Source organism: Felis catus, chromosome E1, assembly GCF_018350175.1.
Source record: "Felis catus isolate Fca126 chromosome E1, F.catus_Fca126_mat1.0, whole genome shotgun sequence".
In the NCBI taxonomy this organism is placed as follows: Eukaryota; Metazoa; Chordata; class Mammalia; order Carnivora; family Felidae; genus Felis; species Felis catus.
The window spans coordinates 14,519,861-14,945,499 of NC_058381.1; the positions used below are offsets into that span (position 1 = coordinate 14,519,861).

The 425,639-nt window shown below is 47.9% G+C and overlaps 9 protein-coding genes, 2 long non-coding RNA genes, 3 other non-coding genes and 2 pseudogenes across 42 annotated transcripts; 7 read left to right on the top strand and 9 right to left on the bottom strand.

The window, feature by feature from the left end:
- The first annotated feature begins 1,380 nt into the window (after positions 1-1,380).
- Positions 1,381-17,928, top strand: MNT (MAX network transcriptional repressor). The gene is made up of 6 exons (XM_003996411.6): positions 1,381-1,872; positions 7,237-7,816; positions 8,424-8,465; positions 8,607-8,718; positions 14,037-14,229; positions 14,367-17,928. The coding sequence occupies exons 1-6, from the start codon at positions 1,800-1,802 to the stop codon at positions 15,122-15,124; spliced, it is 1,758 nt and encodes a 585-aa protein (XP_003996460.1). The 5' UTR covers positions 1,381-1,799; the 3' UTR covers positions 15,125-17,928.
- Positions 17,774-56,502, bottom strand: SGSM2 (small G protein signaling modulator 2). Of its 13 annotated transcripts, XM_045044040.1 has the most exons (27): positions 55,739-55,777; positions 52,208-52,283; positions 39,696-39,900; positions 39,342-39,420; positions 37,795-37,957; positions 37,362-37,523; positions 36,981-37,048; positions 36,737-36,882; positions 36,264-36,398; positions 35,615-35,739; positions 35,147-35,214; positions 34,779-34,939; positions 34,478-34,604; positions 32,752-32,886; positions 29,762-29,926; positions 28,998-29,151; positions 28,132-28,196; positions 27,900-28,045; positions 27,285-27,413; positions 26,897-27,079; positions 24,742-25,131; positions 24,363-24,487; positions 23,831-23,913; positions 23,510-23,619; positions 23,001-23,097; positions 22,293-22,460; positions 20,485-22,087 (listed from the first exon to the last, which is right to left on the bottom strand). In XM_045044040.1, exons 5-27 carry the CDS (start codon positions 37,887-37,889, stop codon positions 21,984-21,986), a joined length of 3,141 nt encoding a protein of 1,046 aa, XP_044899975.1. In that variant the 5' UTR covers positions 37,890-37,957; positions 39,342-39,420; positions 39,696-39,900; positions 52,208-52,283; positions 55,739-55,777; the 3' UTR covers positions 20,485-21,983. The 13 variants fall into 13 exon arrangements, 12 of the variants coding, with proteins under 12 accessions (XP_044899973.1, XP_044899975.1, XP_044899976.1 ...); XM_045044041.1 differs by lacking the exon at positions 39,342-39,420; XM_045044038.1 differs by lacking the exons at positions 20,485-22,087; positions 39,342-39,420; positions 39,696-39,900 and adding an exon at positions 17,774-18,525 and having other exon boundaries at positions 55,739-55,991.
- A 552-nt stretch (positions 56,503-57,054) lies between these two features.
- On the top strand, positions 57,055-68,042 carry TSR1 (TSR1 ribosome maturation factor). Of its 2 annotated transcripts, none has more exons than XM_023244246.2 (15): positions 57,055-57,212; positions 57,390-57,493; positions 57,818-58,037; positions 58,154-58,288; positions 58,682-59,103; positions 60,140-60,299; positions 61,231-61,385; positions 61,644-61,840; positions 62,520-62,682; positions 63,025-63,135; positions 63,813-63,975; positions 65,309-65,425; positions 65,843-65,983; positions 66,088-66,162; positions 66,292-68,042. In XM_023244246.2, exons 1-15 carry the CDS (start codon positions 57,116-57,118, stop codon positions 66,468-66,470), a joined length of 2,439 nt encoding a protein of 812 aa, XP_023100014.2. In that variant the 5' UTR covers positions 57,055-57,115; the 3' UTR covers positions 66,471-68,042. The 2 variants fall into 2 exon arrangements, with proteins under 2 accessions (XP_023100014.2, XP_003996461.2); XM_003996412.6 differs by having other exon boundaries at positions 63,843-63,975.
- On the top strand, positions 63,278-63,367 carry LOC111557927. Its single transcript, XR_002738336.1, has one exon. It is a non-coding gene; the product is annotated as a small nucleolar RNA SNORD91 family (small nucleolar RNA).
- On the top strand, positions 64,113-64,207 carry LOC111557926. The gene has a single exon (XR_002738335.1). It is a non-coding gene; the product is annotated as a small nucleolar RNA SNORD91 family (small nucleolar RNA).
- SRR (serine racemase) lies at positions 66,781-85,362 on the bottom strand. 5 transcript variants are annotated; one of them, XM_019817353.3, is made up of 8 exons: positions 85,232-85,362; positions 72,994-73,165; positions 70,346-70,472; positions 70,048-70,151; positions 68,537-68,656; positions 68,339-68,413; positions 67,373-67,582; positions 66,781-67,029 (listed from the first exon to the last, which is right to left on the bottom strand). In XM_019817353.3, the coding sequence occupies exons 1-8, from the start codon at positions 85,240-85,242 to the stop codon at positions 66,814-66,816; spliced, it is 1,035 nt and encodes a 344-aa protein (XP_019672912.2). In that variant the 5' UTR covers positions 85,243-85,362; the 3' UTR covers positions 66,781-66,813. The 5 variants fall into 5 exon arrangements, 4 of the variants coding, with proteins under 4 accessions (XP_019672912.2, XP_006940028.2, XP_044899980.1 ...); XM_006939966.5 differs by lacking the exon at positions 85,232-85,362 and adding an exon at positions 83,663-83,816; XM_045044045.1 differs by lacking the exon at positions 85,232-85,362 and adding an exon at positions 83,702-83,722.
- On the top strand, positions 83,838-311,272 carry SMG6 (SMG6 nonsense mediated mRNA decay factor). Of its 7 annotated transcripts, none has more exons than XM_045044028.1 (19): positions 83,842-84,026; positions 86,256-87,996; positions 88,501-88,693; positions 89,189-89,299; positions 92,238-92,344; positions 92,599-92,677; positions 100,327-100,437; positions 100,808-101,020; positions 132,776-132,837; positions 139,527-139,672; positions 186,100-186,216; positions 187,815-187,983; positions 199,569-199,770; positions 288,638-288,814; positions 292,606-292,752; positions 302,520-302,673; positions 305,631-305,842; positions 306,152-306,233; positions 309,422-311,272. In XM_045044028.1, the coding sequence occupies exons 1-19, from the start codon at positions 83,939-83,941 to the stop codon at positions 309,550-309,552; spliced, it is 4,242 nt and encodes a 1,413-aa protein (XP_044899963.1). In that variant the 5' UTR covers positions 83,842-83,938; the 3' UTR covers positions 309,553-311,272. The 7 variants fall into 7 exon arrangements, 6 of the variants coding, with proteins under 6 accessions (XP_044899963.1, XP_044899964.1, XP_044899965.1 ...); XM_045044029.1 differs by lacking the exon at positions 83,842-84,026 and adding an exon at positions 84,034-84,282; XM_045044030.1 differs by lacking the exon at positions 83,842-84,026 and adding an exon at positions 84,743-84,883.
- On the bottom strand, positions 126,738-127,261 carry LOC109494236 (annotated as a pseudogene).
- LOC111557965 lies at positions 214,942-215,047 on the bottom strand. Its single transcript, XR_002738363.2, has one exon. It is a non-coding gene; the product is annotated as a U6 spliceosomal RNA (small nuclear RNA).
- Positions 225,338-225,446, bottom strand: LOC123381826 (annotated as a pseudogene).
- On the bottom strand, positions 301,790-302,631 carry LOC123381827. The gene is made up of 2 exons (XR_006589277.1): positions 302,502-302,631; positions 301,790-302,007 (listed from the first exon to the last, which is right to left on the bottom strand). It is a non-coding gene; the product is annotated as an uncharacterized LOC123381827 (long non-coding RNA).
- A 145-nt stretch (positions 311,273-311,417) lies between the features above and the next one.
- On the bottom strand, positions 311,418-316,070 carry HIC1 (HIC ZBTB transcriptional repressor 1). 2 transcript variants are annotated; one of them, XM_023244248.2, is made up of 2 exons: positions 315,905-316,070; positions 311,418-314,424 (listed from the first exon to the last, which is right to left on the bottom strand). In XM_023244248.2, exon 2 carries the CDS (start codon positions 314,402-314,404, stop codon positions 312,263-312,265), a length of 2,142 nt encoding a protein of 713 aa, XP_023100016.1. In that variant the 5' UTR covers positions 314,405-314,424; positions 315,905-316,070; the 3' UTR covers positions 311,418-312,262. The 2 variants fall into 2 exon arrangements, with proteins under 2 accessions (XP_023100016.1, XP_023100015.1); XM_023244247.2 differs by lacking the exon at positions 315,905-316,070 and adding an exon at positions 314,788-315,054.
- A 4,578-nt stretch (positions 316,071-320,648) lies between these two features.
- On the top strand, positions 320,649-321,385 carry LOC111557745. Its single transcript, XR_002738001.2, has 2 exons — positions 320,649-320,904; positions 321,194-321,385. It is a non-coding gene; the product is annotated as an uncharacterized LOC111557745 (long non-coding RNA).
- A 2,141-nt stretch (positions 321,386-323,526) lies between these two features.
- On the bottom strand, positions 323,527-335,775 carry DPH1 (diphthamide biosynthesis 1). 5 transcript variants are annotated; one of them, XR_006589472.1, is made up of 16 exons: positions 335,534-335,775; positions 334,947-335,043; positions 332,689-332,841; positions 332,502-332,565; positions 330,721-330,842; positions 330,145-330,302; positions 329,895-330,016; positions 328,207-328,275; positions 327,647-327,803; positions 327,414-327,514; positions 326,831-326,909; positions 326,412-326,552; positions 326,128-326,240; positions 325,314-325,409; positions 324,448-324,554; positions 323,527-324,223 (listed from the first exon to the last, which is right to left on the bottom strand). XR_006589472.1 is itself a non-coding variant. In XM_003996430.6 (13 exons), exons 1-12 carry the CDS (start codon positions 335,005-335,007, stop codon positions 326,145-326,147), a joined length of 1,323 nt encoding a protein of 440 aa, XP_003996479.2. In that variant the 5' UTR covers positions 335,008-335,085; the 3' UTR covers positions 325,272-325,409; positions 326,128-326,144. The 5 variants fall into 5 exon arrangements, 1 of the variants encoding a protein (XP_003996479.2); XR_006589470.1 differs by lacking the exon at positions 335,534-335,775 and having other exon boundaries at positions 334,947-335,085; XR_006589473.1 differs by lacking the exons at positions 334,947-335,043; positions 335,534-335,775 and adding an exon at positions 334,602-334,937.
- On the bottom strand, positions 324,581-326,111 carry OVCA2 (OVCA2 serine hydrolase domain containing). Its single transcript, XM_006939976.4, has 2 exons — positions 325,756-326,111; positions 324,581-325,409 (listed from the first exon to the last, which is right to left on the bottom strand). Exons 1-2 carry the CDS (start codon positions 326,060-326,062, stop codon positions 324,910-324,912), a joined length of 807 nt encoding a protein of 268 aa, XP_006940038.3. The 5' UTR covers positions 326,063-326,111; the 3' UTR covers positions 324,581-324,909.
- A 3,187-nt stretch (positions 335,776-338,962) lies between the features above and the next one.
- On the top strand, positions 338,963-411,666 carry RTN4RL1 (reticulon 4 receptor like 1). Its single transcript, XM_006939977.4, has 2 exons — positions 338,963-339,484; positions 408,559-411,666. The coding sequence occupies exons 1-2, from the start codon at positions 339,472-339,474 to the stop codon at positions 409,881-409,883; spliced, it is 1,338 nt and encodes a 445-aa protein (XP_006940039.1). The 5' UTR covers positions 338,963-339,471; the 3' UTR covers positions 409,884-411,666.
- The last annotated feature ends 13,973 nt before the right edge of the window (positions 411,667-425,639 follow it).

Below are 425,639 nucleotides of genomic sequence, written 5' to 3' on the forward strand. Positions count from 1 at the left end.
ATTACCATATATTAAGTGGGCAGACCACTTCCCATGCGGGCAGTTTGATATTCCTCCACGATTTTTTTCGAATTCGGTGCCCTGCCGCAGAACTGCCTTCACAAAACAGTCGTCCACGGGGTCAGGGATAAATGCTCCTCCCTATGGGGGGTGAATAGTGAGTGACTTTCGACAAGTCCTTTCTCATCTCTGGGCCTCAGTTTCCTTATCTGCAAAATGAGAGGTTTGGGGTAAATTGACAAAGGTCTAACTTTCTGATTGTACCCGGAGGCTCCTCCAAACCGGAGCGTTAGAAGAGGCGGCAGCAAGCGCCAGCCGGGGGTCCCGCCCTCTGGGTGAGCTCGGTCGAGGCCGGGCGTTGCGTCCGGACCCCGAGCCCCGCCAGCGGTCTCAGTAGCCCAGCGGCTGGCAGGGCCAGGCTTCCGCCCTCCACGTTGTTGTTCCCGATTTGAGCCACGCCCCCTTAGTCTGGGCTGTGGACGCCTTGCCTTAACTGCCCCCGCCCCGGCCCCAGTTCAAAGGGTGGCCTGTGGGTGGCACAGTTCGACACCCGTGGACAAAGACAAGAATTTAGGGGAAGAAAAGAGAGAGACTTGGTTTTAAAGGGAAGGTGGTGAAAAGTAAAGGGTCGGACAGGGCACAACTGCGGAATTTCCCTTTCGGCGTCCCACCCTCCGTTCTTACAGTGGACCCATCCGCACCCACGAATGTGACCGTGTTAGACACTGGCCCTTTAAACGGAAGGCTGGCGGCGCGGGGTGTCCATGTGGAGCTGCTCCATGCCGTGTTGTCCTGCCCGCCCATTGGCCCGCGGCCCGGTGACGTCGCCTAATAGGATGCGAACGCACTGCGGGGGGAGGAACGGAGACAAAACGCGGAACCGGATCGCCACTCCGCTCCCTCCGGCTGTTCTCCGGCAGAGTCCTGCCGTCAGCTCCGCCCACGGGCGGATCCCGGGGAATTGCGACAGCCGGGTGGTTGCAGGAATTAGGTCACGTGTGGGTAGGGAGCGGAGACCCTGGGGTCAGGCCAGTCTGTACCATCCTAAGGTTTCCCTGACCTGGAATATCCTTATTTGAGCTAACTTAAGTCTTAAATTCTCCACCCTTCCTTTCCTCCAGCAGGACAAATTTCGTTGTGAAAGACCGCAACACGCAGCCCTTGCTCAACTTGTGGCTTGCCATCGGGGCGGGGCGAGGCGAGAAAGCGGAAATGCAGGGCGCGAACAAGGCTGGAGATTCTCCCACCCCCACCCCGGCCACGTGTGCGCGCGCCGTCTGTAGTGGGCGGGGCCAGCTCGCTCGGGACCCCGCCCCTCCCTTCCTGAGACGCCGCGGCCCTGCGGGCGGGGGCTCCGGTCCGGGCTTTGGCTGCGGCCCCGGTGTAGTAGCGGGGGCGGCGGCCGGGGGCAGCGCGGCTCCTTCCCTTGTTGTGTGTGTCGGTGCCTCCTCGCCATCTTGTTGCAAAGCCTTTTCTTGTCGGCGGGACTCCCGGGGGCCGCGGGGCGGGAGGCATCTGAAGGGAAGAAGAGAGGGAGGGGAAGGAGGGAGGCAGTGCTGCCTTTTGTTTTTTTGCATCAAAATTTTTAAAATTTGCAAATTATATTTTGCAAATATTTTGGGAAACATTAATTTTTGTCTCCGTGCTCTCCCGTTCTTCCCTGCGGAGTGCGCTGCGCCGCCCAGCCCTGTCGCCCCCCGGAGGTGATCCCTCCCTCCTGCCTGCCCGCCAGCCTGACCTGTGCCCGGCTCGCGGGCCGCAGTCTCGGCCCCGGCGCGCCCCCGGCAGCTCTCGGCGCGATGAGCATAGAGACGCTACTGGAGGCGGCCCGCTTCCTGGAATGGCAAGCGCAGCAACAACAGAGAGCACGTGGTGAGCGGCCGGGTTGGGCCCCTGGGGCACCGGGGAAGGGGAGACGAGCGACCCTGGTCTCCGAGCCCACGCGAAACCGCGGACACGACCCCCTCCCGAGCGGCCCGCGAAGCCGGGCAGCGCAAGGTTCGCACAAGAGCCGCCGCCTGGAGAGGAGTGTTGGGGGCAGTAAAATTAATTAATGAATACATTAACATTCAGTGAGGGACCCGGCTCCTGTGGGCGCCACCTCAGCTGCCTGCCACCCGGTGTGCACCTTTCGTGGGGGCTTCTTTCGCGTGGGCCAGGGGCGCCCTCGGTAGAGCTGAGGATGTGTGAGCCGGTGGGGGGTGGGGTGCGGAATGGTGTTGCGTGGGGGTGGCAGACCCGCGTGTGCGTGCGTGTGTGCAGAGGGGATTGTGATGTGAGCCTCGAGGAGAGCGGATGAACGGACGTGTACACGGGCGAGTGTATAGTGCACACGAGTGGGCGTGTGTGTAACGGAGTGGGGGGTGGGAATTACTCTACGCCGAGCGGCTCCCCGGCTTCCCTGGCCCTGTGGGAAGGGTGCGGGGGGCGCTCCTGGACGATCTACGCGCCGCTTGGGGCGGAGGCGGCCTTTGCAGAATGAAATGACATCGCGTGTCTTATGATCCTGGCCAGCCCCGCCTGACCCCGCCTCCCAGAGCTGGGCTGGGTCGCGCTTCAGGGATTTGGGTGAGAGCCGGGCTGATTGGGTGTCTGCGAAAAGGCCTGCAGGTCGCTGGGGGCAGTCCCCGGGCCCCCTTTGCTGCGCCCCACTTTAGCCGGTGTGGAATGTGGCGTGTCTGCGCGTTCCAAACCCGCTCTCGGCTGGAATGTTGCGTGTGCCTGCGTTCCAAGCCCGTTGGTTACACCGGCTGGTGACGTGGACAGGCCCCGCCTCCGACCACGTGCACGGGGGACACTCCCGCTGGGGACGGAGCGGCCCGGCCCCTCCCGGCTGCCTCGCGCTGGGCCGGGGGCGGGGCCTGGGCGGGGCTGGCGAGTGGCCTTGCGCCGGGTTGGGCCCTGGCTCCGGCCGCCGGGCACCTCCCCGGGAGAGCCTGTGCGCTGGAAGGAGGAGCCGCCGAGCTCACCTGTCCATTCTCGCCCTAACCTCCTGTTTTTGATCCTGGGGCAAGGGAAACCCTCAGACTTGCAAGGCGACAGGACATTTAGAGCTCACATATTCCCACTGACGTTTGGGGGAACGTTCTCGCCAGGACCTCCTGACAATACCCCTGGCCACATTGTGGAGTGAACCAGGCTTGAGAAGGGGCAAACTTTGACGTTCCCTCGACAGGAGAGGAAGATTTCAGATGCTTTCCGTCCCACCCGCCCTGTCGGTGGTCCCAGGCTTCAGGGTCAGGAATAGGGGTTGGAGGTAAACACCTCCGTTTTCCGGACCATTGCGAGGGCCTCGGACCCGGATCGGTGTGTGTGCAGTATCCGGGGACTCCTGTCCCCTCCATTTCCCCTCCCCAACCCTTCTGCCGAGTTGGTTGTGGTAGAGAGAGTGCTTCGCCCTCCTTTCCTTTCTCTCTGCCTATTGTTGCTTCAATGATGAGTCATGCAGGAGGTAGTAGTGTGTGTTGTGTGCGCGCGCGCCCTGCAGCTAGCTTGTGCCGCGGCAGCGGCGGAGGGGGTGGGGTGGGGGGAGCAGCAGCGGGCCAGGGGCGGGGGAGCAGCGGGTCCGCCCGGCCAACCCGGCCGACAGGCCTCTCAAGGTCAGGAGCCACTCGAGATATGTGAGACTGACATGCTTGGATTTTGCGGAATTGATGGGCCAGGACATCAGCCCACGTGCCCCTCCCCCTTGTTTTCGGGGTCCTGAGCAGGGCCAGGCCCTGACAGTACTGGTGGTGGCCGGGAATGTCCTGCTTTCAGGCCCAGCGACAGGGCGTGGAGGGGAGGGCAGCGTGCACAAGAATTGGAGAGACTTGAGTCACCTGCTGCCACCATCAACACAGTGCAATTCAGGAGTACCTATTGTGTCCTTGCCGCGCATCAGGCACTGTGCTAGAGGTGAACAGGGTTGACCCTGCTGTTGCCCCAAGGGAACACTCACATCACCTTCGTTTTACCTTCAGGCTGATTGGCCTTCTGGGGAAGGGGAGAAGACCCTGTGCCCTCTTCTCTTCCACCCTTTCCCAAATAATAAGGCCAGAGCTGGCTGTAAGAAGGACAGTGATGAGAGAGAGAGAGAGAGAGAGAGAGAGAGAGAGAGAGAGAGAGAGAGAGAGAGAGAGAGAGAGAGGCAGCGCGGGCGCGCGCGCGAGAGAGCGCCCCTCCCCCACGTGGTGAGAACTGAGGGCAGGGAGCTGAGTAGAGGCCTAGTTTAACTGACCAGTCACAGGTCCTTCTTCGCGTGGCAGGAGGTCTTAGGGGATGGATGGTGCAAAGCCACATCTACTCCAAAAGCTCACATACAGATGGCTAGACCTGGCCACAGCGGTTAATCTCAAATTCATATTTTTTTTCTCCTCCTTGAGGTTCTGTCCTCTGACTTGGGGTGGGAAAAATGGGTGGTGTGCGGACCTGCTGACCAGAACTGCTTTCCTGGGTATGTACCTGATGAGCAGCTCTGAACAGGGATCCTGTTGTCCATGCCCTGGTTCAATCTCAAGGGTGGGTTTCCTGACCTAGACCAGCCAGATTGCTCACGTGATGAACCTGAGGATGTGTGTGCACATGTGTGTGTGAGAGGAAAGAGAGGTCATCCTGGTGGTCAGGTGGGAGGGGAAGGGGGTCTGGTCATTTCCAGCATTCATGGAGGTAGCTCAAATGGGAGCCTCTTCTACCTGACCTACTTACACCCTGGGAGGGGAGGGGGGGGGCTGCCTTATGTATTTAGCTCCCTATTAGCATGAAGAAGGGGAGGACTCCTGAACAATGGGGGCTACCTAGTGTAGATTCCTCAGGCCCCAGCCCTGAGCCTGCTGTGGCCCCTGAATCACCCCAGAACAGTCAGGCTAACTTCCCTGGGGCCAGCCTCTGGGCAGAGCCCAGGGAGGATGTCAGAGTGCGTGCATGTTTGGGAGTGCTGCATAGGTGCATTATTTTAAAGAGTCTAAACCTGTATTGTTCTTGAGGGAGGCCCTTGAGTGACTGCCACTTTGCTGTCCCCACTGGGTTTCCCCCTCCCCAGGGCATAGGAGGAGGGTTGCTGCTGGTGGGGAGGAGGCAGGAAGCTTTGGTGGGCTGGATCTGGCTTGGGACACCCCCTCTTCTTCGCCACCAGTCAAGATTTCTCATGCCAATCCAGGTGTGATAGAGCTTGGCCATTCACTTGGGTCCTTCCTGGTACCTGCCTGGCTCTGGAAGAGAGGGTAGGTGAGAAGGAGGTTGCCATCTCCTGGACCAGCTGTGTGGAGTTACTTTAAAATATGGGGAATGAGTTTTACTTTCAGGCTGAGTTCCCAGGACACCTGTCCTTGGGGCTTGGGGTCCCCTCTGTCCCACTGCTAATGGGAGAATGGAACACCGACCCCCACACCTATGAAAGTTTGGGCCCTGGCTCAAGGGAATGAAGGTGGGCTGTGTTGGGCCCTGACCTCCAGGGCCTTGCCCTTGGGGATGGGTGGGGGGTGGACTGGGTAGGTGGTAGGTGGAACTCTTTGCCAGTGTAGTCTCTGGGAAGCTGGAGAGCAGAGAGCTGGCTTTCCCCGGAGCTGTAATATTAACCAGGGCCTTTGGAAAGGCCTGGGAGACCAGTGCCTCCCCTCATTGGAGCAGGCCCACACCGGCCTGGCAGCTCCCCTTCCAGAAGGGCAGGGGAGATACGGAAGAGGCCCCGTGCTGCTGGGAAACCGCCGAGTGCTTCCCCTCTCACAACACTCTCTACTTCCTCCTTCGCCTCTTCTCCCCTGCGGGAGGGAGGGGCCTGGAGCAGGCCTGGCTCACACTCAAATTGTTGGTTGGCCAAAGGGCCCTGAGGCCTCAGGTTTTCTGGGGCCCTGAGCCCCAAAGGCCAGTGTGGGGTTGATGCCCTCCTCCACAAGGGGCTCTTAGCCAACCTTGTCCTCCCCCCCCACACACAACCCCACCCACCGTGGGGTGGTGTGTTTGGGGCGTGTCTGCCCGCTACTGCTGTCAGCTCAGTCAGTCAGCAGTGTGGCCAATCCGGGATGGGCAGGAGGGCTGGTGGACCAGCCTGCTCCCTGGCCTGGGGGCTACAGCTGCTCCCCAGAGATCCTGCCCAGCCCTGTAGCCAGGGAACCTGAATGGTGGGGCCCAGAGAGCATGGGGCTGGGTGGAGATGGAGAGGTGCTTCTGGAGCAGGAAGGGTGTTCTCAGCCAGCTCCTGAGCAGGCCTCACCTGGCAGCAGGTCTTTCAGCAGAGATGCTGAACTGACCGGTGCGAGGCTGCCCTTCTTTCCCGCCTGCCTCTTTGCTTCCTGGCTGTCCCGCTGGTGGTGGGGACAAGAGGGATGTGGGAACGATGAGTTCTAGCACCACAAAGGGCAGAGAAGGACCGAATTTGTTTTGTGTGGTCTCTGAGGAAACCAGACACTGGGACCTGGCCTGGGAGTCCTGGGTCTGATTTCCTCATGTGTGAACTGAAGCTGATGTCCCTGCCCTGCCTGTGGTGTGGACTCTTGTGAGGATCCACAGGTGTGTGTGTGTACAGACACCTAGTGAGCAGATGCTGACACAGCAAGTATAGGTATACGCCGGGTGTCTGGATTCCTGGCTGGGTGTAGTTTCAGTAATACCTGTGACTTGCTGTGTGGTCCTCAACAAATCACTTTGCCTCTCTGAGCTACTTTATTTCATCTGTGAAGTGGAGGTGCCGCCTGCCCTCTGGAAAGTACTTGGTAAATACTTTCGAAGGCCTTCCCCAGAAGCTATGATCCGCCTACCTCCCGCCCCCCCATTCTTCTCTGGTAGCCTGTGAGGTCTTTGCTGACTGGCCTCTGCCCACCTTATCTATCACCCCATTCCCCTCAGCTTTGTTCCTGAACTTTCCTGCTCGTCACCAGCCTAACCTCTGAACTTTCAGGTTGCCAGACCTCCAGCATCCTCTCTGACAGCCCCTGCTCTGTCTTTCCACAGCCCCTCTCCTCTCTCAGCCTGGGTTGTTATCCTCTGTAACTTGTCCTTCCCCTCAACGCCTCTAGGCCTTGAGCTCCCCAACGCAGAGACTAGGTCTGTTTTCATTGTTCGCCTCTGTGTCCCCAGCACTTAACCCCAGTGCCTGTCTGGGTGTGGATGGGGATTTGTGGTGTCTCAGGCTGAGCGGGGGGTGTCACTGAGCACTAACTGGGACAGGGTCAAAGGATGTGTTATGGTTGGAAGACTTCAGAAGCTGGGACCCAGGACTGCTGGCCCACTGAGAAAACCCCTTGTGTTCTCTCTGCGTAGAGGAGCAGGAGCGGCTTCGCTTGGAGCGGGAGAGGGAGCAGGAGCAGAAGAAGGCCAGCAGTCTGGCCAGGCTGGCCCATGCCCTGCCCGTGGAGGAGCCCCGCATTGAAGCACCACCCCTACCTCTGTCCCCTCCGGCACCCCCGCCAGCACCCCCACCCCCACTTGCCACCCCCACCCCACTGACTGTCATTCCTATTCCAGTAGTGACCAACTCTCCTCAACCTCTGCCCCCACCCCCACCACTGCCTCCTGCAGCCCAGCCTCTGCCCCTGGCGCCCCGCCAGCCGGCCCTGGTTAGCACCCCTGGACTCAGCATTAAGGAGGCTGCCCCCCTGCCCACCAGGCCACAGGTGCCCACCCCTGCTCCCCTGCTGCCGGACTCCAAGACCACCCTTCCGCCCACTGGCAGCCCTAAGCCTCTGCAGCCCCTCCCCACCCCTATCCTGACCATAGCACCACACCCTGGAGTCCAGCCCCAGCTGGCCCCCCAGCAGCCACCCCCACCCACTCTTGGGACCCTGAAGTTGGCACCAGCGGAAGAAGTCAAATCCAGCGAACAGAAGAAGAGGCCTGGGGGGTGAGTGAGGTGTGGCAGAGTCTGGGCTGGTGGGGTGGAGAACTGCCCGAATCCTGGGCTGTGTGTGGAAGAGAAAGTACCCCCCCCCCCTCCTGAGCCAGTCCTTCAAAGCCATGTCCTACCTCCCTATCTGAGAAGCACGGTATTTTATTTGGACAGTTTGCACTGTGCCTGTGCCTGTGCCTATCCCCACCCTGGGAGTGGGGAATGGCCATTGCCCTCTGTTTTCTCAGGCTTCTGTGTCCTCTGACCCCCTCAAGGATGGGCCGATGGCATTTCCAAGCCTTTGGACAGAGTATTGGATTGGGGAACTCTTGGGTGAGGGCTGGGGTCAACTGGCTATTTCTCTGAGCCCCAGGAGACCTTATATCTCCTCTTAGGTGGAAGGGGCAGGATGGAGGGTTAATGGGTTGTGAATTACGAGCATACGTGTGCCCTCCAGGGAGTATAAGCACATCTGAACAGGGTGAATATCTCCCATTGCTGCTTTTTGTACAGAGAATGTGGGGGGCAAGACGCCTGTGACATTTGGGGAGTGGGGGCAGGGGGCGGGAAGGCCACCTAATTGGGCCCTCCTCCCTAAGCCTCCTGTCTGTCTGGGTTTCAGGATCGGAACCAGAGAAGTCCACAACAAATTGGAGAAGAACAGGTGTGTGTGCGTGCGTGTGTGTCTCTGGGCTCCACCTGCCCGCTCCGGGGACAGGTCCCACCCTTGTTCTCCTGGGGCCTTCCCTCCCCGCCCTGGTCCCCGGCCCCCCAGGCGCTAACTGGCGCCTCTCCCTCTCCCCAGGAGGGCCCATCTGAAAGAATGCTTTGAGACCCTGAAGCGCAACATCCCCAACGTGGACGACAAGAAGACGTCGAATCTGAGTGTGCTGCGGACGGCGCTGCGGTACATCCAGGTACGGGGGAGGGAAGCGCGGCGGCGAGGACGGCGGGCGGCGGCCTCTGCGCCAGCTTCCTCCTCATTCCTCCCGCCCTCTTCCCCTCGCCGCGGCCCCGCCCCGCCCTCGCTCCCTCTCCCGCTCCCCCGCCCGCCTCCACGCGGGCGCTGAGCACATGGCCCGGCTGACGTCAGCGGGGCTCCCCGCCCGCGAGGGGGCGGGAGGACGGGCGCGCGTGCGCGGGGGAGGGCGGCCGCGGCGTTCCCTTCTCCGCCCCCCCCTTTTCCCGTTCGGCCGCCCCGCGGAGCCCCGCCATCTGCGCCGCCTCCGCAGCTCGGTTTTCAGACCCGGTGCCCGGGCCCGCGTTACAGCCTGGCGCTCTTAGTGCCCCCGCGGGTGAGAAGGGCGTGGAGCCGCCCCGGCGCCTCCAGCCCGCCCGCAGTGCCTGGGCGGGAACCCGGATTTGGCCCGAGAATCTGTCGCTCGTGATGGGGTGGGGAGTCCCCTGGGCGTGGCTCCTTGCACGCGGCGGCGCGCCGGTGAGGCCCCACCCCGTTTTACCCCCAAAGGGTTAAGAGCCTTCCAGTGAGCGCATTGAGGTGCCACGACTCAGTTTTGGGGGTTAATGCTGGAGGCTGTGGAAATGTCCGAGTAACCAGTCCTCGGGTCGCCGAACCTTCAAAAATTAGGCTCTCCTCATGCCTGGGATTTTAACCCCTTTTCAAGGGGCCCTCCTGTCTGTGTGGACCTCCCCTCTTTGGACATTGGCTTCCCTCTGCAGTACGGGGTGGGGGGCGCCCGCCAGATAAGACAGTTGCCATGACGGCCCCGTGTTTCGGTTTCCTTGGAAACCGGCCGAGGGTTCCGCGTGCCGGAAAGGAGGCTGTGGGGGTGGGGCGCGCGGCCACGCTCGGCTGCCGCGGAGACGGAGTCCGAATGGAGCCGTTGGGGAGTGGGAGGGACTTAGGGCTCCCTGCCTGGCGGGGGCGGGGGCAGCTTGCGGTCCCCCTATCGGCGCGCTTCGACAGCTGGGGGGGTCGGGCAGCATTAAGGTTCCTGTGGGAAGGGTAGCAAAGAGGAACTGACCGAGCTTTGAGCCGGGGCCGGGCGCCACCCCTCCCCCGGCCAGTACTGCGGGGTCACAGCCCTGAGGTAACCGGAGCCTGACTTGTTCAGGGGGCGGAGGCGCTGCTTCGCGACTGCTCCCAGCCGGCTGCTCCCTCCCAAGCTCCCGCGAACGCGCGCCCTTCCGCCCGCCCTGCGGGTGAGGGGGAGGGGCTGGCGCGCCTCCAGGCCGCTTCCCGGCACCCTGGAGGGGAGGGGCCGGGCTCGAAGATTGGTGGAAACGGGGTGGGGGCGGGGCTTCCGTGCTCCGAGGGGAGGGTGCAGCCGGCAGGGAGTGACGCTGCGAGGCCGGGTCCGCGTGGGTGCGCGCGTGCTCTGGGAGGGGCGGGGCCTCGCTGTTGGCCTGACTGGCTTAGAAAGAGGAGAGGCCCGAGGGGGTGGGCTTCGGAGGGTCTCCAGGAGGCCTACTTCTGACATATTTTTGCGGAACTTGGGCTTGAGAATGTTCCCGGTCCTTCAGTCATAGGCAATTATGTGTCCTGGAAGCAAATCCTTGTCCAAATGCTGTGACGTTTTCTATGACTCTCAGTTTCTTTTGTACTGCCATTTTGCTAAATGGGAAGAAATAGTAGCATCTTCATCATAGGAATGTTCAGATTGGTCCTCAATAAACACCAACTTAATAATTCTTGAGAAGTAGAAAGAATAGGATGGCACATTCCACTTTATAGACACATACTTAGGAAAGCGTTGCTTGCAATGATATCTGGATTTGAAAATAAATCAGAAATAGAGACTTAGTAGAACCAGCAGACATGAGCCTGGGCTGAAGAGGCAGCGAGGTGTGAGGTGTACCCAGGCTGTTCATAAGAGAAATGTGTCCTGGGGCTGGTTGGTAATGGAAGCAGAAACAAAAGTTACAAGGCTATCTCAATCCTCAATCTCATTCATTTGTTTATTCACTCAGGTACTTTGGACAGCTCTGTGTCTGATTCTGAGGATGAAGCAGGGAGCAAAGAAATAAGCGTGGGTCTGTCTTCATAGGTTTGGTCTTGGTGGCAGATTATAAATACTGTGCCATGAGAATGTAATAGGGACAGGGATCAGAGGATCTGTTTTGAGGAGTGCCGGAGGTTGTTGCTGAGGAAGGGGCATCTGAACTGAGACCTGAAGGTTCCAGGGTGACCTGGGCAAAGCAGAGGGCAGAAAGCCCAGCTCAGGCTGAAATTTCTCCAGCAAGAGGGAGCAGGATTCAGTTTTGGAACTTAAAGGTGGCCGTGGGGGTTACCACGTGGAGAGTAGAGATGGGCCAGGGGCTGGGGGTGGGGGTGGGGGCAGCAGGGCACTAGATAGGAGTCAAAATGGAATAGTAGAGAGACCAATAAGGTGTGTAGACTGAAAGCATTGGTTGTTTGCTGAGGGGGGAAGGCTGTAGCTCCCAGCCAGACTCAGAGTGGCGTGGAAGATTTTAAGAAAGCCACAGTGAGGTGGACAAAAGCAGGAAGAGGAATAGGCAGGTACCAAACTATGCATCCAAGCAGTTTTAGGAAATATGTTTAAAATGAAGCAATGTGGACAAAAGCTGGACCCGGAGAAACTTTCCGGGGGCCTCTAGGCCTGTGGATAACTGAGCTGGGTAAGAAAAAGAGGTTTTGGCCTCTGAGTTTCTCCCTAAGTCAGAAATCTACTCTTCCTGCTGGTAGGTAGAGTTCAGGACACCACTTCCAGCCCCCAGCAGCCAGGTTCAAGTGAAAGCTGACTCACCACAGGCCCCATCATTGATATGGCCTCATCTGATGTCATGTCCAGCAGTGGCCTCTCAGGGTAGAGCCAGGTGAGAAGCCAGGTGTGTGTGTGTGTGTGTGTGTGTGTGTGTGTGTGTGTGTGTGTGTGGGAGGGATCTTTCTGGCAGAAATATAGAGGGAAACAGGTTAAATCTCAAAACCAGGATAGAGAAGGCTGTGTGTGGCCTGGGACTGCTAGCAGAATTGTGAAACTACCAGGTTTCAGGCCAGAACATTGCATGGTTGTGTCTGGGTTATGTGTTGGCAGGTACTAATGGTTTGAGGCATTTCTTACTGGTAAGGTCAGAAACACAGGAGTTTGGGGCTGCACGAGGAAGCGTAGGGAAATTGGGCCTAGTTTAGTGGGCAAACTTGAAGACATTGCCATGCCCCAGAGGGACAAGTGAACAGTCAGGAAGGCTGCTATAAAACTGCTTGTAGAAATAGAGTCAGGGGAAACTTATGCTAATGTGACTGTGATTCTGTGATACAGCAGAGAGACAGGATAGAGGTGGGAACCAACATGCTCACATCCTCACAGATCCTTCCCCTGGAGCTAAGATGTGCATAATTCTGTCCTGGACACTGGTTGGGTCAGGGGATAAAGCTGATAATAAAACAGTCCTTGCCTTTACTCACAGCGTTGGACAAGGAACAGTGTGTATGGAGGTGGAAGGACAAAATACGAAGCTTTTAGGGATAATATGAACTAGTGTCTGATTAAGTACTACCTGACAGTCTTATTAAATGCTCAAGAGTGTTGTGCGGTGCCAAGAAGGGCTCAAGGTCAAGAAGATGCACTGGTCAGGGCATGAGATGGGATGGGTGGTGGGAGTCGGATGTGGTCTCGGAGCACAAGCACATATGATGTAGAGGGATGAGAAGGGACCATCTGTGTGTGAGACTGGGTTCAGAGAGGAAAACTAATACAAGCTGGATAGTTTGGTGTAGGAAGAGTCGGTGAGTTCTGTACCTGGCCGTAACCGGCCAGCCTTAGAAGCCAGGAGCTCAGGAATAGTTCAGGTTAAGAGACTCAGGATGCAGCAGGGCAAAAGTGTCCATGTTTGGTGGACCCAGCACTCGTGACATGTCTGGGCCAAAGAGAAACTGGCGACAGGGAGGTCTCCAAGACTTAGAAGAGTCAGTTTTAATAAAGTGTCAGCTTCAGGAGGTCATGGAGGATAGGAGCTGAGGCATAGGACACAAGCTGGCCTTTTGGGGATATAAAACACTTTTTTTTTTTTTTTTTTTTTTTTTTGAGAGAGAAAGTACATATGCCAACTGGGGGAGAGAGGCGGAGGGAGAGAGAGGATGTTGAGCCAGCTCTGTGCTGAGCGGTTGATCCCATGACCCCGGGATCCTGACCTGAGCTGACATTAAGAGTTGGACGCTCAACCGACTGAGCCACCCACATGCCCCTCGAGACACTTCTGATAGGGGAGCAGTGCCACAGTCTGGGAGGCATGGCATCCAGCACCAACATGAGGGGTGAACCTAAGAGGCTGTGGGCCTGGAGGAGTTGAGGCAGGGATGGCTCTGTGGACAAGGGAACTCCCTGTTGGTGTTCTTAGTGAGGTGGGTGGCATCAGTGTCATGGGGGCAGGAGCAATGTGGAACCTGTGGTGAAGGACAGAAGTGTCTCCAGTGGTGCTCCATGTCCGAGGTGCCATTGAGCCATTTCTCCTTAGTGCAGCTCAGCTACAGGTGTGGAAGGAGGGGCACGTTCCAGGGCTTAGGGATCGATCATTCAGCAGCCTGGGGAATCTGGAGGGCTGTGGGCAGGGTGAAAATGGAGAGTGTGGTTGAGAGGCAGCACAGGTAGGTGCCACGGAGAGTAGCCCAGGTCAGAGCAGAGGGCAGAGCCAACAGCTGCTGGGGATGAGATGGAGGCAGGTCAAGAAGAAATTCAGGGGGTTGGAGGCCATGCCACAAAGTCTGAGAGGCATCCTCAGGGACATTGAAGTTAAGACTAGTGAATGATGCTGTGGAGCAAAGGGCAGGATTGTTTGGGGTTCTTTGGGGAATGAGTTCCAAGGAGGGTAGCCTGTGGCATGGTGACTGACAGCATGGTATGAGTGGTGGCGGGGCCTTGAGCGTCACGGAGAAGTCTGTTACCCCCTCTGTCCTCTGCAGAATGGAGGCAAGTGGCTGCCAGGAGGGTGGATAGAGCCAGAGGCCATGAAGCCCCTCAGGACGCAGTTGATGTGGGGGTGGGGGAAGGCCTTCATCCTAGAGCGGGGCTGGCCTGGATCTGTGCTTTTTTTCAATGGTGCCTGCTGGAGAGCCCACAGTCCCCAGGATGCAGGGCCTCACAGGACAAAGCCATGGACCAGCAGTGGGTGTGGTCCCCCGCGGCCCCATCACTGCAGACTGCCCCTGGGTGCTAAGTGACCTGGAGGCCAGGGTGGCAGTGGGAAGGGATTGCGGTACGTGGGGACCCTGTGGCCTCTGCTCAGGGTATCCTTCGGTCTCTTGGCTGTTGTCCAGTCTCTGAAGAGGAAGGAGAAGGAATACGAGCATGAGATGGAGCGGCTGGCGCGGGAGAAGATCGCCACACAGCAGCGGCTGGCGGAGCTCAAGCATGAGCTGAGCCAGTGGATGGACGTGCTGGAGATCGACCGGGTGCTCCGGCAGACTGGCCAGCCGGAGGACGACCAGGCCTCCACCTCTACGGCCTCTGGTGAGCCCCACCTGCCCCTCCCTGGTCAGGCCCTTGCCCCCCAGCTCCATGCCCCCAGACCCCAGGGGCATCTACTACTCCAGCCTCTTGTTTCGCGAGCCTTTCTGACCTGTCCCTGTCCCCGTGTCCCCCCACAGAGGGTGAGGACAACATAGACGAGGATATGGAGGAGGATCAGGCCGGCCTGGGCCCACCTAAACTGAGCCATCGCCCCCACCCGGAGCTGCCGAAGCCACCGCCCAGCACCGCCCCTGCACCTCTGCCTCCCCATCCACACCCCCACTCCCAGCCTGTGGCCCTGTCTCCTGTCCACCTGCCTGGGCAGCAGCCGCCACCACAGCAGAAGACACCTCTGCCAGCCCCTCCTCCCCCACCGGCTGCCCCTGCCCAGACGCTGGTGCCCGCTCCAGCCCATCTGGTGGCTGCAGCTGGTGGAGGTTCCACGGTCATCGCCCACACGGCCACCACCCACGCCTCAGTCATCCAGACTGTGAACCACGTTCTACAGGGGCCGGGCGGCAAGCACATCGCCCACATTGCCCCCTCGGCCCCCAGCCCTGCTGTGCAGCTGGCACCTGCCACACCCCCCATTGGCCACATCACAGTGCACCCTGCCACCCTCAACCATGTGGCCCACCTCGGCTCCCAGCTGCCCCTGTATCCACAGCCCGTGGCAGTGAGCCAGCCCGTGGCGGTGAGCCACATTGCCCACACCCTCTCACACCAGCAAGTGAATGGCACAGCGGGGCTGGGACCCCCAGCCACTGTCATGGCAAAGCCAGCTGTGGGGGCTCAGGTGGTGCACCACCCCCAGCTGGTGGGCCAGACAGTGCTCAACCCCGTGACCATGGTCACCATGCCCTCCTTCCCGGTCAGCACACTCAAGCTGGCTTGAGGATGAGGCCACTCAGAGGCCCCCAGTGGGGGCAGGGAGGGGGACCTGTCCCCCACTCTCCCACCCACCAGCTCCACACATTCCAGCCAGGCCAAGGCCCGCCCCACCCACACCCACCCCCAGGCCTCCTAGGGGAAGGGGGTGCAGAGACTCTGAGCCAGGGGAGGGAGGGGCCCCCCCAGGGAGCTGGGCACAGGGCAGGGGGTTACCCCACTGCACTAGGACTTGATAAAGTGATGAGACACTCTGGTGAATGTGCCACTCGTCCGGCCTGGTGCCAGCTCCAGTGCCGTTCCCGCCTCCCCACCTTGTCCCCTGCAACCAGTGCGAAGTGGGTGTTGTGTTCTCCGGCTTCCCCGACCCTGCCTGCCTTCCTGTGCTGCTGCTGCTATTGCTGTCTGATGAGGTGGCTGAGTGCCGGGTCCTCTGTCCTGAGCCTCGGCCTTCTCTCCCCAGGCCTTTGGAGGGGACGGGGAGAGGGAGCAGAACTGAAGCAACTTGGCCCAGAAAGCTGGGTACCGTGGTGGGGGGGGGGGGCGCTCTGCTCTGAGTACACGTGACAGATCCTAAGAAGTGGCTGCTCTGCAGTCCCACCCACACAGGTGGGCGCCAGCCTACGGTTCTCCAACCCAGCTGCGGTCACTGGCTCGTCACAGCAGAAGCTAGTTAAGAGGAGTCTCTATCAACAACTGAACCCGTGCTGTTGCTAAGCTCCCTGAGCGCCCCAATCCTTGCCACTGGGCTCCTGACCTCAGGAGGGTAGGCTGAAGGTGGGTGGGGACTGGGAAGGAAGGGCTTAGCGGTCCTGCCCCTCCCCCCCTCCCGCTGGCCTGGGTACGGCTGGGGAGAGAGCTTCTCTGGACCCGGCAGTCCCCATCCCTGGTTCCCTGGCCTCTGCTCAGTGCTGTGCACTCCCGAGGGATGGGTGTGCCTGAGTGCCTCCCGCAGCCTCAGAGAAGTGGATTAGTAGCTATCTGGTCTGGGTTCCAGGTGCCTGAAGCCACACTGCTGAGGAAGTTAAAAATCCAGGGCCTGGGCCCAACCAAGCTCCTTCCCTGCTGCTCTGGGGACCTGTAGAGAAGGGAGGAGGGCTGCTACTCCTGCCCCAACTCCTCTGTCTCTGCCATCATCTCTCTCTTTCCCCCTGAACATCCACTTTTTCCCAGTGGGCTGTTCTGAGTGTATACTCTGTGGAGGTTGCTGCGTGCCACAACTTTCCTCTGAGGAAGGTCCTTGGTTGGACCTAGGGCAGGGCTGAGCTTGGGGTGGGGAGTCAGGGGGCCTGTGTGTGTGTGGTGGGGGGCATGCTTCTTTCCCTGCCTCTGCCTCTGCCTCGGCAGGCCGCTTTGGCTTCTCTTTTTATGTGGGTATTTATTACAAGTGGCCTTGTGTCAGACACACTCAGTTGTGCACTCGGCTCCCCACCTGGACACAAGATGGCCTTTCAGTGTGGGGAGAGGAAGCCAGTGTCCCTAGGTGTGAAGTTTGCTTTGACAGGCTGGGGGCAGGAGGAGTGGCCTGCAGTGTTCTGAGGAGGCTGGCAAAGGTCTTGAACAGGTTTGGACACCTAAGAACCCCCTTTCAGTTCCTTCCTGGTCCTGGAGACTTTCCAGGGGACTGCTCTCCTTTGTCTCTCCTGGGGTGGGGAAAGGGAGGGCCTGTGGACACCCTAGAGGCCTCTAAGAGGGAGCCCCACACCCATCCCAGCACAGCACTCACACCTCACAAGCTCGCTGCCTTCCTGCCCCTGCAGCCACCACCTGCCACCCTGGTTCTTGGGGAGACCAGTTTCCACTCTTCCTTGAGTGATTACAACCGAAAGAGCAGAGGGAGCCCGATCAGCCTGGCGCCCAGGGAACAGAGAAACGTTGGGGAACCTGCCCTCCCTCTCAAGCTCTGTTCACCTCCCTGCATCCTGAGGCCATTCCAGAAAGTGTGTCAACCAGTGGCCTCTCGGGCCTGCACAGATACCTCATCCGCCTGTTCACCGCCCCTGCCCCTCCCCACCCCTAGCAGTGGGGGCCTTCGAATCTAGTGCCGAATGACTATGTCCAGATTGGTGACGATGGGTGTTGTTGCTGTTGTTTTTGTTGTTTGTGAACGCTGTGATGCCGTGTGCCCGAGAGGGCAGCCGCCGCCCAGCCCTTCCTTGGGCATCTCCCCTCTGAGAGCTGTCAGGACCATATCTGTCCTCACCCTGTGGGACCGCCTGCCCCTCCCCTCCCTAGCCCTTCCAGCCTGGGGGACGCGTGCGTGTGCGCACACATACACACACACATACACACACACACACACCTTACCTCTCATGCGTGTTTTACTTTTTGATGTTAAGAGTGGTTCACTGGCTGGGAGCCTTTACCTCGGGGAGAGGGGGAGGTTGGTTCCTTGGGGGGCCAAAGAAGGGCAGGGAGTGCCTGGAGGGGAATTAGGGGTCACCATACCCCTGCTCTCCAGGAACAGCTTCTCCCCCATCCCAGGGTTCCATCCCCATCCCCTAAAGAGGTGGCCCTTGTTTACAGTGAGGACTCGGTCACTGTGTCTCCGTTTCCTGAAATATAAACCGTAGCGACCCCAGACTGTAGAGATTTTTATGTGTTTGGATACATCTGCTGTGTGGGAAAAAAAAAAACAAAAACCCTACAAAAACCCTAATTTTGTACATATTGTATTTTTACTATTGAACTGTATTCTAGTGGCTGTTCATGCTCCAAGACTTTAGGTATTGAGACATGAATACTATCCATGTAATAAGCACTTGCCTGGAATAAAATATAAAACTGAAATAAACCTGCACTGAAACCAGAGATGGGGCTGTCAGGCTGCAGCATCTGGGTCACTTTGTTGCAACAGGAGGCAGAGCCTTTTAGGGAAAGTCCTCTAGGAAGCATCGGGGTTCTTAACCCTGTGGACATTTGAGGGGCATGCGTCCTCGAGCAGCTTCGGTGCTGGTCAGTTTTAGAAGATTTGGGGCCTTCCAGTTCTGATGCCGGTGTTCGATCCTAAACAGGCTCTGAGGACTGCAATTCTGGGCTTCCTTATACTTTTGCAATACTTCATACTTCCTCAAAACCATTTTTACAAACACTATCTTGTTTCATGTCTTAACAGCATGGCGGAGTAAACGAGCCAAGAACTAGCCCTGTTCTGGCAGATAAGGAAACAGGTTCGAGGTGGCTTGGTATGGCCACACAGCTAGCCTGCAGTCCAATCTGTCAACTCCATGCAGAGTTCCCCAACATGTGCCACTCTGCCCTGGGCCTACTGTAGAGTTGTGAATCCTGAACTTGATAAAGTTCCAGTAGGAAAGGTGGAGGGGAACCGCCTCAAGACCTGTGCGCAGAAGGGTGAGAGGCTTCCTTAGAGGGCAATGCACTTCTGAAGTTGTAGTTAGGACGGGTCATCTGGGGAATCCATAAGGGAAAGGAACAAAAAGAGGAAGAAGTTTGAAGGTCAGGACTCAAAGAACCATGTTCTAAGATGGGCCCGGAAGACCCTTGTCCCTATAACGACATCTCTTCCAGTTTAGGGGAAACCAGCCCTTTGGCAGGCTGTCTCAGGAGGAAGTGAGGAGGTAAGGAAGAGGCCTAACTATAGACCAGGCAGGCTGCCTTGTCGAATGCCCCAGCGACACGTTCCCCACTCCCAGCCCCAGCCAGAGGAATGGACTCCACTTCTCTTCCTGGGGTGGGCTATCCTTAGGGAAGGAAGTGGTCACCAATGTCTTGGGTCCCATTCTCTTGAAGAAGCACCAGCTCAACAAAGGCCAGGCCCAGTGTGCCTCTGTCCTAAAATCCTGCCAGTCCTTTCACTCGTGAGATGCTGGCTCCCCCTGCTGGTAGCTCCAGGAAGAGATGAGTCCCCTGACCTTAGGGAAGGCTTTAGGGTTAGGACTAGTATTTCCTACGTGCCTATTCAGTGTCAGACACTGTCAAACACTGGGGACAAAGATGAAGACTCTGCCCCTGGTAGTGATGACCCAGTATCATCTCAGGGATATCACTATCTTTAAAAAAAAAAAATTTATGAAAGAGAGAGGGTGTGAGCAGGGGAGGGGCGGAGAGAGAGGGACACAGAATCTGAAGCAGGCTCCAGGCTCCGAACTGTCAGCATAGAGCCCGATGTGGGGCTCAAACTCACGAGCCTTGAGATCATGACCTGAGCTGAAGTAGGATGCTTAACCGACTTGAGCGCCCCGGGCTAGCACTGTATATTAAGGGTAGGCAGAAACTCCCCCAGCTCAGCTGGAGCCTGCAAGAGGGGGCCTGTGATCAGAGTAACAGAAAACAAAAATCCCGATTTAGGAATCCAGGTGCTTCCATTCAGCAGCTCTGTGTGAGAGGAAGACTTCAGGGGTTCCCTGAGGTGGGGTTCCTACTGGCGCTTCTTGCTCTTACTCTGCACGTGGCATTGCCCTCCTTGGACCCATCACTTTGGCTGCTGGCCTCTGGTCCTAGAAGCCGAGCCAGGAGGATGGGGAGTGCCCACGCTTCTGGGTGGAGAGGAAGGTGGGAGTATGTAAAGGAACCAGACCACTCCCAGGCTAGTTTATATGGAGCCTTGGTGAAGTCACAGCACTGGGAATTCAGACTGCTCCAGGCAACAGTGGGGGAAGTGTTGCCTTGAGGGGTTTATAAGGTTCCCTGGACCCAGATTTCCCTGTGCCAACTAGTTTCTTTGCCTTGGCAGCTCTGAGTTGATAACAGGCCCTGATGCCAGAAAGCCTGTGTCCTCTAGACCAGAGCACATGCTGATGGCCGGAGCCCTCTCCCAGGAGCCGTTGATGATGGGGGCAGTGGTCCTCTAGGGTGGGGGAAGACAGGTGGGAACCTACTATTCCAGTGGGGCCCTCAGCAGGTCTGATCCCTCCTGACACTTTCCTCATGCCCCATCCTGGAGCAGGCATCGCAGAGTGCTCCGTGGCCAGGAGCCAGGGCCAGAGGGGCTGGGTCCTTCCCCACCAGCTGGAGGGGCCGGGAAGCTCCTGCAGATTCCAATTCAGGCTCCAACTCATCATTATAGCTGGTCAAGAGGGCAGGCAGGCTGGGGAAGGGGTGGGACAGGGACCTATACTCATCCAGAGGCTGGTCAAGTCATTGGTTGGTCTGAGATAGGAATACTGGCTCTGGGGTGAAGTCGCCCCACTGAGTATTCGGGGTCTAGCTATCCCCTGCTCCTGACCAGCCCACAGCTGAGGTCCCTCTCTCCTGGAAACTTTGGTTCTCTTTTTTCACCGTCCTTGCCTTGTGGGGCTGGCCCTCTGTACAGTTCAATTGTGGAGCTTCCAGAATTTGCCAGTACACAAAGTCACTTACTGTCCAGTGAGTGTCCACTGCCCACTCAGCAGCCCCCAGAGCCACAAGGATTGCCAAATGCTGTGTTTATTGGTCTGTTAACAACACTGAAGAGTATAGTTTCTGAACCAAAAAACATATACACTCTGCTTCTCACAAAACCAGAGTCACTAAGGCAGGCACACAATGGCCACCATGCTTGGTGGAGGCTGAGGATTCACAGACAAGGGTAGGCAATGGGGCAGTTGGCCCTCAGACAGGCCATGCAGTGCCCAGGACAGGGGTGGGTTGAGGAGACTGCAGGATGCCCAAGGGCCGCTGGGCCCTTTTCATGTTTCTCAAAGGCAGGGAGTCTCCAGACCTAAGTGACTGCTGGACAGGCCCCTGTGGCAGAATGGCCCCAGGGCAGAGCCTTAGCCTTATGTGTTTAGGGGTGGGGGGGCAAGTAGGGATGACAGAGCAAGCAGTGTGCTTAGGCCTGGGATCAGGAGCTGGGCCCTTCCCGACATCTCTATGAGTGAGGCTCCTCCAGGGGGCTTCAGGTCTCCAGGCTTCTTGGCATCCTGAGGAGCATGGGGCAGGCAGGGCTGGCCTTGCTCCTCACCAGGGACAAACAGGGATGACCCAGGCATCCTCCCCTCCCCTCCTCCCCCCCAGACTGAGGGACCCAGTGGGTGCCTGAGACAGGCGATGGGCTGTCCCAAAGCTCTGGGGCCTGTCCCTGAGAGGAGGCTATCACAGGATTTCCTCCCTAAAGAATCACCCTGGGATTCCTCTCGAGGGCAATGCTCCCACTGCGTTTCCAGGTCATCCAGTGGGCAAAAGTGTCATTTTTCAGGGGGGCATCTAATGCATAAAGCAAGAACTAGGTGGCGAGAGTGAAACTGTACAGGTACACGTAGGTGCCCTGTACGGGCTGGGGAGCGCACGGGGTCACCCCAGGTGGCCAAAGGCAGTGGCAGTGCTGCTGAGGTGGGCTTCTCCCACTGGGCCCGCATCTTCTGACTGCCTCAAGGTCTCCTGCACCCAGAACACATGCCCGAACCGGCAGCTGTTCTGGCTGCCCCCACTGGGGCTGCGGTGGGCATATGCACTATGGCTGCAAGAGGACTCGAAGAAGAGATACAGCACAGAGTCCCTTTGCCCACATGACCCATGCCAGGTGGGGCCAGGCAACTACCGCCCGTTATATCTATACGGCCCCAGGCTGACCTAGGAGAGGCCAGGAGGAGCAGTCTGGGCTGAGGCTGCAGGTGACAGTGGGGCTATTTCCAGGTGTTTGAGAGGGGAGCAGAGTAGGTGTCCCCCAGGGGAGCCACTCCCTGAGGCCAACCTCTCCCATCCCATCCCTGGCCTGAGGGCATCCAGGCCCCTGACTTGCCCTGCAGGGCCAGCACTGCCCAGAGTCCGATCCCAGGCTCACAAACGCTTTGTTAGGAACACGGGTGGGCAGGCAGGGTTGGCCGGGGCTCGGGCAGTCTCCGCTGCACTGCCCTGCGCCTCTGCCCGTGGGGGCCGGGGGCCCGGAGCCCAGGCTCCAGTCAGCTGCCGCTTCCTGGCCACAGCCCTCACTTGTTCTCTATGAGCATCTGCACCTTGTGGACGAGGTCCCGGGCAATCTGCAGGATCTCCTGGGCATCGTGATGCTCAGCCCGTTCTGGGGGAGACAGAACTGTGGGGATGCTGGGGCAGGGGCAGTAGTCTGCGAGGAGCCCTGTGGTGGCCCACCCTGCTGTTTCCACCTGCTGGACTCGGGACATCTGCCTACGGGGAAGGGACTGGAGATTTCTGAGAGCCCCTCCAACCCTTCCTGGGCCAGAAGTGGAGCCCCCCAAACCCCTGCAGGGGGCAGCCGGGATGGCTGGAGCGGCTCCTACCATTGAAGAACTTGATGATGTCGGTGAAGTCCATGTTGTTGTCCCGGATAATCTCACGGTAGGCCTCTACCAGGGCCAGGGCGATGAACAGGACAAAGTGCTCTGATGAGATGTGCCGGGCCGCCCAGATCACCTCCCACACGGCAAACACGTCCTCGTACAGCAGCTCTGGGGACAGTTAGGGGCTAAGGCTGAGCCTGGCTCCCCATGGGCCTCTAGGTAGAGCCAAATGCAGAGACAGAGCTCCAGGGGCCTAGCTCCTGGGGTTCTCCCCGTTCCACAGAGCCCTGTCCAAGCAGAGGGTTCCAAGCCCCAGGTCGAGACCCTGCCCTTCTCCTTGGTGATTCCCGCACACTGGACTCGGGCAGCCTTCACACCTGTGCTCTTGTCAGCTGCTCTTCATAAGCCTTGCTGCTTGAGAAGATTTGGTTTGAAAACAGTCCCCAAAACCACTGGCTTAGGGTGACTGCTGGCGGCACTCTGGAATCACGTAAGGAGCTTTTAAAATTGTGGATGCCCAGGCCACAATTTAAAATTGTGGATGCCACACTTCATTAAGTCTGGGGCTGGGTGAGCCCGTGACGCTGGCATGTCTAAAAGGCTCCCCAGGTGGTTCCAAAGTGCAATTAGGGTTAGGAACCACTGACTTTGGGGGAGAAGGATCTCCCACTGCCTTGACCCTAGTCCCACCATCAACCCATCTCTTACCTCTCTTAAAATCCAGGAGGAACCAGCGGTAACAGAAGTAAAAGTGGGTGTAGTCTCCATTCTGATGCATCAGCTCAAACAGCTCTGAGTCCAGGATCTTGCAGAAGTAGAGAAAAGGAGGCCAACTGAGCTGATGCTGCCTCTCCCAGCCTCCCCTGCCCACTGTGCGGGCTGCTGGCATTGCTCCCGAGACCCTCCGGTCCCCTTGGGTGGAGGCTGCCCTCTGCTGCCCCATCCGTCTCTCTGGGAGTTGCTCTCTTTGCAATTATACCACTTTCTGGGTGTTTGATTCACTGTCACCTGTACTACTCACCAACACTTTCACGGGCACAGTATTCCCATACTGACATCCCCCTCAATTTGCAACACTGAAAACAATGATTTCTCAAGTGATAGAAATTAAGCTTATACATAAAGGACATTTCTGGAATGCTCCCTGGCCTCCCTGTGGATTATGGACGAGCCTGGAGGTGCCTGGTCACGAGCCCACAGGCAGCTGCACACCTCACCTGGATGAGGGAGCGCATGTTGGCAAAGTGGGTGTCCATGGCGCCCCCGTTGGGGAAGTTCTGGCTCATCCTCTTCATGAGGTGGCTGAAACAGCTGTAGGCCAGCTGATCTGAGGGGAGATGGGAGTGAGGCCGGCAAGGCAGCAGACCCCAATGCCTCATCTCACAGGAGGTGTCCTGTGGTCCGGACGACAGGGTTGGCCTACATTCCCACCCTTCCAGAACTAGTGGTCTTCTTTTCCTTTCTCCAGCTGATCTCAGCCCAATCCCAATACCATTCTGGGAATACTCTCAACCCCCACCCCCGGCCCAGTCCCTCACCATCATCGAGGACGACCAGGAGAGGTGCCAGCAGGTCGCACATGCCCTGCACATAGCCCACGTCCAGGTGCTCCCACACATAGCTGAAATGACGGGGAGAGAGCCACTGTGGTTGTGTGCCATCCTCTGCTCCCCGCAGGGACCCCTAGGGAGATGGTCCCTAGAGCGGCCTGCTACCCAGAAGTCAGCCTTTCCATGACCCTAAAGTTCAGGGAGTATAGTGGTAACCCACAGTCTCTGTCCTCAAGGCACCCAGGGGCTCAGGGAAAGACAATAAACGGCTTTCACCGTTCGGTTTGCTCGGGTGAGGGCAATCAGCTAGGCTTCCTGGAGAAGTATGGCCGAGGCTGAGATCTGAAAGACCTCTAAGAAAGAAGAGGGGTGGGGTGGGGGGCACAGTGGGGAAGTGTTCCAGACGGAGAGAGCTGAGTGTGCTTCAGTGCAGGGCAGAGGAGCAGGGCACCTGCCAGACCTAACCTTCCACAGAGCAGGGTCCCTGCCTCCCTCCCTGAACCCTGCCCCACAGTGGCACCTGCACATGATGTCTCTGAGCCTCTCCAGGTTGGGGGGCGTGAAGTACCAGTAATTGCGGTCACATCGCTGCACATCCTTGTCTATGCGGTGCAGATTTAAGGCCATAGTATCCAGTAATTCTATCTGAAAGAGTGGGGGGCCCTCAGGAATGAGTTGGGGGCCAGAAGTGGTGCCTACATAAAGGGATGCAGCAAATGCAGGAACCAAGAGACTCTGAAAACAGAGCCCCCAGGGATGCTGAGAGATGCGCTCAGCACCCCCTGCAGGACAGTGAGGGTAGTCCCACCTTCCACCCACCAGCCCGTCCCCATGCCTCAGGGATGTCAGGAGGGCCTCTGGGGCTGGCTGAGAACAGTCCCTGGGGAATGTCCACATACAGTGTAGGCAGCAGCGCACACGGCCGCAAGCTCCTCCCCTGCCTCCAGCTCGCGAGCCCGCGAGGCCTTCTCCTGGCTGGGATCTTGGGGCTCGGAGAAAACACGGGCTGCCAGGACCGGCCCGTCGGAGCCTTCCTCCCCACCGCCATCGTCCTCCTCCTCGAAGCCCATGCTCTGCCCCTCGTCTATGCTCGACTGGATGCCCGAGGCCACGGAGTAATTGCGAGAGGATGGCAGTCCCGAGTCTGGAGAGTCAAACTCCACTGACTGCTGCTGTTCCACCATGGTGGTGCCGGGGGGCCCTGCTCCCGGCTCCTGCTCAGGCTCGGGTCTGGGATCTTCAGTGCCTGGGGGCTTGGGGGGCTCCAGGTCATCCACAGAGAGAAATACCTGGTAGGGGTGAAGAGATGGTGGGGCTCACACCTATACTCCAGCACCTTCCCTCAGCTCACCGTTTCCTTCCTGGGGTCCGAACAAGAGGGATGGAGAATTCTACAACTCCATGGCCTCCACACTGCCTCACCCACCACCCCCAGGTTGCCAAGCCTCCCCTCTGACCCACACAACCAGGGGGAGAGCAATCAGGCTCCGGGCAAACACGGAGACACCATCTTTTAGCCCCATCCAGTCCCCCTCCTCAGGCCTCTCTCTGGGGCCTGAGAAAAAGTGTGAAGCACTGCAGGACTACCTGTGGCTGCTGCAGGGAAGGGGAACTAGAAGCTGAGACACCTCATGGTGGATGTGAGTTACATGTAACTCTACTAACGCCTGAAGACGTGAGGCTGCCTCCAGTTAAGAGAGCTTGGTACTAATGAAGGCTGGCACTAGACTTGGTGTGGCTGCTAGGGCAGCCTGGTGGGCGGCAGGCTGGAGGTGTTAGGAAAACAAGTTCTCCCTTATTTTCCACTGACTGGCAGAACAAGACAGGAAACTTCTCTAGCAAGTGCCTAATCGGTTGTATTAGTTTCACACACACGCTCAGGAGGGGACAAACGGCAAGGTAACCTGTTCTGCTGATTAGAAACAGTCCACCTCTGTGGACAAGTCCCAGAGAGAATCAAAGAGACACATACAGATTTTCTTTTTCTATTTGGGCTATGTAGGGAAAGGGATACTAAAAGGAGTTTTCACTTTGGCAAGAAGCATGAAGTGTTGGGTTAGAATCAGGCAAGGCCATGATTCTAAGGCGACACAGAGCCTCAGATTAGTGCCAGCAAAGGAAAGCTACTGCTGTTCATGTGCTAAGCATCTGGGGCACTGGTTCAGACTCAGGACTGTACAAAACCCAAAGCCAGAGAGAAAGAGAATATGCTCATGAATAGGGGAGTAAGAACAAAGCACATGGAAAGGAGCACAAAGTTATATTTCTCCAGCTTCAGTTTTCTGTTAACGCTAGTAAGCATTTAGTAAAGCGACAAGAATGTATGTTATCAAGAGAGACAATTTTAGAGAAAAAAAAAAAAAACATGTAAGTTAGTAAAAGGATATCCCTAAAACGGAAACTTATCATTTCTGTTTCAGCCAGCAAGCCACGGTTTGTCACCTGCTGTTCATCTACAGGCAGGGGTGATGCCAGAAGAACGACATAGGCTCTGAACTAGCTTTGCCTGGTTAATTCCACGAGGGGATGGAAAACACCACAGAGGGAGGGAGATCTCCAGACACCAATGGGACCTGAGAGCTGTTCTGGTCTCTGACCAGTAGCTCTTGGTGAAACCTCCACAGTCAGAGGTGACAGGGGACACCATGGCCCAAAGAAAAGAAGTTACTCAGCTTGTTGGCAGCGGACCTGGGACTCGAACCCGGGCTGCCTGTCCCTAGCCTTGAGATGTCTCTACAAGGATGGAGGGCTTCCCTAAATCCTGATATACCCTTCTTTCCCTTCTTGTCCATTAAAACAGAACATAGTGCACAGAACATTGTGCACAACACAATAGTGTTGTTATTCCTGCAACACTCAGAGAAATGGGCAGCAGGGGGACAGTCATCCGGTTTTTCAGTAGAAGAAAATGAGACACAGACACATTAAGCCATTCTCCCAGGGCACCGGTGCCAGTGACTACTAGAGGTCGGGCTGGTGCTCAGGACTCCATGTTACTCCTATAAAACGCCGGTGGCCCCTGCCCCTGGCTGCCCCGGGTCCCGTCAGGCTCACGTCATTGCTGATGGTGGAATCTCGGTGGATGAGGCGCTGCACATGGCTGTCGATGCTGCTGCCCGAGGAGAACTTGGTGAGTGTGGCTGGCTGCGCGTCCCTCTCCCGCTGCCTCACTGCCACCTCGCAGGCCTTCCACTCTGCCAGCACCCGCTTGTACCTTGCTGCCACTGCTGAGTCCACCTGTCCCAGAGCATACTGTGACCATGGAGGGAGGGGTGTCCTGGGACAGCAGGGGTGAAGACTGCGGGGCTGCTCTCTGCTAACATCTTCCTGTGCCATGTTCCTTTCTGTCTGGGAAGGGGCCAAGGCTTCAGGGGTCCCTCCCTGGGGTCCCCTGGCTCAGCTCATCTCCCTATCCCCACGGGAGGGGGGGGGGTCCCCTTACCTGCTCCATCTCCTTCTTGTTCATGCCAAACTTATAGTGGCCAAGCAGAAAGGGCCAGACGTCCTTACGGATCTCGTGCTGCACACCTCCATAGTAAACTTGCCGTAGCAGCTCCAACTCCTTGTAGTTCTGTGAGACCCAGGAAGTAAAGGTCATATAGCCCCCATGGTAACTGCGGCCTGGCTGGGTGGCCCTATCTCCATCCATCCCATGGAGAGCTAGGGCCGGGGCAGTGATTCAGTCACTCTTTTGAAGCCCAGACAGACTCTGCTTTGGGGGGGTCACATCCTCCCTGCCCCAGACTACAGCTGGATGAGATCCAGTTCAACCTCTCTTCCTTCCAGGATAGGCAACAGAGCAGAGAGGCAGAGATTTGCCCAAGATTTCAGAATAATGTGGAAGCAGACAAGAACCAGTCCAGTCCCCTTCCTATGGAGACCCACAGACCCAGCTGTCTGACCTGGGCCACTCCAAGGCCATTGGTCCTGGCCCTACTACATTTTACCTGAATGCCCATCTGGTCTATGCAAGCTGCTCCCAGAGCAGGCTGCTCTGCACTCACTGCTGCTCCCCACCCCACCCCGGCCCCTAGCCCTGGCATCCCAGAGTGTGCACCTTTTCATCCTTCTGATACTTGCTCCACACGTCCTTGGTGAGGCCCCCGGAGGCTCCTGGGGGCCGGGCAGGCGGGATGATGCTGTGACGCACGAGCGCTGACAGATGGGTCCTCACCGTGGACAGGTGGCGGCAGTAAGCCAGCCCTGTGGGGGCAGGGGAGCCAGAACACCGTCAAGTGGTGCCTCCCACAGCCCCCACCCCTCACGACCCCACCTCACCCTGCACTCACAGCCGTAGAAGGCCCGGGACACGATCTGCCTCTTCATGCTCTCACACAGCAGCCTGAGGGGCAACCTGTGGAAATAACCTGGTTCAGAGAGGAGGGGCTACGGCCCCTCTGGTTGGGGGAGGTTGAGAGAGAAGGACATCCTGTGTGGGGGACAGGTAAAGTGCTCGGGCGGTACGAGGAGCAGGATCCACAGCCCAGCGACACGTCTGTGGGTTCCCTGTGTCTGGCAGCCACCCTAGGTGGTGCTGCTGGGGACCCAGCCTGGCCCCAACCACCCAAGGGACCTTGAGCAACTAACTTCACTTCATGTTAGTGAATCTGGGTTTCCTCATGTGAAAATGGAGAGAACCACCTCAGGTCATTAGGAGTAACAGGTAAAAGAGAGCACCTTGCAAAAGCATCAAGTGCTGGCAATGTGACCCGCACACAAATGCCATTCACGCACCATTCCTGGCACCTGGCAGATGCCCAGATATCTGGTGTGTCCTCAGATGTACAGCCTGATGGCAGAATCTGCATCCACATTAGGAAGGGGAGCTCGCAAGTACTGCGTACCTACCATGGTGCCAGGCACAGCTCTGGGCACTTGTAGGAGTCATACACCTCATTTAATCCTTACAGGTACCTTACGAACCAGGTGGTATTATTCCCATTTTACAGATGAGGAAACAGAGGCTCAGAAACGTAGAGGCCCACAGAGACTCAATAACTTGCCAAAGTCACATAGGTAGCAGAAGTGAAATTCGAACCCAGGTCTGTACAACTTGAGGCCACCCTGTCAGACAAGTGACATAGCCCTGAAGGGCAGAATGCCCACACACAGACACACCCACAGGGAGCTGGTGTTCTGGGCCCTGCCCACTCACCGGTCGGGGACACGGCTGCAATGGCTGGGGGCTGCATATGGGGAGCTGCTGGTGGAGCAGGAGAGGCAGGAGGGGCCCTGGCGGCACAGGGCCTCCAGGTGCCAGGTTGGCAGGCTGGGCCCAAAGCCCTGCATTTCAATCATGTCACCAGCATCTGAGGACAGGAAGGGGGCCCTGGTCAGGGCCTGGCAGGCCTCGTCCCCCAAGCACCCTGAAGCACGCCCACCTCTGTGCCCAGAGCTGCAGCACGGAGTCACCCGTTGGTAGCAAATCCATAGGGTGGTGCCTGCCTGGTGCGGAGCCCAGAGATGGAAATGGTGGAGAGTGCCTGACATTTCCCGCCCTCCACCTAGTCTTTCTGCATGTGGGTAAGTGTGTCTGTTCTCTCCAACTTGCTAGCAGCAACGGAACGAGTGCTTGCTTTTCTAGAGGGAGAAGAAAAAAGAGAAGGAACGAAAGCCTAAGCTCTCTAAAACACTGCTAGCTGGCTTGGCTTCTGAGGATTCAGCCTGGTTCTCTTGGACAAACTCTGAGATGCGCAGGAAGGTGCCTGCAATCCTGCATACTTTGAACCTCTCCACACCTGGAGTCTCCCCTGATCAAAGCTCCTAAGGATCCCGGAGCCACTTGTCCTGGTCCCCAGACCTCACCCCTCCGAGGGTTCTAGATCTTGTGGTTAAGGAGGAGCAGTGCTCCCCTCCAGGCCAGGTGCCCCCACTGCCAGCTCACATGGGTTCGTCCTGAGTTCTCCATCCTCGCCTTGCCTGAATTTAGCATGGTGGCCTCCTCCAAATACACAGGTGAGCCGGCAGGAAGAGCAAAATTCCCGGGGCTGCCAGGCCACTGAGGAGGTGGTGGCTGGGCACACAGTTCCACTGTCCAGAAGAATGTGCCAGGTGCAGCCTCAGAAGATGGTTCCTTGGACGCATCTACACCGCCAGCAGATTGGGCCAGCTCAGCTGGTCTGAATCAGAACTCAAGACCCTTCAGAGCTCCCAGGGCCTGAGTGGGGCAGAATACCGCTCATAGGGGGTCTCTGGCAGGTCCAGTGAGTCACAAAGATGAAGCAAAGTGAGGGCGAAAGTGTAAGGACCAGGAGGTGACGCCAGGAGGGAGGGGGAGAGCACAGAAGAGGGAAGAGGAGGAAAGAGAGACATGTGAAGAGACTTTTCAAGTAGCTTTTTTTCCTACGAATCACAGCCTGGGCCCTGGCCCTGCCAGGAGTCTGGAGCAGACCTAGGACTGGTTTTTGCAGGAGCCAGACTCCAGCTCTGGGTGTGCCTTGGTGGGGAGGGCTGAGCTGAGCCCTCTCCACTCCTCTCAAAGGATGCCCTGTCTTGGCCTGAGGCTCTCTTCCCAGACCCACAGCTGGGATTTTTGTAGATATTTGGCCCTTCAGCTCCACCAGGAGGCAAATTAAGGGAACATATTTGGTGTAGAGGGGCTGCGGCTCTGGGAGTGAGGAGTTGCAAGCCATGCCCAAAAGTGGGAAGAGGGAGGGGATAAATGCAGGTGGGGTGGGGCAGGAGCCCAGCTCATGCCCCTGCAGCAGGCAGGAGAGAGGCCGATCGTGGGAGGGGGGCAGGAGCGGGCCCAGCCAGGCAGGCAGCAGGCAACAGGCGGGAAGGTGGGGGCGCCACAGGTGCAGAGGATGAAGGGGGGGGGCACACAGGGAAACAAGCTCATGCCCAGAAAGTAGGGCCCAACCAAGGCAAGACTCCTGGGTCAATGCTCTTCACCTTAATTCTCCAGGAAGGAGCTGAACCAGCCAGCATTGAACACCACATCTCTGAATTAACCCAGTGCAGACAGCTGGAGCTCTGGAGTGACTGGGTGAGGGGCAGCAGGCTGGACATTGGGTGGGGGAAGGGGTCTGCTGGGCCAGCTTTGACTCTGACTCTCTCCTCTGAGCATGAGGAAAGTTTGAAGCAAAAACAATCAGGGTGGTTGAACCCCACAGCCCCTAAGACTCCGAGTGAAAGGTGCCTGGCCTGGAGCAGAATTAGAGTGAACAGCATCTCTGCTCTGTGGGGAGGCAGCAGGAAAAGGAGAGGTGGGGGAGAGGGAAGAGAGTCTGGACACCCGCCACTTGAATCACATGCACAAGTCAAGCATGTCGCAGGCCTGAGAAGCGACGGCTAGTAGAACGGACTCAACAGTGTTGTCATTATGGACTGGGGTGGAGGTGGGGGCTCCCACGTCAAATCCCCAACCACCTGCCAATTCTCCTCTCATGCCTCCTCCCCTTTCCCAAGTACTGGGGCCCAGGAGCTGCCTACTGGGTTGGTCTGGCTCCTGAGTTCCCCAAGAGGAAGCCCTGACAAGCCCTGAGGCCTCGGGTCCCCATGTACATGGAGGCTTCTCTGACCCTGGAGGCCCTAAGACTAGTCGGGGACAGGCTTCCTGGTGCCAAGTCTGCCAGGACAGGGCCTCTGCTGGGACCCCCAGCCTAAGCCTGATATCAGTTCCTGGGGATCCCTGTCCTTCTTGGCTCAGCCTTCCCAAACTGCTCAAAGTCCATTATCCCATAAATAAGCATCAGCCCCAAGCCCAGGTTTGCAAGGGGCCAGACGGCAGTCTGTCTGGCTCCCCTGCACTCCTGCCCGGGCTGGTCTGTGGGTCCTACCAGGAGGGCTGGCAGGGAGGTGCAAGGGCAGGCATGTGGTGGGTAGGGGGCAGCTGGTAGGGCTGTGCTAAGGGTGTGCTAAATGCGTGCTAGGCCATGGACTTGGTTTCCCAGGAAGGGGGGAGACCCATGGCTGCTTTGGTGGCTGGGGTGTCACATATTCTTAGATACATTCTGTAGGAAAGGGAAAGGAGAGAAGAAATAAATTCTGTGGCATGGGAATGGGTGGGGACGGGGAAGTTCCCCTAAACTCCGAGAGAGCTGGCCCTTCATAACCAATTTTCCCTTGAGCATCCCGGCCTAGCCTTCTCAGGTCCCCTGGCCAGTCACTTTCTAAAAAAAGAGCAGGATTCCCTCTCTACCAGCCTAGCTCTGTGCTAAGAAAGATGGGTGGTACACAGAGGAACAAATGCTGAGGGGCCACGGGCACTGTGCTGTGTCATTTACAACGAAGGGACCTCTGTACCTGTGGATTCCGGGCTCTGTGAAGGCAGGAAACACCTATCTTATATCCCTGGCACATTTATTTCCAGATTTCATGCTGAAGCACCAGGCAGTACCTGCCGGAGCCCTCAGCCCTGCTGGGTAAACCCACCCCTAGGTCCCTTCCCGTGGTGGCTCCAGCACCTCAACCTGAGCCACAGGACTCATTCGTGTGAGCTATCCAGCCTCCCCCCCCCCCCAAGAAGGGGCCTGGTGCCCCTATCCTGTTTCTGTCAAGTCAGGGACCAGAGGCCCAGGGCCGAGGGTCCAGCCTTCCCTGCCAGCAGGGCACAAAGAGACACTGCCTCAGGTTTGCCAGCATGACCCCCTGGAGTGGGAACAGTGCTCGGAGAGCCATTCAGGGCTCCCAATAGTCAGACCTTCCTAGCAGACGATCCTCCCTCTCAGGCATGAAGCCCTCTCCTTACACTACACCAAGTGGGGAGCCCAGAGCCACCTGCTCTTTGTACCATCCCCTCTTTTTAACGGCACCTCTTTCCACCCTCCCTGACCTGCCTCCTGATGGGGGACCGCCCTGGGTACCAGTCCCATAATGCCAACACTGCCGTCCGAGCCCCTGCGGTGGGTGGCAGGTGGGCCAGGGGGTGGGGCGGGGCAGGGCAGGAGAGGGGCAGGGATAAAAACCTTTCATCGGATTGGGAGCTGTGAGGTTCCGCGAGCAGATCATTGAGAGCATCGCGTGCAGTTTATCCTCCTCTTCCTCATCATCGTCCACCGAGGCCGCGCGGCTGGCCGCTAGGTGGTGGTAGTTAATAGTGACTGCTCAAAGAGAACAGCGAGAGAGGCAGAGGCATGAGGACCCTGGTCCAGGCAGGAGGGACCAGACTCCCTCCTTATGGGGAGGGAGCAGAGTCTGGGTCACCTGGAACCTGCCTGGCACGGAGAAGGGGATGTGGGATGGAAAGCTCTCTGGACCATTTACTGGGGAGAGTATGGAAGAAAGTGAGGGAAAGCGGCAGCTCCAGAGCTCCACTGGAGACCCTCTCTAGGAAGAACAGAAGACAGAACTGATGGGGGAGCAAGGGTAGTGAAAGACAGGGACCAGTTGGGACAGGCAGGCGGCTCAGGAGCTCCCCAGCCCTGGCCAAGGCTGGGTACGACTGTCGGCAGATGCATCCTGATCATTCTTTAGCTCGCATCATGGTCAGGCTAGACCAAATTTGAAGATTACCCAAACCCCCTCTTCAGACCGTAAATCCAAACTTCTCCAAGGTTTGCCCTGAGCTGCTCTTGAGGAGCCTGAGTCACTTGGCTGGGTTTCAGCTCCTGGGGCCCTGGCTTGCCCTTTGGGGAAGCAGTCCTTGAAGCAAAGTGACCAGAATTGGGAAATGCCAAGGCTTAAAGAGGGGAAGCGAGACTAAGTAATCTAAGCCGAGCAACAGCCCAAGATTAAATGCCAGGTTTGCAAACACATTCTGACACAAGACATGACTCCTAGTTAGGTACCTCTGGAAGGGGAATCCCCCTGTCTTGTACCCTTCAAGCCTGTTGGGGCTGGTTGTGCCATGGCTGTGTGTTAGCAGTCTGGGTAATCTGTCCACTAATACAGAAACAACTTGCTCACAACTCATTGGCACAAGTTGGGAAATTTAGGGAGCAGGTGGTCCAGCTGGCAGTAAATGCTCCACACTGGTAAATTCTCTGACCTTATCCCCACGATTGGCCAGTCTGGCCTATAGGGCGTACCAGCACTCAGACCAGAAAAGAAACTCTGGTGTCACCAGATACCTATGCACAGGCCCCATGGGCCCAAAGGTGTGCAGGCAGGGCAGGACCCATGAGCGCCAAGCCACCTTTTCAGCCCCCAAGTCCCTAAGGTCCCCCAGGTGGCTCCAAGTTTCACCTTCTTCAGATGCATCCCTACTCCAGTTAAAGCTCTTCTCATCAGTAGCTAGTTTGAGAAGGGCTCTGGCTCTGGAGGAGTCAGTGAACAATTTGCACCGTCCATAAAGAAGCACTGATTCTGCACCCAGGCTGCCTTGTGGAGGTCAGGTTGTGGGCCAAGGAGGAATGTAGAGTTCTCCATCTTCAATTTCTGGTCTCACCACATTTTTTTTTTCCTTGGGGCAGGGAAGGAAAGGCTAAGAGGATACTGTACAATATCGGCTGAGCCAAGAATCTTGGGGTAACAAGGCGGAGGAAGACAGCTAGGGGAAGAGACAGGCAGCTTCTCAGAGGGATGATGTGCAAGGGATGGTCTGGGGAGAGGCTGAGTAATGAACCCCTCCTCTCAACCTGGCCTGGTCAGTGAGTGGACCCTGCCTGTAGCCCCTCCTGGGTCTCACTGTACTCCCCTACCTCCCTGAGCATCTTTCTCCCTTCCTCCACGGATGAGGCCTGGGATACTCACTGTGCTCGTGCCTGTGGCCGGGGTAAATGATCCGGAACACGTAGTCTGTGGCCCTCCCGGTGCCCATCTCCTCCACGTCCACAGTCCGCACGCTGCTGCGTTTCCGTAGCTTGGGGAACACTTTCCCCTGCAGAGGGAAGGGTGGGTGGTCAGCCTGTGCAGAGCAGAGTCTGATCCAAGGTCCCACCCAAGGCAGCCTCTAAATTGGAGAGGCTTTCCTAGAGAAAGGAAGGAAGGAAGGTGAGCAGAGAACCCCCCTCACACATCCCTTTACTCCAGAGTGTTCCAAGCCCTGAGGTACCTTCCCCTGCTGGGTCCAGAGCGGGGGCTCCAGCTGTCCTCGGGGCAGAAGTCCATTCTCCAGGCAGGACAGAAAGGACAGCAGGTGTCCTCCCTGTGGGAAGTGCAGTGGCGGCCTCTGGATGCCATCCTGGCTCACCAGCACGAGTGTGCCGCCGCTCTCTGTGGGGTGTACGTGGGCGAGTGAGGCTGGGCCTCCCTGAGACCTCTTGGCCATCACCACAGCCCAGTCAGCCAGGCCTCCCGGTTAGGTGAAGCACGGGGATGACAGGAGGAGGATAGGATATCCAATGGGCCATGCACAGCATGTGGCTGGGAGAAGGCAGTCTCTTTCCCCTCAACCCTGTACCCAGGACAAGGGAGGCTCACTTTGCTGGTGGCAGTGGATGCAGACAATCTGACTGAAGGGCACAACCAGGGCATAGTCCCAGTAAACGCTGGAAATGAACCAGATTGGTGTCACTGTGTCACAAGACCTGTCATCCCGCTTTTTTCATCTCCCACCACCAATACCTGTGAAACTACCCTGAAGACAGGAGGACCATAGCCGAGAAGTGACCTCAGCCAGCCATGTCCCTCTGGGCCCCGTGCTGTCATGGCACAGAGCCCGGCAGTCTCAGCTGCCTAGAGCTTGGCTCAGGCAAACCTCTTCATGCCAGGCCTGGCTTGATCTTAGAGAGCTCTCTCCAGGCGGCCTATTCCTGCAGTTCTTGGCATCAGGATAAGGAGTGAGACCTGCCTCCCAGAGTAAGCTGAGTATGTCCACCCACCTTTCCCCCCAGGCAGGCCCCCCCCAACCCTTCCCTGGCTTCTGGGAGGGAGTGCCAGAGCCCCCACCTTTTCTCCAGCTCGGAGTCCCCCAGAGTCCCGTTCATGAGTTGGTTGGGGGTCCATTTCAGAGTTAGGCTCTCTGCGGACTGGTGCAGGGAGAGGTAGCCAGGGACAGCCTCCATGTCCTCCTTCTAGGGGGAGGAGACAAAGCAGAAGGGAGAGGTGATAAGGGGTCAAGGCTCCCAGGGGAGGCCTATGGGAAATAAGCTCCAGGCGGGAGCTGGGGAGGCTGATCTAGCATAGTCACAGGATCCTGGAATGGAGGCCAGGAGGAAGTAGGGGAGAACACAAGTGACATGTAGATGTGGGCACCTCCTCTCCCTGGCTGGCCTGGTGCTGCTACTGGTTCTGTCTTGTTAGTCTCCTGGATGCCAGGTACATCCTGGGCCAGCCATCCTGTTCGTCCTGTCTTCTGGCTGCCATTCCCACTTTTGGATAGCCTGGTTCTCAGTTATCCAGGGCAGATGACATTCCTGCCTCCTGCCAACTCAAGGCTGGGCACAAGGCTTGTGAAACTGTGAAGTGGGGGGCAGGGCCCTCTCTCCCCCTTCTCGCTAGTCAAACCCCTGAAGAACGGGACAAACGTGACTGGAAGGTTCCAATCCTGGGGCCTTCAGGAGAGGGAAAGGAGGGGTGGGCATTAAAGTTTTCTTACCGGCTGCACTAGCACGTTGTTCTTGCCGTAGAGCAACCGTGTTCTTGAATTCTGGTGCAGGGACTCCACATACTCGCGGGCACAGGCAGCTAGCCTGTCCTCTGATGCATTGCCACTTGAGTGCCGCTTCCGAATCTGTGCAGAAAGGCACGGCTCAGCCCCCAGCCCTGGGACTCAGCCTCAGGGAATGTTAAGATTCCACACAGACCCTCTAGCTGACCCAGGGGTCCACTCTGTCCTGGGTCTGCTCTTGGCCGCCCTCTTCTCTCCAGCCATGGACCATTGGTGTGCTCCTGGCATTTATATGTTAAGTGCCAGTGTGGATAAAAGGCTCTCCTGAGGTAACCACTACCTTGGTGCATCTCCAAGGCCCAGATTGCGTCTGCAAAGAATATGGAGGCCAAACTGCCCTTCCATACAGGCTCATGGGCATAGCCTGGATAAGTACGAGGGGTGGGGAGAGGGATACCTACTCCTAGGGCTGGGCGCTTTGCAGGGGAGTCCTGGCGATTAGGGGGACCCCGGATACGGTGCCTCTGGACTAGCTCATCAGCAGAGGGGTCAGTCCAGTAGTGATCAGCAGTCTTGAGCTTGGTGTACTCCAAGGCACAAGGTCCCACTGTGAAGACAGGGACAGTCAGCTCACACGGTGCCCCTTTAGCACCTGTCCCTCAGCCCCCACTAGCCCAGCACCAGCCTCTCTGCTCTTAGGCTCACCTAGAAGAGAGGCCAAGATGGGGCCAAATACAGGATCTGCCAGTAACGCTTCCTTCTCGTAGTACTTGCTGCCAGGGGGAGAGACAGACAGCAGGACTCATTCCAGGGCAGTCAAGCTTACCAAGCAGGGACATCTCCACAAAGACCACATTCATGTGAATCACTAAGAAGTGAGTACATAAGGACTGAGCTCTTTGTGGGGTGCCTGGTGTGGTCTACCCAGGTGGGGCGCCTGGTGTAGCACCCTTTGGGGTGCTAGAGGGGAAGACGGGGCAAGTCTATAGACTATTGTGAACAATCAAGCCTGCTGAGGCGTAGGGGTGCAGGGCTGCTCAGGAGGTGGGCCCCAAGGAGGGGCTGCCTGGGGGATGGGGCAGTCACCTGCAGTTTTCCACGAGGTACTGCATGACCCTGTCCAACACTTTCTCGATGAGCGCTGTGCGTACCCATATGTGTTTTAAGGCCTGTAGGCTGAGAGCCGGGGCCTTCCCGCTGGCAGAGCCCTGTCTCCGCAGGGCATCCTGGTTGCCTGCTGAGGGTTTCCTGCAAAGAAAGTGTGAGGGCTTGGGGGTAGGCCCTGGACTGGTGGCATTGGGAACAGAGTTTGGTGCCACAAGAACCCAGAGGACTAAAATGAGGGGTTGAAGTGGGGGACAGGGCATTGTGTCTAAAAGGAGCCAACCCCCACCCTTAGGCTGGTCTTTCACCCAAGGGGCCCGGCAAGAGATGAGCCCAGGAAGCCAACCTGGGAAGTAGCAAATGCCAAGTGCAAAAAGCAGAAGAGAGGGATGGGGGGAGCTGGCCTGGGGCTCACCTGCCCTCTACTTGTTGCTGTAGCTCCTGTACCTTGTGGCAAATCTCCCCAGCCACTGGGCATGTCTTCCCCACCTTGGTGAACAAGGCTGCCATCTTGTCACTGCGCAGGAAGCCGGCAGCACGGCGTCTCAGCTGATGTAGCAGGCAAGCCTCCACTGCACCTGAGCCACAAAGGGAACGAGCACCTGAGCCCAGGTGAGAGGGGGAAAGGGAGAAACACTCCTCTTCCTCATACCCATGGAGAGCAGAGGGGCAAGGGCGGGCTCTGACCCATGCAGGGATGAGGGGGAGGGGTTTCAGTCTGAGGCAAGCCATGGAGACATACCCTGACCGCCTTCCAAAATTCCCCTCCCAGTCTCTCTGCCCCTGGCCAGGGTGGACCTGCAGGGGCTGACATGCCATACCGTCCCTCTCCCTGTCCCTCGCCTGGTGTGTCCATGCCTCCTGTATGCAGCATCGCCCCTGGGACTGTGAGGCCCAAAGCTGCCAGTCCCAGTGGCTCCTCACCTGCCCACGAGGGCAAGCACGGACTGCACCTATACAACAGGGACTGCAGGGAGCACAAAGCCCAGCAGCCCTCCTGGAAAGCATGGATGATGAGGTTGCTAAGGAACAGAGCTCTGGGAAGGAGCTAAAATATTGATGAGGCCACTGCAGAGATCAGACCCAACATCAGCCCCTGAATTATTGATGAGCCCTGCAGCCAAGAGTGAGAGGTTTCTATTTCCCATGCTGGGAGGATTTCCCTTCTCTCATTCATGTTTTTAGGGGCTAGTTTTATTCTCTCCATCTGTATCCTGTAGGAAGGGCTTGGTGGGAAAGGGTGGGGAGTTGCCCTGGTATATATAGAGCCTACAAATATTAGTATGTGAGGGGGTGGTGCTTGGCCATTATCAAGGAGGGAAAGCCCTAGAAAGGGGAAGGGATTTGACTGTAGTCACACAGTGGCAGAGCCAGGACCATGACCCAGGACCCCAAATCCTAGCCCAGACCCTTTCACCTTCTCCAGGTATGTTGGGGGTGCCACAGGTGTGAGGAGGGCTCCCCTCATGTCACAGGTGCTCTTTCTGCATGGATTGACAAGTGCTGTGCTGGAGGGGGGAGTCAGAACAGGGTCTGGAGCTTAGCATGGCCACTCGCTACCCCTGGGAAACGTGGGTGATAATGCTCTGAGCCCACTGTCATCTGTGAAATGGGGCTACTTAGGACTGGCGTGAAACGTTACATGAGATGAAGGGCATAAAGCCCTTGCACGCGTCTGGCACACGGGAGGCACGCGGTCTTTGCCGGTGCCTGAGCCCTCAGCCCTTTTTGGCAAGATCCTATTCCACAGTTAAGCTGCAAGGGCTGGGTTTTTACAAGACCTCTCCCTGGCAGGAAGGGGAGAGGGCACATTAGAGAGAGGGCCGCAGGCTGTCCAGAGGTGGGTGGAGATGCTATTCTCTCAGGAACAGGGGAACTGAGGCCCCTCAAGTCGACTGTGACTAGTGCTGTTAGAATATGAAGCCTGAGCTTAGGAAACGACCAGTGACCCTGGGCTCTCACCTGGTTTTCGTCTTCATTTTTAGTAACTGGAAGGCAGTCACTGCTGTGCTATAAGGGCTTTGTCTGGCCTGCTCCTGTACTGAAGTCAAGAAGTTGGAGAGAGTCCCTGGGACCAACCTGCAGGCCAGACCCAGTGAGAACACCCCAAGGGAGGGGAAACAAAGCAGGACCCTCCTCCTACTTGTTTCCTTCTGGGCTCTTCCCTGGTTGGGCCTCAGAGGACTTTATTTTACAAGGCACAGCCTTTCCTTCACAGCACGTTCATACACGTATGTGCACATGTGTATGCAGACGTATCTACATATTTACTAGTATGGGGCATGTGAGGGAATCTCTGCTTAAGTGTCCACATACTCTACTCCATGGCTGTCCCCTTGGTCTCTGGAGGTCCTGTGTGGCCCTGTGGTACACAGGTGAGTGAGTCCCAGTCTCTTGGTCCTGGGGCTGCAGCGCCTGTAGGAAAGTGGTGACCGTTTCCCGGGATTGTATGCCCCATTCAGAGTGCTCTGGAGAGAAGCGGCACTGAACACAGCCAGAGTGGCAGCTGGTGGCACCAGTCCTGCAAGGAATCATGTGCCTCAGTGATGTGACTAATTGCTGGCATAATGAGACATTAGCCTTCCCACCTTCCCCAGGAGACAGCAAATGCAGCCAGGCTGGGGAGCCTGGGAATGGCGGGGAGCACTCCCATCCCGCCTGGCCTCACCCACCCTCTCAGGCAGCCTCTGAACACAGGCATTAGGGCTCTCTGGGGTGAGCGGAGGCATTCCTCAGCAATTACTGCAGGTAGAGAAGCCCAAACATCACGCCTAGTACCCTCCTGCTCACCCCACAGCCCATACGTTCCTTCTGTGAAATGCAGGCAAGATGCCAGGCAATGTCTGGGGAAGGAGAAATCCCTCTCAACTCTCTACTTTCCAAGCAAAGTAAATGATCCTCTATGCCAGGTATATCCTAATCCAGTTCCATGGGCTCCTTGGCCAGTGGCTGTTCAAACTACACTTGTTCTTTCCCATTCCCACAGGGCTGTCCACCGCAGAAAGTCAGCACGCGCAATGAAAAATACTGTGTGCAGCATATAGGCAAGATAGTAATATGATGATAGTAACACTAACAATGATCGAGAATTGAGGGTTTGTGGGTGGGCTTCTGGGCCTTCCAAAGACCCCCAAATATTGCATACAAAATTGTTGGTGTGCTCCAGTATGACTAGGTAAGTGCTCTTTGTCTGGATAAAGGATCCAAGATTTTTAGCTTCTAAAAGGAATACATGACCCCCAAAAGTTCTAGAATCCCTGCTCTAAGACTTTTGGGTTGCGCTGAACCACAGATGGTTCCACTGGTCGAAACTCAGAGATGCAAGAATACTCTCCCTGCCCCACAATGTACAGTGCAACACCACTCAGAACTCGGTTGCAGAGCCATCAGCCACAAGGCCCAACTCTCCTGCTGCCCTCAGTCTCCAGAGAGGGCCTCTCACAGACTGTCAAGCACCCTTTCCCAGCAGAAACCAGCCAGAGGCCCATGTCTCTCCTCTCCTGACTGAAAGCCCAGAGCACCAAGCAGAACTCCAGCTCCTTATTCAGCTTTCTGTCCCAGACTGCCACCATGACCATTCCCTAGGATGGAGGCCTGTGGCAGGAGATGCCAATCATGGCTCAAGCACCAAGTCAGCTGAACCTCTCCTCCTCCTAAGTGAAGGCTCAGGAGCCCCTGTCCCACTGGGTCCTGGTACCACCCACAGCCACTCTGGATCCGCCAGAAGAGGGGTGAGATATCCCTGACAATATCCAGCTCAGTGTACTAATTAATAAAAATCAACACTGGTTTTGGTCATTGGTTGGGGTGGAAAGGTTTGGGTAAATGAATTGAAACAGAGAAACAGACATGATTCAACAAGCATAACCCTCTCACCCCTCACCTTGCTCTTGGAACTTTGGAGTCATGGTGCCCTCTCTACTCTGTCATCCCATATGACTGACAAGAAGGCCCAGGGAACTGCAAGAACTTTGCTGTGGACATTTCCTCTCCCAAAAGGTCTGGTACCATCTACCAAGGGAAAAGCTGGGAATTACAAGCCCAGACTAGCCCTGGAACTTTCCCTCACCAGCCTCTGATGTGCCAATAAAGTCTATTAAGTTATGGGGCTTAACAAAGGCTAAATGGGCTGGAGAGCCCAAGTGCTAACAGAACCCTAAAGGGCCCCTCCCACAACTCCTTACATACCAATTTAACCATTCCCAGGAGTCCAATTTAGAACAGAGAAGACACGGGTAGATAGAGATGGCAGGGACCCAGGAAGTTACTAAATCTTCTCAGACCGTACTGGGAGGAGAGCTGACTGGCACCACTCCGGTGGAGGTAGAGTGGCACTGTCTATCACCATTGCAAATAACCTCTGACCTTCTTCTGAGACTCTAGCTTACAGATGTAACTGCAAGAGTACTTAAGTTACAACAGCAAAAGACTGGAAACTATCCTCATGTCCATCAATGTGGACAGGTTAAGTACACATGGGGCATTCATACAACAGATTATTAAACAACTGTGCAAAAGAATGAGGATGTTTTCTAGGAGCTAACAATGAAAAGTCTCTGAAAGCAAGATGCAGAACACTATGACTGGATACCTTTTCATTACAAAAAGGGTACGTGGGCAGTAAACAAAGAATATAATTTCTTTTATTAGGATAAAAAACTCTGGAAGGATATATAAGAAACAAAAGTAAGTGGTAGTGGTTACCTGTGTGGGAACAGGTAAGTGGGGGGAAAGTGGGTAAATGGCGGCAGGAAAAGGAGTAAACTTTTCACTGTATCTCTTCGGTACAGTTTTGATTAAAAAAAAATTTTTTTTACATTTATTTATTTTTTGAGAGACATAGAGACACAGAGCACAAATTGGGGAGGGGCAGAGAGAGAAGGAGACACAGACTCCAAAGCAGCCTCCAGGCTCCGAGCTGTCAGCACAGAGCCTGACGTGGGGCTTGAACTCACAAACCATGAGATCATGACCTAAGCCAAAGTCGGACGCCCAACTGACTGAGCCACCCAGGCGCACCTGTACAGTTTTGATGTTTGAACCAGGTAACACGTTACCAATTCAGAATAATAACAATTAAACAGGTGACCATCCAACCCAGATACCACGATTCTATCATGAGACGATGTTAGAGACTTTTTCTAGCCTGGATGCGAATCAAAACTCACAAAACTCAGAAAGGTTGGGTCTGTCCATGGGCACCCAGTCCTTCACCAGTTCCCGCAGCATTCCTCCCAATTGGCTTGGTTCCCCACCCCCACAGGAATACCTGGGCTCTGCTTAGGGAAGCCACAAGTGATCTGAGCTGGGCAAGGACCAGAGAAACAATTCAGTGGGCTAGCACAAGCTGAGATGTCACAAGAATGGACTAAAACTGGGGTGCTTAGGTGGCTCAGTTGGTTGAGCGTCCGACTCTTGATTTTGGCTCCGGTTGCGATCTCATGGTTTGTGAGTTCAAGCCCGCATCATCAGGCTTTGTGCTAACAGCACAGAGCCTGCTTGAGATTCTCTCTCCACCTCCCACTGAAAATAAATAAAACATTTAAAAAATTTTTAAAAATGGACTAAAACTATGGCTGTGCAGCACACACAGCAGTGATTGTTGAAGGGTCCTCAGCCAGCCTAGGGAGCCTCAGCAGCAACCCTGGCTATCACATACATACCTATGTTGAAAGTTGTGCTCAGCAGCCCAGAGGCCTGGTAATAGGGGGAGCCACTGAATGGCCTTCAGAGAACTAGGCCAGTTGGCTGAGATACAGGGACACTATATCCAGAGTTAGCACAGCCTAACAGGAAGGCTAAGCCCAAGGCACTGAGCCAAGAAGGGATGGTAATGGGAGGAGCAGGTGTGGAAAGTAACTCCTGCTCCCCCACCTCTGCCGTCTGCCATCTGTGCAACGGGGGAGTTCGGTTGTAGTTGCCATAGAGAACCTAAGCGAGGAAAGTGCAGGGTGGAGCAGCTAGACAGGTGGCTGCTTTGGGTCCTGGAGTTTTGAGGATACTACTTAGAGCAGAATTTTTATTTTTATTTTTTTATTATTTTTATTTAAAACAACTTTTTAAAAGTAATCTCTAGGGGCGCCTGGGTGGCTCAGTCGGTTGGGTGGCCGACTTCGGCTCAGGTCATGATCTCACGGTCCGTGGGTTCGAGCCCTGCGTCGGGCTCTGTGCTGACAGCTCAGAGCCTGGAGCCTGCTTCGGATTCTGTGTCTCCCTCTCTCTCTGTCCCTCCCCCTCCCCCACTCACACTCACTCTTTCTCAAAAATAAATAAACATTAAAAAAAAATTTAAGTAGGAACTTCTTCCAACTGCTAATGGGAGAAGTCAGTGTATTGTATGTAGCAGATGAAGTGGGAAGGGCAAAAAGGAGAGGCAAGGCATCATCCACCGCTCTCCTTCCCACTTCTCTGGCTGGCTATTTCACCCAGGGATTTGTAACAGTTGCTTCCACCTGGAATGAGCATTTCTATGGTAACTAGAGTACATTTTCTCTCAGCCTGCATTAGTGACGCTGACTGTTTGCTTCAGCTTTTGAGGGCAGTCAGCCTTGTTCAATGCCCTGAAACAAGAAAGCAACTCTCCCCTCCAGACTTTCATTAGGAGGAGAAGGCACTGCTCTGATATTCCAGAAAGCAGCAGGTGAGGGAAATGAAATTCCTAACACATACACCTTTCTTCTTTGCCCTGATGGAGATGCAGGGCAGAATCTGAGTGTATAGTGCTCACAATGGCTTCCCACGGACCAGGCCAGCATTGGCCTCACTCAGTTCAGCAAGGTGTTCACTGTCTCCCGGAGTATCTCTGGCCACCATGAGTCCACTGTTTGGTGACGTGAGCTACATCTCCATAAGGGCCAACTGTTCCTCAATACCTCACACCACAAGGCTCCTCTCCTAGGTAGGCTACACAGATAGACCCATTCCTGGGCAGCACAGGCTTTGGAGCAAGACACATGTGGGTTCAAACTCTGGCTCCTTTCCCTATCTATTTGACTTGGTCCAAACCACTAAATCTCTCTGAGCTTCAGCAGCAATTAGGGAAAAGAACAGGTCCCATCTCAGTAGGTTTTGAGTGACTACAAGCCACAGGCTATGCAGAGGTGCAAAAGGCTCCTTGCTTTCTTCTCGAGTACACTGAAGGTGATCATGAACATTGGTGCTTTCTTCCCTGCACCTCATGCCCATCCCCTGCCTTCTCTTCTGTCCCTCCAGATGGTCTGGCTATGTTCCTAAGACCACCTACACACTGGGTTGTCCACCTACACACTGGGTTCCAGCCCCTTTTACCTCTTAAGGACATCATTCCAACAAACATCACTTCTCTTCCCTGTATCTTTAATATTTCCCTATTAGATACTACCCATTTGTACATAAACATAAAAAAAAAAAAACAAAAAACCCCACCTACGACCAATACCACCTCCCTTGGTCCTATATCCCCATTCAGGTATTGAACCATTTAGCTAGTCCCCTTTATGTAAAATTTCTCAGGACAGTTGTCTATACTCACTTTATCTCTTCCTCTTCCCATCCGCTCCCCCTGGTTTTCCAACTTTCTTTTCTTTTGTTTTTTTTTAAGTAGGCTTCGCGCCCTTCACACCCAGCATGGAGCCCAACACAAGGCTTAAACTCACGACCCTGAGATCAAAACCTGAGCTGATATCAAGAGTCAGACGCTCAACCAACTGACTGAGCCACCGAGGCACCCCTCCTCCTTTAAAAAAATCATTATGAGGCACCTGGGTAGCTTAGTGGGTTAAGCATCTGACTACAGCTCAGGTCATGATTTCATGGTTCATGAGTTCGAGCCCTGCATCAGGCTCTCTGCTGTAAGCACAGAGCCACTTAGGATCCTCTGCCCCCTCTATCTGTCCTGCTCATGTGCTCTCTCTCTCTCTCAAAAATAAATAAACATTAAAAAATAATCATTATGGAAAATTCCAAACATATACAAAAGTAAAGAGGACGAAAGAATTAACCCCATGTACCCATCACCTAACCCAAACAATGGTCAAGTCATGACCCATCTTGTTTCAGCTGTATCACCTCCAACCACTTTTTCACTTATCCCCAGATTATTTTGAAGTGAATTTTAAATATTATATATTTTTATCTATAAATATTTCAGTAGGTATCTGTAAAAGATGACTCTTTGAAAAAGATGTATATAATACCTTGATTGTACCTACAAGATTAACAAAAATTTCCTAATATTATAAAGGTTCCCTGATTGAGTTCCTAGAGTTCAAATTTCTCTAATTATCTAGATACTCCTCACAGAATCATGGATTCTCAGATGGAATCCTGGAGAAGGTTCTAGGAGACTTGATGGGGAAGGTTTTAGGGTCACTTTTTTTTTAAGTTTATTTATTCTGAGAGAGAGAGAAAGAGACAGAGAGAACAAATGGGAGAGGAGCAGAGAGAGAATCTCAAGCATGCTCTGCACTGCCAGGACAGAGCCAGACTTGAGGCTCGAACCCACAAACTATGAGATCATAACCAGAGCAAAGATCAAGAGTTGGATGGGGCGCCTGGGTGGCGCAGTCGGTTAAGCGTCCGACTTCAGCCAGGTCACGATCTCGCGGTCTGGGAGTTCGAGCCCCGCGTCGGGCTCTGGGCTGATGGCTCAGAGCCTGGAGCCTGTTTCCGATTCTGTGTCTCCCTCTCTCTCTGCCCCTCCCCCGTTCATGCTCTGTCTCTCTCTGTCCGAAAAAGTAAATAAACAAAAGAGTTGGTTGGATGCTTAACCGACTGAGCCAGGCATCACTTTTTTTTACAAAAATTCAAGTGTAATATATTTTAGTTTCAGGTGTGCAACACAATGATTCAACATTACTCGGTGCTCAGGATGGTAAGCGTACTCTTAATCCCCTTCACCAATTTCACCCATCCCTGCTCCCTGTAGGATCACTTTCAAGTACAAAGAAGAAAGTTGCTGCGGGTCATTGTGGTGGTGATGGCAACATTTATTGAGCACCTACTGGCTCCATGCTGTGTGCTTTACCTGTGTCACTCCTTTAGTCCTTACACCAATCTTCCGGGGTAGGTTCAGAGTTCTTTGGGGCTGCTGTGGCCATGGTCACACACTTAGTGTCTCAGCTACTGATCACCACCATATGCCCTCAGCTTTGCTCCAAGACAGGGTGAGAGGAGCCACTTCCCCAGAGGGCCCTTCTTCCTACTGGATTGTTTCCAGATGGAAGGCAGAAGGCAGATATCCTGAGAGTGAGCTGTTGATTCAGTACGGGTGGGAAGAAGAGAAAAGGAATCCCTTTTACTGAAAAGAGACAGACTAAAAACTTCCTGGAGCCTGAATCTCAGAATGTGCTGAAAGTATCTCTGGCTGCAACATCTCAGGTGAAACGCAATCTTTCCACAGCACCTGTTTCTCACCCAGCTCATTAGCATCGCCTTGCCATTCCCCAGAGGAGCTCACCGCAGCCACAGCCGACCTTCCAGGCTAACGAAAGCTGCTTAGCAACAGGGAGCGGGTGGTTAATAAAGCCCTGATGCCGTTCCCAGCTCCATAGGCCCCACCCCTGTCTCCCATTTACAGCTCATCTTTAGCCTGAAGCAACAACCCTCAGGTTGAGGATATAAAGACCGGTGTGGGGAGAGCCAGGAACTGGGAGACTGAGGGGTAGGACTGACTTCCCCCTGGGCTCTGATTCCAATGCCTTCTGGGGAGAGAAGACATTGAGAGTCTGAGAACCTGCTGTGCCAGAAACCTCTCTGTAAACCTGCTCTACCCACCAAACTTTAAAATCCAAACTCAGCACCCAATCAGAATAGAGCACACAGAAATACTGTGGAGGCAGCCACACCCAGACATGAAGGAAGGGCAGGTCCAGAGAAATGGTGGCTTCTCTGGTGCTCTAGGGTTGATGCCTGAATTACTTCAGGAAGAGAGCGAATGAGTTCTCTTAAAGCATGTGTATTATTATTTTGAATGCAAAGTTGAAAGGCTAAAGCTGGGACAGTTTGTTTACTTTAACCTTGAGTTTCCCACAAACAAAAGTTAAAAGCACCTTGCCCTTGGGGAGAGGGGGTGGCAGGAGATATCAGACTACACCTGGAGGTTTAAGAAGCCACAGGGAAAACAAGGAGAATTAATTTGATTCAAAAGTCTTTACATTTAAATAAAAATTTCAGGGGCGCCTAGGTGGCTCAGTCGATTAAGCATCTAACTCTTGATTTTGGCTCAGATCATGATCTCGTGGTTCATGCGATCGAGCCCCATGTCAGGCTCCTCACTGATGGACACGGAGCCTGCTTGGGATTCTCTCTCTCTGTCCACTCCCTTGCAATGCATGCTCTCCCTCTTTCTCAAAATAAATAAACTTAAAAATAATAATAATAAAAGTTTCAAAGACCATATCGTGGAACAAAATGCAAACTTGACAAGACTTTTTAAAGACAAAAAGGTGGTATCAGTGGTAGGTTTGGGCTTATTCTCCAAGCCTCAGCCTCTGCCTGTGGGAGTGGGCAGTCACATAGGCCGGATCCTCTGACAGCCATGCTCTGTGGTTGGAGAACAGCACACAGAGAACCACTCCCTGCCAACCAGGGGTTGCCAGCAAAGCTTCCACACAAGATTTCCTCACAAGGTTTCTACCTATAGGAGCCTGACCAGCTTCTGGACAAACAGGTTTAGGAACAACCACAACACACACACGCGCACACGCAAGACACATTTCTTTTTTTTTTTTTTGCAAGACACATTTCTTACCAGTCCTGGGAGTCTCCCTCCTCCTGTGGATAATAGGAATAGGGGTCTGGTGCAACTTTCCTGGGTTTGCCCAGGGTCAGGACTCAACTCAGGGATTATTCAATTCCCTTTCTAAGGCTCTCCAGGAAGATTCTGTTTCCAGTTCAAATGTCTCTATTCTAAGGAAGCTCAGAGGAGCTCATCTTGCCGAGGCCTTGCCCTCCTCTGCCAAGAACAGAGGGGTCAGGGCAGAGTAGAGGGGCCCAGGGCCCCAGTACTGTCCAAACTCCAGGAAATGTGGCCATTCTGTGGTTGATCCAGCCTCCACAGCCTCTGCTCTGCTCACCTCTCTCTTCATCTTCCCTGCACTCCAATTCCTTCCAGAACAAAGCTGGATTCTGGACAAGGCCAGGACAATAGCACAACCCAGTCAGTATAAGACTGGATCTACTTTAGACTAGAAATTCATTTCAGAGCATTTGCCCAGGGGTGAAGGAGACCGACATATTAGAATCCCCAAAATGCCAGAGGGGTGGAGTTTTCCATCAATACTTACCTATTCTTCCCTGCCTCTTCCCAAGAATCCCTGATTACGATTCTACTGTGTGATGCATGTAAACGGCTTGCAGACAGGAAAAAAGTTTGATAATCACTGCTTTAAACGTATCTTATTTTGAACCCAAACTGGGATTTACCTCACCATCGAATACCAATTTTGACGAAGCCTAAGGATTCCTTTTCCTTGTGGGCTTGACTCAGCTTTATACAGCTTTATACTTAGCTTGACAGCCCCTACTGCTAGCATTCTCCTCAGTGTATGCACCGAGCCCAAGGCAGGGGCAGCCGACTGGCAGAGGCTCAGAGATGCCTTTTGTTTGGCCCACAGATTTTTTAAAAATGGGAATTAGTTGGGGCACCTGGGTGGCTCAGTTGGTTAAGCGTCTGGCTTCAGTTCGGGTCATGATCTCAAGGTTTGTGGGTTCAAGCCCCACATCAGGCTCCATGCTGGCAGTGTGGAGCCTGCTTGGGAGTCTCTCTGTGTCCCTCTCGTTCTGTCCCTCCCTCACACGCGCTTTCTCTCTCTCTCAAGATAAATAAATAAACATAAAGTATATAAAAATGGGAAATAGTTGGGGCACGTGGGTGGCTTAGTCGGTTAAATGTCTGACTTCGGCTCAGGTCATGATCTCACAGTTCGTGGCTTCGAACCCTGCGTCGGGCTCTGTGCTGACAGAGCCTGCTTGGGATTCTGTGTGTGTGTGTGTGTCTCTCTCTCTCTGCCCTTCTCCCACTCATGCTCTGTCTCTCAAAAAGAAATAAACATTAAATTTTTTTTTTTAATGGGAATTAGTTATTAGCCTTTAAAAACTGGAGAATTTCAGAGGTGCCTGGGTAGCTCATTTGGTTAGGCAACCAACTTTGGCTCAGGTCATGATCTCATGTTTCGTGAATTCAAGCCCCACATTGGGCTCTGCAGTAACAGCTCAGAGTCTGGAGCCTGCTTTGGATCCTGTGTCTCCCTCTCTCTCTGTACCACCCCCACCCGTGTTTCTCTTTCTCTCAAAGATAAATAAATAAACATTAAAAAAATAAAAATTGGGAAATTTCATACAAATACCCAGACTTCTGTCTTCTCTTAAGAAAAAAACAAAGGCCATGGCAAGCCTGGGCTGGCATTCCTGCAGGAGCTGAATAGTGGCAAGCAATATTCAGTCCACCCCAGTCCCCACCACCACTGCCTGCAGCGTCACACCCAGACAGCTTCTCGTGTGGACCTTTTCCATCTGACTGTAGACATTATTTAAGTTTGCGCTAGCAGACCTAAAGCACCTCCTGAGATCCAGCAGAACGGGGCTCCTCTTGCTCCTGGGCTGACTTTACAATCCTGGAGACTTGGGTTTATTTCATAGACCCTTGCTCTGTTTCAGCAACCAAAACTGGCTGAAAGGAGAAGCAGCATTCCTTTTGAGGGTAATATTCCTGCCTGTTGGGAAGAGCCCCGGGAGGGGGGGTGGGGGGGATTTGGGGGGGGGTGGGGGGGCTTCTAGGCAAGAGACAAAAGCAAAGCGAAAGCTCCATTGCTTCCTGGGGGCCTCTGCAATGATCACAGGAGAGCTGACAGTTTCTTCTCATCCCAATTGGCCTGAATGTGAGATACCCACAACTTTTCTCTCTGCCTCTCTTTCCCCTATTCCCCCTTGGCCACCCACGTGTGGCGCCCATGCACAAGCTGTTTGCGCTATTTTGTTCTGTTTTCTGTGTTTGTTGAATGTGCTCTGGATAAGGAATTAAGCCATGCGTAATTGGGCCACCAGCAAAGCCCTTCTGGTGACAACAACAAATAGTGGCTAATGTTAGGAGCACACAACACAGGTGGAAAGGAGTAGGGGTCTAATATTCTTCAAAGCCACTTACTGAAAGACTACCATGCTTCTCCCCTAACATAGGTTCTGCCTGAGAAAAGGTGAGATGAGATTGTTCCTTGTAACCCTGAGAATCATAACATATCTCAAAGAACCAGGAAACACCCAAAGGGAGGTGTTGGGAACTGAAATCCTGCAAACCTAGTTTCATTCTCAACATCCAAAGGAGAAGGAAAGACAGACATTTCCTGGGCTCTTCCAATGCTAGAAATGTTCTCATGCATCATCTCAATCCCTCCAAAAATTCCTTGAGGTAGGAATCACCACCCTTTTTTAGGAGAGCAAACTAAGGGTGACGGAAGCTAAGAAACTTGTCCAAGATAACTTAGCAGAGCACCAAGATTCACTTCCATCAGTGTGTCACTCAGGCTGGGTCCACAGGCCATCTCTTCCCGATAGCTGTCCCTTATCTCTTGGCTTTTATTTTCTCCACACCTTTATCATACAGGATATATTTATGTGTGCACGTGTCTTCTGTCCCCAAAGAATGTAAGCCCTTGGGGGCAGAGACTCTGTCCATCTTGTGACTGCTGTTTCCCTATGCGGAAATAGGATCTAGCACATGGTGGACCCACAGCATTTGTTGCTGGACTGATGGCAGGCAGCTTTATATGCCTCACCATGCTACTGTCTGCTCCTCTCCGAAACACACAGCCTCTCTTCACAAATTCCCAACACCAATCTCAGAAGCCAAGGAAAACAACACAGAGATGGCAAACTGTTCTTTAGAAAGGGAGTTGAAAGGAAGATAAAAGTCCTGAAAATCCAAGAAAACTCTATTGTGTACAGAGACTAGCTTGCCCCTGTAAAGGCAGAAGTCTTCAGGAGAGGAGGAAGTGATGGTTTATTACCAACGTTCTGCCTTTTAAGGTGGGAAGGCTTTGGGTTTCCCTCCTGTTGTAGCTCATGCTGTTTTGCCCCCAATCCAGGGTCTGGAGAACTGAGAATGCCAGAGCAACACAAGTAGGATTAGTTAGAAAGTTGAGGGGCGCCTGGGTGGCTCAGTTGGTTGAGCGTCCTACTTCAGCTCAGGTCATGATCTCGCAGTTTGTGAGTTGGAGGCCGCATTAGGCTCTGTGCTGACAGCTCAGAGCCTGGAGCCTGCTTCGGATTCTGTGTCTCCCTCTCTCTCTGTCCCTCTCCCCCTCCCGTTCTGTCTCTTTCTCTCAAAAATAAATAAATGTTAAAAAACTTTTTTTAAATAAAAAAGAAAGTAGATGTGGCACAGAAAGCATTCGGAAACACAAACCCTTCCCCAAAGTTAAACATAAACCAGAGCAGCAGTTCCCAGACCAGAATCACCTAGGTCAGTGGTTCTCAAGGTGTGGTCCCTGGACCAGAAGCTCAGAACCATGTGTGAACTTGTCAGAAATGCCAATTCTCAGGCCCACCCCAGACCTATCAGAATCAGAAATTCCAGGGTTGGGACCCAGGAATCTGTGTTTTAACAAGTTCTTTGGGTGACTCACATGCATACTAAAGACCAAGGTAACTAAATACATATACAAATCCTTTGGCCCTGGAGATCCTAATTCAGTAGGTTGGGGACAGGGCCCAGGGAGAGCACAAGGACTTCACAGCTGATTCTAATTTGTAGCCACATTTGAAAACTACTAAACCTGAGCACTCCTCTTTCCCTGGCCCCAGGACAGTGTCCTCAGTTCTAAACCCTCTTCCCACTGCCCCCAGTCACTCACCACACAGAGCAATGATGTGGCTGCTATCTTCATGCACAAACTTCCTGGTGACAGCTTCCTCCATGATTTGCTTCACCTGTGGACAAACGGGCAGCATCTTACTGATTTTTCTGATCAAAGGGTTGTGGGCAAGTAAATAGCTTGGCTCCGCTCTCCTGGTCTATCTCCTACTCTACTTGCAGATTAGATAGTAAATAGGGATGGGAGAGGTGGGGAAGCCAAGTGTCTTCTTGGAAAGGCAACCAGGAAGAGAGATGTCATCCACCAAGCAATCAGTGCAGATGTTCCAGTCCAGGAGGAAGTGCCTTGCTGTGGAGAAGACGGACAGGATGCCATTTGCTCATGTGTACTTAGCTGGAGAAGAGCTTTTGGGCAAACTGTCCGTTAGGAACAAACTAGCTCATTATAGGCTGTAAACAACCTGCCCCTCATTTACTTCTTCAACGTTCACCCAGGCCTCAGAGACACTCTCCACACGCTTGCAAGCCCAGTCTTCTTTCTGTCTAGATAGAACCCTGATGTTTTGGGTTCCTACATGGATATAAAAGTTTCCAAGTACCTTGTAAGATGAGCAGTTACATCTGTCTTTAAGAAAGCCCTTTTTAAAAAGCACATACACACAACTTTTTTATTGATGTACATAAAACTACAGAAAAGGGTATATGTCATAATTATACAGCCTGATGGATTTTCACAAGCTGAATCCACCTGTGAAACCAGCATCCAGGTGAAAGACAGAACATGTGACCAGCATCCCTGAGCACCTCCCACTGTCATGTTTCCTTCCACTCACTACTCTCCTCAGGGACATGTGCTATCCTGACTTCTAACAGCATAGAGTCTCTTTATGGATTTTCATACTGTTGATAGATAAAATCACTGTGTGTAGTGTTTTGTGACTGGATTTCTTTATAAGATGTGTTCACATTGTATGTACTTGTGGATTGTTCATTCTCCATTATGTTAACACACAATGAACTGTGCGTAGGTAGTTTCCAATTTGGGGCTGTCATGAATAGTGCTACTATGAACATTAAAAATATGTTTTTTAGTAAACATAGGTGCTCATTTTTTGCATTTATATTTCCAGACAAGGCATTTCTGATATGTATATTCCACTTCACTAGATTTTGCCAAATAGCTCTCCAAAGTGGTTGTACCAATTTACACTCCCATCAGCAATGTATGAGGTTTTAGTCGCTCCCAACATAGAAGTCAAGCACTTTTGATGTCCTGGGGGAATTTGCCAAGAAACAGATACTAATACTGGAGATTAGAGAGATGGATTACCTCAACCCGACTGTAAAATCTTATATGAAGTAAGCTCTGGGCAGAGCGTGTCTTTGTCATTCTTTGGACAAGGCATACAGTGTTCCGATGCTGCCCTTGCTCCCAAGACCCTTGCTGAGGACTGTACAGTTTGGAGAGTGGTAAAGCTTCTAAAGCCTGCAGAGGAGGTAGGGAGGACCTGGAGGCTTCTCCCTATTGAAACTGCTCACAGATAGCAGTTAGGTAGAGGGGAATCAGATTGATCCTGCACTCTAAATTGTTAAAAGCTTCCTAGGTTACTTGCCAAGCGGTGTTTGTATTAAACGGAGCATAAAGTCACAGTTTAAAGACCTGCGGGCATCTGAAACAGGCCGGTGGGGCAGATTTGGGGGTTAGAAGGACATACAGATGACTCTAGAATTGTATCAGAAATTCTGTATTGAAAAGTCCAGCCTTGCCTACAATTATCCCCACTTCCTCTACTTGTGGAAGAGGAAGGATATATTTCTCTCTAAATCAAGTGCTAAAGGGAGAAGGGAACTAAGAATTCAGAGCAGGTTAAACTTTGTCAGGTAATATACATAGCTGTGGCATATTTTGGGCATTTCTCATATTTGTTTAGGAATCATTCTTAGAGCAGTATAAAAAGCCTTCTAAGTATTGAAAAAAAGAATCATGGTATCAGAAATCTTTCCTACGTCCCTGACCAACTCTAAATTTGGAGCACAGCAACAATCCTAGCACATCCATCCATGGTTTAGGTATGGCTACTTTTTTTCTTCTTGTTTATACTGTTCATATGAGCCTCTGTCACTAGACTGCTTGTTTCCCGAGGATAATCACTATGACTTGGGATTGCCCTTTTGCTTGGGGAGACCAGGGTTTAGTTGAAATGCTGATTTGATGTACTCCTGACCTAAAATGCTTTCTTGGCCACTTCACACAAAAGTGGTGAGGCAGCTTCTCACACACAGCTGGAAAGGTGAGGACTTTGACTACTTTGCCAACAAGAGGGAAGGGCACAAATAAATGTTAGGTAGGGCACAGCAGCCAGGCCACAGTTAATGCAGGAGAACCATCTAGGGCCTTCCAGGAGTTTATGAGAACACATAGTCTTCTCCAATCCTGAAATTCTAGGAAGAGGTAAAGGAACCATTATGGCAAACTTTAATATATGAGATACATATATCATCATCCTTCTTTCAGAGATGAATAAAATAAGACTCAGGTTAAGTAACTTCTTCAAGTCACACAGAGTTAGGTCCAGAGTATTCCAAGGTTACACATCCCTACAGATCTTGCAGTCTCTAAAATCAGTAGATTTATTTACCAAATACTCATTGAATGACTACTGTGTGCCAGGTCCTGGATACAGAATAGTGGACAAAACAGACTGGTTTCCTGCCCTCATGGAGTTTGCACATCTGGTAGAAGGCAGCCACAAAGGTAGTTGCAAGGAGTTCATGGTTCCCGAGGCCTAATCCATTCTAATCCATACTGCAGGTTTGAGCTCTCCAGCTCTCATGTGCGGTGAGTCATTCATATGGGTACCCGCCCCCCCCCCCCAACACGATGAAACTGAAATGGGCTTTAGGGCAGGGTCAAGGTAAAGGACGTTAGTAGAGGGGAGAGCTTTTTTCTCTTTCTGACATTTGGGGTGGGGCGGGAATCCTTAAACGGGGAAAAAAATCTTGAGTCTTAAAAAAAGCATTCTTAACCTCCCCCCCCCCCCCCCACCATGGTCTCTGGGTAGGGAGGTGGGCGTGGAGAAGCAGCGAGGTGTGCGACGAACCTCCTGCAGCCGCGATTCAGTTCCCAGAGGGATCCCTGAATCTTGGGTGTAGGGCAAACCAAAGCTAAGCCCCCAAACCACGCGTTTAGCGCTGAGGCCCTCGCGGGGCCCCGCCCCTGCCCATTCGGCTTGGGCAATGAAAGGGCAGCACCACTTCTCCAGAAATCGCCACCACCCCTCCCCCGACCTTGGTCTCCCAGCGCTGTTGCCGTCACAGGGCGGGGAACTGCGGGATCGCGGAGCAAACAAGCGCCGGAGCGCCGGCCTGGCTCCTCGGACGGAGGGGTGCTGCCCCAGATCCGGGAGGGAGCCGGTAGCCGCAGCCAGTCCAGGACCCCGCCCCCGCCCGGCCCAGGCCCGCGGGCGCTGGTGCCGGCGGGGGGGTGGGGGGTACGGACCTTTCCGCGTCCCCCCCGCCGGGCAGCGCGGGCAGGGACGTGAGTCTCCGGGGGTCTTTGCTCCTACTTTACCTCCTTCTTTACGTTCCACAGCAGTTTCTCTTTGACTGCGTCCTCCGCGCTGCCCATGGTGTGGCGGGTGGCAGAGAGGCAACGCCGAGCTGTCCCCCAAGCCCCCCGTGCGCCCTCGCCTCCTCCGCGCCTCTCCGCTCAGAGCCCCACGCGCAAGGCGGAGCCCCCGGCCGCCGCGCTCCCCGCCCGCCGCCACCACCGCCGCAGCCACTGCCCCGTGCTGGGCTCCGCAGCCATCTTCCGAGCCCCGCACAGACGTCAGGAGGCTGGCCCGGCCCCTTCCCACAGTCGGGGGCGGGAGGGGGGGGGGTGCGCTCAGCGACGGGGGGGGTCGGGGCGGGGGTGAGGCTGCGCGCGCCCGGGGGCGGTGGGCCCCCGGGCGCGCGCCTAGCTGGCCGCTGTCATGGCAACGCGCCCGCTCCCGCCCCGAGGGCGCGAACCCTCATTGTGAGCTCCCGCAGCCAGTTCCGCGCCGCACTGCGCGCGGTAGCTGGCGCGCTCTGGACCCCGTGGCTGAGGGAAAGTCACTCGCATCGGAGCTGGCCTCAACCCAGCTAGACGCTCCCTGATTTCTACCCACTCGTTTTCCCGACGGGAAGGGCTGGGCCATTCGCTCCTCGAGTCTGGCTCTCTAGGAAACTAGCGTTAGTCTCCTGGATGAAAGGCCAGAGCTCCATCATTCCTCTAAATCCCCCTGCCAGCCGGTGGCCCTCAGTTGCAAGACTTGTGGGAAGAGGAGCTGGAGCACAGTCACCCCGAGATTGAAGAGGCTGAGTTGCCTGTGAGGGCTCGCCTGTCAAGGACAGTTCTCCCTGTCTGGTACCGTCCTGCCTTCAGCTCTGTTGGAGCGGGGGCGCGGGTTGGGATAACGGTGATCAGCGGGAACTTGTACGGAGCCTTCCACGCGATTTTCCTTCTAGACCTCAGCAGCCCATAAGAGGAAGAAAGGATTGCTCAAAGTGGTAACACCTGCTGCTGCAAACTGAGGAGCGGCGTGCACAAATCTAGGTGACAGGAAGGGCTTAGCCCTCTTCCACACGAATGGAAAAACTTCAACAGCTGCCTAAGGTGATGCAACTAGATAGCGCAAAAAATGAAAATACAGGTAGCAAAAAAAGCCCTCCGGGGCTGAGAGGCTAAACCTCGAGTCTACATCCAGCTTTTTAAACCCCCCAGCCGTAGACCGCCGCGTGGGAAAAGTTTACTCCGCGGTTTTGCTGAGACGCCGGAGTCTTATTTCTGAGCCTGGTTGGAAGGACTCTCGCGAGAGGACGCGGTGAGCCCCGCCCCGCCACGGGGAGGGAGGGGCAAGGAGGGGGCCGGAAGCGCTCCGTCCGGCCCGGAAGTAGTGCTGACTAGGTACACGTGAGCGGCGGCATGGCGGCCCACCGTTCTGGCCCTCTTAAGCAGCAGAATAAAGCTCATAAAGGCGGGCGGCATCGGGGTCGGGGATCCGCGCAGCGGGACGGCAAGGGTGAGAAGATAGGGTTGGAGGAAGAAGGGTTATTTTAGATGTTAGCTGCTTTTCTTTGTGTGCAGACAGTTCCTGTCTCCGGCCTGGACGGCGCGCAAAAGGCTCTAAGATGGGCGGACAGGGTCCCCTTTCTGGACTCTCTGGTACCTTGCATAAGAGCCGTTTTTAATCTTCTAGGCCGTCTAGCACTGAAGGTCCTAAGCAGGAAAGTGAGGAAAGAGCTCAGCAGAGTAGACCAGAGGCATCGCGCCAGCCAGCTCCGAAAGCAGAAGAAGGAGGCGGTGAGAGGAGCAGGGATTGGGGAGTGGTGTGGTTTCACAGCTGTTCTAGGCGGTAATGCCTCGAACTGAAAAATGTGACCCTGGGAAGGGGCCGGGGATGGAAAAATAATTCTCGGGCACATGTCAGGCATGCAGATCTAGATTCATGCTAGGACATTCTTTGTTTTGGTGCAGGCTTCCGCCCACTCTCCCGGCCTACGTGCCTTTTACAAGAAAGATGCGGTGGACTGGGAGTGGGGAGTGGGGGGTGAGGAAGGGGCGTCCATACTGTGGGAAATGCAATACTGAAATGAAGTACTGAAACATTGATCTTTCTATTCTCAGGTTCTGGCAGAGAAAAGACAGCTGGGCAGCAAGGATGGTCCTCCTCATCAGGTGCTGGTAGTGCCTCTGCATGACAGGATTTCCTTGCCAGAGGCCTTTAGGCTGCTTCAGGATAAGGACACTGGAACAGTACACTTGAATGAGTGGGGAAGCACCCATAGCTTTGTGCTGTTATGCCCCCGCTTGAAACATCGGTGGTATTTCACATCTGCAAGGCCAGGTTGGAGCATACAACAGTGTTTTCTATTGTTGTATTCTGAGTAGTAGTAATATTCTTTTAGTATGATGTGCTGGTGCCAAACACCTCTTCCCACTAACTTTGTCTTTTATCTCCAGGGGATCTGCACGCTGTGTTAGACATGGCTAAAGTGGCGGATACCATCCTTTTTCTCCTTGATCCACTAGAAGGCTGGGACAGCACTGGGGATTACTGCCTTTCCTGCCTTTTTGCCCAGGGCCTTCCCACCTATAGTAAGTGAGTTAGGAGTATTAGAGGTAAGGGGGGGAAGTGAATTAGCATTTATTATGCATCTATAATTTTCCAGGCACTCTGTTTGACACTTGATACAGGAATACAACTGGTGGGTTGTATTTGGCTGGTGGCGAGTTGTACATCTATGGCTTAAGTTGGTCCATCATTTAGAAATTATCTATCAAGCTGCTTTTTATTTCTGGACTACTCTTTGCCCAGAGGAAGAAGAGTATGAACTTTGGTTTCACTATGAAAATTTTTTAGGGTAGTTGAGTGTTCAGTTTCTCAGTGATCTCTGGTCTCACAACTGAACTGTTAGCTGGTTTGTGAACTACGGTGGGGATTTACATGTGGTAAAGTAAGTAACAAAGCCCTTTCTCTCTTGCTCACAGCACTAGCTGTCCAGGGGATTTCTGGCCTCCCACCAAGGAAACAAATAGATGCCAGAAAGAAGCTAAGTAAAGCAGTGGAGAAGCGCTTTCCTGATGACAAACTTCTCCTGTTAGACACACAACAGGAGGCACAGATGCTGCTCAGGCAGTTGGCTAACCAAAAGCAACGACATCTTGCCTTTCGAGATCGACGGGCCTACATGTTTGCTCATGCTGCTGACTTTGTGCCTAGTGAAGAAAATAACTTGGTGGGCACCTTGAAAATCTCAGGCTATATTCGTGGACAGACTCTGAATGTAAATAGCTTGCTGCATATCATTGGACAGGGTGATTTCCAGATGAAACAGATAGATGCTCCTATAGACCCTTTCCTTTTAAATCCTAGAGTGGTCAAATCACAGGACTCTGGAGCTGCAATGGAGGTAAGAGTGATGTTCTTAAAAACTATGTATTGTAGGGGTGCGTGGGTGGCTCAGTCGCTTAAGCATCTGACTCTTGATTTCGGCTCAGCTCACGATCTCACGATTTGTGAGCTCGAGCCCTGTGTCAGGCTCAACGCTGATGGCACAGAGCCACCTTGGGATTTTCTCTCTCTCCCTCTATCTTTGCCCCTTCCCCACTCGTTTTCTCTCTCTCTCTCTCTCTCTCTCTCTCTCTCTCTCTTTCTCTCTCTCTCTCTCTCTCTCTCTCTCAAAATAAGTAAACATTAAGTGTTTTTTAAACGACTTGTAGATTTATGTGTAAACTGGTGTAGGATGTGAATAACATCAGAGGAGGTAGTCTGCGCTCTTAGACAACTATACTAGCCTCTGGAGGTGACTGCTAGTTTGAAGTAAGACAGTAGTCAACTGAATATGTTGATATCCTGTATTCAGCACTTTATAGGTACCTCACATAGCAATTGGCTTTGAGTGTATAAAAGACACAAGATGCAGTCTCTTTCCTTGGACAGCCTAATTACGTCAGAAAAAATGGCAAACATCAAAGATTGAAAAAGTGTGGTTGAGGGATAGAGACCTGCTGTGTAAGTTGAGAAAGTAGACTAGCAAGCTTCACAGAAGAGCTCAGACTTGAGCCAGGTGTTGAGATGGATGAATATGACTTATAAAGAGAGATGAAACTGTCGAAGAAGATAGAGACAACATGAATTTAGTCCCAGGGATAGATCAGATGGTTTCTTTGAAGAAATCAGCTTGATGGGAGTAAGGTAGGTAATAAATGTGTAGGAGTGAGAGCAGATGATGAAAGGCCTCAAAAGCAAGTAGAGGTATGGACTTAAAATGCTAGGAAATTGAAATGGTTGAAAGATTTGACCAGTTGGGCTCACTGTTTCATTCTGTTTTTATTTTATTTTATTTATTTATTTTGAGGACTGTGTTATTTCTGAATCTTTCTGGTTACCATGTTAGATTTAGTAGATTTGGGGTAACGTTTGGTGTCAACTATTCTGGTTTTCAGATTTGTGCTGTGGATGCTGTGGTTGATATGGAGGAAGACCTTAAGGTCCTAATGAAGGCAGACCCTGAAAGACAAGAATCTTTGCAAACAGAGGTTATCCCAGATCCAATGGAGGGGGAGCAAACCTGGCCCACAGAGGAGGAACTGAATGAGGCAAATGGTTGGTATTGTCAAACTTGTTTGTATTTCATATGGCCTAGAATTGTGCATTTTCTGTAGCTGCTCACAGGGTAGGGTGGGATGAGATGTATTTGGAGGTTAGTTTTCCCCTCCATCTCTAAAGGCTGTATGTTTGCACCAAGCAAACATTGGACATAGCTTTGCTCCATTTTTCTTTTTTCTTTTTTTTTTTTTTTTTTTTTTTAATTTTTTTTTTCCAACGTTTTTATTTATTTTTGGGACAGAGAGAGACAGAGCATGAACGGGGGAGGGGCAGAGAGAGAGGGAGACACAGAATCGGAAACAGGCTCCAGGCTCCGAGCCATCAGCCCAGAGCCCGACGCGGGGCTCGAACTCACGGACCGCGAGATCGTGACCTGGCTGAAGTCGGACGCTTAACCGACTGCGCCACCCAGGCGCCCCGCTCCATTTTTCAAAATGACTTGTGTTGTTGTTTTCTCATAAACAGATAAACAACTTTGATTTGTTGCAAAGCTTATTGGGCTGTGTAAGTGTCGCTAGTTCTGAGGCAGCTGAATTAAATTTGGAAGTAGTCTGTTCTACTCATGGTGTCTGCTAGACTTTCTGGTGTTGGTAGCAATGTGTGGTATCATCTTGCCTAGGTGAGAATACGGGAGTAATAGGGGAAAGGTGTGTATGTGTACGTATGTATATACATGTGTGTGTGTATATATAAGTATATGTATGTATATACTTTTTTAAGAGAGTGCGCCAGAGGGGTGGAGGGGAAAAGGGAAAGAGAGAGAAACTTAGGCAGTCTCTATGTTCAGTGCTGAACCCGACGCAGGGCTCAATCTCACAACCCTGGGATCATGACCTGAGCCAAAATCAAGAGTCAGATGCTCACCTGACTGAGCCACCCAGGTTCCCAGAGGTATATAATTTAACTTAACTCATCTGGGCTTCTACAGACTGCTTGAAGGAAAGTTCCAAGGTGGTAAAGAAGGTTCCCAAAGGGACATCCAGTTACCAAGCTGAATGGATTTTGGATGAGGATGGTGAAAGTGGTGGGGAAGATGAATATGATGATACAGAACATGAGGATTTTATTGAAGAGGAATCTCAGGTAAAGATATGAATCCTTAGGCCACTTCTGCATACAGCCCCAAATGCAAGGCAAAGTGCAATCCTGACCTTGAGGGTTGTGTGTGATCAGTTTCCTAGGAATGACTTAGAGCTGCCAGAAGTGAGACTTTCTTTTATAACTTAATCTCTATTAGAATTGATACTGATTTTGACTAGGTGCCTACTAAAACTAATTTACTTATAGTTTAATGGTCTTTAGGGTAGAGACGGGTGTGAAACTGTAATCTTTATTCTATAGGATGAGAGCAGTGAAAAGGAAGAGGAGGAAGAATGTGAAACTATGACTATAGGAGAGTCTGTGCATCATGATCTGTATGATGAGAATGTGGATGAAGAGGCTGAAGAAAAAATGTTGGAGAAATATAAACAAGAAAGACTGCAAGAGATGTTTCCAGATGAAGTAGATACCCCCCGTGACGTGGCTGCAAGAATTCGGTTAGTCAACAAGTCTAAAATCAGTGTTTTTATTTAAAATTCATGTGGCTCAGAAGTGTGTCAGTGTGATAAAAAAAACAACAACAACACATTGTGCCCACTTCTGAAGGGCTAACATTCTATATGGGAAGGTAAGACATACATACAGAAACAGTAATATGTAATCAAGTTCCAGACTGTGTGGTGCAGACTAACAATGTCACAGTACTTTAATGAAGGGGAAATACTAAGGTTAATCGGCAAGTGCTTCCTATAGGAGCTAATACTGAAAGTATAAAACATTTTGGAGATTTGAGGGAGTTTGGGCAAGAATAAAAGCGTGAAGACGTAGATGATGTCTTCCCTCCCTGGAGATGAATCTGATTAAAGCCGGAGGGTTTACATTGGATATTAGGGATGTAATATTTTTGTCAAGGGCCTTGTTTGCCAGGTTAAAGAGCCACTCCCTGAAGGAGCCACTCCAAGTACTTTGTCCTTTGTCAGTGAGGGGCTGGGGTTTGGTTCTGAAATACTTGTTATGAGTTGTTTTGGAGTGTGGTTTTAGGCTGTTAGATTATTTTGAGAGATAGTGGGAGAATTTTTTTTTTTTAAGTTAGAATCTTAGCCATTTTAGAAGTGACTTGAGTGAAAAAGTAGCACCATATAAATTTGACTATTTTTTAAAATCTTCTTTATCTAGATTTCAGAAATACAGAGGCCTCAAGAGCTTCCGGACATCTCCATGGGATCCTAAGGAAAACCTTCCTCAAGATTATGCTCGGATCTTTCAGTTTCAGAACTTTACTAATACTAGGAAACGCATTTTTAAAGAAATTGAAGAAAAAGAGGTTGAAGGAGCTGAGGTATCTGCCTTACTTTGTCCATCCCTGTAATTTGCTGTTTGCCAAGGTGCCCTCTCCTTTATTCCTCCTCTTGGCATGAGTACCTTATTTAGTTTTGTGCTGCCCATAGCTGAATTAGAGGAGCCACTGAGTCACTGGTGAGAGTGATATTGAGAACAAAGAGGTATCAGATGTTAACTGAAAAGTTTAATCTGGGTAGTTGAGGCATCTGTGAAAGGCAGTTTTAAAGGGTGAGGGTGGGCTTTAGGGTAGTTTAAGAGACTTCTAACATATTTGGAGAAATGCTTCATCGTTGTCGAGACCTTAAGGGTAAATGATTATTTTCTACTTTCTTTTTGGCAGGTTGGCTGGTATGTCACACTTCATGTCTCTGAAGTCCCTATCTCAGTGATTGAATACTTTAAGCGAGGGGCACCCTTGATTGTATTTTCTTTACTACCTCATGAACAGAAGGTGAGTTAGTATTTTGTGGCAAATGGGGACTTAAGAAACTTTCCAACCAGTTTTGTATGATAGTCTGAAATTTTATGTGACCGACATTTTACTCATTGGGATGTAAACAATCTGCCTTAGGATGAAGAATCAGAGAATATGATGGTGAAGTCAATGATGGTGTTACACAACATGTCTGAACCTGTCTGAAGCATCTCAGTGATGCACTCTGTGTTCTGAGACTTCTCTGTCAGAGTAGATTTTAACCAAGGGTTGGCAGCCTTAAGTGGGGGTGGGGGGGTGCGGGAAGGAGTGGTTGGGCCACGCGTAGGTCTCTTTGTTGATGGCCAGTACTCGTGTGTATTGCGTGTATGCGAGAGCTCTGGCCTTTGGTCAGTGGAAGAGTTTGGGAGGTAACCGTCTTGAATGAGTAGTTTTGAGGTGTGTGGTGAGTTGAGTGACTTGAAGGCACTGCGTTTGTGGCAGATGTTGAGCTTCTGCATTGTTAGACACGGGAAGGTTAGCTAACACAGAAGGCTGCGTGAAAGCCCCAAAAACCAGCCTATATGTAACTTGAATGCCAGTTGTTGGTAAAGGTAAAAGGTAAATCTTATTTACTGTAAATGAGTATTAGAGCGAATTTGGATCTGCTAGTTTAGTTTGTCTTCTTTCAGTTTAGGCTGCTCTATTTCAGATAGGAAGGTCTGTTTTTCTTATGTGGTTCCCAGATGTCAGTACTGAATATGGTGGTGAGCCGGCACCCTGGCAACACTGAGCCTGTGAAAGCTAAGGAGGAGCTGATCTTCCACTGTGGATTCAGGCGCTTCCGAGCCTCACCTTTGTTCTCTCAGCACACTGCAGGTAAAGCAGTGGGGAAGCTTCTGGGTTCTTGTCCATCTTAATGTCTTTTGGGGGACTATTGATTTTTAGTGCGGGTGTGTAGAATACACAGTTTCAAACTCTGGGTTTCTGGGTTAAGGGTATTTTCACTACTCTGGTCTAGGAGCCAATGATGTTTTTATTCACAATGTCTGAACCTGTCTGAAGCATCCCAGTGATGCAACCTCTGTGTGGTGCTGAGGCTTCTCTGCCATGAGTATTTGTTCCAAAGTGGTTTTGAATGGGAGTTGGTGGTTCTATAAAATGGTGTCACAAAGTGTAGAACCCTTGGCATCTGATGGCCGGTGGCAGTGTGGGTGAAGGATAGGGGTGGCCCACAGTTGGGTAAAACAAGTATGTGGCTTCTGAGATGTTGGGATAAGATGTTGAAGAGTGGTGACCAGGGACACTTTTATGGCAAAAATGATTGGACTCCTATACATTAGGAGTGGGAAGATATTTGGAGGCTTCTGAACATTACCACACACACTCAGCTTTCAGCAGTGGCTGGAGGAAGATGATGAAGGCAGTATTAATGGGTACTCTGGATAATTTCTGTTCTTACTAGCCATATGTTAATTAGCTATGCTATCTAAATGAGGAATTATCTTCTCTTTCCCTTAAAATATTTTATTTCTCTGTAAATTCAGTATTAAGCAGGAGGGAGAGTTTCATTGAAGATAAAAGCAGAAGCTCAGGTAGTCCTCAAGATCAGAGATCAGCTAAGTATGGCCCTTAGGCCAGATCTGCCCCACTGCTTGTTTTTGTTAAATAAAATTTTGTTGGAACACAATTGTGGGTTGTTGGGGTTTTTTTTCCTTCTTTTTTCCCCTTTTTTTCTCATGTGTTGTCTGTGGCTGTTTTTTTGCTATAGTGGCATAGCTGAGTAGTAGTTGGAACAGAAAGACTGTATGGCCATAGGCCTAAAATACTATGTTGCCCTTTATAGAAAATATTTGCCAATTCTTGCTCATGACTACAGGCTTTTGATTTAGTGGAGGTATTTTCTGTAAAGCATTGCTTCCCAAACAAGGTAGGGATAATGAGTGTCAGAATCACCTGGAGAACTTTTTCAAACCCCAAATATAGTCCAAGCTCCAAGATTTTGCCTCCCTGTTGAAAAATCACTGTGAAGGACTGAGTTGTATCTCACAGTTGTATTGAGGTAGGAAAATATTTTGAGAACTAGTGGGGCAAAGAAACGTAAGTTGCCTTAGATTTGAGTTGCAATGATACAGCTTTTCACAGGCTTCTGGATTACCTATGGCTTCTCAAAATGTTTTTACTTTTTATTTTTTAACCCTTATTATGGCAGCGGATAAACATAAATTTCAGAGATTCCTGACTGCTGATGTGGCCTTGGTAGCGACAGTATATGGCCCAATCACGTTTCCTCCTGCATCTGTACTGCTTTTTAAACAGAATAGCAATGGTAAGTTAAGTTCACAGAGGTGAACAGACCTGTAGGTCCTTAATAGGTTTAAAACTATTTCCTGTATTTAGATTTGAGAGTCATATGGTATGAAGAACGTAATAATAGTTTTCAAAATACCCCAATCTCAGCCTCAGACTGGGTCTGAGACAAGGATGACAAACGGAACTTTATCTTGCTTATAAACCATAACCAGTTGATAGGTGCTGCTCAGACTGCTGTATTTAGGATAGGTTCTCACAACAGGCGTAGAGGGAATATCATTTAATGATCTTTGCATGGACCCAGGAGGGCAGCATAATATATCCTTACTTTAAGGTTTCTCTAAAAAGATCTTGTTTGGGTCTTTAAGTGGACGGGGGCAATCAGTGAAGGCTTTGGCTTGTAGACTCCTGTTGCTCTGCTTTTGCTCCATAGGAATGCACAGCCTCATTGCCACAGGCCATCTGTTGTCAGTGGATCCAGACAGAATGGTCATCAAGAGAGTTGTTTTGAGTGGTCATCCTTTCAAAATTTTTACTAAGATGGCAGTAGTGCGCTACATGTTCTTCAACAGAGGTGGGTGTGAAGGATGGGATCAGATTGCCTTTGTGGGGTGAGGGTTGAGTTTACCCTTTGTGGGTACATGTTTCATCTTGGTCTTCTCTTTGTTTCTTTCTAAGAGGATGTGTTGTGGTTTAAACCAGTGGAACTGAGAACAAAGTGGGGCCGCAGGGGACACATCAAGGAGCCTTTAGGTAAGAGAATGTGGGATTTGGTACCTTGTCTAGGTTTCTCCAGTGCTACTAAATGACTATTGGGTTAGAAGACTACTGCTTTAACGTTTTCTATTTTAATTTGACCAACTTGCTCTGTTTTCTTTCTAGGTACTCATGGCCACATGAAGTGCAGTTTTGATGGGAAGCTAAAATCTCAGGACACAGTACTGATGAACCTCTATAAACGAGTTTTCCCCAAATGGACTTATGATCCATATGTACCAGAACCAGTACCATGGATGAAAAGTGAGATCTCTTCAACAGTGCCTGAGGTGGATATGGAGTAATGGATTCACTGGGATTCTGTCTCATTGCTGCTAGTTAGCACTCTAGGGATGGGATCCTACAGTTGTAATTGGACAAAGTTTGTTTTCTACTTTAGCCTAGAGGTCTGCTGCCAGTTTTGGCAAAAGGCTTTTCTTGGCCCTGATAAGTTGTCTCAGTAAACTATGGATGTTTTTCTCTTGCTACTTACTTAGTAAACAAAACAAAACAAAACTATTACTGAAACATCCACTTTCCAGTAGGATTTTGAAAGCTGTTTAAGAGGGGAAGATAGGAAGTTAAAGTAACCAGGAAACAAAATTTCCAAGTATCTCAAGACACTGAATCCCATCTCTTTTGCATAAACTAAACAGAAACAGATTGATAAGGAGCTGGCCTTTCAGCCTGCTTCACCCAAGTTAGGGAGGTTAAGTCTACATTTCCGCCACTGAGTACAATACAAATGTTCTTCACTTCTGGGGAAACTGTTTGAAAATGCTGAGACAGCACAGCGGCCACTCCAACACCAGCTGTAGGTTCAATAAGCAGTTTCATCCTCTCCCACACCAGCTGGGTTGCATACTGTTGGTATGAAAAGGAGTAAGAATTAGTGAAATGGGAGAAGGAGAAAGAGCCTCGTTGGTTGGCCTTTACAGTTAAAGGCCAGATGGGGTTATATGCCCAGTCTGAATTTTCTTCTTGGCCATATGTATATGCTTGCCAGGGAAGGGCAGGGCTTTTTTCCCATCCTTACTCTGCTTCTGTTGAGAGGATTGTCTAATACATCTGGGGCACCCTCCCACATGTCATGAAGTCATCTAGTCAAGTCCCCAGGGAGTCAGTTTCTACTTAAAACAGAAGAAGATTCTTTTGCCTAAGAAGTTGATCCATTGTTTTGTATTTTCCTTTTCTATTGGAGCCTCACCTTAATTTCATCCTCTGTGACCGTGAAGACATCATCCACGAGGTCCCTTATAATAGGCCAGGTGTTTGAGCCAATGCTGGATTTGACACCATCTGCTATGGTTTCTGGAGGATAGGGATTGGGGGTCAGTTCCCCTTTCAGCTTGGACTGGTAGCAGTCATCTGCATTCAAGGGTTCAGCAGCATATACCTTCACGCTAGGTCTCAGAGCCTGGGAAGAGGAATATTAGATATTTTACAACTAGCCACAGCATTTTGCTTTGCATGCGTGCAGTAAAATAGGCAACATAGGTAACACATTTCGTTAAGTAAGAGCCTTTCCTTTGATTGATGTAATGAAAATAGACCTTTAAGCATTTTAAATTGTATCCCTAATACTGGCCTTAAGTTGCTTAGATCATATCTGGTTCCATTGATAACTTGGGGAAAGAGTAGCCCCTGGATAGTGGGTTGTTGAGGTGGAATTCAGGGAAAGGACTATGAGGGTGTCACTCATTGTAACTGCTTTTGTGCTGTCCAGTTGTTATGGATTGAGAACAAGGTAGTGAGGCAGAGAAGAGCCTTCCATTTCAAGTGCCAAGGGATGATGGGAAGGAATAGCAATTGGGAGGAATGTTGAACCAAGTATCCATAGTGTAGTATGATGTAAAATAAAATTTGCTATGCCTGAAGTGGGGAGTCCTCCAGAAGCTATTTTCTTTCTTTCTTTTTTTTTTTTTTTGAAGCTATTTTTCTTTTTTTTTTTTTTTTTTTTTTAAGGTTTATTTATTTTTGAGAGACAGAGCGTGAGCAGGGAGGGCAGTGGGAGAGGGAGACACAGAATCTGAAGCAGACTCCAGGCTCTAAACCTGTCAGCATAGAGCCCAGTGTGGGGTTCAAACTCATGAACTGTGAGATCATGACCTGAGCGGAAGTTGGATGTTGAACCAACTGAGCACCGAGGCACCCCCAGAAGCTGTTTTCTTACCTTAACTGTAATTGCTATTCCAGCAACCATTCCTCCTCCTCCTACAGGAACCACCAGTGCATCTATCAAGGGTATCTTTAGTGAAAAGAACATAAAGTATAAATAGGTCTATCAATAACCAGTTTTATATATATGTAAAATAGACTACAGCCAGATATTAGCTTTACCAGTGGTTAAACAAGAATTAACAGCTCTCACCTGGTTTAGCACTTCCATGGCAATCGTCCCTTGCCCAGCTATCACTGCAGGCTCCTGGTTGGGATGTACCATGATGCCTTCTGTTTCTTCCAAAATTCTTCTTGTAACATTTTCTCTGGACTGAAAGAGTACATTAATGTAGCTCACTCCATTTATACTGAATAGACTTCCCAACAAGTTAGATTCAGTCATTTAACATTTTATTGGCCATCCTTATTTCAGACTATTTTTGGGCACTGGGGATATAACCATGAACAAAATGATCATTGTGCTCAGTGGATTTATGTTCCAATATGGTGGGAAGGGGTGCGTATAAGTAAATATATGGTATGCCTAACTGCTATGGAGAAAAGTAAGTTTGTTTTCGATAGGGTGCTCAGGAAGGGCCACTGGTCATGTGACATTTTAATAGGTTTGAACAAGTCTTGTGAATCTCCAGAATATTCCAGGAAGAGAGTAATCGCAAGTGCAAAGACTACAAAACAGAAGTGCTTGGCCTTTCTGAGAAAAGGCTAATAAGTTAGTTTGGTTGGTGTGGAGTGTTTGGGGGACAGTAATAGTGGGAGATGATGTCAGATATGATCGGAATGGGCCATTTAATCCAGGTGTTAGATAATTGTGTGAATTTTGGTTACTACTGTGTGTGAGAGAAACCACTGGAGGATTTTCAGCTGACAAGAGACAAGTTCTAACTTATTAAATGGATAGTTGTGCTTGGTCTCTAGAAAACAGACTAGTGGGGCAAGGGTGGAAGAAGTAGAGAAACCAGTTAGGATACTGTATCTAGTTGAGAACTGATGTTGGTTTGAATCAGGGTGTTGATGGTAGAGGCTGTTAGAAGTAGTTGGATAATGGAAATGATTTGAAAGTAGGACTAAGATTTGGATGTAGGGTGTGGGAGAGTTCTCAAAGATGACTTCATTTACTTTGAACACCTAGAAGGATACAAGTTGTCATTTATTGAGATAGAGAAGACTGGAAGAGGAGCAGTTTTGGGGAGGAAGTTCAGGAATTTTTTTTTTTAATGTTTGTTTTTGAGAGAGAGAGAGAGCGAACAGGGGAGGGACAGAGAGAGGGAGACGGGAGACAAGGAATCCCAAGCAGGCTCCTCGCTGTCAGCACAGAGCAGGGGTCAAACTCATGAACCACAAGATCACTTGAGCCGAAATCAAGAGTCAGACACTTAACTGACTGAGCCACCCAGCTTCCCTAGGAGTTTGGTTTTAGAGTACATTTGAGATGCCTATTAAGACATTCCGAGTGGGAATATCAGGTAATTGTTGGATATACAAGTCTGGGTTAAGGGCAAAGATCAGGACTGGAGTTAAGAGTATAAGTGATATTTTAAACTCGGAGATTAATGATATCACCTGAGTGAGTACAGAGAAAAAGTTGGGCATGTTAACATTGAGAGATGAAGAGGAAACATAGGAGACAGAATAGCCAGTAAGCTAGGATGAGAAGTTTCATTTGACAGTCAAGGTGACACTGAGCACTGCCCTCTTCTTTACCTCATCACTGTGTTCACTGTATACTATGGAGGCTCCGTAGGCTTGTATTGCCAATTTTTTACAGTTGGGAGCTGTTTGGGGCACCACAATGTAAGCAGGAATCCCTGGGAGAGAGAACCATGTTTAGTTAGTACAAATCAGAATTTAGAATAGAAACTTCTGTCAGTTTGCTTATATAATCAGATAGGAACTTGGAAATATCCTTCCCACAATTATCACCAATCTCACTGGGAGTAAGAATACTTTTCCACTCTTATCTGATGATCCTACCCAGTACCCTGAGAAGTTAATCAAATACCTTCCAATTTGGCAGCATAAGCAAGAGCCTGGCCATGGTTTCCACTGCTGTGAGTAACCACAGCTTTGGGCTTCTCTTCTGAGGTGGCAGGAATCAAGCCTTTGATTGCATTAAGGGCACCACGAATCTGGAAAAGGATGGTGAATCCATGGATTTGATGGAAAAGTTTCTTTTTAAAACACCAAAGAGCTTTCATGAGTTTTCTCTTCCTAACACCACACATCCATTCCATCACGAAATCTCACTGATTCTACCTCAGAAATATCTCATGTGTCTTTGCCACTACCTTGGTGAAGCTTCATTTCTCAACTTGTATTGTATCAAACCTCAACTGATCCTCCAAGGCTCATTCTCTAATATTTCCACTAGATTATGAAATTGGCCTTTTTAAAATTAGTTTTTAGTTTTTTTGTTTTTAATTTTCAGAGAGCTTGAACAGGTGAGAGGGGCAAGGGAGAGGGGGCGGAGAGAGAATTCCAGGCAGGCTCCACACCTAGTACTGAGCCCGATGAGCGTCTTGATCCCATGACCCTGGAATCATGACAGGAGCTGAGATCAGGAGTCGTTGAGCAACTGATTGAGCCACCCAGGTGCCCCTGAAAGTGACCTTTTAAAAACAAATGTTACTTCTTTTCATTGACTGGCTATTTTGTAAGAAGTACAGATTCCTGGGGCGCCTGGGTGGCGCAGTCGGTTAAGCATCCGACTTCAGCCAGGTCACAATCTCGCGGTCTGTGAGTTCGAGCCCCGCGTCAGGCTCTGGGCTGATGGCTCAGAGCCTGGAGCCTGTTTCCGATTCTGTGTCTCCCTCTTTCTCTGCCCCTCCCCCGTTCATGCTCTGTCTCTCTCTATCCCAAAAATAAATAAACGTGGAAAAAAAAATATTAAAAAAAAAAAAGAAGTACAGATTCCTTGGAAGTTGTGGTCTTTCTAAAACATATTTCCTGCGCTCGTTACTGTTCTAGCCATCCTAAATTGCTTCCAGTTTCCCTCCTACCAGGTTAGCTCATACCCCTGTACCTCTCAGCATGCTGGTACCCCTAAGTCTAGTTCTTTTCCTTCATTCCTTGATCTGGCTAAAAGTGCTCACCTGTAAGACTTGGGTCAAACAGCATTTGGTTCAACTTCCTTGATCTCCCAGGCAGAATTAGGCATTTCAATCCATGGCGTTTTATTTGTATCTGTCTTACATTACTTGTCATTAACCTGTTTGTTGACTAGCTCGTCTTCCCTTGTAAGTGTGGATAATAGCACAAGACCTACTGTATATATGTCTGTATGTGTATATATATGTTCCTAGTAAGTGAAAATAAGTGTTTGATGTCTAATGAATAAAAAATAAAACCGGGGCGCCTGGGTGGCGCAGTCAGTTAGGCGTCCGACTTCAGCCAGGTCATGATCTCGCGGTCCGTGAGTTCGAGCCCCGCGTCGGGCTCTGGGCTGATGGCTCGGAGCCTGGAGCCTGTTTCCGATTCTGTGTCTCCCTCTCTCTCTGTCCCTCCCCCGTTCATGCTCTGTCTCTCTCTGTCCCAAAGGTAAATAAACGTTGAAAAAAAAATTTAAAAAAAATAAAAAATAAAACCATAGCAGAAGCAAAGGGCAAAAGAGAATAGTGTTTTGTTTAACATAAAAGTGCTCATTAATGGGTGGGGAGAAAGGTCCTAAAGCTACCACTTAATGGGTACTAATACCTGTCAGGCATAGGGCTAAATGCGGCTTTCAGATTTTTACCTGAAAGGATCTTAAAGAAGCTCAACTGTCAGAAATTATAGTAGCGAATCAACACAGAAGTTTAACTTTTTAAAAAAAATTTTTTAAGTTTTTAAAAATTTAATCTCTACACCCATGGGGCTCAATCTCAAAACCCCCAAATCGAGTTAGTTGCATGCTCTTCTGACTGAGCCAGCCAGATGCCCCCAAAAGTCTATCTTTTATGCAAAGGGAAGGCTCTGACATATTTTATAGAAAAAGATCTTATTGTGTGAAGGTTTAGCCTGGTTTAGATCTTTTATATTCACAATAAAGTATCAAGGAATAACAAGCTGACACACAGCAAATGCCTAAACTATTTTATATACACAGTGATCACACTTGCCCATTTTGCCTTGCAATAATCCAGGTTAATGTCTGTTGTCTGGGTTTAATCCCGAGTTACCCCTTCTCAAATATGCTCTAGTTTGGACAGTAAAATATATGATCACCCCAATTATAAGAAAATTTGAGATTGGGGAGCCTGGGTGGCTCAGTCGGTTAAGCATCTGGCTTTGGCTCAGGTCATGATCTCCGGATATGTGGGTTCAAGCCCCACATGGGACTTGGTGCTGACAGTTTAGAGCCTGGAGCCTGCTTCGGATTCTGTGTCTCCCTCTCTTTCTGCCCCTCCCCTGGTCATGCTCTGTCTTTCTTCTCTCTCAAAAATAAACATTAAAAAAAATAAAGAAAATTTGAGATTAAGTAAATGTTCAAGTGGCTTGTCAACACTGATGCTAAGTAACCAGGACTTGATCAAAGGAAAATTTCTACAACCCTTTTTCTTCAGCTATAAAAATAGTTCTACCTGTTTTACTGGGTGGTCAGGAGGATCAAATAAATGTATATGCAAAAGGGGTTTGAGAAGATAATGATACACTAGCAAAAGGGATTGTTACCTTAAAAGATCCAGTTTTCTGGAAGAGTTCACATTTGAAGAAAAGATTGCGCCCTGTTACTTGATTCAAAATGAAGCTTGTTAGCACTGGTGTGAGGTGGATAAAATCTTGAATGTTGACACGAGCTTTCTCAACATCAGCAAAGGAGATGCAGTACTGAGCACACATGGTTCTGAAATCCAGGAATCAAAAAGAGGTTAAAGCCTGAGACTGTGTTTAATGAGAAGATTTTGAAAATGGCTTACAGACCCATAGAATGTGTAACAGCAAGAGTGAACCATAGTGTAAACCATGGACTTTGGGTGGTAATGATGGGTAATACAGGTTCAATTGTAACACCACCACTCTGGTGGGGGATGTTGGTAATGGGGGGGAGGGGCTCTGCTTTTGTGGGGGACATGGGATATATAGGAAGTCTCTAATTTCCCATCAATCTTGCTGTGAACCTTAAATTACTCTTAAAAAATCTCAAAAAGGGGGCGCCTGGGTGGCGCAGTCGGTTGAGCGTCCGACTTCAGCCAGGTCACGATCTCCCAGTCCGGGAGTTCGAGCCCCGCGTCAGGCTCTGGGCTAATGGCTCAGAGCCTGGAGCCTGTTTCCAATTCTGTGTCTCCCTCTCTCTCTGCCCCTCCCCCGTTCATGCTCTGTCTCTCTCTGTCCGAAAAATAAATAAAAACGTTGAAAAAAAAAATTAAAAAAAAAATCTCAAAAAGAGGGAGGAAAAAAGAAAATGTACAACACAGGAAAATATACCTGGGGCCTGTGATGTTAATGGAACTGTTTCCAGTACTGGGGCTCCAGAATCTCTATAGAAAACTTGTCTTGAAGCTGACTTACTTTCTTCTATTTTTTAAAAATATTTTTCTACATTATCTGACTTTATTTATTTTTAATTATTTTCAGTTTATTTTTTAATTTACATCCAAGTTAGTTAGTGCGATAATGATTTCAGGAGTAGATTCCAGTGATTCATCCCCTATGTATAATACCCAGTGCTCATCCCAACAAGTGTCTTCCTTAATACCTCTTACCCACTTAGCCCTTCCCTCCACCCATAGCCCTCAGTTTGTTCTCTATATTTAAGAGTGTCTTATGTTTTGTCCCCCTCCCTGTTTTTATATTATTTTTGTGTTCACCGGTTTTGTAGTTTAAGTTCCTCATATGAGTGAAGTGATAACGATATTTCTCTAATTTCGCTTAGCGTAATACCTTCTAGTTCCATCCACGTAGTTGCAAATGGCATTGAAGCCGACTTTCTTAGTAAATGTGTTAAGGTTTTATTTATTTATTTTTGTTCTGTTGTTTTCTGGTGAAGCTTTATAGGAAATAATTGGTGGTGATTTTTGAAGGCTTAAAGCTCACCCCTCATACACACCATCCGTTTCTTGGCACTGTCATTGGTCTCTGTATGTATTTTCAGAATTGTGAAGTTTGAATGAACTGTGTTCAAAATGCTATAAATTTTTATTTAAAAAATATTTAAGAAGGAGAAAAGTTGCTTGCAATCTTACCATTTTGATAAATTATGTTCATTTTCCAACTCCTGTTTTTTCAATATACATACATTATATGACAGCTAAAAGCATAGATAACATTTTGTTTACCCCTATTCCAGTTGGCTCAATTTCTTTAAAGTTTCTTTAGTTACTGTTTTCAATAAATTATGCTTCCATTTTTCACTATTTTTATTGTAGCATTTAAACATGAAGTTTCTGTTTATTTTTCCTTATTAACAAAAGCAATGCATGTTCAGTGTAAAAAACAGAATTTGATCTGTTTCCTCCTCAAAGACAATTGCTATCTAACTTCTGGGATTTATCTTTCCAGGCCCATACACCTATACAAACAAAACTTTTTTGACAGATTTGATAACTTGCCTTTTCTTTTTCACTTTCTTTTTTTTTAATGTTCATTTATTGGAGAGAGTGAGTGGGGAGGGGCAGAGAGAGGGGGAGAGAGAAACCAAAGCAGGCTCCATGATTCAGTGCAGAGCCTGATGCAGGCACGAACCGTAAGAGGATGACCTGAGCTGAAACCAAGAGTCCAGATAGATATTTAACCAACTGGGCCACCCAGGTTCCCCTCTTTTTTCTATTCTTTTTTTTTTTTTTTTTTTTTTAAGATTTTATTTTTAACCTCTATACCCAGCGTGGGGCTTGAATTCATGATCCTGAAATCAAAAGTCCTATGCTCTGAGCCAGCCAGATGCCCCTAGCTTGCTTTTTCTGAGACAATATGTGAATCTTTGCTTATCAATAGATATACAACATTTTAGATGGCTACTTCTTTTCACATAAATACCATAGTTAAAGTTTTTTTGATGGGGGGGGGGAATCTATATTAATGTAACAAAGAGACCCGTTGCAAGATCTTTTTGTCTGTATTTGTGTTTTGGGTAGATTGTGCCAAATGTGTTTTGCATCAAAAGGCATGCACACTTATAAGACATTTGATACCCATTGCCAAACTGACTTCCAGAGGAGTTGTAGATTATATCAGTTTACATTCCCAACAGCAGTTTCTAAGGAATGCCCTTCTTCCTTCACCCAGTTGTGTCATTTTTAATCTGTCAATTTTTAAAATTTATTTTTGGGGGAGAGAGAGAGCAGGGGAGGGGCAGAGAGAAAGGGAGACAGAGAGTCCTAAGCAGGCACCATGCTGTCAGCACAGAGCCCTGCACATGGCTCAAACCCACAAACCGTGACAGCTGAAATGAAGAGCTGGACACTTAATCGACTGAGCCACCAAGGTGCCCCTTAGTCTGTCAATTTAATGAAATATGTCTAGTAGTCTGAATTTATATTTGCTAGTGATTGAACACTTTTTCTGTATATATTTATTGGCTACATTCTCTTGTGACCCTAACACACCACTTACCCAATCAGTTTCCTCTGAAATGCCATGTTTATCAAAGATTAAATTTCTATTAACACTTGGGAGCTTTCCTGGACTTTGTATTTTGTTCCACTAATCAGACTGCCAATTCTTTTTCCAGTTCACTGTATTAATACGTTCTTCCATGATTATGCCAAAATGTATTGGCTTTTCTGGTTAAACCTCTGACCTTTTTTTTTTTTTTAAATGTTTATTTACTTTGGGGAGACAGCATGTGAGGGGGAGGGGCAGAGGGAGAAGAGAACAGAAGATCTGAAGCAGGCTCTGCGCTGACAGCAGGGAGTCCAATGTGGGGCTTGAACCCATGAACTGTGAGATCATGATCTGAGCCAAAGTCAGATGCTTAACTGACTGAGCCACCCAGGCACCCCAAACCTCTGACTCTTGATTTCAGCTCAGGTCATGGAGATAGAGCCCCCAGTTGGGGGCTTTAAGTAGACAGCACAAAGCTTGCTTGGGATTCTCTCCCTCTCTCTCTGCCCCTCCCCTGCTTGTGCACATGTGGGCTCTCTCTCTCTCAAAGAAAAAAAAATGTATTGGCTTTTCTCACACATTTCTTCCATAAACTTTCAAAATCCTTTATCAAGGTTGCCAGAAAATCCAGTTTAAGATATACAAATGAAGGGTACCTGAATGGCTCAGTCGCTTAAGCGACCAACTCTTGATTTGGGCTTGGGTAATGATCTCGCAGTTTTAGTTTGAGCCCTGCGTTAGGCTCTGCACTGACAGGGTAGAGCCTGCTTGGGATTCTGTCTCCCTCGCTCTCTGCCCCTCCCTCACTCGCACATGCTGTCTCAAAAATAAACGTTTTTTAAGAATATGCAAATGAAGTGAGGGCATAATTGACATTTAAAAATACTGAGTCTTGGGGTGCCTGGGTGTCTCAGTGGGTTAAGTGTCTGACTTTGGCTCAGGTCATGATCTCACGGTTCATGGGTTCTAGCCCTGTGTCAGGCTCAGTGCTGTTGGCTTGGAGCCTGGAGCGTGCTTCAGATTCTATGTCTCTCTCTCTCTCTCTGCCCCTCCCTCACTCATGCTCTGTCTCTTTCAAAAATAAATACTAAAAAAAAAATTTTTTTAAATAAAAATACTGAGTCTTCCTATCCATGAGCATGGGTGTCCTTCAATTTAGTAAAGCCTTTGTTTTAGGTTTCTAAGTAAGATTTTCATTATTTATGTCCTGTGTAGATCTGATTAAATTTATGCTTAAGTAGAAAATATTTTTGTTGCTTTTGAAATAAGGTATTTTTTAATATTTTTTTGATTGCTTACTGATGATATATATGAAAGGTAATAATTTCTGTATATTTATCATGTAATAGGATTCTTAGATTACCTTGTTAGATATAATAGTTTTATAGTTTATTTTTCAAACGACCATGCTATCTGTAAATAAAGATGATTTGTCTTTACCTTATAAGCATACCTCTGGTAACTTTTTCAGTAACTTCACAGCTAATTGGTTTATCTGGATTTGCTGCTTTCTCCTGAATTTCAGTAATTTATATTTTTTGGGGGGGGGGAAATCATCTAATTTAAAATTTCAAATGGGTTAGTATAACGTTGAACATATTAATATTTCTAAGCATTTTTCCTATCTGGTATTCATTTATTCATCCAGTCAAATATTGAGCACCTCTCTCTGTCAGATATTTGATCTGGGGATACAGTGTTAGAAAAATAGACTTGTCATTGCTCTTAAAATTTATAATCTAGTGGAGAGATATTTACAAATATTGATAGGTGGTATTAGGGAAGTCTGTTATGATAGGATACTACTATAATGGGAAGTTATGTAGATCAAGGATGAAGGAGATTAAGGAAGGTCCTGTATGGAGAAGTGAAATTTAAGTTACGACCCATAAGGTGAATGGGCAGAGTAGAGGGAAAAGTGTCTCAGGTGGAGGGAATATGTGTGAAGGCTTCAAGGAGGGAAATAACTTGGCATATTCCAGAAACTAAAAGAAGGCCAATGTATCTGAAAATAGTGATCAAAGGGGAGTGTGATAAGAAAGGAAGAGTGAAGGTGGCAAGGTCTACATCATTAGTGACCATGGCTCATGGATTTTTTTCTGAAGAGCAACAGAATGCCTTTGGATAATTCTGAGCAGGTAAGTGACATGTCAGAATTTGTATTTTCAGAAATTCACTCTGGCTCCATTGTGGTGAATGAAAAGGAAAGAAAGAAGACTGGAATCAGTCCATTTAGGAAGTACTTTTGTCTACATGAAAATCCACAGGTGCTTGGATGGTGCAAGTGAGGGTAGAAAAAATAATCATTCAAGATATATTTTGGAAAGACAAATCTGATTTTAAAATGGGAAAAGGACTTGAATGGACATTTCTCCAAAGAAGATATAGAAATGGCCACAAGCACATGAAAAGTTGCTCAACATCACTAATCACTAGGGAAATTCAGATGAAAATCACAATGAGATACCACCTTACACGTATTAGGATGATTACTATTAAAATACAAACAAGTATTGGGCAGGATATGGAGACACTGGAGCTTTAGTGTACTGTTGCTGTTCGTGGAAATATAAAATGGTGCAGCTGCTATGAAAAACAGTATGGTAGTTACTCAAAAAGTTAAACATAGAATTACCATATGATCCAGCAATTCCTCTTCTGGGTATATACCCAAAAGAATTCAGAGTGTTTCAAAGACGTATTTGTATACCTATGTTAGGAGCAGTAGGATTCATAATAGTCAAAAGGTGGGAGCAACCTAAGTATCAACAGATGAATGAGTAAACAACATGTGGCATATACATACAATGGAATATCATTCAGCCTTAAAAAGGAAGGAAATTCTGACATGTTACATGGATGAATTTTGGGATATTATGCTAAATGAAATAAGCCAGTCACAAACAAATATATGATTACATTTATGTGAGGTACCTAGAGTAGTCAGATGCACAGAAACTAAAATGGTGGTCGCCAGAGGCTGGGGGGAATTGGAAGTTGTTAAATGGATATAGTTTCAGTTTTGCAAGATAAAAAGTTCTGGAGATTGGTTGCACAACAATGTCAATGCACTTAACACTACTGAACTGTACACTTAAAAATGGTTACGATGGTATATTTCATGTAATGTGTACTTTACCACAATTAAAAAAAAACCACACACACACACACAAAAGAGATACATTTTGGAGATTATAATTAGGACTCTTGGTTGCAAGTCACAGAATCCCAATATGAATTGGCTTAGGCACAAGGTGGAGGTGACAGCATTTACTGGCTCACGGAATCCAAGAAGAGTTGAAACATGGGAAGGGCAGGAATATGGAGCTTCAGGAACAACTGGAACCAGGGACTTGAGATTTTTCCAGGACTTTCTCATTGTTTCTCACGTCTGCTGTTTTCTGCATGTTGGCTTCATTCTTTTTCATTGCAGACCAGCTGGTTCCACATGGCAGGACATTTGGCTGCTGACAGCTCCTGTGTTTTACATTTTATGGTTTCCACACTGGAAAGGGATTTTTTTCCTTAGTTTCAGTTCAAAAATTCTGGGTAAGGATTCTGATTGCCACATCTTGGCCCAGGACCAGCAGTCAAGGGTGTGAAGTCATTTAAGATAATACTATGCAACAGTCAGAAGAAATTACAGAAACATGAAGAAGAAACAATGATTTCTATGACACAGTATCAATTATGCACATTTAAGACATGCACATGAAACTATACTATTCAAAGATACATGTATATCCAAAGACATATATCAAACACATTAGACTGGCTACCTAAGAAGGGAGGGAAGGAACATAAGTAACTGGTTTGAAGGGAAAAAAGATAAAATGAGAAAGGACTTGTTGATGACAAGGTGGACGAATAGCATGATTGCCTCAAATCTCTGCACCTAAGGGAAAAATAGCAAATGAAATAAGAAAAAAAGGAAAGACAGAAAAGGTACTTCCAAGTGAGAAGGGGGGGGGGCACTTTTCAAGAGAAAAGGTGAGAATGTTGGGGTAATTAATTCCATAGCTGTCCACTGCAGAGATAAAAGAGACATGTCCTGATATTGGATTAAATGTGGGGAGTGGGGGAGGGGTAGGTATTAAGGGTAACTCCTGGGTTTTGACTTAGATGATGGCATAATTTACTGATATAAGACTGGTGAAGAAACAATCCCGAGATCAAGAGTTGCATGCTCTACCGACTGAGTCAGCCAGATGCTCCTGAAGTGTGTCTATTTTTTTTTTTAAGTTTATTTATTTTGAGAGAGAGAACAAGGAGCAGAGAGGGAACAGAGAGAGGGAGAGAGAGAGAATCTTAAGCAGGCTTTGCACTGTGAGCGAGGAGTCCGATGCAGGGCTTGAACTCACAAACTGTGAGATCATGACCTGAGCCAAAATCAAGAGTAGGACACTTAAACGACTGAGCCACACAGGCACCTGGAAATGTGTCTATTTTTAATGTCTGTTTTATTTCTGAAGAATGAGCTCTCCCATTTATTTATCAAGTGCTATTCTTTTTCTTTTATTAATCTCTGATTTCATCTTTATTTCTTCCATTTTCTACTCTTGTTTAATGCTTAGCATATTATTGTTCTTTAAAAATCTTAAGTTCTTAAAAGTTTTTATTTAAATGAAGTTTTTAATTTTAATTTCAGTGTAATTAACATAGCGTTATATTAGTTTCAGGTGTACAATATAGCGACTCAACAATTCTATACATTACTCAGTGCTCATCAGTATAAGTATACTCCTTAATCCTTCTTCATCACCTATTTCACCCATTCTCCCACCCACCTCCCCTCTAGTAACCATCAGTATGTTCTCTACAGTTATGAGTCTGCTTGGCCTCTTTTTTTTTTTTTTCCATTTGCTCATTAGTTTCTTGAATTCCACATATAAATGAAATCATGTTATTTGTCTTTCTCTGACTGACTTATTTCATTTAGCCTTATACTCTCTAGCTCCAACTATGTTGTTGCAAATGGTAAGATTTCATTCTTTATGGCTGAATAATATTCTATTATGTATTTACACACATATACATACACATATATGTGTGTGTGTATACACACACACATGCGCGCACACACACAATATCACATCTTTCTTCTCCATCTATCGATGGACACTTGGGCAGCTTCCATAGTTTGGTGATTGTAAATAATGCTGCAATAAACACAGGGATGGTGCATGTATCCCTTTTGAGTTAGTCTTTTTGTATTTTTTGGGTAAATACCCAGTAGGGCATTTACTGGATTGCATTCTTTTAAAATTAGTAAGGGGAGCCTAGGTAGCTCAGTTAAACGTCCAACTTCAGCACAGGTTGTGATCTCGCAGCTCAGGAGTTCCAGCCCCTCGTAGGGCTCTGTGCTGACAGCTCAGAGCCTGGAGCCTAATTCAGATTCTGTTTCCCTCTCTCTCTCTCTCTCTCTCTCTCTCTCTCTCTGCCCCTCCCCTGCTCGCATTCTGTCTCTCTCAAAAATAAATAAACATTAAAAAACAATTTTAATTAGTAATAAAAGCACTCAGGCTATAAATTTTCCTCTGAGTACTGCTTTAATGATACATTTTGTTATGCAATATTTTCATTAATTTTAATTTTTAAAGAATCCACACTCTTAGCTTTATTTTTTTGACCTAGGAATTATTTAAAATTTATGTTTTAAGAAAATTCTAAGTAGCTAGAATTTTGCTTAATTTGTGGTTATTTACTTCTAGTTTTACTACTTTGTGCTCAGCAAACGTGACCTGTAAAATTTTTGGTTTTAGAAATTGAATTCCTCCCTTTCCCATTATCCAAATGTTTTTTGTTTTTTGGATTACCCATATGTGACCAAATTCCTACTACAAGAATTAAAAACATAGAACTATAAAGATGTTTCAATCTCTCCCATTAAATCTACTCTCTTCTACAAAGACAACCACTATAATTAAAAAGTTTGGTTATGTATATAGTTCCATACCTTTTTTGGATGTATTTATAGAGAAATATACATATGAAAAATTTTTTTTTGCTGCAACCCGATAAAACCATACTCTATATATTGTTCTGCAACTAGCTTAAAATTTTTTTAAATTATACATCTTGCTGTTACATGTCAAACACATTTGAATTTTTTAAACTCAGAAGCTTTCATTGTAATACAGGTCTAACTATGATTGTTCATTTATTTTTACCTTGGTATTTCATGAATGCTTTAAATCTGAGGGCTAAATTTAACTCTTAAATTCAAATTTTTTCATCAACTTAGTAAATTTTCTTCTATTATTTCTTTGATAACTGATCCTTCTCAGTCAGTTCCATTATGACCTTCCAGAACTTGTATTTATTATTAGTTTTCTGGATCCATTCTCCATGTCTTCTATTCTTGTTTCTTATAGTTTTATGTTCTACTTCCCTTCTGAGTTCTGGTAAATTCTCTTGAGTTGTTTAAACTTTTGGCATATCTCCTCTGCGGTACACTGTTGCATTAATTTGGCAATCATGTTTTTCCTCTCTAAGAAAGTATTGTTCAGATTGGTTTTCCATTTTTTGAAAAAAATTGATGCAATGTCCTCTCTAACGCCAATGTTAAAATGGCTAGGTTTTAATATTTTTTTCTTATTTTGTTCTTGTTTTAAAGATTGCCATTTGCTCTGACCACTCAAATCAATTTCCTTCTTTTGAATCATTGAATCTCTTCACATATCTTTTACCTTTCTCCACCTGCTTAACCTTCTGGTGGCTAAATCTGTGTCACATAATAGGGACTGAAATTAGTTCTATCAGAGATTGTTCAAATCTTTTAGGCCCAGTCTAAGGAATAAGAATGTGTAACTATTCTTTGATGGTGTAGAGGTCCAACAGACTGTGTGGGACTGGTAAAGAGCAACAGGTGGAGTTTCACCACAGTTCTGAATAGGGGCTCAGGAACAAGAAGTTAAAGTACCAGTCTTCTGATCCAGTTACATTTTAAAGATGAAAAAAACAAAACAAAACAAAAACCCCAAAAAACAAAAACAAAGCAAAACAACAACCACAACCACAGAACCAGGGAAGTCAGCTAATTTCCCCAAGAATCCACAATGATACAGAACTTCCCAAATCAACTTACAATACCTCGATTTACTTCCACACAATCCCTTCCCTCAGCAGAAGCCAACTATACTGTATTTTTAAAAAGTCAGCAGGAGGGGCGCCTGGGTGGCGCAGTCGGTTAAGCGTCCGACTTCAGCCAGGTCACGATCTCGCGGTCCGTGGGTTCGAGCCCCGCGTCGGGCTCTGGGCTGATGGCTCAGAGCCTGGAGCCTGCTTCCGATTCTGTGTCTCCCTCTCTCTCTGCCCCTCCCCCCGTTCATGCTCTGTCTCTCTCTGTCTCAAAAATAAATAAACGTTAAAAAAATTAAAAAAAAAAAAAAAAGTCAGCCGGAAAAAAAGAAAAAAAGTCAGGGGTCTCGGGGAGGTAGTCTGCCATAAAGGAAAAGACATAAATGAAAAGACTGATACTCTGGTAGCTAACCATTGTGTCACCCTGGGCAATTTGCTACGGTTCTCTAGGATTCAGTTTTCTCATCTACAAAAAAGGAGGGCGGGGTGCAGATAATAACTGCTCTTACAAGAGCTTAAGGTCCCCAAGTAAAAGACTGGGGCGCTAGTCCAGGCCTGTGGCGGGAGACCCTGGCCTAGGATGACTGGAGGCCGGATTGTGGGTGTCTCCGTCAGCCCAAAGTCCCAGTGTCCTCGATGGCCACCACAGCTGCAACAGCAGCCACTGCCACGAACGCCCGCCTGGCCTGGCCTGGTTTGGCCGGGTCTGGCCTCTCCTCACCTCACAGGCGCCGCGCTCCCAACTCCAGCCTCAGCTCACCTTCCCGACCACACCTCTGCGCACGCGCAGCGCCCGCCTCCCCAGCCCTCTGGAGTGGCTGAACTGGCGTTCAGAGCTTTTCCTCCCTGTGCGGCCACCGTCGTTAGGGGAGGAGGGCGGGAGGGGGCGGGGACACGGGTGGGAGGTGGGTAAGCGCGCGCACCGCCCGTCCGTCGTGGTTTCCTGGCTGCGCGCGGCGGTGGCGGAGTGGCTGCAGCTGTAGCAGCAGCCGCGAAGATGGCGGAGGGGTTGGAGCGTGTCCGGATCTCGGCGTCGGAGCTGCGAGGGATCCTGGCCGCTCTGGCTCCGCAGGCCGGGAGCAGAGGTGAGTCGCGCCGCCCAGCTCCTGGGCTGGGCCTGCCCGCCCCGCCTCCCTCTCCTCCTCTGCCTCCTCCCTGCTCTGTCCGCGGCGCTCCGGAGCCCCCGCCCCTTCCCCCGGCAGTGGGGGCGGGGGCCGAGGGCGGTCCCGTGGCCGCCCCACCACCCCGGAGGCCGGTGTGGAGTCCGGCTCCGCCAGCTCCGGCCCCTTTTGGGAGAGCTCGACCTGAGTTCCTGCCTCCGCCCCCTTTCTCACCGCGAAGGTGACTGTTCCCCAATGTCCCAGCCTTCTCAGACCAGTCTGGATTTCCCAGCCGTCAGGAGATGCGGAGAGGAGTGGGCCCTGGGGTCTGGTGGAGGCCCCAGGGTGTATCGTTCCTAGAGGAAATCATCTGCATGCCTGCCCTGTCATCTCTTTAGAGTTGGAGAGAAGGAACTGGGGAAATCGAGGAGAAAGATGGGACAGCTTGGGACTTCCTTGTTGAACTTTTTCCCCCAAGGAAGGCTGCGCCGCTGGAGGGATCCAGGACCTCCAGTAGAGAGCTGACTCTACTCTGGTTTGCCCTTGGCATGTGTAGGAGCAGTTTTTTATCAGAGAGAATGCCCATCTTGCAAATTAAAGTCTCCATCCATAATAGGAAAGCTCCAAGGAAGATTCTAGTATCTCATCTCTCGTTTGTTAGGCAGTGGAGTTGTGTTAGAGTTGTGCTTCTCATGCTTGTGGCCAGAGTCCGTGAAATTGGTTTTCGTTGGTCATCTGAATGGGATTATTCAGGTCGTTTTCTCCCTCTGCTCTGAAAAGTAGTAGTAGCTCTTCTCATTCCTCTTCCCCACCTCTCACCTAAGTTACAAAGGCTGCTGAGGGTGAGTTATTCTGGAGGTAAACCGCTTTACCTTTATCTGTACTTGATGAAGTAGTGTTTTAAACTTTTGAAAATACTGTAGCAATATCTTACACTTCAGGGGTTTTTGTTTCTTTCTGCTTTGTTATACCCATGAGATTAAATGCTGGAGGGTGTTCCCTATCTCTGTTATGGGCTTGTTTGCATTGATGTTTATAGAAAAATATGGGGACTTTATATAGCATTCTGTTTTGAGTCCTCTGTAATCTCACTAATTCCTGTCAGTTTCCCATTGAAAAGTTTAGTGTCTATTTGTAGTAATCTCTCCCCTTAATAGATAAAGTGGCAGATACAAAAAATAGATACTTGCCTATCTGTCATTCATTAAGTTTTTGGAGCCTGGAGAGGAGTTTCTAAAGTCCTGTACTGTTATTCTTGAGTGCTGCAGGCCTGGGTATTTTGCGAGCATGTGACAATACTTCCGTTATCCTCCAGAGAAAGCTCCTTTATGGAACTTTTTCCTTCTCATATTCCACATCATAGTAGCAGTTAGTCCCAGTATTCTAATGATGATAGTCTAAGCAGTATTTCCTTAGAATGACTGCTAGCTGCTGTTAGAGAGTTGGTAAGCATGAGTGCAGTTGAAGAATGTGAAAGGAACTGCTTCCTGTTTGCTTCAACAGGAGGTACATGTTTGGGCAATTGGTATCCTAAAAGAAGAGGATTGTCCTGGCCAAGTTCAGAGACTGGAGTTGCAAATTTTTTCTTCAGAGATGTCCAGAACTGTGGATTGTTATGCATACCCCTCTTTTTCTCCTTTCCCATAAACTATTCCTATGTTAAAAAGGACTTAGCCACCCTGGAAAAATGTTGGAGGCATTGTTATGCATACCCCTCTTTTTCTCCTTTCCCATAAACTATTCCTATGTTAAAAAGGACTTAGCCACCCTGGAAAAATGTTGGAGGCACTAGAAGAAAAGATTCAGACGGATCCAAGGGCTCCATAGCAGAGAACAGTCTGATGCTTAAATGATCAGAGATCTTTTATTCTGGCAGTGAGGTAGTTTGGGGTCTTGGGGATCTGGATATGACTTGGGTGACACAAAAGAGTATGATTTTTTTTTTTCCTGTTTCCCTAACCCAAGTGTAGGTAGCTCCAACATAATGAAGTTCTTAGCCTTGCCAGTTGCTGAATAAATATTGTACATCTAGTAGAATTTCTGCTTCTTTAGAAATTTCCTTTCATGTCCACCAATATTAACATTTTCATGTGTAATTCTTGCTGGGCTTTTCTGTTACTTGACTGGAATGACAGTGGTTTTTTTTTTCCCTTCCCTCCCCTTTTATTCTTTTCTTCTACCTGTTCCTCCCCAACACTCTCTCCAACATTGCAGAAAACATGAAGGAGCCCAGGCAGCGCAAAGATAACAGGCGCCCAGATCTGGAAATCTATAAGCCTGGTCTTTCCCGGCTAAGGAACAAACCTAAAATCAAGGAACCTTCTGGGAGTGATGAATTTAAGGATGAAATTGTTAATGACAGAGATTGTTCTGCTGTTGGAAATGGTACACAGCTCATTAAAGATGTCTGCAAGGAACTGGATAATCAACACCAAAATGGTCCTGTAGATCCAGAAAATACTCGGGCACAGGAGTCCTTTCCTAGGACTTCTGGACAAGAGGATCGAAGTCTAAGAATTATCAAGAGAACAAAGAAACCTGACATGCAGATCTACCAGCCTGGAAGGCGTTTGCAGACTGTTACCAAAGAATCAACTAGCAGGGTGGGTGAGGAAGAAATCCTCAACCAGGTAGAACAACTGAAAGTAGAAGAAGATGAATATAGGGGAAATGTGAAAGAGGAGGTTGTGAATAAACCAGATAAAGATGAGGCAGAAAAGAGCCTCAATGGTGACAGAGTAAGGGTTGCAAAGGGAGAAAAAGGAAGGAGGATTGAAAAGGGGGAGGGGATAAAGAAAGTGAATGATGACCCGGCACAGGGGAAGCCAGGTTCTGCAAAGCGCTACTCCCGCTCAGACAAACGGAGGAACCGATACCGCACTTGCAGTACCAGCTCAGCTGGCAGCAACAACAGTGCTGAGGGGGCTGGCCTGACTGATAACGCATGTCGTCGCCGCCGACAGGATCGGACCAAGGAGAGACCACGACTGAAGAAGCAAGTATCTATGTCCTCAACTGATTCTTTAGACGAGGACAGAATTGATGAGTCTGATGGACCCAGGAGGAGCTCGGAAAGGAAGAAACATTTAGAAAGAAGCTGGTCTGGCCGGGGGGAGGGAGAGCAGAAAAGCAATGGCAAAGAAAACCGAGGCACACTTCATGTCACTTTTGATGCAGAAACCATGAACAAAGATTCCCCCATGGTGAGATCATCCAGGGAGGATGTGGATAGGATAAAGCCTGACAAAGGCTTGAGCAGTGGGGGCAAAGGCTCTGAGAAGCAAGAGTCCAAAAACCTGAAGCAAGAACTTCGGGGTCGGGGACGAGGCATTCTGATTCTGCCTGCCCATACCACCCTATCTGTCAATTCAGCCGGTTCTCCAGAATCTGCACCTTTGGGACCTCGGCTTTTATTTGGATCTGGTAGTAAGGGATCTCGGAGTTGGGGCCGAGGAGGCACCACTCGACGATTATGGGACCCAAACAATCCTGATCAGAAACCTGCTCTAAAGAGCCAGACGCCCCAGCTACATTTCTTGGACACTGATGATGAAGTCAGCCCTACTTCTTGGGGTGACTCCCGCCAGGCCCAAGCATCTTACTATAAGTTTCAAAACTCTGACAACCCCTATTATTACCCCCGGACACCAGGTCCTGCCTCCCAGTATCCTTATACAGGTTATAGCCCTCTGCAGTACCCAGTGGGCCCTACGAATGGTGTGTACCCTGGGCCTTACTACCCGGGCTACCCGACTCCAGCAGGACAGTATGTTTGTGGCCCTCTTCCTGCCAGCACCATGAGTCCTGAGGAGATGGAACAGCATATGAGGAACATGCAGCAGCAGGAGCTGCATAGGCTTCTCCGGGTGGCTGACAACCAGGAACTGCAGCTCAGCAACCTGCTCTCCAGGGACCGCATCAGTCCGGAGGGCCTGGAGAAGATGGCTCAGCTCAGGTATGGTGTGTTCCATCCCGGCTAGAGGGGAATGGAGATAAGCTGGAGGCATATGGGCTCCTGTGGCTGAGGAAGGTAGAAACTTTTTAGGCAGGTCACTGGGTGAGTTGTATATGGAAGGGGCAGTTTCTAGTCTTAGAGATGATTATGCTTCCCACTTTTTCTTTAAGAAAAAAAAAAAATCTTTAAGAGACCCTGGAATCTGGAAATGGAAAAGGAAACTTTCCAGAATGCCAAGAAGTGAACAGCATATAACTTGTGGTGGAGATCTTATTTCAGCTGTTAAATTTAGGTAGAGGCATATGGGGAAAAACTACTTTCCTAGACATAACTGTCTTTAGAATGACATTCTGCTGCAGAGTGGAAAGTCAAATGAGTACTGTACCTGGTGGCATTTTGGATTTCCTGCCAAGGAAGGTGTTTAATTTGCAAGAAGCTCAACTCTTGGGTCTAGCCTTTCCTGTGGTGTATTTGGAGCTAGAAGTTGCATGTATTTTATTCCAGAGCTGAACTGCTGCAGCTATATGAGCGCTGTATCCTATTAGATATTGAGTTCTCTGATAATCAGAATGTGGATCAGATCCTGTGGAAGAATGCTTTCTATCAGGTGATTGAGAAGTTCAGGCAGCTTCTCAAGGATCCGAATGTTGAGAACCCAGAGCAGATTCGGAACAGACTTTTGGAGCTCTTGGATGAGGTAAACCATCATCTTTTTGCCCTCAGGATAAAGGCTTCAGCATTCTGTAGTTGTGATGGGTTTTTATCACCGGAAATATGATTTATGGCGGAACATTGACGAAATACTTTATGCTCTTTTCATGGGTTTAGGCCTACCCTACCCTGTTGCTTCCTTGGGATCATAACTAACTGGCAGTTGGAATTAGTTCTGAGCTTGGAAATTTTCTGAATGTCTTGTTTGGAGGGCGGGTGGCTGTTGGGAGAGAAAGCGTGTGTGTGTGTGTGTGTGTGTGTGTGTGTGTGTGTTCTTTCATATTTTTAAAACCATGGAGGGCTTATGCTATGGATTTGTCTTGTGATTAGTTGGTGACCAGTAAATACTGTGTGTGCCTCTATTTACGTGGGATGATTGAACATTAGCAGAACTGTGGACAGGTTACCTAACCCAGTTCCTGGTGGGTAGATTGGATCAGAACAGCCTGATTCAGCTGTTTCTTATTTTTTGTCTTTATAGGGTAGTGACTTCTTTGATAGTTTGCTTCAGAAGCTGCAGGTTACTTACAAGTTCAAACTGGAGGACTACATGGATGGTCTTGCCATTCGCAGCAAGCCATTACGCAAGACAGTAAGCCAGCTTCTATATCTTAAATTTATTCATCCATTTAGTAAGCATTTATCCAGTGTTAGTTATGTGCTAAGCACTGTGCTGGGTGTTGAGGGTACAGAATGAAAGATACAGTCCAACGGGGGAACAGACTGATTAAACCAACAATTATAATGTAATAAGTACTAATGTAATGTTATATATACGCTGTTGAAGGGGCACAGAGTGGAGTGGCTCTAATTCAGACTCGTGGGGTCAAGGAAAACTTCTGAGAGACTGTCAAGTCTTGAAACATGACCGGGAGTGGAAGGGGCAGTACAAGGTACAGCAAGAGAGAATTAGGCCTTGTTAGAAAGTGCAAGAAGTTCAGTATGCTGGTTTTTGTAATGTGGAGTCGGGCTGTTGTAGGAGGTAAAGCAAATGAAGTAGAAAGGGATAGATCAAAGACTTTTGTATGCCATAGTGAAGAGTTTGGACTTCATTTTGGAAAGCGGTGAGGAACCATTGATTGAACTTCAGTAAATGGATTTCTTCCTAGAACCAGTCACTCTGGCAAATGGATGAGTTTGGGCAAGAATGGAGGTAGGAGAGTCAGGTTGTGGGCCTGAACTAAGGTAGAAGTAATGGAGGTGGAAAAGAGGAAACAAATTGGAAAGATCTAAGGGAAATATAATTAACTCGCTGGCAGATTTGATGTGAGTGATGAGACAGGAGGCATAAAGAGTGTAGATCATTTTCCAGTTTGTGGCCTAGGAGAGTGGCTGGGAAGGAAGAGGTTAATAGTTCAGTTTTGGCTGTGTTTAAGTGGGAGAACTTAAAAATGCACAAAGAAGTATTCTGGTCTGTTTGAAGCTCAGGAGAAAGAGCTAAGCATGTGATATAGATTCAGAAGTCATCAATGTATAAGTGATAGTTGAAGGAGAAGTTGGGATGCTGGGATATATTGGCCAGTCAGCCAGAGAATAGGGGCGGATCAAATTTCTAGGTGGTAGTGGATAAAATTGGTAAAGTGCTGTAGAGTCACTGAATGTTAAGATCACTAAAAGTGTCCATTGGATGACTTTATTACAATTTATTTTCGTTGGAGAGGATGGAAGCCAGAGTATAGTGAATAAGAGGTGGGACAGTAGATAACAACGAAGGGGGAAATATAGACCATTCTTTTAAGAATCTTGGCTGCAAAGGCAAGGAGGGAAGATAGTAGTTAAAGGAGAACACAGTGTCAAGAGAAGTTTGTCTTTAACCTGGAAGAGACTTAAGCATATTTGTATATTGGGAGGAAAGAGCCAAAAGAAAGGAAGAGGTTAAAGACTCATTAGAGAAAGGCATATGAATTATGGAGCAGAGACTTCCTCTTGTTTTTCTATTTCTTCTGATGATTGCGGTGTACAAACTCTGTCATTAATCAACAAGTATTTGTTGAGTTCTTCCTACATGCCATGTGCCTTTCTAGGCACACATGATTCATTGTGGAACAAGAAAGCCATGATCCCAGCTCCTGGAGTTTAGAGTTTGATTAGGGGTGAGTACGGATGTTGGATTAGTAATTGCAGATGCAGTGACTTCGGCAGAGGATGTATGGTGCAGGTCTAATGTAAAGGGGTTTAGAGGATCCTAGGGGTTTAGAGGAAGTTGCGCTTAAGCTGGGGCTGAAGACCTGGGTTGTTAGCCAGATGAAGGTGTATGTGAAGATGCTAGAACATTCTCTGGAGAGGAAGTAGTATATATGCAGGTCCTGAAGTGGGAAAGAGCATGGTGTGTTAGGAAAACTGAGAGAAGTCTAATCTGACTGAGGCCCAGAGAGAGGAGGGAAGTGGTGTTGAAGAGATGAACAGAAGCTCGATCATCTGGGACTTCATCCTAAGGAGAGCCTTTGCTGGAATTTGATCTCCCCCCCCCCTCCCCCTTGAGATGGCAGAGTGCTACAGTATGGAAACAGAATTGTTTTTTTTTGGTGTTTTATCAGTTAACTACCGAGGGTTCTTGGTGTTCATTCATAGAATGTGCAGAATAGTGAGGACTCTGAAGGTATGTGACATGTAGTGGTATGTAACTTTGCTGAGGCACGCATTTGTTATGTATTAGGAGGCTGATGTGCTGCAGCTAGTTATTGAGCTTGTGGATGAGCCTTGCTAAGGCATCAGAATCTACCTCTTCTTGAAGCTTTGTTCTTTACTCGTGATGTGTTAATTTCTTGTGTGTGGTGAAGCGGAGTGGAATTGTATGTTACAAAGTGATGCTCCTTAGGTTTTTTGGTTGGACATATGTCTTGGGATTGAGAAAACTCTTGTTTTCTCACTGAGTGACAGATTCCAAGCCCATTAGTGAGAAAACATACACGGAGAGGGAGAGAGAACTACAACTATGTTGTAGGTGTTTGGTAAAGGGTAACTATAGTATTAGTTCTAGGGGATATTACTGTTTTTTGCAAAGTGAGTGTAAGGCAGTAACACAGTACAGTGATACTAATAGTTTGAGGAGAGAGAGACTATAATGATGACAGGAAAATAAAAGAATAAATAGTTATCTTACTATTTGTATATCACTTTATAATTTATGGAGTATTTAACACTTATTCTCTCCACTTACCCTGTGGAATATGTATTTCTACATTCAGATGAAGAAACTTGAGTCCTCCAAACAGTCCCAAAGACCTATGTAAAATCATACAACTCTGACATAGGTTTCCGGACTCCTAGTTTCAAAATGTTTTCTTCTATTTACTTGGGACTTGAAATAAGAATGACACCCTCTTGTTTCTGCCATTCTTTCTCATTAAATTTTGCATCATGTTGTTGGCTGTTTTTTAGTAGCCAAGTTTAGACTGAAAATTTTTACTTTGTTCAGGACTACTAGTGCCTTATTAATGCTGCTCTTGTCACTTTGATCCCATCCCTGTCCTTTGGGGTTGAAGTTACAGTTTCTTGGGTACACTACTAACTGATCATTTTTTCTGAAGGTAAAATATGCTTTGATCAGTGCCCAGCGATGTATGATTTGCCAAGGAGATATCGCTAGGTATCGGGAACAAGCCAATGACACAGCAAACTACGGGAAAGCACGCAGGTACTTTTGCCTCTTGTTCATTGCTTCTCTTTCCTTGTGGCGTTAGGCTAAGCCCTATTAAGAGCGATGGGCCACCTGAGCTGCCTCCCATATGGAAGTCCTACAGTTGTCCCTACTGGTCTCTGTTACCAGGCTTTACCACTCCAGCGTTACATCTAACACTCCAGCTATGTCTTAAGCAGTAAGGGCTGTCAAGTGATGAAATGGAAAGAGTTGATGTGGAGCTAGCATTTTTTACTGTTTTTCTATTCCAGTTGGTACCTAAAGGCCCAGCATATTGCTCCCAAGAATGGGCGCCCCTATAACCAGTTGGCTCTGCTGGCAGTGTACACGGTAAGCAATCTTATGGACAGGGGAAGTGTTTCCAGGCAGTATCTTAGAAAGAATGGATTTTGATAGTATCAGCTCCTGGAGCTGGAATTCATCTGAACACTAAACCCAAAGAATATCCTTTGCTGCCTCCCGTCCTCACCTTCCTTTTGTTCCTCTCAGAGGTAAGTTGTCAGTGATCCTTACTTCGGTTGAATCTGTACTTGATCCACTTTCATCGCCCTTCAGTTCCTAAGGGAGTGCTCATGCCCCAGCCAAACACCACTCTTTGTTTTTGACCAAGGCTCCTGCTCTGAATCTTAATCTTGTTGCTTCCCTTCCCTGTCCTGTTGAATGAGGTTACTCATTTCCAGAAGGAAAATAAGAATCCTTTTCACTTTTCCTTAAAGTCCTCACCTATCCTTAAGTAGTCAGATCCTTCTTTTCCCCAGATATTCCTCTTAGCTTTCCACCTAAGGAGTCCCCTTAGCAGAAGCACTTAGTTCCAAATTGTATCTTCCTAGATCTTACCAGACTTCTCTAAATGTACCTCTAACAGAGAGTCTTGGGAGCTGATAATGGCCCCTAGTAAGGAAGCTGAATTGAAGGGGGGGAAGGTCAATGGTAGGTATCAAAGATTTAAGTGTAAAGTAGCTAACATGTCATTTAGCAGGTAGCGTTTTCATAATTTTGTAAAATTCATTGCCCAAATAAACAATGTTTGAATTAAAAAATTTTTTTTGAATTAAAAATTTTTATTCCCCTTTACTCTACAAAAGATTCCAAAAAATTCCTACTATTTAATTATGGATTGAAATTATTGATTAAATAACGTGGTTTACAGATACACTTCCTTCAAAATCTATTGAATATCTTCACTCACTTTTTATTGTTTTTAGTACATTAACAGTATTGTGCAACCATCAACTCTGTCTAGTTCCAAGACATTTTCTTCACCCCAAAAGGAAACCCCATACCCATTACTCTCCATTCCTTCCACTTCTCAGCCTCTGGCAATCATTAGTTTATTTCTGTCTCAGGATCTATCTATTGAATGTTTCATGTAAATGGAATCATAGTATGTGACCTTTTATATCTGGCTTCTTTCATTTACCATAAAGTTTTTGAGGTTCATTTATGTTGTAGGATGTCTCAGCACTTCATTTGTATGGCTAAGTAATACTCTCATTACATCGATATACCATACTTATTCATTAGTTGATGGACGTTTTGGTTGTTTTCAACTTTCACCTTTTGTGAATAGTGCTTTGTCAAGTACAGGTATTTGTTTGAATATCTGTTTTCAGTTCTTTTGAGTCTGTTCCTAGGAGTGGAGGAGCACCTGGGTGCCTTAGTCAGTTAAGCGTGTGACTGTTGGTTTCGGCTCAGGTCATGATCTCATGGTTCATGGGTTCGAGCCCCATGTTGAGCTGACAGTGCAGACCCTGCTTGGGATTCTCTCTTTCTCCCTTTCCTTCTGCTCTTCCCCTGCCCATGTGCTCTCTCTCTGTCTTTCCCACTCTCTAAAAAAACAAAAAAACAAAACAAAACAAAAAAAACAAAGAAACAAGCTAGGAGTGGAATTGCTGGGTTGTATGGTAATTCTGTGTTTAACTTTTTTTTTTTTTAATTTTTTTTTTTAACGTTTTATTTATTTTTGAGACAGAGCATGAATGGGGGAGGGGCAGAGAGAGAGGGAGACACAGAATCGGAAGCAGGCTCCAGGCTCTGAGCCATCAGCCCAGAGCCCGACGCGGGGCTCGAACTCACGGACCGCGAGATCGTGACCTGAGCTGAAGTCGGACGCTTAACCGACTGAGCCACCCAGGCGCCCCTGTGTTTAACTTTTTAAGGGACCACCAAACTTCTTCATAGAGGCTGCACCATTTTACATTCCCACCAGCAATGTACAAGGGTTCCAGTTCCTCCACGTTCTCACCAACATTTGTTATTTTTCATTTTTTTGATTATGACCAGCCTAGTGAGTGTGAAGGGATATCTCTTTAATATTTTTTTCTTATTTTTTAAATTTTTTGGTCAGTTTTAGGTTTGCAGAGAAGTAAGCAGAAAGTACAGAGTTCTTATATATTCCCTCAACTCTCCTCTCCTCCATTTTCCCAGTCATTAACATCTTGCATTAGTGTAATACATTTGTTTATAATTGATGAGACAGCATTGATACGTTATCACTAACTAAAGTCCATAGTGTACATTAGGGTTCACTTTTATATTTTGTGTACATTTTGTGGATTTGAACAAATCTGTAATGACATGTATCCATCATTGTAGTGTCATACAGAGTAAGTTCACTGTCCTAAAAATACCCTGTGTTCCACCTTCCACCTGTTCATCCCCCCTCACTCCCTGAACCTCTAGCACTCTTAATTTTTACTGTCTCTGTAGTTTTGCTTTTTCTTGAATGTCATATAGTTGGAACCATACAGTATGTAGCCTTTTCAGCTTTGCCTCTTTCACTTGGTAATATGCATTTAGGTTTATTTTTGTGGCTTGATAGCTCTTTTCTTTTTATTGTTGAGTAATAGTACTCCATTGTATGGATGTACCGCAGTTGGTTTATCCATTCCCCTATGGAAAGACATCTTGGTTGCTTACGAGTTTTGGCAATTATGAATAAAAATGCTATAAATGTTTGTGTGCAGGGCTTTGTGTGGACATAAGTTTTCATTTCATTTGAGTAAATACCAAAGGGTGTGATTGCTGGATTGTATGGTAAGAGCGGATGTAGTTTTGGAAGAAACTGCCAAATTGTCTTCTGAAGTGGCTGTGCCATTTTGCATCCCCGCTGGCCGTGGGTGAGAGTTCCCGTTGCTCTGCATCCTCATAAGCATTTAGTGTTATCAGTGTTTTGGATTTTGGTCATTCTGATGGGTGTGTAGTGTTATCATCTCATTTTACTTTGCAGTTCCCTAATGATATATGATGTGAGCATCTTTTCGTGTGCTTATTTGCCATCTGTGTGCATCTTCTTTGTGAGGTGTGTTGATCTTTTGCCCATTTTTAAATTGGGTTGTTTTTTTTCTTACTGTTAAGTTTTAAGAGTATATTTTCGGGGTGACTGGGTGGCTCAGTCGGTTGAGCGTCTGACTTCAGCCCAGGTCATGATCCCGTGCTTTGTGGGTTCAAGCCCCGCATTGGGCTCTGTGCTGACAGGCTCAGAGCCTGGAGCCTGCTTTGGATTCTGTGTCTCCCTCTCTCTCTCGCCCTCCCCCACTCTGTCTATCTCCCAAAAATAAATAAATATTAAAAAAATTATTTAAAGAGTATATTTTGAATTTTTTTAAATTTTTCTTTTTTTTTTTTTTTTACATTTATTTATTTTTGAGAAGCAGAGTGAGACAAAGTGTGAGCAGGGGAGGGGCAGAGAGAGAAGGAGACACAGAATCTGAAGCAGGCTCCAGGCTCTGAGCAACTGGTCAGCACAGAGCCTGATGCAGGGCTCGAACCCACAAACTGTGAGGTTATGACCTGAGCTGAAGTCGGACGCTCAACCGACTGAGACACACAGGCACCCCTATTTTGAAATTTTTTTAATGTTTATTTATTCTTGAGAAAGAGAGGCAGAGCGTGAGTTGGGGAGGGGCAGAGAGAGAGGGAGACACAGAATCCAAAGCAGGCTCCAGGCTCTGAGCTGTCAGCACAGAGCCTAATGCCGGGCTCGAACTCATGAACCAAAAGATCATGACCTGAGCCCAAGTCAGATGCTTAACCAACTGAGCCACCCAGGCGCCCCCAAGAGTATATTTTGAATACCACTCTTTTATCAGACACGTGTTTTGCAAATGTTTTCTCTGTGTGTGGTTTATCTTTTCATTTTCTTTCTTTTTATTTTTTAATTAAAAAAATTTTTTAAAGTTTATTTATTTTTGACAGAGAGACGGGGAGAGTGAGTGGGGGAGGGACAGAGAGAGAGAGAGAGAGAGAGAGAGAGAGAGAGAGAGAGAGAGAGAGAAAGAACCCCAAGCAGGCTCTGCACTGTCAGCATGGAGCCTGATGTGGGGCTTGAACTCACAAACCATGAGATCATGACTTGAGCTGAAACCAAGAGCTGGACGCTTAACTGACTGAGCCACCCAGGTGCCCCATATCTTTTCATTTTCTCAGCACAGAATAAGATTTTTAATTTTAATGAAATCCATCTTATCAACTTTTTCTTTTGTGGATTGTGCTTATGGTTTAATATCTAAGAACTCTTCACCAAACCCAAGGTTACCTAGATTTTCTCCTGTGTTATCTTCTAGGAGTTGTGTAGTTTTGCATTTTACATCTAGGTTCTGTGATCCATTTTGAGTTAATTGTTATGAAAGTTTTAAGGTCTGTGCAAGATCCATTGTTTTGCATGTAGATGTCCAGTTGTTTCAACTCCATTTGTTGAAAAGGTGATCCCTTCTCCATTGAATTGCCTTTCCTCCTCTGTCAAAGATCAGCTGACTATAACTGTGTGGGTCTCTTTCTGGGTTTTCTATTACATTCCATTGATCTATTTGGCTGTTCTTGAGCTGTACCATTGTCTTGATTACTGTAGCTTTATAGTAAGTCTTGAAGTGAGGGAGTTTGGTCTTCTGACCATGTTCTTCTTTGTCAGTATTGTGTAGGCTATTCTGGATCTGCTTTTCTGTATTAGCTTTAGAATCAGTTTGTTACTAACCTACAAATCTATTGATTTTGAAGTAGTATCTCATTGTGGTTTTGATTTGCATTTCCCTAATGACTAACACTATTGAGCTATACTTACTGGCCATTTGGAGAAATGTCTGTTCAAATCCTTTGCCCATTTTTTTCTTTAAAAAAATTTTTTTTAAGTTTATAAACTTAGAGAGAGAGGACAAGGGAGGGGCAGAAAGAGAGGGAGAGAAAGAATCACAAGCAAGCTCTGCACTGATAGTGCAGAGCCCATTGCGGGGCTCAAACTCACAAACTGTGAGATCATGACCTGAGCTGGAGTCAAGAGTCAGACGCTTAACCAACTGAACCACCCTGGTGCCCCTGTCTTTTCACTTTCTTGATAATGTCTTCTGATGCCCAAAAGTTTTAAATTTTGATGAAGTCCAATTTATTTATCTTTTCTTTTGTTGCTTGTGCTTTTGTGTCATAGCTTTGAAACTATTATCAAATTGAGAGTTAAGCTATGTTTTCTTCTAGGAGTTTTTATAGTTATGGCTTCTGTATTTAGATCTTTGATCCATTTTTCATTAATTTTTGTAGTTGGTGTGAAATAGAGTCCAACTTCAGTCTTTTGCATATAGATATCAGTCGTTCCAGTACCATTTGTTGAATGTTCTTTCCCTATTGCCTAGTCTTGGAATCCTTGTTCAAAATCATTTGGTGCATGGTTTATTTCTGGACTCTTAGTTCTCTTCCATGGACCCATATGTCCACCCTTATGCCAGCAACGCCAGCATTCTTTTAATTACTGTAGCTTTGTGGTCAGTTTTGAAATCAGGATGTATGAGTTTTCCACCTTTATTCTTCTTTTTCAATATTATTTTTGCTATTTGGGGTTTCTTGTAATTCCATATGGATTTTAGGATCAGTTTTTTCATTTCTGCAAAAAGAGTCATTGGGATTTTCATAAGAATTACGTTGACCGTGTAGTTGCTTTGGGGAGTATTTACACAGATGTTTTTGGTTTATTTACGTCTTCTTTAATTTCTTTCAGACACGTTTTATAATCTTCAGTATATAAGTTTTACACGTTTACACTTGGTTATTAAATTCATTCCTAAGTATGTTATTATTTTTGATGCTATTGTAAATGGAATTATTTTCTTAATTTCTCTTAAAGGTTGTTTATTACTAATGTATAGAAATATAATTGATTTTTGAGCATTGATCTTAGCCTTACAGCTTTACTGAATTCCCTCAATGGCTTTTTCCCATTCTGATTAAATTGGTATATTTTTCTTTCATAAATCTCTGACCTAAATTAGTACTCCTTTCAAGTTCTTTTCCTCTGTCCCTCTTTTTCTGTCTGTCTTTTATTCTACTTGTCTTTCAGTGTCACTTTCTCAGTTTTCTGTGCCTTCTATCAGTATTTCAGTGAATCTCAAGAATTCAATGGAACATGCTTGTGCACAGTGCTTTGCTAGGTAGTCTGAATGATGAATATGTGATATGATCTGAAAAAAAGTATTGAAAAGACAAGTGACGTATGTAGAGAGTGATACAAATTAGACTTCATGAAATGTGATGCGTTGAGTGTTAAATGCACTGTTATTTTCTGGAGCACTAAGAAAGAATATGTGAGTTACTATAAATGAGATATAATGGTAGATATTGATTGTAAATCAATTTCAGAGACGTTAAAATATGAAAAAATCATTGTAGAATTGACAAAACAGCCTAAAATCAAGTGAGTGGTATAGACTGAGATTAGTATGGAATAGAATAATATTAAAAATAGCCCCCACTGGAGGCACCTGGCTGGCTCAGTCAGTAGAGCATGCAACTCTTGACCTAGGGGTTGTGAGTTTGAGCCCCACATTGGGTGTACTAGAGATTACTTAAAAATAAAATCTTAAAAAACAAATAGTCCCCATTGAACTGACTGTAATAGTATGTCAGATATTCTGTTAAAGTGTATGCATTATATGAATTTTAATCTTTTTGGGAGCCATATGTGTGTAAACATCTCCATTTTACAGATAAGGAAACCTCTAGGTTGATTTCTTTTGAGTTATACCTAATAAATGGCAGGACCAGTTCAAACTCAGGCAGTTGACCTTAGAATGTGTATCTTTAACCATGCTAGCAGAATACAAGATGTAAGGTTTTTTGTTATTGTTGTTTGTTTGTTTGTTTGTTTAAAATGCAAGTTTTGAGGAATGAGTTACTGGGGAGAGAGAGAAGTTAGTATTCTAGATGCATTTTGAGACAGAAAAAAGGGGAAAAGTGTATATGAACTTGAAGAGAGAAAGGGTTTTTGACATTCCTTCTCCCTTTATTTCAGTGTTTTCTTTTTTTTTTTCTCCTTTCTGGCCTCTCTGTTTTACTTCTTTTCCTTATTAACTGGTTGTAAAACTGACTTGAAGTATTTATTTGCTGAATTCATTGGATAGTAGTTTGTATTTCCCTTCCTCAGTAGAGTCAGTGTGGTATAGTGAAAATTGAACGTAGGAACCAGACAGTCCAAGGTTCATATATTGGCTTACCCGGGATTTGGCTTGGAGACCTTGTTGGACAACTTAGGTTGTTGGACAGCAATCTCTTTGAGCTTCCTTTTCCTCATTTCTAAAATGGGAATCATAATGCCTGTGGGGCAGTGTCCTTAGGCTTAGAGGTAAAATCTATAAAGTGATGGTCACTTGTCTCTGTATATTTAATCAGTGATGTTGCCATTGTTTATAATTTTTAAAATACTAATTAGTGAGCTGAACCTTGTATTTTTCTAAAACCAAAAGGTAACTGGATTTTATATTTCATGAGGCGCTTCATTCTTTTTCTCCCCCTTGTGAGCACTTGGCTCATAAGATACAGTACTGTGCAAGAAGAGCTCTCTGATGTAGTTGCCATGGCTTCTTCCGTGGATAGCATTCTGATTTTCTTATTGGAATTCCTCACAGCCTGGGAGAGATAGTAATTTTCTAGGTCAGCTGACTCGGGCTGGAGTCAGAAAAAGAATTGGTTGACTCGATGTCTTTGGCCTCTTTCTGCAGAGGAGGAAGCTTGATGCTGTCTATTACTATATGCGCAGTTTAGCTGCCAGCAACCCTATCCTGACTGCCAAGGAGAGTCTCATGAGCTTGTTTGAAGAGACCAAACGAAAGGTGAGTGGGGATGCAGGCAGACTCATTCCTTCCTAACAGAATGTGTTTCTCTTAGTGCCTCTGTGTCCTCAGGAGAATGACTTATGATGGCCTCAAGGGGTCCCATTGGGCTGTGCTGATGGAGTCAGTCAGCCTCTATGCAGAACCAAACTCATGTTTAGGAAAGTTCTCCAGGGCCCTTGGTGTGCATCTTGTTTATGGAATTAACAACGCCTATGAGACAAAGCAGATGATACTTTGCTACTTTGGGACTATAGCAAAGTCTTTACTTTTTATAGCCCCTGGGCAACAAACTCAGGTGAGGTGAGCGCCTGTTTTTATTAGCTGAATTCCAGGAGAGTCTGAGCTTATGTGTTTGTATATTGTACAGGCAGAACAGATGGAAAAAAAGCAACATGAGGAGTTGGAACTGAGCCCTGACCAATGGCGGAAAGGAAAGAAGTCTACTTTCCGGCATGTTGGAGATGACACCACTCGCTTAGAGATCTGGATCCACCCATCACATCCTCGGTCCTCCCAGGGCACTGAATCTGGGAAGGATTCTGAGCAGGAGAATGGGCTGGGCAGCCTGAGCCCAAGTGATGTAAGTTGCTGAGGGTGATCTAATGAGCAAGACTAACTAAGTAGACATGGGTGCCCCAGTACATGCAACTGGGAATCAGTGCACAGACATTTACCATTAATCACAGGGAAGGTAAATCACTTCAGGCCCTCTGATGTCATCTCTCACTTCCAGCTACACTTCTTTCACTTTATTATATGCTTCCCTCTCTCACCACTATGTGGCACTGTAGAATTTAGTAAAACTAGTTTTTCTAGAGGAAGATTTACTTAGTATAGGATGAGAATTTTTTGCTGCTTTGGCTTTGTAGTCACCAATATGATGCTTTCGAATTCTGTTGTGATTTTGTGAAGCTAGAGAGAGAGCATAGTTGGAAAACTGCAAATGGCTGGTTCATTGTGCCTTGAGAGTAAAATTCATAGTGGAGTGAATGATGGTGTGATCTTACCCTTCTCCTGTCTACCCTTCTAATCTTACCCTTCTCCAAACTTTTCACAAAGCAGCCATAGTTATATCTCTAAAATGTGTATCTGACAAATTACTTCTTAGAAATAAGAATGAGAGTTTGCTACAATAATCCAAGTAAGATGTGAAAAAGATCTGAACCAGGAAATAGCTCCGGAGATGGGGAGAAGTGAACAGATATACGATATATATTAATGAGGTAGAATCCAAAGGACCTGATTGGACATGGGGAGCTGAAGGACAAGAGGAAGTCAAAAGTAATACCTATCTAGGTGTTTCTGGCTTGGAAACCGGGTGAGTACTGGTCTATTCCTTGAGATAGGGAATAGAGGTAGAATTGGTTTTAGGAGAAAAACAGTGAGTTTAGTTTTGGACATGCTGGAATTTCTGTAGGACACTGAAAAGAGATTTAAAGGCTAACATGTCAAAAGTAGGGAGAGTGTTCTAAGTTAGAGATGAAGATATTTGAAGGCATCCCCTTATAGATGGAATTGAAGTCATGAGAGTAGATTTAGTCACTTGAGGAGAAAACAGTGATAAATAGGCTGAAGGTCTAAGAGAGTAAGGACATAGATGGCAGGGAGACGTCCTTGCAGAGGATTGGAAGGGAGTAGAATCTGGAGCACAAGTGCAGAGATTAGCCTGACTGAAGGTGAGAGATCCTTCTTACACTTGAGGGAGATGGGGGCAGGTAATTGGGGATCAGGTAAGTTTGTGGGTATTAGAGGAGAAAGATGTTTACTTTTTTCTCTTTGAAGTTGGAGACATTGTTGTCTGCTAAGAATGAATCAAAAGTAGTAGAATAGGAGGACTTCTTTGTGGTTTAATTTAAAATTGCCATTTTCTCTTTTTATGTCCTTCTTTAGCTCTTTTCTGCATGACTTGGAAAGTAGATATTGCTTATGAATGACACTTCCAGTTTGCTATGTGCCATGATTTGCATGGGGTGCTTCAGGGGAGACTGAAGGTAGACTGTCTCACTGTTGCCCTTTTCTAGTTTGGATATTGCAGCCCCAAATTGGAAGCCTGTATGAATAAGAGAGGAGTCATTCTATTGGGTTAGCTCCACTGTCTGTCTTTAAAATGAAAGCAGGGGGGTGCCTGGGTGGCTGTCGGTTAAGCATCCCACTTTGGCTCAGGTCACGATCTCACAGTTTCTGGGTTTGAGCCCTTTGTCGGGCTCTGTGCTGACAGCTCAGAGTCTGGAACCTGGAGCCTGCTTTGGATTCTGTTTCTCCCTCTCTCTCTGCCCCTCCCCTGCTTGTGCTGTATCTCTCTCTAAAAAAATAAATAAACGTTTAAATAAATAAATAAATAAATAAATAAATAAATAAATAAAATGAAAGCAGCAACAGCAATTTGAGAAAGCATTTTATGGCTTTCTTTGACCTTGGCCTCAAGGTTGGGGAGTATCCTTTGTAAAGGTTAAGGTTGTAACTAATACTCTATAGATCTCTCTCCCATTGTGCCTCATTGATTTTTAAGTACTGTGTTTATAAGTTTATGTTTTTATTCTTTTTTTTTTTTAATGTTTATTCAGTTTTGAAAGACAGAGAGAGACAGAGCATAAGCAGGGGTGGGGCAGAGAGAGAGGGGGACACAGAATCTGAAGCAGGCTCCAGGCTCTGAGCTGTCAGCACAGAGCCCGATGTGGGGCTCGAACTCACGATCCGGGAGATCATGCCCTGAGCCGAAGTCAGACGCTCAACTGACTCAGCTACCCAGGCGCCCCATTTATGTTTTTATTCTTGTTTGCATCTCAGAGAAGGCATTTTCAGTTTATGGGCTGTCATTAGGTGTATTAAGTTTTATTAATTATTTTATTTTTAATTTTACTAATAATATATGAATGTAAGTTTAGTAGAAATTTCAAATGATTAAAGATATAAGCGGAGTTAAGTGGTCATTTCTTTCGTAACTATTCATGTTGTTTATGTATTTTCAGCTTACTTATTCTTGGGCAATTACTTTCCTTAATTTCTCTTAAATTTACATCTGTGAGGTTGGGCTTTTAGTTTGAGACTGCCAGCACCAGGGGAAGAAGTCTGCAGTTTCATAGCTCTTCATTTATCCAGCCAGGAAACCTCCCTTCCTTTTTCACCTGCTTTCTCAAACCCTAAGTCTGCTTCCCATATTTTCTTTTTTAGAGAAGGCCCCAAGAACTTGGCTTGTTCTCTCCATTCCTTGGAACCTATAGTTGACAAGAAGTGGGGATTCAGTCACAGACATTTGAGTGATTAGGCATTGGGGGTACAGATAGAGATTAAAACAACCAATAACAACCAAAAATGATCTTTGACCTCAGGGAGCACTCAGTCATGTGGGGAAGACAAAAACATACATATGTGATTGTAGTGCAGTGTGGCAAGTGCTATGATAAAGGGGAGCATGAGAGGCTACAGAAGAACAGGGCCAGGGCACCTAATTTGGGCAGGGTTTCGGAAGGGTTAGGCATTTTGCAGCTGAAGGATGATGTAAGGGCATTTCCTCTCTGAGACCTGAGGCTTGGGAACTGCAGTATGGCCGGAGGCTATACTATATATATACTTTTCTCGATTTCCACTACCATCATCCTAGTCCAAGTTCTCATCGGTAATCCACAGACGTTTGAAAAAGTTCCTAATGGTCTTTTCACATTTATTCTTGGTCCTCCTTTGACATTTCTTTTTCTTTTTTTCTTTTATTACTATTTTTTAATTAAAAAATTTTTTTTTAGAATTTTTTTTTTTTTTTTTTTTGAGAGCGAGCAAGGGAGAGGCAGGGAGACAGAGAGAGAGAGAGAGAGAGGAGAGAGAGAGAGAATCCCAAGCAGGCTCTGCGCGTCAGAGGAGAGCCCAGTGTAGGGCTCAAACCCATGAACTATTAGATTATGACCTGAGCTGAAACCAACAGTCAGACATTTAACCTACTGAGCCAGCCAGGTACCCCTTATTTTACTATTTTTTAATGTGTATTTATTTATTTTGAGTGAGTGCATATGTGTGTGCGCAAGCAAGAGTCAGGGGCAGAGAGATAGGAGAGAGAGAGAATTCCAAGCAGGCTCTGCGCTGTGAGTGCAAGACTTGATCCCATGGACCATGAGATCATGACCTGAGCCAAAATCAAGAGTTGGACGCTTAACTGAATGAGCCACCAGGCACCCCAGGCCTTTTTTTAGATAGTAACCTTAGTGAGCTTCCAGATACACATTTTTGATTGAAAGTCTTCAGTTGTTTCTGTTTGCTCTCAGAGTCATGTCCAAAATCTGTACTGTAGTATACCGGGCCCCACATGATTTGGCCCCTGCAACTTCTGACCATACCTTCTCACCATACTTCTCTTCCGCCCCCCCACCCCCAGCCCTGTTGTACTGGTTTCTTCGTGAAGGGCCCAAGTTCTTTTCTGACCCTTGGCTATCACACATTCTCTCTTTCTGCAGTGCTCTTCTCTGTCAGTCCCATTCTTATCCTTAAATTCTCAGTCTAAATATCATTTCCCTTTTCCAGGGAAGCTTTTTCTGATCCCTGAGCCTGGATGTTACCCCTTTGTAACCACATTTTTAATTAAGTACTTTTGGGTACAGTTTTGTTGTTGTTGGTTAAAATCTTTCCCTTGCTGGATTCATGGCTCTGTGAGAGGTCCATATCTAGTTGTTCACTTACTTTATCCCCAGTGCCCACATTTACAGGAATTTAAATAAATCTTAGTTGAATATATAAATGATGGAAGAAACTGAGGAATGAGCCTGGAGACGGTAGAGGGGAGCAGATCCTTCATAAATACTGAGGAATTTGGATATCAGGTATTAAGGATTTTAAGCAGTAGGATTTTAAGCTGGGACATAATCAGATTGTGTGACGATCCTCTTTTCAGTACTTCTCTTAGAACAGATTTATTTTTTTTAAGGGGGATTTTTTTTTTTAATTGCAGAAGTAATACCAATACGGATAGCACTGTATCTAAATCAGTGTCCATGAAGTTTAAAATGAGAGTCCCTTGTATTCTTGCCTTCAGAGACACCACTATTAACTATTTGATGGAGGCCCTTCCAGACCTTTTTTCCAAGCATTTATAAGTGTGTACACGTACACACATACCTGTAGACACATGGAATATATTTTTAACAAAAATGGGATTATCCTATGCACATGTCCCCTGCTATCTGAAAATAGAGCATTACTATGAAATGTTTTGTAAGCTGAAATGGCATAAAGCAAAGAAACCATTGCCATTAATTTGTATGGAAAATTTTTTCGACGTTCCCAGACCCCCAAAATACCCTCTTTTAGGCTGTTCTGATACCATAAGACACATCTTGCTAATGGATGCACAGAATAGATCGGACAAAGCACAGATGCTTGCAGACACAGTTCAGAGCTCTGGTGGCCTGATGCGGAGGTGACGAGTGTAGTTCCCAGAGAAGGAGCTTGGTGGTGCCACTCGAGGTACGCGTTGCCTCTGAAAACAAATGCTGAATGCTAGTTTCGCTTTTCAGCTTTTTTATAAAAGCCAAAATCCCCTTTGGATTTCTTTCAGTTAGCAAAAGTGGTACTATTGTAGGTCTTTCGTAAAAATAAAATGATACAGCATGAACTTTTGAAAAGCAAGGGATATCTGTATATACTAATCTATAGTTCGTTTTTTTAAATTATCAGCTGGACATACAATCGGTTCTGTTATAATGTTATAATGTAACATACTTCCTAAAATTCCCTGTACTATGTAAAATCACACAGTAAAAACCACAGAGCTTATGGGGAAGATGGGGATGGGGCACAATACTCAAAAACTTCCTCAGTGATGTATTAAAAAAAAGATATGAACCTAATAAGGCAGTTGTGCAGTTTTATACATTATCCATTGATTAAGAAATAAAAAGATACTAGGGTGCCTGCGTGGCTCAGTCAGTTGAGCATCAGACTTCGGCTCAGGTCATGATCTCGTGGTCCACAGTCCGTGGGTTCGAGCCCCACGTCAGGCTCTGTGCTGACGGGTTGGAGCCTTGGACCCTGCTTCGGATTCTGTGTCTCCTTCTCTCTCTGCCCCTCCCCCACTCATGCTCTGTGTCTGTCTCAAAATAATAAATAAACATTAGAAAAAATTTAGAAGTACAAAAATACTATTTTGAAAAAGAAATGAACTTTGCCTACAGAAATGGGCTTCAGAAGGACTAAAGGTTCCCGTCCGCTTTTTTTTTTTTTTTTTTTTTTTTTTTTTTTTTTTTTTTTTTGGTGAGAGAGAGTGAGAGAGAGGGTGCGCGAGTGAGTGAGAGGCAGAGAGGGAACCCTGAAGCGGGGCTCAAGCTCACCCGATACGGGGCTCGAACTCACAAACTGTGAGACCTGCGCTGAAGACGCATGCTTAACCAACTGAGCCACCTGGGTGCCCCCTGTTACACTCTTTTTTAAAGAGAAGGATGATAGCTTGTGGATTCTTGTGAAGTGATGGAGGGAAGGTTATTTGGAATTGTACGAGTAGGTATAACATCACATGTGGGTAGGTTTAGCTTCTGTGAATTCACATGGTGAACTGCAGTAGCTGGTAGATATTTGGAGAGAGAGAGCGTGTGAGCGTGTGTGTGTGTGTGTGTGTGTGTGTGTGTGTGTGTGTGTGTGTGTGTTTTCCTGTGTAGCTGGGTTCAGCTGAGTGCAGTTTCCTATGTTCACCCAGTGTTTCTCATGAACAGAATCATGCATAAGGAGGTGCAAAATTTGTGTTCTACTCAAAATGTTCCCTAATATATTTATCACAATGGAACAAACATATATTTTCAAAACAAGGATTATAGCAAAACAGACTCTATTTCTACTTGTCCAAGAGTATCTTTTCTTAGTATGTTCTTAGTGTGGCTGAATATTTTATTATGAAGGTATGTGTCATTTGCTTAACTTATCTGTGTAATTTAAATATTTGCTGAGCATTGCTTGTTCATTTTAGCTGTCTTTTTTGGATGATTAGCCTTACTAAGAATTACCCCTTTGACAATTCCCATTTCTAGCACAAACTACTAAAATTTACATCCATGAATAAGAAACAAAGTTTGTAGTTTCAAGTAGTTGTTAGTAATGATAGTAGAGTCCCCACTAGTTTGTTCTCTCTCTGCCAAGCACGGGTTTTGGATCTCTCTCTGAGTGGCTGCAGGAGGTTAGCTTGTGGGTTGTTGGTTTTTAGCCTTGAGATGTGGTTTGGGTTGAACATGCTACCTGGGGAGGGACTGCCAACCTCAACTGTAAATGGCATCCTTTTAAACTAATTGAGACTTCTATTTAAACTCTACCCCTGACAGCTAGGCTACTCAAATTCGTTGTCACAAGGGTCCCAAGCATTCTTTATTTAGCGGGTGTGCCTTCTGCTATGCCTCAGGTCCCTTTGGAAATCAGAAAAAGGTACTGCTTAGCAAACAAGTTGTTGCAGACAGTGAGTTAATTAAGGAGATTATAGGATCAGAGACCCGTTTTCACACTGAAAGACCAGGGAACTGCTCTGTTTGTATCTTGAATCCAATTTAACTTGTGTCTGTTGACTGGGGAAGAATGAGCAAGTGAGAATGGGAGTCGTTAACAGATGTTTGTCTCTCCAACTTCATTGAGTTCTCGTGTTTTGGCATGATTTGATTTCCTTTTCCCAGCTGACTGTGGTTACTGTATAACTTGTTTGGTGCCATGTGTGGAAAATGGCTTTAGGTAATAAAATGTCATTGTGTATTTGGCCAAACTCTTGACAAGCCTTCCTTCCTTTTGGCCCTTCAAAATGGTTTTGGGGTTCAGTCTGGACTGTACTTCAGTAGCTCCTAATAGCAATCATTTGGCCTTTCCTTATTTGAATCTCATATCCTATTTCATCCACCAAATGATATTGTTTGCCTTGTTTTTTTTCCTTTTGTTCCTGTTCCTTCTGTCACATTTCAGTATTTATTTTATTTCTTTGCATAGTTCCTACCCCCCCCCCCCACCTCCCCAGGACTTGTTCATGTCCAGTCCAGAATTTACTGCAGTTATTCTTGAGATTTTGGAGTAGACGGCTGCCTTCTGGGTCCAGTGTTTAACCAGACTAAAGGTTGGTTTACCTGTCCTATTGTGCCTCTGTTCTAGGGTTGTAAAGATGAATACAACATTGTTACTACCTCAAAGAGTTTACAGTCTAGTGCATGGGTCAGCAAGCCTTTCCTGTAAAAGACCATATAGTCAATATTTGAGGCTTTACAGGTCCTATGGTCTCTTTTACAACTACTCACCTCTGCAGTTGTAGTGCTAAAATAGCCATAGACGGTACCTAACTGAATGAGCATGGCTGTGTTCCAGTAAAACTTTATTTACAAAGACTGGTGGCAGCCTGCCTTTGGCCTGTGGGCCTCGTTTGCCAGCTTCTGATCTGCTGGAAGTAATGGCTATGTAAACAGAATGTTTCAGCATACAGTTGGTTATTGTCATTTGCGGTGGTTATGTGCTATAAAGTCACCACAGACACTGAATTAGTGAATACTGAACCATTGCTTCTAAAGGAAAAACAGGATTAGGTTTCTGTGAGCCTCTGGTTATAAGAATTTCATCAGGTGATTAGTATATAATCTTGTTTTATGTAGGTTTCTGTTTAAAGTCACTTTATTTAATATATATTGGTGACTCCTGGCCGGCAGCACTATAACTTGTGCCTGAACAAATACACACATTTTCTCTGTAAGGCACATCCCAGCCTTCTTGCACTTAGGAACACTAGACAGCATTTCAAGCACTATGCTTGGAGGCCATTTTAAACAGTGAAATCACCAACAAGAAGCACACAAATGTGAAAGGCATGGCACTAATAGAGTATGAAAAGGGCCCTTGTTTAAAGTATGAGAACTTGAACAAAAAGGCAGAGAGTCACCTTGTTGGACCTCAGCTGGGAACAGGTGTATCAGGGAACTTGAATTTTTTGCCACTCTGTGTGTGTCCACGAGTGTCTGCGGAAACACCATGGGGATTGATTTTGGTGTTACTAATAAGTTTTAGCAAGTAGCTGAATTCACAAATATGAAGTCTACAAATAATGATGACCAAGTATATTGTGGTAAGTGTCATGAGGGAGGTGTGCGTTGGGTACCGTCGAAGCATGGGGAAGGGCTACTTGGTTCAGTCCAGGTGGAAGCATGGGTTGTAGTGAGGAAAAGGGGAGTCACTTTGGAAGACTTCTTGGAAAAGTTAACTAGGCCAGGTGAGAAGAGAGTGTTCCAAGTAGAAGAGACAGCATGGGCAAAGGCAGAGGAGGTGTGGCACAGCAGAGGGTTTGCAGGTATCTAAACATACGGTAATTTGGAGGATCATGTGAGAAAGTTGGAGTAGGAGAGAGACTGAGCCTTCTGCAGGAACACTTTCTTGTTTGGTGCTGTGGTATGTATGGGTAGTGGTCAGTGGGCTGGGCCCAAATAATGTACTTCTGGATGCTGGAAATAATTTGTTTCTGGAATTTCTCATTGTTTACTTGTCATGTCTGCGTTGTTAATTCAACAAAAGCAGTACTGTTTCATTCACTAAATTAGGTAGGATGGAAATTGACTGAATTTTTTGTCCTGCAGTTTGTTGATTAAAATTTGAGGGCTACTCTTTTAGACGGTGCTTTAGGCATTGTGAACTCAAACATGCAGAAGATACTAGTGATGTTTCTTTGCGTCTTGGTTGTTGGAGGAAATTGCCAATAGCTTTAAGTAGGGCAAACCTCTTTTTCTTTTCATTTTGGTATTTTTATTGCCTTTAAAAAGTTACAAAGCCAACACGTCCTTACTGTAAACAATTTGAAAGTGCAGACAAACAATGTGTTTGTACCATCTAGTGTTGACCACTACTAACATCTTAGGGTTTGCTTTTCCTGCATGTTTAATGTTTATTTATTTTTGAGAGAGGGAGAGAGACGGAGCGTGAGCAGAGGGCGGGGGTGCAGAGAGAGAGGGAGACACAGAATCCGATGCAGGCTCCAGGCTCTGAGCTGTCAGCATAGAGCCTGACACAGGGCTCAAACCCACGAACTGTGAGAGCATGACCTGAGCAGAAGTCAGACGCTCAACCGACTGAGCCACCCAGGCGCCCCTCCTGCATATTTATGTAGGGCATAGCACATAGATTGGAAATGTCTAACACCCATTAACCTGGGGAGTCAAAAGAGAAAAATCCATGCCTAATTATCAACTCAGAACTGGGTTGGAAAAGTGGTATTCTAATTTCAGAAGTCAAACACAGATACCTGTATCTTGCTATTTATCCAAGTAGCACAGTGAGTGACACCATAATGTTCTCCCTTTCCTGTGTAAAGAGGAACTTCTCAAGCTACATCAATAAAGAAGAACAAGTTCAAGAAAGATTAGACATCTAATAGGACTCATTCTAGTTTTGAAAGATTGAGTATAAAAGGGTCTGTTTCATGAGGAAGCATCTTGAACTGGTAATAAATTGGGGCATGAGGGCTAATTTGAGGCCCTGTGGGCATAGAACCTTTGTGACTTTGTTTGAAAAGCTGGGTTCTAGTTGGAAAAGTTTCTAGGTTGTGGTGTTGGAGGTGGCTTCTAGGTCAGTGGGAATAGAGATAAAAAGATCTAGCAGAGGAATGATTGCCTTTTCAAATATTTTAAAGCAATATTTTTAAATAGGTAAAACGTGTGTGTGTGTGTGTGTGTGTGTGTGTGTGTGTGTGTACATATAAACATGGTTCTCTCCCTTTTCTTACATTATTAGGGCATGTCGTACATACTGTTATTCACCTTTGGTTGTTTTTCCCCCTTCATATTACTGTTGGACTTGGGAAATCCTTCCATGGTTGCTTGCCTACAAGTCCTTGTATCTCTCTTAGAGGCTGGCAGCCTGATAGATTTCATTAATTTTGTACAGCATCTGATATGTCAGAAGCAGGATAGTGCAGAGGTTAACAGCTTGGGCTTTGGGAAGTCCTAAGTTCAAGTCCTAGTTTTATCAGTTATCAGCAGTGAGGCTTCGGGCATGAGCTGCAGTTTCTTCATCTGTAAGACGGTGATACTGATAGACTAAATGAGATAATGCATGTGAAGCACAATGAGTAGCATATGGTAACTTCTCATGTATTGTTGGTGGTAGTTCTTAATTACATACTTACATTTTTGTTATGATCTTTTAAGCTGTTAGGTTTATTTTTGCCTTTTTTACTGTTTCTAATTAAAGTGAACAGTGAAGCTTAATAATTCACAAACTGGCTGTCTAAATGCAGACCTGTTTTGTTGGATGTGAAGAGTTTTATTTAATGATGACAAATTTCAAATACACACAAGACAAAATAATAAAATGAATCCCCATATTGTCACTGGTATTCAACAATTATCAAGACTTTCCCACATTTGTTTTAGCTTTCCCTCCTGCGTGCTCCGCTCCTCCTCCTGCCTTGGTTGAAGTATTTTAAAACAAACCCTAGATGTCACATCACTGCATCCCTACATATTTCACTTATGTACACACCTTGTAAAAAATAATGGACTTTTTTGGGGGCACCTGGGTGGCTCAGTTGATTGAGCATCTGGCTCTTGATTTTGGCTCAGGTCATGATCCCAGGGTCGTGGGATCGAGCCCAGTGTCAGGCTCCACGTTGAGTGTGGAGCTTGCTCTCTCTCCTTCTCCTGCCCCTCTCCTCTCTCTCTCTATTTCTAAAATAAAGAGAAAAAAAAAAGGTTTTTAAAGGACTTTTTTAATATACCATGGTGCCATTGCCATGTCTGTCTGTGGCATTCTGTATCTGATCCATAACTTCATTTCCCACATTATCTATCAAATGGCTTCTTAGATTTGGTTTGTTGAAATCAAGACCTACATGTTATGTTTGATTGTCTCGTCTTCTAAGTTTCTTTTAATCAAGAACAATTCTGCCTTCCCTTTGAAAGATGTTCTTCATGTTATAAGCTTGTTAAAGAAGCAGGTTAGTTGTGCTATAGAATTCCCACACTCTCAATTTGTCTGTCTCCTTGTGGTATCATTCAGCCTTTCCCTCTGTCCCCCATATTCCTATAAATGAGAATTAGCTCTAGAAACTTGGTTAGATTCAGGTTCACAGGTGAGCTGTGTGCCTCATTGTGCACTGCATTAGGAAGTGTCTGTTTATCTCACTTTTAGTGATGCTAAGGCTGATCAGATGGTTCAGGTGAGACAAATGGCGGGGTTTTGTTTGTTTTGTTTTAACATTTCAATCAGTTGCCAGCTAATTTACAAAAAAAAATCAAGATCTGGCAACAGTTTGCCAGAGCCAAGTAGCAGCTACCCCCTTTTAATTGGGCTTGTGTTCTCCAATTTGCCACCGACCCCCCAACTCTCCTGGACTTACACACAGCCACTTTGGTCACCTGCCTTGCCTCTGTAGGCATTTGATTTTGTGATTAGTGCTTTAAGAGTGCCACCAACGTGGGTTATTGCATTCTAGGTTTTTAAGTTGTTTCTCAGAGATTCTGTTTAGGACGGGCAAGTCCCCTCAGACAGGCCTGATTACGGTTTGGAAATGTCTTAATCATTGGACCATAAGTGTTGTTTTGTTTTCTCTTTTTTTAGGGAGGAGCGTAAGTGTTTTGCTTGTGTTCACATGATATTGTCATTGGTGTTGACCCAGAAACTAGTTAGCTATGTGCCCTGCCACCAGGCTGGTTTACTCTTTCTGTATAGTCTAGTACTAGTGAGCCTAAGGAACCTGGAGCTATCACTTCTGTTTCCTAATGAAATTTGTACCTCTGGGAATGGAGGCCTACGTACAGAGCTCTGGGACAGTTCTTTCCTCAACATCCTGTTGCAGCCAAACTTGGTGAAAAGCAAGAAGTTGTTCTTCCTCAGTGTGTGAACTGACAAGCTTCAGGCTGTGTTCTAGTAGAGTCTGAATGCCACCCATCAAACTGGTTGATTAAAAATAAACTTTTCTTGTCTCATGTAATTTTCCCTAACCCCAGGCTTTTTCATTGATCTGAGATCTCTGGCAGAGTGAGAACCTCGTTTCTCTAGGCTTGGAAATCCTAGTTTTGGCCTGACACTTTGCCTGCTGCCCCTGCCCAAATCTCATGTGTCCATGTTTCCACGTTTTTAGTTTGGTTTTGTTTTTTTTTTTTCCTTAGAGGTGCTTTCATAAGTTGAGAATGATGATTTTCTTTCGTCTGAATGCATGGCTCTACGAGGCTGGGTAATACATGTGTATATTTTTTTTCCTGCATTGAATCAAGTGTGTCCAGCAAAGTAAACACTGGCCCGCAAAGGAGCACAGCTTCACTGTGAGAAACCCGGGTCAGGTGGTCCAGAGCGCGAGCTTTCACATGCTCAACTTGTTACAGTTGTTTGAAGGCTTTCTTAATTTTTTTTTTTTTAACCATGTTTTGCAGGTGGCATTTTCTTCAGACCATTTGTCTTGCTTTTCAGTGCCCCTTTGCATAGTTTGTGCACCTGAGCTACTGCTGCTGCCACCACCACTGCCACTGCTGTGGCGAAAAGAAAGCTGTGGTGTGTGGGTGGCACACATCTAATAGCTCCACCTTCCCCTCACCCCCGCTGCCCCTGAACATGGCTGTAGTTCAGAGCTCGGTTTTAGAAGGCCTGCTTTCTTAGGCAAGATGTCTGGTCTCGTATTGGAGTGTTTTAATTCTTAGAGTAGTATTGTGAGCCTTTAGGTTGGCACTTCCAGAACTAGTGCCACGAAAAAGCTTTTGCCCTGATTTTCCCTGGATGGCATAAGCACTGATTTAATCTACAGTGAGAGAAGCATTGAGGCTCTGTGCTAATAGGCAAATGTTTTCTGTCTGGTAACTCAATTATTTCATTACCCCGTATTTATCAAGGTTTGCTTAGCTTTTTGGCCTTATAAATACAAAGATGTCCTATCAGTAGGGGGGGGTATACAGTTGTGCAGGGTTGCTTTGGGGGTTCCATTAATATCACGTCATTCAGGTAGCTGTTTACTTTTCTAAAGTAGTGTGCAGTGTATTCCTCCACCCTGGAAGCTAAGTTTGGCCACGTAGGATGACAGGCGTTCCTGAGGCCTTTTTCTTTTAGGAAGGGTTGGCTCTCTTTTTCTTAGGCCATGAGGAACAGAACTTGGTGACGGTACTTCAGAGGTGGAACCAGGACTGGGTTTTTCAGATATTGATAATGTGAAGTGTTCTTTGAGATGCAGCCCCTAGCAGGCGGGGACTGGAGCCTGGACCACTGCTGGACTCTCGGACTGCTGTCTTTCTTTGTCTCTTTGTGGTTGGCAGTGAGTGGAAGTTTCTCAAAGTACATTGGCCCTACCTACAAACCCTTAACGCCCTGTATGACCTCGGTCACCAAACCACTTCAGGGCTTTATTTTTATCCTAGCCGTTTCGTTTCAAGATGTGAGGTTGGTTTCTTTCCTCTAACAGAGCAAAGTTCTCTGGGGGAAGAAACAGAGTGCCAGGGTGCAGTTGAGGCTGGTTAAACACCAAAACCACACTCTTCATCTTTCTGGGCTTGAGACGTGACATAAGCCATGCTGCAAACACCAGCTTCCACACTGAAGAAACCTTGTCAGATACTGACTTCATTTCTTTTTTGTGTTTGTTTTGTTTGTGTTTTTAGAGAAGTAGAACGTGAGGGAAAAGAGGTGTTACCTGCCCATTCTGCTTTAGCCAGAAATCTAATTCTAAGAATGGACATTTTGTTGCAATCCAGTATTTCCGAGCTTAGGGCTTTTCATCTTCCCCACCAGTGTTGATGAGAACTCTCACAACTCACCAGGTCTCAGGAAACCGGATTACCAACATATCCTGTTCGCGTGCATGTGTGTATTCTGTGTTACCCACAGGCCACTTTCCACCCCACGTGACCTTTAGCTACCATCCGGAAAGTCAGGACCCAGATACCAGTCAGAATTTCCAGGCTTTGGTTTGGTTTAGACATTTCAGAAAATGTTAATAGTAATTTTAAAGAGACTTACTGAGTGGCACACATACTGAATAGGAAGTAACGCATCCTGAGGAGAGGGGGAAAGGCAGGACCGGGGCTCTTTGAGAAACGTGTTTGAAAATAAACATTCAGGAGAAGACTTGCACAGCAGAGGAGGAGAGGACAGGGGGGAACTGTTTGATTAATTAGAAGTGAATAATGGTCCTATTTTTAGGTTTTAAGGCTCAATTCTGAAGCTCTCTTTACATTCGTTAAAATTGTAGTACACGTTATTAAAGTTGTTTACAACACACTTCATTGCATTTTATTTTAATCAGCATGTCTCAGTGTGAACAGACTGTGATGAGTCAGGTAACACACTGGAACAGGGGTAGATAAAAGACTGCCAGTGGCCTGCACGCCAAGAGTGGTTTATAGCATTCTTATGTAAGGACTTGTTTAAAAAGGAGACAGCATGTGACAGAGATGTATGTGGCCCACAAGGCCTAAACTATTTACTGTCTGGCCCTTTACAGAAAATACTTGCCCACCACTGCTCTAGAAGCTGGGAAGGGCGAAGGCAGTTAATACAGTGGCGGCCCTTCATTTAGGACACTGATTGTTAATAAGGGTGTTACTGCCTTTTTGGGGGACAGTTCTTCGTTTTGTGGGACTGTCACTGCAGGATGTTTAGCATTCCTGGACCTGCCCACCAGATGCCAGTGGTGGCCCCCACACATTTCCAGGCACTCCCTGAAAGGAGTGGTACCGTTTTGGTTGGGAATCACCAATACAGGAGCTTGGTGACACCAAAAACACCTCGTTAAGGTTTCCTCCTCTTTCATTTCCTCTCAGTCAGAGAAACAGATTTGGGATTTGGCTGTTCATAGCATAAGGACCAACCATAGTGTGAGAGACAATGTGAGTAACTGGTGGAATGGGGAGAGTTCTCAGTAGGGTATAATAAAGAGGTTTTAAGGAGGCCATTTAATGAGTATGTTGCATGTTCACCCTTAAAAGGATTGTTGAGATTCATATATAGTTTACGAAAGCTTTGTTTTGATGTTGCCCGTGCTTTCAGAAGCATGTTGCTCTCTGTGTGAGAGGAAGAGTAGCCATCTTTGGCCTTAATGTCCAGATCGCTATGAGATCTGTGGGAATCTGTATGGTGTACTTGAGAGACTTGTTCAGAGCCAATGTAAGGACGTAGTTTTGGCATCTTGTGAATAACCTGATATGCAGACTTAAGCCAGCACTCTGGGGTTGGAGAATTTTCCAGCCTGGGAGAGTTGACTGAGAAAAGTCCTCCTTTGGCTCTTTACCAAGTTAGACAAGGGAGCAATCAGCTGCTGAGTTCTAGCCAACTGGAATGTATGTGAGGGTGTACTATAAATCGTCCCTTAGGATCCAGCTCCTAGTCTGTGAAGAGCCTTCCAAATAAGAATGAGACCCTTACACAGGATCCTTGTCACTCTGCAGCTGCTTGAGGAAGGAATAGAGTAGTGATTTGATGTTACTGTGGGAGCAGCTCACTTTATATAGTAACATACTGCCTGTTGGTTGGGGTAAGAGATTGCAGTGACCTTTTTGTTTTCCCCCTGTTGCCTTTCTCACCAATTTCCTGCACTGTTTTTTATTTCTGACCATACTCTTGGGGAGATGTATCTGCAGTTCTATCATTCTGTAATCCCTCTCTACTCTTAAAGGTTCCAGAGATTCATCTGTCTACTCTGCTTTCACTGTCTTGGATGTGATGTTTGGGCTGAGATAGAGAATATGAAAAAGTTGTTTTCTTGGCTGGCGATCTTCTCCCAGTCGGCAGACTATTTGTTGGGCTTCAGGGGGAAACTCCAGGTTTTTCCCCCTCTTGGAAGCCGTTCACGTTAACTCATAAATATTTAATATTGAAGTTGCTGCTCAGTTTTATTTTTCCAAGTATTACTATATAGACATTAGACCAGAAGGAACTTAAGATACCATGGAGACTCTTTCTAATGCTTTGGTCTCTATAAAATGTATCTGCCACACATTTTTATTTTTGAGGGCTTCAGTGATATTTCTGGTTGTCTTCCCTCTGTCCACCGATCCAAAACTATTATCTCTGATGGAAATCACCAGGCATCTCCTACTTTTGTTCTTGCCATGTCATTCATGCCTAGAACCATCTGAGAAGTGTGTACCTAGGTGACATACTGGTCTCTAGTAGCATTGCTTTGACTGAATTGTACTTTGGTGTAAGGTCAGCAGCCTATATTAAGACAAATAATAATACGGAGGTCTAGGGAATCATTGCCATTTGCATCGCGTGGTATCTTCTTTCTGGAAACCCATGGGAGAAATTTCTGCTTTTAGTGTCAGAGATAGTTGTGCTGTGTGGGCTTTTTTTTTTTTTTTTTAATTTAAATTCATGCACATTTATGAATTTGTTTTTAAGAATGATTCTGTCTTAATTGTCTCAGAGGTTAGCACTAAACTTGTAACTTCCTTTAGTAAATGTGAAGGACTTTCTGGCATGCATCTTGTGTCATGTCCTTACTACTAGTGACCTCTGATCTTTTTCATTTCTCTTTCTTGTTTTCAATTTATTTTATGCTGCAGTTCAGTATATGCCTTTGTATGTTGCCTTAAATAACGGGCTTTACAGTTTTATATGCACATTTTTTTCTTTTTCTCTTGATTATTCAGTTGTAAAACCTCTTTCTCAGGTCAGCTAGTCATTTCTGAGGGGATCAAGGTTTTTACTGTCCCCATTCAAGTCCTTTCCATAAATATTTGGTGAGTACCTTTGTATGTTAGTTATTATTCTAGGCACTGCACACAGAAAGGTAAATGATATTGATCTTTCCTTCAAAGATACAGTCTAGTAGGAAAAATGGATATGTAAATAAATACTTGTAATAAAGTGTTACAAAATAGAAATGTGTACATTGTACAGGGGTAACACAGAGGAGAAAAACATTAACTGATGATGAACATTAACCTAGAAGGGTGATCTGTCCTTAATTTTGAAGGATAAAAGAAGTTCTTTAGGTAGATGTGAGTAGCCAACTTTTCTGGCAGAAGCAACAACATAGATAAAAATGTGGTATGGTTGGAAACTAAGTGGTTGCTTCTGGGATTCCTAGCCAAGAGTCTGTAATTAGAATATCTTAGGCCACAGTACAGACGTCCACATTGATGTTGTTTAATCAGTCAGCTGGAGCTGAAGATTCATCACAAAGTAGATATGTTGGGCTTTTGATTTGGCTGAAGCTTAGAAGTGGATCCTTCAGATAGTTCTTCTCTGCTTTATTTTATGCATTAGCAAAAGTTGAGTCATCCTAAAGTCATGCCTTCCATCATTCTGGGAAGCTTTCTGAGCCAGCGCCGGTTTGGCTTAGGAATAAGTTATGCTTTATGTGGTAACCATTGGCAATAAAAGTTCTGTTCTTGCCCTGCACACGCACAGTAGGACTGCAACTGCTGAACATGTGGGAATGAGGAGTTGGGATGATACCGTCTATGGATTTGCATTTTTCTGGGGTGTTTCTTGGTAAGGATGCTGCAACTTTGTCTAATGAGATTTTGAGCTGAATTGTGCCACAAATGTCTGAGACACTAGGTCCTAATTTGTAAAGCAAACTGTGTGTAAGTCGGTTGACATTCTCTCTGAGGAATTTTTTTTTTGGCAGATTTTCCTTTAGACTTCTGGACAGATCTGTAAAACAGTATGGCTTTTAAAATACTTCAAAGTGACATATTGGTCACTTTGGTTGATTAAGGTACTAATAGATGCATGCCCTTGGCATCCCCAGTAAGCTGTCCCTTGTGGCTAATGGAGACTAGGAGTTACATCTTCTGGATACATTCCTAAATTGTTTTTTTATTTCTGAGAACACATTTTTTAATCTCTTTCTTTGTTTCTACATCTGTAAAACAAACATATCTACGCCATCAGCTGATCTGGTCTTTAACACCAGTGTAGCTTTCTGCACTTAGATGGAGCCCCAAACTTTTAGCACAGTCACCTTCATTTCTGCCACCTCAGAGTTAGAATCTTGGTGTGGGGGTTAGGACTTTTGGGGCAAAGGGTATTGGCTATGGAATAAAGGCTTTTTGTGGAACAGCAGAAAAAGTTGCAGTGATTTTTAAAAAATCTCATTATAATATACATACAGAAAAGTGTACATATCAAAGCCATACGTTTGGGGCACCTGGGTGGTTTAGTCGGTCAAGTGTCAACTTCAGCTCAGGTCACGATCTCACAGTTTGTGAGTTTGAGCCCCACATCGGGCTTGGTGCTGGAGCCTGCTTCAGATTCTGTGTCTCCTTCTTTCTCTGCCCCTCTCCCACTTGTGCTCTCTCTCCCTCAAAAATAAATAAACATAAAAAAAAAAAAAAAGAAGCCATACAGTTTGATAAATTGTCACAAACTAAGCATATACTTTTGTAACCAGCAGAGTAATTGCTTTTTGACTCATGTCACTTTTGTTCTTTTCTTCCTTTTTAACTCTAAACTCAGATTTTCCCCATACATTTAGCAGGAATAGTGACAGGGATAGAGCATTGTAAATAAGTGAGGAAGAAGTTAATGCTTATGTTTTCCCTTGCTAATGCTTTCTGGTATGCATAAGAATGTTTTTTTTTTTTGTTGTTTTTTGTTTTTTGTTTTTTGGTTTTTTTTGAGAGGAAAGGAGAATTGGAGTAAAGATCAGAGATTTTGAAGGTGTTTGCCCTATCGTTTGAACTAGATATTTTGGGTCTTGGGAACAAGTCCAAAAGAGACATGACTGACAAAAAACCAGATGGAAGCAGGCCTTGCCTCCAGTCACAGTGAAACTGAGTCTCTCACCAAAAGTGCTGTGGTTTGGCCTTAAAGTCGAACTATCTGGCTGTTGGGGGGGTGGGGGGGGTAGTGACATCATGGCCTGCCTGCTTCTGGAGACACTTGGATCCAGCTGGGATGTGGCACCCCAGAAGTCCCGTGCTGCCATGTTTATAGCCTTGTCTTTGGCGTCCAGGTAAGTGCCAGGCTGTACCAGTTCACGTTGTCTGAGTGTAACCCATTTTTATTCTCTTTTTGCTAGCTAGACAAACCCAGTTTTCTTCTCTTTTTGCTGCTAGCTGACAGTGAGGTAGAGGTGCCTCTGTTGATAAAGAACAGATACAGAAGTTTGCCTCCAAACCTGAATAACCATTTTTAACTTGAAACACTTTTCCTACGAGTTGACGCACCAGAATCCTTCCCTTATTTGGTGCCCTGCTTAAATCTGAAGCTTGCATGAGGTTGCCAGAGCTCCCTGTGTGCTGATTATTTGCTTTTTGGTACCCACAGCAGAGTGGTTTGTGAAACCTTCTTTGTGACCACATCTTTCTTAAACTGAAGCTTTGTTCTCCTTTGGGTTCTTAGATTAGTTCGTGCTCCTCCCTTTCCTGAGAGATTCGGGGGTTTTCCTGTATTGTGGTAGGTGGGTGGGCAGGAGAGTATGTTTTCAGATATTTTTTCTGGATTATGCACCGTCCCTTGATGATGGTGTGTGAATGTACATACGTTCTTTGACTCTTGAAGAACTATTTCTCTATTAACCAGGCAGATTGTGGATCTGTCTAGAGAAAATGTTAGGGTTTTTGTTTTACTAGTTTTATTACTGCTGTTTTACTGTTATGGAAAGCAAGCTCTTACCTACTTTCCTGTTTTCTCTCTTCTGGCCGGCATTATCCTGGGGTGCGTTTGTTAAGGGCTTCCACTGACTTGCAGGATAGGATCTGGATTGGAAGTATCTATTTCCCTTAATCTGTAAGACTTTGAACTAGTGGTCTCAGTGAGTGATAGCTGGAACCATTGGTGGGTTTTTGCTTGGGGTTGCTTTGGCTTTTGGCCTTTGTAAACATCCTTGGTGTCTGTCTTGTTTCTGCCCAAAAGGTTGCTTTCTTTGAGGCGCCTGGGTGGCTCAGATGGTCAGGCGTCCGACTTCGGCTCTGGTCATGATCTCACTGTTCGTGGGTTTGAGCCCTGCATCAGGCTCCATGCGGACAGTGTGGAGTCTGCTTGCGATTCTCTCTGTCTCCCTCTCTCTCTCTCTGCCCCTTCCCCACTCATGCTCTCCCTGAAAATAAATAAACTTTAAAAAAAGACAGAAAAAAGGTTGCCTGTTTTAAAGGTGAAAGATGGAAGAGCTCAGAGTCTGGAGTCGGACTGCCTGGGTTAACTTTGGGCAAGTCACATAACCTCTCTGTGCTCTATTTTCTCATCCGTAATATAGAATTTATAGTATTACTAAACTCACAGCATTGTTGTAAGGTTAAATACATTAATAGACAAGGTGCTTAGAATAGTGCCATACGTATAGAAGGTGTTGTAGAAGTTTGGATTATTATTGTTAAGGTGCTTGGGTGTGTCACACTTGTTTTGTTCAGTTAGAAAACTTGAGTTCTTACTGTCTAAATTGTGTTTGAGTAGCTTGGGATACTTTTAACTCCTAAAGCACAGAGTGTGTAAATTCAACCTGTCCTCAGTTGGGGACTGTCCCTGAGCTTCTGAAAGGTACAGTCCAATTAGGTGTTAGGCTACACTCCCCCCACCCCACCCTTGCCCCCCATCGTGTGGGTTATAAGCTGGGTAGAATACTGGATAGGTTCTTTCAATTCTTTGTTCTCATTGGCTGAGCCTTATTTATGCTTCAAAGTATGTCTTTTGCTCCTATTACATGACAAGCCAGCAATTGTAAAAGTATGAGTGTTATGATCTTTAGAACCAACACTCTCACGTCCATCCATCTCTCTATTTACCTGTCCATCACTATTGATAATTTCTGTGTCCTGGGTTATAGAAGTGAATCATGAACTAAAGGATGTCATGGTCTAGAGCTGTGCTGACCATTACGGTAGTAGCCATACTGGCTATTTAGTTTCTTAGTCACACTAGCCACCTTTCAGATACTTATTACCCATATGTGGCTAGTGGCCGCTGTATTGGTCTGTGAAGATAAGGAACATATCTGTCATCCTGGACAGGAAGTTCTATGGACAGAGCTGGTCTAAAGACAGACACGGATGTATGTAAGATGTACTATGGCGAATGAAATACTCTCTGAGGCTGCAGGATAAGGTGTAAGGTTCAGCCTGGAGGTAGAGGACAGGCAGAGCAAGGAAAAGTAGGACTGTACTAGATATAGAAAGGAGTACATGAGAAGGGTTTAGATAGAGATTGGGGTAGACAGAAGGAACATGGTGAGTTTTGGGCACCACGAATAATTCTTTGTTGCTGAAAGGTAGGCCGTATCAGCAAGGGTAGAGGCGGGAGGAATAGCCAAAGGCCAGACTAGAAAGGCTATTTATTCACCAAGTATATTTATTGATTACCTTTTTTAAGCCCACTGTTGTGAACCAAGTACACAGAATCCTCACTGTCATGGTGTGTGTGTGTGTGTGTGTGTGTGTGTGTGTGTGTGTAAATTGGTGATAAGTACTATAAAAACAGGATAAGCTTGAGCAGGGCTGCTCAAACTTTACTGCACAGTATAATCGCCTGGGGAGTTTTTAAAAATCCCAATGCTCAGGTCACACCCCAAGGTGTCACTGTGGGAATTAAATCAGTGTCTGGGGATGGAGGCCAGGCATCTGTATTTTTAAAAGATTTGCACGCCATTCCATTATGCTATAAAGTTTAGGAACCCTTGGACTAGGGACACAACTGGAAGCATGCTTGGCACATTCAAGGGATAGGAGGCAACAGGAGTGGAGAGTAAGTATTATATAGGCCTTTTATAGGAGACTGTAAGGACTATGGCTTTTTTTGTGTGTTCAGATTTTATTTTTTATTTTTATTAAAAAAATTTTTTTAAGTTTATTTATTTTGAGGGGGGAAGCAAGCAGGGGAGGGGCAGAGAGGGGGGGAGAGAGAGAGAATCCCAAGCAGGCTCTGCACTGCACTCTGTGCTGCACACAGGTCAGCACAGAGCCCGATGCAGGGCTTGAACTCACGAACCATGAGATCATGAGTCGAAACCAAGACTTGGGTGCTTAAGTGACTGAGCCACCCAAGCGCCCCAGGATTTTATTTTTAAGTAATCTCTACACCCACCAAATGTGGGACTTGAACTTACAACCCTGAAATCAAGAATCATGTGCTCCACCAACTGAGCCAGCTGGGTGCCCTGAACTTTGACTTTTATTGTGATGTTAACTGTGGTCTCTTTTTGTCCCATCTCTTGGGCTGGAATGTAGCAGATGGAACTGCTGTTACTCAGGATCATATTCCTTAATTTCTGATAGAACTCTGATTTTCTTTGACTACTTTTGTTTGGGTTTTGTCATATTACCCTCCAAAAAGAAATAGATTTAAATTCTCATAAATAGTGATGAGCATGTTATTTCCCTACAGCATTAATATTAGTACCGCACTGTTTTTCTTGAGAGTTTTTTATATGTAGTACCTGGATAACCTATTTAATCACTATTAAATCTCTGTGTTTTATATGTTCTTCATTCAGCAACCACTTACTGAATACGTAATAAGGTACCAAATACCATGCTAAGCCATTTAAAAATATTGAAAGGAAATAAAAATATCCAAATTATCTCTAAAAGTGAAATCAGTGTTTCATTTAGTTTGGGACTTTTTCTAAAGACTCATACTTGGTTCTGGGCCACTGCTGGTCTCTGTAGATTGAGTTCTTTAGAACTAGAACCCCTGGGACTTAGGGATGGGATCATGATTGTCGATGAGTGTGGAATGACTACTTCCTTTACCTTCCCTTTCTTTTCCATCTCCCTTACCATTGAGGAGTGATTGCAGCAGCTTCTTAAGGGGTCTCCTGGCCTCTGCACATTTGACCCTGGCCAGTTACCCCTTAGAAAACTAAAATTTCTAAACCGTAGCCAGAATGTCTTTTCAAAAATGGAGGTTTGTTCATGTCGCTTCCCTGCTCAACACTTTTCAGTAGCTTGATTAAGATCAGGCTGTTTAGTAAGGAGTACAACTTGTACAGTTTGGCTCAGCCTGTATCTCCAGCCTCATTCTTGCAAAATCACCCACCTGGCCATGCCACTCTACCACATACCACTCTTGGGACCAGCATACATGCTGTTCCATTTGCTTATGTCACATAGACAATATACCCTACCTGCTCCAAAACTGTTTACTCAGCCATCAGGTTTCAACTCAAGGATCTCTTCCTCTGAGGTCTCTAATGCTCCTGCTGTGGAGGTACAGAGCATCCTGTACATCCCTAATCATGGTACTTTATAATTGTGTCACCCACAGAGCAGGGATCATCCCTGCCTTTGTTCATAGTCTGGGCAGAGCAGGGATCATGTCTGCCTTTGTTCATAGTTTGGGCAGTGTCATGTTCACAGAAGGTGGCAAGTAAGTTTTTGTCGAATGAATAGATGACCTTACCACTCTCACACTCTGTTGGCCTATTAATTTCTAAGATGGGTTTGAGCTTGCGTATGTGCCTTTAGTGAACTGTTTTTCTCGTTGCCCACCTGATCACTGAGTGGGAGATTCAGCCGTTTCCTCTTCTCTCTTACTTTACGCAGCGCAGACACAAGGTGTCCCAGCTCACCTACTTTTCGGGTGGATGGGCATGAGAGTTCCCAGGCGCTGAGAGAGATGAGTCAGAAAGAAGAGTCATTCAGAAAGTAGTCCAGTCAGAGCAACAGTGCTGCCCTTTGGCTGAACTTTCTCTCTCTGTATACCTTGGGATGTCAAGCTGGTGGCACTTTTGAGCTGGTTGTTACAGATCGTCAGACCACAGCACATGGATTCATAAACCTTAATCTGGCACTTTCCCTCGATTACGGATGTTTTGGGAAGTGTCCAAGGGCCCTCTGGTCTAAGAAAAACTTGATTGGCTTTGGGGGTGTTCTGTTTCCACTTGGTCACTTAGCCCCATAGTGGCATTGAAGGTGAAAACGTGGAGGGCCCCATTTATATTTCTTTGAAGCCTTTGGGGCATTTGAGTTCAAAAGTTTTGAGAACAGAAGTCTTTGGGCATTTGGTGGTTGGTTTGTTGGTTTGTTTATTTGTTTGTTTGTTTTGGGGGGGGGTCCTGTCATCAAATGGGATGGTGCTTACTCAAAATTAAGAAAGGTTAGATTTAGTTAGAATCATACATTTGTGGGCTTTTAGAATTGGCAGGAACACTGTAGGTTGGTGGTTCCCCTGAGGTGGTAGGAGGTAAGTAGGTATCAGAGTATCCTGGGAGGTGGAGATTCTCTTAAACCACAGTCCTCCTCACTACCCTTCTTCACCTCTCAGCCCATGAGAAACATTACTGTTTCCAGTAGATGTGTGTGGTAGCTCTCAAGTGTTGTGCAGGTAGAAAAACTTTTGAGACCGCAGTGTTCTAGATCTAGCCCAGGGATCAGCAAACTTTTTTTCTGTAAAGGGCCAGATGATAAATACTATAGGTCTTGGGGCCATACACTCTCTGCCGAAGCTATTCACCTTGTCCTTTGTAGGGGGGTAACCACAGACAAGATATAAACAAGTGAGTGTGGCTGTATTTCAATAGAACTTTATTTGTGGATGCTGAAATTTAAATTTCATATAGTTTTCGTGTGTCATGAAATATTCTTTTGAATTTTTTCAACCATGGAAAGAGTATAAAAAACATTCTTAGCTCATGGTCCATATAGAAACAGGTGGCATTCTATCTGTTGACCTTTGGGCTGTAGTTTGCTGACCCCTGATCTAGCCCAGTGGTTCGTAAGTCTGGCTGCCTTTCAGAATTACGTGGAGACCTTTTAAAAATGCTGATTTGCAGTGACCTTCTCCCCTCCCCAAGGATTCTGATTCTGTAGGACTGGGGAATCTATTTATTTATTTATTTATTTATTTATTCAACGTTTATTTATTTTTGGGACACAGAGAGACAGAGCATGAACGGGGGAGGGGCAGAGAGAGAGGGAGACACAGAATCGGAAACAAGCTCCAGGCTCCGAGCCCTCAGCCCAGAGCCTGATGCGGGGCTCGAACTCCCGGACTGCGAGATCGTGACCTGGCTGAAGTCGGACGCTTAACCGACTGCGCCACCCAGGCGCCCCAAGGGAATCTGTTTTCTAACAAAAGCTTTTCTTGTGATGCGCACACACATGTAGAATTACCATCACTGATCTCACTCAGCCTTCTCATTTTATAGTTGAAGAAACAGCCTTAGAAAGTTGATCTGACTACTCAGCAGTTATATAGCAAATAAATGGCACAACCAGAGTTTGAACCCAGGTCTTTAATTCTAAGATTAGTGGTCTCTGTTCATATCATTCTGTACTCATCCCTTTCCCCAATAAACAAACGAGCAGTAAATGTAGAATAGTCACAAACTCAGGGTTCCTTCTCCCCCCCCCCTTTTTTTTTTCCATGAAAGGGAAACTTTATTACAGTCCCAGGGCTTTGGGGCTCAGGCAGGAGGCCTCCCTGGGGACAAAGGAAGAGCCAGTGGAGGGGCTTCACTTGACCTTCTTGGAGCTCAGGTTGTTGGTGTGGCCGCACATCTTGCAGCAGTGACAGCGCAGGGGTGCAGGTGAGCCTAACACTCGCGGCAGATTGTCTTGTTGCAGTTGTGTTTCTGGGCCAGCTGGCGAGGGAAGGCTCGGAGATGCCACCTCGCAGACAAAGCACCAAGTGCACGCTTGACTCTTTCTGGATATTGTAGCCTGAGAGAGTGCAGCCATCGTCCGGCTGTTTGCCCACAAAAGTCAGATGCTGTTGGTCACGCGAGATGCCCTCTTTTGTTTTGGATTCTGGCTCTGACATTCTCAGTGGTGTCACTGGGCTCGACCTCACGGGTGGTGGTCTTGCCCGTCAGGGTCTTCACAAAGGGCTGCATGTCTGCGTCTGCATCTGCCACGAGGCCGCTGCCACCAAACCGCTCCGCCATCTCATCGACGAGGAAGAGCGGGTTCCTTCTTCTTATGCCTAGTGCCACTCTCCCTCCTGAGAGCCGAGCGGGGACTCTAAGTTCTGCTGTCCCTCTGTTTGTTGGCTGGGTTTTCTGGAGCTGACTCCTGATTTGACATTTAGCCTAATTTCCCTCCGGTCTGCTGGCTTTCAGGAGAGATAATGAAGTAATAGCAAGTAAATTGCTTTAATGTAAGACCGTGTTGAGGCGGCACTAAGCTGCAGTGTGAGGATGAGAGCCGTTGTTTCAAGGGGTGCATTTCTTGGAAGAGGTGGTTTTAAGAGGCACGTTTCACACTTGAATTCACATGGCTCAGATCCAGCTGTCTAAGTAGGACATCTCTACATGGAACTTGTGCTTAATTAGAGCTAATTGAGCTGTCATTTTGCCCAGAACGGTTCAGGAGTGGAGAAACTAAAGGTGAGGAGTAATCACTGTCCCTGCTGTGCCTCAGCCCTGGTGTGGCTCTTTGGTCCAAGTAAGAAATGGGAGCATGATTTTGATTTGCTCTGTCTTCCTATGAGGCATTTGAGTCATGTTACTTGGCTTGCCTGTACTTCTTTCTTTATATGTATCCTGGAAGGAGAAATACTGAAAGTCCTAAATGAATAATTTTTACCTTTATTAAATGATTACTGCATTACTGACTTACTGATAGGTTTCCACACTTGTGTTCCAGGCCCCCCTTCCTCACTTTCTGTATCATCTCCCTAGATCTCACTTCCTCCAAAGACTTTCCTGGCTGAGGTATAGTAACAAGGAGGGAAATAGAGTGCTTCCAGACACCTTCATAGCCGGTAGGCCTTGTCTTAGAATTTGGAGCATAAATGGGGAATTGGCAAGTTGGTATGCTATTTGTTTATCTTTTGCTCTTGGACTGCAAGTTCCTTGGCAGTGGGGACCCTGTCTTGTTGGTTTCTGCCTGTTTGTGCCTAGCATAGGAGGAGCACAGGGATGAAAGTGGACAGCATCACTTCGGCGCTCACGTTTTCCAGCACCCTGTGATCTCGGTGCTTTAGGGAGGCGGTAAGTGGGCTTTGGTTGCATGCTCTGAAAGTCCTGGACATTTACTGACAGGTAATATTGAAATTTGGGTTTCCACCCATGTTGGCTCCTATTTAAGAGGACAGAGCCCCCCGCTTTTTAAAACCTAATAAAGTTGTTGTTAATACTTGGCATATCTATAGAGGTGCTCCAGATGTTTAAGAGAATGACAATTTATGCTCCCCACAACCCTGTAAAAATGCACATTGGAATTTCTTTTAATACTGAGTACTCTTACTGTTCTTAAAATAATTCACTTTTCAGAAATTCAGTTTTCCACACAGCTGTTCAGAAGAAGGAGCAACTATTTAGGAATTGAAATTGGGCAGATTTCAGACTTCTCTCCTGTGTTGTATTGCTGCTTCTGAGCACCTTTCTCCTTCCTTGCTCCATAGTTCACAGAGCACTTAGGCAGTTCTGAGTGACAGTTGCCAGGGCTTGTATAAAACATTTACACCTCAGAATGCTTTAATTTGTATTATTTCATTTTATCCTTTCAGCTCTGAGTTAGGTGGTGTCAGTGGTGGAAATTCCATTTTATAGTTGAGGAACAACCCGAACTATTTTACTCACAATTCCATAGTTACTGGCAGGACAGACTTCATTGTGAGGGTCCAGGAACCTACCCATTAATGGCTGCCGCCATTAATGCCTCTTTGGTCATTGCTTTTCGATGGTTTATAAGAGGCTCAGGAGTCCATAGTGAATTGGTTTTGAACTTGAACTGAAGAGCAAAGAGCCCTTTAATAACTCTAACGTCCTCTTAGGGCTATACCCAAGAAGCATTTTTAGTTTTTGATGAACAGTATGTAAATATGTGAGGAAGACCTGGAAGCAGATACACTCACTGTTCAAAGAGTAACATTTCTTTCTGTACCTGAGTGAGACCTGAGTGTATTCAGAATCAGAAAGTTGCCAAAATGGAAACCAGTACAGGGTGCTGTGTTGGAGAAGGAGGAAGTTCAGACTAAGACTTTCCTACCTACTATGGACTTAGTATCAGTTAAGTTTCCCAAAAATTTTGCAGGAGTACTAGCTGACTTCATATTGTTACATGCAGTGTTGCTTAGGCCCAGTTGATCAACGTGTAACAAATCTATTTCCTCAATATAACATGCCTTACCTCTCTCTAGAACACATCTGCTTTTTTAGCTTTTTTATGACTTGAGGTATTGTTGGTGACTATAGAGAGAAACTGTGTTTAGGGTGACAGATACTTCTAGACTAAAAATAAAGCAGTGGTTCTCATTAACCAAGCTCAGGGAGAATGTGTGTGCAGTTTGAAAAAGTTCCCTAAGATTCGCTTCACTCTCACTTGAAGCACAATGCGTTGAGATCTACTTTTTACTAGGTACAGTTGAAATATGATAATGGCAAGCATGAATTGTGGTCTTAAGTGGGCTTCATCTACTATCCTAAGTGAAGGGTCTTTGGGAAGTATTACATGGAACCACAATATTAACAAAGCCTCTTGGTGCTCTCATTTTAATCTAGGAGGTATTATGGGTCATACAGTATGAGTTTTCTACCTAATCGGAAACCTTAAAAGTAAAACTGAAGTGCTTTTAGTTACTCTTACTCCCTTATCATCCCTTCCTTTATGAATAAGCTCATCCATTCTTTTCCTGAGCTACTTGCATTATAAGGGAAGAAGAACTTTAAAAAAAAAAAAATTTTTTTTTTTTTACATTTATTCATTTTTGAAAGACCGAGAAAGACAGAGTACAAATGGGGAAGGGCTAGAGAGAGAGGGAGACACAGAATCCGAAGCAGGCGCCAGGCTCCGAGCTGTCAGCACAGAGCCTGACATGGCTTGAACTCACAGACTGCGAGATCATGACCTGAGCTGAAGTCGGCCGCTTAACCGACTGAGCCACCCAGGTGCCCCCCCCCTCTTTTTTTTGGAATCAGAAGACCTGAGTTCAAGTTCTAATTCTGCCATTTGCTGGCTTAAGTTGGTTAAATTTCTGAGCTGCCTTGGGGCTTTGGGGATGATAATTGGCTTGAATGAGAGGAATTAACTTCATTCTGTGCCTACCAAAGTATGCTGCATGTATAAATATTACCAGTTATAAAGGATTCTTCCTGGTTATGGGTGAGTTAACTAGATAATGATTGATAGCTGTGGGAAAAGGGATAATTGAGTTAAAATTCGAATATATAGAGAGAATTTACATATTTTACCTTTTTATTTTGAAATAATTTTATATCTGTAGAAAAGTTGTAAGAATAATCCAAAGAACTCTGTATATCCGTCATCCAGATTCTTCAGTTGTTCACATTTTACCACTTGCTTTATCATTCGTTGGGAGAGAGTGTTCAGCTAAAAGCTGAGTTTACAACATGTCGAGCATGCTTTTACTTGCCTTATCTCATGTGCCATTCTGTTAACATATGGGTACTGTTACCTACCTTGTGTAGAAAGAAAAACTCAGAGAGGTTAGATCAGTTGCCTGGGATTCCACAGCAGGTAAATGGCAGAGGTTTGTTGTAGATCTAGAGATTTGCATTCTAGCCCAGGTTTTGCCACTAGCAGTGGTATAACCACTGGCAGTTTATTTTATAGCACTTCCTTTGTTTTCTAGCAGTTTCCCTTCATTTCATGGTACCCAGTGTCCCTGGCCCTGACTCACCTCACTATAGAGATAGGTTACTATTTATGAAGTATCTTGAGCTTTTTAGCTATATTAATCAGTGTTTGATCTAGTATTGCTGATTAAATATACTTTGTTTAAGCAAAAATAAAGACAAGGTCTTGTTTTTTTAACAGTATTTTATTTTATTTTTTATATTTTATTTTATTTTATTTTATTTTATTTTATTTTATTTTATTTTATTTTATTTTATTTTATTTTATTTTATTTTCAGGAATAGAATTTAGTGATTCATCACTTACATATAACATCCAGTGCTCATCCCAACAAGTGCCCCTCTTAGTGCCCATTACCCATTCAGCCCATCCCCCCACTTATCTCCCTTCCAGCAACCCTCAGTTAGTTCTCTGTATTTAGGAGTCTCTTATGGGGGTGCCTGGGTGGCTCAGTCGGTTGGGCGTCCAACTTCGGCTGAGGTCATGATCTCGTGGTTCGTGGGTTCTAGCCCCACGTCGGGCTCTGTGCTGACAGCTAGGAGCCTGGAGCCTGCTTCAGATTCTGTGTCTCCCCCTCTCTCTGCCCCTCCCCTGCTCATGCTCTCTCTCTCTCAATAATGAATAAGCGTTTTTTTTGTGTTTTTTTTTTTAAGATTCTCTTATGGTTTGCCTCCCTCTTGGTTTTCATCTTATTTTTGCTTCCCTTCCCCTATGTTCATCTATTTTGTTTCTTAAATTTCACATATGAGTGAAATCATATGATATTTGTAAAGACAAAACCTTGTATGCAGAGTTTGGTGTTGAAGTCATTGGTGGCGTATGAGTATCCTCCTTTTCCCACATCTAGCTTCCATATGAGGTAGATGGAACTGCCATGATTTGAGGATAAACCAGAAGAGTTTTTCCTGTTAGGCGAAGTATCCAGGGGTGCTGGACTATTCCTTGTCCTGAGCACCCCCTTGACATCAGATTCTTGACCCTTCTTTCTGTCTGGCTACAGGGCCCTAAGCATTTTGGTTCTGTAAGACCAGGAAAAGTGACAAGAAGGTTTGGTTTTCAGATTATCTCCACTTTCTTTGAGTTCCTCTCCCTCACCTCCTTCGTTTGATCAGAGGAACCTTTCTTCTCAGTTTTGATAGAAGTAGATTTTCTGGAACCTTGAACTGAAGACTATAAATTTGGTAGCTCCTGGGCCAGATGGGACCGGCAAATGTATGTTTTGACTTGCCTAATGTGTAAATTTTTTTCATTAGTAGCCAACTTTTAAAAGCCAGAAGGTTTCATATAAAAACCTAGCTTTTAACTTTTCCTTAAAAGGGGGCAGCTGGGGAGGGGGGAAGAAATTATAAAACTGGGCCTACAAAGAGCAGACCTGGACTGGAACGGCCATAGAGCACTCCTGTCCCCACCAGCCTGTTTTGTACCTGGCCCCTGTAGACACTTGAATTTTCAGTTCCAGACCTAGAACTTGAATTTTTGTTTTAAAAGCTGGGCTTTTAAATGAGTTAGTTAGTTACCTTATCCTTGGTTACAAAAGAATCCTGCTTTCTTGGGTAGGTAGAAAAATAGCTTATAAATAAGATTAGGGCCTTACCAAAATCAGAGTATTTCCCCTGCCTTTTCACTGTTTCATTTCCATCATTGTGGGGCCAGATTGGCTCCTAGATCTCAGAGAGCTGCAGTCATCACTTCATTCCCTGCACAGAGGCACCACTGCCAGCAGAGGGTGCTGTCGGCTCACCGAGCCTGCTGTCATGTTGGCTCAGCTGATCAGCAGCTGTTGGGCATGTGCCCTGGGTCTGTTTGAGACATTGGGCATGTTCATTTGGTTCCCATCCCTAGTGCCCACCCCTTAGACCCTGGCCAGGTTATTGTGTCACTAGGGACTCTGTTCAGTAACAGGAAACTGGGGAAAGTTTAATTGTTTTCTCCTCTCTCTTTTTCCCATGCAGCTGAACAAAAGGTTCATCCTCAGTTTTCTCCATGCCCATGGGAAGCTGTTTACCCGGATTGGGTAAGTGTGCAGGATGTTTATTTTATTTTCCTACATTACAAGTCATTTTGGAATTTAATATTGTTAGCAACTAGACTGTGTTTGTAACTGAGGGCACAGGGTGTGAATTCTTAGAGGGCTCCACCTTCTCTTCCCTTCACTCACTCTGCTCATGAAGTTTGGGAAATATTATTCTGCATCCGTCTGTCTCTTCTTTCTCTACCTTTACTAAAGCCCCCTTTAAACACCCATCCCCCACTGCTAGTCCCTCTGGTTTCTCTTTCCTTTGCCTTTCAGCCCAGCCCCTAGTGATCTCCTTAAGGAAGTCATACTCAATCCCAGGGGTCCTCCTTAGGGAGACTAGTGTCCATTAATTTTCCCTTAAAGAGGAGGGTAACATTTGCTTTCCTCTAACATTTTCTCTTCCTTCTGAACCATACCCCTTTCTTGTCTGCTCAGGCTCCTGCCCCATATTGCTGATCCCTGTAAATGCCGAGATTTTTCTATGGTTTCCCCATCCGCCATGGTTTTACATATAAATCTCAGGGAAAGTGGTGTGTGCAAAACCCCTGTTACTTCACGCATTAAGTCCCTGGAAAGAGATTAGGTTTTGAGTATTCCTTTGGTGGATCAGAGTTTTTCCTTGCTGTATAAAACTAGGGATCCTAAAGTCTGATGTATGCCTGCATACCAGAATTGAGGTGTGCTGAGGGCCCTTATAGTCGAGGAGAGGAATAAGTGGCAGTGCTCTCTGATCAGTCTTCTACTGCGTTTTAGTATTTTCTGAATTGGAGGTTTTATTAGGAGCTACCCTTTGAGGTGGTATCTTTTGGATTATGGATCCCCCGGGTTGTTGTTAGTATTTCCCTCTCACTTTCTGCCATAACCTTCTAAGTTTATCTATGATGCTCTAGAACATTTTCCTAGTGGGAGAAGCTGAAAGGCTTTGTCCCGTTTTAAGAAACACTATTCCGTGGATGGTGAACTAGAAAGTGTGCTTATTACATACTCATTTGTCATCAACCTGGGCAAGAGTGACAGTGATGGCCAGCACAGGGGGTACTCTTGATTTTGAAATCACTTGGGAAACCTAGAGCAGTGCCAATAGATGCATCTCTAGTAGGAGAACTAAGTGTGAGGTAATTCACTCGTGAAAAGGAAATCAGGTGTGTCAGTAGCTCCTCCCCACCCCCCCTCCCCCCCACCTTGTAAGCTCTACTCTGGCAGTTTTTACTCAACACTGTTGTATCCCTAGTGCCTGGCATACGGTACCTACAGCACATATTTACTGAATGAATGAGTAAATCTTTACAAGAAATGGATAGGTTGTGAAAGACTAGAGAGAAGGTTCCTAGTGTTCTAGGAGGTAATAGTAGACCCAGTCCAATCACCAGTGAGTCATGTAAAGCTACAGTTACAAGGTAGGCAAGATGATACCAATATCGTTTCATAAAATTAACCCATCATAGCAGGAAATACTGTTATGCTGCACCTAAAATCGGAACTATGGTTCCTTATCTCTTTGTTATCTTTTTTAGTTATCATTTTAAAAATCTTTCTTTCCCTTACTACCTTTCCACTCCATATTTCTCTCCTTCTCTCATTTTCCTGTGTTTTTTCTTTAAATGTTCATGTACCGTGTTGTTCCAAGTCAGTATTTTTCAACCTTCATACCGTTGATATTTTGAGCCTTAGGATTCTCTGTTGTTGGAGGCTGTCCTGTGCATCGTTACGATGCACATCTTATGATGGTTTAACAGCATCCCAGACTTTTCTACCCGCTCCGTGCCAATAGTGTCCCTTCCTCTTCTCACCAGTCATGATACTTATAAATGTCTCCAGACAATGCCACATGTTCCCTCCGGGGAAAAAAAATTGCTCCTGGTTGGGAACCACTGTTCTGTTAGAGATTTTGGCCAAAGAAGTTATAAATCTTGGTCCAGAACGTAGAGATATTTAGGATATATTTTTGTCAGGTTTAAGTATTAGGTAGAACTTTACTTTTGTTGTCTTTAAAAATTCTCATAGATATTTTGGAGGATGTCAGGGAAAGAACCACAATAATGATTTAAAAGCTAGAAAATAATTTCTGAGAGGAGAAATTAATCTTAAGAAAATTAAGGTAAGGGGTGCCTGGCTGGCTCAGTCAGTGGAGCATGTGACTCTTGATCTCAGGGTTGTGGGTTCGAGCCCCATAGTAGGAGGCGAGATTGCTTAAAAATAAAATCTTAAAAAAATTAAGGTAAAAAAAAAAGGTCTAGAGACAGCTGTGGGGTACCCTAACTGTATTTAAATATAAAAGAGTCATAACCAGATAGTTTTGATTCCTGTGGGATGACAGCAAGAGAAAATAGGCTTATGTTACAGCTGAAGAGACTTGGTTTAGGTGTAAGACAATTTCACAGAGAGAAGATGTTTGGGAATTTTCTTCTCGGGAAGCCTTTGAAAAAGAATAGATTATCTCATTTGTCAGAGGTGGTTTGTTGTGGTCCAGATTATTTTTCAGGACCTCTTCCATTTTTGCATGTAACACATTCTGTTGGCAAAAAGATAAGTCCAGTCTAGTTTCACCTTCATAAAAAATGAGTTACAGTCGTGTTCGCATAAGGAAAATATATGTAAATTACAGACAGTCCAGCCCCCTTGATGAGTATTCTTCTTGTGCAGACCTAGAGGTAAAAGAATTGAGCCCCATATTTATTCTGGAAGGCAGAGACAGAAGTAACTTCTATTGGGGGAAAAAAGAAGTATAGTAGTCTGTAAGACTGGAAAAGCAGGGAGCCCAAACCACACACAACAACATGGACTGGTGCCTAATTACCAAGAAGATGTGAAATGTGGGAGGCGTTGAAAACGAATTAAGAGTGAGGAGATTGTAATGGGGAGCAGCTGAAGACACATCCACTGTCCCGCCTGCCTTTTGAGAAAAGCCCCGGGTTACGTTGCTCTCCGGGCCTGTGTCTTCTCTGTGCCAGGTGTCCCAAATGGCATCCATATCTGCTTGAGTGCCTACTGTGTGCATCATGGCCCTCCTTCCTCAGCGTCCAGGGGAAAAGAGCATTAGATGGCCTCAGGTGCCAACAAGAGTTTTTTGTTTTTTGTTTTTTTACCACTGACTAAATACAAGACCTCCAGAGGGAACAAGTCAAAGCCTCCTTGGACTTCAGTTTCCTTATCAGCAGTTTAAATAGATGATGTCCAAGGTCCACTCCAGTCCTTATGTTCTACAGCACTATGCAATTTTTTTTCCTCTCGTTTTTACCCTGTCACATGGCTTAGTTTTGTTTGTTTTTGTTTTGCTACTGGATTGCTTCTTATCTTGTTTAGTTTTTAAAAATTAAGAAGTTGAGAAAAGTTAAGGAGCTTGATTCTTTTCTGCAGAGAGTGTCATCTAGCCCCTCTGTGTTCCTCAGCATTGGAGAGGTTGGGTCCTGCCCAGTTAGTCACTGTCTGAGTCACTCCCGATTTAGGTCCCAGTGTTGTCTGCAAGACAACTTTCTTGAAACGGCCATTCAAATGAGACAAGGTGTCTCTAGAGATCATTTCAGAAAGCAGTCTGTAAACACTCATCCTGAAATTTATTGCATCTTCTGCAGTTTTTAAGGATAGGGACCGAATCCTCTCAGGCGCAGGAGAGGGATTGAGTCAGGGATCCCATATGGTTCCTCACAGACACTTGCTTTCCTGGTGAGAGGCTGATCAGACCTGCGTCTTGACTCCCCTGAGAGAGGTTGGGAAGCCGGCAGCCTGTGGACTTCTGATTTGTGACAAATAGAATGATTTTGCCTCCCATTATTGCCTTGGTTAAAGTTACCACTTTAACTTTTACTTACTTGCCTAGTCACGCTGTTTGCACAACTTCAAGGTCTCTTGGAATTCAAAGCCTGATATATTTATTTTGGTCTTTGAATTGTGAAAAATGCAATGTTTATGTCTTGATTTACTTTTAAAATTATAAATGTTTTATATACAAAGGCCAGACGTATTCATTGTAGGGAAAATCTATTTACTGCCTATAGTGCTCGGTGTAAAATACTAAGAAAGCCCAACAAGAGAAGAAATAAAAAATTGCCCATATTCTCACTATCCAGAGATAACTCTCCATCCTTAACACTTGGCGTATATTTTTATCTTTTTTTCTATACATATCCCCCCCACATTTATTTTTTTTTTTTTACAAATATGCTTAACAAGGGATATTAAACTACTTTAAAACTGTTTTCATTTAATATATATTGAACTTACCCCCACATGATTAAAAATGTAATACAACTTTTAAAAAATAGAATTCAGTTATATGGATGTGCCATCTTAATAATCGGCTATTGTTGGGCATTTTAGGCTGCTTCCAATTTTTTGCTGTTATAAATTACCATCTTATGCTTTCTGTCTTCCTCCTCTGCTGCTACTGTTGCTGCTGCTTTTATAATTTTATAAAACTTTAAACATAAATTGTATGTTGTATTTATCTCCACTTTAATATAATTTTTGTTCTGTGATATGGGTGGAGCAAAGAGAAACATAAAACTGCTTACAGGTAGTTTGAGGCCAAAATCAGCAATTTAGTGACAAAATTGGGAACTAGAAACCCTGTGATTGAGTCCAGAGGAAAGATCTTTTATCTGTGCGTCCCTCAGTTACTGCCTGAGCTGATGTAGTCTGAGTGGATTCATCTTCCTTCTCGTAGCTCAGAATTGAAGTATTCTAATTTATATCCTTATGTATTTGATGTTTACTTTTGTTTTAATCATGTTGAACTAGTTGAAAGGCAAAGGGAGGATTTTATTGTAATTAAGAAAAAAAAAAAAAAAGATGTGGACATTTGACCTGGTGCTCGTTTGAGATTCCAGTCTGACCTAGGGAGTTAATGGATCTGTTTCAATTTCCACCCCAGGGAAGAGGCTTCCTCAGACACAGCTTCGAAGCAGGACTGTCCCACGTGACACTTCTGTCATGTCATTCCGTGCTGGCTCTCTACTGCTTTTCAACACGGAGACACATGGCTCTGAAACTTGCCCATTGTGGCTGCTTTTCAAGCAGAGTGAACACTGCTATTCTCGTAATGAGAAGTGCTAGCCCCCTCCCCACCTCCAACCAGAAAGAGTGCTGCACAGTGTCAAGATTTAAAATGAAACCTTTGTTATAGCCCATGGGGAAAAATGGATCCATTCCAGCCCCAAACATATCACTCTCTGCCATTCCAAACCTACCAAGAGTTTTAATGGTTCTGAAACTTCTGGAAGGAAAAACAAGGTTCTTTTTTTTCCCCTCTTGTTTTTTGGGGAGGAGGGGCACTGAAATGGCACGTTGGGGAAAAAAGCAAATACATGGCATGTTTTGTGCCAATGAAAATGAGGACAGCTCAGCAGAGAAGGGAACTGAAGTATAAACTGTAATTGACCCATAGCTGTGGCATGACTCCTGGGTACCAGGAGGTCAGTAATAGGAGTTGCCATCCAAGGGCAAGGAATGAAGATTGCTAAAATGCCAGAAAGCTCTGGAGCTTCTTTCCTAACCCATGGAGGCTGCTATTCAGTGGGGAAAGGGCCAAGGTTCAGGTGAAACCAGGAGCACCTTTCTCTAGGACCTGAAACTGTTGTATCTTTTGAGAAGGATTCCCTTCCCTGTGGCTTTCCAGAAGCTATTTATTAATCCCGCCTAGAGCTGTTCCTCACCCCCACCCCCCTACCCCAGTGTACCACAAGGAGTTTGTTTGTTTGGGGGGGGGTGGGGGTTGAGGATGGATAAAAGATACTTTGCTGACCACGAATTGTTCGGCATGGCTCTAAGGCCCATGTGCCTGGTTTCTCTCTCTAGCACCAAGTCTGAATTTGCTTTTTATTTTCTGAGGACTTGGGCTGTGGTTTGTTCGTGTTGCCAAAGGAGCTCCAGGCATGCACCACTGTTTGGGATCCAGTGGCCACATTTGGCAAGCAGTGGTTTGAATGACCTCTCTTTAGGAGCCCTAGGTCACTGGCTGGATTTCTACCTCCCTACATTACAGGCTCTTCCTGTATTGGGAGTGGCAGTTGGCCAGGGCATTATATTTCCACTGGCCTGAAAACATACAGACCCTGATGAGCAGAGGCTTGTGAGAGGGAGGAGGACAGCAACACAGGAAAGACTGAAACACATCATTAGGGCCCTTGGGCTAGGGATTCTTCAAGGGGAAGTTTGGGATCCTTAGGTGGAGCAGTTAGTGCGATAGCACCTGAAACACAGCAGCAGAGCTTGGTCTGGTTTCCTGAAGCGAAGCCTCGAGTGAGGACTCGCTAGATTCATGAACCTCTTTTTATAGAATAGTTTTCATACCAGAGAGTTTGGGGAATATGTAGGTTTTAGAGCTTAAAGAAAATTCGTTCACTGTTCACAAAAACCGATTGTTTCACAGAGAAACTTTGACTTCAGCTTGAATCCACTTACTGCCAGGGGTTAGGAAATAGCATACCAGAGCATAATAACTCAGAGCAACTTATCCAGAGGTTGAGTTGTTTCCATCCCTGATCAATTCTTTCTCTTAAATGTGGTCACCACCTTAGGATACCAGGAAGGTTTGTGAAAGAAAACGTCCTAGGCATTAGTTGTCTGCTTTCAGAGAGACACCGTGGGGTGGGACGGCGGGGGGGGGGGGGGGGCGATTTTGTGTGTGCACGTACATGCCAACTGCTGTTGGGCACATACCTCCCTGAATGAGCTGGCTGTGTTTGTAGGATGGAGACATTCCCTGCGGTGGCTGAGAAGGTCCTCAAGGAGTTCCAGGTGTTGCTGCAGCATAGCCCCTCTCCTATTGGAAGTACCCGCATGCTGCAGCTTATGACCATCAACATGTTCGCTGTGCACAACTCTCAGTTGAAAGGTAAGGAATGTCTCGTTTCTTTATCTACACAGGTAAAGATTAATCTAGCTTCTTTCCTATGGTACCATATCACTCCATTCACCTGATACACACACACACACACACACACACACACTCACTTCTCTGTCAGTGTCTCTCCGATTTTCAATCTACTCTCTGAAATCTGTATGACTCTCTAGTGCTTGGGTGGGATGAAAGGAGGGAATCATGGGTATGGAGCTTAATTTGCAAACCCAGAGATGCTGTTGCACATCTGGCCATGCTGAAGGCAGCAGCAAGGCCTCTTGGAGGCTGCAGACCCAGAGCCTCTCCCAGGGGAGAGGCATTGCTGAAATGTTTCATTGCAGAGACCATACGCTTGGCAGGGATTGGGAATAGCTGTTTCTGGACTCATGTACCCTGTTTGTTCGATATGGAAAAGTCTAGTTCCCTATGGGCTATCCCTTGTGGGAGCCTGCCAGGGAGTACGAACAGTGAATTGATGAGCTTTGGTGACTCAAGCTGGAAGCACAAAAATCACCAGGCCCAGAATTTGGCTATCATACTGGTGTGCATTCTGAAATGCTTTTCTGAACACTGGGGTTTTTAACACTGGGGAGGGAGGGGCTGATTGGCAGGAGTTTTAAATGTTCTGACGACCAGGTCACTGTTGAAGGATGTTACCAGGATCCCTCCCCTCCACCCCACTTAGGTAAGGATGATGTGGTTTGACTTGACGGAGCTATGCAGCGCGAGGGTGACATTGTTTTGTGTGTTTATTTGGTCCATGCTGCCAAAGAACCGTTTCGGAGCATTGACAGAGACGGTTTGGTCTCAGCGCTTGTTATCGGAAATGCCAAGAAGTGGGATTTGTCCCGTGCAGACTCTGTTGTAAAACCGACCTGGCCTTTCTGGACAGAGTGTTGCCAGTTCTCTTGTTATATCTCTTCTTAGTGCTTTCTCCCTCTGAGGTGGATTTACTTCCCTTCCCATTTGTGTTTGGGGGTTATGCTTCAGCTCGCTGGTGTTGGGGGGTGGGAGTGGATTTCTCCCCAGATGAGAGTGTATGCCACACTTGCCCTCGACACTTGGCTCCTCCTGGGACACTCTGCAAGGTCCTCTGCTGCTCCACCTGCGTTTTCAGTCATATCTGAATCTTAGAGGATTTTCTCATCTTGTGCTGCCTGCTACAGCATTTAGAATTCCCAGCAGAAGTCGAGATGCAGAGGCTTGGGTGCCTTTTTGAGGCTGGCTCGTTATTTCTGAGAACACCTCTGAGGAAGCACGCACTCCTGAGGAGGCAGCGGGAGTTTCCAGGAAGGAGGAAATAAAGTTTGTGAAGTGCTGTCATCGTGAGGCTTGAAGTCCAAAGGGGAGGGGGATTGATTCCTTCACCGTTGCTCTGCTGGTTCTGTCGAGCGGGAGGCTCACCAGACTCGGGAGATGCCCTCCTGTTTATTTTCCTGCTTCCCTCCAGCAGCAACACGGAGTTCAGGGAGTTGCCTGTCACAGAACTGCAGCCTCTGCCAAGGTGTGGTTCCGGCCTCAGGTGACCTGTGGTCTCAGGAGGTGTGAATGTAAAGGACCTGCAACTCTTGCCTGTGAAGCATCTGTTGTCAGCAGCTTCTGCTCCATGAAAAGGAATGCCTTGGCCTTTTCATAGGCCACGAGTGAGTCCTTTTCTTGTAGCTGCTATTACGTAAAGGTTAAGAAAATATGGGTGAAAGGAAGGTGAGATGGTGAGAACGGAGAAAGAAGAAAATAGGTGGTTCTCCCATTTCAGGCCAAGGTTCTTTTTTTTAGGACTCTTCCATCCGTGGTCAGTCATAATGAGGACCCGCTAGCCAAGAAGGACATGTCAAAGCCTGTGCTTGACTTGAGACCCTTCTTGTTTCTGGCCTCGTCCTGACGCTTACCTCCATGAGGCAGCTGGGGCCAAGGGGAGTAGGAGCTGAGGTGGTCAGAAGCTCCAAGAGCGTTTCAGGGAAAAACAGCCCGGGCCACAGGATATAACACTCAGCTGGGACAGAGAGCTCTGCGGACGTGCTGCCAAGTACCCGGTGTGCAGTTGAGGCGGCCGTCCAGACCCCACTGTGTGGGCTGCCATTGGGAGAGGGGTGAGCAGAGCACTCAGCGGGGCTGGTTGGTGGGAAGATGCACTTTTCCATTTCCCAGCACATGAGTCATCTTCTCTGGGCCCCTGTGCTGTGCTTGCACGGACAGTGGCAAGAAGGGGGTGTTGTGGCTGAGTAGCAGCATCTGTGCCGGGGGTGGAGAGGGAAGGGGGTTGGGGACAGGGTAAAGATTTAAATCCTTCACTAATCAGCAGCAGTTTGAATCACATTTTTATGAGTAAGGAAGTGATAAATCAGCCCTGAGTGTTCAGCCCGCAAGTCCTGTCAGCTGGTGCCCTTCTAAAGGCTTCTCTCCAGGCCAGTCTGCTTGCTGTCAGAATCGCCACCCAGACACGGAACCCTGACTGTCTGAGACCGGGAAGCAAGGGCCTGATGCTGCCTGGCCCTCCCAGGTGCTTGGGGTCTTGGTGATTTGGCAGTCACTGCAAGTTACAGAACATCTGGGCCATCATTTTTCTTTCCATTCCTTCTTGGACATGTCCTTCTGGGTGGGTGTTTGCGTATGTCAGTTCCTGGACTCTGTGGAGAAGGAACATTCCAGCCTGAAGCAGAGGTGATCTGTGGCCCCCAAGGCAGTCGCGATCCTTTCAGTCTGTGCCTGGGCCTTCCTTGTAGATGTGGTACCTTAGGAGTGTGATTTGAAGAGCAACAGGGACGTCCTTACTAAAAAGTATGTTCTTTGTTAATGCCTCTAATTCATTTTGTGTGTCTGTGTATGTGTGTGCAGTGCCACCCTTGTATTGCTCTCCTCTTTTCAAAATACCAATAGTTGAAGGATAGAAATGATACTGTTACTAACTCTGTAGTGTGATTACTTTTTAAATGTGCTTTCCTTGTGGTCAAGAGAGACACAAAACTGTTTAAAAGCTTTGGATGCCTCCCAAGTTAAAATGGAGGAGAAAAACTTAGCAAGTGGTGAGTTAAAGGCGTCTTTCCCCTTTTCCTAGGTTATAGTTTACCCTGGCTCTCAGGAAGGTAGAGGATGAAGGTCAGATTTGCCCTCTTTGCACAGGGGAAAATAAATTGAGTTTTGCCACATCATTTAAAATCCATCTAAACTTTCCGATCTCAGCATTGATCTTCAAATTCGCGGGTTGAGGGATGCCTGGCTGGCTCAGTAGGTGGAGCACGCAGCTCTTGATCTCAGGGCTGTGAGTTCGAGTCCCATGTTGAGTATAGAGATAACTTAAAAATAAGATCTTAAAAAAAAAAATGCATGGGCTGAGGGCCATTGGTGGGGGGAGACCTTCATCTCCTCCTCTCATATGGACCCTTTGCAAAAATTCTGCCTCAGTGGAACTATAGAGTCTAGAATCCTGCACAGAAGTGATTGGGGACAGATGAATTTGAAGGATGTTTGGGGGCTCTTAGCAAAGTGCCTGCTATTTATTAGGCACTAAGCCTTTGTTGAATGCATGGATGAAGGCGGCCATAGTTCTGGGCAAGCCAGCTCTCATTGAACAGTGTGTTCCTTACTTGGCCCATGTCCAAAATTGTCCTTTGGCGAGTGATGGGTGGTGGTGAGATAGGTGGTTCCCAAAGTGATGTCACAATTGGTAATGTCTCTACAGCATTCTTGAGCCTGAAGGGAGAAATGGGGCTTCTCCACGTGCCTCAGCATTTAACACTTCAGTGGCCATCTGACTGACTGACGTGATGCTGGAGGGTGAACTGTTGATCTAAACCACAAACACTCCAAGAATTTTAATTTTTTTTAAATTTTGTAATTTAAGGAAATAAACTGGAGTTTCTTGAAGAGGAATAATTGAAGCAACGTTTGTGGTAGGGCATCACTGAAACCCATTGCATCCCCCATCTGTGCCCAATTTGGTCCAATCTGGCCTTCCCCCCCCCCCTCCTTTTTTTTTTTTTCACCCCCTCTTGGTCTTTCTCTTTTTTAAAAAAAATATGTTTTATAATTCCTGGAATCAAAACCATCTCAGGCACACACTGTTTTATTTTACTGTATTATTGGATTATACTTCCTATAAATCATTGGATGTTATTCATTGGCCACCACTGGAATAACTTCCCTTTTCTGTGCCCTGGCCCCCTCTTTTTCCTCCTCCTTTTCCTCCTCTGCCAGTTCGTAGACTAGGCCTCCATTTCAGCCCTGCAGAAATGGTGCTCTGGTGGCAGCAAGAGGGCACCCAAGAGACACTTCTTGTGCGTGCCGTCGGTGCTCCCTGCTTTTAGGGAACATGTAGGGGCTGGGATTGAGGTAGGGCTGGACTGGCGTTATCATTTATGCTTGCTCTTATGGTTTGTTAGGAATCCTAAATTGGAGGCGGTAGGGGGAGTGCCACATGTGTGTCTCCAAAGGGATGGAGAGTCACAGCTAGGACCGATAGTGGCTAACCTAGGTGTTGGGATGCTGGGATGCTTGAGGTGGAGGGAGACCCACCCCTTCAGGCTGCTGTTGTGTATGCAGATTGAGTCTAGTTGAGAAGTTTGCTTCACAACCAAAGTTCCTTTGATTTCCAGCTACATCCACCTTACAGCCCTTGAGTACAGCAGTCTGCTCCTCTGTGGCGGTTCACTTCTGTCTGAGTCTCTTACCAAAGCAAAATGTATGAAGTGCCTAATCCTCTGCTTGTCAGAACAGTTGTACAGGAAATCCACCTTTCATAAGGGGTTAGGCTTGAGTTTAGCTGTACAAACTGTCCCTCTCATTTCTCCTTCTATATCTCTAGTGCTAGAAGCCCTTGGGCTTTTTCTCCTAAAGGATCTATGGGTAGATTTCTCCAGGTAATCAGCACTGCCTGACCTTCACTTTCCGAACTGCTCAGTTTAGAGTAAATTAACAAAGAGAGAGCCAGCTTAGCCAACAAATTTTTGTGAGAAATAGATTTGAAGGTCAGAAGAGGCTAGGCTTTAGAAGGCAGGCCAGAGGAGGACACGTCCTTCAGCTATGCCCTCTATCCCTCTGGGGGAGATGTAACTATCAACAGGTTGCTTCGCACAGCCTTCTTCCCTTAGAATTCCCTGGAAAAGAGGAAAAGTTAAAGAAGTGAGTATGTCAAGGGACCTCCCTATCTTTCTTGACTCTGATTTCCAGGGTCCTTGTTTTTAGAACGACTGTTACTTTAGGCTGGGAAAGAGAAACAGTTATGAAAAGCTAAAGAAATGAGAAAATTCAGTCATATCAACAAAAGTAAGCCTCTTATGTGTCAGTTGAAGAAATGATTTCTGTGTTTGCCCCAGTGTGACACTGTGGGTTGGTGTCTTTGGTTTGGAGTGCTGACGTGTAACATCCCATCATAACCCGGGAGCTGAAATGGGCCAGATAGCTCATCTCTCCTGCTGTTTTACAGCTTCCCAATTTGATTTTCTTTTGCTCCATGAAGAACTTGTTCTGAAAGGAAGACATTACTGACCGGAATGTTGGCAGCAGGACTCCCAGCTGCCTTTCCTGAGTTCTCTTTAAGCTTTTCCTGGGGAGAAAAATTCTAAATGGGTAGGTTACAGGGGACTCGGGCCAGATAGGTGCTATGTGTTGAAGACACAGGGGAAGTAGGTGTGTTCTGGGGAATGCGGTTAGAGGGAGTAAGTTGTACTTTGTATCCTAATCAACTAGATGATGGTCTGAGGAAGAATTGTGGCTTTCAGAGGTAGTGACCAATAACGGCAACAACAAAACGACACCTCGTTAATACTTGATGACATTTTATAGTTACTATGCGTGTATTTTCATTTGATTTCTCCTATCAGCTGTCTGAGACAGGTGGGACAGATATTTTGTAACTTACTTTATAGATGACCTGAAAGGGAACAGAAAGTTTTAGTAACTTAATCAAGGTTGCATGGCTGTAAATTACATAAATTACACCCAGGTCTTAAGTGTCCAGCCTTCCCTATCAGAAGACAGAAAAACTTCCCTGGACTTAATTGAGACAGTTAAACAATGAAAGCATCCCCTGATACCCCGCCAAAATCCGAGCAGCTGCTGTTCTTTGATGCAAAAAGTGATCCTAGAGTCTGATTTGAGACTGAAGAGGAGCAAGTAGAGATGAAGGAGTTGGGGGGTCAGAATTCTCCTAGGCTACTTGAGCCTCTAGTGGGACCACGGATAATAAGCTGGCAGAAGGATATGGTTTAGGGATATGAAGATTGTTGTTGAGGTTCCATATTTACTACTCTCATGGATAAGAGGGAATCTCGTCTCACAATGGAAAGCATTAAAAAAATTTTCTTTAACGTTTATTTCTTTTTGTGAGAGAGACAGAGTGAGAGCAGGGGAGGGGCAGAGAGAGAGGGAGACGCAGAGTCTGAAGCAGGCTCCAGGCTCTGAGCTGTCAGCACAGAGCCCGATGTGAGACTCGAACTCACAAACCACAAGATCATGACCTGAGCCGAAGTCACACACTCAACCCACTGAGCCACTAGACGCCCCTGGAAAGCATTGTTAATGACCGATTGGTAAAAGTAATTTTCTGTCTTTCTCTTGTTTTGGGAAATGTAGTGTCTGTGTTTCTATCTCTGTCTTTTAAAGGACTTTTTAGGATCATTGTTTCTTACTGTCACAATCTTTTCTAATATCCCTCTTGCTTTTAAAATAGAGGCTTTTCAGGGCGCCTGGGTGGCTCACTCAGTTAAGCGGCCAACTCTTGGTTTCAGCTCAGGTCATGATCTCACGGTTTGTGATTTTGAGCCCCATGTCAGGCTCTGCACTGACAAGCGGAGCCTGCTTGGGATTCTCTCTCTCACCCTTTCTCTCTGCCTCTCCTGCACTCTCTCTCTCAAAATAAATAAATAAAACTTAAATAATTAAAATAAATTCAAAAGAGGCTTTTCAACATGCCATTCTCTTTTTTTTTTTTAAGTTTTTTAATGTTTATTTATTTTAGAGAGAGACAGTACGAGCGGAGGAGGGGCAGAGAAAAAGAGGGAGACACAGAATCTGAGGCAAGCTCCAGGCTCCAGGCTCTGAACTGTCAGCACAGAGCCCTATGTGGGGCTCGAACTCACATAACCCTGAGATCATGACCTGAGCAGAAGTCAGACACTTAACCGACTGAGGAGCCCCTCACATGCCATTCTTAGAAGAGACTGTGATTCTTATTTTTGGCCTAGGGAAAAATGGATATATTGTTCATGAAGAAAAGAGGATGAGAGAATAAAGCATTTGAAAGGATGATAAAGTGAATACACATGGGACCCCTACCTAGATTAAGAAATAAAATCTTGTTAGCACCTCAGAAATTCCCTGTTGTGTTTTGTGTGCACCCTTCCAGGTAATTGTCCCTCACCCTTCCAGGTAATCGTCAACCTGACCTGTGGAGTTCATCCCCTTACTTTTCTTTATAGTGTTGTTATAAGTACGTCCTCTTAAGCAAAACATAGTTTGGTTTTGCTTGCATATAAATGGAATCATGCTTAATCATGTTATTTACATTCTTTTTTTCTCTGGCTTATTTTGTTCCATGTAATGTTTGTGAATTCTGTCCATGTTGATGTGTGTGGTTGTAGTTTATCCATTTTCATTGCTACAATACTACATTTTATTCATTTGTTACAGTTTACCCATTCTTATGTTTAAGGGCATTTGAGTTATCTCTTTGGGGTTGTTATGAACACTGAATCCGTTGACAGTTATTGTAATTATTAGAGTATTTGGATTTATATATACTGTCTATTTCTTTTTTTAAGTTTATTTATTTTGAGAGAGAGAAAGAGAGAGAGGGACTGGGGTAGGGGCACAGTGTGAGGGGAGAGAGAAAATTCCAAGCAGGCTCCACACTGTTAGTGCAGAGCTGGACACGGGGCTTGAACTCACAAACTGTGAGATCATGACCTGAGCTGAAACCAAGAGTCAGACGCCCAACTGAGTGAGCCACTCAGGCACCCCTATACGGTCTTATTTTTTAAAAATAAGCTTTTACTGAGGTAAAGTATATACACAGTAAAATGAACCCATGTTAAGAATGTATTTAAATGAGTTTGACCCATTTATATACCTAGGTAACAAATGTTCACAATCAAAACACAGAACATTCCATCATCCTGAAAAGTTTTCTTTGTGCTCATGCCAGTTGACCTCCGTTCCTACCCCTGGCCCCAGGCAGACTACCGACCCGCTCTCTGTCACCATACACTGGATGTGCCTTTTCTAGAGTTTCATATAAATGGAATCAGTGTGTACTCTTTCGTGTTTTGCTCAGCTTCACGTGTCTGAGATTTATTCATGTTGATTCTGTGTATCAGTACTGCATTCCCTTATATTACTGAATAGTATTCTGTGAGGGTATAATACCATTTTGTTTATCTCGTTACCTGTTGATAAATGTTTGGGTTGTTTCTACTGTTGGGCTATTATGAACAAAACTGCCGTGAATGTTTGTATGAAAGCCTTTTTGTAAACGTATATATATATATTTTTTTATAATTTTTTTTTCAATGTTTATTTATTTTTGGGACAGAGAGAGACAGAGCATGAACGGGGGAGGGGCAGAGAGAGGGAGACACAGAATCGGAAACAGGCTCCAGGCTCCGAGCCATCAGCCCAGAGCCCGACGCGGGGCTCGAACTCACGGACCGCGAGATCGTGACCTGGCTGAAGTCGGACGCCTAACCGACTGCGCCACCCAGGCGCCCCTGTAAACGTATATTTTAATCACTTAGGTAAATACCCTGGAGTAGATGTTCTGGGTCATACAGTAAAGTATATGTTTAACTTCATAAGAAACTGCTAAATTGTTTTCCAAAGTAGTTGAGCCGTTTTACATTCCTTGCAGCAAGGTGTAGGAGCTCCAATTTCTTTGCATCCTTGCCAATATTGGGTATTGTCAGTCTTCTTTACTTAGTGGTTCTGGTGGGTATGTGGTGGCATTTCATTTTGGTTTTAATTTCGTTTTGTGTTTCCCTGATGACTGAGGATGATGAGTGAGTTTTCATGTACTTATTTACTATTTGTATATCTTCTTTGGTAAGTATCTACTTAAATCGTTTGCGCATTGAAAAATCAAGTTGTTTGCCTTTATTATTAAGTTTCAGCATTTCTCTCTGTGATCTGAATATAAGCCCCTTATCAGATACATATTTTGCAGATATTTTCCCCTAATGCTTTCCCATTCTTATACCCATTTTGTTCCCTTTTTTCTTCTTTCTTACTTTCTTTTGGATTTTTTTCCCCACTCTTTCTTCTCCTTTCCCTACTAGTTTCTCTTTATTTTATTAGTGATTAACCCTAGGAATGAGAGCATATACACTTACCTTGCCAAAAGTCAGGTTATTCAGTATTTTCATTCTCTTCCGAAATAATACAAGGGCCATGGAATACTTAAATTCTATACTGTATCTCTCCAGTTTATAAGCTGCTTTGTCATGTATTTGAATTGTCTTTTTCCTTTCAAACCCTACAAGACAAATTGTTGCTGTTTGTTGTTGTTGTTGTTATTATGTTGTTGGTAAATGCTTGTTTAGATCCACTCATATTTGCTATGAGTAAATTTTTCTTTTCATTCTTTTTTGCATTTCATAACCTCCACCTGGGATCATTTTCTTTCTGCCTCAAGTATATTCTTTAGAATTTATTTAGTGAAGTTCTTTTGATGACAGATTTTTTCGGTTTTTATTTGTCTACAGGGCTTTATTTTCCTTATTCCTTTCTTAATAAATAAATTATTAACTTAATTTTTTTAAGTTTATTTAGTTATTTTGAGAGAGATGGAGAGCATGGGTGGGGTAGGGGCAGAGAGAGCAGGAAAAAGAATTCTAAGCTGACTCCATGCTGACACTGTGGAGCCCAGCGTGGGGTTGGAACTCAGGAACGGTGAGACCGTGATCTGAGCCGAAACCAAGGGTTGGGTGCTTAACTGACTGAGCCACCCAGGCACCCCTATTTTCCTTATTCCTGAAGGATCTATATTCACTGGTAATAGGGTTCTAGGTTAATAGCTATTGTTCTTCAGTCCCCATTTAAGATAATCTATTGTCTCTGGGCTTTCACTGTTGCTGATTGAAAGCCAACCATCAGTCAAATTGTTTCTCTTTTAAAAATAATGTTCTTTCTGGTTGCTTTCCAGGTCTTTTAAAAATTAAAAAAAAATTTTTTTTTAATTATTTGATGTTTTGCAGTTCTAATGATTTGTCTAAGCTTGGATTTATTTTTTATTCTTCCTGCTAGAGATTTGTTGGGCTTCACATATCTGTGAGTTGATTTCAGCAGTTTTGGAAAATTCTTAGCTGCTTTTTTTATTTAAATGTTTATTTATTATTGAGAGGCAGAGAGAGAGAGAGAGAGAGAGAGAGAGAGAGAGAGAGAGAGAGAGAGAGAGACAGAACATGAACATGGGAGGGGCAGAGACAGGAGGAAATGCAGAATCCGAAGCAGGCTCCAGGCTCCGAGCTGTCCGCACAGAGCCCGACGCGGGGCTCAAACTCACAAACTGCGAGATCATGACCTGAGCTGAAGTCGGATGCTTAACTGACTGAGCCACCCAGGCGCCCCTTTTAGCTGCTTTTTAAAAATATGACATCAGCCCATGCTTTCTCTTCCACTTCTGTGACTCTGTTAGTCAGAGGTTAGACCTTACTCTATGTCTTTAGTGTCTCTTAAACCTCTTTCAGTTTTATGACTTTTTGTGTTGTGCTCTGCATTCCAGATCATTTCCTTAACTCTGTCTTTCAGTTCATGAATCTTTCCTTAGCTATATCTAATCTGTTAAATATGCCCCACTGAGTTTTTTTTTTTTACTTCAGTTATATGCTTTTATTTCCAGATATATTTTGTTCAAATCTACTCTTTTTTTTTTTTTTTTTTTTGTAGTTTCTTGTTCCCTGGACGTATTTGTGAGCTTGTCTTTTATTTCTTTAAAATATACTAAACATGGTTATTTAAAACTCTATGAATAAGGGGTCCGTTTAGATAACTTTCTGCTAAGCTCTTATTTTTGCTGGTTGTCATTCCTGTGCCTTGTTTCCTGTGCAATTAAAATTTTTTTCTTATTTTCTTTGGAATTCATTATTGGGAGTGCTTGGAAATCTGGGATGAAAATTGGGAAAAGGACTTGAGTTTGCTTTTGTCCACAGCCTATTGTGGGCAATCTAAAATAATCATTCTAAATTAAAATACCTGCTTGAGGGTTTACAGACCACTCAGGTTATGTGAATTCAGGCTGCATACTCCTGTGAGGGCTAGGGCATGGTCCATATTTTCAGTGTAATATTTTTCCTCTTCTATTCAGCCCTACGGTTTAACATAGTCAGTTTTCCAACTGTCTTGTCAAGGGGCCATGGGTTAGTTCTTTTTTTTTTTTTTTTAATGTTTATTTATTTTTGAGAGAGAGGCACACAGAGAGTGCAAGCAGGGGAGGCGCAGAGAGAGAGAGAGGGAGACACAGAATCTGAAGCAGGCTCCAGGCTCTGAGCTGTCGGCACGGAGCCCGACGCGGGGCTGGAGCTCACGAACTGCGAGATCACATATGACTTGAGCTGAAGTCGGACGACCAGCTGACTGAGCCACCCGGGCGCCCCATGGGGCCGAGGGTTATTTCTGATTCACTCTCACACCTTGGATGTAGTGCTCTAGGATCCCAGCTTAATGGCAGAGATTTTGGGCACCCTCTTAAGCTAGCTGTACCCATGAAGCTTTGGAAACCAAAGCTCAAGTTCATCAGGTGGCAAATGGTCTTAGGGTAAAGTCTGCCTGTATTGCATGCACACTTTTATCTCTAGTTTCCCATCTTTACACAATCTCTGACCAGAAGATTCCGTTTTAATTTCCTAACTCGTGTATGCTTTCTAAAAAGATTTTTAAAATACCTTTTCCAGGATAATTAGTTGTTTCCTTGGGAGAGTAGATCAAGGTACCCAATGTGCCGGGCATGTTACTAGAGAAAATGCTGCGACACCTTTTTTCTTTTTACCATCAGACTTGAGCATTTGTTTAGCTCTGCCTGGAGCAGTGTGACGGGGGCACCCGTATTCAGGGTGGCAAGGGCATGTGGGCTGCTTTCCAAAGAGTAGCTCTTTTTCCAGCTCCTACAGTCTAATTTTATGGCAGATGGTGTTACTGGGTTCACATTTAAAAATTTTTCCAAGAGGTGTTCAAGGTGTAGACTACTGGGAAGACTACTTGGGTGGGGAAGGAAGGTAAAGAGAGGCTTGCAGCTGAAATGATAGAAACCATTTATTACCAAAAGGGTCTGAGCTAGAGATCTGGAAGAGTGCTCTCTAGTTTCAGCCACATTACATTACATATCTGGTGAACCCTTGTTGGCCCATAAAATCTTTTCCATTAGTCAGGGTGCTCTGTGCTTTTGTTCTTGACTTCTGCTTGTTCTTAGAGCTGTTTTGTTGGCTTGTATGTCTCAGTTTAGAAGTCAGATTGTCACATATTTAGAATTTTATTTACTGTAATTGCAGTTTTCTGGCTTCTTTAGGCCCTCTTCAGATACAGGACTCCCATCTTGAAGCTTATTTCAGAAAATGCCCCTGTGATCCCTTGCCCCAAGTGCCAACAGCAGATGCAACCGTTGACACGCGGAAGGGAATTTCCAACTGCTGGGCAGGTTTCTGAAATCCAGACACGTGCTGTTCACACTTTGGCTTCTGAGGCAGGGATCAGTGGTTGAAGAGGGGAGGGGCTGGCAGGGGACTGGAGGGAGAAAGATCTTACAGTGCCTGCCCAAGGCTTATGGCTGTGTCAGCTTTCTTCATCCCTTCTCCAGCTGGCGTTGGCAGGGTAGAGTAAATCACTGTAGAGTGGTTATGAGCCGAACTCACTGGGGGCTTCTTTGAGGCACACCTGTGACGTCATCCTGTTATCACTGCTTGTTCTGCATAACCTCTTTTCACCTCTCCCTTGAGAAAGGGTGATGCCCAGAACTCGTGTCAGGGCAGTGAGTAGAGAGAAATGTTTGGTAATCATTATTTTGAGATGCCTGCTAAGGACACAATTGCAGGCCATTGACACATTCAAGATTCCACATTGGAAGAGAAAATCCTGTTTGTAAACATGGGCTGCATACCTCATAAACTTCTTTTTAAACATGAAGGAAAAGACAGTCCAGAAAGACTTGAAACTCCTAAGTGGTCTCTCTTGATTCCCCTCTAAACACACACACACACACTCAGACACGCTTAGACACACACACACACTGCTCTCTATACGGCAGTGATTCTTTCAGAAACATCAGATCATGTCACTGTGTTCGGAATCCTCCACTGGCTTCCCATTTCAGTCAGAGCAAAGCCATAGTCTCTACAAGAAAACTCCCCCTCCTCCCCACCCTCCCACATCGCCTCTCTCTGACCTCATTTGCCGCTACTGTTCTCCCCCTGGCTTGCTTACTCTGCTTCAGCCACACTGGCCTTCTTGCAGGTCCTCTGATAAGCCAGGGATTCTCCCACCTTTGAACTTTTGCATTAGCAGTTTTCTCTACTTGGAATGCTCTGCTGCCAGCTGTCTGCATGGCGGATCCCTCACCTCCTGCAGGTCTGCTGAAATGATATCACCATGAGGCCTGCCCCAATCATCTTATCAACGGTGCTGCACTCCCACCCTGTACCCCTTGATTACCTCTGATCCTGCTTGATTTTCTTTTTTCACAGCTTATATTCTCAATACTAGGAAACTCATTTTGGAGGCATATGTTTATTACTCATTTTCTCCTACTGCTCCTCTTCAAGAACATAAACTGCCTGCAGTTAGGGATCCTTACCCTGTGTTATTCACTGATGCATTATGAACCTCTAGAACAGTGCCTGGTGTGCTATAAGTTGTCAATAAACGTGTTCAACAGTCACGGCAGTCTGGGCAATGCAGATTGAAAGGCAAGGCCTGGGTATCTGTTATCTGGGGTCATTGTTGATAATCTTACTGTCTTCCGTGTTTTTTCTTTTTTCCTTGTTTTTTCTGACACCTCAGAAAATGTCATTTCCAAATACATATTTTGTATCCTGGCGTTAAATTAAAATACATTAAATGTGTTTTGGTATTTACTGTTAATCCTGGAATCTATGTCTTTGGGGCTCTGGAAAGCAAAATTTCTTGGAGAACAGCATAAGTTCTGTCCTTTCTCATCTCCTAAATCTTCCATCATTTATTCTCTGTCCTTTCTTCCTGCACATAATGTTCTTTTAGTTCTCCTTTACTGTATTTTCATTCTCATTTAACTAGAGCAATTTGTCCTCTTTATGTAAACTAATTTTTTAACTTAATTAATTTTGAGAGAGAGAGAGAGAGAGAGAGAGAGAGAGAGGTAGGTCGGGAGGGACAGAGAGGGAGAGAGAGAGAATCCCAAGCAGGGTCTGCACTGTCAGCGCAGAGGCCAGTGCGGGGCTCGAACTCACAAACCATGAGATCATGGCCTGAGCTGAAACCAGGAGTTGTATGCTTAACCAACTGAGACACCCAGGCACCCCTACATATTTTTTAAAAAAGATTTAACATTTTTGTTTTTGTTGAGAGTACTAAAAAAATAGGAAAAAAGCTGGAAGCCACCTGTAAACTTCCCAGCAATGACATTCATTCCTACATGTATATATGAATATTCAAGCTTTTCATAACACAGTTGAAAAAATACTGAATATAAAGACGTTTGATTCTACTGTTTTCACTTAGAGGTATTCAAAGTTATAAAATCCTTTATAATCCTGTTTAATGGCTGAATATCATTCTCATACGAATATGTTAAAATTCACTTAATCCGTATCCTGGTTTTGGACATTTTCCCCCGCTTTTCTAGTATTGTGAATAATGCTATAATTAACATCTTTGTACATAAAACCGTTGTCTGCATTTCATATTGTTTTGTTAGAACATATTTTTAGAAGCTCAGATTTTGAGTTAAAGAGTTTGAAGTCTTTTAATGCTTTTGATACATGATGCTGGATTACTTATTAAGAAGTTGTGCCAGCTTACACTCTTTAACAGGAGTGTTTGAGAATGCCCAGCTACCACCTCTTAACTGGCATTAAAGTATTTTTAATGTTTTATAGTTCTTGGCATAACGTTCATATATTTGTTGAGTAAATGATAGATGAAAACCCATCTTTTTTTTTTTTTTTTTTTTAATAGACTTTGATTTTTAGAGAAGTTTTAGGTTCATAGCAAAATTGATCGGGAAGACCAGAGAGTTCCCATATATCTCCTGCCCCCAAAACATGCACCATCTCCTCCACTATCAACACTGGGAACCAGAGTGGTACATTGGTTACGATTGATGAACCTATATTGATACGTCATTATCAGCTCTAGCCCATAGTTTACATTAAGGGTCTACTTTTGATCTTGTACATTCTGTGGGTTTTGAGAAATGTGTACTGACATGTATCCAGCATTATAGTATCATACAGAGTAAGTTCATTGCCCTAAAACTCCTCTGTGCTCTGCCTATTCATCTCTTCCTCTCCTAACTTCTGGTAACCACTGATCTTTTTACTGTCTCCATAGTTTTGCCTTTTCCAGACTGTCATATAGTTGGAATCATGTAGTGGGTAGCCTTTTCAAATTGACTTCTTTCATTTACTAATGTACATTTAAGGTTCCTCCACATCTTTTCAGGGCTTGATAGCTCATTCCTTTTGAGTATTGAATGATCTCCATTGTCTGAATATACCAGTTTATTTGCCAGTTAGCCTACTGAAGGACATCTTGGTTGCTCTAAGTTTTGGCAGTTATGAATAAAGCTACTATAAACATCTGTGCAGGTTTTTGGGTGGACATAGTTTTCAGCTCATTTGGGTAAATACCAAGCAATGAGATTACTAGATCATATGGTAAGACTGTGTTTAGTTTTGTAAGAAACTGCTAAACTGTTTTCCATCTTATCTTGTTTTAAATTGCATTTCTTTGATTACTGATGAGAATGGGCATTTTTTTCTGTTTTATTGTTTATAGTTCTGTTTGTAGTCTCTGCTCATTTTTCCATTCCAACCTAGTATCTTTCATGTCAATTTATTTGAGCTTTATTTTTACATTTATTTATTTAATTTGTATGTTAGAAGGAGACACAGAGAGAGCATGAGTGGAGAAGGGGGCAGAGGGAGAGAGAGAGAGACAGAGAGAGAGAAAGAATATCCCCAGCAGGCTCCACGTTCACAAGGCGGAGCTTGACGCAGGGCTGTCTCATAACCGTGAGATCATGACCTGAGCCGATGTCAAGGGTCGGCCGCTTAACCAGCTGAGCCACCCAGGTACCCCTATTGGAGCTTTGGAGATGGTAAATATAATGAGTCCTTTCTGTGTTCACTGGTAATTTTCTTATTTGTGTGTGATTTTTTTAAAGTATGTTTATGGTTTTTTAAATGTACAAAAGTTTTAAATTTTTATTTAGTTAAAAATGTCATTCTTTTTCCTTTGTAATTTATTCCATTGCTCTTAAGCTTTAATAGGGCTTTCTACTGGAGAAGTTTTTTTTACTAGATCTGCAAATATATTTTCATTTCTATCAGCTGGAGGGAATTCTAGCACTATTTGTCAGGTAATTTCATTCAGTTGGTAAGAGATGTGAGGAACCCTACATCCTTACTAATGTGATAGCAACATTGTCAAACTAGATCTTTTGCATCATATAAAGTTCCTAACCAGCAGATCAGCCTGGTGTATGTATTACTTTGACTGAGGTAAGGTTGGAGTCATCATGAACTGCATTGTCAGGGTCAGACCTTTTACTGCACCTCACCTCACCAGGTGAAAACTTGTCAGCTGGGAATAGTTTAAGCTTGGAAAGTTAGCATGGGTATGTCAGTGAGTAGTCTTGTCTTGCCATTTCAGGGAGGAAAGAATTTGGTTGCCTTTTGTGGCTCTCCCACTTTTCACTAACTAATAATTCATCTGTGCATTAATAGACTATTTCTACTGAGGAAGTACATCTTTCTTTTGGAGTAAAAACTCTTGAAATAAACCATGTTTTGAGTTGAGTACTAAGGGAGTAAGGCTGTGCCAGTTGGGGCCCTCAACACTGGCTCATGGGACCATACTCAGCCAGAGACATTTGCATACAGATGTTTCCCATAATCTCTGGTGGCCCTTTTCATTGGTTAGTCTTGGCTTTGGAAGCATTATGAAAGGTGTATTTAGGGCAGCATTTCTGCTGAGCAGGTCAGTGCCCCTGACTGTCCTGGGCCCAGGGATGTGCAGGCGGAGAGTAGTAGTAATGAGATATTTCTGAAATTCCTTTGGCTTAAGGAATTCAGAGAGAGGTATAGGGGTGGAGCAGATGTATGCTGCCCAGTATGGAGAGTCAGGTCATGACATTTGTATTTTCTGGGTGATAGATCTTGGGTGTGGGGTCATCTGCCAAAAATGTGATCTCTCTTTTCTCTGAAAGTCATGTGATCTCATGGTTATGAACTTTGCAATTAATCACATTTTGTAAAATTATACATATTATACATACGTTTACTTAAAAAGACTGGTGGATGTACCTCAGAACTTAATCATAATTCTCTAGGATGGTGGAATTAATGAGTGTTTTAAATTTTCTTTTGCTTTCTCTGTTTTTTTGTTTGTTTTTAGTTTTTTGTCACGATCACATTTTTGTCATAGAAGTGTGTTCTTAGAAATTGTAATGACAAAAATATTTGAAGTTAAATAAAACTAGGTTCTAATTCTGACTGTGTCTTTTGCTATATCGTCCAAATTACTTAACCACTTCTCTGTTTCTACACCTAGTATCTTGTGCATAGAAGACGTTTAAGAAGTATTAAACGAATTAAACCTCCTTGCTGTATATAGTATGTTTGCCACTGATTTGCCATTATTTGTCGCCTTCCCTTAAGGGGAGATTATTTTCTCTTTTGAACTTTGAATTTCAAACAAAGCAACTTTGGTTTTGAGGGTTTACCAACTGTATTGTTTCCTTTGACATTGCTGATTCTTCAAACTCTCTTCATTCATTCCAGAGGAACCAACATCCTGATAGGTGAACTAGAGAATATTCACCTAATTCTAGAAAGTGCAATTATTTTGGCTTCATAAAGTGCATAGATCACTCAACTAGAGTATATACTCCATGAGGACAAAAGACTATAAGGTATTTTATCAAATCCCTAACAGTGTTCAAGGCAGATTTCAAAATTAGGCACTTAATTAATAATGGTTGGTTGATTGATTATCAGGGTCTGGAGTTGTGTAAAACGAGTTTCAGCATATAAGAAATTATATTTAAGTTATACCTGTATATCTGAGTTTATACATAATGAGTTTAGGCATATTAAAATTATATTTACATTCTTTTAAACTGCCTTATGCAAAGCTCCATGCTGATAAAGCCATCAGAGAACTCTCTTTGAGATGGTAATGCTCCAGGAGACTGCTTTGAGAAAGCAAGATTAGAATCTGTGATATACTTTTCCCCCTTTTTTCTAGCTCCAGACTATGGGAATCTCTCCCTCTGAAGACATTAGGAAGCCAAATTGATAAAGAAATTCATATTAATTAACTAATGCTCTTTAGCCACTCACTGATGCTCCTTTGCAAAGGAGACTGAAGCAGTTCATTCAGCTGCCTGGTACCTGCCTTCCGAGTTTCACCCTTACTTTGAGGCCCTTAAAGGCAAAGAGAGTCCTCTTAGGAAGTGGTGGAAGTGCCTCCACATATGTGTGCTATTTCTTTAAAAGAAAGTCTAACGGAAGTGATGCTGTAGGGAACATCTGCACTTGGGGCTGAGTGGAGAGAGCGAGATGCGCTGCAGCTGGTGTAAGGCCCTGGCAGGCTGAGGCGCTGCTGTCTATTGGGGTTTACTTCTGTCTACATTGAAACATGGCTTGGGAGGGGGTTGGTGGCCTGCTGCCAGCCTCAGTTAGCCTGCCCTTCTCTTTCCTCTTTCCTCCTCACCACCAACCCCCCCCCCTCCCCCAACTCCCCTCCCTCATGCTTTAAAGTCACATTTCCAGGCCAGACGTAGAATTAATCTCTGGGCACTTCACATTGCTGGCAGCTGAAAGCAGGATGTGGGATCTTTTTTTTTTTTCTCTCTTTCTCTCTCTCTGCGTCTTGGCTGACTTTTTTACCTCTCGAAGAATTTGGAAGGCCGTGAGATCCCCCCCCCCCCAAGTACTGTGGAGTTTTTCAGCACGCTGATCACCCTGCTGTGGCTTCACCCTAATAGACTTCATATGTTGATGCAGTTGACATCAGTATCAAACTATTTTACATGTGATCTGGTGTATTTCCTGAGGAAATCTGCAAGATATTTATTAAGAACTAATAAAATAAACCTCTCCATGAGTTTTTAGGTAGTTTTCAATTTTTCATGTCTCTCTCGTTTCCTCTTATCAATGAGTTGCTATTTTCTCTCTACTCTGACCATCACAAAAGGAAACAAAAATAAATGTTTTAAACTGTTCCTGAAGGGACAGAGAGAGAATAGTTCTGCCATGATGTATCAGCCGGGGCTATATTTTTAGTGCCGCATTGTAGAAACTAAAAATATCCTGTTATAGTGGATCCTTTTTATAGGTCTGTGTGTGTGTGTATGTGTGTGTTTATAATGTTGTACGCACAAGTGCCTTTGTGCATCGGCAGCCGCTCTCCCCATTACAGCTGGACTCCATTAGTCCTTGAAAATTAATGTAATCCCAGTTAAGAAAAAAATTAATTACTCTACCAGAGCTGCATTTTATCCAAAGCTAGTGTTAGCTCCTTAGCTGGCAGCTTAGTTTTTGAGAGGCTCCAGGGGCCCGTGGAGTTGTGGCTATGGTATCACAGCATTTGCTGCTGTGTTTTTCCTGTTGAGAGCGAGCATTCCTCAGTTCTTTAGGGTTGGACACGTGGCATGCAGAGAGTAACTGCAGACCCCTCTGCCTCAGTGAAATACCATGTTCCATTCTGGTCATCCCCCACAGCGTTGTCTGCCACAGGTTTAACTCACCTGCCATAGCAGCTTTTCTTATCAGGATTTTGTTAAAAAGAGATTCTTTGGCAGTGGCTGATTCTTTTAGTGTTCTCTGGAGGAGAAATACCGTTTATTAAAGTCCAGGAGATGCATGGGATTTGCCTAGGAGGGTTCTTTGTGGACAATTAAGAATGAAGGTCATGTTTTGTCCTTACTTTTTTGTCTGAAGTTGGACTGGTCTGTTTAATACACACCTCTTATTATAAATGAGTGTGTCAGAGTTGACTGCTGGCTTCTAGTAAGACTTCTCAGCACCAGCCTGGATGAGGGGCTTCCTGGCTCAGCGTGTGAGTAACGTCTCCAGCTTTGTAATCAGTGTTCTGGGATGAGGTGCAGGGCACAGCCCAGAAGTTGCTGCAGTCCGCCTCGTTTCGTGATACAGCTCTTGTGCAATTGCCTGCATTTGTTGTTGTTGTTGTTTTGTTTGTTTTTCCTCTTTGGGGGCCTGGGTTGGGGTGGAAGGGTAGAGTGATGGATAGGTGGGAAGGACGGTTGTTTGTTTCCTTACGGGTCAGACTCCCCAGACTCTCTGCTGAGAGCCCGGCCACGGTCCATCTGTGTTGGATTGCAGTTCTCTTTTTGAACTGAGCTGGGGCGTGGGCAGCATAGGCCTGTGTACCTCGTGACAGGCCTTCCCAAATCCCATGATGGCATGGATCCTCACGATGCTGTTCAGAACAAAAACAGGGTTAGTGCCCTTTTGTTTCTTTTTGGGCATGGGTTCGGAGGCTCGTCTGTGGACCTCATGTTCTCTCCTGCTGGTGACTCCAGGTCCTCTCCTGATCCCCTCCCCATCATCCCCTAGCTGATAACTAGTTGAGCCCTTGGCTTCCTGTACTTGATCCCCAGGCAGTGTAGTTCAGTAAAAGTAGTAATTAGGCCTTTTACAAATTTATTTTATTAGTGAAGAGAGTTGGTAGGTAATGGGCTGTAACTCTAACACAGCCAGTTTGGAGATTAATAAAAAATTTAAAAAGAGCAGTTTTTACCAGAGGCAGCGGGCCTGTTACTTCGAGTCCTCAGCTGAGCCGAAATCAGAGCGGCGTGGGACCCATGGCAGACTGGCTGCTGAGAGATGCAGAGCCACGTTCCTTGTTGTTACAGTCTGTGCAGTGCCCGTCCTTGAGGGTGTTTTACGCTGGCATTGGAAAAAAGGAAACCTTGTTTTCCAAGAACTCTGCTCTCTCTCAGCTTGATAAGCATTTAAAAATAAAAGCTGCACAATTGAAATTGGCAGTGCATCCTCATTCTTTTGTCTCTCTGTTTATTTTTTTCCCTCATCCCTCAACATGTGTGCTACAGCCCATGGTTATTACACCCTCAAGAATGATGGCCTGGAACTCAGCAAACTTGCACCAGGGTCTGCCCGCCCTCCATTCGGCTGTTTGAAGCTGGCTGAGGCACCAGGACCCGGCACTGAGCGGTCTGGTGGATCAGCCTCAACAGCTCCATCTGTGGCACATTTCCCTTTTCCCCTGAAGCTGCCGCCTGGAATTTTTAGCTTCTCCAGAATCCTGATTGTCAGCTCGATCTTTCTTGTTAGTTTTTGCAGTTAACTTAATTGATTTGTTTACCTCTCCATTGGAGGAGCTCCGAAAGAAAGTGCTTTGGCACTAATCAGGAGCAGTCCTGGCTTTTTAAAAAGATTCTTGTGAGCTAAAATCTTACAACACTGACCTGGGGAGAAAAAAAGCTCCTATGGTTTGGGCGAGGGTGACAGTAAGCCCTGGTTTGCCCAGACATAGACCCTGTTTAGGAATTATTTAGCAGCACACCATTTAGATCTCACAAATATCCCAGTTTAGGAGATAAATTTTAGCATCACCCTAGCTTAGATGAATTTAGCAAAAAACAAACAAACAAAATAAGTCACTTGCTACAAACTGTTAAGACTTTGTCTAGAAATGTAATGGATTGTAAGTCAGTGCCAAACCCTGCCCTAAGCATTGCATGCAGATTCCACTGGAGTCATGCACATGTGACCTCAGAAAGAATTGCTATATCTCTGGCTCTGTGAGTGAGGACTGGCCTTCCTTCTGCTTGAGTAGGTCCTGGTAAAGCCAACTTTGAAACACCATGTCACTTGTTTTAGCAGTTCTGGTTATCATTGCCTAGTTGGTTGAGTCAGAACCTGGAGTTCGTTTTTTCATGGGGTGTGGTTTCAGGTTTGCAGACTTCCTGGTTGATGCCTGTGAAGGGTTGGTGCCTGATGTAACTAAATAGGGTGTTACTTCAGGTTAGTAGTCCTTGTTTTTGCTTGGCTGGTTGGGCTGAACCTGGTATTACCGTTTCCCAAAGAATATTTTTGGTTTGAAAACTGAAGGTCAGCAGTTCGCAAGTGCCGAACTGAAAGCCAACTCTGTGGTTTGTCTTGTGCCACTGGGCCAGCAGCACTGCAGCCCTGATCGATTGATCTGCAACAGTATGAGACCACGAACAGCAACTGCCAGACAAAACTCCATTTCACCCCATTTCCCTGTCCAACCTGTGTCTCTGCCCAGATCCCCTTTCTTTTCCCTTGTATGTCTGTCTCACTCTTGGTTATGTAGTTCACTTTTTTGAGTCTATCTTTTTCCATCTCCCTGTCTCTTTCCATAACAGTTTTTAATAATGTTTTAGTTAGTTCCAGCCTTTTCCCTGAATGGATCCCATTGGAAAATGCATTTGAAAGGAAACAGTTATACACTTCCCTTCCTTTGAAAGTCTGTTGGCACCTTTTCCAGTGCAGTAAACCATACAACATGTATTTTCAGAGTTTCCAAACACAGACATGCTGGCGTTAAATTTATGAAAAAATATTTTATTCAGCTGTATGGTAACTGTGTCTTTTAGAGATGCTGATCAGATTTGAAATTGGTACTGACTTTTGGGACGCTAACAGGTTTATAGATCTCTGCAGGATATATAGCTACACTGGCTCCTGGGGAGTCCATGATGCATTGTGCCATGGCCTTTGATTGCAGGTTGGGCAGGAGGAGCTGGGGCAAGATTTGTAGATGTGGGGTTCCCCCCAGCCACACCCAGAGAAAAACAGAGAAAGTCAGTGAGTCACTGATGAATATTGCATAGCATTGTTGTGCACAGAAGCAGAAGGTAAATTCCTTCTATTCATAGAAGGTAAGTCTTTTTCTTTTTATTACTCCAGCCACGGACTGGAGGTCAAATAACACCTGTTTGTGTGGTATGTTATTTACTTTAGAATGCTTTGTATTCAAAGCAGTGATGATATTTCTAATGTCTATGAGTGATTATGTCACTCCTCCCTTTTTATACCTTTAGGCCAGTGCCAAAAAAAAAAGTTAGAATCAGTCCTCTGTATTTAAACATCTGTGGGTTTGACTGAGGTTTGAATTTGGTCCATAAGGACAGTGGCCCTTCTCAAGGATCCTGGCTGTTTGTTCAGAAGATCGCTGGGAATGCTATTCAAAGAAGCCTTTCACATAGGGGTTTCTTCCAAATTGCTCAAGCATCTCAACTTTGTATTGGCTCACTTAGATTTATGCACTATGCCATTTCAACTTTCCTTTGCTTGTCAGCCTAACAGGGGGCCTGCTGCAGGGTGTTCAGGTAGATTCTGTGCCTGCCGCCATAGGACAGAGGCTGCCAAAGACAACCCGACAAAAAGCTGAGCATCCTTCAGGCTGCATGTCCCACTCAGTTCAGTTAACAAGGGTTTGTTAAGCATCCATTCTGTGTCTCATTCTTCTTAGCTTTTTTGGTGGCATTTGCCTTTGTTGACTGCAGACTTTCCAGAAAGGCTTTCAGTGATCATAACTATATTCTCTGTGTTCTCCTATTCCTCTTCACCTGTTTCTTGGGTCTTCCCTTTCTCATCCAGCATCCTAAATGTCAGCACTGACTAAAGATATCCCCTTGGCTCTCCTCTCTGTAGTCTTTTCCCTATTTGGTATATTGTAAAATCTCATGGTTGTAACTGTCACCTCTCGGTGGATTGCTCCCAAATCTCTTTTCTGCCAGATCTTTTTCCTGAGTTTTATCCCACATTTCTACCCTCCGGGACATTATCACCAGGAATCTCAAGCTTATTAAAAAATTATGCATCCTCTGGGGCGCTTGGGTGGCTCAGTCGATTAAGTCTCCGACTTCGGGTCAGGTCATGATCTCGCAGTTCACAAGTTCAAGCCCCGCGTTGGGCTCTGTGCTGACAGCTCAGAGCCTGGAGCCTGCTTCGGATTCTGTGACTCCCTCTCTCTCTGCCCCTCCCCCGCTCATGCTCTCTCTGTCTCTCAAAAAATAAATAAACAAAAATTATGCATCCTGTTTTTCATGTGTTTCAAGTCAGGCTTCCCAGGAAGCAAACTCTTGAGGTGTAGATTTGCATCCCCCAGAAGCTGATTGGGGAATGCTCTCAGGGTCAGTACCTGCGAGGACATGGAAAAAGCAGGATGAGGCACAGGGAGAAGTCGAACTGCACTGCAGCTGTTACAAAGGCGTTCCTACAGGGATCTCTTCAGAATAGTCCCAATTGGACCAAAGGGGCTAGACCTTTATGCCCTTTTATACCCCCTCCATCAACCAGCGAGTGGATAAGAGTTACCCCTGGGAAGGGGGGGGATTCACATTTCTTTAGCTGAGAGTGAGCCGGGGAGAAGGATCATCTGAGATCTGCTGCCAACACTCTTGGTAGTGGGAGAATGAGTGCTGTAGTCCTGGGCAGTGCACCAAACCATCTCCTGCCCCACCAGAACCGTTCTCCCATGCACGATCCTTCTGTTCTTCCTCCCCATGTCCTCCATATTCTCAGGCTGTTTCGGCCTCACTGTTTCTACTACGTTGAGGTGTAATTCACGCAGAACAATAATGCACAGATTTTAAGTGTTCAGTTTGATGGGTTTTTACAAATGCCAACCCCACTTTTTACTCTTTTTCTCCTTTACCCTGTGTGTTAGGAGTGTTTGAAAATAACAAGAACCATCTTGAAGTAGCTTAAACAAGAAAGGAAATGTATTGTGAAGAATACATTCAAGTGAAGAACTTGAGGACAAGGATATAGCTAGGCCTGTCGAAGGGTTTGGAACCAGGAAAGCCTTTTTCTTCTCCTCTGCTTCCTTCTGCGTATTTCTTGCTGTTGTACTTCCTCCCCTTCCTGGCATATTAATTATTACATCACTTTTGTGTAATGCATTTTTACAAATAAAGTTATTTCACCCTTTTCAATGGTTCTCTCTTCCATTGTATGTATGTCCTATAATTAATTAATTTTTAAAATGTTTATTCATTTATTTTGAGAGAGAAACAGAGAGCACGCACATGAGCAGGGGAGGGGCAGAGAGAGAAGGGGGAGAGAGAATCCCAAGCAGGCTCTGCATTATCAATGCAGAGCCCAACACGGGGCTCGATCCCATGAACTGTGAGATCGTGACCTGAGCCAAAATCAAGAGTCGGACACTTAACTGACTGAGTCACCAAGGTGCCCCTGTCCTGTATTTATTTAAGAAATCCTCTATTCATGGACATCGAGGTTGTTTGCAGGCTTTTCTTGTCCAAACTGTAGTAGTGAATTTCCTCATTCATATCATTTCATACATTATCTTTACACCTTAAGATATTTTTCACTTTCTTTTTTGATTTATGGTTAGCTACTTGTGTGAATCCTGTTAGACTTCAACTCCTTGGGGGTCCAGTTCATATCTGATTCATCTTTGAAAGCAAAATGCCTAACACAGGGCCTTGCATATAGTAGCCACTTAGTAAAGGCTGACTGTGTGAATAAGGAATTGAACCGATCCAGTACTTAGTGAAGTACCACCCAGAACAGATCATCTCAGTGACTAGGCCCTGTGGCAAGTAAGTGTTTGGGAGTTCCTGGAGTCTGTATCTTGCCTCAGTGGGTTGTTGAGCCTAGTGAGGGAGGCTTGATGGATTGTGAATCCTGTTCTAGGACAGCTTTGAGCCATGTGCCCACTATGTGTTGTAGAGAGAATAGGAGCCCTACCAGGCGGCCCAGTACAGGTTTCTTTTTAGGGGTCGAGGGGGGGAATTTTGTGTTTATTTTTTCAGAAAGCCGTATAAGGAGCACCAGAACATATAACTGACTCCAGGACCCCTTTACTGGACGCTAATTCAAAGGTAGACTCCGGATGTCCTCTGACTCTGAGAACCAACTGAATTGCGTTTCTCTAGACTCCTGACTTGGCCCAAAGGAGGGATAAGTGGAGTGAAGAGAGAAGATGGTGACAATGTGAGAGGGAACAGAGATGGCAGGGGAGGGGCTAATGGTGGCATGGATGACAGGGAAAGGCTAAAAAGATGCTTATGGAGGACCTGTGTCCTGTAGGTGGACTGGAAAGCTTCTCGTGGAAGGGCAGGGCAGGTCAGGGATCGCCTGCACACTCTGAAGACAGATGGAAATAGTTTGGGGATGGGCTCCATGGCTCTGACTGATGCAGTGGTTTCCATACCTCCACAATAGCCCTGGCCTTCTTCAAAAAACGCCAAGTGTCACCTGGTTGAAGATGACCTCCATTCCCTCCTTCTGCTGGCCGACAGTCTTCAGAAGCTCAGCTGGGCTCTGAAGGAGACTCTCTCGTTTGGATAGTTTGGTTCTTAGCTCCAGAATTTCCCTTTTCATGAAATCTCCCTTTTAGTTCCTGATCTTTAGGACCTGGGGGACTGAGAAGGCAGAATGGTATTTGGGACAGAACCAGTGAGGGATTGTGTCTCTCACCTTGTCCCCAGGCAGCACAGGGCTGTGAGTACAGCAAGGCTGAGTTGCAGGGAGAGGGAGGAGGAGTGGTTAACACAAAATGTCTGCAGAGAAGATGGAGGAGGCTGAGAGGGAGAAAGAACTTGAAGAAAGGACTTAGATAATGAGGAGGAAACAGGCGGGGTTTGGAGAATAAGGGTGGGAGAATGCCATTTGGGGCCACAGAGGCAGGTTTGCCGTTTTATTTCTTGGCTCTTGTCATTCCCTATCTTTTGGTGTGCCTCCCCTTTCTAATTTTTTTCCCGGTTTTATTGAGGAATAATTGACATACATTACTGTATAAGTTTAAAGTGTACAACGTGATGGTCTGATTTACATATATTGCAAAATGATTACCACAGTAGGTTCAGCTAACATAAACATACAATAAGAAAAGAATTAAGGAAAAATAAAATTTATTCTTGTGATGAGAACTCTTAGGATTTATGCTCTTAACAACTTTCCTGTAAGTCATACAGCAGTGTTAGTTATTGTCATCAGGTTGTACATAGCTTCCTAGTACTTATTTATCTTACCATAGGAAGTTTGTACCTTTTCACCACCTTCTCCAATCTCCCCACCCCCCAAACCCTCACCTGGAGTAACCACAAGTTTGATCTTTTTTTCTATGAGCTTGTTGTGGCATTTTTGTTGTTGTTTCTTTTGTTGTTGTTTTTGCTTTAGATTCTACATATAAGTGAAATCGTACAGTATTTGTCTTTCTCTGATTTATTTCACTTAGCATAATTCCTTTCTAGGTCCATCCATGTTGCAAGTGGTAGGATTCCCTATTTCCATTTTCTTATGCTGAATATTACTCCTTTTTTTAAGATTTTTTTTTTTAATTTTTTTTTCAACGTTTATTTATTTTTGGGACAGAGAGAGACAGAGCATGAACGGGGGAGGGGCAGAGAGGGAGACACAGAATCGGAAATAGGCTCCAGGCTCTGAGCCATCAGCCCAGAGCCCGACGCGGGGCTCAAACTCACGGACCGCGAGATCGTGACCTGGCTGAAGTCAGACGCTTAACCGACTGCGCCACCCAGGCGCCCCCTGAATATTATTCCTGTGTGTGTGTGTGTGTGTGTGTGTGTGTGTGTGTGTACTACTTTATTCATTCATCTATCGATGAACACTTAGGTTGTTTCTATGTCTTGACTGTTGTAAATAATGTTGTTTTGAACATGGGGATGCAGGTATCTTTTTGAGTTAGTGTTTTCATTACCTTTGGATATATGATATTTCCAGAAATGGAATTGCTGGGTCATATGGTAGTTTATTTTTAATTTTTTGAGGATCCTCCATACTGGTTTCCACAGTGCACCAAGGGTTCCCTTTCTTCCACATCCACATCAGCATTTGTTATAGCTGGTCTTTTGGATATTGGCCATTCTAACAGGTGTGAGGTGATATCTCATTGTGGTTTTATTTGTATTTCCATAATGACTAGTGATGTAGAGCAATTTCCATGGACCTATTGGCCTTTCTTATATCTTCTTCAGCGAAATGTCTATTTAGGTCATTTGCCCATTTTTTTTATTATTTATTTATTTTTATTCTGATGCCATAAAGATTTTTAATTTAATTAATTTTTAAGTTTATATTAAATTTACATCCGAGTTAGCATAGAGTAGAATAATTATTTCAGGACTAGATTCCAGTGATTCATCCCATATGTATAACATCCAGTGCTCATCCCAACAAGTGTCTTCCTTAATTTTCTTTACCCATTTAGCCCAACCCCTACCCACTATACCTATTTTTTAATTGTTTTATTTGATTTTTTGCTGTTGGGTGATATGAGTTTTTAATTTTTATTTTATTTATTTTTGTATGGGTTTTTTTTATATGTTTTAGATATTAACCCATTGTGAGATATATGGTTTATTTTTCATTCCTTAAGTTGTCTTTTCAGTTTGTGGATGATTTCTTTTGCTGTGCAGCAGTTTTTTATTTTTTATTTAAAAAATTTTTTTAAAATCTTTAACGTTTATTCATTTTTGAGAGAGACACAGAGAGACAGAGCATGAGTGGTGGAGGGGTAGAGAGAGAGGGAGGCACAGAATCTGAAGCAGGCTCCAGGCTCCGAGCTGTCAGCACAGACCCGATGCAGGGCTTGAACTCACAAATTGCGAGATCACGACCTGAGCCTAAGTTGGAAACTTAATTGACTGAGCCACCCAGTTGCCCCTGTGCAGAAGCTTTTTAATTTGATGTAATCCTTCTTGTTTGTTTTTGCTTCTGTTGCTTGTACTTTAGGTGTCATATCCAAAAAATTACCAAACTCCATGTCAAGGAGCTTTTGTACCTGTGTTTTCTTCCAGGAGTTTCATAGTTTCAGGTCTTACATTTAAGTCTTTGACCCATTTTCTTTTCTTTTCTTTTCTTTTCTTTTCTTTTCTTTTCTTTTCTTTTCTTTTCTTTTCTTTTCTTTTCTTTTCTTGTTTCGTTTCATTTCTTTCTTTCTTTCTTTCTTTCTTTCTTTCTTTCTTTCTTTCTTTCTTTCTTTCTTTCTTTCTTTCTTTCTGGCTTTAATCCATTTGAGGTAATTTTTGTGAGTGGTGTAAGATATGGGTCCAGTTTCATTCCTTTACAGGTGAATATTCAGTTATTTCAGCACCATTATTGAAGAGACTTTTTTCCATTGGGTATTTTTGGCTTTGTCAAATGTTAGTTGACTATATATGCTTGGGTATATTTCTGGGCTCTCGATTCTGTTCCACTGGCCCATTTATCTGTTTTTATGCCAATACCACACTGTTTTGATGACTCTAATTTTATAATACACTTAAAATCAGGAAGTGTGATAATCCTACTTTGTTCTTTTTCCTCTCTGGATTTCTTTGGCAATTTGGGGTCTTTTGTGGTTCCATATAAATTTTTTTTTTCCTACTGTAAAAAATGCCATTGGAATCTTGATAAGGATTGCATTGAATCTATAGATGGCTTTTGGTAGTAGTGACTTTTTAACAATATTAATTCTTCTAATATATGAACACAGGATACCTTTTCCATTTTTTGTATCTTCTTTTATTTTTTTATCATTTTCTTAAGTTTCCAGTGTAGAGATCTTTCACCTCTTTAGTTAAATGTATTCCTAAGTATTTTATTGTTTTTCATGCTATTATAAATGGGATCCGTTTTTTTATTTTTCAGAAATTTTGTTGTTTGTATATAGAATGCTATTGGGTTTTGTATGTTAACTTTACTGAATTGATTAATTTTATCTAACAGTTTTTTATTGAGTCACTAGGATTTTCTCTATATAAAATCACGTTGTCTACAAATAGAGACGCTTTTACTTCTTCTTTCCAATTTTGATGCCTTTTATTTCTTTTTCTTACCTAATTGCTCTAGCTAGGATATCCAGCACTATATGAAATAGGAGTGATGAGAGTGGCCACCCTCATCTTGTTCTTGATCTTAGAGGAAGAGCTTTCATCCTTTTAGCACTGAGTATGATGTTAGCTGTGGACTTGTCATGTATGGCCTTTACTATGTTGAGATATGTCCTTCTGTGCCTAATTATTAAGAATTTTTTTTTAATTTTTTTTTTCAATGTTTATTCATTTTTGGGACAGAGAGAGACAGAGCATGAACGGGGGAGGGGCAGAGAGAGAGGGAGACACAGAATCGGAAGCAGGCTCCAGGCTCTGAGCCATCAGCCCAGAGCCTGACGCGGGGCTCGAACTCACGGACCGCGAGATTGTGACCTGGCTGAAGTCGGACGCTTAACCGACTGCGCCACCCAGGCGCCCCAAGAATTTTTATCATGACTGGATATTGAATTTTGTTGAATGCTTTTTCTACATCTGTTGAAATAATCACATGATTCTTTCATTTTACTAATGTGATGTATGGCATTGCTTGATTTGCATATGTTGAACCATCCTTGCATCCTGAGGATAAATCCCACCTGATCATGGTGAATGATCCGTTTAATGTGCTGCTGAATTCGGTTTGCTAGTATTTTATTGAGAGTTTTTGCATCTATATTCATTAGGGATATTGGCCTATAGTTTTATTTTCAGTAGTCTTCTTTTCTGGTTTTGCTATCAGGATGATACTGGCCTCATAAAATGAGTTTGGAAGTATTCCCTCCTCTTTGGTTTTTTGGAACAGTTTGAAGAAGGATTGGTGTTAATTCTCCTTCAAATGTTTGGTAAAATTCACAAGTGAAGTGATGTAGTCCTGGGCTTTTCTTTGCTGGGAGATTTTTGATTACCGATTCAGTCTCCTTGCTAGTAATTGGTCTAGTCAGCTTTTCTGTTTCTTCCTGATTCAGTCTTGGTAAGTTGTAGGTTTCTAAGAATTTTTCCATTTCTTCTAAGTTGTCCAATTTGTTGGTGGATAGCCTCTCACAATCCTTTGAATTTCTGTGTTATCATTGTAATGTCTCTTTTTCATTTATAATTTTATTGATTTAGATCCTTTCTCTTTTTTCTTTGATTAGTTTAGCTAAGAAGAGTGTGCCAATTTTATCTTTTCAAAGAAACAACTCTACAGTGTCCCTTCCCCATTTAGCCCATCCCCCCTCCCACAACCCCTCCAGTAACTCTCTGTTTGTTCTCCATATTTAAGAGTCTCTTCTGTTTTGTCCCCCTCCCTGTTTTTATATTATTTTTGCTTCCCTTCCCTTATGTTCATCTGTTCTGTGTCTTAAAGTCCTCATGAGTGAAGTCATATGATATTTGTCTTTCTCTGACTGACTAATTTCGCTTAGCATAATACCCTCTAGTTCCATCCACATAGTTGCAAATGACAAGATTTCATTCTTTTTAATTGCTGAGTAATACTCCAGTGTATATATGTACCACATCTTCTTTATCCATTCATCCATTGATGGACATTTGGACTCTTTCCATACTTTGGCTATTGTTGATAGTGCTGCTGTAAACATTGGGATGCATGTGTCCCTTCGAAACAGCCTTTTAGTAAGTCCTTAAGAAATAAGACAATGCCGTGTAATACATGTTAGGTCTTTTGAACTAGGCAGAAGCAGGTCAATTCCGTCCTCCAAGTGTGGGAAATCTCACCAAGAAAATGAATGAATTGGTGTTTAAAAACTGTCTATTTGGGGGGCGCCTGGGTGGCGCAGTCGGTTAAGCGTCCGACTTCAGCCAGGTCATGGTCTCGCGGTCCGTGAGTTCGAGCCCCGCGTCGGGCTCTGGGCTGACAGATCAGAGCCTGGAGCCTGTTTCCGATTCTGTGTCTCCTTCTCTCTCTGCTCCTCCCCCGTTCATGCTCTGTCTCTCTCTGTCCCAAAAATAAATAAAAAACGTTGAAAAAAAAAATTAAAAAAAAAAAAAACTGTCTATTTGGTAGGGAGTGCTAATCCCAAAATTATATAGCTTTGTTCTCTGTACCAATGTTCAAATATTAAGTTTAGCTTTTAAGTCTCTTTGCTTCATAGCATGCTGTTGAACTTTCTGTTTTGAAAATACCCCAAAATGTACATAAATCTAATTTTACAGATTTGACAATTTCCCTTTTATATCTGTTTGTATATATATAATTATATATATTTATATTATAAATTAAATTGTTTATATTTTTATTATATGTACATTTATTTTTAATAGCACATATATTTTAATATGTCACTTGGTCCTTTAAAACAAGAATCTTTTATAGCATATGTCACTTTCTCATTCGTAGGGATTTTCTTTTAAGATTGTAGAATACTTCAGTCTTTAGTCATCATATAGCATATGCACTTGGGTTTCTCTGATTGTCACAGACTTAATGTTGGGCAAACAAATGCATTGGGCATCCTGGGTCTCTGTGCTTCAAGAAATTCTACACAGATTCTTTTGAAATAAGAATCATCATCTCATAATTGAATTGTTATTTCAACTTAGTTTTAAAGATTTTCTTAAAGCACTATATACCTATCAGTATGTAAAATATTCCTATATCTATGTTTTTGGAAAAACATTCTTAGATTGTGATACTTACATATCTTGTCTCCCCATACAGATAACTTCATGATAATTTTTCTTGGGTATCTTTTAACAGTATGCAGTATAAGGCCATAGGCTGTAAAGACCTTTTAAGATTATTCTTCATTTTTTTCACACAGTATCCCTTGCAGAGAGTCCAGTTAAAAAAATGATTTTAGGACTCAGTGCTGAGAAAAGATTTGTTTTTCCCAAAGAACTGATACATATATTCCTTTCCAATAATGACAGCTGTATAATTGTTGGTGTTTCCCTTTTTGCTTTGGCTGCCAGAAAAGTCAGATGCAAATTTAAAGTTCATTCGTGGCACATGATCGACATGTTAGTATTTTTATTTTTCTAGGTCCTAATTTTCTACATCTACTTTAATGTTATTTAATTGTAGGTGATTTTGCCCTAAGCTGTCACAAGTCTTTTGTGGAATGAGGTATAAAACAATAATTATAAACAAAACACTTTAAATTTAGTTTAAAATAATGTTTATAGGTTTTAGTTTGTATTGTTGGCAAATTAGCCAGTCAGCCAACTGATTACAAATCTGGAAGGGCTGTTACTAAAGGAGATGTCCTTTGTAGAGCCTCTACGTCAGAGGTCTAGCTGATGCCTCATTGGATTTCCAGTCACCTTCATTGAGTCCTACCTTTCCTTGGCATAATTGCTTTATTTAGCTGTTATTCTGCTGATCTCCTTTCTACTTTAAAACTACATGATCCACAGTGGATGGGGCTGGATGAAGTCATTGCTTACTCGATCTAGTTTGGGCATTGATCTTGGATTATAAAGCTTTGAGGAACTTTTTTAAAAGAGTGAGTTGCTGGAGCAGAGCAGGATGTGAATGTGCTGATTTGGATATTCACAAGGAATCCACACAAGAATTATGTCTTATCACTGGCCTCTTTTTTAGTACTGACTCTTCAAGATTTGTTTGATGGCTCTAATCTTTGCATTCTGGAAGCTTCTCAGGAGTCCAAGAGATCCTTCCTGTCCTGGGTACCTCTGTGCCCTCCCTATCTCAGAATTTTCTTATTTTAGCATTGTTTGCAAACTGTCATACTATTTTAAAAATGCTTCAGGGGGTTGCCAGGGTGGCTCAGTCGGTTAAGCATCTGACTTCGGCTCAGGTCATGATCTCACGGTTCATGAGTTCGAGCCCCAAGTCAGGCTCTCTGCTGGCCAGCGCAGAGCTCGCTTCATATCCTCTGTCCCCCTCTTTCTCTGCCCTTCCCCTGCTTGCATGTGCATGCTCTCTCTCTCTCAAGATAAATATATAAACTTAAAAAAAAAAAAAAAAGCAGAGTGTCCTTTAAAAAAATGCTTTAGGAAGGCATAAAATGAAAAGAAATTGAGTTAATCTGTTAAAAGAGAAGCTGAGCACTTCTCTCTGCCCTCTGCCTGCCATATCAGAGGAGCTTTCTCTGGATCAGGTTGTCTGCAGACATTATCTCTCATTAACTTTAGTCTCACAGTGCTCCTGAAGCTTCATACCAACAGAGACAGGGTTCAAGCTGTTTGTCTAAATCAGCTGCCAGACCTGCATACTCTGTCAGAAGGGATGTAGCTGTGTTAATGCCTTCTCACTGTTGCAGCAAAAGTTTCCTTCTAGGTTGGCTAATGGGTATGACTTTGAGCAAGCCTCCTTCACTTCTCTTCTCCTCCACAACCCTAAATAATTTCTGACACAAGTCACCCTAGTTCTCCTGGTAAGATTCCATAGGGACACTTACCTGGCTGATGTAATTAAGAAGCTGCTACTCTTTTTTTTTTTTTTTTTTTAACTCCTCCTTTGCTCTCCCCAAATATTGTGAGAGAAGCAAGGCTTGCAAAACCTCTAGTAAGCAGTGTAGAAACAGAAACTCTGCCCCTCAAGATTTACTTGTAATTCTTCCAGATGAGATGTTGGAATGGCAGGCCCACTTATGCTGGGCCCCATCCCTGAGGGACTTGGCTGGTGCCAGCATGCCATTCTGCTTGCAGCAGTCTTCTTGCCCGGGAGGGAACATGTATTTGAAAAACCCTGGAATCAGGCAGGAAATTCCGAGTGACAAAAATATCAATCCAGAGACATAGCTAAATTGGAAATGGCCAGAGTGTGTTTTCACTGGTTGCCCATTCACCCTCCCTTCTTCTCTCTCTCTCTCTCCCTCCCCCCCGCCCCCTTCCCTGCCCTTCCTTCCCATCCTTCCATCCATCCATCCATGGGTATAATCTGGAAAAAGCTAAGCACTCATTTAGGAGTTGTTTTCATTTTTCCTTGTAGAGAGTAGAAATGGTTTGCTGTCTGTCTTGCCAAGATGTTTTGATAGAGCCCCCAGGACATTTCCTGGCCCTAGAGCTCCATATAAAGGAGGAGGATAAGCCAAGCTGTCTTCTGGAGAAGGCCCAGCACTTCTGGAGATCATTTTCTCACCTTCAGAAGGTAGCAGTTGTATTGTAATGGCATAAAGAAAGAACTTTGGAATCATCCAGATCAAAGATCTGAACTCTCTTCTCAGCCATTTACCAGCTGTTTGACCTTGATGAAGAAAATTAACTTATCCTCTCTGAGGCTTAGTTTCCTTGTCTGTAATCTGTGAATATTGGTGCTAGTTTGCAAGGTTTTCCTGAGCGTCAAATTATGTATTAGGCACTCAGTAGATGTCCAGCTTTATCAAATCAGCCTCTAAGTTATGAATTCCTAGTCTTAAAATGATGAGTCAGACTAATGGCCTTTTAATGTGATTCCCCTATTTTTTTAAAAAAAAGTCTTTTTAACAGTTTTATTGAGACCCAATTGATGTATTTTAGACTATACATATAGTAGAGTGTACAATTTGATGGATCTTGACATATGTATGCATTTGTGAAACCATCACCATAATCAAGATGGGGAACATATCCTTCACTCACAGAAGTTTCCTTGTGCCCCTTTTCTAATCCATTCTTCTCTAACCTTTCCTCCCAGTCCCCAGGCAACCACTGATCTGCTTTCTGTCACTGTAGATTAGTTTGCATTTTCTAGAATTTGACAGTATTTTCTCTTTCTCTGTCTCTCTGTCTTTTGGCTGGTCTTTTTTTACTCCACATTGATCATTTTGACATTTATCCATGTTGCTGAACGATTCAGTAGTTTGTTCCTTTTTGTTGCTAGTAGTCTCCCATTGTATGGATATACCACAGTTTGTTTTTTCCAGTTTTTAGCTGTTGTGAATAAAACTGCTGTGGACATTCGAGTGTAAATCTTTGTGTGGACATATGCTTTCATTACCTTAAATAAATTCCTAGGAGTGGTATAGGTAGGTCATTTTGTACATGAGTACGAAACCTTTAAAAATGCTTTTTTTTTTTTTTTTGAGAGTGAAAGAAAGAGAGAAGTTGAGAGAGAGAATCCCAAGCAGGCTCCACTGTGGACTACGAGATCATAACCTGAGCAAAAATCAAGAGTTGGACGCTTAACCGACTGAGCCATCCAGGCGCCCCTGTTTAAAAAATTTTTTTTAATTTTTTTTTAACATTTATTTATTATTGAGAGACAGAGAGACACAGAGCATGAGCAGGGGAGGGATAGAGAGAGGGGAGACACAGAATCTGAAGTAGGCTCCAGGCTACTCACGAACTGTAAGATCATGACCTGAGCCGAAGTTGGTCACCTAACCAACTGAGCCACCCAGGCGGCCCTAAAAAAAATTTTTTTTTTTTTTAATGTTTGTTTATTTTTGAGAGACAGAGTGCAAGGGGTGGGGTGGGCAGTGAGAGAGGAAGACAGATTCCAAAGCAGGCTCCAGGCTATGAGCTGTCAGCACAGAGCCCAACGCGGGGCTCTAACCCACAGACTGTGAGATCATGACCTGAGCTGAAGTCAGAGATTTAACCAACTGAGCCAGGTTGCCCCCAGACGCCCCTGTTTTAGAAACTCCCCAGCTGTTTGCCAAAGCGGTTATAATCATTTTATATTCCCAAAGCAGTGCATGAGAGTTCCAGTTTCTCCATGGCCTCACCAACACTTGTTTATTTTCTTTTTGTTGCAGCATCCTGGTGGGTATAGAGTATTTGTGGTTTTGATTTCCATAAAGATAATAACTTTGAGCATTTTATCATAAGAAGATGTTGAGCATGCACTTATTTGCCATCCATAGATCTTCTTTGTTCCTTTTTTTTGTTTACTATTAAGTTGAAAGAGTCCTTTATATTTTCTGGATATGAGTCCTTTTGTCAGGTATGTGTTTTGCAAATATTTTCTCCCAGTGAGAAAATTCTCTCTGTGGCTTCTGTCTTCATTTTTGTCTTTTGAAGACAAGTGTGTGTGTGTGTGTTTTGATGAAGTTTTTTTTTAAGGTTTGGTCTACAGATTGATTCACAAAGACAGTTTATCATGGTATTGAAGCTGGTAACTGCCAATTAAAAGTAAACTTCCGTCTGTTTGATGGTCCAGAGCATTGCACACTGAAAATGCACAAGCAGCTTCATTTATGAAGAAAACAGTGCCAAGCAACACGTTTTAAGTAACTTTTCCCTCCTACTGTCCTTCTTTGAAGATTGCACATACCACTGATTGAGATTTATACCTTTCCTTATTTTTTGAGCAGCAAGAACATGTTTAAACAGCTCATTTAGCTTCTGCAATTTGTTCTTCTTGTCATCTTTCTTCGCTTTCTCATCACCTTCACTTTGTGCTGCTTGACATGGATTTTACTGATCCGATGAGTCATAGCCTTGAAAATGAAGTTCTCTTGCTTTACTCCTTATTTCTTAGACAGAAGTTCTGTCTTCAGTGAACTTTCCCTTCTTTCTTCTTATTTTCTTTTTGGTTGCCCCTGGCAATTTCTTGCTCAGTCCAGATAAGAAGCCACAGTAGCCTCCAGTAGCTCAGGCCAGGCAGCACAAGATGAGAACGAGGGACTGCAGCATCTGCACAGAGTAATCAGCTAATTGGGAAAATGTCCCCAAAATGGCTAAGCAGCCCTGTTCTCTGTAAAAGAGAAATGTTTCTGGAATCCTAGGGTAGATCTTGGGGTTTTGTTTAGTTGTTTTACAGTGCATAGTTTGAAAGAAGTATAGACTTACAGGAAATTGTAAAAAAAAAAAAATGTGCAGAGAGGTCCTGTGCACCCTTCATCCCTCCTTCCCTAATGTTAGCATCTTGTAGAACTGTAGTGCAATGTTAATGCCATGAAATTGACATTGGTACAATCCACAGACTCAGATTTCACCAGTTCTACATTTATACAATTACACATTCACCAGCTATACATTTGTGATTGTGTGTATGTATAGTTCTGTGCAATTTTATCACACAAGTAGCTTCATGTACCTGCTATACAATCAAGGTGCAGAACTGTTCCATCACTGCAGAGCTCCCTCAGGCTACTTCTTTAGAAACCCTTCTGTCCCCTTCCATCCCCAGATTTTAACCTCTGTTTTCCCATCTCTGTAATTACATTATTCCAAGAATATTCTATAAATAGGATCATACCATATGTAACCTTTTGAAATTGGCTTTTTTCACTCCACATAATTCCCTGATGGTCTATCTAAGTTATTGTGTGCATCACTTTTCTTTTTATGGCTGAGTAGTATTCTGTGCTATGGATGTTCCACAGCCTGTTTAACTGTTCATCCATTGAAGGACATTTGGGCTGTTTCCAGATTTAGGCTGTTATGAATAAAGCTGCTCTGGACATTTGTGTACAGATTTTTGTGCAAACATAAGTTTTCATTTCTCTGTGATAAATGCCCAAGATAATTGCTGGATCATATCATAAGTACATTTTTAGTTTCAGAAGAAACTGCCAAACTATTTTCCAGAATGGCTGTACCATTTTTACATTCCAGTCAGCTAGGAATGTGTGATCCCAATTCCTCCACATCCTCACCAGCTTTTTGGTGTTGTTACTATTTTTTTATTTTAGCCATTCTGATCGGTGTTTAGTGATGTCTCATTGTAGTTTTATGTTTCATTTTCCTAGTGGCTAATGATATCGAATATCTTTTCATATGCTTATATTTCATCTGTATCCCCTTTTTTGGTGAAATGTCTGCTCATGTGTTTTGTCCATTTTCTAATTAGATTGTTTGTTTTCTTACTGTTGAGTTTTGAGAGTTCTTTATATAATCTAGATACCAGCCCTTTGTATGATACATAGTTTGCAAATATATTTTCTCAGTCTGTAACCAGCCTTTTCATCCTCTTACAGTTTTTTTTGCAGAACAAAAGTGTTTAATTTTTATGAGGTTCAGTATATCAATTTTCTTTTTATAGATTGTGCTTTTGGCATTAGGTCCAAGAATTCTTCACTTAGTCCTAGGTCCTGAAGATTTTCTTCAATTTTTTCTGCAAGTTTTATGGTCTTATGTTTAAGTCTAAGTCTTTGATCCATTTTCAGTTATTTTTTTGTATTAGGTGTGGGACTTAGGTCAGGGTTCAGTTTTGGGCCTGTGGACGTCTAATTGGTCTAGCGCCATTTGTTGCAAAGGCTAACCTTCTTTGACTTTACATTGGCAAGATGATCCCTCCCATTTTGTTCTTTAGCTATCCTAAGTCCTTTGCTTTTCCATATAAATTTTAGAATAAGGTTGTCTTGGTCTATAAGAAACTTTGCTGAGATTTTGATTGTAGTTGCATTAAATCTGTAGATCTGTGTGGGGAGATTTGACGTCTCTGCAATGTTGCGTCTTCCAATTTATGAACGTGGTAAATCTCTCCAGTTATTTAGATCTTCTGTGATTCTTTCATTTTTTTGGTAATTTTCAGCAAAAGAGATCCTGTATATATTTTGTTAAATTTAATATTTAAAATATCTAATATTATATATTTAAGTATTTTGTGTCCTTTGGTGTTATTATAAGTGGGATACTGTATTTTATTTTATTCCACATAGTTGTTATCTCAGAGCTTTTTGTGCAGAACTTACGGAGTACTCTGAGGTTTTCACATTCATAGAAAGGGGAGAGGAAGAGTTGAAACTTGTGGCTTGAATCACAGGCATTGTGAAAACCAGGTATATACGGAAACAGTGTGAGTACAAAAGCAGACAGACTCCAATTTAAGTCCCACTTCTGACACTACTGGCTTTTTGTGACTTTGGGCAAGTCATTTAACTTCTCTGACTCTGTTTCTTCAATTGTCAGAGGGAAAATAATACCTCCTGTGCAAATCTTTTGTAAAGCTTTGAGATTATGTGTGTGTGTGTGTGTGTGTGTGTGTGTGTGTGTGCGTGCGTGCGCGCGCGCATGCGCCAAACACCGGTCTCAATATAACTTTGTTCAGGCTACAGTGGAATCGTGTAGCTTATGGTTAGGATTCACAAATGAGAGGCAAAATGTACCTACTGTTGTGAACAGTCTTAAACCCTTCATGGTGCTAATTTTCAAGGATGTGAAGTCTTGACATAGCTCTTGTCCTCAAGGGGCTTATAATTTTGTTGAGGAAGCATGCTGTGTGTATAAAAATTCCAGGACAGGGTATCACTTGTGAGTTCAAAATGTATGGGGCAGACAGTGGGTGCATCAGAAAACTTTGTCTTCCTGGGTTTTGTTTGCTCTTTTGTACCCTGTTCGGTGAGGTAGCTTTGGGATGTTGTTGATGAGAGAGTGTGGGGGTGGGAGGGGGTGTGTACAGATTTAGGGGAAGGGATTCATGTGGGAATATGTAATTAATTTTTATACTTTCCCCAGTAAACCATCGACCCTTTTTATGATGTCATGAGGGATTCCTTAATTTTGCAGCTGCTTCCTGATTACGTCAGAGAGGAGCCTCTCACCCCACAGCCTGGAGCTGCACTCATACAAGAATTGGAAACAAATGAAGTGCTGAATATCTAATGGCTTCCACAGGGAGAGCCAGTTCAGACTTCCCAGGCCTCCTTTTGCAAGGTCTTCCTCAAGTATTTCTGACCCCCTGAAGTGTCTTTGTTCTGGAAAGACAGAACTGGCTGAGAGCCAAGTGGGCAGGAGCTTGGGGACTCCTTGATGCAGACCTCAGTCCCTCCAGGTGTTCTGCAATCCCGAACTGCTGCCCCTTTCCTGGGTCTCCTTTGGTAGGTGTTACCCTTTTTGAGGCCCCAGGATCCTCTGGAATCTGCCGAGATTATTAGTGAGAGAGAGTCCTTGGCCTGTTCGGTGAATCCCTTCCCTCCCACACATCATCTCCACCTTCTTTTGATTTTCTTTCTGCAGCATTTCTCATATCCGTGCACTCCTGTCCATTCCCTCTTCTAGCTCCTATAAGAAAGATGTTACGTTTACTTGGCATTAAAAAGTTTACGAAGTGCACTACATAGAATTTCTCTCAGTTCAAACAAGTTCATGCCCTGTTGGCTTCCCAGCCAGTCTTCCTTCCTGTTCTGTTTTTCCAGCTACCCGAATCTGTCCCTAAATGTTTTAACTAGATTATCCTTCATGAAACACTCACCTGTGCTTCATTCAGAAACCATGAGCGAGTGCTAGGGGTGCCTGGGTGGCTCAGTTGGTTAAGCGACCGACTTCAGCTCAGGTCATGATCTCTCAGTTTGTGAGTTTGAGCCCTGCGTCGGGCTCTGTGCTGACAGCTCAGAGCCTGGAGCCTGCTTCAGATTCTGTGTGTGTCTCTCTCTCTGCCCCTCCCATGCTCACACTCTGCGTCTCTCTGTCCCTTAATAATAAATAAACGTTAAAAAAAAATTAAAAAGAATGAAAGAAACCTTGAGTGAGTGCTCTTCTCACTGCCTGCCAAATCAGGTCTGTGTTCCTTGCTGTGGCATCTCAGACCCTCTGCTTTGTGGTCCCTGTCACAAAGTGTGGCACCCTAGTGCATTGCTTTGCTTGCCTTGTGGGAGTCTGCCTGATGTGCCCCTATCTGCACGCCTCCTTAGCAACACTTCCATCTCTCCTTCATCCCCCAATTCCATCTTTGTTCATTTTTTGCAGCCTTGCTCAGAAGTGCTCTCTTCCATGAAACCTTTTCTGATATATTCTAGCTGGAAGTGATTTTCTCTCCCTCTGGTCAAAGAAAGCATCTTACTTCCATCTTCCTTGAATTATGGTTATTTGGGTCTGTGTATCCTTCCTGTCTTCCTCGTTAGATTATCATCTTCTTACGGATGGATCCTATTTTCCTTTGTATCTTCCACCGTTGGGATGAATAAATAACTTTGGAACCAGTGGGAGAGGTCACTTTGTTAAGAGGTTTGGATTTCCTTTGCCCTCATAAGTACCCACTAAAAGAAGTTTTACAGAGTTTTACAATCCTAGAAAATCCAAAAAGAGTAGCGGGTATGACAGGAGGGGCTCTTAGGGAGGAAACACTGGCTTCCACATTCCTCTGTCTTTTCGCAGCTCTACCCTGTTTGGGGATATGTCATTCATGACCGGCCTTCAGTCAGCCTAACTGTTCTGCCATTATGCTTGAATAATTTGCTTGGGTGTATTAGTGCCTGACTTTTCTGATTCATTTATTTTATTTCTCAGGGAATAAAGTGATGCCCTGATGGCATGGACATCTCTGCTTTTGCTCTGAGATTTTATCTGGTTTCTCTACAATGGCTGCCTCTTCCACACACACCCCTCCAACCCCACCCCCCCAGTCAGCAACTGCCACAGGGAACTCTGTAGCCCAAACAGCAGCAGTCGCAAGATGCTCTCACTGCCCACTTCCTGTACACTAGGAGGTTTTGGTGGGCTGCTCAGGAACTGTGCCAGCCCTGTGTCTGACTGGTGACTGACTCATGAGAAAAGCAGCCTTATGTCTGAGAGATAAGAGCCAGCAAATCGCCTCCAGGTGGTGTTAGTTTGGAGGTGACTGACCATTCATTTCCTGTCTTTGGGAGGAGCCGGTGGGGAGGGAGTCCGTGAATAAGTGGTCTTGCCTGCATTTTTCTCCAGCTATTAGTGAAGCAGCCGAGCAAATAGTTGGTTCTCCCTCCCGAAACGGCTAGTGGACCTCAGTGCCTGCCGAGTCCGTCCGTTGCTCTCAGGGTACCAGAGCTCTGTGTCATCCGTCCTGTGCCTCCCCGTCAGCGCTCTTCTCATCGTCTTGCCAGGAAGTTGGCTGTGCGCATCAGGGAAACTCTGCTTGTCTCAGTGCTGCCAGATTGTTCTGTGACCAGCCAAACTTCATCCCTCCCGGTACTAGTTTCCTCCAGATCTCTCCCTGACCTAGGAGTTGATCAGAAGTGATGGCTCTGAACCACTGTCCCTTGGCTGGGCGTAGAGGGTCCCGGCAGGTGGGCCTGCCTCTCCCCCACCCCCCTCCCCTCTCCCCCTCCTCCTGCCTCATTCCCATTTCCTGCAGGAGGATGCTTTGCCATCCTGGAGCCGTCAAGCACAGCTTTGCTTTGGCAGCACCGTCGCGCACACACTGGTGGGAGAGGGGACGTGTTTATCACTTTTCCTGGAGATTATCTGTTTAAGCACTTCTCTGACAGTTACAATAACAAGGGCAGTGTGTTGTGTTTCCCAGCAGAAGGACACTTGCTGTTGAAAGATGTATAGCACTAATTAGAAATACATAACATCCGGCCACATGGCAGCCTTCTCCCGGCCGCTCCATTTCCTGATTTCATACAACTTTGACGACAGTTGGTTTATGTTTTCCATGAATATGTTCTGAGAAAAATGAGAAAGTCTCCCTGTTACACAGGAGTGAGAAGACTATTTCTGCCTGAGCAGGTATTTGGGCACAGGAATAGTGGGAGCTGTGGTCACCTGCCCGTCCAAGAGCATGTGGGAAGAAGGGGCAGAATCAAGTTCAGACCTCAGGTGACTTTCTTGGTAAGAAACATTTCTGTCTGACTTGCGTAGCCAAAACCATCCCCCTAAACCCTTGAGCAAGCCTGCTTTTGGAAAGAAGGGGAAAGGCTGTTTCACAGTGTTAATGAGTTCCTCAGCTCATGTCAGCCTCCTGCTACCTGACACCGAGCCAGAGGAACCCAGGCAAATACCAAGGCAAACAATGCTCTTTCCTTCCCCACCCCACATCATTTGTCGGTCTGGCCCAGCCCAACTCTGGGGATATGTGTGGGTATCTGTCAAGCCTCGGGCCAGTTCCCTAGTTCTAGCCCCAGATTGGTGGGCTCTGGGAATCTGGCTGCTGTTTTCCCTACTCAGTTGTATGAGAATCAGTACTTCTCAAGGAGTGGCATCTTAGGGCTTCTAGCCTGCAGAAGCCTAAGTAAAGCAAAGAGTATCTCCGAAGATGCCATAACACTCAATGTATTTCTCACTGGAGGCACTGGGTCTGCATTGCCATGGTTACTTAGGTAAATAGCAATTTTTTTTCCCCACCCAACTGAAAGATCCTAAGGTTGCAGGGACTGTGTTTTATTTGTGGCTGTGTTCTCCACAATACACAGCACAGGGTAAAGCTCACCATAGATGCTCAGTGTGTGCTTGTGGTACCATGGAGCCGTGGAGGAGGACAGGCCTTCCAAAAAGTGCTCTCTGTGACGTGGCCAGAAGACTGACTGAGACCTAGGCATTCTGACCCCCATAGAGCTGTGATATCATCACCTGCCTGATCAGAGCAGAACAGCTTCCTGGTTTGTAACTCCCAGACCACTGCAGGAAGCACTGACAGGCCCTTTATGGAGAGGCGGGAAGAGGTAAAGGTTTAAGGTGCCCTAACCATGGCTAAGAACAGAGCATTCATGAAGCTACCTTTTCAGCTGCTGCTCTGAGAGGTAGTTGAGCCCTTCTGCACTCACAGCAAAGACGCTCCCGTTGTTGCTACCCTGCATGGTCCCCAGACCTTATTGCAGGAGGCTTAAAAAGGGAGCCAACCTGGACTCCCCAGAGGCCACAAATGTCATTGTTTTTAAGCAGTTCGTTCTCCCCCTTTGAGCCCTAGTCCAAACTTTCGCTCGAGAAATAGCCTAGCCTGAGATTGCCATTTGTCATAAAAATAGAAATGGGCTTGGTGAAAGTAATCTCCCTTTGCCCATCTTAACCTTATCCGGGCTAAGGAGAGTATCTTATTGTAGTCTTGGGCTTCTCAAGATGCCAGTCTCTTTGAGCTAAGACACCCCCTTTCATGCCTTTTAAGGACCTTCTGTGTGCAGGTAACTTCTGCCTAAGATGCCCAGTTGATAAGGGGACACTAATGTCAGCTACCAAGATGTGGCCTCCCCTTCTCCTGTTCTAGCTTCCTCTGTTCTGTACTTACTGCCCCAGTCTGGGCCGGCCTCGATGCTAATTAGAGGCAGGCTGCTGGCAGTGCCTGGCAAGCGCTTAGGCTCAGCTGGGGCTGTACAGACAGTGCTGCTGCCCCTGGTTAGGGGTGGAGGGGAGAAGTTGGCAAGGTTTTTTTAGGATGGCTTGCACATCTTCCCCTTCCCTGATTTCTACACGCTCTCCCCTTGGTTGTTGGATGCTTGCATCTTGGTCTCTCTAGCAGAGCTTTGGGGTCTTACCAGAAGAAGAATCAGAGTGGTGACCTATTCTAATCGCACGGACTCTTACCACTTCCTTACTGCCTGCCGCAGTTGGGTTGGAAAGTTAGAGGGTGACATTTGGGACCAGTGGGCATCTGGAGGGATGGCAGGAAAGCCACAATAGATGAATACTTTGCTACACTGATGCTATTCATATGTTGGGATCTTCTGAGCAGCAGCCTGTTCCTTCTCACTCCCAGGGTTCTCTAAAGTGGTTTGGGGCTGGCTTTGTATACTCCAGTCATGTTTGCTCCTGTGGCTAGGGCGGTTTTGGAATAACTGTGGTTGTGTAGCATCTCCTGGAGTAAAGACTTCAATTAGGCCCCATTGACAAGACTAGTGTCAATGAGGAGAAAGTCAAGAGGGCTTTCCTCTGGCTACTGAGGTTAAAATGCAGGCAGGCACAGAGATCAAACATGTGGCTAATTATCCTTTTAACGCTTGGAGATTCAGAGAGTTCTCATGTATTACAGAGGGAATTAACAGATTAGTTGCTGCCAGAGCAAGTGACCGGGCGCCCGATTTCATCTCGTGTGTGTATTCGGTGTCTCCTCCTCTGAGGCTGCAGGTTGGGCTTTTGCCTTCTGTTTGTCTCCGATTCCTTTCAGGTCTGGGTGATGTGGCTATCAGGGCAGTCCACTGACAAGCAAGAGGTACAGACAGCAGTTTGAGAGTGTGTCTGTCGCCTCTGCCAAAGAATGGCTCTAGCCACCATGAAGGTGGCTCCTCTCACTGAGACCTGCAGCTAGAAGGAAGTTAACAAGGCTGAGAAAGTGAGGGGCAGAAGGTGCTGGTATCGGGAGCCAGATTTATTTTTTAGCCCTAGGGGAAAGAATTTGTGAAAGAAAAAAGAAAGTACTTCTGGCTGAGTGCTTATTATATGCCCATTTTCCTATGTAAAATGAACTCATTCAGTGAAAATAGGTTATTTGTAAGTGGAGGATTAACAGGAGGTAAGGATGGAACCAAAGTTGGTGATTCAAGAAGATAATTTGAATTTGTATTTTTCTTCTCTTAATTGATGTTTGTACTCCTGCTATCTATACATTAGAGAGACTGAGTTAATTAAATATGACTTCTTGTTACTATAGCTTCACATTATTAGTAGGCTACTAAGTACAGTGACCTGCAGCTCTGGCTCAGACTGTCCACCCTGGGGCCCCTGGTCTTAGGGAAGTGATGCAGAATTTGCACAGGGGGTCCCTATAATAAGGTTATCAAGCGCTTACCCATACACCAGCCATCGCGGTAATGATTTTATTTAACCTTATAGCTATCCTTCGAGGGAGGAAATATTGCTGGCCCCAGTCTCAGATGAGGAAAGGGAGCTGAGTGACGTGACCGAGTATGTGCACCTAGTGAGGTAGGGAAGAGTAGCCCTTGGCCCCCAGGGCACTGATGGAGTGTCATTTGCCTCTCCTCAGACTGCTTCTCGGAGGAGTGTCGCTCTGTGATCCAGGAGCAAGCGGCAGCGCTGGGCCTGGCCATGTTTTCTCTCCTGGTGCGGCGCTGCACCTGCTTACTTAAGGAGTCTGCCAAAGGTAAGGAGATGAGGGGCCCCCTGACTGATGGCCTTTCCCCTGCCTGGGCCCTGTCCAGACAAGTTCAGGATGCTACGCTGCCTTCCAGCGTCTCCTCCTTCTACTTGACATTCTTTCTCCTCCCAGTATCCCCCTTCCTTCTGCCCACCTAACTAGTCCTGCCTCCTTTTGCATTCTGTGTACCCCTGTGGCCCTCTGTCCTTGGGCACACTATCCCCTCCCCCCTTTCTCTAGTAGTTAAGATTTTCACTGTACCTAAAAGCTGCTGCGGGTTCCTGCAGCTTTAGAAAACCAGCAAAGAGCGTTTCCTTTTTTGTTCATAATTGACGTTTTCGTTTCCCCCCTCTATCTCTATGTCCCTCTTTGTCTGGTACTGGTGATTGCTATAACCACTGTGGACCAGCCACCTTGTGAGACTCACTGAACCAGAGCAGGGGCTATTTTTAGCCCTTGCATTGAGCAGTGTCCCCATATCCATTAAGGCTGCCCTTAGAAATCTAAGCCTGATTGCTGAGCCGTATAAGGTAGGGCTGAAGGTTGCCCCTTTCTCTCAGCTCCTGGATCAGTATTGGTGTGTATTGAGGCCATGCTGTTGTCCCTCTGCCACTTCAGCTTTGTGGGTGCCTCCAGACCCTGGAGCTGCTTTTTTTTGGAGGGAGGGTTGGGGTAACTTTTTATTTTGAAACAATCTCAAATGTATAGAAAAGTTGCAAGGATAATACAAAGAATTCTTACATACGCTTCACACAGATTCCCCATTTGTTTACATTTTACCATAGTTGCCTTTTAAGTTCTCTCTCTTTCTGTACACATGCAGATATTTATGCTTATTATTGTTTTTGTCCTGAACCATTTGATTGTAAGTTGTAGACATGTTAGCCCTTTACCCCCAAATACTTGACTAAATATTTCCAAATAACAAGGACATTCCCTTACATGACAGTGCAGTTATCAAAATCAGGAAGCCAACAATGATATAGTACTGTTGTTGAATCTACAGACCGTATTGAGTTTGTATCAGTGTCCTAAAAAAAAAAAAAAAAAAAGTCATTTTCTGGTATAGGACCCACTCCAGGATCACACATTGCAATTTAGATGTCGTGTCCGTTTTAGTTTCCTTCAATCTGGAATTGAATGGTTTCTTTAATGCTTTCTCAGTCTTCCTTTGTTTTTCATGACCTTGACATTTTTGAAGTGTGCAGGCCACTTTGTCGAATGTCCCACAGTTCGGGTTTGTCTGATATTTCCTCATGGTCAAGTTCAGGTTATGCCGTTTTGGCAGGATCCCTGGTGCCATGTCAGAGCTGTGCTGAAGGAAAGCTAAAAGGGGGGGGCTAGAGGCCAGAGTGGCGACTTCAGCCAGGCCACAGGTGGAGCAGAAACAGCTGTCTGCAGGGGCAGACCCAGTGCACTGGTTCTCTCTTTGTCCTGCTTTTCAGAATCCTCTTAGGTGCTGGCACTTGTCCTCCGCTTCTGGGCCCAGCTTTCCTGTGGACTTGGTCTCCCTTCCCTAAGAGCTTGCTGCCGTCCCAGCGCCCCAGGCCTCACTCGTGGGCCACAGCAGACCTAGGCCCAGTTCTCACCCTTTGCCTCTGCAGCTCAGCTGTCCTCTCCTGAGGACGAGGATGACCAAGATGACATCAAGGTGTCTTCCTTCGTCCCGGACCTGAAGGAACTGCTCCCCAGTGTGAAAGTCTGGTCAGACTGGATGCTCGGCTACCCAGACACCTGGAACCCTCCGCCCACGTCCCTGGACCTGCCCTCACAGTGAGTCAGCCCGCTCGTTTTTCGGCACTGCTGACCTCGGCCCGCCTGTGCTCCCACGGCTCCCCTCCTGGTCCTCCGTGTGTCCTCCCACCCGCCACCTGCTTGTTCGTCTCGTCCCTCCTCATCTGAACTTTACTTTTCCCCTTCCTTGAACACCTTCCTTGTCCCCTGATGTTTTAGGCTGTTTTCCCTTGTTCTCGGGCCCGTTCCTCCTCCTCAGTCTGCCCTCCTCTCTCGCTCCGAAGTTGCTGTTTTGTTCTCTGTCTTTGCCGTTGCTCTCTCGCTCTCACTTCATGTTGTTCGTGCCCACCGTCTCTGTAGCGGCCTCTCGAGTCTGGCCGTGTGTCGGTGGCGTGAGGAGAGGCCTTGTCTCTTCCTCTCTCTTCTAGTTTGTCTCCACGCATCCGTCGTGCTCTCGTCCTGCTGCTGCTTGTGCTGTCTTACACATGCTGCTGCTCGGGCCTTCCTCTCACACGTTGTGATGTATAGGAGGGTGACTGCACACACCTCTCTCTTTTGTTCACGTCACTTCCCATCTCCTTGTTTCTGGGTGTCAGTGTGCTGTCTGTCAGAGCATTTGTCGCTGTGAGGTGTGTCGGTCTGGGGAGTGTGTGTGTCTGCCTGGATGTGTCTGACTTTTTTCCTTCTTTTTAAAAGCTGTGGTAAAGCATATGTAACAAAATTTTTCATCTTAACCATTTTTAAGTATACAATTCAGTGCTATATTATATTTACATAGTTATGTAGCCATGCATGGCTGTTTCTTACGTCCGTATCTGTGTGTGGGTTCTATCTCTGTATGTGCCTCTTTGGCTCTGGTTGTCTGTGTCTGAGTGTGAGGGCCTTTGTCTGTCTAGGGGTCTGTCTAAGGGTCTTTGGTGTACCCGTCCATGTCTTTCCATGTATACGTGTCCATATGTTTCTCTGCGTTGAGTCCGTATCTGTGTCTGTGTCTCTCTGTTCTTGGGGGTGGGGGAGTGGTCTCTTTGCAGGGCTCGTGCATCTCCACGAAGGGGCTCTTTCAGTGCGTGTCTCTGTCCATCTCCATGTCTCTCTGTGTCTCTCTCTGATTGTAGGTCCGTGTCAGTGCATGTGTGCTGTAGTCCTGTCCATGTGTCTGTGTGTGTGTGACTGTGTCCTGTGGGAGTGTCTGTATGTGTTCCTGAATATCTGTGTTCAAGACTGCGTGTGTCTGCGTCTCTGCTTGTCCGTGACTGTGCCTCTGCGCGTAGGTCTGCATCTGTCTGTCGGAAAGCAAATCTCTGTATGAGGGTCTGCCTGTATCTACCTGCCTCTGCCTGCCTCGCCTGTGTCTCCCTACCTGCTTCACCTATTGCCTGCCCGTCTCTGCTTGTCTTGGCTTGTTCCTGCCTGCTTGCCTCTGTTTATCTGCCTCTGGGGTTTGTGTGTGTCTGTATCAGGGGTCAGCAAACTATGGCCCATGAGCTAAGAACGGTTTACATTTTTAAATGGCTGAAAAAAAATCAAAAGACTACTATTTCATGACTTGTGAAAATTATTAGAAAAGTCAAATCTCCGTGTCCATGAAGTTGTACTGGAACACAGCCATGCTTGTTTGTTTACACTTTGTCTGTGGGTGCTTTCACACTGCAGCAGTTGAGCTGAGGAGTCACAGCAGAGGCGTTATAGTCTGCAAAGCCTAAAATGTTTACTCTAGCTGTTTACAGAAAGTTTGCCGGCTCTTGGTGTATATCTATGTTCCCATGCGTCCCGTTCTTTTCTTGTGTTAGCGTCACTGCGTGTGCTCACGTTTGCACGGTAGTTTCTTAACGCGTGTGCATATTGATGCCTGTTTCTGGTCAGCTCTGTTGATTGTCCATCTCTCTCTCTCTCCACCTTTCTCTCTCTCTCTCTCTTCCTGTCTCTGCCTCTGCCTCTGCCTCTCTGTTTCTCTTTTCCTCTCTCTTTTCTCTCGCCCCCCTGCCCCGTGCTGTCTTGTGGTCTCTGGCAGGTGCGGCATACTCAGAGCTCTGGGCGCTGCGCTGGGGGAGGGTGTGTGTTTGGGAGCGAGCGTCCTTAGCCAACACACCACCATTCTTCTCCACTGCTCTTCTCTGGGAGGGGCGCACACTGGAGGGTAGAGTATGGAGACCTGGGCTGCTGCCGATGGCACTTCTGGGAATGGAGAGGGGCACTTCTCTGGGCTGGGTGCTGCCCACATGAGTCCCTCTAGACTCACGGGTGATCCACAGAGGGAAGGCTGCGGCAGAGGTTTCTGGCCAGTAGTTATTGACCTTTCTGTGTGGACTGTCTGCCTCTTTCCCGCCTTTTCTTCCTCAAATTTCTTCCCTGTTCCTCACATCAGGAAGCACCCCTGGACTGTCAGGCCCTCTCTCCCCAGTTCCCTTCCAGCTCTAGCTCTGTAACTGTGTGAGTGATGCTCACAACATCAGACAGTTCTCTGCATTCTCCTGTGAACCTTCCTAGGTTCCCAACATGTATCCCAGGCTGAGGCCTTCTGAGCCAGGGTTGAGACCTGAGTGGGGCAGCTGGGGCCACGCAAAGGAATGGACTGATCTGCTGACCAGGGGTAGCTGTTTCCCAGCAGTGTTCCCTAAAGAGTTAACATGTACAGCCTCAGACTTTTCAGGCTGTTAATCTATAATGCCGACTAGGCAATTTGCAGTTTTGGAAAGAAACTGACAAGGAAGGGCTCAGCTCTCCAAGTATCTGAAGCCACTGCTTCTGAGCATGCACAGGGGTCACAGAGTGCTCCTCCCTTCCTCTCGGGGGGTGGGGAGGCAGACCATCTGTCCCTGGAGCTTGGGCCTTCTCTGGGTCACCTCACCTCACAACCACAGGTCCCTTAGATATGGTCCACCCAGCCCCTGTTTATCCATATCCCAGCCATCAGTCCTGTTAACGCTCTTCTGTGACCCGTCTCCCTTTATCCCTCCTCCCTCTGTCACTCCCTTTGGCTTTTGTTTGGCTGAGGAAATAGAAAGCTCACGCAGGAAGTGCTGGGCCTCATTTGCTTGAGGTGCCGAGTCTGTTTTCTCTTTGGATGCTGTAGCAAATGGCCCGTTGCCGGCATATGCAAGCTGCTGCCCATCTTTGGGCAAGGGCTCAATCTGCAGCTGGGCACGTGGTCCAAGCTACAGCCGTCCCCAGCTAGGCCTCACCTCTAAGGCCACAGAGAGGCAGAGGGGGTTGGGACACTTGAACAAATTTGCTTTTTCTTTTCAGACCGTTCTTCACAGGGAGAGCAGATTTGACCAAATAATAAATATTGAATCTGACTGCCTAGTAAACAAGTTCCTGGAGCAGTGGGCACCACTGATGAATCCAGTCTAGACTGGAGCAGCCAGTGTGGTAGAGAATGGAGTCCCCTTCTGCACTGTCTCTGCAACCAGGATTAGCAGCTGGTTGTCTCTGGAATGCAAGTTTAAGCATAAAGGAGGAGCTCTTGCTGTCCTGGGGCCTGGCCACAAGGCATGGTGGTTTGAGGGCTGGGGCCTCTGTTGGACAGCGCAAACCTGGCCTGCCCACCACTGAGGGTAGTCCCACCTCATAGCTGTCAGGTGCTGGAAAAGTGGAATGAGAATTTACTTCCCTCCTGTCCAGTTTCTCCTATCGCTGGCTAACACTCACTGAGTAAATACCATGGTGGAGAGATTGGCAAGGTATGGTGGTTCTCTTATGCTCACTGATCTTTCATACTCTGGAGCCTTTTCTTTTAAGGCCCTAGGGAATAACACACTCCAGATAGTCCTGCAGATGTCAGAACAGTAATCCCTGTGGCACTCTTAAGGTCCAGGTGCTGATCTTCATTTTGGAGGTTTTAGAAATGCACTCAAGAGACTAGGAAGGAAATGGGTTCTACCTGACATCTCTCCTTTGCATGTTTTCCTTGGTTTTTGCCTGTATTTGTTCTCTACAAAGATCCATCCTTGATCCTAACATAAGGTGATCAGATAGCCTACATTTCAATTTGCCTCTCCTCCAGAAACCCTCACTCCCAAATTATCTCCCTGACCCACTTGAACCTTTAATTAATCTAGCTCCCTTTGTTCCCTCCCTTTCTTTTCGTTGCCTTTCTTCCTTGTACAGTTAGAGAATCATTCCAAAGCTTTCTTCGGGGAATTCCAAAGCTCATCATAAGTCTCCTTGGTTCTCTCCTTTTTTGCCCATATTCCTCTTCTTTCCAGTCACATCTGCTTTCCCTCGGCAGTAGCCACCTAGCACGTATGGAACACCTCGGCTGGTGATGACACTGCAGAGTGATAAGGGCAGGATCTCAGGGCCACTTGTGCCTTCCCGCACAGTGGCATTAGTAGGTATGTGTGTTGGAGTCAGCATGTAAGTAGGTTGACTTCCCATTTGTACCTGTTAGGAGTTGTGATAGGATGGCTTTACATCCCAAGAGATTTTGGTGCAGAGGATTGTAGCAGAGTGTGGAAAGTTGCCTTGGGTTGCTGTAAAAGACAGAGTAGGGTGCTTTGGTCTGTTTAGAACAGACCACAGTGTTTGGAGGGACCATCTACTTGTGGGGTGTGGGGGAGGAGTGGGGAACGTGGTTTCTGCACTAGGCCTCTCGTTAGCAGGGAGAGGTAGCTGCTCCCCACTTTACCAAGTGAGCGTGAGGTAAGCCATGACTGTCAGGTGATGGAGAGGAGCAGAGCAGCAGGCTTTCACGAGCCTAAGCATAGTGACCCCTCACATCCCAAGACCTTTGGCAAGCTAGGGCAGCGGGACAGCCTACCTCATTTCATAGTCTCTGCCGAAGCCAAATCTTCCCTCATCTTGATCTCTAGTTCTCAGTAAGTGAAAGAGTCAGGGGACTTTGAGAACATCCAAACCTAGCCCAGCTGTGGCAGTTGGTTTATTGCTTTCAGCTGGTACTTGAACCCAGGTCCTGGTCTTGGAGGCTTTCCCAGGTTTAATCCCCAGAGCTTTCTCTGCAGCTGTATGACACTGCGCTGACCCCGAATGAGGATAGGAAAATAGAACCAGTGCCAAGCCAGAGTCTCTTTTTCATTTGGAGTCTGGCTGTCTGCCCATGACCAGGGTTACATAATGGGAAACATAGCTGGGGCTCTGGAGAGCCCGCGTTTCACCAGGCTGCCCAGACCTTCGCATTCTGATGCTATATATCTTCCTAATTGTAGCTCCGATGCATTTATCACACTGTTGGATTGGAGTACTGTTAAAAAAAAAAAAAAAAAAAAAAAAACCTCCAGAAATTCCTGGACTTGCTACTTTCCATGCCTTGTCTTGTATAGTCTACAGAGCATGCTGGAAAAGGCTTGTAGGGAGCCCTGTGAGTGCTGTCACATAGGGAGACGTGGGGATGTGTAGGGAGTATGCAGTAAGCTGATTTCCTCAGGGAGCCTACATGTGTTGACCCTGTAGATGAGATAGACATTCTTGAGTTGAAAAACAGCTAGTTCACTCACCCTCACAGGGCAGGTCTGGAATAAGAACTAATCCCAAGTCTAATCGGCACCCCTTCAAGGACGCTTAATACGTCTTCCCAAAAGGGCATTTTAGGAGGTCACTAAGTAATGGTCCATCAGCACTTCCCTGAAGGAAGTGGTGGTGACTGTGGGAAGCCCCTTTGCTACCCTGGCTCCCCACCCAGTCTCCCTGGCTCCGGGTTGGGGCGTCAGCACTACAGCCTGGCACCAGGGGGTTCCTCTTCCTCCAAGTGCTGAGTGTGAGACACACGTGATCTCTCCCACGACAGGAGTCTCTGTCCCCTCCCAACTCCTCTCACAGGACTTGTGAGAGGAAGGGGTGTTGGCCTAAGGCTCTAGTCTGACCCCAACAGGGTACAGCAGCTGACCCCAGGGAGAGTACTTTCCAGCTCTGGGCTGAGGTTATTTGGGTCCAGTGTGTGCTAAACTAAGAAGACGTGTTGGAGTGGTTACAGCTAAAAATTTAAGAGAGGCAGGAACCGTGAGAATCCGCACCAGGGAGGCCACCGAGGGCTCCACTCATGCCGTGGAGATGCTGAGGTCCCCCGGGGGCTGCTCTTTCCCAAACACACAGTGCTGATGGGTTTAACACACCATAGTGATGCAACAGAGGCTATACGTGTTGAACGTAGCTTGGGAAAAGTGCAATCAAACAAGGCACTGACCTAGATAGAAGCTGAGGGAGGCCCAGTAGAGGTACTTGAGAAATCCTGGAATGAGGTTACTGTGACCTGTCGTTGGCCATCGGGCTCCAGCTGCACTGCTTAGAACATGAAGAAGTTTGTATTCTTGGAGTAGTGCAGGGTGACTGGGCTTCAGAATTCAATTTGCCCTATTGGGCAGACTTCATTTAAGTTGGACAGTCTCCCAGGGGCCCAAGTTGACTTGTTTGTATAAAGTAGAAAGGCAGAAGGGATTATCTTTTACTGAGTCTTATATTCTTTAGTGGTCACCTAATAAACAGCTGTTATTCTCGGAGGATGATATCTTGCTGCCCATGTCTTAACTGCTAAAACAGTGATCTCTGACAGCCTTGTCTCCTCTTCATACTGTGGTGGCATCGAAAATACACTCTAGTTCCTAATCTCAGAGAGCTGCATAGATTCCCACCACCCTCACCTCCACCTCATCCCTGAACCTGTTGAGCTACTTTAGCATTGATACCAGACAAGATCCTCAGCCCACTGAAAACAGAGTTGGCCTGGCATCTCAGCTTTTAAGGGCTTCCTGTGCTATTTAAGCCCAGGTACTATCCTTTTGACTCTGCCAGCCCTGTTGGATTCCTTCAGGTCCATTTCTGCTATTAGCTGCTCACCGCCTGCAGTTTTCTCCGGTTGGGTGGGAAGTCCTTGAGGCTACAATGGTCTCCTGTTGGCCATTGAACCGCCTGTGGAGAGTTGTGGGCTGGAACATAATGGTCCATAGGCAAACAGGTTTTTAAAGGTACATATTGCATATCTTATGAGCATGTCTCCTGTTGTGGCCTTTTGTCTTTCCCCTTTGTCTCTGTAGCCCACAGGCTTTGTCTTTTTCAGCTTCCTTGTGTCTAGTTTCTGTGCCACCTTGGCTACATCTCCAGGGCTCCTCATCCCAGGAACCAAAAGACCCAACTTGTTTCCCATCTGTACCACAACTCTGATCTTCCATAGCTCTGAAACACAATGCAGGGCTTCTTCTCACTCAACTCTTTCCGGGTTTGTTCTGCAGCTGTGGAGTTTGAATGTTAGTGTTTAAACAAGCTGGTATTACACAGGAAATGGCCACCTCCACAGGCCCCTGCAGGCTTGTAACATGGGGTCATTGTACTTGATATTAATCACCAGTCAGCCTGTTCCCCCAGTAAAAATATGAAGGGGTGTGTGAGGGCTCCGTCCTCCTTAGACTTGCCAGAAGGATGGCCTGAGCCCTGGTTGGACCTTAGCACTCCACTCTCCAAACTCTCCTTCCCTTGGCCCCGCCCCGGATGGAACTTGCAAAAAAGTTCTTACCTGACCTCTTCCCTATAAAGCTGGCAGATCTGCCTTGCTTTCTGAGTTCTAGGAAGGAGATATATTGTGGTATAACTTGCTCACCTATCTCACACCTTAACCTTTCAGGTGTTGAATGACACCTTGTGTGCGAAAACTCCAAAAGCTCAAGAACACAGAAAGCTATTAGTCTGTCTGACACCAGGGCTTCTCAGTTCCTTGGACTGAAGCTGCTTTTCTAGGGCTGTATGCAGAAAACAACTTCAGCCTGAAGGGTTAATCTGATTCCCCAAGTCAATATCCCCCAAACAACCAGCCAAGAGTGTGTGTTGGTTCATTTCTGTGAAATGTGTTTCCCCAGTCACCTGGGCTGGCCTGGGCTGCATTGTATCGGCCAGCAGCTGCACTGCACTCAAACTGACAGCTACATTAAACCTTGGAATTCTGAGGCAATAAAAAGTAAATTAACTCTTATTTTTTTCCTTTCCTGGTGGAGTAAGTGAATGCATGTCTGTAGGGAAGTGAGTGAGCCTTGGTCCTGAGTACATACCTCTAACTAGCCACTGCTGGTCTGTCCCAAGCTAGGATCTGGTGTTCAGACTCCAGCCAGGGGTCTGCTTTCCTGGTGTGTGGTGTTTCTGTGGGGTTGGGCCAGTGGGTCACCCAGCAACTGCTGATCCTTGCTCACTAATCACATTACAGCTGCTTGAGAGGTTCCCTTGCCACCATTCTGAGAGCCATAAACGGACTTGTTGGACACAGTTTCATATTCTCTGGCTGCTTTGCGTCTGCTTGGTAAAGAATGCATCCTAACTTTCGTAGGATTTTGTGGCCTCTTGGAGCTTCCCCAAAATATGAGCTGGGACCAGAACAAGCCAGAGGCACTTGCCCAGGCTTATAGCATTCTAGAGGGTCTGTTCAGAACCAAAGGTTATTTGAGATTGTCTGAAAGACCTTTTGGAGAGTCATTTCCCCAGTGTTTCTAGAAGATTGGGAAAAAGCTTCTCGTAGCCACCAGAGTTTAACTTTGGGCTCCTCAGCCCAGGCTGACGTTGAACCCTTAGAACCCAAGGCATGAAGGTTGTGAGGCACTCCTAACTGGGGATAACGAGCTAGAGCAGGAAAAAGCCAAGCTTTTCCCCTTCTATTCATACAGGAAACCCGATGTTCACCCACAGAACTGACCTCTCAGCCTAGAGGCCTGGTTGAGGGTAAGCTGAGGTGATGATGCCCAGGTTCCAGGAATTACCTCATCCTTTTGCAAATATCTTAGCTTTTGAGCTCAGGCATCTCACCTAGTTTTTCTAAGTACCTCTCCGTTTTAGAACTAGTTTTCCTGCCACTCCCCTTCCCCTCCCTCTGTGGAGAGTCACCGGATGGTACATGGGTGCCGAGTCAGTGTGTTCATGTCCATGGTGCTCAGTTGAGAGAGGAGATAACCAGTGATGAAATGTGAAGTGATCTCGGGCAATCCCACTGAGATACCAGAAGAAAGCAGCTACTCAGAATCAGAGTCCAAACACAAGACCGGTCTGAATGGATCGGGACAGAAATGACCTTTCATTGAAGCATTTTGTGTATTCCCTTGGTTCTGCTTAGTCTAGCGTGGCCCTTGGGCCCCTTTTTCGTTCTGAGTTGGGAACTCAGGACACTTCCTATGTCTTTTGGCACCAGCTGCTATCTTACAAACCAGCACTGGGGTAGGAACTCTCCTCCACTTCATTTTTGCAGTGAGCCTTAAGGTCTTGGCACAAGGTGGGTGGTAATGGGCAAAAGGCAGCTGTGGGCAGGGGTCCCTTGTGGTGGCCAGCAGTCTCTGGGAGGAGTCAGTTTTGGTTTATCTGAGCCTTAGGGGACAGGGGAGCATGGTAATGAGAACCACATGGTACCACATATTTCTTCGTCTTGGATCCAAGATGGTAGGGGTGGGAGGATGAGAGAGGGATGTGGGGCCTCCCACTGTGGCAGCCGTGGGTAATTTTCTTCTGCCTCTCCCTGACTGGGGATGCTGCTGCCCACACCTCCCTACCCCCCAACTATGTCCTGAAGCAGTCGGGTCCTTGACCTGCACAGCACCAACCAAGGCCCCCAAGCCAAGAATTCAGCTGGGAGACTTTTCACCTTCTTCCTTCTCACTGTCGTCTTTCCTGTTTATTTTCCAAATTGCTGCTCTGCAGCCGAGCAGTGCCTGTTGGCCAGAGCTCACGAGCGCTGTGGGATTGGACTCAGGCAGTGGGCTCAAGTGGCCAGCAGGGCACTGGGGGAGGAAGTGGGGAGCTGGAAGAGCCTCCCTGTGCGTCTCCCATGGGCAGCGCTAACCTCGGAGGCGGCCCTGAGCAGCCCTATCACATCCGGTGCTTGTCTCTGCAGCCGGGACCGGAGGATAAACTATCAGAGCTGTGGGGCAGTGCATCATTCCTCTTATTATTTTCTTCTCTGCAGATGGGGTCGTGGAGAGTTCAGTTCCTTTTAACCCTCCAAGTTCTGTTTATTCTACAGCTGGTAGCCTCAATGCCGCGTTTCCCATTACATCACAAAGGGGCTCAGGCAGATCTCTGCACAGAAACGTGTTGCAACTGTTTATTTTTTTCCATATTTAAACATTTCTGACAGCCAAACTCAGCTGAGCCAAAAGATGGAGCTTTGTGAATGAGTCTGGTTGTCGGTGTCTGTGCAGAGAGAAGGCTTTAGAAAACTCTCGTCCCTCCGGTGATTCTTCCCAAACATGTTCTTTTTCCTGGGCAAAGCCTGTGAAGCAAGTTACTTCTGCAGTACACGTGTGTTGATTATGTGCCGTTGTGTGATTAATGGGGCTGTGTTCCGCCTGGTTCCCAGGACACTCTTGAAAACAAGATGTTTCATTTCATTGCCTTTTCCTAGTGCAGTGATTACAGTAAATAAACCAGTGCAGGCTCCTTCCACCTGGAGCCAGTCAGGGAGTCCCCACACCCTACTCCACTTTCTCCCCCAGCATCACCTTCAGTGGCATGTCCCTTGCATGCCCTCTTTTCTGCCATCTCCCAAAGGCTCCTAGTCTCCAGGAGAAACAAATTGCTTAAGGCTGAGGCCCCTCCCTAGCAGATTTGGCTCATGCGCAGTAACTCCTCTGGGAAGATTCCAGGATGTAGCTCATTCGTAGTTCTCTTTGCTTCTCGCCTCTTGCCACCCCACCTCTTGACCCTAATTGTAAAGCCTTTCATTATAATTCTCCTATGCAACTCACTCCTTTTGAAGTACAACTTAGCATCCACAGGGTGTGAAAACTGGGACAGTCCCAGGCAAACCAGAATGGTTGGTCATCCTGTGTCTAATCTTCCACAGATGAGAGAAGGGGGCGGGGGGTTGTGGGATGGCCAAGACAGCACTGATACTGGTTCGTCTGCTGGGATGCATAGGAAGCTTTACTGTCCTGGGATGCTCTTGGCAGGCCAGGAATGAGGTTTTTGTTAGTGTGTGTGTGTGTGTGTGTGTGTGTGTGTGTGTGTGTGTGTGTATGTGTTTAATTCCAATATAATTAATATACAGTGTTAGATTAGTTTCAAGTATACAATATAGTGATTCAACAATTGTATACATTACTCAGCTCTCATCAAGATAAGTGTACTCTTAATCCCCTTCACCTATTTGTGTTTGTGTGTTTGTTTGTTTGTTTTCCTGCTTATATATAGGAAGAGATTTCTAAAGCATTATAAGTTGGGGGGGGAGAACTCACGTGACTCTTCCCAAGGCGTGACTGGCCCCTCTGGCTGTATGGGAGGAGGGGAGATTGGCGCTCTGTTACTGTCTTGTGGCATATACTTGGCTGGACAGAAGTGGGGGAATTCTGGAAGCTGCCTCAGGCCCTGGGTGTCTAGAGTGTTTGAGTAAGTGTCTCAGGCACACTGTCTGGAAAGGTGACAGGACCTGCATTAGGCAACTGATTCTCTCAATTCTTTTTCCTCTCTGGTTAGGATTTAAAAACTCCCCCTAATCAATTTCAACTTTGCATAGATGGACACTTGCCCACCAGATTGCTGCCATGGATGCAATTTTGTGCCCTAGCTTTTTGGGTAAGATTTCCTGGCAGATGCCAGCCATAGACAGCATTTGCCACCAGTACCTCTGTTCTCAGCAGTGCTTAAAATACTTTAACTGGTCCCTCTTTAGAGCTGTTCTTCTTTTCTTACCTTATTTCTCACAGGGTTGCTATGGATGTGTGGTCGATGCTGGCTGATTTCTGTAACATATTGACTGCGGTGAATCAGTCTGAGGTGCCACTGTACAAGGACCCGGACGATGACCTCACCCTTCTTATCCTGGAAGAGGATCGGCTTCTCTCGGGCTTTGTCCCCTTGCTGGCTGCCCCTCAGGACCCCTGCTACGTGGAGAAAACCTCGGATAAGGTCAGCCCCAGGCCAAACATCCCTCCCCATTCACCCCTCCTCTTAATTCTCCAGACTTTTTTATTCTTGGGAAGTTTTCTGTGCAAACGGAACATGATTAAGTCATTGAGAAGGGTGTTAAGGGAAAATATCGACCTTTTAGCCGCTGACATCCAGCTCTGTGTCCTGAAAAAAAAAGCCCTCTCGACTTCCTTTGGTGTGTGTGTGTGCTCGCTGGCATGTTGTATATACGATCATTTCCTCACTTGTTTAAATAGTGCAGCTTGTGTTGGCAGTGCTCTCACTCGGCTCCAAATGGTTTGCATCATGCTTAAAGCACCCTCCTTCCTCCCCCCTCTCCTCCTTCCCCCCAGCCACAAAACTCTGCACTAGGAAAACAGCCAGGGCTTTTTCCCTTCTCTAAGGAGGAGAGTGATAAATAGGTGACTAGAGAGAAGCAGACACCATGTGTTAACTTACAAAAAAAGCTTTTAGGAATATGAAGCATTCCCCGCTGCCTGGTTTCTATTTTTCTTCCTCTAAAGACTGTGTTTTAACCTGAACTTTTTTCTGGTCTGTTTATAGAAAACAAAGCTCGTTGCCTGTTGCCCTGGTGGGGACTGTGGAACTCTTAGTCTCTGCTTAACAGTTGGGTCTTTGGCCAGGTGTGGAGAGTAGGGCAGTCTGCTCTGCTTCGCATTCCCACGTAGCAGTTGCCAGGCTGGGGGAGTAGCACCCTCACACCCTGGGAGCAGAGTCTCCTGTGCTGAGCCGGGGAACCCTGTGTCTGACCTCGTCACATCCCCTGGGGGAGAGGCCCTTGGGGAAGAGTCCTCAAATGGCTTTTTAGGTGGAAGCCTTCTGACCTAGATGAAGTATAGAGACATAGGTAAGCGTTTTCTCAGAAAATGTCAGACAGTAAAAACTAAATCCCAACCATAAACTGCGAATATGAGAGATATTGTATTGAATATAAAATATTGCTGTATTGAATATTTTAAATGTTTAAACATGTGCTTAGTAGAAAAGAGTATATGTTCATTGTAAACAAGTAAAAAAAAAAAAAAAAAAAAAGGGAAAAAGGAAAATTTATCTGCAGTCCTTTTACCCAGTGCTAACATCGCTGTTAATTTTTGCTAATCATAATCATATTTAACTTCTAGTGTACACACATACACGACTTTTTTTGTACAAAGCTAGGGGTCATTATACATACTGTTTGTAATCTGATTTTTTCCCTTTTTTAAAAAATTTTTTCTAATGTTTATTTATTTTTGAGAGAGAGGGAGACAGAGTGCGAGTGGAAGAGGGACAGTGAGAGGGAGAGACACAGAATCGGAAGCAGACTCCAGGCCCGGAGCTGTCAGCACAGAGCCCGATGCAGGGCTCGAAATCACAAGCTGGGAGATCATGACCTGAGCCGAAGTCAGACGCTTAACCTACTGAGCCACCCAGGCGCCCCTGTAATCTGTTTTTTTTTCACTCAATATTTTTTGATGTATTCTTACATGGAATCATTTTTGATGATCACTTAGTATTCCTTTATATGCCAAGATTTCTTTAGCCAGTCTTTGCTTTATTGAACCAAGGGACTATTCTCAATTTCTGCCTTACTGCAAACAGTGACGTGGTTCCTTATAGCAGAATTGTTGCATAGATTGCCTTTGGTTGAATATATTGACGAATCAAAAACCCATACTTTGGGTGTGTTGGGTGACTGATAGGGATCTTGGGAATGTAGGAGCCTCTCTTTCTCAAGAAGAATACTCATTTTATGCTTTTCCAATGAAAAGTTGGAGTGAAATCCTGCCCTTCCGGTTTCAGAAGGAGGTGATGATGGGGAGTTGTAGTATGTGAGGCTGAGGACAGCTAACACAATGTTTACACTTTGTGGAAGATGGTAAGTTAGAAGAGAAACTGGGTAAGCATGGCTTGGGCAGTGGGATCCTAGTAGTATTGTTCTGTGATCACAAGATGAGCTGGACTCTGGAGGGTACTTTTGGGAGTCAGCTGTTGGGTTAGCTGTTTTTGGTGCAGATCAAGGAAGGAGTCCTAACCAGCTGCAGCCGTACTGACCCTTATCTTCTCATCAGCTCTCCCAGTGGTAATGTCAGTATATGATACAGCATATGATACATTGCAACATATGATAAGTATATGATCTGGCCAGAGAAGACTACAGAACTAGCAGTCCATGCTCTCAGCCTATAGTGGTGATTTACAGGCTACCCCAGGGCAGTTGCAGCTCATGGCAGCTTGAGACTAAGATAGTCTCCACCCCAAGGACTGTGAAATAGGTATGTCAGACATAACATCTCTAAATCCATACTCTCCCCTAAATCTGGTCTTTCTTTATTCTTCTCATCTTGGTAAATGGCAGCTTTGACTTTTGGGTAGCTTGTGTCAAAGTTCTTGGGGTTATTCTTGACTCCTTTGTCTCACACCTCCATACCTAGTTCATCAGCAGTTCATGTCTTCTTTACCTTCAAAATAAATGCAGATACAACTCTTTCTTACCACCACACTCTAGGTTAACTCGTTACAATGCCTTCTGACTAATTTCTCGAGTTCCTCCTTCCTCCTGCTCCCCAGTCTGTTTTCAGCACCACAATTGGAATGATCTTTTTAAAACATCAGTGAGATCATGTCACTTCTTTGTTTAAAACCTCCTGATGGCTGCTGCTCTCGCTGAGAGTAAAAGCCAAAGCTTTAACAACATCCTGCAACGCTCTGAATGATCTGAGACCAACTCCATCCCCCTTAACTCTGACTGCAGCTCCTGCTGCTCTCCTCCTACCTGATACACTCTAGTCACATTGGTATCCTTGCTGTTCCTCACACAAGCCAAGCACTCGTGTCTAAGGGTCTTTGCGCTTGCTTTCCTCTTAACGTGTAGCACTGTGTCTGCAGAGAGCTGTGTGGCTGTAAGGGTGACACTCCCTTCTAAATGTCACCTTGTTAGAGGGTCTTCCCTAGCTACTCTGTATAGGATGTTCCCTTCCTTTGTTTACTTTTCATTCCGCCTTATTCTCCTTTGCAGGGAAAAATAACAACTCTTGGATATCTAGCATGTATTGGTCCCTGGAGTAGGTACTTGTATATAGTATTTCATGAAGTTCTCACAATAAGTCTGCCAAGTAGGTATTACGCCCTTTGATTTTTTTAAAAGAGGTGACTGAGGCTCAAGAGAAGATTGAAAACTGATGATAAACTCATACGAGGCATCTCCATGGCTGACCTAGAATATTAGTATATGGATGTGTCATCAGAGAGAATCTGTAGGAACTTTGACCATTTAGAAACCCTAAAAGATAGAGATTTTCTCCAGCTTCTAGTGGTCAATACTAAGAAACATAAAACATCTCAAGGACTTGTCAGTAGCAGCAACATGTGCAATTTCATTGCTGGTCCAGATTGGTCACGTGTTCGGCTCCTCCTTGATGCCCATTCACCAGATACTTACTGAACATGTCTGTATTATACTGTCTTGCACACACAACAAGAAAGATCCAGACTTGTAAGGCAAACGTCCTAGTTTGGGAGGCAGTTTGTGGCGTGTACGAAGATGTGAGAAGCAACATAAGTTAATTTGAACCTTGTAATTCAGGAGGAACTCTTGAAATTTTGTTGAGCTGGTAGCATTCCAGTGAAGGCAGTGCTTCAGGAGCGCTGACTTAGCATTAACGTATTATATTTCCTAAGCATGTCGTATGGAACTCTAGTTTTATAGGTTCTTAGTTGTTAGGTAAAAGAAAAAGAGTTTCATAATCATTTAAGTTACGGTAAAGCAATGTTAGAATCCAATACTGCAAGACTTATTGAAGCTTTTACTATAGTGTACACTGTGAGAATAGCCTTCACAGTCTTTCCCAAACTTTCTTCACCCTTAATCTTTTTTGATTTATTGAATATCTTGCAGGATATATTCAGTATTCAGCCATTAAAAAAAAAAAAAAAAGGTAAAAAACCTGGGTGTGGGATGAGCAAGAGGTTAGAAGACAGTTGCTATTGGGATTATCCAGAAGTAAAATAAAGAGTACAGATGAGGGTAAAAGCAGTAGAGTAGAGCTGGTTACATTTTGAGAGAAACATCATAGACGTTGAAACCAACTAGAGCCAACCGGGGCAAAGAAAGTGATCTTAGATCACTTGTGTGGCTGCTAGGTGCCTAAATTCAGAAGGTTAAGTAATTTATTTACCCAAGGTCGTGGAGCTAGTAAAGTAGTGGAAGATTAGAGCCCTTCCTTTTCTGTTGGACTTTAAAACTTCATGTTCTGGGGTGCCTGGCTGGCTCAGTCGGTGGAGTATGCAACTCTTGATCTCAGGGTCGTGAGTTCGAATCCCATGCTGGGCATAGTGTTTACTTAAGAAAAATAAATTTAAAGAGGTGCCTGGGTAGCTCAGTAAGTTAAGCATCCAACTCTTGATTTCAGCTCAGGTCATGATCTCGTGGTTCGTGAGTTTGGGCTCTGCACTGACAGTGTCTTCTGAGTGACACTGACCGCCCTCCCTCTCAAAATAAGTAAATAAACTTAAAAAAAAAAAAGGAATTAAAACAAATAAAAAAAAAAACCTCATGTTCTAATGAATGGTTTGATGTCTAGGATTTGCTTCAAAATAATTTGTGGATAGGGGCACCTGGGTGGCTCAGTTAAGTGTCTGACTCTTGATTTAGGCTCAGGTCATTATCCTAGGGTCGTGGGACCGAGCCTTATGTCAGGCTCCTTGCTGATCGAAGAGCCTGCTTAAGATTTTCTGTCTCTCTGTCTCTCTCTGTCTCTCTCTCTGCCCCTCTCCCCTGCTCGTGTTCTCTCTCTGTCTAAAATAAAATAAAATAAAATAAAATAAAATAAAATAAAATAAATATAAAATATAAAAATTTGTGGATAGAAGTATAAATGAAAAAAAGAGGCCAAATACTGATTATTAAATCTGAGTAATGGATTCATTGAATTCATTAGAGTATTCTACTTTTGTATATGCATGAAATTTTCTATAGTAAGTTGTGGTTAAAGGAGTAATAAATAGTCATCCTGAAAGGAAGCAAAACAAAATGCTGTGTCCTTTCTGCCGCATTATAGTGCCTAAATGATTGGAAAAGTAACTGAACTATAGTATTTATGAAGTTAAGCTCTTGTAGGCACTAACCATTTTCCAGGCACTGTGCTAAGCTCTTTACTTGCATTTTCTCATTGAAACCCCAATAACCCTATATGCAGATTGGGGAAATGATGAAAAGGAAAGAGGTTGAGTTCATGTTGTGGCTTAGTGTAAAAAAAAGCTTAATTATCATCTTCAAAATGTGTGTGACTGTATAGCTCTAGGTAATACTAACCAAGGATCTGTTTGGCAACAGGTCCTCTCTTTCCTTAGGCTCTAAAGAGCTTTCCTAAAGCTCTAATTAGTTAATGGTACCAAGCATTTATGTCATAAATAGATGTAAGCCGTGCTTATTCTGGCATCCCCAGGTAGATTAAGCTTTGTGATCTTCTTTATCTTCCTCCCCATGTTGTCTGACCAAGAACTAAGTGAAGAACTTTTCAACAAGGTACCGCTGGAGCCACTCTGGCTTGACTGGGGAATGAATTATTGTAAGTCACATTATAAAGTCAGTGTTTTAAGTCTCACGTCACATCCCATTCATCCTTCCAGGCATCTTTACTTTCTTTCTGGATGTAGGAGCCTAGGAAACTTCATCATTCATAAAATAGGTTGTTGAGATTAAAGATGGGGCTTAAATTGTCCAGCTTTTGGAACTGCTGGCTTTTGTCTCCTTGTTTATTTGTTCAATGACATTTTTGGAGTGGTGTTTATTGTATACGTAATTACCCCAAAATGTTTTAAATGGAAAATATAGAAAAGCACAAGAGAGTAAAAATCACCTGCAAACTACCACCTAAAATTAAATAGTGTTAATAGTTTAGTTTATATCCTTCCAGTCTTTTTCCCCCTTGTGCTTATATATCTGTACTTACTCTTTTCTTTTCATAAAATTGGGACTGTACGGTATATGCTTTGATCTTTTTTAATGTTTTTTATATACTCTTTGTGTGTGTGTGTGTGTGTGTGTGTGTGTGTGTGTACATGTATACCCACGTACATGCACACAGATCTACATAGTTTTGGGGGAAATATTGCCTTTGTTGTTTGGTTGTCTGGAAAATATTTATTTTCAGGGCTACCAGTCACTAATTTATTGAAAAGCATACTTGATCTTCTATTTTCAAAGTATCAACATGAGGAATTTTTGAAAAGCCAAAACTATTGACCTATACTTAAGACGTAGAAATTAGGACCGCTTACCAATATGTATTTTCTTTTTCACACAATTGTATTTTATTTCTAAATTTACAATAATTATTGAGAATTAATTTTATATTAAGTGTTTTCAGTGCTCACCATCAGTCCTTTTACTCTATGGCTTTTCCATTCTTACTATGTTCTTTGATTCATCTGTTATTTTTTTTTTTTAATGTTTATTTATTTTTGAGAGAGAGACAGCATGCGAGCAGGTGAGGGGCAGAGAGAGAGGGAAACACAGAATCGGAAGCAGGCTCCAGGCTCTGAGCTGTCAGCCCAGAGCCCGACGTGGGGCTCGAACTCACAAACTGTGAGATCATGACCTAAGCCAAAAATCAGATGCCTAACCGACTGAGTCACCCAGGTGTCCTGATTCACCTGTTATTCAAATGTTATTCAGTTGAGGAATGTTTTCATCAAAGATGACATGGATGCTTTTTAAACATTAAGGTGACTTTTATAAAATGTAGTAGTAATACACATACTTATGCAAAGGAATCAGATGATTCACAAAAATATTTAAAGTCAAAGACTACACTCCAGGGATAACTGCTGTTAACAGTTTGGTATTTACCTTTTTCTTTATTTTTTTTAAGTTAATTGTTTTATTTTGAGGGGGAGAGAGAGAGCATGTGCAAGCAGGGGAGGGGCAGAGAGAGAGGGAGAGAGAGAATCCCAAGCAGGCTTCAAGCTCAGCCTGGGAGCCTGAGGTGGGGTTCGATCTTACAACCATGAGATCATGACCTGAGCTGATATCAAGAGTCGGACATTTAACCAACCTAGCCACCCAGACACCCCCAAAACAAGCTTTTTTTTTTTTTTTTATGTTTTAATGTTTATTTTTGAGAGAGAGAGAGAGAAAGCGAAAGCATGAGCAGGGGAGGGAGGGCAGAGAGAAAGGGAGACACCGAATCTGAAGCAGGCTCCAGGGTCTGAGCTGTCAGCACAGAGCCCCACGTGGGGCTCGAACTCACAAACCATGAGATCGTGACCTGAGCCGAAGTCAGAAGCTTAACTGACTGAGCCACCCAGGTGCCCCAAAACGAGCTTTTTAATAAGCAGATACAGTTCTGTCTTTGGACTAGAAAAGTTTTCATTTCTTGTGTCCTTATTTGCTAATATTATGTTTATTATTTTCTTCGTTGTCTTCTACATCTCTTTTTCTGTCATCATTGTAATCTCATTTTGCTTTGCTGCTGCATCCCCAAAGAGCTTCTCAAGTTTATCCTTTCTGTAATTGATTCGGATTTTTATAATGCTGATTCTACTTTTCACTGCTTCTAATTTGGTTTTTAAGACCGCTATTGCATTATATGTTCTTTTACATTATTTCCCTGTCTTATCCTATAATCTTTATATTTTTGCCTGCCTTTTCTCCAGGTCCCTTTAACTTTGTTTTGTCATTTTTCTTTTATCATACTTCACAATGTCTATGATTTTAAACATCAGATATAAGAATATCTTTTTCTTCATTTTACATTACCTCCCACAAACTGTGGTGCACTCCTTTCATAGACCCCAACTTGGATTTCTACAGTCTGATTCTGGCCATTTATATTTCTTTGAACAAAGAAAGGTTTCTTCAGATCTCATATTTGCTCCAAAATAGGTTATGTTGATTCTTTTTTTTTTTAATTTTTTTTTTTAATGTTTATTTTTGAGACAGAGAGAGACAGATCATGAATGGGGGAGGGGCAGAGAGAGAGGGAGACACAGAATCGGAAGCAGGCTCCAGGCTCTGAGCCATCAGCCCAGAGCCTGACGCGGGGCTCCAACTCACGGACCGTGAGATCGTGACCTGAGCTGAAGTCGGACGCTCAACCGACTGAGCCACCCAGGCGCCCCAGGTTATGTTGATTCTTATGTGACTCCTTCTTTGTCTACAAATACTCTTTAGAATCTCCTTCTCAAGTCTACAACTGCTTGATAGAAGTTTACATTACCGAGTCACCACCCTGAAGAGAGTGGGGAGGAAGTCAGGTGGTATGCAATCTTAACAAATGAATTTATTTTCTACATTTTCTATTCTGTATAAAGTGGAGCTACTATACCAGAGCTGTTTCCTGTGTCTGATTTCTGTTTCACATAAATGATATGGCAGTTTCTGACCTCCTCCTTGGAGCTGTAGCCTACCATGTCAAGAAGAAATTCTACTCTCTGGTCACTTCCCATTTAGTATGGTAGTTTCCCTTGAGCTTGTCTGAACTGCTGATTGTGAGTGGTACTGATTTATAGTGGTGAAAAAGCTGCCAAGTGGCATTCTGCCTCTGCCCCCATGTCCTCACACTTTGTGGTAGACAGAATAATGGCCCCTTAAAGATGGTCCACGTCTTAATTCCTGAAACCTGTTCAATGTTACCTTACAAGGCAAAAATGCCTTTGCAGGTGTGATTAAGGGTCTTGAGGTGGGAAGATGATCCTAGGTTTCCGAGGTTGATTAATATAATCATAAGGGTCCTTATAAGGAGGCAGGGGTGTCAAGAGTCAGAAAAAGGAGATGTGATGATGGAACTAGTGGTCTAGAGAGAGGGATTTGGAGACAGTATACTGCTGGCCTTGAACATGGGGGAAGGGACTGTGAGCCAAGGAATGCAGGGGGCCTCTAGATGCTAGAAAAGGCAGGGAAGCATATTCTTCTGCAGAGCCTCCGGAAAGAACACTGTCAACACGTCGACTGACAAAACTGACAACACCCTGTGAACACCTTGATGTTAGGATCTCTGACCTTTAGAACTGTAAAGTAATACATTGTATTGCAGCAATAGGAAACTAACATACCCTTCCATACTGGAGAATTTTGCCAGTCTCTTCGTTGTTTACTTCTCCCACTACTTTCTTTTTCTTTTTGAACCTTTTTAATTATGCAATATACATGTGGAAATACATTAAACAAAAAGAATTCGAAGTGAGGAACTATATAACCACCAAGCCGGTCTAGAAATAGAACAACACAAGGGTAGTAATTATCAGTTACATTCAGTTTATGTTGGAGGTCCTAGCCAGTACAGGAAGGCAGGAAAAGGAAAGTATTAAAAAGGTGATTGGAAAGGGAAAAAAAAGTTGTCTTTATTTGCAAATAATGTGATGAATACTTAGAAAATCTGAAAGAAAATAAGGATAAATTAATAGAATTAAGTGAGTTTAGCCAAGTTGATTGATCATAAAGTCAGTATACAAAAATCAATTCCAGGGGCGCCTGGGTGGCTCACTAAGTGAAGCGTCCAGCTCTTGATTTTGGCTCCAGTCATGATCTCGTGGTTCCTGAGATCAAGCCTCGTGTCAGACTCCATGCTGACAGCATGGAGCCTGCTTGGGATTCTCTCTCTCTGTCTCTCTCTGCTTGCTCTCTCTCCCTGCTCACATGCACACACATTCTAAACAAACAAACCAGCACCTTAAAAAATCAATTCCATATCTACATACTGACATCAAATGAATTTTTTTTAAGTTGATTTCTTAAAAAATAGAAAATAAAAGTGGATTTGTTAGGAATGCAGGCTGTCAATTGGCTCTTAATGACCTGCTTCCAATTGTCTTCTATCCATCTGGCAGTAATTCTTTATGATTTATGGGAGATGGATGGCATTTTCTCATTTAAGAGCTATTGACTGTCTGCCATGCATCAGGCACCATTCTGGATACCACAACCATAGCAGCAAACACAGTAGACAAAGGAGGGATCACAAGGCATATGGAGGAGCTATTCTGTGTATTCAGTTTGGGCACTTCAGTTGAGATATTGGAAGTAGAATTATTTAACTCTGAGGTCTATAGTTTTTAAGTGTTTTGTTTTTTTTACAAAAATAACCTCTCTTTGTATTATAAAATAGGTGTTCATCTTAGAAATACTAGAAAAATCAAGATTATCAATAAGGGAAAGAAAAGACTCTGTGTTCCTTCTGGTTGGATGGATGGACAGACAGACATGTGAACTCTTTTTGCTTTTTAGCAGAAATAGGATCAAACCATATATATACTGTTTTGTAATCCACTTTGTTCACTTAGCAATAAATATATTCTGCATATGTTTCCATGTTCACCTATAACATGAATTTTAATGGCTGTGTTATATTAATTGGCATGGACATACCATAATATTTGCTGAGTCCTCAACCATTAGGCATTTTGGGAAGTTACTGACTTTTCAGTTTTATAAATGATGCCTTCTCAGGCAGAAGTCTTTATATACACCTTTTGTTCATTTTTGAAGTACAATTACTAGGTCAAGGAGAGTATGCAGATTTTTAAGACTTTTGATAGATAATGCTACATTGCCCTCCAAAAAAGATTGTATGCCATGTAAACTGCAGAATATAAGAGTATTTATTTTCTAGCTTCCTCATCAAGGTTGAATGGTTTAATTTTTCCTGACTTTGCCAGAGATGGGCAAAAAACGATATTTCATTGTTTTGATTTTCCTTCTTTGATTACCAATAGGGTTGGTTCTAAAAGTATTATGCTTATTGGTTATATGATTGGTATTATATTTCTTATAAACTGCCTTATGTTCTTTGCCCATTTTACTATTAGAATACTCACCCATTTTTTCTTTTTTCTTTTTTTTTTTTTAATGTTTATTTATTAGAGAGAGAGAGAGAGAGAGAGCACATGAGCATGGGAGGGGCAGAGAAAGGAGAAGACACAGAATCTGAATCAGGCTCCAGGCTCTAGGCTCTGAGCTGTCAGCACAGTGGGGCTCAAACCCACAAACCGCGAGATCATGACCTGAGCCGAAGTCAGACGCTCAACCGACTGAGCCACCCAGGCACCCCATCACCCATTTTTTTCTTAATGTTTTGCAGTAGCTGTATATGAATAACTTTTGAACTTTTCTTTGGTTACCCTTGTACAGGAGGTGTTTTCTCTGTATATTGAATGAGATGAGAACTTTTGGATACTTGGAGAGGCACAGCATTCTATTTTTTAGGTAATAAGAACATGGATGTCCCTTTGTCACACCATGCTAGATTAGATCTTTTGTTTGTTTTCACCCTTTGAGTCAGTTTCTCCTCATACTTCCCTATCAGTCCATAGACATCTAAAGAAAAATCATGTCCAGCCAGATATTTAGAATAAACTGTGAACTGTATCTACTTCCTTTTCTGTTTGCCTATTTAATTGAAGGAGCCCTTGAGATGGGTATAAACTAGGTAAAATTGTATGGTGTTTTGAGAAGTCCTCTGGTTTCTATCTAGCAAATGTAAAACTTTTTCCCCTTCTCACTGTAAGTGCAGTAAATACCTCGATGGCTTGCTTTATTTGATGATTCATTCCACCAGTGGCCCCTTGGCACTAACCGTTTGTATCGTGTATATCTCTGCCTACCTCATTTTTGCCCTCCCTCACCTTTTTTGTGCTCTCTCTCACCTCTTTACTAATTGTTTTTAAATTTATAGAATTACTGATTACTACTTCCATTTACTCCAGTACTTTCAGATTTATTAGTTACTCCCTAATTTACAAATTACAAATCTCATTCCCCAAACGGGCTCTGTTGAACTCGGCTACCTTACGTTCATGCTGTGGATAGGTGATGAGTAGGTGTTCTTTTCTGTAATTCTTAAACTTTAGCATTCATCACAATCACCTGAAGGGCTTGTTAAAATACGCAGTTGCTGGACCCAATCCCCAGTGTTTTTTTGATTGTTTGAGAGGAAAAAAGGTAGAAAAATTGCATTTCTAACAAGTTCCCAGGTGATGCCGATGGTTTGGGTTCCACACTTTGAGAACCACTGGTTTTTAGGAACTTGGTAGCTTCCAAGGTTGTAGTTATCAGGCAAAGATTTGGGCCCAGGTAAAAATAATAAAGATTTCTGTTATAAATAGTCTTCCTCGGGGCACCTGGGTGGCTCAGTTGGTTGAGCGTCTGGCTTCCTTCAGGTCATGATCTCACAGTTGGTGGGTTCGAGCCCCGCGTCGGGCTCTGGACTGATGGCTCAGAGCCTGGAGCCTGTTTCCGATTCTGTGTCTCCCTCTCTCTCTGCCCCTCCCCTGTTCACGCTCTGTCTCTGTCTCAAGAATAAATAAACATAGGGGCGCCTGGGTGGCGCAGTCGGTTAAGCGTCCGACTTCAGCCAGGTCACGATCTCGTGGTCCGTGAGTTCAAGCCCCGCGTCGGGCTCTGGGCTGATGGCTTGGAGCCTGGAGCCTGTTTCCGATTCTGTGTCTCTCTCTCTCTCGGCCCCTCCCCCGTTCATGCTCTGTCTCTCTCTGTCCCAAAAATAAATAAAAAACGTTGAAAAAAAATTTTTTTTTAAAAAAGAATAAATAAACATTAAAAAAAAAATTTTTTTAAAAGTCTTCCTCATTCTATCTTTAACTTTGGAATGTAGGGCATATTACCTAAGAGTGCATATACTTTGCCTCCATATTGCCAGACAGCTTTCTGAGCTCTTCAGAAAGAAGTTATATTCAGAATGCTATAAATATGTTTTTCCTAAGTATATATGAAGAGTCACATGTCTGGATTTCTTTTCCCAAGAGGACCCTGAGGGAACCATCTGACTTTTAAGGAGTGTCTCTCATGTGCTAGATACTGTTTTAATGCTTTACATTATCTCATTTAAATGTCACAAAAGCCCCATGGGAATTTGAACTTTATGAAAGAACTTGCCCAGGATGACACAGGTAAGAATGAAGGAATCAAATCCAAGCAAGTCGCACACACTCTTAATTGAATAAAAATGCGGTAATACAGTGGTTGAACAAACAATTGTTAGTACCTTCAGTTCTCTTCATAACTTTGACAGTTCTTTTATTTTCACTTGGAGCTTGACTCCTCACCATGAGCTTGGGAATTTTTTACCTGGTTTAGGGATATTACCTGATCTCCCATAATAGTTCTTCAAAATGAACAAAGAAGGAAAAGTTCACAGGAGAATGGATGTTCAGAATGAATTTACCTACTTCTTTCTCTCTGTGTTGGATGTTCTTCAAATCTTGGAATGCCCTGGAGTCCAAAAGTACCTTAGTGTCTAGAATATGAGTCTTTGGAGAGAGAACTTGATTTATTTTTGGCAAACCCTTGAGTGTTCTCTAAGAGGGACTGAATATATGCAAAGGATGATCTACATCATTTTGGAAGGGTGTCCGAGGACAAAAAAAAATCTAAGAGTAGTGACAGTGCAACTTGTAAGGACCAAAAAATTGGGACAACGTCCTGGGCTACAAACTTTGCTGCCAGGATTGTTTGTAGATGAACAGGGATTCATGGATTTGGCTGATGGGGGTAACTGATGCATAAAAACCTGAAGGTCAGCAATGGAAGTTTGCCTGCCTATCTATATGCATACATATAAACCATCTTTGGCTCAAGACTTAATGAATATGGGCCATAATAAAAAATAACTTTGAAACGTGTAAGAAGAAAAAGTATGATACCTAGAGAGAGGACTTTGCTATTGACATAAACTTCTGCCTCTATACTTCCTGCCCCACCCTTTATTTTCTTTAATGTACTTCTCATATATGTAAAAGAATATTGTTTTTACTTCATAATTTTAGATATCTGAAAAAAGTAATCTTTATTGGTAATACTTTTACTTTTATTAGTCAACTTGTTTATGTATAATTTACATACAATAAAATCATACATTCGAATGTATTGATAGTATATATATCCCCGTGTAATGACCACCCCAATCAAAATACAGAATGTCTCCATCCCCCAAAATGTTCCTTAAGTGCCTCTTTACAGTTAATCTCCTCAGTCCAACTCCCCATCCTAGGCAACCACTGATCTAATTATTCTTATTAAAGATTAGTTTTGCCTATTTTAGAATTTCATATAAGTGGAATCATAAAGTATATGCTTTTATGTCTTTGTTCTTTCACTCAGCATATCTATGAGATTCATCCATGTTGTGTTCTTCTAGCAATTCATTCCCTTTATTGAGGAGTAGTATTCCATTATATGGATATATCACATTCTGTTTATTCATTCACTTTGGGCTCAGACACATTTGGGTTTTTATTTTTTGGCTGTTATGAATAAAGATGCTGTGAACAAATGTACAAGTCTTTTTGTGGACATAATGTTTTCATTTCTCTGGGGGCAAATAGCTAGAAGTAGAATTGCTCAGTCAAATGATTAAGTATATTGTAAACTTCAAGGAAACTACCAAACTGTTTTCCAAAGTGATTGTACCACGTTATACTCTCACTAGCCATGCCTGAGAATTCCAGTTGTTTCAGATCCTTGCCAACATTTGGTATTTCTGGTCTTTAGAGTTTTAGCCATTCTAGTAAAGTGTGACAGGGTCTTATGGTAGTTTTGTTGGCATTTGTGTAATTAATGATGAGCATCTTTTCATGTGGTTTGTTAGTACTTCATCCTCATTTGAGAAATGGCCAAATCTATAGCCCATTTTTAAAATTTGGGATATTGATGTTTTCTTAGAGAGTGGTAAAAGTTCCTTGTGTATTCTGTGCACAAGTTCTTGTCAGGTGTCCTGTGAATATTTTTTTCCCTGTGTATGGCTAGCTTTTTTTTTTTTTTAAGATAGAATCTTGGAAAGCAAATGTTTTTAATTTTGATAAAATTCAGTTTTTTAAGATTTTCCTTTAAGGATTATCACCTTTTCTGTTTTTTGTTTTGTTTTTGTTTTAATTTTAATGTTTATTTATTTTTGAAAGAGAGAAAGCGAGAGAGACAGTGCACGAGCGGGGGGAAGGGCAGAGAGAGAGGGAGACACAGAATCTGAAGCAGGCTCCAGGCTCTGCTTTATCAGAGAGCCTCTGAAGGCACCTGGTTTCTGTTGAATATTTTTAAAAAGGCAGTAAAATGGCAACTGTAAGGTTGCATGATGGGTAGCAATAAGGCAGGGGGTGCAGGGGAGATTCATGGAGATGTTTGGGGAGGAGACACATGGGGAGAAGTGGGTATGGAAATATAAAAATATGGAACGCTTCACGAATTGTGTGTAATCCTTGTGCAGGGGCCATGCCGATCTTCTCTGTTTCGTTCCAGTATTAGTACATGTGCTGTGGAAACAAGCACAGTATTGTACCTTTTTACACTTCACACCTACACACCTGTTCTTCTTGTTTCCTGCTTGGCACTTTACAAGTGTAACAATCTTGGGGCGGCTGGGTGGCTCAGTTGGTTGAGCATCTGACTTCAGCCCAGGGCACGATCTCACAGTTCGTGGGTTCGCACCCTGCATTGGGCTCTGTGCTGACAGCTCAGAACCTGGAGCCTGCTTTGGATTCTGTGTCTCCTTCTCTCTCTGTCCCTCCCCTGCTTGTGCACTCTCTCTCTCTCTCTCTCTCTCTCAAATAAATAAACATTAAAAAATTAAAAAAACAAAAACAAATGTAGCAATCTTCAAACAGTATAATTCCATTTACCCATTCCCTCTTGGTTAGGGTGATTGTCTTCTGTTTGACTTTTCATATGGTATGAATCCTACCATACCCTATTATTATTTTTACTTAAATAGTTTTCTTTTAAGTAAATTACAAACAAAAAGAAAATACAGACTTTTCTATTTATCTACTTATTTACTGGTGCTCTTCATTCTTTTCAGTAGATCCAAGTTTCCAGCTGATAATTATTTCTCTTGAGCCTATAGGACACAAGCAGGTGGCTGGTGACAAATTCCTGTAGCTTTTGTTTAGCTAAAAATGCCTCTCTCTCTCTCTCTCTCTCTCTCTCTCTCTCTCTCTCTCTCTCTCTCTCTCTCATCTTTGGTTCTGAAGGATTTTTTAAAAAACTGGATATAGAATTCTGGATTGAAGTTTTTTTCTTTCAGCATCTTTGAAATGTGGTTCTCTTATTACCTGGCACCCACTGTTTTCTCGTGAGAAATCAGCATTCATATGCCTCTTTGTATAATGTATCTTGTGGGGGGAGGCTGCTTTGAATATTTTCTTTTTATCTTTGGTTTTCAGAAGTTGGGTTGAGATGTGCACAGATGTAGTTCTTTTTACATGAATCCTGCTTAATGTTCAGTGACCTTTTTGGATCTGTAAGTTGGTGTTTTTCATCAAATTCAGAGTATCTTCCAGTCATTATTCTTTTTCTGCCCTACTTTCCCTGTCTTCTCTTTCTGGAATTCCTATTATGTATATGTTAGAAATTTTTAGATAGTCTCACACATTTGTGAGGCTCTATCTTTTTTTTAATTTCAAAAAATGTTTATTTTTGAGAGAGAGAGAGCGCGCTAGTGGGAGAGGGCAGAGAGAGAGGGAGACAGAATCCGAAGCGGGCTCTAGGCTCTGAGCTGTCAGCACAGAGACCAACGCGGGACTTGAACCCATGGACCACGAGATCATGACCTGAGCTGACGTTGGACACTTAACCGACTGAGCCACCCAGGGGCCCCTTAAATTTTTAATGTTTATTTTTGAGAGAGAGAGAGACAGAGCGTGAGAGACGGAGGGGCAGAGAGAGAGGGAGACACAGAATCTGAAGCAGGCTCCAGGCTCTGAGTTGTCACCACAGGGCCCTCTGTGGCGCTGAAACCCATGAACCGGGAGATCATGACCTGGAGGCTCTATTTATCTTTAGTGTTTTTTCTCTCTAGTCTTCCAATTACTTAGTTTCTATTGATCTGTCTTTTTAAGTTAATGGACTGTTTCTTTTCCATTTTCAATATAATGTAAAACTTATCGAGTGAACTCTTTTATTTCACTACTTTTCAGTTTAAGAATTTCTACTTGGTTCTTTTTGATAATTACTTTTCTTGGCTGACATTTTCTATTGGTTTACTCATTAAGGCCATATTTCCCTTTAATTCTTTGAACATCTTATTAATACTTTGGACTTGTTTATAATAGCTATTTTAGTCTTTGCCTATCAATTCCAACATGTAGGCCATCTCACTTTCAATTTCTGTTGAATGTAGATTGCATTTACCTGTTTCTTTGTGTCTAGTGGGTTTTGTTTATAGTCATTGGCACTGGCTAATTTGTTAGATTCTGGATCTTGTTACCTTCTTCTGGAGAGTATTGGGTTTTTGGGCGGGAGGGTTTTTTTTTCTTTGTTTGTTTTTCCTTAAAAAGACAATTACATCACTGCTTGATCATCTTGAACTTCTGTATGCTTGGTTTTTTTACATATTATTAGGGCAGCTACTTAGGAACCTAGGATGTCCCCAAGCCCCAGCAATGTGGTGATAGTCAACCTCCAAGCCCTGTCTTCCCTGCAGATTTTGTTTTAGTCTGGGTTTTAGGATCTAATTAATGCAAATTTAGATTAGCTCCCACTCTAGGGTGTGGCCTCTCTGGAGATTCAGCTGGTTGCCAGGGCATGTTAACAAGGTGTTAAAACCTCTCTACTCTGGCAGTTTTGGCACTCCCAACTCCTCCGTCCTAAGGCAGTGCTGTTTCTACACTGTTGGATCTCTAACATCTTTCTGTACCACTCTCAACCCTGTAGCAGCTGCCTTCTGGTCAGCCCCTGGTGGTCTTGGCTGCATAGGTACAGTCCAGCCTTCACCCCATTATTCACTGAAGATTCTCACATGTGTTTCATGCTCTTTCTTTGTATACCTTCTTCCTGTCCATTTCCCTACTTGCTGATTCCGGCCCCTTCAGCTACCTCAAATTCTGCCTCTGCCTCCTCAACTCAACAGGACCACCATAATTTCCTTGGGATTCAGCTTTCTGTATCATGGTTGGAAAATTATTCCCAAGCAGAGGACTAAGTGATCAAGAGATCATTTTGTGAGTTTTTCTTCTCTCAGAGGTCACAGCCTTTTTTTCCCCCCTCATGAAAGGGGAACAGACTTTAATCATAAAAAAATATTTCTAGTATTTTTTCTCCCAGTTTATTGAGAACTAATTGACGTACATCATTGTACATGTTTAAGGTATGCAGCACGATGGTTTGATGTGCGTATATTTTAAAATGATTACCACAGTGAGTTTAGTTAATATCCATGCTCTCCTACAGACACAATGAAAAGCAAAGAAGAAAAATTTCTCCTTGTGATGTATCATACGGCAGTGTTAGCTGTAGTCATTGTGCTGTACGTTATATCCCTACTACTTGTCTTATAACTGGAAGTTGGTACCTTTTGGCCACCTCCCTCTAGTCACCCTCTCCCTACCCCTACCTCTGATAACCACAGAGCTGAACTCTTTCTCCATGGGTTTGGTGTTTTAGGGATCACAGTTTTGCACTGCCTGTTGTTCACTGCCTACAAACAGCTGCCTCAGATATTTTATAGCTGTTTATGGACTAGTCCAGTACCACCTACTTCATCTCATGCTGAGAAACAGAAGGCAGACTGTCCTTACTTGTTAATTACAGAAGTAATCCATGCTCTCTGAAATAATATTAAAATCATATAGAACTGTAGAAAATGAGACTACCAGCCCCTCTTTCCCTTCCAGAAACGATTGCCAATAACGGTGTGGTAACCATTCTTGCGAACATACATACACAGAATATTAACTTTTCTCATACAAATGCATGTTGTGATACATTACTCTTTTTTTGCTTAATATTCATACCTTGTAACTGCTTCTGAATCACGGTGTATAAATCTACATTCTTTTTCAAGTTGCATCATGTTCCATTGTGTAGATACAATTTATACATCTTATTTTATTGAAGTATAATTGACATACAGTGTTCTGTTAGTTTCAGGTGTACATCAAAGTGATTTGATATTTTTATACATTGTGAAATCCCATGATAAGTCTAGTTCATTTGTCACCACACAGTTATTACAATATTATTGACTATATGCCCTACGCTGTACTTTTCATCCCTGTGACTTACTTATTTTATAACTGGAAGTTTGTACCTCTTAATCTCATTTACCTGTTTCATCCGCCTCCCTCCTCAACCCCTCACCTCTCTGGTAACCAGCAGTTTGTTTCCTGTATCTTTGAGTTGGTTTCTGTTTTGATTGTTCATTTGTTTTGTTTTTTAGATTACCCATATAAGTGAAATCATTCAGTATTTGTCTTTCTCTGACTCATTTCACTATAGCAGGATTTCATTACTTATGGCTGGATGGTAATCCATTGTATACATACATCACATCTTCTTTATCCATTTCCGTATCGATGGACACTTAGGTTGTTTCCATATCTTAGCTGTTGGAAATAATGCTGCAGTGCACATAGGAGTGCTTATATTTCTTCAGATTGGTGTTTTCATTTTCTTCAGATAAACACCCAGAAGTGAAATTGCCGGATCGTAGGGTAGTTCTATTTTTAATTGTTTGAGGAACCTCCATAGTGGTTTCCATATTGGCTGCACCAGTATACATTCCCACCATCTGTCTTTTAGGTGATAACTGAGTTATGTCCCTTTTTTGTCATCACATACAGTGCTAAAATGAACTTCTTCATACTTAAATCCTTGTATGTTTATAAGACTGTTCTTTTAGGATAGATTCCTACAAGTGAAATTGCTTTGTCAAAAGATATATAAATTTTACTGTTTTTACAAATACTGCCAAAGTGCCCCCAAAATGATCATACCAATTTACACTCCCATTAGCAGTATACAAGTGTCTGTTTTTTCATACTTTTACAAATACTGTGTATTTGTAAATATTACAGCAATATTTTTAATTTCTGCCAATTTTCTGGGTTAAAAAGTGCATCTCACTTTAGCTTGCATTTGTTTACTAGTGGAATAAAGGATCTTTCTGTATATTTACTGTCTGTTTATATTTTTCCATTCTGACTTGCATATTTATGGCCCTGCTCGTTTTTATATTGTTATTTGTGATTGATATGCAGAGTTCTTATACACTGTAGATAGTTATATTTTATTTTATATGTTGCAAATATTATCTCCCGGTTTGTAGCTTGTTTTATAATCTTCTTTATATTTTTTACAGTGTACAGCTTAAAATTTTTATGAAGTCAAATCTGTCTTTTCCTGCATGACCTCTGGGTTTTCTTGTCATGCTTTCCTCATCTTTGTATACACCTGTTATTGTTCTTGCTGATCGCTTAACAAGATTTCTCTCAAAAGAAAGGTTTGTAGTTAATAAAATACACTTTGATATACCCAGGCTGCTGTTGGAATTTTGGCTGTAAAGTAGGGACTGCTACTTTTAAGTACTCCAAATATTCCAGAATGGCAGCCATTTGGAACAAAGGATTTTGAAGGTCTAATGTTTTCATGGACAATTTTTTGTGATATCATTATTGTCAGTGACAGGAAAAAATGAATCTTTAGCTGTCCAAGAGTAAATCCAAATGTTTCCTAACTCCCAGTAAACTCAGAAACAACCAGATGAAATAATGTAAAACCTCATTTGTAGTGAATGCTTATCTAGCAATAGATATTTTTTTTTCCTTGTGCACATAGACCCCCTAAAGTGAGGAAGAGAAAAATGAGAAACTGTTCTTAATTCTAGAATGCAGTGGAAAACGTGGTTTGCATATGTGCAGCAAAAAGCTTTGGAGGGTTGGAATTGCACAATGAGTGAAGGCTGAGCAATTGCTTAATAAGGCGTCCACATTGGGGGGGTGTCCTTTGCTCTTGTGCAATTAGGGAACTCCAGAGCTGCCTGAATAGGGGATTTCCTTTTGTTTCTTACATGCCATTTTAAAAATTCACTTTTTCCCTTCTTTTCAGTGTTCATTCTTTTTTTCTTTAATTGTTGCTTTGAATTCTTATTTGTAGTTTTCTTCTCTTTTCTAAGGAAGAGATGACTTAGCCGTACATCCACATGCCCCTACCTCTGTGACTGATTAGAAATGAACCTGGGCCAGGTTCTACAGACGGTTGCTGATGGTTTAAAGATTTCTGGTTCAGCTTCTTCTCACAGTTGCAATGCTCAGCTGGTTCTGAGTGTTTGAAATACGGGTTCCTGATCAGCCAGCATTCGTTTTTCAGTACTGGAATTCTGCACATTCTGTAATGAGTTCTCTGAGGTTTTTGCCTGTTTGGCTTTAATGGCGACCGACACCTCATGATGGAGCTCAGCTGCAGACTTACTAGAAAGTAACGCCAAACTTTAAGCTGAAAGCATAGGAGCCAACCAGTAAGAGCTGGAGCCTTACAGTACTTATTCCTCTCTTGGCCAAGGAAACGTCCTTGTTTTCTCCCTCCTTCCCTCTAGCTTGCTCAATCATACTCGTGTTAGATAGCACTTCCTTAGTAAGCATGCTTCTGATTCTGATTCTGTTCCCCTTACCTTTGTGCTGGGGGTACTACTCTTTTCTCTCAATTTTGCTCTGTTCCAGGGGAACAGGAGAGGTAGTTGGGTCTGAGTGCCAGAAAAGCAGAAGTTAAGTATGTGGATTTCATAGCCGCATGTATGAGTGTTTGTGGGGCAGGGAACTTCTAATGGAAAACATTTGTGTTGCATCGAAAACAGAGCGAGGCCTGGTTAGAGTCTGTCTGCTCTGTCTGTCAGTCTGTTCCCCACCAGCACTAGTCATTGTTCTCCTGGGAGTCTCAGGCGTATTGTGGTTTCTTGTGCTCTTGCTATCCTCTAATCTTGCCAGAGTTTTTGTGTCACGGGTGGCCCCTTTCGCAGTTTGGAGCAAGGCTGCAAGGGTGGTGACTAATGGCTTTGAAGACACTCAAGCCCACATACTGGCTTGGAGACCCTTTCTAGGGTGACCCTCAGGAGAGGGAAGGGTCTCCAGCACAGACGGTGGGACAAATGTGCTTGGACTCATTCAGATGGCGTTTTTAGTCCCTGATTTTAGTTCTAGCAAAGCACAAACCAGAAGAACGGAGACCAGAGGCAAAGGCTTACGTTTGGGCTTGCCATTTCATTTGTAAATGCTCCGTAAGGGATGCACCTGGATGCCCAAGCTTGTCTCTGAAGGGCTGATATCAATCAGGTTGTGTGGCTGGATCCCCTTTGGGAAATAGAGAAGAGAAAGTGCTAATTTCCCTGAGGATAGTGTCACTCCAAGATACGAGGGCCCTGTAACTTGAGCTGTTTCTTTTTTTCCCCCTCCAGACCCTCTGAAATTCACATTTGTTCATCATTTTAAAAGAAAGAAAAAAAGAAAGAAAACAATAAAAAAAAGCAGCAGCTCAGAGTTTTCTGGGTCCCCAAGAAGGCACTTTACCAATGTGGTTTTCACATTTTCAGGTTTTTGGCTGGTGAATAAGATTGAGCAGAAATGCTTCTTCCCCTGATAACAATACATTCAGATGCAGGATCAGGAGCGTGTGGATTAAAACCAGACGGTGGATGATTAATATTTTTGCTTATAGAGGTGGACATGGCAGCTTCCTCCATTTAAATGAAAAAGCTCCTTCTCTGCATTTGTATGTGTGCCTATCCTTACATGCTTGGGCTCTTCGGAGGCGGGAGCTAAGTTTCTAGTTCAGTTATAGTTTCCAAGTACCCTTTCCTTCCTCTCACTTGAGGCACCCAAGAAGTAGTACTAAGGATTAAGCTGTGAAGCAGAGGTGTGAAGATAAGCTACTATGACAAGAGCAGGAATGTGCTCTCTTTTCCAAGCTGACTGCTTTCACGGCTCTCCAGGTACTGGTGGAACACACATCTTTAGCTACTCAACCTTCTCGCTCCCTGTGGACCTGTGACCACATTATAAGAGGTATAATTTTCCTTTGAAAATATTGCCCCTTTGGAGGTGCCCATCCCCATCATTTCACTATTAGATAATGATATGAAAGGAAACTTTATTATTACAGGTATACTTTGTATTTTGACCTCACTCAATGACGACACAACAGAGATTTCGTGGAGAATACTTTTAATTAGAGCTTGACAGGTGTTTATTATTTTTAAAAAATGTTTCAGGATTTAGTTTTTTGTTAGGTTCTGTGCACCTTAACCTGTTCAGACCAAGAGGCCTCCAGTTAGCCTAGATCTCTGCTTTCTCCCACAACCTTTAAACTTGAATCTACTTTGCCCTCTGTAGAAACAGAGATCTCTGCCCAAATGAAACAGGAAATGAAAGGGGAGGAGGAAAACCAGGCCGGGACTTGGTATCTTTTTATCTGCGTTAAAGAAGATTGCATTGTCCCAGCAACAATGAAAAGTGTTGGGGACAAAGAGTATATAAAGTTCTTTTTATGCCAACAGAAATCTGGGTCTGTTTTAATGTCGCCTCTAATTTCAGGGTGAAAATGGGCTCTGTGTCCAGCCCTGTCACACTTTAACTGCATGCGTTCCCAGTTGTCCCCGATCACAGAGTGTGGCGATGTGTCCCTAGTTCATTCCCATCCCCAGAGACCCAAATATGTTTGTTTACACACATTAAAATCCACTCTTTGTGGGGCGCCTCGGTGGCTCGGTTAGTTAAGAATCTGACTTCGGCTCAGGTCAGGTCATGATCTCACAGTTCGTGAGCTCGAGCCCCGCGTCGGGCTCTGTGCTGACAGCTCAGAGCCTGGAGCTTGTTTTGGATTCTGTGTCTCCCTCTCTTTCTGCCCCAACCCTCCCCCCCTTCAAAAACAAATAAACGTTAAAAACATTTTTTTTAATCGATTCTTTGTTACACAGTTTCTGACATACAGTCATGTAACTGTCACCACAATTAAGATACAGAGCATTTCTGTCATCCACAAAAACCCCCTCATGCAACCAACCCCTTCACCCCTAGTCACCTCTGATCTTTTTTTCTGTCATAGGGACGACTTTGCCTTTTCCAGAATGTCATATACATTTAACCGGATAGTAGTTAGCTTTCGAGGCTTCATTCACTTAGCATAATGCCTATGAGATTCATCCATGCTGTTGCCTAGATCAGTAATCCGTTCTTTTTTGTTTCAGAGTAGTATTCCATTATATGAATAGACCACAATTTGCTTATCCATTCACCAGTTGATGAACATTTGGGTTGTTTGCAGTTTAGGCGATTATGAATGAACTACTACAAACATTCATGTATAGGTTTTTATGGGAACTTAAGTTTTCATTGCACTTGGGTAAATAGCTAGGAATGAATGTGTGCGTCAGTTGGTAAGTGTATGTTTAATTTTGTTACAAACTGCCAAACTTTTCCAAGGTGGCTGTACCATTTCACATTCCCACCAGGCGTGTATGAGAATTCCAGTTCGTCCACAGCCTTGCCAGCACTTGATTCCACATTTTATGTGTGTGTGTATGTGTTTAAGTCATTCTACTAGATATCTCATTGTGGTTTTAATTTGCATCTCTCTGATGGCTAATGATGTTGAGCATCTCTTCGTGTGTTTATTTACCCTCTGTATATCTTTGGTAAAGTATCTTCAGATCTTTTGCCTATTTTTAAATTGTATTGTTTGTTTTCTGACTGAGTTTTGAGAGGTCTTTATATAATCTGGATGCAAGTCCTTCATCTGCTATATATGTGTCATAAATATTCTCTTGGTCTAGCTTGTCTTTTCACTTAGAGACTAGGTTTTGACTGATTAAATGCTGAGAGCTAGAGGTTTCAGGCTCTCTTGGTAGAGGAAAGTAAGGAAATCGAGACCTTAGTCAGCAGAAAGATGTGAGGACCACCCCTTTTGAAGCTGTTTATTTAAAATAAAAGAAGGGGGAGACGGGTGGGCCAAGATGGAATTGTGCAGACAGATGTCTGAAGCTTTTTAAAATCCCTTCTCTCCCTCCTGTCCCTACCTACGATGTGGATTTGGGGCTCTTGCCTTCATCTGGGTTCTTCAGTTTCTGCCATCGCTCCAAATCCAGCTCTGCACACTCCAGTGGAACGCCCAAGAGGGCAGACCAGCTGCTTGCCCAGAATGTATTCCAGACTGAAGGCGGTTTTGATAAGTAATCATTCCCAAGCCCTAAAGTGATAGCCTCCGAGGAGTCACCCACTTTGAAGAGCTTCTTTCATCTCCAGCTGGACTCTTTTCCAAACAAGCGTCGGCAGAGCCTAGTCAGGGCTCTGCCACACAGGGTTCTGCCATGAGAAGCAAATTGGCAGCAACAGGCAGCCCCCTGAGGCAGTGGAATTCAGTTCTTAGAACATGCATTAAACGTGGACGAGATATTTATTTATCATGGACTCTTTCATGGTGCACGGAATTCTTTCCACAAGGCAGCCCACTTAGGTACAGGGGAGGAGATATGTCATGCCCCATCGGACAAAAGACAAGAGAAGGTAGTATTTGTAATCTCGTCCCTTTTGGAAAAAGTATATCTGTATTTTTATACTGCAGAGAGGGAGTAGAAAAGAAAGCCTCTGTACAGGACCTTACTTGGCGGCAGCTTCTTGTTCTGTAGGGTTCAGGAGGACTTTGAGGAAATGCAGGTTGTGTGGAAAGATCCAGTTATAGCTGCTTTGTATATTGTGATGGGTGGAGGGATGAAGTGAAGTGTGAAGGCCCCTCCCACCCTCCATCTTGCCTCAGCCTACGTCCTGGAGCCCCAGGGCAGAGAAGCCACTTTCATTCCTATTTCTTGGGATTGTTGACAGCCACGTAGTGATAAGAGAACAACCAGCAGGAAGAGCAACACACCCAGCACGTTGGCGAAGAAGGCGAGCTGCACTTCTGTGATCATCCTGATCGGCTGGGCTTGCTCCCGGACTCTTGCCACTTTTTAATTGCTGACACTTTTTTTTTTTTTTAAGATTTTATTTTTAAGTAATCTCTACACCCACCATGGGACTCGAACCTACAACCCCGAGATCAAGAGTCGCCTGTTCCACTGACTGAGCCAGTCAGGTGGCCCCTGATTGCTGACACTCTTAAAGTCTTTATTTTTCTTAAAGAGCATTTGCCACTGACTAGACGCTAGCAGAGTTTCTTTCCTTTCTGCACATGACATGGGTCACACTGCATGTGATGGTCAGAGAAAGCCTACTTTAGCTCTAGAGGTCCGTCCAGTTCTCCAGGATAATGTAGTCTGGTCAAGGCTTTGTGGCTTTTGACCCCAATAGCAGTGATGTATAGAGAGAGAAGAATTTCTGACTCGTCACTAATCTCAGTTATTTATTCAAATACATTTATTCAAATGTCTTTTTGTAAACAAAACATCTTTTAGTCAGGCTTACAACTGTTTCTGCTCACGTAGGTACAAATTTCTCACTTTACTAAGGACAAATAAATTCAATTAAAGATACAATTGTACTGTAGAATAATAGTTCAGGCTTTAAAAACAAAGGGAGGGGTTAAAAACAAGTTCTGCAATAAATCTGCAAGTGTGGAATCTAAGGGAAATGATCCCATCTGGAAAACTCTACCAGTGGTGCCGCGGCTGGTTTGTGGAGCAGTGCGGATCACAGAGTGAAAAAAGACCCTGCAGTCTTGAAAGATGACAGGCTTCTTAATTGATGTCCATTTCAGCTGGTGCTGTGCCAGCTTATGTTGGCCCCAGTCCAGCGTTCCTGTAATTTGGGAGCCAGGTGTGAAGCATTTTTGTTCCATCTTGTTCCCCAGCATCTACAGAAGCCTCACGCATCTCACTTGAGGCAGCAGCACTCTGTAGGAAACAGATGTACAGGTAGAGATGGAAGGAAGTGTCACAGCTGGGTTATGGATATTAAAAAAAAAAAAAAAAAAATCCTCCTCCACACTCCAGTGAGATCTGGGCTTGCAAGTTAGGGGAAAGAGTATTTCACCACCTCAGTATGAGGTGTAACTACCAAGTATAGCCTGATTACGCCAATACTCATTTTTGATTTTTTAAAAACATGTCTTACTACCTTAGAGTTAAATTTCGTATAGGCAGAGATCTGTAGTGATTTGCCTTCTCACTCTAGGAACAGCATATAAAGAATATCTCGAGATGGCCATCAGAGTTGGGTCTGATCACTTCCATAGCATCTAGGAGTCAAGAGAACAAAACCTTCTGAACGACTAGCTACTCCTGACTAGGTGGGAACACAGCTGTGTTCTTTTGGGGGATCTTGATGAACACAATAGAAAGTTCTAACATCATCTGTCTGATGCATTGATACTAGGCCCTCGATGCTCAAGAGTATGGAAGGGTTGTCCCCCACCCCCCAAGAACTCATCTCAGAATTCAGTCTACGTCCTCTCTAGCCCTTGGGTTAAACTTAACATAAAAGAACAGGCATTTCTGCCTTTCAGAATTACCAACATGAGCAGGACCCGCCCTGTGAGAATGTTAAAGCCCTGTGGACATGGAACTTAAATATTGGAATTAGTGTTTTGCCACTGGCTTACATTTTGATATAAGGTAAGTTTTAGCCTTTGAGAACTAAGAGTCAGCTCTGTTTCCTGGAGGGCCCAACTCATAAGCAGATGACTGAAGAGAGGCTTTGTTGTTCCTTCCTTTAACTCGGAATTTCACACGGACAAGAGTCGAAGATCGTTTTTGGCCTTGAGAATCAGACCATGAAGTGAAAGAGTAACTACAAGCCTGCATAGGTTGCTTTTTTGCTCCAAATATGCCAGGGTCATAGGGCAGTTGTTGGTTCACTGATAGCTTTAATCTGTTCTTCCTTACGTTGTCAATGCCAGGAGCTGGAAAATGGCTATACCAGACATTTCAAGAGGGTGAGGAACTAGGAAGGAAGGTTTTCCTTTAATCAAAGTTTTATTTAAAGCTGGCTCATTTTGGGGCACCTGGATGGTTCAGTTCATTGAATGTTCAACTCTTGATTTCGGCTCAGGTCACGATCTCAGGGTCATGGGATCAAGCCTCATGTCGGGGCTCTGCGTGGAGCCTGCTTAAGATTCTCTCTCTCTCAGGGCGCCTGGGTGGCTCAGTCGGTTAAGCGGCCGACTTTGGCTCAGGTCTTGATCTCACAGTTTGTGAGTTCAAGCCCCGCGTCGAGCTCTGTGCTGATAGCTCAGAGCCTGGAGCCTACTTCAGATTCTGTGTCTCCCCCTCTCTCTGCCCCTCCTCTGTGTCTCTCTGTCTCTCAATAATAAATAAACGTTAAAAAAAAAATGATTCTCTCTCTCTCTCTCTCTCTCTCTCTCTCTCTCTCTCTCTCTCTGTACCTAGGTGGCTCAATGGCTAAAGCATCCGACTTTGGCCTCAGGTCATGATCTCTCAGTTTGTGAGTTTGAGCCTCGTCTCGGGCTCTGTGCTGACAGCTCAGAGCCTGAAGCCTGCTTCAGATTTCTATGTCTCCCTCTCTCCCAGCCCCTCCCCTGCTCATGCTCTGTTTCTCTCTCTCTCTCCCTCTCCCCCCTGCTCGTCTCTCTCTCTCTCTCTCTCTCTCTCTCCCTCTCCCCTGCTCATATAAACGTGCTCTCTCTCTCAAAAAAAAAAAAGACAGTTATTCAATTTTTAAAATTATAACTGTTAAAATACACATAATACAAAATTTACCATTTTTAAGTGTACAGTTCTGTGGCATTAAATATATTCATGTTGTTTTGCAACCACCACCACCACCCATCTCCAGGATTTTTTCATTTTCCCCAGCTGAAACTATACCCATTAAACACCAACTCCCCATTTCCTCTCTCTCTCAGCCTCTGGCAACCATCATTTTATTTCTGCTCTGAATTTGACTACAAACCTCATATAAGTGAAATCATTCAATATTTGTCTTTTCGTGACTGGCGTATTTTACTTAGCATAACATCTTTAAGGTTCATCCTGTTGTGGTACATGTGAAAATTTCTGCCTTTTTTAAGGCTAAGTAATATTCCCTTGTGTATATACACTATATTTTGTATCTGTTCCATGGGATGGACGTTTGGGTTGCTTCTACCTTTTGGCAATTGTGAATAATGTTGCTGTGAACATGGCCAGCATACAAATAACCTGTTCCAGCTCTTGCTTTCACATCTTTCGGATGTGTACACAGAAGTGGAATAGCCGGATCATATGGTGCTTCTGTGCTGAGTTGGGAGGACTTGCCATAACTGCTTTCCACGGGTCTGCACCATTTAAATTCCTACCAGCAGTACACAAGGATTCCGGTTTTTCCACATCTTCACCAACACTTTATTTTCTGGTTTTTTGATAATAGCCATCCTAATGGGTGTGAAGTGATATCCCTGTGTGGCTTTGATGTGCGTTTCCTTAATGACTAACAATGTTGAATGTCTTTATTATGTGCTTACTTAATTGTATACATTTAAAAAATACAGTTTCTACTTTCTCACTTGATTGCCTGTGGGATACCTGAGCATTAGTTTTTTCCCTCTGAGCCAAAGGAAGGCAAAGTAGAATAAAAGAAAGTGCCAAATGTGAGCTCTGATCCTGACTCTGCTATAGGCTGATTGTGTGGTCTTGGACAATTCATATAACCTCTCTGGGCTTTTGTCTTTTTGAATAAAACTAGGAAACCTGTAACTACCTTACCGATCTCAAAGAGGATAAAAAGGTCTGTGATAAGTATTTTGTAAAGATTTTATAAAAGTGGGGAAATGTGTATTCAGATAGTTTGCCCATTTTAAAAACTGGATTGTCTTTTATTGTTGAGTTGTAGGAGTTCTTTTTATATTCTGGATAAAGTCCTTTATCAGACATATGATTTGCAAATATTTTTTCCCTTTCTATGGGCTGATTGTCTTTTCACTTTATTGAAAATTTTTAAATTTTTAAATTTTGATGAGATCTATTTTATTTAGGTTTTCTTATGTTGCACTTTGGTGTTACAAAGACTTTTTCTTTAATGTTTATTTTTGAGAGAGAGAGAGCGAGCGAGCACATGCATGTGCAGGTAGGGGTGGGGCAGAGTGTGAGGGAGAGAGAATCACAAGCAAGGCTCTGTGCTATCAGCACAGAGTCTGACATGGGGCATGACCTGAGCTGAAATCAAGAGTCAGGTGTTCAACCGACTGAGCCACCCAGGCTTTAATACTGACACGTCTTTTTTTTTTTTTTTTTTTTAATTTTTTTTTTCAACGTTTATTTATTTTTGGGACAGAGAGAGACAGAGCATGAACGGGGGAGGGGCAGAGAGAGAGGGAGACACAGAATCGGAAACAGGCTCCAGGCTCCGAGCCATCAGCCCAGAGCCTGACGCGGGGCTCGAACTCACGGACCGCGAGATCGTGACCTGGCTGAAGTCGGACGCTTAACCGACTGCGCCACCCAGGCGCCCCCTGACACGTCTTAGCAAATGTGAAAGTCCCCTTAAGTTTTCTCTTCTTTGGGCTAAACATTCACCAGAGAAATCAAATAGATCCTTTTTTTTTTTTTTTAATATTTATTTAAGTAATCTCTATACCCAATATGGGGCTCAAACTCATGACCCTGAGATCAAGAGTTGTACACTCTTCCGGCTGAGCCAGGTGCCCCAAAATCAAATAGATTCTTGACCAACACTATCCCATAGAACTGTGATAATAGAACTGATCTGTTTCCACAGTATCCTATCCTATATGGTAACCACTAGACACTTGTGACTCTTGAGTACTTGAAATGTGACTAGTGCAGCTGAGAAACAGAGATTTTAATTAAATTGAAATATCCACATGTGGCTAGTGGCTAGTGTATTGGACATTTCCGTTCTAGATTGAAATTCTCTTGGCCACATTCCTCTATACCACTGGTTCTCAAATTGTAGTACTAGGACCAGCAGCATGAGATCCCCCTGAGAACATGGTAAATGTGTAATGTTTTAGAGCCGTGAATCAGAAACTCTGAGAGGGGAGCCCAGCAATCACTTTCAACAAGTTTCTTCTGGTGATTCCAGTGCAATGACACTTGAAAGCCAATTCTAGTTCTTCAGAGTTCCTTTCGAAAGCAACACTCAGACATGGTCTGACGTGCGTGGATTTCACCTGAAGAATGTTTCAGTGGCTTAAAAAATACTTTGAATACTATTACCTAGATAGCACATTGACTGGTATGTTGTAAAATAAATACAACATGGTTATGCAGAATTTTTTTTTTAAATAAAGTACCAGCTGCGATTCAAAAGAAGAACAGTTAATGAGAACTTTCCTATAAATCTCACACACAGTCTTATATAGTGCTGGAATTAGAACCCGGAGCTTCTGATTCTCAGCCTGGTATGCTTTCCACCTATCAGGCCGGGGTTCATGAAATAGGCCCCACTGTTGGTTGGGTTTGGTGTCTCCCAGAAGAGAAAAACCTCGTTCCTCAGCATGTATTTCACCCTACCCCCTTTGGGGGGCGTTCCTGCCTGCTCTTGTACCACTTCCCTTTTGTTAGGGTGCCTCCGTAGTCACAACTGATGCCTTGGGAACTTCGCCCCTCTTCAGGGTTTAACAGACTTCACCTATATAGTTATCTTCTTTTAATATGATTTCTGTCCTCTTATACTTAAACCCTAGAAGAGGAGCTGGCTTGTTCTGTTGCTGGCCTTGAGCCAGATGTCATAACTTCAGGCAGTGCCACGCTGCATATCTCCAGCAGTTTGAAATGGAGAACGGAGTTAGAGATAAGATCAGCAGCTTTAGGTGATGGCATTGTTTCAAATAAACCATGCATGACCCAAAGCTTCCACTTCAAATGGGGAATGAAATTGCTTCATCCTTTGACAGCTTGCTCCATGAAAGAAATTTATCTTCACTTAATTGCTTTAGATCCCAAGAGGCTACATACAGTAATTTCTAGGAGATAATTATATCAATTTTTAAAAATACGTGACTGTGAACGTGAATATGCAACTGCAGCGGACAAGGAGGGAAAGCATTGGAGGACCACAGGTCCTGGTGCACTTTGCTGGTGGGGTTCTGTTCTCATTTTTGGAGTCCCCTTGGGTCTCAGTCCACTCTATGAATCTACTGATTGAGATGCGGGGGCCTAGGTATAGCTCCGTGCCGCTAGGGTTAAACTATCTTGCCTACTACTCATAGCCGGGTAGCATTTTGCTCAAACCCCTCCCAAGGCTGGGAGGGGTTGGGCTGGCTGGCTGACTTCCGGCTACATGTCTTCATCTAGTCCGGCTGGGCACAGTCTGTCTACACTGTGGGCCAGAGCCACTGGGGGTTCCGGTCAGTGGCAGCTGAAAACCAGCAAACTTGTTGATTTTAAAACATGACTATTTAGATGTTAGGGATAAACTTCCTGTAGATGGGACGGGCTCCTTAATCTAGGCATGTTTCAATTTCCAGGCCTCCTCCTTTCACTGGCCTTTATATTTGAGAGTCTAAAACTTCCACTCTGTCATTGTCATTAATCCCAACTACTACCTGCCTTTACTCCACATTTTTTTCTCTCATTTCTCAAATTCCAGGGTTTCCCACCACCTCCTACTAAATAACTATTTCCGTATTGTGGTACAACAACTCCTAGAAAGATCAGCGGTATTTTCTGAGTGTGGACACAGTTCTTCTGGGTCCCCTCTCACCCCTTTCTGCCTGCATCTGCCTTTAAGACTACAAACAGAACATTAAGTTGCGAGTTCCTTGAAACTGCTCTCTCATAGACATCCCTGAGTGTCTAGTGTGGTGCTACAGATCTCATTGATAAATATTTTCTATGTGAGTAAGAGCCAGTGTGGCATAACTGGATGACATGGTTTACAGGCACTCCTGCCCTAAATACCAGGGAGAGCTCGCTTAGAGGTCTAGGGGACTTTTGGATTCTGTACTAAGATCAACGAATACCTGAGCTAACTTGGGAGGGGGAGGGGTTGCCAAAATCAAGTTGGTCCAACTCAAGCAAGAATCTGCAAAGCCACAGATTTCCATTTCTTATCAAGTTCTGTCCCAACCAGTCCTGTGGACTTTTCTCACAGGGGTCATTCTCCGGGTGTCCTCTGTCCCTCCTTCTCACTTAGTCCAGGTTCACCATACTCTTCAGATCAGAGCATAGTGATGTCTTTAAACTCCTCCCCAAGAAACCTGACGGCTAATTTGCATTTGAAAAAGGTCAAACTGGTATGCCTCCAAGGGAAATCTGCAGCAAGTACTGTCACATCATTTCTTGGATTCACATCAAGGAGTTTTTGAAGGAATTACACTTTTGCTCACATCTAAAACATGAGCACCTGAGTAGCAGCCTGGAGGGGTCATCAGGGTCAGGGTATTTGTTCTAGTGTGTGTTTTTGAAACTAGAAAGACATTTGTCTGTATTATCACCACCTCTGGGACCCTCTTCCTCTGGAGCTTCTTCTCTGTCTTGCCCATCAGATTAATAGTAGACACTTAAGAGAATTTTCCTAGTCCTAAAATGAAACATATCGATCTTACTTAGAAATGCCTAGAGTTGTCCAGGCAGACAGAGCAAGCCAGTAAATTGTTGAGTTTTACTTCATGAGACTGAGTTTGCATTGTTGAGAGGTACCAGTCCTTCATAAGAACTTAAATTACCTGCACTATTATTTTAGCCAACCTCCCATCCCCCATCACGAAGATACTAATTCCTCAACTTGACAGATTGCTTATTTTGACAGCTTTATTTACTATACCAAGCCTTCCATGGTCAGTAACATTGCTTCAGGCCATTTCTTTTAGTTTGATCTTCTCTGAGGAGCAGAGAAGCTCTGCTCTGATCTGCTCGGAGGAGCAGGAGAAACAGGTGCCTGTTTCTCCACCTGTTTTAATTAAAAAACATACTAGACGTATATTGGATATATAAGGACTTATCAAGAAGGGTAATTGAACTTCTGATGTCTTTAGACCACAGAGCCAGGGGTGCCTGGGTGGCTCAGTTGGTTGAGCATCTGACTCTTGATTTTTTTCAGCTCAGGTCATGATCCCAAGGTCGTGGGATTGAGCCCCATGTCAGGCTCTGCACTGAGCTTCTCTCTCTCTCTCTCTCTGTCTCTCTCTCTCTCTCTCTCCTTCCCTCTCTCCCCCCCCCCCCTTCCACTACTCTCCTCCCTGCTCCCCAACTTGTGCATTCTCTCTCTCTTAAATAAATTAAATAATAAATAGACCACAGAGCCTAAAAAGAGTCTATCCTTTTCAGGGAAGTAATCCTCTTTTGTACATTTTTTGGTGGATTCACTGAATCCAGTCATTCTGGTATGTTCGATAAAGCTTTCCGGAAGGACGTCTGTCTCACTCAGGACTTTGTGTGTGTGTGTGTGTGTGTGTGTGTGTGTGTGTGTGTGTGTGTGTATTGAACAAATGTGCTTATCCCTCTGAAAAGAAGGTAATAATTACCCAAATCCCAAATAGGGAAATTGGGACTCTCCAAGGATTTAGGGCCATCAGGAATAGGCTAAGAAAAAGCTTTTTAGCATAGGTATTGTGAAGAAATGAGATCAAATAGGAATGAGGAAATGACACAATTTCCTTCTCTTTCCTAGAGCTTTCTCTGCAGACTGCACTCTCCAGAAACAGTAGCCACTTAGCCATGTGAGTCTATTTAAATTTAAATTACTTAAAATTAAATAAAATTCAAAATTTAGTTCTTCAGTCACACTAGCCACATTTCAAGTGGTTGATAGCAACATGTGACTAATGGCTACCATATTGTTGAGAGCAGGTATAGAAAATTTTTATCATTGGTAGAAAGTTCTGTTAGACAGCTCTGCTTTGTGATAAAGTCAAGAAGTATGACTTGATTGTTAAGATTGGGGGTAATGACAGGAAGAATATAGAAAGGGAGACACTGGGATTAGAAGGGCAAAATTCATCTAATTAGGAATGATTCAGGATCACAGATAGTGGACTCCAAAGAATGGTAGATAACGAGATTCCTATTGAGATAATTTCATAATGTATTTTATAGGATGCGGGATACGGGTTATTTCTCCCGAGTGATCAGCTTTCATGATCTTCTGTAAGAACTTTTCATAGTCAAATAAGCACAATGTCTATTCCTGGACTTTTTCTAATCCTTTTCTAAGTCTGTATCTTTGTGTTTCCCATCTATCATTATCATACCTGTGTTTCCTTTCTGAGTGTCTCTCTCGTTTCCATTGATAACAATTACATTATCCTTTTACGTAGTGCTATTATGATGTGTTGTTTCGCTTGATTTCCACTACTCTATAAAGTATTATCCACATTTTATAGGAGAGAAAACTAAGACCAGTTTATCTACAAGTGTATTATAGTAATAGGTCAGAACCGAGATACATCATTAAGTTTGAATGTGTGTGGGACTCCAAAGTCCTACACACATAAAATTTTATTCTCTCACATGACTCCAGAACTAGGCAGTCCAAGGCTAGTGTGAAGGCTCCACCAAGTTGGGAGATGCTGAGGCCTCTTGCAGCTCACTACACCAATATCCTAGGATGTGGCCTCATCCCAGGATGGCTGCTAGGGCATCAGTGGGCAGCACAATGGAGGAAGAGGACAAGTTCTTTTACTAAAGAGGAGGAGACCGGGTATTGGGAGTTAACTGGCGATCTCTGCCCTAACAGGCATTTTGAATTTTGGTCTAGTGCTTTTGCACTGTTTCCTGTTGCCTCTGTTTCATTAGCTAATGATTTAGTCATCCAAGTCTCCAGGGCAAGCAGTTTTTCCAAAGAATTAAACATAAGGCCCCTCTCTTCCAGATGAACAATTACAATAAAAGCTACCATTTATTGAGGGTTTGCTATTCTGAGAGCTTTACACGCATGAAAACATTTCATCCTCACAACCCTATGCAGTAGGTACCTTTATTAGCCACCATTTTACTTAAGGAGACTAAAGTATAGAACCATTAATTGGCTTGCCCAAGGTTGCACAGGTAGAAAACGGCAGAGTCAGAATTCAAGCCCAAGAACTCTAACCCCAGAGCCCATTTGAACCACTGCTACTGTACGGAGCCTCTGGAGGAGGTGCCGTAATTGCCTAAAGGTGGATGGTGGCCCCCATCACAGCCCAGGGGAAGAGCTTTTCCAGACACATCCTACAGGCATGCCATTCTCCTCCTTGGGATTTTCGGAAGCTGTGCTAATAAAAGCAATACATTTGATGTGTCTTCTTGTTTTTTCATTCCCTGTTCCCTTTCCTCTTCTGTTCTTCTCCAAAACCGGAGCCTGGAAAAAGAGATTAAGTGGCATGCTTTATTTAGGTTTTTAGAAAGTTCATATCCCTGAACTCATGTTGGAACTTGCATGAGAAGATTGTGCTGGGAAATTAATTAGGTGTCTGTAGAGAATCCAGAGGCTTGAAGTTTCTATATCTTGTTAATAGAAATTTTGTTTCCAAATTTAATTTTGTATTTTCTCTTCACTCTCAAGCCCCCTGTTTCAGTGTTCTAGTTGTGACTGTGGCTGGACTCTTCCCCATGGACCTCCCAGAGAGATTGGTGCTTGAACTCACAGTCCATATTTAACCTGGGCTTCTGTGCAAGGGTTGGACATCTCCCCTTAACATACTCTGGTAGTCTTGACTCCTGACATTAATTGAACATAAGATACTTATTGAGCACTTACTGTTTGCCAGGCACTATTCATAGTACTAGGAATTCTGTAGTGAATGAGACAGATACTGTCTCTTACCTCATGGATCTTATGTCCTAGTTAAAGGGAGACAGGCAAAAATCTAGTAAAGAAATAAGCCAAATAAATTCAGCTTATGTTAAATACCATGGAGGAAATAAAATGGGGAAATTTGATGAAAGACTGACTGGGGGAGTGGATTGAATCTGTCACATAACCTGTTCCACATAACCTACTACTTTGAGCTACTATTTTACCACCCTTAGAGTAGAAGAGCTGATGGTGAATGGTGATCACAAGCAGAGGCTGACCTCCATCCACCTTGGTGCAACTTAGAACTATCTTGGTAACAGTCGTGATCTCCACTCAGTCGTTCGGGATTTTTTTTTGTTTTGTTTTGGTTTTGGTTTTTTGGTTTTTTGGGTTTTTTTAGCAATTCTTACGTAAAGAAAAACAGAATAGTTAACAAACACCTGGGTACATTCCACTCATTTTTAAAAGAAATAATACATTATAGATACAGTTAAAACTCCTTCTTTATCCCTCTAGGATCCTATTTCTCTTTCTCCTTCCCTAATGGTAGCCACCATCCTGAATTCATTGTATCTGTATATCTTTTATATTTATATATATAAATATATATATCCATAAACAATATAGTATGATTTTTGCATGTTTAGACTTTATACACATGACCTACTGTGATTATCATCTACTTTGCTTTTCTTACTCAGCATTACAACTTCTAGATTTATTTATGTTGATGTGCGTCGTTCTGTTTCTTTCATTTTAACTGATGTATACTAATCCATTGTATGAATATACCACAACTTATTGAACTGTATTACAGATGCATGATTTTTTAGAACTGCCAACAATACTGCATTCTCTTGGTATAATATAGGAGCTTCTCTAAAAAATATATCTAGAAGCAGAGCTGCCGCGTTGTAAGGCATACTCACCATCAGCTTTGCTAGCTGTTGCCAGACTGCTTTTCAAGGTGATCATACCACTTCACACTACCTAGAAAAGCAGATGAGTTCCAACTCTTCTGCATTCTCACCAAAACCAGGCATTTTCCAAACTTAATTTTTGCCAATTTGATGGTTTTAAAACCTGTCATGTTTTATTTTTTGTTTTCCTTATTACTAGAGGGGTTAAACATTTCTTCATTTATTAATCAGTGATTTGAATTCCCTTGTTAAATTCCATTTTCACAGGGTGCCTGGGTGGCTCAGTCAGCTAGGCATCCTTCTTTCGATTTCAGCTCAGGTCATGATGTCACGGTTTCCTGAGTTCAAGCCCGCGTCAGGCTCTGTGCACTGGCCCTGCGGAGTCTGCTTGGGATTCTCTCTCCTCTCCTTCTGGCCTCTTCCCCCGCACACACTGTCTCTGTCTCTCTCAAAATAAATAAACAAACTTAAAAAAAAAATTCCATGTTTATATTTTCTACCCATTTTTCTCTACTTAAATTTTCTGATTGGTTCTTACTGATTTGCAGGTATGGATATGAATCCTCTGTCAGCTAAGTGCATTGCAAATCTTCCAACCTATAGTTTATCTTTTAAATTCACCTATTTTCATTTGTATGGAAATTCCTTTTCTGACAAATTTGTCAATTAGTTCCTTTATGCTTTATGTCTTATTTAAAAAATTCTTCCCAGATATATATACAGTATTGTCCATGTGTTGCTAATTGAGGCTGGGTAGTGGTCGTCAGATTACTTATTATAATAGTTCCCACTTTTGTGTATGTTTGAAATACTCCAAAATTAAAAAGTTTAGAATAAGTCCACCGGAATGCATTTAGTAGCAAATGTGCTTTAAGTCTTATCGTATAGAAAAATCAGTTGCCCTACTAATAAGCCAAATTTTGTAATTTGGTGAGGTAAAAGGGTTACTTTGATCTCTGTATAAAATTTGTCACTTGATCTTTTTTTTAAAAAAATCACTTTGTTGTTAGGTTAAATTGTCGACAAGAAGAATTGCAATTCTACCTGAAAAAAAAAGTAAAAAGAAAGAAAGAAAGCCTTATCCACCCTGCGGTCACAAGAAACATATATGTACATTTTTTTCTTCTTTAAGTTTTATTTTACTTTATACATTTACATCTTTGATCTGTCTGGAATTTATATTTGTAAATCAGGTTTCTCTATATGTGGGTCACTTTCATGGTTCTCTGTTCCTTTTTTTTTTTTTAATGTTTATTTATTTATTTTGAGAGAGAGAGAGAGAGCGCGCGCACACATGCAGGGTAGGGGCAGAGAGAGAGAGGGAGAAAGAAAATCCCAAGCAGTCTCTACACTGTCAGCACAGAGCCCAATGTGGGACTCAAACCCATAAACCACAAGACCATGCATGACCTGAGCTAAAATCAAGAGTCGGATGCTTAACCGACTGGGCTACCCAGGCACCCTGTCTCTGTTCTGATTCATTGATCCAGTGGGCCAGTCAATACCATCATTCTGGTTTATAAGTCTTTAAAACTACAAGGACAAGTCTTCCCACTTTTTTCTTGTTTTACAGAAATGTCTGGACTTCCTAGTTCTTCTTCCAGATGAGATCAACTTTTCAGATTCCTCCAAAAACTCTGTAGGGATTTTGTTTGTAATTGCACTGCATTAAAAAATTAATTTGGGGAGACTTGCCATATTTATAGTATTAAGTCTTTCCATCCATGAACATGATATGCTATCAATTTAATTCAGATCTTTGAGGATGTTTTGTGATCTTTTCCATAAAAACCCTGCACAACTTTTGTTACTAATTTGAATATTATATTTTCCAGTTGACTATTAATGGTATAAATGTGAGTGCTATTTTTTCTGTTGATCTTCTGTCCACCAACTCTACTATAATTTGTTCTAATAATAGTTGCCATTAGAGAAATTTTTTACTTTGTTTCTGACCATAATAGCAATGCTTCTAAAGTTGTGTCATTAAATCTGCTTTTGCCATGGGTTTCTGACAAATATCTTTTATCAGCTTAAGGATATTCTCTTCTGGGCGCCTGGGTACTTCGGCTCAGGTCATGATCTCACAGTTCATGAGTTCGAGCCCCACATCGGGCTCTGTGCTGACAGCTCAGAGCCTGGAGCCTGCTTCTGATTCTGTGTCTCCCTCTCTCTCTGCCCCTTCTCCACTCGCACTCTATCTCAAAAATAAATTAAAACATTAAAAAAAAAAAAAAAGGATATTCCCTTCTATTCCTGGTTTGCTGAAGTTTTTTTTTTTGAAGTTATTTTTAATTATAAATAAATGAGGGTTAAATTTTATTAAATATTTTTCTTCATCTATTGATGATCATGTGGTCTTCCTTTTTGACCTATTACTATGGGGATATAAATTAATAAGTTTCTAATACATAACTATCATTTCCTTCCTAAAATAGTGTGTTCTCCTTATTCTCCCATCCCCCAAAAGAACATATTCTTGGGGCGCCTGGGTGGCTCAGTTGGTTAAGCGTCTGACTTCAGCTCAGGTTGTGATCTCGCCGTCCGTGAGTTCAAGCCCCGCGTCGGGCTCTGTGCTGACAGCTCAGAGCCTGGAGTCTGTTTCAGATTCTGTGTCTCCCTCTCTGTGACCATCCCCTGTTCATGCTGTGTCTCTCTCTGTCTCAAAAATAAATAAAGGTTAAAAAAAAAATTAAAAAAAAAAAAAAAAGAACATATTTTTGACCATACTTTTTTCATAGGTGATAAATCTTTTCACTTATTTTCTTAGGTGTTTTATTCTGCCTGCCTGACATTTATTCTTTCTGTCCATATTATTTGAGCGACAACTATATGTTTATACCATTCATTGTGCTAAGGAAATAGAAGAGAAGAAACCTGAATCAAATAGGAGTATGCTACAGTTAAAGGACAACCTTAGCTTAGTGAGGATTTGTGGGAAATCAATTTTATTATTTTTTTAAATTGTTTTTAATGTTTATTTTTGAGACAGAGACAGGCAGAGCATGAACAGGGGAGGGTCAGAGAGAGAGAGACACACAGAATCCGAAGCAGGCTCCAGGCTCCGAGCTGTCAGCACAGAGCCCGACGCGGGGCTCGAACTCACGCACTGTGAGATCATGACCTGAGCCGAAGCCGGACGCTCAACCAACTGAGCCACCCAGGCGCCCCGGGAAATCAATTTTAAAGGTATAAAAAAAGAGGGGCACCTGGGTGGTTCAGTCAGTTGAGCATCTGACTCTTGATTTTGGCTCAGGTCATGATCTCACAGTTTGTGAGATTGAGCCCCCGCGTTGGGCTCTGCACTGACAGCACGGAGCCTGCTTGCATTCTCTTTCTGCCCTCCCCCACTCTCATGCACACGCGTGTGCTCACACACTCTCTCTCTCTCTCAAAATAAATACTTTTTAAAAAGTGTTAAAAATACTTTAGGGGTGCTTGGCTGGCTCATTCGGTAGAGCATGTGAGTCTTGACCTGAGAGTCATGAGCTCAAGCCCTACCTTGGGCATGGAGCCTACTTAAGAACAACAAGTTTATCCTTAAAAAATATTTGTATATAAAAACAAATGTTGGGGAATAGCATGACAGAATTGGAGATACAGAGGACTAATCTGGTGGCAATATTTAGACGGGGAGGAACAGTACAAGCAAGAGGCCAGTTAGCAGTGTAAGGTCTAGGATTATTGTGACAACAATCTAGCTCAGGCTAGCATCCATAGTAACAAAAGGGAGGGGATGGATGTGAGGGCTGCATTACAGTATAACTTGGTATTTGTTTAAATATAAATAGGATAAGGGAGGAGAGTATTGAATATTTTCACAAAATTTTGAGGCTAAATAGCTAGAAAATTTGAGCCACTGTTGTTGATTAAAATGGGGAAGTTGGAAAAGGAAGCCTTTGGGGATACATGTTTGAGGTTGGATACTCCTAAGTTGATGATGATCACCTCTGTACAGCCTCCAGGATATTCTCATAGCAGCTCAGTGAATGCTTTTTGGTGATGTCAGCGTGATGAAAACAACAAATCCCTCTGAGAGGCAGTGCGATGTGGAGGTAGAAAGAACACAAAATTCAAAATCAAGAGTTTGAATCCCAACCACACTTACAAAACTATGGACCTTAGTTTTTATATCTAAGAAAAAGTAGTACCACCACCACCACCAGTCAGTTGTTTTGAATATTAAGTGAAATGGCATTTGGGAAATAATATTGTAAACTTTCAAATTTACAATATTAAGGGAGTTTGCAGTGGTTAAAGAGGCTGCTAGATGAGTAGGCAGGATAGCGGTGTGTTGGAACGAGGGACAAGGCAGCTAGAGGTAGTACGTAGGGTGGTGCTCCTGAAAACAGGATCAGATGGTCTTTAAGATAGTTCTTGAGCAGCACCTTCCAATAGGACTTTCTGCAGTGATGGGAATAAGTTACTCCGTATTGTCCGATATGGTAGCTACTAGCTACATGTAGCTGTTGAGCACTTGAAATGTGGCTGGTGCCACCTGAGGAAATGGTTTAAATTTTTTTTTTAATTGTGGTGAAATATACATAACATAAAACTTACCGTTTTAACCATCTTTAAATGTACAATATGTGACATTAAGTGTTGCACAGTGCTCACCGCTGTCCATTTCCAGAACCTTTTCATCATTCCAACAAAAACTCTGTATCCATTAAACAAGAACCTCATTCTCCCCTCTCCCGAGCCTCTGGTAGCATCTAGTCTACTTTCTGTCTTTATGAATTTGCCTGTTGAAAGTACCTTATACAAGTGGAATCATATAGGGGCGCCTGGGTGGCTCAGTCGTTAGGCATCTGACTTTAGCTCAGGTCATGATCTCGCTGTTCTGTGGGTTCGAGCTCCACGTCAGGCTCTGTGCTGACAGCTCAGAGTCTGGAGCCTGCTTCAGATTCTGTGTCTCCCTCTCTCTCTACCCCTCCCGCCTCATACTCTGTCTGTCTCTCTCTCAAAAATAAATAAACATTAAAAAAATTTTTTTTAAAAAGTGGAATCATATAATATCCTTCTGTGTTGTTCATATTTCTTCTTTTTTTAATGTTTATTTATTTGTGAGAGAGAAAGAGAGAGCAAGCGAGCAGAGGAGGGACAGAGAGAGGGAGACACAGAATCCAAAGCAGGCTCCAGGCTCTGAGCTGTCAGCACAGAGCCCGATGCGGGGCTCAAAATTACGAACTCTGAGATCATGACTGGAGCTGAAGTCAGACACTTAACCGACTGAGCCACCCAGGCACCCCTTGCTGTGCATATGTCAACCGACCATAATGTTTTCAAAGCTCATCCATATGTCAGAATTCAGCTCCTTTCTTTCTTTTTTTTTTTTACGTTTATTTATTTTGAGAGAATGAGAGTGTGTGCGTGCGTGAGGTAGAAGCAGAGAGAGAGGAAGAGAGAGAATCCCCTGCCGGCTCCAAGCTGCCAGTGCAGAGCCCAATGCGGGATTCTGTCCCCCGAACTGCCAAGATCATGACCTCAGCTGAAACCAAGAGTCCAATGCTTAACCAACTGAGCCACCCAGGCACCCTGAATTTAGCTCCTTCTTATGATTAATAATCAAATGTATGTATATACCACATTTTGTTTCCTCATTTATATGTTGATGGACACTTGGGTTGCCTTTATGTTGGCTATTGTGAATGGTGCTCCTATGAATGGTGCTCCTCGTGATGTCCAGTATTTTGGGGGGTATATGCCTAAAAGTGGAATCGCTGAATCATATGGTAATTCTGTGTTTAAATTGTTTTTTAAATTTATTTATTTATTTATTGAGAGAGAGTGTGCACACAAGCAGAGGAGAGGGAGATCAAGAATCCCAAGCACAGAACCTGACACAGCGCTCGATCCCACAAATTGTGAGCCAAAATCAAGAGTCAGATGTTCAACTGACTGAGCCACCAGCACCTTCTATGTTTAAATTTTTGAGAAACCACCAAACTATTTTCCACAGCAGCTGCATCAGTTTACATTTCCACCAGCAACGTACAAGGCTTCCAGTTTCTCTGTGTTCTCTCCAAAACTCAGTATTTTTTGGTTTTCTTCATAATAGACATCCTAATGGCTGTGAAGTGATATCTCATTGTGTTTTGAGTTTGCATTTTCCTAATGACTAATGATGTTGAACATCTTTTTACATGCTTATGCCATTTGCCTGTTTTATTTGGAAAAAAGTCTTTTCTAGTCCTTTGCCTATTTTTGAATCAGATTGTTGTTGTTGTGGTGGTGGTGGTTGTTGTTTAGTTGTAGGAGTTCTTTATATATTTTGGACATCAGTCCCTTAGCAGCTACTTGGTTTGCAAATATTTTCTCCCATTCAGTGGGTTGTCTTTTCACTCTGTTGTTAGTGTGCTTTGATATACAAATGTTTTTAATTTAGTAAGTCTTTTTTAATTTGTTATCTCCTAAAAATTAAGAAAAAATTTTATTGAAGTATAGTTGATATACAATGTTACATTAATTTTGGGTGTACAACATAGTGATTCAGCAGCTTCTATACAGTATGCTGTGCTCATCACAAGTGTAGCTTTCATCAGTCACTACAATATTATTACAACACCACTAACTATATTCCCCATGTTGTACCTTTCATCCCCGTGACTTATTTATTCCATAACTGGAAGGAAACCTATACCTTCCACTCCCTCTCACCCCTTTTAGCCTATCTTCGTAGCCCCTTCCCTCTGGCAACCACCAGTTTGTTCTCTGTATTTATGAGTCTACTTTTTAAATTTATTTTTTAGATTCCACATATAAGTGAAATCATATGGTATTTGTCTTTCTCTGTTTGACTTATTTCACTTAGCCTAATACCCTCTAGATCCATCCATGTTGTCTCATATGGCAAGATCTCATTCTTTTTTATGGCTGAGTCATGTTCCATTGAATATGTATGCCATATCTTCTGTATCCATTCATCTATCGATGGACACTTGGGCTGCTTCCATATCTTGGCTGTTGTAAATAATGCTGAAATAAACATAGGAGAGCATATATCTTTTCAAATTGGTGTTTTTGTTTTCTTTGGGTAAATGCCCCATAGTGGAATTACTGGATCATATGGTATTTCTATTTTGAATGTTTTGAAGAACCTCTGTGCTGTTTTCCACAATGGCTGCACCAATTTACATTCCCACCAGCAGTGCATGAGAGTTCCTTTTTTTCTACATCCTCACCAACACTTGTAATTCCTTATCTTTTTGATACTTGCCATTCTGAGAGGTGTCAGGTGATATTTCATTGTATTTTTGATCTGTATTTCCCTGATTAGTGATGTTAAGCATCTTTTCATATATCTGTTTGCCACCTGTATGTCTTCTTTGGAAAATGTCTGTTCAGGTCCTCTGTTCATTTTTTAATCAGATTATATTTTTGGTGTTGAGTTGTGTACATTCCTTATATGTTTTGGACATTAACCCCTTATTGGATAAAAAATTTTCAAATATCTTCTGCCATTCAGTAGGTTGCCTTTTCATTTTGCTAATGGTTTTCTTCGCTATCCAAAAGCTTTTTTTTTTTTTTTTTTTTTTTTGGTGTAGTCCCAATAGTTTTTTTTTTTTTTTTTTTTTTTTTTTTTGCTATTGCTTTCCTTGCCTCAAGAGGATGAATCTGTTTTATTTATTTTTTATTTTGTTGCCTATGCTTTTAGTGTTAGATCCAAGACATTGCCAAATCCAATGTAATGAAGATTTCCCCTGTGTATTCTTTTAATAATATTCTGGTTTTAGGGGCATCTGGGTAGCTCAGTCGGTTAAGCTTCCAGCTCTTGGTTTCAGCTCAGATCATGATCTTGCAGTTTGTGGATTCGAGCCCCACATCATGCTCTGCACTGTCAGTGTGGAGCCTGCTTGGGATTCTCTCTCTCTCCCTCCCCTGCTCACGCTGTCTCTCAAAATAAATAAATACACTTAAAAAAAAAATCCTGGTTTTAGCTGTTACATTTAGGTCTTTGATCCATTTTGAATTAATTTTTAATATGGTGTAAGGAAAGGGTCCAACTTCATTCTTTTGCATAGGAATATCCAGCTTTACCAACAGTATTTGTTGACAGCTGTCCTTTCCCCATTGAATGGCTTTGGCACCTTTGTCAAAAATCTATTGACCGTATAAGTGAAAGTTTATTTCTGGGTTCTCTATTCTGTTTAGTCTGTATGTCCTTATGACAGTACCACACTGTTTGCATTGCTGTAGCTTTGTAGTAGGTTTTGAAATCGAGAAATGTGAGTTCTCTAATTTTTATTCTTCTTTTCCAAAATTGTTTTGGTTACTTGGGGTCCCTTGAAATTCCGTATGAATTTTAGTATCTGTTTTTTCTGTTTCTGCAAATAATGCCATTGGGATTTTGATGGGGATTGCATTAAATCTGTAGATCACTTTGGGTAGTATTGTTATCATAACAACATTGAGTCTTTCAATCCATGAACATGGGATATCTTTCTGTTTATTGAAACAGAATTTTTAGTTACATTTAATTTTAGGTAATTTAAATTTAAGTTTATAAAAAGCCCCATGTGGCTAATGGCTACCATATTGGATAGCATGGCTCTAGAGACTCATCTTCAGATTTACTTTTCTTTCTAAAACATTGAACTACAGTAACATCTGCAGAGACTTTGTAGTACATGAATCATCATTGGTCTCAGGATAACTGCACCATATGGAAAGCATGGTTAGAGAGACCTGGAGATCTGAGATGGCCACAAGTCACACTGCAGCAGACTCTGTCTCTTCCTCTGTTTTCCTTTTGAAAAATCTGCCTGCCTTCCTCCAGAAGCAGAGAACCTATTGCTTTCAAAAAGAAATTAGCAGAAAGACAAACTCTACCTGTGGCAGAAATGGAATTTCTTGTGCCTTTTCCTACTTCCGTATAAGCAGAGACCATGTACCCTAAACGGGGTATTTTAAAAGAAATTCCTGCTCTAAATGAGGATGATGATTATATTAAAGCACATATACTTTGTTCATCACTCTGCTGCTGTTCTTATGGGAACAACAACAAAAGAATGCCTTTAGGCATTGCGCATCCAATTCCATTTTCAGAAGATAGACACTTTAGTTCGTACCTTTGTTAAACTGAGAAACCTCCTTGCCCTGTTTCTTTTTCCTGCCAGGTAAGAAGTAATATGAAGATACAGAACAGCTAGGTCCTTAGTACTCTTCACAGCAGTCTCCCTGCCGCCCCCTCTGTAGCGTCGCTCTAAAGACTCCCTAGGGAGATCTGTAGACCTTCTTGAAGTAAACAGGAAAACTCAATAAATAAAATCGGGAGTCTTAAAACCTAAAGGCTGTCAGACACAGCTCTCTAGGAAGAAGATGCCTTTGGTCTTGGACAGTCAGGAACAGTAGGTTTGTGGTGTTTTGTATAAACATTCTGTCATGACTGTTGCAGAGGAGTCCTGCAATCAGTTCTTAGACCAAAAATGGAACTTACATGTCCTGGCCTGCCCATAACCACTCTGCATCAGCTTCTCCTGCAGAGAGGCTGGAACATCCCTGTGTATGCAGAATTAGACTAGCTCAGCAAGCACCCAGTTCTCTAAAAATGATTTCTCCACCTTATTGTCCTATAGTCTACACCCCACCCTCATTCTCACCCCTCTCCTTGTACAGAGATGAAGCTCTTTATTACAGCGTTTGGGTTTTCCCACACTGGAATTAATCTATCACCACTCTACCAAAATGCCTATGCTAACCACTTGGGTGTTCTGGTATCAGAACGTAGAAGTGTCCCAAGTGTCCCACCCAGCCTCCTCAGCTCTCTTCTCTCTCCTGGGTTGTTATGCTGGAATGATATTCCTCTTGGATTTCAGTATGTGCAGTCTTACTTGGGTGGAGCCTTGAGCTGTTCACAGGAGTGCTGGTAATGTCTGGCCTTCAGCGCTGCCAAAGGCAAAAAGCTGGCCTCGCCTCAGTTTAAAGCACATAGTTGGATTACTGGGCCAGTGTTAGATGGAGGGCGGGGTGAGCAAATACCACTGTCTTCCTACTGTGTCTTCAGGAAATGATTATAAAGCAGCTATAAGTGCAAATGAAATAAAAAAAATGGATTGGCGCACGTGTGAACACACACACACACACACACACACACACACACAACACACCCCATGCCAAAAAATATACAATAAAAATACAAATGAACACACAGACACACACACACAGACACACATACTCCTACACTCCTTTAAGTTCCATCCCAGGTCCACACCCTTATTGTTCCGCTGGACTTAACTTTGCTGCTATTTCAGAGCAAAGAACCTTTGTTAAACTATCTCCGTTCTCTTCCCTGGAAGAGAATTTAGCCATAGTCTGCTGAATGAGGGCTGAACTTCCCTTTAGGCAAACTGGGGGTTCCACTTCCCTGTCTTCTTCCTTTCCAAGAGGAGTGTGGGCAGAAGCATATAGATGGGAGGAATAGCCAATGCCAAGATTTAATCTCTCTGTTAGGGAGTGGGGTTTTCAGAACTGGTAGTAAAATTGTATGCAGAGACGGTTGTCAATGAAAGGAATCTCTGTCCCATCAACATACTTCATTCCTTCCTTCCAGCTGCTTCGTTCCCTTTCACCTGGTACCTTCGTCGGGTTTTAGCCATATGGCTCTTAATGAATCTTGTCTGGAGTGTCTGAAAGTGGCAGATTGTGCTGCGCAGAGCACCGTACCCCTGGGTCTGCCTCTCCCCTCTCAGCAGCTGTTTGCCACTGACCAAGGTGGCGACTGAGCCTGTGTGTGTGGCCAGAGTCAGTGATGAGACTCCCACCCAGGCCTGGGGAAACCCTCCGCCAGTGTGGTTCCTGTGGGAGCAGCCAAATACGCCAGAGCTCTTCATACCTTCAGGCTGTGGTGTAACAGCCAGCTTTATGCGGTGGCATTGTTTAGTGTTGGTTGACTTGACTGCTCTGTCCCCACCCTCTGTTTAAGGGAATCTGGCCATGGCTCAGTAGAGAAGAAGCTGGCATTAGCAGAGTGGCTTCCTGCTGCCTCTCTTGTAGTAGGAGCCAGGACCACCTTCCATCGCTGCCTCCCTACCCGTGTGGCAATGGCAAAGGGCCTCTGTGTTCAGCCTCCCGTTGTGGGGTTTCAAGTTGCCTAAGATCAGGACACGGCTATCTGCCAGGTTATCTGCCCAGATAAACATTTATTGTTTACAGGGACGTGTTTCAGCTGCTCTGGCTGATCCCACTGGTGAGATCTTCGAGTTTCTGGAGGTTTTTAAGCCAGTATGTGGGGCTGACATCCAGACACAGAACTGCTGGAGAAGTGACCAGCCACTTCTAGCCTAGCTTAGCCGTTGCCTCCTCCCTACCCAAGGCTAGAGCCAAATTTATATCTCTCAATTCCCAGTCCTGCCTCAGGATATTGTAACTGCCTCTTCATTTTCAACATTTCTGGCCTTTAGAATTTGGAGATTTATATAAGAGCCAATGTTATGACACAAACAGCTGAAGACTTCTTTTAGGTGGCAAAACCAGCATTCTGACACTTGTGTTTTCTTTAATAGCCAGTGAGGCCAATGTTTGGGAAAGGCGACAGGGATAAAGAGATTTTCTTTAATCCAAACAGCCATGTCCTCTGCATCCAAATGTATGTTGTCTTTTTATTTTTTAGTGATATAACAGATTTCTAACATTTTATTATACTACAAAGTTGAAAGAACTTTACAGTGAACTCACTTACTCTTAGCATCTAGATTCTGTCATTCTCATTATTTCACTATACTTGCTTTGTCATGTATCTATACATCTCCCTCTCCATCCACCATCAGTGCCTTTTTTTCTTTAAGTAATCTCTACACTCAACATGGGCTCAAACTCACAGCCCAAGATTAAGAGTAATATGCTCTACCAACTAAGCCAGCCATGTGCCCCTTTTGTCAATTACCCTTTTTATTTATGTCATCAATACATTTTCTCTAAATCCTTCAGCATGCATATATATCATTAACTAGAGTTCAGTATTTGCTTATGGCTTTTTCTTTTGAGGTACAATTTACATAAAATGAAATGTACAAATATCAAGTGTACCATTGCTAAGTTCTGACAAATGCATGTAATCCAAAACCTATCAAAATATAGAATCTTCCTATCATGATCCCTTGTGTCTGCCTAAATCCCCAGAGGCAGGCTCTACTCTAATGTTTTCCACCATAGCTTAGATTTGCTTTTTTTAGAATTTCATATAAGTGGAATCATACGGCATATAATCTATTTAGAAGGGCTTCTTTTGTTTATTGTACAGTTTTTGAGATTCTTCCATGTTTTTACATTTATTGGTAGTTTATTTGTTTCTATTGCTGAGTGGTGTTCCATTTTATGAATATGTCACAGTTTATCCATTCTCTAACTGATGGATTGCTTGATGGACATCTAGCCTATTTCCATTTGAGGACTATTAGGAATAAAGTTGCTATGAATAGTTAGACACAAATCTTTTTGTGGACATGTGTGTTCTCTTGGGTATATGCCTAGGATTAAAATTGCTGAGTCAAAGGATAGATGTATGGTTTTTCGGGGTTTTTGTTTGTTTGTTTGTTTGTTTGTTTGTTTGGGGTTTTTGGGGTTTTTTTATTGGAGATTGCTAGCCTTTTTTCCAAAGGTGATTGCACCATATTACACACCAGCAGTGTGTAAGAGTTCCTGTTGCTCTATATCCCCGTGGTAGTTGCTGGGGCCGGGGGGGTTGATATCATTTCAGCTTTAATTTACATTTCCCTGGTGACTAATATGGAAGCTGCATATTTTTTCATCACCTTATTGGCCATTTGTGTATCTTTGTGTAGGGTCTGTTCATATCTTTTGCCCATTTTCTTTAATTGAGTTGTTTCGTTGTTACTGAGTTATAAGATATCTTTATATATTCTGGAAACAAGTATTTTGTCAGATATATCTTTTGTGAATATTTTCACTCAGTCCATGGCTTATCTGTTTCTTTCTTTCTTTTTTTTTTTTTAATCCAGAGTAGGCAGTTGTTGTTTTTTTTTTTTTTAATGTTTATTTATTTTTGAGAGACAGAGAGAGAGACAGCACAAGCAGAGGAGAGACAGTGAGAGAGATAGAGACACAGAATCCGAAGCAGGCTCCAGGCTCTGAGCTGTCAGCACAGAGCCTGACACAGGGCTCGAACCCATGAACTGCAAGATCATGACTTGAGCTGAAGTTGGACCCTTAACCAAATGGGCCACCCAAGCGCCACTTCCTTTTTATTTATTTTTTTTAATGTTTAATTTTTTTGAGAGAGGGAGAAGCAGAGTGAGAGGGAGAGAGAGAATCTCAAGCAGGCTCCATGCTGTCAGCACAGAGCGGGACTGAATCCCACCAACTGCAGGATCATGACCTGAGCCGAGATCAAGAGTCTGGATGCTTGACTGAGCTACCCCCTGTTTATTTTCTTAAAACATTGCCTTGGTGAACAGAAATTGTTCATTTTTATGAAATCGAGGTTTTTTTAATGTTTATTTATTTTTTAGAGAACGCAAGTGGGGAAAGTACAGAGGGTGGGAGAGTACAGAGGATCTGAAGTAAGCTCTGCCCTGACAACAGAGAGACTGATGCGGGGCTCAAACTCATGAGACATGAGATCACGATCTGAGCTGAAGTCGAAGTTGGGCACTAACCAACCAAGCCATCCAGGCTCCCCTTGATGAAATCTAGTTTATCATGTTTTTCTTTTAGGGCTATTACTTTGTGAGAGCTAAAAGACTCAAATCATAGACACTCTCTCCCCTGCCACACCCCCCTCCCCCTCCCCAACAGTTTCTACTATTAATAACATCTTGCATTAGTGTGGTGCATCTGTTACAACTGGTGAGTGGATATTGATACATTATTATTAACTGAAGTTCATAGTTTACATCAGGGTTCATTCTTTGTGTTTTGTGAGTTCTCTGGGTTTTGATAAATGTATAATGACATGTATCCACCATTACAGTATCAATACAGAATAGTTTCACTGCCCTAAATACCCTGTGCTCTCCCCATCCATTCCTTCCCTCCATCATCTCCAGCCCCTAGTAGCCACTCATCTTAACTACTGTCTCTGTAGTTTTGCCTTTTCAAGAATGCCATATAATTAGAATCCTAGAGTATGTAGTCTTTTCAGATTGACTTCTTTCACTAAGTGATATGCATTTAAGGTTAGCTCATTTCTTTTTATTTCTGAATAATATTCCACTGTATGGATGAACCAGTTTTTTATTCATTCACCTATTGAAAGAAGTCTTGATTGCTCCCAAATTTTGGCAGTTATGAATAAAGCTGCTGTAAATTATGAATCAAGCTGCTCTTTTTATGTGCAGAATTTTGTGTGAATATGTTTTCAACTCATTTGGGTAAATACCTAATTTTACCCAAATCTACCAATTGCTAGATCATATAGTAAAAATATGTTTAGCTTCGTAAGGAACTGCCAAACTGCCTTTAAAGTAGCTGTACCATTTTGCACCCTACCAGCAATGAATGAAAGTTCCTATTCCTCCACATCCTTAACTAGCCTTTGGTGTTGTCTGTGTTTTGGATTTTAGCTGTTTAGATAGCTGTACAGATATCTTGTGTTTGTTTTAAGTTGCAATTCCTTAATGGCTTATGATATTGAGCATCTTCTCATATGCTTATTTGTCATCTGTGTATCTAGTTCAGTGAGGTGTCTGTTCAGGTCTTTTGCCCATTTAATTGTGTTGATTGTTTTTCCAAAATTAAGTTTTACGAGTCAGTGACGGATTTTTAAATTTTTTTTTTAATGTTTATTTGTTTTTGAGAGAGAGACAGAACACAAGCAGGGGAGGGGCAGAGACCCAACCATATGTTGTCAATAAGAGACGTATTTTATTTATTTAATTTTTAATTTTTATTTATTTTAACGTTTAATCATTTTTGGGAGAGAGAGAGATACACAGTGTGAGTGCGGGAGAGGCAGAGAGAGAGGGAGACACAGAATCCAAAGCAGGCTCCAGGCTCTGAGCTGGCAGCACAGAGCCCAACGCAGGGCTCAGACTCACAAACCGTGAGATCATGACCTGAGCTGAAGTTGGATGTTCAACTGAGCCACCCAGGTGCCCCTGGGTTTTTAAATGTTTAAACAACCTTGGCTTACTTGAATAAACCCTATTTGCTACATTGGATTTGCCAGCATTTTTGGTAAGGATCTTTGTGTTCATGAGAGATTTTTATAATTTTGTTGTTGTTAAACCTTGTCAGGTTTTGGCATTAGAGTTATGCTGACCTCATTAAATGACTTGGAGGTATAACTTCCAGCTTCTCCATTTTCTGAGTTTATGTAATATTGGTGTTAATTCTTCCTTAAATATTTGATAGAATTTACTGCTAAAACCTCCTTGATCTAGAGTTCCTGTAGGAAGCTTTTTGATAATGAATTCCATCCATTTATTTAATGTATGTAAATATTCATATTTTCTGTTTTATCTTGCATAAAAACCTTAGATAAGTTGAAGGTTTCAAGGAATTTGTCCATTTCATCTAAGTTGTCAAATTGTTGGTATAAATGATTCATAATAATTCCTTGCTGTCATTTTGATGTCTGTAGGATCTATAGTGACATGTTCATTTTTAGAAGTGTGTTACTTCATTTCTAGATATTTGGGGGTTTCCTGGGTATCTTGGTGTTACTGATTCCTGATTTAATTCCACTGTGATCAGAGAACATACTCTTCATTATTCAGTTCTCTTAAATCTATTGAGACTTGTTTTATGGGACAGTACATTTCTGTCTTGAAGAACATAGTATATGTATATGAAAAGAATGTATTCCATACTTACTGGGTGTAGTGATTTAGAAATACCAGTTAGAACAAGGTAGTTGATAGTGGTCAGATCCTCTATGTCTTTACTAATATTTTATCTAGGTGCTGTGTTAATTTCTGAGAGAGGAGTGTCAACATCTCCAAATATGATTATAGATATTTTTCTTTTTTTAGTTCTGTCAATTTTTGCTTCCTATATTTTGGTGTTCTGTTACTAGGCACATACACAATTATGATAGTTTTAGCTTCCTGATAAATTGATTGTTTTATAATTGTGAAATATCTTTCTTTTTTCTCTGGTAATACTTTGCCTTGAAATCTTTTTTTTTTTTTTTTTTTTTTTCTTTTTGGGTATTAACATAGCCACTCTAGCCTTCTTAAGTTTATTATTTGCATGGTGTATCTTTTCCCATCCATGTGCTTTTAACCAGTCTGTGTCTTTATATATAAAATGTGTCTTTGTTTTTTTTTTTTTAATTTTTTTAATGTTTATTTATCTTTGAGAGAAAGAGACAGAACGTGAGTGGGAGATGGAGAGAGAGGGAGACACAGAATCCAAAGCTGGCTCCAGGCTCTGAGCTGTCAGCACAGAACCAGACGTGAGGCTTGAACCCGTGAACAGCAAGATCATGACCTGAGCCGAAGTTGGATGCTCAATCGACTGAGCCACCCAGGTGCCCCTATAAAATACATCTCTTATTGGGGTTCCTGTAAAAAGCGTTCCAGTAAAGCGTCCAACTTCAGCTTAGGGCATGATCTCGCAGTCTATGAGTTCAAGCCCCACGTCGGGCTCCGTGCTGACAGCTCAGAGCCTGGAGCCTGCTTTGGATTCTGTGTCTCCCTCTCTCTCTGCCTCTCCCCCACTCACACTGTGTATCTCTCTCTCTCCCAAAAATGAATAAATATTAAAATAAATAAAAATTAAAAATTAAATAAATAAAATATGTCTCTTATTGACAACATATGGTTGGGTCTTACTTTTTAGTCCATCCTGACAATCTCTTCTTTTTAATTGGGGTATTTAGTTTTTAACATTTGATACAATTATCCTTGTGATTGAATTTAGACTTACAGTTTTGTTATCTGTTTTGTTTGTCCCTTCTGATTTTTGTTCTCTCTCTTTTTTTTTTAATGTTTATTTATTTATTTTTGAGAGAGTGCACTATCAGGGGAGGGGCAGAGAGAGAGGGATACAGAGAATCCGAAGCAGGCTCTGCACTGACAGCTTGGAACCCTACACAGGGCTCAAACTCACAAACCGTGAGATCATGACCTGAGCAGAAGTCAGACACTTAACCAACTAAGCCACCCAGGCACCCCATTGTTCCTCCGTGTTATACCCTTTGTACCTCCTTTCCTAACTTCTTTTAGATTATTTGAATTGTTTTTTAGGATTCCACTTTAACTTACTCACTGGCTTTTAGCTATATCTCTTTGCAATTTGTTTAGTTGTGGGTCTGTAGATCATAGCAGACATCCTTAACTTTTCAGTCTACTTAGAGATACTGTTGTACCACTGCACATAACACATAAAAACCTTGTAACCATACAGTTCCAGTTAGCAGCTGCTCTGTATTTTATTATTATGGTTGCTGTATAGTATATACCAGAACATACATATGTATACAACATATACATTATAAACCCCACATGACAGTGTCAGGAAGTTGTTTTGTTGTTTTTGTTTCAAAGACATGCAAACTTTATTCCCACTAATTGAAAATTAGAAAATGTGTTAAATAACACTAAAGCCCATGCTGATAAGGTTGTTTGTGGTAAAATATACATAACATAAAATTTACCATTTTATGTTTTTTCCTTTGTTGTGTGTGCTTTTGGTGTCATATGTAATAAATCATTGCCAAATCCAGTGTCATGAAGATTTTCCCCTATGTTTTAGGAGTTCTGTAGTTTTGGTTCATAAGTTTAGATCTTTGATCTTTTTTTTTTTTTTTTTTTTTTTTAGATCTTTGATCCATTTTGAGTTCACATTTGTATTTGGTGTTATGTAGGGATCCAACTGAGTTCTTTAGCATGTGGATATCCAGTTTTCTCAGCACCATTTGTAACATGTTATAATTTTGTTTTAAACATATCTATATATCTTTTGTAGGGGCGCCAGGTGGCTCAGTTGGTTGAGCATCTGACTCTTGATTTCGGCTTGGGTCATGATCTCACAGTTCCTGGTTTCGAGCACCACATTGGGCTTTGTGCTAACAGCACGGAGCCTGCTTGGGATTCTCTCTCACTCTCTCTGCCCCTTCCCCCACTCGTGCTGTCTCTCTCTCTCTCTCTCTCTCAAAATCAACAAATAAACTTTAAAAAAAAATAATAAACATACGTATATATCTCTTTTAATTTAAGAGAATGGAAAAATTGTTGTCTTTGCGAAGAGCCAAGTATCCAAGTGATACCACTTTCCTCTGGTTTGAAAAGCTTTTAACTTTTCATATGGGGCACATCTGCTGGCAACAAATTCTCTTAGTGTACTTTTATCAGAAAATGTCTTTATTTCACTTCTTAAAAGGTGTCTTCACTCAATATAGAAATTTTTCAATACTTTACACATGTCCGTCCATTGTCTTATGACGTGTGTGTATGTGTGTAATGGAATATTGCTCGGCAATCAAAAAAATATATATATAGGGGTGCCTGAGTGGCTTAGTAGGTTGAGCATCCAACTTCAGCTCAGGTCATGATCTCACAGTCCGTGAGTTCGAGCCCCGCATCAGGCTCTGTGCTGATAGCTCAGAGCCTGGAGCCTGCTTCGGATTCTGTGTCTCCCTTTCTCTCTGCCCCTCCGCTGCCTCTGTCTCTCTCTGTCTCAAAAATAAATTTAAAAAAACATTAAAAAAATATACATACACACACACACACACACACACACACACACACACACCCCACATCTTTATCCATTCATCAGTCAATAGACATTTGGGCTCTTTCCATAATTTGGCTATTGTTGATAGCACTGCTATAAATATTGGAATATATGTGCCCCTTCGAATCAGCATTTTTGTATCCTTTGGATAAATACCTAGTAATGCAATTGCTGGGTCATAGGGTTAGCTCTATTTATAATTTTTTGAGGAACCTCCATACTGTTTTCCAGAGTGGCTGCACCAGTTTGCATTCCCACCAGCAGTGCAAAAGTGTTTTTCTTTCTCCACATCCTCACCAACGTCTGTTGTTTCTTGAGTTAATTTTAACCATTCTGACAGGTGTGAGGTGGTATCTCATTATGGGTTTGCATTGTATTTCCCTGATAATGAGTGATGTTGAGCTTCTTTTCATGTGTCCGTTAGCCATTTGGATGTCGTCTTTGGAAAAGTGTCTATTCGTGTCTTCTGCCCATTTCTTGCTGGATTGTTTGTTTTTTGGGTGTCGTTGTAGTTGTATTTTAATGGTCTGCTAAATTTGATTTGCTGTTATTTTATTCAGGTTATTTACATCCATTTCCATAGTGGGCCTGGTCTCTTCTTTCTATGTTTGCTGTTATTTGAGTATTAGGTTGTGCTGACTTTATAAAAAGAATGGGAAGCAGCTTTGCTTTTTCTGTGACCTGGAAGGTGCACATTACTTTGAGAGTCATTCTTGACTCTTTCTCTCAGATTCTGCCTCAGGCTTTTAGCAGGTAACATTCTACCTATCATTCTACCTTAACAGGTATCATTCCACCTTTAAAATACATGCAGAATCCATTTCCACCAGCACTACCCTGGTCTAAAATGTTCCTTTCTCTTATTACAATAAGCTTGTTCTGATCTTTGCCCCCTTCCATTGAGTCACAACACAGCAGCCACAGTGATCTTTTAAGATGTAAGTTGGATTATTTAACACCACTGTTCCAAGCCCCTCCAGAGGGTTCCTCTCACTCAAAGAGAAATATCAAGTACTGACTGGGGCCTACTTCCTTTCTGACCTCACCTCCTACCACTCTTTCGCAGACTCCTCTCTGGCCAAACCCGCCTACTCATTCTTCAGTCATGCCAAACAAGTCACGCTCCGGGCCTTTGCACTTCTGCTGAATTCACTGCTATCCCACTGCGTAGTTTACTTTCTGTGCCCTTCAGGTCTCTGTTCAGGAGTCAGCCTTATCAAAAAGTTCTTTACCCGTGATCTATAGAAATGAACACTCTACCCCAGGCACTCTCTGTCCCCTACTTTATTTCTTAGCACTTAACATCACCTGACAGCAGGCTTTGTTTTTGCTTTTGCTTTGCTTATCTTTTGTCCCCCAGTAGGATGTAAAAACTTTATTTTTATTTACTGTATTCACCTCCCGTGCTTAAAATAGTTCCTGGAGACTAGATCCCTTCCTATACCACTAATAAATATTTATTGACTGAACACATGAATGAATTGAAGGAACTCAGCCTATAGTAGTTTTGGAAAGAAAAACTTTGACACCTTCCTCCTTTTTCTGTTTTTTCCCTTATTCTTTCAAAAGGTTTTTTTAGTTCTTGTGTCAAATGTCTAGGCAGAATTATTGAGATACAACAAACACATAGAATAAGTAACTCACTAGCTTTTTAAAAATGTTTATTTACTTTGCTAGAGAGAGAGAAGGGGACAGAGGATCCAAAGGGGTCTCTGTGCTTGCTGACAGCAGACAGCCTGATGTGGGGCTCAAACTCACAAACTGTGAGATCATGACCTGAGCCGAAGTCAGAGGCTTAATGTACTGAGCCACCCAGATGCCCCAGTAATTCACTAGCTTTAAAATATTCAATTGGATCCATTTGCAACTGTGTGGATGGAACTAGAGGGTATTATGCTAAGTGTAATTAGAGAAAGATAAATATCATATGACTTCACTCATATGAGGACTTTAAGACACAGAAGAGATGAACATAAGGGAAGGGAAGCAAAAATAATATAAAAACAGTGAGAGGGACAAAACAAACCCTCTATGGAGAATAAACAGAGGGTTACTGGAGGGGTTGTGGGAGGGGGGATGGGCTAAATGGGGAAGGGGCACTAAGGAATCTACTCCTGAAATCATTGTTGCACTATATGCCAACTAATTTGGATGTAAATTTAAAAAAATAAAATAAAATAAAATAAAATAAAATAGTACAAAAATAAATAAGTAAATAAAATGTTCAATTGGATGAGTCTGGCAAAAATATACATTAGTGTAAATGCCACCACAATCGTGATATGGAACATTGTCATCACTTCTTGTATCAATTTTGTTAACCTACTTTATTCAGAAAATCATCCATTTGTCTAAGATCTTCACGTTTTTTTAATGTCCTTACTAACAAAAAAAAAAAAAAATTAAGGCTACATTGTGATATCCACGTTCCATTGCTAATTTATGTTCTTTGGTTTTTTTCTTAAATTCATTAGCAGTATGCATTTCTTAGTTTTCAAAAACTAGCTCTTATATTTATTATTCTGTAATTTTTATTTTTATCTTTATTTTCTTTTATTTGTCTTAGACATGGTTCTATTTTGTTGAATCTTTTTGTTTTTTATTAGTTTACTTAAAAACTTTATGGCTTTGAATATACCATTACTAATACTTTGGCCACATTCTAATCCATTTAGATGTGTAGTATTCTAATGATTGTTTTCTAAATAGGCTTTATCATTTTGATTTTTTGTCTCTTTGATTTTAAAGTTATTTGGGAAAATTTTATGGGTTTTTTTGAGTTAGATTTCTTAAACTTTTTTTTATTAATTTCTATTTGGGGATGTTTTTAAAAATTTCTGTGGGGGCATCTGGGTGGCTCAGTCAGTTAAGCGTCCGACTTCAGCTCAGGTCATGATCTCGCGGTTTGTGGGTTCAAGCCCCGCATCGGGCTCTGTGCTGACATCTTAGAGCCTGATGCCTGCTCCGGATTCTGTTTCTCCCTCTCTTCCTCCCCCTCTCCCATGCTTGCTCTCTCTCTCTCTCTCTCTCTCTCGCTCTCTCTCGCTCTCTCTGTCTCTCTCAAAAATAAACATTAAAAAAATTAAAAATTTCTGTGACTCATTTGTGGGTTCAAGCCCCGTATCAGGCCCTGTACTGACAACTCAGAGCCTGGAGCCTGCTTCAGATTCTGTATCTCCCTCTCTCTCTCTCTGCCCCTCCCCTGCTCATGCTCTGTCTCTCTCAAAAATAAATAAACATTTAAAAAAAATTTTTTTTAATTTCTGTGACACAGTAGGTAATAGTTTTTTTTCTTTGAAGTTTTATGTATTTTGAGAAGAATATATTTTTGTAACATACAAAATTCAGTATATAGCTATTGAATTATCATTAATTACACTATTCTAATTGTCTGTATTATTTTTACCTGGTTGATATGTTAAAGAATGAAAGTAATTAGTCTACCACTACAATTGTGTTTTTGTCAGTTTCTTCTTGTATTTCAAAGGTTTTTTTTTTGTTTTCATTTCAGTTCATTCTAACCTTGAATCCTACTTTGGTGTTTTGTTTTGTTTTGGTATTTGTCTTTGCCTGATAGATTTTGTCCTATCTTCCCCTTCACCCCCTTTTGTCTAAATCTCATTGTTGTTTTTTAAGTTTATTTGTTTTGAGAGAGAGAGAGTGAGCTGGGGGGGGGGGGAGAGAGAAGAGAGGGAGGGAGGGAGGGAGGGAGGGAGGAAGGGAGGGAGGGAGGGAGAATCACAAGCAGGCTCTGCACTGCCAGTGCAGAGCCCAATGTAGGGCTTGATCTCATGAACCATGAGACTAAGACCTGAGCCGAAATCAGGAGTCAGACACTTAGCCAACTGAGCCACTGAGGCGCCCCTCTAAATTTCATTGTTTAGGTATGTCTCTTCTAAACTGTATTTACAACATTGCATTAAAAAAATTATTAAGATGAACTTCATATATTCATATAACATAAAACTAGCCGCTTAAATGAATAATTCACTGACATTTAGAACATTTATGGTTTTGTGCAACCACTATCTCTATAGTCATTGCATTTTAATTCCCTTCATTTATCTTTAATTTTTAAAATACAATGCTTTAAATAATTTTTTCCTACTTACTAAGTAGAAGAATTAAGCAGGATATAACAGTCTCTCATTTTAGTGAGGATTATGTTCAGCTGCAAGAAACAGAAAATTCCAAAATACAGTAATAGTAACTTAAATAAGATAGTAGATTTTCCCCTCAAGTGAAAGAAGCCCAGAGGTTTTCTGGCTTGGCACTTCCTGGTGTCATGGACCAAGGCTCTTTCTATTTTGTTCCTCTGCTGTATATGGCTTTCATTTCCATGGGCCCCTGAAGTCTCAGATGGCTATTGGAATGCCAGCCATTTCATCTGCATACAATCCTGAGGGAAGTAGAAACAGTTAAAAGGAGGAATGTAATTGTAAAAAAAAAAAAAAAAAAAAAAAAAAAATTTTTTAAGATGCCTCTCCTTTTAAGTACCTATCCTGAGAGCATACTCACTTCTGCCTAATTCTGTTGGCCAGAACTGAGTCACATGGCCAAACCTAGTTGCAGTGTTGACTGGGAAATAGTTTTATTCTAGGCAACTGTATGCATAACTGAAAAATCAAGAGTCCAATTACAGAGAAAGAGTAGCAGAAAAAATCATGGGAAACAACTTGCTGTTTCTGTCACACCTCCCTTGCATAAGTGTAGGACTTCCTCGGGGCACCTGAGTGGCTTAGTCGGTTAAAGGACCTACTCTCGATTTCAGCTCAGGTCATGATCTTGAAGTTGTGAGATGGAGCCGCATTGGGTTGCGTATGGTGCTGGGCATGGAGCCTGCCTAGGATGCTCTCTGTTCCTCCCCTGCTTGCTCTCTCTCTCTCTCTCTCTCTCTCTCTCTCAATAAATAAAATATTTTAAAATAAAATAAAATAAATATCCTCCTTCTCTCACCACTCCTCCACTTCCTAATTTTTATAGATGTCAGCGAGATTTTACGTAATAATAGCTATTTATTTAGGCTTACATTGTGTCAGTATTTAATCTTCACAACAGTGGTAAGTACTGTTATATCTCCCATTTTACAGTTAAAGAAGCTAAGACTCAGATTAAGCACTTTACCTAAGGGCATACATCTAGTAATTCAAACCCATGCTGTAGTGTTCAGATTACCCATCTTACACACTCAACCCTATTGTCCTTAAATGTTTTTATACTGTGTGTACATTGTGTATCATCTCTTTAAAGTTTGTACTCTTTAACACTTGTACTATTTTTAGAATCCTGTTAATATCGCTAATATAGAATGAAATATTTTTTACTTTTTTTGGGTTTTGTTTTCTGTTGGGTTTTGTTGTTGAAATTTTCAGACATACAAGAAAAGTAGAGAGAATAATATAATGAATCATCATGTAGCTTGAGCAGGTGTCAACATTTTGCCAGTATTTTTTTCAATCATTCTCCTTGTCCCCCTGCCAAATTTTTATTCTTGGAATTTTTTTTTAACCATTTATTCACTTTTGAGAGATGGAGAGAGACAGAGCATGAGTGGCAGAGGGGCAGAGAGAGAGGGAGACACAGAATCTGAAGCACGCTCCAGGCTTTGAGCTGTCAGCATAGAGCCCGATGCAGGGCTCGAACCCACAGACTGCAAGATCGTGACCTGGCCGAAGTTGTACGCTCAACCAGTCGGATGCCTGAGCCACCCAGGCGCGCGCACCTTATTCTTGGAAGTTTTAAATCAAACCCCATTCATTTAAAATACTTGAGTAGCTATCTTATAAGGCTTTTTTTCCCCTAACATAACTTCTATAATATGGTTATACGTGTCAAAATTAATTTTTAAGTCCATTTTCAGATTCTCCAGATTATCTCAAAAATGCCATTTCACTGGCTAAAATAAAAAAGACAAGAAACATGTGTTGGTGAGGATGTGGAGAAACAGGAACGCTTATGCACTGTTGGTGAAAATGCAAACTGGAGAAGCCACTCTGGAAAACAGTATGGAGGTTCCTCAAAAAATTAAAAATAAAACTACCATATGATCCAGTAATTTCACTCCTGGGTATTTACCCAAAGAATATGAAAACACTAATTAGAAAAGATACATCCACCCCTATGTTTGTAGCAGCATTATTTACAATAGCTAGATTATGGAAGCAACTCAGGTGTCCATTGATAGATGAAGGCTAGATAAAGAAGAGGTTATATATATGTGTGTGTATACACACACACACACACACACACACACACACACACACACACAGAATGGAATATTTCTCAGCCATAAAAAATGAAACCTTGCCATTTAAAACAACGTGGGTGGATATATAGAATGAGTGAAATAAGTCAAAGAAAGACAAATGCTAAAAGATTTTATTTAATTGTATGTGGAATTTAAAAAACAAAACAAAGAAAACAAGAGACAAACCAAAAAAAAACCTCTTAACTGTAGAGAACAAACTGATGATTACCAGAGGGGAGGTGGAGACGGGGATGGGTGAAATAGGGGAAGGGGATTAAGAGTGCACCTGTCACATTGAGCAATGAGAAATAGAACTGTTGAGTCACTATATTGTACACCTGAATTAATATAACACTGAATATTAACTATACTGGAATTAAACTTTTTTTTAGTGCCATTTCACAGTAGCTTCATCAGAATTAAGATCTGATAGGCAAGCTCCATACCTTTGTATTTGGGTGATAGGATATCAAGGCCCTTTTAATGTGTAACAGTTTCCCCGCCTTCCTTTTTTAAATGCCATTTAATGCTATTTGTTGAAGATATTCTTGATTTCTTTTTCAACAATGTTCTTGGGTTTTTACTGATATCTTGTTTTAGTGGTATACATTATTTAAGTAAGATTTTTTTCTGAAAGAAAAATGTTTATTATCTCTCTAAATCTTAGTTTATCTGAGAATGCTTTTTCTTTTGCCCTCTACATGCATGGCTAACTAGCATTTGGGCAGAAAAGTCTGAGGCCAATCAGGTTTGTGTGTGTGCTCTTTTTTTTTTTTTTTTTAATACTTATAGGATTATCTTTTTCTCATTATCCTTGGAAATTAAAGACTGAACCAAGATATGTCTGGCAGATGTCTAATAGGTGTCCTTTCATTCCATGCCAACGATACAGGCATTACAAATTGATCCCAGCACTCTTTCCCAGCTGAACACAAACGGAAGCTGCATATTTGCCACCCTTTATGAAGGTGTTGGTCTCTTATTAAGTTTCTTAACATGCCCTTAGGATGTTCAGGCTCTAAATCTTTCACTCAGAAGTTCCTTCTCTCTCTCTCTTTTAACCCTTTCTCATTTTTCACATCATTTTTAAAAATTTTTTTTTCAACGTTTTTTTTTTTTTATTTATTTTTGGGACAGAGAGAGACAGAGCATGAACGGGGGGGGGGGGGGGGAGGGGGAGCAGAGAGAGAGGGAGACACAGAATTGGAAACAGGCTCCAGGCTCCAGGCCAGCAGCCCAGAGCCCGACGCGGGGCTCGAACTCACGGACCGCGAGATCGTGACCTGGCTGAAGTCGGACGCTTAACCGACTGCGCCACCCAGGCGCCCCACATCATTTTTTTTTAATGTTTGTTTTTGAGAGAGCGCACACAAGCAAGCGAGGGGCAGAGAGAGGGAGGGTACGGAGGATTCGAAGAGCACTCCATGCTGACAGCAGAAAGCCCTATGCGGGGCTCGAACTCATGAACCATGGATCATGACCTGAGCCGAAGTCAGATGCTTAACCAACTGAGCGACTCAGGTGCCCCTTCTTTCTCTTTTGAGATTATGCTCTTTTCCTGTCTTGATCTCTCTGGAGTAGCTTTTTTTTTTTTTGGAGAGAGAGTGCAGGGGAGGGGCAGAGGAAGAGGGAGAAGAGAGAATCTAAACAGGCTCCCAGCCCAGAGCAGAGCCGACATGGGCTCCATCTCATGAACTGCAAGATCATGACCTGAGCTGAAATTAAGGGACGCTTAACTGACTTAACCACCAGCCGCCCCTCTCTGGATTGTCTTTTAAAGATAAGGGATCTGGGGCACCTAGGTGACTCAGTCAAGTAAGTGTCAACTCGATCTCAGCTCAGTTCTTGATCTCAGGGTCATGAGTTCAAGCCCTGTGTTGGGCTCCATGCTGGGCATGAAGCCTACTTAAAACGTAAAAAAATATGGAACACTTGGGTAGCTTAGCCAGTTAAGTGTCTGACTTCGGCTCAGGTCATGATCTCACGGTTTGTGGGTCTGAGCCCTGTGTCAGGCTCTGTGCTGACAGCTCAGAGCCTGGAGCCTGCTTCAGAGTCTGTGTCTCCCTCCCTCTCTCTCTGCCCCTCCCCTGCTCACACTCTGTCTCTCTTTATCAAAAATAAATATTAAAATTTCTTTTTATAAATAAATAAATAAATACATACATACATACATACATACATACATACATACATACATAAATAAATAAATAAATAAGAAAGATTAGGGATCTGTCTCCACATTACTTGACTTTCATCTCTAATTCTGTGTTGTAGGAGAGGCTCAAGCAAGTGTTCTGTTTTGTTGGTTTTGGTTTTCTGTTATATTTAACTGCTACTTACTGCCTTACCTGTAATTTTTCCTGATCATTTTCACATGACTAATGCAATTTAGTATGTGTGGTTTTTTTGACTTTTTTAATTGAGATTTAACCTTCATAAAGTAATGTACACTACTCTTAAGGGTTTTTTTTTTTTTAAGTTATTTTGAGAGAGAGAGCAAAAGTGGGGAGGGGCAGAGAGAGAGGGAGACAGAGAGAAAATCCCAAGCAGGCTCTGCACTGTCAGCACAGAGCCAAATGCAGACTTGAACTCCCAAACCCTGAGATCACAACCTGAGCTGAAGTCGGATGCTTAACCGACTAAGCCACCTAGATGCCCCACACTATTCTTAAGTTCAGTACATTTTTATATGTGCTTATATCATGCTAACTGCCACCTAGATCAAGATTTAGAATATTTCTGGCATCCTAGTAGGTTCCTTTATGCCCTCTCTTATTAATACTCTCCTTCATACAGGTAACCATCATTCTGAGCAGTTTGTTTTGCCTGTTTTGAACTGTATATAAATGGAATCATATAGTACATAACATTTGTGTCCAGCTTCTTTTGTTCAACACAGCCCCTGTGAAAGATTCATTCATATTGCTGCCTATAAGTAGTTCATTCTTCATGATTGCTGTGTAGTATATTTTTTGTATGAATATACCACAATTTGTTTATTCTTTTTTTATATATAATTTATTGTCAAGTTAGCTAATATACAATGTATATAGTATGCTCTTGGCTTCGGGAGTAGATTCCTATGATTCATCACTTACATGCAACAACCAGTGTGCATCCCAACAAGTGCCCTCCTCAGTGCCCATCACCTGTTTTCCCTGCCCACCCCCCTTCCAACCTCAGTTTGTTCTCTGTATTTAAAAGTCTCTTATGGTTTGCCTCCCTTTCTGTAACTAATTTTTTTTTTCTTTCCCTTCCCCCCCCCGTGGTCTTCTGTTAAGTTTCTCAACTTCCACATATGAGTGAAAACATATGATACCTGTCTTTCTCTGACTGACTTATTTCACTTAGCATAATACCCTCCAGTTCCATCCACGTTGTTGCAAATGGCCAGGTTTCATTCTTCTTCATTGCCGAGTAGTAGTCCATTGTATATACATACATACATCTTCTTTATCCATTCATCAGTTGATGGACATTTGGGCTCTTTTCATAATTTGGCTATTATTGATAGTGCTACTGTAAACATTGGGGCATATGTGCTCCTATGAATCAGCACTCCTATATCCTTTACATAAATTCCTAGTAGTGTTATTGCTGGGTCGTAGGGTAATTCTATCTTTAATTTTTTGAGGAACTTCCACACTGTTTTTCAGAGTGTCTGCACCAGCTTGCATGCCCACCAACAATGCAAGAGTTCGCTTTCTCCACATCCTCACCAACATTTGTTGTTTCCTGAGCTCTTAATTTTAGCCACTCTGACCAGTGTGAGGTAGTATCTCAATGTAATTTGATTTGTATCTCCCTGATGATGAGTGATGTTGAGTGTCTTTTCATATGTCTGTTAGCCATTTGGTGTCTTCTTTGGAAAAATGTCTATTCATGTCTTCTGCGCATTTCTTCACTGGCTTGTTTTTCTGGTGTTGAGTTTGTTAAGTTCTTTATAGATTTTGGTTACTAACCCTTTATCCAATATGTCACTTGCAAATATCTTCTCCCATTCTGTCGGTTGCCTTTTAGTTTTGTTGATTGTTTCCTTTGCTGTGCAGAAGCTTTTTATCTTGATGAGGTCCCAGTAGTTCATTTTTGCTTTTATTTCCCTTGCCTTCGGAGACGTGTCAAATAAGAAGTTGCTGTGGCCAAAGTCAAAGAGGTTGTTGCCTGTTTTCTCTTCTAGGATTTTGATGGTTTCCTGTCTTCACATTTAGGTCTTTCATCTATTTTGAATTCATTTTTGTGTATGTGTAAGAGAGTGGTCCAGTTTCATTCTTCTGCATGTTGCTATCCAGTTCTCCCACCACCATTTGGTAAAGAGACTGTCTTTCTTCCATTGGATACTCTTTCCGGCTTTGTCAAAGGTTAGTTGGCTATACATTTGTGGGTCCAGTTCTGGATTCTCTATTCTATTCCATTGGTCTGTGTGTCTGTTTTTGTGTCAATACCATACTGTCTTGATGATTACAGCTTTATAGTATTCTACTATTTTTTTTAATGTTTATTTATTTTGAGAGAGAGAGACAGAGCATGAGTGGGAGAGGGGCAGAGAGAAAGGAAGACGCAGATCGGAAGCAGGCTCCAGGCGCTGAGCTGTCAGCACAGCTGCAGATGGGACTGCAGATGGGCTCTGACAGCTCAGAGCCCAACGCGGGGCTCAAACTGACAAATCGTGAGATCATGACCTGAGCCGAAGTTGGACACTTAACCAACTAAGCCACCTAGGCATCCCTGTTTATTCTACTATTGATGAAAATGCGTTTCTTTTACCAGTCTTGGCTATTATGACTAAAGCTACCATGAACATTTTTATGTGTCTTTTGGTGGACTTACACTCTTTATTTATTTCTCTTTGATATATACCTAGCAATGGGGTTGTTCGGGCATAAGGTAGGTGTATGTTACTTTAGTAGATACCGCCTAACAGATTTCCGGTGTGGTTGTAGCAATACACAGGACCATCAACAGTGTATGAGAGTTTCGGTTATTCTGCATCTTTGGCAACACTTGTTTGGTTTTGGTTATTTGAGCCATTCTGGTGGATATGTAGAAATATCTCATTGTAATTTTTTTTTCTCATTGTAATTTTAATTTGCATTTTGCTGGTGAATAATGATGCTGAGTACCTTTTCTTCTGCTGTAGGCCATTTGGATATCCTCTTCTATGGAGTACCTGTTCTTGCCTTTTACCCATTTTTTTCTGTGGGTGGTTTGTCTTTTTATTGATTTGTAGGATTATTTTTTTAATATTCTGAATATTAAGTCCTATGTTGGTTGTATATATTGAAAATATCTCATGGAGCACCTGGGTGGCTCAGTTGGTTAAGCGTCCAACTCTTGATTTAGGCTCAGGTCATGATCTCATGGTTAGTGAAATTGAGCCCCACCTCAGGCTCTGCACTGACAGCATATTGCCTTCTTGAGATTCACTCTCTCTGTCTTTTTCTGTCTCTCTCTCTCTCTCTCTCTCTCTCTCAAAAAATAAAATAAACAAACTTAAAAAAATATCTTCTCTCAGTTTGTGGCTCATATTTTTACTCTCAGTGGTGTCTTTTGATGAACACAAGTTCTTAATTTAAATGAAGTCAAATTTTTTTCTTTTGTGGTTGTGCTTTTTATGTCCTTTTTTTTTTTAAGTTTATTTATTTATTTGAGAGAGACAGAGACAGCATGAGTGAGGAAGGGGCAGAGAGAATCCCAAGCAGGCTCCATGCTGCCAACACAGAACCCAATATGGGGCTTGAACTCACAAAACCATGAGATCATGACCTGAGCTGAAACCAAGAGGCAGACGCTTAACCCACTGAGCCACCCAGGTGCTCCTTTTTTTATGTCCTATTTAAGAAATGTTTGCCTACTCCAAGATCATGAAGATATTCTGTATTTTCTTATATAAGCTATTTTATCTTTAACATTTAGGTCTGTAGTCTATCTCAAATTTTTGTTTAAGGCATGAGGTAGAAGGAAGGTTACTTTTTCCCAGATGCCTCGTTGATCCAGCACCATTTATTGAAAGTTCCATTTTCTCCACCAAACTGCAGTAGTGTTTTGTCATAAGTTGGGTGATTGTATATGTTTGGGTCTTTTTTTAACTTTCTGTTCTGCTCCAGTGGTCTGTTTAATCTGTCTTTGTGCAATTACTGTTAACTCTTAATTAGTATTAATTTAAAAGTCTGCAAAATTTTCACAGTGACTCTGCTAGAGAGATATTTACTTCTTACTTTTGTATCCTTCTGTTCAATTGTAATACCTTTTCTTTCTTTCTTTTTTTTTTTCTTTTCTTTAAGTAATCTCTACACCCAGTGTGGGGCTCAAACTCACAACCCTGAGATCAAGAGTCACATGCTGTACCGACTAAGCCAGCCAGGCGCCCCCAACTGTAACACCTTTTCATATGTTAGGTGGTTGGGGTTTTTTTGTGGTTTTGTTTGTTTGTTTGTTTGTTTGTTTTCATCCTTATTGGAGCAGTCCCTTGGGAATTTTGACGCGTCTCTTCAAGATTTTCAGGTACAGATAAAGAGAAACATTTTCTGGTGGAGTAGAGAAGGGAAACTAGAGGCAGAGATAGTTATAGCTGAGAGCAAAAAACCCTTGTTTTCTGTGGTAGACAAGGTCTCTTAACTTAGCGTTCTTGTTTTGGGTTGTTGGCCTCTTTTAGAAAGAAGCCAACCTCAGCTTTGTCTTTCTTCTGCCTCACGTGGGCACCCACACCAGTTATAAGCCAGCAACTGCTAAGTTCTTCTGAAACCCTGATAGGATCCAATTGTGCCCTTCTAAGTGTACCATGACCCATCTTGGCTCTTGTCCTAGTTGCTCCAAGATGAGGGCATTTAACAGGGCACTGCTGCCAAGGTCTCATCTCCGTACTTATCAAACAGGCAGAGGATTGAACATCAGTTACGCTTTTCTACATTCCAGTCCCATCTGCATTTTGTCTTGCAGAAAATTCCTTATACTTTCTGGTATGTGATTGCCTAGGTCTGATACATTCATGTCAGTGGAAAACTGGAAGGATGGACAAAATATTTAGAAGCATGTGCTTAAAGCCATTCTAATTACAAGCCAGTGCTAGTTTTGTTTTGTTTTTTAATAAGTTTTTGGCCTTCCAAGCTGAAGACTTTGAAAGTCATGTTCATTTTATTAAGGTGAGCATTGTTCTTAAAACGTACTTGCATGTATTTATGTGTGTGTGACCTAATACTTCATAGCAAGTAGCTGTACTACTCTCCTGTAAAATGCAGGAAGAAACAATCCAGTGGTTCATGAAGATGTCTCTTAAGTCTTTCTGTGTTGGGACCCAAGTCTCTTGGCCTGCATGTGAGTAGCCCAAAGATTCAGTAAGCTGCACTGAGAAAGACGAAGGCAATGTCAGGTATCCAGAATGGGGTAGGAATGGTTGTTTTGAAACTCAAGAGTTTCAGATCATCTGCCTGTGTGCCTTTATTTGATCCTGCGTGGATCTCTTGCCAGCTGGGTAAAAGACACTGTCCCTGGGATGAGGGATAACCCAGAGTTCTGCGTTCTTGCGGAGCCAAAGCCCTTGCTCAAGCCAGCTAGTGGAGATGCAGCTGGGGAGAAAAGTCACTCTGTAACTCTTGCACTGGTTATAATTCTTAGGAATTGGTATGTAAATAAGGAGGTACATCTAGAAGCTTGGAGCTCATTACACCTGGCTTCTTTTGTGTATTCATGTTGCTTTTTAATGTGGGAAGAGTATGTAGATAGTTACTAAGTTTTGTTTTTTATCCTCTAGTGGGGGGAAACACAGAAGTTTTTTAATTTTTACATTGTAATTCAAATACAAGAACTCAGAACTGACCCTCCAGTGATGTTTTTTGACGAGGAAAGCAGTAATAGGATATTTAACTAGGAAGACCCTATACTTCAATTGTAAAGGTATCTTCTTTCTCCAAGAATTAGGCCTGATTAGGGCTCGCATTCAGTAATACAGAGTGAGAGGGGGTAAATCACAACTAAAAACCTTGGCACTTCTATAAGAAATTTAAATAACAGGCAGACATATAGAGATTCGTAAATATGTGCTTGGTGCCAGCTAAACCGCAGAGAAGATACTGCATTTGTGGTCCAGGGAAGTTAAATATTTGTGGTCAACTTAAAATTCAACATAAAACTCTCATCTGTGATGGAAACTATCCAGAAACTGCATGGAGGGCGTGCAAGTTGCATAAACTCACAAAGGCCTCTCCTCTCTCACGCAGCTGGGCTAGAAGAGCCTGTTCTCTCTTTACCCTGTGTGGCTGGCAAGCCCTTCTAAGGCTGTCTCTGCCTAGTGGCTCACCCCTTCACGTCTGCTCTAATGGCACTTTTTCCGGAAGCCTTTCCCTGTTCATCTTCTATAAAATAGCAGTCCTCTCCCCACCCTGTTACTCTCTGGCCCTCTTCCCCTACTTAATTTTTTCCATAGGACTTCCCACTTGTCCTGTGTTTATTTGCTTATTTGTTTCTCAGTCTCACAAGAACGGTAAGCTTTACGGACAGCAGGAATATTGTTTTGTTCGTTGCTCTATTCCTTATGTCTTGAATAAGGCTGGCACACATAGCAGGTACTTAATTAATATTTATTGAATGAATTCAGTGGAATATCTTAAAATGTAGCAAAAAGTTACAGCCTGCCCTAGTAGAGGGTACTTTTACACAGTAGAACCTCAGACTGTGAGACCAGCCTGAAACACCTCAAATATCTTACTTTCTGTTCAGTAGTAGCTGCATATTGTCCCTAACTGAGACTAGTACTTGCAGGCGATGCCTGAGCCTTCAGATGTACAAGTGCCTCTTGCCATAACATCTGGGTTACACTTAGAGATGAAATTAACACAATTTACTGTTTCAGTAAAAAATGTTACAGTGTTTGTTTCTGGCCTTCACATTTGATGAAGACCCTCCTGATGTTGATTTACTCTGGTAAAGTAAGCTAGAGAAAATCAGGGGCGCCTGGGTGGCTCGGTCATTTAAACGTTTAAACGTCCGACTCTTCGTTTAAATGTCCGACTCTGTTTCAGCTTAGCTCATGATTTGGCGGCTCTGTGAGTTCAAGCCCTGTGTTGGGCTCTCCCCTGACCATGGAGCCTGTTTGAAATCCTCTCTCTGCCCCTCCAGTGCTTGCATGCTCACTTGCTCGCTCGCTCTCTCTCTCTCTCTCTCTCTCTCAAAATAAATGAGCTTAAAAAAAAAATCATAAGGGAAGAGAAAGTACACTTACAGTACTGTATACTGTATTTATTAGAAAAAATCTGCATATAAGTGGACCTATGTTGCTCAAACCTGTATTTTTCAAGGATTATAGTTGATGATTGTTTGCATGTCTATGTGTGTGCTTCAGAAAAAGCACTGTTTCTGGGCAGCATGCAGACTGGAGCACATACATACACTTCATAATCTTTTGTGATATGTAAATGCAGCTTCTTTGGCCCAACCTCTTTGTCATTTGAGACCATGCCGGGTTGTGGGGTCTCTTGTTACTGACCACTCCCAGACCTGATGGACTTGACTAACAAACAGCTATTTTCTCCAGTCTGCTTTGTTTTGTTTCCTTTTCTGGGTTTTTTAGTCCTCCCAACACAGAGAAACTCTGTTGCAATAAACACGTTAAGTTTTCTGGATGTGTTCCAGAACTTTATTGTTGATGATCTTTAGCATTTGGTATGAAATGTGTTTCACAAATGATGTTGATGATCTCTAAGATATGCTGTTAAGTTTTTAAAAATGGCAAAGTACATAACCATTTATATCAATATATTTATAAGAAGTATAGGGAGAGCCCACAGTTCATCATGTATGGCAGTATATGCATACATCTCTGAGGGACACGACAGAAGCTGGCACAGGGCTGGGGAACAGAGGGTCTAGAAATCAGAATGAGAAGATTTTGTTTTTAAAATTCAGCCTTTTGTACTATTTGTTTGTTTTTACCATGTGCCATGTGTTTACACATCACTGAGCAGCTTCAGTTTGGCCTGTAGGTGCCACCGTATCTTCAGTGGAAGAAGCCACTTTGGAAGCCGAGATGCCACCGTATCTTCAGTGCCTCCTAGAAGATGCTCTCATTGAGCTTCTCTTCTGCTTTGTCAGCAGCAAGAGTGGCTTTAGTCTAAATAGCAGAATTCATTGATAGCTTTTAATTCTGTGTTGTCAGTTTTAAAAAAGCTGAGGCTGTGTGGGGCTTCCCTAGTACACTCTGGTACAGAAATTTTGCCTGTCTTACCAGTGTGAAGCAGTGAAACTGTACCACAAAGTTCAGCTGACCATTGAACAACACAGGCCTTGGGGCTGCTGACCCCCTGCACAGTTGAAAATATGCATAAAACTTGGCTCCACAGGGGCGCCTGGGTGGCTCAGTCGGCTAAGCGTCTGACTTTGGCTCAGGTCATGATCTCACGGTTTGTGGGCTCGAGCCCTGCGTCAGGCTCTGTGCTGACAGCTCAGAGCCTGGAGCCTGCTTCCAATTCTGTGTCTCCTCTCTCTCTGCCCCTCCCTGCTTATGCTCTGCCTCTTTCTCAAAAATAAACAAACATTAGAAAAGAAAAAATCTGGGTTCCCCCCCAAACTTTACTAATAGCCCATTGTTGATCAGAAGCCTTACCAGTAATATAAACTTAGTCAATTAACACGTATTCTGTATGTTATATGTATTCTATATTGTATTCTGACAATAAAGTAAGCTAGAGAAGAAAATGTTAAGAAAATCATAAGGAACCATATATACCATATATGTTAACTAACTAGAATTTAAATAAAAACTTGAAATAAGGGGAAAAAAAACATAAGGAAGAGAAAATACAGTACTATACTGTATTTATTAGAAAAAATCTGCATATAAGTGGACCCCACGCAATTCAAACCTGTGTTGTTCAAGGGTCAGCTGCAGTCTGTGATTGTTTGCATGTCTTTCTGTGTATGTGCTTTAGAAGTAGGATACGCAGCATTCATAGTTACTGGCTTGCTACCTCCAAGCCTGTTCTTAGTCCAATGACCTGGAATTATTTAGTAAAGAACCGGAAATATATTCTGACAACAGCTTTTTGGACTCTTTTGCAAATCCTATGAGGATATACTACATGGGCTTGGTGATCAGAAATGGGTCAGGTGAGATACCATCAAGTCCAGTGTTGTTTTGCCAGAACGACCTGCAGTAAAATAAATCTCCCTGAATTAGATGGAAGTCACAGTCTTCATTCTGTTCTGTTTTGGTCATAAGAAAACTCCATGTAAGTTATTTATTTTGTCTGGGCTTAAGTTTACTCTCTATAAAATAGAGGGTGAAAGTAGTCTGTCCCATCATGATAGCTCATTAAGAATTAAATGAGATATTATAAGTGAAAATGTCTAGATTTTGAAAATAAAAGTCTCTCGATTTATATGTTCTTCATAGTGAGTGGAGAGGCAGTTAAGAAGACTCTAAACAAATAACCGGTTACAGTTTAGTCCCACACCAGATTCCCATATCTCTTCCAGATCATCCTGCAGTCTCTGTTGCTGTTTTCTGTAATTCATAAAGATTTCTTCAGACCTTCCACCGTCTCCGTTTTCTACCCTTTCAGCCGTTGCCATTATCTTGTGGCTTTGGATGTAGAAAACCTGTTGGATTTACCTTTGAAGCTAGGATTCAGGCCCAGTGTGAAATTAGGCAGGATTCAGAAGGCAAGGCAGGTGTGCTTACACTTGCGTTATCCCAGGACCCTCCTATAATGGTAACCCTCAAGTGAGGGTATGTGAGCCCTTCAGAGAACAACAAAACACTTTGAAAAGAAAATCATGCTGTCCTGGGTGTTCCAGAGTTTCCCATACTGGCCCCCTTCCGGCACCATTCCTTTCTGCAATCCCACCCCACTGTCAGCTCTGGCACATAGTCTCACGAACATGCCACCTGCCTTTCTCTCTCTCTCTCTCTCTGGCCCCATCCTTTGGCTGCTCAGTTTATTTTTTCCACATCCTCACCCTCTTCCAGTTCCAAGCTAAATAACCCTCACAGATGGCTTGTTCCATCAGAGCTGTTTAAGAACACAGGACAGTGAACTGGGGTCCAGAAGGAGCTGCCAAAGCCCAAGGCTGCCCTTCCTACAGAGGTCCAAGACAACTTTGTCATCAGCTCTTTAGAAGTCCATGGACAGTGAGCAGAAAGGCTGGCAGGTTGGGTGGTGGAATATCTCTTTAACAGTATAATCCTCTAGCAGCTAGCAACTAGTTCTCACTTAGATTTACAAGTCAGAACCTGGAGCCGGATACATTGCATACTCCATTTTCCACAGAAGACAGAGCACTTTGTAGCTGGCATTTCTCCCCCACTTTTTTACAGCATGGAAACCCAACAGGAAATGGCAGTCCCATTTGTGTTTTGGATCGTGGTTTGAGTCCTTACTGAACCTCTTTGTGAACTCCTGGAGAGGTCTAGACCCCTGCCCTGCCTGACCTGAAGGGCAGTATTCCCAGCTGTCAGCACATCCTTGGGAAGAGGGTGAACTTCAGACGCCTATTAGAAATCCTGCAGATGAGAGGAGACCCAGAATTTCACTATTTCTTTCCTGTCAGCAAGGACATGTAAGTTTCCTGTCTGCCTTGTCATCAGCTTTGGAACACTTTTCTCCTACATCCCTTCATGCATGCAGTGGTCTGTAAGCTTCTGCCCCCATTCATTATCCCAGCACCCTCCTTCCCTCTGTCCTAATCAGATGGGTCTGGTTAATTTTGCCCTCATGACAAGACAGCCTTTTCCTCATCCTCACAGTTATTCCTGTGGGACGTAAAACCTCTCTGATCATGGTCTCCCTCTCTTTTCCCTTCCTTCTCTGTCCCCCTCTAACTGTACCCTTTGTAAGTCAGTTCCTCTGAGGTCACTGAGGAAGGGCAGTCTGTGCCATTTGCCACTATAGGAGTCTCTTTTTCCTCGGTAAGCAGAGTTCCCTTGAGAGACCCCTTCCCTTCCTCTGCTGAAAGCCATGTTGGCGGCTTCTCTGCCTGAACTCAGGCATAATGGGGCAGGGAACAATGGCATGTGTGCAGCGTCCTGGCTAGACAAAGGGAAGTTAACTCTTAGCCAGAGAGAGCAGACAGTTGAGGAAGCTTCCCCCGAAAAGAAGAGAGAAGGCAAGGAAAGACAAAATTCTGTGGCAGGGAGGTACTCCCTGAGAACTCAGGCAGAAATCAGCATCTCCTCCCTAAGCCTGATCTTTCGACTGAGAACCAAATTATTGTTCTTTCTCTTCTCTGCCTTCACGTCTTGCTCCAAGACCAAGAGCTGCCAGATGAACAACACACCCTGTTGCTTGCACAGTAAAAGTGTCTCAGGCTAATGGATTCGTGGAGCCTTGGGGTGCCAGGTGGAAGGAGACGACTTTGATTTCCTTTTTCTTGTCCCCATGCTCCCTGGTGGACTTGCCTCTTTACGGTACATCCAGAGTTCAAGACTGTGTACTGCAGAGAACTTGGGGACACTCGTATGTAGGTCTTATGTTGGCACCCAGCAGTGACTAGTTTCCCATATCCATTCATTTCATCAACTGATCGGCTAAGGTCTTGCCCCTACTGTGTCCAGAGAAATGAAATTAATCTGAAGGATAGAACTCCTTTTAAGACGGGTACGCTGAGAAATGTTAAATTTCATTACCTTTATTCTTGCCTATGGCTTAGCCAAGCATCCGTTTGGTTTGTGTTCATCTGAACGCAGCCTCATCAGAACTGTTTATTTTGTCCTGGGGTTGGGCCTTTGGGTTGCTGCTGAGCGGGGCTGGGGGTGGGAGGCATCCCTTAGTGAAAAGCACTTGAACTTAAGTCCTCTTCCCCAAAAGTACCATTTCCTTCTAAGAGGCTACAAAGTATAATGAACACAGACCTTGGAATAACACGAATCTGGGTTCAAATCCCAGCTTCACCACTTACTAGATGTTCGTTTCCTCTGAGCTTCAGTTTCCTCTTCCTCTTTCTGTCTCAAAGGATTACTGTGATAGTCAAATGAAATAACATAATGCCTGGCAACCAGCAGTTACCAGTTCATCTCCACCGCAGCTTTCCCAGTACAATGGGATACTTCAGCCACTGGGAAGCTGTGGGCAGTGAAAATTGCAGAGGAAGTAAAATGCTGACTTGTTCTACATGTTGCTACCCTGAACCTCCCTGATGGGTTTCTTGCATGCTCATGAGTTTTTTGCTTCTAGAATGTGCCTACCCCGAGTTTGTATTCTGATCTCCAGAGACCACTTCTTACCTCTTTGCCCCTTGACTTTTCTTAAAGGGCCCTTCTTGGCTTTGGATCTGGCCAGAAGTCAGCCAGAAAGCTTGCCCTCCGCCTCCCGTGGGGAGGCTCGTAGTTTTGGCTCATACCCTCCAAGTGGCCTGGAGAGAGCTACAGGGTGTCGGAGATGGCCATGGGAAAGAAATGGCTCACAAAAAGATGACGGTGTGTGAGCCAGCAGCTCCCCACTGCCTGCTGGAGCAAAAGCTCAGTGAGGCCGCCGACAAGAGTCTTCAGAACACTAAACAGGTGATTAAAACATCAGTATGAGTCTTTCCAAACTTCACAGAAAGCCAAAAACTTAGTTTGGACACCAACAGAAATTTTCCGCTCTGGAGCTTTATAAACTGGTCTGCTGTTTCTTCCTCTGCTCTGTGGCCAGAGGGGAGCTCTGTGCTAATGATTCCATAAAACCCTCCAAGTCTTCCTGAGTGGCTTATCATATGAGAAGAGCCGATACCACCTTTTTCCATCATGAGTTGTCTCTAGCCTCTCACTGTTAGTTCAGATTCTGAAGCTTCAGCCCTTCTGAGAAGGCCGAGCCCAACTCTTGGCACTGACCCCTGTGACAGAGCTGAACTCCAGCATCAAGGTCAGTGGCAGAACTGTCTTTCCTCTCCTCCTTTCCAAGATGACTGCCCAGAATCATAGAAACGTTTAAGAATGGAAAGAGACCTTCAGAATCATCTGCATTTTGCAAACAAGGTTCAGTAAGTTAGCCAAGATCACATGAGTTAGGAAAGCATGAAGTGAACTTTCCTCTAGACCCTGCTCTCCCCAGACTCATGCCATGTCAGCCGCCTGTGGGAAGAGTGCCTCACCCAAAGGAAGTCAGTCTTCAAGCAGTGAGCGTCAAGAGACTGCCCGCTTTGAGTTTCTGTACGAAATCAGACTTTTCCCCTTGCGGGGATTGTGAGAATCTCTGCCTGAAGCACAGGTAAACCTTCTGGGTTCATGGAGAGCTGCGGGCAGTTGGAACACTGGTTACGAGCAGAGGCACACGGGTGGGTGCGGAGCAAATAGGGGATGGGGATTAAAGAGTACACTTACCATGAGGAGCCCTGAATAACATACACGGTATTGTTGAATTACTGTACTATACACCTAAACTAATGTAACACTGTGTGTTAACTATAGGGTAGTTAAAATTAAAACCTTGATTACAAAAAAAGAGCAGAGGCACATTTTAGCTCCTCCATTTACTAGTTGTATAGCCTTGAGCAAGTTACTTCTCTGTGCCTTGGTTTCCTCGTCTGTAAAATTGAGATGATGACAGCACCTGCTTCATGGGGCCGTGGGGATTAGAGGAGTTGTGTATGGACCGTATCTGGCACGGTGCCTGGCATGTAGCAGCCGTTCACTAAGCGTTAGCTGTAGCTGTCAGGGTGAAGGAAGCACGCAGCGGATTTTGTTGTTATGGCTAAAGCCCTGTGGCATAAAGCTGTCCTGGGAAGTGGCTCTGGTGAGGTGGCATGAACACAAGGCTAGGAACTCCTTTCATCTGGCTTCACATCTCATTTAATTTACTCAAGTTTCAGTTTCTTCTTCTCTATAATCAGTACCTGAATGTAATAGTAGCTGCTTCAGAGTCACCTGGCTGGCTCAGTCGGAGGAGCATGCAGCTCTTGATCCTGGGGTTGTGAGTGTAGAGATTACTTGAAAGTAGAACCTTTAAATAATAACAATAACAACAACAACAACTGCTTCCGGGGCACCTGGAGGCTCAGTCAGTTAAGCATCCATCTCGACTCTGGCTCAGGTCATGATCTCACGGTCCATGGGGACTTCCTGTAGTCTTCCACCCTTTAAAGCACTGACTCTCAAACTTTCAGTGTTCGCTTATTTAGAGTACACAGTCCAAGCCCCTATCCCTAGAAACACTAAGTTAGTGCCTAGTGGAATCCAGGAGTATGCATTTTTAACAGACTCACTATGCGATTTTGATGCGGGTGGTTGTTTTGTTTTTGGGTTTTTTTTTTTTTTTAATGTTTATTTTCGAGAGAGAGACAGAGCAAGAGCTGGGGAGGGGCAGAGAGAGGGAGACATAGGATCTGAAGCACGTTCCAGGCTCTGGGCTATCAGCACAGAGCCCAACACAGGGCTCGAACCCACAAACTGCAGGATCATGACCTGAGCTAGTCAGACCCTTAACCGACTGAGTCGCCCAGGAGCCCAAGATGCAGGTGGTTTTTAAAAATGCTTTTAGTGTTGGGTGCCTAGGTGGCTCAGTTGATTAAGGGTCTGACCACCTCAGGTCATGATCTCACAGTTCATGAGTTCGAGTCTCACATCAAGTGAGCTCTAGCCCTGCTTCGGGTGAGCCCCACTTCTCCCTCTTTCTCTCACTTTCCCTCTCTCTCTCTGACCCTCACTCACTTGCACTCTCTTTCTCTCTGTCTCTCAAAAAAAATGCTTTTTAGTGTTTAGAGGTATAGAAAAGGGAACTGATATTTATTGAATTTCTTCTGCATCCCAGACATTTACCTTACTTACACCTTATCTCAAACTATGGATGGACTTTAGTTAGTTAGCTTTAGTTAGCCAAGCTTGAGGCATGGGCCACGTGTAAGATTCAGGACTCTGGGTGTAGAATCTGAAAATACAACTTAAAGTGGCTTTCTACCTCAGCCCTAATCTCAGAATTTCTGTGTGCCATATTTTTAATATGCCATGAGGATTCTTGAGATATGGCTGCAGTTTTTTTTCTCAGAGCACCACATTGGTGCTTTGAAGAACTTAGGTCTTACCCCTTGCTGAGGTGTGTTATACCCTGTCCAGGGGCAACAGCCTCTAGTTAAGACAAGGCAAAACGTGCCCAGAGCTTGGCTTGTTGTGGTATCTTATTTCAAACCCAAAACTCAGTAGGCAACCTGTCAAAAGAGAGTACCTGTGTTTTGTTGAGCTCAAACCTCCACGGGGAGCACTATCCAAAGCAGAGAGTAGCATCTCTGAGTTTATCCAGGGTGTCTGTGTTGCACAACACAGAGTATGATTCACATACTGTACAGTGTGGCTGTCTCCCCTCTGTGATCATGTCATCCACACTATCCACGTACTCAGTGTGTGTTAGATGCTACAGATAGATTTTTCTTTAAATAGGTGTGTGTGTGTGTGTGTGTGTGTGTGTGTGTGTGTGTGTGTATACAAATTATGGTGCCTACCTTCAAGAATCTTACTTAGGGGAGAAAACAGGACAGACTGATGGGAGAAAGATAACTGAGAAGCATTAACAAATCAACAGATCAGATTCGTAGATGTCATGAATTTGAGAGGGAACACATTCTCAGGTGACAAATGTAGGATCCAAATAAAACTTGATAGGTTACAATGAAAGAAGTAAATAACAAGATGAAATCAACTAGGAATAAAGGTAGAATCCTACCTTATCCAAAAAGTCAGCTGCACATAGCAAGTAGCACGCAGCACAATCGTAAGTAAACGGGGTTTTTTTTTATAGCATGGGGAGGCCTCAGTGAAGGAATGTTTAAAAGGGAACAGTGGAGGGCTTGCACTTAGTGGGGGGAGAGATTATTTAGCCATTTATGTGGAAACACTTTGGGGATTTGTTGATTAAAAAGCTCACAATGTGTCCTTGGTACAAGGTGGTGAACAAGAAAACCAGTACAGTTTTGGCCTCAATTCATAGGACGGAGGTATCCAGAATGGAACAAGGAGGAGATGTTCCGTCTGTTCTCAGCTGCCGGCTCACACGTGGGCACTCGCTCTCAGAGACACATTAGTCTCAGTGAAAGTCTTGGTGAAAGAATAAGCAGGATGTTGAGACAGTTGAAGTGAAGAGCAGTTGAAGGAAGTGGGGCTGTTCAGCCTAGGGAAGGTATAATACAATCGACTTCAAACCATCCGAGGCCAGTCGGGTGGAAGCAGAATTTGGGGGTTTTTATGTGGCCCCCGGGAACAGAATTAGAAGCACCAGGAGGCAAATTTGGGCTTAAAAGAGATAGACGTTTCTACCAATTAGAAAAGTCCAAAAATGGAATGGGCTCCCTGGTAGAAAATGAACCCCCTTGTAGAGTCAAAATAGTAACAGACCTCTCATACAGCATGGTCAATACTGGAAAGATAACAGGAAAAACAAAGAAATCCATTAAGTAGGTAACAATAAAAATTACTCCCACGTTTCTTAAGCATTTGATGGTTTTAAATCCACAGTCTTGAATCCTCCCCACTTGAAATATTCAGGAAAGGGTTGGATCACTGGGAGATGATATGGAGGAGGTTCCGGTTGTGGCAGCGTGACTCTGAAGGACAGGCGACTCTTCGTGGAAGCAGTACACATGCTGAGGGCTGCTAGTGAGGTCAGAGAAGGTGAATGAAGTGTTGGCCTAGGCTACAGGTGCTGAAGGGACCACCTATGGACTTGGGAGAGTTAGCATAGGTTGCTGTGGAATCCCTCTCTAGTTGAAAGCTCTGTGAGGTCAAGGATGGCATCTGCCTTGTTCTCCCTTATGTGCCCAAAATGTCTAACACATAGTAGAGCCTTAGGAAAAATTTGTGGGCGGTGGGCTGGCACATTGAGTAAGACTTCTTAAGAAAAACTTTGTATCAAACATAAAGGAAGACGAGGGAATGAACTGATTGAATAACAGCAAAGCCTCAGAGGTGCAAAAGGGAGCCAACAGCATGTGGGGGGATATCAAACAGGGTTGCCTGGGGCCTTGAATTGAGGATTAGGGAATAATAGCAAGAAGGGAGAGTGGTGATACACAGTGGGGAGGGGACGGTGGGTGCCAGAGGGCTCAGACAAGTCAGGGAAAGCGTTAAGAGAGATCGGGATTTCATCTAGTAGTGAGGCTGAGCCCGAGGGAGTTAATTCTCCATCCTGACTTCCTGAGGACCCGTCACCTAAAAGGGATAAAGGAGTGCTGTGCCAGGTCTCCTGGGGCTGTTTCTTCCTCCTCCTTGAGGGAAGAGGAATGAGGATTCTGCCACCCTGCGTGCTGCAGGTCATAAGGCCAGGGTGACGGATTTCTCTCTTAGGACAGAGGCAGAGAGTCTTCCATATACCTGATCTGAATGTGACCCGCCACCCACTGGAGCCACCAGGGACTTTGTTTTCTACTGAATCCTCAGGGCCTGGAACAGTGCCTAATGCACACAGTAGGCATTTAGAAAATATTTGTTGAATTGACTGTTGACTAAGCGTGTCAAGTGCTGCAGATATCTCAGAGAGGGTATTCTCCCCCACACACGTAAAATAAAACTAGGAACAAATTTGGTGAAGGAACCTGAACACAAACCTAAAGGGTGGTCTCCTGATCCTGGCCATCTGGAAGCAAATAAGAATGTAGCTCAGCGTAACTGGAGCCCAAGATAAGTGCTCCTACCCCAGAACTAACTGGCAGTGTAGAAACAGACTGCATGCGGGTATTTGCAGACTGAGACAGACATGAGGACTTTCATCCCCAGGGGCTGAGCTTGTAGCCTCCCCTGCTGGTTCAGTAAGTGAGGGCCCCAGCGCCTGTGTTCCAGGTTTCAGACCAGCTGAAGCCAGCCAGACCTGAAAGGCTTGTGTTGGCAGTGCCAGTATCCGCCCCTGACTCCTGCCGATGTGGGTGGCTGCTCTCAGAGCACTCTGCAGGGGAAGCGGATTGGACTGCAGCCCAAGCTACTGCTGCCTATAGTTTGCTCTCTGCAACGGGCTCATGTTGAGAATGCACCTTGCTCGTACAGCCGGAGCTCAGAGCTCTAGAAAAGAATAGTTTCTTTCCACGAGGGAACCGTTCGAGAAGAGCAAGCTGTACTTGACACAGGAAAATCCAGACTCCTCTCTCTGGCTTTGTTCAGAATTCCAAGGAAATTCAGGTGGGTAGAAAATGCCACATTGGGGATTTTCTCATCATTTCTTTTGTATTGAGGAACCTGGAGCAAGGATCCAGCTGGGTCTCATTTAAGGAGGATAGTGCTAAAAAGACAAAGCCACCACACAACCCCAGTATGAAGTAGCTAGATGGACAAGGCAATCTTGATATTCAGTACAGGATTTTAGTTCTGTTGTGTGCATTAATGGCTTGTTTATCCTAAAGCCCAGGTCCTTGAGGCCTCTCTAGAGCCCCACAGAATGCGTGTCTATGGTTAGGCCTAAGAATCTCTGTGGAGATTAGGAGGAGGGACAGCTAGAGAGAGGCCAGGCCTTGCTTCCACCAAGTGGCCTACCCAGCAGCCTGGATCCAGCACCTTAGTTCTGAGTAAGATACTCCAGCAGCCTCAACAGCCAGGTGAACATTCCAGAGGAGTGCCAGCCCCATGTTTCCTTCTTCATTACCTCTGAGTCTGGCTTCCACGCATGTCTGAGCAGAGTGAGGCAGCAAGGAAGAAGGAAAAAGAACAGCCATTCATTAATTGAGCACTTGGCCCGGGCACCTTGCTGAATGTTTGATAATGCATTATCTCTTTTAAACCTCAGAACAACTTGAGCAAACAGAGGCTCAGAGATGCTGAGTAACTTGTCTGTAGACACACAGCTAGGAAGTCGTAGTTAAGACAAGTCTCTCAAGTCTCTCTGACTGTGAAGCCCAGGCTCTTGATCAACCCCGTTTATTGCCTCAACTTGCCTCTTTCCAGAATGGACCCATTGTTTCTACTGTGCTTACCTTCTCAGTGCCAGGGTATGCTCCACAATTCTGTTCCCTCGACTCTCCCTCCAGGGTGAACATAATCTGCCTCCCAGTAGCCAGGTATCTGCACCTTTTGGAATATACAGTAAGACTATTAGGGTAGCCTCTTCCCTGTCCCTGAAGTCTTCTACCTAACCATTTTCCAGTTCCCACCCATCCCTCTCTGGGAGACTTCAGGGCAGTGCAGGGGTGCAAGTGCACGCACGTGCACACACACACACACAGTAGAGGTGGGTGTGGCGAGTGGCGGCCATACCACCCTGAACAGGCATCTGCGTGTTGCCAGTTGATGGGTAGCGCCCCCCATTGCCTCCACTGTGAAAAAAACACAGCTGTTGGGACCAGACATGTGGAATGGGGTGACTGCTGTGGGCTGGTCGACGATGTTAACATCTCATTTTGTGATTCATTGACCTCTCAACTAACACAGACTAACTATATAGGACTAAGGAGTACTGGGTCTGGACATTGGGATCGAAAGTGACTGCAGGAGAGGCCTGCATTTAGCTGCGTTGCATAGAAATGGGGCCCCGCTGCAGCAGGGATAGGGAAATGGTGAAGTGCTGAGTGACTCCCTTGACAGTGTGCCCAGGGCTTTTCAGGTTATGTGTCTAGCACAGGGACCCGTGCCTCTTCTCCCTCTGCCCCCTTTGTCATTCAGCACCTGCACAGGTTCTTCCTTTCTTTCCCCTCTGACCCGCCACCATCTCTCATAGTCCAGTACCAATTCACTCTGATTCAGGTAGGCTGCGAATGTCTGTCTCCCCATCGTAAGCTACTCCCTGTGTCTTCAGAGTGAATGTGCATCCTTATGGCCAGCTCCCTCCTGCCTCTGGAGTCCGCTCCCTGCCTGGAAACCCCTCCCTCTAGGAATGTGAATGAACCACTTCCTCTGTCCTCCCAGCTCCAGAGGATTCCCTGTGTCTGAACTTTCATTGGCAGGCCTCTTTGTAGGCTGACCCACCCTTGGCCACTACAGAATTGTCCTTCCCACCCTGTAGTCTCCTGTGAGGGTGAGTCGTGAATAACCAGAGGTTCCCAGTTTGTGAAAACGCTTTAGTCTGACTTTAGCTTCTTGTAGCCAATCTGTAGGCTTGGCTTATTAAAGATGATAATTAACCCATTGCTAATTGACCTCAGAAGCCAGCCAAACAGCCTATATTCACCAGCCTTGGTGGTGGATTTGCAGGCTATTTTAAGCTTTCTTAATAATCTCCGCAAGACTTCACTTTCTGTCTGCATCTTATTTGCTCTAAGGACATTCTGTAAAATTAACAAGCTATAAAATTTGATTGAAGGTTTCAACAAATGTGAGAATAATTGGCTCCATTTAGAGAAACAAGAAAAACAACCTGTAAACTTCAGTTTGTAGAGGAAAACCCATGTGATTTTTTCTCTTTAACCAGAGGAGCAGTAGCAAGCAGGACTTTTTAAGACCAGAAAAAAATAGAGAACTGGCTGATAGTACAGGTTTAAATTCTGGTTCCCCCAAACCAAGAGTTCAGAAAAAAGAAACTACAAAATCAAACCAGCCCCTGTTGTGCTTGTGCCTTCCAAGAGGGCCGTTTGGAGATAACAGGGACCCCAATAAAGATGGAGTGAGTGCCTCATTCCCTAGAACGTGAATCCAGAGGCCTGGTTCTCAGAGCTCGCTTGGCTACACGGGCGCAGGGAAGGGAGGAGTGTTCTCCCTTCTCTGTGGCAGCTCTGAGGTGTTGAGTCTTGCAACTCAGAGGACATCAATCGGTCTGTGGTACCTGGTGCTCAGTTCCTTTTCTCTGTCTGTCGCCCTCCCCCACAGTCCATAAGACAGATCTCTTTTTCTGTTCCTTCCAGGGCATCTCTGCCCAGGCCGGGCTTGTCTCCTGCCAAGTGGCTGTAGAACACTCCATTCCTTGCTTATCAACCCCACCTACGGTACCCCAGACCAGTAGCTCGGTCTGCCTTCCCTCTTCTCTCTTGACCTAGAGGTTTCTTCCTGCTTTCCACAAGACCTAACTTTCCACATGGCTCCAAGCTCCACTTACCCCATGCATGCTCTCATTATACCTCTAAGGAACTGAGTCTGTGACAGGACAGACTCCTGTGTGGCCTTGCCACATCTTGCTTTCAGTCCTCCTTTCTGCTTGGTTCTTTGCGTGTGGACCTGATCCAGTGATAACCGGAGCCCTGAAGCTAGAGGTTTCAGTTCCCACTGGTGGGGCACGCTGCCTCAGATGGTTTTCAGGGGAACGGAAAGGGGCTTTCTCTGGGTGCCTTTCTTTTAGCTCTTCCCTGACCTAAAACCCCAGTTTTCTTTTCAAAGCTGACGAGAGTGATTTGTGTGAGACACTTTGTCCATCAGTGTTGGAGTTCCTGGTAATCTCCTACACAGTGAGTCTCCCTCCAGAAGGGCCAGAACTGCTACTGAGAAGGTGCTGGGTCCCAGGTTCCCTGGGGTAGTCCCTGGCCAGCAGCCCTTTTACTTACCTCTAGCCTGTTAACAGCCCATGACGGAGGCCTCCCCTGCCCAGCTCTGTCTCCTCTAGAGAATCTAGAGTTTGCCCAGAGCTGCAATGTACAGGCCGCTTACATTCTGTGTTTTTCATTGATATAGAACGGAAAAATGTACTCATGAACAGAGCTGTTGTGAGGATTATGTCATAGACTTCAGCTGGACTCCTTCCTCTCCAAGCAGGGAGCCCAGCTTTAACCCCTGTCCTACCAGGAAGTCCTTCTTGGCCAGCCAAAGAGCATCTTGGAGTTGGCTCTTTATGGGTGGTTCGAAGGGCTTCTTCCATCACGGTGTCCCTTATTAACCACATTTAAACTTTTTCCCCAACTCAAGTGCTGGAGTCTTTGTCTGGGAGAATATTCCCATAAGCCTCTTGTAAACTACAGGACCAAGAGAACTGTGGTCCTCATTCTGCTGGGCTCATTCCTCTGGCCTTAAAGTGGAATGCTTTACCAGATAGGCCAGAAGGCTGGAGACAGAAGTTTCTCTATGCCCCTGGGCAAGCCCTAGACTTTCTCTCTCAGTTCCCCCATCTACTATATAGCTAGAAGCCCATTTCTCACTCACTTTGGAAACCTAAGGAGACAGCACAACCTTGGCTGTCCTCCCTGCTAGTTGGATTGCAAAGGAGGGAGTTTGCAATTCCAAAAGGCTGGGTAGCTTGTCTCTCTGCAGACACCTAGAATTCTCTTTAGATCTTTTAGTGGCGTCTCAGAGATCCCAGTGGATCGAAACCCTTGAGAATCAGCCAGCAGTGCCCTCGCCCTAGGGAAGGAACTAACTGGCCATAGCAGACAAAATCCCCAAAGAAACCTTGTTCCTTCTAAACATTAGAGGGACAATCAAAAAAGGGGGTGGGGGGGGGACACGACACGCCTTTTTGCTTTTGTGTCCGTGTGAATGACAATCCCCACAGATCCCCTAAGGATGTGCTGCAGGCAGACTCAGGATGTCTGCATCCTTGGGGCCCCCCTGCTGTGCCCTGGAAATCCCCATCTCAGGAGTCCCACGTCCATAATGTGCCCTTTCTCCCTCTTGGCCACTAATCACACTTTCTTCCTGAGCCTTTGAGCATGCCACCAAGCCCATGCTGTAAACAGCAGGAACTCTTCTCACTGCCTATCAGCGGGCACACACAGCCATGGACATGCTCTGCTCTTCTGGGCACATTTCTGCTGCATATTCAGCAAGAGTCCTGGCATACTTCTTACTATCCAGGTGATGCCAAGGACCATGGCAAGCTTTTCCTCTGTCTTCCTCTCGCCCCTTAACCCCCACCTCCTCTCCATTCACTGGTAGCAGCCTCACACTGAAAAGGAAAGTCCTGGACCCATTACATAATTCTCCATAGTGCAAGCAGTAGCTGGGGCATAAGGTCAGAGGTCATAGTGGGGTCAGGTGGCTGACACACACTGTAACGACAAGGTGGTTAAAATTAGACCACAGAGAGGAAACTGGCAGTCTTGTGGAAATGCAGAAGTTTCCTCTGCAAGTGAGAGGCTGGGGATGCAGGGAGGCCACTGTGCGTGCTGCCTGCCAGGCCATTACTCACTGCAGCTCTGTTCTTTAATGCTTTTTAGCCCCTGCTTCTGTATTCCTAGCCTTTCTCATGACATGTTTGAACAAACACACGCAGTAGAACCTATGGCTACCTGCCCTGGCCCAAGTCCAGGACCTGGCACCCCAAGTTCAAGATGGCTGTCCTTTCCTAAGCTTTCTCTGGGTAGCTGAGCACCTGTTAAGTCAGCTTCTCAGGTGGAGGTGGTCGAGACTTAGCCTGAGATTCAGGCCTATAATGCTACCAGGGCCATTGGTGAGGGTGAGCAGGGGGCACTCATAGGCAGGGAGAATAGCAGGTTTGGCTGGGAGAGGCAGCAAAGGATAGAGTCACAGAGTTGGAGTCACAGCTGACTGGTGCGTGCTGCACTTGCCCTGGCCAGCCAGCTGGCACAGTAGCGCTCAGCTCCACAGTGTCCTAGAAGACTTGGAGCACACCTGCCTCATGTTCCCCTGTGCCTGTCGGTCCTTACTGCGAGCCTCCTGTGTGCCCCACTTGCCCTTAGCACCCCCTGGTAGAGAAGCACAAAAAGTGCAAGATGTATCCCTTTGCTACCAGTGGGGTTATTGTCCAGGTGAGGGGCATATGCACCTGTAAAACAAGGAGCAAACAAGCAAAGCCAGTCTCCAAGTTTGTACTTTACTATGTGATACAGACGTAGAGGTCCCTTTCGTGGTCTGGAATGGGAAAGCATGGTGGAGGGCACTCTCCAGGGGCTAAGGTTAGTGCTGATGAGGCAGTGATGGCCTTCACCAGTTTCCAGGCTCCAGATCAAGCACTTCCTTGGTACATGCCCTTCCAGTAAGGAGGAAAGGACCCCAGAGGCCAGAGATGAAGAGCAGGGCATACGAGGGTGCCAGCAATGCAGACGGGTGTACAGGTGAGGACACACCTGTGTGGTCTCACAGGAGAAGGACCCCAGACAGAGTGACTACGGAAACTTCCTCTGAGACACTTACAAATTTGACGATTGCTCAAGATATTGAATTTCATTTCAGCTAAATCAGCCCCAGTTTCTCTGACAGCACTGGCTTATGTGCTGATGTGGCCACATGGGAGCAGGATGGCGTGGACCCCTGGAGGAGCAGAGCTTTGGTGAAACACCCCCTACCTGCTTTGCCTGTCTCCCTTCTCCTGACAACAATTTCCTGCCTGGCCCCAGTCTCTTGAGCACGAGAAGCTCTTAGGTGGAGCAGGAACCTGTCAGGGGAAGCCTGAAGTGATCTAGCTGAAATGAAACAGCCAAGAAAGCCCTCATCATTCATTTTGCACTCAGGCTAGAAGGGCTCCTCTTGGGAACCGAGAGAGAGGGGAGCCGGGAGGAGAATGGAGTGGCCGTGAGGGTACCAGGAAGCTGTATTCTGTGAAAGCCAGTGTTCTGTGCTCCCTCCTTCCTTCTATCAATTAAATGCTAAACTTAGAAGAATCTAGCGTATTCTTTTTTTATATCAGGACCTCAGTAGAAGAAAGGCAAAGCCCAGAGGGCCTTGATCGTGGGGTTGTCTGCTCCCCCAGAGATGACCTAAGAGAGGTAGTGGTGCTCTCTTCCTCCAGAGGACCTTGACCTCAACCCCCTTGCCCTGGCCCTCCTTCACAGTCTCACACATGCTCAAACTCCCGCTCGTTCACCCCACAGCCTTGTCGGGTAACTTTGACACACTTGTCACGTGCCCCTCTGCCAGCAAACAGTGCCTGTCATCTTCATCTTCCCTTTCAGAAAATGCTGTTTTGCTTCTCTCCCTCTCGCCCTGTAGGTTATTGCAGCCGACTGCAAAAGGGTCACAGTGCTGAAGTATTTTCTGGAAGCCCTTTGTGGACAAGAAGAGCCTCTGCTGGCATTCAAGGGTGGAAAATATGTGTCAGTGGCACCCGTCCCAGACACCATGGGAAAGGAAATGGGAAGCCAAGAGGGAAAACAACTGGAAGATGAGGTACTATGCGGGGAGAGCCCGCTGTGGCAGAGGGAAGGCTCCCCTCCCCGCCCCCAACCCTGCTCTGCCCATGGCTGCTGCTCTTACCCTGGTTATTTATAACTGCTCACAGCAGTATGGATGTGGACGTGACCAGCCAACTTCTCAAGAGTGCACTCTGCTGGTGCCCCTTCCTGCCAGTCCCACCCCAGTGTCTCCATCTCACTCTGCTACGAGTTCCAGATGCTTCTTTTTAATGTTGCATTGGAGGAGAAGGGAGGGAAAGAAAGAGTTTAATAATGTGCAGCTCGGGAGGCTTAGGAAAGGGAGTTGGGGGTGGGGGGTGTTAGGGTTCAGGCTGAGGATCAAGTTTATAGATGTGTGGAGCTCAGCGCAGCACAGGCCTGAACTCCAGCCTCCAGCACACGTACAGGAAGAGCTGACATTGCTGGCCCCGTGTGGAAAATCACCCCCTCCCCCGGCCTACTCTCCCTCCCTCGCTCACTCGCTCCCTCCCTCCCTCCTGCACATCCTGATGTGATTAAGGAATTCTCCTCTTGTTTGTTTGCCCTTGGTTGTTCCTGTAGCCCTTGCTTCACTCCAGACCATGTGTATATGTGTGTGTGTATGCGCGTGCGCACGAGACCGTGTACACACCCCTGCTAAGCCCCACCACCGGTTGCCCTCCTGTCCACGTATGTGTCTTCTTGAGGGGGATTGTTGTCACAGGTCTGTGTGTGCTGGGTTTGTGTGTTAGTTGAAACAGAACTCTGCCGCCGGCTGCCCTGCTGGCTGTGGGTTCTGAGTAAATGTGAGTGTGTGGTGATGCCGGCACATGCATGCGTTTCCTATCACTGCCAGCTGCCCTGCTGTCTGTCTGGGTGTGGGTAGCTCTGTCTGGGTGTGTACACACACACACAGCTCACTTATGCCTGAAGGTTGACTCTCCTTTTTTCCTCTGCAGCGTTAAAGACAGAGGAGACTTAGGTGGGAAGGAACGTGGGACTTCAAGAAGGGACGGAAGTGATTGTAGCCAGAGGCCAGGTCACCCGTAGGCCAACACAGTCATTTGGCCCACAGCAGTCTCAAGCGCCTGGTGGAGCAGGGTGGGGTGCAGGGATGAAATCAGCAACAGGCCAGGGAAGCCAGATGTCAGCTGGAAGCTGTCGTTTGTGATCTGAAGCAGTGATAGAGTGGCCACCTTTGGTTCAGAGTCTTCAGAGCAGCAGAGTCTTGGACTGGCTTCATTAGAATAGCTGGAGAACCCCACCCCACCCCTGATGACACAGGGCTCAGCTTCCAGGACAGAGGTGGTTCCAGGGATAAAGCTGAGCCCATGATTCCAGACTCCAGATGAAACCTGGGCAGGGAATAACGGGAAAGAATGAGCTGTCAGTATGGGAGGAGGCGGTGGGTTGCTAAAGCCATCGGGGTGTCCAGGCTTGAGGTGGGACGGAGCATGCCACCCAAGCCCTGGGTGCTGTGCAGGGAAGCATGGGTGGGGCAGCGCCTCAGCCAGCTGTCTCACCCACACTTCAAGGCTGAGGCAGACAGTGGAAAGTAAGCAAGGCCAGCATCCAGGACTGCTGTGAGAGATGTCCTCTGGCCGGTGGAGCCCACAGTACCAAATCCGGTACCAAATCTCACCTCAAGTGAGGCCTGGAGAGAAGGGCACAATGTAAATGCCAAGGGGGGCCTCCTCCACTCTTAGGAGGATCAGACCAGCTCTCCAGGCCCAGAGTTTGGCTGTGCCACTCTCTCTCTCCTTCTAAGGCTTATTGACCAAACAAAGGTTGTGACCCACACCATGCTGCCCACTTCTTCCTTTTCCCACGAGCCTCCTGGGTTCCTTTATGTTAGTGGCCCCTGGGAAACCCTGCTTACCCTGGTCTTTGTAATTTCATAACCCCACACTTCCTCGTTTGCTGTGAGAGCTGAGTGAACCTCAGACAAGCCTCACTGACCCCCTTTTGACCTCAGTCAAGCTTACTCCAAGCCCCGTGATAACCCTGTAGATCTCCGATCAGAGCAGGCAGAGGCAGTGTTCCCCCAACAGGTTAGTTAGCCATCCTGTCCCACTGACTCTGGTCCAGGTTAACCTCACGAACAAGGAAGCAAATGTGTAGACCGAGTCTTCCTCCTCATGGCCTGGGCCTCCCAGAAATGAATAGTCTGTGGGTCGTCAGATGCATGGTGACTGTGGACAGCGTCCCAGACCCCTGAGACTTCTTGGATAGTGACAGTTCTAACCCCATCCTGAGACCCCCGTCTCTCCCTAAACTGAAAGATTGGATCACTGAAGCTGGTTGGGGGAGGAAGAAGGAGACGGTGATTCTTTGTTTCCTCAGGCATCATTCTTCATGAGCAGAAGAGAGTCCCATTCCTGAGAGATGCTACCAAAACACCTGTCTTCCTGCCCCTAGATTTTGCTCCCAAGACAAAAGCATCACCTATGCACCCACACACTATACCAACCACTTTCAGCCCAAAGAATCTTTCAGAATATCATCTTGAGATGGACAGTTAGAGGAGAGAGCAAGACTCTAATGAACAGGTCCCGGGTGGGCTTAGTGGAAGCCTGAGCCATTCAGGGCTGGTCTGGCCTTACTGTCTAGATTCAAGACCCCAGCCTTGTTGGTAAGAGCACATACTTTGGAGTCTGTCCCACTGGAATTTGAATCCCTGATCTGCCACTTAACTACCTTTGACCTTGAGCAAACTGTTTAACTCTCTAAACCTCAGTGTACTCATTTATAAAGAAGGGATGATAGTGACACCTATTTCACAGACCATCGTGAGTATTAAATGAGTTGATACGTGAAAAACACTTAGCCTAGTTATCTGACCAACAATAAGCATTCAGTAAATGGTAGCTGTTATTGTCATAATCATTGTCATTATTATCATCATCTAGTTAGAAACACAGGAATCTTCTCCTACTAAATCACTCCCTGTTACCCATGCTAATGCTGTCCCTCAGAGGACACTGTCTTGGGCAGCTGCATGTTCTCTGCTGACCAAGGTCAGAAGTGAGAGAGTGAGGAATGGAGCCTGGGACCACCCGGGGAGTGGGGGCTTCTGAGAGCTGAGGCTGCAGGCGGGGAGGGGCCATCCCTGGGGAAGGCTCCACCAGCCTGGCAGGAGGCTCCTGAAGCTAGCCAGCCATCTCCTAGCCTGCCCAGACCCGAGAGGGCAGCCGAGCAAGGTCATGTCATGTGAATTCCTGTAATGGGGCTCAGCAGCCCCCACACCGCCAGGCTGTGGTCTTAAAAAGAAACCAGGGCAAGGTCTGCTGAGCTACAGCATCTGCTCCCTGAAGCTATCTCGGGGGCAGGGGAGCTTCCACGCCTAACTCACAGCTCTTGGCCAGAATTGATTCCTATCAGATCATTAGCAGGAATTAGGTCTAAATTGAGTGGTTCAGCTTTCTCTGTTATTTTCCCCTTTGGTGATTTCAAAAGGAAAATATGTTCTAAGCAAGACTTGGTGAGTGTGTGCAAAGGAGAATGGAGAGCTGTGTGTATAAGCATGGAAGTATATGTGTGTGTGAGTCACTTCTCCTGTGGACATATGACTCTCCAAGAGGAAAGAGCCTGGAGTGCAAAAGGGAGCAGTTGCTGTAGGGCAAGGTGGCAGCTTCTGTCGACTCCCTCTCTGCCTGAGTTGAAGGAAGCACACACCTTGGGGTCCTTTGTAAGGAAAGGCCATTCTTTCCATGGAGTTGGGAGTGCTAGGAGGACAGAAGGGTGGGGCTGGGAAGGGCCATGGGCTCACAGTCTCCTCTCTCCCCTGGTCTGCTCCACCGCCCAAAGGAGGAGGACGTGGTGATTGAAGACTTTGAGGAAGATTCAGAGGCCGAAGGCAGCGGGGGTGAGGATGACATCAGGGAACTTCGGGCCAAGAAGCTGGCTTTGGCCAGGAAGATAGCCGAGCAGCAGCGTCGCCAAGAAAAGATCCAGGTGGGGCCTGCCTGGGGAGGGTGGTTCCCATCAGGGTGGTGGCTGTGTAGGGCATAGGGTGGGGGGGTGGGGGGGAGTGTGAGTCACAAGTAGAGATAAGAAGGACCCTCTCAGGAAGAGACGGTCTTGCAGTGTCCTTACTGGTCCCACCCATTTTCTTTCTCCATCACCAAATTCTGGTAACATTTTTGGTGCCTGGAGTCTCCCTTCTCGTGGACTCCAAGGCAGAAGCAGGTTCTTCTCAGAGAATCTGCTGAAAGCTTCTTCTCCAGTGATGATCTGTGAATACACACCTACACATACACAGTCTTCCACACAATTTCAGGGTTTCAGAGTCCCCTTAAACCTTATCCAGGCACTCCTGGAGAGGTCATAAGTGCTCTGTTGAGAACACCACTTCTCAGGGAAGAGAATGTCATAGCCACAGTCTGCTTATCTGGATTCCCAGTGTAATGGCTGAGCCCCTCTGGACAGGACACACTAAACCCTCCTGGAGAGAAACTACTTCATCTCCACACACGGTTCCTCCACCATCAGCTCTGCTGTGGACCCATACCTGCACTTGCAGCAAGTTTTTCCCTATGGCTCTCCCAAGTCTGTCCTTTTACACTGTATAAACTCACTTCCTCTTATCTGGGGCTCAGGGCAGACAGAGAAGAGCCAGTCGTGTTCCTCCCTTTAAAGACTGTAAAGCCCGTAAGCATGGGGAAGCATCGGGCCTCTTTAGGAATGTCTTGTTTCCAGTCCTCGCTTCAGCCGCCCCTTGCCTTTGGCACAGGGCTTAATGTTCTGTGGTCAGGCAGACCTGATCACATTCTGGGCTCCACCACTTACTGGTTTTGTGACTTCGGGGACATTAACTTCTCAGAGCCCGTTTCCCCATCTGTAAGATGTAAGTGGTAGTAGCGCCTGCCTCCTAGAATTGCCGTGAGGCCTACAGGAACCAGTGCGTGTAAAGCGCATAACACAATGAATGGCACACGGTGTGTGCACCGTAAGTGGTCACTGTGGCCTGATACTTGTCTAAACACCGACCAGAACTCTGCCCCGGGAAGGGGAATGAATACCGTTTGGGATCCGTTGCTCTTGACGTATTCGTGTCCCTTGGCTGCTTGGAATCAAGTGTGTGGTACCTCCTACCAGGTCACTGTCACGGCGTGGCTGCCTCCTGAGCCCTTCTGGGGTCTGTGTGTGACCCTCTGTTGTGGCCTGCAAGGCAGCTTCATCCTCAGGCTGTATTTCTTCCTGTCCTGTGGTTATTTTCTTCCTCACCGTCAGTCTTCCCAAAGGTTCTGTCTGTACTTGCCGCCTCCATGTCCTGACCCTCAACCCAGCAGTTATGGAAACCGTGGTGTCAGAAGTCACCAAGTACCTGTCTTCATCGAGTCTCGATCCCCGTCATACTTGACGTCCCTGTAGCTTTAGGCCCTGAAGCCCCCTTCCTGCAGCCGCAGTCGAGCACAAGCAAGCCCTCTGTTGGCCACACCTCCCTCCTAGGCTTCCTCACCACCATTCTCTTCTTGGCCTCCTCCTTCCTGTCACTTCTTAGTCTCAGTGTGCAGAGTTGGCGCTCAGCAGATATTTGTTCGGTGACTTAATAGACAGTAGCAACTAGACAATCCTCTTAAATTCCTCACTGGCTTTTAACCCCTTCTGCTCATTTATTCCCTTCTCTCCTGTCTGTTCCCATTGCCACAGCTGCTGCTCTAGGCCATGTACTGACTTGGATTAGAGCAGTCAGAGCCCACGCATTGCACAACTCCAGGGGGTGCTGTTTACTCGGTAGTCTGCGAACGTGCCGTCCGCACACCAGGATCTTCGCTGCCTCCAGGGCACCTCACGTGTGGTCATCCTTCTCTTCCCAAAAGAACTGCTCCCCTGCTCAGAAATCATCTGTGCCTCTGCTTCACTAGTAAAATCTAATTCCTTCCTATGGCATTTAAGGTCTTCTTGTCTGTTCCCAGTGTTTTCTCAGCCTCTTCTCCTCTCGCCCGTGAGCCTTACGAGCTGTGTGGCATTGGGCAAATTATTTAACTTCTCTAAAACTGTTTCCTCATCTATGAAACGAAAGCGGTAACAGCACCTACCTCAGAATGACAGTGCGTGTAAAGTGCCTGTCCAGACACTAGTGCCCTTCTGCCCGGACCACAACACTAACCGTCCTCTCCTCTCACTGTGCCCTGACGTGCTCTACCCTGTCCCACGCTCGGGTCTCAGTCCATGCTGTTCCCTCAGACCAGAATACCCTTTTCCTGCTCCACATTTACTATTACCTGTTGAAACTCTAGTCTTCCTTCAGTCCTCAGATGAAACTTCATCTCCCCAGTGAAGCCTTCCCTGATACCCCTCAGGAGGAATTCATCCCTCTCTGCTCAGTGTTCCTGTGGCACTGATTTATGCTTCATTTCTGACACTTGTATCATGTCTCGTATTACAGTTATTTCTGGACTTGTTCCCCACCCACCCCACCCCACCCCCACTGTTGTACTGTGAACTCCTTAGAAGCAAGTACCATGTCTCCATCTCAGTGTGTAATAAGTGGTAGTGGAGCATCTGCTAGGCTAGGGGTCGGGGGACACAGGACCGAACCAAAGAAGTCCCGCCCCAGAAGGTGCAGGGTGTACAGTGAATGGAGGAGCCAGTGATTTGAGGCGTCAGCGTGCACTGTGGCCAAAGGGAAGTACAGGATGCTGTGGGAGCACATGCCATGGGGACATGGCCTCGTCAAGAGCGCCTTGCTCAGCTTGGCCTCTCCAGCAACAGGCAGTACATTGCAAACCGGAGGTCTTGTATGAATCTTGCTTGATGTCTGGTGCCTGGGGCTGCCCCTGCTCGGGAGCTTTGTTCCCCCATCACCTCCTTCAGAGCTCGGGCCTGGGCACCACAGGCCTGCTATGGGCCAGCTGGGGTTTGGGTTGCTGTGGCCCCTTTAAGAACAGGCCCCACATGCGCCACTGCTGGCGGCCCTGCCTCCTGTCAGCCTTCTTCCTCCAGCCTCACAGCCACAGGAGGATTTCTCAGCAGAGGAAAAATTCCCCCCTTCCTTCCCCCCCCTTTTAATGCCCGGGGCCCTTCACTTCCATAATTCTTCATTTTCCAGCCTTGAACGTAAGCCAGACACATCTGTCTGGCCATATGCGTGAACCCTGGAGTCTGTGCCGAGGTGGCTGTAAAACAGGGCCGGTGAAGGCCCTTCTGGGAGAGCACACACATGTGTGTGCCCTCGGGCCATTGGCTCCCTGCCCAGAACCACGGGGCTGCAGCACTCCAAACCCATGTTAACCTTTTCTTATTTTTCCTCTTTTTGTTTAATTTAAGGGGGGAAAATCCCAAGGAAAAGGTATAAATTGTCCTGGGAGTGGGGGAGAGGCTCCTAGCTGGAGAGGCCATTATTGTTGGCAGGTACCTGGGTCACACTAATACAATAAGGAAGAGAGGAGCATCGGGTGAATTAAGATTGGAGAGATGGGCTGTAAATTACACTGCTCTGAACTCCATCAGTCTCCAGGGGTGTTAACCGAGAGGTGTAAGGCAAGTCCCCAGCTCCCGGCGCCTTTTACAGATGCAGCAAAACAGGAACCACACATGTTTGGGGAAGGGGATATGAAGATGGAGTTGAAAAAATCCTCCTGGCCCCCATGATGGCTATAAAGTCCAACTGAGATCTGGGGCTGTAGCCACACCCCCACTTCCCTTCTCCCACCTAGACCCCTGGGCCCAAGCTCATCTGTGGGATGGGGGAGGTGAGGCCTAGCCTCCCTCCGCAGCCTGTCCCTCCCCGCTTCCGGCCTTGCACAGAGGCTGGTGAGTGGGGCCGGCTGGAGGTCAGAAAAGGGGTGTGGGCAGCTCTCCGGGCCTGTGCAGCTGGAGCCACGGCACCCAGGCAAGTCCCTGAATACTGAGGGGCCAAGACCGCCCACCTGGGACTTTGAGGCCACGCTCTCTGGCTCACCCCAGGCTTTGCCTGTTGCCTGAGACACCTCTTCACATTAGGTCGGTTCTGCCCACCTGGATGCTTTCTGACCGAGTCCTTTTCATTCCCGTTGCCATTCTTGGGAGGTGTCTGGAGACCAGAGTGCCAGGTACACGGTTTGTCTGGGCAGTTGGTCTGAGGTGTTTCAGTCCTAATCAGGCCCCTAGGGCTAAGCAGTCACTGAAAATCCGCCTCTAGGCATGAGGCGTGGCCTCTTGGCACCTCATCCTGGCCCTGTGAATCCCCCCCCCCCCTCCTCTCTGCTTCCACGAGGCTTTGCTGTGATTTGTGCTGCTGTCGGGCGGGGTCGGGTTTCCTGAGCAGTTGCAAACATCCCACCTGAAACATAACAGGCTCTTCCTCTGGCCACAGCTATTGTTTCCCTCGGCATTATGGCCACAGTCTTGCTCTGTAGCCAGCAATGACATGTGTTCTGAAAATAGCTTGGCTCCCCTGTCCCCTTCCCGCCCACCCACCCTCCTGAAGATGCAGTCACTCCTTTGTGGTGGCCCCAGGAGTTTCACTCTAAATATAGCTGCGGCCCATTCACACTGCCACCCAGCTGGGGGAGGGTGGTGCTGTGGAACAATGGGGCACACACAGAGCCCCCCACACCTGTATGGAAGCTAGCGGAAGGCAGACACTCAGCCCTGGCTCCTAGCTGTCGGAGGCAGGGTGGGAGCCACTGCACTACCAGGCCAGGGGCACGTTCACGCCAAGGCAGGAAAGCACATCAGCCTGCAGAGCCGGGCAGCCGCCCGCCCTACTCAAGCCATTCCAGAGCCCGCTCCAGCTTCTCCACAAGCCGTGGCGCTGGGTCTCCAGTTTGCTGCAGCCACTCTCACCTCCCTGGCTCCTGCAGCGTCCACAAGGTCCCGACCTCCTACAGAATGAACCCATGGGCTGTTGGCTGGAGCAGCACCCTTAGGCTAGTACTGCTTGGAACAAGCCCAGAGGTGTCATGCTCACCCTGCCACTCCCTCTCCGTCAGGAAAAGGCACACCTCCTGGGCATTCTCAGAACGGGAATTATCGGATAAAATTCAAGTCGGATTAGCCATAAGATGCCCTCCAGCTCTGAGATTCTGTGATTGAGCTCGTGGAGCGAGGTATTGTTGAAGAAACTATAGGAAAAGAAGACCATTCTCTTTGAGCTCTTTACAGTCTAGTTTGAAAATAAAATCAGTCCTCATAAAACTATAAGAAGCAGCAAGCAACTCATCCTGATCATAACTTTTTTGGGTGGTTTTTGGTTTTTGGTTTTTGTTTTGGTTTTTTTGTTTGGTTTTTGTTTGGTTTTTGTTTTTTCTGATTGTAACTTTTGAAAAGAAAGCAGGCACACGTTAAGTTCTGTGGCACTGACTGAACATCCAGAGAAGGGATCCTAAACGGAGACTTCCCCATGAGCACCCACCCTACATGACGATGTTTATCATGCCAGGGGTTTACCAGCCCCTGGTGCTGCCTGCTCTCTTTTGATAGCAAATGCAGTATCTGCTCCCTTTGGTTTCTGTGGCTCGAGAAGGAACTGCCTGCCTGCACTGTCAGTGGTTATCTCACCAACTATTCCTATTTTTTATTTCATTTCCATTTTTCCATTTTTTATTTTTAAAAAAGCTTTCTATGTCATTAAAGAAAAAAAAAGACAATAAGAGTACCATGAGTCTTATCATCTTATCACAGAAGTTAACAACCCTGTCTCTCTCCCCTCCCCATCTCCAGCTCTGCTCCCGAGTGGTTTCCCCAGATAGTTACCCTCCTGGATAATCTAAGAGGTGAAAAATGGAGCTGGTCAGGAGGAAGGGAAACTGACACTTGTGAGGTTATTAATTCATGTATCAGGCATTTTCCTAGATACTTTCACATACAAAATGAGCACCGAAATTTGCTGTGGCACAGAACTTCTTGTTTCTGGTGAAGACATTGCTCTGGCCAGAGAGGCCCAGGGATAAATGATTCCATCACCCAGTAGAGGGACGGGAACAGCCACACTCCCTGTGGAGTCCTAAGCGGAAGGAAGACTTAAGAGGGCCTTCTCTCAGTGTGGCTCTGCTTCGTGACTTGGGTTCTTCAAGTTCCACAGCTCCTGTGTGAGCTAATTGCAATACCTTTTATTTGTAATTCTCAGTGCCCCAATTTTCAGTGGGTCAGCATCCCCAAAACATCCCCACAGTCTAGAAGGAACTTAACCTATAAAGAGCCCTTCTCCCAAGCCTGTTAGCTTCCTCATCAGATGTTACTGTGGATTATCTCTTTCCCAGTTCCCCATTGCCTTGCTCAAGGATGCTCTCATACCTCAGAGAAAGTTGGCTACTTAGCACCTTCCAGAAACAGAATTGAGTTCTTTTTTTCCTTCCACACTTGATGACAACTCGGTTCCTACTACCACTGGTGTGATTCAAAGTGTCCGTGCTTTCCTTGGGTTCCCAGTTCATTATCCAAGGACCATCGTGGCCCAACCTTAGCTGCAACGAGAAGGGTTCCTGTGGACCTCTCCTTCCGGGTCAGCACACTTGACTCCAGGCCAGGGCCAGTCTGTCTGAATCACAGCATTCCAGTTGAGCCCCCCTCACCCCCACCAGAGGCTTCTGCAGCTTTTTACTCATACAAACAAAAATAAATCTCACTACCGGCCTCTGAACTCCACAGCAGCTTGCTTCCCCCGTCTCCCCAAGCGTCCCATGGCTGTGAGTGGGGACTTGGCACTCTCCCCACCGACATCACTTTTTCACTCCCTGCGCATCCTGTGTCCTTCTCTCACCGTGCGACCCAGAGATCGGAATGGGACGTGACGGCCGGCACAGGCGCCGTGCACAGCTGCCAGGAATCTGACGGGTAAAATCTGGAAAAGTTAGGAGGGCAAATGCTAAACACACACACACACACACACACACACACACACACACACACACAGCACCACTCAGAGAGGGCCGGAAACACAGACACCCGCAGAAGAGGGCCTGCAGACTCCCAGTCCCTCTTCCATCTGCCATTCTTTTGAAAGGTACTGGGCCAGTCTCATGACCCAGGTATGACACCCCCCAGAGGCCCACAGGTACCCCAGGAGAAGGGGGAGCAGCTTCATTTAACCTCCTGAGACTCCGTGAGGGCATGTGGGGAACAGGAAGCAGTTGTGTGGTGACTCACTAGGCAGAGCCAGGTTAAGGGAAGTTGTCTGCGGGCGTCCCTGGGACCGGATGATGGCAGCACAGCTCCAACCACCCTCATACAGCTTGACCCCACCCCACCCCTGGGGAACCAACAAGGTTGCCACCTCCCTGAGAGCCCGCATGGCCTTTGTTCACCTTTCTGGCCCTGAGCCAGAGGTCTGAGAACTCAGACACTTAGAGCTTCCCTGTACCCTGCTCCTAGGTGTTTCTTCCGTCCTGTCATCAGAACACACAAGCAGGCTGTTAGCCCTCGGCCTCCCTTGGTCACCCGGCTTAAAAAGGCCAGCTTTCTAAAGGTGGGATGGTTCAGGGTCTCAGGAGCTCATTATTGTTCACTCAGGGTGAGGAATGGCAGCCAGGTCCTCTTCTTTAGAGTCAGAGCAGAGCTGGCCTATCATTTCTGCAGGCAGGAAAACTAAGATGTGAAGAGTCTCGGTGGGGCGGTGGCAGAGATCTAGTGCTCAGGTCCCTGAGCCCCTGTCCTCTTCCCAGCCAGGTCTCTGTTCTGTTCCTTCTCCCCCAGAAACACAGAGATTTGGGGGCTTGTGATACCAGGGAGAATGTTCCTGGCAGTGGAAAAGCTGGATAGAGAACAGCAAGATCTGGGGAAATGAACAGCTGGAATGCCGCCGCTCCCCATGAGGAGGAAGAGTAGAGCCCCTGTTCTTGTTCTTTCTTTAATTTTTTTTTTTTTTTTAACATTTATTCAGTTTTGAGAGAGCACAAGCAGGGAAGGGGCAGAGAGGGAGACACAGAATCCGAAGCAGGCCCCAGGGTCTGAGCTGTCAGCACAGAGCCCGATGTGGGCCTCAAACTCACAAACTGCGAGATCATGACCTGAGCCGAAGTAGAATACCCAACCAACTGAACCACCCAGGCGCCCCCATTAGAGTGCCTGTTCTTACAGAACACCCGAGCCGCTAAATAGTGGCCTATGTTAATTCGATATGAAGAAAAAATAAATTTTTTTAAAAATGCCACAAGGGGAGTTTAGTGGACTGGGTATCATCGTGCAATTGGTCACCCCACAGGGAGGGACTGCCACCCGAATCCCCCGAGAAGATGGCCGGCAGCGGGGGTGCTTTCCCCTGCTGAGGCGACAGCAGCAGGATGACTTCGTCAGACTGGGCCTCTCAGCTGCGTTTCTCATGCCTGCCTGTGGCCTGTGGCCTGTGCCTTCCACCAGCTGTGGTGGCAGTGGCAGCAACGACTTACTCATAGGAAGAGGTCCCCAGTAGGTCACAGAGAAGCCACCCCCAGCATTCAGAGGCATGCCCTTTCAGTTTTACTGTCGTTGCCAGTGAAACCTGAGCGCCTTCCTCCCTGACTGTTAGCGGCCGGGGCCAGCACTGTGGGACCCGTCTCGGTTGGCACGCACACCAGTCCCCCTGCTCTGAGCCTGTGTCTGTGTCCTTGCTGCTTGGCGTGTGGCAGAAGATCAGGAGAGGGCGGGACAGGGCTGGGACCTGCTGGCCTGGTCCCTGCCAGATTTGTGTCGGTGCCCTCCTGCTGTGCACCCAGGGAGCACACCGTCCGGGCAGATGCCAGCAAATCATTTTGCTTCTTGGCCATGGTCCCCACAAGAGGAAGCAGCACAATAGTGACCATGTTCTGTAGTGACAGACCCAGGGCCTATCTCAGAGGGCCGCTGCCACTCGGGGCTGTGTCAGACTTGAGAAAGTTGGGCTTTCACGGATGTGCGTGGAGCGTCCCTGAAAGATGTGAACGTCCATCAGACAGACAAGCCTCTAGGCCATGCGGTCTTCGAGGGGTGGTGCCCAGACCACTGGTGCTGAGTGAGTTGTTTTTTTTAGCGGTGCACAGGAGATGCTTTGGCTTTTTATTGTGCAAGTATAGCTTGCACTAGTAAGCTTAAGAAGAGGCTAAGCCAAAAATAGTTGCCTTAAAGTCAGTTTCATGAAAAAACACCAAGTAAATAATCATACAGGTTGTGCAGAGCAGCGGCAAAGGAGCACAGGTAGAACACAGGACTGATGTTGAGGAAACACTGCTGCTGCTGGGCGGGGGGCGGCTGATCTCATCAGCCTGGGTGTTGCTCTCTGTGAGCATGTGAGTTGGGTCCAAATCCATCACACCGTATGGACTCCTGCTGCTGTGGGCATTAATAATTCGTTGTCAGCATCACTGTTTTTATATTGCCTTTGAGCGTAACCTTTGTTTCCTGGCCATCCAGTGAAGTAAACTGAAATAACAAATGCACTATATAAAGTGTTCGCGCTGAGCAGTACCCCTCTATATGCTGCCTAGGTAATGTGTGTGAAACCACTTTCCTATCCAGGGAAGCTGACTCCCCCTTGGTGATTTTTAGCCCAGGGTCTGTCTTTCAGAAACCTGTAACTTTTAATACCATCGGGGCTTTCTCTGGCCGAGGCAGGGTTTTAGTCACACGCTGTTCCTCAGGCCATCTAGTCTGTGTTGATTGTTATTGCAGTACTTTGCCCAGTCCTTGGGCCCGTCCCTCAGGCCTGACAGGGACTGGCCGTCCCTCTGGAGTGGGGAGAGTTTCAGGAGGCAGGATGCTGACACACTGTGTAGTCAGGGCCCTGGCTCGTCCACCCACTTGCCTACTCACTCTGGCTCACTCACCGTTCTGTGTCCCTGTAGGCTGTCCTGGAGGACCAGAGTCAGATGAGGCAGATGGAGCTCGAGATCAGACCCTTGTTCCTTGTACCAGACACCAACGGCTTCATTGACCACCTGGCCAGTCTGGCACGGCTGCTGGAGAGCAGGAAGTACATCCTGGTGGTGCCCCTCATCGGTGAGTCAGGCCTGAGCAACCCTGCACGTGCGCAGCAGGCCCCTCTACACACATGCCCCACGGCCCGGGGGGCTACACAGGCGAGGGAGCCCCGCGGCGTGCGTATGACAGGATTTGCAGGGAAGTAGGGTGTGCGTGGGGCAAGGAAAATTGTTTAATAATCAGAGCAGTTCAAATTATTATGGCTGATCCATGGCTTAAACTGCTTGAGCAAATGGACTCCTGTGTCCCAGCAACCAGAGGCTGCATGAGCCCAGCCCTTGTTTTTATCCTTATAAAGCTTGCAGTAAAACAGCAAAGCTGGTTCCCGTTATTGGTAAACACTCAGCCCTGGCAGATAACGGCAGTGCTGCTGGGTGGTCTGGCAGGGAGGCTGGGAGGATTTTGAAGTGGTTAGATGCCTTTGGTCTGATTGTCTTGTAGCTTTTCATGATCATTCTGTTGGTTCGAGGTAGCATTCTTCTGGCCGGTGTCACCCTAAGGCCAGGCTGATGGAAACCCTCCAGAGCAAGCCCTTGGCTCATGCCTGTGGATTCCTGCCACTTGGGCCCTTACCGCTGTCTGGTCACTGGTGCTGGTGCAGGGTCAGCATCTCAGGACCCAGCTAGCTTGCTTCCACCCTCAGGCCAGAAGAGCCCAGCTGGGCTGTCTCCAAGGGACTGTCTAGGCACTGTCTTAGTTCTTGGAGCTCTATGGTGGGTCAGCCTGAGGGATGGGCTGTGGGCTCTGGGCGCCTGGTATCCCTGATAGAGCTCATATAGCTGATGGCCATCCTGTGGAGGGAGAGGGCCTGGAAGGTGCCTGGCTTTTCAGTGTCCCCTTCTCAGCAGCTGCTGGGAGCCAGTTCGGGATCCTTGTCCTCTGGAAAAGCTGCCAGACTGGTAGTCTGCCTGCCAAGCCACCTCTGACATCCATGCCAAGATGTTCCATTGGGCCTCCCCTCCTAGTCCCAAGTGTCTTAGTGCCAGATGAGGGTGGAAACAAAGGGCAGGAAACATCCGCCCCTGCAGAGGCTATAGAACCCTGGGGGGTTGTGGGAAACACGTTAGCACCACCTGAGAATGTTGGCACTGAAGCAGCCCTCGTCCCGCCTCCACCCTCCCTGTCTTCCTTCCCCCTCCCCATGTGGCCTGGCCAGAACCTCTAAAACCCAGGCCTTTAGACCTAAGGGAAGGCTTTCTGTTCTTCAAAAGTAGAGCAGCAAGACCATCAAGTTTTTCCAGCTTTCCCTCTTTCCTCACAGCGTCCTGGGGTGGGGCGGCTATCAGGATAACATGTCTTCATGCTTTCCTATCCAGGAGAGTTTTAGGGGGAAGAAAGTGAGTAAGTGGTCATTTGTTTTGCTAATGGTCAGGAAATGGTATAAACTGACAGAGGTTGCTGACATCTCAGGAGCCCCCCTAAGACTTGGAAGGAGCCTCAAACACCATCCAAGGCTAGCAGGGGTTTTGGTCACCAGCACCATCTGTGCCCCTACGGTGTGCTCAGGCTCCTTGTCCCTGAGGGATCTCACGGAAGGCAGAGCTTCAAGACCTTGGCCTTGAGGAGCTTGTGGTTCAGTAGGGAAAGCCAGATATGGTAGGGAGGGAGCAAATATACGAGAAAACCCATAGGAGAGGGACACATGGAGAACAAATTGATGGCCCCCGCTGTCGCTGGGAAATGACAGCGCCACTACAGCAGTGAGGGCCAGCCTCTTTGCACCTTCTTCAGCTGGGCAGGGCCCTCGACTCTCAGGAGCTGTAAAGGGCACTCCTGTTCAGTGAGGCTCCCTCAGTGGATTCCCGCCCTGTGTCCAGAGCACAAAGGGTTAAGCAGACAGCTTTCCCTGCTTGTTTCTTGTGCTCTTTAACCTGCTCCTGCTCCTTAGGCCTGACCCTAGCATCGAGAAGCCCCGCCTGGTGCAGAAGCACAAACAAGCTTCCCCTTTGAAGCCTGTTTAGTTTGGAAGCAGGAAAGGAGATTTTGGGATGGAATACCAGTTTTTCGTGTTTGATGTTCTGTTTGCCGTACCATACACCCGTCCACCACCACTTCCCAGCCTCAACCATACATTGTGTGGACGTGTAGCAGCCTCAAGTTGCTGAAAGCGTGGGCATTGTGTGTGTGTGTGTGTGTGTGTGTGTGTGTGTGTGTGTGTGCATTCCCACATGGGCCCTTTCCAGAAAGTGTCTCTGAATACCCAGACAGTGAGTGCCAGGCTCACCATGGAACAGCATGCTCATGCCGACTCCCCGAGCCATGAATCATTGCACTGAGGAGAGGCCTCAGACCCCAAACTCTCCCGGAGCCCCCAAGGAGTGCATATTTCCCACTTGACCTCAGGCTTTTGGCTGGAATTTTGGAAAGAATCTTCACCAGAAAATGAAGCCGTGTCCCAGACACATAGGCAGGCAGACACATACACACACACACACACATACACACACACAAACACGTGCAGTATCAGCGGAGTGTCTGTGCCAAGGGCATGGTTTGAGGGAATACCACGGCCCCTGCAAGTAAGGCCGTGACTGTTGCTTCCCACTTGGTGACCTGCCTGCACTGTGCCAGGGGATAGTGTGTAGAACTCTGCCCCTTGTGAACTTCTGTGGTTGGGGGTCCAGGTTGATGAGGGGGCTGCCTCTTGTCCTGTAGCAGCTACCCTTGCCTCTCTTGAGAAACTCTTTCAATTTGATCCTATAACTAAGAAATGTGATGGAGGGGCCAGGTTTCTTCTTCTGAATACAGCAGCTCCAGAAAATCCGTGTAAGTTCCTTCTTGGAGGAGGGCGGGGCCCGGGGGAAGGCGCAGAAAGATAGAACTCTGTGTAAAGCCTGGGACACTTCTTGCCTCCCAAGTTCTCCTAAGCATCATTGGAAGACTCCTTTGGGCAAGATGGATTCTGTGGTCTGGGAAGGGGCTGGCTGGGAGTGAGCCTAGGGAGCTGATAAACTTGTGGAACTGTGTCTCATCAGTGATCAATGAGCTGGACGGCCTGGCCAAGGGGCAGGAGACAGACCACCGGGCTGGGGGCTATGCCCGTGTGGTGCAGGAAAAGGCCCGGAAGTCCATCGAGTTCCTCGAGCGGCGATTTGAGAGTCGGGACTCTTGTCTGCGGGCCCTGACCAGCCGTGGCAATGAACTGGAATCCATCGCCTTCCGCAGCGAGGACATTACTGGCCAACTGGTAAGACCTGTGGCAGAAAGAGAAAGCCCACAGTCTACCTCAGAACAGGGTCCCCGGGAAGTCAGGCAGCTCAGGCAGCCTAGGCAGCTGAGGGGGGGCAGCCACCATTGAGGCCCAGGAGGGGCAGTTCTGTGTCCCCTAGATCACTCTTGGCACAGTTGGACCCAACCAAGCAGGGCCTGACGTGTATGGGAGGGACTCCGGGATGTGATCCTCCCCAGGAACCCCAGAGGCAAAAAGTATACCTGTGCCGCCTCCGAATGGCGCCCCCTCCTGCCCAGTGGCCCTTCTCACACTTTCTTCCTCCAGGGTAACAACGATGACCTGATCCTCTCCTGCTGCCTCCACTACTGCAAAGACAAGGCTAAGGACTTCATGCCCACCAACAAAGGTACAGCTTTGCCTCTGCCTCAGGATCATCCACCCCCATGCCCTACCATCCTCAGCCCTAGGAAAGGGTTCCTCCACCACCAACTCTGGCCTGGGAAGTTTGATAAATCAGAGGTCAGTTTTGATGCAAGCCTGAGGCCAGACTCTGGAAATCCAACTTCCCTGTCACAGCTTCCCCTACTCCCCGGTGGACCCTGGGCCAACTAGGGGTGGACCTAGCCCAGGAAGCAAGGCTCTAGGCAGGGAGCTTTCCCACTCGGCATGGATCCATTTCCTTTCTTGGGTCCTCAGTGAGTTCTCTGAAGCAAGAATGTCTTTATGATTCAGTGTAGCTTATTCTGGCCATGGTCTCCTGAGCCCAGCCCTCTGCAGCTCTGAGAGGACAGTCCCCAGTGGTCCCTGGGGCCCACCTCCCTTTTCTTGGCCGTGTTCACACTCTCAGTTCATCCCTGAATGTTTGCCCTCTGTCAGGCCGGTGACGGAGGTACTTCCCTAGTGAGTAGTGGGCCTTCTCTTCCTGTCTCGGTGTCATATGCCATCACACTTTGGGGGCAGGTGACAGCTTGAGGACTGAGCCCTCAGCCCAATTTTCAAGACCTCTTTGGTGACTGGAGTCCTGTCTTTGGCCCAAAGACCCACCTTGGGACGCTTTTCCAGGGGCTTGAGCACCTCATTCTCAACCCAGAATGCTTTCCTGCATGGCCCCTCGGAGTCAGCAAGGCTCAGGTGTTTTCTGCTCCTGGCTTCCAGGGGTCTGATGTTTCCTCCTAGGATGTCCTAGCTCCGTGTCGTCTACAGACTTGGTCATTCTTACCACTTGGTCTCTGTCTATGTATAGGTAACTACATCCTGTCCTTTTCCTTTAGCCGTTGTTGCTCATCTCCCTTCCCTGCTCAGTTTCCTACCCTGGCTTCCAGACTAGTCGGGGCACTGTCTTCTCCCCTGCTGCTCCTACCCGAGTCTCTGCACCAGGGGCTGGTAATGAACCCACAGGTGCTGTTCAGAGGGGTCCTGCCATGTGGCTTGTACATTCTGGCCCTCAGAGCCAGACCTGGAGCAGTGAAGTGATAAAAAGGAGTCCTGGCTGAACCAAACGGGGGAGCTTGTGTTCTGCTCCCAGGCAGCTTCCTAGAGGGGCACCTTCTGAGAGAGAGGTAGGCAGGACTGCAGGCCTTGTTGGGAAGTGTAGTTCAGATACTGCTGCGGCCCCACCCAGCCTCAGAGCTGTTTCTTTCTCAGCAGAGACAGATTTTGGCTTTCACCCTACTAGTCTCTCCACCCCCCACACACACTTCACCCTAAACAGCCTACAGGAACCCATTGCCATCCTGGGGACCGCCCCTATCAGAATTACATCAGCAACGGCTAGTGTAATCAAACCCCATTTGTCAGTGTGAATTCTTAGCAGATTAACTTGTCAGATTCACAGAGAAACCGTCACTAAATGTTTATGTGTAAACGATGTTGAATTTTAAAATCATGTGGATTATGGCGGATGGGGCCTGACAAGATGACAGTCTCTGGTTTCTAACAAAGTGAAGTTACCAGTGTCAAAACAGAGGATGTTTATTGTTAAAAATGTCTGAAAGTATCCACAGAAACCCCTGCAGACCCCTGCCAGCAACGCAGGGCCTTAGTCAACTGACCTAAGGTCTGGGACTCTCTTGGTCCGAGCCCCAGGGCAGGAGCGGTGGGGCTGCCTTGAGCAGCCAGCTGGGAACCCCACATTAGCACAGGCCAGCACCACCACGCCAGAGGGCCCAGGCCCAGGCAGTTGAGCTCCAGCTCCAGGCCTCCTCTCTGCTCAGGCGGCCATCCTCTCCCCATCTGCCCACCGCAGCCCCTCACCTCCCACCCCTCCTCCTTCCACCTCTCCCCTCTGCTCACCAGCGTCCTCAGCCTCTCCCTCCCTCTTCCCCCAAACTCCTCCCAGGCTGACGGCCAGTTCTCAGCCTCCCTGCCTGGAGCTGGCAAGCCTGAAACCGTTCAGGTCTGACCTGGACATTTGCGATTGCCCAGCCCCGCCAGCCCCCCGCAGTCAGCGAGCCCCGCAGGACATTTCCTGTGCCTCACTGTCTGCCGGACCTCCGTCAGGAAATACCCAGCCTGGGACTGAGGGGTGGGCCTGCCACCAAGCGGCCTGCCCAGGGGTGGGGATGTCACTTGTGTGGGTACTTGGCCCTGGTTGAATCTCCCCAGTACATTAAGAGGTTAGGAAATTAGGGGAAGAGAGGTAGTGGAAGACATCTTGCTAAGAGGTCATCTAAAAAGAACAAAGGCTGCCTGTGCTGATACAGAAAGAGCTTTAAAATATGTAAAATTTGAATAAAGTAAATATGGCTAGTATGATTATAATGTAGGAAAAAAGCTTATGTAACAAGTATACGTACTCACATGTGCATAAAGAAATCTGAAAGCACGCACAGATCGAGCCCTCGGTAGCAAGACAGAGACACATGAAGGGAGACAGCTGGATGGATGACTGTGACTTTTCCTTTCCTTTGTCCTCTTCTCTACTGTTCAAGGTTCTCACCATTTACGTGGATTACTTTCATGTAATGGAGGAAATCATTGGACTCTAGTTCAGGGCCACCTTGGCCGTGGCTCTGCCAGGGACCCTGGCCCTCCTTTCCTTAGAGCTCCCCTAAACTAACCCCTCTTCTCACATCTGGGAGCCTGGATACACTGTGGATTCCATCTTGAGCTTTCTACCTCTTAATATGTAAAGCATTGGCCCTCTAGCCTTGGAGGGAGAGGATGTGCAAAAAGAGAGTAGTAATTGTGAGTCCAGGACCAGCCATACAGTCAGAAGGAGTAGAAGGAAAGGGGCTCCTTCTACGCCTTCAGTTCAGCATCCTGGGAGAAGGGTCTGTGGAGGCCAGTGGCTCAGGCAGATCTCTAGGCAGGAGGCAACACAGCCCTGTGCTGGAGGCGGGGGTCTGAAGCACAAGGCCAGCGCTGGCCCAGCATGGTCCTCTCTAAGCCGATAGGGGAGGGGTACCCTCAGCCGATTGCGTGAGGGAAAGACTTACAGAAGGGCCAGGAAATGACCGTCCCTGACCCCTACGGGACCACATCCCCCCCCCACCCCCACCCCCACCCCCACCCCAACCTCCAGAGAGAGGAGAGGCAGCCTGTGCCTCTGCCTCCTGCCCTCATTGAAGTCCTTCTCCTCTCTCCTGCCTACAGAGGAGCCAATCCGGCTACTGCGGGAGGTGGTGCTGTTGACGGATGACCGCAACCTGCGTGTGAAGGCACTGACGAGGAATGTGCCTGTGCGGGACATCCCGGCCTTCCTCACGTGGGCCCAGGTGGGCTGAGAGGGCCGCATCGGGGTCTCCCCCCGGAACCATTCCTGAGAGGCCACCAGGCGCCCAGTGTAGCAACGAAGATGCCCACGTGCCTGAGCCACCAATCCACCCAGACAATAAACCATCCTCTTCCAACCCACGCCGTGGCCGTGCTGTGGGGGAGCTGCTCCTCACAGAGCCCCTCCTGAGGGTCGGGCGGAAGCTGCTGGGACCCTCCTGGGCTGCCAAGATTTAGCAGGGAGGTGGCTGGCTGCAGTGACAGCAGGTGGGTGAGCCAGATAGGCCACCCATGGTCTCAGCCTTTCTCCCTCCCCCTGTCTAGTTCAAGGGCTGGGGGAAGGCCTTCTCAGCACAGGGACTCAGACACTTTCTCAGCTGGAGATAGGGTAGGGGTTGCATTTCCATCAGGTGCAGGCGAAATGATGGGTCCCTTCAATCTTCAGAACCCCTGTCCTGAATGTGTCCCAAGAGGCTTTGGTCATGCCATGAAGAGAGTGCCCAGGGTGTGTGTCTCTCTCGGAGGCCTGGATTCCCCTAGGGACCCAGGTTGGGTTCTGGACACTAGATCCCAAACAGCAGCCCTAGGCCCCACCTTTCCTACCCTCTACCCCCAAACACACATCCATCCTGCTGCTCTTCCTGTCCTTATCCATCTGAGTCCGTTACACTTTGCCACTCGTTTCCCCTTGGATGGTCATGGGTCTAGAGGGAGGGGACATATGGTCTCAGGCTCATGCTTCCTGGGTGGCCTTTGCCTGCTCCTCTCCCTCATTGGCCTTCCTTTTGTTCTAGTTCCCATTTCATGAAGTTTCTTCAGACTTTTCTCAGTCCCTCCCCCCCCCTTCTCTCTCTCTCCCTCTCTCTCTCTCTCTCTCTCTCTCTCTCTCTCTCTCTCTCTCTCTCTCCTGAATCCTCCCCTTGCCCCCCTTCCCTCTCTGGTGATGCCTCTCACCTCCCTGATCCCCTCAAGTTCTTCACCTCAGGTCCTTGCCATGGGGGTTCCCACTCTGAATCTTCCTCCTCTGGTACCTCCTCTGATACCTCTTCCTTCTCTGTGGCAGGACCCTAATAAAGTGTTCCTGCCCAAACCTTTCTCAGGCCCCTGCGCTCTGAGAAACTTCCAGGCCCCTGCAGCACCGCCTGAGGGTAGGATGGGCCAGTGCCTGAGAGGGGCATTGCCAAGCCTGGAGTTTTCACCCTTTCTAGCTTTGCCCTAGAAGAACTTGACACAGGGGCCTTTTGGCCTTTGAGGTTTTTGTTGCCTCTTAAGCTGGCACCTGTGTCCAAAGCCTCACTCGAGAGGCTTCCTACTGGGAATGGGTTCTCCCAAGCCAGGGACAGGGATGAGAGGAACTTGGAGGAAGACAGGGCCTTGAGGAGGAGCCAGGAGTAAATTTTGATGGGACCAGAGGGGGAATCCCCCAAAGCTCCCTGTCTGGACTGTACAGCCTGGCCAGAGGATGGGAATGAAGCTGTACCCTCCCTGAGGCCCCAAGATTATACCTGAATAAGGGGGTACTGTGCAGGAGAGCCACCAGTGGTTCAGGGGGATGAGTGCCCCAGAGCCTCAGAAGACGGACTCTTTGGGGTACAGGGTCCCGGCCTCTCCTTTGAGATCCTCTCCCCTGGATGAAGGCCAATGACTGGGTGGGTGGGAGACCTGTCTCTCCTTTCTGCCCCATTTGCAGCACTGGTTTTGTTTCCCTTAATAAATTTTTAGTTATGAACATGCCTGACCTCTTGCCCATCTGTCTCTGGGATCGGGGAGGGAAGAAGGCGCAAGTTTCTCTCTGCACCTGTATGAGGGGGTGTGTCTGGCCCCTCCACCCACCCAGGTCCTTGTGCAGGGCAGAAGAGAGGAGCGGGGTCCAGGGTCCTTGGTTACTGCTTTATTGCTGTTTGGTTCGAGTATAGAAAATGGAAGCGGCTCTGGAAGAGCCTGTGTACAAGGTAGGAAATATACAAACTGGGGAGGAGGGAGCTAAAGAGACCACGTTCCAGCCCAGCCCAGCCTGGGCTCGAGGTGGGGGGCCGCCCGGGGCGCATGCAATAAATATGGTCCGGGGCCCCAGGGGAGGGGGGAGGACACCGCGGGAGTGGGAGACCGGTAGGCCAGGGCTGTCTCAGCCCTCGGACTCCAGAGGGAGGGAAGGGTTGGCCCTGGGGCTAGTGCCACTTGTGCAAAATGAGGAACTTCACATTATCAGTCCCGGGGCGGGCGGGAGCGGGGGGGCGGAGGGGGGGCCCTCCGGCCGGCTCAGTCCCCTCCCCACTCCCCAACTCTGCCCGACGCTCCGACCCCAGCAGGGAGATTCACAGTGAGAATGGGTGTGGTCGCAAGGGCCGGAGGTAGGGCTGGGAGCGCCCCATCAGTGACACCCCTCCCTCCAAGAGCAGCGCGGAGCCAGGGGAGGGGGCCAACGAACCACAGGAAGAGGCGGAGAAGGGCCAGGGGTCTCCTTTGGTCAAAGCTGATATCAAAAATATAAATCTCCCTTCCCCCATCCCACCCCCGTCCCGGGGTTTCACCCCCCACCCCAACCCCCGGGCTAAGGCACAAAGCAGTGAGGCCAGGTGGGGCCGCCGCCACCGCGGCGACGCTGCCGCTGCTACTACAGTTGTCCGGCGCGGTGTGCCTGCTCGCGGCTGCCGCCGCCGCTCCCTGGGGCCACGGGCCGGGGCCACGCGGCGGCGGCAAGTCGGGCCGGCATGAGGCGCTCTAGGTCGGGGAAAAACGGTCGATGGTCCGGCCGTCGGGTCCGGCGGCCAGGTGCGCTCCCTGGCTCAGCACCTCGGCCGCCTTGTCGGGGCTGAGGCCCAGCTCCGCGGTGAACTTAGCCAGCGGGTAGAGGCTCTCCAGCGCCACCTTGGGGTCGTGCAGGAAGTGCGTGGTCTGCGCCAGCAGCTCGGCCGCGGCTGCCTTGTCCTGCTGCTTCAGGCTCAGCTGTTCGGCCGTGAGGCGGGCCACAGCAAAGACGCCCTCGGGAAAGTCGAGCTTGCCCTTGCCGTCGGGGCCGGGGACGCCGGGTAGCCCCCCCAGACCCGCCAGCGCCCCGGCTGCGCCTGCCGCGCCACCCACGGCGTGCATTTTCATGTGGCTGATGAGGTTGCGTTGCTGTGCGAACTTGCCGCCGCACACCTGGCACTCGTAGGGCTTCTCGCCCGAGTGGATGCGCATGTGCTCTGTCAGGCGGTACTGGCGCGTGAAGCGCATGCCGCACGCGTCGCACGCGAAGGGTTTGAGGCCCAGGTGGCTGCGCATGTGGCGCGTCATGGTCCCGCGCTGCGTGAACTTCTTCCCGCAGATGGTGCACGGATAGGGCCGGGTCAGCCAGTGCGTCTTCTCGTGCTGCCGCAGCGTGGCCGGGTCCTTGTAGCTCTTGTCGCACGACGCGCAGCGGTAAGGCCGCAGCAGCTCGCCCAGGCCGCCCGGAGCCCCAGCGACCTTGTCCCCACTGCCTCCAAAAGGGGGCCCCAAGCCGGCGGCCCCCGCCGCTACCTCAGCCGCCTCGGCCCTGCCGTACAGCGCTTCCTCCTCCTCCACGTGAGCTTCCACGTGCGCATTCAGCTGCTCCGAGCTGGGGAAGCCCTTGCCGCACGGAATGCACACGTACAGGTTGTCACCGAAGCTCTCAGGCTCGCCATAGGCCAGATGTGGGCATGGGTAGCCCTCGAGGTGGCCGCCGGGCGGGCTGGGGTCCTCGCTGCTGCCCGTCTCCTCGCTGCTGCTCTTGTAGTCGTCGCCGTCGCCGCCCGCGCCTGGCCCGTCCAAGCTGCCCTGGTAGCGCGGCGGCGCCAGGCCCAGTGGGGGTACCCCGGGCGAAGCGGCCGGGTCCCCGCCGCGCTCCTCGCAGCGCTCGCTGGGGGAGCCGCGCTCCCGGCCCAGCTCGTCGCCGTAGCTGCCCAGGCCTGGCTCGTGCTTCATCCAGCGATAGAGAAGGCTGGGTCCGTCGGGGCGGCCCGGGGGCTCGGGTCCCGGGCTGCCGCCGCCGCCACGGAACGGGTCCGGAGGCGGTACAGCCTCCTCCAGCTTCTGGAAGGGCAGCGGCGGCAGCGGTGGCAGGGCGAGCGGTGGCTCTTTGTAGGCTGCGGGGCCGGCGCTGGGAGGACTGTCTGGGCGCGGGGGCAGTTCGCGCTCGCCCGGCGGCCGCTCTGGAGGCGCGGAGCCCGGCGGGCTTTTCTTGGACAGGTCCAGGCCGCAGAGCGGGGAGCAGCGGCGCTCCGGAGCGCAGAGCGCCGAGGCCGGGCCGGGGCCCGAGGCGTACAGCTCTGCGCAGTGCGTGTTCACTGCGGCCTCGGGGCCCGAAGACGGCTCGGCGGCGGGTGGCGGCGGAGGCCCGGCTGGGGACGAGTAGCAGGCCTGGATGACGGGCGTGGCGGCCCGAAGGCCACGGCCCGGTCTCCCGTAGGGTGCATAACCGCCGCCGCCGCCCCCGCCGCCCCGCAGGTGGCAGTACTTGCCGTGGCGCTTGAGGCGCTTTTTGCACAACGCCACGAGGTCGGGGATCTGCAGGTAGCTGGCGGCGGCCAGCACGGCGCCCAGGCTCGGCTCAGCCCCCGGGGCCACGGCCGCTGCCGCCGCTGCCTCTGCGCCATCAGCCAGGCGACCGGTGTAGATGAAGTCCAGCACCAGACGGAACACCGCCGGGCTCACCATGTCATGGTCCAGGTTGAGCAGGTTGTCATGCACCACCAGGGACTTGAGGTAGGCGCTGCTGGCCGCCAGCACGTTCTTGTGCGCGCGGAAGAGGGCGTTCTGCACCACGATGATCACGTCGCACAAGAAGCCCTTGGTGCGCTGGTTGTTGAGCTGCAGCAGCAGCTGCCTCGAGTGGCCCGGCGCCTCCATCGTGTCCAGCATCGTCTGCCCAGCACACTCTCCTGCAGGGACACACAGCAACTGGGTCAGAGCCTCACGGAGCCCCCGCTGCCTGTATCCAGCTGGGCACTTCTCCCCCACCCCCCACCCCCTGCCAACTTCCCCTTCCCCTTCCCCTTCCCCTCAGCTAGGCAGGGGCATCGAGCACCGCAGCCTGGGCACTAGCAGAGGATCGGCGGCCTCCTAGTGTGGAAGCCTGGGCCGGTGGCCTGGACCAGAAGAAGGCGTAGGAGAGTGGCTGGTGGAGAGGGGGCCAGACTGGCCTGCACGCCCAGGCCCGGAGGCCACCGGGCCCAGGGGCTGGGTCCTGGGGACTTCCGAGGAGAAAACTGTTTGGGGGAAGTGACCCCTTCGGAGACAGTTACCCGATTTGAGGAAAATGTCCGCTTCAGGAAAAGTCATTCAGGGCCGAGAAGTTTGCCCAACTGGGATATTAGGGAGCCGAGTAAAAAGCGCCTCCCGCCTCGGGAGAAGTTGCCCCAGCTGGGGGAAGTGATCCAGTGGAGGGGAGCGCGGTGCCCGCCGTGGCGCCGCCCTGCCTGGGGGCTGTCAGGCCCTCAGTTGGGGCCGGGGCGCGGCCGCGGCGCGGGGAGCGGAGGCAGAGGCTGCCGTGGCGGGCAGAGCACGAAGGCCGGCCCCGGCGCGGGGAGGGCGTTATATCGGGGCAGGAGGCTGAGGCAGGAAGCAGGTGGGGGGGAGGGGGGAGCCACGCAGCTCCCAGGGGAGGGAGGGGGCAGCGCCCCGGGCGGGCACGGCGCACAGCCGGCTGCGGCCCTGACCCCGGCCTGCGCCCCACCCGCGTCCCGGCCCCGGCCTCGGCCTCAGCTCTGCATTCGCGGGCCCGCGCCTCCCTCCCCAGCTCCCTTCGGCCCCTTCTCCGCGGGAACTCCGCCGCCCCAAACTTGGGGAAAAGTTTCCTAACTTCAGACAGGCCGGGAGAAGCGCGCCAGCCCCAGTCCCTCGACTCTCAGCTTTTCCTCTCGGCCCCCAATTTCGGCAGCCAGGCGGCCCTGGGGCCTGGGCCGAGCCCTGAACTCCCCTGCCCGCTCGTTCGTCTGCCCACCCTGTTCCCCGCCTGGCCCGCAGGGCCTCGCGGCCCGTTACCTGCGGCCGCTGCCCGACCCGGCTTCCCTCCCCGTGGCGGTGGCAGCTCCTAGCCGGCGCCCCACCCGCCCCGCTGCCAGGCGCCGAGCTGTGCCAGGGCAGCGCCCCTGCCAGCCCCGCCCGCCAGCTCCCCTTCCCTTCCCTTCGCCTCTCCAGCCCATGTGCGGGCAGAGTCGGCCCCGGGCCGCTGACCCCGCCGTGAACCCGGCGCAGAGCAGCAGCCCGGCGGTCCTGAGTCCTCTAGGGGCGACACCCGGAGTCCTGAACGCCAGCCGCGTTGGGGCGCCCGCGCCGGAGGATGCGCCCGAGGCGGCCAGCGCGTGAGGACCGGGCTGTCCGGGTCCCCTGTCCCTCCCGGTCCCGAGTCTGAGGACCCACCTGGGGGGCATGTCGGAAGCCCCGGGCCCGGCTGCCGGCGGATCCAGGGGGGACGTGGCTGCGCTGCGCTGCCCTCCGCCCGCCGGGCCCCCGGTCGGTCTGTCCTGATGGTCCGTCCTCCCCGCGTCCTGGTCGCGTCTCAGCCCCGCCGCGCTTTCCGCACACTCTTATCTGGAGCGGCCCGGGCCAGCTCGCGCTGCTGCAGCTATGGCGCCACCTCGCGGCCGTGCGAGGCTCTGCACGACACAGCGGCCACCTCCCTCCCGTGCACCTGGGTTGCGAAGCTGTACCGGGGAATGAGGTCTACTCGCAGGTTCACCCACCAGATGTGCCCACGTGAGAACCCAGGCTCCAGAACTTAGAGCCCCCACAAACTCTGGGGTTTTGAGCTAAACGCTCCCATGTACATTGCCTCGGCTTGGGGAAGTCCTGCCCACATGGAGGGGACACTGGTGACAGTAGATGGGGGGGGGGGGGGGAAGGGCGCGGTTATAGAAGTCCTAAGACAAAAGAAGGTAGACAAGCTCTTCGGAGGTTCTCCTGACACATTCCTGGATGGGACTGTCCATTTATACCCACCCCACCCCCCAACACACCCACCTTCACTCAGCCACATGAGTTAGGTACACACAGACAGAATGAACCTATTTGCACCCAGACCCTCTCCAGGCACTGACACCTGCGGGCACGCATGTTGGCACAAACACACACCTGCCCCCTTCTTAAGTTCAAGTCCTGGCTCTCTGGGATACTCAGGAGGCCGTCACATAGGGCCCTCCACGAACCTGGGCAGAGCTAATCAGCCCCCCCTGAACTTGTAGGTTTCTGGAGAGACCCCAGGATATCCGACTGGGAATAGCTGGACAGCGCCTCTTGGTGGTCCCGCAGAATCGACCCCAGCCCCTAGATTCTCCGTGTGAGCCATTTTGAGGGACCTGCTTGCACTTGTCTCCAACACACTAACCCCAAACGTGACAGCAGGGCCGGCAACCGGGATCCCCGGGCAAAGTTCTGCACCCCACCGAGAAGGCCCGGTTCTTGAGGTGATGCCCCTTCTGGGAGGGAGGAGATCCCGCACTGGCGCGTGGGCACTCGCACGGCTACTCCGGAAGTGGCCCCGGGTGGCCCCGCCGCCGCACCGGGCCTGTGAGTGAGTGACAGGTCTCCACGGCCCCTGCTACGCCTCCTCCCCGCACCTTCTGACCCCTGCCCACACGTGGGGGGTGGGGGGGTGGGTAGTGGGTCCCGGAGAACGCCTGCAGCTTCTGATTGGCTGCGCCTCTCTCAGCTGTCGCGAGCGAGAGGCTGGGACGCAGAGTTACCATAGTAACCGATGAGGTTCGCCCAGATCGCGTCTCTCTAAGGCCTTGGAGAGCTTAGCAACCGCCTAGGGCCGCTGGGCGGGTGGGTGCCGCGCTTGCCGCCCCTCGCGCGGTCCTCCACCCCCACGCCCCCGCCAGAGGTAGTAGCTGAGTCACTCACTGAGGGGCCGCTGGCGCGGCCACTTGCGGTCCCTGACAGACACTAAGGTCTCGGGCGCCCCCCAGAGGCTCTCTTTCCTTCGCTGCCATCTTCACGGCCTCGGGGCCATGGTCCCCGCCGGTCCTAAAGACTCCCACTGCGTTCTGACTCTGCCCTCACCCTGTTTCTACTCCGTGTTCTGGATTCATTTTATTCCAGTCCTCTCCTCCATCTCCCCACGGTCCCCTCGCTAGGGTTGCAGTGAGCTTCCAAGAATGAAAACGGTAGGTTCCGGAGCTGCCGCCTGTAGAGGAGATGGCCCCCAACATGTTGGCCGAGGGATGGATGTGTTCTGCACTGAGGTGGGGGGAAAAATAAAAAGGTGTATGGAGTGCTGGAGAAAGGCAGAAAGGCTCCTCAGAAAACCACTCTTTAAAGATGGGCTTTGATGGATGAATAGGAGTTCTCCCCCCAGGTAGAAAGGCAGTCCTGGAGAAGAGAACCACAGGGACAAAGGTTGGAGGCAAAAAAAAAAACAACAAAAAAAAAAAAACAGGGGGCGGGGTGGGCGGGGATTCCAGGAGGCTAGATTCCAAAGGTTGTGCAGGACCTCTCCTGTAATCTTGAGGGGACCAGATCCTAGCCCCAAAAGGAGCCCCTCAGCCCAGTGTCTCTTTTGTGCAGTGTCCATTGTGCCCACTGTCTTTGATTTTCTTCAACACTCTCCAGGGATCCCCACTCCCTAAGTCAACTCATTGGCTCCATCCCTACCCTCAAGCTGTCCTTACATCTGTATGGGAGGATCTTACAGCCCTGCCACAAGCTTTGCTGTCTTCCTGTGGCCTTCACTCTTCTTCAGTCTTTGACCTTTCCCTCCCTCCCTAGTTTTGACCTACCCTACTAGCCTGGCACTGCTCCCCCGGCCCCCAATCCATCTCCTCCCTCTGAACACATTCACCCTCCAACATTTAGAACTTCCCTCAACTGATGGAGCCAGGATCATACATTTCCCTGTTCTTGTTCAGGGGAATTCTGCCCCACATGGCATAGGCCCTTCCTGTCAACTCATACCTCCAGAAACTCTAACTCCTCCGGGAAGTGGTCTTGCCCCTCCACCCTCTGGAGACCTCTCTCTGCCCTCCAAGCTGCTGAGCCCTTGGGCTCCCTCACTCATTATAACCCTCATATGAGCTCTGCCAGTGCCCACAAACGGGTCCTAAATGGGGTCTGCTCCGGGCCAGGCTCTGAAACTGACACCTCCAACCTGCCTTCCTCCCCTTCATTTGCTGAGGCTTCCTCTTCCACTCACCCCCTTCTGCCACCTTTCCCACAAATCCCCCATGGAGGAACCCCTTGCTCAATTTCTGGGGGGTCCAAGCCACTTTCCTCAACTTTCGTGGGATCTCCAACTCCCGACTGGTACCTGGACAACCCCCCCCCCCGCCCCCCCAATAGGCCTTCCTTTCTAGGCCCAGACTCCTTCTAAAAGCTTCTGAAAGCCCTGGGCTCCTCCACTCTTCTCCCCTCATCTCCCCGACGCCACAGTTCTACATGCTGCCTTAGCCCCTCCTCGGATGTAGCTTCCTCTCCTGTACCTCCTGCCCCAAGGTGACGGCACTGCAGTGGCCATGCGGGGTATAACGCCGCCGAGGGTCATCTTGCGACGCCACAGAGCCGTCGGGTTCAGGAACTGAGGAGTGGGAATGGGGGCTACCCGGAAGGCAGGGCGCTAGGTGGGATTGCACCTCCAGGTGTCCCTGAGTGAATAAAGGAGTAACGGACCGTGCGCCCTCCCTGCACCATCCTCCAGCCGGCCCCCAGCCCGCAGTTCCGGAAAGTTAACCCTTTGTAGGCTGGCACAGGGGCCCGGGCGCCCCCTCCCTGTTCCTGCTTCCGTGCGCCTTCCTCCCCCTCCCAGCTCCCCGTCGCCTTGGTCCCCCCCCAACCCCCCGCCTTGCCACTATAAATAGCCCCTCTTCCCGTTTCCTAAATTCCCTGCTGACGTCTGCAGCGCGTCAGTGTGTAGGAGCCGCGGCCGCATGAATGAGCCGCCGCACGAGTACTACGCGCGCCTATAAAAGCGGCGGCGCCAGCCCGGCTGCAGGAGGCGAGCGGGAGCGGGCGCGACGCGGCCCGACAGGTAAGTGGGACTGACCGGCCGACGGGCTACCGATGGACCGATGTACGGACACGGACGGGAGGGCAATGAGGAGACCGGCAGGCGGCAGGTTGGAGGCCCCCTACGGGGTGGGGTTGGGAGCAGGGTGGGGGACGAGGATCCCCACGCAGCTGGTGGAGCCGGCCGGAGGCGTACCCAGAACCCCGTGCAGCAACCTGCCCGCGCCCGGATGAAGACGCAGCCACTTCGGAGGAGCATCGAAGAGAGGACGGACCCCAGAGTCCCCGCGACATTTCCTGGGGCTCCTGCGCCATCCTCCCAAGAAAGTGGGGCGAAGGTGCTGACGCCCCAGGCGAGGCGCCCCCTCCTCCCCCTCCCCGCAGCGCGGTGACTCAGCCTTGCTGCCCCCGGCCGGCTGAGCCGGGCCGCCGGTAAAAGACAGACGCCCACCTTCCCGCCGACCCAGCCACGGCTCTCTCGGGACCCCCACCCCGCATCCAGCCGGGCACCCCCTCCCCGTCCCATCCCGTCGGGCTAGTCCCTTAGCGCCCCCGAATTCCCGCCTCTGCGCGAGGAGCTGTCCTCTCAGGACCAGGCGGGGGCGGGGCCTCAGACGGACTGCCCCGCCCCACCCCCACTGACCCCTCCCCCGCCGCCGGAAGTGCCTCTCCGCAGGGACATATTTGACGTCACAGGGCTTTGACGTCAAGGGCCGCGTGCCTGTCTGCAAGCGCTGGGCCGAGAAAGGCGGGAGACGCGGGGGAGGAAGAGCAGCAGCGCCCCCAGCTGCGGGCGACGGAGGCACCCCCGCCCGGGCAGCGCGCCGGCACCTTGGCTCTAGACTGCTTACTGCCCGGGCCGCCCTCAGTAACAGTCTCCAGTCACGGCCACCGACGCCTGGCCCCGCCCCAGGACCGCGGACCCGGCCACCTGCCGCGCCCCCGGCCCCTCTGTCCCCCAGGGTCCCTCAGCTCTGCGCGCGCTGCCCGCGCCGCCGCTGTCCGCGGTGCTGATCCAGCGCAGGCGCTACGATCCGGCCGTCAGGTCCCTGGTCACCAGAGGCTGCGAGGGCCGGCCAGCTTACACGCACATCGCACAGCCCCTGAGCCAGGTCCCCGTCGCGCGCGCTACCCCCGCTCCCCCCTTCCCCAAAATTCTCTGCCCTGACGACTGCCTAACGGGAGCTGCCGCGGTGCCGTCAGCAGCGCGCGCCCCGCCCCCGCGTCTCCAGGGCAACCGTGGCTTTCGATTGTTACTGTGGGAACCGGAGGTAACAGTCTACAGCCATGGTCGCCCCGCAGCACGCCCACGCGCCGCACCGCGCTGGGATCTGCCAGCCCCGGAGGGGGGAGACCAGGAGGAGCAGGAGGAAGCGGGGGCGGCAAGTCAAGATCGGATGTATCTGCCGGGGCGGAGGGAGGTGCGGTTCTGCGGGGCGGGCTACCGTAGGGTCTGACTGCTTGCGCATCTACCAAGGCAGAGAAGGCACGGTCTGGGGCGTATGTCTGACCGTCCGCCTCAGTGACCATCCTGTTTTCTTAGCCAAGAGGGTTGCAGCCAGGGCATGGCGAGAGAAGGGGTAGCTCTGAGATCTGTGTTCTTTTTATCTCCTCGGTGGGAGGGAGACTACTGGGACCTGAAGGCCTGGGGACTGAATGGAATAGACGGAGGAAAGTTTTTCTAAATATGCCACAACTTCATTCTTCCAGGACCCCCTCGCTGGGTAGGCAGAAAGCAAGACTAATCCTTGAACTCATTTCCTGATGGAGTCACAGCCTTCCCTCACTCTTCTCCCCACTCGTTCTTCTTCTATTCCATGTAGGATGATAAGGATTCCCAAGCCTCAGGAAGCCAGTGTGCTTGTAAAGGTAACCCGGTCAGTAAAGCATTGTCTGAATGTATCAGCAGCCTCACCTCAATCTGTGCTGGATTCCAATTTGAGACAGTGACTCAAATTAGCCCGAAAGTGGGGGAGCGAATGTGAGAAGGGCTGAAGTCCTATTGGTCCGGGGAAGTGTGAGGAACGACTTCTTCAAAACCATGCTTATGTCATCTGCCACCACCATCACCACCCACTGCAGGGGTTGACTGATGGGTATTGGGTGCTGGACCTCCCTAGGGACAGTGCTGGGGAGTGGTTAGTGCAACCTAGTCCTGCCGCTCATTAATCAAATTTTTTGTTACTTCTCCATACCCCCTCCTTTGCTAAACTCCTTTTAAGACAATTGGTGCTGGTCTCATAGCTAGTCAATGCCCACATGCTTCCTTCCCCCCACTCGAGGACCCTGGTCTTAGATTAAATGTACTTGATTCTGGAATCCAGTGGACATCTGTGGACAGACTATAGTGTATGCAGATAGGAGTAGTGCACTGGGAAATAGGAGGTCCAACCTGGCTTCATCACCAACTGGTTATTATTTAAGGGGCCGTGTTGTTTCTGAGCCTTGTGCAACATGGGATAATGATCCTTCCTTCTTGGCAGACTTGTGAGGATCAAATAGGATCACGTGAGTAAAAGCCTTTGGAAACCGCAGAATGCAATTTCAACCTAAAGTATTCTACTAGGCTGCCATGTCTTTGTGAGGGTGTGGTGGCACTGGCAAGACCCCAACACTGGGCACTTAGAATAACGGGAGGGGAGCACACCTTTCTGAGCAGATCTGGGACTGGGGCTGTTGAGGGGTTCTTTGCTCGGGGACTCTCTCAAGAGCTTTAGGTATCTAAGATGGAGTGAGAGGTAGAAAAGAGAAATGGCAGGGATATTCTGAAAATACCAAGTTGATTGCAATCCTAACCTATCTGGAGAAGATGGTCAGGGGAGGAGAAACCAGAGGACTGATAGTACAGTTTTTTAGTATCTTAGAACTCATTGAGTGCACCCCACCCCCAACCTATTTTATGGTAGGAAGGTGAGACCCAGACCACATATAGCCCAACAGTAGTGAGTGGTGGGTGCCCTCTGCTCATCTTCTATGGTGCAGGAGAGAAAACAATGACTAGCAAAGGTCAGGAATGTGAGTCCTGGATCTGAATCCAAGATTGGGTAAGTTACTTAGCTTCTGTGCCTGTTTACTCAGTTGTAAAATTAATAACAGTATCCACCTCAGGAAGTTGTGAGATTAAATTGGGCAACTCAGAAGATTGTGCTTATCACAGTATCTGGCCAGTTAGCACTCAATAAATGGCATTCCTTTTTCTGTCCTCTGGACATTTCCCTTAGTTATAAATTGAAACTATTAGAATAATTCTTACCTGGAGAGCTTTCTCTCCCTCCCTAGTAGAGTGCATGACAATCATGTGGGTTCCCCCCACCACCACCAATAGCACATATTTACCAGGCTTTTACTCTAAGGCAGTGGTTTTCAAAAGTTGTGTTGCATGGTAACGTCCAGAGTTTGCCAAAATGCAGATTCCTGGGTCCCAGTGATTGACTCAGTAGGTCAGGAGCTGGCCCCAGGAATCCAGGTTTTGACATGATTCTGACACAAGTGGTCCACAGAATGTGTGTGTGGTGGGGGGCAATAACCCCTAACAGACTCCGTTGTTCCTGGAGGACATGACAGGACAGGATGTATCTCATTTGTTTGGGACCAGGGGACATTTTCTGTTCTTGAAGCAGGAGGTGTGAGAAGAATTCTCCTCACACCGAACATGAAGATTTCCGCCCCACCTAATACTGTTCTCTACCGTCATCCTCCTAATTTTAAGCCCTGACTAAAAATTCATTCCCCACTATTACCTTGCCCTCTCTCCTTTAGTCCTCAAAATAATTCAAAGTAGCAACTGCTGTGGTAGCAATTGTCATCATTTTCATACCTCGGGACGTTGCTAAAGGGGGCAGCCCAAGACTGCCATGGGGGCATGTGAGCTCTGAACTGCAGATCCATTGTATTCCATTCTGAACTGCTTATTTCCAGAGAAGCCAGGAATCTGATTTGTGTGGGTGAAATTCTGAAAACCTTAAGTATCAAAAATTGAGTATTTTTAAAAATCCAATGGGCCAAATCCAACAGGTCTGTAGGAGCAATTCAGTTCATTTCTGAGTCTCCTTTTTTTTTTTTTTTTTTTGCCAAAAAAGGGATCCCTTTAAACACCAAGAGCAAGGCAGAGGCAGACTGTAGCAAGGGAGAACTATCCTCCCATCCTCAGTTTCTGCTGTAAAGGTCCTAAATCCAGTAAGCTGGGTGTCTGGTGGTGACTGGGGGGAAGGGGGGCTGGTAACTCCAGCTTTTTCATCTTAGACAAGTGCTATGTGTAGGGAAGAACTCAGGATTAGGGGCAATTTAAGGGATGTTAGTCTGATTGGCTCAGGGCAGGCTGGAGTATTTGTGCTGTATCCCCTAATCCTAATTCCTACTCAATTACTAACCTCCCTGGGGGCAACCGTGCATGGGGGTTAGACCAGGGCCTCCTGTAATCTTTCAGAAAAGGAACAGGCTGGTGAACCTGCAGAGGCAGGGCTGAAACCATTGCAGGGTGAGCCACAGGTGGAGGCACTAGAAGTAGGGCAAATAGCAAAAGCGGACCTAGTGACAGCTTAGGAACAACTAACTGTACTCAAGAACTGGAGGGGCTCCTTAGGCCTTGGCTGGATCCTTGCGGAGTAGCATCAACCCCAGAAACTCTGTAGATGAGGTCAGGGCTGTAATAGGGTTTCTTCTGTGCAGGCTTGGGCCTCTACCCAAGGTTGAGCATCATCCCACCCTTCAAGCTGGTAGTTCAGAGGGTCTACAGCAGTTCTGGAGGAGAAAGCAGAGAACCTAAGACGCCAGAGTCTGACAGGAGACTAGCACACAACCCTCAGGGATCAGGATGGAGGAACCCTAACTCTGTAGCCCAGGCAGAACCATGCCAGGGGACCTCTTCCCAAAACTTCTCAGATGTAAACTCTTCCAACTCAGCCACCAAGGCCTCCTTCCCTTCAGCTTGGGACTTAAGACTTCTACCAAACGTGTGCACTCACAAGCTTGTCCTGGAGGCTCACAACTGCAAACACTTCCCTGTTTGGTGCTTCCCTGGAGGTTGTATGGAAGGCCAGAAATCCAGACTTCGGTTTCAAAATGGGTTTTTCTGTGTAAGGAAAAAGATGCTCAAAATCCAAATCACCACTTTATTATGTGGCAGTCACAGTGCCAGCCCCTGCTTTTCCCATGCCACCCTCCACTCATCCAGGGGTCCACTGGCCTTTTTCACGTTTGAGTATCAGACGTCATGTTTGAGTATCCTCCCTTTTTTCTTGAGTGTAGAGCTGGGCTTATAATAATTTGAGTCTAAAAAACTGATATGTCTCTTAATTGGTGATAGTGAGGAACACTACAGCACTTGAGCTCCCAGAACAGGGGAAAGACGGGGAGGCTGGAGTCCAGAGGCTGCCCCAAGGTCATGTGGGGGTAGGGGATACAGGGGCAGAGCCCCTGTTCATCTTTCACTCTGCAAACTGGTCCAAGAACTTGAGGTAGACCTGGCGCTGGGCTGCAGCTGCTGGAATGAAATGGCCACCAGAGTGGGTGAGGTTGATGGCTCCGGTGAATCGGCTAGCCAGTTGCATACTTTCCTGAGGGGGGATGACACAGTCAGTGTCCCCGAAAACATGGAGGGAAGGCAGCAACAAGGGGCCCTGCAGGATGGGTTCTTTGAGTCCAAGGCCCCGGGGACAGAAACCAGACACCAGGATGATAAACCTTGGCAAGGGAAAGCGAGGATCTCCTGCTTGGCCAAGGGCGCACACAAGGGCTGCTAGCGCGGCCCCCTGGCTGAAACCAAGGAGCCCATCAAAAGGCCCCAGTTTCTTCAGTGCCTGTGCCACAGTTCCCAAGGCTTCCTCCAGACCTCTGCACACTGTGGGATGGCTCAGGGCGTTGAAAACGTCTGCTTCCTGTTCTGAAAACCACCAGCCTCGAGGCTGCTCCTCCGGAAGGCAGGGCTCTAAAGTGATATAGGGGAAAGGATGGGGTTAGAACAAGCGAGTATCTAGGGGAGAAGAAATGAAAAAGAGAGGCACGGAGGATTTGGGAGTGACAGTAAGGAAAGAGAGGCGGCTGAGGGGAAGGGAGAAAGTCTGGGGGAAATGAGGTGGAGAACAGGGTGGCACGGAGAAAGGGGGATGACACATCAAGGAGGAAGCCTGTGAGGCTGGGAAGGAAGAAATGAAGGGTACGGGCAGAGGGAAGGAATGAGGCGAGGATACAGCGTGGGGGTATGCCAAAGGGTGTCGCGGGGAGACGACGCTAGATAAAAGACTCCGTGCTTTTCTTGGGCAGGGCCGTCTCACCGGGCAGGGCCGTCTCGCCGGAGGCTGGCCCGACGCTCTCGGGGCCCGCGGCATTCGCGACCAGGTGCGGGCCGCTGAGGCACACGAGCTCGGCGCGGCCCCGCAGCGCCTTCCTCAGGGCTCCCGTCTTCTCGCGGAAGGCCCGCTCGCTCTGTCGGAATCCCGCCAGCCCCAACACCCGCAGCGGCCGCCGCGCCGCCATCTTGCCGGGCAACGCGCCAGGGGCCGGAAGCAGACTGTCCCCGAGCGGAAGTCGAATATGCAAGGGGCGGGACCAAATGCTGGCACCACCCCGAAGGCGGGCCATAGAGCGAGCGGGCGTTCCCAGAACAACCCGGAGGGGAAAGGTGTGGCCGGAGGAGGGGTGGATACCTGAGACCTAGGAGGGTCTACGGAATGAGCGGCGCTCCCTTTTCTTCTCTGCAGCTGCAATCGTCGCAGGCCGCTGCTGGAGTAGGGCGCGTGGGCTCCTCCTGCATTTGCATCTGAGGTCCCAGACTTTGGTCAGGGTCTCAATTCTGCGACGTCCTCCACCCTGCTCCCGTGCATTCTCCGCAGCGACCGCACGGCGGCGGCCTCGGCTCGCGTCGCTAGGGAGGCGGCCAGTGCGAGGCCGCGCCTTTGGTCTGTCCTCCTTGCTTGCACTCCCTGCCTACCTTCGTCAGCGACGGCCGGCCCAGGGCCTGGGGGGGGCGGTTCCGTCCGTGGTTCACTGTCCAAGGCCCCAAGGAACTGCCGGCGTAGAAGTCCATGGGGTAGGGCTGCTGCCAGGAAATGTCCCTCAGGGCCACCACAGCCTAGTGGGGGACAACAGGACAATAACATTTGCTGACTTTTTCTGGGCAGGATTTCTTAATTCAGTCTTCACGAGGGCCTGTGAAGGTCCTATTATCCCCATGCCACAGAAAGGAAATGTGAGGCTCAGAGGGGTTAAAGGACTTGCCCAAAGCCACACAGCTAGGAAGTGACTCAGCTGTAACTAAGTGCTGTTCACCCACCCCACTCCAGATCCCTCCCTTGACAGAACCAGTACAAAGCCCACTCTACCTCAGGGATTTTCACAACTTGGTGTTACCTCATAGGGTGTCAGCAGCGGCTTGGGGAAGGCTGTGCCCCAGTCAATGGAAAGGCGTGGACATGCCACCTGCACCCACCTGGAAAGGGAAGTCAGGTCAAACCCAAGGAGGGGGGTGCTCCCCTTCTCCTGGGCAGCATGATGAAAAACATGACTGTGTCCCCAGCACACCCAATGAATGCTTACTATTCATTCTAAAGTAAAGATTGTCACCTAATGCTGTTTAGAATAACGCTACAGCATTGCTTGTTTTCTCCTGTTTCCTCCAGTGACTATGAGCTTTCTGAGGGCAGGGGCTGGGCAGCTCATCTGTGATAATATCCCCAGAATCAAATTCTGCAGGTGCCAACCACTCCTCAAACTCATCTCGCACGTTATAATTGCAGCTACCTGTGAGCCCCCACACTAGAGTGGGGTGACCCATAGCCAAGGGTAGCTCCTGCTGAATGAGTGCTCTGTAAACATTAAAATTTCATGGAAGCAATTCCCATTCACTCCAGTCTTCAATGTGTGCTGGGCAGGACTCAGATCTAAGCTTTCTTAGCCAGAGTCATAGCTAGAGAGGTAAGGGGAAGAAACTTACACATCCACCTCAGGAAACAGGCTAAGCTTGCTGGGGAAGATCTCAGAGAGCAGCAGCCTCATGAATGGAAGTCCCAAGGCTTGGAGCCGAGATTCCAGGTGCTGTTGGAAGAGGGAGGCCAAGCTCAGGTCACCATAATCAAGCAGCCAAGTCTAAATTTGTTAGCCTACTGATTTTCCCAGCTGGGTTTCTAGTCAGTCCCCTCCTCTAGAGGCCATCCCAAACCCGCTGACCTCCAGAATCTTAGGGCTGCCCTGGCGGCCCAAAGTGCCCAGGATAAGGCCCCAGGATTTAGCTGAGCGGGCTGTGGTTATGGCTTCTTGGCGGTTGGCCTGCATGCGCTGGTGGTCATAGTGCTCTCTGGATAAGACTTTGCTGTATGGGTCATATCTGGAAAAGAAGTTATCAGGGTCACAGTGACAGCCATTCACAGTGTATGTTGTACACATAGCTCCCCGACCCAGCCCCTTGGTCTGCTGAACCTTCAGGCTCCATGCAGGTAATTAGGAACAGAGGCAAGAGCAGAGACGGTCATTGGAAAGATCAGTCCCATAGCTGGAACAGGCAAAGGTGGGAGAGGGGTTTACGATCTCATTGTAAATACCAGGGGATGGGTGGGTACTGTGGAGCAGCAGCCTGGGTCTGACCCCCAGATTCAGAACCCAAGTACCTTAGATCCTTAGGGCTGCTGGCTGTGAAGTACCAGAGAATGAGGAAGTTTTGGCCAATCGAGGACCTCAGTGGCAGGGAGTCCCACCCCCTCCCTAGTGGGTCATCCCAGCTCAGCCCATACCGGTAAGCGGGGACACTAGGGTTAGCAATCATGACAGACTCCAGATGGAAGCGGCCATCTCCAAGATATCTGCAATGGGTAGAAAGGGGATGGTAAGCGTGGAGTGGAAAGGAAGGCATTGGCTTGGAGGTCCAGACTGAGTTCTTGGCCAGCTGTGCTGGTGTGTGTGTGTGTGTGTGTGTGTGTGTGTGTGTGTGTGTGAGAGAGAGAGAGAGAGAGAGAGAGAGAGAGAGAGAACTGGCATTTATTTCACCTCTTGTGAGGCCTTGGTTTCCTCACATGCAAAATAAGGAGTTTGAATCAGAGGAGTGTAAGGCCCCTCTAGTTATGTAATGCAGAATCTAAGAACTGCTCCCCACTGCTCAACCTTCTGGAGGAAGGGTAGAGGGGCAGCCAGTACCATGGGAAGGCCAGTCAGGGGTCCAGAGATCCTAACTTGGAGGTGGTAGGACAGGTTCTCCCTCACCTAGCTCAACACAACCCTGGCAAGTAGTGTTTAGGGTATCAATGATGCTGTAAACGTGGTTTCAGGGTAGACATTGGGTCTTTCCGCCCAAACTGGCTCTCAGGTCCTGTTACTGAGTTGTAACAACTACCGTATTGGATTTGTGCCTTCTGCGCACCAGGCCTGGGCTAAGCACTTGACATGTAGGACTTCACTCAGTCTTATCAAATAATCCTCCAAGCTACCTATAGTGTCTCTCTCCATTTTACAAGAGATACAATGGATGTTCAGGGATGTTAAGAAACTTGCCCAAAGTCACACAGCTATTAAGCAGTCTATCTGGACTTGATTCTAGGTTTAACCACCAGGATGTATTCAAGCATGCCCTGGGAGATATTGTCCTTAAAAAGTAGCTTCCCGGGCCAAGGAGAAGCCAGAGACAAAGGACAATCTGCCATGGCAGCTCCTTCTTTCTTGGAGAGCACACTGAATTGTGATGAATGGCCAACACTCAAGAGTGTCCCTCCCTCCAACACACACCTTGAAGCCCCCAAGGGTAGGTGTCTATGAGCTCAGAATTATGCGGGCACAGGCACAGGGGGAATGCCCCTGGGGAGTAGGGCTGCAAGGTCTGGGCTGGGGAAGGCCCTGATGTGGGCCTGTCTAGGGGCAGGGGTGTTCTGTGTGGGAGCAGCAAGGCCTGTGGGGCCAGCATCTGCAGCCCCAGAGGTGGGGCTGAGTCAGGGGAGTGCCCCTCCCTGTTTCATTCCATTAGCCAGGAATGGGGCTCCCCTCCCCAGTCCCAGCCGGGGGAGCTGTCGGCTCTGAGGCTGGCTGCATTCACACAACATTAAGCATTTCCATTACCTAAAATAATTAGGCGGCAGGAGACATGCTGCTCCTGCTTGTTAGCTGTCCGGATGCTAAATTAATGGGGCTGCAGCCTGGGCGTGCCCATCTATCTTCTCCAATTATATTCCCACCATTTCTAGCCCACCTTCAGCCCCTGCTGTGGGGCCCCCCGACTCCTGCCCACTCTGGGCCTAGCCTCCTAGATGGACAGAGCACCTGAGAGGGAGACAGGAAACCTGAAACCCTATGCGGTCCCCATTTTACATGGTGACCTTGAGCAAACAGTTAAGGAGCTTTAGACTCCGTTTTTTTTCCTATATGATGAACATCAGGCTCCCTTCTAGGGTACACTTCTTATGTCTCTATAACTGGCCCCCCATTTTTCACTTACACAACAGCCTCCACCTCTTTGGGCAGGTGGGAGGACGTACAGCCCAGAATCTCCCCAGGAGATAGGGGCTTGCACTGTGGGACACTCACACGATACTCAGCTTTCAGCTCCTGGGCAGCTGCCTGTAGGGATAATGACAGAAGGGAAGCAAGTGGGTGAGGGGAGAGAGCCAGAGCCAGATGACCAGCCTGGAGCACCTCACATGGGACCCCAGGAATAGTCTGGAGGATGGTGCCATCTGTCCACTTACCTGCAAGGTTGACACAAACTGAATGGTGCTGACCAAGGCAAGGGAACTGGCTGGGGGGAAGGTGAGGCGGATAGAATCCAGGAGGTGGGTAGTATCTATCCGGATGTCCACAAAGACGTACAGCACCCGGAAGTCTTGGACCGAGGTGTCCATGGGAACTGGGAGGAGGGTAGAGATCAGGAGACTATTTTGCAAAGCCAGAGGGGCAGAGGGCCTGCCAGGGCCAAAGCCTCTGTGCAGCCAGGACCAGTGGCTTCAGCCTAGGGATAAAAGGAGGGGGTGTGAGGGGGGTGGCGGTCACAGGTCCCTCAGAAGCTCCTTCTCTGTCACTCGGCCAGGGGCCCAGCCTGCTCTACCACCAACAGCCTTTCAAACACCCACATCTGGGACAGCAACACTGTTTCCAAGGCAACCAAATCCAAAGGAAAGATCCACCTGCAGAGCAGGAAGGCCAAGGCCATCCCAGAAACTGGGAGGGACCTCCTGCCTGCAAGCAAGACAAGAAGGCACTGTGATGGGGGATTAGCATGCAGTTCTGCCCCTCTGCCTCCCTGCCAAGATCCCGGCCCACCGTACCCAGGCAGCTGTGGCCATAGTGCACCAGGAAGTCAGCTCCCAGGGCCCTTGCAGTAAAGTCATCCACACAGCAGGCCCCATACGTCACATCACCCATCACCATCGCTTCGGCCTCTGTGAACCTGTGGGGGGGACGGGGTGGGGTGGGGGGAATGGAGCCAGGGGAACAATGAGATGGTGACACAAGGGTGAGGTGGGAGAGAGACCTACCCCTGTGGGGTATCTCAGGGCCCAGCTCCTCTCTCCCTACCCCCCACAATCACTTGGGCTGGCAGCTGCCACTTCTGCCAACAAAGAGTAGGAGGAGCCCAGCTGCCACATCCCCCAGTCCTGGCAGCAGCTCCTGGAACTGTGTAGCTCTATGAGGATGGTCTCTGTAGCACCCAGTTCCTCTGTCCAAGCTCAGGTTGCAGGAAGAACCCCCACCCCTCAGCTGGGCATACACGGGGTCAAATACAGACCTCTGATGCCCCGATCATCCCACCCAGAGCAATGAGTGCGTATACACATGCAAAGGCACCCACTCCCAGGCCTTGACACTGTGGTGTGCGTGGGCAGGCACGTATGGGTACACACAGCCTCCCTGTCACCCAGACCCCCTGCTACAGGCTGGGATCCCCACCCTTAGTTAGGGCCCTCTGTGCCCAGGATGGGGGGACCCATGAACAGCTCCCCCACAGCACATGGCACCACCCACATACCTCGTGCGTCAGAAAGAGTGGGCTCTGGCCAACACATTGCCATAAGATCTGCTGCCAGGCCTGAATCACTAGGGGACAGGGGTGGGTGGGGAAGACCCCACACTCCCCAAATTCACCATGGTAATGCAACTGGAGGACCAGTTCTTCCCTGAGAGACCCACCCCTGGGGCGTGGGGCCTGGCTTGGTGACCAGAGTCTCCCCATTCCTCTCCTGGGGGTGTGGTGGGGAAAGCTGAGCTACTGTCAGTCAGCATCCGCCCCTCCTCCCCCTTCCCCAAATCAGTCTGTGCACAGAAGCAGATTATTCAACTCCTTAAAATGCAGCCCAGGCATCTGAGTCAGCCAGAGCACTTAATTTTTTATAGATTAAAATGTATGCAAATTGGCCTGAGCCCCAGAGAGCATCCCCAAGGGGCAAGAGGGTGGGAGCTGGGAAGTGAGTCTGTGGCAGCAGGATGAGAAGCGGGGTGGGGGAGGGCAGCAGCAGGGAAGTGGGAGGTTCCCATCACGAGATGACCTCCCCTTTCTCCATTCCCCCTCCCTGTTGCAGTGCTGGTTCCAGATGGCTGAGCACTCCCCACCCCCGACCCCCAAGGATGTCTCATTGTAATGAAGAAACTTAGAGGGAAGAGGAACTGAATACCATCTCCTAGACATTTCTCCCTCACCAAGCCCCTCTTTGCCCTACTCCCCCAAGTGTGCCAGAGAAAAAAGTTCACCCTGGCTAGACCTGATGCTGACAACTGAGCTCATTCCGGGTCAGCACCAAGGATTCTTAGGTTCCTCTTCAGACCCCACCACCTGCTCTGGACTCAGCTTTGAAGATACTGGAATTGACTCATTCCTCCCCCCTAAATATTTTAGGGAAAGAGAGTTACATGGACAAAACCAAGCAGGACAGGCTGGGATCTCAGCAGGCTGGGAGTTTAGTTTTGGCTTTTTCCCTTTGTGTGTGTATGGTTATGGGAGGGGATAGGGTAAGGTCAAGGTCCAAAAGGAAAAAAAATGTCAACAGGCAGAGCTGTAACAGGCATGGGGAAAACCTTGGCTCAGCTTCTTCTCCAGTGCCCCAGGCCTCACCTTTCCAAGATATCCACAATGGTGCAGGCAAAAAGGAGAAGGCCTTCAGGCATTTGCAAGGCCACTGAAAGACAAGAGCAGAGACATGAGAGCCGAGGGCTGGAAAAATGCTGGGATGGGGCTACTACCCCTGACTGAGCCAGGCAACCTCACCACCCCTACCCCATCTCAAAGCTTGAGGGCTCACCCTTCTTGGCTTGAGCCTGTTGAATCCTCCAGATGGTCTTGGGAATCTCAAAGTTATAGTTGGAAGGCAAGACTTGAATGGCTGCCTGCAGGTGGGGGTTGTTCAGGATCTCAGGGGGGATCTGATTGGCCAAGCGTCCCCGAGGGGCTCGACCTAGGACAACGCAAGGCCTGAGTTGGCTCCTGGCCTAAAACTGAGCCAGACCCAGCTAAGCTGTTAACACCACCCGAGTTTCAAGCCCAGATCCCAGATGCCAAGGGGCTTGGCCCAGCCTTCTTCCCCACTGAATTCATTCTGAAGCTGGAAACAGAATCCATTAAGCAAGGAAGACAGCTGCATAATTAGTTTCCAGGTTGAGAGATTACTGGAAATCAGAGACTTAAGCCCATGAATGGGGCATAGTGCATACCTTACCTCTGGAGAACAGAAATGATACCAGGAGACTGTACTGAGGACAAACAGAAAAAAGTCCACACAACTGCTCCTTGATAAAGAACAACTCTGAGGGAAAGCCTAGCCACCCTAGCACCCTGGGAAAATGTCTCTCTTCCCCCAGTCCCTGAGAACACCTTGAAGTTCTGAGGTCCTAAATATGAGATGTAGAAGCCAACTGTTACAAGTACTACAGGTACTATTTTAAAAGACTGCCCTCTTTTATTTTTTTAAGTTTATTTATTTATTTTGAGAAGAGAGCTCACAAGCCAGCAGAATCCCAAGGCGCCCCAAAAGACTGCTCTCTTTACTCATGTCCCACTGACTAGGTCTACACGGATGAATTCCTACACTCTTCCCTCTCCTCATTTAAAAGAGAAATAAATAGGGCGCCTGGGGGGCTCAATCAGTTGAGTATCCGATTCTTGATTTTGGTTCAGGTCATAATCCCAGGATTGTGGGATCGAGCCCCACATCTGGCTCAGCGATGAGCATGGGGCCTGCTTAGGATTCTCTCTCTCCCTCTGCCCCTCTTTGCACTCTCTAAAAAAAATGAAATAAAGTTAATAATAATAATAATTAAATTAGATTAAATTTTTTTAAAAAAGGGAAACAAACAACAAACATTTAACTGACTTAACAAGTTCCCTAGTCCCATAGTTCCACCCCAGGAAAGATGGAAAACACACTCTAATTAGGACTGGGGGCAAACAGGTAAAGACAGAGAAGTGATTTCACCCTTTAGGGGCTGGTAGTCTAGTGGGAGCAAATGCAGGTATGCAAATTACAACCCTTTGATTAAAGAAAACAGTGTAGCCCATAGCAAAACTGCAGCCCTTAATTTGCATCCTACTCTCCACAGTTCAGTTTAGCTCAACCCCTATTATATCTTTAGGAACCAGATAGTTTGGGAATGTGACAAGGAAGGCAAGAAATGTATTGAACGAATATTTACTGAACCTGTAGTTTGTGCCAGAATTTCTGCTAGGGCCCTTGACTACTATGGGAGGGTTGCTCCTAGACATGACCCTTCACCCTCTGCCTGTGGATGGATGGTGGTAGTGATGATGGTGCAGTGGAGAATTAGCATGGCAGGCTGGGATCCTGAGACCAGAGGTGAATGTTACCCCTGCCATCGTTTTTGTTCAGTTGTTTCGAAGGCCTTCGAACAACCAGCTCAGAACCCTGGGCCCCTCACAAAAGCTCCTCTGACAGGGCCAAGTCCCTTGTGGTCTTGGGGGTGTGGGAGCTGCTGGCCTTAGTAGCTCAATTAGTCCCCAGGACCGGTAGGCTCCTCCTCCTTTATCACGTGCCTGTAATCTTCTGTTTACATCAGCATTCTCCGGTAGACAGAGGTCCTGGAGGGCAGCACTGTCGTCTAGTCCCTCCATCCAGTAGAGGCCTGGCATTCAGTGGGCCCTCAGTAAGTGCCTGGTGAATGAAACCCGCTTCTTTCCTGAAAGCACTGCCTGAGGGCTCACTTGTAGAATGGCCGCTGCAACGCTCCAGTTCTTTTTCTCCCGGTCGGGTCCGCCTTATCCGTGAGCCCTCCTGAGCCTGTCTGCCCGCCAAGGCAGGAGGGCAGCGTTTCCGGAGTGAGGACTACAGGCTCCTAGGAAGGGCTGCTCCCGATCGAGCCCGAAGACTGCAAAAAGGAAGACCGGTCCCTCTGGGCTCCCGCGAAAGCCGCGGTACCCAGTGACCGCGGGGCCCTCGGGGTCCGGTGGAGAAAGGCCGCCGCTGTTAGAGGGGGCTGGTTCTGTCCCTAACTTGAGGGCCTTAACCTGCGATGTGAGGTCTTGCGGCCGCAGAATGGTAGTACTTACCTCTGTCAGGGCCGCTTCGGCCGCCGGGCTCTGCAGCCACCGACTCCACCAGCGCCGCCATCACTGGCCTGCCCACGTGGAGATCAAAAAGGCAGCGCTAGAAGAACGCGGAGAGCTCAGACATTGCGATCAACCGCCGATCGCTAGCGAGGGGCGGGAATTTGCTGGGCGGGGACCAGGAAGGAGATGATAGGGGCGGGGCTATCGCAAGTCCCTCGTAGCCCGGAAGGACGGGGCTCTCCCGAGCCCCCAGAACACAGCAGTTTCGCTCTCCTGGCTGCCCAGGCTTCTCCGCTCAGCTCCCGGCCCGCCCGACCTGGCATTCCCAGGCCAGTGCTCCTCTATTTGCCGACTCCTTGCCCGAATTCTACAGTCTGTCTTGTGAATGTGGACACCCCCCCCCTCCAAGTCTCCCTTCTGCTCCTCTCCCAGTATCCCCTCCTGGTAAGCAGTGGAGGCCATGTAGGTAGGCCACATTCTCTAACTCAGAGGACCCCACTGCCCAAACAAGACAGGACTCAGCTCCACTCAGCCCAGCTCCAAATTGAGTCCTGGTGCTGATTTCAGGAGCACCAGAGGGCTCTTACCTTTAGAACCAAGTGTGGAAGGTTCCCATATGAAAAACTACCAATTTGGGAAGACCCCAAATCTGAGGGTGCTTTCCTGGGGCAGGGAGACGGTCCAAGGATTTGAACAGCCTAAACTGTTTGGATTCTGGCCAACATTGCTCTGCCTAGGCTGCCCCACAAGCCTAGATAGTCTTTCTCTGGCTTGGGCATGGGCTCCTGTGATCCCAAAGAGAAGGCAGAGTGGCCAGTGAGGCAGCCTTGACGTTTGGAAGAGCAGAGTACCTGCAGGACTGGCCCTCAACAAGGTCTGCCCTAGAGAGCAAAGGTCCCCCAGGGCTGTTTGCCCATCCAGCCCTCTGGCACCATCTTCCTCTTTTGGTGGTGGTGATGTGAGCACTGCTGGCCCTTTAAGGTAGCTCTGTGGCCTCGGGCTCCCCTGGAGGCCCTCCTTGCTTGGAAACTCCTAATTAAAGTGCATGGAGAAGTGAAAAACAAGCAGCCAGGGACAGGCCCTGCCTGGGAGGCTGCCCAGAGAAGAGGGATATATGGGCTGGCTGAGAGTGAGCAGCCAAGGGGAGGGCCAGAAAGGGTCAATGCTCTGCCCCTCAGGCCACTGACCGATGCTCTTAGGACAGTTACAACTTTGGACTAAACTGTGGCCAACATCGGTCTCAGGAACACCCCTCTTGCCTTTGATAAGAGTCCAGCCCGGAATGTCCCTGGTTCTTTGGACCCCCAGGGTGCAAGATCTCAATTCCAGGGATCCCCTGAGTCCAGCCCTTCCCCCTTCAGGACACGAAGTCCCAGCCAACGGGCAGCTTTAGTTCTGGCTGCAGCTGTGAGTTTGGCAAGGGGGCGGGTGGGGATTGACTCTAGCAGAGTAGTGGCTTCTCCCTAGCAAGCACACCACCCCTTAGGGTCTTTCCCTAGGCAGAGGTGGGGCCTGTTGATGATGGAAGGCCCCCATCCTCATAACATTGCCCTACAGCCTCTGTGCTGAATGAGCTGTTCTTGCACCCATTAAGAAACCAGGTGATGTCTAGAAGAACTAACATGTCCCCCAAGATACTGCAGTGAAGGACATTGAGGGCTGCCATTCAACTTGGGCTGAGAACACCTCCATCTGTTTGTGGGGGGTCTCCCTGCCTGAGTTACTCAGCAGTCTGAGTAATTACTGCCTGACAAGAAGGCAGGCACAGTGCACCCCCACGTTACACCACAACACCCGCCTACAGTCACCCCCACCCCCTGGCTGGACTCCAAAGCAGCATCCAGCCCTCCTGAGGCCTGAAATAACTCTGCTTCTCACACTCACGCCCAGCCCCAGCCAACTTTGCCTAAGATGCTAGAGTTTGTGGGGCAAGGGGGTTATGGGGAGGCAGCTCATGGAGTTGGAAGGAGGATTAGCGTACCCTGATTCAGGCCTACACTTTGGCACTGATCTGCTCTGTGACATTGAGCAAGTTGTTCAGACTCCCTGAGCCTCAGTTAACTCATGGAGAGCCTCTGCAGTGCCCAGTGCCTTACATTCAGCTTTAATGTCTGCCTGGCAGGGCTCAGGCAGGGTGTGAGGTCAGTCCAGCCCTGCAGCTGGTCAAAGCTAAGAGAATGCCTCACCTTCAGTTCATCCCAAGATGGACCAATCTTTTTTTAATTTTTTTTAAGTTTATTTTGAGAGAGAGAGAGAGAGAGAGAGAGAGAGACAGCGCACATATGAGCAGAGGAGGGGCCAAAAGAGAGGGAGAGAGGCTCCCAAGTAGGTTCCACACTGTCAGTGTGGAGCCAACATGGGGCTCGAACTCATGAACTGTGAGATCATGACCTGAGCTAAAGCCAAGAGTCAGACGCTTAACCGACTGAGCCACCCAGGCACCCCCATGATGGACCAATCTTCTTAATCTTCAGAACAAAGTTACTTTTTCCACTACCAAGCATTTGCACATTCTCTTCTGCCTGGAATGTCCTTTTTCCTTCTCCGCCCTCAAGACCCAACCTAAATGGCATCTCTTTCTTGAAGATTTCCTTGATGGTCCTTCACCCCCTTACAAAGCTAGCAGAGCCCCCTCCCACACTTGATGTCTCCTCGTCATATTCTAAGATGGCTTGTGGGTCTTTCTTCCTAAACTATGCCATAAGCTTCTGGAAGTCCATATCTATGTAGTTAGCTCAAATACAGAGCCTGGGTGCCATTGAATGCATGTGTGAATGAATGATACTGGCCTTCTTTTGAACCTTCCTATCATACCAAATTTTTCTCCATGGAATCACAACTCATTCTCACTTCAGTTAGCTCTCTTAGACATCACCTGCTCAAAGCAGCACTCCCTGACCCCCTCATATCAACTGTACTATATCCTGCTTTTCTTCCAAGCACTGCCTGATCTCGACTTTTTTCATTTGCTCCCTATTAACTATAAACTCCACAAAAGCAGAGACCTTGTCTTTTCCATTGGCTGAATCCCTAGGAATAGTAGTGTCCCACAGGATAGACCCTCAATAAATGTATACTGAATGAGTGACTTAGCCTACTTTTTCCTTTCCTAGGACCCCTCTTATCCCAGGCCAGTAGGGGGTGCCGCCTCCACCCAGGATCTCTCCAGGCCTGAACCTTCTCAGCTCAACTCAACTGGCCCCCCGCGGGGCCAGCTTTCTAGGCGGTGCCTCCACCATCTTTCAGGAAGCCCCGGGCGGGGTCTGTGTAGACTGAAGGAGACCAGGGAACCCCCTAGGCGGGGATAGCCTACTTGAGCCCCACTTTGGTTCTTCTCTTTCTCTAGGATTTACAACTGGGCCTCACTGCATGCTTGCTGAATGGACTAGACCAGCCTGGGCGTTCGCCACACCTCCCCCCGCCAAAAGAATAGTATCGGGGGACGGTGGATGTGAAGCGGCTGGGTCCGCGGGAGCTGTCCTGGGCGAGGAGGAGCCGTCGAGCCTCCGAGAAGCAAGCGGAGCCGGCTAGAGAGGATATGGGCAGGGGTGCTGACTTGTGACTGGGGTCTCATGGCGGTTGTCTTCCTGCCCCAGCTGGTGGGCAGAGCGCACGCTTCCAGCCGCCTGTCTCGGTGACCTCCAGCCGGGAAGGGCGAGCGGGCGGGGGTTGGGCTGCGGGTGCGAGCTCCGGGAAGCCCGAGGGGCCCGGGAGGGGCTTTCGAGTGACCCGACGGCCGGCCCGGGGCTGGGGCAGGTACTTGGACCAACGCGGGCCAAGGATCGTCCCCGGGGGCGGGCGCAGCGAAAACACCTTGGGAGGCGGCGCCGTGCGGCTGAGCGCCGCTGCCCTGGGAATAGGACGGCGCTCGGCACCGCGAGCTGAGAGCACTTTCATAAATTTTGTATGGGAGGCGCTCCGTGAGCGGGGGCGGGGAGCGGAGCGAGAGGGAGGGAGCTAGCGAGCGAGCGAGGGAAGGAGGGAGGGAGGAGGAAAGGTGGGGGAAGCCGGGGGGTTGGGGGGAGGAAGGGAGGCGCCCCGCTCCGCCGATCACCGGGTCCTGCAAACGCGCGCCGGGCGCTTTCCCCGGAGCTCGGCGGTGCGTGCGAGCGCCCTTTTGCAGCAGCCGCGGCGGCGGCGGCCCGAGGGGGCGGAAAGGAGGGGGCCGCAGCCCGGCGGCCGGGCGGCCGGGGGGCGGCGTCCCCTCTCAAAACCGCCTGCAAAGAGCTCGGGGCTGCAGAGGCAGGCCGCCGGCTCCGCGGAGCAAGCCGCTTGTCCCGGGGCTGAACGAGCGCGCCGGGCTGCCAGGCAGCGCCGCGGTTGCTAGTGGGCGCCGGTGCCCTCGGCGCGGGGCTCGGGCTCACCATGCCCCTGAGGGGCCTGGCTGCCGGGCACAAGCGGATCCCCGGCTTGCCCCCGCCTCGACGCGCTCGGATTAGCTGCAGCCGGCGCCCAAGGATTTGAATCCGGACTCCGGGAGGGAGCGCGCCTAGGCCGACCTCGGAGTGGCGGCCCCACGGCCAACATGCTTCGCAAAGGTGAGTTGGAGCTGAAGGGGCAAGTTGGAGTTGAGTGTGCACGGGACAGAGCCGCGAGGCTGGGAGCCAGCCGCCTGAGAGCTGCCCGGCGCCGGGGCTCCTGGCCGGGGAAGCAGCCCCTGGCGGGCTGGCGGGCTTTGCGGGGACGCACCTGAGGAGGGGTTGCTGCTGGAGCTCAAGCCCCTGTCGGTGACCAGTTGCGAGACACGGGATTTGCTCCGTGGATCTAGCGGCCAGGCCTAGGGATCTGGCTCGGCGAGGTCATTTAGAGACCACAGTGAGCTGCCCATGATGGAAGGGGAGGTGGCCTTCTGGGACCTTTTGCTTTGCCATTATAAAGTTTTGCAGTTGCAGGCTCCATCCCCTGCGCGGGCACATGCTGCCAGTTCTGCCGCTTTGACCGTGCCGGGTGTAGCCCGCGCTCCAGTGCGGCCAGCGGTCAGTGACCGCGGGCCCGGGCGCTCACTGCGCGCCCTCGCTTCTCAGGCGGGGCCCGGACACGGGCACCTTTCCTGCAGTCTGCTTTGGTCCTCAGGGACGGGCTCTGGGTACCCAGCAGCCGAGGGAAGGTGGCCAGCGCCTGATGTCCGGTTCTTCAAACTTTCCTCTCTGACTGGAGCAGAAAAATGCGAAGGCGGGGGGCAGCGCGGGTTGCGTGCGCGGCAGGTGCCAGGCTCAACTTGAGGGGAGCTGGCTCCGCGCGACCACCTAACCACGACCCTCCCTCTCCCTCCGCCGCCCGGCTCATTGCAGAGCGTTGCAAAGTTGGCGCGGGTGCTGGGGAAGTCCCGCCGCGCCCCCACGTGGCTGCCGCGCGGGGAGCTGTCCCCAGGGCCCAGGGAGGGCAGGTGACCACGCCGTGAGCCCGCAAGCCCCGTCTCCAGCTACCCCGGCCTCTGCGTCTGCCTCCCTCCCTTTCCAGGTCCGGGCGAACTGCGGCGCTCCGCCGGGACCCTCTCGTCCCTGGACCCGGCCGGGTGGCCGGCGAGTCTCGGCGCCTGTGTCTGGCGACCCGGGCCCTGCGGGAGCGGGTTGAGGCGAGAGCTCAGGTAGCTGAGGGGCCTGATCCCTGCGCTCAGCGCTCCTGCCTTAATCCGCCCCTGTTTCCATGGCAACAGACCGAGGTGTCGTAAGCACAGGATTCTGACCTCACAGTAGGATAGGGAAGGAGAAAACGGGCAGGGGGAGGTGGCGGAGGAATGGGAAGCGAAGCCTCAAGATGGGCGGAGAGGAGCAGGCGTGGGGGTCACGGAGGAGACCCCACTAGCAGGTGGGACAGGTGGGTGAAGAAACCACACCTTCGCTGGACGCAGTAAAGGCTCTGTGGTGGTCCAAGGCTTGCTCAGGCCTACCGGGAAGCCTTGGTTGCCCCATCGTGTCAATAGTCACAAACTTGTGTGTGACTTGTGTCTTCCACGTGGGCCTGGGCAGTGCGGGGGAAACGCTGGCTGCCTTTTACTGTGGTGTGGGAAAAGTCCCTGCGGCTGTTTGGAGAAACCACTTCACGGATACACCCAGTTCCTTTTCTCTGCAGAAAGAGACTAAAAGTCCTTTCAGCAGCTAGCGGTGCTGGCCCGAGTGTCTGCACACAGAAGGGGCTTTTTACAGAACTGAGCAGAAGCCCAGGTCTGAGAAGCTTTGGCCTGGAGTGTGTAGACTTACCCTGGTGCGTAAGGCTTCCCAGGCAGTTTTAAAAAGCCGCCATGTCTGGGTTGCCTCGTCTGTGATGGAGATAATAGAGGGAAACTGACATCTCATTTTCCTTTTGGTCTGTTGTCTTTTGGCAGTTTCTAGTTTAAAGTGAGCCACAAAGCAGCCCATGCACTTCATTTATATGGCTTAGGTGCCCAGGGAGGCTTGAGCAACCTCCAGGAGCCTGTCTTTCCCATCCAGAGACCCAACCTGGAATGAGCCCAGTGCATCCTGGGGGCTGCTCCCCTTGGAGGAGACTCACTTACCCTGCTCAAGAGGTGGCTGCTGGAGGCTTGGCAGTCATATGTGTTCACCACTTGGGCTATTTTTCCCTTCCTTCATGGCTTGGTTGATGAGAGAGTTTCTTCCAGCAAAGAGGTTTCCACCTGGATTGACCAGGGGAAAACAGAGCAGAAAAACCTTTTGCTGGGCTATGCTCGACTCCAGTGGCCTGCAGCCTTCTGCTGGGACATTGTGTGGGCAAAGGACTTTTACTTTGGTCCTTTGCTGGACACTCTTCTCTCTCTGTCCCTGATTGTGATCACCAGGACTTGTTTCTTTTGCACACATGTACAAGACACTCGGATTCTCCGTGTGGATTCTAGGTTTGTGCTGAAAGCCAAAGGTATGCCTGAGGCCAATGCCAAGGGAGGTGGCCATTGAAGTGTTTGCTTCTGGAATTGTTCCCCAAAGCTCCAAGCAAAATGTTACAGGGTGGGTTCAGACAATTGTTGCAGTTTCCCTGCCTATCAGCTGCAGGGCCCTGCATGGGGTCCTAGACCCGAGGGAGTTTTATAGTCCAGCTTTGGAAGAGGGTTTGAAAAAAGAAAGAGCTGCCATTCCTAGATCCTGGGGGCAGAGTAGAAGAGAAAAACCCTCTTTTCTGTAAAGGGTTGGGCTCGTGGGCTTGACAACGGAGTGCTTTGTGGATTTAGGAGGCTCAGTGTCTGAAGCCCCAGAGGAGGAAGGCAGTGAGCGTAGGCATTCGGTCATGAGGGTCATTGCTCTGATTTCTGGTTGTCCTGTTACAGCAAGCTGGGTCCTGTCTTCTGGCAGGACATTTTAGGAATTGCGTGCGCTGCCTTGCATCCCTTCAGGAAAGGACTCTACTGGCCACAGCCCCACCTCTGTGAACCAGAACAGCCTGAGTCGTCAGTGGATCCTGCTGCTGACAGTGCTAGTAGCTGAAGGCTTCAGCTGCTGCCTGCCCTCTTTTCCGTCTCCTGGCCTACCCTGGCAGAACCAGGGATATAAAAAGCAAGCCTCTGGTCAGAGATGAGAGGCAGGCAGAGCAAGCCAGGCCCCGAGCCACCCAGCACCATCCAGGAAGAAAGAGCAGCCCTGTTGGGGGTTTTGCTTTGCCAGAAGTGGCCTGCTTAAGGTCAGGATCTATGGTTTTCATTTTTAGAGCTATAAAAACAGAATGCAAATCAACAGCCTCTGGGCTAATAAAGAACCTGTCCTTAAAGTTTTTGTCTTGTTAAGCAAGGAAATAGAGTGCCAAATAGGCTTTGTTAAGTGGCAGTCTAATTAATAATTTAAAATCTTGTAGCTGTCTTTCATTAGAATTTATCTGTACATCAACCACAAAATCAGTCAAACACACTCATTTATAAGTTAATGCCATCTTTGAATAATTCAGCAAGAGCTAGATTAAGGTCTGCAATCCAGTAAGATGCATTTTGTTCTTTTGGTTTTCCATAGCCAGATGGGCTGGCCTGGTGGCTGGATTGGGTCTCCCTTGTGTGAAGAAGGAGGGGAGGCAGAGGGAGGAAGGGACCATGGGGTTGTCAGTGCTTCGTCCATTTGATCCCTGAGGTTCCCTAGGTGACCTGAGAGTCTCCAAGTGGCCAGGGGTGAGCAGGCTCCATCTCTTGGAGCTATCCATAACATGGCCCTCTTTAGCTCCGATGGAGAGGAGAAGGGAGGAGTGTTCCACCAACAGCCAAGACACTTCTCTTTCCGCTGCAGAGGAAGTGTAGAACGGAAATACAAGAGCCCTGCTTGAGAGGGTTGAGATATGAGGCTTTTGTATCCCAAACCCCGGTGCAGAAGTGGAATTTCAGTCTTCCCAGCCTAATTCTGTCCCGCTCAGGGAATGCAGCCTGGTGGAACCAATGTCACCAAAACCGCTTCTATCATTGGGAGCCTCTGGGCTGCTTCTTTCCTCAAAGTTCCTCGTCCTTGTGCCGGAAAAGAGAAGCCAAGAGGAGGAATTTTAGGGGAGCACCGGGACACAACCAACAGAAGAGAGGCAGAGCGAGTTGCTAAATAAAGCCCATGCATGCATTTTCTCATCAGTAGCCAGAATAAAAGCAAGGAAAGCAGCGTATTGTTTCCCTTGTGAGCTCAGACCACACAGAAAATGTGTTTGGGTTCGATTCCTGTCACGCCAATACGTGGCCAAATCCTCATTGCAGCTCTCAGGTCCGTTTTTGACAGACAAGCTGTTCCAGACCCAAACTCCGAGCATGGGCACACAGACTCCTGCGCTGCAGGAAGGAATCCCGGAGTTTGTGGTCTCCATCTCGGGCTGCTGCTCCTGAGCCCTCTGGAGGGTTCAAGGGCACTATTTATGGACACCAGGTAGATAACTGGAGCAGACGGTGGACTTGACACCAGCGGAGGTTCTTGGCCAGGTTCGAAAAGGGGACGTCTTGTTAGGAAGAGGAAAATGCAGGTGTCTGTCCCCTGACCTGTGGCATAGTTGACAGCAGATGAGGCTGAGGAGGGAGGCTTGTGGGGTGAATTCAACTCTGAGCTTTGGAGTCACAGCCTGAAAAAGGACACAGCAGAAGTTCCCTTGCTGGAGATGAGAAGGAGGGGGCAGGCATCATGAAGGATGTCAAGAACGGATCTGTTTGGTACCATCTGCAGCAAAGTAGTGGTTAAGGTTAAAACAGAGAGGAGATGACAGGGAGAGAACAGATGGCCAAGGAAGCAAAATAGCTGGTGAAACGGGAACAGAGCCTCCAGGGACAGCAGAAGGCAGGACCTCCGCGCAGAGTGCCGGAAGCAGCCCTTTCTCGGGTGCGCTGGCCAGGCCACCCTGGGTAGAAGTGAGTCGGAGAGAAGGGTGGGACAGGGACTTCAGGGTGAGGGTTTCCTCAAGGCCTGGGAGAAGACCCAGGGAGACATTAGCTCCAAGGTTAAGGGGCCCAGAGCAGGGACTTCCTTGGATGCCTTTGAATTGGGGAGAGGAGGCACGCTGACTTGGTTGGTGTCCATCACCACGGCAAGGCAAAGCCACCTTGGGTCTTAGTGCATGCGTGGTTGAACCCACTGGGAGGAGGTATGCATGCTGGCTGGAAACAGGGGCAGCAAAGATCCACTTGTGCCCATCCGTGTCCATGCAGTGGCAATAGCTGCTTGTAATTACTGATGGGCCGGGCTAAGTGACTCCACACCTTATGTCATGTGATCTCCATAATCACCCTTTGAGGTCAGTCTGTACTTGCCCCTGCTATACAGATATGGAAACTGAGGCATGACAAATGAAGTCCCTTGTCCTGGGTCACTCAGCTGGCACACTGTTGAGTCAGAATGCAATCCCAGATCTGTCTGCCACCACACTCTTTCACTTGTTCTCTTGACCCCTAAACTCCACTGTCTCACGTGCCCATCTGCCTTGAATTCCTATGACATTTGTTTTGCGGGATGCTGGACACTGATGAATCATTTGTATCTTGTTACAGAGCTCCCTGGTAGTTCCCAGGCACTCCCCTTCTGGTCTGCCCCCAGGAGCATCTCCGGCTGGGGCTTGGGGCTCGAGGACCCTGAGTCATCGTCCCACCTGTCCTCTTCTTCCCTGCCCCTCTTTGTATTTGGGCAGATACGCCCTCACCTACTGCCTTCTGCTGTGGTTTCTTCATGACACAGTTGGGACAGTGGGCCAGCACCATCCCGCCTGCTTTCGTGCCCTTGAGAAAGGCCGGGATGTGGTTTATTTGGGGGCTGGATCTTGCCACTATGTTGCTCTTCCTGGCTAACCTCGTAGGCCTGTGAACAGCCACCCTCCAGACTGGCTGGTGCTTGTGTGGAGAGCAACGGCCCCAGGATGTGGCTCAGGTGGATGGTAGTGGCACGTCCCTCCACCTGTATCTGACCCCCCCACCTCTGGGGTTCTCCCTCCCTCCTGGGGTGGCGCTCCCATGGCCCAGCCCTAGTCTGTTAGCTGGACTGTAATGCAGAGCTCAGAGTGGGCTTCTAGAAGGGACTTCTCCTGCCCCCTTCAGAACATGTTTGAATCCTCTGAGTGAGAGCTCTCATCCACCATGGTGAGGCAAGGTGTCTGATCTCACAGATAGGCTGGTGCTCCCGAGCCTGTGATTATTGTCTAATCAGTCAGCGAAGTTGGGATCCAAAACAGCAAACAGCTCTGCTATCTGATTCAGAAGAGTTGCCCTGGAGGCCTCCGTGTTGGCACAATACTGTGTGTGTGTGTGTGTGTGTGTGTGTGTGTGTGCAGAAACACACCTGGCAAGCGTGCAACAAGCTCCGGACGTGTGCGAGCCGGAAGTGTGCTGAGTGCACGTGCCCGACCTACTGGCCCTGGAGCCTTTGTCGGCACCCGCACCTTGGGTCCGCCGGTGCCGCGTTGGTGCCGTTGGTGAGCTGGCGAGCTGCTCAGTGGGGGACTCCAGGGGTGAGTGGGCCAATGCTCCGTGCACTGCACGTCGGTGACCAGGCTCCCCCGCACACCTGGGGGCGCCAAGTGGCTTCTAGGGGACAGACCTCCGCAGGCCCTGGACCTGGGCCTCTTGGCGGCTCCCGGGGCTGATCCCAGAGGGCCGTGGCAGCATAGTCAGGGTGCGTCCATGGGAAATGGAGGAAGAGCCTTCTTCACGTCAGAGAAAAGCTGGCCTCCCGGCTCTCAGCCCACTGAGGTGGTATGAAAGTTTGCTTCTGCCTCTAAAATTGCCCTCGCAGAGCCTGCCATCTCTCTCCGGGCTCTTGTGCCAACACATAGTGAAGGGGGCCTTTACATATGCTTGTATAGAGAGATCCATGAGGCCCTGGGGGGAAAATTGGCATTCTTCTCACAATGATTTATTTATAGGGCGATTGGATGATGGGGATATGGAGGCTAAGGTGCCTCCATTAGTGAGAAGCACACAAGGCAGGAAGCCTTGCTCTGTATTTGACATTTAGTGGGGCGACTCCTACCAGGGAGCTGCTTTTTCTTTTAGAAGGTTTTGCCTTTAATGTTCTATTCATGGGCTTGTCTGAGCAGGCTGGGAGAAGGAAGGAGCGCGCAGGGCAGTGGGTTGCCCGGCTGAGGCTGGCCAGCCTAGGGGGCGGCAGGGCCCGGTAGGTCACCCTGTGGCCGATGTGGGGCAGGCTGGGCAGGCCTGACGCTGGGGGCCAGCAGCTCTGTTCCCGCGCCAAGGGCCACCTTGTTGGTATGTGCTGTGCTCAGTGTGTCATTTGGTGTTTCCTCTCCTGTCTGTCTCTATTTTCACCGGCCCCCAGGCTCTGCCTCGAACAGCGGCTCTGTGTGACCCCGGCTTCGGCTTGGCCGTGGCCCTTTTCTTCCTAGGGACTGTGGGGTTGTAGAAAGAATACCAAAGTTGGAGTCCCAGGGCTGTGTTAGGTTCCATCTCTGTGGCTGACTCACTAGGACCCTGGGTACGTTTCTTCCTCTCTGGGCCTCCGTTTCCCCATCCGTAACCTGACTAGATTGATGACTTTTCAAGTGTTTTTTGGAAGTAGAGCAGTTTCTTCAAATGATAGCCACTGACAGAGCCCAGAGTATAAAACAGATAAGCGTATGTGGCCCTGATCAGAGCTGGGGACAGGGGCCTCCAGCTCTGGCCTCCCTGCCATCCCAACAGCCCCTCCAGGAGATCAGGGAGTCTCCTGTGGTCCCATTTGGCAAGGCAGCGCCCACAGGAAGGCCACTGGGTGTGCTGTGTGTTGCGTGTTAACAAAGGGACCCAACACTGCCTGCAGGACCGGAGGCCCAGCGCTCTCCTGCGTGGGAGGGGTTGTTTCCCGCTCTCCTTTTGGACCCGCTGTGACTCTGAGAGGAGCTGTCTACACGTGGTGTCTCCTTGCCCTCACCCCCCTCTTACTCCTCCACGCAGACTTCCGGCTGTGTCCCCTGTCACTCGACTGTGGCTTGATGCTGACCCTACCAGACATTTTCCTGGGCTCATCTGACCTTCTGGTGGCATTTGACTCTGTTGGCCACAGTTTCCCCTTGGCTTCCCTGATGGCAGCTCCCCTGGTCTTTCCCTACTTTGCTCGCCCACAGAGCAGGCTGCTCCTTCTCAGCCTACTTTGCCAACCCCACTACTTCCTGCCATCCTCAAGCGTGGCACCTCCCCAAGCATCGCCCTGGGCGCTGTCTCACCCCCTCTCTCACCTCTGGGGGGACTTCTGCACGCCCATGGCCGCAGCTCCTGCTTGCTAACTCCCGCACATCCATCTCAGCCGAGCTGTTGCTTCTGCTGTCCGGGGCCACCCGTCCCACCGCGCCCACCCCCCTGCGCCCAGCGCTGCTTCCGCTGGCAGCCGCACAGACCCCTCCTACTCAACGTGTTTGAAACGCTCCTCCTACTTCTACCTGAGCTCGCAGCAAACCCACTCCTTCCCCACATACCCCCACCATCTTGGCATCTGGCACCATCAACCTCCCAGGCACCCTCAGCTCCAGAACCAGGCCCACGATGATGACCCCTCTCACCTCACCCCTTCCCATCAGTCCGTCTCAAAGTGCCACCCTTCCCCCCTCAGCAGCCTTCACACCTGCCCCTCTCCCTGCCTCCACCCTAGCCCAGACTGCCTTCTTCTCCCTGACCTTATGGGCAGCTCCCTGCCACCTCTCTTGCCTTCACCCAATCCAGGTTTTACGCTGTGGCCACATTCTACAATGCCACCTGCTCTCATCCCCTCCCATGCTTAAACACCTTCGGGGATTTCTTTTCCTTCGGGGGATGGTCCAGACTTTTCAGTTGGGCGTCCTATCATTTTCTGTGCTTCCTGGTCATTGCACTCAACCTATTTGATTACAATTGCTTTTACATTATCTGCCCTCCTCATTGGAAGGTAAGTTCAGTGAAGAGACCGGTTACTCTTTACCCCCTGCCCCTCCAGATCTGCTCTCTGTCGCAGGAGGTTGGCCTGTCCAGCGTCAGCAATGAGCTCCCACCCTCTCGCTTCCAGTTGGGTTCAACCCATGGTGAGTCACTGTGAGCTCTAATGCCCCTCCATCATCCCCCAAAGATTTTCCCAGAAGTGCAGCCTGCGAAGAGGATTCAAGTTTAAGATGTATATTTGGGAGGCATCCTAGAAAATGCCAGTGGGCGAGTCGGAAGTGTGACAGAGAAGGGAAGAAGCCAATAATGGGCCTGTGGTTGAGCAAATTAACACTGTGGGCAACCAGAACTCAAGCCCACCGGGGAATTTGGGGATACAGTCTTAGAACACGCACCTCAAAGTTCCCTCCACACGAGGGAGGGAGGGAGCAGGGGTATTTATACGCGGCTCCTATCCATCATTGGCTGAGTGTTGTTCCTGGTGTAGGGATTCATTCCCCCCTCACTGTTGGCCTGCTCTGTGGGTGAGCACAGCCAGCCCCACTGCTAGAAAAAGCCCTCCGGCAAAGAAATGCAGGTTCTGCCAGTTGGAAGTCAGGCTGGTGTGTGCTGAAATGTTGAAAGCCGGGGATAGGCAGGCCTTCACAGCATCTGCTACACAGCTCCTGCCAGGGAGGCTCCAGGTCCAAGAGAGCCTCCTCCCCTCAGCCCCAGGGTGGGGTGGAGGTGGGGCGAATGGCATTATCTCTTGGGGTTTCCCTACCCAGGTTCTCTGACTACTATGCACTCATCTAATTAATCTGAGCATGCGCTCTGCTGTTCCTATCAGGACCCGATTAAAACAGCATCCGGCACAAAATAAAATGTAGCACATAGTGACACTGGGTGAATAGTGTTGAATCAGTAACTAATGTCATGTCTTCATGAATTGTTTGGAAATGTTGATTCAGGGGAGCCTGGGTGGCTCAGGCAGCTGAGCGTCTGACTCTTGATTTCAGCTCAGGTCGTGATCCTGGGGTTGTGGGATCGAGCCTCTGCTGCTTAGGATTCTCTCTCTCTCTCTGCCCCTCTCCCCCACTATCACACACACACTCTTTCTTTCTCAAATTGGAAAGAAAGAAAGAAAGAAAGAAAGAAAGAAAGAAAGAAAGAAATGTTGATTCAATATTGTACACATAAGTTGGAACCCAAAAAACTTAGTACTAAAACCTAACTTTTAAGTTGTTTTAAAACCTAATTTTTAGGGGCACCTGGGTGGCTCAGTTGACTAAGTGTCTGATTCAGCTCAGGTCATGATCTCACGGTTTGTGGTTTTGAGCCCCGCGTCGGGCTCTGTGCTGACAGCTCAGAGCCTGGAGCCTGCTTCAGATTCTCCCTCTCTCTCTCTGCCCCTCCCTGACTCGTGCTCTGTCTGTCTCTCAAAAATAAATAAACATTAAAAAAATTTTTTTTAAACCTAATTTTTAAATTGTTCTGTAACCATAAAAAAAATCAAACCATGATAATCTGGAGCTTAAAAAATAGAAAAAGAGGGACACATGGATGGCTCAGTTGGTTAAGCATCCAACTCTTGATTTTAGCTCAGGTCATGATCTCATGGTTTGTGAGATAAAGCCCTGTGTCAGGCTCTGTGCAGAGCCTGTTTGGGATATTCTCTCTCTCTCTCTCTCTCTCTCAAAACAAAAACATAAATATTTAAAAAGAAATAAAAAAAAAAAAAGAAAAAAGAACAGAGACTAAGTAAGGTGAGGGAGAGCTCTTTCCAGCTATCCAAGCTGCTTCTACTTGGGAAGAGTTCTCCAGGCAGAGGGAACAGCAAGTGCAAAGGCCCTGAGGCAGGAACATTTTTTGATACAATACCTGACTGCTTCTGGGCTGCGGCTTTAGTACCAGCAACCAAGAAGACACACATTTTTTTCCTCCCCAAGTCTTACAGCTTTCCCTGTTCAGTGACTCATTAAAATTTTTTTTAACGTTTATTTATTTTGAAAGAGAGAGAGAGAGAGAGAGAGAGAGAGAGAGAGAGAGAGAGAGAGAAAATGGTGGTGGGGGGAGGGGCAGAGAGAGGGAGACAGAATCCAAAGCAGGCTCCAGGCTCCGAGCTGTCAGCACAGAACCCAACGTGGGGATGGAACCCACGAGCTGTGAGATCACGATATGAGCCAAAGTGCTCAACTGACTGAGCCACCCAGGTGCCCCTGCAGTGCCTCGTTAAAAGCAGAAAAGGCAGGGCAGGTCCTACTGGCCCCAGGTTACAGATGAGGACACTGAGTCTCAGAGGGGCTACATGGCTCGCCCAGGGCCCAGGGTTGCTGCTGCCTCACCCCAGCCCAGCTCTGTTCCTCTGTGGCCCCAGGAAGCTAGGAGGTACAGAAAGACGGGCCAGCTGGACCACAGAGGACATCTAACAGGACTGGAGCTGTGTTGGGAAAAGAAATAGCACTCTCACTCTGAAAAGTTTAAGGTTGTACTTGGCAGATTTTTATAGAACAAAATTTGCACTATTGATTCTGTGGCAAATAAAAACCTCTTGTGGACGCTCTGGGCTTCAGAGATCTGAAATGTTTAAATGAGACTGGCCCGAACACGAGGAGATAAGCCCAGCTCAGGTGGTGCCTGGGGTGAGGAGCCGGCCTCTTTTGTCTTCTCTCCCATCTGTGAAAATGACTTGTTACTTTGAACTGCTTCTTCTCCTCCTCGAAGGGAGGGAGGGCTCCCAGGTTGTTGTCCAGGCCCCAGGCCTGCAATCTATATAAAACCTCTGAGCAGAGGGAGAGGCCAAGGCAGTTCACGGGGCCACACTTAGGAGAATGCACCAGGCAAGGGGGACATTGTGCCACCAAATCGTGGGCCCTGGGGCTGCCTCGAGGTAGCAGCGGGTTCGCATCTTCCTGTAATTGGCCCACCGCCCCTGGTGGGCTGCTATTTCTGCTTCCTCCAGTGGACAGATGTGATTGCAGGGGTTCAAGGTAGCTGGCTGGAAATGGGAGGTTATTGCAAGGAGATGAGGGAGTGGGACTCCAGAAGCCTCCAGGAAAGGGAGGAGCTCTAGGAGGCCGCGGCCTCTCTGTGGTGCCTCTCCTTCCCCCCAGCCCAGCTGCCCCGGCTTCTGCCCCACTGTCTGCACCCATGACTTGTCACCTTGGACAAAGCCCAATATGGTCTCCCAGGGCTGCTTGCTCTTTAAGATGGCCTTTTACCTCCTCCCGCTGCTAATTGCCTCACATTCTTTGTATCCCAGTAGGAAGACCCCAGTTGAGCCAGCCACGTTTACCATGTTATAGATCCCAGTCACCTATGAATTGTCGATCCATGGAGGTGCTGGCTGTCTTTTATTCTGCCAGCCAAGAGGAGTATGGGAGGGTCTCTCCATTGACAAACATTTAACAGCCATTGAGTACCTCCCTACCGCTGGCGTGGCGCTAAGGACGGAGCGATGAATAAAAACCAAGTCTTCTTATTGAGCCTCCTGGTGGGGGGAGAGAGACAATGAATGGCTTTTTTCTGTCAAGTAGGGATAGGTGCTTAGGAGAAAAGCCTGTTAGGGGCGCTTGGGTGGCTCAGTCGATCAAGCGTCCAACTCTTGATTTGGGCTCAGGTCCTGATCTCATGAACCATGGGATTGAACCCCGCAGCCTGCTTGGGATTCTCTCTCTCTCCCTCTCTCTCTGCTCCTACCCTGCTCGCACCATCTCTTTCTCTCAAAATAAGTAAACAAACATTAAAAAAAAAAAAAGAAAGAAAGAAAAGAAAAGCCTGTTAGAGGGTTAATTAAGGAACAGAGTGTGACCAGAGAGGTATTTTAGAATGACTGGGAAGCTTTTCTGATAAAGGCGACATTTGAACAGAGGCCCAAGTAAAGCGAGGGAGGGCTCTCTGCAGCTATCTGAGCTGCTTCTGCTTGGGAAGAGCTCTTCAGGCAGAGGGAACCGCAAGTGCAAGGCCCTGAGGTGGGAGTGTTCTTGATACAATACCTGGCTGCCTTGGGCTGGGGCTGGGGCTGGGGCTGGGGCTGGGGCTGGGGCTGGGGCTGGGGCTGGGGCTGTAGGCAGGGCTGGCATTCGGGTATAGCCCAGGGAGTAGTTTCAAGTTCCTTTGGAGAGGACTAGAGCTTGGTGTCAGTCCCAAGTCCATTAGCCACTTGGCTAGGGGGAGGAGCCAAAGCACAAACCAAAGCAACATTATGGCAGGAAGAGGAGTGGTGGGTCTAAGGCATCCCTCTTTCTCACGGAGATCAGACACTTCTCCTTATCGGCCGTTAACGCGGCCCAGTCTGCAGCCTGAGTACAAGGTCACAGATCAGTTCCCATAAGCTCTTCCCTTTTATTCCAAAGCATGAAACACAGAACTTAATTCTGTGTATGGTCTTGTCTTTTTCATTTTATACATCAGCCTTTTCTCCCCAATTAGACCCTCGTCTCAGACCAGGCCTGAGCCCCTGTGCTCTCTTGTATTTGTTTCCTAAATAACCACACTCTCACTCTGGACCAGGTACTGTGGGGAGTGAGCGACCCATCCCCACTCAGGAAATCTACCATCTGATGGGAGAGAGAAGCCACACACCGGAAGTGAAAGGCCAGGGTAGGGTGACAGAGAAGGTGTTTTCAAGCCCGTGAGGCAGGTGGCTCAAAGGCTTTGTGGGCAGAGGAGGGCCCGGAAGGAATGGGCAGGTTGGAAAGATTGGAGAGCGAGGGACAAGTGTACATAGACCACGATGGCTGTTCGTGGCATGGGGCGGTGGCCTCTCAGTTGTAGAACAGAATGGGGGGAGCCCGATTGTTGCAGAAACCTAAGAACCAGGGAGGAGGAGGGTCGGTTGACTCATCAGCCACTGAGTAGAATTTTTGAACTCCCCAAATAATGCATACCCATGACAGAAAACATTGGATTGGCAAAAGGAAGAAAATCACTGTAATCCCACACCCCGGAGAACGAAGTGTGGGGTATCCTGTGCCGCTTCCCCACATTCATGCAAATGGGTCCTGTCTTGTTGAATCTACAGTGTATCTCAAACATTAGGGTGAGTAATTTCCAGGTTGGTAATTCTCTCTCTCTCTCTCTTTTTTATTTTAAAAATTTTTTAATGTTTATTTCTGAGACAGAGAAAGACAGAGCATGAGTGGGGGAGGGGCAGAGAAGGAGGGAGACACAGAATCTGAAGCAGACTCCAGGCTCTGAGCTGTCAGCACAGAGCCCAACACGGGACTCGAACTCACAAACTGCGAGATCATGACCTGAGCCGAAGTCAGTCGCTCAACCAACTGAGCCACCCAGGTGCCCCAACTCTTTTTTTTTTTTTTTTTTAAGTTTTATTTATTTAAGTAACCTCTACACCCAACGTGGGGCTCGAACTTACAACCCCGAGATTGAGTCCCACACCCTTCTGACTGAGCCAGCCAGGCGCCCCTCTAGGTTGGTAATTCTAAACCTATTTTAATGGCTGCACAATGTTCCATTGTATGACTGCCCATCCCCTCAGGTTGTGCACAGAGGCTGTTTCCAGCTTTTTGCTGTTAGAGGTGTTAGCCAACACCTGTGCCCATGCCTTAGTCCATGTGCTGCATGGACTGCTGAGCAGGAGAAGGAAAGAAGGGTGAGAGGTCAAGGTCTTTACAGACAGCCAGGTGTGTGGAGGCCATCGTGCAGTGTCAGTGACACCTGTTAGGTGGGCAGGCTTGATACTACCCCAAGTAGCAGCTAGCTAGACCTGAAGCCTTCTGGCTATTTGCAGAGGAGGAAGGTCTGTGTGTGTGTGTGTGTGTGTGTGTGTGTGTGTGTGTACACGTGTGTTGTGGCCATGAACATGGCCTAGGTCTCTAGTGAAACAGGCTTTGGTGAACCAGAGGGGAAGATGTATAGAGGCTTTAGTTTTCCTTGGGTTTGGGGTAGAACCAAAAACTCCCGAAGATGGACTTTGAGGAAGAGCATTCTCCTTGCTCCTGATTTGGACCAGGGGATTTGTGTGGTTTTGACAGTTTTGTAGGCCTTTTCATATTTGGTGCTGGAAGGGACCTTATATAGCTCAGCTGAGGAGACCAAAGCCCAGAGAATGGCTGTGGCTTGCCCAACATCGTACAACATTAGGAGTGGTTGGCTGATGAGTACTCCAGAATGTCCAAAGCAGGCTGCTTGCTGGCCGGTAACATTAGTAACGTGCCCCATATCTATCCAGGACCCTGTCCCCACTCTCTTCCTGCTCCTGTAACCCAGCGGAGGACACAGTGCTAGTGGCTCTCCTTGCTTAGTGGAGGCCAGTAGGGAGGGCTCATTGCAGGGGTCAGTGGACAAGCCCTTCCCTTCCTAGTGGGTTGGCTAGGCACACAGGATCTGGCCAGACCCAGTTCAAGTCCTGGGAATGACCTGATTTCTCTGAACTTAAGTTTTTCCAAAATGGGACAACTGATAAGATACCTGCCTTGTTGGGGCCCCAGGGTGGCTCAGTCGATTGAGCGTCCGACTTTGGCTCAGGTCATGATCTCGCGGTCTGTTGAGTTTGAGCCCTGCGTCGGGCTCTGTGCTGCTCTGTGCGTCAGGCCTGGAGCCTGCTTCGGATTCTGTGTCTCCCTCTCTCTCTGCCCCTGCCCCGCTTGTGCTCTGTCTCTCTCTGTCAAGAATAAAAAAAAAAAAAAAAAAAGTACCTGCCTTGTAAGGTGGTAAAGATGAAACAAGCTAATCCTGATAAAGTTCTTGGCACTTGACTGCGACAGGGGCTCGGCAAATGCCCTCAATGTTAGTAGTAACATTGTGTCATCCTGTGTCATCCTTCCTGCAGACCAGATCTCAACACCCTGTGAAGTTTTGCCTCTTTGTGACCAGAGCTGAGTCTGAGTGGTCAGGCTGACACAGGCCAGCCGTGGCCAGGAGCAAGAGTCTCAGGACCAGAGGGGATGGCTCACCTTGAGCAGAGAGGGCTACTCTGCGGGGGGAGGACTGACTCTGTCCTGACCTCCCTGACCCCTCTGCCTAGGGTCAGGAGAAGGCCCCTGAGACAATGCAGGGGGAGCAATGGAAAACATCACCCAGCAACCACCTGCCTAAGCCCTCACCTCTACTCAGTGGCTTCTTCCTTCTCTTCCAAACAAGGTCTCCCCAGTCAGAGAGGAAAACCCAGTCCCAGCCCAGGGCCTTCATCTCCGGATCTGTGAAATAGTCACTGTTTTTTGCCTGGTTCCTCTGGAACTTATTTCTGGTCTTCCCAGGCTTCCTTGCTGTCTCTGTATCTTGAGCCAAGTAGATGAGACCAAGAGCTGTGGAGTAGGACAAGTGGGAACCAGGGCCCTGCTCTGCCACTTACCAGCTGCCTGACCTTGCCTGACCAAATGCTTTTAATTCTGCGGGCCTCAGTTTCATCATCTGAAATATGGGGCTAATGCGACCTGCCTCTTGGGGTTCTGAGAATTCTTGACAAATGGTTGTAAAGTGCCTTCCAGGCATGTAGCAAGGCCTCAGTGAGACACTGCTGTTGTTCTGTCTTTATCATCCAATGCCTCTTATTCAATAGCCATATGCCAGGGCCTACTGTGTGCCAGGCTCTGTGGGGACACTGAGAACCGAAACGAATGCCATAGTCCTCTTCTCATGGCCTTTTTCCTCATTGTAGATCCCTCTCTGCTTGCTTCTAGGCCCCACCTAGGAAGATGGGGGTGTTAGCCTCTTGGGTATCAGGCCTTAGGGGGCCCTGGTACTGCCGGATGCCTCTGTATCTTTGCACTAGGCTGACAACCTGACCCCTTTTCAACAGGCTGATACAATCATGGGAGGAGAAGGGTGTATCTGGGGAGCTGGCCCTGCTTGAAGCCCGCAGAAGCTCCAGGGCGAGTTCTGTCGCCTCCCCTAGGAAGGAGCCCAGAATGGATTTCTCTCTCTGGCTACTTCCTTAAAAAGAACGGGAACACTGAGAGCAGTAGAGGGAGAGAAAGAGCTAAGGACACCTGCCTGCCACGGGTGTCCAGCCTATGCAGCCCAAAATGGGACACACCGACCCCTCCCACCCCACCCCCCCCTCCACTGCGATAAAGCGTGGGCTCTTCCCTGTACCTGGGGTATAGAGGTTCTGCTCACCTGTCTAGTACCACAGCCTTCTTCCACCCACTGGAAACTGGCCAGGGTGGTTTTCCTAACAGGCTAGCCACATTACAATCTCTACACAATTAACCAAAAAAAAAAAAAAAAAAAAAAAAAAAAAAAAAGAGGGAGAGAGAAAAGAGAAAGAAAAGAAAATAGTCCTTGTGCAAATACTGCTGCAGTGTCTGTCAGGACCTAAGATCTGGTACTATCTATTTTTTAATAATTGAGGGTAATAAATATGTATTTCTTTCTCCTCGCCACCCCCCCTCCATCCTCCACAGCTTGTCAGCTCCCTGCGTCTCTCCTCTGATCAGACCAAGTCTTCCCCAAGCAAAAAAAAAATCCTTTAAGCAAAAAGGATTAAAGCCTTGAAAGTAGGTCTGCCTGAGCTCTCCCCCACCCTCTCCCTTCCCCTTCCCCAGGGCTGGTGGAGAAAGGCCCCTCTGGGGAGCTAGGGACAGCAGGGGGGGAGGGGGGGAGGGAGGAGGCGGTGGGTGGATGCAGCCAGTGGGGCGGGGGGGGGGGGGGGGGGGGGAGGGATGGGGGCCAGTGGGGGCCTCTGGAACTGGGGACCATGCCACCCTCCCTCCCTGCAGCCATCCAGTTCCAGTCTCTGGCTAGCCTGGGAGAAGCGGCCCTACCCACCCTCCTCTGCCCTGAGGACCAGGGTCCCCCAGTCCCCCAGAGTATCGGACGCAGGAAAGAGGGTTTTAGTCTAAGACAGCCCCAGCTTGGCTCTGCAACCTGGCTTTGTGCTTTAGGGGCCTGTGTGATCTGGGGGCAAGCAACTGAATCTCAGTCGCTCAATCTGTAAAATGGAAATATAAACTAGCTACCTAACAGAGGATCAAATAAGCCAGCCCAGTGCCTAGCACATGGTAAATACCAAATAAACGAAATAAATTATCATGGTTATTTTGATCCAATTCTCAGACACAGAGAGCAGTCAGTAATCTCCCCCATCCCGTGGTGCTCCACCGTTCCCAAGGGCCTGCCAGGCACACCTATTGTTCACGCAGCATTGCCCACACCATGTGCAGAGGGGGTTGAACCCAAGGCTGGGTGGTGTGTTAGGAGCCCTGCTCGAGGATGTTGGGGCCGGTAGGTGACAGAACTGGAACTTAAAATGGGACTTGTATCCCCTCCTCCACTTCCTGTCCTGATATGCTTTCCTCCACCCTGTGAGGCTTCCTGCCACCCAGTTTCCCCCACTCTGGGCCCAAGAACGAAACCAGGAACCAATCCAGGGAAGGTCTGGCCTGGCTGGGAAGACCAAGACCGGGGCAGGTGCCGTGGCCGATGCTTGGTGGACCCGCCTTCCTCTCCCTGCAGCTGCCAGCCTTCCAGTTCTGCTGAGGCAGCAGCCCAGGCCCAAGTGGGCCTTCCTCCCTCCGAGCTGGGCACATGCACACAGGGCTGGCTGCAGACGGGGGGGGGGGGGGGGGGGGGGCCAGTGTCCCTGCACCCACCCAGGCCCAGAGCCCCTGGCCTGCTCCAGTAGTCAGGCTTGGCCACACGGCCTCTAGGGCCCCACTGCCAGCCCCCGGGGACAGCCCTGCCCTCGCTGCTGTGGGCCTGAGCTGGGAGAGGAGAGGCAAGGCCGGGAGGCCGGAGGGCAGGAAAAGCTGGGAGGGAGGTGGCTATTTATAGCCAGCTTTGCTTTTGTTCCTTTTCCAGCAATGCTTCTCTTTAAATAGGAGCAGGGCTGAAGGCTGCAGCTCTTCCCCAGCCGCCTGTAGTCAGAGCGCATGCGTGCTCTGTGTGTGTGTGTGTGTGTGTGTGTGTGTGTGCGCGCGCGCGCACGCGCGTGCTCACGACTGTGCGTGCACAGGGGTGTCACACATGTATAGGGATGGAGTGGGGGTGGACACTTTGGTGCACGTGTGTGAGTGTGTGCCGGGATGAGGGAATGGTCCGCTCTGTGTGCATGTTATGCCAGCATGTACAGAGGTACAGATGGGTGTTCTCTGGGTGTAAATGTGTGTGTGCTGGCATATACACGTGCACGTATAGGGGATGGGGCAGCTCTTAGTATGTATGCACGTGAGCGTGTTTATAAGGTGGGCACACGCAAGACAGTCGGGCGGCCTCTCCTTAATTGATGTGTGCGTGTGTGTATGCGTATGTACCCATATACGTATAGGGGGGTGGTGTGGACAAGTGTGTGTCTCCATGTGTAGAATGTGGTGTAAGCAGCTCTTTACGGGAGTGTACATCCATGTAATAGGATTGTGGGAGGGTGGTCATGCCCTTGTGTGTGCATGGGAGTTAGTGTGGTAGTGTATGTGGGAGTGGAGGGACCAGAAGGGCAGCTCTTACTGTGTGTATTCTCACTGCGCTGGGGGAGGGCACGGCTGTGTTCTCCACCTCCCATGGGCCTATTCCATGTGTGGAATAGTAAATGGGTGACTAGCAGGTGTGTGTGTGCCCACGTAAAGGGACTCCGGGGTCCTATCTGGCTGCCGAAGGAGGGTGTCAAACCCGCCCCCCAGCAGGCAGTTTCGGAGCACTCCCAGAGCCACCCCCTCCCCGTTGGGTCCCTGCCAGGCTAGACCACTTGCTTTCTCACTCCCTGCTTCCAAGCCTGCCAGGCCAGTGGGCAGAGCGTGGGGTGAGTCAGATGAGGAAACCATCGGGCTTTGGGGTGGACCTGGGTGCCCAATCTGGCTCCGCATCGACCCTTCCCTACCTGGATTTCACATCTGTAGAATGGGAGAGTGGAGCCCTCTGGGGGCTGCTGTTGGGCTAGGAGAGATCGCACTAGTGGTGCGGTTTAGCATAGCTTGGGCTCTGGGGACCGCGGCCGGTCGGGGCGGGTCGCGTGGGGCCGGGGCCGGGTTCCCAAGTCCGCCGGCAGGACCTTCGGGCGGGCGGCGGCGGGGTTAGCAGAGCGCGGGGCGTCGCTCGCGGCCCTCGCCCGGCCTTGGCGCCCGAGAGGTGGGAATCGTTTCCAGGGCGGGCGGCGGCTCCCCGCGCGGTAACCCAGATCTGTCAGCGCGGCCCGGCGGCCCGGCAGTGAGCGATCCTCGCCCCGGGAGGGGTCGGGCCCGGGGGCGCTCTCTGCCCGGCCCGCCCCGGGGAGGCTCCGGGGGCTCGGGGCCTGGGCTCCGCCCTCGCCTCCAGCCCGGCCGGGCCTCGCCCGTAGCTCGGGATCGATGAGACCGCCCTCCCCGCCCCTCCCCCAAAGGCCAAACAAAACATAGTAAATATTTAATCCGGGCCAGGGAGCCAAGGAGGCCTCCCCACCCCCTCCGCAGCCGTCTGGCTCCTCTGCCAGCCCCGGCAGCTCTCTTCGGTAATAAGGCCGGAGTGGCAGGGATCGATCGCGTCCCGGGCGTGTGGGGGTGAGGGTGGGGGACCTGTGCCCTCGGGTGGCATCGCTGTCCGCCCCAGGCCCCGGACCCGGGAGGCCCGAGCAGACCAATGCCCATGCTTTTCCAGGAAGGCTTTAGGAAGGCTTAGGATCCAGAGGCCCCCCCGCCAGCCGCCTCTAACCACCCCCATTCTAGAGTCCTTGTTTGAGCTTGTTGGGGGAGCGGAGGCGGAGAGGAAGAGGCAGCCCTCGGGAAGGGAGCCGTGAAAGCGGAAGGACATCCCAGTTCCCAGGCCAGACCTGGCCTCCCGAGGCCCAGAACCCAAAGCCTGCAAGGGGCCTCCGGTGAGGTGGAAGCGGGGTAGCCAGGGAGGCCAAATAGCGGGCTGGCAAGGTATTTCTGCCGTGTTGTGCTCCAGGCCTCCTGGGCGTTGCCCTGGGAGGTCAGACATCTTGTTGTTCTTTCATGCAGCCGTTAATTATTGAGCACCTATTATGTGCCGGTCATAGGCTGTACCCAAGGAGGCCCACAAGTCTGGGTCTGCAGAGAGATTACATTCCAAACAGCTAATAAGTGAGCACATAAGGTGATTTCAGAGAGTGGCTGAACTTCGTGCAATGAACTGTGTTATGATGGTGTGTTTGGCTAGGGAGGACAGCAACACTAACTGGCGTGGTCTGAGAGCTGAACCATGACAGTGGGTTGAGGCCAGAGCATCCCAGGCAGTTTACGGGGAGTGCAAAGGCCCAGAGACAGAAAAGAGACGGGTGTTCTAGGTCTGGGTAGAAGGCCGGGGAGGCAGTAGCGAGTGGGGGAGAACTAAGCAGTGGCTTATCCCCGAGGGTTTTGTAGGCCACGGGAGGAGTTCAGATTTTATTCTAAGTGCAGTACGAAGGCATTAGAGGTTTTAAGCAAAGGAATGGCATGATCTGATTTACATTTTTAAAAGCTTCCGCTGGCTGCAGTATGGAGAATAGAAGGTAGGGAGTTAAGGGTGGAGGCCGAGAGGCCAAGTTTGGTGGGGGGAGGTGTAACAGCAGTGGTGTATGAGAGGGAGAGTGGGCCCTGCCCGGCTTGGGCAGTGCCTATTTAAGTGGCCACTTAAGCTTCTACAAATAACAGGGCCCCCCAGCAGCAGGAACAGCTTGCTCCTGAGCCTCTGGGCTCCTGACTTGGAAAGTCCCATGGGGCCTGAGCAGAGGCCAAGACCAGAGTCGCCTCCATGCTATCTCCCAGACCCAGACTCCACAGTGGGCAGCCCAGGAAGTTTTTTGAGGAGCATTAGAAAATGTTGACATGTTTTTTGAAACAATTTCAGATCTGATATCTCCGCCAGATTGAGTTTGTAACCAGCTTTATTGTTTAAGCCTGCTGGGATTTCATCAAAGGCGGCTGCTGTTTACCCAGAACCATTTCATTGGAGAAAACAGCAAACAGACCTGCATTTCTATCTGATTTCACTTTTTCCCTTTTCTCATGAATTTAAGTGCTTGTGAAAAGCAAGGCTGATAAGGCAAAGCGGTGAGGATCAAACCCCAAAGAGGGGGCTCAGAAGGATCTCAGCTGAGGTTTATTAATAGAGCAGAGGAAAGTTCGGGGTGGCTGGCCACCGCTCTGGAGGGTGAGAGGCACTCCTGGCCAGCAGCTAGCCCTCCACAGGGTGGCACTGGGGAGTGAGGGCAGGTTGGGAGGGCTGCTCTCCACCCCCACCCTGGCCAAGACTTCTAGGCCATCTCCTGGTGTGTGTTGTCTTTACCAGTCTCCAGACCGTTTCAGACACTGGCAACAACAAAAGGCTGAACGTCAGCTCCCACCTGGAAAGCAGCGGTCACCCAGCCTCAGAGATGGGTTCAGTGAGATAGAGCCGAGCTTTCCTGGGGAAAGGCCGAGTGAGGAAACAGATCGAAAGGCAATGTAAGCCAGATCATGAGAGTGCCGGGAAGAGTGCCTTCCTGTACGTCTTCTGCCAGCACTTGGGACGCAGTCCCTTCTCCTGCCAGGCGGCCTGAACCAGGGCAGGGCAAGGCCTAGGGACTCTGGTCACAGGCTCTGCGCTCCCTCTGCTTCCCCAAGGAATCTACACTAGGCTTATCACCACGCGCCTGATAGGATCCGATGCCTTCAAGCAGGCCTGTTGACCCAGCAAATGCTTTAGCCCAATGGGGGAAACGCTGGTTCGGCAGCCTATCAGGAAAGGTGTTCTGAGAAATTTGGGTTAATGTGCCTTGTTCAGTCGCTTGAGCGACAGCTAGTTAAGTGCACGGGTTGCTCAGCATACAGGCCACCCCGTTGTACATTAGACCCACTTATAAGGTCAATCGATTTGAACCAATTAGCAAGAGGATAAGGACTTGTTTATCTTTAATAGACTGTAGATCTTGCAGCAAACCATCTAAGCGGGATGATACAGACACAGAGGTGTTTTTTCAGGGCTGAGTACGGGGCATAACCATTGTGCCCTACTGCTTTCTGGAAGATGTACTTCCCATCGACAGCAAGAGTCGAGCCCCCTCATGTCTGGGATGAGCCTACCGGGAGGTGAGCTGGGGAAGGCCAAAGGTCTTGTGTTCACAGAGCCAGTTCTGTGCCCTCCTTGTGGAGGCTCCCCTCCCCTGCCCTCCTTTCGCAGAGCCCAGTGAGCTGCTGGGACCTTGGGTGGCTCATTTCGTCCCTGTCAGCTCAGGGCATGGTCCCAGGCTTCCTGTGAGAGGGAGGAGCCACACACTGCAGGTACTGGGCCTACACCCAAAGGCCTTGGGGGTATTTGCTGCCATGGGTGGAGGGCATGCATCGTCTCATTTAATCTTTATAAGCCCCTTCCTGAGAGCCACCCCCAACCCGAGTAGGTATTATGTCCTTCCCTAGATGAGAAAACAGGCCTGGAGGTGGGAGGCCGCAGACCCTACTTGTGCCGCCCGAGCGATCTGCACACAGACAGACATGGCTGCTCCGGAGTTCAGTGTCTTTTTGCCTGGCTGTGCCGCCCGCGGCCTTCTACAGGTTAGCCAGGGGCAGGGGCTGTCTGCACATTGTGGGTTTGGGAGCCCGTGAGCCGGCCACGAGAGGATGCAGTGAGTGGGTCCTTTGGCATTTTCTGACCTGAGACTATCTGGGGATGAAGCTGAGGAAACGCAGAACACAGGAGATGTTTGCCCTGCCTTTGCCCTAGGAGGGGCCAAGCGGGTCTCTGGCTGCGACAGTTGGTGGGGCTGTTGTAACAAGGTGGGTGTGGGCACAGGGGAGATGCCGTTCTCCGTTCCCTGAAGCATCCCATCTCCAACCCAGAATCCCTGGCTCCTTAGTCAGTATCCCCTTAAAGATGGAGGGGAGGCCACTCCATCCCCTCAAACTCTTGCCCGCCACTTCCCTCTCAATGCCTTCTCCTCACACCCAGTGTCTCCGACTGCCACCCGAGCCCATACTTCAGAGGCAGCAACATCTGCTTTTACCCCAGAGACAGGGCAATGTGAGCCACAGAGGGGAGCCAGGGAGCAGGGAGCTGGTTCTTCCTGCAAAGAGTGTCCCAAGGAAGGGGCCGGTTCAAAGTAGTCGGGAGCGGGTGGAGAGCTTCGCTCTTACTCCAGTTCTGCTGCGCCAGCTCAAAACAGTTGACGAGTCCTTCCTGGGAAATTGCTTCAGATCTCACAACATTTTCCTCTTAATAGCCTCGGTGGTGGCGAATCCCTGACCTTTGAGGGTCGGTTTGATTTTTTGGAAAAGGCCAAAAGTAATTTGAAGCTGTGTGTTGTGAATAAAAGGAATGAGCAATTTGCAGAGTGTGGTTTGTTTTGTTGTTGGGATTCATTTTTTTTTTTTTTAAGGTTTTAAAACAAGATGGGACTCAAGTATGTAGCTAGTTTTCTCACAAGGACATTCCAGAAGTGTTTCCAGTGATGGCAGCACCCTGAAACGGGGGGCTTGGATCTGAAAGTGACCACTTTGCTAGAAGCTCAGGGGAAGGGAACTGATGCCTTATTGAGCCGCTACTATGTGCCAGACACTTTACATACATTATCTCAACTGCCTGAAATCATTTTTGGAATAAGGCCAGTCTATAAAAAAAATCATAAATAATCCATTATCTTGCTTACTCTTCACAGTAATCCTATTAGAACAAGCACTTAGCCCATTTCACAGGTGAGGAAATGAAGGCTCAGAGAAGTTAAACACCTTTCCAAGGCCACAGGGCTTGTAAGTGGCAGAACTGGGATTTGAACCCAGGTCTGACTGGCTCCACACTCAAGGCCAATTCTTTTTTTGGGGTGTATAGAGTTCGGGTATACCTTCCACACTCCTCCTTGCCCTCGATAACACACACATTTAGTTTCATTATGTCACGGCGACATCATTCGGGCTGTATTCACCCCTTAAAAAAGAAAGCGGGTCATAAAGGAGCCGTGTGCCAAGGCGAAATGCTGACTGTGTGCCGTGGCAGACGTCAGCAGGCGTCGGGGGATGCGTGGGTGACAATGGCAAGGAATGAAGTATGGTGTTTATTAGGTACTCTGGCAAAGGCCTGGGAATTCCGGATGCCAAGCAGTGATGAGTGGAACGGGCTGGCTCAGCTCTCACCCAGCCCCAAATGCTGGGAAGGTTCTGGTTTGGTGCCTTTGAGTCAACTGGACTGTTGAACAGACAAACTCTGGGAGCTTACCTGGCCGCTGACAAGACAAGGCTCCTTCTGGATGGTGATGATGATGATAATGGTGCCAGTAGAAGCTCACGCTGACGGAGCATTGTGTTAAATGTCTTACCATTAAGCTTTGATCCCTTTACACACTCTTGGCCCCTGACTGGAGGGGGTCTGCCTACTCTTAGTTCCCACTGGGTCCCCAGCCACACAGGTTGGTTCTCTCAGAATCCGGAGAGGGGCTCTTTCCCTGGATGCCGTGGCTGCATGTGACAGGCTCGTGTGTGCTAGAAGGCTGGTGGTTTGAGGCTCTGTACATACCCTCTCCTCTCCTGGAGAGACAACAGCTCCAACAGGACTCCTCAACCACAATCCCAGACACAGCTGTCTAAATACAGCAATTCCACATCCAGGCATTTATTCTACGGACACCCTTGCACCTGTGGGCAGAAACACATATACAGGAGCAGGCATGTTATCATTGACTATAATAGCAGAAACTAGAAACAACCTAAATGTCCATCAGTAGGGGAGCGATCGGGTAGATTACAATACCCCCACACAACGGGATTCCGTGCTCCAAAGAATGGATGACTTTGTATGCACTGATATGGGACGGATGCCAACATGTATTGCTAAGTGAAAAAGCAGTGGTAATATACTGCACTACCGTTTGCTTTTAAAAAGAAAGATATACTTGTACGTGATAGAAATTTTCTGGAAAGACACAAAAGAAACTGTTAACAGTAGGGTGCCTCTGAAGAAAGATACGAGGGACTGGAGGTCTGGGAGAGGAAAGGAGACTTATTTTTCATTGTATACCCTTTTGTGCTCTTTGAAAAAAAATTTTTTTTTTTTTTTACTATGTGCATACATTATCTTTTCGATTAAAAAGGAGGTGGGGGGAGGGTTAGAAAAAAAGAAATCTCCAGGCTTTATCTGGCTTTTCAGTCTGCGTGCCTTCCCTGTCTGCAGCCAGGTCCTGCCGCCCTGACTTAGGGGCCATTTCTCAGCTCCTTTCCCTCGGCCCCAGCCCACGGCCACCACTCCCCAAGGCATCCATTACCGCCTCTTACAAGTACTTAAAACCTACCCTTTACCTTGAAATACAAATAACTCTAATATGGAGACAAGGCTGAGCTTCGTTGCACTTCTAGAACAGACAGGAATCGGTTGGCGCTGAGAGGCTTGATAAATGTTTGCTGAATTGAATTGAATCTGTGACTCGGTTGGTTACACCGAGCAAGGTACTAATTGGCCAAGGTCAGACATCCAAATCCCATATAGGTTGGCTCTTTCTTAGGTTGCTCCCATGGGCACTGTCGTGAGGGAAGGAGTGCCCCCATGTGCAAGGATGGAGGGTGAGTGCCGGACAAGGTGGGGACACCCTCTCATTTCCTGGAGACACAGCTCAGAGTGACTTTAGGAGGCAGTACTGAACACGGTGTGATAGGCAGGAAGGCCCAGTTCTGGAAAGATTCGACTCAGAAGAACATCTGTGGTGAGGTCCAAAAGCTCTATGATGGCTTAAAAAAAAAAAAAAAAATTAGCCTGTGTGATATTACCCAGTTTATTCTAAGAACTTTCTAATAGAGATACAAAAGATGGAATCCACTAAGCACGGTAGTGAATTGTCTGTTGTGGTGGTTGTTCAACCATAGGCCGGAAGACAGCCAGCTGACAGGCATTTTGTGGGAGAAATGAAAGCATGAGGTAGTTGATTATTTCAATGGACTATAAGGTTCTTTTTAATTATATACTTTGTTATCCATAACGCCAAATTTACCATTTAAACTTGAGGGAGAAAGAGAGAATCCCAAGCAGGCTCCATGCCCAGCACAGAGCCTGATATGGGGCTTGATCCCATGACCCTGGGATCAAGACCTGAGCCGAAATTTAAGAGTCGACGCTCAACCAACTGAGCCACCCAGGTGCCCCCTATTTAAACCATTTTTAAGTGTCCAGTTCTCTGGCATAAAGTACAGTCACATTGTTGTGCAACCCGTGATGATCAGTTATAATGGTGCCACTAGCAAAGTTGTTAATAGGGAAAGCCTGAGAAACGCCTCTGTGGCCTTTGATTTCTGCCTAAGGAGGGTATCCTTGCTCAGACTTGGCCAGCGTTCCACTTACATCTTCCACACGCCAGCTTTTGGAACCTCCACCTCAATGGATTCCTTCTCTGGCGTCTGGAATCATGGAGTGCATTGGCAGTCCAGTAGAACATGGGTAGTGGTCATGGAAACCTCTAGAAGCAGAGATCTAGGTAGTATAGCGTGGTGACATTTCTCCTACTATTTCTTTTTTCTCATGTCAAATATTCACTAGCCTGGAGGAAGTGAGAGAGTGTATACCTCTTGCCCATGACTATTTTTCATTCTTGAAATGAAATTCCCCCAGTGGTTCTCTGGCCTCAGCCAGTGTGTGATGTCCTGGCACCTTTCTCTCCAGGCTGTGATCCAGCAGCTCCCCACGGCCCCGGGACCCATCCAGCTCACTCACAGCAAAGACTTCTTGTCCTGTAAGGGTTATTATGATGAGAAAGCATTTGCCTGCAGGCACAGTGAGTCAGAAAGTGCCCCCCCCCCAACCAAAACATCATCTATAATCTTTGGTCACATTAATAGAAGCGTTCAAATCCGGGACGTGAAGGACTTGCTTCCCTCTCTGCTGAGCACCCAGTGAGTCATCCTCTCTTGCCATCTTCTACCAATCCAGTCCGTCACCACCACGATGCTTAAATTCATCCCCTGCTCTCCATTTCCCCTGCCTCTACCATCTCAAACCCGGGTCCCACATCTCTTGCTTAGACTGTTGCAGTAGCCTCCTGATGCTGCTCTAGCTTCTTGCCTTCAGGCTCCATGCTGCAGACAGGTGATGTTAGGGAACATAATCTAATCGTATCATTCTGATTGCTTAAACTCCTTCAGGCTTCTCACAACTTTGGCAGTAAAGGCCTGATTTTTTTCTTTTTAATATTTTATTTTACTTATTTTTCAATGTTTGTTTATTTTTGAGAGAGAGAGAGACAGGGTGCGTGTGCGTGCGTGCACAGGCAGGGGAAGGGCAGAGAGAGGGGGAGAGAAAATCCCCAGCAGGCTCTGTGCTGATAGCAGAGAGCCCGATGTGGGGCTCAAACTCAAGAAACGTGAGATCATGACCCAAGCCAAAGTCAGGTGCCCCTGACTGAGCCAGCCAGGTGCCCCTAGACACCCGATTTTTAACAGGGTTTTCGAGGCCTCATGTCTGCAGGGCCCCTGCTAGCCCTTTGACATCACCTCACACCACTTGTTCCCTTGGAGCTCACACCCCTGTAGCAGTGGAGAGGGGGCCGAGTCACGGACGAGAAAGCAAAGGTAGGGCTGATGAAGACCAGGGAGGTGGGGGCACAGACAGTGAGGGAGGGAGTTTGGGACAGTGTGCTCAAGGAAGCCTCATGAGGAGATGACACTGATCAGAGACCTGGTGAGATGAAGGAAGGAGCCTATGGAGGCCGGGCCAAGAGAGGAGCGGGGCTGAGGAGATAACCTGAGAGCGTGTGTGCCTGGTGCATCCCAGCAAGACAGCCCCCAGGGGCTGGGAGGGGAGCAAGGAAGGCGGCAGTGTGGTCGGTGTGGTCAGATCCTACAGATTGATGCTCAGTGTGATGGGGAGCCATAGAAAAGGCTGGTTTACATTTTCATATTCTTGGAAGACCACCCTGACTGCCAAGTAGGAAAGAGACTCTGAGGAGGAAGAATGGGAGAGAACAGAAAAGTTAGGCGACTACAGGGACTACAGTGTCCCTGAGGAGAGTGGTCATTCGGACCAGCAGCCACTTGGTGGTATCTATTTAGTGCTATAATTAGTCATGCACACCTCTGGACTGTGAGCTGTGTGTGGACGGGGGTTATATCCGCTTATCTATCTTGTATCCCTAGCTCTCGCCTGGGCCTGGCATGTATTAAGTGCTCAGTAAATACCTGTTGAATGGCCTGGGTTATGTCAGGAACTCCCGAAGGAGCCGAGTAAGTGCTTGCCCTGAAGAAGAGACGTGGGGGCCACCGTCTTCAGAGGCATAAAGGAGCTAAACTCAAGGGCACCTGGCTGGCTCAGTTGGTAGAGCATGTGACTCTTGATTTCAGGGTTGTGGGTTCAAGCCCCATGTTGAGTGTAGAGCTTACTTTAAAAAAAAAGTTGGGGGGGGCACCTGCGTGGCTCAGTCAGTTATGCATCCTTTTTTGGCTCAAGTCTTGATGTGGCCGTTTAGGAGTTCGAGCCCCGCATCGGGCTCTGTGCTGACAACTCAAAGCCTGGAGCCTACTTCATATCTGTGTCTCCTTCTCTCTTTTCTCCTCCCCCACTCACTCGTGTGTGTGTGTGTGTGTGTGTGTGTGTGTGTGCGCGCACGTGCACATGCACGTGTGCACTCCCTCTGTCTCTGTCTCTCAAAAATAAACAAACATTAAAAAAAAAAACTTCCATAAACTTAAAAAAAAAGGGGCTAGGCACAGAGGCTCCCGGGCATTACCTCGAAGACTCTAGGAAGAGTTTGGTCAGGCGTGACCAGGTGACCAGGAGCCTCCTAAGAGGGCTGTCAAGAAGTGCAGGCTTCATGATCTCTTGTCAGAGATGCTGGGGGGAATCGTGTGTGGAAAGGACACATGTCCGTGCATGCCTGTGAGCTCACACACAACCCACAATCCACAGGTATGGATTGCAGGCACTGCAGATGTTCTGGCCCTGAAATCACACACTTCACAGCTAGAAAGACGCTTGGAAACGGGCATGACTGGTAACCTGAGGTTTGGGAGTCTCTGGTTACAAATGACAGAAACCCAGAACTGTTGGGACAAACAAGGGATCTTACAAGCTCCTGAAACTAAAAAGATTCACCTTCAGGTGCAACCTGATCGCGCAGTGTCACCAGGACCTGGTTCCTTCTTCTCAGCTTCTTGGCGTGACTTCCCCTGATTTGACATCATACTCAGAAGGTTCCAGAAGCTCTGTGTTCACATTTTCCCTCCCCTCAGAAAGAGAGAGCTTCTTCCCGCCCCCCCCCCCAACACTTTGAACATATTTGTGGGCCCGTTGTCATCGGCCCACAAACCAGTCCTGAGGCCTGGGAGCCTGTGCTGACTGGGTGCCTGCCCGGAAGGTGGGTGCCGAGATCAGCTCCTGGGTGGAAAGTTGAGGAGAACCAGTTCCCCCAAGGTAAAATCAGGGTGCTGCATCCAGAAAGAGGGGAATATATCGTGGGCGGCCAGAAACCCACACAAATTGTAGGCTTTAGGTGGTTTGCTAAGTGCTTTCTCTGTACCCGTCTTCCTCAGAACTCCATTTGTCCTGTTGCTCTGGAAGCCCCTGGGGCACCCCACTTTTGCTGTCAAACCCCCTCATATTTCAGATGAACAGACTGAGGCTTACCAACTTTCTCAAGGCCCCACAGCTCGATTGCGGTGGAGACAGGACTGGCACCCAGGTCCTGGGGCCTGGCAGCATCGCCTGGCGGGACAGACCTGAGTGTGGGGTCAGCCTGCCAGATCTGAAGCCTCTGGCATTGCTGTTTGTTGTCTGTGAGGCTGGATTCATTTCCTAGGGCTGCCGTAACAAATTGCCACAAATTTAGGGGCTTAAGAGAGCAGAAATTTATTTATTTATTTATAAAAATTTTTAAAAACCTTTATTTTTGAGACAGTGAGAGAAAGACAGAGTGAGAGCAGGGGAGGAACAGAGAGAGAGGGAGACACAGAATCGGAAGCAGGCTCCAGGCTCCCAGCTGTCAGCACAGAGTCCGACGCGGGGCTTGAACTCACGAACTGTGAGATCGTGCCCTGAGCCGAAGGCAGATGCTTAACCAACTGAGCCACCCAGGCACCCCTATTTATTTATTTATTTTAAAGTTTATTTTATTTTGAGAGAGAGAGAAAAAGCACGAGTCGGGGAGAGGCAGAGAGAGAGAGAGAGAGAGAGAGAGAGAGAGAGAGAAGCCCAAGCAGGCTCTGGGCTATCAGTGCAGGACCTGATGTGGGGATTAATTCCACGACTGTGAGATCATGACCTGAGCCGAAGTCAGATGTTTAACCGACTGAGCCACCCAGGTGCCCCCCCCAAAACAGCAGAAATTTATACCCTCACAGTTCTGGGGGCCAGAAATCCGAAATCTTGGTGCTGGCAGGGCCGTGTTCCCTTCAAAGGCTCCACTCCTTGCTGTTCCCAGCTTCCCGTGGTGCTTGGCACTTCCTGTGGCCACGTCACTCCAATCTCTGCCTCCGTCTTCCCGAGGCTTCACTCTGTCTTCTTTTCTGTCTCTATAAGGACATTTGTCATTAAATTTGGGCCCCGTGTAGGTAATCAAGGATGATCTCATCTCAAGATCCTTAACTGCATCTGCAAAGACTCTTTTTCCCAAATAAGCTAACAGTTTATTTCGCAGGTTCCAGTGGACATACTTTTTTGGAGGCCACCATCCAACACATTCCAGGAACCTTGGGGAAGTCACTTAACCTCTTCAAACCTCAGTTTGTCAGCTGTAATGTGGGGATGATATCAGTGCCTACTTCATAAGGTTATTGTGTGGGATCATCCTTGTTGCGTCCTTCACCGAAGGCCAGGCACTTAGTAAGTGCTCAGTAAATGTTAGCTGTGGTTATAGTCTTCAGACTCCAGGTCCAGCCTGCTCTTCCTTCTCCGAGGTGCCTTTCTTTACACGTAGGCTTACCTCCCCTCAGCTAGTAGTTGTGGAGACAAGACAGGAAGTTGACATCTTGGTGGAGACAGAGCTGTCAAGGTTAAGCTGGTGTCCTTAGGCTTGCTTCCTCCGTGAGGCCTGTTGTCTGAGCAGACCCTGTTCCCCAGGCTTGAGGCTGGGAGGCGGGGCAGCCTGAGGAGGCCTCCTGCCAATCAACCTCTCACCCTGGCCAGGCTAGCTTGGGAACCCTAGGATTTAGAGCGATGAATGTAAATTGCAGATTCCACGCTTCTGTTGCTTCCGTGTGTTGGGCTGAGATCCCATCAGCATCTCATTCCCCTTACCTTGGGGCCCCTCCAGGTCTCATTCGGTAGATTCTGTCGGCAGAGCACCTCCTCGGCGACCACGGCGGCTTGCTACCTACATCTATCACACCTGCACTGTGACAGTGTAATTTTTATCTCTGGTTGTTTATTTCTCCGATGGAACTACTTGTAAATTCCAAGAAGAAAATATATCCGTGTGTGTGACAGAACCAGCCCAGGGAGATTAATCTGGGCTTTTAAGCTGGGGATGCAAACCAGGCTGATGCTGCTCCGTGCCTAAGTGTCCAGTAATCAACCCCCAGCCGTCAATTGTCCCCCAAGGAAGCAAAGGCCTGGGAGGAGTCAGGCTCAGTAGGGTTTGATCCAGCTGGGAGGGAATGGGGTCCTCGTTTCTTCCAGGTAGCTAGCAGGCCCGGAGGACAGAAAGTAGGAGGCAGGTGACTTGAAGCCAAGAAGTGTAAGAGGTGGACAGAAAGCCCCATATTTCAATGCAGAGCTGACAGTGGTGTGAGAAGGAGGGGACCAAGGGGGTTGGTTGTGGCCACTGGTATAGGCACAGGCTTGTGCAGTTCAAGAGACCCAGTTTCATTTTTTTTTTTTATGTTTATTTTTGAGAGAGCGCAAGCTGGGGAGGGACAGAGAGAGGGGGATAGAGGATCCCAAGCAGGCTCTGTGCTGACAGCTTGAACTCACAAACTGCAAGGTCATGACCTGCGCTGAACAAAGTTGGATGCTCAACCAACTAAGCCACCCAGGAGCCCCAAGACCCAGTTTCACATCCGAGCCCCACCACTCGCCACACACCTTGGGGGGAGTTCCTTTACCCCACATGCAGACAGAGGGATCTCTTGATTTACCCCACATGCAGACAGAGGGATCTCTTGATTTGCAAATTGGAGCAAAGGATATTTGTTCCACAGAGTAATTGATAGAATTAAATGAGCAGCGTATGAAAAATGCTTGTTGTGTATATCATGGAAATCGGAATTCTAGAATAGGGAGGAATTTAGGGAACACTTAATGCAAAGCCCAGTGGAGGGTTGGGGAAGTGAAGGGACTTAGAAGCCGGGATGGAGCCCACATCACCCATTGTCCATCGTCATATCATGCTGTCTCCATAGCGGGGGCCCGGCCCGGCCTTCTCCAATTCCTACAGACTCGACTGATGGTCCTCAGGCATCCATAACCCCTGAAAATGATAAGTACTGTTTCATGTGCGGGTACGTCTTAGAGCATCAGGGCTTTCATTCTCAAGAAGGTCCCCCACTCAAGACGATTAAGAACCCACTGGACTCTGTGATAATGTGACTACATGAGGGTCTGTATTGGTGGATACATGGCCTCAGTTATGACCGAGACCTGATCGTCACTAGGGTTTCCTGGGCCTCAGGGCCCCCACCAACCCTTGTCATTAGGGTGTGGTTTTCAATTTCTTTCCCTGGGAAGGCTGGCGAACCCGTGCCAGCACGGAGCAGGGTGTGGGCCTCGTTAAACAGGCAGAGGGAGTTTCCAGCTTTAGGTATCCTGAGCCAGATCCAGATTTCATGAAGCCTGAAGCTTATACAATTCAGGGGCCCCTTCTATGAAAAAGCACAAGTCATGAATACAGAATTAGGTTGCATGGCCTTGGGAGGGGCTGTGGCTGCTGTTAGCATTGGCCTTCACTGGTGCCATTAGCTGGACATGTGTCCTCAGAAGAATGTGGGATATCAGCACAGCTCACCCACCAGATGGCCCCCTGTTGGCCCCCAGAGGCATTTACCCAGTTTTCTGGTTGCTGCCCGCCCCCCCCTGCGTACTTGAGGTTGAATTGTGAAAAGACCAGCCTTGCCTTTAAGAAGCTCCCAGTAAAGGGAGACCCAGTTTACCAGTAAACAATGACTTACCAGCCATTACTCCTCTGCTTTCACTTTGCTGCCCGCTGAGCCTCCCCCTTCCACATTCCCCTAGCTCAGCAAGTTGCTGGCCCCCCTCACTCCACTCTCAGCAGACTGGTGATACGGGGGAGCCCTGGCAGCCTACCTCTGAGCCAGAAGAGGCGAGGGCTTCCTGCCGGGCATCCACGGAAGGGTCTCTGTGTTTGTGCTTAGCCCCCTTCCATTCATTTCTGTTGGGATTGAGCACAGTATGTCTGTTTGTCCAAGCCCAGGCTTTGGGCAGGTCCACTGGAAGGTGGAAGGTTGGGGCGTAGAAGCCGTGGGCTGCCTCCGTCCCTGCCTTGTTCAGTCTCCTCATGTTCGTGAGCAAGAGGGTGACCCCAGAGAATCTGGCTTTGGCTCTTGCTCTTCCACTTTCTACCTGTGGGTATTACAGCAGCCTCTGCTTCTCTTTGAGCTCCAAGTTTGTCATCTAGAAGACAAACAATAACACCCACCTTGCTGGGGTGTTGGGAAGTTAAGGATTTCACACACATAGGGCTGAGCCCAGCGTCTGTCCTACAGTTATTTTGGAAGAGCCGAGAAGTTTACACCCTTTCCTCTCTAGCATCCTGGTAAGTCTCCTTTTCTGTAGGGTCCCAGAGCTTCCTGGGTCAAGGCTCGTCAAGGCTGGTCAAGGCTGGTATCTCCTGGGGCAGTGTCTTAGGCAGCATTAGCCGCATCAGGCTGGAGGCAGGCTGAGCTGGGAAGGAGCAGAGACCTGTGTGGAGTGGCTCAGGACAGACAGATGAGGCAGCTTCAGGGATGAGAGAGGGATACCCCCAGCAGCAGCCCATTTCCCTAACGTCCCTGGAGAGACAGGGCTGAGCAAAGGGAAATAGCAGGATGGAGTCAGCTTCATTTCTAGGCCTCATAAGAGGGCAGTTTCTGGCTGGTGACCTGGGCAGGTGACTCACCCACTGTGACCACAGCCATTCCTGCTGGGGCCAGATCAAGGCTCATCTGGAGCACTTTGTCCCATCAGGGCCTCCCTGCCCTTCCTGCCCCGTGTGGCTCCAGGAAGCATCCCAGAGCCAGGAACTGGGACTGGTTCTGACCCCCTGGGGAAACCCTGCTACATTTCCAATAAGGATTTGAACAGGTTGCTGAGCGGGCCCAGTAATTAATCTTTTGTTTTTGTTTGTTTATTTTGACTACAAAAGTAAAACATGCCATCTGTGGAACATTTGAAAAGTACAGCAAACGATAGAGGCAGGGAGGAAAAGCCCATACACCCAAGCAGAGTCAAGCACAACTGTTAACATGTTAATATGTTGGCTTCCCACTGAAAAGCAGAAGCTTTTAGAAACCCCATGTAAACATCAATGTCAAAGACTGCCTGGGATTCCATGGATTAATCTTTTTAAGAAAACACATCTGAGCCAAGTGGATTTGGAGTGCAGGGATTTGGAGGCACCCCTAGGCAGGGGAGTGCGGGACAAAGTCTGGGTCTTCAGCCCCTGGGGTTCAGCAAGGCTTCCCCGGAGACTCCCAGAAGGTTGGATGAGGTTGGCCTCAGTCACTGATTTCCTTCTCCACGCACTTCCCGGCAGGAGCGCTTTCACACTTGGCCTGCCTGCTTGCCTGCCTGTCAGCAAGTGGAAGGCAGTAAAGGGTAGAAGATGGAAGGAAGAGCGTGGGGGAGGCAGTCTCCAGAGAGAACTGCCCCACCTGGCAAAGGATGGGAGTGGGCTTGTGTTCCCTTTTCTTTCCTGAAGGGGTGTGTATGTGTATGTGTTGGGGGAAAGTGGCCCGTCCTGCTGAAATGCATGTAAGCAGCCTCTGCAGAGGGAAGGAGCGTCATTAGTACAGGTTGATGAGGACCCCGTGGAGGTTGCCACCTTGGAGAGAGAAAAGGCAGGGCCAGGAGAGGGTGGAGCGAGTCAGGCAGAAATCTCCAGGGCCCACACCGACTGCCCCCTCATTTAGCATTTCTATAGGAGGCAGCCAATGCAGGGGCCTTGACTTCTGCTGCCTGGGCTTGGTCACCACATGGGGAGCAGAGTGACCCATTGTCCTTCACTGGGCCCCACCACTGAGAAGCCACCTGCAGAAGTGACTAGAAGAGGGGGTGGGGTGGGAGTCTCCCCAGCAACTCCGTGACTTGTTCCTGGTGGCAATGGCTTCCAGGCCCTAATGGAACCATTTTTCTGAAAATGAGGACTAAGAATTTGCCAAGCGCCATGCTTAATGTTCTGTATGTATAACTTAATCTGCACAGCAGCCCTGTAAGGTCTGTTCCTCCCCCCCCCCCCGCCCCCGCCACCCCCCATTTTACCGGTGAGCAAACTGAGAGGTTACATGGCTTGCTTAAGGTTACTTAGCCGGTCAGCGCCTAGCTGGAATCCGAATGCAGGCCTAATTTCAAGCCAGCTCTCTTGGCCACCATTGCTAGCTGTTGGTGCTGGGAGGCAAGCTGCAGAACCACCTGGATGCTTCCACAGGAGTCCACCAGATCCCCCCTCCGAAGGCTTCTGCTCTATAAGCACTTTCTCTGGGGATGGAGGGAAGTGTATCTATGTGCTAAAGGAGAGTCCAGATCCCAGAGAGGAAGGTGTCCAGATCCCAGAGAGAGAGGGAGGTGTCGCCTGTGCCCATTCTTGGGTTTCTCTGAAATGCGTGGTTTGGGCTCAAGTGTGTGTGCAGGGGGCGGGCAGGAGGCCGCCTTGCACCAGGTCAGGGCTCCTGGCTTTCGATCCTGAAGCCGGTGTGACCCAACACCGGCTACAGGCGGCAGTGGAGGCAGGAACACGGGCGCCGGGGCCTGGCAGCCGCCCAAACCTCGGCCGCCGGAGGCAACGGCAGCGCCTCCCTCTCGGAGGGGGCAGGAGGAGGGGCAGCAGAAGGGTGGCGGGGTGCCGCGGGCGGCTGCGGCTGCGGGCCCCTCCCCCCACCGGCCCCCACCTGGGCAGGCCCGGCCGGCGCTGGTTGGCTCCCCGGGAGCGCCGCTCGCCCTATCACACACCTGCGCGGTTGCCAGGCAACCGAGACTGAGTTGTAACACCTCGGTGGCGAGAGCCAGGATGGTGTTTTATTTCCTAGCTGCTCCGAGTCTCTCCTTAGAAGTTGTAGAAGGATGGCATTTGGTTTCCCTCCTGAAAGGGACCGCATCCCGCACACTCCCCCTGTCCTCAATCCCCAGACCAGCGGTCTCTGGCCAGACTCGCCTCAAGATCCGTGATTCACTCCTGGGGCCCAGGCCCCCCAAGAGGCAGTCAGGCAAGGGGCCCCTGGCGGCTCTTCACTGATGCCCTCATTTTGAGAAAGTCATCCTCAGGGAAGCTGGGGACTTCCACCTGGACAAGATGGTCTGTCCAAAGAAGGGGAGGAAGGGGAGACTCCAAGGCCCCCCGCCTCTGAACAACCTCGGGATGGCCATGGGGTAGACGTGGGGTACAGCTTGGGCCTCGCTTCTGGCTTTACACGCAGGTTATTTTCTTGGGGGTTCCCAAACTTCAGCCTCTGCCGCACACCTTCCCAGCGTCTCACCCATCTTTGCACCACGGGGCACTATTTTTTCACTCTTTTTCCTTCTCTATGTTGACCCACTTTAGCTTAAATGAATGTGTTTAAAAAGGAAAGGATAACACTTCTATAAATGGAAACTCAGTATCACTTGCCATAAATAGAAACTACAAAAATAAATACAAGGAAACAATGTTATTAAATTTTAGTTCATGAAGTCTGATCTGGAAGGGCCATAATGATAACAGAAGAACTGCTTCTTAAGCATCTATGCTGTGCCAGGCAGGAGCTAAGCACTTTGCATGAATTAGCTCATTTGATTTGGTACTACATATTAACATTCCCATTTCACAGATGGGAAAACTGAGGGTCACAGAAGCTAAGGGTCATGGGGCATATAGAGACTGATGAGCTGAGATTCAAAGCGGAGTCCCATCCAAAACCTGGGCTTTCAGCCATGGCCTGTGCTATTTTCTGCATAGTGGCCATCTCTGGCTCCCTGCCCTGGTGATTGGGTGGTGGCCCTTTCCAGGAGTGGGGCGATGATTTGAGAGTCCCAGCTGCAGTGGTTTTTGCCTGTCCTCGGGGAGTATAACCCTTTAGGTGCTCTAACAGATAAACCACACTTTCTCCCAAAAGCCCTGTCAAGTGTCTCATTCTACGGCTTAGAGGCCTGAAGCTCAGTGAGGCCAAGCCACCTGCCCAAAGTCACACTGTTGCAGAGTGGCAAGTCTGGAACATGTGTCCTGTCTCCCTCTGCAGCACTCAGAGGGAGTGCGCTTTGCACCTCTTTGTACCTCATTCAACCTCGTATAGAAAGAGGAATCTTTTGGGGCCCCTGGGTGGCTCAGTCTGTTGAGCCTCCGACTTCAGCTCAGGTCACGATCTCACGTTTTGGGAGTTCAAGCCCCACATCAGGCTCGCTGCGGTCAGCCTGTCAGCACAGAACCCGCTTCCGATCCTCTTTCCCCCTCTCTCTGCCCCTCCCCTGCTGTGCCCTTCCAAAAGTAAATAAATATTTTTTTAAAAAAGAAAAAAAGAGGGGCGCCTGGGTGGCTCAGTCGGTTGAGCGCCCGACTTCAACTCAGGTCACGATCTCGCGGTCCGTGAGTTCGAGCCCCGCGTTGGGCTCTGGGCTGACGGCTCAGAGCCTGGAGCCTGCTTCGGATTCTGTGTCTCCCTCTCTCTCTCTGCCCCTCCCCTGTTCATGCTCTGTCTCTCTCTGTCTCAAAGATAAATAAACGTTAAAAAAAAAAAAATTAAAGAAACTCTGCAGCTTTAAAAAATAATAATAAAAAAGAAAAAGAAAAAAAAGAAAAAGGAATCTTTTATTCTGAGCAAACCTGACAGCGAACAAGCCTCCCCCTCCTCCTCACAGGGGATCAGATATACCCTGAGAGAGGTGGGCATTTGTTGAACTCTGCCTTGGCTGTGGATAGACACCTCCTCAGAGCCAGGTCTGCTGGCTGGCATTGTGGCCTTCTGTGGGTCAGGGAAGGTCCGGGGGGGGGAGGGCAGCCCCCAGTACCTGGGCCTCCCCACACCCAGCAAGCCTCCTGCACCAGTGGGCAGGGATGTTTGGTTGGCTTTCTTATCTGCCTTCCTGGAAACATAGTCCATCATCCCCTATCAAAATGAGCAAATTTCTCACTCCAGAGCTGGCTCATTCTTACCTGGAAGAGAAAGAACAAGGGGGCCTTTGGAGAGGGAGGAAAATCATATGTTATTTTTAAAAGGCATTTTGAGTGAGTGCTGAATAGAGTTCAAGAAAATTGCCTTAAAGACCTGCTCTCCGCAGGGATGGTGTTTCTCTTGGCTCCCAAGTATTTGGAAACTTAATTGCACGTTTGTATGGGCTACTGTTTTTATTTCTTTCTGGTCTCAGAGGTGGGCTTTGAAGGTTGCGGGCTCTCTCTGTAATGGTTTTCTTTATCTCAAATAAATTTTGCACACCTGCAAGGTAGAAGTGCTTGAAAGAAACCGTGTCAGAATTGGCTCTCGATTTAATAAATCTGCAAACGGAATGGGGTGCGGTGAGATGATGTGGCGTTAGGTCACCCCGAGCTTCCTGTCACAGGGGTGCGGCCTAACCCTGCCCCTGAAGGGGTTGTGCCATGTGCTCGTTCTCTGAACTGCAGAGCCTCAGCCCACACCTGTGCCGAAACCCTTTCTCTACCCCAAGCTGGAAGCCAGTCAGGGTGGGGGAGACCCAGTTCTGTGTGGGTGTCCGGGCCCTTTTAGGCCAAGATGCTAACAAAAGGCTTTTAGGTTAATTGTAGAAGCGCAGCTACCCTCTGCTGGGGACTTCCTCAAACCTCCCACACCACATCTTCTCAAAGAACTAGAAAGTCCGCTTTGGGGCAGTGGGGGCCCTCAGACTTGTGTGCACCCCCCTTGGGCCTCTCTGGCTTCCAGCCCATGGAAATATGGCAGTGGAAGGGTTAAATATTTGGCCTTGGCAGGCAGTCAAGTCTGCGTGGCCATCTCTGCCACTTCCCAGTTGGTGCAGGTGCTACAGGATTCCACTTGCCCCCTCCCTATGGCCAGGGGCTGACCTGTACATATATATTTGATGTTTTATTTATTTTTGAGGCAGCACAAGCCGGGGAGGGGCAGAGAGCGATGGGGACAGAGTATCTGAAGCAGGCTCTGAGCTGACAGTGTCAGCGAGCCCGACGTGGGGCTTGAACTCATGATCCGCAAGATCGTGACCTGAGCCGAAGTCGGATGCTCAACCAGCTAAGCCATCCAGGCGCCCCGGGGCTGACCTGTGTATCGACACCTGTGGGCTCCTGCCCTCTGACTTCCCATTCAGGAGGCACTGGCAGGTGATCAGAGGGAGGAAGGAGAGTGATTGCTGGGTATTTATCCCCCTCCCTACAGGCTGCTCTCAGCTCTTGTCAAGGGGTGCTCTCCACACAGCTTCTCTGTTCTGGGTTCTGATTGCCAGTCCCCTCCCTCCCCACGCCAGGCTAAGGGGCGGTGACACTCACCGGTGCTTTCTTGCCTGTTATCTGTTATCCCCGTGGATTCCCTAGGCCCTGCCTACACCTTTGTCAATTATCTCTATTAAACTGTCCTCAGAGCACCTAATGACACTCGCCTAAAACAGCGGACCTGGGCAAGTCATTTACTCAGAGCTTTGTTGCCCTCACCGACAAAATGCATTTTACTATTAAAACTGTTTGCTTGTGTTGTCGTAATGAGTACAGCGCGATTGACCCGTGGCCTGGAAAATAGTAACCTTAACCTCCAGGCTGATCATGAGGGGCAGGGGCCAGCCCACAAGGACAGAAATGGTGTATATGAGGTGTAGGAATTGTGTGTGGGGGGGGTGTCAGTCACCTCTGTCCTTGGGTCTCCGGTAGTCTTACACTCTGCTCTCTGCTTTCCGTCCACGAACTCGGCACAGCTGAGCACTGCTGACCCACTGTGGGTGGAGGGTGTCATAAAAAGAGAATCTCATGGGAGAATCTCTGAGAGCTGGTATTTCTTTCGTCTTGTGACCTCTCCTCGAAGCTGTCCGTCTGACCAACATGGGCACACTCTTTTCCATCTGTATTCATTCTTATCGGGAAATCCATGTTGCACGGATTTCCTGCAACATGCTGTCCCCTGAGAACGCAAAGGAAAGAAACAGATGCCACGAGATAGCCCTGCTGGAGTGACCAAGCAGGGATGGGGCCCTGGCTAGGTTCCAAAACTGCATTCCAGCTGTTGCTTCTCTGCTGAAAGGAGACACATCCTTTCTCTGGCCTGGTCCCCTCTGGGGGGGGTGTGAGGATCCAGAAACCAAAAAGAACAGAGAAAATAGGCCTGGGGGGAGTCTGTGAGCAGTTAGTGTTTACATGAGTGTCTGTCTAGGAAGGCGAGAAAGACGGGAGGAGGGTGGGTCTCTGATCTCAAGGTGATCACAACTAGGTTGGGAAGTTAGCACTTACTCAGGAAATGATAAGAACCCCCAAGCAGATGAGGGAATAAGTCTGGGGCAGACTATCAGGGAAAACGTCAGAAGAAGAGAGCCTCGACTTTTGGGTGATGACCAAGAGGAGAGAGAGCATTTCAGACGAGGGGCCAGGAGGGGAGGAGGGTCAGGTGGCCGGGCTGAAGGCAGCACTAGGTATGCTCAGAGTAGCCAGCCAGCCAGTGGGAAGCAAAGGGTGGGCTTGGCTTATTTAGGGTCTTGAGGCCAGGTAGGATACTTCAGTCAGGAAGTAAGACTCTGGGGCCACCTGGGTGGCTCAGTCGGTTAAGCGTCCGACTCTTGGTTTTGGCTCGGGTCATGCTCTCACGGTTCCTGAGTTCAAGCCCCGCATCAGGCTCTGCACTGACGGTGTGGAGCCTGCTTGGGATTCTTTCTCCCTCTCTGCCCCTCCCCTGCTCACTCTTTATCTCTCTCTCTCTCAAAAAAAAAAAAAAAAAGAAAAACAAAAAAGGAAGTAAGACTCTAGGAACTCTTAGAGAGGAGTTCTTAATCCGAGGTTCACAGCTGGCCTTCAGAACATCCTGGAACCCCCTGAAACTATAAGGTGCACTGCTGGGGTGCGTCGGGGCTTTGGGGTCAGAACTGTCTGAGTCCCAGGGCCACTTTCTACTTATTCCTTGACATTTTTTTTTAATGTTTATTTATTTTTGAGAGAGAGCATGAGCAGGGGAGGGGTAGGGAGGGGTGGGGGTGGGGGAGGCACAGAGGATCCCAAGCAGGCTTCCTGCTGACAGCAGAGAGCCCGATGTGGGGCTCTAACTCACAAACCGTGAGATGGTGACACGAGTCAAAGTCAGGCACTTACCCACTGAGCCACCCAGGCGCCCCATTCCTTAACCTTTTTGAGCCTCAGCTTTCTCATCTATAAAATGGAATGAAATGGTAGGATCCACCTTGCAGCACGTTTGGGGCAATAAGCCCAGGTAACAGTCACGCCGCACTGCACATCGTCGCTGGCAGCACGCGGTAAAGATCTCAGTGACGCGCAGCTGTCATTAGTGTGCTGCAGAAGTGTGAGGGATTTTATGGAGGCGCTCTTCTCTAGGGAGAGGGTCTCCTGCAGCTTTCATGAGATTCCCTAAGGGGTCCTGATGCAAAAAATGTTAAGCACTACTCACTGCTTGAGAGGTTTAAAAATAGAGGAGAATTAAGCAGCAGAGAGCAGTGTTTGTGTGAAGGAAACGTGGCGGTGTGGGCCGGGGGGCAGGGAAGCCAGTATGAGGCCTCTCTGTCCATCTGCCGGGCCCACCATCCTTCCATCCATTCACTGGGTCATTCAGCCTTGCTGAGCACTGACTCAGTCTGGCCCCCCGCTCGATGCCGAGGGCCCAGAGACCAAGAACAGTGTCAGTCCCCGAGCTCCGGGCTATTGTGTCCTTGTGAGGGTCCCTCCCCACAAGGAATCGAGCTGGCCTGCGTCTTGATGTAGCCAGTGGGAGGCAATAGAGTGGAGGCTGTGCCATTTGCGGGCCCCAGCCCGAAGCGAGCCAGCAGCCTCGTTTCTGTGGTTTTGGGAGATCGAGCCACCACGGAAGACGTAGGGCTGCTCTGCTAGAAAGGTCACATGCAGGAACCGCACTGAGCGATCTCTCAGGATCACACGGAGCCGGGGAGAGGCTAAGGTGTCCCAGCATCTTAGTTCAGGTGACCCCAGTGCTTGCAACCATCTGACTGCAACCACGTGAGAAACCCCAAGTGAGAACAATAGAAGAAGCATCCTGTGGAACCCATGGCCCACGGAGTCATGAGGTCATAAAATGGTTTTATTTTAAGCCGTCAAATCTAGAATGGTTTGTTACACATATGGAAATAAACGGAGACCTACCGAATGAGAACAGGGAAAGGCTATTTATTCAGAGCATGCTATTCTTCCAAGGGAGTCAGCCACCGTCACTCACATCCTGGCAGAGGCTCAAAGTCAGGCAGAGGAGTGGAAAAGTTTTCGTGTGAAAGAGAAAAGTCGCCGGGTGTGTCCTGATTGGACGGGTGTCGTGATGGGGAAAACTGGACCCGGGAGAAGGGGGAGTGAGGCCTTCTCACTGACTGGTTAGGGGACCACGTTTGGCTTTCTCTGCTTGGTTGGTCCTGAGTTGGAAGTGGGGACAAAGATTAGGGAAGCTTATCGAGTCCTGGACATTTTGGATTGATTGCCACAGGAGGGACCGTGGTCCTATTAGAGATGTGGTCCAATGTCCTACGGATCTGATTTCCAACAAGGAGCAGGCTGGCTTCCTGGGCTGGTTACTACAGATAATGGGATGGGGTCTTGGGCTGGTTATCGTAGATTGGGAGTCAGAGTTCTGTTTATATATGTGGTCTGGCATTTGTATATTTGTATATTCACTCTTCTATACGACAAGAGACACCTACATGCAAACTGACAATGTTGAGGCCCTGTTGAATGAACACAGTGATCTAGGTAAGCCCAAAGTGGGGAGAATCCCCCTGGCCAAGTGAGAATTAGCAGGCAGGTGAAGGAACGAGGGACGTCCCAGGCAGAGGGACCCAAGCATGACCCAAGGCCTATGAACGGAAGAGAATGCAGTGTATTCAAGAGACTACAGCAGGTCAACATGGCTGGGCTCCTGACCAGAGGGGAATGTGGGCTTAGGACCTGGGACAGTAGACAAAGAGTTAGACACCCTCCTGAAAGAAGGGTCACAGACATTTGGAGTGATGCAGTCAGAGCCAAATTTAAGAAAAGCTCTTCAGACGGAGGAAGACAGCACAGGGCAAGGGTAAGGCAGGAGATTAGCCAGAGGTAGCTGCACCATCCAGAGAGAGCTCCCAAGGCAGAAGCTGTAAGACCTGGCGAGCTGAACCCAAGGGAGAAGGAGAATGCAGAATCCAGGTGGTGTTTTGCAAACTGAGGAGGTAGTGGCCCCCAAGAAGGCGACCCGGGATAGGGGAGAGGAAGCTTGGAGAGTCATGTCTATTTTGTGAATACCTACGAGCAAGAGTCTGGGGGATCCAGGGAGCATGTTCAGGGAGGCATCGGAGACAGATTTGGAGCCCAGAGAGAGCCAAGCACGGATGAAGTTGCCTGGGTCATGGTGGCCCCCGGGGACTGTGGATACAATGAGAAGGGGAAGGGGTGCCCAGGACAGGGGCTGAGAAAGAATGGCCAGAGTGGCCCACGTTGGAGTGCACCCAGGAGAGAGCTATGCCAAGGAAATCGGGGCGGGAGAAGATTTGAAGGGGCGCTTTGGCCCCAGGAGCAGTTGAGGCAAGCAGGGGACTGGAAGCTTGGATTTGGGCACAAGCTGGGAGTTTGTGTGCGAGAAGGGGTGAAATGCCAGGTGCAGGGGCTTGAAAGAGAGAGACAGGAGAGGAAGGGGGCCCACTGCACTGCGGTTTGCCTGGGATGGAGGGAAGTGGTAGCTGGGTAGCTGCAGGAAGATGCTGGTTAGGCTGGAAGTGGGAGAGACCTGAGCGAGTCTGTAGGCAGAGAGGGAGCAGCACGGCTGGGGACTGAAGAGTCAGGGAGGGGGGCCCCGGACTGGGAGGCAGCTATCAGAAAGCCTGGCTCAGGGGCAATCAGGCTGTAAGAGTTGTGTTTGTTTTGTTCTTTGTTTTGTTGTATTTGCTGGCAGCCGATTGTATTTCTAAAAAAAAAGGAAAAAAAAAAAAAAAAAGCCTGATTTCCAGCCTCTGGCAAAATCAAAAGACCTAATAACCCAGGGCCACCCTTCTTTCAGGGCCACACTTGGCCAGAGCCTGGGGCCCTCGAGATAAGCCTGGCTTCCAGATTGCCACCTGAGCCTCTACCCTTTCTGTAGAGGTAGGGTCTGTCTCTACCCTTTTCTGTTTCCTGCTTGGCCCCTGTAGGCATTTGAATTGAAACCTTGGGATGGGGATGGTAAGAGGGCAGGGCCAGAGCCAGCCTCAGGCAGGAGGCCTGAGGACTTCAGGCCTGAGGCTGGATGTCTGAGCGTTCTGTGAAGGTGAGGGGTCAGGCAGGGAGGTCAAGGGTAGGGATTCAAGGAGAGAAGGGAAGGTTTGCAATGGCCACAGAGGGGGGCAGGACAGGCAGCTGTGAAGACCACATAGAACGAGGCCGATGCAGCTGGACCCTTAGCTGAGTCTGGTTAAGATTGTGAGCCTGGGCCCTGCAGAGGCTCCGACTCACATCGTGGGTGATGGAACAAAGGCTGGAGGGAGAGGAGGGGCCGGGGAGCGTGCCCCGTCCTCCAGGAGCTTCCATAGTGTCCCGTGGCTCTGTTGGTGGGGGTGGGCAGTGCCTGAGACTCAGAGCCACACCGGGCTCCAGAAGACAGCCTGTCCTCTCCCATCCCAGGGACTCTGCCAGGCTGGGAACACGCTGAGAGACTGCACTTGGCATGGGGAAGGAATCAATCCAAGGGAGCCCTGCATTAAGTTGGAATACTCCTGAGATTCCTGATCAGAACCCTGTCCCATTCCTTGTTACAGGCTCTCAGGAAACACACATACCCTTCCCCACAGCTGCCCTCCCTTTGAAGTCTCTCCCGTCTGTCCCTGTCTGGCCTCAGGGCTAGTTCTGGCCGTCACCCTGGAATGAGGCTTGCCCTTGACCTAGAGGAGGGTGTCATCCCAGGGCCTTCCCAGGAAACAGCTCTCAGCGCACACTTCAAGATTAAAACATTGCTGTTCGCACCTCTGCAGGAACACTCTCCTCGCGGTCTTATTGGGAATTGTGTGTGTGGCTTGGACACATGTCCCTGTATCACGTAGAGCTGGAATGTAATTAGGCGGTGTTGGGGAAAATTCCGTCTGTCTCCTGGGAATACTGGAATAATGAGCCATCACAAGAGGACCAGGGAGGCTGGTGGGGGACTGCTGACCTGAGCCGAAGGCTCAGATCATTCATTAGCTCTGGAGGTGCTCCTGATTTGTTCCTCATCCTGACTGCATGAACTGAGCTGGCCCTGTTCTGGAGCAGGAAGCGGGGGCTTTGGTGGAGAGCCTAACAGGGCGCTGTGGGCTTTGAAGCAGGAAAGAGAGCAAGTTGTCCCTTTCTGGGGTCGGGGGAAGACAGAAGCCACAATCCTCCACGGTGGCATGTGTCCATGAGGCCTGGGGCAAGGGCACAGAAGGTCCAGAGGTCTTCACCAGGAGAGGCCCCAGGCCAGCTTTGCCCTGAACATCTGGGAGGGTCAGCCAGACCTACTCTGAAGTGTTCCCAGCCCACCTTCCTCCTCCATGAGGGCTCCTGGGACACATGGAGAAGGAGGCAACCAAGAGGCCAGCCTCCCCAGCCTGGCCTGCCCCAGGGGTCCCATTACAGCCCCTCCTTCTCATCAAGCCCCCGCACCCCACCCCACTCATCCCCACATGGTGCCACCCACGTCTCCCAGTTTTATCGAGAACGTGTTACCCCTGGCAGCCTCCTACCACCCCACCGCCCTCGCTGTTCCCATGCAAAAGCAAGCCTCCAGTCAGCTTCTTCGGCCCCGTTCTGGGCATCCTGTCACCACCACTCAGACCTTGGAACCAAAGCGGTTCTCTGCACCAGAGCCACACCCCTCATGGGCATCTCTCCCTCTCTCCTCTCCTTCTTCTATCTTTATTTCCCCTTCCTCTTCTCTCTTTCTCCCTCTCCTCTTTCCCTTCTCAGGTCTGTGGCATTCCAGCTTGGGGATCTGCCATGCCAACTTTCCCAGAGAGTTCTGTTTGCTCTCTCTGCTCAGAGCCACCTCCTGGGGCTCTCCAATTCCTGGGTGCACCCCTGCCGCTGCCCCTCCCCCCAGGGGCCACAGGGAGCCACCTGTGGGTCTGCCGCCCCACGACAGCGTGAGCCACCCCAAGGGTCTGTGCTGCCCACAGCTGCATCTGCAATGCCCGGGCAGCTCCTGGCACCGGGTAGGTGCTGAGGCGGTGCTGTGCTAGAGGAACAGCGAGGGACAGCCAAGGCCTTCCCTTGCTGCCCGCCCCAGGCCACGCCCCTTCCTGGGGGCCGTCCTTCACCGGTCCTCCAGCGGTGCTCCTTTAGGGGAGCCCTTTGAGTGGGTGTCAGGACTGGTTTCCTCCAAGCAGGTCCACGGTTTGGATGGCCCTGCTCGGGGCCTCTTCCTGTTGTCCCCCTCCCCAAAGGGCAAGGAGTCCGTGGAGATGTGCCCACCTGGAGCCCGTGCCCATCATTCAAGAGCAGTGCTGACAGAAATGCAAGCCACGGGTACTGTAAGTCTTCTACCAGCTACATGAAAAAAGGAAAAAGCAACAAGTGAACTTCATTTAAGATATTTTTATTTTTATTTAACCCAATATATTTAAAGTAGTATCGTTTCAACACGCAATCAATATAGCAAGCCTTTTTTGAACTAAGCCTGTGAGATAGCCTCATTTCAAGTGCTCAGAAGCCACATGTAGGTAGCAGCCACTGCATTGGACAGCTGGCTCTAAACCACACTCTACGTGTTTGAGACTTCAGAGTTCTCCGCTCAGATGGCCCCAGCCTGCATCCAGGGCCTCTTCCCCATTAGGACTTCTATTTATTTATTTATTTATTTTTATTTTTATTTTTTAACACATATTTTTACTTTTGAGAGACAGGACGAGACGCAGAGCGTGAGTGGGAGAGGGGCAGAGAGAGAGAGAGGGAGACACAGAATCCGAAGCAGGCACCAGGCTGTGAGCCGTCAGCACAGAGCCTGACGTGGGGCTTGAACCCACGAACCAGAAGATCATGACCTGAGCCGAAGTTGGACGCTTAACTGACTGAGCCACCCAGGTGCCCCCATGAGGACTTCTAGGAGCAGATTATACTCAGAAGTTTGAGGGGTGGGAAGGCAAAGAGTCTGGCTTGTCTTTGAGGAGGGGCTGAATTCCTCATGGTCTGGCTTTCCTCCTCAGCTCAAAATCCACTCTGACCCTAGAGGCAGGGGTGATGGGAGCTATGGGGCACTGAGGGACAGAGGAGGCTGGGAACAGACCAGGGGCAGCAGGGGGCCCTTGGGATGGCGGGAGGCTGGAATCTGGCAGAGGCAGCCTGGACCGGCTGGCTGACAGAGGGGAGAGGGAGTGGGAGCACCAAAGTCCACAGACAGGTTAATGGCTCCTGCCTTGCACACAATTGAATTTGCCCTCCTGAGCCTACTAGCTTTGGGGAAGGGCCTCTCCTCCTGGGAGCTCAGCTGGACTCCCAGAGCCACAGGGCCTGGGTCAGCTGGGCCTGATTCGATCAGGAGAAATAAAAGACACAGGGCTCTCAGACAACCCAGTACCCAGAGGGGACAGTGGCCTAGTCCAGAAAGATTAGGGCAGTGAGGAGGGCACCCATGGGGGTGCTACAGGTCCATCCTAGCTCTGCCTCCCTCCTGAGAGGCCCCCCCATCCTCAAAACACAGTTGACAATGTATAATATACGTCATCGAGTTCTCCCACCTTTCCATCTCTCTCTCTTTTTAAAAAATATTTTATTTATCTATTTAAAATATATATATATTTTTTTTCAAAGAGACAAGCAAGGAAGGGGCAGAGACAGAGGGAGACACAGAATCTGAAGTAGGCTCCAGGCTCTGAGCGGTCAGCACAGAGCCCGACGCGGGGCTGGAGCTCACGAACTGTGAGATCATGACCTGAGCCGAGGTCAGACGCTTAACCGACTGAGCCACCCAGGTGCCCCAAAGATTTCTTTCTTTTTCTTTTTTTTTAATGTTTATTAATTTTGAGAGAGAGAGAGACAGAATGTGAGCAGTGGAGGAGCTGAGAGAGAGGGAGACACAGAATCCAAAGCAGGCTCCGGGCTGCCGACCAACACAGAGCCCGACACGGGACTTGAACTCACAAACCTCGAGATCATGACCTGAGCTGAAGTCGGACGCTTAGCCGACTGAGCCACCCGCGCGCCCCTTAAAGATTTTATTTTTAACTAATCTCTTACCCCTAGTGTGGGCCTCGAACTCACAACCTGAGATTAAGAGGCGCATGCTCTCACAACTGAGCCAGCCGGGCGCCCCTTTCCGTCTCTCTTAAAGGTGGTTGCAGGGTGACTCCAAACTCAGAAAACCTGGAACCAGTCTGTTTTCTTTTGGGTCTGTGAGGGTGTCCCACACATGCTGAAACCAGGGTGGGAGAAACAAATGAAACAGACTCCACCCTTTCCTCCCTGCCAGGACCTCACATCTTGTATCAAAACCAACACCCAGCCGTATATGATGTCTTCTCTGCGGGAGGCTGGGAAGCAATCAGGGGACAAATTGCAAACTAGAGAAGACAGCACAGGCCTCCAAACTGGACATGTTCTCTCGTGCCTCCAGGCCTTTGACCGTGCAGTTCCTTCTACCAGAATGTCCTACCCCTTCCGCCACCCCCCACCCCCCAATGCCCTTGGAGGTTGCCTTCCCGCTGGGACTCCACTCAGGGCTGCACTGCTTGCTTGCTTCCTCATCCACGTTTCCATAGCATTGTAGACACTCCATCACAGGACCGGTAGTGCCCTGGTTCATTCAATCCACAGATAATTGCCCCGAAAGCGCTTCTTGGGTGCCCGGCACTGTCCTGGAGGCTGGGGACATCACAGCGAACAGGCAGGCAAGGGGGAAGACGATAAACATGTAAACAAATAATTAAACAAGACGCTTGCAGTGAGTGTTATGCCCTAAGAGGGAAATAGAGCAGGGTACTTATGTAATCAAGAGGGACTAGGAGAAAAAAAAAAAAGAGGGACCAGAGCTGATAGGGGCATCTGCATTAAACCTGGAGGTGATGTTTGAGCTGAGGCCTGAATGTGAAGAAGAAGGAGGTGGTCCTGCAAGGGCCTGGGGGCCTTGTTTGGAAGGGAACAGTCAGTGCTCACACTCCCAGACAAACGTATTGTATCACTCCATTTGTATGAAGTATCCAGAAGAGGTAAATCCACAGAGACAGAAAGCAGATTAATGGTTGCCAGGGGCCGGGGGGAGGAAGAATGGGGAGTGACTGCTAATGGGTATGGGATTTCTCTTTGGGATGATGAAAATGTTCTAGAACTACATAGTGGTGATGTTTGCACAACACTGTGAATGTACTAAATGCCTCAGAATCAGACGCTTTAAGACGGTTAAAATAGTACATTTTATGTTATGTGTACTTTACCATAAAATAAAGCAAAAGAATGAGCTTGCCGTGGTCTAGGAACAGGAAGGCTAGTGCAGCCAGTGATGGCGAGAATGGTGCAGGGTGGGGCTGGAGAGGTGGTGGGGGCCGGTCAGGAGGATGCTCTGGGTTGGTAGGGAGTTTGCATTTTGTTTGGTGCGGTGGAAAGCCACTGGGAGATTTCAGGCAGGAAAGTAACATGATAGCTCTTACTGTTTTCAAAGATCCTCGTGGCTGTGATGTGGGCTGTGGGTGGTGATGGAGCTGAGATAAAAGCAGGGAGACCAGCTAGCAAGACCACTGTGGCGGTCCAGGGGAGAGAGGATGGCAGCTTGGGATGGGGCGCCGGCAGTGGGGGTCTAGTGATGTGGACAGATTCGGGAGACGTTTCAAGACTAGAACAAACGGGACTTGATGGATTAAAGGAAAAGAGAACAGAGGAAAAGGAGGAACATGGAATGATGTTCATCCTGAGCAACCAGAAGGATGGGGTTGTCAGTTACTAGGATGGGGAAGCCTGTGTGGGAAACACCTTCAGGGCACGTCGGGTGGAGCTGCCTGTCAGATATCCACGTGGTAATGTCACCTGGGCTGGTCTGGGGTTCCGGACTGAGACGTGTATCTTGGCCTTCGTCCCCCTGGAGATTGTACTTAACACCTGGGCCTGGGTGAGCACCCCGATAGATGCTGGGATAGATGTGGGCCCTTGGAAGGTCCAAGTGCTGAGTGCTGGGGAATCGGGATATGCAGAGACCAGGCAGGGGAGGGACGGCCAGCAGAGCAGACCGAGAGGAGCGGCCAGCCAGGTAGGAGAAGAAAGGGCAGAGCCCTGTCTCTGACGTAAAGAGAAGACCGTGCTTCCAAAAGGGAAGGCCAGCTGTGTCCAGTGCTCTCAAGAGTGTGAGTGGATGAGGAGTGACGAAAGGGTCACTATTGGATTCAGCAATATGACCGTTGATCGGCCTGTGTGGTGCATCTGTGCTCCCGTGTTGACACTTGTTAAAGGCTGAGGACTTGAGGCGATCATGCTGTGTAGCATGCGGCATAGACTGCCCAGAGCATAGGGGTTTGAGCAAGAAACCAGGTGTCACGGGGAAGTAACCGAGGGGCTTGGACCAGCCAGCAACCATTGCCAAGGGGAGGCTGGGGGAGGCTGGGGGAGCCCAAAGCAGCACACAAGTGCAGTTCACCCACCAGCACATTTTAAAAGGGCCTTCCCTCGGCTGCTTTTCCCTTTTTCCTCTCAGGAGAGGTGATTCATATTTCAATATATTCCAGCTGAAAAAGGATCAGATTTTGAGCAGGTGGTAAGTCAGTACACGGAAATTTGATATATTTTGACTAATGCAGTTTGAAATTTGAAAACTGCAGACGATTTTATTCAAGATCCATTTTTATACCAACTCATTATTGGGGGGGGGGGGAAGGCAAGATTCCAGGTTTCCGGGGGAGGACGTGTGAACCCAAGCCTGTCACCACCAAGCCCCGTTAAGCAGGCTTGACCCAGCCGGCCGGCCAGCATGCTGCCCGCTGCTGCCTCAGCCGCTAGCATTCCTGCTGGAAACGCTTTCTTTAGCAACCTCTTTCAAGTATCCCCCTGGGGTTACTAGTCCAATTTAATCTGACCTTCAGCCCCACCTCTGTCGCACCAACTCCAGCAAATCCCTGGGGCTGGCACTTAAGACAAGTTTTGTGATACAGATGATGGTATTACACAGAATTTCCACTTCCTTCCCCATCTGCCTCGTCCATTTTCCCAGCCTCATGAGTGTGAAGCACCAGGAGAGAAAATAAATAATGAAGACGGGGGCAGGAATGAAGTTATTGGCAAGGGAGCAAGCACACAGTTCATGGGAGGTAGGGGGGCTGCCTGTTGGGTGTTGGAGGGAAAGAGGCCGGCGGAGGGCCTGGGAGAGAGCAGTGGCCTCAAAAGAGAGATCTTGGTTTGAACCCCGGCTCCACCATCTTGGGCGAATGCCCACATTTTCTTGAGCCTTATTTTTCTTGACTGTAAAATGGGGATTTTTTTTTTAATTTTTTTTTCAACGTTTTTTATTTATTTTTGGGACAGAGAGAGACAGAGCATGAGCGGGGGAGGGGCAGAGAGAGAGGGAGACACAGAATCGGAAACAGGCTCCAGGCTCCGAGCCATCAGCCCAGAGCCCGACGCGGGGCTCGAACTCCCGGACCGCAAGATCGTGACCTGGCTGAAGTCAGACGCTTAACCGACTGCGCCACCCAGGCGCCCCTAAAATGGGGATATTAATACTTTTTTTTTTTTTTTAATGTTTGTTTATTTTTGAGAGGGGGAGGCAGAGAGAGAGAGGAGTACAGAGAATCCCAAGCAGGCTCCTCACTGTCAGCTCAGAGCCTGAAGCGGGTCTCAAACTCACAGACCACGAGATCGTGACCTGAGCCAAAACCAAGAGTCAGATGCTTAACCAACTGAGCCACCCAGGTGCCCCAGATACTAATACTTTCGTAATAAGTTCTTGGGGGAACATTCAATGAATGTATGCTGTGCCCCCAGTTATGGGTGGGTCTGACCAACACAGGAGGGATTCAACACACATTCCTGACCTTTGCTTCCCCACCCCAGAGATCTCTTCTCCATATGAACCACACAGCTCTTGTCTCTTCTGAGTAGTTCCGTCTAGTTGGGAAGGCAAATGGGGAAGTGTGGGGTCCCTGAAAGTCCCCAAGGCTGATGGTCTTCTGGGTATAGGACTTAAGGCTCTGTGAGCAAAACTGTCCAGAAGGTGACTTAAGAGACTTTGGCTCAATGAACATGATTTAGGGAAAGGCTGAGAAATTCAGACAAAGCTTTATACACAAAGATGTTCACTCCAACATTATTTACTTTAACTGACTCTTAAAAGAATCAATAAATACATTCACATGGCAATAAACCAAACATTCCTGACAGGTATACAGTGAAGTTCCCCTCTCCCTAGTCCTTGAGCTTCTTCTTCTTTTTTTTTTTTTAACTTTTTTTTTTTTTGAGAGAGAGAGAGAGCACGTGTGTGTATGCGCACAAGTTGGGGAGGGGCAGAGAGAGGGAGACAGAGGATCCGAAGCAGGCTCGGGTGTGTGAGCACAGAGCCCAATGTGGGACTTGAACCCACGAACTGTGAGATCATAACCTGAGCCAAAATCAAGAGTCGGCTGCCTAAGCGACTGAGCCCTGCAGGTGCCCCTAGTCCCCGAGCTTCTGGTAGCCCTCCCAGGAGGCAACTAATGTTACCAATTTTGCCATGATAAGTTATAACCATGAAAAATGAGAAACGCTCTAAATGTTCCACAGATAAATAAATTATGGTCTGTCCATACAGAAGGATACTCCGCAGCCCCTACAAATCATGCCTGTTACCACACCGTTCTTCTGTTACTTAAACTGCGTGTTTTCTCTGGCCTCGGGCCTTCAGCACATGCTGTTCCCTCTGCCTGGAATCCTGCTCCCCACCCCCCAGTGGAGTCCTTCTCAATCTTGAGAGTCTTCTAGCCTTCCCCCTCCCACTGACAAGGGGGGCCCCCACATTCCTCATAGCTCCTCGGACCTCTCTCTCTGTACTTCTCCTTTTGGAGTGTGATCATATGTGGATGTGGCCATTTGATGAGTGTCTGTTTCAGACTGTACTCTCCTGGAGGGTGGGGTCACTCTGCCTGCTGAGCACCCCGTGGCTGCCTCAGTGTAGAGCCTCACAGAGGAAGGCACCTGGCGAGCTGCTGAATGGATGAATGATCTAAGTTAAGCAGAAAACGCAGAGAACAGAGCTCATATATAGCATGATCCCAATTTTATTGCTTTAAATAAAATTTTTATTTAAATTTTATATATCCCTACATAAATGAAGGAAGTACAGGAAGAAGGCACAGCAAGGCACTCTCGATGGTTGTCAAAGCTAATGGGGTTGTGATGATTTTTCTTCCTTTTTACCTCCCCACTTTCCACATTTTCCACAGTTGGCAAGTATTATTTTTAAATTAAAATAAATGACGAAGAGTGGCTTAAAAAAAAAAAGAACCGGGGCGCCTGGGTGGCTCAGTCGGTTAAGCGGCCGACTTCGGCTCAGGTCATGATCTCGCGGTCCGTGAGTTCGAGCCCCGTGTCGGGCTCTGTGCTGACAGCTCAGAGCCTGGAGCATGTTTCAGATTCTGTGTCTCCCTCTCTCTGACCCTCCCCCATTCATGCTCTGTCTCTCTCTGTCTCAAAAATAAATAAACGTTAAAAAAATTAAAAAAAAAAAAACCTTATGGGGCACCTGGGTGGCTCAGTCGGTTGAGCATCCAACTTTGGCTCAGGCAGTGATCTCAGGGTTCGTGAGTTCAAGCCCCACATCGGTCTTGCTGCTATCAGCACAGAGCCTGCTTCGGGTTCTCTGTCCCCCTTTCTCTCTGTCCCTCCCCCACTCACACTCTGTCTATCTCAAAAAAAAAAAACAAAAAACAAAAACGTAAAAAAGAAAACCCAAAAACTTAGGATGCCTGGGTGCCTCAGTCGGTTGAGCATCCAACTTCGGCTCAGGTCATGATCTCGCAGTCTGTGAGTTCAAGCCCCACATCAGGCTCTGTGCTGACAGCTCAGAGCCTGGAGCCTGCTTCAGATTCTAGGTCTCCCTCTCTGCCCCTCCCCCACTTGTGCTCTGTCTCTCAAAAATGAATAAATGTTAAAAAAAAAAAAAAAAAACACTTATGGGGAAAAATAGTTCCTGGGGTCCACACCAGGAAGCCTGTGCCACCTCTACCTGGGTCAAAGCTCCCTGGCCTGGGGTTAGAGGCTGAAATGTGTAAGTGGCCAGCTGGAGGTAGGCCCCTGGAGAAAGTGCGGGACTCAAGACAGCAGGGAGGAGGCAAGTCAAGGCCTGGCACCTGAGATTCTTAGCTAGACTCTGCAAGGTGTCCTTTTTTTTTTCCTCTATGATGTATTTCTTTTATTAAATATTAAATGCATGCATCAAAATATAGTATGTTTAAGGTATAGAGGATAAGAAAACTAACATCCCTGAGTCTACTGCTCAGATTAAGACACAGAACACCACAAATACACTTGAAGCATTCCCTGCAGGGTGTCTTAAGTGGCCGATCAGGAGGCACTCTGCAGAGGGGTCAAAAGGGAAAAGCCTGTGAGGCAAGGCCTGAAATGCCCCGTAAACTCATTTATCCTCTTAGGTATGAGGCGCCTGGGATCCTATGGCTGCTAAAACTTATTGTGTATCTACATCTACCCAAAATAAAGCTGCTTCAGCTAACGAAAGCACCTGGTTTCTTTGGCTTTTGGCTAGAATTACATCAGCTAAATCATGCAATCGTTCACTTTCCAGACACATATGGATGAGTTCCATGTACCCGTCGGGCACCCCAGCAGTGCCCCACCTCCAGTGCTGGAGGCAGGTGACTTTAAGACACTGGTGAGTGCCTTGAAAGGAGGCAGCACTGAGGAGGGTGGAGGGTCTAACGAGGCTTCCTGGAAGAGGTCCTGTGTGAGCCAAGTCATGTGTGTGACAGGCACACAAGTTAGACTTCTTTGGTTGCAAGCAAGAGAAATCTGACTAAGCAAAAGAGGAACCCATTGGAAGGTGTTTTGGGGCTGTAATTGAAAACCCACCTCAAAACGGCTAAAACAAGGGGCACCTGGATGGCTCTGTGGGTTGAGCTTCTGACTTCCGCTCATGGTTCGTGAGTTAGAGTCCCACACCGGGCTCGCTGCTGTCAGCGCAGAGCCTGCTTTGGATCCTCCGTCTCCCTCTTTCTCTGTCCTTTCTCTCTCTCTCTCTCAAAAATAAATAAACATTAAAATTTTAAAAATGACGGGGCGCCTGGGTGGCACAGTCGGTTAGGCGTCCGACTTCAGCCAGGTCACGATCTCGCGGTCCGTGAGTTCGAGCCCCGCGTCGGGCTCTGGGCTGATGGCTCGGAGCCTGGAGCCTGTTTCCGATTCTGTGTCTCCCTCTCTCTCTGCCCCTCCCCCGTTCATGCTCTGTCTCTCTCTGTCCCCAAAATAAATAAACGTTGGAAAAAAATTAAAAAATAAAAATAAAAAAATAAAAATGACTAAAACAAGATTTATTATGTCTTATCAGAAGTTTGGAGGGGCTCCTGGGTTGAGCGTCTGACTCTTGGTTTCTGCTCAGGTCAGATCTCACAGTTCATGAGATCGAGCACCGCAGCTGTCCAGCTATGCACTGACAATGCGGAGCCTAAGCTTGGGATGTTCTCTCTCCTCTCTCTCTGCCCATCGCCCAGCTCATGCTCTTCCTCTCTCTCAAAATAAATAAATAGACTTAAACAAAAAAAATTTTAATTAAAGAAAATGGTTGGAAATCCCAGTATTGGTTGACTCATTGACTTAAGAAAGTCATTACGATTCAGGTTCTTTCCATCTTTTTGCTCCATAGTCTTTGGTAAACTGGTTTGGTCTTTAGGAAGTCCCCTCATGGCCAAAAGATAGCGTGTCAGCACCAGGCATTTTACCCACTCACACTCAGAGGCAGGAAAGAGAACACCCCTTCCTTGTGTCCCTTCTCAAGAGGAAAAAGACACGTACACACCCCTCCTCCCCAAATCCTTCACTTGACTTTCTTTGTGTCTCATTGGTCAGAATGGAGTCACATGCTCCTATCTCAACCAATCACTGACAATGGAGTAGCCTAATAAAGTAGACTCCCTCCCTCCATACCCAGCTCCTCTAGAGTATATGGCTACCTGGTAGCTGAATGAAATCTGGATCCCGATAGCCAAGAAGAGGGATGTTAGGTGGACCACTGCAGAAAGAAAATGGAACCCAAAGAAGAAGCTGAACAACCCAGGTCTGGGAAGGGCAAGAACCACGGTGGCTCTGGAAGTCTTGGTGGAAAAACTCCTAGGCAGTATCCTCCGGATGGACCCACCTGGGTGAAACAGCTCAAGCTGAGTCACTTGGCTTCAAGTTCAGGTTGAAATTCCTAGAAGACAGTCTAATTTGTCTGAGCCTGGCCACTTGACTGAATCCTGAATCACTTGCAGTGGGGAAGGGATGGTCTCCCAAGGGAACTTGGGGAGCTGCTTCCCCAAGAAGGCAGGGAGAGGGGAGCAGAAAGCCCCTGAGCTGAGATGAGGGGGCAGAGCGGGAATGAGAGGAGCAGAGCCAGACCATGGATGGACTTGTAAGCCATGCTCAGCTGGAGGGACCTCACATCAGTGAGGATTCTTGTTTGCAAGCAACAGACATCCAGCCTTGACTAATTTAAATAAAAAGCCCATCTATTTAAAAGTAACCCACAGACTCTCCCAGAGGGTTGGGGACTCCACAGACAGGAGCAATGCCCCAAACAAAGACAGACACCTCCAGCTTGTATTTCCAATATTCCTATCATAGCCGCTGCCCCACTGGCTCTGTCATTGCCACTGCCTCTGTCCTTGTAGGTCCATGCTTATTTGCATCGCTAACTCCCACTTCAAAGTCTGGGTTACTGGCCTTGCCCAATCTTCCAGGAAGGATGGGAAAGTGAGGACTTGACCTTTCCAGCTTCCAGAGGGAGGGAAGGACTCATCTATATAAATTGGGAGATCTCCCAAATTCAGGAAGAGGCTTAAGCAGTTGGGTGGCCAAGAGGAGTGACAGATGTCCACAACATACTATCCTGAAGGCACCTGGGGGAAGACTGCCAGATCCTGGGAACCAGGAACTGGGTCTTTTGTCCCCAGTGCCCTCCTGGCATGCTGCCTGGCCCGTAGGAAGGGGTGGAGTGAATGTTTGCTGAACTAATGCATGGTCTGTCAGCCAGGGAGTGACGTGAGCAGACTTCATCAGAGGAGCCAATCGCCCCCAAGTCCAGCAGGAGGTGAGGGGGACTTGGGCTGAGGCCAGGGGAGCGGGCACTGGAGAGCTGTGTTTGCAAACACCTACCTCCTCGTCCCCCACAAACCTCTCATGTGACTGGGGGAGCTTGGTTTCCGACCAAATGGAATCCTGCCTCCTTCTGACTTCTTTCTCTTCAAATTCCCACCCTCCTCCCTACCTTTGCTCTCAGCTAATGACTCCCTTTTACTTCAGGGAGAAAAGAAACCTGGGAGGCTAACTCCATCATCTTGTCATTTGAACATATGGGATTCCCTCCTGTTGCGGCCTGAGAGGTAGTCCTTCGGCGCTGCTCTGGGTCTGTTGCTTTGGCCCCCTCACTCCTATTGCTTCCGTTTTTGTTCCTCTCTCTCCTCCTGAATCATGCCTACAAGCATGCAAACAGGCTCTAGTTTCTTCTGTCTTCAAAAAACAAACACCTGGGGCACCTGGGTGGCTCAGTCTGTTGAGCATCCGACTTTGGCTCAGGTCATGATCTTACGGTTTGTCGGTTCGAGCCCTGCGTCAGGCTCTGCGCTGACAGCTTTGAGTCTGCTTGGGATTCTCTCTCCCTCTCTCTCTCTCTCTGCCCCTCCCTCCCCCTCATTCAAAATAAACAATAAGTTTTAGGGGCACCTGGGTGGTTCAGTCAGCTGGGCGTCAGACTTTGGCTCAGGTCATGATCGCACCATTTGTGAGTTTGAGCCCCACGTCGGGTTCTCTGCTGTCAGCACAGAGCCTGCTTCTGATTCTCTCTCTGCCCCCCCTTTCTATCCCTCCCCCACTCATGCTCCCCCTTCCCCCGTCAAATAAATAAACTTTAAACAACAACAACTTCCCAGGACCCCACTCCCCTCCAGGTGCTGCCCTGTTTCTCTGCCCCCTTCATAGCCAAGTTTCTGAATGAGTGGCCTCTGGATGCTCCCTGACATCCCCACCCCACCCCAGTATTCTTCCCTATCCATCTGAGGACAGGCTGGGCCATGTGACCGACGTGAGTAGGAGTGCTATGTCCTGCTTCAAACAAAAGGCAGTAGTTGGCCATGTCCTCTGTCCCCTCTGCCATGAGACAGGCAGGGTTCTGGGCAGACAATGTGTTCTCTGCCCAGATCCCTGAGCAGAGCCCCTGCTGTCCCACCTGAGCAAGAAACCAGCCTCTGTTGTGAGCCACTGAGACCCCCCCCCACCAAAGGCCACTTGTGTCCTAACTTGTCCTGACTGACACAGTGCAGTCTCCCCATAGATTCCTCCCACTCTAGTATGCACTCTGTCCCGACCTTTCTCCCAGAAAGGAACTTTCTGGCATTACCAATCACCTCCATGTTGCCAGAGGACCGCACCTCTCTGTCCTCACGTAAACCCTCACAGCCTTCCTCTCAGCAGAGGCCACCTTTCTTCTTGAAACACTCTCGGCTTCGGTCACACCGCATGCCCTGGCTTTCCTTTGACGCCACGGGCCATGCCTTCTTTACATTCTAGAACCGTGTTCCCGGAGGCCTCCATCCTGTACCTCCTCTCTTGACTCTCACGGGTGACCTCATCCATTGCCACAGATTTGAATACCATCTCTAGGCTCATGAGTCCCAAGTGCACTTCTCGCCTCTGGGCTCCAGTTGGACAGCCAGCTGTCACCAGCTGAATATCTCTGTAAGTCTCCTCAGACTTTGTGTATCCTAAATGGGGCTCCTGTTGGCCCCTACCCCTGCTGTCCCAGGCTCCTCCAGTCTCACTGTACCCTCATCCTCTGGAACCACTCACTGTCCCTCACACTGGTCCCCCGTGTGTCCGGCCAGTTCTGCATCTTAGACATTTCTCCTTCTGTCCACTGCTCTCTGACTCCATGGCCTCGCCCCCTTCAGGCCCCCCACATCTCTCACGGATGACAACCGCAGGCTTCTCTGCCCCTCCTCTGGCTCCCCTCTAATCCATGCTCCAATAGCAGCCCCCGCCCCCCGCCCAAGTTCTATCATATTGCTCCCACTTCAGGCTCTTCAGTGGCTGCTTGCCACACCCAGAATTAGATCCAAACTCTTCAACTGAGGCTTTCAAGGCCCTCCAAAGCCTGCCTGTTGCCTTTCTAACGGCATCTCCTGCCCTTCCCTTCGTCTCTCATCTATACCAAGTTTGGTCCTGTCCCAGGGCCTTTGCACCTGCTGTTCCCTCTGTTCTTTGGCTCCTTCCTTTCCTTTAGGTTTCAGCTCAGGTGTCGCTGCTCAGGGAGGCCCTTCATGAGCACACAAGCGAATGTCAGTCTCCTCCCCTCCCATTTGTCTCCGTCTTAACTCCCTCATTGTGTCCACAGTGTCAACTACCCTGTGTCCGTTTGGGCTCGTCTGTTTCCTTTTGCTTAATCATCTGCCAGCTAGAACGTGTAGGTTCCGTGAGGGAAAGGGCTGGATCCTACTATTGCAGCACCAAGCACAGAGCTGTTGTCAAATGAATGAAGGAGTCAGGGGGCAGATCCAGAACAGGGTGATCCACAGCCCGGATGTGAGTTCTGAATGCCTTTCTTTCACTGGCAGCGAGGAAAGGGTGGCTGTTCCGGGAACTAGGAACGAGGGCTCCTGGAAGAGACTTCTGCGCCTGCTTTGCGAAGGCTGGGTCCCATCTCCTGTTTTGTGTCACCCAGTGCCAGGGCCTTCAGGATTTGGTAGATCCCCACCCCTACTCTCTCTCCCTCACCTCCCTTCAGTGTCCCCCAGGCAGGCAATCGACACTTGCCCCTGAGGACAGTCCCATCCCCACAGAAGTTCACCTGCCCCACCAAATACACCTAAGATACCACTCCAGTTTCGGTGAGCCTGTCTGGTGCAGGTGGGCCCACAGTTTGCTGTGGTTTGGGAGGGAAGGACGGTAGCCTCCAGGGTTTGGAGGGAGGAGGCAGGACGCAGACCCTCCTCAAAACCTCCTGGGAAAAGCTGGCTCTCAGAGGCCCTTGGCCTTCAGCCTTGAGCTGCCGCTGCCCAGATTCTGGGGCTCCCAAACTGAGGAGCAAATCTGAGTAACAGAGGACACATTTTATGAGCCCCAGAGGGACTTCCCGAGGTAAAGGCAGAACCCACACACCCTGGGCATTCTGCACAGAGCTGGCAGCTCCAGCTGGGGAGGGATGGACTGGGAGAAAGGCCAAAGTAGAGGGGTCAAGATCCCATCCCCACCCACTGTGTCCTGGGGACAGCCAAGGCCTGGCAGGGAACTTGAACCTGGGTCTGAGCCTCGACTCAGTGTCCCATCTCGCAGGTCCCTCTGCCAGGCTTCTGGGGCCCGAGAGCACCAGGGTGGGTGTGGTGAAGGCCAGAGTCCGCTGGGGGTTGGGGAGAGCACACAGTCCTCCCCCTCACGAACGCCTCCTCTACAGCTCCCCCTGGGCTACAGTTCAGGGGCACAGCCTACCCGAGTGTTTCCAAAACCCAATAAAGCAGGTGCTCTGCCTCCCAGTTCCCGGACTAAGAAACTGAGGCTTTGGAAGCTTAGTGACCTGTCCGAGGTGGCCCAGCTGAAATGTCTCTTGGTGGGGCTGCTCCCAAGGCCAGGCAGTACCGGGGTACCCCCCCCCCAGGAAGGCACCCCACATCGAGAAGGTGGCAAACACAGCAAGGCAAAGATGGGGAGCCTGGTTGCTCCAGTGAGGCCTCCTGAGAGCGCGGCAGCCCAGTTAGCATGGCATCCCGGCCAGGCCTGTGCAGGGGGCTAGCCACAGCAGATGGAAGCCAAGGACTGTTCCAGTAAGGGGCCGCCCGCTTCCCAGCCAGGAGTGATCCCGGAGTAAGGATGTAATGCAGCACGTCAGGAGGAGAGCGGGAGCTAAAGGCAAAGCAAGAGTGAGTGCCGAGATAAGACGGGGATATCACAGACCCGGGCCCTCTCTCTGGGCCGGAGCTCAGGGATGCTGCAGGATGAAAGGGCCCAGGCTGCCAGCCCGTTGGTGGCGTCCAGGGACAAACATGTGCTTGCATACACACATGCGCCTACGCAGATGCTGTGAACACGTGCACACCTGACCGTGTACACACACAGGTAAACGCACAGAAGCACACATGTGCATAGGCATGCCCAGACCCATGTGCACACATGTACGCATGCTCTGTCTAGGCCCAGGCCTGCCTCCGGGGCTGCAGGCACTAGACCTGAGGTGTGGGTGTGGGTGCCTGGAGGACATTCCTGCTTCATGCCTGCCTGCTTGTCCCCTCCCCTGCCTGTGCCCAGAGATTTTTTTTTTTTTTTGTGGGGGGGTGGTGGTGCAATTTGGCCCTAGGTAGGGTGACTGACTTGTGCTGGTTTGTTTGGGACTTTACGGTTTTAGCACTGAAAATCCGGAGTCCTGGGCAAGGCCGCATTGATCACCTGCCCCACGTGTTGGACAGGCCTGATGTGTATGTGCCCCTGCAGAGTGCTCCTCACCATCTGTCCCCTTGTGATGGCCCAGGGGGCCCTCCAGAGAAAGCCAAGGCCCAATCTACTCTTATTAGAGACCTCAGTACTAATGAGAACCACTATGTTTATTGAGCACCTACTATGAGCCAGGCCCTTGGCCTAGGGTTTTCTTCTTCTTCTTCTTTTTTTTAATGTTTACTGATTTTTGAGAGAGAGAGAGGGACGGGCAGAGAGAGAGGGAGATACAGAATCCAAAGGAGGCTCCAGGCTCTGAGCTGTCAGCACAGAGTCCTACACGGGGCTTGAACTCACAGATGGTGAGATCCTGACCTGAGCGAACTCTGACGCCCAACCGACTGAGCCACCCAGGAGCCCCGTAGGGTTTTCTTCTTAAAAGAAACACATAGCAGGCTCCTGGGTGGTTCAGTTGGCTAAGCATCCGACTTTGGCTCGGGTCATGATCTCAAGGTCTGTGGGTTCAAGCCCTGTGTCGGGCTCTGTGCTGACAGCTCAGAGCCTGGAGCCTGTTTCAGATTCTGTGTCTCCCCCTCTCCCTCTCTGCCCCTCCCCAGCTCACTCTCTGTCTCTCTCAAAAATAAATAAGTAAATTAATAAATAAACAAACATACATGAAAGAAAGAAAGAAAGAAAGAAAGAAAGAAAGAAAAACATGACTGTGTTCTAGGCACCGTTTTAGGCCCTAGGGCACAGCAGGGAACATACCAGACAAAATCACTGTCAGTGGGAGGGGACAGAAAAGGAACAAGAGAAATAAATAAATGATGTACTTTATTAGAAGAGCATAAATGAGGGGCGCCTGGGTGGCTCGGTCGGTTAAGCGGCCGACTTCAGCTCAGGTCATGATCTCACAGTCCGTGAGTTCGAGCCCCGCGTCGGGCTCTGTGCTGACAGCTCCGAGCCATCAGCCTGTTTCCGATTCTGTGTCTCCCTCTCTCTCGCCCCTCCCCTGCTCATGCTCTGTCTCTCTCTGTCCCAAAAATAAATAAACGTTGAAAAAAAAAAAAAAAAAAAAATAGGCTGCTGGGGATGTGCCTGGGTGGCTCAGTCAGTTGAGCAATTGGCTTGATTTCACCTTGGGTGGTGATCCCAGGGTCGTGGGATCAAGCCCCATATCAGGCTCCAGGCTGAGCATGGAACCTGCTTGGGATTCTCTCTCTTCTTCTCTTTCTCTCTCTCCCTCTACCCTTCTCCCCCTCTCCCCAGCTTGTGGTGTCTCTCTCTAAAAAAATGTAAAAAATAAATAAGACAGGCTGCTAAGGAAGGCCTGACCGAGAAAGTGACTCTGTGAGAGACCCCAATGTTGGGGTGAGGGCAGGGGCCCCACGGGTATCCTGGAGCATGGGCAGTGCTCCAGAAGGAGAGAGCAGCAAAAGGCTGGAGGCAGGATGCGCCCAGCACGTGAAAAGAGGGAGAAGAAAAGGCTGGGGGAGGGAGGAGAGGCGGCGGCCAGGGCCCCAGTGAGAACTAGAAGGTCTTACTGAGCACGATGGGGCCAAAGGGGTTTGATCAGAGGCGCCACGTGCTCTGACTCAGACTTCCGCTGCTGTGTCAGTGGAGATGTTGTAGGGGCAAGGGTGGGAGCCCGGGGACCACGCAGGAGACTACGGCGATGGGCCAGGCAAGAGATGACGGCGGCCCAGGCTGGGGTGGTGGCCGGGAGACGAGGGTGGGTTCTGGGTATGTCCTGAAGCTGAGCCCACAGGGCTTCCGGCAGACTGGGTATGAGGTGAGAGAGAGGAGTCGTGACTCTGAGGTTCTCACCCCAGCTGCCAGAATGAAGGAGCCGCCTTCACCTGAGACGGAGAAGATGCGCGTGGAGGAGGCCTGGGGGGCCGGGGAACGGCGGCTCACCTTCGGACAGATTGCGTGGGATGGACGGAGAGATGGGGAGGCAGGTGGATTACAGGCATCTGCAGCGGGGGGGGGAGCCCTGCTCTGCCCAGGCTGGCTGCCTCGTCTCCGGGGCTGGGCCGGGCGGGGGCGCTATAGGAAGTGGCCTGCACTTGGGTGCGGCATGCAGCAACAGTGCCAAGTGGCCTGGGGCGCCAGTCACTCTGTGAGCACAGCCAGCCTGGCCCGAGGCTGTTATCTGACCGGCAGAGCCATTTGGTTAGCATCGATTGGCTTAGAGAGGAGCAGCTGGCAAGGCCCGGGCAGGAGGGAGGGGATGCCTGGCCCTGTGCAGAGGGAGGGCGGGCTGTGGAGCCGGAAGGATGGGCCACATGGCTGACAAGTCTCTGAGGCTCAGAGAGCCCCTAGGGACCTGCCTGGGGGCCTTGGGGGGATTCCAGCCCATGGGGCTGTCCCTGCGGGGGTGTCGACAGAGGTGGCCGCTTTGGTGCCAGCAGGTGGCAGACTCAGGTCAGGGGGAGGTCTGATGAGGTCTGACTCAGGTCAGATGAGGCTGCCCTGCCTGCCCCATGCAACTTGGAGCTCCTGGATTTGAGGTCAGGGGCGTGAGGCCTGCTCTCCCACCCTCTTCACCAGCTGTGTGGCCACTTCTCTGCGGGTGCCTCATTTCCTCTGCAGTGGTGTGGTAGTATGGGGCTTCCATGTAAAGAACCTGGTGCATGTTTAGGAGTGGGTCCTCATTGGTTAGCTCCCTTCCTGGGGGGGGGAAGCTGAGGACCCCTGCCATTCTAGACATTTCTAGACATCTGGCCTGGGACGGGAGCAGGGGTCCTGTCAGTGCTGGTTCCAATGGGGACCTCTCTGGCCTCCCCAGGCCTGGGTTTCCCCAGCCTAGCAGGGCTGGTGTTACAGCTTCTTTGGGATCTCTGGCTACTTGGGGGCTGATTGAGGGGGACTGGGGTAAGATGTGGGCACACTGCCTGTTTCCAAACCTCAGTGCCTTTGTACACACTGTGCCTTCTTCCTGTTATGCCCTTCCCACCCACCCCGCTAGGTCCAGCCCCACAGGGACATGCATAAGCACATCTGGGGCTGCCGAATAGACTGGGTGAGGTGCTGACCATGCTCAGGCCACTCACCCGCTGCCCAGCAGGTGAAGGGTTTTGGGGTTTGGAGGAAGGAGAACTTGCAAACAATAGAATCTCTACTGTGTATCCTCTATACTGGCAGGGGAGCACAGGGCTTAGTGGAGGAGGTGGTGTAGGGGTGGCAGGGACTTTTCCTGAGCTTCTTACACACACACACACACACACACACACACACCCATTAGCACCTGCTCTGGGCCCCGGCACCTGGTCAGACTGCCTGGTATTGTGAGACCTCCTATCTGCTAATGAACCCAGGAGGACTCACCCCGGCTCATCCCCGGGCTCCTCCTTGCCCTATCACATTGGACATTCCAGGACTTGAGGCAAATATTGAATGGAGGAAGGAATGAATGAGGCAGAGGAGCCTCAGGTGAGCTCAGATGTGGGGGGGGGGGGGCAAGAGCTTTGGGAGTCCGGGTGCATGCCCCTGGAGGAGAGCTGAAGGAGAAGAGCCTGAGGAAGGGGGAGCCCAGCCTGGCTTTCTTCAGCCCCCTCAGGCAGAGCAACCCCTGCCGCACCCAGGAGGGGGCTGAGGAAGCAGATGGGAGGGGGCGCAAGGCTCCTCCTCAGAGACTTACATGGCTGCTAATTTGCAGTCTTAAAATGCACGGCAAAGGCACCGGCCTCGGTGTTAGTACATTAATCAGGCAATCAGTGGGTTGGGGCTCCCACCAGCACACGGAGGGGGCACAGGAGAAGCTGTAGCTCCTGCCTGGAAAGAAACCCAGCAGGGTGATGATCCAGACCCGGGGCTCCCGCCGGCTCAGGCAGGGGTGCCAGAGGTGGGTGAGCTTGTCTGGGAGGGCTAGTCTGGGGCCTTGGAGATGTGACCAGCTTCCGGGGTGGAGAAGCAGACTCAGCTGAGACCCACCCCAGCACCCAGTGGAAGGGGGCAGGGGTAGTGCAAGGGCAGCTTCCCTGGCCTGGGTCCCTGGCATTTGGGCAGTACTGAAGGACGGAGAGCAGCTCCAAGCGTTGGCCGGGGCCCCTGCCTCCTTCTGGGACCCTCTGGGAGGAAGGGAATGGGTGGCTCCTGCCCTGGGTCCTGCATTTACCCAACACACCTGCCAAAGTGTGTTCACAAGCTGGCCGCTCTGCCCCGGCCTGGATTTTTGGGCATTGGCTTTTCCCCGAAATGGGGATCTCCACCTGGTTTCCCTGTACCCCAACATTCCCTGGGGCACCTGTCTAAGGAGAGGGTGTGGCTCTCCATGGGGTCCCCCAGCTTTTCTGGGGACATTTGAGAGAACCCCAGCCCAGGGGCCTCACAGAGACATAGCCACAACAGCAGGGAGAAGGGTCGTCTGCCCCCATCAGGTCAGGGGGCAGGAGAACCCCCTACGACCACACAGTAATTCTGAGGATCAGAGCATCGCGAGCAGAAGCACTTTGTAAACTTCATAAGCTGCACAAATGTCGAGTGGTATTAGTGCTGAGCCTGCCACAGCTTACCCCTGCCCCCACAGTGAGTGTCCCTCTGCTGCCAGACTTCAGGAAAAGCCTCTTTCTTTGCAGTCAAACCCCCCGCCCCCAGGGTCTGGTGTGGCAGTGTGTGTCCCACAACCACAGGTGCGTGGCCGTGGCCTGGTCCCTTTCAGCACAGTGAGCACTGTGATCGCCCCACCGAGCGGCAGGGCAGGGGCCGCTTCCCGGGGGCAGGGTCCCTGGGAGACAGCAGCCTGGCCACGGGTAAGGAGTGCGAGCTGAGAGTAGGGAAAGGGAGTGTCAGTCTCTGTGGAAGGTGCAGACAGTGTGAGTTGGGCCTTCATCTCAGCCCTGGCTTTCGGTGGCTCGAGGCATCGGGCAGGCTCCCCGAGAGTCAGCTGAAGCTTGGGGTCCAGGCTCCTGTCCCACCCTGTCCACACTCTTGCTTCCCTCTGCGGGGCTGGGACACCCCCTGCCAGACCAAGGTGGGGAGTGGGGGGGCCTGGAGGTCAGACCCGAGCCTCCACGTGGGGCAGGCTAGCATAGCGATCATCTCCTACCCACGTTACAGAGAGGGAAACTGAGGCTGCGGAGGCACCAGCCTCAGGCTTAGCCTGCAGGCTGTGCAATGGTCGTGGTGACTGAAGACACTGCAGGAGCCACATGGAGTGCAGGAGCCCAGCCCAGGACGGTTCCTCACAGCTGCACTGCCACCGCCACCACTGCCACCGAGGTCATAATTGCTCTGAAATCGCAACCGAACCCAATTATGCAAAAACAAAATTATATGCGATGATTTTTATGTTGGAAACGTTTGGTGGAAGCCGGGTGATTACAGGGGGACGGGAAGCAGCTGCCACTCTCTGGGAGCCCATAACTCCCAACAGCTGGGAACTGTCACTTATTTACGATGCCATTTCTGCCAGGAACGAGGGGGTGTTGGCTAGGCCTGCCTGAGCCTGACCATCAGACTAGGGCAGCAGCAGGGCCTCAGAGCCTGGCCCAGTGGCCCCTGTGAGGCTGGGAGTGGGGCGGGTCTGAGATCGGCCGGGAGGGTAGGTTCTTTCTACATGCTCTGGGCATCGCTGACGGCAGCGAGACTCGGCTGAGCTGCCGGCAGCCCTGACCTCTCCCCAGAGGCCCGGCTGGCCAAGCTGGAAGGGACGGGCAAGAGGCCAACCCAGGCGGGGATGAGGTGGCTGCCGGGCCCTGCGGGGTGGGGCTCTACCAGCCTGGAGCCTGTCTTTCCCACGCCGGCGCGCCTGCCGGGCAGCCTGGGGCAGCTGCGACCCTGGAAAAAGGCAGGTAATGATGATCGTCCATAATGAGGCTGCTCCGATAATGAGCACGGGGCTATTATCCGACCACAGCCTGGACACATCCGAAAATAAATTATTTTAAGGATCCATTAACGAATGCCTAATTAATGCCCAATTAGAGGGAAGCTACAGAGGAAATGCTCGGGACAGTCGAGAGGCGAGGCCTGGTTTGCAGCCACAGCCTGGGAGTTTAGGTGGGGAGAGAGGAGAGGCCAGAAGGTGGACCTGATGGGGGGCAGCAGCTAGCTCCTGGTGGGGGGGGGTGGGGGGGCTGCAGAGCCTGGCCACCCTGATGCCTCCCCCAGTCCACACACATGGGTCCTCTTAGTACATCCTCACGGCGCTGGAGGGGACAACTAGTATTATTTAGAAACTGAGGCCCAGAGAGTTGTCACGTATTTGAGGATGCGGGAGGCATGGTAAATGAGACCTCTTTTGAGATGAACTTTGGTATCGTGCATGCATGCTTGCCTTGTTATTGAGAATAAATACAGAGACTCCTCAGGCCTCCGTATGTTTACTTTGCTAGACCCGGAGTCTGCCCCACTATCTGTTCATGTGGATAACAGCGAGTGAGTGACAGAGCTGGAACAGGAACCAGAGGCTGACTTCTGTGGCCTGGGGTTGTGACCCCCACCCCCCACCCCCCGCAGGGCTGACAGAGCCTGAGGGGGCAGGACTAAGGATGGCGGGCAGCCCAGGCTGGGGAATAGAACCCCCAGTACAGGTGCAGGGCCCCAGTGTTATCTCACGCCAGGTGCGGGCCTGGCTTGGGCTTGAGCCCTGCCTTCCTCCCATCTGGAGCCTCCCCCAGGGGACTGCCGTCCCAGACTGCCGAGTTCGGCGCAGGCCAGGACAGAGCCTGGCCTGGGAGGGTGGCACACCCACCAGCCCCGCACCCCGTCTGTCCCCCGCGTCCCCCGGCCGACCCTGACCTGGCTGTGCTCTGTCTCCCCGCCAGGGTGCTGTGTGGAACTGTTGCTGCTGCTGCTAGCCGGGGAGCTGCCCCTGGGCGGCGGCTGCCCGCGGGACTGCGTGTGCTACCCGGCACCCATGACGGTCAGCTGCCAGGCGCACAACTTTGCCGCCATCCCCGAGGGCATCCCGGAGGATAGCGAACGCATCTTCCTGCAGAACAATCGCATCACCCTCCTCCAGCAGGGCCACTTCAGCCCCGCTATGGTCACCCTGTGGATCTACTCCAACAACATCACCTACATTGACCCCAACACCTTCGAGGGCTTCGTGCACCTGGAGGAGCTGGACCTTGGCGACAACCGGCAGCTGCGGACGCTGGCCCCGGAGACCTTCCAGGGCCTGGTGAAGCTCCACGCCCTCTACCTCTATAAGTGCGGGCTCAGTGCCCTGCCGGCAGGCATATTCAGTGGCCTGCACAGCCTGCAGTACCTCTACCTGCAGGACAATCACATCGAGTACCTCCAGGACGACATCTTTGTGGACCTGGTCAACCTCAGCCACCTGTTTCTCCATGGCAACAAGCTGTGGAGCCTGGGCCAGGACACCTTCCGGGGGCTGGTGAACCTGGACCGGCTCCTGCTGCACGAGAACCAGCTGCGGTGGGTCCACCACAAGGCTTTCCACGACCTCCGCAGGCTGACCACCCTCTTCCTCTTCAACAACAGTCTCTCCGAGCTGCAGGGCGACTGCTTGGCGCCCCTGGCCGCCCTGGAGTTCCTCCGCCTCAACGGGAATGCTTGGGACTGCGGCTGCCGGGCGCACTCCCTGTGGGAATGGCTGCGGAGGTTCCGCGGTTCCAGCTCTGCTGTCCCCTGTGTGTCCCCCGAGTCACGGCGAGGCCAGGACCTGAAGCTGCTGAGGGCCGAGGACTTCCGGAACTGCACGGGGCCGGCGTCCCCGCACCAGATCAAGTCGCACACGCTCACCACCACCGACAGGGCCGCCCGCAAGGAACACTACCCGCCCCACGGCCCCGCCAGGGACAAGGGCCACCCGCACGGCCATCTGCCGGGCTCCCGGCCGGGCTACAGGAAGCCCGGCAAGAACTGCACCAGCCACAGGAATCGCAACCAGGTGTCCAAGGCGGGCGCCGGGAAGCAGACCCCCGAGCTGCAGGACTACGCCCCCGACTACCAGCACAAGTTCAGCTTTGACATCATGCCCACGGCGCGGCCCAAGCGGAAGGGCAAGTGTGCCCGCAGGACCCCCATCCGTGCCCCCAGCGGGGTGCAGCAGGCCTCCTCGGGCCGTGCCCTGGGAGCCTCGCTCCTGGCCTGGATACTGGGGCTGGTGGTCACTCTCCGCTGAGGACCTGCGGCCCCAGCACCCAGCACTGCCAATGTCCACCAAGGAACAGAATTTCTTTTCTTTTTTTTAACAAGCGGAGGATCTGCTGGGTTTCAGGCAAAGGCTGGTAAAGCCTTTGGCTGCTGTCTGGGCCCTGCCCGGTGGATTATAAACCCACAGTGTACAGCCCCAAGTGGGAAGGGATTAGCGCATCACACCCTGCTGTCCCGGCCAGGCCCTGCCGAGCACCCATGGACAGCACCCATCCAGCAAGGCGGTTAAAGCACGCAAAGTGAATCCTTCATTAGCAACCGTGGGACGGTGCCCCACAGGAGCTGGGCTCTGTGGAATCCCGGTCGTTGGAGAGGTCTGAAGGGCCCCCCGCCACTCCTGGAGGAAGCAGGACTCAGGAGAACAGACGAGGCTCACCCAAGAGGCTGGCTCCACCAGCCACCTGGGAGCACAGGAGCAGGTGGCATTTTGGCTCTTGCCTGAGGCCACGTAGTCAGCCTGCCCTAAATCCGACCCTCAGTCCCTCCCCCGGGGGTAAGGCCTCATTCCTGACGTCTCAGGCTACCCTGGCAGACCCAGGCCTAGCTGCTGGGCTCCAAGAACCAATTACCAAAGGAAAGATCATCAGAGGCTGAAATTTAGAACTGCGTCAAGTGCAGTGAGGCTCTCACAGGAGGTGCAGTTTTATAACTACGTCCACTTATATATATACACACTCTCTACATATATATACACACAAATGCACAGGCCCCCCCCACCCCGCCCCACTCCCCTACCAGACTGTATGTCTTCTCATGTTTATAAACTATACGGAAAACTATTATCTGTTGAACTAAGGATTGTATTGGTGATTTCTAGCAAGAAAAGAGTCACAGGATTTTTTGTCTAGAATCCCAACCTGGCAACAACAGTCACCGTGTAACCTGGGCTTGCCAGGGCCTAGGGCAAAGGGTCAGTGGGAGGGGTCAGGGAGAAGGGGAGGCAGCAAGAATCACTTCAGGGGACCAATCTTCTTAGATGTTCAGAGCATCACCTTGTTTTTATATGCAACACAAGTCCGGCTGCCGCCCCAGAGCATCCCATAACCCCCACCGTACTAGCTAGCTGTTGTCAGGGCGAGAAGTGAGAAGCAGCTCATTGGACATCAGGGAGCCAGGCCCGGGGCCCGGGCTTGACGGAGAAGGGGAAGGAGGGGACTTTGGGTCTCTTTTGCTGACGGGCAGGAAGCATCCACAGTGTTAGCCCAACAGGCTGGACGGTGTCGTCAGCCTAGCGTTTCGCCAGCAACGGTCTGGACAGGCCAGGGAGACTCTGGGCATGAGCCCAGGCCTCCAACATGGCTCAGCTGCTGAATTTTTCCTTGAGGCTCTTTGATGGCCATCCCAGCAAGGGTCCTGTATAGGTGGCAGGAGGGAAAGCATCAGGTGGCCTTAGCAGAAGGGGGACAAGAGGGCATTTCAAGAACCATCTCAGGCACTTCTGCATTAACGGAGGCCCCATCCCTCCTGGCCCTTCTGAAGATGCCCAGGGACGGGCAGAGGTTGGGGGGGGCCAGACTCAGGGGTCAGGAATGGGGACGTGCAGGGAGTGGAGCAGGCAAGCCCAAATAGGGGACAGCGGCTCTGGTCAAGTCTGGCCATGCTGCCGGCCAGGGCCCCTGGAGACACAATCTCCTTTGAGCTTTCCACAAACCTGAACTCCCCACCAGAGAGGATGTGTGTGAGGAACAAGAAAACACTGAATCCAATTAAGAGAGAAAAATAATAATAATAAAATTTCTCTTGGACAAGAACCCTGTTTCTCATTTCCTAACCCTGCATTCCTGAAACGGTGGCAGATCCCAGATTTTGGTGGGGTGGGCGAGGCTGGCCGGGCACAGCACGTTTGTTGGTGGGAGGAGCTGTGTGGGGCAGAGGCACACTGACTCACTGGGATGCACACGTGCACACGCGTGCGAGCACGCACACACACACACACACACACGCTTGTTCTCTGTTCCATGGTCCTTCCCTCGCCCTCACAGACATGACTCACTTCCTACACTCTGGCTGCGCTGGGTCAGCCCAATCTCCGTGGCTCTCCCTGGAGCAGGCCGGTCCTGGATCCTTCCTGGCCTGTGCCCAAGAGCCTCACCTGCGGCACCTGAGCTGTTGACTGTTCGGGGGCTCAGGAGTGCCTGGAAGGGAGCTGCCAGTTCCCGGGGCCCACTGGAGGCTAGGGACCAACCCAGACGGCAGCAGACGGGGTCTGGAGGCTGTCCCTGCCTCTCTTGCTTCGGAGAAAGGAGGCAGTTCTCCAGATAAAGAGGGGAGGGCTGTGTTTTCAGGCCTGGCTGAACAAATCTTCCCCAGTCCAAAGCTGGAAACATGCACTAAAGGGAGTTCGGTGACGGCAGAACAAATCGTCCACTCTCCGGTGGCCTGCCGGCTCTTACCCAGGCGGGTGTCAGGGCCCAGCTGTCCCTTGGAACCCGAGGATGTTGTTATTTTGTTGACTTCATTTCCAACTTTAGACAGCAAGGCCCTCAGTGGGAAAATCGAGTCCGAGCACTTTATTAATTTTTTTTTTTAAAGACTTAGTCCTGTAATATGAAAGTGAAATGTCAGTACGAGAAATGCTAATGTTTTTTAAATGATCCACTTCTGTCAAGTGCAGCACGGTCTCTGGTTGCCGACTGTTGTTAGAGGCAAGGCAGAGGGGCCCAGGACGCCAGGTATATTTTTAGCAGCTCTCTCCTCTAAGAGGTAGAGGGAATAAAAGCAGCCCTATCGTGGATGACATCACTTGTCACTCAGAGGCTCACACGCTACGCAGTTACGATGACACCATTGCCCAGAGCGCCAGAGCAAGTTGACAAGCCAAGGGCTAGACGCAGCGTCCCTCCTGGGTGGTTCAGGGAAGGGCGATGTGGGTTCTTGCCCCTGGGAATCCTGTCCTCCTCCGAGGGGCTGAGGCCACCCCTCCTTCGTTCCCCATGGGGCCAGCCCCTCCACCATCTCCGCTCAGCACATTCCCTGCGCCCTGGGAGAGAGCCATCTCCCCTCCTCCCTCTCTCCCCTCCTGCCACACAGTCCTCCACTTCAGGGGGTGGCCTGGGAGAGGGGCTGGGTGGCCACTGGTGGTCTCAGTGGCTCTCCATAGAAGCTCTTCCCTTGACCCCAGAGCTCAGTTGGCTCCTTACCTTTCATTCCACAAGTGCTGATCAAGGGCCTACATGTGCCAGCCATTGGCCTAGGCTCTGGGGACATAGAAGTGGGAAGATGTGACTCTCCTATTAGGAGCACAGGGTCTGGATGTGGAAACAGGTATGAGACTGGTGCCTCTGTTAGCGCCCCGAATCATGAGAAAGTCAACTGAGGACAGTCTAGGAGGACTTGAAGGAGGAGGTGACACCCCGTGGCTCTCAGAGGATGAGGAGGTGGCCAAAGAAGAGTGTGGGGAGTATTTCAGGCAGAGGGCTGGAGGGCCACGGCAGCCCCATGCTGGTTTGGGGTATCAGCAAAGAGCTGTGAGTCAAGGGCTGGAAACCCTGGTTGGGGGGGGCATGGGAGGCAAGACTGGCAATGGGAAGGCTGGGGGGAATCCTACTCAGGGACTTGGATTTGCTCGGCAGTGGAGGTGTGGCCCCCTCTGCAGTCCTCTTCCCTACCCCCCCCACCCCCCAGCGTTTCTCCAGGCACGCGGTCCCCACTCGTGGCATGCTTGCCAATGTTCCTCAACAGTGGGTTTCATCATCCCAACTTGCCTCTTCTGCTCAGCCAGATCCTTCCCTCGCGCCAGCAAGCTGGAGCGCTCCCTGGAAATCTGCCTGGGCCGGAGTCCCATTCCCAGACACCTGCTGCTTCCAAGCTCAGAAAGTATCCCGCAGCCGCTTCATCTCCCGTGCCCCCCCCCCCCGCCTTTCCCATCCATGAGGGGCTCAGCCCTCAGCCCCTCCCTTGCTTCCAGGCGCGGCCACCCAACACCCCCGCGGCCACGTCTACCTGTGCCTGCTTTGGCTGACCGTCAGCAATCCCTAGAACCACCCCCCCGCCCAACCTCCCCCCGGAATGCATCTTCCCTTTTCTCTCCTGGTAGGTGCTGTTCATTACCAGGGAGCCAAGAATCCCATTAAGCAAATGTTAACTTGTCACCTAACTAATCACCCAGCACTCTGCCACCATGGCAAATGCAGTTCCAGAAGGCCTGCGGGCGAGGTCGAGAGGGCCGGCGGGGGTGGCCAGGAAAGCTTCTCAGAGGATGAGATGTAGGGCTGGGGGTTGGAGAGGACACGTTTGCTGGGAGGGCTCCCTGGAGGCAGCAGCGAATCTTTCGTCATAGTTTCACCACCACCACTCCCAAGGTTGTCCCTACTGGTCCCTTCTGGGACCCAGCTCCGCAGGGCCCTACTCCACACTGACCCAGGGGATGCCAGCCTTTCTCTGTCCATATTCTTTGATTGACTGAGGTGAGTGCCCATTTTGGTGGCGTCCAGGCCAACATCTATTGTTGAACCTCTTGACCTGGCTGTGCCTACATTCCGGCTCACGTCCTCCCAGTCTGCTCTCTGGGCTCACCTTCCTCTACGTAGGACTTTAGCCCGTTCCTCCACCCCATGTCACCAACCCCCCACTATCAGCTTGTAATCGGCCAATTTTCTTATACCTTCTGTCGACTTGGAAAATATCTCAAGAACTCTTTGATTGTGCATTAAAATATCCTTTACAGCTCCGTGCTCGATATCTCTTTCTGCTCCCCTAATTGTCCCTTTTAACTCACTGCACTTTTGGAATAAATCTCATGGTCTCCCCTTTGCAGGCTGTGAATAAACATAGGCTCTAAGAAAACATACATCAACATCTATTGTTGGCCGAAGAACTCCCCACACCATCAAAAAGGCAGGAACAAAAGGGAGGCTCAGCGCAAGGCATGGCCACCTGTACCTTCTCCCTCAGACTGTCCTCACCTGTCTCGTTCGAAGGGACCGCTGGGCCCAGGGAGGCTTATGGCCCTAAAATGTTCCCTGGGCGAAGGGACCGAGGATGCCCCAGGGGAAAGCGAAGTCAGTAGCCGTGTGCCCTGTTGACAGGGCTCCCTCCCAGAGCAGCGAGGGAGAGGTGAGAACAAAGAGACCCCTGTGCGGGCAGCAGTGGCTAATTCAAGCGGCATTTCAGTGGGCTGGTCCACAAGGCCCCTTACCTCCAAAAGAAGTGGGTCAGCCTCCTCCAAGAGCAGCAGCAGCCTGCTCTGATGCGGCCTGCCCCCTAGCTCTCTCATTTCAGCTCTCATTGCTCATTAGAGCTGTTAGTTTCTAAGCACCGGCAGGGTGGGGAAGGCTGTGCCTTTTGTGTCGCGGATTACTGTGTGGCAGTGTGCACACTAATGGCATGCCCGAATGGCAGAATTTGACATTAGTGCTGCAAAATGTGCTTGGGTCACAGCGCTTTCCAAATTGGCTGAGACTCCACGCCACCCCCTCCTCCTTCACCCAGGCATCCCAGGGGGACCCTGCCAGCCACAGCTTCTGCTGCTTCCTCTCAGGGCCTCAGAAAAGAGAGAGGAAGCGAGAGATGTAGGAACCTCTTCAAGCTCTGTAAGTACCATTTCCCAGGAGGCGGGCTGTAAGGAAGAAGGACACGCAGGTGCCCCGGGTCTAAACAGGTGGGAGGCCTCCGAGGCCCCCGGCTCCACATCATGAGACCTCCCCCACCCAGGTTCGGGCACGGTCACCGGCAAGACAGCGATGCCCTCCGAGTGGCAGCTGACTGGACATTGAGATGTGAAGCCCCCAAGTGGCCACTAACCTTCCAGCCAGAGAGAGGGGACAGGACAGGGTTAGTCACCAAGGAAGACCTTCGTGGTGAGGAGGGGTCAGCAGGACAAGTCCAGAGAGGGACCCGTGGGGACAGGGGAAGGGGTCGGGCGTGGACTGGACGGGCAAGGGAAGGTGGAATCTGAGCGAGACCCCAAAGGGTGCACACATAGTGTCACTAGGAGACATGAAGAAGCACAGCGCTAGGGGGCAGTCATGTCACCAGTGGGTCAGAGGCAGAGAAAGATGCAGACAGGACGGTGCAGAGACATTTTGCACACGCAGGCACGCGCGCATCGCGTGGCCACCACGTCCTGTCCCTGTCCCTTGTGTAGCTGAGCGTGGGACCTTCACCCCGTCCGCGGGTCTGATCTCCAACCACGTGCAAGGCCCAGACAGGCCCTGAAATGCCAGGAACAAGAATGCCCATCCATCCACGAGGGGCTTGCCTTCTGGCTGATAGCCCCTTTTATTTGATTACACAGGGGGTGACCAGGAGAGGGGCAGAGGGCGGCCTCTCCCCACCCACTGGTGACCATCCATCAGGGATGAGGGAGCAGATTCTGGTCTGAGCCATGGGGCCTCCACATTTCCCACTGGGCCTTGACCCTGAAGGGTTTTGTCCAGCTCCCAGCACCGCGGAGTTTCTGAAGAGGCCGAGAGCCCTTAATCTCTGACCCTGTGCCTGTCCAGCACGTGCCTCTGAGCTCTGAGCTCCCGGCCAGCTGGGCTGCATTGACATTCTCCCCCCACACTCGGGTCACAGGGGTCTCCAAGGTGTTTTTATCCTTTATCCTGGCGTCTGAGCCTCAGAGGCCCAGTTCCCTGACCCCTCGTCTCGCCTGCCACCCGGAGAGTCTCGCACTTTTTATCTGTAGCATTTAAAGTGCCACCAAGCGTCTGGCACTTTGCAAGCCTAAGACACAGGCTTTTCTAAATTTCGACACCAGCCCCTTTCCAGAAGCTCCCGCAGGCTCGCCTCCTCACCCGTGTCCCTGCCAGCCGTGACCTGAGTTCACGGGAAAGAGGCTCACACCCACCCTGGGTGGGCCCCACTTTGCTCCCAGCTCCACGCCCACAGAAGGGGGACGGGTGGGGACTGGCTTCTGCCGGAAGTCGCCATAGGTGCAGCTGCCGTGACCACCACGCCTCCGAGCTGCCCCTTATCCCAGATCTGTCCCCCTGTCCTTTGGTCTCTGCTCCACCGCCCCACAGAACGACCCTCCTGGCCTCACAGGCGGTGCATGCGGGGCATTGGGATCCAGCTCCTCTGGATCCCAGCTTCACACTGGGCTCAGCACTGGCAGCGGCTTCCCCAGGGCCCGGTCAGGAGCTGCCTCCTTTGCTCCCCCCCCCCCCCCCCCAGCCTTCTCACTCACAGATGCTTCATCCCTCGGTCTCTGACCCACTTCAGCTGCTGACATGGCTCCTGCCAGGCCACAGCCCTGTCTTCCTGCAGATCTTTCCTCCTCAGGAACTGGGTAGTATTTCTGATTTTTTTAAAGCCCCCTGGGAGACACAACCTCATTACTAACTGGGAAGTGTCACCTCTGAGGAGGTTTGATTGGAACCCCCATTTTACAGATGGAGAAGTGGCCCTCCTGGTTATTCAAACCTGTGCTTCTAAGTCCAAGGCAGGGGCTCTTCTCCAACACGGTCCCGTGCTGCCTTCTCCCACCAGTGGAAGATCCCATCCCATGTGACCCATGGCTAAGAGTGGGATCACTCTGGGGGGGCATCACGTCCTTCCCACCCCCAGGAACTTCAAGCTCGGAAGAACTGATTTGCAAAAGTCCTGGAGAAGAAGTCAGAGGTTTTTCCTAGCAGTTCTCTGCTCTCCTGAGCCCTTAAACTTTCCCAAACTAGGTCACTGGGGTCACCAACCTGGTGACTGAAGAAGCTGGCAGAACCCGTGCTCTCTGCCTTCCTTTCCACCAACACCAGGGGTGCAGCGGCAGAAAACTCCCATGATGGCCTGAGTGGTTTCAACCGTTCCCTTCTTTCTTCCTTTCCTTCTCTCTTTCTTTATGAGTTTTTTTTTTTTTTTTGAGAGAGAGAGAGAGAGAGGGAGGGAGGGAGGGAGGGGCAGAGAGAAAGGGAGACAGACAATCCCAAGCAGGTTCTGCGCTATCAGAGCTGAGCCCCATGTGGGGCTCAATTCCACGAACCGCGAGATCATGACCTGAGCCGAGATCAAGAGTTGGACCCTCAACTGACTGAGCCACCCAGGTGCCCCTAAAGATTTTATTTTTAAATAATCTCTACGTCCGATATGGGGCTTGAACTCACAGCCCTGAGATCAAGAGTGGCTTTCCCCACCAACTGAGCCAGCCAGACGCCCTCAACAGTTTCTTGACAGCTGTAGCTGGGTCCCTGTTTCTGAAAGGACCCATAAAGTGCAGTGGACTCCAACAGTGAGAGCAGAGACAGAAGACCTGGCCCCATGGTCCTTCCCCCTGCAGGCGCCATGCTGGGGGGCAAAAGGAAGACAGTGGGCAAAGGGATACTGGAAGCCGACAATCTTCCCCCTGGGCATTCCTGTGTATAAACAGAAAGCAGGTAGCTACCTGGTGGGCCCCCTCAAGTGGCTGCATCTTTTATAACTGTTTGTGCTTCAAGCATTTTTGATCATTGATTTCCAGCCTCGATTCATAGTTTGTTGTGAACCTTAAGTCTGTTCTGGGAATCCGTGTTGTCTTTCCATTGTTCTCATTCATTTGGAAAATTAATTTAAAATCGTCATAATAATTTTCCGTCAAATATGTCTGCTTTGCTTGTTTGGAATATTTTCATGAATTTTAAAATTTTGTATCCAATGCTAAACTAAGTAGGAAATTGGCTGAAGAAATGAACAGGCAACCACTGGTTCATATATTAATTTATCCTAGGTGATATTATAACTTTTTACAATTTATTTTCGGAAAACTCTTTTCCTTTTTTATTTATTTTTTTTTAAGTAGGCTGCACACCCAGTGTGGGGCTTGAACTCACCAGCCTGAGATCGAGAGTCGCATGCTATACAGACTGGGCCAGCCAGGCGTCCCAACTCTTTTCCATTTAAAAAAAATTTTTATTTGGAAATAATTTTAGGTGCATAGGAAGTTGTCCCCCCGCCAAAAAAAGATACAGGGAAGTTCCATATATCTTCACCTTGTTTTCCCCAATGGTAACTTCGTGTATAACATCATGTTATTTTGTCTTTTCCATTCTAAATTTATTTAGCTAATGATATTTACTTTACCTATTTAGGTGGACTTTTCTTTTTCTTTTTCTTTTTTTTTTTTTTAATGTTTATTTATTTTTGAGAGAGAGACAGCATGAGTGGGGGAGAGGCAGAGAGAGAGGGAGACACAAAATCCGAAGCAGGCTCCAGGCTCTGAGCTGTCAGCACAGAGCCTGACCCGGGGCTCAAACTCATGAACCGTGAGATCATGACCTGACTTGAAGTTGGATGCTTAACCGACTGAGTGCCACCCAGGCACCCCATCTTTTTTTAATGTTTACTTATTTGAGAGAGAGAGAGACCTAAAATCTGAAGCAGGCTCCAGGCTCTGAGCTGTCAGCTCGGAGCCCAATGCAGGGCTCAAACTCGTGAACTCCGAGATCATGACCTGAGCCAAAGTTGGATGCTTAACTGACTGAGCCACCCAGATGCCCCTAGAGAGAGCTTTTCATCAGACTCTGGGAAAGGTTACAGACTTGGGGCTTAGACACTGCCTAAGCACACCTTCAGGTAGTCCTCGGCGTCTCTGCAGCTTCCCACCCTGACCCACAGGTGGCGCTCTGCCTTTGGGATGATGTCACTGGCTGCAAGGGCAACCTGGGCAGGAAAAGCCACGAAGGCTGTGGTGGAAATACTCGTTCTTTTCTTTTTTCTTTTTTAATGCTTATTTATTTTTGAGAGACAGAGAATGAGAAGGGGAGGGGCAGAGAGGGAGGGAGACACAGAATCCGCAGCAGGCTCCAGGCGCCGAGACGTCAGCACAGAGCTCCATGCGGGGCTCGAACTCAAGAGCGGTGAGATCATGGCCTGAGCCGAAGTCAGCCGCTTGACAGACTGAGCCACCCAGGGGCCCTGGAAATAGTCATTCTTGACTAATTTGTCCTTTCAACCCATTCGGCTCTGACCAAATTGTCTACTTCCCCACTCTCTCTCTCACATACACAAGGGAAAGGGGGTGAAACCTGGAAGAAGACAGCAACAGCATTTTAAACCCAGGCCCTCTGCTTCCTCTTTATTCCGAAGAGCTGCGGCCACAGGGCAGAAGCGGCAGCGGGTGGTTTCCAGACGCCAGTTGGAAGACCAGAGGGGCCTGGGATCCCGATTCTACCGATCTGCAATGAAATATTAATGTAGTGAGCTTTTCATTAAGCCAAATTTATTCAATCTAAAGATAATCCTTTATTCTGAAACTGTGTCCCTGTTTTTGGGTGAGAGAGGGAGGGGGTGTCCTAAAAAGAGGTTTCTTTCATAAACTGATGTTTGGTGCATGACAGTTTGCCGCTTCTCAGTGTCTCCAGTTGGCCAAATAAACGTTGTCCACCCCAGGTAGGCCCTCCAGATTCTTTCTGCAGGCTCACTGCTTTGGGAAACTCTGGGAATGGTGGCTTTGGAGGAGCCGGAAGTGCAGTCCTTGCCTTAAACTCTCCGCCCCAACCTCGCCTCACTCAGGGCATGGAGCCTGCTTACCGGTGTGAGCCTCTTTGAACAGCCCCCTTCCCCTTTCTTACCTGCCTCTCCATTATCTGCAGACACTTATCTGCCAAAAATAACCAGTTACCCGTAAAGACAGCTTTACTTTTCCATCAGCAAACACTGATGTTCTTTTCTCGGGTCTTTTGATGAAGGCAATATTGAGGAGACGCTTATTTACATAAAGCCAAATGGTGCCCTTTGAGGAGGGTTTGGGTTCAACATTAAAGCTGGCAAATCTTGGGGCGCCTGGGTGGCTCAGTCGGTTAGGCGTCCAACTTCAGCTCAGGTCGTGATGTCATGGTTCGTGGGTTCGGGCCCCACATCCGACTCTGTGCCGACAACTCAGAGCCTGGAACCTGCTTCGGATTCTGTGTCTCCCTCTCTCTCTTCCCCTTCCCCAGCTTGTGCTCTCTCTCTCTCTCTCTCTCTCTCTCTCAAAAATAAATAAACATTAAAAGAAAGTTTACAAATCTTGACTGGGGCTGGGGGCTGGGGCTGATGGTCAGAAATGGAGTCGGGAGGACTTTTTCCCTTTTGAAACAAGAGGTGCTGCTCTAAAAGGCAAGGCGCCCAGGGGGCCTAGTACAGCGTGCCCCTGCTGCTGCCCACGGTAACGAGATCTAAAAGTATCCGTGCGAAGAGCTCAGCCCCGCAAGTGAAATCATTCAGAAGTGCGATCCTCGTTCTGTGCCTGCCTCTCACTGACCACAGCTTAACCCCCTCAAGCCCCCAGCCACCTCTGGGGACCTCCAGAGCTAATCGCTTCAGGGAGCTTGATTGAAATGTGCTCCTCAGCCTCGGCTGCTCATAAAAGCTTTATCCCCGGCAAAGGCTGACCCAGAATGAATGGAGGCGTCTCCCGAGTCAGGAGACCAGAGGGGCTGGCCGAGGCAGGATCTAGGCTTGCAGAGATAACTCCTTTATGGTTGTTGTATTAGAAAGAGGGGAGAGCTGCAATTTTGTCTCCTCACAAGTGCCCCTTTCTTTATGGTTCAGACCATACCTGGTGGCTATTTGTACTTGACTCATTCTCGCGGGCAAAACAATAGCAAAATGCAGTTTCCTTCCAAGTCAGAAAAAAAAAACAACCTTAAAGTCTGCTCCTGCTGGGTTTATAAAGAGCTGTTTTCTTCCTGAGCTCTATGGCATGGTGGCTCTAATCTGAAATTTCCTTTTAATCACAGCAGGAGTCCCAATTAGCGTGTTGGGTAATCTTTCAAGTAGAACTGGGAGCTCCGTGACCATAGAGAGCAGAGGAAATATTACATGTGAAGCCCCCGAGGAACAGGTCAGAGAAGGCAGAGCTGCCGGGCCTGTGCACATACATGCATGGAAATAAACCTGGTTATCTGCAGGCTGGCCTCCCGCTCACAAGACCAGGTGTGCGTACCCCGGGTCCCTTAAATGCCAACACTGGGACCAGGACAGAGTAGAGTGTTGCCCTGAGTACAGGAACCCCAGCCTTGCTCCATTCGTGAAGCAGGTGTGCAAACACACACTACACGTGCACATACCTACCCTTCCACCTAAGAACACAGGGTGGGGACCAACTCGACCTGCAAGGCCGCCGGCACAAAGTTTGGGGCGACCCTCTTCGGTCCATGAGACGGGCACACCCCTGACTCAGCTGACACCAGGGCGCAGCTCCGACCTGGAACTGCCAGTGACCTACTTTCCTTTGTTGTTGTTTTTGGAAGTGCTGATGTCAATGCAGAATTCAGCAGAGAGGCGAGCGCGAGGAAAAAACGAGAGAGCGAAGATGGGAAGGAGTGGAAGAGGGGAGCGGGAGCGGGTGCACGTCAGATAGCTATAATGGTGGCGAGTACCCGCCACGGCGCTAAACGCGTACCATTACGTCCCCACAGGGCCTGCCCGATATAGCCGGGATCAGTCTGGGCCCCGCTGCTTTGGGCTAAGCAGGGGCGAGGCTTGCAACAGCTTCCTCTCCCCTTCATGGACACACAAGGGGTGGAAGTGATGCCCCGGCGGGCGTGCCCAGGTGTGTCTTCCTTCGGGCGCCTGGGGGTGCTGGTTTGCACCCATCTGCCATGCCATCGGTGAGGCGCCGAGCCACAGCCACCCTGACGCGTGGCACTTGGTGCTGGCTGCACACTTGCTGGCGCTGGAGGACATTGGCCTTCGGGGACGTGGCAGGCAGTTTCCTCTGTTCAACTGCTCCTTGGTAACGCACATGACGGAGCTCCACCCGCAACCCGTCTGCTCTCACCTCCTGTTCCCGGGCACCCAGGAGAGCTAGGGGGCTGCCGAGAGTCCTGGACGGTCCAGTACAGGCAACAGAGCTGCAGAGAATTATTCCCACGCACCGCCCCTCCTGTGTCCGAATCTCCTCCTCTCCTCACTTCCTGGCTTTCCCAAGCTACGGTCAGTGGTCGGTTGAACTCCAGGCCTGGGATGACAAAGAGGCACTTCCCACCCATTTGCAAACCCCAGCTGCTGCTGTCCCACTGCCTCAGTAGGGCTGCTGAGCAGAACCCACGGGCCAGGCCGAAGCATCTGGCTACCTCTCCCCGGCTCAGCCCTTCCTCACGACACTTGGTCAACATATTCCTAATGAGAAAACAATTTCGGATCCGTATTTTCACGAAACCCCAGGCCATAAGCCTCAGGATTCCGCCTATACAATGCATTTCCCCTTTCAAGTGTTCATCCACGTGGGGCTGGGGGCTGACGGTTGGCGGGGTGGGGGTGGGGGGTCAGATCCTCCTGCTCTCTCTCGCTTGAACCCTCCTTTCCCAGACAAGCTTGGCGCATGGTTAGCATCGTCCTTTCCCTCTCCATAAACTCATACATTTTTCAGGCAAAGAAATATACGGAGGAGACAAAGTCCTCATATGCTGAAATTAGCCCCCGAAAAATAGGTTACCTGACAATTACTTGCTTCTAAGTGGAGCATGATCTAGTGGCGGAGACACGCGATGTGCGGCTGGGACTGCCGTCTTCCACTCCCCACTCACCGCCTCTTAGCCTCTCTCGGCCCCTCGCTTTAGAGAAAGGATAATAACTCTCCCACCTCCGCCCTCCATGGGCGCTGGACGGCGTAATGAATCAACGTCTGAAGGGCCCTGAAGAGGCCAGGCTCGAGACGCTGTGTAAGTACACAGCATCACCAGCCACCTCTCGAATCTACATCGGGCTGATTTATTTACTTCCCGTGAAAGAGACAACAATCATCATATTTACACTTCGTGCCGCAGTTTCCTGCCTCTCCCTCCAGCGCCCCTCCCTCTGCCACGGCTGAGGACTCCATTAAAGATGCTTCTGTCCAGGGCAGGAGACTGCCTCTCTCCCAGCATCTCTCCCGCCCTGGGGATCACAACCCTTGCCCCCAAATCACGATCTGTTGCCACAAAATGTGTCACCCCTCTGTGTGAGGCCACAGCACGTGCACAGGGTCGGGGGTGGGGGGGTGGGGGTAAGGGGTTCCATGGGCCAAAGAGGCCTCCTTGGAAGTCAAACGCTGCCAATAATTAAGAAGTGAAGCAGAGGTGTGTGAAAGGGACATGGAAGCAGTTTAAATGTTGCATTATTTGGGGAGTACCCTGGTGCCCACACTCCTCACCACCACACAGGGCCGTGGATCGGTGGCATTTGGGCTGGCACAGGCACTCCGTCCCGCAGAGTGGTGGGGACAGGTCACGACGCACCTTTCAGCCGTTGCGGCTGGGGGTGACTTTGATTTTTCCCTTCCTTTCTGACTTTTTGACAGCTCCCTTCATTTTTAGCAGCATTCAGTGCTTGGTGCTTTCACGCAGACAGAAAAGAATATTAAAAGGGAAGAAAAAAAAAAAAAAGAGCAAAAGGTTTGAAAGGTTCGTATTAGTCCCGAGAATGAGAAAGGCCGCTACTCCTCAGACATCGGAGCCTGGCTGGGAGAATCCGCAACAACCAGAATGTTTGACATTCTGTAGCGACAGGGTCCAATGCAGGAGCTCCTTGGGTACCACCTGCCAGGAGACAGGATGAATGTATCCTCTCTCCTCAGAGCACAGCCCAGGGACTGATTCCCCAATACTGATGTGTGAAGGAGATGTCAACAGAGGTCCCCTAAAGAATGATGTCTCTATTTCCATGCTAATCCCGGGCTGCACATAGAAGAAACGCGCCTTCTGCCGAAGCAGGATGGGCCACCATAGCTCAGAGAAGCACACCCAGGGGTTCTGGTGGTCTCTCCAGGAGAAAGCAGGAGCAAGGGTGGGGGCTGTGGTGGGTGGGAGGGGAGAGCCCAGCGTCCCCACCCCTGCTGCGGGGCTGCCTCCAGACCCCTGGCGGGCGGATCTGCAGCTCCTGGAAAACAGTGTTGGCTCTGTTAGTCTCCAAAGGAATGTCACTGCCGGGCCTTCCAGCTTATGTCCCTAGTGTTTTCGAGATCAAAAACCCCAAACTCGTTAGCTAAAAACTTTGCTGAGAGAACAATACCCACCAAGGCATAGGACGACGTGGTGCCAACTCTCTCATTAAAGTGTCTTTCCACATGGAAACTCACTGCCAATGACAATGGGCACTTGGCCGCTGCCAGTTCACAAGAAGACGCCGAAGAAAAGAGAGGGAAACAGCTGTGTCCAGGTCAAAACAGATTAAATTTGTGGCTGGCAGACTGTGGCTGAAAGCTGTTTATTGCGTGCTCGGTGCCACTTTTTTATTTTTTTTAGGTGATTTTCAAAAATGTTCTTCTGGTTGGGGATGTGCCTTTTTTTTGCATGGGGCACAGGCCTTGCGCTAATGGCCCCGTGTTCCCTCATGCTGTGGCTCAGACATCATTAAGCAATAAAACCCCAGCCGTTAACAATACAACAGCATTGTACCGGGTGTGGAAGAAAGCGGATACCAGGAAGTATTTGGGGACGGAGAAGAGGGAGCACTGAGCTGAGGAGACTAACTGAACAGCCCCAGGAACGAGGGATCACAGTTGGTCCCAGAATACAATGGAAATGAGGGGCCCCACTGCTCCACTCACTGACCCCGCCGAAAGGGCGCGAGAGAATTCAAGATGGCAGAACAACAGCTGTATGAGTTTCCTAGGGCTGTGGGGCAAACGACACAAACTGGCTGGCTACAGACAACAGCAATTTATTCTGTCCGGTCTGGAGGCCAGAAGTCTGAAATCCAGGTGTCAGTAAGGTTGTTTCCTTCCTGAGGCTCTGAGGGAGATCTGTTCTGTGCCTCTCTCTGTTTCTGGTGGCGGCCAGCTGTCCTCGGTGCTCCTTGGCTTGTAGACACATACAGATTGTAGCTACAATCTCTGCTCTGTCTTCATATC

Bases quoted from the DNA above. Each gene is read 5' to 3' on its own strand.
- MNT (XM_003996411.6), top strand. From the start codon at position 1,800: ATGAGCATAGAGACGCTACTGGAGGCGGCCCGCTTCCTGGAATGGCAA. The intron at 1,873-7,236 runs GTGAGCGGCCGG...CTCTCTGCGTAG, and splicing joins GCAACAACAGAGAGCACGTG to AGGAGCAGGAGCGGCTTCGC. The intron at 7,817-8,423 runs GTGAGTGAGGTG...TCTGGGTTTCAG, and splicing joins CAGAAGAAGAGGCCTGGGGG to GATCGGAACCAGAGAAGTCC.
- SGSM2 (XM_045044035.1), bottom strand. From the start codon at position 55,795: ATGGGCAGCGCGGAGGACGCAGTCAAAGAGAAACTGCTGTGGAACGTA. The intron at 37,524-37,794 runs GTGAGCCCCAGG...CTTTCTTTGCAG, and splicing joins CAGCAACAAGTAGAGGGCAG to GAAACCCTCAGCAGGCAACC. The intron at 23,620-23,830 runs GTGAGGGACTGG...ATCTCCCCTCAG, and splicing joins CCTGGTCGTCCTCGATGATG to ATCAGCTGGCCTACAGCTGT.
- TSR1 (XM_023244246.2), top strand. From the start codon at position 57,116: ATGGCGGCCCACCGTTCTGGCCCTCTTAAGCAGCAGAATAAAGCTCAT. The intron at 58,289-58,681 runs GTAAGTGAGTTA...TCTTGCTCACAG, and splicing joins CCAGGGCCTTCCCACCTATA to CACTAGCTGTCCAGGGGATT. The intron at 60,300-61,230 runs GTTGGTATTGTC...GGGCTTCTACAG, and splicing joins GGAACTGAATGAGGCAAATG to ACTGCTTGAAGGAAAGTTCC.
- SMG6 (XM_045044028.1), top strand. From the start codon at position 83,939: ATGGCGGAGGGGTTGGAGCGTGTCCGGATCTCGGCGTCGGAGCTGCGA. The intron at 186,217-187,814 runs GTAAGGAGATGA...TTGCCTCTGCAG, and splicing joins ACTTAAGGAGTCTGCCAAAG to CTCAGCTGTCCTCTCCTGAG. The intron at 302,674-305,630 runs GTGAGTCAGGCC...GTGTCTCATCAG, and splicing joins CCTGGTGGTGCCCCTCATCG to TGATCAATGAGCTGGACGGC.
- SRR (XM_019817353.3), bottom strand. The intron at 68,657-70,047 runs GTAAAGAAGAGG...GTACTCTTTCAG, and splicing joins ACAGTGAACACAGTGATGAG to TCCAGAGAAAATGTTACAAG. The intron at 67,583-68,338 runs GTAAGAAAACAG...TCCTCTTCCCAG, and splicing joins GAATAGCAATTACAGTTAAG to GCTCTGAGACCTAGCGTGAA.
- HIC1 (XM_023244247.2), bottom strand. From the start codon at position 314,824: ATGACTTTTCCTGAAGCGGACATTTTCCTCAAATCGG. The intron at 314,425-314,787 runs GTAACTGTCTCC...GTGTCCCTGCAG, and splicing joins GGACATTTTCCTCAAATCGG to GAGAGTGTGCTGGGCAGACG.
- OVCA2 (XM_006939976.4), bottom strand. From the start codon at position 326,062: ATGGCCCGCCTTCGGGGTGGTGCCAGCATTTGGTCCCGCCCCTTGCAT. The intron at 325,410-325,755 runs GTGAGACGGCCC...ATATCACTTTAG, and splicing joins CGGCGAGACGGCCCTGCCCG to AGCCCTGCCTTCCGGAGGAG.
- DPH1 (XM_003996430.6), bottom strand. From the start codon at position 335,007: ATGGCGGCGCTGGTGGAGTCGGTGGCTGCAGAGCCCGGCGGCCGAAGC. The intron at 332,566-332,688 runs GTGAGCCCTCAA...CTTGTCTTTCAG, and splicing joins ACAGGCTCAAGCCAAGAAGG to TGGCCTTGCAAATGCCTGAA. The intron at 326,241-326,411 runs GTAGGCAGGGAG...CTGGGACCTCAG, and splicing joins GCCGGCCGTCGCTGACGAAG to ATGCAAATGCAGGAGGAGCC.